The 469,922-nt window shown below is 42.4% G+C and overlaps 2 protein-coding genes and 3 pseudogenes across 16 annotated transcripts; 3 read left to right on the forward strand and 2 right to left on the reverse strand.

The window, feature by feature from the left end:
• Nucleotides 1-6,558: 6,558 nt before the first annotated feature.
• Nucleotides 6,559-311,544, reverse strand: TMCC3 (transmembrane and coiled-coil domain family 3). Of its 13 annotated transcripts, XM_055238348.2 has the most exons (6): nucleotides 311,329-311,544; nucleotides 234,912-234,997; nucleotides 130,927-130,967; nucleotides 21,013-21,925; nucleotides 17,859-17,994; nucleotides 6,559-11,154 (listed from the first exon to the last, which is right to left on the reverse strand). In XM_055238348.2, the coding sequence occupies exons 1-6, from the start codon at nucleotides 311,335-311,337 to the stop codon at nucleotides 10,852-10,854; spliced, it is 1,488 nt and encodes a 495-aa protein (XP_055094323.2). In that variant the 5' UTR covers nucleotides 311,338-311,544; the 3' UTR covers nucleotides 6,559-10,851. The 13 variants fall into 13 exon arrangements, with proteins under 13 accessions (XP_055094323.2, XP_063470347.1, XP_055094317.1 ...); XM_063614277.1 differs by lacking the exons at nucleotides 130,927-130,967; nucleotides 234,912-234,997 and adding an exon at nucleotides 44,965-45,121 and having other exon boundaries at nucleotides 21,013-21,929; XM_055238342.2 differs by lacking the exons at nucleotides 234,912-234,997; nucleotides 311,329-311,544 and adding an exon at nucleotides 255,331-255,476.
• On the forward strand, nucleotides 30,165-30,578 carry LOC129460489 (U6 snRNA-associated Sm-like protein LSm3; annotated as a pseudogene).
• On the forward strand, nucleotides 257,099-272,258 carry LOC129459321 (keratin, type I cytoskeletal 19-like; annotated as a pseudogene). The gene is made up of 3 exons (XR_008649962.1): nucleotides 257,099-257,146; nucleotides 259,127-259,153; nucleotides 271,244-272,258. The product of XR_008649962.1 is annotated as a keratin, type I cytoskeletal 19-like (transcript).
• A 97,923-nt stretch (nucleotides 311,545-409,467) lies between the features above and the next one.
• NDUFA12 (NADH:ubiquinone oxidoreductase subunit A12) lies at nucleotides 409,468-451,599 on the reverse strand. Of its 2 annotated transcripts, XM_055238409.2 has the most exons (4): nucleotides 451,435-451,598; nucleotides 450,580-450,662; nucleotides 441,685-441,772; nucleotides 409,468-409,750 (listed from the first exon to the last, which is right to left on the reverse strand). In XM_055238409.2, exons 1-4 carry the CDS (start codon nucleotides 451,518-451,520, stop codon nucleotides 409,570-409,572), a joined length of 438 nt encoding a protein of 145 aa, XP_055094384.1. In that variant the 5' UTR covers nucleotides 451,521-451,598; the 3' UTR covers nucleotides 409,468-409,569. The 2 variants fall into 2 exon arrangements, with proteins under 2 accessions (XP_055094384.1, XP_055094383.1); XM_055238408.2 differs by lacking the exon at nucleotides 441,685-441,772 and having other exon boundaries at nucleotides 451,435-451,599.
• LOC129460504 (MOB-like protein phocein) lies at nucleotides 429,731-430,737 on the forward strand (annotated as a pseudogene).
• Nucleotides 451,600-469,922: the final 18,323 nt, after the last annotated feature.

Below are 469,922 nucleotides of genomic sequence, written 5' to 3' on the forward strand. Positions count from 1 at the left end.
GAAGAGAAGGAATAGTGAGTTGAGGAGATGCAGGATCATAAAAGTGGGTTTAGGACAGCAGCAGCTGGACATTTGTGTATGCTGAAATGAACCCACTGGAAAACAGGTGCTGATGAAGATGCCGGCTCTCAGAAGAGGCAGGGAGCCCAGGTGGGAGAGTCTGTCCTGGACAGAGGCCTGGAGTGGTATGAAGAAGGAGGGGTGAGCCGAGGGGAGAGCTGAGGCCTGATGAAGTGGGGACCTCAGCCCTCTGCAGAAGGGAAGCTATTCAGCAAGGGGGTGCCAGGGAAGGCAGCGGCTTCCTCAGCACTTGCTGCGGGAAGAAACACTTAAGTCCCAGCCTTCCAGGTAATGCTGTTTTCATCAGCAGAGCCCCACTGGCCTGAGCTGGAATTCCGACTGGGCAGGTGTCATGGGCAAGGGCCGGGGGTCAGGCGCAGAGGCTGCTGTGGAAGCGTCTCACGGGTGCAGGAGCCAGCAGGGGCGGCCCTGTGTATGCCTCGGGGCTGGGCGTCCCGCAGAGGGGGTTACTCACTGCTGACTCAGCCCCAGGTGCTCATTTGCATGTTATTTATTTCAAGCCAAAAACACTGGAGCAGGAGTACAGGAGCTTCTCATCCCCTTTCCAAACAACCACTCCAGGTCTTCCCAGCGCTCCTGCTGTTTTGCTGAGTCTCTCTGACCCAGAAATACTTCTACTTTGGAAGAGTCTACTAAGCTGTGCTGTACAACTATCTGTGAAATTGAGCTGAAAAATTCAAAGAAACACTCAGAAAGTTCATTTTCTCTGTGAGGATATCAAGGTAAGTTTAACATGCCAAGAGCCTGGGCCTTCCCCCTTCCAAATATTATCTTATTTTCGTCTGACTTCTCCCCCACCAGAATGTAACCTCCAAGAGGATAGGAACATTGTTTTGTACTCTGTGCCTAGAACAGTACATGGCATGTAGTAGGTGCTCAATAAATGTATTAAATTCTGTAATCCCAGCACTTTGGGAGCCGAGACGGACAGATCACTTGAGGCCAGGAGTTTGAGACCAGCCTGGCCAACGTGGTGAAACCTCGTCTTTATTAAAAATACAAAAAATTAGCTGGGCATGGTGGTACATGCCTGTGGTCCCAGCTACTCAGGAGGCTGAGGCAGGAGAATAGCTTGAACCTGGGAGGCGGAGATTGCATGAGCAGAGATTGTGCCACTGCACTCCAGCCTGGGCAACAGAGCGAGACTCTGTCTCACATAAATTAATTAATTAATTAATGCATTAAATTATTGAAGGCCCTTGGGCACCCCATGCCTTCAATAATTTAATGCATTTATTGAGAATCTACTATCTCATCTAATCCCTATAATCCTAGGCAGTTAACAGTTTAGGAAGGGGAGATTCTCAGAGGTGAAACACCGCCTCTCCCATCCCCTCATCCTCATTTAATCAAACTGCCAGTAAGGGGAAAGCCCCCGAGTTTCGAGCTGGGCTTCCCACACGTCATGGAGTTCAGAAATGCCTTTATCAGTTTATTAGGTGCCCACTTCTGTGAAACTGATTCATGCTAACAGATTCACTCTGACAAGAATATCCCTGAGAAGAGAATGCAAATGTAGTGATTTACATTCAAGCATATACAGCTGCCAAGGAGCTGAAACGTTCTGCCCTGTTGGACAGCTCAGTCTGTCCCAGTAGAAAGAGTTCACTGAGGCTGCCAAGCAGCCCCCAGCTTGGCTTGGAGCCTGCGCAGAATCGATAGCCTCAGGGAGGCCATGAACAAGCTCTGTGAACCAGAAACCCAGAAGACCGAGTGCAGCTGGCCAGGCAGGATCCCCGCCTGCTCTAGGGACACAGCTGCCACTCTCCAGCTCACCCAGAGAGCCAGCCACTGGCCTTCTGCATCACTTTACCTTCTCCTTTGAGAATGATTGCTTATTGACTGAATGGGTCTCCTTCATTCCCTTTCATTCATGGTTTCCATGGACTTTCCTTTTTCTTCTTTTTTTTTTTTTTGAGACGGAGTCTCACTCTGTTGCCCAGGCTGGAGTGTAGTAGCATGATTTTGGCTCACTGCAACCTCTTCCTCCTAGGTTCAAGCGATTCTCCTGCCTCAGCCTCCGGAGTAGCTGGGAATACCCGTGTGTGCCACCATGCCCAGCAATTTTTTGTTGTTGTTGTATTTTTAGTAGAGATGGAGTTTCCTCATGTTGGCCAGGCTGGTCTCGAACTCCTGACCTCAAGTGATCCACCCGACCCAGCCTCCCAAAGTGTTGGGATTACAGGTGTGAGCCACTGTGCCCGGCCTCCATGGATTTTCTTAGTCAATTGTTTGTTGTTGACAAGGCATAGCAGGAAGTCACCTTGCAACAATTCTGACCACGTTTGGGGACAGCCACCTTTCTGAATCCAAGCATCTTTGGGTCTCTGCTGGTTTAAGCCACTGTGTGTGGGGATGTATAAACTTCTACCTGTGGCCTAAGTTTTGGGGTCTTACAGTTCACTGTTCCCTGGAGCTACAAGACCTGGGCATCAAAACACAGAAGAAATACGATGAAGGAAGAGAATTCAAAACCACTTTGGGAGGAAAGCCCTGGTAGAAGGCTAAGCTAGCACTGTTGCTTGTGACGTTGACAGTCCGAGAATCAGAGAAGGATCCAGGCCTCCAAGAGCTTCTTTGGCAAATGGAGTCCCTCACTGCTAGTACAGACCAGAAAGTACATGACTTTATTTTCTTTCTACTGCTCAGTGACTTATTTTAAAGCAGAACAGGAAAAAAAAGAAAAAAAAAAAAAAAGAAATCCAATTCTCAGTGCCTAAGCCAGAGTGGAGTAACCACCACCAAAACAGCTGCTAACATGGCTGACACATGTTCCTGTTAACTGCTTTAGTCAAGTTAAAGGCCTGGCAAGGGAGAGATTCTGGCTGGCTTAGCAAGGAGAGAGATTTCTGAGGTAGCCACCACAGATGGTAGCAGATGTCACGCAGCCTCGGAGCAGAAGCCACCAGGGACTTCACCGTCTTGGAGCTGAGCAAAAAAGCTGAGAAACACTCAGCCACGTCAACTGCCAATTACACACCTCAAGAATCTCAGGAAGCCAGGGAATGTGTAAAAGTTTCTGTAATTAATCGCTTTCCATTCTCTTTACCCACAAATCTGTCAGCTCATGGCTCGTCAAAAATCAAAGATGCTGGCTTCAGGTATCTCTGCCCTCACCTTGTATGGCCAGCAGCATGAAGATGGAAATGCACAATTTGTAACCACATTATTGACTGCTATAGTCCTAGGATTAAAAGTGATCCCTGACTGACAAGAAGCCAGTTGTTCAATTCCTTCTATTACAGTGTAGGGTAGCGGTCACCCGTATAGGCTAGAGTCACACAAGCTTGGGGATCCCCCAGTACCTGCTGCCTGATGCTGCTCATTATTTTACCTCTCTGAACCTCAGTTTCTTCATCTATGAAGCCAAAATAATAGTGCCTGTCTTGTTGGGTGTTGGAATGATTACATTTGATAGTGCAAGTAAAGCACCTGGCACAGTACACTGTATACAGTAAATGTCAAAGAATGCCAGGTATCATCCCAAATCTATGAATGCCCAGAAAGGTGCTGTTTGGTATTGCCTTGTTCCTTATATGACCCACAAATTTCTACATCTCATAATCATACCTATTTAGAAAATAACTCTGTATGTGGGGCTGCAGATATTCACAAATTTAATTGCAAATTTTAAAAGGCTATTACTGCTATTAAGACTTTAAGTTACTTTGTCAAATGGTGACTATGGACCTCCTCAGATGTACAAGATAACTTCTTTTTTTTTTAATTCTTTTTTTTTTTTTTTTGAGATTGGGGGAGCGGTCTCACTATGTTGCCCAGGCTGGTCTTGAACTCCTGGGCTCAAGAAATCCTCCCACTTCAGCCTCCCAAAGTGCTGGGATTACAGGCATAAGCCACAGCACCCTGCCCAAAATAATTTCTTATATTAGAAATCCCGGTAGGGCATGGTGGCTCATGGCTGTAATCCCAAAACTTTGGGAGGCCAAGGTGGGAGAATCACTTGAGCCCAGGAGTTCAAGACCAGCCTGGGCAACAAAGTGAGATCCTGCCTATACAAAAAATAAAATAATTCGCTGGGCATGGTAGCACTCACTTGTAGTCCCAGCTATTTGGGAGGCTGAGGCAGGAGGATCACTTGAGCCTGGGAGATGAAGGCTGCAATGAGCTATAATGGCACCACTGCACTCCAACCTGGGTGACAAAATGAGACCCTGTCTCAAAAAAGAAAAAATCCATACATTACTCAAAACTGGTAAATATTGCTTTATTCTATAGCACTATGCTTAAGGAAGCTTGAAATCAACTAACATAACTTTTCTCCATTTCTTTTTTTTTTTTTTCCAGGGAAACACAGAATTGGTAAGGTGTTTTCCCTAATGCAACATTTAGGAATATACTGGGCTGGACACATATTTCATTCAATCACTTCCATTGTCTGTATTCATCCTCAGACATCAAATGACAAAAACACGCAAAATAACAGTTGTTCCCCATAAGATTTCCAAATATTCAGCTATGCTCCATTTCCCAGGGCACAGAATGGGCTACTGTAGTTAAGAATTTTTCTGTCATCTGAGAGTTCTAGTTTGTCTGTACAGGGCGAGTGACCAAAGTAGAAAACTTGTCAGGACATGAAGTGACTGGAAGCAGAGGGCTAAAAAGGCAGGATGAGGAAAACAGAGTCGTGAATTCTTCACCAGCCAAGACGTCACGGAAGGCTCGTGTGTCTGAGCTTCCATTCCACCCGCTGATACAGCAGTCCCCTCTCAGCCGCGGTGCTGCTTCTGTGGTTTCAGTTACCCGCAGCCCGCCAAGATCCAAATATAGCAAATGAAAAATTCCAGAAATAGGCGGGGCGCGGTGGCTCATGCCTGTAATCCCAGCACTTTGGGAGGCCAAGCGGGGTGGGTCACCTGAGGTCAGGAGTTCAAGAGGAGCCTGGACAACATGGTGAAACCCTGTCTGTACTAAAAATACAAAAACTAGCCAGATGGGGAGGTGCATGCCAGTAATCCCAGCTACTTGGGAGGCTGAGGCAGGGGAATTGCTTGAACCCGGGAGGCAGAGGTTGTAGTAAGCTGAAATCGCACCACTGCACTCCAGCCTGGGTGACAGAGCTGTCTCAAAAAAAAAAAAAAAAAAAAGAAAAAGAAAAATTCCAGAAATAAACAATTGGTAAGTTTTCAACTGTGCGCCATTCTGATCTGGCAGTGTCCTGTACTGTCCCAACTGGGACCTGAATCCTCCCTTTGTCCAGTGTGTTTATACTGTAGACCAAGCTTGTCCAACCCACAGCCCATGGGCTGCATGCAGCCCAGGACGGCTCTGAATGCAGCCCAATGCAAATTTGTAAACTTTCTTAACACATTATGAGGTTTTTTGTGATTTTGTTTTAGCTCATCAGCTGTCTTCTTGTTAGTGTATTTTATGTGTGGCCCAAGACAATTCTTCCAATATGGCCCAGGGAAGCCAAAAAATTGGACACCCCTGTGGACGCTTCCCGACTGTGAGTCACTTAGCAGCTGTCTTGGTTATAAGATCAACTGCTTCTGCTCAAGTAATCTTTATTTTACTTTACTACAGTACATGGTCATAATCACTCTATTTTATTAGTCATTAATCTCTTACTGTGCCTCATTTATAAATTAAACTTTATCATATGTATGTATAAGAAAAATGGTATATACAGGGCTCAGTGCTATCTGAGGTTTCAGGCATCCCCTGAGGATAAAGGGGGAATATTGTAGGAATAGCGTTGGTATCTGTACCACTGGACTCGTTCATGAGTTCACACACTGTGAAATCAAGTGCATTGTAGACACCAAAGCCCCAAACAAACTGGAGACAGTCCACTAAACCGACTACTGGAGTCAGGCGTCTGCTCCCTCCTGTGCTTCTGCCCTATGCCCACCCGGATTGGCACTGCCCTTGGTGTCTCATTCCAGCTCATGAAGGCTGTGCTTTGTCCTCGCCATCACTTCCCCTTTTTCAACACAAGGACATGTTTGCTAGCATCTTAGCCTGACTGTGAATAAACCACCCTTCCTTCTGCCGGGGCTCAAGCAACGGGCCACACATCACCAACTTCCTACGATATAGAAGACATGAGATTCATTTAAAAATTGACTACAGGGGGAGAGGGGGATAAATAAATGCAGCACAGGGGATTTTTAGGGAAGGGAAACTATTCTGTGTGATACTGTAATGGGGGATATATGTAGTCATACATTTGTCCAAACCCACAGAATGACAACACCATGAACCCTAAACTATGAACTCTGGATAATGATGTGTGTCAATGCAGGTTTATCAACTGTAACAAGTGCACCACTCTGGTGGGAAATATCGCTAATGTGGAGGGGAAGCTATGCCTGTCTGGGGGCAGGGGTTATAAGGGAAATCTCTGTACCTTCTGCTCAATTTTGCTGTGAACCTGAAAGTGCTCTAAAAAATAAAATCTATTAAAAAAATTGGTCACACACACACATTTGCTACTGAAATGGGGTCCAACAAATGTGAAAATTTAAGAAATCTACCTCTTTATTTAACACCAAAGCTAACATCAAGAGTTTATTTAAAAAAATAATCGCACCTGCTTTGGATTCATTGATGACATCACAATGGGGTGAAGATCTACAGGGAATTTACAATTTTAGGCTGACATGAAACTAAGTAGTAACTCACAAAATGGAAATTCTGCAACAAGCCTCACAATAAACATTTCCAGTTTCTACTTTCAGAGTTGCTAACTACTGCCTAAACATATCTTAAACACGGAGCACGTTTTGTTGAAATATTTCTCTTAGGACAAACACAGTAGACATGCTTTAAATAAATTAAAATTGCAACACATAAATCATTCCTAAAACAATCAAGGTGCATTACTTTCTAGCTTCTTATAAATAGAACTGTACTGATTTCAGGAAACTATAGGTTAGTTCTGTTTCGTATCTTTTTTTTAAGCATCTTATCTAGTTTTGATGTGAATAAGCCAATTTCATTCTTTGCAGTGATTTATCTTTTTAAACCAACTCGTTCCTTTGTGCATGTGCTAACCTTAAAATACCTCTTCATATAAACCCTGAATTTTAAGTGATGCCATTTCTTCCTACCCCCAGTCCACTCCTCAGAATTACAGAAACATGTAAAATAGGTTGTTTAATCACACATGTTCATATGAATAAATATATTTAAATGTTTTTCCAAACCAATACAACTATATCTGGATTCACTGCAAAAACGTTCCCATTCAATGCAAAATAATTTGGTACAATCCGACCAAAAAAGACAAAAGCAATTAGTTGCCTGAGGGAAGCTGGTTCCTCATTATTACTGAGCCCATAATTAAACCTGATATGCTAGAGAAATGGCAAGGCAATAAACACAGAGTGGAGCAATATTTAAATGAAAACAAGAATGACAGAGCTGGAAAGAGCAAAAACCACACGAATGCTAATTGACAGAGAAGGATAACAGCCCCACCGGCTGAAATGAAAGACGGAGGAGTTTCGGAAGATTTCCTTCTGTGAATAGCTGACAGGGATCACGCAGGCAAAAAGGCTACCGTTCCAAGCTAGAAACTTGGGACTAATCCCACGTTCATTGTCCAAACCCAGCAACGGAGTGTTTTTTTGCTGTTTCACTATGGATTTCCATTTTTTTTTTTTTTTTTGGCAGTTGGGGGTGGGGTGTTCTGGTTTAACCATATTCAAAGTTTGAGCTTGAAATAACCAACTTAGACCCACAGGAGAGTATGTCACCAGATAAACCCAGTGCTAGAATCCAATGTCCAGCATCTTCAACCACTCAGGAATGTTTGCTGAGCGACCAGGTGGTGCTTACCACCCAACAAGCACTTTCCATCTTTGGGTTTGCCCAAGATGTTTACCATAAATGAAAGGTGTGGAGAAAGGATTATAGTTGACGCAAACATAAATTAAATATCCAATTCCAGCATATGTTATAGCCACATCACTATTTTTAATTGTAATATTTCTAAAATGTCATTTAATCTCCTTACGCATTGAAGAGAACAAACAGTGGGAGTGTTTATTCCTTAAGAGAGAATAAACTGCAGAGATTAAAAGTTTCCTTCGAGTGTATCATCTTATTAAAAAGTACAAAGTTTCATGAACTTTCAACGAGACTGCGAGATAAATACGCCAGGTAGGTTGAACCTAACCAAGTGAAAACAAGGTTATTTGACATTTACTGACAGTCAATGAAAATATGAATTATTTAAAAGGAATTCATGATCCAGGTAGGAGGATTTAGCCCCTACGGTATGTTAGAATAAAGCTAGTTTCTAGCAGGTTCTGTTAACAGCTCCAGACTAGAGGGGACAGAGTGTGCTGCTTTCCATTCTCTTCTCTACTTCTGTCACTGGGGAGAAGATACACGGATCACAGTTCTGAGAAGTGTGCATTAAAGCACATTTGCTAGGCTGAGCACTGGAATGGTGTGGGCTGGTGTGAAAATGAGGCCTACTTCTTCTTGGACCCTCCCAGAGCCCTTCACCTCAAGGGTTAGAAATCTCTCCTTCTCTAAACTAACAGCAGCACTCAATCCCTGGTGTGTCCAAAGTGGTGCTTGGAAAGATTCACAGATACCAAGAGGGGCCCACCCAGGCCCCAGCTTGATTTAGGAGTGTAAGTTACACTCAGCTGTCAGCCCACGCTGAGTCTGATGCCGACAGGTAAAGGGTAACGCTGGCCATTGAAATACAAAAGCTAGAGGAAGCACAACATTCTCTCTGCCTCCCTGCCTTGCACCTGGCCTTCTTATCTGTCCCCTAGACTTGAAAGGTCAGTGTATACACATCAACGTGGTACACCAGGGGCAGTCTGACAATGAAAGGAGAGACAGCCATGAGATCAGGGTGGGACTGGTAACTCCCTCTTCCCTGAATCCAAAATACTTTATCACCAAAGATTTCATGAAATGACATTTATTGTTTAAAAAAGCGTGAGTCTGGAATTAAGATAGTGGTGATGGTTGAACAAGTTTGTGAATTTACTAAAACCACTGAATTGTACACTTAAAAAAAAAAAGCAAGCTTGAGCTGCGTAAGTCCCACTCATACACACTGGACTTGTACTAAATGCTCAACTCTTCCATTCTCTCAGACTATGGCACATTCTGTCACATTTTTTTTCCTTCAGGAGATTTCCCTAAGAGCTGTTTGCAAAATATTGCACTTAATTTGAATCCAGGAGACCTGATGTCTTCTGGAAGAAAATGTACACTCACATGCCTTCCTGCCAGCAGCAGATGGCGGGAGTGGTGGGACATTGTTTACATCTTCCTCTTTGTTATACACACAGAGACACAGATTTAAAGGAAACTATCATCTGGGCTGAAGGTGGTGAATGGTATCCCCCAAACAGGGATGTGAACTTTTGAATGTTTTCAGCTCAGAGGCAGTGTGGCCATCCCAATACCTCAGGACTTATGTTGAGTGGGATGTTGAGACAGGTGGCAACCTTGGCTCAAACACGGACTTAATTTATTTTATTCTTGCTAGCCTTTCACATCTCGAAGAGGACGCTCTCAATCTCCATCCAGGTGAATTGCTCCCACTAATCTAGCCGCCATTCAGTCACACCCTATGTCCTCGTTTCCTCATGCTTCCAGCGTTCCGACACCTCAGTGCACTTTAACTTTAGAGGCTATGATTCTGTTGTCCTTCAAGGAAAAAAACTGCAACATGACCATCATTTGTTTTCATTTCCTGAGTAAGCTTTGCAGTCCCTCACAGACCTGTGAATAAAATGAATCACATAAAGTGAATCATATCCTCCAGGGGGGCTTACCACAATCAAGATTTGCCAAAAAACAGCCAAGCATGGTGGCTTGTGCCTGCAGTCCTGGCTGCTTGGGAGGCTGAGGTGGGAGGATCCCTTGAAACAAGGAGTTTGCAACCAGCCTGAGCAATATTTAGCAGAGCCCTGTCTCAAAAAAAAAAAAAAAAAAAAAAAAAAGGTTTGCCAAAACACAAACCTTCAGAGTAGTGCTCACAGGATTCCAAATTAATGTTAAAGTCACAGTCTGATGAGGGATTCGAAAACATTCCTGCACACTCTGAAGGCTGGGCATTTGCTAGCCAGTTCAGACAAAATCAGGTGTTGGCTGCCTGGGTATAAGAAGGTGAAAGCCCCATTCATAAATCCCTGTGCCTTCTCATTTAAAGTGTAACACAACCCCTCAGGTAGACTTGTTGGATAACAGGTGTGTGATAAGATTTCCATGTTACAGGGTCATACACGACTGACCGCTGTGGACACTGAGTACATGACGGGACCTATGGTCGCCTGGAGACAAGCAGGGTGGATCACACTGGGACCATAGGCCACAGTGTTTAACACTGCCCAAGCCTGTGATTCTTCATTCCCTGAATCATGCATATCCTTGCTTTTTATAGGACTCACAGAAAATAACCATTAGCAATCATGAAGCTCAATTCTGACAGAGACTTAGGAGAGAGACCTCTTTCTTCTGGATCACCAATTATGCCAACGTCTCAATATACAGAGGTTTACCACGCTGGGCTAGTCAGGTGGGCAGGAAATCGGTCTGATTAAGGCAGTGAGCAAGGTAGGAGAGCTCTGAAACAGATTCGTGTTAACGAAGTACAAGGACTGAGTTGGCAACTGCTACCGAGTTAAGAGAATTGTAGTTATTTACACCACACAGCCCTAGTTTTTCTCACACACGAGTCCGCACAATCATTCGTTGTAAAATTTGGTAGTATGCATGGAGTTTTCTTTAAAACAAAAACTTGGAAGAACTTGAAGGCAGGAACCAGTGGCTTCATCTTGGTATTATTATCCTTTCTATGGCACACAGGATATGGTCCCAGTTTTTACAAAATATAGCAAGAAGAGTCACAGCAAAGAAGGTGCCAAGAATGTGGCAGCGACTCTTCATCATGGGTGAGACGAACTTCGCAATGGTGGACACACACACTAAGATGACAGTCATGAAGGCCAGGATCACGTTGATGCACTTCCCCAGGAGAACTTTAGCATTCACGGTGTCTGTCTGCAGAGCTTGCTGCTCTTGTTGGTGGAGCTCCAGCTTAGAAATGCGAGTCTGGCAGGATTCCAAGGCTTCCTGTGGGCAAGAGGGAGAGCAAGGGTCAAACAGTGTTGGGATGGTGAGCAACATGTGAGTGCTCACTCAGCTGTACACAAAAGCCCCAGCTCAGAAAGCTCAATGCCCAGGCGGCTGCGAATCCCCAAACTGATGATGATGGTGATAGACAAAGATGTGGAACAAGAATCCCAGGCTCATTTTCTCCTGTTGTTCACGAGTAGAAGAGCATGTGGATACAACCACAAAATACCATAAATGAGGAAGTATGGCTAAGTTTTTTGACTTTGCCTTTTTTTTTTGAGACGTAGTCTTGCTCTGTCGCCAGGCTGGAGTGCAGTGCGTGATCTCAGCTCACTGCAACCTTCGCCTCCTGGGTTCAAGCGACTCTCCTGCCTCAGCCCCCCAAGTAGCTGGGACTACAGGCACTCACCACCATGTCTGGCTAATTTTTGTATTTTTAGTAGAGACAGGGTTTCACCATATGGGCAAGGATGGTCTTGATCTCCTGACCTCGTGATCGGCCCGCCTCGGCCTCCCAGAATGCTGGGATTATAGGTGTGAGCCACCATGCCCAGCTGACTTTATCTTTTTTTTTTTTTTTTGAGACAGAGTTTCACTCTGTCACCCAGGCTGGAGTGCAATGGCGTGATCTCGGCTCACTGCAACCTCTGCCTTCCAGGTTTAAGCGATTCTCCTGCCTCAGCCTCCTGAGTAGCTGGGATTACAGGTGCACGCCACCACACCTGGCTAATTTTTGTATTTTTAGTAGAGACAGGGCTTTACCATGTTGGCCAGGCTGGTCTCAAACTCCTGACCTCAAGTGATCTGCTTGCCACGGCCTCCCACAGTGCTGGAATTACAGGCATGAGCCACCGTGCCCAGCCTGACTTTACCTATTTTTGAAATAAAGTGATATAAAATATTGGTGCCTGTTGGTGCCATCAGGGACAAAGCAGAGAAGGAGGGAGGTTCCACTTTGTGACTACTCCACCTTCAGCCAAGGAGTGTGTGGGACCTCCAATGGCTAGTCCTTATTTCCACTGCTCAAAGATTTCTGTCCATCAGTTAGAGATTGGCAGAGGAAGGCGAGAGAAGGGAGGGGAAGGGACTGAGGCTGACTGTGGGGCAACTGTGCTTTCACCTGCTCTCTGAACGCGGTGTTACTCAGGACACCATCCGAGGCTATCTCCCTGGATCTCATCCATGCCAAGTCTTCAGTTACTAAGACACAGATGGCTACAAGTGTATCTCTAGGCCAATTCTCTCTTCTGAGATTGACTCACAGGTCTCCATGCCTCTTTGACATCTCCATCAGAGCTTCTTGAAAGCACCTCAAATGCAACACGTGCAAATGTGGCTTCATGTATTGCAGCTACCCAACACCTGCAGTCAACCCTGTTCCCTTCCAGTGTCCTTCTTCTCAGAGTACAGCACCATGATCCACCCAGTTCCTCATATGAGAAGCCTAACGGGCATACCCTGATACCCTTCTCATCCAACCCGTCACCCAGCCACGGAGGCAACATCCGGTTTCTAGCTCAATTGGTCCGGTTCTCTCTCCGCCCGGTCAGCACCCCAATCTAAGTCACCAGGATCTCTTGCCTGCAATAACCTTACACAAATTTCCCTATACACCCTTTTGTTCCCCACCCTCATGAATCCATTTCCACACAGCCACTCAAGTGGTCTTTTAAGGATGCATATTTGATATCACTCCTTTTCATAAAACCTTTACAATCTTTAACATGGCCTTCTAAGGCCTTGCAAGGCAAGGTTCAGCTCCCTCTCCTCCCTCACTTAATGACTTCTTGCCAGCCCCTTGCCCTGTTACAGTGCTCTGGCCTTTTCTAAGTTCTTTTTTTTCTTTTAAGAGACAGGGTCTCACTCTGTTGCCCAGGCTAGGATGCAATGGCACAGTCAGAGCTCACTTCAACCTCAACCTCTGGTCTCCTGCCTCAGCCTCCTGAATGACTGGAATTACAAGTGCGAGCCACCACACCCAGCTTTATTCTAAGTTCTGAAAGGGAGCATAGACTCACCTCAGGGCTTCTGCATATTCAGTACACTCTGCCTGAGACATGTGCCTCCCCCACTCCATCCCTTCTTCACCCGTGGATCTCCCACGCATTTTTTAGGTCTCGCCTTGATTGCCACATCCCTGGGGAAGCCTTTCCTGATCCATGAGATGAGGTCAAGTCTCCCTTCAGCTCTCCTCCCCAACCACAAGACATACGCTGCCTGAGGACAGGAACTGGGCCATCTTGCATTTGCTGTCCTCTCCAGCGCAGAGCCAGCGCCAGGCATGCAGCACATGCCACACACTGGCTGAATATGAAAGAGACAGCTAGGTGCCAGTAAGAGATGTGAGGCTTGACGGGTACAGTGGCACATGCCTGTAATCCCAGCATTTTGGGAGGCCGAAGTGGGTGGATCACTTGAGATCAGGAGTTCAAGACCAGCCTTGCCAATACGGTGAAACCCCATCTTTACTAAAAACAAAATACAAAAATTAGCTGGGTATGGTGGCATGCACCTGTAATACCAGCTACTCAGGAGGTTGAGGCAGGAGAATCACTTGAACCCAGGAGGCAGAGGTTGCAGTGAGCCGAGATCACGCCACTACACTCCAGCCTGGGCAACAGAGCAAGACGGTCTCAAAAAAAAAAAAAAAAAAAAAAAAAAAAACGAGAAAACAGAATGTGAGGCTTGAGAGAGAAACCTCCAGGCCTGCTGGGTGAAAAGGATCTAACTAGAGGTAGTACAATGTGCCCCTCTCTGTTCTAACTCATTTGCCAATCTGTGTTTGCTCAATTAAAATATAATCATCTTTTCAGGTTTTAAACAAGAATAATGGCTCCAAGATTGATTTGCTTTTCTTCTGCTGAATAACGCTATGGGCCAAAGAACAGGTTCTCTGTTACTATAGTAACTTCTATGATACTAGGCTACCAACGAAAAGGATAAAACTTCTTCAGATCTTACATTCTAGAAAGTGCTGGCTTTCAACAATAACAAGTATGTACCAGAAATCATGTGTTCTTTTCAACTACTTGGGCCCAAGGTTTCCTCTATTTTAGGCATAACACAGAAAAGGTGATGGAACAAGACAAAAGACCAACCTTTTAGGAAAATCCATGAATCTTTGATTATAAGATGAATTATGTGTACAAATAGACCGATCTTAGGACTGTCTTACAACTGCTGTCAATTTTTTTTTAACCAAAAGAAAAATCCAAGAAAATTAAGGGTGAATTCCAAGGAATTTGAGTCACAGCAGCCAGAGTATTCAGCCCCACAATTTTTGGTACTTCCTTGGGTCCAGTAATTAACTTATTGGGGATGATGACCATAAAAAGGGGTTATCTTGAAACATTTTTAACTGGGAATTCAGGGTTTAAAAAACCACTCAGTTGTTTAAAACAACAAAACCCTGACATCCCTGCAGACAACAGCCTCCCTGTCTCTGGCAGCCCATTTGTGTAACGCTGCCTGTAAGAACAAAACAAATAAGAAATAAAGATGAAGTCAAAAGGCACAACTGCTAGAAGCCCTGAGGAATGTGGCTACTCCCAGATGTAATAAAAAGAACGGCCAGTATTTATTTTTTGACTGTTTACTATGTGCCAGGCAAAGATTTTCAATACTTTACATGATTATCCCATTTAATCTTCTTGACAACCTTTTGAGGTAGAGCTCATTAATATTTCCATTTTATTAAGGAGGAAACTGAGGCACAGAGCACTAACTCATCTAGGTGACACAGCCTAGGTGAGGAGCCAGGATTCTAACCATCATGACAGGGAAGACACTCCAGTCATTCACCCAGATGTCCTCTGTGCACTTCTGAGAGAGAGATGAAACCAGAAAACATCGAAATGAACCTCTCTGGATTTTTAAGTTCCCTTTTTGTGGTCCCTCCCTTTATCTGTCCTCCTTCACCACTAAAATATGTTTGTTAAAACACAGAAGAACAATATTAACTTAAACTATCCCCTAAATAAGAAAACCACGCATTCAGATACCACCCAGTGACACCCGAAACAGGCTCTAAAATAGAACGACTTCGTGAAGCAATTGTACTGTTCACTTGGTAACATTTTTATTTGTTTTTTGGAGACAAGGTCTTGCTCTGTCGCTCAGACTGGAGTGCAATGGTGTGATCATAGCTCACTGTAGCCACAAACTCCTCCCTCCTCAGCCTCTCAAGTAGCTAAGGTTATAGGCATGCCACCATGTCCAGATATAATAATTAAAAAAATTTTTTTTTCTAATTATGTTGGCCAGGATGGTCTTGAACTCCTGGCTTCAAATGATCCTTCTACCTCAGCCTCCCAAAGTGCTGGGATTGTAGGCATGAGCCACTGCGTTCGGCCCACTTGGCAACATTTAACATTTAAATGGGTTCAAGTTTCTTGAATAAGCCAGTGGTGAAGTGAACTCTCCTAATCTAGAACAGGGCCAGAAACCTCCCAAGTGTCTTTTGAGATGCAGTCTCTGGGGGCAGAATTTCCCATCAGCTCTGATGGGTTAGTTCCCAGAATTATCCAAGTAGGCATCTGGGATTAGCACAGGCTCAGCCCTCAGCAGAGTGGAATAAAAATGTGGCCAGTTGAAACTCCAGCTCACACACTGCGGGATAAAGCGCTATCTTTATGTTTAATTTTCTCCCTTGTAAAGTGGGGCTTGGACTCACAGCCTTCAGCCTCCCTAGAGCTGGAGAAAATGACTACTGTCCACAGAGAAAATCCATAAAAATGAAGCTGGACATTGCTTGAAGAGTACTTTTTTAAGAGACACAGGGCCTCACTCTGTCACCCCCCAGGCTGGAATGCATTGGCACAATCACTGTAACCTTGAACTCCTGGGCTCAAGCCATCCTCCTACCTCAGACTCCTGAGTAGCTGGGACTACAGGTACACACTGCCACACCCAGCTAATTTTAAAAAGTTGTTTTTAGAGATTGAGGGGTCTCACTATATTTCCCAGGCTGGTCTCAAACTCCTGGCCTCAAGTGATCCTCCTGCCTCAACCTACCAAAGTGCTAGGATTACAGGTGTGAGCCACCAGCCCCAGGCAATTTTTTTTAAGGCAATCAAGGAGCCTGGGGTTGTTTCACTATGTGCTAGGATCACATTAGGAAATATTGGAGCACAACTTTGTTTATACTGATCCCATTATCCTTTCCTTCCATCCACCCAGATCCTACCCATTCCTTCCAGTCCCACCTTCTCTAGGACATTCAATTACATTCCTTCCTTAAGGATGACTTGCAAAACCTTGTTTGGGCCACTTAACCTCTCTGTGCCTCGGTCTCCATATTTGAGAAGTGGGGATAATAACAGAAACTACCTTAAAGGGTTGCTGAGAAGTAAATGGGAAAAAAAGAAACCTGTGAAGTGCTTTGCTAGTATTGAGCACACAGTATGCACTGAAGTGCTTTAATTTCTTACAAATAGGAATGCTATTATTATTATTATATGTATGTATGTATGTATGTATGTATTTATTTATTTATTTATTTTTTGAGACAGACTCTCACTGTGTCGTCCAGGCTGGAGTGCAATGGGCGCAATCTCGGCTCATTGCAACCTCTGCCTCCTGGATTCAAGCGATTCTCCTGCTTCAGCCTCCCGAGTAGCTGGGACTACAGGTGTGTGCCACCACCCCTGGCTAATTTTTTGTATTTTTAGTAGAGACGGGGTTTCACCGTGTTAGCCAGGATGGTCTCAATCTCCTGACCTCGTGACCCACCCGCCTTGGCCTCCCAAAGTGCTGTGAGCCACCGCGCCTGGCCATGTGAATGCTATTATTTTACAGATGAGTGAACAGGCTCAAGTCTTACTCAGGGCCACACAACTGATACGGCAGACGTGGGACTCAACATGGAAATGTTTTGCCACTAAATGACTGACTGCTCCCATGGTCCACAGCTTGCTAGGCACCACATGGCTAAATTTCTGTGGCTCACAGAGTCTGTGTCGTGTAACTTGGCCCATGTTTGTGCTGTCTTGAGTTCTTTGGCAGTTGTGCTATCCCACACTCTCCACCTAGGCAGGGAGCTTCTTGAAGCCAGAGATTGTCTCCTATTTTTACACTTTACAGTTTTGGTGGTGATGGGCCTGGGGTGGATAATAAATACTTGTTAATTGATTTAGGCATAACATATAAAGAATATTGTCTCTTAGCCAGGCACGGTGGCTCACACCTGTAATCCCAGCACTTTGGGAGGCTGAGGTGGGCGGATCACTTGAGGTCAGGAGTTTGAGACCAGCCTGGCCAACACGGTGAAACCCCGTCTCTATAAAAAACACAAAAAAATTAGCCAGGCATGGTGGCGTGTGCCTATAGCCCCAGCTACTCAGGAGACTGAGGCAGAAGAATCGTTCGAACTCGGGAGGCAGAGGTCGCAATGAGCCGAGATCACCCACTGCACTCCAGCCTGGGCCACAGAGCGAGACTCACCTCAAAAAAAAAAGAAAAAAAAAGAAAAGAAAAATAATAAAAAAAGAATATTGTCTTTTTACTTAGTAATGTCTATGACATGAGCTAGTGGGGTTAATGTGGTGCAGATAAAATGTTTATGCAGAGAAAACATTTTGTCCCATGTGCCAGAAACCCTCTAGGACTTAAACGTTTAGACTAGGCATAAACATTTAGACTGTTAAATGAATTAAGGCCAGGGAAGAGCCCAGGCCTGTGTCTAATCACGAAGGGAAAGGTACCTGGATGTCCCGCGAGCGCTCGTAGGCCTGGTAGGCCACCTTCTCCTCAATGCTGGCCAGCTCCTGCTTCAGGTTGGCTGTCTCATGCTGATGCAGGTCCGTCAGGTCATGCAGCTGGTCCTCCAGTCGCTCATACCTTTAAAAGAGAGGAGTCGATTCTGAGTGTGACATTTCACAGCACATTGCGAAACGATGTCCTTTTTATCTTCCTGCGCCAGTACCTTTTGGCTTGCTCTCATTCCCTGATGGGCTGTTTTTCCAAAAGAGTAAGGCTAGCTGTGGGAAATGAGCTTTTGGATAACACTGAGTCCCGGCTCTGGAAAGATCCAGTCTCTGGGGTCTTGACTCTCTGTCCTTGCCACTGAAGGTGCACACGGGTCAGACTAGCACCTTAGCTAGCTGCAGTGACCTCAAGATAGAGCTCATCAGCTGATGCATTCACCAGGGCCAGGCAGGAGACAGGGCTCTGTGGGATCCTGCTAAAGGAGGGCCAGGACCTCTGGTGTCTGTGGTGCCTTCTCCCTATTCTGCCCTGACACTGCTGTTGGGGTTCATGGCCAGACAGCCCACAAGGAAAGCACCATGCTTTTAGTATCACCTTCTACTGTGGAGCCAACTCTACTATTTCCAGCACGCAAACACGCACTGATTATGGATTTCAGCTCTTGGAACCTAAGTGACAATACAAAATTAAGCTTATTACAAATTATAGATGGTTCATCATGCAGTGTTTCAAAATGTCCAAATCTAAAGTAACAGAAGTACAAAGATTCTCATTCTTGTGCCCTGCCCCTCTCACTGAAGATGATTTTTCTCATATTTGAAACCTTAGCTGGGAGCAGTGGCTCATGCCTGTAATCCTAACACTTTCGAAGGCCAAGGCAGGTGGATCACCTGGGGTCAGGAGTTCGAGACCAGTCTGGCCAACATGGTGAAACCCCGTCTCTACTAAAAATACAAAAATTAGCTGGGTGTGGTGGCACGTGCCTATAATCCCAGCTACTCGGGAGGCTGAGATGGGAGGATTGCTTGAACCCAGGAGGTGGAGGCTGCAGTCAGCTGAGATTGTGCCACTGCACTCCAGCCTAGGCGACAGAGCAAGACTCCATCTCAAAACAACAACAAACAAAACAAAACAAAAAAATCTTATACTGTATATTTTGAAACAGGATGCACTGTTTGGAGAAGATGCATTCATTAGACTGGAATGACTTTGATCAACGCCAATTTCAGTTGCTTACATAGGTCACTTGACAGAATCATTTTATAAAGAGGACCAAAGAGCTTCATCCAGATTTAATGCTTATTCTCAGGCATGATTTCTCAGATGTCAAATGCTGCTACTGCTATGAATAAGCCTTTAAAGGTCTCTTCAGTAATACAGGTGGTGACTCTAACACGCGGGTCACAAACGTAACCACAGGACAGATGCAAACAGAAACCGTCCTGAACTCATGTAAATAGGGATCTGTAACGTGGGAGAAAATGTGCATCTAGAAAGTGCTATATCCCAGACTATTTGGATAGAATTGACGTTCATACTCTGGAAAAGCTGTGACTTAAAAAATAATTCTTGTGCGACAAAGATTCCAAAGATGCATATGGAAAAAAATTTTGTTTCATAAAATTGGAGAATTCAAAAGGCCACATTTCTAAATTAATACAGACATAAAATTATACATCAATTATAAAACAATAAGTAAACTAAATTTAAACTTTTAATATTATAGTATGTAATAGGCATTTTACTATTTTATCTACATTTTTAGAAGTTAATGTATTATTAACTTTGACTAAAAAACTTTTGAAGTATCTCTTTATTGGAAAAAATGGGAAAAATGACCTTATGTATGAGCTTACACACTTTTTGTTAATAAGCTATAAGCACCTAAAAGCCAGCCTACAAAACATCCACTTTTAAAATTGCCTAATATAAGCCAAAGGTTTTGAATGTATACTTTAATCTTAAGATGACTTTGGAAAGTTCTTTATTTTACTTTAGAGTAAAAAGTTTAACAAGCAAACTACAGAACATAAAAAAATACATTACATAGGCTGAGCGCAGTGGTCCATGTCTGTAATCCCATCATTTTGGGAGGCCAAGGCGGGCAGATCACCTGAGGTCAGGTGTTTGAGACCAGCCTGGTCAACATGGTGAAACCCTGTCTCTACTAAAAATACAAAAATTAGCTGGGCGTGGTGGCGGGTGCATGTAATCCCAGATACTCGGGAGGCTGAGGCAGGAGAATCGCTTGAAACCAGAAGGCAGAGGTTGCAGTGAGCCAAGATCGCACCACTGCACTCCAGCCTGGAGAAAGAGTAAAAACTCCATCTCAAACAAACAAACAAACAAACAAAAAAAATTACATAAGGACTTCAAGATTGATGTACCAAATAAAATTAACTCTGTTGGGTAATGAGTAAGTGTGTACTTGACAGTTGTTATGGACGGAAATCGAATATGGATCTCTGAATTAGCATAATGACACTATAACGGAAGTCTGCTGAATCAGAATCTTAAGATGCACGTGAGTTGTTGCTTGTATCTGATAATTTAAGGAACCACACATAAATCCTTCTCTAATTGTCAGCTAAAAGCCACAAATTATAAACTTAGAATCATGAAGGATGGAAATTGTTGGGTCTCCCTTATCTGAAATGCTTGGGACCAGAAGTGTTTCAGATTTTGATTTGTTTCAGATTTTGGAATATTTGCATATATATACGGAGATACCTCAAAAATGGGACCCAAGTCTAAAGACAAAATTCATTTGTTTCCTATGCACCATATACACATAGCTTGAAGGTAAAAGTGTACCATATTTTAAATAATTTTGTGCCTCAAGTTTGTGTTAAGTATTTATCTGTGGAATTTTCCAGTTGTGGCATTGTGTTGACACTCCAAAAGTTTCAGATTTGGGAACATTCTGGATTTCAGATTTTTGGATAAGGGATGCATCAATATATTAGGGATGTATTGATTGCTAAACGCCTTTTAATCCATATCCATATTTATTGAAAATGTAACCATAAGGCATTCTCATTTGAAGCAATCTCTCTGCAGTAACTCATCCTTTTAAAAGAATGCCACACCTATCATGTACCCACTAAAATTAAAAATTAAAAAACATGCCAATGGAATACTTTGAAATACCTGTATCTTTCCTCTTGAAGAGTCTGAGAAATAAAACCATATTCTCTCTTAAACTGCACCTTCAGTGCCTCGATGTCCTCAGCCAGCTGAGCTTGGGTATCCTTGATCTCCCTCAGTTCCTCCAGGATCACGGCGAGCTTCCCCTGGCTGTCCAGGGTGCTGGCTCCACCAGCCCCAAACGACTGGTTTCCGTTACTGTCGGCCGAGCCTGACGTGCCACTCGAACATTCATCATCACTGCCATACTTCGGTTTGTTCACAATGGTAGCGCTGCCCCCGTAGGCCCTGGCACTCGCCTCTGGCCTAAACTCCTCTAAGGAATTTTTCAAGTGAGCAATGTTGTCAGCGCTGCCAAACTTATTCCGGATCAGGTTGGCAAACTCTCTGGACTTATTGAAAACAAACACAGGTGGAGTAAGCGAGACCCCTGGCATGCCCGATTTGCTGCTCTCCATGCAATGGGGGGCAGTTCGAGATTTCACGTGGGCATCTTTCAAAGAGCGATGTATATCCTTCAGGTGGTCTTTGGAAATGTCCTTTGAGCTCCTGGAGGCTCCATTCTGCTCGATCTCTCTGAGCTTTCGATGATACTGCTCTAACTTCTTCTGCAGCTGGGCGATGGAGTGAGCTGATTTCTGATTCTTCTTCTCAAAGACTTGCTTGATACGTCCCGCCTGCTGCTTGTCCGCGCTGTTCACTAGTTTCAGATACTCCGCAACATTCCCATCGCGCGAAGTTTGCTCAATTTTTATCTGCTCTGTTACCTTTAGAATTTTTTGCTTCAGGCTGTCTGCAGTGAGTTTGACCTTGTGGAAGTCCAGGATGCCATCCGGTACATCAAAGTTGAGGTTGGTGTCTGACCCCCCTCGGCGTATGTTCAGGGGCAGGCTTAAGGTATTCATGTCATGACGTTCTACCTGAAAGAAACAGGAAAGAAGCACATTAAAATTTGAAGTCAAACAGATAATTACTGTGATAGAATCTGTGCACATACAAGATACATACATTAAGTCCCAGTTTTTCGAACTACAAGTGTCACAGGATAAAACCCCCCTGCTGTCCCCTCCAGTTGAACATAGGGGCAGCCTGGCTGCTTCCTGCATCCATCTACACTAAGTAGCTGTGAGATTCGGATCTCCCAGGGTATCCACTTTTTTTGTGTGATGAGACGGTAACCTGGCTCCCAGGGTAGAAAACGCAAAATAGAAGGAGGTCACCAGTCAGTCCTGGTCTCCCAAAGTGCCCAGGTAACTGGAATGCCTGCTGCACCCCACTCACTGGGAACTTCACCACTATGGGGAATGCATCCAACTCAGAACTCACTCACTTAACAGAAGGAGAATCTTTTCTTTTTTTTTTTTTTTAAAAAAAAAAAAAGAAAGATGGAGAAAAATACAGAAAAAGATATGAGCAGGTACATCCATCAAACAAGAACATTATTTTCTTAATGGAATCATTAAATAGATGTGATAGAATAATATGGTACAAGATTAACTTTAATAATTGAGTAATACAACATTATTTAGATATGGAAACAACCCCAAACCACACCACAGTGATATTAAAAAAAAAACGGGGGGCGGGGGGCTGGGCGAGGTAGCTCACACCTGTAATCCCAGCACTTTGGAAGTCCCAAGCAGGTGGATCACCTGAGGTCGGGAGTTTGAGACCAGCCTGGCTAACATGGTGAAACCCCATCTCTACTAAAAATACAAAATTAGTTGGGCATGGTGGCGGGCACCTGTAATCCCAGCTACTCAGGAGGCTGAGGCAGGAGAATAACTTGAACCTGGAAGGTGAAGGTTGCAGTGAGCCGAGATCATGCCACTGTACTCTATCTAGACTGGGCAACAGAGTGAGACTCTGTCTCCAAAAAAAATAATAATAAAATAATGAGAAAACTAAGACCACATAGCTTTCTCACTCAAGGGCCATTTAGGGAAAAGAACTGCAAGGCAGCATTGAGTTTCCCGGTGAAGGGGGTGGCAAGTTTGTGCTCTAAAAGGAAAAGGCAGAAGTAGACCATATCCCAGGGTCTTATGGATGCCTCTCATGGGTTGTCTCGCTTCACCACCATGCCAGACAAAGAACATGCTAGATTCATAAACATGTAGAAACCGAGGGTTAAGGCCAGGATTTGAATCCAAGTCATCCTAACTGTAATCCTCCTTCCATGTCAGGTCACTCCATTGTTGACGTCCCTGGAGGATGAAAAACGGCTCTTTGTAGAGTTCAAACACAATCTACAAACAAGTCTTAAGATCCAAACTGAAGCATCTCATTTGTCAAGATCCCTTTGATTAGAATAATGACTTGATATACAGTCTTAATAGAAATCAAATGAGAAGCAAGACAATATTCAGCATGTTACCTTTTTTTTAAGGAATTAGTGGGCTGATAGCAAAAAAATTAATAAAAAATTAGTGAATCTCACACTGAGTGATATGGTTTGGATCTGTGTCCCTATCCACATCTCATGTTCAATTGTAATCCCCAATGTTGGAGGTGGGGCCTGGTGGGAGGTGACTGAATCATGGGGCGGATTTCTCATGAATGGTTTAGCATCATCCCTCTGCTGCTGTTCTCATGGTAGTGGGTCCTCCTGAGATTTGGTTGTTTAAAAGTGTGTAGCACCTCCCCTCTCTTGCAGGCATCCTCCTGCTTTTGCTGTGGGAAGTGCCTGCTCCCGCTCTGCCTTCCACCATGAGTAAAAGCTCCCTGCAGCCTCCCCAGAACCAGATGAAGCCATGCTTCCTGTACGGCCTGCAGAACCGTGAGCCAATTAAACTTCTTTTCTTATAAATTATCAGGATTCAGGTATTTCTTTATAGCAATGTGAGAACAGACTAGTGCACTGGGTGATCCAGACTTGAATATGGACCATATCCAACAATGGGTATTAACACTTCACCACGTAATAAATCCTGCCCAGTGCTTTATTCCAGAGGAGGGAGCACAGCAGCACAGTGGGACACCATCCTAGATGGGCAGGTCAGGCCTCCTCCACAACTTACAAACATTCGTTAGCATTAGCTCTTAGCCCCTCTCTTCCAATGCACAATTTTGTCATGAATGAGAGACACTGGTTGCTTTATCTGGCAGAGGAGCACCATATAGGAAAAGCTGGAGGGAAATAAATGCCCAATCACTACAAGACTAGAAAACAGGATATATGAAAAAAGGATAAAAAAGTTGTGACTTCACCTGGTCAAGAGGGAAGGATGGGGATAGGGAATAAAGAAGGTATACAACAATCTTTAAGTCCTAGAGGGTCTACCACAGGAAGCTCAAGGAATCTACGTACCTGTGGCTCATTAGTGGACCCAAACAGGAACAGGTTCAAATTATAGCAACAGAGAATGCATGAAACTTAGAAAATGTTTATTTTGGGCAGATGGGTAATTAATGGTAACTGTACAATCACTGAGGCTAAAAATTTGATTTTACTGGAGATATTATATCCGATCATGCTACTCTATGTCTTAGAAACGTCCTTTGGCTTCCTAATGGCTACTAAATGAAATAATGTAACCTGGCATATCATCATTTAGCAGGCATTAGGAAAGACCTTATAGGGCTATAAGGCCCTAGCCCACCTTTCAGGCGTCACCTGACCTGAAGGACACCTTAAGAATATCTTACAACCTAAATTCCCAGAATGTATATGAATTTTCTATGGATTTTCTCATATGCATGATAGTCACAATGCCTGCCACCCATTTACTTATGCTTATCAAAATCCTACACATTCTTTAAAACCCATTTCAAGGGCCAGGCACAGTGGCTCATGCCTGTAATCTCAGCACTTTGGGAGGCTGAGGCGGGTGGATCACAAGGTCAGGAGATCGAGACCATCCTGGCTAATACGGTGAAACCCTGTCTCTACTAAAAATACAAAAAAATTAGCCAGGCATGGTGGCACATGCCTGTAGTCCCAGCTACCCGGGAGGCTGAGGCAGGAGAACTGCTTGAACCTGGGAGGTGGAGGTTGCAGTGAGCCATTGCACTCCAGCCTGAGTGACAGAGCAAGACACTGTCTCAAACAAACAAACAAACCCATTTCAAATGCCCCTTCTGCCATAAAGCTTTTCCCAGTCCCAGTGGAATGTCCCCTCTCCATTCTGTGACACGCTGTTGCTCTGTGCTTGTCTTGTGGCACTTCCTGACTCCTCCTTTGATCACCACCCATGCACTTTAACCCCCTGCAGACTGCAAGCTCCTTTGGGGAGGCATGATGTCATAGCTGTACCCAACTTGAAGTTCTAGTACTTCCCTAGGAGGCTGTCAATAAATGTTTGTCTACTGAACCAAAGTGCCATCATTCTTTATTCCAAGGAGTCTGCCCTGGAATCATTTAAGACACATTTCCATTGAGCTAAAAAATAACCTCAGCAGTTCTGCTCGCATAGCCCTGACAATTCCAGGTGAAGATGGTTTCCCAATCCTGGATAATAAATCCAGCACCATTTGAAACTGATTCAACTAAACAGAGATTTTTTTCCGAGTATCAATGTGCAACAAGATACACAAATACAAATAAGGACTTTTAAACTTTAATTGAAGCACAATTTATACTCAGAAAAGAGCACATTTAATAAGTACAAAGTGAAATAAGTATTCGATGAACTTCTACAAGCTGAACACATTGTGTGACCAGCAGCCAGTTAAAGAAACAGAACAGAAGCCTCCCTTGTGCCCTCCTTCAATCACAACGACATCACCTCCACCTGCAGGGGCAACCATAATCCTCATTTCAAACCGCGTACATTAGTTTTGCCTGTTGTATACATGTATTATTCTTGTCATTTTTCACTCAGCACTGCTTGTGAGTTTCATAAGAACTTGGTTTTGCCCTCCTGGAGCTCACAGATAAGACGAGATGAAGTTATTTAAAATCTGGTTGGCATTCTCTATTGAGAAGTCCACAACAACATCTAGAGGTAGAAAGGTTTTCCTACTTTACCTTACCAAACCTAGCAGTAAATAAACACCTGTTCTTACTCCTTTAATTCTCAACTGCACCAGGGCTGGTCATCCAACTCTGAGTCTCAAGGCAAAGCCTCATGCTCTCACAGACCTCTCGTTACAGGACAGCCTTGTATGCACAGGAATGTTTATGCACAGATGGCCAAATGACTTTTGGCTTACTTTATGATTTAACAATGCTTGGCATGTTCTCAAGAGTCCAGGTTGGAGAAAGCAACAGCATTTAAAGCCCCAAATAAATCAATCTTACTGCTTGTCAGCAAATCTCAGTTAAAAATGTTTGATGAGGGTATAAAGTTGGAACTATTACTGGGCTGCTCCTTTTGCCCTTTTATAACCCTAGCACTGCATGGGATAATTGAGAGACAGCTGTACCTATCATTGTTAGATGCCTGTAAATTTCCTGAACACAAACTGAAATCACTTGTTCGTGCTAGAAGAAAGCTGTCGGAGTCCTCCACCCTTCGTTTAATCCAGACTTGGCACTGACCCTATACAATACACTATACAGTGCAGCTTGGTTTCAGGGTTAAGACGCAGGGAGGACAAAGGTTTCTGGTTATCTAGACTCAGTGTACACTGTGTGGATCAGGACACTGTGTTCCTGTTTGGGCGCTGACATTTACTGTGTATGTGTTCCTGGGTAAATTGAGTCACCTATATGGGCTTCCATTTCTGAATCTATAGAACAAGGAGACAGAACCAGACAATTCAGAATACTGCACAACTCCATCAAACATAATCCAAGCTATCATTACTGTGAGACAGTACTGCATCATAAAAAGACCAAGGGCTCTGGAAACAGACTGCTTTGGTTTCCATCTTGGCACCACTCTTAAGAGCTGTGGGACCTTGGAAAAATGACTTAGCCTCTCTGTGTCTCAGTTTCACTTCTGAAAATGGAGATAATGATTCTTCAAAGAGTTGTGAGGAATAAATGAGAAAATGTATGTAAAGTGTTCACCTCTTCAAGTGTGACCTCCTGGCACACTGAATGGTTTCAACAAATGTTTGTTACTGTTATCATTCCAATTTCATTCTAAAATGTACCTAAATTCAATTTCATTTAAAAAATGTGTGTAAAAACTGAAAGGGAAACAAATGCCAAAGTGTTAACAATGCTGACCTTTGCACCGTGGGGTTAGGGGGGGTCATTCTTTTGTATTTTCAAGTTTTTTAAAAGTAAAATATACTACCGTTTTGGTAGAAAAGATTTTGCTTTTAAGAATGACTACTAGCCTCTTTCAATTCTTCCAGAATACTTGGCTGTTATTCCTTTAGATGAAAGGCAGCTCCGCCCACTGAAACGCCATTCCTCATTGTGTTTTCTTTCCGGCAGCAGAGACATTTCCACTGTCACCCCAATGCTCTGGAACAAAGGCTGAGGAAAAGCCTGAGTCCCGGACAGACGTCAAAATCTAACCCTGCGCCACCTCTGCCATGAACCAGGTCTCCAGTACAACACACCAGGTTAGCTCACCTTACTCACTGCACACAGGCACAGCAACTCAGTCATCACCAGCGCGGCTTGGACACACTGTGCAGGATTCATGGAAGGCTGTCTCCCAGCACACTCTGTATTAACCCGCTAAAGCTCCAGAGGGAGATGAACCAAAAAGGAAGGGTACCAACACAGAGGCACACCACCCACCCCCCAGCAAACACAACCAGAATGTAGGGCTCCTGTAGAACCTGGAACAACAGGGACTGAGGCAGGAGTCCTCTGAGGTTCTGGAGGCCACAGAGTAGCTAGAATGTGTAGGGATGCAGAGCTATCAGAACAATGTGACAGATGACAACTGCCTGCTTAGTCTCAAGGCTGAATACAATGAACCTTTGCTTAAAGAAAGGCTGTTTGAGCCTCAGGCATTACAAGAAAAGGGTCAGATCCTTCAAATGGGCTGGCATTTCCAAGGCAACAGGTATTTCCAAGTACATGTGAGTGAAGATTTATGCATAGGTCCACAAGGACCTGCATGTTCAATACTTGAAGGCTTTTACAAGTCTCTGTGGCCTTGGTATGTAAGTCAGTATCACTGACGTTTTTTACTATTAATCATTTTAGTTGAACTCTATTTCAGGTCTAGAGTCTAGGTCAACCTTGTCCAATCCACGGCCCAGCATGGCTTTGAATGCAGCCCAACACAAATTCGTAAACTTTCTTAAATCAGTATGAGATTTTTTTTTGTTTGAGACAGTCTCACTCTCACTCCAGGTTGGAGTGCAGTGGCGCAATCTCGGCTCACTGCAACCTCCGCCTCCTGGGTTCAAGTGATTCTCCTGCCTCAGCTGGAACTAAGGCACATGCCACCACACCCAGCTAATTTTTGTATTTTTAGTAGAGATGGAGTCTCACAATGTTGGCCAGGCTGGTCTCAAACTCCTGACCTCAGGTGATCTGCCCGCATCGGCCTCCCAAAGTGCTGGGATTACAGGCATGAGCCACCACGCCTGGCCAGTATGAGGTGTTTTTTTTTTTTAAGCTCATCAGCTATTGTTAGTGTTAGTGTATTTTATGTGTGGCCCAAGGCAGTTCTTCTTATTCCAATGTAGCTCAGGGACGCCAAATGATTGGAAACCCCTGGTCTAGGCTGCTCCTATGATATACCACCCAGAATGTGCTAGGCTTTGTCATCGTATTAATGTCAAAATCTCAGTGGCTATAAAAGAAAGGCTTATTCCATGCAAATGCTAAAAAGTTGGCTGTGAGTCAGTGAGGGGACCCAGGTTACGGTGGGGCCTCTACCGTCTGACGTTCTCTAAAAGACAGAGAACTCATTACACTGACCCAACCTAACTTCTAGGGGACAGGGGAGTATAATCCTATTACATGCCCAGGAGGTAAAATGTCATGTTAGTGACATGTGTAATACCTTTCTTAATTGTTAACTCTCTGAGATAGGTTCTACTATTATTACTATTTTATAAACTAGTCACAGAGAAGTTAAGTAAATTGCCTGGGGGCACACAGCCAGTAACCGGCAGAGCCAGGCTGGAAATTCTGGCTGTCTGTCTCCGGTGCCTACCTGCCTAAAAATGACTGAATACTTTTATTGTGAGTCAGGCATTGTGCTAAAGATTTTTTAATGCAATCATATATTCTTCACACCAACCCTTTTATGAGAAAACCGAGACTTGTAAAGGGTATGTTTCTTGAAGCCCATGAATAATAAACAGGTTAGGTGGGGCTCAACTCAGGTTTATGAAATATGCAAGACTTAGCAAGATCTGTACCAGCTCGGCCCCAGATCCTGCAAGAACCTCTGCAATGCCCTTAACATGGTCATCCATTGCATGGATAATCTGGGCTTTGTTTAGACTACTCTGTCAGAAAATTCTCCCTCAGGCTGAATTTGAAATAATCGTGGCTGTAACTTTGTGTCCACAGCTCTGGTGAGGCTTCCTGGAGCCACATCAGTCAGGTCTGATATAGTCTATAAAATCTATTTTTTTTTTTTTTGAGACAGTCTCTCTCTGTCGCCCAGGCTGGAGTGCAGTGTTGCGATCTCCGCTCACTGCAACCTCCGATGTTCAAGCAATTCCCGTCTCAGCCTCCCGAGAAGCTGGGATTACAGGTGAGTGCCACCAGGCCCTGCTATTTTTTTTTTTTTTTTTTTTTTTTTTAGAAGAGATGGGGTTTCACCATGTTGGCCAGGCTGGTCTTGAACTCCTGGCTTCAAGTGATCCACTTTGTTCCATATTCTAAAATATAAACAGTGATTTGGGCCAAATAACTTTATGAAGATAAAAAAGCTTACTGCTTGTATTGGAACAATGCCTATGCATTTACAATCACTAAGAGAAGAGACAGAATGAGATAAAAACAGAAGATAAAAATAAAAGATAAAGGACTTCTGGAGAAAGAAGCCCTGTCCCTAAGGGCCTAGCAAGTGAGGGGTTCATATCTGCCCATGTGGGAAAAGGCAAACAGCAGATAAGCCCTGGATCTGCCTGGAGAGAAGGGAGAGTGCCCTTCTCTGTGCTGGCTGATACAGCCGGGGAGACCGACCATACTGCTCAGCATGGCCCCACAGCGGGGTACCTTTGTGCATTCTCCCAGAAGAACAGGAGCTTTTCTGTCAGAAACAAGTGGGGTTGTGTCCTCATGTTTCCGGAGACTGGAGTTGCTCGTGTGTTCTCGCAAGAGATGGCGCAGGGTTTGAAATATGGAGGACGATGTGGACCCGCAACAAACTACCAACACTGGAGAGGAGCCCCTGGATGTGATCGGGCTCAGCCTAGATGAGCGAGTTTATGTGAAAATGAGAAATGACCGAGAGCTTCAAGGCGGATCACATGCTTATGATCAACATTTAAATATGATCTTGGGAGATGAGCAAGAAACCGCGACTACGATAGAAATTGATGAAGAAACATACGAAGAGATACATAAATCAAGGAAACAGAATATTCCAATGCTCTTCCTCCTGGGAGATGGTCGTGCTGGTTGCCCCTCCATTGACAGTTGGCTGAAACAACTTGTCCTGTATGGAAAATAGGAGACTTTGTACAGTAGCCTTTCTAAATGTACAAGACATTCAAAAGAGAAACCTGCATACATTCTGATATTAAGAAATAATTCTGGGGATTCTCCCATGTCTGAAATGAACTGATTTGCAGATAATTCACAACTTCTTAAGCTAAATGGCATTTTAATTTTTCTAAAGCTCTTCCAGTAAATATGACCACCAAGATGCAGAGCTCTTTTTCAGGACTTGTTTTGCTCTGTTATTCTTACAGACTACCTTCTGATTTTTTTTCTTTAAATTAAAATTGGTGTTTCCTCGTAGAAAAAAAAAAAAAGAAATATATAAGACACAGTGGCTGGGTGCAGTGGCTCACACCTGTAATCTCAGCATTTTGGGAGGGGAGATTGCTTGAGCCCAGGAGTTCAAAAACAGCCTGGGCAACATGGTGAAACCCTGTCTCTACCAAAAAAACAAACTCAAAATTAGTCAGGCATGGTGGCATGTACTTGTAATTCTGACTACTCAGGAGGTTGAGGCAGGAGGGTCAGGAGCTTGGGAGGTGGAGGTTGCAGTGAGCACAAATCGTGCCACTGCACTCCAGCCTGGCAGCCTGGGCAACAGAGGGAGACCTTGTCTCTAAATAAATAAATATATATATATATATATATATATATATATATATATATATGAGAGATACTCCTAGCCCATCTCCCTCTTGCTATCCTGGGGTCACACTTGACATGCACTTGCAAAATGTCTAGCGAGAGTCAGTGAACAGGGAACCCAGGGAAGCTAACTGAACCACCGGATCCCAGCATCCTTGCTAACAGAGCTAACCTATACCGGAAAAATAACTCCAGAGGCTGGATAAGGCTCCTTGTCATCTGTTACTAGAAACATATTAATACCTTCATGGGACACCTACACAGAATATTCAATACCTACATTTGCTAGAAGAAAGCTGCACTTTCCCTCACTGCGTGCTGGAGAGGAAAAATCTTAAGGACCTTCATATGGTATCCAGAAGGACATTTTATTAGGACAGTGTCTTAGTACAGTGTTTGTTCTAATTTGTTTAGACAAGGAACATTTCCTTTCATAGTTCAGGTCTGACAATAGCACACTCTGAACTTTAAATAAGTGCACCGTGTACAGCACGGAAACTGAGTCAATAGTTTTGCCATAAAGGTTTTATTCCTCACATCCCCCCTTCTTCCTCTCTTGGCATCACTGACAAAAGAAATTCTGTAGCCTCAAGAATTCTATTTCTGGCAGGGCGCAGTAGCTCACACTTGTAATCTAAGTACTTTGGGAGGCTGAGGTGGGTGGATCACTTGAGGTCAGGAGTTCGAGACCAGCCTGGCCAACATGGTGAAACCCTGTCTCTACTAAAAACGCAAAAAAAAAAAAAAAAAATGAGCCGGGTGTGGTGGCAGGCACCTGTAATCCCAGCTACTCGGGAGGCTGAGGCAGGAGAATCACTTGGACCCTGGAGGCAGAGGCTGCAGTGAGCCAAGATTGCGCCACTGCATTTGAGCCTGGACAACAGGCTCCATCTCAAAAAAAAAAAAAAAAATTCTATTTCCCGAGAGCAGGTAAATTAAAATCTCATTACTCTGGAATTAGGGATCATTTGGAACAGGAGCTAGAATACACGTATCTTTGATGGCCCAATCCTTTCTCCAGACACTGCAAATTAATAGTGTAAAGGAGATTAGGCAGTGTTTAAGAGTCTCAAAAACAAATTCTCCAAGCATCCTCAAGCACTCACAAACACCTGATACTGTAATTAGAAATAATTATCTTCGGCCAGGTGTGATGGCTCATGCCTGTAATCCCAACACTTTGGGAGGCTGAGGTGGGCAGATCACCTGAGCTCAGGAGTTCAAGACTAGCCTGGCCAAAATGGCGAAACTCTGTCTCTAATAAAAATAGAAAAATTAGTCAGGCATGGTGGCAGGTGCCTGTAATCCCAGCTAATCGAAAGGCTGAGGCAGGAGAATCGCTTGAACCTGGGAGGTGGAGGTTACAGTAAGCAGAGATCGCACCACTGCACTCCAGCCTGGGTGACAGAGCAAGACTCTGTCTCAAAAGAAAAAAAAAAAAAAAAAAAGCCAGGCATGGTGGCGGGTGCCTGTAATCCCAGCTACTCAGGAGGCTGAGGCAGAAGAATCACTTGGACCCTGGAGGCAGAGGTTGCAGTGAGCCAAGACTGTGCCACTGCATTCAAGCCTGGACAACAGGCTCCATCTAAAAAGAAGAAGAAGAAGAAGAAGAATTCTATTTCCTGAGAGCAGGTAAAGTAAAATCTCGTCACTCTAGAATTAGGGATCATTTGGAACAGGGGCTAGAATACACATATCTTTCATGGCCCAATCCTTTCTCCAGACACTGCAAATTAATAGTGTAAAGGAGATTAGGCAGTGTTTAAGATTCTGAAAAACAAATTCTTCAAGCATCCTCGAGCACTCACAAACACTTGATACTGTAATTAGAAATAATTATCTTCTCATTAAGCCTCTACCAGGAAACAGTGGTAATCTACTTTGAGTTACATGCACTTAAAAAATGTTATCTTTCTTCAAAACAGCTTATAAATCACACTTCCAATAAATACAAACTAATCCTTTACAAAATTAATCTGACCCGGTAAAGATTTCTACGTACTAAATCTACGTAAGAATTAGAGGGGGAGAAAGGCCAGATTCAGCAAGAATGTCCCTTGAAAAGTAGAAAGGAAGGCTACGGTGACGAAAATAGACCAACCTCACATGAGCACCAATTGCAAGGCAAGGACAGCCACAGGCCCTGGGGAGGAAACTGTGGAGGGATGTGAGGCAACACCCAAGAAAGGCAACTTCTAAGAGGAGCAGGGAGTCTCTGGGGACCCTGTGTACCTTGAAAACAAGCAAGTTTGGGAAAGGGAAGTGTACATTTATTTAATATTTGCCCCTTACCTCTCCAGGCCTGGGAACTAAGAACCATGCCTTTTAAATTTAAACACACACACACACACACACACACACACACACACACGTCTCTCACTCTGTCACCCAGGCTGGAGTGCAGTGATGCAATCACTAGCTCACTGCAACCTTGAACTCCTGGGCTCAAGCGATCCTCTCGCCTTAACCTCCCAAAGTGTTGGGATTACAGGCATGAGCCACCGTGTCTGGCAGAACCAGGCCTAATCTTAGGACTAAACACAGAACAAATGTCCACTGAAGCTTTTAGTTCCTAACTCAGAAGGAGAGAAGGGGTGAGCAAGAGCTGCTGGGCACTAAACTTAAGGTCTTTTGGGGCCAGTTCTGGAAAATTTCCCATCCATGCTTGTTCATTCCCATAGGTTTCTGGCAGTGTCTGTCAGTAAAACCTCCCCAGGAAGAGGGGAAGCCAGCAAGGAAGGGGATGTGGGAATATCGAGTTTACTATGGGAGAACCGCCCCTAGGAAAAACGAGTCTCCGAGGCCCTTAGAGAACAGAGAAAAGAGGCCAAGCCTGGGAGCAGAGGGTCTGCCTACTGCCCTGCCCTGGCAGCCCAGTCTTCTACATTTCCCATCACATTCATTCACCACCTCACTTACCCCTAAAACACACAGGGTGGGCCTTCTTAGAAGGGACCTGTACTTAGTGTAAGTTTCTAAACGATAGTTACAAATCCAGCACCTGTCTTGCAGAGTCTTTCGGCATCTCCAGCCTGAACGAACTCATCAGGCCATGCTGTGTTCATTATAGGCACCCTGCACAAAAGGGAAAGTAACTTGTCTCCTAAAGTATAGCTTCCTAGATAAATAAGTGAATATAACAAGGGTGTGCAGTGTTATCTATCAGATAACAATAATTGTCTCCCTTTTTGCCTCGGATGCTAGGAAATTCAGAATCATCTGGTGATCAGCCTATTTGTTTTCCCCTCCTTTTTTGACTTTTGGATATTAGCACTACTCTAACTATATTTTCCATGTGTCTTATCATAATCGTAATCTTAGTGGAAAGAGGTGGGTATACTTTAACCTGCTTATTAAGAGGCTAGGTATGTCATCTTGCCCAGAGATGAACACTATATCAGCATTCCTATGTTTAATAGGGGGAATGTGGTGAAACATACCCAGCTTATGAACCTGCACTGCGACTTCCCCATCCCCATTCCTAGGGCATCCAGAGAAAGCCACATAATGGTCACAACTTGGCTCATGTCCTTTGAAAAGTTGCTATGTAAGACTGAGCCAGGAAATAGCGTTTGGTACTGGAGCCCCAAAGTGCATTCCCAAAGCATATGCAAGGCTCATAATTCAATTTTTCTCTGAGGGTGAGGGTTTCATTTATTTTTGGTAGTATAACAAATACTGGGTGGGAAAACATGTACTGGATGATTTGCAGTATAGAATTTTCTTATAAATCGATCAGAATACTACTAGCTATCAGACAAGGCTTAGAAATAAGCAGCTATTCAAGAGTAGAAGAAAAACTGATCAACAGTCATTTGTTTCCCTTTTGCGATGCTGAAGCTAATTTTGTGCAGTTTTATTTTTCTAATATAAGCCAGCAGTATTATCACCAAATAGCAATTAGAACTAAAAAGCTGCCTTTAGTTGTATCAAAATAATATAGCATTCCACTTAAAGAAAAAAAAATGTCCAGGTAAAGTACATTCAATCGATATTTTGGTACAGTATTTATTTCTGGCATGGAAAAACAGCCTTACTTTGAAGTTGTGCTCGGCCTTCAAATGAGGCCATCAACATAAAAACTGATTTCCTTGGGTTGAATAAAATCATCTTTTCAAAAGATAAATCAGATTACACCCTGTTCTTTCCCAAAGATCTTTACTGTTCCCTAAAGTGTGAAATACTTAACAAAGAATTTAAGGCTCTCTTGATCAGGGTCCTATCCTAGTCATTTTCCAGCAGGTCCATCCATCATGATGTTTTGAGCACATCTATGTATAGCCCCTAGGGTAAGGCTGGACCTTTATATACACCCTCCTTTAATCCTCATATCTCCATGTCATTAGCTTTGCCTTGCAGATTTGAAAGTGGGAGGCATCAAATAAGTTATGGTGACAGCTAAGAACACACAGAGCCAGGATTTGTACTAATGTCTAGTTTTTAACCTCCATCTTATTCCATGTGTGTGACGAGCTAGTTACACCTGAACACTGCGTGCACTTTGCTATTTCTGTGTCTGCTCCTCACCCTAGCATGGTCTCTTTCCCAATTCACCTTTCAAGGACCAAGTCAAACAATGTCTCTTCCACAGAGGTTCTCCCACCCCCACGCCCAGCTAGGAATGAATGCTTCCTTTGTGCTTCCCCCCGTTTGCACTGACTCCTCATACAGTGCTTCTTCTTCCAGGTATGACAGGTGTTTGAATAACACATTTGTTCCTCCAACATTTGGATGCCTCCTTGGAGACAGGGATCATCTATCATCTACTAGGCCACCTGTGTCTGCTCCACACTCTTTCCTCAATAGGACCTTAGTGCTTATTAAGTCAATCAGTTGTTGACTAGCAGCCAACTAGGGCAGCCAGTTATTTAGGGACAAGTGGCTGCCCTAGTTGTTTACTCCTTGCTCAGCTGTTTGCGATGAGATCAAGAAGAACCTGCAACTGAGGTGCTGGGTTGCTTTCAAAATAGACCGGACAGGCCGGGCGTAGTGGCTGACGCCTGTAATCCCAGCACTTTGGGAGGCCGAGACGGGCGGATCACGAGGTCAGGAGATCGAGACCATCCTGGCTAACACGGTGAAACCCCGTCTCTACTAAAAATACAAAAAATTAGCTGGGCGAGGTGGCGGGTGCCTGTAGTCCCAGCTACTCGGGAGGCTGAGGCAGGAGAATGGCGCGAACCCCGGGGGGCGGAGTCTGCAGTGAGCCGAAATCGCGCCACTGCACTCCAGCCTGGGCGACAGCGAGACTCCGTCTCACAAAAACAAAAACAAAAACAGACCGGACCGTGAATGGTTCATGGCTTGCGACACATGTGAGAGGTCAAATTGGAAACTGATGTGTTTCATGGCTCTTCACTGCTCCAAGCAGAATATAGGTAATCAATTACCAAATGATAAATATTGCCAGGCATGGTGGCTCATGCCTATAATCCCAGCACTTTGGGAGGCAGAGGCAGGAGGATCACTTGAGCCCAGGAGTTTGAGACCAGCCTGGGCAACACAGTAAGTCCCTGTCTCTATTAAAAAAAAAAAAAAATTAGCCAGGCCTGGTGGCGTGCCTGTAGTCGCAGCTACTCAGGAGGCAGAGGTGGGAGGACTGATTGAGCCCAGGAGTTTGAGGCTGCAGTGAACTATGATTGCTCCCTTGCACTCCAGCCTGGGTGACAAAGCCAGACTCCGTCTCTAAGAAAGAAAAAGAAAAAGAAAAAAAAAAATTAAGATCTCCCACGTACAGAATATGCAGGTATGATCCTTTCCTCCCTAAGGGCCCTTTTCCCTGTGCGGACCATCGTAATTGTGGCAGACAGCTCAGGTGTCTCCTCCTTTGGACACACCCACATGTTCTGACTCAATCCATTATTTGTGATGGCTTAAGGAAGCAGTCGTAAATAATTTCTCAGGCCAGGTGCAGTGGCTCAGGCCTGTAATCCCAGCACTTTGGGAGGCTGAGGCGGGCGGATCACATGAGGTCAGGAGTTCGAGACCAGCCTGGTCCAACATGGCGAAACCCCGTCTCTACTAAAAATACAAAAACTAGCCGGGAATGGTGGTGCATGCCTATAATCCCAGCTACTCAGGGGGGCTGAGGCAGGAGAATCGCTTGAACCTGGGGGGCGGAGGTTGCAGTGAGCCAAGATCGTGCCATTGCACTCCAGCCTGGACAACACAGAGAGACCCTGTCTCAAAAAATAAATAATAAAAATAAAATAATTTCTCTAACGCACCAGCAAGGTTCTGAAATGTAGTTTCTTGTCACTTAGGAAATCACAATTTGATAGAACATGAACACAGAGTTCTTTCACCCTCCAAAGTCCGAGAAGGCAACGACTTGTTTAAAGGACACAAGCAGGCCTCAAGAAGAACGGCTCAAGAGAGGACAGAATCTTGCCAGGATCATTCAAGTTTATCAGAAAAGAGAAGCCACCAGTTACTAAAGACTTATCAGCATCAAATAATTTCCTAAATGTTTCTGGTACCTTATTTTATTTTTCCTTTCAAGAATCTGATATTAGAATTAAAACTCCCATCTTCTCAGAAAAGTGACTTACTAGGACTCAAAGCTAATAAGTGGCAGAGCCATGTGATTCCAGCCAAGGTGCACCTGACTCCAGGAATATCCTACCTTTTCTTGAGCTCTTTCTGTGTATGCCAAACCATTTATCACATATATACCTGTTTCCTATAACACCCAAAACCCCTCAAATCTACTTAGTTTACTCAAATCATTGTGCTACCATTAAATACTGCAAATGTGAAAAATATGTATGATAGAGAAACCAGAAGAGCAAAAACAGACTCCTTTAGACTCCTTGATGCCATGAGGCAATTACTGGAGATGTTCTCAATTTGGCATTCATAAGCAGGAGAAGAAACGAGCTTAAATCCCAAGATACCTTGCGTAATAAAAAATGTGGGTTACTTGTGTTTTACCCACTACCAAAGATCCTCAAGGCCGGCTTATACATAAACTCCCTCTTTGGCTAAAGCTCCAGCAGGTTCTACAGTCATTAAATGCTCTGCTGTCGATAAGAGGAGGCTTTCTTCTCCCACGGCCACAGACGTTTAAAGGCTCCAAAGATTCGTGTTTCAGGCAGAAAACAGTCCTCCTCTAAGATCATACTGTTTTGTGATCTGGGATAAAAGAAACGACAAAGAAATAAAAGGAATGGTGGGCTGTGATTTTAAAGTTAAACACTGTATCATGACCCTTCTTAGAACCTAAGTCTATATTTGGGTTGGCTATATTTCCAAAACACAGGCAACAGACTTCCAGGACCCACTCGCAACACTCGCAGCAACCAGGCAGCTCAGACCTCATGGGAAAGCTCTGATTCCGGAGCCATGTATCCTAAATAAAGGTTTGCTTCCAGGGTGGTAGCGTAAGTTAGTGGTTAAAGGCACAGATTTCACAGCCAGACTGCCTAGGTTCAACACTGCCATGTGAATTGCCTCGTCTTGGGCAAGTTACTTTCTCTATGCCTTCATTTTCTCATCTGTAAAATGAGGACGGCAGTATCTACTAGTTCACAGTGTGACTGTGAGGATTACAGGAATTCATGATAGGGTCTTGTACAGAGTAAGTGCTATAAGTGTTGGCCATGGTTTATTAAACCTAACATACCCCAGATAGGTGGGTTCTTCAGAAGACTCCAGAGCCAAGAACAGTGATGCTGCTGTCACCATCATTAAGCTCTTTCAACAGAAGCCAATCATTGTCCCCATTGCCCCCACATGCATGGAGTGTTTGTGTGTGCACAACCTGCTGCTTATCTACGCATCTTGCAGCAGAAAGGAGGGTGAAGAGTGGAGAACAGGGTCTCAAATTCATACCAGGAGGTCCCTTAAGAATCAAGTTTCAATGAACCTGAACAAGAAAGATAATTTTTGAAAGATACCGCCCCCCAAACACACACACACACACAAGCCTAAGATACTGCTTTACAGAGTCTCACCTGGTATTTAATTTGACTTGTATAAAGGTAATTTATGTAAAATGACTAAACTTTACATTCTCAACAGCCAGCTCTTAATGCTTTTATAATTGTCATGAGTTTTCTATGTTGCTATTTTCAGTAAAACTAGGACTCTGAAGTAAGACCCTAAAGACAGATGTCTAACATTTTCCACCTCCAAATCTTTAAGCAAAACAAGAGAAAATCGTATTAGAAAGACATATCTAATGATTATAACTTGCTACTTCCTCTATAAAACCTCCTTAGCCTACTTTTTGAGAGTATTATGGCATGACCAGGCACAGTGGCATGTGCCTGTAGCCCCAGCTACGCAGGAAGCTCAGCCAGGAGGATCGTTCGAGCCCAAGAGTTGGAGGCCAGCCTGGGTAACAGAGCAAGATCCCATCTCTAAAAAAAGGAGTGGGGGTGGGGGAAGAGAGAGAGAGGGAGAGAGAGAAAATGAATGAATATGAATTACGCTTGGAAGCTTGTTTTTACAGATATTATGTTGGGGGTTTGGGGACTGGGTTATACTTAATTCCATGACCTTAGGGGTAAACGGCATAATTATTTTATTGATGTTCTCTCTCCTTCATCTCTTCTTTAAAACTGTCACCAATTTTTTTTTTTTTTTTTTTTTTTTTGGCTTGGTAGTTTCTCTCCAGATTGACCCTTCCTTGCTACCCTCAGGGCCATCTATCTTAATCCACATCCTCGTTTCCTATCTCACCTATAGCAAGGGCAACAGTTTAACTGGGTTTCCTTGTTTTCAGTGTTCTATTCCTTCCATCTAGTCTATAGGAAGTCATTACACTCATCTTCTAAACTCCCACTTCCATCACATTAAAACACTGCTTAAGATGTTCAATGATTCTTCCTTTAATAAGGAGATTGGATTCCTCCCCTTGCTGGTACTTAAGCCCTGAGTAATTTTTCCTATTCAACTTCCAACGTCTTCCTCCTTCCTTCACCATCCACCAAGTGGATCTCAGCACTGTGGTACATGCACATATTTCTGGACTTTGTTTCATGTCAATACTGACACCATTCCCTTCTGGCCACAGCATCTCAAGGCCTCTGTCATATCCAAATCCTACCGTTCCTTCACGATCTCTTCCATGAGGCCTTTCCAAAGGACTTCTTCTCCTTCCTGATCCATTTTGGCTCTTATGTATACTGTTAGGTGGGTTCCTCTTTGTTTTATCATCTTTGTTGGGTTTTTTACTAGTTACTGAAAGCATTCACTTTCTCAGGTACCATACAACACTCAGCATAGAACACACAGTATCACTGAGAAGCAAATACCTATATACGAATCCAATTTCTCTATGCCATAACCCAGTGTGTTACAAATTCGGAATGAGACATCCAAGAAATACATGTTTACCAATATATACATACATATGTATATGCACATATACATGCACACACCTAATTGAAACACAAGTTTTGTAAAATACTACTTATCTTTACTACACACAATGTAACTGTATTTACAGTTACCTAACTTTCTGGACAACTGGATATTAGAAATTATAATTACTTTTGTTAATTTTATTACGTAGAAAAAGTCCTTGTTTGCAGATACATATTAGAAACAAAGTGCCCTGGCCGGGCGCAGTGGCTCATGACTGTAATCCCAACACTTTGGGAGGCTGAGGCGGGCAGATCACTTGAGTCCAGGCGTTCAAGACCAGCCTGGCCAACATGGTGAAAGCCCATCTCTACTAAAAATACAAAAATTAGCTGGGCATGATGTTAGATGCCTGTGATCCCAGCTACTCAGGGGGATGCTGAGGCATGAGAATCACTTGAACCTGGGAGGCAGAGACTGCAGTGAGCCGAGATCATGCCATTACACTCACTACACTCCAGCCTGGGCAACAGAGCGAGGTTGTGTCTGAAAAAACAAAAAAGAAGGCTGGGCGCAGTGGCTCATTCCTGTAATCCCAACACTGTGGGGGGCCGAGGTGGGTGGATCACATGAGGTCAGGAGTTTAAGACCAGCCTGGCCAACCCTATCTCTACTAAAAAATTGGCTGAGCATGGTGGTGCACGCCTGTAATCCCAGCTAATTGGGGAGATTGAGATAGGAGAATTGCTTGAACCCGGGAGGCAGAGGTTGCAGTGAACCGAGATTGTGCCACTGCACTCCAGCCTGGGTGACAGAGTGAGACCCAGTCTCAAAAAGAAAAAAAAAAAAGAAAAGAAAAAAGAAAGTGACCTGATGTCTGTATATCACTTACTTTTAACAGGTTACAAACACACACAAAGAAAATAAGAACATTTTAAATTGTTGAATCTGGGTAAGGTAGATGAGTATTTGCTGTGATGTTCCTTCTGCTTTTCCATATAAGAATATAAAGTGATAGTTGTTACTCATCAAATTTATTTCATGACCATAATCCTGTTTGAAAAACAGTGCGTTACAATTAGAAAAAAAGACAAGCCACGTGTCCCTGTGTTTGTTAATCATACTTAAGGAAGGCTCTAACATTCTGAAGAACGTTCTGTGGTTACTTCCTGGCCAATAAAGGATTTAATGTTCCATTGCTGAGTCTACTAATCTCTTCTTCAAAATCCTTTCTACGAAACTTCTGTGAATCATTACAACCTTAGCAGAAAGGTATAAGATTAGGGATTGGTTTTTTACTTGCAGAGATCACAGACTCAGAACTTACCCTAAGACCTCCTATACTGAGGACAATCCTTGTGGTTTTCACAGGGCTTTAAAATAACTAAATCTAGGAACATCAAAAGTTCAAGACAGTGTGCTAAAACTGAAAATGCCATAGCAAACATGTGCACTGGTTACATTTTCCCCTTCCTTGTCCTTTAAGAATAGGTTTTAATAAAAGACGAAGTTCCATGAACAGTCAGTAACATCTCATTTAATTGATACTAAGGGAAGTATTCTAGATAAGTGAATGAAATTTGTAGATAACTGAAACTCCAAGTCTTGCTAATTAGAGATTTCTGGATTTTCTTCTTTCTTTTAATTTCTTTTAGAGACAAGGTCTTGCCCTTGTTGCCCAGGCTAGCTTCCAACTCTTGGGCTCCAGTGATCTTCCTCAGTATCCCAAGTAACTGAGGCTACAGGCATGCACCATCATGCCCAGGTGGATTTCTAAATTTCCAAGGTTGTTTTCCTGTTGACTATGGACATCCACATAATCAAGTTTGAATTGTGACACAGCAACAGTGACCTCAAGAAGACAACTGAACTAGATCACTCAGGGGACCTGGGATCCAATTAACCTTAGGTCCTCGTGAAGAAGCAAGGTGGCGGAACTCTGCAAACTCTAAGGGCCTTGCAGCTCTTATACTCAGTAGTTCTGTTACTAGTAGGTCTGTAAGGCTGGCACCCCGCATGCAAAATGCCAATAGTGTTGTACATAAAATTATTAGCACAGACCAACTAACACAAACTGAGTATTACTCTTTATAATGAATCTTATTTTTTATTTTTTTGAGACAGAGTCTTGCTCTGTCACCCAGGCTGGGGTGCAGTGGCGCAATCTCGGTTCACCACAACCTCTGCCTCCCAGGCTCAAACAATTCTCATGCCTTAGCTTCCCGAGTACCTGGGATTACAGACATGCACCATCACGCCTGGCTAATTTTTGTATTTTTAGTAGAGATGGGGTTTTGCCATCTTGTATTTTAGTACAGACAGGGTTTGCCATCTTGGCCAGGGTGGTCTTGAACTCCTGGCCTCATGTGATCTGCCTGCCTTGGTCTCCCAAAATGCTGGTATTATGGGCATGAGCCATCCCTTTATAATGAATCTTATTTACCTAAATAAAATTTAAGCAACAAGTCGTTAAAAACCATATGCAACAAAAGGAATGAAAAACTGTTCAACAAACAACCCAGACAAATCTCACGTGTGTAATACTTAATGAAAGAAGCCGCACACAAAAATGTGATGGTGTATGATTAGCGTGCTACAGAGGTGAGAAGAGTGGTACCCTTTGGGGGGAAGAAGGGGGTAGGGAGAATGATTCACCAGTAGGTGGCACCAGGGAGCACTGGGGTGCTAACAACATTGATCCAGGTGGCAGTTACTCAGGGCATATACATAGGTAAAAATTATCCAACTGTACATTTAAGATGTATACACTTTACTGTAAGTGAAACCTCAAAAAAGTAATAAGATGCAAAAAACTTAGATAACAAAAAAGCAGGAGCTGTCAAAACTATTATCTTTATAGTACCTGTAACATTACAAATGCACAATGAATAAATGTTAACATACAGTATATTGCTCAATTATAGCAGGAAAAAAAAAACCCTTAAATTTCATTAGCATGTCAACTGTAATGCATTTTGTCAGCTCTTTAACATTTTTAAAGTTTCCCAAACTTTCATGACACTGCCTCATAAATATTTGTTTTTAGAATACAAAAGAGCCAATGAAAAAGAGCAGAAATCCACATCATGTACTAGCAAGGCATTAATATCTGTGGTTTAACTGAATACATCAGATTTAGATACAAAAATATGCAATTTAGAATTCTGCAAAATGCAGCAAAATCCTAATACCATGTTGATCCAGATTGCTAATGCCTTGTTTTATTACATAATAGTCATTTAGAAAGCCAATGTTTCTCAATGAGGCTGAATTTAACTAAAAGCACACAAAGTACAATTAGGGCTTGCTTACTTAGACCAAATTGTTTTTATGATAGCTAATGGGACTGATTAATTTAGGTTGCAAACCAAGCCCCCTAAAATATAGAACTGCTACTTGAAAATGTTTTTCTGGGCATCTTTTGTGAACTAAGTCCTGTGCTGAAAGATCTGGAGGCAGAGAAATATGATAAGCTCTGCCCTAAGAGGTCACTCTTGGGGCAGGGAGGCGTACAGAATTAAAAAATGTAACAAGGCCAGGTACAGTGGCTCACGCCTGTAATCCTAGCACTCTGGGGGCCGGGGCAGGAGGATTACTTGAACCCAGCAGTTTGAGACCAGCTAGGGCACAATAGTGAGACCCCATGTCTACCAAAAAAAAAACCAAAAATGCTGCATGTGGTAGTGTCTGTGGTCCCAGCTACTTGAGAGTCTGAGGTGGGAGGATTTCTTGAGCCTAAGAGGTCGAGGCTGCAGTGGGCCATGATTGTGCCACTGCACTTCAGCCTAGGTGACAGAATGAGACTTCATCTCAAAAAAAAAGAAGTAATAAGTACTATAGGAACCAAGGGTAGGAAATAAGTTAAGCATGGGGCTTCAATGAGAAGCTTCTGAGCAGGTGATAATTGGCTTAGAGGCGGCTCAAAAATCTGCTGAGAGCCTAGCAAGGAGCACATTGTATCTGCAGAAGGAAAAACTAGAATATGTATTTAGGAAACAAAGTTGGAGTGTCTAAAATTGAGAATGGCTAAATGGGTCATTCTAAATCAAGGCATGATTGAGGGCTGGGGCGAGAAAGAGGTGCATGGCAAGGCTCAGAAGAACATAGACAACCCGCAACAGGCTCTGCAAACCACGCTAGGCTCGACACCTGACCATGCAGACAAGGGGAAGTCAGGGATTTTAAAGCAGGTGGCATTTTTATAGTCATGAAAATAAAATGCTGAGAAATAGAGAATTTGGAATATCAAAAAGAAAAGGAGGCTTATCTTAAATACTGTTTAGGTTCTTATTAATTTTTTAAAAATACAGCACTGTGACTATACTATACAGAGGGATTTTGGGTTTAGTTCAGGTCACATAAGAATGGCTCATTCATGAATCTGTGTAATCGGTCATGACATGCGTACATACTTGTTGCATACCAACATTAAGTAAGCGTCTGTCTGGGATGCTGGGATCATGTAATTTGGACTTTTTATTTTTTTAAGCATCATTTGAAGCTAAGGATAGCTGAGTTCTTACCTAAAAGAACACTGTCCATCACATATGGAAAATCAGGCATTTTGATTCATAAATACACAATTCATAATTTGTTCCATCTCCACTCATCTCTCTTCTACAGGCTCAATACTAATCGAACTCCAATTATTATCACAGCCTTGGTACTTTCCATCAGGGGCTAGATAAAGAAGATCAAAGTTTTCACCTATGATGAACAAAATGGCAGGACTTAAAGATGACTTTCCTGAAGAGTGCAATGCCTTCTGTCTTTTATTTATGGACTGAAAGAGAAACCCCTCAATGTACATGGCAAATCACATTCCCCTCACCCTAAGCCATACTTACGGACGACATCCCAGATTCTCCTGAATGCAGGAAAGTACCACGGTTACACCTATCTACTCCGTCAAACCAGGTACTAACTATGACTAAAATTACATATGGAAAAAAAAATCCAAATGAGATTAGTAACAGAAAAAAAAAAAAAACAAGTACGTGTGTAGGGGGGTGGATAGAAGGCAGTCTTGAAAGCGTCAATGCTAGACGCTTTTTTTCTCTTTACTGGGAATTGCAATCAACCAAACCATAGGTCTGTACCTGACCGAGAGCCTTAACAATGCAACAAGACTGTGAGAACTCTCACTCAGGGACACCTGCTCTTAGCCTATTATGGAACTACTGCCTGTGTGCAGAAGTATCATTTGGAAACATGAATTTTATGCCCAAAGGCTAAAATGCCCAAGAGGCTTTACTCATGCCAAGTTCCCTAAGAACCGTGGGGCTTCCTTTTGCCTTGGGAAAGGAGGTGAACTTTTTTCTTATTCTTTTTTTGAGACAATCTTGCTTTGTCACCCAGGCTGGAGTGCAGTGGGGTGATCTCAGCTTACTGCAACCTCTGCCTCCCAGGTTCAAGCGATTCTCCTGTCTCAGCCTCCTGAGTATGTGGGACTACAGGTGCACACCACCATGCCTGGCTAATTTTTGTATTTTTAGTAGAGATGGGTATCGGGGGAACCAGCCCCAATATTTCAATGTAGGTTCTATTTTCCTAAGTGTCGGCCGGTCTGAGAAATAAAGAGAAAGAGTACAAAGAGAGGAATTTTACAACCGGGCCTCCGGGGGTGACATTACATACTGGTAGGACCGTGATGACCCCGAGGCGCAAAACCAGCAAGTTTTTATTACGAATTTTAAAAGGGGAGGGGGTGTACGAACAGGGAGTAGGTCAGAAAGATCACATGCTCCAAAGGGCAATAAAGATCACAAGACAAAGGCAAAATTAGAATTACTGATGAGGGTCTCTGTCCAGCTGTGCACGTATTGGCTTGATAAACATCTTAACAGGAAACAGGTGAGAGCAGAGAACTGGTCTGACCAAAATTTACCAGGCTGGAATTTCCCAATCCTAGTAAGCCTGAAGGTACTGCAGGAGACCAGGGCACGCATTTCAGTCCTTATCTCAACTGCATAAGACAGACACCCCCAAAGTGGCCGTTTACAGACCTCCCCCTAGGAATGCATTCCTTCCCCAGGGTATTCCTTGCTGGGAAAAGAATTCAGCGATATCCTCTTGCTTGCACGTCTGTTTATAGGCTCTCTGCAAGAAGAAAAATATGGCTCTATTCTGCCTGACCCCACAGGCAGTCAGACCTTATGGTTATCTCCCCTTGTTCCCTGAAAATCACCGTTATTCTCTTCTTTTTCAAGGTGCACTGATTTCATATTGTTCAAATACACATGTTTTACAATCTATTGTACAATAGTGGTCCTGAGGTGACATACATTCTCAGCTTATGAAGATAATGGGATTAAGAGATTAAAGTAAAGACAGGCATAAGAAATTATAAGAGTAGTATTAGAGAAGTGATAAATGTCCATGAAACCCTCACAATTGATGTTCAGAGATTGCAGTAAAGACAGGCGTAAGAAATTATAAAAATATTAATTTTGGGAACTGATAAATGTCCATGAAATCTTCACAATTTATGTTCTTCTGCCATGGTTCCAGCTGGTCCCTCCATTCAGGGTCCCTGACTTCCTGCAACAGATGGGATTTCACCATGTTGGCCAGGCTGGTCTTGAACTGCTGACCTCAGTGATCTGCCCACCTCAGCCTCCCAAAGTGCTGGGATTACAGGCATGAGCCACCATGCCCAGCCTGAAAGAAGGTGAACTTAATTAGATGCCAAGGATTGCTAACTACATAACAGTATTTACAATGTGGTACACTTGATTAATCTGACTCAGTCCACCTACCTTAATCAGCATTTCAAAATGTTAGGGGACCATCTGTTCATGAATTGAGAACATTATGAAGTCTCTCATTCAACTCAGGATATCACCCTGAACTTGATGAACTAAAATTTATTTTATATCTATACTTTAATGACTCTGATGTCATTCATTGCTTTCAATGTTATGACTGATGTTTTAATAAGGCCATTGTAAATATACTATAAGTACCACAATCTCTGTGTCAGAGAAACACTTTGCTTGATTGCTTCTCTTCCTGGATAAACATGTAGTGAACAATCAGTGAATATATACTTCATATTATAGGATTGACTCAGAGTTCAATAATATCTAATCAGAGGCAGGGTATGTTTATTTTATTAAGGGACACATCCTTCAAAGGAATCAAACTTTATATATAAACAGAGGTAAAGTGACAAGCGTAATTAGACAAGAATTAAAAGACAAACAGATTTGGGTAACATCACTTATTTTCCACTTATATAGCATCTTTCATCAAAAATGTCAATAAATCTTTCCAACTGTTCTTGTTCCCACCTAGGATATGATGATCTGAAAGTCTTACACATCTGTTCTGAATTTCACACTCCATAACTGACAGCTATTCAGTCTTTGGGACTCATCACTCAATCTCCCCTCTCCCTTGCCTCCCACATACTCTAACATCAGACCCTTTTGCTCCCTCCAACACCTGACACCTGCCTGGTCTAGGTCTGTTACACTGCACACCTGGACCATGCAACAATTTAACTCCTCTCTCTCCAGGTTGATCCTCTCAGTGGTCACCACCATAGATTGGCTACAGGATGAGGTTTAAACTCCTGAAGCCAGAAGCCAAAGTCCTCATTATCTTGACTCAAACCTATCTCTGTCCAGATCCGTATTCTCAGCCTCTTAGCTGGACCACATAGTTGGATCCAGGTGAACTCTGTCCAGCTTGAGCGGAGCATGCCAAGGTCATTTTACCTAACTCACTTCACCCTTTATTCAGGAGTGCCGCATATATGTAGGCATTACTGTGCCTTCCACCTCCACCATCTACTCTGTGCCTCTATGTGCACATCAGCATGACAGATGTTTGACACATTTTATTTCTAGTTCTCACCTCAATTATACTAGTTATGTTTAGTGTATCAAACATATCAAGGAATTTGGGCCGGGCACTGTGGCCCATACCTGTAATCCCAGCACTCTGGCTTGAGCCCAGGAGTTCGAGACCAGCCTGGGCCACTAAGCCAGACCACCCCTGATGCCCTCCAATCTCTACAAAAAATTTAAAAACTAGCTGGGTGTGGTGGCATGCACCTATAGTCTCAGCTATACAGGAGGCTGAAGCAGGAAGATCCCTTGAACCCAGGAGTTTGAGGTTGCAGTGAGCTACGATCACACCACTGCACACCAGCCTGGGTGACAGAGTGAGACTGTTGTCTCAAAAATTAAAAAAAGAAAAAGAAAAAAGAAATCAAGGAATTTGACAAGGTCACAAACTAGGGAGTAGCAAGCCAGGGTTTGAACCCAGGTGTGATTCAACAGCCTGTGTTCTTTCTAAAACCTGGGGCATCCTCATCCCCAGCTCCCTATTTACCAAAACCTAGGGGTTCCTTCAGAGTCTGCTCAATTTCACCTCTCCCAGTCACTTCTGATCACCCCAAATCTCGTAATCAGTGGTTACTCAGAACTTCTGCTGCTCTGATCTCATATTCTTAGAAACTTGATTTTTTTGCAGCCCCAGAGCCTCATATTAATAGTCTCTTGAACAGAGCAAGCACTCAACTATCTTAACTGAGTGATTTTGCTATTTTCATATTATTTTCTATGGGTAAAATTATGTATCAGGTAAGGTAACTTCAGTAACTGAATAAAATCAGTTTCAATAATAAGGGCACATCTGTAGTCTCCTAAACTAAGAACAGAGGGCAGGGCTAATTCAACGGCTGACAGATATCAAAGACCCAATCTCTCTCCATTTTTTCACTACACTATCCTCGGGCCATTTGCTTCTCCTCACATGGAGGCAAGAGAGCTACTGTAGTTCCAGGAATCACATGTAGACAGTTTCTGGCTATAGATGACGATACTTATCTTCTTTCATATTTTATTAGGAAGGAAAACATTTTCTAGAAGCTCCTCAGGGGTCCCTTTGGCCAGGTCTGAGTCCCATGTCCATGCCCTGGTTGCAAGGGAGGCTGGGGAGGCAGCAGATAACATTTTCGGCCTCCACTCCAGGAACAGGCTCTGCCAGCCAGGGAGAAAGGGAAGGAAAAGGGTGTTTGGAAAGGCACTCCATAGGGTTTGCAAACCCCACCTCGAATGGATATTATGCAACCATCTACTCTGCATAAGGAAAACTCCCCCATCCAAATAGATTATCATTAGAAAGGCTTGCTAATCAGGTTAAAAACAAATAATCCAGTTACCATAGAGTGTATTTGCACTGGAGGTAGAAGAAAGGGAATCGGAACCTTCTTTAGCCACCAAGTGTAAATACATTCCTCTTCCCCAGTGTTTTGGTTACATACCATAATCTCCTTCACCACCATGATCACCACAAGGAAAGAAGGGCTAGGAAGAAAAAACCATCTAGCCTTTTGGGCTTCCATATAGTTCTGAAAACACCTTAAGGCAGGCAAAAAAAAATTTTTTTCAAGAGATTTAAAGAACAGAAATGGAGATGAAAATATTTACAAGTCTTCTGCCTCTTTCTCTGATTCTTCTATGCTGCTTCTAAAAAAATGACAGTCTGCCACCCCTACCACCACCACCACCACCACCACCACCACCAACCACCCCATCTGCTGCCAGTTCTGCAAACAGCATAGACATCCATCAATAGGGAAGCTCTTTTTAAAATTCTAGTGCAACGGAAAATGATGCAGCCACTAAAATGGAAACGGATCTGAATGGGCTACCATGGGAAGCTATTCAATCTAAACCGTTAAGAGAGAAAAGCAAGACGCAGGGCCATGCCTACTGTGTACACTCATCTGTGCTTATTTAAATGAGGGGTGGAGGGATTTATGATAGATATGTACAGTTGTATACTCTATGTGTATGAACATTTCTAGAAGCTGTCTTAAGAACTGTGGATGGTAGTTACCCCTGGGGAATAGGACTGGGAATCTGTGGACACAGATACTTTTTGTTTTATATTATCTTTTTGAGAGAGTAATTCATCTTATTTTCATATTTAAAAAAAAAAGTCCCCAGTGCCTGAATTTCAAAGTGAGACTAATATGCAAATACCTGCAAAATTTCATTAGCACACTTAAGATACTTCCTTGTCTCCTCCAGTGACCTATGATTTTACTAACAGTAGCAAAATAAGTAATCTATAGACAGTAAACATTTTTGTAACTCACCCTAACTGAATTTTGTTTATGTAATTACTTTTAGAAAAGTAACTCCCTACTGAAAAGAGAAGTTTTAAATCCCATTTCCCAAGGAAATAAAACCATGTCTTAAAAGGTAGTTCTAAAACAAATTTTATGGGACTAAACTGGAATTGCCAAGTCATAAATACGAGTTTTCAAGTAATAATCCCACTAAAATATTGTATACTAATGTTACATCTTTCTTACATAACTTTATAAAATACCGTCTTTTTAAGGGACCAATGCCACTGAAATATTTCTACTGAGAACTGGGTTGCCCAAGGCTCACAGCTTTGAATCTGTATTTCATGGGCAATGATGTCTTCCATAAAGACTCTTCACTGAGAATACTCATACGAGCAGACCATGGCAGTGTATGATAGGCGTATATATACAGTTGTCCCTTGGAATCCATGGGCGATTGGTTCTAGGACCTCCTGCAGATACCAAAATCTGCGAGTGCTCAAGTCCCTGATATAAAATGGTGTAGTATTTGCATATAATCTACATACATCCCCCTGTATACTTTAAATCATCTGCAGATTACTTATAATACCTAATACAATGTAAATGCTATGTAAATAGTTGTATTTTTTAGGGAATAATGACAAGAAAAAAACACTCTGTACCTGTTCAGTACAGATGCAATTTTTCTTCCTAAATATTTTTGACCCCTGGTTGGTTGAATCCATGAATGTGAAATCCATGGATGTGGAGGGCCAACTGTATATCCATTCATGGCAACTGAAGGGTCACAGAGTTCATCTAGAGACTGTTTACATATAGTTCATGTGATTCCTGAGACTAGACTGTTTTACCTGTGATTCTCAGGTTTGTTGTTTTTGTTTGTTTTTTGAGACAGTGTCTTGTTCTATCAACCAGACTGGAGTACAGTGGTGCAATCACAGCTCACTGCAGCCTTCACCTCCTGGGCTCAATTGATCCCCCTACTTCAGCCTCCCGAGTAGCTGGGACTACAGGTGCACACCATCACGCTCGGCTAATTTTTGTATTTTTTTGTAGAGACGAGGTTTCGCCATGTTGACCAGGCTGGTCTCGAACTCCTGGGTTTCAAGCAATCCGCCTGCCTTGGCCTCCCAAAGCTGGGATTACAGGCATGAGCTAGCGCGTCCAAATGGTTCTCAAGTTTTTTTTTTTTTTTTTTTTTTTTTTGAGATGGAGTCTCGCTCTGTCACCAGGCTGGAGTGCAGTGGTGCAATCTTGGCTCACTGCAATCTCTGCCTCCCGGGTCCAAGTGATTCTCCTTCCTCAGCCTCCCGAGTAGCTGAGACTACAGGTGCCCGCCACTACACTCAGCTAATTTTTTGTATTTTTGGTAGAGACGAGGTTTCACCATGTTGGCCAGGCTGGTCTCGATCTCTTGACCTTGTGATCCACACACCTCGGCCTCCCAAAGTGCTGGGATTACAGGCATGACCCACCGCGCCCGGCCTCAAGTTTTAAAGTTTGATTTTGTCCTTCAAAAATCATTTCTACAGCAACAACTACAAAAAAGGAATAATGTTATCTCCTTAAGGTTAAAGACGGTTTCTCAGAAGACAAAGCAGGATAGAATACTTGCACTTCTAAAATTTTTTCAGTGATTCTAGGATTCATTTTAAAATGAAGCAATGCTAAAGGCAGACTGCAAGGTATATTTGCAGTGTTTGAATTTAACTGATTCTTAAAACATTAAAAACTGTTTGGCATTTGAGCATGTGCATCCCCTAGAGACCCAGAAATTCCATTTGTAGGTTAGAGGAGCAAGTGCCCCTGTTAGGAGCACACTGAAAATATACAGAGCAGCATCACTTGCAAATGAAAAACAATAAAAGCAATAACAAAAGACAATCCACAAATAATCCAAAGCCTATGGGCAATAAAATGGATATATATACGCACGCATTGGAGATATATATATATATATACACGCACAGTAAAATGGATACACACACACACATTGTGTTTATTTGTACAGTGGAATAAAATAAACCAGAACTATAAGAATTAAAATGGGCCAGGCATAATGGCTCCCACGTGTAATCCCAGCACTTTGGGAGGCCGAGGCTGGTGGATCACATGAGCCCAGAGTTCGAGATCAACATGGGCAACATGATGAAATGCTGTCTCAACCAAAAAAAAAAAAAAATTAGCCAGGCATGGTGGCACACATGTCTGTAGTTGCAGCTATTTGGAAGGCTGAGGCAAGAGGATGAGCCTGGGAGGTCGAGGCTGCAGTGAGCCAAGATCGCGGCCACTGCACTCCAGCCTGGGTGACAGAGCGAGACCCCGTCTCAAAAAGAATAAAATGATTAAATCTCAAAAGAAGCAAATCAAAGAACACATACTTTATGAATTCTACTTTATAAAGGTCAAATGCAGGCAAACTCTTTTTTAGGTATGAACACACACATGATAAAAAGAGAAAAATCTTGAGAATAGTTAAACCTTATGGCAGCGATGACCTCTTGGGGGTGGGAAGGCTTGTGATGTAGGGATGCTTAATCAGGGAAGGTCACAGGGTCAAGTTCATCTCCTTACCCTGGGTATAACATACAGGGGTGTTTCATGTATTTTTTAATGGAACATCTTCTTAGTATAATATTAGTTTACAAACACTTTAAAATAAAAACTATGGAGTAGGCCAGATGCAGTGGCTCACACCTGTAATCCTAGCACTTTAAGAGGCCGAGATGGGCGGATCACGAGGTCAGGAGATGGAGACCATCCTGGCTAACATGGTGAAACCCCATCTCTACTAAAAATACAAAAAAATTAGCCAGGCATGGTGGCGGGCGCCTGTGGTCCCAGCTACTCGGGAGGCTGAGGCAAGAGAATGGCGTGAACCTGGGAGGTGGAGCTTGTAGTGAGCTGAGGTCGCGCCACTGCACTTCAGCCTGGGCAACAGAGTGAGACTCCATCTCCAAAAAAAAAAAAAAAAAAAAAAAACTATGGAGTAAATTACACAGTAAAATAAAATGTGTGTGTGTGTTTGCTTAAGCTGTAGAATGAGTGTCTTCTGTCAATCCTATTGCTTTATCTCTGGCTCTATACTTAACTCGTTGGGTAATAATCTTAAAATCTAAATTTGAGACCCTACTTAAATTGTGACCTGGTCTCAAAGGTCCTCAGGTCACCACTGCAATGATCTTCTTGGATCATTATCCTCACTGGTTACACACGGAAATGTGAAGCATGTAGTCAAGAGAAAGCCCTGCAATTTCCCCCAGGCCACAAGTAATCCCCCTGGAAGCAAAAACAACCTACTCTCCATAAACTGACTGGAAAGGAACAGGTGGGAAGGAGAGCAGAGGGGTGGCCAGCATTGTCAGGGTTTCTCCAGAATGGCCTGTCAACCAGGACAAGCCCTGTTCCCACATCTTTTTGAACAGCCTGGCACAGAAAGCAGCTCTGACTGTTTTACAAGCAGTGCTCTTGCAGTTTGGGGAGCCATTTTCCCTTTTATTCCAATTGAAACTGTGCATCAGGCTCTGTCAACTGTTGCACTCACAGTGTTACGAGGCTATTGGATGATCTGCTGTCAGAACAACTGGCCCCTCTAACTTTTTCTTTTTTTAAACAACAGATTTTTTTTTTTTTTTTGAGACAGAGTCTCACTCTGTCGCCCAGGTCGGAGTGCAGTGGTGCGATCTCAGCTCACTGCAACCTCCACCTCCTGGGTTCAAGTAATTCTACCTCAGCCTCCCGAGTAGCTGGGATTACAGACGCTGCTACCACTCCCAGCTAATTTTTGTATTTTAAACAACAGAAATGTAACCTCCAAGACCCAAATTATCAAATGACAAGCAGCAAACTTTTCCAACTTTCCCTCCTCTCACTATCAACAATGGGCAAACCTTTGCTACAGAACTGATTAGGAAAGAAACACCTGAATTAATAAATGTGTGCAAATATTTTAACGTTCAGGGAAGGAAAGAAAGGTTGCATTTTGTGTCAATATACAGAAGTCTTCTATGACAAAGAGCCACAAGTGAATACAGATTTCCTATGAGATGAAAGGCTCCCCCAGGCAGAGATCACATGAATCTGAGCCTTCACCACCCTATGGGGAATGAATCCCACACTATGCGGTGTCCAAGCATGGTCCAAGGAGGCCCAGGTCAGATGCACTCTCCACTTCCCCCACGGCTGCTTCCTCTCCAACAGCTCGAGGCAGCCACCACACCCTTCTTCCCCAACGTGGGCTGGCAGCGTCACACAAAGTCAGTTTTACAGAGTTTCAAATTTCCAGGCAAAGGCAGGACGACTCAAAGATGCCCACTTGTTGAAAGACCAGATGTTAAAGTACAAAGTTAGATTCCAACTCAGAGCCTGGTTAGACCCGGGGTTACTTTCGAACTCCCAGGGAGGTGGGAGGAGACCTGGCTCTTCTCCAGCCAGTAGCCGGCACAATCCAACCCAGATATTTGTCCATCTGTTAAATCACTCACACTGGACTGACATTTTTAAAAGGACATAACAGTAAGGAGACTGGTGGTTCATTAGGTGTTTAGACAGTCTAAATACCTAGAAACCCACTGAGAAATTAGGGAGGGATTTGGGCAAGCACAAAGGTAACTATTAAGAGCACAAAGACAAATTGTATTTCTTTCCGGCATCTCCCAGGATATTAAAGACCACAAAGCTCCACAATACATATTTACACACTCTGGCTGAAATGGAAGACTTGTGAAGAGACTTACCAAGGGCTACACAGCAAACCCAGGAGCAGAGCAGGATCGGCAGCCAGCTCACCCTCCTGCCCGAGGCATTTGAATCTGCAAGGCAGGCAGGCTAGATATTCCAAACAGCACCTACCATATGACTCAGCCTGGACTTTGGAGATACTGCTCACATTATCTCGGGGTATTCCTGTGTTTGTCTCAGAGAAACTCCACGCCCTGCACTGTACCCAATACAAATGTCAGTAATAATGCACCGTATTCAACACATTGCTGTACAAATGGGCCCTTTGTGCTGCCAGCAGAAGAGATCCACATTCTGTATCTTTGCAGGGAGGTCGACTAGAAGGGCGCCTGCTATCAATCACCCCGACTCTGGGATTGCAAGAAGACATTCGGTCTGGTACTCTGCCTTTACCAATAAGGAAATGGGCTCGGCTCAACAAACCTTGTTAGGCAGAGCAAATGCCAGCAGTGGACTGGGCACAGGAAACACCAACGTGATGAAGGCAGAGCAAAGGGGCCAGCCAGCACCAAGGGAAGGGAAGTGGCTTAAAGACAGTGAGCAGTCAGGAGACTCTCTGTTGATTCATTCATGAGACAGACACTTGCTGGGTGCCTCCTAGTGTCAGGCGCGGCGAGGCGTGCTGGGGAGGCAAAGGGGCATAGCCGCCTCCTGGCCTAGTGGCCAGGGGAAGAGACACAATGACAGCCACTGATAAGTGTCAGGAGAGTACTTGGTGCTAAGCGAGCACTTGGAAGGGGCTGCTAAGGGGGAGATAAGAGGAAAGGGGGAGGGGAAAAAGTCAATGGAAAGCAGAAAGAAAGGCTTGTCAGAAGGTGAATCAGTTAGACAGAGAAGTAAAGATTTGGAGGACTTGGTGCAGGTGAAGACTGGGACAGCAGATGGGTCACACCCGGAAGGTCCCACTTAACTCAGGCAGAGGTGTTTGGGGTTCATCCTATAGGTCCCTTGGCAGCCGCATAGAGGATTAGGATGATCATATCCCTGTTTTAAACAAGTCCTTCTGAGAAAGCAAGATGGAAAATGCGTTTCCATGGAGCCAACTGGAGCCTGCTGCAGCAATCTATAGCAAGAGCTGGTGAAGGCTGGATGTAGGGTGGTAGTGAGAGGTCTATGAAGGAGGTGGAATGAGAGGACTTGACACCACCTGGATGTGGGGGTGAGAAGGGGCGAGTCAAGGAAAACCCCACTTCTGTTTCATTCCTTCTGGTAGCTAAGATTATTCACAAGATAGGCAAGAGGAATTTTCAGCCTCCGACACGATAAACTTGAGGTTCCTATGGGACCTTCAAACACAGATGTCCTGATGAACAGAGAGAGAAAGGGACAGAGGAAACAGCACTGGAGCCCAACGGTGATAATGCCTTAGGCACCTCTCTGAGGAGACAAGCATAGACAACCAGACCTAATCAAATCACAGCTCTGCCTCTTAGCAGCTATATGACCTGGGGCAAGTAAATTAACCTTTTGGGGACTCTGGTCTCACCTAAGGAAATTCCTTTTGGGATTTAATGAAATCAGAAAAGGACATGATGTCATGGCAAACAGAAGAGATTTAATATTTTCCTCTTGCCCTTTTGTGATCATATACTGCTTTGTATTATAATTGAGTACTTAACCTTTGCAGCAGATTACAAGTTTTCTTGCTGTCACTCATCTTTAAATCCCTTTTGACCATATTTGTAGGCACAGAATCTCAAATATTTGAATTGCCACAAGCCATATGAAAAACTAAGGCCAGACTGTTCTAGGGGACCAGGGGTTTCCTGCTTTTGACATTAAATAACAAATGCAAAGATCTCAAAATTGCTATGTGGCTTAAGTGGTGTTGATTTAACTCTGTATTGAGGGGTGGGATGGAGAGAAAAGGGCAGTGGGGTTTGGAAAAGAGGGAGAATTTTGTCAGCCTAATAAAGGCTAGTCAAAGCCTACTCTGTGAAAACTCTACTGTAATATTTAAGAGGAAGAGTGTCTACCAAAGTTAATATTGCATAGCCTCTATCCTCTGGCTCTGTTCAAGTAAAGGTCTTAAGTCATGTTAAATAATAAATTCCAGCAAATGGATCTTGCCTTAAACCAAATGTTAAGTCAATAGTACACTCTGTATATGAGACGTATATACTTTCTTTGCTAGGTCATTTTGCTAATTCTAACTCTTAAAATGAATATTTTAAAACTACAATAAGATTTTTAAAACCAGACTGACCAGTAAGGCATACATAATTCAGTTCCACATAGCTAAGCTTGTTCATTTTTCTTCAGGGTTTGACTTTAAATTTGGGATCCAACTTGTCTTTACCTATTTTTATGGCTGCCTTCCTAGTCTGAAAATATCTTGGTCACTAGATATTTTGTTTCATCTCCAGCTTAGCTCCTAAAATACATTCAGGATCACTTCTTCCTTCCCCATTCTTCCCTGGTAGCTTCATATATTCCCATCCATTCACCCACAGCCCAGTTCAGTACACCTACCTCACATTCTGTGTCTCAGTCACAAATATCTTTTTTAAAAACCTGCCCAAGTTTCTAATACAGAATGATTTGGCAACTGCCTCAAAGCTCACTGTTTGGCTCATTTAATTATTTGGATTAAACATAGACAATGATCCAATTCAGAGCTAATGGTCTTTAGGACTTTTATTCCTGGCCGTCTTCAACCTGGGCACATGTGACATGCCTCAAGCATGACCAGTTTGAGAGGACACTTTGGTCCCCAAGGGCTGAGAAAGAACAAGTTCCTCCTCGCTCACATATGTAGTCTGAACCTGAGGTTCTTGCCTCTCTACGATGTTTCTGGACTCTGGGTAGCTCCCGTTAAACAGACAATACACATCCCCATCCTTCTTAGTCAACCTCTAAGATTTTGACACCCCACTGACATATAGACCCAAGATACCTTCCAGTTCTTCTCTGCCTTGAATAGACTTGAACTTCCCAGATGTGAATAGACTCAACTTTTTGGTGCGTCTACAAGATGCTCTCCTATCCCATTGCCAATAGGGGGAAAAATGAAAGCAGACAGATGGCCACATTAGATGGAATCTGCCATTGAGGTGGCAACTTCCCCATGGCACCCAGCCCCTGTTCTACTTGAATTATTTCTCCGACACTGACGAGAGGTGCACAGTCTCAGGGAGAGACTACTGAGACGTAATCCTTTCCCTTTAAACATGACTTTGACATATGCATTACACACACTTATACACATCTGACTCCACCATGACTCACATTGGAGGTGGTGTTTAAAATGAACAGCATCTCAGTGCTATTATGATGCTTCACTCAAAATTGCTCTACGGCTTCTACTACAGGAGCAGGTCACATCCAGGCAATGGTTTGTCTGAACTAGAGCAGGATGTTCTCACTATTACCTTATGCCCCAGGGCTGCCTTACTTTCTTCAAAACCCAGATCAGGATCTGCGACCTATGACCCAAAGCACTCTCCTTGTAAATTCAGGATTCCCTACTAAGCCAGTCCCTATCCTTTTCTCTCTCAGAACTTTGAATATCTTTTACATTCTTCTCTTTCTCACAGCTCATGTCATTCCTCCAGGCAGAGGCCCCTGAGGTTCCTGTGGTTAGTAGACGTGGATAGCTGCCTGCTGCATCAGACTCAGCTGAGCCCAGGAATCCTTCTGAAAATAAAAGATTTATCCTACAAATTGGTGCAATCTTTGGGAGAACAATGTGTTTGCCTCTATTCTCATTTAAAAGACACATGCCCTTTGACCTAACAGTTTTGCTTTTGGAAATTTATCTAAATATGGTTACAGAGAAAAATGTACACAAGTTTTCAATACAGTATTACAAAGCAAAAGAAACACAAAAAAACATCATCCTGGGAGGAACTTAAACTGTGTATCTGTAGGCGACTGGTTAAATAAATAATAGATATGTATATTTTGTGTCAAGACTATTTCTGTAAAGACACATAAGAAACGTAACATTGCAGCTGGGTGCGGTGGCTCACACCTACAGTCCCAACACTTTGGGAGGCCAAGGCAGGTGGATAACCTGAGGTCGGGAGTTCGAGACCAGCTTGACCAACATGGAGAAAGCCTGTCTCTACTAAAAATGCAAAATTAGCTGGGCGTGGTGGCGGGTGCCTGTAATCCCAGCTACTGGGGAGGCTGAGGCAGAAGAATCGCTTGAATCTGGGAGGCACAGGTTGCGGTGAGCCAAGATCACGCCATTGCACTCCAGCCTGGGCAACAAGAGCAAGACTGTCTCAAGAAAAAAAAAAGAAATACAACATTATTATCATTGCTATCTCTGGGGAAAAGGACAAGAAGCTGGAAAAAGAGACTTTAATTTTGCTTTAAGCCCTTTAGTACTGTCGAGTTTTTTTTTTAATAATTATTATTTTTTTTCAGACAGAGTCTTGCTCTGTCGCCCAGGCTGGAGTGTAATGGCACGATCTCGGCTCACTGCAACATTCGCCTTCCAAGTTCAAGCAGTTCTCCTGCCTCAGCCTCCCGAGTAGCTGGGATTACAGGAGCCCGCCACCATGCCCGGCTAACTTTTGTATTTTTAGTAGAGACGGGGTTTCACCATGTTGGCCAAGCTAGTCTTAAACTCCTGACCTCAGGTGATCCATCTGCCTCGGCCCCCAAAGTGCTGGGATTACAGGCATGAGCTACCGCGCCCGGCCTGTGTAATTTTTTTTTTTTCAAATGAATTCGCACTTAAGCTACTTAATAGAAAAAAATGTGAACCTTTATCATTTAGAGCTACTAAACACTTCATTAAACAATATCACTTAATCTTTGCTAAACATGAACTAGAAAAACTAGGCACAAATAGAAACTGTATAGACCAGATATACATTAGAATGGGTCTGCTTTAGCAGTTAATGGTTTAATCATTAAATATTCTCAGGTCAGGGTATTTTTCTCTAAGGTACTTTATGTGTTGCTGACTCTTCTACAATCTAAGTGGCTCAATGTAAACCATTCCCCTTGTGCTAAACATGCGTGTTTACACTTAAAGTCAATTTCACTGAGGAAATTAGGGTAGGGTCAGTTTGTAAGGTTTTGCCCTAAACCTTAAAAAAAACACAAAATCCTTCAGGTCTTAAAGAAGATTGATGCCCAGGCCCTACGTAGGACATATTGAATCTTCTGTATATTTTCTAACAAGCTCCACAGGTAATTTGGATGTGGCTGCCATTGCCTGGTGTACACCTAAAGTAACCATGCTTAGAAAACACTATCTTATCCAAAAGAAACACAGCATAGAGAATTCTATGAACAAACTACTGCAGTACTCCAAGATTTTAAAATAAGTAACTTTCTCAAACACTGATATGGGGTTTAGAGTTAACACTGCGGGTAAGCAAACCCACCAGGCTCTCTCATTGACACAGCTCTTCTGGCTCCTTCGAGGAAGTGAGGACCAGTAAGTGGAAGAGCCTTTGGGGCTGGTGTTTCTCAAGCTATGGCTTCAGGCAATCTCAGGGACAGAACCTGGAATGTGCATCTGACAGCCTCCTTTCTACCTCCCATCTCCACCCCATTCTTATGTCCAAAGAGTTTGAAACTACTGAGCTAGACCAGTATATCCCGAACACCAAATTGTTAAGAGTGGATGGGGCCCCAGTGATCTTTCCCACTCCCCAGACCAGTGAATCAGAAATCTCTACTGGAGGTTCTGCAGTACCCCAGGTTCTTTATCTAAACAGGAAAGTTAGGAAACACCAATTTAGGTCAAACTCATTTTAAGATAAGGAAATCAAGGCCCAAGAAGTTTAAGTGATTTCACCAAGGACTTATAGCTGATTAATGATAGCTGGGAGTCCTGAAACCTGGTGAGCTAATTCTTCCCTCTTAGACCAATACTGCTTGTTATATTATGTGTAATCATGAGAGCCCCAGTATCTGTGCAGTTTCTGATTCACCATGAAGAGGCCCCAAGTGATTAATAAAGCCTGAACCCAGGGGCATGTCAGAACGCACCACTGGTTTAAAGGATGACTGACACGGTTAAGTGTCCAACATCAACCTGCCCTCGGAGTTCTTTCACTTTCAATATCAGTAGGAGGAGAAATATACAATTGCACATTTCATAGAAAAGTAAACCCAGCCCCACACAGTTAACAACCAGGTGAAGTGGGAACACAGGACAATTCAAAGTTTTCGAAGTACACCATTTCTTGGTCAAATATTAGTACCTTCAGCAAAAGACCTTTAATTACCACACACTTTTGGTTACGGCAACAGCCTGCTCCTTACTGTTGGGAGAGAGGAGTACTCCACACCCATGGCCTGAAACCGGGATCTCTAAACCCATCAAAGAGAAACATGGATGGGAAACCAAACCCCCCAGCTTGGACAGCATCCAGCAAGCTTTAATTCAGAGAGAGTTCAATCGACATATAATTGCCTCTAATTGGCCCTCCCACACGGTCTCACAACATACAGCTGTAGTCAGTTCCACAAAGAATGTGTTATATTTCTTCCTTGAAAAGTCAGAATCCTCTCCTGTTAGGTACTTACCATCACTGTTTTGACTTCTGTAAATATACCTAGACATTAAAAAAGGAAGAATGAATGGGTAAAAGCAAAGAAGTAGATGGATTTTTTCTTTTTTTAAATAAGCACTGATCCCTATGACCTTAATGATAACCCAGTGAGATTCAAATCTGTAATGGAGACTGATGTCGACTCAGGAAACCTTTCTAGTCCAGGGCACATGTGATCCAAAAACACATTCATCTGGTCAGACATTTTCCATACTCTGATTTTTATCCTTCTTGGCATGCTCAACTCTCCTTTAATAAAGTCACAACCCTTTGTTGCCATGGAACCCAATCAGACACGGAGCCTGTTACTATGACTTCCCTGCAGATATAAAAAAAGACCCAGTGACCGAAAGACCAGCTCTTGCTTAAAAAAAAAAAAAATTACAAGGCAAAGAGGCTCCAAAAAAACCTCAACATTTTTGTATTTACTGAAGTTTAATCTTTCATGTAGGCTCACCTGAACTCCTCAGCCAAAGCTAGCTCATGTTTTATAAAAATTTTTCAGCTGGAACTTTCCAAAGAAAATAATTTTACAAATAAATACCTGGGCAAAGAAAGTAAAAATATTCTTGGGATATCTTACTTTTTTTCTTCTTCTAGGCAAGCTTTCTGAAATTTGAGTAGCTGTTTAGCAAACACGTGTCAATCAGCAGCTGCCAAATTGTAATATTCATTTCCATCAATACTTAACGTTGCCAAGAGCTCATTATTTCTCTGGAAAGAAAAGATATTCTAAACAATACAATCAATCCTGTGTTCTGGACCTGGACTAAATCTGCAGAAAAAAAAAAAAAAAAAATCTGAGACTAAGCAGAGTGGACTGAGCAGAGCTACTTAAGGAAAGAGAATTAACATTTGTTGAGTGCCTACCATGAGCTGGGCACTTTTACGTCATCACGTGAGGACCCTGCAACTGAGGCAATGCCACCTCTGTTTGGCAGATGAGGGACCAAGGCTCAGAGAGCTTAAGTACTTAAGCAGCTTGTTCAAACCACCAGGCTAGAATGCTTCCTGGCTCCCAAAGCCAGAGCTATTCCTTCATTCAACCAGCACTTATTTCTGGTCTCACAGGTGTTGTACATTTTGTTATGCTTCTTATGCTTCAGGAGTGAATTCACAGCCTGCAAAGCTTGGCTGTAAAGAGAGCACGGTGTCCATCTTCACTGGCACAGGGGCCAGTTCTAGCTACACCCATGTACAACTACCACCACATCTATACAACAGCAGCTACCCCTTGGCGGAATCACGAATAAATGCCCTGGCTACTTGCCTAAGGAAACACATATGGGCTAGGCACCCATTACACCCTTCCAGAGGTTGGGCCACTGCCCAGGGCCTTCCAACCCTGGACCTCATGGTGGGGAGGACCAGGAAGCTCTGGGTGGCCTTTTCATGTGCAGTATCATCGGCAAAGTAAAAGTCAAGCCATGCAAACCACAACAGTTTCTCCAACCTGGTTTTGGACAACCAGCTTCAAGAAATGACTAGTAAGAAGGAATGTGGCAAGGCACAAAAGTTATAATTTATATTATTAATTATACCAGCCTCTCAGCTAAAGAAAATTTACCTATTTCATGTACAAAGAGTATAACAACTGCTTTCATTAAAAGAAATTTTTAAAATCACCCAAAACTGCAATACGATACCACTTCATACTTACTAGGATGGCTGTAATTAAAAGACAGATAATAACAAGCGCTGGTGAGGATGTGGAGAAATCAGAACCCTCATAACACTGGTAGTGGGAATATAAACTGGTGCAACCACTTTGGAAAACACTCTGGCAGTTAATCCAAAGGTTAAACAGAATTACCATATGACCCGGCAACACTCCGTCTAGATATGTACTCAAGAGAAATAAAAACATATACCCCCACAAAAACACATACAGAAGTGTTCATAGCAACATTATTCTTCATAGCCAAAAAGTGAAAACAACCCAAATGTCCACCAAATGTCATATATCCATACAATGAAATATTATTCAGCCATGGCCGGGCATGGTGGCTCGTGCCTGTAATCCCAGCACTTTGGGAGGCCGAGGTGGGTGGATCGTCTGAGCTCAGGAGTTTGAGATCACCCTGGGCAACATGGTGAAAACCCGTCTCCACTAAAATACAAAAAAATTAGCCAGGCATGGTGGCGTATGCCTGTAGTCCCAGCTACTCCGGAGGCTGAAGCATGAGAATCACTTGAGTGTGGGAGGCAGAGGTTGCAGTGAGCCAAGATCATGCCACTGCACTCCAGCTTGGGCTACAGTGAGATTCTGTCTCAAAATTAAAAAAAAAAAAATATTGTTTGGCCATAAAAAGAAATAAAGTACTGATTCATGCTACAACATGCATGAACCTTTTAAGAGAGGGGGAAATGAAGGGTAACTGCTAATGGGTATCTTTCTAAGCTGATGAAAATGTTCGAAAATGGGCCAGGTGCGGTGGCTCACGCCTGTAATCCCAGCATTTTGGGAGGCCAAGGCAGGTGGATCACTTGAGGTCAGAAGTTCAAGACCAGACTGGTCAACATGGTGAAACCTTGTCTCTACTAAAAATACAAAAAAATTAGCCGGGTGTGGTGGCACGCCATTGTAACCCCAGCTACTGGGGAGGCTGAGGCAGGAGAATCACTTGAACCCGGGAGGCTGAGGTTGCAGTGAGCCGAGATTGCACCATTGCACTCCAGCCTGGGCAACAAGAGTGAAACTCCATCTCAAAAAAAAAAAAAAAAAAAAAACATTTTTTTTTACAGAGGTTTGTTTACCTCTGTAAAGACTGTATTTCCAAATAAGGTAACGTTGTGAGGTAGTGGGGGTTAGGACTTCAACATATCTTTTGGTGGGGGACACAGGTCAAACGATAACACTGACTTTAATAGTAAATGGGCCAGGCGCAGCGGCTCATTCCGGTAATTCCAGCACTTTGGGAGGCCGAGGTAGGCAGATAGCCTGAACCCTGAGGTCAGGAGTTCTAGACCAGCCTGGCCAACATGGTGAAACCCTATCTCTACTAAAAACACAAAAAATTAGCCAGGCATGGTGGTGCACGCCTGTAGTCCCAGCTACTCAGGAGGCTGAGGCAGAAGAACTGCTTGAACCTGGGAGATGGAGGTTGCAATGAGCAGAAATCGTGCCACTGCACTCCAGCCTGGGTGACAGAGCAAAAAAAAAAAAAAAAAAAAAAAAGTAAATGATATGGCAGTTCCAGAAGAAGGGAAATAGTCTCACCGTGAACAAAGGTGTCATCACACACAATTTTTCTAACAGAAAAGTTATGCAAGGGTTCAGACTTTTCATCACCCAGGAGGCAACAGAAGCATTCCACAGAAAACCTGCCCTGCAGCAGTCACTACTGTACTGACACGTGGGGAGCGATCTAGAGCACCAGTAACTTCAGTTAACATTCATTTAAATTATTACCTTTGTATTTTGTATGCATTTGTTTGAGATTTTCACAATAAAATGCTGAGGTAAAAATTTCCTCAGAATGTTGATAAAATCTGCTGTATTGGTCTGTTCTCACACTGCTATAATGATACTACCCAAGATTGGGTAATTTATAAAGGAAAGAGGTTTAATTGACTCACAGTTCCGCATGGCTGGGGAGGCCTCAGGAAACTTACAATCATGGCGGAAGGGGAAGCAGGCACGTCTTACAGGGAGGCAGGCAAGAGAGAACACATGTGTGAGCGCAGGAAAAACTACCATTTATAAAACCATCAGATCTTGTGAGAATTCACTCACTATCACGAGAACAGCATGGGGGAAATCGCCCCCATAATCCAATCACTTCCCTCCCTTGACATGTGGGGATTACAATTTGAGATGAGATTTAGGTGGGGACACAGAGCCAAACCATATCATCTGCTAACAAAATCTTTATTCTTAAAGAACACCTAAGTAAAAACACCAATTAGCATCTTCGAACAAACATTTTTCACAAGCCAAAAGTAGAGAGAAGATAAATTTTCACATACAGAAACAAGAGTACATGACTTATTAGACTTATTTAAATAAATAATTGTAGCCAAGGCCTTAACAAACCCTTTGATGTACTTAAACACTGAACTCCGGGGAAAAAAAAGTCCTGCTTTCTGTTGAAATAGTGAACTCAAATATTATACCAATATCAATGCATGAAATTCTTAATGCATTATTTCTTTCCTTTCATGCTTCCTTCCATTTCTCTACCCATTTATTCTGCAATCTCTGCCCACCTCTGGGTAGAGAGGGACAAGTGAGTCACAAGTTACAAGGATGCCACGGCTCATGCAGACTTGGGCACAGGTTGGGTAGAAGAGCACCTAAGCCAGGTATGAACTGAGAAAGGGACTCAGGGACGACCTTGTATTTACGTTATCTTACATAAGCCTTCCACATCCTTATAGGGAAACAATTACACTTAATTTCTTTGTTTGTTTGTTTTTGACAGGGTCTTCTTGTTCTGTCACCTAAGCTGGAGTGCAATGGCGTGATCTTGGCTGACTGCAACCTCCACCTCCTGGATTCAAGCGATTCTCCTGGCTCAGCCTCCTGCATAGCTGGGACTAAAGGTGTGCACTACCACACCAGGCTAATTTTTGTATTTTTAGTAGAGATGGGGTTTCACCATGTTGGCCAGGCTGGTCTCGAACTCCTGACCTCAAGTGATCTGCCCACCTCCCAAGGTGCTGGGATTACAGGTGTGAGCCACCACACCCAGCCACACTTATGGAAACTGAAGCTCAAATGGGTTAAGCAAATTGGCTAAGATGATTTCATACAGCTTGTAAGAGCCAGGATTTTAAAACCAGGCCCGTTGCCCCCAAAGCCCTGGCACCATGCTGCTTCCTCACTTCACCATGCACAGCTGTCAGCACACTAGGGGAGGGCTTTACCACTGCCTGCATTTAGAAGACCTGACTGCTTCTCATCACCTCCACTGTCAATGTTCTAGTCCAAGCCACTCTCATCACTCCTACAGGTCTCCCTGGGCCATCCCATGCCCACCTACAATTTCTTTTCAATCCAACAGCCCAAGAGATCCTTGCAAGAGCTCTACTGGCTCAGGAACTGGCCTCCCCACCACCTCTCAGACCCCGTGTCCCAGGACTCGACTCCCTGCTCACACTGCCCCAGCCACACAGCCTCCTTGCTGTGCCTCAAACACAACATGCACACTGCTTTATCAAGGAGTCCATGCATGCTGTTTTCCTGCCCTGGAATGTTCCTCCCTTAGATGGCTGCACAGCTTACTTCCCAGGTCTTTTCTCAATGTTTCCCCTGACAAGAGCTTTCTTTGAGTGTCCTGTTTAAAACTTCTTCCCTCTACCTCCACCTTGGGCCTCCTCAGCCCTCTTGTCTATTTCTCAGCATTGCACTTATCCACATCTAACATATTATATAGTTTATGTATAGGTCTGGCTTCTCTGCCTTGCCCTACCAGAATACACATTCCACAAGGGTAGGGATTTTTGTTTTGTTCCCTGAGATGCCTAGCACATAGTAGGTGCTCAATACACATTTACTGAATGAATGTACTGAATTAGGCTGAAAGCCCAATCATTTTAAGTACAATCCACATCAGTACTGCTCATGAATGGACTCTGGCCTGACGTGCCACATAGCCTGCTCCTGACTTGGTGGAAGGGTGGGCAATGAAGAGACAATTATCCAACCCAAAGAGGTAAAAGGAGCCCGTTCTTAAATTCAGTGCCATGAAAGGTGCCTGAGTGACTCCCTTTCCATACCACATGTTGTGGAGACATAGTTACCACTAACCTCAATGCTACTCAACCTCAAGGTGTGGTCCTGGGTGAAGGGGACTCCTTGGGCCAGGACATTAGGGGAGGCAAAGAGCAGCCTACCTTTTTGTCTTCTCTGACCAAAGTGCTCATCAACAAAACCTGCCTGGAGGCTTGGGGGCATCTCTGTTTTCCCTGGTGAAGCTCTACCTATCCACAAAAGGGCTCTTTTCTTACACTGACCTTCTCATACTCCCCATCTATGAAACCTCACCAGAGCCACCAATGAAAGGCACACGGGTTCAATTCTCCAAGCGGTCTCAGGCAGCAAAGGGTGAACTCTGAACCTGCCTACAGAATGACTGGCAGGAGTGAGCTATTCTAAGCATCTCAGTGTCTGCTGGATGGTGAGGAAACAAGCGCAACAAGGCTGCACGAGGTCGAACAGCAAAAACAGTGCAGCAGCGAGATGGACCCTTTCCAAAGGGGAGCCTGTGCTGCAGAAGGTACAATGTTTGCCAGCTCTAAACTCATCCTCATGCTAAGTCCCTTGTGGGTTAGACTGGTGGTGGAGAAATGGGGATGACAAACAATGGGAAAGCCATAAGCATGTGACTTTTGTAAAATTCTAGGGCACTTAAAGGGTGCCATTCTGTTCTGAAATTCTACGAAGGGACTAAAATCACTGCAAGATTGCTTCCAAAAAGCAAATAAAACCTCACTGAGAGATGGTACTATAATTTCTTGAGTTTGCGTCATTCTGTTTTCTGTAGTTAGAAAAAAGGTGATGGATTTGGGTTACAAAGGCAGTGTTCCACTATAAAAACCTGCTGGTTGCCATGACAATTAACATTCCTGTTCCTCCCTCTTCTGCAGCATCCTTCTTCCATCTGAGTCAAATCAAAGAACCTAGCTATGACGCCCATGATTTAGTATTTCCTCGGCACAAGGATATAAATATATACACACATATACAAAATACATATCAAAGGCTAATCACAGGTGAAACAAAGCCTTGGAAAATTGGTACCATCTGTCCTCTCCCAACAATGTCCTACAAACAACAAGAGACATCCCTGCAGGAGGGTCCAAGCAGGAAGGGAGGGTGGGCCAGGAAGGCTTAACAGCCAACACCTAGTCCTCCGGTCTAGAGTCTCTCAGGGTGGACTCTGGGGGAGTTCTTCCTTGGGGGGGGGGGCCCATGAGAAGCCAGGGCCCCATGGAGAACTGTCCCTGCCACTCTGCACCGTCATTATCTGTCTGCGGGTCTGTCCTCCCCAGCCTGAGCTCCTTGAGGGCAGTGCCCACATCTGACTGATCTCAGGGCCTTGCACAGTGCTGGGCACACCGTGAAGCACCAAGGGCGATGGAGGGCACTCTGGGGTAAAGCAGCCTCCCCTTGTGTTTTCTACTGAGACCTCAAGATCAGGCCTAGCCTGCTTCTAACTGGCCCTGTCGGAGAAGAAAGCCAGGGGAGAATTCTAGATCAAAGCTCTGAGGTGTGAGCTCGGGACACCTACAGCACAGTGCTGCCATGAGCTCCCATCCCTGGGGTCAAAAGTCTTGATCACCAACCTTTCCCCAGACCTGGAGCAAAATTAAGAATAACTTAGAAAATAATAGCATGAATGTGATTTATCTTCTTCTCAGGACAAAGGCTGATCATTCAAATTTTGAATAAGGTTCAAATGGAGACCCTGCTATTTGACTATCATTATCACTCTGTTTAAATTTATTTTAAATAAAAGTTATATATGCCCACTTAACATTTAATTGCAAAACATGCTTGTTTTACAAAAGATATGAAGATACAGGCCAGGCATGGTGGCTCATGCCTGTAATCCCAACACTTTGGGAGGCTGTGGCAGGCGGATCACTTGAGGTCAGGAGTCCGAGACCAGCCTGGCCAACGTGGCGAAACCCTGTCTCTACAAAAAATACAAAAATTAGCTGGGCATGGTGGCAGGCTCCTGCAGTCCCAGCTACTCGGGAGGCTGAGACATGAACCCAGGAGGTGGAGGTTGCAGTGAGCCAAGATTGTGTCACTGCACTCCAGCCTGGGTGACAGAGCAAGATTCTGTCTCAAAAAAAAAAAAAAAAAAAAAAAATACAAAGATACAGAAAAGGCAGAGGAGGAAAATAAAACCCCTATCATCCCATGACCTGGAGGTAGCTCGGGCCTACATTTGGGTTTTTAGAGGCCATCCTTGCAGATGTCTGGGCGGTTCTGCCTACTGGTTAGGGGCACAGGCTCTGGAATGCAGAGCTACCTGGGTTCAGGTTCTAGTGGGATGATCCTGGACAAGTCGCTTAACCCCTGTTTGAGCCTCACTTCTTCTTTCCTAACAGGAGGATAGTTGTGTCTCTTTCTTGGCACTGCGCGAGAGCTGTTTTAACCCAGGTGAAGCCTTTGTCACTCCTACCCATTTATGCTAGCTTCATTAATATTCTATTTGCATGTGGCACTTTTTAAACAAAAATGGTATTTTCTGTGTATATCTTGTAAACATTTTGTTGTTGTTCTTTTGTTTTGTTTTTGAGGCACAGTCTCGCTCTGTCACCCAGGCTGGAGTGCAGTGGCACCATACTGGCCCACTGCAATCTCCGCCTCCCGGGTTCAAGCGATTCTCGTGCCTTTCTTGGCCTTCTGAGTTGCTGGGATTACAGGCTCCCGCCACCACACCCAGCTAATTTTTGTATTTTTAGTAGAGACAGGGTTTCACCATATTTTGCCAGGCTGGTCTCAAACTCCTGACCTCAAGTGATCTGCCCACCTCCCAGAGTGCTGGGATCCCTCCCAAAGTGCTGGGATTAAATGTGTGAGTCACGGTGCCCGGCATAAATGTTTTCAATCAACATAAAAGCATAATCACTTCACATGTCAATAGATATATTTTTATAACATTGATGGTTTTACTTCTGAAACAAGAGCTCACTTTAGACCAGTTCTTCCCCATCTTTTTAAAAGGTTGTCTGCCACAACTGAGAATCATTCCAAAGAAAGCTATGGAAACTCTCCCTGGAAATATGCATGTATGCATACACACACATCGAATCCACAAAGCCTAGGGGATATGGGCTGACTTGTGTACTCTTAAAAAATTCATATTGAAATCCTAACCCCCAGTACCTCACAAGGTAACTGTATTTCAAGATAGGGACTTTAAAGAGGTAATTAGGCTGAAATGAGATCATTAGGGTGGGCCCTAATGCCATTTGACAGATGACCTTATAAGAAGAGAAAATCTGGACACAGACACGTAGAGGGGAAAATGATGTGAAGACAGGAGAAAGACAGCCACCTACAAGCCCAGGAGGGAGGCCTGGAACAGCTCTTTCCATCCTGGTTCTCAGAAGAAACCAGCTCTGCCAACACCTTGATCTCTGACTTCCAGCCTCCAGAATTGCATGAAAATAAATGTATTGTTTAAGCCATCCAGTCTGGGATACTTTGTTAGACAGCAAATTATCACATTAGGTTAAGACAACACTGGCCCTAATCTCATGTAATATATATAGTGGTGTTTAATGTATAACCTTTTCTATTCTGAAGTAACAAAACAACATTTAAAAAGCAACAGGATTACAAACTAACCTACTTTCTAACTGTGGAAACTGACACTCCAAACTTTTCATATGCTGCAGTAGTAACATGAAAAAACAGGTAAGTTCAGAAAAACAGATGAGGTGTGGGATTTCAGCCTTCTTCATCTCTGTCCACAGATGCATTACTCTTAAAAGTATATTGACACTACTCATGAATAAAAAGGAATGAACTCCTGTTATATGCAACAACATGGAATTGCAAAAGCATTATGCTAAATGAAAGAAGCCACACTCAAAAAGGCTGCGTATCATATGATTCCATTTATACTGCATTATGAAAAAGCAAAACTGTAAGGACAGAAATGAGATCAGTAACTGTCAGGTGCTAGGCAAAGAGAGGGCTGACTATAAAGAGGCAAAAGAGAACTTTCCGGGATGATAGAAATATTCTACATCTTAATTGAATGTGGGCTGTAAGACTGTATGTGTTCTTCATAATTCATAGGACTGTGCACTTAAAGCAGGAAATTTTACTGTATGTAAATTTATCTCAATAAATATTGACACATTTGCTTTATTAGGCATTAACAAGAATAGAGATGTAAAATTATTGACTAGGTACAAAAACTGCCTAATAGCAAATTCAGAATAACTTTATATTTGCTTTCAGGTAAAATTAAAATACACAAACTATATACAAGTACTATTCAACACCTACACAGACAATCTATCAGCATCATAAAAATTTTCTATTACAGATATTAAAATGTGGCCTTAAAAAATCACTACTGTAAGTACAGTAGTGATTACAGTACTTGAGAAAGCTCTTTAAGAATGGATGTCAAAGTTGAAGAAATTCTTTTTCCTTTGCCCCAGCAATGTCACTTCCTGGTATCTCCCCTTAAGAAACTCTCCCACGAGTACAGAGACTGTCCCAGAATCAACCTACCTGTTCACCATTAGAAGAATGGCTGTAAACACACTCTGGTTTTATTCATATAGCAAAATAACATACAGCAGTAAAATATGAAAATGAAGTAGGATAAATTATCAACATACCACATTAGAAAACTGTAATTACAAGGCCGGGCATGGTGGCTCACACCTGTAATTCCAACACTTTGGGAAGCTGAGGCAGGCAGATCACTTGAGGTCAGGAGTTGAAGATAAGCCTGGCCAACAGGGTGAAACGCCATCTCTACTAAAAATGCAAAATTTCGCTGGGTGTGGTGGTGCGCACCTGTGGTCCCCGCTACTTGGGAGGCTGAGGCAGGAGAATCACCTGAACCTGAAAGGTGGAAGATGCAGTGGGCCGAGATTGCACCATTGCACTGCAGCCTGGACAACAGAGTGAGACTGTCTCAAAAAAGAAAAGAAAGAAAAAAGAAAAGAAAAGAAAAATTGTAATTACAAGAGATGCCATGTATGTAGAACTGTAACCCAAGAATACGTATATTTAATTAAATACATGTAATACAATAAATTGTTTCTGGATTCATCCAGTGTGTGAAAACACACGAAGGAATGATACACAGCTTCAGGTTATGGAGGCCTCTGAGGAAGCAGGAAGACAGAAAGGCATCTAGATAGCTGTTTACGGGACCACTTATTTCTTAAAAACAAGTGACAGAAATTTGATGCAAACATGGCAAAATGTCAACATTCATTAAATCTAGGAGGTAGATATATGGGTATCATAGTTTTAAAATTTTTTTCCATGTTTGAAGCACTTAATAATTCAATTTGTCTGCTTACTATTTAATCACAGAGCCACTTGGTTAATGATTATGGTTTTCTCCAGGCACCAAACATTTGCCCCTCTTTGTGAAACAGTTGCTGTTTCTGATGGGTCATTTCATTACCTTATAATTTTGGAATCTGATGTCACTGCATTTACTTCTACATTAACTTCAACCTTAAATTAAATTAACAACCACGGCAATCATAAACTTAGGAAAATTAAAATCCACTGAGAAGTTAATAAGCTTGCTGCCCTAGAAAAATATCCAGGCTCATTTTAGGCTGTTGTGTAAATAAACTAAGAAGCAATTATTTTAAAGAACTATTTACTAACAATTCGCTGAATGAGTTACTAACAAGTAACTGTGATTTCTGAAATACCCAAAGTATCAGGAAGCATTAACATAATCTTTGTATTCAGATTTGGTATTCTTTGTTTTTCAATAGTATATATATATATAATTTTTTTTATTTTTTATTTTATTTTTATTTTTTTTGAGACAGAGTCTCACTCTCTTGCCCAGGCTGGAGTGCAATGGTGCGATCTCAGCTCACTGCAACCTCCATCTCCCGGGTTCAAACGATTCTCCCTACCTCAGCATCCCAAGTAGCTGGGATTACAGGTGCCCGCCATCATGCCCAGCTAATGTTTTGTATTTTTAGTAGAGATAAGGTTTCACTGCGTTGGCCAGGCTGGTCTCAAACTCCTGACCTCAGGCGATCCACCCGGCTGGGCCTCCCAAAGTGCTGGGATTACAGGCATGAGCCACTGTGCCCGGCCTAGTATATGTATTATTCTTATTTATCTATCTGTTACCATTCTAATTACCCCCAACATGCAACAAATTATTTAAAAAATGAGGGTTGGGAAGGATCAACATTTAATTTAAAGAAAGCCACAAGAATGCAAGACTATTTCTTCCATTTCCTATTTGGCCAAAAAAACAAAAGTTAAAAAAAAAAAAAAGTCTGTTGGAATGGTAGGCTCACTTTGCAAAACTGTCCTTAAACAGCAACAAGTCTCAAGACCTCTCATTTTAAGTCTTTCTTTAAAAATAAGAGCTTCATTTGAGCCCTGAGTACTTCAAAAACTTTCTTGGTATTAGATCATTTTAAACAGCCAGAACGCTAGGCAAATTTCTCAATAGTTGAATTTAATATGCTCCCACCTACCCAAACAATAAAGCATTTCTAGGTGGTAGAAACAGATGCTGATTTTGCATAAGTGTCCCTACTGCTCCCCAGGTAGGGCATAAATGAGCCACCTGAATGAAAGAGACTCACTTTAATTTTGGTGCCCACATGCCTAAGAGACACCAATTCTGTGAAGGCCTCTAAATTGCCCAGCACACGAGGTAAGCTTTGGCTGGCTTTATGCAACAAATAGTACTTGATAATTTGCTTAAGTCAGGAGGCTTTTACAAGCATGGTGCCTTTCCCAGATGAAAGCACGTGCAACCAGCATATTCATTCCACCCTTAATATGCTCTTGAATCAGGTTATAAAATGTTAAGTGTTAGTTTCTGGGCGCAGCCCAGTTTTAACCTCCTTCTGTGTCAGATGCAGAGATACAAGGCAGGTGGACCATTCAATAATTAACAGAAGTGCATCTAGTGATATTTAGGAAGGCACAGGAGTAACATACAAATAAGAAGCCAATAAGGAAACAGATCATTACCTACAAATCAGAAATCTTGTTATATTCGCTATCCTAACATTAGTGGCAAACCAACTTAAATTTCCCAGTACAAATCCCAGCACAAGGATGTTAAATACGTCTATTAAATAGGGGGAATGTGCAGGCTTGAAAGCGGTCTGGAGCTAACAAAGCCGAAGCAGTAGTCCTGTGCCCTGCAGAACACAAAGTTAGGCTGAGTTTCTGCTCTTCCATCTCCCGAGCTGGGATGGTGTGTCACAAATTACTTGAGGTGGCAACAGTGGTTTGGGAAGCAACAATACACATCCTTTGTACTATAACAATTTTTGCAAACTGTAGAAGGGCAGGATTTTATAACATTAAGTCAAACTTGATGAGAGGTAACACTTAGTTCAAAAGAGAATTAAACGCAAAATTTTAAAACACACACAAAACTTTGCTATCTTTTCCTTTCTGTCCTTTGGTCTTTCCTTACTGTAAATAATACTGGAGTACTGGAGTTATATGCCTGTTTTTGTGTGTGTATGTGGGTTTTTGTTTTTTTATTTTTTGAGACAGAGTCTGGCTCTGTTGCCCAGGCTGGAGTGCAGTGGCATGATCTTGGCTCACTGCAACCTCCGCCTCCCAGGTTCAAGCAATTCTCCTGTCTCAGCCTTCTGAGTAGCCGGGATTACAGGTGCCCGTCACCATGCTCAGCTAATTTTTTTGTATTTTTAGTAGGTACGGGGTTTCATCATGTCGGTCAGGATGGTCTCGAACTCCTGACTTCAAGTGATCCACCTGCCTCAGCCTCCCAAAGTGCTGGGATTACAGGTGTAAGCCACTGCACCTGGCCTCAAAATGCTCATTTCAAATCCCTGGGGGAGAGGATGGGAAGGGAGGAGGCAGAGGCTATCAATCCAGAATAAGTGTGGCAGAATTACAACCTTCTGAGTTCAACAGATTTAAAACCCATGGAAAAAGTAGACATTTATAAAAACAAAACTTGATATATATGAACAGCGGTATATTTTTAAAGACAGGTACAATGCAAAAAATTGCCCTGGGATAACTGTACAGACATCTGAAAAGTAATTGAATAATTCTAACTCATTCAAAGATTCAAATATACAAAAATAAAAATCATAAAATATATTAGGAGAACATGGGCATGTGGGCTTTTAAAAAAATCTCAAAGTACAAAGGCCATTCTAAGAATGATACAAACCTATAAACCAAAACATTTGTAGATTTCTTCATGGCAAAATACGGTTGGTATTTATTCAGCGCTTGCTATCCACCAGCTCTATGCTCAGCACGCACAAAACGTATAATTCAGGGCAACAGGCAGAATTCTAAGATGATTCCCACGATGGTACCCTCCCACAAGCAAGACTTTTGAACATGATGGAATTTCACTCCTTTGGCTACATTATGTTACATGGAAAAATAAAGGAATTTTGTAGACATAATTAAGGCCCCTAATCCGCTGATTTTAATTAATCAAAAGGGAGAGTGCCTAGGTGGGCCTAAACTAATCAGGTGAACTCTCTAAAAGAAGATCTAGAAGTAAAAGACAAAATGCAACAAAGATGCTGTCCCATTGGCCTTGAAGAAACAAACTGTCATGCTATGGAACATGCTCTGTGGCAGAAAACAGTGAACAGCCTCTGGCGGCTGAGGGTCTCAGGTCTAGGGCTGCAAGAACCCTAATCCTGTAAATATCCAGTGAGCTTGGGAAAGGATCCCAAGCTTAAGAAGAGATTGCAATCCTGGTTGACACCTTGATTTCAGGCTGATGACACTCTTGGCAGAGGATGCAGTTAAGCTGCACCTGGACTCCAGGCCTACGGAAACTCTGAGATAATTAAATGGGTATTGTTTTTTGAAGTTGCTCAGTTTATGGTACTTTGTTACACAACAGTAAAAAAAAAAAAAAAAATAGAGTCAGGAATGACAAGCTGGGAAAAATGTACTTGCAAAGCAATTAATTTAATTAGTAGAAAACCAATACAAATCTATGTAAAAGACCAACAGCCAACAGATAAATGGCAAGAACATACACATAAACAGCTCATAAACACAGACAAATGTCTTTTTAGACTATGAAAATATGATCTATTGTACTATAGTTACATAAGATGCAATCATTGGGAGAAGCTGGGTACATGGGACATCTCTGTACTATTTTGTGCAAATTTCTGTAGATCTGTAATTATTTCAAAATAAAAATTTTAAAAATATGACCAACCTCATCCATACCAGGAAAGATATACATTGAAATGGGCTAGGAGTTTTCACCTATCAGATTGGCAAGGATCAAAACAGTTGAAAACATGCTGTGTCCGAAGCGATGTGGGTAAAGGCATGTTCACACATTAATGATAGTTATACAAACTTTACCAGTGTTGTTCAGTGCTGCATCCTTAGCTCCCAGTGTTCAACACAGAGTAGGTGCAGTGTTCAGCTTGGTAATATCATAATTTAAAACGCACATGCCCTTTAGCTGAGCAATTCGATGCTTATGAATTTAGCCTGCCAACATATTCCTCACATGTGCAAAAATAAGTAACCACCAAAGACTGGAAGCAATATACTTGTCCTTTAATAAGAAAATGGTTAAATAAATGATGGTATGGCCATACATGGGGATCCTGCACAGCAATTAAAACAAGGCAAATTAATCTGAATTGATATGGATCAAGAGTAGAATATGCTTTCCAGCTTCTCAAGTCCCACAGTACAATTTCACAACATACACACATTCACTCATTCAGTCAATATTTACAAAGCTCCAACTATGTCCAATGCTCCATGCCTAGATAAAAAGAACACAATTATCTCCATGAGAGAGGATGGGGCAGGTACCCACAGGCACAGAGGGAGGCATGGGAGTCCACAAAGAAAGGAGACCTGAGTTCAAGGACCAAGAGTGGGTGAAAAGCAAAGGTCAGATGAGAGACTCTGGGTGTCTAAGAAGCTGGGCTTCTGTCCTATTGAAGAATTTGAGGCAAAACATTGACAAGACACTACGCAAAATATACACTCAATGTAAAAATAAAAGAGTGATCCAGCTGGAGAAGGTCATAATCTGGGGACCATCTCTGATGTCACTAGAGGTGTCGTAAGGTATCTCAACTTGAGCACTTAAGCTGAGCCACGTGGGACATGCTCTTTCCCCCATACCTGAATATGTGCTCATATTAAAAACATGAGGACAGCATGAGGTCCTCTTGCACCATGACATCTTACGGGGTGGATTCAAAGGAGACATTTGCCACCTCTTCCTCCTCTGGAGAAATATCTATAAGCACCCCTCCCAAGCATCTTCACATGCATCCCTCGACCATATCCTTTCACCCATTCTGCACTCAACAGGTAGGATGGAATGGAAGCAGCACACTCTTCCTTGCATTTCTTCCATCTTCCTTCCTGTCTTCCACGCTTTCTAGTGGGGCTTTCAGGCACTTTGCCTGATGCCAATACATACAGCCTGAACAGCTCTTACTGAATGGGCTTCATATTGTCAGATAAATTAAATCTATGCCAACCAGTGATTCAGCTGCAAATAGAGGCCACCTGTTCCAATTAGTGAGATTAAAATAGTACCCTGCTGACTATCTGAAGCCAAGTTCAGGCTTTCTGGATGATCACAACATCTTGACAAAGACAGAGAAAAGGGACTTTTGGCCCCCACACAGAATTGAACACACTGGAGTAAATATATTTAGGTGCTGAAGCACAGCTTTCACTAAAGGCATTCTTTATTTTTGGAAAAGTGCTTATACTGAAACTTCTGTGCAAGGCTGCAGCTCAAGGCACCATTTAATTTCCTTCCATTACAACAAGCCTACATACACATCTTAATTAGGTTCAACTTTACTTCAGAAAAACATGTAACTCAAATTTCTTCTCCACCCACTATCTGTCCTTGCCTGAAATTCCCAAAGAATTCATATTTTCTGGATGTTCCCCTCTTCGGCCTATGGTTGTCCATTACCTCAGTTTCTCCCAGGTCATAGTCATCAGAAGAGTAAAGAGGAAATAATACAGAGAGAAGCAAGCTCAGCTCATTTCCAAGCTCCTTCAAGTATTTCCACCTAGATGAGACTGCCTTCGACTTATCAGATTGGGCTTCTGTTCATCCCAGTAACAATCGTTTATATTGAACTAAATCAATTGATGAGGCTGAGTGTGGTGGCTCACTCCTATAATCCCAGCACTTTGGGAGGGTGAGGCAGGTGGATCACTTGAGGCCAGGAGTTTGAGACCAGCTTGGCCAAAATGGCGAAACCCCATCTCTACCAAAAATACAAAAAAATTAGCTGGCATGGTGGTGGGCACCTGTAGTTCCAGCTACTGGGGAGGCTGAGGCAGGAGAATTGCTTGAACCCGGGAGACGGAGGCTGCAGTGAGCCAAGACTGCACCACTACACTGCAGCCTGGGCAACAGAACGAGACTCTATCTCATAAATAAATAAGTAAATAAATAAATTGATGAGTACCTCATTTGGTACACAAGGATTTAAGATAGATTACAGGAAACACATATATGTAAACACACACACACACATTGAAACCAGGCCAGAAAAAAATATAAATTAGAAAAGGAAGCCAAAATCAAGAGGTAAGGAAAAAAAAAAAAGAAAGAAAAGAAAAAGAAACAGGCTATAAAAATCTCACTCGATTCAGCTGAAATTTGGATCTGGGTTCCTGTTGGTCAAAATAAAAAAGGAAAACACTAACTCAAATTTTCACAACCCATGAGTGGGAAAAATGTTTCTAAGCATCTTCTAGACCATGGGTCTAAAGATAAATATCTCATGAAGGAACGAAAGGAGATGATACATTAAGACCAGGGTTTTCCTAGATGATTCTGAATTATTTTAGGTGACATAAGACAAAAGCATTAAATAACACAGAATCACAGTGAGCGAGTTATTTCCTTTTCAATCCTCAATCCAATTCAGTTGATTCAGTCCAGGAAAAATCTCTGGTGCTAAAAACTTTCTAACATTGCTCCAACACTTGCTAACTAGTTTTGTTGAGACAGGGTCTCGCCATCACCCAGGTTGGAGTGCACTGGTGCAATCAAGGCTCACTGCAGCCTCACCCCTCCCACCTCACCCCTCCCAGGGCTCAGGTGATCCTCCCACCTCAGCCTCCTGAGTAGCTGAGAGCATATGTATGCATCACCATGTCCAGCTAATTTTTGTATTTTTTGTAGAGATGGGGTTTGGCCATGTTGCTCAGGCTGGTCTCAAACTCCTGGGCTTAAGCTATCCACCCACCTTGGCCTCCCATAGTGCTGGGAATACAGGCGTGAGCCACCACACCCAGTGCTAATCTGCTTCTTAATCTGGTGCTGGGAGGCCTCAAACTCAGAAAATATATAGCTAGAATAGTGACACTGATACTTTGAAAATAAATTTAAGTTTTAAGGAGATAACTGATTTAGAAATATCAAGCAAATAACAGTGCAGGTGGTATGAGGCAGTGTGTCGTAGATGTGGGAATGACTGAACTTTGGGAAACTGCGGTAGACCACAAATGACTCAAAGTCAGAACAACAAATGCTGTAATGGGTTTCCCAACACCGCTTCTAATGGCTGCTCACGAAGCCGCTAAGTGAAAGAGCTGACATTCAAGTTTCACTCCAGAGTCCATTTCCTGATGCTTCACTCTGTTGCTCAAATCCAGAGGTAAGCTTAAGAGAGTGATGTTGGGGGCAACGAGGAAAAGATAGATGGTCGATATTTAAGAAGTAAACCATTGGGGCCAGATGCAGTGGCTCATGCCTGTAATCCCAGCACTTTGGGAGGCTGAGGCAGGCAGATCACCTGAGGTCAGGAGTTCGAGACCAGCCTGGTCAACATGGTGAAACCCTGTCTCTACTAAAACTACAAAAATTAGCTGGGCGTGATGGTACGTGCCTGTAATCCCAGCTACTCAGGAGGCTGAGGCAGGAGAATTGCTTGAACCTGGGAGGTAGAGGTTGCAGTGAGCCAACATGGCGCCACTGCACTCCAGCCTGGGCAACAGACCCAGATCCTGTCTCAAAAAGAAAAGAAAAGAAAAGAAGTAAACCACTGGGTGCCTGGGTAGGGTGGGGGATTGAGGGAGCAGCTCAAGCATCTGGTTTGTTGACTGGCTGTATGGGAAAAGCATAATATTAACCAGGAATAGAAGGGCGGTCGAAAGAATGAATTTGATATACAGACTTTGAGGTGCCTGTGGAACAAGAGGTAGGTGGAAATGTCTTGCTGGATACAGTAAAAGCCACATTTTACTCCCGGGCTGGGCTCTCAAATCGGCGTGTAAGGCAGAAGTCACACGGGCTTTTTCTAGGGGGACGCTTCACTGGGGATTGCACCAGACATGCTGTCACTCCATATGCCATCGGACTCAAGTCCTATCAAGCACTAGGTGAAGTTTTAGCCTTGGGTTTAGGCGTTGCGTTATATTGTATGCAAATTTTACATACTGAAAACACTTGGTGCTAGAAGAGACTCTTAAGGCGAGACTCACAGAACGGAGAGCTTTGGAGACCAGGGCAGACTCGGGTTGAATTCTAAGTCAAACGCACATATGATGAGCTCCATGGCTCATGCATCTGGCATACTTTTTTCCCCAATATCCCACCCCAACAAGTGGAAGGTCAGGACATGGAGGAACTCTTCATTTTGCAAAACTTTATACTGAAAAAATGAAGACACTAAGAGGAACCACAAAAAAATATATATTTTTAAGTAGCAACAATCCAGTGCAGCTAAGTAGTTTGATACATGAATTGTCACCCCTCTTTTCCCCAGTGGCCCCCAAAAACCTGTAAATACATTCAGAAGAAGAATGGCCTAACATTGTGTCATTCAAACTCACTTTTTTAACCTAGAAAAGTCACAAAAACTTAAATCTGTTCATACCTACTGAAAATAATTTTAAATTCTCATTCCACCCCATAACTTAGCAATTAATTTGATATTTAAAAATTATGTAAAGCAATCCTTTTTAAAGACAGAAGATGGCATAACAGTTAGTCCCAATCAGTCTGTATTAATTACATAATTGTACTGGTTACAGTCTGGCTGGTGTCATTTTCTGCTTCTGCAAATGGAATGGTCTGGAGTTAATACTGTCTAAATTCCCTTCCAGTTCTACCATGGCAAAACCTTGAGTCTAACTTTCCAACCCTCTGCCTTCGTACCTTTAATCCAGTCAAGCCAGGGTTCCACCGGGAGTTCTGGTGTGGGCACCAGGCTATGTTTTCTAGCTGCTTTAAACTGCCCTTTGTAATGTTTTTAGTTGGCACAGTCTCCTCGAATGCTTTTAAGACCTGAGGAAGATACAGGTTTACAATCAGTCATTTAAAATGTGGCTTCCTCAGGGGACCGGCACTAAATGGGATGCATTTCAGGAAGCAAATCCTTGAAAAGATCTGGTCTCTGGAGAGAACTCAAAGTGTTGGAAATCACACCCATGGTCTCTGCTCAATTGCAGCTCCTGCAATGGCCAGACAGTTATACCACTGTTACATACTGTTATTATTATTCCTCTCCCATCTGAACATTAACTGAGCATTTAGCAGGTGCTGGCACTCAACAGTGTTTACACGTACTACACCGTTTAATTCTCACAACAGTCCTCCAAGGAAAGTATTGTGACAACCCTTGTAAAAACCTAATTTTGGTACCATGCGGCAGAGTACACTATAGAAAGTCAACCGGGCCGGACACAGTGCCTCATGCCTGTAATCGCAGCACTTTGGGAGGCCGAGGCGGGCGGATCATGAGGTCAGGAGATCGAGACCATCCTGGCCAACATAGTGAAACCCCGTCTCTACTAAAATACAAAAAAATCAACTGGGCGTGGTGGCGTGCACCTGTAGTCCCAGCTACTCGGGAAGCTCAGACAGGGGAATCACTTGAACCTGGGCAGCAGAGGTTGCAGTGAGCCGAGATTGCACCACTGCCCTCCAGCCTGGGGAAAGAGCAAGACTCTGTCTAAAAAAAAAAGAAAGTCAACCGAGGCAGATAACTCCAAGACTGGCACTCTTAACCACTCCAGTGCACTCCCCCAAAGTGTGATGTTCTGCAGGGGACACAAGAAGGCATGGTTTAATATTACAAGAGCCTTCACAGAAAGATCACCAGGTAGGTGACTGATGACATGGCTCAAAAGAAGGTGTGAACCCACAGGCTAGTCATGAGGATCTACTGAGGAGACACGTTTGCAGGCATGTCTTGAACTCAGTGGTCACAAGGAAGCACCACTTTCATCTTGCTATTCAACAGTCCATCCTCAGGAGACCAAACATCAGGCGAAAACATGGTTCTTTAATGATCTTAAATCATGAGCTTGTTTGACAGCCTTTAAGACTTCAAACTACTAGCAAAATTCTCATATCCTAGGCATTAAAGTTCATGAACTATCATTCTGTATCATTCATTCACATGTTTACTGGGAATATATGACTACGTGCAAAAGACTGGCAATGTGTATGTCATAAGAATTAGAGCACACAATTAGGGTAAGTGCCCAGCAGATGCTGTACACATCCATCCCCAGGCACCCAACTAGTTTAGAAAGACTGGGCTGCTCTCCAGTGTTCACCATGGAGGCAGACGGGGAAGTGGTGAAGAATCAAGCTCTGGAGTTGAGATATACACAGGTTCAAACCCTAGCTCTACTATAGTTTCCTAATAGACACAAGATCTTAGAGAAACTATTAATCTGTCTGGGCCTCAGCCTCCCCATCTGTAAAATGGAAAAGCGGGATATTGTGGAAGATCAAGGAGATGGTGTATTTGAAATGCTTCATGTTGCCTGGTGTACAGTAAGCACTCAGTACACATTAACTATTATTGTGACTGCATTCTTCCTTTCACCTATGTTTTTACCTCCTTACAGACGAATAATCCACAAATATACTATGGTTTCTTTCAGGCAGCACCCCTCCCAAGTCGATGGAAGCAGTTGGCCTATGCACAAATCATATATCCTGATGTTCCCTTTCGAAGGAATGAAAAGTCCTCATTCTGATTCACAGTATGGTGATTCACGGTTCTCTTCCTTTTCTCTTGTCACCCTCCTCCCCTCCACTGAAAACATGAAAACACAATTAAGAAACCGCAGGGCTGAAAGCTGCAGACTCTTGTAAGTCAAGCTGTGGGCATTTTCCAAGTAAGACGAGGTTGATTTCTGACCTTAGCAGCAGCCCTGGAAATTCAGGCAGAGGGTCTGAAGCAAAACACACCCTGCGATCCAACTTGGTAGCAGCTGTCTTGGTGCTCTCTACAGCGGATGTGACAGGCGGGTGAGCTGGTGGTGGCTGGCAATTCCTTCTCCTCTAAAGGAAGAGCCTGCAACAAAGTACAGCTCGAAAAACACACACCGTATCACTTTGCTCACCCTAAATGTAAGAAAAACCTGGCTTGAGACACTCACCATTATTCATTCTCTTTAACGAGCTCTTTCAAATAAAACAAATCACAGGTGAAAACGCTATCTGTGTACTACTCAGCTTACCACTTCACTGGGTCAGTGTCCTCCAGGACAGAGGTCAGTTTCCACTCCCCCTATTTCCTGCCCAGGGAGTAAGCATGTGATCATCAACTTACTACGTCACTGCCCAACCAGTTCCACTGCGAGAAGGGCTACAGCATCCTCTTCTTCACTGCCTTTGGTCATTACTCATCATGTAATTGTAGATGGATTTCCAAACCACAGAACACTTGAAGATAGACTACAGGTGGCACTCACGCTCGACACAAGTTTTACTTCAGATGTTAGAGGTTTCTGCATGTATTATCATCATGTCCTCCTGTATAAGACAGGGGTATTGTCTGGAGCCACAAGTATAAATGAGATACATCCACCAGATATTAAGCTTTCACAGAGACCAGAGTGTTTCATTTACCATTGTATTCCTGATGCCTAGATCAGCAGCCAGCACACAGAAGGTGCTCAGTAAGTATTTTTTGAATAATTGAAGCATCTTGCTCTCAAAGTGCCAATGTCTATAGTTTATAAATACATGTAAGCATTAAACATATAAACAGTCAATGTGATGAGAAACATGACGCAAGGAGGCACAAAATGCTAGCAATGCTAGAAAAGTCTATACTTTTCACAAAATTAGCAGCCTTTCCATTTCTAAGCTCACAAACCCCTCTTTCATATAGTACAAGTACCCTATTCAAAATGCTTGGAACCAGAAGTGTTTCAGATTTCAGATTTTGGAATTTGTTTTGTTTTGGAGATGGAGTCTCGCTCTGTTGCCCAGGCTGGAGTGCAATGGCACAATCTTGGCTCACTGCAACCTCTGCCTCCCAGGTTCAAGCGATTCTCCTGCCTCAGCCTCCCTAGTAGCTGGGATTACAGGCACCCGCCACCATGCCCAGCTAATTTTTTTGTATTTTTAGTAGAGACTGGATTTTACCATGTTGGCCAAGCTGGTCTCAAACTCCTGAACTCAAGTGATCTACCCACCTGGGCCTCCCAAAGTGTTGGAATTACAGGCATGAGCCATCATGCCCGGCCTAGGAATCTTCGTATTATACTTACTGGTTAAGCATTCCAAATAGAAATATCTGAAATCAGAAATGATCCTGTAAGCATTTCCTTTGAGCGTCATGTTGACGCTCAAAAAGTTTTGGATTTTGGAGCATTTTGGGTTTTGGGTTTTGGATTGAGATGCTCGGCCTATAGTAAAAGTGGTTACCATCTATTGATTTCTTATTGTGCACCTGGCATGGAGTTAAACATTTTATAGACATTACTGAATTTATTCCTCAAAACACCCCTATTATGTAGAAGTGGGAACTAAGGCTTAGAGTGATCACAGGATCCAAGACTGCACTGGTAGCAAACAGCACTGGTACAAGATCTGTATTCTGGGCACTATCCTAATGCAAATGGTTCAGTAGGGAAAATAATATGGTTCTTGCACGCAGGATGGAACAGAAGTTGGTGAAGGTCATAAGTGACTAAGGTGGGGGATGATTGGGAGATATGGAAGAAACCAATTCCAGAGAAATGTCAGAGAAAGGTGCAGTGGTATTGCTAATAGGTTAGAGAGATGGGGGAGGGCAGGCACTCAAGATGACTAGCAGTTCTGATTAGTAGTGGCACCAACAAAATAGAAAAAAATTATTAACCTGACATATAGACAAATACAGCTTTTTCACCCAATGAGAGAACATAAATTTAAAAAAAATTTTTTTAAATAGCTAATATTTGAGTGCACGCACTTTTTTTTTTTTTTTGAGACGAAGTCTCACTCTTGTCCCCCAGGCTAGAGTGCAATGGCACGATCTCAGCCCACTGCAATCTCCACCTCCTGGGTTCAAGCGATTCTCCTGCCTCAGCCTCGCGAGTAGCTGGGATTACAGGCGCCTGCCACCACGCCTGGTTAATTTTAGTATTTTTAGTAGAGACAGGGTTTCAAAATGTTGGCCAGGTTGGTCTTGAACTCCTGACCTCAGGTGATCCACCTGCCTTGGCCTCCCAAAGTCCTGGGATTACAGCGGTGAGCCACCGTGCCTTTTTTTTTTTTTTTTTTTATTCAAATACTTTGTTATTTAAGACATACAATCACTCCCAGAAGAGTGGAGTATTACCTCTTTTACAGATGGGAAACTGGAGGCTCAGAAAGGCTATTTAGGACCCTGTCCCAGTGGTCACCCAGTTAAGAAGCTCGAAGAGCCAGAATACAACCCACGTAGGTCCAGAGCCCCAGCTATCCACCACTATACCCAAGTGGCTGGAGAGGGCATTTTAGAACATTTAAAATGAAAACCAACTAAAAGAAAACCTAATTCACATATCATTAATAAAAGCCAGTTACTGTATAGAAAGCAGACGGCCTGTATTCTTAAAAAGATGATAGGCTTTAACTAGGGCATGAAAAAAAAGTAGGAGTCTAATTATGGATGCTCTTTCTTTTAAAGTAGAGAGATATGTGCATCAAGTTAACAAGCACCATTTCTGAGTTTTACAAAGATGAAGTTTTAAAATGTGAATGATCCTGACTTGTCAGCTTAGCAACAATCACAGAATTCATTACTTACACTAAGGGGGGAGGGGTTATCTAGGTTAGTCCACCTAGCTATAAAAATAGATTTCTGCAATGTTGAAAGAGTATACTGCCTCATTATTATTCCAGTCTCAAAGGCTGAAATAAGCCCAGCAAGAGAGACCATGTAGTTTTCCTGTTATCTCAATAGGTATTGATTTTGAATTTAAAAAATGACCATTCAGTAACTAAGAACTTCATCTCATGGAGTCTTAGCCCACTTCTAGGCAGAAACTCCATATCCCTGAAAGATTAATCAACTCTTCCCATGAACCCCCAGTTCTCATTAGCATTTTTAGGGGAGCTAATTCACCAAATGAGTTCATAAAAGGGTTCTTTTTAAATCCTATACTAGTTTCCTCCCAAGGAGATGGTGATATCAAGAAATTAGCACTTGATGTCTTCCTCTCGCATCACATACTTCCTGGGTGTCAGGAAAACATATCTTTACAGCTGCATCCAAGTGAGTTCCACAATACAGGAGCTACGATCATTTAAGGGGGTGAATACTTTCTGCACAGTAAAATTGTTGCTTTCCCTTCATTACAACAGACTTATTGTAGCCTCAAGGCAGACTTGAAATTACATCAACCCTGCTTGAGAAAAGTTCTTATGAGTTTACAAAAATTTCACTAGTTCTACCTATTCCTCGCTGTCTCAACAATAAAAAACCTAAAAGCAGATAGTTGAGAGGTTTAAACTGGGACCTCAAGAAGTCCAGCATCACTGTAGTAGAATTTGTGATTATGGTCTGCTAAAGTTCTAGCCCTTCTCTGATTTCCTCTCTTCACTAGATCTGACTGGCCCAATGTGCTAATTTAGGATAATCAGCACATATAATGTCTAACTCAGTTTTAATACACAGCTTATTTAAAAATCGGGTATCTCCATGCTAAAATACAAGGCAGCAGGTACAATAACATTGTCAATAGAATTGTTTTATTTATGTATTTATTTATTTAAAGATGGAGGCTCGCTCTGTGCCCAGGCTGATACAATCTCGGTTCACTGCAACCTCTGCCTCCCGGATTCAAGCAATTCTCTGCCTCACCCTCCCAAGTAGCTGGGATTACAGGCGCCCACCACCACGCCCGGCTAATTTTTGTATTTTTAGTAGAGACGGGGTTTCACCATCTTGGCCAGGCTGGTCTTGAACTCCTGACCTGGTGATCCACCCATCTCGGCCTCCCAAAGTGGTGGGATTACAGGCCTGAGCCACCGCCCCCGGCCCGTCAGCAGAATTTTAAAGAAAATCAAGAAATCTCCTTCACATAAGGTTTTGACCTTTTAATAGAAAAGACTGGCGTAGACAGGGAACAGTGGCAGACGTGGCAGAAACAGTCTGCAGTTACGTTACACACTTGCTTTACCACATTCCACCTAAGCAGTTGAGGCACAAACTTTATCACCACCATTTTACAGGTTACGAAGAGTGAGTTTTGTAAAGCTGCATGAGTTTTGCCAAACCACTTAAATGAGTTGACAATGAGCCATCCATCCCGCTAAGATTACTAATCTTGTTTACACAAAGAAGATCACAGTTGTGACAAGAAAAAACAAGCTTTCACATTTTTTCAAGTCTGCAACATTAACTTTACAGAATCCTCTCCATTACAAATGCATTCGAAAATGATCTTTTCTTCATAGTTCTGTTAACTAGTATTACAGCTATCCAAGAAGAAATGTCTACCTGTGGGTAAGCACATTTCTTCAATGTTTATTCCAAATGGAGTTTCTGGTTATTTTCATAGCAAACTGTTACGAAACTTTTAAAGAAAGTGCAAAAATAAGAGAATTGTAAGGTTGAGGTGAGTGCACGAGGTATTATTCCACCAAATACATCCAATCTGTAAAAACTAAAATCATTCTTCCAAAATGATTAACAGATGCTAAAGGAAAAAGGGAAAGCGGGCAAATAAACCAGAGACTCATTGCTTCACTTCTGGGGCAATCGATTACTACTTCAAATTATGAGTGAAGACCTAAATCCTGCACAAAGAGCCGCGACACAACCCCGTCACTATTGCTACTATTTCCATCCAGTTGGTCTCTCGATCTCGGAGGTGGCAGGCCAGAATCTGAGTCCGGCTCTCCCTCCGTGAACTTTACACAGAGGCTGACACCCAAATCCCCAGTTCTCGGACAAGCGAGTAAGTAGTAGGCGGAGCAAAGAACAACTCCAGGTGCCTCCTGCCATAACAGATGCCGGCGTGGAGGAGGTGCTTTGTTAAATGGCACTTCAATCAGCCGTGGGGAGAACGGGTTACAGAGCCTCACATCCAGCCTCGACGATTCAACAGCCAGGGAGGGCAAAGGAATTCACCGGGGTGGGCGAAGGCTTCCTCTCCCAGAAGAGACCCGCGCTTGGGCTGCGGCCTCCGTCTTTATTTTGAAGCCCTACAGGGCTTGTCTCTGCAGCAGGCTCAGAATGAGCTATTTTCGCCCACAGCCAAAATCAGCAACAGCAAATTACACTGCAAACAATGGCGAGGGCGCCTGCTCGGCTCGGCTCGAAACTCCGGAGAGGCAGCGCAAAGATTCTGACTTTTCACTTGGGCAGAGCCCGTCCGCCGCCTCCCCGCGCTCCGGCTGCGCACCGCGCTCGGGCTCCGGCCTCATGCCCCGAGGACCGGGAGACAGGGCGGCCGCCGGGACATTCGGCGGGGAGGGCACCGTCACACCCAGGGCGAGACCCCGGAGACCTGGAGACGCGGGGCCGCGGGTGGCGGGATTCCCTCGCGGAGCGGCGGGCGCTCCCTGGCGGGGAGGACAGCAGAGCGCGGGCCGTCGGGGAACCGGGCGTCCCGCATAGCGCGCGGGGACCTGGGCGCCGTGAGGGGCAGGCGGACCTGGGATCCCAGAACCGCAGCCCGGGCTCCGACGCCCCCCACGCCCACCCTTTCAGCTCGTAGGATCGGGGAGGCACGGACCTCCGGCGGCGGCGGAGGCCGGCGGCGAAACGCTGGGGTAGCGTGGGTTAGCACTGAGCCGCCGCCCCAGCCCGCCTCGCCCCCGGGCCCGCGCGCACCCGCCGCCCCCCAGCCCGCGGCGCTCACCCGGCTCTTGCAGCGGTGGTGCCGGCCGGGGTCCGAGTAGGTCCGGTCCACGGTGAGCGCCGTGTCGCTGCCCGGCATCTCCGCGCTCCGGCCGCGAACTTTCTCGTCTTCTGGGGCTGCCGCGCCGCGAGCCGCCGGCCGTGCTCGGGCTCACCCCGGGAGCCGCGGGCGAGGGGGCGGCGCGGCTGCTGCAGCTGTTGCCTCTGGTGCCAACACCCGCGCGGCCGCCCTGCGCCGCCGCCGCGGGGTGGGGGAGGCGGGGCAGGAGGCGAGAGTCTCCTCCCCCTTTCCTTCTCCCCGCCTCTCCCGCGCCCCGCAGCCGCCGGGACCCCCCATCCACCCACGACCCGGGAGGCAATGTCTTCGCCTCCCTCCCTGGCTGAAACTTGATTCCACACCCTCCCACACAGCCTTCTTTCTCCCCAAAAGATGAGCGACATCCACACTACACTATCTGTTGACTTATTTTGTATATACAAGGTGGCTGTTACTGCAAGAAGTTGACACTTGCCTTAAATGCTTCTTTTTATGTTATTCTCCATTCAACAGGCACTTACTGGGCAGCTGCCATGTACCAGACCCTGGACTAGAGACCAGAGATTTAACGTAAAAAAATTAAAGACTCCCCCCGACCATGATTGCCCTGAGCATAGAGCACTTAAACTAAGATCCTACTGTGTTGTGTATTTTCATTTTGCATATCTGGCTCACCTTTATGTTTTTTGTTGTTGTTGTTGTTGTTTTTGGGACGGAGTCTCGCTCTGTCACCCAGGCTGGAGTGCAGTGGTGCAATCTCGGCTCACTGCAAGCTCCGCCTCCCAGGTTCACGCCATTCTCCTGCCTCAGCCTCCCAAGTAGCTGGGACTACAGGCGCCTGCCACCACACCCAGCTAATTTTTTTTGTATTTTTAGTAGAGATGGGGTTTCACCGTGTTAGCCAGGATGGTCTCGATCTCCCGACCTCGTAATCCACCCGCCCTAGCCTCCCAAAGTGCTGGGATTACAGGCGTGAGCCACTGTGCCCAGCTTACCTTTATGTTTTAAGCTACTTGGAAGTCAGGATATCTTTTCATTTTAGTATTCCCCATTCCCAGTGATCAGTCCCTGCCCACAAAGAATTTGGAGTCTAGAAGAGGAAGGGCCATTGGTGAACAATTCAAATATCAGTAACCCCAAAATTCAGAACACCTGTTCTGTCTCTGTAGGGTGTACAGTGGGAGACTGGGCTGAAATATTTAAAGTGCAGCTGTTCCAGAGAGGACCTGGAGCCCAGTGTGACCAGCCCAGGGGGAGGGAAGGATTTCCTTCATAGGGTTCAAGGGGACGGTAGAGCAGGCTGAAGAAAACTTTGGAGCCCCTAAACTCAGAGGTACATTTGGGAAAACCTCAAGTCATCAGTTTTGGGGAGTGTCCTCAGGAACAGGAAGACATGATGGAAAAGAAGGCAGAGACCATGCAGGATCTTCGTTCAAGGGTAAGAAGCTCAGCCTTATTCTGTGGGAACTGGGCAGCTGCTGGAGATTCTTGAACAGGGAAATGATGGCATGGGAATGTAAGTTTAAGGAGAAGGTATATCTGACCAGGGTATATATACCCTGAAGGTATATCAGGGTGAAGCAGCAATTAAAGATGGGCAAAACACACTGGCTTCTTAGAAGGCCACTGTAAAGACAGAATAGCCTAATTATCCTTCAGAAGGAGACTAAGTAAATAAATGATGGTACATCATCCAACAGAATATTAGGTAACTAGAATAGAAATGAGGCAGCCCTCTATGAATAGCTTTGGAAGCAAATCTAACATACATGGTTAAGTGGAAAAAAAGCAATGTGCAGGATAATATATATGGCATTCCACCATTTATGTAAAAACAATATATGTTATGTGCTTCTACATGCATGACATATATCTGGGAGGATAAACAAGAAACTAGGGAAATAGACAAGAAATTGATGCCAAGAGAGGGGAACCAGGTAGCTAGAAGGCAGAGATAGGAGAGAGATCTGATTTTCACTGTGTATACTTTTGAAACTGGAATGATTATACTGTGGGCATATATTAACTATTCAAAAAGTAAAATTTTTTTTAAAATGTTTTTTAGAGATAGGGTATCTGTTGCCCAGGCTGGGGTGCAGTGGCACAATCATAGCTCACTGCAGCCTTGGTCTCAAGGGATCCTCCCACTTCAGTTTCCCAAGTAGCTAGAACTACAGATGTGTGCCACCATTTCTGGCTAATTTTAAAAATATATTTTTGTAGAGAAAGGGTTAAAACTAACTTAAGAAGAAATTGAAAGTCCCATGTAGTCCTTAAGCCATTCAAAAAATTACATCAACACTTTTAAAAATACCCATCTACCACTACCCCAACACACAATTATACCAGGCCCAGAGAGTTTTTCAGGTAAGTTCTTTGAAAGAAGAGAAGAGAAATACCAAACGCTGGGGTGTGTGTGTGTGTGTGTGTGTGTGTGTGTGTGTGTGTGTGTTGGAGGGAGATTTTAGCTAGGGTGGCTAGAGAAGTCCTCCATGATAAGGTGACCTTGAGCAGAGACTTGGGAAATGAGGAAGCCAGAAGTATAGACATCTGAAAATTTCCAGCAGACAGACAGAAAGTCAAGGGCCCTGAACATTTCGGGAGTGTTCAAGGAAGAGCAAGGAGGCCAGTGTTCACTGGAAAGAGATGAGGTCAGAGACATTTCAGAGGGCCAGATCATATATGGACTTTCATTCTATTTTAAGAACTTTAATTTTAGGCCGGGTGTGGTGGCTCACGCCTGTAATCCCAGCACTTCAGGAGGCTGAGGTGGGCCGATCACCTGAGGTCAGCAGTTCAAGATCAGCCTGACCAACATGGAGAAACCCTGTTTCTACCAAAAATACAAAATTAGCTGGACGTGGTGGCGCATGCCTGTAATCCCAGCTACTCAGGAGTCTGAGGCAGGAAATTGCTTGAACTCAGGAGGCAGAGGTTGTAGTGAGCCAAGATCACGCCATTGCACTCCAGCCTGGGCAACAAAAGCAAAAAAAAGAAAAGAAAAAAGAAAAAAAGAACTTTAATTTTGAGGAATGTGGGAAGATTCGGAAATTTTTGAGCAAAGGAGTGGCATGATCTACCTTTTCACTTGGCTAAAAAAAAAAAATTGATCTCTACCTCACAGCATAAACAAAAACTAATACCAGATAAAGGAAAAATAAAGAAAAAAAATCAGCTGGACATGGTGGCTTGCACCTGTAATCCCAGCTGTTCAGGAGGCTGAAGCAAGAGGTTCACTTGAGCCCAGGAATTCAGCCTGGGCAACAGAGCAAGACCTGTCTCTAAAAAAAGTAAAAAAAAAAAAAAAAAAAAAAAACAGATTAAAGACTTAAAGTGGAAAAAACACAATTTAAAATTGTCAGAAGAAAATGAAAGAATATCATTATTATCATCTCAAGTAAAAAGAAAAACAGGACACAAAAAGCACAAACCACAAAGGTTTGACATTAAAAAAATTAAACTTCTGCTTATGAAAATAAACAATAAAGTAAAAAAATAAGCCACAGACAGAACTCCAGCTAAAAAAAAAAATCAATATGGACAAATTTCACAAACAATACGAAGAAACAAAAAAAGCAAGCCATAAAAAATTACTTGCAGTAAGATTCATGTAGGCTGTGTGGTAGCTCATGTCTATAATCCCAGCACTTTAGGAGGCTGAGGTGGGAGGATCACTTGAGCCCATGAGTTCGAGACCAGCCTGGCCAATATAGTGAGACCTTGTCTCCACAAAAAAAAAAAAAAAAAAAAAAAAAAGATTCATGTAAAGTTTTTGTTTGGTTGTTTTTTTTGTTTGTTTGTTTTTGGTTTTGAGACAGAGTCTCACTCTGTCGCCCAGGCTGGAGTGCAGTGGCACGATCACAGCTCACTACAACCTCTGGCTCCCGAGTTAGAGTGATTCTCATGCCTCCGCCTCCTGAGTATCTGGATTACAGGTGTGCACCACCATGCCCAGCTAATTTTTGTGTTTTTAGTAGACACGGGGTTTCACCATGTTGGCCAGGCTGGTCTTGAACTCCTTGCCTCAAGTGATCCACCCGCCTCGGCCTCCCAAAGTGCTGGATTGCAGGCGTGAGCCACCACGCCCAGCCTTCCTGTAAAGTTTAAGAAAAGCAAGAGGATAATAAACACAAATTTCAGGACAGTATCTCTGGTGGGGAGATGAAGGCTTCAATAGAAGAGGGGTACACAATTATAAATATATAATGCTCTTTAACAAATGACTGTTGGTACACTGGATGTACATTCATTCATACATACACACAATAGTTAAGAATAATTTAAAATTTTAGGCTAGGCACGGTGGCTCATGCCTGTAATCCCAGCACTTTGGGAGGCCGAGACAGGCGGATCACGAGGTCAGGAGATTGAGACCATCCTGGCTAACACAGTGAAACCCCGTCTCTACTAAAAATACAAAAAATTAGCCAGGCGTGGTGGCAGGCGCCTGTAGTCCCAGCTACTCGGGAGGCTGAGGCAGGAGAATGGCATGAACCCAGGAGGCGGAGCTTGCAGTGAGCTGAGATTGCGCCACTGCACTCCAGCCTGGGCAACAGAGCAAGACTCTGTCTCAAAAAAAAAAAAAAAAAAAAAAAAAAAGAAAAAGAGAAAAAGAAAAATTTAAAATTTTAAAGGTAACAGACTCAAAGGAACAGATATGGTGATATCCTTAATTCTGGAATTCGAATCACCAGTTAGGGGTACCTTCTCAAATAAATAAACATAATAGCACTTTACGTGTGAATAAACTCAGAGAGGCCCGCCCTGACAAACCAGGGTTGGGCTTTGCTTGGGGGTACCAACAGGCATCTACTTTCCATTTCTATTACTGTCTTGATGTTTCTTAGAATTCCATCCTGGAATGCTGACCCTCAATGGGAAGGATAAATTAAAACTTTATTAGGCTCATTTAAATTTCAATTGACAAAGGATGTTCTTTTTTAGATCATTTAAATTTATTTCATAAGCTAGTTGCCCAAAAGCTGCTCTGCTGGGCACTCATACAAAATTATTTTTTTTAAATATACAAATTAAATAGCACAAGAGCAAGCTCCCCAGAACAGAAAGAAAACAAGCAGCGCTGATCACCATCTGGCTCTCCTTTTGGGAGGCAGAACCCAAGGGGAAAATAGACCACATCCCCTCCTTTGGACGCAATGCCAATGCCTAGGGTTTTGTCAGCCCTGGAGAGAGAGAGAGATGGAGAGCGCAGGTGCAAATTCCTCCTGTCAATGTAAGAATTCTGTGCCTTTGATACCTCCAAGAGCCTCTCTCTGCAGAAAGTAATGGAAAATGTAACACTGTTAAAATAACAAATGCAGTCAGAACAATAAGAAATACAAAGGTTCGTACCTAAGGTGTGAAATAAGAATTTACTTGCAAAGTATAAGGAAGGAGCACAAGGCAGCAGATGCTAAAAGCACCAAAGAAGAGACCAGGTCATTTGAGCTGTAATAGTTTAAAGTTTGGAGTGATGGTGAAAGGCCTATGAAAAGAGGTAGGATTATACTTGACTTCTGTAGTGCGTGTTTGTTGTTTCAGCCTGCCCAGCATCCCACCCCTTATTCTGAAGACAGTACCTAGGTTTTCTTTTGGGACCTACCCTACTCCTACTTTTAATCCAAATGGCTTAGATAAGGTGGACCATTCCCATCCTTGGATCCAGACAGTGGCATGTCATCCAGCCTTGGCTAGTCAGAGTCACTGTGGCTTGTGCAGGGATAGGCACATGAGCTAATCAGAGCTGATGAGAGTCATCCCCAGACTTTTGCCGGAACTGCTGGGAAAGCCTATGCCCTTCCACTGGGCATTGCTAAGCAGGTACAATGCAAGCCTGATGCTGTAGTGGACATCCTTCCACCATACAAAGACAGCCTCCCTGGGAAAGCAGAGCCATGAAACAGAGAAAGACTTCTTACTAAATCCTTAGAGCACTCGATTCAGCATTTTCCATCTGCTATCGCTGCATGACAAACCACCTTAAAACACTTTGGCTTGGCCAGGTGCAGTGGCTCACGCCTGTAATCCCAGCACTTTGGGAGGCCGAGGCGGGTGGATCACCTGAGATCAGGAGTTCGAGACCAGCCTGACCAACATGGTGAAACCCTGTCTCTACTAAAAATACAAAAATTAGCTGGGAGTGGTGGTGGGCATCTGTAATCCCAGCTACTCAGGAGGCTGAGGCAGGAGAATTGCTTGAACCTGGGAGGCGGAGGTTGCAGTGAGCCAAGATCACGCCACTGCACTCTAGCCTGGATGACAGAGTGAGACTCCATCTCAAAAAAAAAAAAAAAAATTGCGTTGGCTTACAACAATAACTACCTCTCATTAGCTCATGATTCTGCAATCTGGGCAGGCCTCCAAGGGAGGTGAGGTGGCTTTTCCCTGTTCCATGTGGCACTGGGTAGGGGAAGGGTGTCCAAGACGGCTTCATTCACATGTGTGACATTATTATATATATGTATATATGATATGTGTATATATATATGATATGTGTGTATATCTATATCTATATGATGTGTGTGTGTATATATATATATATAGGTTTTCATCCATGGTTCCTGGCTCATAATTACCAATGCCCCTGTAATAGTCTCTTGTCATGATTTTGGGGCACTTTAGATCCCAGAAGCCAGCCTCAGAAGCCTTATCCTCCCCTCGTTCCACCTGCTCTTTTCTCTCCCAAAGGAAGGAATCTTCCCCACCTTTCTGTCATGCAGCTGGCCATGAAGAAATTCTCTGACCTACCTTGTCTGACTGTAGGACATAAGGCTCATTTCAGAAGGGGTCCTACCCCATACCTTGGAGCAAAGAATGCTGCGCAGAGAAGCCAAGAAGAATCTGAACAGACAGGCCTTGCTGGGTCTTGCCGCTCAGTCTCTTAGTATTAGATCATATACCCTTTTGTCCAATCACATTTCTACATGGTTGTCAATCATGCCTATCCAGTGATGTCTCCATAAAAGGCCGAAGAGGACAGGGTTCAGGGGGCTTCTGGATAGCTGAACATCTATGGAGGGTGGTGTACTCAGGGAGGACACAGAAGCCCTGCGCTCCTTCCCCTACCTCGCCCCATGCATCCCTTCGTCTGTATCCTTTCTGATATCCTTTATACTAAACCGGTAAATGTAAAATACAAGGTTCCCTGAGTTCTGTGAGCTGCTCTAGCAAATTAATCAAACCCAAAGAGGGGGTCATGGGAACCCCAACATGAAGCCGGTTGGCCCGAAGTTCTGAAAGCCTGGGCTTGTGACTGGCATCTGAAGGGCAGTCTTGGGGACTCAGCCTTCAAACTGTGGGGTCTGACGCTATCTCCAGGTAGAGTTGGAGGACACCCAGCTGGTGTCCAGAACTGATTGCTTGCCTGGTGTGCGGGGAAACCCCTCTCCCATATTTGGACACAGAAGTCTCCTGTGTTGATTGGTTTGTAGTGTGGGACAAGGAAAAACATAGTTTGAGCTGATTTTTCTACAAACAGCGTGTCAGCACCTACAAGACTTAGGGTGGCTGGAATGGTGGGGGCTGGCCGGGCCTCTGTCTTTATTTTTATATGTTTATAGTTTTTTAAAAAACTTTTTTTTTTCCTTTTAGAGACAGGGTCTTACTCTGTCACCTGGGTTGGAGTGTGATGGCATGATCATAGCTCACAGCAGCCTCAAACTCCCAGATTCAAGCTATCCTGCCACCTCATTCTCCTAAGTAGCTGGGACTACAGGTGCATCAGCACGCCTGGCTAATTTATTTTTTGTAGCGACAGGGTCTTGCTGTGTGCCTAGGCTGATCTTAACTCCTGGCTTCTCCCACCTCAGCCTCCCAAAGCTGGGATTATAGGCATGAGCCACTGTAGCCGGCCTGTTTATACTTTTTTAAATACATTTTTTTATAGTCTCTCATCTCTCCATCAGGGTAGTTGGATTTTTTTACATGGTGGCTGCCTTCTAACACAGCAAAAACAAAAGCTGCCAAATCTCCTAAGGCCTAGCCTAGAACTGGCAGATTATCACTTCCATCACATTCTATTGGTCAAGGCAAGTCAAAAGTCCAGCTCAGACTCCAGGGGAGGAGAAACGGGGTCCACCTGTTGACGGAAGGAGTGATGTGCACATAGATGGGAGAAATTGCTGACTGCCATTTTGGCAGCCAATCCACCGCACCAGCCTTGCCTAGACCCCCTTTTCAGTGATATGAAGCAATGGATTCCTCTTTTTGCTCAGGCCCGTTAGAGATGGGTTTCTGACTCCTGCAACCCAAAGAATCCTGTCTAATGCAACATTCAATGCAGGGTATGGGCAGAAAGAAGATAAGGAAAAGGGCAGCATTTCAAGAGATGGCAAGAACTTTGAACAGCACAAATAAAGGGAGAATCAACAGAGGATTCTAGTGGGGGCACCGAAGACTCCAGAGTTTTCTCAGGCCACTAGCTTGAGTCTTCTGTGGTCAGTCCATACCAGATTACCTGTGAACTGCTCAACTATTTACAGTCTGGACTAATTATTTCAATACAAAGGTTACAATACATTATATTCTTTAAATATTTCATGTGATAATTTCTATGCTTCTCCCCTACACACACTAGAGTGTAGGTTACCTGAAGGAAAGGACTGTACTTTCTAGGTACATGTAGGTATTCTGGATAGTTCTTAACATAGTATTCAATAAATGTTTGCTGAGTGAATGAGATCATTATTAAATGTCTACTTATTTCCTAGGCATTAGGGTTTTAAAAAATGACTCCGACATAAGCAAAAACTAGTGTCTGTTCCTAAGGGGTAGGAATGGGTAATAGGAGAGGATGAAAATTCACTGAATGATGGATGTTACCAATTTTCAGCTACTAAGTAGTTAATGACATTTGTGAATTCTCCAGTCATTTATTGAGCACCTTTGGTGTGACAGCCTCTGCTCTTGGTGCTGAGAATATAGAAATGAGTAAGACATCCAGAAGGGACAGCCCATCTAGACAGTGAGGCAGACACCTCCAAAACGTTGCTGTAGATGCCGGGATAGTTATGTGCTTGGCATGGTAGTAGGACAAAGGAAGGAGGTGGTCTCCTCATGCAGCTCACTTCCTTAGATGTTTCAGTCCTACAGTCATCGCAGCAGGGAGGAGAGACAAGGAAAGCCAGATGTTGAAGACAAAAGTACAAGCCCCTTGTAAAGGAAAGGAAAATGTATTTCTTTTCATATTCCAGTTTGATTTAATAGTGCAAGGAGGTGTTCCCTTTGGGGGAAAGATTCGTAAGACAAAAAGTACAACAAGCTTCCCTCCGCAAGGATGTAAGAACAGAGCAAAAGGAAGAATAAATCAAGTTTTTAAAATGTGTTCTACTAGCTTGAGGTGAACACATGCTGATCAGCTCTACATATCTATATTACAGATAGATAGAAATGCTTATGTTGCAGATCAGCAGCTGTCTGGCCTGATGCAAACATGAATCTCTAAGTCTAACTACCTGGTTTATAGCCAACTAAAAATGACCACACTCTTAACATTTACATTTAATTTCTAACATAGCATGTTCTATGTGACTGCAAATAAACAATCACTGCTACTTATTTAGTATTAGCAATTATCTGGCACAGAAGCCCGAAACTTCCACTTGGCAAGATTTTGATTAAAAACAGGAAAGTAGACAGACTCAGTTGAAACTCTGCAGGCTAGGGAACTCGCCTTTGAATATTCCTTTTTTTAGCAAATGCAACAATTCCATGCTATTGATTTCTCAAGAGCAATGAGAAAATTCTCCAGGCTGCCTTCAAGTGTCCTGGGAGATGGTCTTCAACATATGCCTTGCCTGCAGACTTGAGGCTACATTAAGAAGTACAAAAATGTATTTTACTTCATCAAAAGTAAACGCTTCTGCTTCTCAAAAAACTCTGATAAGAGGATAAAAAGACAAGATACAGATGGGAAGAAAATATTTACAAAACCAAACATGTAACAAGTGATGAGTACCTAGAATGTGTAAAGAGTTCTCAAAACTCTATAGTAAAAAATAAACAATCCTTGGCCCGGCGCAGTGGCTCCTATCTGCAATCCTAGCACTTTGGGAGGCCAAGGCGGCAGATCACTTGAGATCAGGAGTTCAAAATCAGCCTGGCCAATATGGTGAAGCCCCGTCTCTACTAAAAATACAAAAAAATTAGTGGGGCGTGGTGGCAGGTGCCTGCAATCTCAGCTGCTTGGGAGGCCGAGGCAGGAGAATCACTTGAACCCAGGAGGCGGAGACTGCAGTGAGCCGAGATGGCGGCACTGCGCTCCAGCCTGGGAGACAGAGCAAGACTCCATCTCAAATAACAATAAAAATAAAAAACAATCCAATTAAAAAATGAGCAAAACATAGGAACAGACATTTCACTGAAGAGAATATACTAATGGCCAATAAACACATGAAAAGATGTTAAATGTCATTAGCTATTAGGGAAATGCAAATTAAAACCACAATGAGATGTTACTGCTCACTTATCAGAATGGCTACAATAAAAATGAGTTATAACACATATTGCTGGCAAGGATGTGGAGAAACTAGATAAATCATACATTGCTGGTAGGAATGTAAAATGGTTCAGCCTCTCTGGAAAGCAGTTTGACAGTTTTTTATAAAACTAAAACATGCAAATCCCATCTGACCCAGCAACTGCACTCTCAGGCATTTATCCCAGAAAGAAAACATGTTCAAACAGAAACCTACACACAAATATTCACAGCAGCTTTATTCATAATTGCCAAAACCTGGTAGCAGCACCATGTCCTTCAACATGTGAATGGTTAAACGACTGTGGTACATCCATACCATGGAATATGACTCAACAATAAAAAGGAACAAACTATTTGATACGCATCCCTTTTTTTTTTGAGATGAACTCTCGCTCTTTCTCCCAGGCTGGGGTGCAGTGGCACAATCTCAGCCCACTGCAATCTCCGCCTCCCAATTCTCCAGCCTCAGCTTCCCAAATAGCTGGGATTGCGGGTGCCTGCCATCACACCCAGCTAATTGTTGTATTTTTAGTAGAGACAGGGTTTCACCATGTTGGCCAGGCTGGTCTCAAACTCCTGACCTCAAGTGATCTGCCCACCTCGGCCTCCCAAAGTGCTGGGATTACAGGCATGAGCCACTGCACCCAGCCCCACTTACATAGCATTCTTGAAATGATAAAAGTATGGAAAAGAAGAGATGAGTGGGTACCAGGCTGTAGGAACGGGAGGGGGTAGTTGCAGGAGGGAGGTGGGTGTGTTTATAAAAAGGCAGCACCAGGGATCCTGTGGGGATGGAACTGTTCTGTATCTTGAGAGTGATGGTGGATAGAATTGGAGAGGACTAAATACACACATGCACACACACAAACAAGTACTGGGGAAATCTGAATGAGACTGATGGATTGCACCAATGTTAATGTGATATTTGTACTAATGTTTGATAAGATACTACCATGGGAGACACAGATACTACCACTGGGGGACAGGTAAAGTGTACAGAGTTCCTCGGGAGTATTCCTTACAAGTGCATGTGAATCTACAACAACCTCAAAATTAAAAGCTTAATTAAAAATGTGTTTTAAGGCCAGGCATGGTGGCGCACGCCTGTAATCCCACCACTTTGGGAAGCCAAGGCGGGCAGATCAGTTGAGGCCAAGAGTTTGAGACCAGCCTGGCCAACATGGCAAAACTTTGTCTCTACTAAAAATACAAAAACTAGCCAGGTGTGGTGGTGGGTGCCTGTAATCCCAGCTACTCAGGAGTCTGAGGCAGGAGACCTGCTTGAACCCAGGAGGCGGAGGCAGCAGTGAGCTGAGATCGTGCCACTGCACTCCAGTCTGGGTGACAGAGACTCTGCATCAAAAAAAAAAAAAAAAAAAAAAAAAAAAAAAAAAAAAAAAAAAAAATTAAATTTAGATGCAACTGTAGTCATTTTCACAGAAAAAACTGAGTTTTGGGAAGAGGGGAACTATACAAGCAGGAGTGAACTTTTTCTCTGAAGAAGTTGTTCACAGAACATTCTACCAGGTTATGGCCCTTTGCTGCACCAGAAGAGTTGACCAGCTGTGGAAACTGAGGGCAAAGAAAGACTGTGGGTGGTGCTCATTAATATGACCACAAATGTCAGTACCTGGCCACAGTGTATGCTGTGTCTCAACCTCACAAGTTCAGGGCCAAGGGCAGTGTCCATTATCCTGGGCCCATCAATGTGGAGCATAGCACCTGGCACAAAGCAGTGATTCTACAAGGTTTTTGTGGAATAAATAATGGATAATTAAGTCCTGATTTGGTTGGAGGAACATAATAACATTCATAGATTTGGTTCAGGTTCAAAACGACTCATTATATGAGTTGTTTAGTAAAAAGTTACATAGCAAGGTTGAGTAGAGAATTTTGCAAATTCCTTTGAGAGGCAGAGGCAGGCGGATCACTTGAGGTCAGGAGTTAGATCAGCCCAGCCAACATGGTGAAACCCTGTCTCTACAAAAAACACAAAAATTAGCCAGGCATGGTGGCACACACCTGTAGTCCCAGCACTTTGGGAGGCTGTGGCATGTGGATTACATGGGGCCAGGAGTTCGAGACCAGCCTGGCCAACATGGCAAAACCCTGTATCTACAAAAAATATAAAAATTAGCTGAGTGTAGTGATGCACGCCTGTAATCCCAGCTATTTGGGTAGCTCAGGCATGAGAATTGCTTGAACCCTGGAGGCAGAGGTTGCAGTGGGCCAAGATCATGCCACTGCACTCCAGCCTGGGCGACAGAGAAAGACTCTATCTCAAAAAAAAAAAAAAAAAAAGAAAAGAAAATTTTGCAAATTCATGTGCTTTGCTTTGCTCCATGTTTTATGATTCCTGTATTGGTTTGAGTCTTTATATCATGCACACACAGATTATAACGTAAGTGGTTTGCTATTTCTAACCTCTTGATTCTACCACTTGGAAAGAGTTTCACTCTCTGATTACCGTGTATGACTACTGGCTATTTGCTACTGCAGTTTTCCAGAACTCTACAACAGGGTTAGAAAACAAACGTAGATAAAAATGCCTTACATTGTACTAGGCATGGAATGTTCCATTCAGTTAAACCTGTAACTGGACTTGTGATGCTTGGGTTCCTACTTCACACAACCACAGAGAAAGCAGTTCTCTGGGGATCTCTAGCTGACTCCATTCTATGCACGGCCAGCCCAGGAGAACTGTCTTTCATTAAGCACACTCTGAATCTGAGGGATGAGCTAGCTACACTCCAGGAACACATCGTCCGTGAATTCACTTTGCATGCTATCAACTCACTTTGCAAGATAAGGAAAGTGGGAAATGAAACTGCCAGAAAAATCTGATGCGATGTTGTTTTTAAACAGTCCAAGTCACAGTCCTTTCAAAAGAGGATGCTGCTTGCTGAAGCCTTCCTTGTCCACTCCAGTCCACACTGTTATCTCTCTCCCTTCTCTGAATTCTGACAGTATCTGTTGCTTAAATCACTCACATAAACATTCAATTATAAATGGTCTTGTGCTGTTACAGGGAGGCGGTATGGTGTACTGGAGACAGACTGCTTGGATTCACATCTTGGCGCTGGTCCTTACGAGCTCTGAAGCCTTGGTTCTCACATTCATAAGCTAAGGATAACAATAGTACCCACCTCATACTGTTGTTGAGGATTATGATGTAATATATGTAAAGCACTTATAAAATAAGAGCTCAATAAATGTCTGCACGAACAAAACAAAACCTAAAATCTGTCTTCACCTGGTATCTCTTTCTCTTTACCAGTAAGACTTCAGGATGTATGCTGTTATCCTGGAAAGTGTCCTAGTAAGGTGGAGGATGCATCTTGATGCCGTATGTCATCATCACAAATTTTGTGAATAGAATTAGGATGAAAGTAGGAGCCTGTGGACAAGCTCTGGACCCCGGCCATCCCTCCCCCTCTGCCTCTGCCCCTGCCCGTGCTGTTCCTACCACCGCAGAGTCTGCAAACTTGCACAAGTGACAAGGGCACACTTCCTCCTTTTACACTAACCTCCAACTCCTTTCATTCCCAAGGCTGTAGCTCCCATGTAGAATACAGAGTGTCTTTTTGCTGGTACACTTTGACCAAAATATTCTACTTCTAGGAAGCTATGCTAAAGAAATAATAGGCCGGGTGCGGTGGCTCACACCTGTAATCCCAGCACTTTGGGAGGCTGAGGCAGGTGGATCACAAGGTCAGGAGTTCAAGACCAGCCTGGCCAAGATGGTGAAACCCCATCTCTACTAAAAATAGAAAAAATTAGCCAGGCATGGTGGCACGCACCTGTAATCCCAGCTACTCTGGAGGCTGAGGCAGAGAATTGCTTAAAACCTGGAGGGGCAGAGGTTGCAGTGAGCCGAGATTGCGCCACTGCACTCCAGTCTGGGGAACAGAGCGAGACTCTGTCTCAAAAAAAAAAAGAAATAATACAGAAAAAGTTTTACACACAAACATCACACATTTTATTCTGAAAAAATTAAAACAATTCAAAGGATTATTTATTTATGAAAAATCATGGACTGATTATATAAATTATGATATATTCATACAAAAAATGCAGTGCAGCTATTGACAATTATACTTAGGAAGAATATGTAATCATATGAAGAAATGTTTCTGTAATGATATTATAAAAATTATAATAGGCCAGGCATGGTGGCTCACGCCTGTAATCCCAGCACTTTGGGAGGCTGAGGCAGACGGATCATGAGCTCAGGAGATCGAGACCATCCCAGCTCACATGGTGAAACCCCATCTCTACTAAAAATACAAAAAAATTAGTCAGGCATGGTGGCAGGCACCTGTAGTTCCAGCTACTTGGGAGGCTGAGGCAGGAGAATGGCGTGAACCTGGGAGGCGGAGGGAGACTCTGTCTCAAAAAAAAAAATTATAATAAAAAATCAGTATAACTCTACCAGATTGACAAGAATTGAAAAGTATTATGATACTTAGTGCTGGTAATGATCTGGAGTAGCAGGAACCCTCACGCCCAGTCACTCCACTCCTCAGTATATATATATATATATCCCGGAGGCTACACATCAACCAGGACACACGTACAAGAACGTTCACAGTGGTAACAGTCCCTATCTAGAAACAACCCAATTGTCATTCCACAACAGAATGGATAAAGAAATTGTTATACAGTTATTTCCCAATTAAGGTCAGTCATTTGTTGCCAAAAATCAAATGTTCCGTGTGAAAATGCTAACTGGGAGCCTGTTATCTTAACTCATTTTGCAAAGTAGGGTTTTTCTGTTATGTGTATTAAACCTAATACTGAGTGCTACAGAGCCTAACAAAATGCCCCATGCAAAGTATCACAAGTGTTGGTATCTGCTGTCCCACCCCATCCCCGGAAAATATTCAGGGCAAAATGGTCAACAGAAGTCCAAAATATTTTGCTACTGAAGAGTAAGAGAAATATCTTTCTCCATTTCTTCTGTGTCTTCCTATAGCATCTCTATAGGACTTTGCACAGAGCCAGTAAATTGCAATAGTTATTTATTTTGCCTATGTCTTCTGCACCAGACACTCTCAATACATGAACTGAGTTACTGCCAAACTCTTGCCCTCCCATCTCTATGATGGAAGGTGCTATGATTTTCCCAATATCTGGAGTAGCAACCAGGACACCTGAATAGATCAAGTGATTTGACCAAAGGTACTCAGCTAATAAATGGCAAAATTATTGTCCAAATTCCAGGTCTAAGCTTATTTACTAGGTGCATATCCTTGGATGAGGTCTTTAATCTTTATAAGCCTCAGTTTCCTCAATTGTAGAATGGGATTTGCAATTGTAGAATTGCAATTGTAGAATGGAATTGCAGATGGAAGTCTAAAAATTATACCCATTAAACGATAACTATCTCTTGACTAAAAGTCAAGGCTGGCACTGCTGAGCATATGAACAGGGAAGAATCTCAGTGCATCTGCAGAGTCCACTGTTGCAGGTTCCCTCTCAAAACATTTAACTCAAATGAGCCTGACTTGTCCCCACTCCCTGTCCAGCCTTTCCCTGCTTCTCCCAAACAGTTTAACACACATCCACTATTGCTAATATTCCCATGAAGACGGTATCTACATTCTAAGCCTCTTGTTTCCTGTTTTTCCCACGAAGAAAGAAAATGAAGCTTTTGAAATTCAAAATTATATCATCATGACTTTATCCTTTATCTGAAGGCTCCTTGTAAATCTTTTCCATCATTTCTAAGCACTTCTAGATTTTCAGTTTTGCATGTCAAGTTTCACAAAATTAGAAGTCAATTCTCCTATCACTTTGGAAGTGAAGGTTCAATTTCCTGCAGGTATTTGGGAGTCCTCACTGTCCTAGCTGACAGTTTTGAAAGGTATTCTATAGTTCTATTATTTCTGACTGCTCTTCCTACATCAGCTGTGGCTGATGCACTCCCAGTTAATATTTCTGACATTCTATTGATTTTCTTCCATTAGAAGGAATGTCTTTCACAGAAGGAGAAGAATGCTATACAAGGCACAAGATTTAAAGTATGTAATGTAATACCATGGACTGTAGGGTACCCAGCGGGCAAGTACACCCACTAACATGCATGGACACACGCATACAAAGGAATCAGTAGAAGTTATCAGGGGCCAGGTACAGTGGTTCACACCTGTAATCCTAGCTCTCTGGGAGGCCAAGGCAGGCAGATCGCTTCAGCCCAGGAGTTCAAGAGCAGCCTGGGCAACATGGAGAAACCCCATCTCTACAAAAAAATACAAAAAAATTAGCCAGACATGGTGGCTTGTGCCTGTAGTCCCAGCTACTCGGAAGCCTGGGGTGGGAGAATGGCTTGAGCCCTGGAGTTCAAAGCTGCAGTGAGCTCTACACTCCAGCCTAGGTGACAGAACAAGACCCTGTCTCAAAAAAAAAAAAAAAAAAAAGTTATCAGGAAATCAAGAATACAACATATAGGTTTTTCAGAACATTAGCAGGATTTGGTCATTTGGAGTTTACAACAACAACAAGCTTCCTTTTCAATTGCTAAAAGGAACTGAGGTAATGGAAAAAACAAATAAAAGATCCAAGAAGATGCTGAGCAATTTATAGAGCTCTATTTTGAATTTCTGCTTCAATGAAAGAGACAGAAAATCCATAAATTTCATTGGTGCTTCTTGACACTCACGATTGCAAAACCATTCTCTAGATAAAGCTCTACTGAGATGGGGCTTTTCCCACTGTCCATTGTTTCTCTCTAATCCTTTTACAAATGGAATCATACTTTCCACAATCCAAAAATGCCAGAATGTTTTACATATAACCAATTAGAAGACAGATGATTAGAATATAGATTATTCATAAAACCCCAGCCCAGGACCTATTTAAACTACTATGCTTTAAACATTTTCCCTCATTTAGATATCAAGAGTAAGTGTACAATAAATGATTGTCTGAATCTGCATACTGAATACAGTAGATGCTGGTCACATGAGCACACCGAGGACTCGAAATGTACCTATTGTGACTGAGGAACTGAGTTTTAAATCTTACTTCATTTTAATTAATTTACACCTTAAAGACAGTACAAACAAAAGAATGTAAAATATCTCATAAATATTCTATACTGACTACATGTCAATATGAATCACAGAGCCCATGTTTAATTATCAAAATGTCAAAACAAAGGGACTGACAAGTATTCTTCACATCTCATTATATAAAATGAGCCAAACGTGAGCTAAACATACAAATACTAGTACTATACATGGCTCTGAGAGGATCCCAAGGGATATCTCAGGTCTAAATTAATCCTCCTTCCCTGGTAGCATCTTATGTATAGCTTTAGCATCATACTTATCAGTCTAATTTATGTGAAGTAAATTGTACGGATATCTGCCACACCTCCCTTTAGTAGACTGTAATCTTTTTAAAATAGAGGATTCACTTGCTCATTCTAAAAATCCATCAGTCCCCAGCATGGTTGTTATATTGGAAATCCTTCCATAAATGTTTGAGGATTTAAATATAGTGTGTACTAATATCTTTTAAACATTCATTTTTCTATAAAAGCAAGCCTAAAACTAATATTAAGGTCATACTCATGGAGGAAAAGATGCAGTATCAAACAAATGTCAGTTTTCCCTAAGTCAATCAATAAATGAAACACAACCCAGTAAAAAAGGATTTTTCCTAAAACTTGACAAGCTTATTTTAAAATTTGATGGAAGAGGCCAGGCACAGTGGCTCACGCCTATAATCCCAGCACTTTGGGAGGCCAAGGCAGGTGGATCACTTGAGGCCAGGAGTTGGAGACCAGCCTGGCCAACATGGTGAAACCCTGTCTCTACCAAAAATACAAAAAAATTAGCTGGGCGTGGTGGCATGCGCCTGTAGTCCCAGCTACTTTTCAGTGAGCCGAGATCATGCCACTGCACTCTAGCCTGGGCGACAGAGCAAGACCTTGCCTCATTAAAAAAAAAAAAAATTCAGTGTAAGAGGGGCCAGGCGTGGTGGCTCATGCCTGTAATCTCAGCCCTTTGGGAGGCCGAGATTAATGGATTGCTTGAGACCAGGAGTTACAGACCATCCTCGGCAACATGGCAAAACCCATCTCTACGGAAAAAAAAAAAAAAGCTGGGCATGTAGGCATGGTGGCACCGCACACCTGTAGTCCCAGCTACTTGGGGAGGCTGAGGTGGGAGGATCGCTTGAGCCCAGGAGGTGGAGGCTGCAGTGAGCCAAGATCGGGCCACTGCACTCCAGCCTGGGTGACAGACCGAGACCTTGTCTCAAAAACAATAAACAAACAAAGTGAAAAATAAAATTCAATGGATGAAAAAATACAACTTGGGGGAAAAATATGGTGAGTAGGAGCAGACAGAGTGAGTTCTCTCTACCAGGTAGCCAGACATTTTATTGCAATAGTTCAGGTGATTAGGAATTGGCATAGAGACCCAGGAAGAGAGAGCTCAGATACAGGCTCATGCATATATGAAAGCACAATCTAGGATGGAGGTGGCATCAGAAATCAATGCGAAAGGAAATGGTTGGTAGTTCATATTGAAAAGAGTGAAACTGCAGTAGATCCCTGAATACCAAACCAAAATTTAAAATGCGGGTGCAATTGTTTCATCTCAGAACATACTTGGTTTTTTTGCTGTTGCTGTTTTTGCTTGTTTTGCTTTTTTTGAGACGGACCCTCGCTCTGTTTCCCAGGCTGGAGGGCAGTAGAGCAATCTCTGCTCATTGCAACCTCCACCTCCAGGGTTCAAGCGATTCTCCTGCCTCAGCCTCCTGAGTAGCTGGGATTACAGGTGCCCACCACCATGTCCGGCTAATTTTTGTATTACAGGTGCACACTGCCACCCCCAGCTAATTTTTGTATTTTTTGTAGAGACGGGGTTTTCACCATGTTGCCCAAGCTGGTCTAAAACTCCTGATCTCAACCGATCTGCCCGCCTCAGCCTCCCAAAGTGCTGGGATTACAGGCGTGAGTCACTGTGCCCAGCCCACATTTTCTATTATTGATAATTCATTGGGAATTCTAAATGGACTGTATAATACATAAATTATACATTGATATCCATTGTTCCTACCTGATCAATAGAAATAAATAGGAATAAATTAAGAACAATAAAAGGAACAAATGATTTTTAAGAACCTATCTTGAAGAGGCCTACACCACAGGGTACAAAAATACATTTTTTTTCCTTCTTTAAAGTACTGAATCAAGCAAAAGTCCCTTATGGCTTTATAAAGGTCACACTTTTAGAATGGAGCTGGAGGCCATCAAATATACAGAGAGACTCCATGACTGTGCAAAGTACTTCTAAAGACTTCTTTGAAGCTAACTCTATAAAGCTGAAACCAAAATCCAGCTAAACAATGACTACTCTGGTGCTGTTAACAGCGCCTCTCCACTCATCTCCATCTGGGCTGTTAACTGAGCGCAGCTTCGTTTTATCTTAATTCACCTGGATCGAAGCAGGTTAATTCTCAGCGTAACCCCATGCATCAGACATTCCTAGCATTCAACATCAGCATGAACGCAGCTCTCTGAATGCCACATAGTTTCCTTACACTTCTGTATGCCTGAACCTGTGGTCCAAATTTTTCCCTGACTTCAAAGGAGGTCAAAATTCCAAAACTGGGCTTTGATGGGGAAAAAATGTTCCAAAGATGTTATACACCTAGAACGTGTTTCACACATGTGCTAGATCATCTCTCCAGAGAGTTTATTTCCTGCTTGAAAGTGGTTTCACCTGTTTTTCTAGGTCTCCTTCTTGGAGTCTCCTGTTTGATCCTGCAGTGATCTCATAACAGAAATGTGATATTGCTATAACTATTTGTATTACTTTGCTCAGGCTGCCATAACAAAATACCACAGACTCGGGGGATTAAACAACAGAATTTTATTTTCTCACAGTTCCAGAGGCTAGAAGTCTAAGACCAAGGTGCCAGCAGGGGGTTGGTTTCTCTGAGGCCTCTCTCTTTGGTTTGCAGACAGCTGCCTTCTTGCTGTGTCCTCACATGGTCATCCCTGGTGTCTTTCAGTGTGTCCAGGTTTCCACTTCTTCGTTTTTTTTTTTTTTTTTTTTTTTTTTTTTTGAGAAGGAGTCTCACTCTGTGACCCAGGCTGGAGTGCAGTGGCACAACCTTGGCTCACTGCAACCTCTGCCTCCCGGGTTCAAGCGATTCTCGTGCCTTGGCCTCCTGAGTAGCTCGGATTACAGGCTCATGCCACCACGCCCGGCTAATTTTTGTATTTTTAGTAGAGATGGGGTTTCACCATGTTGCCCAGGCTGGTCTGGAACTCCTGACCTCAGGTGATCCGCCCAGGTGGATTACAGAGACATGAGCCACCATGCCTGGCCGGTTTCCTCCTCTTATGGGGACATCAGATAGATCAGAACCCAGCCTAATGGCGTCGCTCTAACTTCATTACCTCTTTAAGGGTCCTATCTCCAAATGCAGTCACATTCTGAAGTACTAGGGTCTAGGGCTTCAACATACCAATGTTACAGGGACACAGTTCAGTCCCTGACACCACTCATGCGATGATGAACTTGGCAAATGTATGGAAGCAGCTGTGCCCAGAGATAAGGGGAAATAGCAGCTGGGGAATGAGAGAGTAGGGATCTTGAAACCTACAAAGAAACTCCACATTCCTGGGAAAATAAAGCCCTGATTTCCTTTGTTGAAATCTGCTCATTTTGATTAGGTACTTTCTTAAACCCCTACTTTAATTTTACATAGAGATAGAGTCACATAAAAATTTTCATCCAAAGAGATAACTAAAGAGGTAATGACCCATAGAATGTCTTTAACAGCTCTTCCTAGTATGCAATCTTCTTTTCTTAAGAACAGCTACAATTCTCAATATGCCATTTCTCTGCATAAAGTATATGTGCACAGCCTGTGATATATGAATAGAAAGGGAGAGTGTGGGGAGAGGAACAGAGGAGATGAGGGAACAAAGGAAGGCAGTGAATGGAGATTTTTAAAGAAAGAAGTTCAGTGTGAAAAATACAAACTCCTGAGAGGGAGGAATGTACTGCAAAGATGCTTCTCTGAATGAGAAGCCAGGGCAGGCCCAACGAAGTGAATTTCTGGTACGTAAAGAGGTACCAGGAAGGAAAAAGAAGTATAAAGTTTTTAATAAGACCAAGTGATTCAGTTTTGAAATGAGATATAATCTAATTTAAAGGACTTGGGAGACAAGTGAGAACGTGGAGTTATCAGTGGAGACAGTACCATAGCAGCTGGGGGAAGAAAGTTCTGCCTTTGTCTGCGGGTTTTGCAGGTCAAATAAACAGTATCCCCAAAGATTCAAACCTGAGGCTTGCAAAGGACTCTCCAGTTCCAGATTCTGGTGTTAAAAGTCTGTATCATGCCTAAATAAATATATTTAAAGAGCTGTGGCCAAAGATGTGGTTTTATAATTACATATTGATTTATATTGGATTTCTTGGTTGGCTGCAGAGTGTGGAATCTTTCCAGCATTACTTTCTTGCCAATTTCTAGGTAGCTTATAGCAATTTCAAAGTACCTCCAATTATACATTTTCAACAGATGGGATTATTAAATGCTTAGCGCAAACAATGATCCATAGATGTGTTACCACCCACCAGTAGACAAAGCCGAGCTTCTCTCTGCTCCACTCTCATTCCAATAAATATTTACATCCTTCCATTTACTCATTTCAAGACTGTAGGATATGGAATTTCATTGCTCTCTTAAGGGGAGTGCAAGAAATTGTTAATGGTTTCTGGATTTTCCAATTAACTTGCTCTCAGAAGAATTTATCTTTAGTATAAATAACAGAATGGTTCATGGTCTGTAGATATTTTCATTTACATATCCAGGTACGGTATCAATTTTTAAGTAGGACCTTTTTTTTTTTTTAAGCATTTATACTTTCAAAGCCTAGACTGTAGAACTTTTCAGAACAAGGTGTGTGGTCCAGCCTTCTTTTTCAGATGAGGAAACTTGAGGCACAGATATGTAAAATGGCTTGCTACTTGGTAGCAGAGCTGAAGGAATAGGCAGGAGAAGAGGGAGAAGAGACTCTGCAGTTAGTGTGGGCACCTGCTGGGTGGCCAGGTCCTCATCTTTGTGGCTTCACAAACACACACCTTGCAGCAAGCATCCTTGTCACAAACTCAGGATAGCAAGGCTGAGACGGAGACAGGTTAGGACACTGGCCCACTGTCATTCACAGTAGGTGATTTAAACCCAAGTCTGTCTGATACCCCAGACCAACCCTTTTCCATTTCCCTACACTGTTCCCTAAACAGAACCAAGTTATATTATTGAGTTTAAAACTGATATTTATAATGGCATTACATAAAGTTAGATTCAATAGCTTCTCCAAACCCTAGGTTTATTTCCTACTATTCAATCTCTGAATTGTTATTGGTTTCTGTTTTAGCAGCATAACTGACATTTACTTAAGAAAATATGAATTAATACATATTTAGGTGTAAATCAAGTGAAAGCCTAGCTGTTTGACCTTAATTAATCATTAGTGGAAAAAATTCCCTCATCCTTCGAGCCTTTCTATTTTGAATGTAATTATTTAAATGAAAATGTAGTGCAGTCCTCTTTAACATGTCTTACCCGAATAGGAAATTCACGGAGTGTATCTCATATGTCCATTCCCAGTGTTCATGGTGAGAGACATGCAAAGGTACAAGAATCAGTCAGCTAGTAAGTGATTCAAACTCAAGACCACCTGACACCTGAAACCAAGCCTTTTTATTATCTAATGTTTCCCAGGTAAAGGAAGAAATACATACAAGGATGTATAGAATGCACCTTTAAAACATTATCAAGCATATTCAGATGTAAAAGCTTCTTAGAACCTTGTGCACTGGTATTCAATTTCTGTGAAGCTATTCATTAGAAATAGTTTTACTTAGCAGAGAGAAAAAATTATAGTTATTTGATACAGTTAGGTAATTAATTACTCATCCACAGCTAAACTCACTGCCAAACACAGGTGGACCACAGGGCTATGAGGCCTAATGCTTCACACCTATTGACCCAAAACGCAGTGGACACAAAGGGCATCCTTAACCCCCATATGGTAATTCTGAACTGCACGAGCAATTAGGTAAGAGTGTGACCTATTACCACTGACATAAAAACAGCTCAAAGGCCATGTACTATTTACTATTCATAGGAGTCCCATGGCATACATTGGTTTTCAAAAGACAGCAGGTGACATTCATCAGCAGACTTTTTGTGTCCCTCTGCTCACAATTAAAGCACAATTTTAGAGTCTCAGGTTAAGGCTGTTTGTCCTTAACAATACTCAATTTTCTTCTGAATCACTGAGAAAATCTAAGTCTACCGTGGGGTCATCCTTAGTAGACTGGAAATGGGGAAGAGAATGAGCTTCTTTTGTTTTTATATCCTCATGTTCGTAATTAGGCAATATTTTTAAAAGAGAAAAACAAAAACGTTCCAAGCACAATAACCTTGGTGCCGTTCTGTAATCCAGAGTGGCATACTGGCAAACTGGGTTATTATTCTTTTTTAATTTCAGATAACCTTCTCTCAATTGCCAAGGGTATATTCAGCAAATCAAATCGACTTCCCTCAGCATTATAAATCCCATTTGTATCCTAGTAGAAACGCACATTTCCTGAGAAAAGGAGCTGTGTCTTAAAAAAGGAAGTTGAAGTCTTTAAGCTTGAGATAAGGCATTTCAAAAGGGAAGAAACTTTTGGCAGGGCTCGAGTGCATCCTACACTAATGGAAATTGGAAACCCGTCCTTCATTTCATGGACATTACTATACAAAACGTAAAACATATTGGTACCACAGCAACCAACTCTGCATAATGTACTTGCAGCTTCAAATGGCAACCCTGGGGGGGTTAAAAGTTGATTTTTTTTTTTTGCTATCATGAAATGTTGGAATTTCTTAATTCCACAGATATTAGCAAGTGTGTATTTCATGCCAGGAAATTTTCTTGGCTCCAAGGATATAGCAGTGAACACAAGTAGGTTGCTGGCTTCATGGAGTTATATTTGGAGGTGGGAAATTTTAAAAATTACTGTATAATATAGCAGATTATAATATATAGGGATGGTATAATATATATTACGGTATATTAGTATATATATTTATAATTATTATATGTGTCACATATAGAAACATAGTATATAATACTATATTATACAATATAACAAAATATGTCAGGTAGATATAGATCACATCAGATGCTAGTAAGTTTTAGAAAGCAGAGAAAAGGGGATAGATGAGTGTCGCATTTTTGAATAATATGTTTTGGGGAGTTCTCATGGATAGGCTGGGATATCCAACTAGAGAACTGAAGGAAGTGAGGGGGTGATACACGTAGAATATCTAGAAAAAGACCATTCTAGGCAAAAGGACCAGCAAGTGCAAAAGCTCCAAGGAAGGGGAGCACTTGATCCATTTGAGGAACAACAGCAAGAAAACCAGCATGGGTGGAGCAGAGTGAGCCCAGCAGGAGAGCAGGGAGGGTGGAGATGAGGTCACAGAAGCAGCCTGCGGTTAGGAGAACAGCAGGGCAGATCCTGTGGCATTTTCTGGCAGAGTAAGGACTTTTTATGGGGGGCCAGGGTAGAAACTGGGAGGCTGATCAAGAGGCTATTGAAACAGTCCAAGGTTTCTCTGCATCTGTCCCAGACCCTTCCCTTCCCATCTTGCTTTCTCTCCCAGACCACTGCTGGCTTTTTTTTGTTTGTTTGTTTGTTTAGATTGAGTCCCACTCTGTTGCCCAGGCTGGAGTGCAGTGGAGCAATCTCACCTCACTGCAACCTCTGCCTCCCAGTTTCAAGCAACTGATTCTCCTGCCTCAGCCTCCCAAGTAGCTGGGACTACAGGCACGTGCCACCATGCCTGTCTAATTTTTGTTTTTTTGTTTTTCTGTTTTTTGTTTTTTTGAGATGGAGTTTCGCTCTTGTAGCCCAGGCTGGAATGCAATGGCACAATCTCGGCTCACTGCAACCTCCGCCTCCCAGGTTCAAGCAGTTCTCCTGCCTCAGCCTCCCAAGTAGCTGGGATTACAGGCTTGCGCCACCATGCCCAGCTAATTTTTGCATTTTTAGTAGAGACAGGGTTTCACCACGTTGGCCAGGCTAGCCTCGAACTCCTGACCTCAGGCGATCCACCTGCCTCAGCCTCCCAAAGTGTAATTTTTATATTTTTAACAGAGACAAGGTTTCACTATGTTGGCCAGACTGGTCTTGAACTCCTGACCTCAGATGATCCGCCCACCTCAGCCTCCCAAAGTGCTAGAATTACAGGCGTGAGCCACCATGCCCGGCCATGGAGCCTCTTGCTCCTATGTCTCTTCCGACCTCCAGCCTTACTCACCCATCCAGCTCATCTACACATGGATGGCTCAGTATGTTCAAATGTGCCCGCCTTCCTCCATGCCCCTCTGGCTCCTCTAGGATCCCACCTTCCAGCAAATGGCACCATCACTCAGTTGCTCAAGACTTCTCTTGGGAGTGTCCCTCCTTTAACACCTCACATCCAGGGACTCACATCCAGAGTCCTGTTGCCACAGATGCAGACGCATTTCATTTCCTTTCATGATAACACAGAGGAGTAGAAGGGGCCAAAGGCATAGGAGGAAAACAAGAAAATACAGTGTCACCAGAACCAGGGGAAGTGTGCTGATAAAAGCAGTGGTTAGCATGTACTTCTCACTGTAGCAGACGCTATGCTCACCACTTCCCACAAACTATGTCACTTAGACCTCGCTACAATCTGAGGAGGAAGGTGCTATGCCCATTTTGCAAATAATTTAGAGAAGTAACTTTCCCAAGGTGACAGTGTGTACTAAATCCCCTAAGAGAGGAAATAAATTGAGTCTGAAAAACTCAAGTCCACTGAACTGAGTCAGGTGGAGACCACTGGTGACCTTAACAAAAACGTGGCCAGTGTCCAGCCGGAAGAAGAGTGAGAAACAAGAGGGAGATGAGAAAATGAGGACAGGAAGTTAGCCAACTCTCTCCAGGGTTGGCCTGCAAAGCAGACAAGGAGGAAGATAAGGCTATAGTTGAAGGGAGGGCAGAGGGGCTGGGCACGGTGGCTCACGTCTGTAATCCCAGCACTTTGGGAGGCTGAGGTGGGTGGATCACTTGAGGCCAGGAGTTCCAGACCAGCCTGGCCCCCATGGTGAAAGCTTGTCTCAAAAATAAAAAATAAAAAAGAGAGGGCTGGGGGAGTGTCTAGGGAAGGTTTTATTTTAGGTGACAACAAAGTAATTTAAATTTCTAAAACCCAACCCCTTTGCAGAGTGTGGGTTAGCATGTCTATGTGAGCAATCAGCACAGAGAAGGTATGTGTTTTCTCTGCTTCCTGCTCCAAAGAAATTCAGATTTTGCTTATGAGTTTGGTTTAAAAAATCATTGGCTATGCATAAAATTTGCGTCTCACATCCTAGAAGATGGGAAAATCTATAGAAGAGAAGGTGTATAACTGGGTCAACAAAATAGACAAAAAGAGAATCTACTCCGGTTTTCTTGGGAAGCTGAAAAATCAGTGCTTTAGAAAAACCAGTCAAGCCAGACTATTCTGTCACAATGTGGTGGAGAAATCCCAACACTGAACCCAAAAGCAGGTGACCTAGTGGGCTGCTCCTTCCAGCCAGCCACTGTCTAGCTTTGTCATCTTGTATAAGTCACTCAACTCAGGGTCAGCATCCTCTGTGGATCAAGGGGCTAATATTTATTATACCGTACTTGGTTCTGGGCAGAATCAAACAGTTGAATCAGCCAGAAGATTGAGAGGATGCATGATTTCAAACTATTGAAATCAGCCAGTAAAAACGCTTTATACAAATGCAAGGTATTCCCAATATCTATCGTAATTGAAGGTAAGCATTAAAAGATACTTATGGGCTAGGTACAATGGCTCACACCTGTAATCCCAGCACTTTGAGAGGCCGAGGCAGATCGCCTGAGCCCAGGAGTTCGATACCAGCCTGGGCAACATGGTGAAACCCCATCTCTACAAAATATACAAAAACTAGCCAGGCATGGTGGTGTTCGCCTGTAGTCCCAGCTGCTCAGGAGGCTGAGGTGGGAGGATCACCTGAGCCTGGGAGGTTGAGGCTGCAGTGAGCCGTGATGGCACCACTGCACTCCAGCCTGGGCAACAGGGGAGACCCTGTCTCAAAAAAAGAAAGAAGATACTGTACACAGTCTGGAAGCAAGCTGTTTGGATACATGTACATTCACCAGCTGATTGAAGATTTTAAAAAAATTCAGTGATAGCTTAACAATGCCAAATATATAACAACAAACACCTGCATATTTACTTTTCATTACAGCTGATGCTGTTAAAGCTGATTTCCAGCAGATCAGGTTAAGCCAGGCCTAAACTTGTGGCCATGACTGGTCTGTGAAAATGCTCAAAGTGTGACATACTTTCAGTTTGCTCTGGATCTCACAGTGTACCAATTCAGCACACAGGTCCTGCCACAGAGGTGTTTCTGGCCTGTGATTTAATAAGCAAAGAAAAACCAGTACAGCCAGTCTAATTATTAGAGCAGCCAAGCTTTCAAATTCTCTTAAATACTTCCAACATCAGGCCTCCCTCAGGCAGGGCAAGATTACACATGACTCCAGCCCGGTACAATTCCCTAACTGTCCATTTCCTGTGGAGACATGGATATGGCCTTCTCTAATTAGAGGGACAAAGACAGAAGAGAACCATTATGAGGACTTTACTTTTTATCCCCTTTTAGTTTTAAAACATTCAAGTCCTGCCCTTCACTGATCAATATTACAAATATTAAAATGGGGGTAGGGATGGTGGACTAAATGCCACAGAGACCAAATGCATCAAGCGTTTCACTTATGGAACATTCTGGGCTCTGAGAACTTCGGAGTAGGAGTGAATCAATCGTACATCCAAGCAGATAACAGCTCAAATCACCAACTCAGCACAATTCTTCTGGGCACCCTTTTCTCTATCTGTAAAAAGAGACTGGCTTTCCTTCCTCCTCTTGCCCTCCCTCCTGCCCCCGCCCCGCCCCCGCCCCGCCCCCGCCCCGCCCTAGGCCTGGAGTCTACGGCTGCCCAATGACAGGCACACCCAAATCAGCACTGTCTTCTGGGCTGCGTTGGCTTCTGTGGTTGTAGCTAGGAATGGCCAGCAGGGCGGGGGTTGGGTGGGGTGGGATGGGGGCCGTGGGGGTGGCTGCACAAGGAACCATACACCTTTGGTAATACACTTATGGTTTACAAAAAGTTGAAAGTCCACGTAACCAGGAATGCGTAATTCATGCAGCTTCCTAAAACTGCCAGGGAATTATTCTTGCCTCCAAGTCAGCCCTGGCTAGGATCGTAAGTATTATAAATGCAAAAAGAAAAAAAAAAAAAGACAGTGCAATTCTTATTTAGTGGGTATTCAGCTCTCAAACCTGAGGCATGGACTAGGAGATTAACATGATGCTCACCATCCTCTGAGACCTTCCACAAACGCCCTCTGACCAGTCTTTCCCACCTTCCCTCCTGCACTCCCGCACCCTCTGCCCCACAGCCATTCTGCCTCACTCACCGCGCCCTGCACGTGCCTTGCCTCTCCCTTTGTGCTTTTGCAGGTTATGGTTCCGCTGCTGCATAGAATAATCCCTCCTCTCTCACAGAAATTCCTCCCATCTGGGCCCAGATCAAATGCTCCTCCTCAAAGAAGACTTCTCTGACTGCTAGGAGCAGTATCTCCTTCTTCTTGCCACAAATAATATTTTGCTTACAGCAATAATAAGAGCCAATAATAAGAGCTACTTATTGAACACATACTATGGGATGGGAATCCTATGAAGCACTTGATACATTTTATTCCATTTAATCCTACTACTATTCCTTGTTATAGCTGAGAAAGCCATGATTGAGAAAGGTTAAGTACTATCTCTAAAAGGGCAGTGGCGACACTGGACTTGGTCAGGCAGTTGGACACTAGAGCTCCCACACTCTACCACACGTTGCCTTATACTGTAATGATTTGTGCAAGGGTCCCATCTGCTCTGTGAATTTCTGAGGTCATATTATCTTCGGATATCCCATTATATAAACTCATGGCTTGGCCTAAAGTGGTCACTGGAATTGGAGCAAAAGTGCACTTAGAGACAGGTTGCTCTGGCTGATTCTTCCAGGCATGCTAACTATTCTATCTTTAACCCAGCTCTGACCTTTAGGATGGCTCAAGAGCAGCAACTAAAATGGACTCACAAAGTCAAGGATCCAAGACCCAGGAAGCAGGAGAAATCTGACCCTTGGAATGCTCTGGAAGCACTGAGGGGCCCCACAGGATATGGGCACCATTGTGTCCTAATTTGGATAACAGGTACCTGAGACATACAAGCCTGCCTCTGTGCATATCAGCTAGATCTCTTAGAATGGTGAGTCCCGGAGCCAGGGGCAGGGTAGCTTTCTTTTCCAGTATATAATAAATGCACACTTGTTGCAGTCAATGTTTCTTCAGACTCTGTTTTCAATCTCCCAGAGAATAATAAATTCTTGTTGAGAGGATAAGACAGCATGGCTCAAAGGTTAAAAGCAAATGGGCTCTAATGTTAAACAGACTCAGTCTGAATGAGTCCAACTTTGCCCCAGTATTTGTGATCTAGGACACGATACTTAACGTCTGTACTCCAGTGTCCTCGTCTGATAATAGAGATAATATCACCACCTATTCATTCATAAGGTGACTAGGAGGACAGAGTGAGATAATGCATGTAAAGCGCTTACTATAGTCCACTCAAAAATGGTTAGCTCTTATTATTTAACAATTGCTCTTTTCACTAATGCTAATTATTGTTGTTGGTTAGTCAGTTTATAGCTAATAAGAGTACATTTTCCATCTGAAAAATTCTTTACTAAAATTCACTGGTTAGTGCTACCCTTTTCTGCTCTACAGAGGTAGCAGTGAATATAGAGATCAACAATTCTGAACATACAGAATGAGAAGATATGCCAGGCACGGTGGCTCATGCGTATAATCCCAGGACTTTGGGAGGCTGAGGTGGGCAGATTGCCTGAGGTCAGCTGTTCAAAACCAGCCTGACCAACATGGTGAAACCCTAAGTCTCTACTAAACCCTTAGTCTCTACTAAAAATACAAAAATTAGCTGCGCATGGTGGCAGGAGCCTGTAATCCCAGCTACTTGGGAGGCTGAGACAGGAGAATCACTTGAACCCAGGAGGCGGAGGTTGCAGTGAGCCGAGATTGTGCCTGTACTCCAGCCTGGGCAACAAGAGCAAAACTCCGTCTCCAAAAAAAAAAAAAAAAAAGAAAAGAAAGAATGAGAAGATATATAGTGATATGGTTTGGCTGTGTCCCCACCCAAATCTCATCTTAAATTCCTACGTGTTGTGGGAGGGACCTGTGGGAGGTAATTGAATCATGGGGGCAGGTCTTTCCTATGCTGTGCTTGTGATAGTAAATCTCACGAGATTTGATGATTATTACAAGGGGGAGTTTTCCTGCACAAGCTCTTTTTTCCTGCTGCCATCCACGTAAGATGTGACTTGCTCCTCCCTGCCTTCCGCCATGATTGCGAGGCCTCCCCAGCCATGTGGAACTGTAGGTCCAATTAAACCTCTTTGTTTTGTAAATTGCCCAGTCTTGGGTATGTCTTTATCAGCAGCATGAAAACAGACTAATACATATAGCCTGGGCAACATGGTGAGACTCTGTCTCTACAAAATATAAATAGCCAGGTGTGGTGGTACATGCCTGTGGTCCCAGCTACTTGAGAGGCTGAAGTGGGAGGATCACTTGAACCCCGGATGTCAAGACTGCAGTGAGCCACGTCTGCACCACTGCACTCCAACCTGGGTGACAGAGTGAGACCTTGTCTCAAAAAAAAAAAAAAAGATATAAACATTAGAGGTACCACCTAACAATTAAAGCTGTTCAAAATACGGTGGCCTCTGAGAAAAATGAGCTGCCCCCTTTCCCTACCCAGTAGAAAATGCCTCCTATGGCCATTACTTTTGGTTCAGTTTAAGACCCTGATATGGTGTGGATTTGTGTCCCCGCCCAAATCTCATGTCATCCCCGGTGTTGGAAGAGGGGCCTGGTGGGAGGTGATAGGATCATGGGGGCAGTTTATTGTGAATGGTTTAGCACTATCCCCCTGGTGCTGTTCTCGTGAGAGAGTGAGTTATTACTAGAGCTGTTTGTTTAAAAGTGGAGCACCGCCCCCTCTCTCAATCCTGCTCCTACCATGTACAATGCCTGCTCCTGCTTTGCCTTTTGCCAGGCATGAAAGCTCCCTGAGACCTCCCCAAAAGCAGATGTCGCTATGCTTCCTGTACAGCCTGCAGAACTGCGAGCCAACTAAATCTCTTTTCTTGATAAATTACCCAGTTTCAGGTATTTCTTTACAGCAGTGCAAGAATGAACTAATACAGACCCCAATGGTCTTACTTCTTCTAATATCCTATTTTGCCCCAGCCACTTACGGTGATGATTCTCAAACTTTGGTGGACAAAAGAGTCGCTTAGCGTGTTTAACAAATACAGATTCTTGTGTCTATTTGGGATTATGATTTAATTTTATTTACTTTTTAGAGACAGGGTCTTACTCTGCTGCCCAGACTGGTGTGCCATGGCCTGATCATAGCTGACTGCAACCTTGAACTCCTGGGCTCAAGCGACCCTCCGGCCTTCCCTCTTGAGTAGCTGGGATCACCGGCGTAAGCCCGACTGGGATTATGATTTAATAAAGTACATCCCAGGTGATTTCTGATACCAGTGGTCCTGTGAACCAATTCTCAAAAACAGGGTCAGTAACTGACAGCTTAGAAATATTTTTCTGTGTAGGCCGGGCGCTGTGGCTCACACCTGTAATCCCAGCACTTTGGGAGGTCAAGGCAGGAAGAATGCTTGAGGCCAGGAGTTCAAGACCAGCCTGGCCAACATGGTGAAATCTCGTCTCTACTAACAATACAAAAATTAGCTGGTCGTGGTAGCATGTGCCTGCAGTCCTAGCTACTCAGGAGGCTAAGGCTTAAGAATCACTTGAACCTGGGAGGCAGAGGTCACAGTGAGCCGAGGTAGTGACACTGCACTCCAGCCTGGGTGACAGAGTGAGACTCCATCTCACGAAAGAAAGAAAAGAAAGAAAGAAAGAAAGAAAGAAAGAAAGAAAGAAAGAAAGAAAGAAAGAAAGAAAGAAAGAAAGAGAAAAAAGAAAGAGAAAGAAAAAAGAAAGAGAAAGAAGAAAGAAAGAAAGAAAGAAAGAAAGAAAGAAAGAAAGAAAGAAAGAAAGGAAAATGTATCTGTGTGAATTTATTTCCTGTACCAGAAAAAGATGGAAAAACTTTTAATTCTCCAAATCTGGGTCTGCATTTTTTGAAAGTAATGTTCCCTGAAGCCTAATTCTTGGGTTCTATAATAATGAGTTTGTCTATTAGTTATCACTTATTCTGGTAATTTCTAAAGTCTCGTTTTACTTTTTTTTTTTTTTTTTTGAGGTGAAGTCTCGCTCTGTTACCCAGGCTGGAGTGCAGTGGTGTGATCTCAGCTCACTGCAAGCTCCGCCTCCTGGGTTCACACCATTCTCCTGCCTCAGTCTTCCGAGTGGCTGGGACTACAGGCGCCCGCCACCACCCCCGGCTAATTTTTTGTATTTTTAGTAGAAATGGGGTTTCACCGTGTTAGCCAGGATGATCTTGATCTCCTGACCTCGTGGTCTGCCCGCCTCGGCCTCCCAAAGTGCTGGGATTACAGGCGTGAGCCACCGTGCCCGGCTAGTCTCATTTTACTTCTTATCGCTGATGAAGCACCAGTTACTTTATTGTTTCTTCCCAAGGCTGTGTACTGGTAATAATTTTCTTTAAGAGAGGCCAGGATCTTGACATGGTCCTGATTCTGGGGCCAGGAAGCCTGACTCTTGCTTTATTACGAACTCTGAGGCTTCTTTTCAAATGGCTACAGTCAGGCTGACATTGGCAATGATGAATATGATGCAGAAACAGCTGCAGTCTCTGAAGCAGAAGGTGCTCACAAACCTGCTTTCTAAAATTCACTAACATCTGATATGATAAACATCCAGCCCTCAAGGGTCTAGAATACAGGATGTCAGGAGAGAATGAGGTTGTAAATATAGAATCTGCTCCAGCACTGGCCAGTCTGAACATTTCTTTCCCTTGTCTCCAGCATAGCATTAAAGACCAATAAAACCACAGACTCTAAAGGCAGAGACTTCCTGAGTTTCAAATCCCCAGCTCCAATACTTACTACTGTGTGAACCTGGGCAAGTGACTTAACTTCTGTGTGCCTCAAGTTTGAAGTTTTTCACCTATAAAGTGCTGTTGGGGGAAAAATATATTTTCTTCTATCCATCTTACATCTTAGCTGCATTGGCTAGTGCTCCTATAATAAAAGCCAAATTAATAAGAGAGAAGCACACAAATTTATTTAATGTTTTACATGACACAGCAGCCTTCATAAAGAAAGGAAACCATAGAGAAGCAATTAAACCTGATTGTTTTTCATAGTAGGTTGATGAAGAGGATGGTGGTGGAGAAATATGATAGGGCAAAGGGTGTAAGGTGAGTGCAGAGACCTGGAGGAACTTAGCAAGGCCTGTTTGGATTCTTCTCTGTGTCCCATCATCTTCAGAGATAAGGATGCTCCTTCCCTTTGAATATAGGGAAAGCAACTCTCACATGAGTGTTTCATGACCCTCCTCAAGGGAAGCTCAGAAAATCTGTCCTGGATTTTATGATGTGCTTCAGGAGAAGGGTAGAGGAAAGGTCAGAGAGACCTTCCTGTGTCTGCATTTTCTCATATTCCTTCAGATTAAAATATGCAGTATGCCAAAGTGCCATATATTGGGGTGGTGTGTTCTGAACCCCAATGGGATGTTACAAGAATAGAATTGGCACATAGTGCTATGTGAGCGTTTATTAGTATAGGATGGTCACATGGCCCAAGCTATCCATGACACTTCATTCCAGTACTTTTGCTGAATGAGATGCTTCTGCTAGAGTTGATAAATCGGTAAATATTTAAGCTGAGAACTGCCAGGGGCCACCTGTGGAGAAAGCCTTCCTGAGAGTGAAGCTACTGCAGAGGAACAAGGGCTGAGAGGTGGAGACAGTGTGGGATTTAATGCTAATGCTTAAGACCTGGGTCCAGTCATGCCTGGATATCTAGTGAGAACTTTCTTTTCTCACTTGAGTTGGATTGGGTTGGTTTCTATTGTCAGAGGCATTTGAACTACAGCGACTCCATCTTGAATAGGGGCTGGGTAAAATGAGGCTGAGACCTGCTGGGCTGCATTCCTAGGAGGTTAGGAATTCTAAGTCACAGGATGAGATAGGAGGTCGGCACAATTTACAGGTCACACAGACTCTGCTGATAAGGGGTTGTGGTAAAGAAGCCAGCCAAAATTCACCAAAACCAAGATGGCCACGAAAGTGACCTCTGGTTGTCCTCACTGTTCATCATACACTAATTATAATGCATCAGCATGCTAAAGACACTCCTACCAGTGCCATGACAGTTTACAGATGCCATGGAATGTCAGCAAGTTACTCTACATGGCCTAAAATGGGGAGGAACCCTCAGTTCCTGAAATTGCTCACCCCTTTCCTGGAAAATTCATGAATAATCCACCCCTTGTTTAGCATATAATCAAGAAATAACTATACATATACTCAATGGAGCAGCCCATGCCACTGCTCTGCCTATGGAGTAGCCATTCTTTTATCCCTTTTCTTTCTGATAAACTTGGTTTCACTCTATGGACTTACCCCAAATTCTTTCTTGCACAAGGTCCAAGAACCCTCTCTTGGGGGTCTGGATTGGGACCCCTTTCCGGTAACATTACCATCTTCCAACAAAAGAATTCTGACCTAGCTTTATTGAGATATAATTCACATACCATCCAGTTCACCTACTTAAAATGTCCAATGCAGTGCTTTTTAGCATATTCACAGAGTTGTGCAACCATCACCACAACTGTTGGATTGTTCATCTAAAAATCCTCCGAGATGGCTCAGTAGGCCTGGGATGTGGAATGTGGACAGGCATGTGTGATTCTGCTTCCAAAGTCACCAAGATTTGGTTTTGTTTTGTTTTTGAGACAGGGTCTCATTCTGTTTTCCAAGCTAGAGTGCAGTGGCTCACTGCAGCATTGACCTCCTGGGCTCAGGTGATCCTCCTACCTCAGCCTCCTGAAAAACTGGGACTACAAGCACACACCACCACGCCCTTTTTTTTTTTTTTTTGGTAGAGATGGGATTTTGGGCCGGGCGCGGTGGCTCACGCTTGTAATCCCAGCACTTTGGGAGGCTGAGGCGGGCAGATCACGAGGTCAGGAGATCGAGACCACGGTGAAACCCCGTCTCTACTAAAAATACAAAAAAAATTAGCCGGGCGTCGTGGCGGGCGCCTGTAGTCCCAGCTACTCAGAGAGGCTGAGGCAGGAGAATGGCGTGAACCCAGGAGGCGGAGCTTGCAGTGAGCCGAGATCGCGCCACTGCACTCCAGCCTGGGCGACAGAGCGAGACTCCGTCTCAAAAAAAAAAAAAAAAAAAAAAAAAAGAGATGGGATTTTGCCATGTTGCCCAGGTTGGTCTCAAACTCCTGAGCTCAGGGGATCCTCCCATCTTGGCTGCCCAAACTACTGCGATTACAGGCATGAGCCACTGTGCCTGGTCTCACAATTTTGAAACTACCTTTTTTTTTCTTTGAGACTGAGTCTCGCTCTGTCACCCAGGCTGGAGTGCAATGGCTCGATCTCGGCTCACTGCAACCTCTGCCTCCCAGGTTCAAGTGGTTTTCCTGCCTCAGCCTCCCGAGTAGTTGGGATTACAGGCGCATACCAACACGCCCGGCTAATTTTTGTATTTTTAGTAGAAACAGGGTTTCACCATATTGGCCAGGCTGGCCTTGAACTCCTGACCTCGTGATCCACCTGCCTCGGCCTTCCAAAGTGCTGGGATTACAGCCATGAGCCACCATAACTAATTTTAAAGTTGGAATTATCAACTTTTTGATTTGGAAGTAATGAAAGTTCAGCAGAGTATAATGGAAAAGGAAACAAACTAAAAGTTAGCACTCCTGCTTTCTTTAAAGAGACATTAGAAAATCCCTACAGTCCCTTTATACTCTCAATAACTCGACCAGGCACAGTGGCTCACAGCATTAATCCCAGCACTTTGGGAGGCCAAGGCACATGGATCACAAGGTAGGGAGTTCTAGACCAGCCTGACCAACATGGTGAAACCCCATGTCTGCTAAAAATACAAAATTAGCCAGGGGTGGTGGTGCATGCCTGTAATCCCGGCTACTGGGCAGGCTGAAGCAGGAGAATCGCTTGAACCTGGGAGGCAGAGGTTGCGGTGAGCTGAGATCACGCCATTGCACTCCAGCCTGGGCAACAGGAGCAAAACTCTGTCTCAAACAAACAAACAAACAAATAAAACAAAACAAAAAACCTCTATAGTTTTCATCAAATTATCCAATATTTCAGATGACAAAACTGAGGGCCAGTGAGGGTAACTAAACCACCAATAAAACTGATGGTCAGTGAGGTTAAGTAAACTGCCGGAGCTCACAGAGGTACTCACTTTTAGACACATTCAAGAATTCAGTTCAGTTTTCTATGTTGTTAGTTTCAAGCAGTTATTACTTTTTCTGCAGGATTTCATACTCAAGAGTCAGGTCAGTCTCTTGAAATGCCTGGAGGTTAAGAGGGTCTTTGTAGGACTAATCAAACATTCATTCAATTCTGTTTTGATTCATTCAAGAAATACACTGTGATTATGATATTCCCTATATTTATGTTAAATTTATTGCATCTGTCTCTTTAGATAAAATAGTGTTCTACTTACAGCCTAGAGAAAAATCAATATACTTGCCCTAAAGCAGGATATAACAGGAAATTTCAAAAATATTCTATGGTATTTATTGGGTTAGGTAAATAATAAATTGGCAAGTTTCCACAAACATTTATGAAATAGTCTTAGTTTGTAGGACCAGGAGGTTTAATTACCATGTAGTGCTGCTGGGGATAAGGAAGGATGATGGTTAGGAGAGTAACTGCACTCTTTATCTAATAAAAACAATGAGATTTGATAACCAAACTGGAAATACAGAATAATTTGACTTCTAATAGTCCTTGAGGCTTCAGATAACTTCTCAAAAACATGAAAAACAACCCTTTAGCTATTACTAATTACAAATCTGTGTATCTGGGCACATAAGGACTCTCTATACCGGCTTTGGAAATTTTTAGAAACACATTTCCTGGAAGAACCTGAGAGGTTGGATCTGGCCAAAAAAATATAATACAGTCTGTGGCAGGATGCATTGTACTTAACCATATTCAAGGACAGAAAGGCATTTGCTTTATCTGGGATATCCTGTGAAAACACATTAAGAACACCCAGGGAAACATCGTCAGCAGGGATATTATTTGTGGTCATCGTTGTTTTTAATGTGTGTTTTTTCCTTAGTAAATCCTAGACAAAGTAATTTGAACCTTGTAAAAAAGTACTGCACGCCAACCTGGGCAACATAGTAAGATTACGTCTCTAAATACAAAATAAATAAATAAATTACAAGCAAGAGGTGGTAGAATTTTTAAACTGAGTTCATTGGTGAGGATCTTGGATGGAGTTCAAGGGAAAACAGTGAAAAGGAGATGAAACACTGTCCCTCATTCCACCGTCTTGATAGAACTACTTTGAGAACTTTGATGCCTTTTTGTGTTACTTTTCTTCTAAGTATTCCTTGTATACACTTGTAACTGGGAAGTGACAAAGTTCTAAGAGATCCTGGCAAGAACTGCCATCCCCAACTCATCACCACAACACTATCCTTCCCTTCCCCACTCCCCTCCAACACACATACATTCTCAGCCTTCAAAACCAACAAGATCAATCCCACCATGATTTGTTTTTAAAACTTTTTTTAGAGACAGAGTCTTGGTATGTTGCCCAGGCTGGTTTCAAACTCCTGGGCTCAAACGATCCTCCTCCTCTAGCCTCCCAATTGCTGGGATTACAGGCATTTTAAATTCACGACCAGAAACTAGGACTGCCAATTGGCAATCCTACCACATTCCCTGGTGGATTTACTCTGCCACGCTGCTAGATGGTTAATTCATACTCCTCTTTCCTCAAACTTCTGACACCTCTCCTCCTCCATCTTCACTCTTAGCTCATGATCTTGTTTTCTACTTCTCTCAAAAATAATTGAAGCAATCAGGAGAGAATTTCCACACATTCCCTCTACCACATCTATTCCCACCTGCTCCTGTGCCCATATATACTCTGCCTCCCTCCTGCTGCCATGGATGAACTGTCTGTGACCCTGAGGCCAACTCCTTTCCTCATCTTTCGCAGTCCGAGCACTCTTCCCTACCTAGGGGCCCTGCACCAGCAATTCTGCCCTCTTTCCTGCATTGTCATATTTTCTCTCTCCATGCATCACTTCCAATAGCATACAAACATGCTGGTATTCCCCTACCCTTAAATATCCCTCTCTTGACCCCATTAACCTCTGTCAAAACTAAGTCAAATCTGGTCATTCCTGTTTGAAACCCCCTAATGGCTCTCACCTCACTTAGAGAAAAGTCAGAATCCTACAAGACCCTACATAGTCAGAGCTCATCTACTTACTACGCCACCACCTGTGTTCCCTGTTCCTGGAACACACACCGGGCCTCCTCCTTGCTCAAGGCCTACTGTTTCCTGAAAGGCTCTCTGGGTATCTGAATGTTCATTCCCTCACTTCACATCTTCACTCAAATGCCATCTTTTCAGAGAGGCTTTCTTTGGCCTCCCTACACAAAATAACAACCACACTCCCTCATATTCCCCATCTCTCTTCCCTGCTTTATTTTTCTTCTTAGCACTTAACGCTCTCTAACCTACCATACCAACCTTGTTAGGTTTATTGACTGTTCCCCCCATTTGAATATAAGCCCCATGACAGCAAAAAAATTTTTTTGTCTGTTGTGTTTGCTGCCAAACATATTCCCTAGCTAGCACTGCAGTGCCTGGTACATAGGAGGTGCTCAATAAAAGACACAGACATAATGTAGATCATCTTAAAGTTTGCACAATCACGCTCATTTAAGATTCTTCTGCAGCCTCTGCTTAGAGTTCTCTAAATCAAACCCATGGACCTCATCTTACCATGGTTTACTGTGTACGTGTCTTTTTGTCTTTCAAATAAAATCTGACTGTAGAACGAGAAAAGCGAAGGACCTGGAGTGCCTTCAGCAATGCACTGAGTCTCTTTCCTGGCTTTCATTTTGGTTTCTACTAAGTTTGGTATGGAGAGAGGAAGCATTTGTGTCTATATTGGAGAGAGAGCAGAGAAGATCTTGCAGGGGGTTTCAGCATGAGTATTTGGCAACAGAAAGGATGATTCAGAGCTTGAACGTGAAACTCATACAGAGGCTAAGGGGAAAAATAGGAGCTAGAAAGAGAAGGGAGAATCAGTCCTATTGCCTGAGAATATGGTTCTCTGGATCAGAAAGACACCGTGGCCCAAAGCAGAGTCCAAAGATGAAAGGAGAAGTGGCATTCCACACCAGGAATAAATGTTTTAGCCTTGGTTAAAAGTAAACATAAAAGCAAATCACCACAGGATTAAGATTTCAAAACAATAAGGAGGCAGTGAGCTCTGGAGTCAGAAAAACCTCGCTCTAAGTCCAGCTTCCACCACCTCGGAGTGCTGGGACGCAGTTCTCAGGGTTGCAGAGGATTTCAATGCAAGCCTGGAACACTGTCTGGCAAACGGTGGGGCCTCGAGGGATGTTAGTTCCTTCCCCCCGCTACAGCCACTGCATCCCTACAGCCCCGCACCATGTAAGACACATAACAGACGCTCAAGAAATACTAGTTTAATGAACGGATGAGTAACACAAGAGGAATCAGTTCCCAAATCAAGCTGCCTCTGCCCTCACACCAGACTTCACAGAATTCACTTGCTTTTTTATCACTTTCCTGCATCCCCTTGCCCTCTGCCTCACCCACTCCCAAAACCATCTTCACGTTTGTTGTTTGTGTTCCCACTCCACAATGGAGCCGGCGTCAGCTACGTCAATCCTCGAGCTGCCAAACGTTCATTTCCATTTAAAAACATCGTGTTTTAGCAGAGAAACGTGGACTAGGGAGGCACGGTGCAGACACCAGCCTCCATTTATTACTCCAGGCTGACAGATTTTTTTTAGCAGAGTCTTGTTTTTCTCCTCTGAAGGAAAGCTTGTTTCCACAGAAGGATTTCCCCTCTTTGTGTTCTTGCTTCATTCACAGTTTTAGTGTTTACGTTTGCTTTTTATCTTTGCATAATCCTTGCTGTTTTAAGAATCTGAGGAGACTCTGGCCTAGAGTCCCTCACCCTCCCCTGTAAATATCTCTGGTTCATGCCAATAGTGGCTGACACATTTCCCTAGTTTTCCTTCACATCTTTGTCATGTGAAAAAATGCTGGTAAATCATGTGGACAAGCCTCAGATGACTTGGTATTTGTTCATGGGACGTTTTTCAAATCTTTCTGCCAAGATTTTGTACAATAATCAGTTTGTTTTAATGCAGTTCATGGAGAGAGGGTTCCAGTTCTGCACTGGCTGCACAACCACTGACCTGTCTATAAGCCCACCAAGGGTCTGGAGGTGGAGGGCCTCAATGCTTGGAAGGCCAGGAGGCCCACTGCTCAGGGAACAGCTGTGCTCATGGAAGTAAGTGGCTGGCCTCCAGGACTAGCTCATAAGCAATGGGGAAACTAGGGTTGGGAACTGTTTGGTGGAGCGGCAAAAAAAGTGACGCCATCGGGGCAACCCCAGCGTGAGTGAGGGCAGGGGACTCTTCTTGTCTTGTTCACAATGTCCCCAGCACCTACCTGTGTGCACAGCTCAGGACTGGTGTTCTGTAAATATCTGTGGAATGAATAAATGAACGAATGAGGTAGAAAGACAGGGTACCACGAGAATCCTCTTGAATAAAATGGAGAGTTTTGAAAGGGATTAAATTGCTATTGTCATGTTTAATTTTACTAGAAAATATTTGTAATTCTACTGAAACACCAGGTTGGTGTGGTCTAGAGAAAAAAATACTAGTCACCTTTTTTTTTTTCCATATAAGACAAACCAAAGCAAGGAACTTCACTTCTTAAAATTTATTTTTTTTTTTATTTTAAATGTTTTTTTTTCTGGGTACATGGTAGGTGTATATATTTATGGGGTACATGAGATGCTTTGATACAGGCATGCAATGTGAAATAAACACATCATGGAGAATGGAGTATCCATCCCCTCAAGCATTTATCCTTTAAGTTACAAACAATCCAATCACATTCTTTATTTTAAAAATATACAATTAAATTATTATTGACTATAGTCATCCTATTGTGCTATCAAATAGTAGGTCTTATTCCTTCTATTTTTTTTGTATCCATTAACAATCCCAACCTCCCCGCCAACCCTCACTACCCTTCCCAGCCTCTGGTAACCATCCTGTTACTGTCTATGTCTATGAGTTCAACTGATTTGATTTTTAGATCTCACAGAATAGGGGACTTTAGGCAAAAACACAATTGATGCCTAGTATGTGCCAAATACGGTGTAAGTAGGAGGTGAGAAACCAAGATAACTTGTGTATATAATGCTATACACCTGGAGTTATTATGTATGCAAACATACAGAGTTACAATAATTGAGCACTTGCCGCATGCCAGACACTATGTAATTCTTCTACTACCATTAAGATGTTGTAGCATTATTATTCCCATGTTACAGATTTAGAAACTGAAGCTCTGAGACATTAAAAAAAAACAAAAAACCCAGCTCAATACAAGGTAACCTTGAAAATAATATGACACTCGAATTTTCCAATGAAAAAATTACCCTCTTCCAGAGATTTTTGGCTAACCTGAATTAAAAAGCTTTTAGAAATGACAGCACAAAATCTCATACACATGGTTCAAAATAAGAAACCTACCAAGGTCACTGACTTAATTTTTCCTTTGGTCAAAAGAAGAAGAGACAGAAATAAGTTTCTGAATTTATTTCTCAGAGAATAGCCATGACCACTGATCAAACTTAATGTAATCTTCGGGAGTTACAGTTACCAATTTGAATAATGTTACCCCATGACAATTAATTAGCATGTAATGTTATTTCTATCAGAGACATTATTAAATTTTAGAAAGTCTAGATGTCTCCAAGTGGGCTTCTTAGAGATAACTCTGAAAGGACATTTAATGGTAATGAAACACAGGGTAGGATTTTACTGTGGGAATGTTTTCAGGCTTCCATTTTATCCAGCAGCTTTCCTTTGAATGGCTTTACTGTTTAGCACTCAGTGTCATGTGCTCGCTCGCACGCTCTCTCTTTCTCCCTCTCTCTATATACATACATATATATTTTTTTATACTGAGTCTTGCTCTGTTGCCCAGACTGGAGTGCAGCGGTGCGATCTTGGCTCACTGCAGCCTCCTCCTCCTGGGTTCAAGTGATTCTCCTGCCTCAGTCTCCCAAGTAGCTGGGACTACAGACGCACACCACCATGCCCGGCTAATTTTTGTATTTTTAGTAGAGACAGGGTTTTGTCATGTTGCCCAGGCTAGTCTTGAACTCCTGAGCTCGGGTCATCCACCCACCTCGGCCTCCCAAAGTGCTGAGATTACAGGCGTGAGCCACCGCGGTCCCTATATTTACATCAACAGCCTCTCTTAGGGGCCTGGAGTTTCTTTATGATCTGGTTTGGCTGTGTCCCCACCCAAATCTCATTTTTAATTATAGTTCCCGTAATTCCCACATGCTGTGGGAGGGACCTGGTGGGAGATCACTGAATCATAGGGGCGGTTTCCCCCATACTGTTCTCATGGTAGAGAGTAAGTCTCACGAGATCTGATGGTTTGATAAGAGGAAATCCCTTTGGCTTTGTTCTCATTCTCTCTCATCTGCTGCGATGTAAGATGTGCATTTCACCTCCCACCGTGATTGTGAGGCCTCCCCAGCCACGTGGAATTTTGAGTCCATTAAACCTCTTTTTCTTTATAAATTACCCAGTCTCGGGTATGTCTTTATCAGCAGCATGAAAACAGACGAATACAACCAGCAATGCTAAAAAGGAAAAATACACTCTCAAGACCCCAGGCAAGATTTTATTTGCTGGGTCTGAATCAGATACACAGACCCCAGACAAATCTAAGGCTAAGTGAAAGAATACGAGAAGAAACAGATTTTCAAGGAAGGAATGTGAGACCTATAGCATTTTTCTTCCAGGGATGTAAATCATGTGATAATCAGACATCTACTATCTATCAATTTCATTTAATACACATAATTCAAATGTCTTTATCATGATTACAGCCAGCCGCTTTTGAGCCAACTAACCATTTTCTGAAGTCTTTGTCCTATCTACTTTGTTTCCTCCATAGAAACACACATGAAAGCAAACACAGCCCCTTCCTCCACTACATTTCTTAAGTAGCTGCATATTATTCCAGAATTTATGACCAATTCTCTAAATTGAACATTGGGTTATTTCCAAATGCTCAATATTACAAAGGACATTGAAATGAACATCCCTATGAAGAAACTTCTACACACGATCTTAATGATTTCCATAGAATACTATTATGTCAAAAGTGTGCATGTGCCTAAGGTTTTTAATACACATTGCCAAACTCTCCAGAAAGATCACATTATAGTTCAGGTAAACTTTTCACTATGTTTCCTGCTATCATCATTGCCACATTTGCCAGGATTTGGCTGTAACACTCAATAAATTTTTTTTCAAAACCATTTTTATTATAGTATATAAGAAGCAAAGTAGGTAAAGTACACAAGCTAAAGTATACAGTGTGATGAATTTTTACATAGGTATGCCTCTGTAACATCACTTGTATCAAAATACAGAATATTTCCAAGACCCAGAATGTTTCATTATGACTCTTCCTAATCAATACTTCCCAGCCCCACCGTGGCATAAGGGGTAATCTTTTCTTTTCTTTTTTTTTTTTTTAACTGCCTTCCATAACCATTAACAAGTTTTACCTCTTCCTGAACTTCATAAAAGTACTCTTTCAGTGTCTGGCTTATTTCATCCAACATGATATCTTTCAAATTCATCCATGTTCCTGCATGTTTTTTTAGTTATATTTTAATTAGTTCATTATTTATATTGCTATGAAGTATTTCACTGTATAGGAAGCACCACATTTTATTGTATCCATTCACCTCTTGATATCCACTTGGATTATTAATTGGTTTGGGGCTGTTAGGAATAAGGCTGATATGAACACTATTATGCATGTCTTTTAGAAGACACATGTACATATTTCTCTTGGTTATATACCTAGTAGTGGAACTGCTATTCTTGGAGTGGGTATATGTTTAGCTTTAGTGGAAATTGCTGGTTTTTCAAATGGCTGAACCAACTTAAATTCCCACACAAATAATGTGTGAGAGTTTCAGTTATTTCACATAGTTACCAACATACTGCTTAAACCTTAAGGTACTTAGTAGGTACATGACAAGACAGTCTTTACGTGTTCAATTTTTACATCAGTAATTTATTCTAGAGTTTACCTGTAGTATACAGATTACGATAATGAGGGAGGAAGTTTAGTCAGTTGATTTAAGTGGTTGATCCTAGGTAGAGAGGGTCCCAATTATCCTGGTCAGCATGTCTGAGACCATCCAAAACAAGGGTCCCCCACTCCAGGGCCATGGACTGATGCCGGTGCATGGCCTGTTAGGAACTGGGCTGCATAGCAGGAGGTGAGTGGCAGGCGACCGAACAAGCGAGCGAGCAAGTGGAGCTTCATCTGTATTTATAGCTGCTCCCCATCACTCACATTACCACCTGAGCTCCACCTCCTGTCAGATCAGAGGCAGCATTAGATTCTCATAGGACCACAAAACCTATTATGAACTGTGCATGCAAGGGATCTAGGTTGGGCGTTCCTTACAAGAATGTAATGCCTGAGGATCTGTCACTGTCTCCCATCCCCCCGAGATGGGACTGTCTAGTTGCAGGAAAACAAACTCAGGGCTCCCACTGAATCTACATTATGTTGAGTTGTATAATTATTTCATTATATATTACAATGTAATAATAATAATAGAAATAAAATGCACAATAAATGTAACGCACTTTAATCATCCCCAAACTATCCCTTCCCCTCAACCCGCCCACTGTCTGAAAAATTATCTTCCATAAAACCGGTCCCTGTTGCCAAAAAGGTGGAGGACTGCTGATCTAAAGTGCAAAAATGTCAAAGAAAAATCCATATGACCTTTCAAGTCAAGTTATTCATCTCCAAGATGAACCTCTAAGATGTGACAGTCTATAATATGCCACAGAGTCAACAATCTAAAGAAAGATACAGGCATCTGTATCTCAAATCTAATTTAAGAGGGCCTATGTTACTCTGCACATTAAGACTTCTCATCTCTGTGAGAAGTCTCAAAAATTGTTATAAAGTCTATTAAAAATTAGAATAAGGCCCATAAAAGCTTTAGACTTTGCCTAGTTGAGGCCTTAAATGTCCCTGAGAAGAATGTATTACTGTGTTCATTTTATAAATAAGTGAACTGAGGTTTTTTAAGAGATGTGGCTACTGAGATAATGAATCAGTCTCAAAGGCTATGTAGAAGAACCAATTTCAATTCGTCGTCCTCCAACTAATCCATTGCCAGACTTTTTCCAAATGCACACTTACAAAAAGTAATTTGTAACCGTCTACCTGGAAGATCTAGCCATCTGTTAGACACCTGGAGCCAAGAAATGTCTGACTCTGCATGAATGCCAAGAAGTGTGCAAAACTGAACTTGCAATCTGCCCCACCATTTCCTGGGCATGCCCAGGGTGGCAGTGGTGCTGATACCTTCCACCTGCCCCTCAAGATCCACCCCATCTTCTCTGGGAGTCCAGTGTACATGGCTGCATCCATGGACAAGGCTTCCAGCTGGGCTCACCCCTGAGGAGCAGCAGCAGGGGGAAGGAGGGAGAAGAGGGAGGCTGGGGTGTTCATTTCCCCTGTTGCCTTCTCTATGGCTCACTGTGGGCTGGCTCCATCCTCTAACTGAAGGGCACAGCTTGGGTCAGGAAGCCCCCTCCACAGAGCCTCTTCGCCCCCAGATTTGGGTAAGTACTCCTTTCCCTCCACAGGTCTAGGGCTGGTGTTAGCCCTTCTGTGACTAACCTGAAGGAGCTCTGCAATGATCTGCATTTTCTCTCTACCTTTGTAAGAAGTTACTTCATTAATGCTCTTCAGGTTATCTGATTTGGGTGTATCATCTGTTTCCTGTTTGGACTCTAGGTGATACTGTAGTCTTGTCAAAGCCCGGGGCTGAAGCCTTCATAATAAATGAAAAGAAAGGCTCCATTGGAAATATCATAAGTGACACATCTAGTCTTAGGAGGCCTGGAGGAGGAAAAAGGAATGAATGAGCTTTTCCCTACTGACTCATAAACCACCCAAGAAGAGTTGGTGGTCTCCTCAACACTGTTGCTATATAGCAAGGGGAGGGTGGGAAGAGGAACAAGGAGGCAAAGGGCCACACAGTGAGCACTTATTATGTGCCAGGTGCAGTACAGGATTTTCACACACATCATGTGATCACGTGCTGTGTAATCTTGTTTTGACTGTAAACTCTCTTTGTCCCAGTTTTTCATCTGTAAAATGAGAATAATAGTAGGATCTATTTTGTAGTGTTGAGATAATTAAATGAGATAATACCTGTAAAGTGGCTAACACATCATACATGTTCAACAAGTATTAGCTATTAATAATGATGAGGATAATAGTAATGATTTTAAAAGCCTTATAATCATCTTCTAAAGTAGATATTATTTTGCCCATTTTAAAAAGGAAACTAAGGCTCCACCGGTGATGTCACAAAGAAGAGGCAGAAGGGAAATTAATCTGAATTCTGACACCAAATCTTATAAATTTCACCATCACCACATCACCCTGCCCCTCAGTTGCCTCCCGTGTGCCACAATTCACAATCTATATAGGGGATGGCATATATATGACCCATGTGCTGTCATACTCTTCTCCCAGATGAGTGATGGACAAGGGTCCTCTTTTGAGTTGACTCTCAGAATGCCTCCTAACATACTCCCTGTCTTAGTCCTTTTTCTGCTGCAATAACAGAATATCACAGACCGGGTAATTTATAAAGATCAGAAGTTTATTTGGCTCATGGTTCTGGAGGCTGGAAAGTCCAAGACTATGGCAACAGCAACTGGCCAGGGTCGTTACCTAGTGGAAGGTATCACGTGGCAAGGAAGCAGGCACACAGGAAACAGAAAAAGGAGGCCAAACGTATCCTTTTAACAGGAACACATTCCTACAATAGCAGCATTAATCCACTCATGAGGGTAGATCCCTCATGGCCTAATAAGCTCTTAAAGGCCTCACCTCTTAATACTGTTACAGTGGCAATTAAGTTCCCAACAGATAAACTTTTGGGGGACACATTCAAACCACAGCACCACCTAAGCACCCACTAATAATCACTCCAAGTTGACCTGTGAGGTAAAGCTAATTTATCCTTGAGGAAAAACATTAATGCAGATGAACAGGACAAAGTCAGATTCAACAAAGACTGTGTGCTCCATAGATCAAAATTTTGCTTTGTTCACACCAGTATCCCTAGGGCCCAGAACAATGCTTGATATGTAGAAAGCACTCAGTAAATACTTGTTGAATAAGTGAATGAATAAAAGGTATTATATAAAGACCCATGCCTTCAGGGAATTTACAGAGAATGAAAATAGACAAAAAGAAGAACATAAACAGACCTAATGCAAACTAGCCTAAGACAGGTACCACAAAAGCATAGTCAGTTGTGCGTAAAATAAGAAGAGCAGGAAGTCTGAATTAGTCTGGGTAACAGCATTTAAAAAAGAATATGGTGTTGCTTTCAAGTTATCTTAATCTAAGCTCACCCTCTTCTCAGGCAGATATTCTAATAGGCCTGCTTTAACAAGCAGATGAAAATAATTTATAATTAGTAACACTATTTACCTTAAACTGTTTACAACTTAAGTTCATAAATCTCTTTGGAGAGAACAAATGGGACTTTCAACCCAATTCTGGGTGGGTCAGTGTGAATAAATGAGATCTTGAATTATTCAAACAAGAGCCCTAAGGTGCTATCACTTGTCCTTTTCTCGCTGAAACCTAACAGGGGCCCACACAGAGACTTTCTCCTCTTCCTTTGCTCTAACATGGAAACATCTTTTTTTTTTTTTTTTTTTAATTTTAAGAGTCATAGGCTGGGTGCTATGACTCACATCTATAATCCCAAGACTTTGTGAGGCAGAGGCAGGAGGATAACTTGAGCCCAGGAGTTCAAGACCAGCTTGGGCAACATAGGGAAACATCATGCCTATTTTAAAAAAATTAAAAAAATTAGCCAGTTGTGGTGGTGCATGCCTGTAAGTCCCAGCTACTTGGGAGGCTAAGGTGGGAAGATCACTTGAACCCAGGAGTTTGAGGCTGAAGTGAGCTACAATCATGCCACTGCACTCCAGCCTGGAAAAAATAACTGTTCTAAAAAGTTCTAAAAATACAAAAATTTAGACAGTAGAGAGTGAAAAGCAAGTCACCAACTTCTCCCCAACCCAAATGACAACAGGCGTCAGCAGACTACGGCCTGTGGCCAAAGCCAGTCTGCACCTATTTTTATACAGCCTGTGAGCTTAGGATTGTTTTTATACTTTTAAATTACTGAAGACGGGAATAAAATTTTGTGACATGAGAAAATTATATGAAATTCAATGTTCAATGTCCATGAAGTTTTGGTGGCACATGACCACGTCCATCCCTTTATATATAATCTGTGGGTACTTTCAAGCCAGAGCTGCAGAGTTGAGTAGCACCCCTGATCTAAAAGAATAGATTCTTTGGCCTTGCTAAAAAACACTTCTCTTTCTAACTCACCATCTCTTTTTTTTCTTTTTGAGACAGAGTCTCGCTCTGTTGCCTACACTGGAGTGCAGTGGCGTGATCTCAGCTCACTGCAACCTCTGCCTCCCAGGTTCAAGCAATTCTCCTGCTTCAGCCTCCCAAGTACCTGGGATTACAAGTGTGCACCACCACACTCGGCTGTTTTATATTTTTAGTGGAGACAGGGTTTCATCATGTTGTCCAGGCTGGTCTCGAACTTCTGACCTCAGGTGATCCGCCCGTCTTGGCCTTGCAAAGTGCTGGGATTACAGGTGTGAGCCACTGCGCCCAGCCCTAACTTGCCATCTCTTATTCATCCATCTATACATCAAAAAAATAGTGTAATGTAACACCTCCCATTTGTCAACCTGCTTTTTTTTTTCCATTTAGCTATCTACTGTGGCTGTCATACTCCAAACAGGTTGCTATAAAAAAATGCCATGGATTCTACACAACAGAAATTTATTTCTCACAGTTCTGGAGGCTGGGAAGTTCAAGATCAAGGCATTGGCAGACTCAGTGTCTGGTAGGACCTGCTTCCTCATAGATGGAGCATTCTTGTTGCATCCTCATGTGATGGAAGGGGCAAACAAGCTCCACTCAGCCTAATCCCACTCATGAGGACTCTACCCTCTTGACCTAATCACCTCCCAAAGGTCCCACCTCCTAATACCATTGCACTGGGGATTAAGTTTCAACATATGAATGGACCAGGGGTGGAGGCACACAAACATTCAGACTAGAGCAGTGGCCATCACTCTTTAGGTTTTCATAGAACAATCAACTTTCTAATACATATGTCAATATCACCCATATCCCTATCAAGTTTCTTACAGGCATTTCACGACCAGCCACGCATTCAAAAGCATCTCTTCCCTATCTCACTTATCTTGCTGGGGAAACAGCACAGAGAGTACATACTGCAAAGGGCTCAGAAGAAATGGGAGCTATAACCCTGTGACTTCCCTTTGTAGTAAACACATGACCCTGGTAATCAGTCACTCTCCAACTTGGCTGGTCCAGTGTGGTAGAACACACCCTGGGTGACTGTGCAGTTTGGTTGGGAAAATATTTGCCAAGCAGATGTCTTCAGTAAGTGGGGAGTCCCAACCAAAAATGTGAGATGTTAGTCTTCTGCTCATTTGGCTAATGTGAAGAATTAACTTTAGACTGCACAGTTTTCATACCTAATTTCTAGCAACTCACAGATTCATAGATAAACTGATTTTACATTGGCTTACTTCCTACAATTATTTTGATGGCACTTTGTTGATATTCTACTAGCAAATGTGATTTTTCCTAGAAAGTTTCAATGTAGTCAATAAATGTGTACTACTATAGGTGGTCTTTGGCATTTGCTTTAGTGAGGATAGAGAGAAAAACATTTGTAGCATGCGGAAATAATGCCCGGAATGATTTCCAGGCATGGCTTGAATTAAGAGTTAAGTTTTGCTAGAAGAAACTTTCTATGATAGCACTAATATTAAAGAAAGCAAAACATTTTTTGATCTCACATATGATTCTAATGCATATTAGTTAAGCAAAATTGGCTGGTGTTCCAGTTATTGCTATATAATATGCCATCCCAAAAATTGGTGGCCTAATACTAGTCATTTATTTTTCTCATGAAATCTGCAATTTGGGCAGTGCTCAGCAGGAACAACTCGTCTCTGCTCTATGCGGCATTAACTGGGGTCATTCAATTGAGGCCGGAGGATCCACTTCCAAGATGGCTCTCTCACATGGTTGGCAAGTTGCTGCTGGCTGTAGGATGGGAGCTAAGCTGGGCTGTCAGCCAGTGTCCATATTTCCTTTCCATGTGGGCCTCTCTATGGGCTTCTTGCAGCTTTGCAACTGGATTCTAAGAGTCAGTGTTCAAAGAAACCAAGGCAGATGCTACAAATCTTCTTACAGTCTACCTCATAAGTCAAGCAGTGTCATCTCCACTCACTGCATTCTACCAATTAAGCAAATTGTTAAGACCAGCCCAAAGTCAAGGGGAAGATAATAAGATCCCACATCTCAGTGAAAGGAGTTGCAAATAATTCATGGCCACCTTGAATCTACCACAGCACATAAAAGAAACAATATAAATGAATCTCTGAAACTCATGGTTTGGATATCGAAGTGGCAAAGAGAAGCCAAGAGTAGAATTAGAGTCTCTCATGGTTGGACCAACTCTCTTAACAAGAAGGAAGACACAGTGGTCAAGCGCACAGGCCAAGGCCAGGAGCTATGGCTCACTCACACCTGTAATCCCGGCACTTTGGGAGGCTGAGATGGGTGCATCACCTGAGGTCAGGAGTTTGAGATCAGACTGGCCAACATGTGAAGCCCCATCTCTACTAAAAATACAAAAATTGGCCAGGCATGGTGGTACACACCTGTAATCCCAGCTACTCAGGAGGCTGAGGCAGCAGAATCACTTGTACCTGGGAGGCGGAGGTTGCAGTGAGCTGAGATCGCGTCATTGCACTCCAGCCTGGGCGACAGAGCGAGATTCCCTCTCCAAAAAAAAAAAAGCACAGGCCACCCAAGTGTGACTCCTGTGTTCTGTCATGTACCAGCTGAATGACCATAGACAAACTGTCCTTTCCATGTCCCCATATCTTCATCTACAAAAAGTGGAAAATAATGATGTCCACTGCAGGGTCTATCCAGAGAAATTAAGATTCTGCTTTTTAATTAACTTTTCAATTTTTTTAACCTGGTATATAACATGCTCACAGAAAACTGCAAAATAAGTGTTCTGTGAATTTTTACTAGCTGAACAAACTTGGCTGACTACCACCCAGACCAAGACATGGAACACAGGAAGGACTGGGAAACAACAGGGAGTGGGAACAATAGGGAGTGGGGAAGGGGAGTAGGAAACAACAGAGGGTGCTGGAGACTTCAGCAAACAGGAGACCACAGATTCTTGGCTCTTGCCAGTAATAAAGGTGGGATGTGTAGATTAAGCAAAACATGGCAGAGGCCAGAGTTAGTCCACAGACCCCTGTTTGGAACCTTGCAAATAGGTGTTAGCAGCTTGAAGAAGTGGGGAGGGTTTGGAATAGTGTTAAGGGATGGGAAGATGGAGGTGCATGAAGAACAAGAAGGGGATGTCAGCATAAGAGAGGCTGACATCATAGGTATAGCTCAGCATGGCAGGGATAATGGGCATGGGGTTAACTAGGCTCAAGGTTCCACAAGGAATCTTGGTGTGAAGTTGTCCTAATACAGGAAGAAGCCTACCAGGTGCTGAGAAAGGCTCAGAGACAAACCTCTTGCCACAAAGCCAAGTGATCACCCTTCCTAGCTGTCACCTATTTAATCACTAAAACATCATAAGGAACTCCACTCCCATATGCAACTGTGCTCAGTCTTTCTCCCCCTCTCCTTTTGCTCATTCTCACACATAGTAAGATGTTTGTTTTCTCTCCCTTGCTCACTTTGTCTTGCTTTTGTGTATACTGCCCCTCTGCGTAGAGTTCCTAAAATTTCTCTCTCTTATGAAATGTCTCACAGCGCACATACTGTTGGAAGATTTTGGTACTTCAAATCCTTTTTGGAAAGAGGCAGATACAAATGAGGAACATGAAAAGTGAAGTCCTGTTCACAGCTCTGGCTCTGAAATCCAAGGTATCTGGTAGACCTCTTGAAATAATGCCAAGCCCTCCTCTCCTTGGCTATGGCAAGGCAGTTTAAGAAGTGGCTAATGAGATACTCAAGAGTGGTGGGAGGAGGGGAAATCTGGAATCATTAGCAACTAACTGGGTGACTGGCAGATCTGGAGATGACAGCCCATGGCATGCAGCTGGCAAGGGTAACATCAGGAAGAAGACTAATTTATTTAGATCAAATTCCCATCCGAACATTAGAATATACCTGCACCTTACTACATGAGACAGCACACAATAAGCATTTCAGTTTAGTGCTTGGCAAAGAGCAGGTGCCCCTAAACCTTTTCCCCTTACTCACCCCTTTTCCTTTCTTCTCCTACTCTATCAGGTTGTATATGGTTACATGAAGCCTTATTTACTTAGGGACCCTGCTGGCTACAGTCAGCTCTTCTTCTCAAGCTCTGCCCCTGGCCTGATCTGAACTACATGGCCACACTAGTTTTCAATTGACTGTGGAAGAAAGATTTTTGAATCATTTCATTCATGTGTTAAAGGTGAAGTCTCTAGTTCACAGATCTTGAGTGTCTTTGGAAATATGTTCTGCCTTTTATCACCCCTGCCTTTTATCATACTACCTTGGAGGCAGTGTGATGGTGCAGCTGGTTAGTTCATGTGTGTGAACACTTTTTTATGTTCAGTGCATGTTCTATTGAAAAATATAGGTACTTTACATCTGTTTGGAAAGAGGCAAGATGTAAATTAATGGAATCAAAGTGAAGAAAATCCCATTTTCCACTGAAATCCCATTTTTCACCGAAATCCCATTTTTCACCCTGTATTTGTAAGTATAGTTTTTTTTTTTTTTTATGAAGCACTGTTTTGGGTATTTTAACTACTGTAGCATACTAAGGAACAATAACTGTTTGCTGGCTTCTCTATAACACAGCTCTAGATTCTTCACACTGTGAATGAAAATTCTTACTCGATAATTTAGGATGAACTATAATTTTTATTTAAGAAAGTCAGGATTATTTTGGAGAGGGAGCATATGGGTGGTGATGGGAACATGTTTTAGGCTCTACAAAAATAATAGTAATTTATGAGAGGACAGTTTATATCACTCAGAATTTAGCACGGAGAGTCTACATTTTGGTTTAGAATTAAAACATTTTTATTTTCATTTGCAGTTTAAAAGCATTTAAAATTTAGCATATGTTCTTTTAGAAGTCCACATGCACACATACATTTTGTATAAACTGGACTATACGAATGCATTTTCAAATGTTTTTTCAAAAACTTAATGCAAGTCTATTAAGATTGCTACATCTACAACACTGAAGCGAACCAGTGTCTGTCTTATTGTTGGATGTTATCCTCAGCACTTTACTGTTTTAAACAATGCTTAGATGGTCATTCTTTACATATATCTTTATATGCCCATCCCATTGTTTCCTTAGGATAATCTCTAGAAGTGGAGTGACTGAAACAAAGGATAAATACATTTTAAAGTCTGGAATATATATGTCAAGCTGCCCTCCCCCTAAATTATGTTGATCTATAATCCTGCCAGTGTACTCTTCTTCATACTCTTGCCAGCATTGGTGCCGGTATTTCTTTGCTATCTTCACAAGTTTAATTATATATCTTTTGTTATTTGCAAAGTTTGATTTTGTTCACACATATATTGCCACCTGAAGTTCTTTTTTGGTGAAGTGCCTGTTCATGACCTATGCAGGCGTGAGGTCTTGCCTGTGGTTTGATCTTACACTGATAAATTTCACACATTTCATATATTGTTAATGCACAGCAGACATTGCAGACCTCTGATTAATGGCTGTGTGTATTTTTGAGGCAGTTCTGGCTGTAAAATATAAATAGGGTAGAAAAAGGAATGACTCAAACAAAGCTCTTACTTCTTGTCTGAAGTAAACAAAACATGCGCTCCAGTATATTTGGGTCAACACAACCAGCATTTCTAGCTAAAGAAAAAGGGCTGGCTCTGGCTGCTGAGTCACTTAAATCATGTTTCACTTGGCAACATGACTCTAAGTCCTTCTGCAAATAAAGAGGGGCTGATAGCTGCTCCAAGCTCCAAGCAATGCATTAATGACAAAAAGATAAATTTACCCACATAGAAACATAGAAACAAGAGCAGGAGTCCAGCTACTTATGCAAGTTCAATCACTATGTTATTTTTAATCCAGTTCCTCTTTCTTTTTTAAATTAGAATTTAAATGCCAAATGCTGTGAGGCTAGAGGTCATTTTAAACCAAACATCTGAAATCCAAAAGCCCTTTCTGGCCATTTTTATTACTTTAACTGTTAAACGGTACATTGCATTCATGGATCTATCCCTAGCACCACAAGTTCATTATTTCCTATTACAAGCCAGACTGCCTCCTATATTCTGTCATTTCTGTCCACTCGCATAGCTAACTTCCGAGGAAATTAGGCCAAAGACTTTGACAAAAATCTTTATTTCTCCTTCTCCCTTGCCCTCCTTACCTAATCAACTGCCAAATCCTAGAGATTTTTCTTAATATTTTCTTAATATAAAGCTTTTATTGTAGAACAGTTTTAGATTTATAGCAAAGTTGCAAAATTCATCTATTCTCCTAACCTAGGTCCCTGTAATGTGAACATCTTATATGGCCACAGTAAATTTGTCACAACCAAGGAACCGACACTGATACATGACTATTAACTAAGCTCCACACTTTGTTCAGATGTCACCAGTTTTTCCCTAATGTCCTTTTTCTCTCCCAAGATCCCATGCCCAGGATACCACATGATATTTAATCACATCTCCTTAGTCTCCTCTGATCTGTGACCGTGGTTCAGACTTGCCTTGTTTTTGATCGCCTTGGCAGTTTTGAGAAATAGCGATCAGGTATATTGTAGACTGTCCCTAGGTCTACCTGGTCATTTTCTCATGCTTAAACTGGTGTCAATGGCTTTTCTGGAGGATGACCGCAGGGCTGAGGTGCCATTTTCATCAAATCCTATCAAGGATGCATGCTATCAGTGCGGCTCTCGGCTGCTTCACTCACAACACTTCTAACACCAACTGTGGGGGTTTTTCCTCACACTAATTCTCCAGTTTTCTGGACAGCAGCCAGGTATCCTGTAATTCAATTCAATTCAGTTCTGACACTAACTACCCAGAGTTAACACAGAGCCCCACAAGACTGCCCCATTTCAGATACCAATTGCAAGTCCTGGGCCCTCCATACTTCTGACTAGCTATAAATCTGGGGTCAGGGGAGTCCTAAAACTCCCTCCTCAGGGCTCACAGAACTAAGGAGAATACTTTCCTACTCTTACTTGTTTATTATAAAGGATACACGTGAACAGCTCAAGGAAGAGGCACATGGGGTGAGGTCCAGAAGTGGCAGAGTACAGAAGCTTCCATCCCTGTGGGGTTGGGATGTGCCCCATTCCTGGTACATGGATGCATTCATCAATTTGGAACCCTCAGAACCCTGTCATTTAGGTTTTTTAATGGAGCTTCCATAGCAGAGGTATGATTGATTACATCATTGGCCATTGGTGATTAACTCAATCTTGACCCCTTCACCCCTCCCTGAAGAAGGGTGGCTGCATTAGTCTGTTCTCGTGCTGCTAATAAAGACATACCTGAGACTGGGTAATTGATAAAAGAAAGAGTTGTAATTGACTCACAGTTCCATATGGCTGGGGAGGCCTCACAATCACAGCAGAAGAACAAGGGACATCTTACATGGCAGCAGGCAAGAGAGAGCTTGTGCAGGGGAACTCCCCTTTATAAAACCATCAGATCTCATGAGAGTCATTCACTATCATGAGGACAGCATGGGAAAGACCTGCCCCCATGATTCAATTACCTCCCACTGGGTCCCTCCTACAACACGTGAGAATTGTGGGAGCTACAATTCAAGATGAGATTTGGGTGGGGACACAGCCAAACCATATCAGTGGCCCTGAAAGTTCCACTCTCTAATTACGTGGTTGGTTCCTTTGGCAACCAGCTCCATCCTGGAGCTATCTAGGGGCCCACCAAAAGTCACTGCATTAGCAGAAACTCAGGTAAGGCTGAAGGGGCTTGTTATGAATGATAGAAAATGCTCCTGTCATGCCTGTCACTCAGGAAATTCCAAGGGTTATAGAAGTTCTGTGTCAGGAACCAGGGACAAAGACCAAATATTTCTTACTCTATCGCGACTTAGCACTGATGATGCTGACCATGGCCACCTGACTCAGGTAGAGTCTGCCGGGTTTCTCCACTCCAAGGTTCCTGTTTACCCTCTTTCCATACTCATTTTTCAGACGGGGAAACTGAGGTTAGAAGTTAAATGATTATGTCAAAACTAAAAAGTAGTAAAACCCAAATTGGAAGGCAAGGCTTCTCACTCCTTGTTCTGAGTTTCTTCCACTCTACCAGGAGTTGGCAAACGACAATGGTCCAGGGGCCAAATCTATCCCAGCACCTGTTTTTCATAAGGGCTGTAGTTTTAAGCTGTTGGGGAAAAAAATCAAATGAATAATATTTCATGACATGTAAAACTTACATTACATTCAAATTTCAGTGTCCATAAGTTTACTGGAACACGGCTATGCTCACTTGTCATGGCAGAGACTTATGGTACACAAAGGTTAAAATATTTCAGCTTAAAAATGTAAAATATCTGGCCCTTTACAGAAAGTGTTTGCCAACACTGCACTATACCATGATGCTAAGCTGCCTCTTTATTTATTTATTTATTTATTTTTGTCAGGGATGGAGAAAAGCAGCAGCTCTTAATCTCTTAAGATGGGTTAATTGTGCAATATACAAAGTGTAAAACAAAATCCTCTGAAACATTTCTTTAGGGGCTCAGACTTGAGGTTTGCTCAGCTTTTCCACTCTTAGTGATGAAACCACATAAGTGCAGTGGAGAGCTTGGGTGTGGAAGAGAAGAAGAGATGCAGAGACAGGGACACAGAGCAGGGAGAGGCAGAGACACATACATTACTCTGGACATTAGAATTGGAGAGAAGAAGAGGGAATCCCCCAATTAACAGATCATAGATAGAATTTGTGCAATGAGCCAAAAACACCCCAAAAACCAAAAAACAAAACATACCGGGGAGGCTGTGACAGGCCAGGGGTCTTTTAAATGCAAGCCTGAGATCTTCCTCCAACATGTACAGCAAAGACATTCTTAGAAACGTTCCCTGCATGTTTCCAAGCCTCAGCTGCTCCAACAGCATGCTCAAGAGACTGCCTCTCCACTCTCTCCCTCACTCAAACGTGACCCCCATCATTCCTATCCACAGACGACAAGGCTGGCTACTCGCCCAACTCCAAAACTGTTCTCTGTTTATTTCTAACTCTAGGAAATGACAGAGATGTCTCACGAGAACTGTATTCTGGGGTGTTACATTCTGATTTTTATTGTATGTATAATACAGAAAGCTACTTTTCGTTTTTGTCTCAGTGTCTTTTGTGAATAGTCACTTTTTTCTTTCTAAGTTCATATCAAACACCTATGAAATTTCTTAGGAGGCCCCTCCTTTAGAAAAACATTTTGCAAGGCAGATAAAAAGCTGGCACTGTTCAAGAATCAGGAAAATGGGATAATCCTTGAAGAGGAAAATGCAACTGTCACAAAAAGACAAAGGGCAAAGTGAGGGCCGTGTGAGGATAACTTCATGAAAGCAGATAATAGAAAAAAGAACTGATGTTAGAAAGTTCAAGGTTAAGGACATTGCTGAAGCTGTGTCATCATTCTGACCTCAGGAACTCTGCATTTAATACTTTATACTTTCAAAAATGTGTTTCACCATCACAGCAATCCAGTGAGGTTAGGAATTAGTTTCATTTTTCAAGTCAAGTCCAGGCATTAAATGGCTCATTTAAGTTACCTCCATGAGGTCAGGGCTCAGTATGCTGGATCATCACTGTATACTGAGAGCCAACCATTATGCCTTGGAACACAGCAGGTGCTCAATAAAGACCTGCTGGGAAAATGTCATTAGGCCTATTGACAAATCCCCAAATCTTCCATCTCCTGGTATTTACATCACTAATGGATAAAGACGACCCCCTGCTACAATAAATACCTCTCTCCTTTCTATTCTACCATCAAGGTGCAATTTGTTGATCAATGACCTCCCAGCTTAGGCATCCTCTAAGGGCAGCTCTGACACTCAGTGAGTCAGTCGCAGACACAGAGAGCAAGGAGAGGGCCTGGAAATCCCATTTCTTACAGGAGAGGATGGGTTATATTAATCTTAAAACACAAATGTGGATGCCACACTATTTTTAGAGGATCAGTATTTATGGAGGAGACGTTACCTTTTAATAATTAAGTCCTAAAGCGGCTTTTCAAACTTACAGATGGGACTGGTTTACTTAACAGTTTAGCAATAAGACAATAAAGCACAAGATGAGAATTCTGCACAACTTGCCTTCTGGTAGAAGTCATATCTGTGAAGCAGAATGAGTATAAGGATTCCAAAAAAAGCAGACGAAAATCCAGCTGTCTTTCTGTGATCTTCTCATAAGAACAGCAACTCTCAATCACAGTCTACTTTGTACAGTCGATGCATTAACACCTATTTACATAATGACACAAGGATTTGAGGCTACAATTTTCCTTGCAGGAGGCATGATATTAAAGCAAATATCTTCACAAAGCCACACAATGATCTTCAAAGCATGAAGGTATCTAGCAGACAATGCCATGGGCTTCTGGAGCCCCCTTTAAAATTGTATTTTTGCTTTTCAGTCCCAGGAATGAATAGGGACTTTCTGGAAATGCCACCTAACCTTGCATTTTAGAGACATTGTTGGGGATAACAAGGCATGAAATTGCTTTCCAAAAGACATCATTTTTCTGTTTCAATAAATGGTGCTGGGTATTGGGGAAGTCCATTCAATAGCCGATTTGAATAAGGGAGAGCAAAGAAACTCTTTAGATGCTGTTCAAGTTATTCCTGGATTGAGATACTGGTACTGAGAGATGATGAGAAAAGAATTTATTTAAAAAGAAAATGTGAAGAACAGTTGGTCATGAGAGAGAAAGAGAATGACTGTGTTATTCTCAAGAAAACAGTAGACTGTCCCCAGTTTTTGCCACCAGGCCACCCAGCTATGACAGGATAACTAGATATATAAAGCCGAGTGTCTGCCAAGGGCAAATTGGTTCCTCAGGTAAAGCACAAATAAGTCACTAGCTTGACAGTAGAATCAGCAGCAGTTTTTTGTTTGTTTTGTTTTTTCAGTAAGACAACAGAGAGCTCACAGTCCCCAAAAGAAAAAGCTACTTTCTTGCCAACATTGGTCAAAAGTATGATTCTTTTAGAAAAATTCAATGAAGGTTTCCTCTCCCAACCCCATCAAGGCAGGATATGGAATTGTATTTCTTAAATGAATGAATGTTTTCATAATATTTATGTTTTTGGCTATATGTGATCATTAAAATGTGACTTCTATTTGCCACGTGAAGTGGAGACAAATTAGAATTGATTGCACTTGGAGATTTTGTTTGTTTCGTATCCTTTTGTATATGCTATGAAATCTTAAAATTATTAGACCAGGTGGAACCTGGAGAGGCCATTGGATTCACCTTATGTGTCTCTGCTTCAAAGTGTGGCCCTTGGACTAGCAGCATCAACATCTTCCGAGACCCTGTTAGAAATGCAGCGGACCCCATCTCAGACCTAATAAATTAGAATCTGCGTTACTACAAGATCGCCAGGTGATTTGTATGCACTTCCACCTCCCATCTTCTTCAGCTGTAACTCTCCTGAGTCTCAGACAAACTCATCTAGCCTACAGATGGGTTAGTGGTCAAGGAGGTAGTGTCCAAGAATCAGAATCACTTTGGCCATTGGTAGGATGGGTGCTGACTGGCCATGCCTAGGGTCGCATGCTCAGCCCTGGATGAAGGAAGGGCCCTAGAACCATGGGGACTTAGAGTTGAGGAAGAAAATCAAGGGGTTACTATCAGAAGAACAGGGAATGGATGACAGGTAAGCAAACCAAAAGACCTTCCCAGAAGTGATCAATTACTTGGGATGAGTATCTGACCAAAGTCAGATCAACGAAGAACAATTGCATGACTTTGGCTGTATCTACAGAGAAGGGGAGGCTCTTAGATTGAGGTTATAAAGTTCATAGAATGCAAACCTAGAGCTGCCATGTGGAGAAAGCCTGCCTGCGAACAAAGCAAACCCCAAGGAAACAGGGCTGGGAAATGGAGAGACCAAGTTCCTGTAAGCTTAGTTGTGTCTCTGAATGTGAAGGGGGCAGCCTTCACACTGTTTTCTAATGCAATGTGACTGTGCCCCTAAAGCTGTGCCATCACATGCCAGCCCTCCCTAGATCCAGCTACACCTGAAGCACATTTTCTCTCTGGACTTTTGTTATATGTGCCCATCAACTTCTCCACCTTTTTTTTTTTTTTAATAATTTTGATTTAAGTCGGTTTGAGGCAGATTTTGTGTGACTTGCAACTGAAACACTGCTGACACCCATGGGGTGAGTTTTAAAAATATTCATGCTCATCCCAGACCAAAACTTTTTCTCCTGCAAAAGACAGACTCTGATATGGCCAAGGTGGAGATGGGGAGAAGGGAAAGGGGTTGGAGGATGCATTCTTATGCACTGCCAGGAAGAAGTCAATGAAGAAATCCTCTATAGGAGGGCAATATGACTGTCTATATTTAAATATTTTAAATATTTAAAAGTACATAGCATTTGGCCTGGTGGTTCTATTTCTGCAAACTGATAATATAGATAAATTAGCATATGTGCCGAAATATTTATGTTCAAGGGTAACATTTAATTACTGTTGGGACAGCAGAAGATTGTACAACCAAAATGTCCAGCAATAAAAGGCTAGTAAATGATGGACCATCTAAACAATGTTTAACAAACATTGCTGTAGTTATTAAAAAAGCAAATATGGGAGGTCTACATGTGCTAACCTGGAACAATCCCTAAGATAAGTAAAAACAAGTAAGGCGGCTGGGTGCGGTGGCTCATACCTATAATCCCTGCACTTTGGGAGGCCAAAGAGGGTGGATTACCTGAAGCCAGGAGTTCGAGACCAGCCTGGCCAACATGATGAAACCCTGTTTCTACTAAAAATACAAAAAATTAGCTGGGCACGGTGGTGGGCACATGTAATCCCAGCTACTCAGGAGGCTGAGGCAGGAGAATTGCTTGAACCTGGGAGTCGGAGGTTGCAGTGAGTCAAGATTGCACCACGGCACTCCAGCCTGGGCAACAAGAGTGAAACTCCATCTCAAAAACAAAAAAAAACAAAAAGAAACAAGTAAGGTATGGAATTATGTATATGTTACCATCTGTGTGAATGAAAAAGATAAATAGGTCTATATGTGTGTGTGTGTATATATATATATATATACATATATATACACACACACACATACATTAAATGCATGTACATGGATATATCTCTAGGAATAGACAGAAAGTTAACAGGAGTTGTTTCTGGGAAGGGGACAGGATTGGGAGAGAGACCTACTTTATGTCTTTTAAATTTTGAAAATACTATATGCATCCATAATATATTTAATGCCTTGGCAGATTTGGAATGTTTCCCTCCTTTTTCTTTCTTTTTTTGAGACGGAGTCTCACTGTGTCACCCAGGCTAGAGTGCAGTGGCACGATCTTGGCTCCCTGCAACCTCTGCCTCCTGGTTTCAAGCGATTCTCATGCCTCAGCCTTCTGAGTAGCTGGGATTACAGGCGTGTGCCACCACACCTGGCTAATTTTTGTATTTTTAGTACAGACAGTGTTTCACCATGTTGGTCAGGCTGGTCTCGAACTCCCGACCTCATGATCTGCCCCCCTCAGCCTCCCAAAGTACTGGGATTACAGGCATGAGCCACCGCGCCTGGCCCCCTCCTCTTTCATTAATACAACTACTGGTCTAAAGAAACTGAGAATGCATGTCCCAAGCAAGAAGTCTGGAGACTGAGCAATCAGCGGCCCCCTCTTGTCTAATTAGGCCAAGAGCTGAGCATATCATACTCACAAATGAAAAATCACTGAAAGAACTTCATTAATTGGCTAGGGCAGAGCTGCGGTGGGAGTGGAAATTATTTTCCCCAGGAGCAGCAGGGCAGAAAGATTCAGCCTTGAAAACATCTGTCCTGCTGTTAGGTGCTGCAGGGCATGTTGCAGAAATTCCCAGGACCCATCAATCAAAGCAATCCTACTGGTAAATACTTTCTCTCCTATGATGTGAATCCTCAGTGGCCTCTGGCCTGCCCTACTGGCCATTTAGAATTACCAAGCGCTCCTTTGGAACAACACTGTTTTCTGAAGCTCTTCCCTTATTCTTTCATCCCTTCTAATACATGCGCAGCTGGAAACATTTAAAGCTTCAAGCATAGTTTAAATGAAAAGTGTAAGTAAGGCTGTGTATTGATTCTTAAGCTCCAACTCTCCTGATTATGAAGGTTAGACAGTCTCTGCCAAGAGTCTGTGTGATCTGCAGTGGCCACGGTGTACTCACTGACACTGAAACAGCAAACACTGGAACACATCAGGGTGACCTGAGACACTCAGAGCCAAGTCCACCACACAGTGACAGCTGCTGTTTGGGAAGCTCATGATTGGCATTCGAGTTGGCTATCATTTTACGGGTTTAAAATGTGCAACCCAAACATGATGACGTTATTGTTTCCATCAAGCTGTAACCTACGAATTAACCACCGTCACATTGATTCAATTCAAGGCTATCTTAGAAACAGTTTGATCTCAACTTTTGGGATTAGAAGCTCGTTCTCCGCTTCTTTTTTCCCAACAAAGCTCCTCCTCCTCTCCAAATTATATATTTTACCAGTTAGAAGAGTTATTACTTGGTAGCCTTCTGAAATGATACATGCGGGATGGATGGGGCAGTGGGAAGTGTGTGGAGAAGGTGGCCCATGTTTGTTACCAGAGGACCACAATTGATTTTGATGCTATCCCTAATGAACACTCAAAGTTTGCAATATTTATCTTCCCAGGCCTCAGCCTTCTCATCTGCCACCTTTCTTGGGGAATGAGATAGATGATCTCAGAGGTTCTGTACTGCACCATCAGCACTTGGAACAAAAGCACCCAAAAAGGCGAGGTGGCATCTAAAAAATCCCAAAGTTTGGTTGTTTTGAATATTACTGTGGATTTGAGTGTGTGTGTTTTGATCTTTCACAGTGCTTTTCTTAGGAAAATGCTTAGTAAATACCTGTGGAGCTGAGCAACCTTTGTCTCTATTCCAGCTGCCTATAAGACTGTGTGTGTTCAGTTTAAACATTAAAGGACAGTTCAAGTATGAAAATTTGCAGACCATCCCATTTAAATATATTCAACATGGACTAGTGTCTATTATTCTTTATAGCAAGCTGAGAGGAATGTGTAGTTCTTTTTCAGTTGGGGAGATTTTTAAAATTACACAAAAAGTCCTAGTTTAAACTAGAACTAGTTTAACCTTGAGCCTCTCAAGTTTGGGCAGATTGTGAAGCCAGCCAAAGAGGGCTATGAATCATGCCGTGGTGTCTGGGGAAATAGCTTTGCCTTGCTTCACTGCAAGCCTTCCAGTTCCCTCCTTTATTCCACAGAACACGATGTGGTCACAACAGGTGCCAGATGCCCCATCTGTCCAGAGATTGCTTTAAGCACATCAGTCTGGGCAGCTGCGAACAGTCTGACCTCATTCACTTTATATGTAGTCAGTTAGCATGTGGTCGGGTTAGACTACATCATGGACAAGAGCCCTAACAAAATACATCCTGAGCAGTCTGTGACCAGGTCTGAGTCACTGTTTTACTTCCAGCAATGATGTCAATACTTAGGATATAGTAGGTACCCGCTCAATCAAGGTTAGCTGAATGAATGAAGTATGACGGCTTTCATCAGTGTTATGACAACATGGCTGGGAGAAAAGATGATCTAAGACTATGAGTTTGAATTGAGGGTTACACAGCCTGGCTTGTAGCACCAGCACCATGTAGTTTTTAGTTTCAGACGTCATTCCCAATTGAAAGAGTTTACACTAAGTACAGTCATACACAGCAAGAAGCTAGCAATATATTGAGATTTTCATAGCTTTAAGTAGAGCATATGTACATAAATATGCACATATGCACATTGGGAAACATATACTTTCACTCACTACAGCAAACTTCATGATAAATAACTAGAAGACATAAAATTGATTTAACAAAAATAGCCCAGGGGATTTCTTTTCATCACAACTGAACACTGCAAGTAACAGAACAAGATTCATTCCTAAATGACTCTAGACTCACCAGACTCACTACAAGTGAAATTTCATCCCCCGAAATATCAACACACAGCAAAAATTTGATCAGTTTTAAGTCTAGAAAGAAATTAGCTTGGACCCCATGTTGCAATATGACACCGTATCTGTTGAAAGCCCTTCAACATGTTTCACAGCTTGAAACATCAACCGATTCCAGGGATATTGATGGTTAACAATAATTAAACATCTTTTTTTTTTAACTGGAAGCTACTAATAAAATATATCAATAAGGCTGGGCACAGTGGCTCACACCTATAATCCCAGCACTTTGGGAGGCTGAGGCAGGCAGATCACTTGAGGTCAGGATTTTGAGACCAGCCTGGTCAATACGGTGAAACCCCATTTCTACTAAAAATACAAAAATTAGCAGGGCATGGTGGCATGCACCGTAACCCCAGCTACTCAGGAGGCTGAGGCAGGAGAATTGCTTGAAGCTGGGAAGTGGAGGTTGCAGTGAGCCAAGATCATGCCATTGCACTCCAGCCTGGGCGACAGAGTGAGACTCCGTCTCAAAAAACAAAAACAAATCAATGAGCCAATAGATTCCTTAGTAATTCCATAATGAGCACACATTGTGGAGTTGGACTGAGTTTAAATCCAGATTATACTGTGCTCTCTTCGGCAGCACATACACTAAACAAAACAAAAAGCAGATTACATCACTTTTTAGCTGTGTGATTTTGAATGATCTATTTAACTTCTCTGTGCTTCCCATCTATAAAAGGGGGACAATAAAAGCATGTACTTCATAAGGTCATGGTAAGTATCAAATGAGATAATTGACATAAAAACTTTTAGGAAAGAAGTTAGCACGACAATTAATCAGTAAATGGTTTTTTATCATTATTACGTCTATCTGCAAAACATGCCCATTTTACAAATGCTCACCATTCTAATCCTAACCCCATCCTTCCTAAATGCTCAACCTCAGCGTTTCCACCAGCACAATAACAACGGGAAAACCAATTTGTCTTGCATCCCTGTTCCCAAGTGCCTGATATTGTGCCTGGCCCAGAGTTCAGTAAGTCCTCACTTAATATCAGCCATAGGTTCTTTTTTTTTTTTTTTTTTTTAAGACGGAGTCTTGCTCTGTCATCCAGTCTGGAGAGCAGCAGCGCAATCTTGGCTCACTGCAAGCTCTGCCTCCCAGGTTCACGCCATTCTCCTGCCTCAGCCTCCCGAGTAGCTGGGAGTACAGGCGTCCACCACCACACCCGGCTAATTTTTTTTTGTATTTTTAGTAGAGACGGGGTTTCACCATGTTAGCCAGGATAGTCTCAATCTCCTGACCTCGTGATCCACCCGCCTCGGCCTCCCAAAGTGCTGGGATTACAGGCTTGAGCCACCACGCCTGGCCTATCAGCCATAGGTTCTTGGAAACTTTGACTTTCAGTGAAACAGCTGAATTGGTATGATGAAACCAATTTTCAGAGTTAAATTCCTACATATTTCTGGTCAGAAAAACATCACCAAATTTCGAAGTAAAGACCCAAAACACTTCTATATTAAACACTGAAATCAATGTGAGCTAAATATACACTTAAGAAAGATTAATGAAAACAAGTAAGATAATTAGTTACCCAGTTACTCCAGTTCAGGGTTTTATGTGGCTGGAACCTGTCCCGGCAGCTCAGCTCAGGGTGCGAGGCAAGAACACACCCTGGATAGGACACATCCCATAGCAGGGAGCACTCACATCCACACCCACACTCACACTCACTCAGACTGGGCCAATGTAGACACACCAATTCACCCAATGTGCACATCTTTGGGATGTGGGAGGAAACCAGATTATCCAGAGAAAACCCAAGCAGACATGGGGAGGACGTACAGCCTCCACACAGACAGTGGCCCTGGCCGGGAATTGATTTGTTTCCTCATCAATTTAATAACAAAACAATGTTGAACAAAATGACGTTATTCAAGGACCCACTATAGTTGCTCCAGAAATATTGGGTAAGATAGTGAAATGATGATAGCAACATTTTAAAGCACTTTAAAAATACATCACAAAAAGTATGATATTCACTGTGTTCCTCAAGGGTTAAGGGAGAAAGAGAAGGAATTCTAAGCTTAGATTGCTTTTCTTTTCCCACAGGGACGGAAGGGAAATGAACAACAGCAGATACTGAAAGGTGCACTGGAATTAAATTGTGTCAATTTCCCAGCATAATAAAAACAGAAAGCCCATTCTGGAGCCAAGGCTGATCACCTATTCATCCACTCTATTTTTTTTTTTTTTTTTAAAAACAAACCACTCTCTCACACAAATTTTCTCTCTTACCAATATACGTGACTCACTAAGAATTCACATTATATGAAATCACAAAAAAGCAACAGGAATTCAACAAGGCATTTTCTAACTCTCACAAAAGTTTGGCCCCCAGACAGTCGGCAACAGAGAGTGCTGAATTTCCAACGGATTTACCACTGCTGTTTGACAGCAAGATCCTGTGAACGAGGTTGGGGCTGACGCTTTGATGCTTTGTATGGGGAGGGGATCCTGTGCTGGGAAAGGGTCTTAATCAGACCAGTGGGAGCTGCCCACGGCTTGCAATTAAGGCTCTTCCTGGCCAAAGCCCACAGAGATGCCAGGCTTCAAGTACAGGTATTCAGCACAAAAAGCCAAAATTATCCCCCGGAGTGCAGAGGTTACACTGTTACAGAAGCCGAGGATTTTTTTTTTTGTCCTCTTTAGAGAAATACAATCATGAACTGCTCCAATATAAAATTAGACGGCAAAATGTCCATGATATAGCAAGCTCCCTTTCCCAAAAGAAAGTTGTAGATGATATGTATTAGTGAGTCCATTTAATTAAGCAAAGCCAAAAACCAAACCCTCTCCACTATCCCCTTTCTCTCTGTAATGTATACATTGAAAGCTTCCTGAAAATAGATATCAAAGTGTTAAAACTGATTACCACTGGAAAGTGAGAGGGAGTCTTTAAATTTTATATAATCTTTCATCACAGGAAAAGTAAACAGATTAGTTTAATGAACCCTGATGTACCCATTACTCAGTTTCAGCAATGATCAATTCGTGACTAGTTCTGTTTCATCTATACCCTCCACTCACTTCCTTTCTTCTGTATTGTTTTGGAGCAAATCCCAAATACTATTCACCCTTAAATATTTCAGTATGTATTGTTAAAAACAAGGAAACTTAAAAAAAAAATACCATCATTATACCTAAAATATATCAATGATAACAATTTAATATCCAGTGTTTAAATTTCCAATTGTCTCAAAAATGTTTTTTATGTAAAAAGACAAACTTGATACAAATTAACGAAGTTTAATTGAGCAAAGAACAATTCACGAATCTGGTGGCACTCCGAACCAGAGGAGGTTCAGAAAGCTCTGCTCCATAACTGGGCAGGGAGTATTTATAGAAAGAAAACAGTAGTGAGGCACAGAAACAGCTGGATAGGTGGCAGCTCAACATTTGCCTTATTTGGACATGGTCTGATCAGTTAACAGCCTGTAACTGGCTAACACCTAACACCCAGCTCCTTGTTACAAAATATACTCCTAAATTAGGCTTTCAAGTTTATTTACATTCTAAGTTAGGTTAGCTTGTTAAGCAGGGACTCATGGTATGGAGGCAGTCTCAGGCCAAATTTAGTTTAACATTTATTTTACAGTTGTTTGAATCAAGATTCAAATAAGGACCATATATAGTGATAGGTTAATAAGTCCTTTAAGTCTTTCAATCTATAGGTTCTCCTTCTATCTTACTGGGTTTTTAAAAAAATAATTTATTACATTTAGAATTTTATGTATCTATTAATTTGAAATTGATCACAAATAGGTTTTCTGTTTGTTTTTGAGATGGAGTCTCGCTCTGTGGCACGATCTCAGCTCACTGCAACCTCTGCCTCCCGGGTTCAAGAGATTCTCCTGCCTCAGCCTCCCAATTAGCTGGGACTACAGGCGCACACCACCACACCCAGCTAATTTTTGTATTTTTAGTAGAGATGGGGTTTCACCATGTTGGCCAGGATGGTCTCGATCTCTTGACCTTGTGATTGGCCCGCCTCAGCCTCCCAAAGTGCTGGGATTACAGGTGTGAGCCACTGTACCTGGCTCTGTTTTTTTTTTTTTTTTTAATGAGGAAGGAAAGAAAAATTAAATAGCTGAGAGCACAGCACTGAGTTCCTTCACTGATGAAAAAATAAAAAAGCAACCCATGGTAAGAGATACAGCAGTCATTACAGGATATTCCTCTGTCTCCCAAAAAGCAACTGGACAAGAGTCCATCAATATATAAAACTTGCTTAAGAGGTAACTTTATGAAGCTAGTGAACTATCAGTAGCACAGTAAGACAAATGGCAGTGTAAAATGTCATCAGAGATGTCATCACAAATCCATCTGAGGCAACAGACAAATTAGTTGAACCGTCAGTGTGTCTTGGTTCTGCCCTAGTTAAGAATGGAAATGGGGGCTATTAGGAAGACAGAAGGGAGAAATCATATTGGGGAAGCAACGGATGAAGGTTCACTGTCATCACTGTTTATATTTGTTGTGCTGTGATGCTCTTGTTAAATATGGGAGGTGGTTTCAGTGCTGAAATTAATTTCCAATTGGTAGAAGTTGGAGAGAGAAGGTTTCCAATTGTCAAAGTACAGGATGATGCCTCACACTTGGTACGTACTACACACATTTGTTGAAAGGAACATAAAATAGCTTAAATTTTTAAGGCAGATAGCCAATGATGCTTCCCAAACTACAAGACCAAGAAAAGTAAATTTACAGACTCTCCGTGTCACTCCACCTGCATTAAAAAAAAGTCTGTATTTACATACATGCTTGAATCTCTTAGTTGGTTATGCAAACAAGCAGCATTCATTGATCAAATATTTGTCATTGTGTCTTTCCTTGTAATAGAAATCAAAGAATCATACCATTAAAAAAGTCAAATTCATAGAAGTAGAAAGTAGAATGGTGGTTACCAGATGCTGGGGGTGGGGACAGGGAGTGGGATGGGGAAAGGAAAGATGTTGAACAAAAGGTACAAAGTTTCCGACCATGCACAACGGCTCACACCTGAAATCCCAGCACTTTGGGAGGCTAAGATGAGAGGATTACTTGAGGCCCAGAGTTCGGACCAGCCTGGGCAACATAGCAAGATCCAGTCTCTATAAAAAAACATTAAAAAAAATTTAGCCAGGCATAGTGGCATGCACCTGTAGTCTTAGTTACTCAGGAAGGGGAAGTGAGAAGATGGCTGGAGCCCAGGAGTTCAAGGCTGCAGTGAGCCATGACTGTACCACTGCATTCCAGCCTAGGCAACAGAGTGAGATGTTTACATTTTTTTTTTTTTTTAGTTAGACTACAGAGATAAGCTTTAGTGATCTATTGCATAGAATTTTGACTATAATTGATAATAACATAATATGTATTTCAAACTTGCTAAAATAGTAGATTTTAGGGCTGGGTGCAGTGGCTCACACTCGCAAACCTGGGACCTTGAGCAGCCAAGGTGGGAGGGTAACTTGAGGCCTGGAGTTGGAGACCAGCCTGGGCAAGACGGTGAGCCCTCCATCTCTATGAAATAATACAAAAGTAAGCTGGGCATGGTGGTGTGCGCCTGTAGTCCCAGCTACTTAGGAGGCTTTAGTGTGAGGATCTCTTGAGCCCAGAAGTTCAAGGCTGCAGTGAGCTATGATCATGCCACTACATTCCAGCCTGGATGACAGAGCAAGACACTGTCTCTCTTTTATTTATTTATTTTTAAAGTAGATTTTAAATGTTCTCACCACAAAAAGAAGATAAGTATGTCAGGTGATGGCTACGTTAATTAGCTTGATCTAATTGTTCCACAACTTAAACATATATCAAAACATTTCATCATACCCTTTACATATATACAATTATCATCAATTAAAAAGCTTTTAAAATAATTTTAATAATTCTAGTTTCTTACTTTTTTTTGGCATATCCCTTTAAAAAATAAAATCCAGCTGGGTGTGGTAGCTCACGCCTGTAATCCCAGCACTTTGGGAGGCCAAGGTGGGTAGATCAGGAGGTCAGGGGATCTAGACCATCCTGGCTAACACGGTGAAACCCCATCTCTAGTAAAAATACAAAAAATCAGCCGGGCGTGGTGGCGGGCACCTGTAGTCCCAGCTGCTCAGGAGGCTGAGACAGGAGAATGTCGTGAACCTGGGAGGCAGAGCTTGCAGTGAGCCAAGATGGCGCCACTGCACTCCAGCCTGGGCGACAGAGCAAGACTCAATCTCAAAAATAAATAAATAAATAAATAAATAAATAAATAAATAAATAAAATCCTACAACATATTACACATTTAAATCAAATAAGAGTTGAGTTGGGCCTGTTAGAATAAGACTGGAGGACTTGAAACCCTCCCACTAATCTAGTCCTACTTATCACATAATACTAGTAACTCTTACAATACCAGCTTGACTATCTGTAGTGACAGGGAGTTTACTACCTCACAGGACATAATCTTATTCTAGTTTCAGTTCCTGATACTGAAGCAATTTCCTACTATTGACCAAAAGTCTGATTTCCTGTAATGTCTACTCAGTGGACCAAAACCCTCTTCTACAAGTGAATATTTCAAGTATCTTAAGACAGCTGTCATCCCGCTCAGCTCTCCAGTCTGCAGCTCACCCCCCCCAGTTCTTCAACTGTTACTCGCCAGACATGGTCACTGCTCCTTATCATCCTGCTCCCCTTTCACTGGGTATGTTTTGGGAGTTTTAAATATGCCCTTGACCCAGGGGAGTATGCTAACCACTCAGTGTCTGTTGAATTTACTTTTCAACTGGCTTTTATCAACCCACACATTTTCTATCTTTGTCAGTCAACCCTGTTTCTACTTTACAGCCCTAAGCCTGAGAGAATACCCATGAAAACTCATCTCTTGACTTCTTGCTGTACTTCCTGAACTTGGATTATCTTCTCCTCTCCATGTACTGTAGGCTCCCTAGACTCATCATTCATGGAAAATGCCCTGCGCTCCAGCAGACAGTGTGATGCCTTTCTTGGGGCTGCTACTTTTCCCAGCTCAATCCAAAGGCCCAGAAAAAAGTTCTCCTCTTATCTGTATTCTTCCTAGAACAGAACAGAACACAACACCCCAGATGTGCCTCAGTCACCTCAGAGTTCAGTGGGACTGTTCTTTCCTCTCTCCATAGAGTGCTTCTCTTCAAGTAGATAGGTCATATTAGCGAATGTGTCTGTGGGGTTTTTAGCAGCTGCCCCTTCCTGTTAGCTCATCTCAAGCTCACAGCTGGCTGTCAGTCTCCACTGGCCACAGCTACTCCTAGCTGTCTCCAATGAGGTGGCCCCCTGCAGATTTAGTCGGACCCTGAACCAATGACAACCAGGATTGATGATAGAGTAAGACGATGGCTGTCAATGCTAGCTGCACAGTAAAATCATCTGGAAAGCTTTAAAAACTATGAATGGATGAGTCCAACCACAGAGATTCAGGGTCAATTGATCTGAGTATCCTTTAAAAAAATCAGAATTTTAAAAAATACTCCCAAAGTGATTCTAATAGACAGGATTCAGAGTCACTTCTGCAACAGGAAATGCCTCCTAACAGGTAAATATGTTCTAGAATTCATCTGTGTCTGTAAAATAGAGCCCAAAGTGCCTGGTAGAACTTCTATTCCGCAATTCAAGGAGCTGTCCTAACCATCTAATAAACCATATTTAATTTTCCCAACAATTCTCCATCGACTCAAGGCAAAAACCCAGCCTCAGAAATGTCCAGTAACCAGTGCAAGGCACACTGGAAGGAAGGGGTGAATACAAAGTACTCTGGCAGGCTCCAAAGGTAGTGTCCTTAACCCTGATACACATTCCCCAATGTAGCCCATTCCTTGGCCTTGCTGGAGTGCTCACCCTTTCTTCCCAGAGTCCTGAGACTTGGGCTCTCCTCAGTTTCCAGGGGGGATTAGAGTTCAACTTTGAACCTCTACCTAGTTCCTACCAGCCCTTCTCTGTTGCTCCTGATATGTTCATCATTTTGAAGGAACTCTGTCGACATAGCCTGGATGCTTCAAAATCCAGTCACTAGGTCAGTCAGTCCCTTGGGTGCAATTCCTTCTAGCCACTGACCCAGCACTCTGTGAGGCCAAGGTGGATCTCTTTATTCCTTTCCCTCCTCCCCCAATCATGCCCTCCCCACTCAATCTATCCTTTTCTCCCAGATTCTGCCCGTAGTTAGTCCTGGTTTACTCCCAGTTGTTTGCATGCTATGTGGGAAGGCCTAGCCAATTACAGCACCAATTAAATCCCTCTGATTTCTTCTTTCCATATGAAGTGCCATAAAACTGCTTCTATTTCATCATGTACATTTATGATCACTCTTTGAAACCTAAATGTAGGACTTCACAATTTTTGCTTTTTTATTTAGCTTTATTAGCTTATGCCCATTACGTCAGCACTTCCACAGAATCTGAAATTGTCATTTATCATAATGAGATATCTTTCTGAGATGTTTATATCAGCTGCATTTTCTGTTTTTTTCTTTTGAGACAGGGTCTCACTCTGTCGCCCAGGCTGGAGTGCAGTGGCACAGTCAGAGCTCACTGCAGCAACTCGTTTGACCTCCTGGGCTCAGGTGATCCTCCCACTTTAGCCTCCTGGGTAGCTAGGACTACAGGCACATGCCACAATGCTAGGTTAATATTTCTGTATTTTTAGTAGAGACAGCGTTTCACCATGTTGCCCAGGCTGGTCTTGAATTCCTGGGCTCAAGTGATCCACCAACCTTAGTCTCCCAAAGTGCTGGGATTACAGATGTGAACCATCACGCCCAGCCCAGCTGCAAATTTTTTGATAAAGTCTTCTTTGTATTTATCCAAGTTACTAATAACATGGCTCTTTATTATAGGCATTACTTTAGTTTGGTCTAAAACCAACAGAATCAACATTTTCTGGCAAAAATCATCCACTCGGCTGTCTCCGAATAAGTATACACTCTTATTTTCAATATTTTAATGAGGAGTTTTGTGACTGCTTCGCTGAAATTGCGATTCACTACCTAGATATTGTTCCCTGAGCCTGGTTACCATAATGAGTGTTGTTAGCGAACCCTTCTGGGTTCCTGGTGATCTCTTTATTCTTCTCCAATTGCTGACATCTATTTGAGATCTATTATAAACTTGTCAGGGTTTAAATGAAATGTCAAAGACCATTTGTGAAAAAGTAGAACAACACTCTGCATTTTCCTATTTTTTGGGATTGCTCCTATTCTCTATAACCTTTCCAAATTTACTGATAGGGCCAGGCATGGTGGCTCATGCCTGTAATCCCAGCACTCTGTAAGGCAGAGGTGGGAGGATGGCTTGAGGCCAGGAGTTTGAGACCAGCCTGAGCAACATGGCGAGGCCTCATCTTTAAAATAAAAAATAAAAAATAAAAAATAAAGAAAGTACTAATAGTTGCTTTAAGGTCAGTTCCTTTACACGTGGGATATAATCAGCTGGGTTTTCTTCACATCTTTCCACCTATCCAGTGTTTCAGTGTCCTTTTAATTCATTTGTCTTTTTAACTGAAAACTTTGCTGAGATAATTAAAGATTTGCATGCAGTTGTAAAACATAATACAGTGATCCTTTGTACATTGTACCGTTTCCCTCAATTGTTTTTGCAAAACTATAGTATAATATTGCAACCACAAAATTGACATTTGATATAATTCCCCTCATCTTACTCAGATTTCCTGTTTTACCTGGATTTGTGTATGTGAACCTCTATACAATTTTATCATTCATGTATAATTGTGAATCCAGTTAAGATATTCAACAGTTCTAACTCTGCAAAGATTCCCTGTGTTGCCTATTCATGACTCTTTTAAACACTGCTTGCTTTACTCTCTTTGGTTTTTAGATCGATTTCCATAAAGGAAAAAAGAGATGCAAAATAAGAGTTGAGAGGCTGTGCCTTCACTGGGCTACTTGTTAACATTATCACTTTCTTTTCCTTTTCAGCATGGTTTCTTAATCTGCATAAGAATTTCTTTTTAAATATTATTGCTATTTTTTCCTAGAATTTTAAAAATGCTTTCATGTCCTTAGGTTTTCTTTATCTGATGTTCATTTGTATAATTTCTTTGAAATGTAGCTTGTTAAGTGTGTAGAGTGGTCTGCCTTTTTTTCTACTTTGTAGTAGAATGAAATAAATAACAACACCCATTTGGGACACAAATTAATCGACATTGTTTCCTACACAGTTTCCAATTATAAACATGTATGAAATACCTTTTATTTGGGTATTAAACTATAATGAGCATTTGTAGCTATTTAATGCACTAAAATATCGTTTGTGTGCTAGGCATGGTGGCTCACACCTGTAATCCCAGCACTTCGGGAGTCCAAGGCAAGAGGATCACCTGAGGCCAGGAGTTCAAGGTCATAGTGAGGCTACTATTGCACCACTGCACTCCAGCCTGGGCAACAGGGCGAGGCCCCGTCTCTACTATATATAAAATTTCCCTCAGTAATCTCTTTGAGGAATAAGATCATATTTTATACCTCTTTTGTATCTACAGTGGCCGGCTGTGCTTGCCCTTTCAACATATACGTCCCAAATGATTAGTTTAAGCCAAAGATTGGCCCTTGCTTTATATAGTGGCAGACAGTACATATTTTAGGCTTTGTGGGCCAAACAGTCTCTGTCACATTACTCAACTCTGCCACTGCAATGCAAAAGATAATATGTAAATGAGCGGGCGTGGGATATGCCAATAAAACTTTATTTATAAAAACAGGCAGCTAACTGTAATTTGCCTACCCCTGATCTAAGCCAACGGTGGCAACTTCCTCAGCCAGTGACTGGTTTACAAATGCACATATGATCCAATCTGGTGAAAGGGATGTGAGAAAAGTCTGATGGGGGCTTCTGGGAGAGATGATTTCACATGTAAGACACACAAGGAAGAGACAACCCTTTTTTCCCCTTTGGATGTTACCAAATCTGAATGTGACAGCTAGGATTGCTACAGCCATCTTGTTCCTGATCTAAAGATGAAGCCATCGAACATAAGGGGGTCAGGCCATGAGAACCATAGAGGGGAGCAGCAGCTTGGCATACTGGGCCTGGAGACGGCCCCACTTCTTAGGGAAGACAATAAATTTCCTTATTGCTTAAGCCAATGCGTTGGCCCAAAAGCATCCTAATTACTGTAGCACCCCCTCTGGCGTTTAGCAAAGTACTTCACAGAGAATAGATGTTCAGCAAACAACAGTTTGCTGGTCTGGCTAACAATCTGAACCATGAATTTATGCAGATCACAATTCCTTCCACTGTAAATAAACTAGTTCCTCTTATAATCCTTTTTTTCTTAAAAAAAGAGAGATTAAAAAATAGAAAAACACCAATGAGAGGAATAATATAGTAAACCTATATTATTTAAGATGAATAGAAAAGTGATAAGTTTTCATGTTTTCTGAAAATAAATGTGTTTTAGCTTATTTATCCATTCCCTGCAGTTTTCCTCCTCTTACTTTAAGCCCCTCTCTGTGGCTGGCCCTTGGAAGGCCTGCCATATGCAAATGTGTGTACACTCATCAGTCTTATTAGGTGTAGTTCCAACTGGCCACCCCACATGAACACAATTAAAAGTTAAACATCAATTAAAATTCACAGAATCCATTTAGCTTTCCCAAAAAGCACTAAATGACGGTACACATTTGGGACACAAATTAATCTACATTGTTTCCTTCATCACTCTTTAGTTATCAAACAGCCTAGGCCTCATTTTAGACTCTGTTAATTGCTCATTCAGCCCACATTGAATAAGCAATGAAAAACGAGCCCAAGACAAAAGATAAGAACAAAAGAATGAGATGCCGCAGTGGATCAAGTTTAGTCAGCCAGGTGGTTTGTCAATGATGGTGGCACTGGAGAAATCCTGTGTGAGGACAAACACTGTCCAAGTGAGGGGTATGTGGGTGATCTCTCTTATGTGACCTCCACTGATACATGCATCTGCTTATTCATGGACGTCAATATCTAATAGGCATGTCAAGTTTCAACATGGCCCAAACGGAATGCATAATTTTCCCCCTAACTCTATTCCTCTTCCATCTTCCTCCATTTCAGTAAATGGCACTCAGTTGCATAAGCCCAAATTCAGCATCACCCTTGATTTCCCATTTTCTGTATCCCCACGACCAAGCCATCAGCAATTCCTGTTGGCTCTGTATCCAAAATCTGTTCATCCCTCTTCATTCCGCTGCCAACTCCTTAATCCAGGCCTCCGTCATGTGTCCCTTGTGGTGACTGCCTCCACTTCCTGACTGGCCTCTCTCTGCCCCTCCTGCCTCTCAACAACCTACTCTGCTAAAAACTAAATACCATCCCATTGCTCCCCTCCAAATGTGTCTCCACTGCATTTTAGAATTAGAAACCTGTTTACTTTCCTATTGCTATAACAAATGATCTCAATTCAGCAGCTTAGACCAACGTACATTCATTCTCTGACAGTTCTGCAGCTCAGAAGTCGAAAATCAGAGTGTTGGCAGGGCTGTTTTCCTTCTGGAGGCTTCAGAGGATAATCTAAATTCTCACCTGCTACAGGCTGCCTGCGCTCCTTGGCTCATGGCCTCTTCCTCACTTTCTCTGACTCTGATCCTCCTGCCCCGCTCTTGTAAGAACCTTTGTCATCACATTGGGTCCACCCAGATGATCTCCCCACATCAAGATCCTCCACTTACTCACAGCCGTAGCGTCCCTTTTGCTATGTAAGCTAACATAGTCACACAGCACAGGCTCTGGAATGGGACACAGACATTTAGCGGGGCCTCATTCAGCCTACCACAAAACTAAAACACAACACACACACAAAACCAGTTCCTTCCTGTGACCGCCCAGACCTATGTGTCCAGCCTTGCACGTCTCTCTCAGCTTGTCCTCTACTGCTGTCTCCTCACTGCTACACCAGCCTTCTTCTGTCTGTTCCTTTGATGTTTAAGCTCGCCCTTACCTTAGGGTCTTTATCCTTGTTGTTCTCTCCATCTGAAGTGTTCTCCCTCCAGAAGTCCACAGAGTGGTTCATTCATGAGAGCTCAAATGTCCTTTCCTTACTTCCTGTCCTTCGAGACCATCTTGTCTATTCTCCCAGACCATAAGCAAACTCCAAGGGAAAAGTCCCCATCTGTCTTGCTCATGCTCCACCCAGCACAGTGACTGACACACTTACCAACTTAACAGTTGTTGAAAGAATGAACTATCTAATTTCAAAATGTTAGTGATCTCTGGCTGGGTGCTGTGGCTCATGCCTGTGATCTCAGCACTTTGGGAGGCCAAGAAGGGCAGATCACCTGAGGTCAGGAGTTCGAGACCAGCCTGGCCAACGTGGTGAAACTCCATCTCTACTAAAAATACAAAAATTAGCTGGGCATGGTGGCGGGCACCTGTAATCCCAGCTACTCAGGAGGCTGAGGCAGGAGAATTGCTGGAACCCGGGAGGCAGAGGTTGTAGTGAGCCAAGATGGCGCCACTGCACTCCAGTCTGGGCCACAGAGAGAGACTCCGTCTTAAAAAATAAATAAATAAATAAAATTATAACCCATTTTGGTTTTATAATCCATATATTTATGTAAGTACTTTTTAAACACATCAACATTTTGACCCTAGATCAGCTCACAGGATAAGACTAAACAAGATGAAATGTAATCAAACTGACTTTGGAGTATTACTTGAGACCAGGAGTTTGAGACCAGCCTGGGCAACATGGTGAGACCTTATCCCTACAAAAAAAAAAAATAATAATAACAGCCAAGTGTGATGGTTTGTGTCTGTAGTCCTAGCTATATGGGAGGCTGAGGTGGGAGGATTGCTTGAGCCCAGGAATTCAAGGTCGCAATGAGCTATGATCATGCCACTGCACTCCAGCCTGGGCAACAGAGTGAGACGTCTTTAAAAAAAAAAAGACTATAAAGCCTACAAAATATTGGAGAGGTGGAAATGGAGTGAGGCGATGGTGCTGAGAAAAATATGAATAACAATTACTATATAAAGAAGACTTAGAAGGATTAATTATAGTTAACTCAAAACTCCGTGTGACTTTTCAGCCTGATGTGGCTACCAAAAACATGACCTTCTGTGCACTGGAGATTCCTAAGCCAAAAGAGGAAAACTGATTCTTGGACACACTAAGATGTTTTAAAATTAAAGCTAAGTTTCAACTAATCCTTAATTGTTACGGTCCTGTGTCATTTTTGTATGAGGGCCATCATCACTAAGATCTGTCATTATTGAAACAGGAGTAGTGATGCTGTAAAAAGGAACAAGACAAAACTGGATGCTGCGGAAATGGTAGGGAGCATGCCAACATCTCCCCTGTGAAGGGCAAGCAGAGATACTCAGATCCCCAGATTAACATGGCTTCAAATGCTCAATTCAAGCCAAGATAGACTCTGAGGTCCAAAGGCAAATGAGGTATCCAAGAAAGGAAGCAGAGGTCCCACGGGGTGAGGGGTGGGAACGGGAAGCACCACTATATTGTGCTGTGTCAGGTCTGCCATAGTGGAGGCGTGGAGGGCCCCACCTTGTGAACAATTTGTGTTTTATCCTAGAATGCAAAGTAGGTTCCCTCTTGACTGACAAAGTACAATGCTCTTCGTCTCCTGGTACCACTGATAGCATTCATAATATGCTTTTACGAATAATGCAATCTGGAGACATCTGAAGGATATGGCTTTTGGTCAATAAATCCAACTCTAAAAGCCCATTTTTTAAAGCTTTGCCCAACCGCCTCTGCCTTCTTTAATGGAATTACTTCTGTTTTTCACAGAACGATTTCTCCTCTGATTAAGAACCACTATCTGTGTATCTTCAGGACTTTTGTGATGCTAAATGGCAAACACATGTGGGTCAGAGTTGAATTTCTTAGGACAAGAGTGAAAAGCTGAGTGCCACCTCCTCCTCTCCATGTCATCCCTCTTCAGGATATGCTGAAAGACTATTTTAAAATATCATTTCAAAGGTATCAAGTTATGAGCTAGCTGAGCTAGATGTTCATGTGTCTCAGTTTTGTTTTTGTTTTTTTTTGTGAGGATCTCAAGAAAGCTATGGATCTTTCTGCAGAAAAATACGCATGTGTACACATCCCTACAAATTAATGGTGCTCTTGGACTCCTAGTGCATGGCCAGGGATTCCAAGTTAAGAAATTACGTCTTATTACATTTTGTGTTGTGTATTAGTCTGTTCTCACGCTGCTCATAAAGGCATACCTGAGATGGGGTAATTTACAAAAGAAAAAATGTTTAATGGACTCACAGTTCCACATGGCTGGGGAGGCCTCACGATCACAGCAGAAAGTGAAAAAGGAGGAGCAAAGTCACATTTTACACGGCAGCAGGCAAGAGGGTGTGTGCAGGGGAAATGCTCTTTATTTTTATTTATTTATTATTATTATTATTATTATTATTATTATTATTATTATTTGAGATGGAGTCTAGCTCTGTCGCCCAGGCTGGAGTGCAGTGGCACAATCTTGGCTCACTGCAACCTCCACCTCCCGGGTTCAAGCAATTATCCTGCCTCAGCCTCCTGAGTAGCTAGGATTATAGGCACCCACCACCACGCCCAGCTAATTTTTGTATTTTTAGTAGAGACGGGGTTTCACTGTGTTGGCCAGGCTGGTCTCGAACTCGTGACCTCATGATCCACCCACCTCGGCCTCCCAAAGTGCTGAGATTACAAGCGTGAGCCACCACGCCTGGCCAGAAATGCCCTTTATAAAACCATCAGATCTCACGGAGACTTACTCACTAGCATGAGAATAGCATGGGAAAAACCTCCCCCCATGATTCACTTACCTCCAACCAGGTCCCTCCCATGGCATGTGGGGATTACGGGAGCTACAATTCAAGATGAGATTTGGGTGGGGACACAGCCAAACCATATCATGCTGCTACAAAGGAACACACCACGCTGGGTAATTTATAAGGAAAAGAAGTTTATTTGCCTCATGATTCTGCAGGCTGTAAGAGAAACATGGCACCAGCACCTGCTTCTGGTGAGGGTTTCATGCTGCTTCTACCCATGATGGAAGGTAAAGGGAGGCTGGGGTGTGCAAAGATCACGTGATGAAACAGGATGCAAGAGAAAGCAGGGAAGGCCCAGACTCTTTTTAACAACCAGCTTTCAGGAGAACCAATAAAGTAAGCACTCCCACCCACCCCCAGGGAGAGCATTAATCTGTTCACAAAGGATCCACCGCTATGACCCAAACGGCTCCCATTAGGTCCCTCCAACGCTGGGTATCAAATTTCAACATGAGATTTGCAGGAGACAAACACGCACACTTATAGCATCTTACTACAGTGGGTAAGTATACCTAGACAGACTATTTTAAAGACACTCTAAAATGGTTTATGAACACCCAAGAGGCTTATTTTTCCAGCTTCTAGGTTTGTCATTGTTCAGACCTACCACAGACACATCTGACTACCTGCAGAGCCCGCCCTAGATGGAGCATGCACTGGCCTGCAGATGATTGGGTTTTTGTCAGTATAAAATTTATAAACAGATTTTCTTCTTGTTTTTGTTTTGTTTTTTGAGACAAGGTCTCACTCTGTCACTCAGGCTGGAATGCAGTGGCATGGTTTCGGCTCAGTGCAGCCTTGACCTCCCAAGCTCAAGTCATCCTCCCACCTCAGCCTCCTAAGTAGCTGGAACTACAGATGCGCACCACCATGTTGGCTAATTTTTGTATTTTTTTGTATAGATGGGGTTTTGCCTGTTGCCCAGGCTGGTCTCAAATTCCTGGGCTCAAGGGAGCCTCCCTCCTCAGCCTCCCAAAGTGCTGGGATTACAGGCGTGAGCCACCACCACTTCCAGCTATTAACAGGTTTTTAAATTATAACTTGGCTTGTCTTTGGAGAAAGAATGCAAGTATTTGAGTACAAATTAATAAACTGGCATTGTAATGTTGTGTGCATGTGTATGTTTGTGCATGGGTGAGTGCCTGTGACCGCTGTGTATGTTGTATGTATGAGTTTATGTGAGTCTTCCCGTAAGAGATGAATCATCCATCCTCCCTGGGTCTGCCATTTCCTGGTTTACCAGACAGATGATTCACTCAGGTAAGAGCCAACCTGTGGGTCCCCAAGCAGCCTATCCCCTAGGAGCACAGCTAACTTCCTCCCATCCACAACTACCCCATCTTCAGGGACACCATCATGTTGGAGACACCTGCCCACGCTGAAGCCTTTGGAGCAGCTTTGAAAAGTTCCAATCCCTTCTTATGGCAAAGGACTAATCTGCTTCTTATCGCTAAGCTTCCTTAACTACATCCCACTGTGCGGCCTAAAGGGGATTACCAGCTGTCAAGTCGCTTTTATCTTTCCACCTACCCAACAGCAGACAGGAGAGCTCAAAATGGGACAGAAATAAGAACTAAGAGTAAAGGAATTCCCAAAGGGGCGAATCTGTGTCTCTGAGGCAATGAAAGCATCCTACACAAAATGTAAAACATGAGTCTTGGGTTTTCCTAAATTCTCCTGTCTTTTCTTGGCTGAAAGCATGAGACCGATAAATAAGAGTCTGCCAACTGCTCGCTCTGACCAGCAAAGAAAATCAACTGGGAAAAGAAAGTCAAATCAGGAAAGGGAGTTGAGCATGGGCTTGCATATGGGCAAGCATGCACACACGCACATACACACACGCGCAAATGTATGCACGCTCACGCACGCAGGGAGAAAGGAAAGGAAAAGCCACCACCCTTGCTGAATTTCCTGAGACAGACCTATAACTGTTCCAGGCAACACAGGAACTCCTGGAAGGTCAGCTAAGGAAAGAGAATGTTTCCACTTCACAGGATCATCAGACACTGGCTCTGTTTCTAGGTATATGTGTACACAGAGGTTCACAGATAATTCTGCTGTCCTGTGGCAGCAAATGTCACTCTGCTGACCAGCACTTGAGTTTATTTTCCCAGTTCTGATATCTTTTCCAGTCATCCTGGAGACCAAAAGCATGATGGTCCGAGTAAAACAAAAGATCTTTTTATTGCGCAAGGTCAAGTGGCCCAAATCAAGCCAAATAACTTAATAATGTGCATTTGTTTGAAATTTTCAATGGCTTCCCACTTCCCTAAGGATAAATTCTCAGTTCTCTAACTGTAAGAAGGGTGGGCCACATACTTTGACGGTCCAAATCGGGACATTTTTGAGAGTGAAAGAGAGTGCTATTAATAATAGTGCTGGGGCTGGGCTCGGTGGCTCACACCCGTAATTCCAGAACTTTGGGAGGCTGAGGCGGGCACATTGCTTGAGCCCAGGACTTTGGGACCAGACTGGCCAACATGGCAAAACCCGTCTCTACTAAAAATACAAAAATTAGCCAAGTATGGTGGCACACGCCTGTAATCCAAGCTACTCAGGAGGCTGACATGGGAAGATGACTTGAGCCTGAGGCTGACGCTGCAGTGAGCTGTGATGATGCCACTATACTCCAGCCTGAGCAACAGAGTCTCAGAAAATAATAATAGTGCTAGACAACTGCCATACGCAAGAGCTGTCTTCACTGAGAGACCAAACAATAGGCGCCCTACCCTGAGGTATCTGGCTCTGGCTCGTGATCAACCCACTTTTCTCGCTGTCCTCTGCTCACTCTCTCCTCTAGCCACACTGGCTTCTCTCCGCTTTTTGAAAGGGGCTAGCTTTCTCCAGCCTCCGGGACCTTGGCATGCCCTTTCCTTTCCCTGCTCCATGGGTTTGCAGCTTCCTCACCTGTCTCACTCCTGCTCACCCCTTCTTCAGGTCTCAGCCTAGATATCACTTGGGCCGGGAGGTGTCCTCTGCCCCCCATGACAAGGCTAGCTCCCTCTTATGGGCTCCCACAGCATCCAGAATACCCCTCATCACATCTGCGATGATATAATGCTTGCTCCTGCCCCCACAGATGCTCGGTGTTCCACCACAATGAATAAGCCACCGAGCCAGCTTTCCTCACTGCCGAATCCCTGGTCCCCAGTGCAGTGCTGACCCAAGGAGGTGCTGGGTTCAAGTCCCACCTCAGGCATCCCCACTCCAATGCTTGAACGCCACTGCCCTTCCCCACACTGCTGTGATTGTGGGCTGCCCTGAGTGTTCCTTGGACTGAGGCTGCCTTTGACCTAGTCTGTCACACTGGACTGACATCAATCCACTCAGTGCTGTGCGTTCCTCCAAGGCAGAGACTGTAATCCACTCACCGAGGCACGTGCTGATGAAGATACTGGTGAAGGAAACACAACATCACGACCCCTCATCCGAAACCTAGGGCTTAGATGTGTTTTAGAATTTAGAATTTTTCACTTGAAAATGATAATAATATGTAATATTGCCCATGGGGCTGGGGCAGCACCCTGTAATCTGCCACACTGATATTTCTGCAGCAAAATGGGTGAATCTTCACACCAAACAGCGAAATAAAGCCTCAAAATCATCTCATATCCTTTCAGGTCAGGCTCTGCAAGTCATTTAGTTCAGATCAGGTGAGAAGTTCTGCCCAAGTATGAAGAAACTTTGGTTTTCAATAGCTTTTAAATTTTAGAATTATGGGCAGGGCGTGGCAGCTCACATCTGTAATCCCAGCACTTTGGGAGGCCGAGGTGGTCAGGTCATTTGAGGTCGGGAGTTCGAGACCAGCCTGGCCAACATGGTGGAACCCTGTCTCTACAAAAAAATACAAAAATCAGCCAGGTGTGGTGGCACATAGAGCTGTGTCCCAGCTACTCAGGAGGCTGAAGCAGGAGGATCATTTGAGCCTGGGAGGTTGAGGCTGCAATGAGCCAAGATCATGCTACTGCATTCCAGCCTGGGCAACAGACAGAGACTCTGACTCAAAAAAAAAAAAAAAAAAAAATTTTTTTTCTAGAATTGTGGAAAAGGACTGTGGACTTGTAACAGCTGACATTTCATTAACACTTATATGCTAGGCACTGCTTGAGGTTTACATATGTATTTTATCTCATTTAATCCTCAAAACAGTCCTACAGAGTAAGTAGTATGCCTTTGTTTATTTTTCAGATAAAGAAACCAAGGCATAGATACTATAATGAACACTCATAGAGTAAGCAGCAGAGCACAACACTGGACGATCCACAGCAGGTGCTCAGTGATTTCTGAATAAATGACAGGATGCTGCGAGTGTGCATGTGTTACGCATAGTGAGGGAGGCTCGAAGCAGTTACGCAGGTAGACTGCTGAGATGGCCTTGCCAGTTCCTATGGAACTGTCTGCCTCAATTGCGTCTTCCAGGCATAGCTTCAAGCCCAGCTTGATGTTTACAAACACGACATGACCATACGGCCTACCCTCCTGGACGCAGATGACTGCAGCAGGGGCAGGCTCCTGACCCATGTTTGGGCAATCATAGTGATTCCCTAAGACTTAGGAACTGGAACCACAAAGTCATTTTCTTTCTTGGTCCCTGGACTTTAAAACATAAACAAGTTTCAGAGAAAAACAAAGAACAAACACATAGCATCTATATGTTTGTACCTATATTTCGGTTAAAACCTAAATACCCAAATAAAGCCTGACATATTCTAACAAGTAGCTTACGTTGTCTAATTTTTCCCCTTAAATAAAACATTGGCTAGCACACAGGAACTACTAGACCAGTTGGGACTGTTCTGCTGCTGAAATGTAACTGATCGTTAAGAGTCATTTGGTAATTACATTATTCAACCCATGTTTACTGTGTGCCTACTATGAGCCAGGAACTCTGCGAAGTAGATGATAAACAAGACAGATGTGGTTCACGTCCTCTCAGATCATACAGTTGTAGTGGAAAGTAACACTACAGTGTGAGTGTTATGATCCATGGGAAATAAGAGGAACAGAGATAATTCAGAGCAGTAGGTTTAAACCAATTAGTCATTGAAACTGAAGTGGAACAAAAATTACACTGTTTATGAGTTGTTCGAGCCCAACAAATTCTTATAAAATTGAATGATTATGAAGAATTATTGACATAAAATAAATACTAAATGTATAAATAAAGTCTTATATAAATAATACTAAAACTATAAAGTCTTCATATGCATAATGAGTCATTCTAACAATCATATATCAAGCATGGACCATCCAGTCTCACCATGATTAAACAGAATATTAATAAGATTTGCATATTCATTATGAATGTCTGATTAAACCACTTGATAGTGAAAAACTAAGTGGTTTTCAGAAAACACTCAATCCAACCAATACCTTTTGCTGGTTTAACGCCAGGGCTAGCCTAATTAAAACTACATTCTGCAGGAAGCACTTTGCTAAAATATTAGAATATATTTGAAGTTCGCAAGCTAAAAGGGCAACACTAAAAGGATTTCAGCAATAGTAAACAGGATGAGTAGCTACGGTGATAGAAACACATTTGATGTAATATATGACAGGCGCTATTAACTGTGAGTGCATTAACCTTCCTTCCCTCCTTTCTTCCTCATTAGCATAACCCCAATTTTGTTCAGGTTACTAAGATGCCCTGCTAAATATACTCTTTCCTGGCTTCTCTTGAAATCACAGATGGCCTGTATCATAGTTCTGGTGAATAAAACCTAAATAAAAATTTGTTTTGAGTTTCTTTTTTTTTTTTTGTGACAGAGTCTCGCTGTGTCACCAGGCTGGAGTGCAGTAGCACCATCTTGGCTCACTGCAACCTCTGCCTCCCGGGTTCTCCTGCCTCAGCCTCCCAAATAGCTGTGACTACAGGCACGTGCCACCACGCCCAGCTAGTGTTTGTATTTTTAGTAGAGATGGGGTTTCACCATGTTGGCCAGGATGGTCTCGATCTCTTGACCTCGTGATCTGCCTGCCTTGGCCTCCCAAAGTGCTGGGATTACAGGCGTGAGCCACTGCACCCAGCCAAGTTTCTTAATAAAAGGAGGCAGAGTTGGTGAGAGAAATCCTTTCCCTACCCTTATTCTCTTCCATGCAGACATGAGCTGCAGCCACCATGCTGTCACCGTAAGGACAAAAGCCAACACACCATGTAGCTCTGACGAAGCCCTGAACTCCGCCTACCTCTAGATTTTGGGTCATATGAGGAAAAAAGAATGCCCCTGTTTGTCTAAACCACTATTCTTTGATTGTTCTGTTATTTGCAACCAAGCATCCTAATAAGGTAGTGCAAGACAGAAGGCTGTACTTAAAATGTTTGAACCTTGGGCAACCGTAGCTATAGACTGAGAATTCTGTGCAATGAGAGGCTAGGCACACAGATACCAGGAAGTAGCCCATCTGTGGCGAAACAGTGTAAAATACTGATCATTGTGGGACACCAAATCAGGGCTGTGGTAGAAGCTGGTGATTGTTTACTCAATGTACACTCTCCATATTCTTCCTCATCAACAGAATCCTGTATTTGTTCCCATGGTGGGCACTCACATGTCCTAGCCCCAGGGCAAGTCCCATTTCAGGCATCTAGGCAAAGCCTAGTAGAAGACAGGAAGGGCAGTGCTCTGCCAACTGTGTAGAAGTGACGCTCCCTCCAGCTCCCACCTTACGTTCAGGAGATTTCGATATGGAATACAGATCTAACGTGTGACTAACTCTAGGGTATGTTTAATGACATTGTCGGCCCCTTCAGGACTTTTTTGGTTTGGGGTAGAAGTAGGTGTACAGGTACCTGGTATATCTGATACAGGGTTATTACTATTCTTGAACTCAAGTACAGTTTTTTTTTTAATGTTTTGAGTTAAGTGTTCTCATTTTGTTTTGCAGCATAATATTCCTTTTCTTAGCTTTCCTATGACTTTACTTAGCATACTTTGCTAAAAGAAGTACAATATATGATAGACTACTTTGAAGACACATACATTGGACACCTAAAATCAACAAGAGCAGAGAGGTATGGCATAATCTTTTTCATTTGTTATGTGTTGTTCCTCGAGTCAAACTAATCATCTTAATGGCAGAAGCTAAAGCAAAATGATCCTCCAGTTAACTTTCAGGAAATTATATTGTAATACTACAGATATCTGATATCTTCATATTTTAAGTACATTTTAAACAATAATAATAATTATTATTAACAATAATAGTGCAGTGGTGCAATCTCAGCTCACTGCAACCTCTGCCTCCCAGGCTCAAAAGATCCTTCCTCCTCAGCCTTCCGAGTAGCTGGAACTATAGGTGCATGCTACAATGCCCAGCTAATTTTTGTAGTTTTTATAGAGATGAGGTCTTGCTATGTTGCCCAGGCTGGTCTTGAAATCCTGGGCTCAGTCAATCCACCCGCCTTGGCCTCCCAAAGCGCTGGGATTACAGGCGTGATCTACCACACGCAGCCTGTTTAAGTACTTTTGCTAACTGGATAATTCTTAAAAATCATTATTTAAAATTTTGGCAACCTCAAATGTTCATGCTCTGGTACAAACTACACTTTTTGCTCACTTTCGTCTTTGACTACCTTATGAAAGTTTGCTGCTAAACAGAGCAAAGCACTGGTGATTGGTCCATAGAAGAGTATCTCACCAGGCAGCCAGCATGGATGAAAAATTATGGTGAGTAACTTACACTGAAGTAATAATGATTACCTGCTGCATTAGGTACAAGGTTTACAGGACAAAGTAATATTTTAATTTAATAGCAGTGGTCACTTATATGATATCTTGAGTAAATTTAATAAACAGCAATCTATTATATCCAAATTACCATTTCAACATGTAAGTATAAGAAAAATTACTAATGAGATAGTTTCCATTTCTTTGAAGGCTTACAAAGCCTTCAGAATTCAGTGTGTGTTTTATACTTATAAAACATCTTATTTCAAGAGCTAAATTTTTACTAGACATACCTGAGATACGTTAGATTTCACAAAACTTACATTTATAAGAGTAGTTTCACATACCTAAATTGTTTGAAACATATTTAAAAGTTTCCGCAGCTGAACTATCAATAAATCATTTTTCTCTTATATTTGCATCTACTTTGACAATTCTTTATCTTAGCAAAAGCATATCAACTTGAAAACTATATCTGTCCAAGTGTATTTAAATAGCAGATTTTAATGTAAAATTATTAACATCAAATTCAAATTTTAGTTGAAAAGCAACTCCCTAAATTTATCAATATAAATAAGTTTCTTTTTTTTTTTGAGATGGAGTCTCACTCTGTCACCCAGGCTGGAGTGCAGTGGTGCAATCTTGGCTCACTGCAACCGCCGCCTCCTGGGTTCACGCTATTCTCCTGCCTCAGCCTCCCTAGTAGCTGGGATTACAGGCGCACACCAACGTGCCCCGCTACTTTTTGTATTTTTAGTAGAGACGGGGTTTCACCGTGTTAGTCAGGTGCAGAGATGGCTGGAAAGAAGACCTTAGTTTTTAATTAGTTTATCTATGGCCATGACTAAATGTTTGGCTAATCAGGGAGACGGCTCAGGGAGGTCAAAGTCATTGCCAGCATGAATTATTAATCTGCACACTTGTTTGGAGTCCACTGGAATAGGCAGCATAGTCGAGTCACAGCGGAAGGTGCTAAATGATTAATCCTCTTCCTGCCTGAGGCCCCCAGCTCTTGAGTGGGCATTCTTCATACTGAACATCAGGGGAAAGATCTTGTTTTCCACACTCAGGTCAAAAGGTTTTGCTCACTTTTTTTTTTCCTGCATAATAATGGTTGACACTAATGACCTATTTGCAAACTGCCAAGAGACTATAGGGTTTCTTCACGTTTGTTTGTTTTCTGCAATCAGAAATGGCTCAAACAGTGCATTACCTTCTAAATCAATGTACTGCAGAAAGCTCTTAGTGAACCTGAAGAAAATGAGTGATATGCACTTTGTTCTCATCAATACTTACTAAAATAATTTATTAGGTGTTTAGATTGTTGGATGAGCCAAAGTTATCAGACTGGAATAAAACTGAGTTTTCCTCTGCTATCCTGCTTAGGAGAAAAGACGGGCTCAAGTGAGGATTGAGCTAGCTATAGAAATATAAGCTATACTTTCTTTGCACGTAGGTGTAATGTGAATACATTTTCTGCCCTGTTACAGGATTAATAATTACCGAGTGGCTACTACATGCTGGGTCCTTTCATACATATCCTCATTTCATCATCACAACAACCCCATGTAGGAAACACTATTATTTTCCTGTTTATAGATTAGGAAACTTAGGCATAGACAGGTTAAGGTTGAGCAGCATTCCCAAGGTTCCACAGGTAGCAAGTGTCTGAATCCTTACAGGAACTTACAGACTAAAAGAGCACAGAACCCATAAAAAGGAGACACTTACAATACAGTGTACTAAGTGCAAGGACAGAAATGAGTGCAGGGAGTTGGGGACATAAAGAGAGGCTAAATTTAGCCTGGGAAAGCTTTCTGGAGAAGATTATGTACGTGACTTATTTTTTGAAAGGTTATTATTAATATACAACAAAATGCACAGATGTTAAGTATTCAGTTTCATAAGTTTCAACAACTGCATATGTTTGTGTAGCCACCATCAAAAACAAGTTTAAACTTCCATCACCCCCAGGAAGTTCCAGCATATCCCTTTCCTGTCTATCCCTCCCCCTTCTCCGATTTCTGAATTCTTTCATGACAGATTAGTTTTGTGTGTTCTTGGACTTCATAAAAACAGAATCTTCTGATGTACACTTTTGTCCTGGCTTCTTTCGCTGAGTTGAGTCTTAAACAACGAACAACCCTTTAGTTGAGCAAAGGGCCAGTGTAAAGCAGATGCAGGGAGGTGAGAGGCGGCCTGGAGCCGGGGTATTGGGCAGGACGTAATGGGGGTGGGAAGGAAGACAAAGGGAGGGACTGAGGACCCCGAGTTTTAATCTAAGAGGGCTTGGATTTTATTCCATGGGCAAAGGGGAGCTAATGAAGGCTTAAAGCAGCTACAGATGCACCATTTTGCACTTATAATATCTCAAACTCAGTAGTCTTAGGACAAGGTTATTAGTGATCCCCATTTTTTTGGAGTCATTTTATTTTTATTATTATTAAACAACAACATTGTCATGTTTTCTTGAATATGGACAATTTGAAATTTAACTTGTTCATGAAAATAAATCTGGAAAAACCTCAAAGAGGCTAATTTCCAGCCACAATTTAAAAAACAAACAAACAGAGCCCCAGTTGAACTTCAGATTTAAATTCATTTTAACTTTATCCCCAAGACTCCCAATTTTGTCCTCCTAGATGCACCAAGGCTACGCAACATCCTTTACTAATGGTGGAAAATAAACAGCTTCACAGGAAACAAGACTTCATCAGACAAAAATTTATAGACTTGTTAATGATCCCCGTTTTTAAGTAAAATTTCCTAGCTGGTAAGTCAGGATTCAAACCCAGACTGACTCCAAATATCCTGCTTTTTCCACCCAGAGAAAGCTTTGAAAATAAGGAGAGAAAAGCCAACATAAGCTATGAATTGCTGCCTGAGAAAGGCAATGAGGAGGCTGCAGAGGATGAAAAGTTACTCAGTGCATATGGCAATGGAATTGAACGGGGCTGACCCGCAGGGAAGGCAGAAGGCAGGAATCCTGGCAAATCCAGGGTAAGCAGGAGCCAGGCAGTTCCTGGCACTCCTGCTTCTCTTCTTTAAGGCGCTGCTAATGACTCCACTGAACATGAGCGTGATGGCGCTGGCTCACTCAGGGGGAACAAACTTAAAGAGATAAGTTATTTTCCTGGATTCTCTTAGCAAGCAACTTCAAACCTGTTTGTATGCCGCCCTTGTATTGCATTAAACCAACTCTCCACTGACCAAGTATACTCTACAACCTTGCAGATAGGTTTAAAAGAACCTCCAGGATTACTAAAAACTATATCAAATTCATATTTACTAAAGATTTTTAAGCCGATTTACCTTTTTATCCTTCCCACTTCATTTCTTCACAGCATTCCTTCTACAATGAACCAAAGGTAACAGAGAGTCAGTTTCTAGAAAACGTCCTCAGAATTATGCCTTCTCTTACTCCAAACTTAAAATCTGCTCCAAAATGTGATAAAAATAGTGAGGAAAAGGAGGGCTAATAATATGTTTCAAATAAAAACTTGAAAAACAATTGAATTTGTCTAGGTCACACGATTTATTGACATTCTGGAGATGAACTGAACATCATGAGGGCCAAGAGCTCAAGAGAAAGGCAGTCTGGTAATATAATATGCAGAAAAAAGAGCTGAAGAAAGTCTGGGACATGCAAAAACCTGTTAAGCTTTCCTAAACTCATTTAACCACAATGCCTATTTTCCAGGAAAAAATATTGGCACCCTACACCTTCAAACATGCTTTACGAAAGGTTGCAATTGCTTTCTTGTGCCTAGAAAGCTTCCCTGCCTTGTCTTTCTGCACTCCTCTTCCAAGTTAGCACCTTTTTCTTTTTCCTATCATTGCTTGGAATGACTTCTTTATGGAGACCTTCCTAGAAACATACTCCTCCCACGACCCCACCCCAAAGGCCAGATTCGTACCCCTTCTATGTTCCTAAGCCTACTACTCGTCACAGCAGGAACCCCTCTGTGTTATAACTGCTTGTTTACTCCTCAGCCTCCTGAGCCTATGTGAACTTTTTCAAGTCAAGGACAACGTCTTGTCCACCATTATATTCCTAGTACCTAAAACAGTGTCTGACAATAAATGTTCAATAATCAATTGACAAGTGACTGACTGAGCATACAATGAACTGTCAACCTAAATAACAGACAAAGAGGGAGACTCTTTCAAAGAAAATAATGCTTATTTGGGAGTTGCATTGCAATGGGAATATGCATGGATATATTCAGGGAGGTCAAAGGAAGACAAGGGCTTTTAAAGGAAAAATGAGGAAGATTCCATAATTTTTTTTAGACAATTATCCTTGGCTACAAAGATCATTAACAAAGGTGACATCAGTTCAAGGTTAGACAGGGGGTTGCTGGGCAGATGTCCTCACAGAAGTATTTTTTGTATGCGTCAAGTTGCAAGGGCCTTTGTGCAAGATTGTGTTTTTGCAGAGTGTTTTGTGACAGTTCTCGTGTGTGAGAACCCTTCATTCATGGCCTTCTCTGGCTCCATTTTTCAGAGTTTTGACATAAATGACTCCATTTTGATTCTGACAGCTTTCACAGCCAATATACCTTAGATGTCAATAGCTTGAATGGGAGAAGACATTTATCATCTGTCAGGGAACGCCAAGCACAACACAGAAGGAAGAGGAGGAAGTTAGGACATGGCTGGTTAGGAGGATTTAAAAGGCCATGCTCAATTTGGAATGGGTCCCAAAGTAAAGAAATGGTATTAAAAAAAAAAAAAAGTATAGCAGGAATCCCTTTACTGGGAACCGAGACATCTGGGGCCTGGCCAAACTCTGCCTCTCACTGGATATGGGACTTGGGACAAGTTCCTTGTCACTTGATTCTCAATTATGTGTGAAATATAGAGGTAAGCAAAATAAAAATTTTAAATGTCTTTTTGTATGTCTTGAGGTAACATTTAATAAAACCATCTTTCATTGTTTTTTAAAATAAAAGTGACATGTGCTCATGCTATGGGTTGAATGTATCCCTCAAAAGTTCCTTTTGCCATTTATTGGCAACTTAATCCCTCTGCCCTGGTGAATGGATTAATGGCAGCTCTGACTTCAAGAATGAATTAATGTTGCTATCGAGAGAGTAGGTTTGTTACTGTGAGTGAATGTGTTATCAATGTGGGCTCTCTCTGGCTCTCTTGCTCTTGCCCTCTGCCATGTCATGACACAGCAGGAAGGCCCTCACCAGATGCCAGTGCCATGCTCTTGGACTTCCCAGACTGCAAAACGTGAGCTAAATATACTTCATTATTTCTTTATAAATTACCCAGTCTGTGGTATTCTCTTATAGCAACAAAAAACAAAGCTCACTCTATAGAACTTTTTTTAAATAAAGGATAAATAATCCTATAATCTCACTCAGAATCTCATCACCCAGAGCTTCAGGGCTTTTAAGGATTGATAGGGAGTTAGAGAGTCATTTTAACTCTGCATTATATAAAACATTGAAAATATAAAACAAGAAAATGAATAACCAGGAATAAAATTTTGGAGTATTTCCTTCTAGTTTTATTTATTTATTTATTTATTTATTTATTATTTTTATTTATTTTGAGACAGAGTCTTGCTCTGTCCCCCAGGCTGGAGTGCAGTGGCACAATCTCGGCTCACTGCAAGCTCTGCCTCCCGGGTTCATGCCATTCTGCTGCCTCAGCCTCCCAAGTAGGTGGGACTACAGGTGCCCACCACCACACCCCGCTAATTTTCTTTGTATTTTTATTACAGACGGGGTTTCACTGTCTTAGCCAGGATGGTCTCAATCTCCTGACCTTGTGATCCGCCCGCCTCAGCCTCGCAAAGTGCTGGGATTACAGGCGTGAGCCACCGTGCCCAGCCATTTCCTTCTAGTTTTTAAAAATTTACGTGATTACCCATTTTACTTAATACACTTCAACGGGATCACAAACTACATTCTTCACTTCACATTGGAGGGCAGACCCTGTGGGTCAGCCGACCCAACGCTCATTTCCAACCCTCATCTCCCTTGCCTGCCTACACTCTACTGTTGTGAAAAGCTATATACTCACTTTATGAACATGCTTTGCCACCAGCTGTGGCCATGTGAAATGGTTTTAGCTGATAACATACAAAGATGTGTCAGCTAGGGAGCTCTCAAAACAGTTTTGCTTTTCTGAGTAAAGGTAGAGAAGCCGTAGTTGCCACCCCCACTCCCTCTCTACTTTGGCAGTGAACTGGACGCCTGTAGCTGCAGCAGGCCTCTCGTGACCACGGGGTGTCAAGCATTAGAAAGTTCATGGGAATAGCAGAGATGTTGGTGCTGATGTTGCTGAACCAACTGAGCCAACTCCAGAAGCTGCCTACGTTGGTCTTCCTGTTATGTGAGAAAAATAAATCCCTATTTATATCAGCCCAATGGAAATAATTTTTTTTACTAGCTGTAGCCAAATGTATTCCCGACATAAAATGTAACGTAAACAGCTTTCCAGGCCATTACGTTTACAATATCATTTTAAATGGCTACAGAGTACTCTATTAAAGCGATGTACCACAATTCATTTAACCAGTTTTCTATTGTTCAACTTTTAGATCACTTTCCATTTAACTATCATATACACTGGTCGAAGATTTTTGTAGACAAATCTTTGCAATTTTCATGACTGTTTTCTTAGAATAAACTCTTAGAGATGGAATTTCTTGATCAAGGGGCATGTATATTTTTTAAGGCCAACACCAACTTGTACTCTTCTTGTTCTCTCCCTCGTACAAGGAATGCCATTTAAAAAAATTAACTATCAGATGAGCCAAAACCAATACCTCATTACTACATAATTTCTAAGTTTCCTTTTATAACTAAACATCTCTGATCCAACTTGTGAAACATAGTAGAAGATTTGGATGTGGGTTTTAACGGGCTTTCGGCTGACTTCAGATTCATTTCCAAAGCAAAGAAAGCATTGCTTGGCAGTGTGTTACAACTCTAATTCATACAAATCTTCCCATTATTGTGAGCCTGGTCTCATTTCAGCCGTATAGGGCTCCTCAACCAAAATTCAATATAGAACATCTGTGGGGGCTGGGAGGGGAGCTACAAATGACTGGAAAATGGAACCCAGAGAGATGGGAGATTTCTGGGAAGAAACAAATTTTAAAATGATGGAGAGAAGGGAGTAAAGAGAAGGAAGAAAGCCACCAGAATCAGGGTCCACACACTCATCTTTCAGGCACTCGCGTTCTGGTTTTCCGCCTTGCCAAGGTTGCTTCCTGGCTCTGCGATTCTGTTTGGAAAGTTGTCCCCTTAGGCACAGCAGCTACGTCTTTCTCATCCTTTGTGAATCACCCCAAATAGTGCCTCTTCAGAGGGGTTTCCTCCAATCACCTGACCTAAAGTGGCTCTCACATCTTCCCTGACCTTCCTATCATCCTATGTGATTTTCTTCATGGTACTGAAATGGTCTTGCTCACTGACAAGCATCCATGTTGATTGTCAGGCTCCCCCAGCAGAATGTACCCTCAACCTGAGCAGAAACCTCACTGCTGTATCCCCAGCATCTAGAACAGTGCTTGGTCCGTACTGAATGCACAGACTGAAAATTTCCTGACCTCTGACCAAACACACACTCAGAGACGATCACGGAAAGCAAAGGATGAACTAACTGCTCCGGGGGCTTGGGAAGTCTGCGGCTCCTGAAATCACACTTCAGAGAGCAGTAGAGAGTCCAGTGTCCCCAGGCAGCTGCCACCTCAGGGCTTCCCTGGCTCATCAACTCCTACTCCACTGAAGTGGAGGGTCCAGGGGAGGGAGGTCCCAGCATCTGGGGCTGGCCATCTCCAAAGGGACGAGAGGGGTTACTGTCACGCGAGGCTCTTCACACTTATCTGGTATTTTGCTCTTATCAGTCTTTTAAATATTTTAATTCTTTTCTTATGAAGATTTTCAAACAAACAAGGTAAAGGGAATGGTACAATGAACTAATGCATCCATCACCCTTCTTATTTCATCTCTTCTCTTACACTGTGTATGTATACTGGAGCATTTTAAAGCAAAAATCAGACACGTTAACAAAATGTTTAACTGTTCCTGTGTGCTGAGACTGCCTTCAGAGCCCTGGAATTGCATAGTACACATGCTAAGAGCACCAAGGTGTCAAGGTTTCTTGCTGATGCTCAATCTAATGGCAGCTTGCCGCTTTCTTCTCACTGACCTGCACAAAAAGGAAGATTTCCGACTAACTGCCTAAGAAAACATTCGGAGCAAACAAAGCCTTTGATCCCTGCGGAAAGCTTAGAAGACACCAGGCAATTCTGCAAAAGCACTAGACGCTGAGTAATAAACCAGGTCAAACGGACATGTCTGCCCGACACCCAGTTGTTTTGGTTGTCACTTCTCTGGTTACTTAATTTCCCTGCTTACTGCCTTCTAGATCCTGGAAGGTGCCACGTTCACCAACTGGTACTGCCTTTTCCTTCTTCTCACATGAACCAAAGGAAAGTATTAATTAGAGGTGTCTCTGAGAACAAGTGAGGGAGCAAGTGTTTTTATGTAGCCATGGAGGGATGGGTCTCGGGAGAGTCAGAGCGGCTGGGCTCTCTGAAAGATGACCCAGTCAGCGATGGATACGCAGACACAACGGATCCTTGCTGGCTCAAGCACAGTGCCTGGAACAGGGCAAGCCTGAAATGAACTAAGGAATTAACGAATCAAATGTGCGAATCGGAATTGAAGAGGCTGGGGGCTCAGCAGAACTCTGGATCCTGATCTCCCAGGCAACGCACTGTAAACAACAAGCAACTAAAACAAAACTTACAAAATAAGACATTAAAATACATTTTAAAATCTATTACCTTAACGGAAGAGTTACTTTCCTTCTTCCGTGTAAGTCTCTGTCATTTGAGGATTAGTTTTTACGCAGCTGCAATCTTGATACACGGTCAGTTTTATAAACGCTCTTCCTCACTTAACACAGCAAACACGACCCGTGTTGTTAGTCTTCCTCAGAATTATTTTAAATGGCTTCATGTTTGCAGGTGTGCCAACACAGCCTAGCTGAAGTTACTTGTCTGCTCTATTTCTTTCCTTTCCTTTTTTTTTTTTTTTTTTTTAAGACAGTCTTGCTCTGTCGCCCAGGCTGGAGTGCAGTGGTACGATCTTGGCTCACCACAACCTCTACCTCCCAGGTTCAAGCGATTCTCCTGCCTCAGCCTCCCTAGTAGCTGGGATTACAGGCATGAGCCACCGCACCCGGCCTTCCTTTCCTTTTTCTTTGCACATTCATCTCCTTTTTTTTTTAGGAGTTAAAAGAAACTTCCCCTTGGCCTCATTTCCCACTCACTCTTGCTGCGAGTCCCCCGAACCATGAGCGCTCCCTCCCTCGAGGCATCAGCACATGCTGTTCCTTCTACATGCAACACTCTCTCAAAGTCCATTCGTTTGCCTAACCTATTCCTACCTACATTTCAGGGATCAGATTGTCACCCCAGGAAGCCTGCCCTGACCTTCGTAGATGCTTTAACATCCTGTACTTCAAGGGTGATGGCACTCATCGTGGTCTGTAATTGCTTGTCTTAGGATCTGTTTGTCCCCCCAGATTGTGAGCAGGACCTATTTTTTTGGAGACTTATTAGCTAGGTGATCATGGTGAGCCTCAGTTTCCTCACCTGTAAAAGAGGATAGTCATGCACTCTTTCCCACCCACCAACAAGGATGCACAGTACCAGGCAGTACTGTGAAGATTTTCTGTGCAGTATAAAGATAATTATTACAAATTCTATATCTGCCACCTAATCCTAAGGAACGAAAGGCAGTCACATCATCTTAACCCTTTGAGGCTCACAAACAAATGATAGCTAACATTTATGAATATTTATGGACACTGTACTGGACAATTTATATGCACTTCTCATTTTATCCTCATTACAAATGAATGGGATAGTATCTAGTATTATCCTCACTTTCCAGAGGCTCAGAAGACTAAATAGATTTCCCAAGTCTACACTGTTTCAGAATATGCTGCTGAGCACCCAGTGCAAGCCTCTTCCCATAAAAAAATGCCCATACATACATCCACACAAAATAGTGCATACGGTTTCCAAGTTCATGAGGCCCCTGAAGCCAAACTTCTTTTGATCCCTATTCTAGGCCTTGCATGCAGTAAAATGAATTCTCCAGAGAAGCTCAAAGATTTATACACCCTACAAGGGCTGGGAGGTTATGGGAATAAACTGTGTCAGCAAAAATTCTGGAGAAAACCTTGTAGCCTAGGAATGAGTTGTAAATCTTGAGGTCTCACTAGACACAGTTTCCTTGGCAACTTAAGTCACTGGGCTGACTGAAGACTCTTGGCCCAAGTAAGAGCCACATGGCATGAATCCTGCACTCTGATAAGCCAGGTGCTGGGAGAAGCTGGTAGTACTGCCAAACTACAGCCACCACCACCAACAGCCAGACACTTACAGGTATAGACAGTTGCTGAAGATACTCACTGCTTGATGTACTTCATATACTGGAGAAACAACAGCTAAATGGAACATAAGAGGCCTAAAGGAGCCAAACTGGGAGCAGGAATTGGAGTTGGTCAAACCATCTGGCCTGAGACTGTCCCAATCTCAGAATGGCTTTGGATGCAGTGAGGCATCACTGTGGGTGTGAAAGGTGTGTCTCACACTGAGCAGAGTGAGAGCCAACACTCCGGTCAGAGGGAATGGCGCAACACCACCCTCTGCAGAGGATTCCGTGGGATTGTGCCATGAGCCAAATAAGTGAAGAAAATGTGAAAAGCAAACCGGTGAGTGAGCCAGGCTGCATTTTTCATTGTGGCACTGTGTGGGTAAAGCCTTGGAGATGACCTGGGAATGGGATAAGATGAGCCAAAATGGTCTCCATGGCGAATGCTCCCAAAATCGAGAAACAAAGGCTTGGGGAGTGTGTGGTGTCCAGAAAAGCTGCCTGCCGAGCAGTGCGAGCTGTGACGGTCCTCACACAGAAGATATGGAAGCCAGCAACTATCCAGATCCCTTAGAAGAGGAGAAACAGGATGCAGCTGAAGGGACTGGCTGGGGTGAGGGTAAGGGAGAGCAGAGAGAACTCTCCACCCCTGAGAACTGTCAAGCTTGGAACTAAGCTACCAAGGGGACAAACACAGGAATGGTGCCACAGCAGCCCCTAAATGTCAGGGAGGCAGGCATTTTGGTGGAAACCAAGTTTATTTTGTTTTTTAAACAAAAGAGGTGATAAGGGTCCTCTCTCAAACATATTTTTTTGATGGTCCACAAGTTAAACTACTGCCAGTGCAAAACAGGAGAAAATTATGGGTCCACAATCCTTTATCTGCAATTCTGAAATCCAAAACGTTCTGAAAACAGAAATTTTTTTCCTAAGTGTGTGCAAATCATTTGGAAGCAAAAATCTGACCTGAAATGACATGAAGTTATTATAATCTTTACTTATCCCCATCTAATATGAATATGTCTTACTGAAGACACATTAACATGTCTCATTGCAAAGTGCTAACCCCAAGTCCCACTGGAGGGATTATATAATATAAGGTGTAATAAGCAAAGAATGTCCTCCCAAACTTGGGGTAGGCAAAATTGCGGACACACATCTCCTTTTCTATAGGTCAGTAAAAACAAAAGAAATGTTTGACCACCTGGAACAGAATGAATGTAATAAAAAAAGGAACCTACCAGATCTCTTTAGCCTCCAGGTCGAAGGATGGCTTTGCGGCAATCTATGATATAGGTGTCCTCATGGGGTCCATGAACCAGACTACCCTTCTGTTTCTAATTCTAAATTATAATTTACCTACTGTGTTTAGTTCTATTAGACTCTAGCTTTGCACCCATATAAATCCAAAGCAACTCCAGATTTTTCATTCATGCAGTGAAATCTGGAAGCCTTTCTACTGTGATGAAAATGAAAATATTTAATAGGTAATACTGTCATTGGCTCTCCTGCTCCCCCTCCAGGAGAATGTGAACTGGTAAACTTGATCTCTTTCATTTCTAGAGATCTATGATTTTGGAGGGGGAGAATAAAACAAAGTTAAATGAAGATGATATGTTTTCTTGGAGATTTGAATAGTGTTTTCTCGATGAACAAGAGAAAGGACTCTAGATTTCCCATCAAATGATCCACTTTTCCCATTCCATAATAGAAGGCCCATTCAGCAGGTTAAAGGATAAGAAAGGAAGATTTAAAAAGGGGTACACAATGGAATACTACTCAGCCATAAAAAGGAATGAATGAATGGCATTTCCAGCAATCTGGATGGGATTGGAAACTATGATTCTAAGTGAAATAACTCAGGAATGGAAAACCAAATATTGGATGTTCTCACTCATAAGTGGGAGCTAAGCTATGAGGATGCAAAGGCATAATAAAGACAAAATGGACTTTGTGGACTCAGGAGGAAAGGGTGGGAAGGGGGTGAGGGATAAAAGACTACAAATTGGGTGCAGTATATACTGCTTGGGTGATGGGTGCACCAGCATCTCATTAATCACCACTAAAGAACTTACGTAACCAAAAACCACCTGTTCCCCAATAACCTATGGAAATACAAAATTTTAAAAATAAAATAAAAGGGAGTACAGATGGTTTTTAGCCAAAAAGACCTGGATTCAAAGCCAGACACTACCACTTAATAGCTGTGTAACCTTGGAAAGTTTACTTCACTGTGGCTGAATATCATCTGAAACCTAGAGAAAAACAATATTTTCTTCATAGGGTTTTTATGAGGATTAAATGACATGTAAAACATCTAATACATGGTAGGCACTCAATATATGGTAGCTATTATTATGGCTGTTGCTAGATTCGGGAGTTGAACAGTGCCTGGCTTCACTTCTTATTTCACCAGATTGCCTGGCTCAGCAAATGCAGGGGATATTGACTTCATGAGCACAGAAACAGTGGATAATAAACATACATAGCAACAAATCACATCGGTAAACCAATCTACCTCAGCTAATAACTGCTTTCCAGGCTCCTGCATTTGAGTTGTTAGAGGAACTAAATAGTTACTAATGGCTATGGAACCAAATCATTTAGAAGAGGGTGAATTTCATCAGCTTTAGAGTTTCTGTTAGGGCAGTGTAGGAGGCTGTGCAAAGCCACCTCTTTTTAAAGAAAGCTAAGCAAAAATAATCCATAAATCATGTGAGTACTTATTACAGGTGCTTATGTAACTTACCACGTTTTCTAAAGAGAGGCTTATTTCCCATTCATTGAGGTGACATTTACTGAGCATGTCCAATGTACCAGCTACCATATTAAGTGCTAGGACCCAAAAATAGAGACATAGGCCAAGCACAGTGGCTCACACCTGTAATCCCACTTTGGGAGGCCAAGGTGAAAGGATGGCTTGAGCCCAGGAATTTGAGACCAGCCTGGGCAACAGAGCAAGACCCCATCTCTACAAAAAAAATTTTTTTTTAATTTAGCTTAATTTTTAAATGCATAGTGGTGCATACCTGTAGTCCCGGCTGCACAGGAGGCTGAGACAGGAGGATCACTGGAGCCCCAAAGTTGGAGGCTGCAGTGAACCGTGATTGCACCACTGCACTCCAGCCTGGGTTACAGTGAGACCTTATCTCTTAAAAAATAAAATAAAAATAGAAAATCAAAAAGACATGAGCCCTTCCCTCCAGGAACTCAGGCCTGTGGGTGAGAGAGATGTATGTATGTGTTCTTTATGGTCCATGCTGGAAGTGCTAATGAGAGAGGAGTGCAAAGGGTGACACAGGGTGACTATCCAAAACCGACACTTCCCTAATGTAAGGTAGTTCCATGACGCTGGAATTATACACAGTGAACATGTGTTACTTTTAAAACCAGGAACAAAAAAATGTAAAAGGAGAAACAAAGAACTCAAAGTCCAGTGGTGGAAACAGATTATATAACAAATATTCAAATAGTGGGATGAGTACCAAAATTCAAGGACATCAGAGTGTTTTAGGGGGAGTATTCTTCCTTTAGAAGAAAGGAAGGGCATTCCATACTGCCTGGGGGTAAAGGTGACAAGGCAGGTTTCCTTGAGAAGGTGACACTCAAGCTGAGACCTTGAGACTGAATGGTTTGCCAGTAGGAGTGTATAAGTACAGTTTCTCTAGAGGGCAATCTGGCAATATTTATCAGTATTTAAAATGTGCATACTCCTTGAACCAGATGTTCCTCTTCTGGTATTTCAGCTGACAGGAATGCCAGAAAACATACCAAAAGATCTCTGTAAAAAGATGTTTATCGTGTCAATGTAATAATAAAACACTGGAAATAACGTAAATGTGCATCAATAGGACATTGTTTAAATAAGCTATGATGTAGCCATATGCTAGAACAATAGAGTCATGAAAAAAATAAAATTTATGTATAGCGTATTAAGTTTTAAAAGGTAAGTTATAAAATAGTGTATGCTTGTTTTTGTAGAAATAATTTTACATATTTTTTACACATAAAAAATGTTTGCATATAAATAGAAAAAGCCTGAGAAGATAAACAACAAACCATTAACACTTAAGGCATATTAGACCTGGTGGGGTGGGGTGGGGAGAAGCAATTTCATTTTCTTATTTACTCTATATTCACATTTTTTACAATGAGAATATATTCCTTTTATATTTAAAAAATAATAATTTTTGGCTGGGCATGGTGGCTCATGCCTGTAATCCCAGCACTTTAGGAGACTGAGGTGGGCGGATCACGAGGTCAGGAGTTCAAGACCAGCCTGGCCAATAAAGTGAAACCCCATCTCTACTAAAAATACAAAAATTAGCTGGGCGTGGTGGTGGGCGCCTGTAATCCCAGCTACTTGGAAGGCTGAGGAAGGAGAATCATTTGTGAACGCAGGAGGCGGAGGTTGCAGTGAGCTGAGATCAAGCCATTGCACTCCAGCCTGGGCGACAGGGCAAGACTCCATCTCAAATAATAACAATAATAACCTTTTTTAAAAAAAAAAAAGTTTACTAATTGGAAAGTTATGGGTATAAAACGACTGAGGTTTTAGAGAAGGCATCTGTTCAAAACAGCTTAGCACTGTGGGAATACAGGAGCCACATGAATTCAGGAGACAGGATTGAAGGAAGACTTTGAAGAAGAAACAAATGTGGGGTGTTTCAACTAGGAGTGAAGGTGTTTCAACTTGAGGTGAAGGGAGTAAGAGCTGTGGGGCAGTGCGAGCAAACAGTAAAAGTACAAGAATTGAAGGATGGTGTTCAAAGATACGGGACACTGCAGAGAAAGGGGCTCCAGGAATTCTCAAGAGTGGGAAGCAGCTGTCTCATTCCGCAGGACTCAACTGAGGAGAAGTGCATTCTTTTAAAGGAAAGCATCTGCGAAAAACCAAGTTTTCACTAAATATCTGCTCTACCTTTCTTAGTTTGGCCAGAGAGAAAGTCAGAGCAAGAGAGAACTTTTTTTTTTTTTTCCTGAGCAGAACACCAGGGAACACAATGAATATTTTATTGAAAAATAAGCTAGATTAAATCATTAAAGTATCCATTTACTCAGAAATTATTCCATTACAAATTGGCACAATGGAAAAGGGCCCTTTTTTTTTTCCTTTTTTTTTAAACTTTTTATTTCCATGGGTTTTTGGGGAACAGGTGGTATTTGGTTACATGAGTAAGTTCTTTAGTGGTGATTTGTGAGATTTTGGTGCACCCATCATCTGAGCAGTATACACTGAACCCAATTTGTAGTCCTTTATCACTCACTCCCTTCCTACCCTTTCCCCTGAGTCCCCAAAGTCCACTGTGTCATTCTTATGCCTTTATCTTCATAGCTTAGTTTCCACTTATGAGTGAGAACATATGCTGTTTGGTTTTCCATTCCTGAGTTACTTCACTTAGAATAATGGTCTCCAATCCCACCCAGGTTGCTGTGAATGCCATTAATTCATCCCTTTTATGGCTGAGTAGTATTTCATATATACATATATATATATATATATATATATATATATATATATTTTTTTTTTTTTTTTTTTTTTTTTTTTTACAGTTTCTTTATCCACTCATTGATTGGTGGGCATTTGGGTTGGTTCCACATTTTTGGAATTGCGAATTGTGCTGCTACAAACATGTGTTTGCAAGTATCTTTTTCGTATAATGACTTCGGAAAAGGTCCCTTTCATCCAAGGCGAGTTTTAGACCAAACTGTGTTGTCCTCTACACCCCAGTTCCTCCTTTCTGGGTTTTCTTTCCTCTTGGTGGATCTCACCTCATCCCCTTTCTGGAGCCCAATCCTCCTCTCAGAAAGATCTAATGTAAAACATGTACACTTCTGTGTGAGTTTATAATCATTCTTCCCTTCCTTCCTTCCTTTCTTTTTTCTTTTCTTTTTTTTTTTTTTTTTTTGAGACAGTCTTGCTCTGTCACCCAGGCTGGAGTGCAGTGGCACGATCTTGGCTCACTGCAGCCTCCACCTCCCGGGTTCAAGCAATTCTCCTGCCTCAGCCTCCCAAGTAGCTGGGACTACAGGCAAGTGACGCCATGCCCAGCTAATTTTTGTATTTTTAGTAGAGACAGGGTTTCACCATGTTGGCCATGATGGTCTTGATCTCCTGACCACATGATCTGCCCACCTCGGCCTCCCAAAGTGTTGGGATTACAGGCATGAGCCACCATGCCCAGCTCCTTCCCTTTCAATATATTTTAATTCTAGGCCCTATCTCTAAATAAAAAGATCCTTCATTTAGAGAGCCCATCTTTTTAAAAGGAGGTTTGAGCATCAGGCAACAGGTGGAAAAAGAAGGAGAGAGAAGATTCTTGGAGGCCACGCAGCAGAAGGTCACCTACATTTGGAAGCTGGTCCTCTTTTCACATGACTAAACCAGCAGTCCTCAACCTTTTTAGCATCAGGGACATGGATGGGGGGAAGGGAATGGTTTCAGGATGAAATTGTTCTCTATCATTATTAGATATCATATCATTATTAGATTACTAGGCATTAACTAGATTCTCATAAGGAGTGTGTAGCCTAGATCCCTCGCATGCACAGTTCACAATAGGGTCCTCACTCCTATGAGATTCCAATGCCGCTGCTGATGTGACAGGAGGCACAACTCAGGCGGTAACACTTGCTCGCCCACTGTTCACCTCCTGCTGTGTGGCCTAGTTCCTAACAGGCCACGGATCGGTACCGGTTCACAGCTTGGGGGTTTGGAGACCCCTGGTCTAAACAATGTAGGAAAGCCCCTCTCAGAACTATCTTGATCCAGGATCTGTAGGATGAATTCTAAAACGTGGAAGGAGTAGGAGGAGGAGAAACTATTATTCCCTTGTACCACTTCATTAAAATACATCAGCAAATGAACTGAAAATACGGCAATTTTATCATTAATCTATTCTAGACAAGAAACTAGATAATTCTGCTGAAAAAAATATCCCTCTGGTGGTTAAATTAGCACTTTGGCTGTCTACATCCACCAAATTAACTCAAGAACTGTAACCTCTATTTCATATTGTGTTGTGTTAATATTACTGTGGCAGGTTTGAATGCAGTGGACCTGAGCACCTCACCATTCATCCCTTCTGAAAGGAGGGTCTAAAACCAATGCCCTTCTGATCATTGAGGCGAGAGACCAGAAATGGCACAGTTCAAACACTGCCCCACTTTGAGCTGCAGCTTCGATTAGGAAATGTTATGATTTCAACTGCTTTAAGTTGACTTTACATTTCCCAATCTAAAAAATAAATAATTTTAAGGCATCTGGCAACGGATAGAGAGACGTATAGAGGGTTAATTTTCCTACACTACAAATATTTGAAATAACAATACAAAGATAAATAGACTGCAAACTTTTTTTTAAAGTCTAACCTCACTAGTGAGAGTAACATGAGTTATCATTTTTTTACCTATCAAATGGGAAAAAAGTTTGGAATTCTTTCCAGTGTGGGAGTGTATCTAAGAAAGCAGATGCTGCTAGGAGTATACATTGCAACATTCTTTCAAAGTAATTTGAAATCTTGTTTAAAACATTTGTCTAATGTGCAGACCCTATGATTCAGCAATTCTGCTTCTAGGAATGTGTCCTAATACAATGAACATGGACACAAAGAAACATGAACAAGATAATCTTTCTAGTAATGCCTATAATAATAAAAGCTACTAAAACCACAAATGTCCATTTATAATGAGCTGTGAGTAAATTATGTTATAAAATGGAATAGTATGCAGTCATTAAAACTGATAACAGTTATTTTGATTTAGAAATATATTTATGTTTTTAAAGAAAAGGGTAGGTTATGAAACTATATACCATATAGCATGTGATGTCAATTTTGTTAATACATACATATACAATGAACATAAATTAAAATGTGTTAAGCAATTTATATACACCTACACACACATATAAATTGAAAAAGTGTCTCTAATTCTCTTTAAAATACTCCAGCACAAACAGTAAGGTACATAGGTGTATGAGTCTTAATTTACACTCTAGGGGCAGTTGCTTAGCATTTGAAAGACTTTAACAAAAAAATTGGTATTTCCAAAAAAAATTGGCTATTATAAGGCTTCGGCTGCCTTTATCTTTAATAAACATCAGAGGGTTTGTTAATAAGCATAGTGGATATTAGAAATGATTTTGGATGAAAATAGGCATTCAAAATACAGTTATGCACTGCTTAACTACGTTTCAATCAATGGACTGCATAGAAACAACGGTGGCCCCGTAAGATTATAATGGAGCTGACAAATTCCCATCCCCTAGTGACGTCACAGCTGTCCTAATGTTGCAGCATAATACACTACTCATGTGTCTGCTGGTGGAAACAAACCTACTACTCTTCCATTTGTGTAAAAGTGTAGCACATACAGCTATGCACGGTGAATGATACCTAATAAAACAACTGTGTTACCAGTGTATGTATTTACTATGCTATACTTTTTATTGTTATTTTAGAGTGTACTCCTTCTACTTATGAAAAAAAGAGGTTAACTGTGAAACAGCTTCAGGCAGGTCCTTCGGGAGATATTCCAGAAGAAGGCATTGCTATCACAGGAAATGACAGCTTCAAATGTGTTATTGCCCCTGAAGACCTCCCAGTGGGACAAGATGTGGAGGTGGAAGACAGTGAAATTGATGATCCTGACCCCGTGTAGGCCAAGGCTAATGTGTGTGTTCGTGTCTTATTTCATAACAAAAAATTGAAAAAGTAAAAATATAAATAATAGAAAAAAGCTTATAGAATAAGGATATAGAGAAACTATTTTCTGTGTAGCTATCCAATATATTTGTGTCCTAAATGTTATTATGAAAGTGTCAAAAGTTTCTTAAAATTTATTTTTAAAGTTACAGTAAGTTAAGGTTTATTATTAAAGAAAATATTTTAAATGAATATAGTGTAGCCTTAGCATACAATATTTAAAGTTTACACTTGTGTGAGTGGTCACATTCACTTACCACTCACTGATTCACCCAGGGCAGCTTCCAGTCCTATAAACTCCCTTCATGGTAAATGCCCTATACAGGTATGCCATTTTTAATCTTTTATAACCCATTGTGTTTTTACTGTACCTTTTCTGTTTAGATATGTGTAAATACACAAATACCACCATGTTACAACTGCCTATTCAGTATGGTAACACTTTGTATCAGTTTTTAGCCTAGGAGCAACAGGCTACAGCATATAGTGTAGGTGTGTAGTAGGCTATGCCATCTAGGTTTGTATAAGTACACTATGATGTTTACACAATGACAAAATTGACTAACGATACATTTCTCAGACCATATCCCTGTTGTTAAGCAATGCACGACAGTACAGTAAGGGCTCACTTCATGTCATCAACAGGAAACTGTGACTTTCAGTGAAACAACTTTCAGTGAAACAACATATAGTGAAACTGATTTTGCCACAGGCTAATTGAGATCAACAAGAGCTAAGTTCTTATGGCATATTTCTGATCACAAAAAAAAATCACAAAACTTCTAAATAAAAACCAAAACATTTATAATATTAAACATTGAAATACATGTGAGCTATATATACATTTAAGTAAGGTTAATAAACACAAGGAAGATAATTATTTGCCCAGTTATTCCTGTTTCAGGGTCAAGGGTAGCTGGAGCCTGTCCCGGCAGCTGAGGCTGCAATGTTGGGACCCATTCTGGACAGGATACATCCCCTAGCAGGGTGCACTCAGACACACACACACACACACACACACACACACACACACACACACACTCTCTCTCTCTCTCTCTCTCTCTCTCTCTCTCTCACTCAGGCTGGGAGCACATGCCAGTTAACCAAACATGTACATCTCTGCAATGTGGGAGGAAACTGGGGGACCTGGAGAAAACCCATGCAGACGTGGGAGGACGTGCAAACTCCACACAGACAGGGGCCCCATCCAGGAACAGACTTTCTCATCAAGGTGATCATGAAATGACACAGAGTGAAATGACATCATTTGAGGACTTGCTGTATACGGATCAGCTGGAAATGCTGTACAGGCCACTCTGCCTTCTTATGACCAGGGTGTGAGAATTCAGCAATGCCAGCAGCCTCCATTCCCTCTAGTCTTACGTTACGGAGGATTCTGTGGCCTGCGCGACTCTACGTAAAGTTAGCTCAATGCTATGGCTACAACACTGCTGCTGCACAGGCCACAGTACAGCCTTTCATGCAAGGTGTTTGTCTAAGCGGCTGAAAGCTGGGAGCTTGGGCCTCTTCAGCAGTTTACAGCACAGGCTGTGTGCCTGCTTGTTCATGCATGTTTGTCCCTGTAGCAGGATTGGTTTGAGAACTGCTCTTGCTTTCTCCTTTCACCCTTAGAGAGGTTGTAGAGTAGAGATTGGTCATCACTAGAGGCTCCTGGTATCAACCATAAATAACCTATTAGCTGCGAACCACTAAACTGGCTTAGGTCAGTTTACCACAAAGGCTGTAGTATGCCTGAACTTCAGCAGTGATTATCTACAGATGGTGGGATTATACTATTCCAACCCCCACCCCCCGACTCCCTTTGTGCTTATCTGTTTTCTAATTCCTCCTATTATACATATGTATTTGTACAAGGTGGGCGGGTCACTTGAGGTCAGGAGTTCAAGACCAGCCTGGCCAACATGGTGAAACCCTGTGTCTACTAAAAATAGAAAAAAATTAGCGGAGTGTGGTGGCAGGTGCCTGTAATCCCAGCTACTTGGGAGCCTGAGGCAGGACAATCGCTTGAACCCAGGAGGTGGAGGTTGCAGTGAGATGAGATCCCACCACTGCACTCCAGCCTGGGCAACAGAGGAAGACTCTGTTGAGAGAGACAGAGAGAGAGAGAGAGAGAGAGAGAGAGAGAGAGAGAGAGGTATTATTTAAATAATAAATAAATAACAAGCGACTTAAGTAAAGTGCACAGGCAGCACTGTCACCATCTGCTGGCAAAAGCAAAGAAGACCATTGTAGGTGAACGCTGACTGCTTAACAGCAGAGAAGGCGGCTTGCAATTAGACTTTTCAGTTTCCAATTGTTTTTAACTTCTAAGTATAATATCTGGATTTTAGGGAGAGGAGAAGATCACTCCTCTTGAAGCATGTTACCTTGAAAGAGTTCTGATTTTCAAAAGCAAAATATAGTTCTGCTGACCATGGTTTAAGTCTGAGAGAAAATCATAGTTCCTGTTGCATGTAATATTAGTCATTTGGTCATTTGTCAAATAATTTGTATGTTTTTAAACATTTCTCGCAAATACCAAGATATAAAGAAAAGTATGCATCTGCTGTAATCTTTTTTACAAAGACATCTATTAAGTGATAAACATCGATTAGATCTGAACTCTTCTCTTAGCTGTCCATCTGCAATGCCTCCTGGCTTTCTCCCACTGCCCTGTGGCATTCACAAACGTCCATCAGTATCATCTTCGGCCACTATTGTGCAGCATTCCCTGCACAGAAAGTGTAAAGGCATTCCTTACCAATGCTATTATCCAGGGACTGTGTGATCATCTAGGGATCTGCTTCATAGGGCACCATGCCCCAAACAAAATATTTTCCCATCTCTTTGCTCATCCTTTTATTACTTCAAGCTGATATATCCTTACCCTCTCCCTCACAATGCATACCATCTCTTGGAGCCCAAATCAAAGGCCTCTTCAACAAGGCTTTCCTTAATTTCTCCACCTAGAATTAAATGTTTCTTACTCTGCAGTCCTCAAGTATTTTATTGATCTTTGTCATTTTTTTTTGAGATGAAGTCTCACCCTGTCACCCAGGCTGGAGTGCAGTGGCATAATCTCGGCTTACTGCAACCTCCACCTCCCAGGTTCAAGCTACTCTCCTGCCTCAGCCTCCCCATTAGCTGGCATTCCAGGTGTGTGCCACCACGCCTGGCTATTGATCTTTTTTTTTTTTTTGAGACGGAGTCTCGCTCTGTCGCCCAGGCTGGAGTGCAGTGGCGCGATCTCGGCTCACTACAAGCTCCTTCTCCTGGGTTCACGCCATTCTCCTGCCTCAGCCTCCCGAGTACCTGGGACTACAGGCACCTGCCACCACACCCGGCTAATTTTTTTTTTGTATTTTTAGTAGAGATGGGGTTTCACCACATTTGGCAGAATGGTCTCGAACTCCTGACCTTGTGATCCGCCCACCTCAGCCTCCCAAAGTGCTGGGATTACAGGCGCGAGCCACCGCTCCTGGCCCTGCTATTGATCTCTTTCTTATCGCACTTCTTTCACTTTAATTTACAAGCTACTGTGATAATTGTGAGTTGTATGCATGAGTAGACATGGAGCCAAATCATCCATATGGCAGCCTCCCATCATGCTGACAAATGACAGTTGCTCCATAAACATCCACTGAGTATTTGATGAGTCAAAGATATTGACCTTTGATTATATGGCCCAGATTCTTTTTTTTGAGACAGAGTCTCGCTCTTTCACCCAGGCTGGAGTGCAGTGGCACAATCTCGGCTCCCTGCAGGCTCCGCCCCCCGGGGTTCACGCCATTCTCCTGCCTCAGCCTCCCGCGTAGTTGGGACTACAGGTGCCCGCCACTATGCCCGGCTGATTTTTTGTATTTTTAGTAGACGGGGTTTCACCGTGTTAGCCAGGATAGTCTCGATCTCCTGACCTCGTGATCCGCAGGAGCCAATGACTGAGATACTCATGAGCACACATACACACACGCATAAACACACATGTACACTATGGACAACCAGCTTGCTTGGATGGTGATAAATGATACTAATAGCAAAAACAGAGAAAGACCATTGTAGGTGAATGCTGACTGCTTAACAGCAAAGAAGACGACTTGCAGTTAGGCTTTTCAGTTTCCAATTGTTTTAACTTCAGTATAACATCTGGATTTTAGGGAGGGGAGAAGGGCACTCCTCTTGAAGCATGTTACCTTGAAAGAGTTCTGATTTTCAAAGCAAAATATAGTTCTGCTGACCATGGTTTAAGTCTGAGAGAAAATCATGGTCCTCGCTATGTATCAGTTAGATACAGTAAGTATCTAACTATGATGTCACCACAGGCAGCAGCTTCAAATGAGAAGCCAAAGGCTGATCGTGGGTTATAACACGTATAAGTCGTTTTAAAGGTCTGGTTCTTTTGATGTTTCTAATTAGGCAGTTGCCGAAACTGATACAATCAGTAAGGCCATAATCTCTCTGGTCTTATGATTTCTGCTAAATTTCTAATGGGGACCTAAGAGTCCTAGCCATAGGTTTGGGTTCTATAAGCAAAGCAAACTTGGCACAGACACAAACAGCGAGAAAGGCAGCAGTTACGACAATGTTGGAACAGGCTAACTTCTTTCCAGGCTGATGCCTGGGGCACAGGAGCCTCCCTGTGTCCAGCAGCACTTGAAGTGTGGATCCCTCCGCAGATGACCCGCCTATCTCTCCTCTGCCAACCCCTGTTCTCCTCCTTGCCCAACCTCTGACACCACCTATCTCAGAAAATGGGGAGGCTGCTGCCTTCCAAATGCTCATCCTGCCCTCTAGGAGCCACTGCCCTCAGATCCCTCCCATCCCTATCTTGTCTCCAATGGAAGAAGCTACTACAGAAACACCCTCCCCCTAGTACCCTCTACTCCCCCAACCATCTCGTTCTCCTATGACACCCCTTATACAGTGCTCACCATATCTAGAAATTATTTTCACAATCTCTTTTTTTTTATAAATATGATACTTGTAATCCCTATTTGAAATAAAGGGAAAACAACACACAAATGCTTTTTACTTTAGGGTAGTATGCATGACACATCTGAATTTGCACTGGGGACCAACACACACACACACACACACACACACACACGCAAGAGTGGGACCAACTGCTCTCATATTATTCACACAGGAGGCAGACAAGATTTTACTGGCAACTTTTTTTTTTTTTTTTGAGATGGAGTCTCATTCTATTGCCAGGCTGGAGTGCAGTGGAGCAATCTTGGTTCACTGCAACCTCCGCCTCCCAGGTTCAAGAGATTCTCGTGCCTCAACCTCCCAAGTAGCTGGGATTACAGGCACACACCACCACGCCTGGCTAATTTTTGTATTTTTAGTAGAGACGGGGTTTCACCATGTTGGCCAGGCTGGTCTCGAACTCCTGACCTCCAGTGATCCACCCACCTCAACCTCCCAAAGTGCTGGGATTATAGGCGTGAGCCACCATGCCCAGCCAGATTTGGCGGGAATTTTTAAAAATCATCATCTATTTGGGGAAAAGATACTTTAATCTCAAAAAAGAACATGCTATCAGAACGACAATGAATCAGCTTAGCTTTGGGAGAAACTCACTTCATTGCATTTACTTTGTCATGGTCCTGCACTAGTTTGAGGATGGACTCAGGAGTGCATCTTGGACTCTAGTGACCTTCTAGGTAGTTCCAAAACTTCAAACACTTCAAAAACCAAAATTTCAGTAATTCAAGAACCACCAATATATCATAACTGTACTATTTCCTTAATATTTCTCTTAAATATACTCACATTTTTACTTATATAGTTTTGTTTTAAAAGGAGACTTTGTGTCACTTCCATAAAAGAAAAATCAATATCATGTGTCACAAATAAAAGGTAACCTATGAATAATGCAATAGGAACAAAACATGTTATTAAAGTCCAGTTAGACAGCGTTGCTGGCTGAGGCCTGATCTCACTGTGTAGACCAGGGAGGCTGGCAAGTGGTCAGCAACGATTAAAGACCGTCATCAAACCATGCTTTTCTCTTTAATAACATCAGAGGGATTGAAAGTAAATTGAAAATAAAAGTACTTTCACTCAGGGTGATACAATATTATCTAGTGCTAGACTCAGGTCACATCTAACGTCATCTCTAGTGGTTCACATCCCACTCTTAGAGTAACACGAATCATGATACTTTGGTGCACGAATATTGCTAATTCATCCAGCCATTTGACACATTTATTGAGCATCTACTACATTCCGAGCACTGTATACAACAGAAGAAGGAATGAATAAAACAGGCATGGTATTTCCTGCAAACCTTCCAGTGGTGAAACATACATTAAACAAATGGTTACACAAATTATATTTGTGTATATTTGTGTTGTTTTACATATATGTAAGCATACTGTGTGCATATATCTGATATACATATTATATATGTGTGTGTGTGTCTATACACATCAATTTGGTAAGTGGTTTTGTTTGTTTTGAGATGGAGTCTTGCTCTGTTGCCCAGGCTGCAGTGTAGTGATGCAATCTTGGCTCACTGCAACCTCCGCTTCCCAGGTCCAAGTGATTCTCCTGCCTCAGCCTCCTGAGTAGCTGGTACTACTCTCATGTGCCACCACACCTGGCTAATTCTTTGTATTTCTAGTAGAGACGAGGTTTCACCAGGTTGGCCAGGTTGGTCTGGAACACCTGACCTCCAGCAATCTGCCTGCATCAGCCTCCCAAAATGCTGGGATTATAGGTGTGAGCCACCATGCCCAGCCCAATTTGGTAAGTGTTGTAAAGGAAAAATACGAGATGTTATGACATGGTTTCACAGTAAGACCGTCTTTAGGTAAGGGGCCAGTAAAGACATATAGATAAGAGGATGTAACAATTAAACTGAAGCCTAAAGGAAAACAAACTTTAGCATGTTGAAAGGGTGGGTGGGGGTAACCTCCACACAGAAGTAATGATGTAGAAAAGGTTTGGTTCCTTTGGGGAACTGGAAGAAAGATATGTGGTAAGAGGGCAGCAAGCAAGAGGAGGGTGGAGTCAGTGGGCAGGAGGTGGGACAGGGGCGGCGGGGGGAAGCAGTCTCCTAACTTTTGCCTAAAGGGACTAGAAACTTTCTAGTTCTCTCTGGAAAGATCTTCCATCTTTGTGTATCACCCTATAAATGTTTCCTAAAGAAAAATCTGTCTGTTGTTTTCACACACTAATAAATCAGTTCAACACTTTTACATCATGTGCAGAGAAAGTTTAATTCCTCCTCCATGTGACAGCCTCCAAGTATCTGAAGATGACCAAGTGTTATTCCAGAATTTTCCCTTCCAGGATGAACACCACCAAAGTTCCCATGCTCCCTGTTGTCTGTGTCCCTCTTAAAAGGAACGGTGGCTGGGAGCGGTGGCTCCCACCTGCAAACCTAGCACTTTGGGAGGCCGAGACAGGTGGATCACCTGAGGTCAGGAGTTCATGACTAGCCTGGCCATCATGGTAAAACCCCATCTCTACTAAAAATATAAAATTAGCTGGGCGTAGTGGTGGGTGCCTGTAATCCCAGCCACTTGGGAGGCTGGGGCAGGAGAATTGCTTGAACCCGGGAGACTGAGGTTGCAGCCAGCTGAGATCACGCTATTGCACTCCAGCCTGGGCAACAAGAGCGAAACTCCATCTCAAACAAACAAACAAACAAAAAAACAGGAGGAAGGCAGATTTTCCAATGTCCATTTGTGTTTTGGGACTTGAATTTCCTTCTCCACATATTCTTTGTTTCTAACTGCCTTTCTGGAAGACACCCAGTAAGTTATGGTCAGGCCTGAATTCTTTGAGAACTAGGAAATTCTCAAATGCATGCCATCAAAAATATTTATTTCTTCTTTCATGTCTCTTTCCTGCACCTTGGAAGGCAAATTCCATTTGTAGAGGGGCGGGAAGGGGCACTAAGGAACTTTTTCAAATAATGGAATGATGGCAAACATTCATTTATGCTAAACTCAAAGACATGCCCAAAGTTTGGGATAGAAAAATTAAATACAACATTTACTATTTGAACTGATCTTCCATTTGCTTGGAGTGGGTACGGGAATGCTACATTCAGGGAAGGTGAGAATAATGCAAAATCCCCGCTCTTGACTGCTGTGGCTACAGACCCAGATTCCTTTGAAGTGAGGGTAGGGTACTGGGGTGGTGCTGTGTAAGCAGGGCACTCTGCCAGGCTCGGATCACACACCTCCTCTTTGAAACTGGCGTGGAAAAAGACACATAAGAGCTTCATGAGTAATATGGCAGCCCTGACATGCTGAATGCACATTTCAGCCAAATATATGCACATTTCAGCCAAATAAGTTGGTCTCTCCACATCCCCACCCTTCCCTCTCTCCTACCTCCTCTCAGTGCTCTTTCACCACTTTTGCCAGATTTCTAGGTTTTCTTGCTGCCTCCTGTTGCAAAGTGAATTGTCCCAGGGAAGGAGAGCTAGCTTCCGGATTCCCCCCATGGCACCTAAAGCATTCTCCTCCTCTGCTGGCCTTCCAGCTCCGTGACTGCAGCATTGCCCATTAGGCCTTCACGAGAGGAGGCTGTGTGTGGCCCAAGGGCAGCAGGTGAAATTCAAAGCAGACAAGTTGCTTCTCCACATCAGTGCTGATGTGTTAGAGGCAGGCAGCCAATGAAAATGAATATAATAAAGAAAGTCTGGTTTAAGAGCATCTGTTGCTTTTCTTGAAAAATTCTACCCTTTACTCATTAGCCTGCCCATAAGAGCTCTACCTCTGCACGTAATCGGAAGAAATAATATTCAAAAAAAGTTTTCAAATACGACTGTAATAACAATGCAAACAGCATTAAAACTCAGCAGAGTGTAGTGCCGGACGCGAGGTTCTCTCTCATGGGGAGTGCCCCTTATGCAAAGCAGCAGGAAACGGTGCTGGCCATAAAATTACCAGCTCCTGAGGGAAGAGACCACATCTGCTCCTATTTACGTTCCTTCAATGGTTGATGCAACCTACCGATTAGTTGTTCAACAAAATATGTTGCGTGAATTTGATTCTTAAGAAGAATAACATATACAGGCACTGAAAATGCTTATCTTCTGTGTGGTAGAGCGAAGGTGATTTTTGTTTCTGTCTTTGCCTTTTCCACATGTTGCTGATTTTCTCAAGTGAACACGAATACATTTAGTGAGAAAGTTATCAGTAAAAAGGAGATTTTTAGAATTGGAAAGGACCAGAGAAATTAGTCCAATTCTCTTATTCCTTACATGTGGAAACTGAAGCTCAGAAAAGCTAAATGACATGTCCAAAGCCATATAGCTTGTTAACGAGAAGGCTGAAAGAAAACAGGCCATTCATGTTTCTCGGCCTACTGCCTTTCTTCCCCTATACATACCCTTTGCCTTTCCTGAAAGACAGTTTAGGTGAGACTCTAATCTAATGTTTTGGAAAGCCTTGGACCCAATTTAAAAGCAAACTGTGCTATCCAGTGAGCTTATTCCCCACAGAAGACATTATCTTAGAAAATGCAAAGCATAATTTAAAAGTCATTAAGTAAAACATCCTCTGCTGCTGTGACAGCAAAACGCCCGGCCACTCCTTCATGACAGATGGCCCCATGCATTGACACACACACCTCAAAATAGCCTCTGCAAGGAAGCTTAACATCCGAGGAAGGCAGAATAGTGAATGTCACAGAAAAGGGAGTTTGCGTGTCGGTTTGCATCTCCAGAAGTAAGAAGACTTAAGAGATATTTACTGTGGGCTCATCTTCCACCAAACTTTTATTGATGTGTGAACTTCAAACTTCTTATCATAAAAATTTCTAACATACAAAAGAGAGAATATTAAAATGGATTCCATGTAACCAGAGTACAGCTTTATTAATCATTAACTTAAGGTCATCCCCCCAGCCACTGCCTCCCTCCCCATGGGTAATTTTGAAGTCAATCCCGAACATTATGACATTTTATCCATGAGTACTTTAACATGTATCTCTTAAAGATAAGGACCTTCGTTTAACATAAACATTCAAACGTCATAATACCTAAAAAATTGATAATAAATCCTTGATACAGCCAAATAACCCGTTTGTGCTCCACTTTTCCTGATTACCACACAAAAATGTTTAAGGCTGGTTTAATTTGTCAGGCACTGTGTATTATCTCAGTTAATCCTGACAATAACACTATATGGGGGCTGTAGGTAGCCTGGGGGAGCAAGACTCATGATCAGGTTAGAGATGCAGGAGGGAGCCTCACTCCCTCAGGCTCTAGACACACTTGACTTACTTTCTTTCTCCTTCAAAAGCCAAGCTTGTTCCTACTTTAGGGCATTTTCATATGTTTTTTTCTTCCTGGTCTTTCCATAGCTGTGAACTCCTCAGAGATCACTCCTGACCGCCCAGTCACTCTCTATTAAAATACCCTGGCTATGTTCCTCAAAACATTTGGTCCTATCTACGATTCTCTTGTTTGTTTATCTGCTTGTCTTTCTTTCCAACAGAATAGACGCTCCATGACAATCAGCTCCTCATCTGTGGAGCTGAGGCTTCTGTACCTACAGCCCTCAGCACAGACTCTGGCAATGGTAAGTGCTCCATGGTTGTGTGATGCGTGGATTAACATATGCCTGCAAACACAACAGGTATTTGTTGAATGAAATAATGCACACATGCACACATGAGAAAAAGAACGGTCTCGTTTCCGCTGAGCTCCACTCTTGGGCTCTCAGGCACTTGGCCGAGGCCTTTAGCCAAACTGCACTTTTATTATGTTCTATTGTCAATGGCTTTTTATAACTACAAAGGCAATATGTGTTCACTGTAGAAAATTTGGGAGTCCACAACAGACACAAATTTGAAGATTCAAAGAGCCTAGAAATAGCCACTGTTGACATTGTTTTTATGCACATATTATACAAAATTGGAGTCATGCGATTCTTACTGATTTGTGATCTACTCTTTTCATTTAACAATGCGGCATTAATATTTCATAGGTCACTTAACTCTCTTCTAAAATGCATTGTTTCAAGGCTGCATTGCATTCCATTGTACAGCTAGACAAGGTTGTCAATATCATCACATTACGGGACATTTCACTTGTTTCCTTTTCTTCTTGGCTACCATAAAAAATAACAATAAACATTCTCGTGTGTTTATGCACATTTCCATTATTAGTTTCTCCAGATAGATTCCCATAAGTGGACTTGCTTGACAAATTGAAATACAAATTAGAGCATTTGTAAGTATTGCTAAATTGATCTCTAGAACAACTGCATCAATTAATACTCCCAGCATCAGCGTTTAAAGATGTTCATCTCCTTTTCCCTTTACCAACAATGGATGCTAATATTTTTTTAAAATCTATAATACTATAATCTATCTTTTTAATTAGATCACAGATTTCTTGCGAGCACTTTCTTTTACTTCTGTATTACTCCCGATATATAGCAGGCACTCATTGTGTATGGATAGATGAACTGCATGAATTTTGTCAAGGATTACCAGGAAAAACATTGAGCAACATGAACAAGTTGTCTTTTTCCTGTTTCAAGAGCTCTCCCGCCCAGTTTACGTGCGCACCTGAGCACGGTCTTTCTTCCCTGCTAAACCTTGCTGAATGTCCTTTTGCCTTTGGTTTGGGAATGTTGGGCGCACATCCCACCAGATCTGGCTCTCCCTCCCATTTAGCTTCAGCAGAAGAGGTAGCAGAATTACTAATTTTAGCTGACATGATGTTTACTGCTGCAAGTATCACTAATTAATGATGTAACCACAGAAATAACAAGTCCCAGATTTCCCTTAGCAAAGCAAAACTGAGAGTAAACCCCACACTGGACTACTCCACAGCATCCGAGCCTACCAACTGGAAAGAGACAATCACCAGGGGCTCAATCTGACCCAGAATTTGTGCTAGGAGAAATTTAACCCCATAATGCCATGTTAAAGAGCTGCCTGCTACCCACTCAACCCATGTGCTGATCCCAGCTTGTCAGCCCTCAGGGAGCCCTCAGGGAATAGGACCAGGTCTTGTTTGTTGGTACAGCCCTGTGCCCAGCATTGCTTGACATATGGTAAATACCTATTAAACATCTGGTGAATACACAGACACCAAAGAGAGGGAACAGAGGATGAAAAGATTCATGGGAAGCCTGGGCAGGGAGAGGGCAGGGTGAGGAGTATTCTCTGATGTTCCTCATTGTCATCCACATGGAGTGGAGCAAATGGACACTCAAGGAAGAAACACCTGGGGCCACAGCTGGGCAGCTATATAGCTTGTAAATTCTGGAATCTGGATTTGCTCTTAAGTCAGAAACAACTCCATTCCCTTTGCCTGTTCTATGCTGCCTTCCAACACTAGAGAAAAATGTCTAATACCCTCCATCTGAGAATTTGTGTTTAATAAATAATGTTTATTATAATTTTAAAATTAAAATTTCTTGAATAAACAACTTATATTCAGCTATTGCAAAGAGGTTCTCACAGCAACATTTTCCCTGAAATGACCCTTATATGCTAAAGTGGGCCCTACATGGTAGAAAAAAAAAATATGGAAGTGAGAACTATTGTCTGCTTACACAAATTGACAGTAAAATCATAGATTTTCCAGGCTGGAAAGACAGAGAACAAAATGAACAATAGACTCTCCAACGCATTTTTGTTTTTTAATGCACATCTTCTTTGGCTGGAGATAAGAGTTAACCATTTTAATAACACTAAATGCCAAAAACAGCTCATGTGCAAATACAGCAGAAGGAGCGATATAATTCATTTATTCATTTATTTGGTATTAGACACTATGGAAACAAAAACAGTATGTTCCTCCCCATTCTCATGAGCTTACTGTCAACCAGGGAGATCCACAAGCACTCTATCACAACAGCTAACAGAGGCCTGTGCCCAGTGGGTCACAGAAGTGCTTTACCAGGCTTCTCAAGGAGGTGAGAAAAGAAGGAATTCAGAAAAAGTGAGATGAAACAAGACTTATGCTAGTTGAAAATATATTAATAATACTAACAGTTATCCATTTATTGAGTGGCCTACTATGAACCCAGTACTAATAACAACTCATTGATTACAGCATTTTGGGAGGTCAAGGCAGGCAGATCACCTGAGGTCAGGAGTTTGAGACCAGCCTGGCCAACATGGTGAAACCACATCTCTACTAAAAATACAAAAATTAGACAGGCACAGTGGTACACGCCGGTAGTCCCAGCTACTCAGGAGGCTGAGGTGGGAGGATCACTTGAACCCAGGAGGCAGGACATGCAGTGAGCTGAGATTGTGTCACTGCACTCCAGCCTGGGTGACAGAGCAAGACCCTGTGTCAACAACAACAACAACAACAACAACTCACTGAGGGGGAATCTATTATCTCCATTTTACAGAGGAAGAAACTGAGGCTTTGAGAGTTTAGTTTACCCACCTCATAAGGTCCTAAACAAGAGAAGAACAATCTGGATTAGAGTTGAAAACTAGCATATAACAGTCATTGTCCCAAATGTCACTTGAAAAATAGGTGCATATCTTCTATTGAGTATCTGTTGCTACATAACAAATTATCCCCAAAAATTAGTGGTCTAAAACAACAAATATCCTTTATCTCAAAGTTTCTGTGGGTCAAGAATTCAGAGACAGCTTAGGTAGGTTGTTCTGGCTCAGGATCACTCAGATTTGCAGTTCAGATGCCAACATGGGCTGTGTTCATCTGAAGGCTTGACTGGGGCTGCACAATCTACTTCCAAGATACCCCACTCACATAGCTGTTGGCAGAAAGCCTCAGTTCCCTTGCCATGTGGGCCTCTCCATAGGGTTGAGTGTGAAGCCGTATGGCAGGTGGCTTCCCCAAGAGCTAGTAATCTAAGAGAGGGCAAAATAGAAGCCACAATGCCTTTTACAATCTAGTCTCCAAAGTCTAGCAATATCACTCCTTTAACTTTCTATTAATTAGAAATGAGTCTTCAAGTACAGCCCATGTCAAGGGGAAGAGAATTAGGCTCCATCTTTCAAATGGTGGAGAATTTGTGGTCATGTGTTAAAACCATCGCTCTAGCTCAGACTGGAAACTAGAACTGAGTGGGGGGATCCTATCTGGAGAAAAAGGTTTGTGTTTCAAAAAGTAGTGGGTAGTAAATAAACTAGCTCTTGACTGTTGAAAAAATAAGATGGTATCTACAAAACAGGCAAAGGAGGTTGCTTATCTACCAAGTGCATAAGTGGAATTTTTTTTTTTTTTTTAGACAGTGTCTCACTCAGTTATCCAGGCTGGAGTGCAGTGATGCATTCCCAGCTCACTGTGGCTTTGGGCTCCTGAGCTACAGTGATCTTCCTGCCTCAGCCTTCTAAGTAGCTAGGACTACAAGTGCGTGCCACCACACGAGCTAAGTTTTTTTTTTTTTTTTAAGATGGGGTCTCACTATGTTGCCCCAGCTGGTGTCAAACTTCTGGCCTCAAGTGCTCCTCCTGCCTCAGCCTCCCAAAGTTCAAAGTGCTGGCATTACAGGTGTGAGCTACCACACCTAGCCATGGGTAATACTTTTAGGAGAAGAGGTTGGCGGCTCAGTAAAATTCATAGTTTTAGGAACAGAAACATGAAGTTTAAAAATACTTTTTGGTTATTAACTCTTTTTATTGTTTTCCCTGCCTTTGAGCAAAAATTCCTTTGAAAATGTCAATTTACTTATTAGATATGCCTTAAGAAAGGGGTTTGGGCTACAAAGATAGGTGGGAATTAGAATCTCTGGTGGACCAGAGGAAGTGGGGGTGGTTGCAGGGATCAAAGGGAGGGAGCACAGAGGGGAGAAAAGGAAGAGCAGGGTCTCCTAAGTAAGCTGCTTCCACCAGAAATTCTCCTTCAGGGCTCTCCTTGGCATGTCCCAGACTTCTGAACATTCTGTGCTCTGCTCAGAAAAGGAAGGCTCTTCCTTTTCAGAGCCTAGAGAAATTAGATAAAATGAACTTCCTAGCATACAATGCTGAATGTCAAAAAAATCAATTTACATGACTTTACCAATGCAAAATACAAACCATGAAATGGTCTTAACATATTGAAGGCAGCATTTGCACCGTGGAGAAAAAGATGGCAAAGCCCAGTGCCAGCCCAGCATCGCCACTGAATGGAAAGCGCTGTGGTGGGGCCTGGGCTGAAACCCAAGCGCCATCTATAACTAGCTGTGACACCTTGGGAAAATTCATCTTTCTCAGGTGTGGTTTCCTTTTTGTAAAAATAGGGGTACTAGTAATTTCTTACAAGGCTGTGAGGGTTTAATGAGAAACGTAAGAGCTCAACAAATGTCAACTATCATTAATGCATGATAGGGACTAAGACACGAAGTTAGCCGTTAGGAGTAAAATTAAAGAACATGTGTTCATTGTCTGCATCTCAATGTATGGTTTTATCTTGAACACTGTGCAGAAAGCAAATGGTAAATCACTGCACCTCCTCTCCCTCCTTTGACTTCCCTAACTTCCCATCCCTTCGCTCTCCAGGGAAAGGGGAGGGACCTCATCACTCAGATCGGGCATAGAAAAATACAGACAGCTGCTGTTCCCCGAATACCAGCAGCATTTCAGAGGCGGTAAGTCCCGGGAAGGAGCCATGGCAGCAGCTTCCCATGGCTCCTGAATTCCGTCTTTCTGAAACCACGTTTGTGTGTGTGTGTGTGTGTGTGTGTGTGTGTCTGTGCATAGCAATAGTCCTATTCAACAGCAACTTTTCCAAATCCCAGAAATTAGGCACAGGGGAGCCACTGGGGGACTCCTAGGAATTCTAGGGAAAGGGACCCCAGGAGAGGTGTAAAGGTTGGTAAGGACCCTCTCTGGAGAAAAGGGTGGGAAAATCATCCCCACGTGGCTTTTATCTCCTAATCAACCCTCATGTCTCAAACCACAGAGCAACGTAAGCTCATGACCAGCAAGGCTGTGGTTGTTTCCAGCAGCATAGTTCTCAGGCCTTTCAGAACAGGAAAACCAATATGCATTAGAAGGTACATAAGAAGGTACCTGAAAGACATTGATGAAAGAATAATCGTCAATTCCCATATGACAGGCCAAATGCCAGTAGATTAGATGACTGCTGTGGTCCCTCATACCCATTTTCCAGCAGGGAGCTATTGCCCAAGCTTGGTCAGAACCCTGCAGTCAGAAACAGGCTAAAATTCCCTTTCCAGATCTGGTCCTGTAGCATCCCATCAGGGAAATACTCCCTGATGCTCCTGAATACCTTGCCAGCCAAACAGGTACCTTTAGGCCCACACAGCCTTACCCATTTAATAACTGAAGCACTTTTCTAAAAGCTGCCAAGCCCAGTTTTATTAAGGGTCCAAATATAAAACCTTCATCAACTATTCATGCCTCTCAGGGGCTTAACTGGGACCTTTCAGAGAACGGTGTGAGAGACTCAGTACTTAGTTACAAACCCTGCCTAGGAAATCAATTTATTCTGGATTCTTGGAGGAAGAATAGAGCATGTTGCTATTTACTTTTAATAACAAAACCCCTTGGCGTCTCAAGCCCATCTCTTAGTCAAAGAGAATTGTTATCCATCATTACAGGGTAAGGTCTGACCTTAAAGCCTGCCTCCACTGAACACATTCCTAGATATATACATGTCAGGGAACCTCAGAAGGACCCTCTGTGGAGTCAGGGAGACACCATCATGCACCCATCAGGCTTCTGTGACTGATTCAAGGCCATCAACTTCTGGCCCTTGTCAAGCATCTGGAATTGTTTTTAAGTTCTCGCTGTGCAATACTTTCCTCAGCCTCAATAACCAACACCGCCACTCAGTGAACCTTATTATATGCCAGGCACTGCTCTAAGTCCTTCGGGGTATCATCCTCTTTTGTTTTTCACCACTACCCTGAGGGGCAGGTTCTATAACACCCCCATGTTTTACAAATGCAGAAACTGAGATACAGGGGGATGGATAAGGAAGCTGCCCAAGGTCCTACAGCTAAAAAGTAGGAGAGCTGGGATCCAAACCCATAGTCTGGCCCCAGAGGCTGTATACTTGCTGCTGTGTTATTCAAAGCTGTTTGCTCTATGGGTTTCAGGGTTTCTTCATGCCATTTAAGGATGAAGCCCCTCTCTCCTTTGGCATCTTAGCAAAACACTGGTTTGGCATTAGATGGTAGCCATCTAATACTTGCTCAGTGGCCATGCCTTAGCTGTTTCTACACTGGAAAGAACTGCCGCTTCCCGATTTTTTTTTTTTTTTTTTACTTAATGTTGACTCTTTCAGCTTTCTTACCCTAAATGGTATTCTAGTGATGATCAAAGCTTCATTTTCCTTAAGAAGCAGGATAAAATAGTAGAACATGGATTTTGAAGACAAAGAGAAGCCCTTCTACTACTTCAAGATGAGTTACCTTGGGCAAGAGAATTAACATCTCTGAGTCTTAGCCTCCTTGCTCATAGTATGTAGGTGGCCATATTTACCTTTTAATATTATTATGAGAAAGAAAAGATATAAAATATATAAAGTATATAAACAACCTGTTAAATGCAATAAAGAGTAACTCCCTGAGGTACTTTCCTGTTCTAAAAGTCTGTAACTAGCTTTACTGCTTGGGTGATTACATATCCCCAAGGAAGAAAAGGTTCGGGTTTACTGGCTTGTTTCCATCGAAAGCATGTCTCTCGGGTGTAGAAAATCAACAGTTGCTGATATCTACCAGTTCTGTGTCTCATGCTAAATCCAAGAGACATACATTCCAGGGAGCACTCAGATGCACGTGCAGGGGGAAGATAACAAATGATTCCACAAGCAAATGACCAAGCAGGAAACCAGCACTGGGCAGGAAACTAAAAACTAACAGAAGGATCCTTCCCCCTGGGCCCTGTGTGAGGTCAGATAAGAGAAATTTTCAGAAAAGAGCAGATTGGGGCAGTCAGAGAAGATGAGGGGGAAAGAATCCAGGAACGGCAGAGTAGAAAGGAGGGAAGAAGGAAGAGAGAGAGAGGATAGAAAGAGAGCAAAAGAAAGAGAGCAGCACACACAAGCACTAAGATCTGGAATGTAAAGATGGAAGATCACAAGATGTACCCAGTCAACAGTAAGACAGCTGGCCGGGCAGGAAGTCAGGATTAAATAATCAATTGATGGTGTACACGTTGTTGCATTTTGCTTTACCACTTACCAAGTGCTTTACATGTGTAATCCTACTTAATCCTTACAAAGGCCATGTTAAGCCTATACTATCCCCATTTTTCAGTTGAGGAAACACTCAGAGAGACTCAGATTCACATGATTTCCACAACTGATTCTCAAAATAATTCTGAGAGATGAGTAGGGCAATCATTATTTCCATTTCAAAAAAAAAAGGTCAATTAAGGCTCAGAGAACCCAATGATCCATCTCAGTGCTTCTCAATGCTAAAGATGCAACATCCTTTTTTATTTTTATTTTTATTTTTTAATTTTTTTTGAGATACTGTCTTGCTGTGTCGCCCAGGCTGGAGTGCAGGGGCATGATCTCAGCTCACTGCAACCTCCACCTCCTGGGCAAGCAATTCTCCTGTCTCAGCCTCCTGCGTAGCTGGGATTACAGGCACTCGTCACCACACCCAGCTAATTTTTGTATTTTTAGTAGAGACGGGGTTTCACCATGTTGGCCAGGCTAGTCTCAAACTCCTGACCTCAAGTGATCCACGCTGGAATTATAGGCGTGAGCTGCCATGCTGACCCAGCACCCTCTTTTTATATTAATATTTACAATGCCATCATTATTATCTCGAAATAAAACAAAACTCAAAAATAATATAACCATAATTGTGACAACCAAAATTGCCCCCCACAAATATCCAAGCACCCCCAGGGGATAGCATGCTTCAGGCTAAAAACTATTCAAAGACAAAGGCAGGACCAGTCCTCAACCTTGGGTCTCCTGACTTTCAAGGAAGGGCTTTTTTTTTTTTTTTTTTTTATACTTTAGGTTTTAGGGTACATGTGCACAATGTGCAGGTTTGTTACATATGTATCCATGTGCCATGCTGGTGTGCTGCACCCATTAACTCGTCATTTAGCATTAGGTATATCTCCTAATGCTGCCCCTCGCCCCTCCCCCTACCCCACAACAGTCCCTGGAGTGTGATGTTCCCCTTCCTGTGTCCTGTGTTCTCATTGTTCAATTCCAACCTATAAGTGAGAACATGCAGTGTTTGGTTTTTTGTCCTTGCGATAGTTTACTGAGAACGATGGTTTCCAATTTCATCCATGTCCCTACAAAGGACATGAACTCATCATTTTTTATGGCTGCATAGTATTCCATGGTGTATATGTGCCACATTTTCTTAATCCAGTCTATCGTTGTTGGACATTTGGGTTGGTTCCAAGTCTTTGCTATTGTGAATAGTGCTGCAATAAACATATGTGTGCATGTGTCTTTATAGCAGCATGATTTATAGTCCTTTGGGTATATACCCAGTAATGGGATGGCTGGGTCAAATGGTATTTCTAGTTCTAGATCCCTGAGGAATTGCCACACTGACTTCCACAATGGTTGAACTAGTTTACAGTCCCACCAACAGTGGGACCAAAAGTGTTCCTATTTCTCCATATCCTCCCCAGCACCTGTTGTTTCCTGACTTTTTAATGATCAAAAGAAGGGCTCTTGAAAAGGTGGGGTGTGGCCGGAGAGTGGAGGACACAGACCAGCACAGCCATGACAGAGAAGGCTGGACATCAGCAAGGTCAGGACTTCAGCCTCTTTCCCTCTAACGCTGTCCATCGCTATTGAGAAAATGATGGCATTTGCATCACAACCACTCACAGCCTCAGCTCTTCAGTCTCTGAAACTCATCTTGCCAAAATGGAAATTAAGCACTGTCTTCTAAACCCTGTCACAGTACACATTCCATATGCCAGTTCTGATGCAAAAAAAAACACAGGGACTTGAGAAGAATCACTTATGCTCTTCACAGCCAACTCAGATTAACTCATAGTACAAAACATCAGGAAACAAGACTTTTGTTTTAAAAGTCTGTGCAAGGCCCTGGATTCAATTTATCTTCCTCTTGGTCTAACCACTTGACAGGACTGATGGCTTTGATCAACCTGCCAACAAAAATCAAAAAGACATCCAGAGCTCACATCCCAGGGGCGCCTTTGGGAGATACAGGGCTGACAAACTGTATGCACAGATTCTCAGGAAGAAAAGCCAAACATCTTCATTCTTGAGGTTTAATTTATGTGACTTAATGCCATGTTAGCACGCTTGTAAACCTACATCATGATCAATCAAGCAAGAGGCAGGACGTCCTTCTCTTAGTTGGCTGTGCCACATTCTTTTAGCAGACATTAGATAATAAAACAAAGCTACTGGCTGGGTGCGGTGGCTCACGCCTGTAATCCTGACACTTTGGGAGGCCAAGGCTGCTGGATCATGAGGTCAGGAGTTCGAGACCAGCCTGACCAAGATGGTGAAACCCCGTCTCTACTAAAAATACAAAAATTAGCTGGGCGTGGTAGCGCACACCTGTAATCCCAGCTACTCAGGAGGCTGAGGCAGGAGAATCATCACTTCAACCCGGGAGGCAGAGGTTGTGGTGAGCCAAGATCACGCCACTGCACTCAAGCCTGAACGACAGAGCAAGACTCCATCTCAAAAAAAAAAAAAAGCTATCATGAAGAAACTACTGGCTCACATCCCAAAGTTCCACCTAAGTGGAATTATACATTCAGTGAATGACTACAAAGCACCTACATAGTGCCAGGCACTATGAGAAGTTTAACAACGTCCCTGGTCCTCCCTCCCAGGACCCCACAACCTGGTGAAGAAAATGTGCCAGGTACACAGGCACAAGGCCCTGAGTGGGCGGCCCAAAAGGCAGTGAGAGAAAAAAGTCAAAAATAAATCCAATCAGCCTGGGCACGGTGGCTCACACCTGTAATCAAAGCATTTTGGGAAGCTGACACAGGCAGATCACTTGCAGTCAGGAGTTCGAGACCGGCCTGGCCAACATGGTGAAGCCCTGTCTCTATTTATTTTATTTCTTATAAACTTGGGAAACGTTTTTCCCTAAGTTTTTTCCCTGTATTTTCAATGACAAACTCCCTAATTTCTTCTCCAAAAAGACTATGGCATCCTATTTCATGGAGGGTAAAAAGGCTATTTTGATGATATGACATCCACAAGGTGAGCTCGTGGAATGTGCGATAATGCCACTAAAGCTTTTCCTTTTTAAACAGATTTATTAAGATGTAATTTACATACCATCAAGGGCATCCATTTAAGTATACAATTCAATGGCTTATATACATTTAGTATATTGCAAGCATTACTATAATTTTGGAATATTTTCATCATCCTCTAACAAAACTTTATATTTATTAGCAGTCACTCCCATTTTCTCCTACCACCTGTCCCCTTCTCCTACCCTAAGGAAATACTAATCTACTTTCTGTCTTTATAGATCTGCCTCTGCTCAACATTTTATATAAACAGAGCTATACAATATGTAGTCCTTTGTGACTGGCTTCTTCCACTTAGCATGTTTTTGAGGGTCATCCATGTTATTGAACGTACCAGTACTTCATTCTATTTGTTGCTGAATAATATTTCATTACAGGGATATACCATATTTTGCTTATCCATTTATCAGTTGAAAAAAATTGGGATTGTTTCCACTATTTTGGCTAATATGAATAGCGTTGCTACAAACATTTGTATACAAGTTTTGTGTCGATATGTTTTCATTTGTTTTGAGTATAATATACCCAGGAGTGGAATTGCTGAGTCAGTCATACAGTAAATTTATGTTCAGTTGATTGTTTTTTGAGACAGGATCTTGCTACGTTGCCCAGGCTGGCATTGAACTCCTGGGTTCAAGAGTTCCTTCCGTCTCAGCTTCCCAAGTAGCTGGGATGACAGGTGCACACCACAGTGTCCAGCTATGTTTAGCATTTTGAGGAAGTGCTAAACTGTTTTCCAAAGTGGCTACATGATTTTACCTCCCCACTAACAGTGTATGAGGGTTTCAATTTATCCACATCCTCACCAACACTTGTTATTGTCCATTTTTTTATTACAGCCATCCTCATGGGTATCAAGTGGTATCCTGGTGTCATTTTGATTTGAATGTCCATAAGGACTAATGATATTGAGCATCTTTTCATGAGCTTACCAGCCTTTGTATATCTTCTTTGGAGAAATGTCTGTTCAGATCCTTTGCCCATTTTTAAATTGAGCTGTCTTTATTGTTGAATTGTAAGAGCTCTTTATATATTCTAGATACAAGTCACTTATCAGATATATGATTTGCAAATATTTCCTCCCAATGTATGAGTTGTCTTTTCACTTTCTTGATGATGTCTTTTGAAACACAAGTTTTTTATTTTGAAAATGTGAAAGGTTTTGAAAGTACTTCTTAGTACATATCTTACAGGGGAGGTGAAATTAAGATAGGAGCATATTTGTACACTCATGTTCATAGCAGCATTATTCACAATTGCCAAAAGAGGAAGCAACCCAAGTGTTCATCAACAGATGAATGGGTGAACAAATGTGATACGTATATATAATAGAATATTATTCAGCCTTAAAAAGAAGGAGATTCTGACACATCCTACAATGTGGATGAACCTTGAGGACACTATGCTAAGTGAAATAAGCCAATGATGAAAAGACAAATATACAATTCCACTTACATGAGATCCTTAGGGTAGTCAAATTCATATAGACAGAAAGTAGAATGATGGTTGTGAGAAAATTAGAAGGGGTAAATGGAAAGTTATTGTTTAATGGGTACAGACTTTCTGTTTGGGAAGAAAAAAAGAGATGAAAAGATGAAAGCAGATTGACAGCAGTGATGGTTGCACAACAATGTGATTGTAATAAATGCCACTGAACTGTACACTGGAACAGTTCAAATAATTAATAAGTAATAAACAGATGAGGGGCCGGGCGTGGTGGCTCATGCCTGTAATCCCAACACTTTGGGAGGCTGAGGCAGGAGGATCACCTAAGGTCAGGAGTTCAAGACCAGCCTGGCCAACATGGTGAAACCCCATCTCTACTAAAAATACAAAAAATTAGCCGGCTGTGGTGGCAGGTGCCTGTAATCCCAGTTACTCAGGAGGCTGAGATAGGAGAATCACTTGAACCCAGGAGGTGGAGGTTGCAGTGAGCCGAGATCGCGCCACTGCACTCCAGCCTGGGTGACAGCAAGACTCCATCTGAAAAAAAAGTAAATAAATAAAAATAAACAGATGAGGGCAGTAGCTAGTTCCCAGTCCTCGGGTTTTAGCTTATCATTTGCTCTTCCCCGCTAACTTCTATGCTAATAAGTAAAATAAGCCAAAAGCACGAAAAGTAAAAGGTTCAACTAATCCAAAAACAAGCAGCATACAAAGTTCAATGAAACAGCAAAATGTGAAAATAAATTCCTTCTGCTGACTCCCATATTTGTAGAAGGTCCATGCTATGTGAAGAACAATGCTGAGGGTGGAGATTCAGAAACGCCTGAGATAAGGACTCTGTGCCCTAAAGGAATTTCCAGACCAGGAATATATTTTCAGTCCCGTGAATGGCACTCAACCTAATTCGACCTGCATGCTTTTTGAATGGGAATCTTGTAAAGACTGGATTGAACAACACTGCAATCAGAGTTAGACTACATCTAGGGAAGCTCTTGTTTCTTCTTCTTCCCTCCTCTGACGTAGCAGTATATCTTTCAACTCTATGAAAATTTAAAGCTCTTACTCATCTGTTAAATATAAAAGGAGGATGATTATGCAATTTGGAATCCAGATAGTCATTTTTCTGAATGAGTTCATGCATATGCTTATTTACAACTATTTCATTTTTTCCTGAATGCATGTAAAAGATCACTGCAGCTTAACAGTATGCAAATCTATTCATACCGTGAAATCATAACAGCAGCACCAGCCTGCTGAGAACTAAGAAGAAATGCCACATATGACCAAAGACTAAATTACCTACCAAATCAAGCCTTTGAAAAGCACAGACACATTTACTATGGAACAAGAATATACCACAATAAGAAAAAGTTCTAGCAGAGGGATTAGTTAGAATAATACATGCCAAAAAGTGCTTTAAGAAGCAGAAACATCTTTTGGACAGACAGAAGTTCATTCAATAACTCAAACAATATTTATTAAGCACCTATTATGTGTCAGGTACCATGATAGGATCTAGGGGGTTAAAAATAAAAAACAAGACTTAGTTCTTCCCAACCCTCTCCCAGAACCTCAGTGTCTACCATGGGGGAAAAATAAGCAACAAATTCAATAAGATGTGATAAATGCTGTGATAGACAATGTACAAGATGCTATGAAAGCAATAGCATTATAGGATAGCATGGAGGGATCAAGGAAAGTTTGCTGAAGGAGAGGAGACTTAGGGTGTGTAGAAGTAGATGGGCGGGCCGGGCACAGTGACTCACACCTATAATCGCAGCACTTTGGGAGGCCGAGATGAGAGAAGCATTTGAGGCCAGGAGTTCAAGACCAGCCCGAGCAACATAGCGAGATCTCATCTCCACCAAAAAATAATAAAATCAGTCAGGTGTGGTGGCACTTGCCTGTACTCCTAGCTACTTGGGGTGGCGGGGTGAGGCAGGAGTATCGTTTGTGCCCAGGAGTTCGAGGTTACAGTGTGCTATAATTGAACGACTGCACTCCAGCCTGGACAACAGGGCAAGACTTTATCTCTAAAAAAGTAAAATGAAATAAAAAATGAAGTAGCTGGGCAAAAAGGTAGACAGGACCAGTGTTCTGTGGAGAAAGACTAGTATATGCAAGAAGATGGCTCCCCTACAAAAGTAAGACTTTGGGTTCTGGAGTCAGGAAGATCCAGGATAGAGTCCCACTCTACCACGTGTTAAGTAACCCTCACAAGTTAATTTTTTTCCAGCTCAATGTTCTAATCTGTAAAATGGAGATGGCAATTTCACCTCCTCATCGTGGATCAAATGAAATAAATACATAAGTAGAGTTCCATACACACAGCAGTTATCATGAAGATAATATTTTTTTAAATAGGAGGAGTATAGCAAGAAAATAATTGAGAGAGTTACAAAAAGAATTGCATTTGATCCTTGCATTTTCCTTTGACTTTGGTCTCAAGTTTCAGCCTAACCATGAAATATTCATGTCCAATAAATGAAAATGTCTTAACCACTTCAACTGTTGATATAGTCTCTTTTATATGAGCACATCTATATCAGTTAGGATTAGATTCAGTTGTGAGTAACAGAGACTCAAACTAATGATTTAAACAAAATAAAAATGCATTTTTCTTATATGTGAAAGTCCAGAGGTAGGCAACACAGTGACAGGTAAGCAAGCTCTGGTCATTGAAATCTTCACAGAACCAAAAGCCTTCCAGCTCACCATTCCAACATCTTTAGAGTGTCGCCCTTCTTGTCATGATCCAATATGGTGGCTATAGCTCTAGTCATCACAACCATGTTCCAGGCAGCAGAGTGGAAGAAAGTATAAATAAGAGAGGGCAAAAGGCACACACTACTTTTTTAAAAAAGGATTCCAAAAGCTACCAAACAATTCTTCTACTTGTAATAGTAGAATGTATTCTATTGGCCAGAACTAGTCACCTGGCCTCCTCTGGTTGCAAAGGAAGCTGGGAAATATAGTCCTTTTTTTCAAAGTGTACAATTTTCTAAGCACATGTGGAATCATCACATAACTAAAACAATGAACATATCCATCACTTCCAAAAGAGGAAATATAATCTTTATTCTGAATGGCCGTGTGCCCAACTAAAACTTGTGAGTTCTAATAAAAAGAGAATAGATATTGGGATAATAGTCACTGCCACAACAATTGATGTGCTAGAAACTCAAAGTACAGAAAGTAGGTTTGTTTTCTTTTTGAGACAGAGTCTCACTCTGTTGCCCAGGCTGGAGTGCAGTGGCATCATCTTGGCTCACTGCAAGCTCCACCTCCTGGGTTCACACCATTCTCCTGCCTCAGCCTCCTGAGTAGCTGGGACTACAGGCACCCACCACCACGCCTGGCTAAGTTTTTGTATTTTTAGTAGAGATGGGGTTTCACCGTGTTAGCCAGGATGGTCTCGATCTCCTGACCTCATGATCTGCCCGCCTCGGCCTCCCAAAGTGCTGGGATTACAGGCGTGAGCCACCGCGCCCGGCCCAGAAAGTAAGCATTTTTAAAGGAAGGCATTACTAAGTGCTCACTATGAGAAATCTGAAGAACTCTAGATGCAAAGATTGACACAAATATCAGGAAACCTGGTACACAGAGGTGAGCCACAAAGGAGATAAAAAGAGCTGTTGATAAAATGCATGAAGATAACAAAGAAGGGGCTATAGGAAGAGGATGTGAAAGAAAGTTAATTGCTGCTTTTAGAAAGTAATACAGTGACCAAGCAGGCATATTCTTTGATTCCACAAACCCATTTCTTGCATTTTCTTCAACACGAAAACAAACTTATGCACAAATATGTTTGCTGATGACCATTCAATGAGAAGAGAAAATATTTAACTGGACAACAGGATAGACTTACTATACAAAACACTGTAGTATATTATACAGTCATTAAAAATGAAAACCATGTACAAGCAAAATCTTTGCCCTATGGAGTGAACAGAAAGTTTTTACTGATTATTATTAAATATACATTAAATGTATACAAATGAGGACATGAAGTTAAGTCATACGCACTCATCAGACCTCAATGCACACATCACTCTCTCAGAGCAACCTTCTAAGGCCTTGGAATAGCTCGGGTGTTGTAAGTGCCGATAGCACCGTTACTTTTCTTGGGGCCACGCAAGACCATCTGTAACTGCAGTTTTTATCCGAACTTCTCCCTTTGGACTTTAAGCTCCTCGAGGGCAGGGACCTGTAATGGGTACATATGTTTTTTCCCTGACCAGCATCCTCCTTTTTCAGTAACAGAACCTTGATACCTTGGATCCAATGACGGACCATACCCCAAGCCTGACCAATCAGCCCATTCCATGCTCTGGTTGCTCTACGCCACAAGCCTCCTGAGTGCTGGGTCCTTGTTCATCTTTGTCTTTCCAGGGCCTAGCACAGGACAAGTTTTACATGAATGTCTGATGTCCATGAATAGATGAATCAATGGATGCTCTTCTATCAACCCAGGTATGGAACAGAATTTGACTAAATAGATGTGTGGGTTGATGCTTTTAAGGAAAAATGTAGGGTTTAATGGGAAAATATATTCAAAAGCAACAATTTATTTTGCTCAAGGGTCATTTAGACCCAGGCTCCAGACCTAGCCCCACTCTTTGCTAGACTGTGTCTCTGCGTAAGTCACACAAGTTCTCTAGGCCTGTTTATTCATTGGCAATGAAAATTACAATATCTACATGATTGTGTGCAGGTTACCTACACGTGGAAACAAATGTGGTATGTACATCCAGTGGAAGGGTTTAGCACAGAACCCAATACATGATACCTGCTCAATGTCAGCAGTGCCGTTATTATTATACCTGGGAATAGCTACAGGCAAATATAGAGAGACAGTGGGTGGGGATCTTCTCTTTGACGTTTGTGTGTTTAGTATTTCCCTTGACCAAATGAAGTTATATTTAACTTCTCCTTTCTCACTTTCCTTGGAAATTTCACTGGGCCGTGGCTCTCTGTGTCTTAGAGGACAATTATTTATCTTCCAAAGTGATGCCTGGCTTATTTTATTTACCTGTGGTAGACTGGACAATTTAGGATCCATCTAGTGACCACCCCCAGTCCCTGCAACAATCACTGCTCAAGAAGCTTGTCACCAGCAGGGCGGTGACCACACTAGGGTGGCTGACTATGCTAGGACAGTGCAGAGGAGGGATTTATTTTTTCCCTTTGCAGATAGATGGACAGCAATTCCAAAGCCAGGCTGGTTACCAGAAAAACCAAGGGAGCTTAAAGCCAAAACAACAAATAAAAACCACATCCCTGGGCCTTACCACCTGAGAATCTAATCCAGTCAGTGTAGGATGGGGCTTGGTGGTCTGTACTTTTAAAAAGCTCCCTGGGTGATTCTAAACCTCCCCCAGGCTTGGGAACTAGAGAAACAAAATCAGTTTTTCTCCAATGTATGGGTTAATATATGGTCACATGGTCACTCCCAGACCAAGCATAGAGCTTTCACTTTTTAACACTGACCTGCTACACAGGGGCTCCAATCCTCAGCCCAGTCCAAAGCTAGATGAGCTTTATATGAAGTCACAAGGATTTTTTTTAAATATAAATAATTCTTCTGCTGTCTTGGAGAATATTTATTCAATCAACAGATAGCACAACGTTAGTTAAAATGACATATCATGTATGACTTTAACCAGAACTGTAATCGGCTACCAAGCTGACTGTTTTGCATTTAACTGCTTTCCCTTCTCTGTATCACCTGATGCACTGGTAAGCAGTGCAGAGATGATGAAGAAAAGGAGTAACTTTAACAGGTAAAGAAACAAGGGAAAGAAGTAAGCAAACTGAATGATCAAAATTGAATCACCAGCTCCAGAATAACAAAGACTTAAAACTGCAATCTTTCAGAAAAGCTTTGCCTCTTTTGAGAAATTAGCATGCTCTTTTCCAAAATATGAGTTATGTACCTTATCATGTTTTCCTTTTTGCCACAGCTACCAGGAAGTTCCAGGTAAAATCAGTCAAAAGCTCTAATTTAACACTTTTGGATAGTAGTTTGGCATTCTCTCTTCTTTTCCATGGTCCTTTTTTCTCGTTTTGTTTGTTTGTTTGTTTGTTTTTTTGAGAAAGTCTCACTCTGTTGCCCAGGCTGGAGTGCAGTGGCATGATCTCGGCTCGCTGCAACCTCTGTCTCCCAGGTTCAAGCAATTCTCCTGCCTCCACCTGAGTAGCTGGGATTACAGGCATGAGCCAGCCACCATGCCCAGCTAATTTTTGTATTTTTAGTAGAGGTGGGGTTTCACCATGTTGGGTTTCACCATGCTGGCCATGTTGGAGTTTCACCATGTTGTTCTCCACCTCCTGACCTCAAGTGATTCACCCACCTTAGCCTCCCCAAGTGCTGAGATTACAGGTATGAGCCACTGCATCTGGCCCTGATTTTCAATTTCTAGGTCCACCTTACTAATATTATTATTCATTGGTTGAGAAGTCACTCCAAATTTGTTTTAGGAAGGAGTAGGGTAAGTCAAATAAAGCAACTCCCTGGAATCTTTTTGATATTCCATCAACATAGCATACCACCTAGCTCCTCCCAAGCAAGCTCATCAGGACTATCCACTGCTTAAAGCTCTTAGGACATGTACTTTTTTCCTAGGTTTAATCTGGTATTCAAAGGCCACAGCAAAAATTATATTCATTACAAAACAGACACTGCTTGGTGGCCATGCCAGCTGACACACCACCACCATCTCCTCCGGGAGACATTTCACCTTAAAGTACAAACACTGTGTTTCATCCTGATATAGAGCCTGTGGCTAGAAAGTGATTGTTATCATTTTCTATTCATGTGTTCTCAATAGAAAAAAAAAAGGACATTCCCTTATAATTCTCTATCACAGACAACTTCAAACCATCTTACGTCCCTTTAAATCACTGAACTAGCTGCTTTCATAAAGACTATTGATTTTCATCCTGCATAAATTATTTTACAAGATAGATAACAAAGGGAAAAGTACCAGGAAATTCAATACTTCTCTCTGGCTTTATTTAAGAGAAGAAATATTCTCTTCCCTCTACAAAAACACATTGCTTTTCCTTTCTTCCCCATGCCTTTCATGTTGTGAAAATCAGATAAGATGCAAACATCCCAAACCCTGCAAAATACTAGAAGGTTCTCATGAAAATCAATTATTATTTTAGCACATAGGGAGGATTTCTGACACATTGTTTGGTGGCACATTCATTTATTAATTTCTTTCAGTAAATATTTATCAAGCACCTACTATGTGCCAGGAACTATGCAAGGCATGGACCCTGCCCACCTCTTTCCTATACAATGTCATTTTGGGGAGCACAAAGGGTTTTTGTTCAGAGCTGCTTTCCTGCTAGCATGCTGCAGTATGGCTGTGCCAGTTCCTCAATTGTTTAAATATTCTTGTACCTCAAGTCCGACTGATCTCTTTTCCAGCACGCCAGACCTTCTGCTTGGATTTACGTCTGATCCAGCTGGGACCCCAGGGCATGCTCCAGCACTGTGGCCTTCAGCCCTTCCATGGGATAGTGCTGCTGGGTACCAGCTGATAGGTATCTTTAACAGATCTTCCTCATTTCAGGACTGGCCTACGGACCTAACACTGCACTCCCATTCACCTACCTCGCCCATTTCCTCCCATGTTCTCACACCAACTCCTCCCCTGGCCTAGACACAACAAGCTCTGCAGGAGACCAAAGACTTTCTCTCTTTACCTCTCAAGAGGATCAGGGTCTCTGTTTCTCCATTTTACTATCATTGAACAAGACCAGTTGGAGCTTTTGCCTTCCTCCCACCCAAGGTGATGTTCACAATGTCCGCTTTGTCAGCAGTAGCAAGCAAGTGAAGAGTGTCTTTCCTCTTACTATTTTGGCAAATGTAGAATCATCACAGGGACTCTGTTTAAAACGAAAATGCGCAATGAAGAAAAAGCAACTGTGGGTGACTAGGCAATCCACACCAGAGTTTGAAAATGATTAAAACCAGTAACTAGAACTTTGCATGGGCAGAATTCCAAACAGGGGAGCTCCAGGGTGAGAGTGACAGATGCCAACTCTGAGCAATAGTTCCTGCAATGATTATGCAAAGCACTGGCCTTTCGTGCTTTGATGGTAATGCACTCATTTCTCCAACTTCCAGCACACTAAATGCAAGTGTGGCTTAATGACAGCAACTGGATTGAAAGGTAATTGGGAGCTGAAAATAGAGACTTTGCCTCATTATCATAATTCTCTACCAGAAATGTTTGTTATGTCAAAAAGGACTTTTCCCTGGGCACCAGTTTAAAGGAATATCCATTAAAGATTTTAAGGGTGTAAGCATTAACAGTGTTTTTAAGCCATGAATGCTAAGCTTATAAAAAATAGATATGAGGGAACTTGGATAACTGAATGTATTTCAGGCAAATAAGATGTGAGAGCAATAAGTTCAAGCCATGAGTCTATTCTGCTCACCTGATTTCCCTCTAATATTGTTTTTTTCTACTCCCCTCATTTCCTTTCCATCTCCAGTGCCCCTTCCCTATCTCAGGTACCCCAACCATACCTTGTATAACCTCTCGTAAGAGGCAAGGTATGTTGAAGAAGAGAAAGAAACAAAAGCCTTCAACATTTCTTCTCTTCTGCCACCTTCACACCTCTGACCAGTCCATGGTGATACCTTTGGGATGATAGTGATGATGGTGGTAATCATGACAGCAACTACTATCATGAATCCACTTTGTTCCAGACATGTTAAAAATATATTCCCCCTGTTGAACAATGAGAACACATGGACACAGGTAGGGGAACATCACACACTGGGGTATGTCAGGGGATGGGGGGCAAGGGGAGGGAGAGCATTAGGACAAATACCTAATATATGCAAGGCTTAAAACCTAGATAACGGGTTGATAGGTGCAGCAAACCACCATGGCACATGTATACCTATGTAACAAATCTGCACGTTCTGCACACGTATCCTGGAACTTAAAGTAAAATTTTAAAAAAAAAGTTATAAATATGTATATGTACACGTGTGTGTATCTCACCACCTATATATATACATATGTACACGTGTATGTATATATATATACACACATATGTACACGTGTATATATATATATATATCTACACACACACACACACATTCTCCCTTATTTTCACAAGAAGTCAATAAGGAATACTTTTAAAACCATTTTTGTTGTTGTTGTAAATAACATAAAATACGGCTAACAGCAGCTTCTATAAATAGGGGTCCATTTCCTTGCATAAGAAGAAATCTGAATGTAGACAGTTCCAGGGATGCTTTGGGGAGACTCAATGATGGTAGGACACAGGGTTGGCACCTCTGTGATTCTCTTAGTCTTCCCCCTCATAGTCATGAAATGGCTGCGGCAGTACCAAGCATCGCATCTTAGCACGGCTACATGCAAAGCAGAGTGCAGGAAGCAGCACAGACAGAGGTTCTCCTCCTCTACTTCCCTCTGATGTAGGAAACGAATTTTCTCCCAGAAGCCCCCCAACACCACCAACTTCCCCTTACATCTCTTGAACCAGAAGACACTCACCTGTCTGCCCCTAGAACCAGGGGCAAGGCCCACCTTTCCCTAGTTTAAGTGACCTCTGCCTGGTTTTGCTAACAAAGAAAGAAAGAGTCATGGCTTTGTGGCAAATGACAGCTGCCACAGTAGTATTCTCTGTAATCTACAGTAAAGTGACGCAACAAGCCAAGGCTTTATTCCACTGAGGGGCCTCCCTGCCTGCTGCAGCCCTCGGCTGAGATCCAGTTCCCTCCATCTAGAAGGCTTCCTCCTTTTTTCTTTCGTTAACGCCTATTTTTTCTTAAGCTAACCATACTAAGTCTGTCGACTGAACTGAAGAAGTATTCAAATTTCACCCAGGACTGTTCAGTTCTGCCCCCTCCCACTCATTTATAAGAACTAAGTCCAAATCAGTCTGGTCAAGAGCACCCCGAGGTACAGACAGAAACATTTTGTGCAGAAAACAGCCATTCCCTAACCAACTTGTAACAGGGCTGGAAACTGCTCTCACCAGGGTCACCAGGGGAGCTGCCATCCTGTTAACGGAGCTCCAGGAACTCACTGGCAACTGAGACATGGGGCAGGTAGAGCCTGACAAAAATGCCATCCTCAAAAACAGGAAGGGGCGAAACCCTTTTGTAGAACTCTGAAAATGTCAAGCACCTGCTTGCACCTCGGTCAGGGTTAGATTGGATTTTACATTTCACTGTGGTCGGCCCCTGGAGGCACTGCGGTGGCGGGAGCAGGCGGTGAAGGTTGGAATCCCAAGGCAGACACTGCCAGTGCAGAATTCCTATTCCCTCTGTGCTTCACCGTCCTTCACTGTAAAACGGACATAACAATGGAAACTATCTCACTGCATATCTCTTGAGAATTAAAAGACATAATATATGTTAAGGGATTAGAAAAATCTTTGCTCAATGAACATCAGTGTGTTAGCAGTACTGGTAGCAACGACACCAGCAACAGAAACAAAACCAAATGGTCCCCCTGTAACTGCCAGGATTTACTTTAATGACTTAAAGGTACTAGCAAATCAGTCTCACTGTCACCTCAGCCCAGAGCTTGAAAGTCTAGCTATAGCTACCCTCTCCCTAAACTCACTCAACAATGAACAATCACCCCAAAACAACAAACAAGCATAAAAAGTAGAACATCTGATACCATGCAGTATCTTGTTTTAGTTTCATTTTATTCTCAGTATATCTTGTGTGAAATATCCCAAGAAATCAAGAGAATGTACATAACATGTGTCCACATTTTAAATAAATTAACAAAATACCTACATACCCATCCCACAGTTTAAGAAATAGAATAATGACGTTGTGTATCCTTCCATTATTCCAGGCACCCCAACCTTAATATGCAGATAACCAACAATCTGAATCTTCAATTAATCATTCCTTTTCTTTTTTTTTTTTTTTTTTTTTTTTGAGACAGGGTCTGGCTCTATCGCATAGGCTAGAGTGCAGTGGCACGATCTCGCACACTGGGGTATGTCTGCAACCTCCGCCTCCTGGGTTCAAGCGATTCTCCCGCCCCAGCCCACCAAGTAGCTAGGACTACAGGCATGCGCCACCACACCTGGCTAATTTTTGTATTTTTTATAGAGACAGGGTTTCATCATGTTGCCTAAGCTGGTCACGACCTCAAGTGATCCACCCACCTCGGCCTCTCAAAGTGCTAGGATTATAGGTATGAGCCACTGTGCCCGGCCTCCTTTTGTTTTCTTTATACTCTCCTTGTCACATATATATGTATCTCTAAGCAATAAACCATCTAATTTTGCTATATTAAATTTTATGTCAATAAAAATATAGAGCAGGTATTCTTCTGTAACTTGCTTTTTCATTCAGCATTTGTTTAGTTTTATTCATGTTTACACACGTAATTATACTTCATTCATTTTCATTGTTATGTAATAGTATTCGATTTAGGAATATATCACTATCTATTTACCCATTCTCCTGTTAATGGATATTTGCCTTGTTTCTAGTCTAAGACTTCTCACCCGAGGATGGGCTTACACAGATCCTATTTAGGGTAACCATATAACTTACTGTCCTAATTGAGACACTTGTGAGAAGGAAAGAGAATGTTACTAATAATGATACGACGACAACAGGCATAAACAACTACACTGAACACGTCTCAGGGCTTCTTAATTACTCCCCTAAAGTGCGGACTGAGACATTTAAGCCCAGCTCTTCATAACTGATGGTGAGTTCACATCTTAAATGCTGCTAGCTTCTCCATTCAGATGAGAACCCTGAAGGAAAAGCCCAAATAATTAATTACTCCTTCTATCCCAGGAAGAAAAAAACAAATTCTTTAAGACGTAAGATGGAAAAAAATGCATGACTTCCCTGCCTCAGCCGTCTCTGACTTTCACAGTTTATCATCACTGTGAAGAAAATTCTAGTTCCAGTGATAACTGCAGCAAAGAAAAAGTGTAAAAGGCCTTAAAATCTGAGTCCTTCTCCTGAGTTAAGACGGGGCTAAGGGCCTCGCACCCACTGCCTCCTTTCACCTTTACCACAACCCTGTGCGGCAGGTGTGGGAAATGAAGCTCAGAGCTGCAGCAATGTGTTCCAGGTCACAGTGCATGTAAGTGACAGAGCCTCAGTCACTTTGTCTAAGTAGAGAGCCGAATACTTTGTGATACAAAGGAGTAAAAGGGGGTGATTTAACAAGCGTCAGGAAAACAGGGTAAACTACTCTGCCCCAGGCACACCCGGACATGGGACACCCTAGTTCTGTCTAACTTTACCATATGCACTTATTTTCCAAGTGCAGATATAAATGATTTGGGGGACTGATGAGATGTGGGACCCAAATCTCTAATGTTGACACTCGTCTTGTGTGGTGATACACTGTCCTCGCAGAGGTCACAGAGTGTGCAAAGTCCCTCCCCTCTTCCTCCTCAGCAGACTTGCAATGCCTGGTGACTTCCCAGTGGCATCCTTCCAACCACCACAGCAGGCTGGAGAGGATCATGACTCGCTTCCCTGAAATTCATAATTAAACTGGAGAGGCACTCTTCCTCCCAAAGCAGCTCCTGCTGGTGGCTGCCAACAGCAGTGTTATGTCGCACTCACTGGAGCAATCTTCTTTCACGAGGCTGCGCTCACATTCTCCAACGTGGGGGATTTGTAACCCTGTCCTTCGGCAGGGCCCCTGAAATCCCCCGCCTCACGCCTTTCTGCATGTGCGTGTGGTCTCTCACACACACGCAAACACACACAATAGTTTTTTAAAAGAAATATTTCAGCCAGCCACAGTGGCTCATGTTTGTAATTCCAGCACTTTAGGAGGCCAAAGCAGAAGGACTGCTTGAGCCCAGGAGTTTGAGACCAGCCAAGGCAACATAGTGAGACCCTCTCTTTACAAAAAAAAAAACGTATTTTTTTTAATTAGCCAGGCGTGATGGCATGCGCCTGTAATCCCAGCTACTTGGGGGCCTGAGGTGGGAGGAAAAGAAATATTTCAGATACGGAAAAATAGAGAATTATATAACAGCATCCCCTGGGCCTGAGCACATATATATCTTTTGCTATACAAAAATGTTCTGGCCAGGTGCGGTAGCTCACACCTATAATCCCAGCACTTTGGGAGACTGAGATGGGAGGATCACTTCAACCCAGGAGGTTGAGACTGCAGTGAGCTGTGATTGTGCCACTACACTCCAACCTGGGTGACAGAGCAAGACCTAGTCTCAAAAAAAAAAAAAAAAAAAAGAAAAAGAAAAAAAAGTTCTGTTCCCAACCACACCATTCACAGTGGCCCCAAAGGAGAAATAACACAAATGTCCATCAACAAACAGCAAAATGGTACACTGTGGTACAATCACACACATAAAGTATCATACAATAGGAATGCTGTCCAGTAAGAAAAATGCACAAATTGCTGCTACACACAATAAGGTAATCTCACAACCAATATATTAAGGGCAAGAAGCAAAAACAATAAAGAATATGTGTACTATAATTTCATATATATAAGGTTCAAAAACAGGCAAAAATGACCTATAATGTTAGAAATGAAGACTGTTACTTTTGTGGATGAGGTAAAGGATACTGATTAGGAGAAGCCTATAGAGTTTGCTTTTAGGATGTTGATAATATTCCAATTTTTAATCTGGATGGTAGGTACAGAGGTGGCAGCTGTGGTAATTCCTCAAGTAATATGCTTAAAGATGTGGACACCTTTCTGTATGTTTGTTACACTTAAAGAAAAAAAGTTTACTTTAAAATAAATCCAGAATGAAAGCCTCTTTTAGTCAACTATTATGTTATTTATACCCAAATAATTATCTTCACTGTCAAGCTATCTGTCTGATCTTTGGCAAATCACTTAATGATCTGTGTCTATTTCTTTTTTTTTGGGGGGGGGGGATGGAGTCTCCCCCTGTCACCCAAGCTGGAGTGCAGTGGCATGATCTCAACTTACTGCAACCTCTGCCTCCCGGGTTCAAGTGATTCTCCTGCCTCAGCCTCCCAAGTAGCTGGGATTACAGGCACACACCACCATGCTCGGCTAATTTTTGTATTTTTATTAGAGACGAGGTTTCGCCATGTTGGCCCCAGGCTGGTCTCGAACTCCTGAATTCCAGCAATCCACCCACATTGGCCTCCCAAAGTGTTGGGATTACAGGCGTGAGCCACCACGCCTGGCCTTTTCTTTATCTGTAATGACATATGATGTATAGTGGTGATGTGAGAAGTACTTGATATAAATATGAAACATGCTTAGCAAGCACTTGGTACACAAATAAGCACCCAAAAATGTTAGCTATTTGAATTAGTGGTATTCTATTCACACCTCCCCTCCTTGTATTTGGGACATATCTCCACTTATATCCTTCTGGACTGGGCAAAGGCATATTGAAACGAACAAGTTTGCCTATCTGTGTTTTGGGGTAGGAAGTAGAATGGGTAAATCCCTTCTGGAGGACAATCTGGCCATATGTACCAAGAGCCCAGAAAATGTTTGTACCCAGTAATTCCATTTAGGAATCTACCCTAAGGAGATAAGACAAGTAAAAAAGATTTATGTGCTGCAATGCTGTTACTTATGTTATTTATGTACCATTGCATGTTATTTATAAAAGTGAAAAACTAGAAACATGTACTGCGTCAGGAAATAGTCAATAAAATAATGTTGATGAGCACTTTTAATGACATGAAAAGTTGAATATAAAAGAGATCCATCTATACCAATTTTTAAAACAATAAACATATAAAGAAGATTAGAGGAAACTAAACCAAAATGTCAGCTAATTACCTCTGGGTGGTAGTATTACAGGAATTTAAGTTTTCTTCCTTATACTCTTCTGTATTTTTCAGTATTCTTCTCTGAGTATGTATTACCTTTAATAATGAGAGACATAAATGTTAAAGAATTTCTATCCTCTTCCCCTAAGGCCTTTGTCTCTGTTGTCAAGGTGACAGCCGGCTGCAATCCATCACATTTAGGAAGGACACTATACAATGAAATGTGTCTGAAGCAAAGTGGCTGACAGGTTGGCAAAGTGCTTCAAAGATAAACCCCATGAGGAATGGTTGAAGGAACAGGGATGTGTACTTTGAGGAAGACTTGTTAACAGGACAGCTGTCTTGGAACACCTGTCATGTGCAAGAGGGATTACACTTGCTCTACCAGGCTCCAGAGGTCGGAACCCTGACAATAAATCAAAGTTACAAGGAGAAAACAAGGGTAGGGTGAAGAGTATAGCTCAAGAGGCATCCAAGCTGCATGATCACAATATAAACTCCAGGTTTCCTTCCTGTCCAACAGTAAGCAGCAACCCTGGAGGTGTCCAGTGAATTTTCTTGTTAGCATTTGGGCAACCACATGGCTCTATCCTGAGGCTGTGCTCTACCAGTCTCCCAGATCACAGTCTTCTCTGTGGACAAACCCATGAGTTAGGATCTCTGTATTCATAAGCAAACACCAGCCTGGGGATAAGCAGGTTAATCCTTAACCCTTGTCCTTCAGCAGGTTCTTCAAAATTTACATAAATTGGTCTACTTTTCTCCATTTTTTCCACTTGACCTTCTTAGTCTAAGTCGTAATCACCTCTCTTCCCTGTACAACTACAGTGTCTTCCTAATTGGTTTTTCTCTTCTATTCTTGCTACCCCCACTCCCAATCTATTCACTACCTAGAAGCTAAAGTAATAGTTTTCCTAGGGTAAAGAAAAAAAATCACTGACAGACTATAAGACTCAAAGCAGAGACTACATCTCCAGCCTTCACTGGATGCCACACCCCTTGCTTGGTGTACTCCAGTGAAGGTGGCCACCTTTTTAGGTTCCACATTCATGCTCACCTCAGGACATTTGCACATGCTGAAACACTCTCCACCACCTTCTGAACCCCAAATCTCAGATGTCATTCCCTAGTTTTAATCCTATAATGGGATCCCAATGTGGGAAGGAGACTTTATGTGGCTTATCAGACTTTGTGTGACCTAGCCACAGCCGACCAGTCTGCACCTACTATCTCTAGTCTCTTAACTAGGCTCAGTATGAATGCACCTCAGCCTCCTTGAGGAATGAGGGAGATGTTGGTGCATTTGAGGAACTCAGAGGCATGTACCTACATCCCCCTCATTCCTCAATCTTTATGCATCCTGCTTCCTATGCCTGGAAAAATCTTGTGGCTAATTCTTGATCACCTTCAGGGCTCAGCATGAAATGTCACTTCCTCAGGAGGCCTTACCTACCTCCAGATACTGGGTGGATGTCTCTGGTGTGTGCTTATAGCAACTCTAATTATTCCATCAGAGCTTTTTTTTTCACTATTCAATTGTAACTGTATTTCCTGCTATTTGGTAAACTATATGAAGGCAGGAATCACATTTATATTGCTCAGAACTGTTGAGCAAATGACTTTATTCTTTAAATATGACTTTCCTCCCATGAATGAGCATATTAAAGTCAAAAAGAACCCAGGAAAACAATAGATCTCAACAGGAAGCATTTCAATAAATGGTATTTCTTCTTGGAATAATGAAGCAAATCTAGACTTCCAACTCAATTTCCCATGTCCTAAGGGAAGGTTCATGTGTTGTCATTTTTATTTTCACTAGCTGGCATAGTAATTATCCTTTACCAGCATTTGAATGCCCAGGGGCAATCTTCAGTAGGCACACAAAAGGATCAATAAGTACTAAAGAGACTAAAAAGATATATAATATTGAATTCATAAAATGGCAGGATAAAAGAAAAGTAAATTAGGAAAACACTGGAGGATATAAGACTAATAAGCAAAAAATAAATCACCCACAGTCTGCTTCCCCCAAAGGCATAAGCAGCTCCTGTTAATTTGATAAAACTGCTTCATGTGAAAGACCTTCAGAATCCTAAAACCAGAGCCCTGGTCTGGACCTTGGTGTGGATTCAGGGTAGAAATACAACAAACAGAAGCCAGGAGACAGCGCCCTGTGTCCCCTTCCCTGCTCTACCTTTTGTCAGTTGGGAGACTTTGGACAAGTTACAAGTCTTCTCTGAATTTCAGTTTCTTTACCTAAAAGGTCTACATAAATTAATGTGGTAGAAAACTGCTAGTTCTCTACGCATTCTCATTCACTTCTCCTTTCTTGGTAACAGAACCCGATTTTTAGCTGGGCACACTAATGTCCCATTAAAACATAACATTTCTCAGCCAACCTCTACAACTAGGAAGCCAATGAGATGTAAGTAGACCTGTTGGGTGGGTCTACTGGAAAGTTCTGAAAGAAGAGATTGGCCATTCGTCTTCCCACTTCCTGGCACAGAAATGTGACTGATGGCGGAGAACTTTTAAACTGTAAAAACCAGGGCAGCACCCGAAAGGCCAAGAAGAAGAAAGCTGGAAGAAACTGGGACCCAAATGACCTAATGAAAATACCACAACAAACTCTGGAATATCTATTTCCAAATTCCTTTATGTCAGAGAGAAATACACTGCTTATCTCATTTCATATTGGATGGCTTCATAGAAAGATTTTCCTTTATATTTGGCCCTAGTTGGCCTTTTTGGGTACACTGGTCCTGCCTGTCTCCTCGGGAGCAAGACGTTCCATTCTGTCCTCCTTAGCGTGCCAGCCCCATGGATATTTAGAAACACTGGGATGTGGTCTGAGGAAACCTGAGCTTCCATGGGATCTCAGGCAAGTCGCTTAAGTGCTCTAAGCCTTGTTGTTCGTCCACAAAATGAAAGTTACTTCCTTTCCTTTATTTTCCCAGAAATATTGTTTAGAGGAAAGAGCATAGGTTTCTGAGTTACATATGAATTCAAATTACTTAATGGCTGTATGATCTTGAGCAAGCTACTTAACCTCTCTGAATTTCAGTTTTCTCATCTTTAAAATATCTTACTTCACAGATTATTCCAAGGATTGGATGAGATATCAAATACGAAACACTTAGCCTAAAGACTTTCATTTGCAAGCCCAATACCTTACTATAAAATAGTAGTTACTGTCATCTGTTTTCATTTTGCAGTGTTGTATGTAATGGTAACAACAGCTAACAATCACTGAGCACTCATTGTGTGTCAGGCACTGTTCAAGCACTTTCCATGTATTAAGTCATTTAGTTCTCACAACAATGAGTTAAGTACTCTTATTATCCCCGTTCTACAGATGAGGAAACAGAGACGCAATATGTTAACTGCCTTGCCAAGTCACACAGCTAAAGAGGGGAGCCAGAGAGTCTGACTCCAGAGCCCCTGCTCCTATATTTCCAGTGTACACCATATTGCTTGCTGTCTGGGGGTAGTGTCATGTCTCTCCCAGACAACATGCTAGCTTCTTCAGGGCAGAATCTGCATCATATATGCCTCGGTGTCCTCCCTGGTGGCTAACAGGAATCTTACCCACCACAGGCCTCCAAGCACCAGAGAGAACTGAATGACAGGTAAGGAATAACCGAGCCACTTCCTAAAACACCTGAATCACAGATGACCTTGAAGAAGACCATTTGTCCAATGAACCAAGGCGTGCCTGAAGTGAAACACAGAGAATCCCTTTCACAGGGGGTGGAATATCCCTCCACCGGAAGTGCACCTCTTGGGTCCTCAGAATCAGATTCTCTAAAGGCTTAAAAGACTCTGGGAACAATTCTGACCAATGTTTACATGCTTCCAGAGTCTGAACTGAGTTTAAGGCCTCTGTCATTCATTCAAATTAAAAATGCCTGCCAGACAGAATGAAATGTGTCAGAGTTTGCCAGCCTACAGAGAGTCACCATTTCCTGCTAGGTGCTGATGGACAACAGCTTTCTAAAACAGATCTATTTATGTTGTCATGATCAAGAACACTGATTGAGTATGTCACTATGCAAACTGAGTGTGTCACTATGCTCGGGATGCAGCTGATAGGACACAAACCTCATTAGCACAGACTTCATTAATTTGGAATATGTGATCATTCCTAGTAATGAATTTTATTTTTCATTATCCATAAAGAAAACAATATGCAAAATAAATGAAGAAACAAGACCAATTCATCTCTTCTACCAATATTCATTGTAAATCTAGCACCAGGGTGGTAGTCATAGATGTTATTTTGTGTAATTCTCATTAAAAGAGAACCCCGTAGTGCAGAAGGTAATGTACCCATTTTAAAACAAGTTAGAAGTCTGGAAAATTAAATTATGGTACATCCATACAATGAAATGCTATGCAACTATAATAAAACCAATGGAGTACATCAGCTGGTGCTAACATATTAACAAGAACAAATGCTGAATGAAAAAAAGCAAGAGGTGGAACCCTCTTTAAAGTATCTCATTTGTATTAAAAAACAATGAGAATAGATTATGATGATGTATACATACATAAATGGATATACAGTGAAATTCTCAGGAAGGGCAGTCAAGAAAAATGGATGGTCTAAGATGGAAAAGAAACTCATTTTTCACTGTACTTGTGTAACATGGAGTTCTTTACCACTTTCATGTTACTGTTTACATTATATTAAACCTAACAAAAAGAGGTTAGCATTAATTATTATTTATTGGCCCATGCCTAATGCAATGTCTGGCGTATAACTGGAATTCCAGTGTTAGTTGCATGAATGTAAAGAAATGATGCCACTAATTAGATCTAAACAAATTTATCTTTTCTATTCATACATCAGGTCCCGCCCTAATATTAAATGCAAAAACACTTCGGAGTAAATTCAAGTTCCTGTATGTGATTAAAGAAATACACTTGCAACAATTTTGAAAGATATCCTATAATTCATCCTTCCCCTTTATGTTCCCCACTCTCTCCTTTCTCAAGCTCTGCTCTCCACACAGGCGCGCACACACACACACACATGCACACAGGCATGCAGAGTCAGGTAAACAGTTCACTGACCGAAAAAAAAGGACTGGAATTAAGAAATGTTTTACCACTATTGCTAGAGGTTTGGTATGATCAATAATTTTTTTAACCACATGCTGATTTGAGAAAGGAAAGTCTATAACCACACATTACCACTTCATTGGCACTACCAATTAATTATCCAAGTATATTTTGAAAGGACTTGGTGCAGATTCATTGGAAACAATTTGCATTATTCTTAATAGTAACCACAAACATATTCTAAATAGTCAGAGCAACCCTTAAGCATCTTGGAGGTCTATGAACACTTACCTGCCAGATATCAAATTTTTAGGTATACCTGACACTTGCAGCTGCTCCCTCCCGCTGCTATCTCCCTACGCGAGTGACGGCAAGCCAGGAAATTGGAAACCCACAGTTTTGTTTTCTCAGTGCTGACAAAGGGGAACAAATTACATATTTTCCCTGAGTGTGCAGTGTGTTGTTTTAAATTTTGTCAGAGTTTTTCCCCTAGTAGCAGCAACTAGGAGAAAAAGAAAAAGACATCTGGTAACTTCTTTAGGGTATATCTTAACAGATTTGTGGGTGTGACTCTACTCAATCTGTTTCAAAAATAAAACCCAGGCAATGGCATCAATTAAAAGTCTTTTTAAAGACGGTTTTAACAAGAGCAATATCCTGGAAACTACAGTCCCAATATCCTAATAATCACAAGAGCCACCATATATGGAACACACTTGTGTACTGGCACTGTGGGGAGCACTTTATAAGCAAGCGGTAGCTTAATTCTCACAATTCTATGGGGTGCCATCATTATCCCGATTTTGCAGATGAAGAAACTGAGGCTCATTGAGATGAATTGGCCAGCACAAAGTCATACAGCTAGTGAGTGAAAGCGCTGGGATTCAAATCAGGTTTTGAAGAACTCCAAGCATTCTGGAGCTCTGTGTTCCATCTATGCTCAATGAGTTTATCTGACAAAAAAACAGTAAGAATTAGAGGAACAAGGAAGGAGCCATTCTCTCTCTGCTCCAGAATTGATAGTCTATGACTTTTGGCACACAGGCCAGGTGTGGCAGACAAAACAATAAGTCTGGCATTAGGAATCCCAGAATTGCTGTCCTGACTCTACCATGAACAAACCTGCTTGTCTCACTTAACCTGTGCAAGCCTTGTTCTCCACAGCTCTGAGATGAGGCAGCTGGATTACAATCTCCCTCAGCTTAAAAACTGCATCTACAAAGTCAGGCACAGCGGCTCATGCCTATACTTCCTGCACTTTGGGAGGCCGAGAAGAGTGGATCATTTGAGGTTAGGGGTTCAAGACCAGCCTGGCCAGCATGGTGAAACCCCATCTCTACTAAAAATATAAAAATTAGCCAGGTGTGGTGGTGTGTGCCTGTAATCCCAGCTATTTGGGAGGCTGAGGCAGGAGAATCACTTGAATCCGGGAGGTGGAGGTTGTGGAGGTTGCGGTGAGCCGAGATCGTCCCATTGCACTCCAGCCTGGGCGACAGGGTGGAACTCCATCTTAAAAAAAAAAAAAAAAAAAAAAAAAAGGCCGGGCGCCGTAGCTCATGCCTTAATCCCAGCACTCTGGGAGGCCGAGGTGGGCAGATCACGAGGTCAGGAGATTGAGACCATTGTGGCTAACATGGTGAAACCCCGTCTCTATTAAAAAAATACAAAAAATTAGCCGGACGTGGTGGCAGGTGCCTGTAGTCCCAGCTACTCGGGAGGCTGGGGCAGGAGAATGGCGTGAACCCAGGAGGTGGAGCTTGCAGTGAGCTGAGATCACGCCACTGCACTCCAGCCTGGGCAACAGAGCAAGACTCCGTCTCAAAACAAAACAAAACAAAACAAAAAACCAAAAAACCCGCATCTACAAGGATAGGTGTATAGAAACATTTTGCTGGGATAGTAAAGCAGGACAAAATAGAATGTAAGCCACATGGTGTACAATTGAGCATATAATGTCCACTTTGCAGAGAAAAACCCTGACAGATGGCATTAATCAGCAGTCAGCTTCCAACGAAATTGCACCAATGACCTCCAGTGCCCACTGCTAAATCCAGTGGTCAATTTGTGGTCATCTCAATGGGCTGATCAACAGAAATCCACAGAATTAACATTCCTCTTGAAATCTCTCTAATTGACTTCCAAGACACTAATCTCTACTATATTTTCCTCTTCCTTCCTGGACGCGCCTTCCAAGTCTCCTTCGCAACTTTGTCCTCATCTTCCCAACTCTTGGAGTGCTCCAGAATTGAGTCCCAGTCTTCCTTGTCCACAGTAACTCTCTTGGTGCTCTCATCCCATTTCACAGATTTAAATGCAATCCACACACTGACGGCTCCCAAATGTGTAATCTCTACCCCAGAACCAGACTTTTACATCCAGTTACCAACTCAACACCTCTGCTCAGATGGCTAATGGGCATATCATGCCCCCAAATGAGCTCCTGTATCTCCCCAACTCTGCCCTCAGAGTCGTTTCAATAAACGGGCCCTCAGCCCTTCATGGTGCTCTTCGCAGTTCCAGCTTGTCTGCAGCTACCCCAGCCAGCTCCAGCTTATGCACTTACTATTCCCATGACTTGGTGACTTCACCAGGTATCCATGAGGCTCCCTCTCTCACCTTTCTCCAGTAATTATTCAAACATCACCTTTTCAGTGAGGCCTTTCCCTGATCATTCCATTTTAAATTGTAACCCATCCTTCAAAGCACCTTCTTTCCCTTCCCCTTGCTTTATTTTTCTCCAAAAAAATTTCATCACCTGATATACTTTATATTAGATTCATGTACTCCTTTATTGCCTATATTCCCCAACTAGAATGCACGCTCTAGGAAGAGGAAAGAGTTTGTCTGTCTTATTCACTGATATATCTCTAACACTTAGAACAGTGCCTGGAACATAGCAGGAATTCTTTGGGGGGAAATGATGTAATCTACAAACACCCATCCATAGCCCGAGTACACCAGAGCATGCACAGTAGCCATTTCTCTCTGAATAGGAAAATGATGAAATATCTGTCTCAGACACTAGTTTCTTTTCCTCTTGTCTAAAAACTGGGGTCATTTTTGGATATAAGAAGTATATATTGTAGTGCCCCATTTAGAAATCACAGTCCCAAAGAACTAAGATAAAATATAATAATATCATTAAAATAACTTTAAAAAAAAATTAGAATCAGTGTGTTGTTTTCATGTGTACATTAATTTTTAACATATATAATATATGATATGTAGAGAGAGAGACATAAAAATTTTTTCCATAAAATTGGGGAACTAGCCATGCCAGGATTTCTGTGGTAATCTTGAAACTGTCTTTGTGTATCAACAGCCAATAATGTTATTTGTCTATCTACAGCTAGTTGTGTGTCTCATTTTTCTTTTTCCTTTTTTTTCATATTTGAAATCTTGTATTTCACCTACCATTACCCTGTAATGGCAAAGGATGATCACTGAGTTAGTGGTCAAAGCTCAGACACTAGCATCAAAGAGACTGGGCCTAATTCACAGATCCCATCTATGAGAACTCTGCCAACTTTCTTGACCCCTGATTTCCTCATAGATTCACCACCCAGCAACATTTCTGTGAGGATCAATGAGATAATCCACATAAAAAAAACTCTTAGCACAGTGCTTGGCACACAGGAAGTATTCAGTATACATTAACTATTATTAATCCTCAGATCTTATCTGACATCTTTGGCTCTCAAAATTCAAAGGTCTTATCGATCTCAAATGCAACTCCTGCCAGCTGCAATGAAATACAGTCATGTGTTGCTTAACAATGGGGCTTAATGGCAGGACTACATGCTGAGAAATTTGTCATTAGGCGATTTCATCACTGTGTGAACATCCTAAAGTGTACTTACACAAACCTAGATGGTATAGCCTACTACATACCTAGGCTACATGGTATAGCCTATTGCTCCTAGGCTACAAACCTGTGCAGCATGTTTCCGTACTGAATGCTGTAGCCAGCTGTAACACAATGGTAAGTAGGTGTGCATCGAAATATGTCTAAACATAGAAAAGGTAATGCATTGCACTGCAACATTATGATGGCTATGACGTCAGTAGGCGATAGGAATTTTCAGTTCCACTACCTTATGGGATGACTATCCATTACTGACCAAATTGTCACTAGGTGGTGAATGACTGTATTCCCTTCTTCAGTTTATACCTAATGAAAATGCACCCATTTTCAGTAAACACAAACAAATCAAATCACCTTAAATGTCCTAACAATACATGTGAATGTAGGTTTTAAAGACAAAATTATTGAGGGTTAAGAACTGGCTGATAAGTAAATGAACCAAGTGTTCGCATCTGAAATGACATAGAAGGAAGTAAAGACCATGAAGAAAAGAGGAAAGAAAAATACTATCTAGAAAAGGGGTGAAACGAAAAATGACTCAGAAGATATAGGGTCCATGCTTACCAATGCATTCTTTTAAAACAGTGACAAAAATAATAAATAATACAAACGTAGGTAGCATAGATAAGAGTGCCCAGCATCATTCCAAGGGCATTATGTGTATTATTAGCACATTTTGTCTTCACAATGTCCTTTCAGTGGGTACATTATTATCCCTGTTATGGGGCACAGAGATAACATGTCCAGCAGCTGCTGAGTGGCAGAGTCAGGATTGGAACCAGGCAGGGCAGGTCCAGAGCCCAAGCTCATAACCACCACAGGACATACATCCTCATGTACATGCCCTGATTTCAGACAGAGGTGTGTGTTGTTATTCTTTGGGAAATTGTCCCTTTCCCTGACCCTATGTGACTCTAGAAGGCTTGAATCTTCCCCTTACTCTATGTAAGCCACAAGTCGGGGTGGGGGGGCATAGGTGACCCAATAGGACCAGACAGGGCCCATTCTCTGAAATTTTTTTCTACTGAAGCTGGGAAGAAACTGTCCTTATCTTCCCTTGGACGGAGAGCTGTAAGGCTATGATCCCAAAGCAGCCAGGACCCTTTTGCCCCACTGCATGGAGGTATAAGAAAGTGCTTAAAGCATGGGCCCTACCATGAACAGGGACCAAAATGAGAGATGGACAGACAGAAAGAGGGAAGGGGTAAGCTGTTTAAGTCTCTGGATCCAGGTATCCCTGAGCTCTGCTGTACCTCCTCCTTTCTAAGTTCCATTTACCTGAGTCAACTGCTTTCTACCTTGTTATTTAAGATATCAGTTTCTGTTGCTTACAGCAGAAGAATCCCAAGGAACACATTTAATTAGACATTTAATACCTCCAGGATGAGCTGGAGAAAACAAGCTGCCTCCTAGACAATGAAGTAGGTTTATAGCTAAAGGAACATATGTTCCTAGACTGAGCATGCATCTTCTGAGCACCCATCCTCTGTCCAGGACCATGCTAGACACAGGGGAATCATAAGAAATAAGACACTGTCCTCATTCTTGAGGAGCTCACAGTCTAATGTAAGAGGACACATATGAAAACAAAGAATCACAAGACAGTGAGCTAGGTGGTTAATAGAGTTCCTGCCTTAGGGTTTTTGTATTTTCTGTTTCCTTGCTGGAAACACTATACTCTCAGACCCATAACTGTCCAAGGCTGGTGTATCAGTTTGCTAGGGCTGTCATAACAAAGTACTACAAACCGAGTGCCTTAAGCATCAGAAATTTATTGTTTCACAGTTATTAAGGCTAGAAATCCAAGATCAAGGTGTTGGCAAGGTTGACTCTTTCTGAGGGCTGTAAGAAAGAATATGTCCCACCTTTCTCTCCTAGCTTCTGGTGGATATCTTGGCCTGTAGATCTCTGCCTTCATCTTCGCATGCCATTCTCCCCATGCGTTATCTGTATCCAAATTTCTCCTTTTTCTGAGGACATCAGTCATACTGGATTAGAGACCCACTCTATTCCAGTATGACCTCATCATAACTAATTATATATGCAAGGACCCTAATCCTAAATCAAGTCATATTCTGAGGTACTGCGGACTAGAGCTTTAACATATTAATTTTTACGGGACACAATTCAATCCATAACAGCTAGCTTTGTCTCACCATTCAAGTCTCAGTCCAAGTATTACCTCCACAGAAAGGCCTTCCCTGACCACCCAATTGAAAGAAGCTCTTCCCCAGCCACCAGTCACTCTACCTCATTGCCCTACTTGACTTTCTCCATGCACTTACCACTACCAGAAATCATCTCGCTTGTTTGCCTTTGGTCTGCCTCTCTACACAAGAACATAAACCTCATGAAAGCAAGGACTTTGTCTTGTCCACTTGTCTCCAGAGCTGAGAGCAGTGCCTGTGCTCAATCATGGTGGTGCTCAATCAATGTCAGCTGAATAAATACATACGTAAGTTAAATGAAAATCACTTGGCCATTCATAAACATAATGCCAGGGAGTGCTACAGCTATGAATAAAAGTCAAGCAGGGTAAGAGGGTAGAGAAAGGTGTGCTGTTCTGAGTATGGCGGCCGGGGTAGGCTTCTGAGGAGCTGACACAGAAGCAGCAAGAGCGGTTTCGGTGAGAGTGAGGCTGATGGTCTGACTGGAGTAGGACCGAGGCATGAACAGGAGGCAAGGAAATGGAGACAGCAAGGAGACATGCCATAAAGGGAAGCTGAGAGTGGGGGCATCTGCATTTACTACCCAGCACCTAGACCTTGACAGTTGGCAAAGACTTTGCCATGCCTGAGGAAATAGTTTTCACTTATTCCCGAAGTTTTTACAACAGCCCTGAAGCCCTCCCCTGTCCCCTGAACATTTTGTTCTTGCTTTGGCATTGTACTTCTAGAATTTCTGTGGAACTGCAAGCTTTCCATTTTACACGGCTCTTTCCTCCTCCAAGGAACTCCTTGAGGGCAGGGACCCCAAGAGGTTCCCAACAGATATGGAAGGAAGGGAACTTCTGGCTGTTGCTTCTCCCTGTGGGTGCCCCTTTCTACTAAAAAAAAAAAAAAAAAAAAAAAAAAAAAAACAAGTTTTATCCCTTTACAAACAAGACTTTGAGATCTGTGTGGTGAAAATTATGAAACACTGATGAAAAAAATTGAAGATGATACAAACAGAAAAGTATTCTGTGTTCATGGATCAGAAGAATCAATATTGTCAAAATGTCCATACTCCCAAAGTGATATATAGATTCAATGCAATCCCTATTAAAATTACAGTGGCATTTTTCACAGAAATAGAAAACACAATCCCAAAATTTGTTTGGAGCCATAAAAGACCCCAAATAGCTAACACGATCTTGAGCAGGAAGAATAAAGGTGGTGGCATCACGCTCACTGATTAAAAATTATACTACAAAGCTATAGTAATAAGACAGTATAGTACTGGCATAAAAACAGACACATAGGCCAATGGAGCAGAATAGAGAGCCCAGAAATAAACCCACACATGTACAGTCAAATAATGACCATATGGACAAAGGTGCCAAGAACACACAATAGGGAAAGAATAGTCTCTCCAATAAGTGGTGCTAAAAAAAATTGTATATCCATGTGCCAAAAAAGTGAAATTGAAACTTTATCTTATGCCATACACAAAAATCAATTCAAAATGGATGAAAGACTTAAACTTAAGACTTAAAACTGTAAAACTTCTAGAAGAAAACACAGGGGGACAGCTCCATTACGTTCGTCTTCGCAATGATTTTCTTTTTTTTCTTTGATACGATACCAAAAGCACAGGAAACAAAAGTAAAAACAAACAAGGGAGACTGTACCAAACTGAAAAGATTCTGCACAGCAAAAACACAGCAAATCGAAAAGGCAACCAAAGGAATGGTATAAAATATTTGAAAACCATATATATATGAGGTATTAATATCTGAAATATATAAGGAACTCATAAACCTCAACAGCAAAAAATAATAACAATAATAATATCCCAACTGAAAAATAGGCAAAGGGGCTAGGCGCAGTGGCTCATGCCTGTAATCCTAGCACTTTGAGAGGCTGAAACAGTAGGATCCCTTGAGATCAGGAGTTTGTGACCAGCCTGGACAACACAGTAAGACCTTGTCTCTAGAAAAAACATTTTTAAAATTAGCCAGGAATGATGATGTGCACCTGTAGTCCGAGCTGCTCGGGTGGCAAGATTGCTTGAGCCTCAGAAGTCAAGACTGCAGTGAGTTATGATCATGTCACTGCCCTCCAGCCTGGGCGACAGAGCAAGACCTTGTCTCTAAGAAAAAAAAATGGGCAAAAGACTGATATTTTTCCAAAGATGACATACAAATGACCAAAAAGTATACAAAAAGGTGCTCAACATCGCTAATCATCAGGAAATGCAAATCGAAACAATAAGATATCATCTCATACCTGTTAGGATGACTATGATCAAAAAGTCAAAAGTTAACAAGTGTATGGCAAGGAGGAAATTAACAACCCTTATGCATTGGTGATGGGAATATAAATTGGTACAACCATTATGGAAAATAGTATGGAGGTTCCTGAAAAAAATAAAAATAGAATTACCATGTCATCCAGAAATCCTCCTTCTGGGTATATATCCAAAGAAAATAAAATCATGTTCTCAAAAAAGTATCTGGATTTCACATTCAGTGCAGCATCATTGACAATAGTTAAGATATGGAAACAATCTAAGTGTCTAGCAACAGATTTATGGAGAGAGAAAATATGCTATATATACACTGTGGAATATTATTCGATTTAAAAAAAGAAGATGAAATCCTGCCATATGTGACAACATGGATGAACCTGGAGGACATTGTGCTAAGTGAAATAAGCCAGACACAGACAAATACTGCATGATCTCACATACATGTAGAATCTAAGAAAGCTGAACTCAGAAACAGAAAATAGAATGGTGGTTGCCAGGGGCTGGACACTGGTCAAGGACATAAACTTTCAGTTATAAGATGAGTAAGTCCTGGGGACCTAATAACAACATAGTGATGGTAGTTTATAACAATTTATACTTGAAATTTGCTAGGAGAGTAGATAGATCTTAAGCGTTCTCACCACACACATATGAAAAAATGGAACTGTGTGAGGTGATGAATATGTTAATTAGCTAGATTATGGTAACTGTTTTACAATGTGTGTGTATGTGCATACCTCAAAACATCATGCTGTATACCTTTAATATACACAATTTTTATTTGTCAATTACACTTCAGTAAAGCTAGAGACAAAATAAAATAAACAAAAAATAAAAATCAGGCCTTCAGGAGCAATGTCATGCAAACTAACAGAGAAAGAAGCTCCAGGAGCTATCCCTCTACTGAAACAACCATTGACCTGGAAGGAGTGACTAGAATCAACCATTTAGGAACTGTGGAACCTAACTAGACACTTACAACAACCAGGGGAGGGCTTGATGAAGGCAGGGACTGCTGATCTTTCCTAAGACAGCAACATCAGTGAACCAGCTACCATTCCCATCATAGCTTTGAGGAGAGCAGCCCATGTTCTAGGAGTGGCTGGCTGGTACCAGAGTAGGTAGTGGGGACTTTCTCTTCTAAAAATTGATGTTGCACATTTTTGTTGGTCTAGCAGTGCCTGAGGGGTTGACACAGACACCCACTTTGGCTTTGGCCCTCTTGGTGGCAGCAACTTCCCCTGGCAGCATCCATACGAAAATTTTAAGAAACAACTCCTACCCACTTTTCCCTTTTTGGAACCAGTAATTTAAAGAAATATTTTTCAGGTCACTGACTGACCACAGAGATAACAGAACAGAAACTTCAGTGACCACACAAAACAAGAAACACATATTTGCAAAAAGAGTTTGGAATAGTCACAAAGTAACAGCACTAGCCCTTAATGGAAAAAAGTCAGCAATCCCTGAGAAGTGGGAAAATGGCATTTCTAGAGTTATAATATTATAGTACTCAGAATTTCCAATTTTCAATAAAAATTTGTAAAGCATACAAAGAAATGGGAAAATATAGTCATTCACAGGAAAAAAAGAAATTTGTCAGAAATATTAACCAGCAAACCCAGACAATAGAATTACTATCAAGAGTGTTAAATCGATTATATTAAATATGGTCAATGAGCTAAAGGAAACTATAGACAAAGAACTAAAAGGAAGTAAGGAAAACAATGTGTGAACAAAATGAGAATATCAGTAAGGAGATAGAAATAATTTTAAAACCCTAGAAATTCTATAACTTAAAAGTACAATAACTACCATGAAACTTACTAGAAAGGTTCAAGAGCAGACGTGAAAAAGCAGAAAACAGGATCAGCAAACTTGAAGATAGGACAACTGAAATTATCCAATTTGAGTAACAGAAAGAAAAAAATATGAAGAGTCTAAGGAACCTGTGAGACACCATCAAGCAGACCAACATATGCATTGTGGTGACCCAGGAGGAGAAGAAGGAGAGAAAGACGCAGAAAGAACTTTGAGGAAATAAATGCCAAAAACATCTCCAAATCTGATGAAAGAGATGAATATACAGATGCAAAAAGCTTGATGAACTCCAAGCAGGATAAACTCAAAGAGATCCACATAGAAAGACATATAATTAAAGTGTGAAAACCCAAAGCAAATGAGAAAAATTTGAAAGCAGCAAGAGACAAGCGACTCTTCGTGTACAGGGAAAACTTAATAAAGATTAACAGCTGATTTCTTATGAGAAACTATGGAGGCCAGAAGACAGTGGGATGACATTCAAAGTCCTCAAAGAAAAAAACTTCAAACCAAGAATTTTATATCTGGCAATTCTATATCCAGTAATTCTATATCCAGCAAGTCTATATCCCACAAAACTATCATTCAAGAATAAAGGAGAAATTATGACATTTCTATATAATTAGAAGGTAAAGGAGATCATTACCAGTAGACCTGCCATACATGAAATGATAAAGGTAGTCCTTTGGGCTAAAATGAAAGAACACTAGACAATAACTCAAAGCCATAAGAAGGAATAAATAAATTGGCAAAGTTAACTAAATAGGTAAATATAAAAGCCAATATTATTGTACTTTTGCTTTGTAACTATGCTTTTTTCCCCAAAATGATTTAAAAGGAAAATGCATAAAACAATAAATCTATGTTAATGAGCACAAACTATATAAGAATATATAATCTGTGGCAATAACAATATAAAGGAGGAAGGATGGAGATCTATAGGAGCACAGTGTATACTATTGAAACTGAGGTGACATTAATCAAACTAGGTTGTTCTAAGTTTTCTTTCAATTTGAAATGCTAATTTTAAAATAAAGTGTACAAGAAATATAGTGTCATGAAAAACAAGGCAAAAAACTGGAATCACCTTAAATCATACCAGCTTTATCTTGGTTGAGCTGAAAATTTTTAGTGACTAGATCTTTTTCAGAAGCACTGGAATACAGAGAGTAGCATGTCAGACACTGGGAACAGTATGGGAAAAGAAGAATGGCAGAAAAGATTTTTCTTTCTTTTCCCTGAAAGAGATAGGCTCTTTTTGTGTGTAAGATTTCTCCAAGGCCGGGCGCGGTGGCTCACACTTGTAATCCCAGCACTTTGGGAGGCCAAGGCGGGCGGATCACGAGGTCAGGAGATCGAGACCACGGTGAAACCCCGTCTCTACTAAAAATACAAAAAATTAGCCGGGCGTGGTGGCAGGCACCTGTAGTCCTAGCTACTCGGCGAGGCTGAGGCAGGAGAATGGCGTGAACCTGGGAGGCGGAGCTTGCAGTGAGCCAAGATTGCACCACTGCACTCCAGCCTGGGCGACAGAGCGAGACTCCGTCTCAAAAAAAGAAAAAAAAAAAAAAAAAAGATTTCTCCAAGTACTTTGTATATCAAAGGCATTAGAGTATAATACTTAAGAAACAGACTCTTGGCTAGCCTAACCAGGTTTGAATTTGGTTCTATCACTTACTAGGTATGTGATGTTAGCCCATTACTTATTTTATTGGTAAAATGGAAATAATAATAGTACCTACTTCATGGGTTATTAAAATGTTAATGCCTGTAAAAACATTGAAAATCGCTCCTGGTATATGGGTAAAGCCTAATAAATACTGACTTTTACTATAATCATACAATCATCTAAAGATACCCTGAGTGGCACCAATGAGGATCTACCAAAATCTATGGCTGTAGCAATAAAAAAATTAAAAACTACTTACTCAATTTCAGAATCTAATCAATTAACCCATCTCTTATCAGATGTAGACAATTTCCACTTAACATCTACCTAGGCCAAGTATAAAGTGTGAAATATTGTGGTGCTTTAAAAAGGAAGTCTTCCATCAGAGTAATAATGCAGTTAGTTCTGAAAACTTTTTTCTAACCCAGAATTGGAACATCTGTGTCTTTCTGTCCTTGCTGTTGACACAGGATCTACCACAGGACCAACTCCCATGATGTTACCTGGAAAGCCAAAATGTCTAGCCATATGAGATTTATTCATTTATGTATTCATTTGTTCAACAAATATTGAGTGTCTTTTATGTGCCAAGCACTGGGATATGGGAATATACAAAACAGATAAAAATCCAGGGGATAGTAGTGCAGACTTCACAGGGCTGTGGTGAAATTTAACTGAGTTACGGAGATGAAAAGTACTTAGAATAACATCTGGCACATATGAAACATTCAATAACCATTTTTCAAAAACAAAACCTCCCAACATTGCTTTCGGCCAATTATTTCATCTAGAGAGTATCGCTAAACTGTGAAATCACACAATCCGTTAGACAAACGAATATTTAATCATTACGGCACACCAAATAGCAACTTGGATTTCGGGGGCGTGGCACTTCCAGATTACAGCAAGGGCCAAGGTTGGCTGCTAGAGTCGGCTTCTCTAAGAAAGGGCTCAGAACCCTGCCTACTGACTTAAAATGAGTCTTGGTGCAGAATTTCCCAGAGACATTGGCTCCTGTCCCCTCCCTCCCCCTGTTTACCTTTAAAGTTGATTCAAGCAAGGAAGCATGGTCTTCATGGCCAGGGCCTAATATGAGTAAGCACAGGCCTCCAAGACCCTGGCCCCTGCTTACCATGATCAAGAATAACCTAGTCCTGGCCAGGTGAGGTGACTCATGCCTATAATTACAGCACTTTGAGAGGCTGAGGCAGGCAGATCACTTGAGGTCAGGAGTTTGAGACCAACCTGGCCAACATGGTGAAACGCTGTCTCTACTAAAAATACAAAAATTATCCAGGTGAGGTGGCGCACACCTGTAATCTCAGCTACTCGGGAGGCAGAGACATGAGAATCACTTGAACCTAGGAGGTGAAAGTTGCAGTGAGCCGAGATCGCGTCACTGCACTCCAGCTTGGGCAACAGAGAGAGACTCGTCTCAAAAAGAAAACAAACAAACAAACAAACAAGAATAACCCAGTCCTCAGTGTCAAATGAGTTCCATCACAGCCAAGCACACTGCCAGCCTTTTTCTTTCCCTCACAAGAGAACTCTCCTGCGCTCGGCTTTCCTCTCTTCATTTGCATTACAAAAAGCACACCTGACCCTGTCGAAAAGGGCATTTAAGGAGACCATCAAAGGGGCCCATGGTGCTCCTTTCACAGCACATGATCTCTCTCCCTGATAAGCCCTCTCCCCAGCCTTAAGAAACCCACATTCAGGAGCAACATTATGCTACCAGCTGCAGCTGAGGGCTCTGGGTGAAATCGAGCCAGGGCTGGGGAACAACTCAAAAGTCATCTGAGAGGTGTGACACCTCCCTGGCGTCCAGACCCACGGCAGGCAGCCTACAGACTTTTTATCTTTGACTTTTTAAAATAAGATTCATGAAACCACTTTTCCTATCATGGCATAAGAAATGACAACTGCTTGAAGGATTATACCTCTTTGCCATTTGATGACATCTCTGTAAGGACAGGGAACTATGGGCTCAGTCATCTTTGCGTCCCTAAAATCAAATTCAGAAACTGGCCCCCAAAAAGGCTGTTGAATAAATACATAAGTAAATTCCATTTTTATACTATCTACTGATATCTAAAAATTCCAAATTAGAAGTTAAAAATCCTATGATAGATATCTAAAGGAGAACAAAGTAATCCAAAATCAATTATATATTACATGCTACCTAGGATTTTATGAAACTGAGCTCATTCTCAAAATTAAAGAACTGTACTGCAGGCTGGACACAGTGGCTCACGCCTGTAACCCCAGCACTTTGGGAGGCCAAGGCGGGCAGATCACTTGAGGCCAGGAGTTCAAGACCAGCCTGGCCAACATAGCGAAACCCCATCTCTGCAAAAAAAACAAAGATTAGCTCGGTGTGGTGGCCGGGGCCTGGAACCCCAGCTACTTAGGAGGCTGAGGAACAAGAATTGCTTGAACCTGGGAGGTGGGCCATGAGCCGAGATCGCACCACTGCACTCCAGCCTGGATGACAGAGCGAGACTATCTCAAAAAAATAATTAAAGAAAGAACTTATTGTAAAATCTGTTTGCTTTGTTACTCATTCTTATGAATATAGAGCCAATCACTGGTTCTAGCCTCACTATTATGCTATATTAAGGGAGGAGACCACCCCTCATATTGTCTTACGCCTCCAAAGAAAGAAGAAGTAAAAACTAAAAGGCAGAAATGAAATTCACAGGCAGACAGCCCAGCGCTGAGCCCTGGGCCTGGTAGTTAAAGATCGACCCCTGACCTAACCAGTTATGTTATCTACAGATTCCAGACATCGTATGGAAAAGCACTGTGAAAATCCCTGTCCTGTTCTGTTCCATTCTGATTACCGGTGCACGCAGCCCCCAGTCACGCACCCCCACGCTTGCTCAATTGATCACGATCCTCTCACGCGGACCGCCTTAGAGTTGTAAGCCCTGAAAAGGGACAGGAATTGCTCACTCGGGGAGCTTTGTTGTTAGAGACGTGAGGCTTGCCGACGCTCCCAGCTGAATAAAGCCCTTCCTTAACTCGGTGTCTGAGGGGTTTTGTCTGCAGCTCGTCCTGCTACAATATTACTGTATATGTGTAATATATGCTATATTACTATATTATCTCATTTATAAAGTGGGAGTAAAAATAACAGCTACCTCATTGCATTTTTGTGAGGATTAAATTAGTTAACACATGTATAATAGTTATGGCACATAGTGACCACTTAAGAAATGTTAGCTAGTATTATTGTTGTTGTTACCAGGCACTGTTCTGGCTAACATTCTATTAGACCAAGTTAAATAATAGTTCATTTAGTTAATCTGCCCAGAAAAGTATTAATAGAAGCAAGTTGCACATATAACCTGTCCCCTTGACAACAAAATTTGCCTTCTAAAAGCCATTAATGGATTCTCAATGTACAAGAATTGCCTATGAATTGTTAACTTTTTAGAATATGATTTCCCCTTGAGGCAGAACATATATTTAACAGGTCCTAAATGTATATCAGAAAGAACTGAATCGCCAGCTTCACTAACAGGTTTCTTTAAAAAGAAAACCAGACAGCAATTTTACCTTCCGTTCAGGCCAGATGATGTTCCTAATCCTGCAAGGTCTGGGGCACTTTCATCTGATAAGAAGCCCATGAGCTTCTGAGAGCTTCAAATGACACTACTTAGCTTAAAAATAAGCACTGAGAAACAAAAACTGAGAAACAAAAGCAGAAGTATTTCTAAAATTGCTCTCTTCGCACTGTCTCACTGCGGGTACTTTCCTGTCTCTCAGATCACTGACCTTCAGTCCAGCAATTTCCAGTGTCCTGCAGGCTGCTGATCCCAAGATGCTCAGCCACACAAAGGTGTTGTGGCCAAGTAAGGTTGGGGAACCCATACTATACTCCCCTCTTGCCACAATACCATTAGCATATTAAAAGCCTCGGCCCCTTCCAGGAACAAAACCTGTTTAGTTGTGCTTAACCCACTGTTTGAAAACTTACTTAAGCACAGACTCCTTTTGTGATAGTAAGTAGCTAGTTAGGCCTGAGCAGGGCAGAAGAGGGCTCCCCTGCCCCACTACAGGAGTGTCAGGCAACCAACGGGATCAGGCAGTTGTTAACTGTCTCTCTAAAATAATAATTGGGCCGGGCATGGTGGCTCACACCTGTAATCCCAGCACTTTGGGAGGCCGAGGCAGGCGGATCACTTGAGGTCTGGAGTTTGAGACCAGCTTGGCCAACACAGTGAAATCCCATCTCCACTAAAAGTACAAAAATTGGCAGGGTGTGGTTGCGGGCACCTGTAATCCCAGCTACCCAGGAGCCTGAGGCAGGAGAATCGCTTGAACCTGGGAGGCGGAGGTTGCAGTGAGCCGAGATCGCACCACTGCACTCCAGCCTAGGCAACAGAGCGAGAATCTAAATAAAAGAATAAAATAACATAAAATAAAATAAAATAAAATAATAAAATAAAATAAAATAAAATAAAAATTGGTCACAGCCAGCACCAGGGAAAGGCAGCCTCCCAATAGATAGAAACACCTGAAGCTGGGACTCAGCAGTTTCCTGATAAGATCTCAGGAGTTGGGCCAGGGGGCTCAAGCAAAAAAGAGGCAAATTGGCAAAGTTTAACTGGTATACGACCTTCTAGGAACATTCAACTGGTAAGGGAAGAATGCCTCAAGTGAGCATGCATACAACTCCAGTAAACATACCGTGCATGCATCACTCCTAAGTGCTGGCAGCCACTGCGGATGCGGAGAGCCCACCCAAGGGAAGAATCAGGAGACAAGGGACACAAGCTCCTGGAAATATGACAACATATAAAATCCCAAGTCAAAGGTCAATCCATGCACTTGATCTCTCCAGTCACCCTCTTGGCCCTCTTCCAAGTTTACTTCCTTTTGTTCCTGCTCTAAAGCTTTTGAATAAACTTTCACTCCTTCTCTAAAACTTGCCTTGGTCTCTCTGTCAAATATTTTCTTCTGAAGAGGGAAGAATTGAGGTTGCTGCAGACCTGTATGGACTCACCACTGCTAACACCTTTTTCAAGGAATATCTACCAGAATCTAGGTTTTGGAAATGCTGAAATAGTCTAAACTAACCAATTATGTCCACCTTAAAATGACTGTAGGCTCATTCACCTGGCCTGGCAAAGTCAGCACTTACTTAAAAGCAGATGGGAAAGAATGTTGACCCTATACATATCCACAGTCCCTGGTCAACATACATTTTCATGAAGAGGTATATCTTGGATCAAGTCAAAAAGAAACTATCCCCAGATCCATCTGAGGTGTGTCCCATACTCAGGGAACACACCAAAAAAATCAGGAATGGCTACAGGGAAGCATGATTTCAGAAGATCAGGAGCATAAGAAAAAGGAAGATGATGATACTGTAAGAGCAATCCTATCAACAAAAGGAATTTAATTCTCCTCCTTTTTTTTTTTTTAAGTCAAGGAGAAGAATGCTGGTGCATTACAATCTAACTGGAACATGTCCAAAGTGATGGGAGAAATCCACTGACACCAGATTAAAGGAGTCCTGAGCAGAGAGGAAGCTGGAGGGTGGTGGGGTCCTCGAAAAACTATTTCCAAAGACTCCAATCTCTGGAGCATTATCTTAGTTCCATGACTGGAAATTTTTTCCAGAATCCTCAATATCTATCTGTAATGTAAGGCTCCTTTTTGCTAGCACCAGAAGCTTACATAAAATTAGGCACTTGGGGAAGCATCTTGCCCCCCTCATCAGGCCACTGTGATAGTCACCCAACCATAACTGCCCCAATGGCCAACACGTGGGGATTATGGGAACTATAATTCAAGATGAGTTTTGGGTGGGGACACAGTCGAACCATATCAGTGGAGGAATACATGGATATACATGCAAAATCTGGGGGGCTTTAATTCCTTCCATGAGGTCTTACAATCCTACCATCACTATAAACTAGCCAAAATTAAAATACATCTGGGCAGACAGGAGACCCAGATGGGTAGAAACTAAATATACAAACATTTCTCTCAGTAGAGAGAAAAACCAAGAAAAGGGAAGAAATAAGATTCAAAATGATCCCAAGAGGCACATCCTGGGGAAAACCCAACAAGATAAATATAGTAAGTCCTCAAAAGATGCTGGTTACTAGTGTTATCATTAATATTAAATAATAATATTAACTGTAAATCCCTGCATTTACACTGAAAATTGCAATTACATAAGAAGAGATAATAGAGAACTGGCTTAGCCAAAATCCACAGGAGAAAATAAAATTTGGGTTTTGGCTAGTCACAAGCCCAACAAGTGTCAGCACTGCAATGTAGCTGCTAAGTAACTAACACCAATGGGCAGGCCTCACCCAGAGCAAAGGAGCTGACAGGCTCACAAAACTCTCCCAGCCAGGCCATATCTGATGTGTAGGTTTGATTAAGGCACAAAAGGTATAGACAATCGGAATTGTATCTAGCAAGAAGTGACTATCACGGCTGTAAGTCTGGAATCCAAATTAAACACAAAATAGTTGATAGAACAGGTGGTAACTATAGAAGTGAAGGTTTAAGGTACTCTTCGATATTTGAAGAGCTGCCAATAAAGAATGGCACTAGTTGTTTTGTGTCGCCAACAGGTGAAATTTACAGGGGAGGCTAAGTTAGGCTCCATACACAAAATGATTTTCCAATACTTAAAATTATCCAAGAACTGATTTCACGGGCTCAAAAAGTTTTAAGCTTTCTTTTTGAAAGTGCCTAGGAGCCAGAGGATTATCAACCAACAAGAGCAATCTAAAGATTCCTCTGGTGGGTGGAGGGATGCACTCTGAAGTTTCAAGGCCCCTTTCAACATCAAGAACCTGCAATTCTATGGTTCTGACTATGGCTGAGCTTCATCAGATTAGTAGGCAGAGCCCAGTGCTACCCTCTCCTCCAACTCATTTTTGCATGGTGAATGGCAAACACTTAAAAATATTCTTGGGGCGAGGTGCAGTGGCTCACGCCTGTAATCCCAGCACTTTGGGAGGCCGAGGCAGGCGAATCACAAGGTCAGGAGATCGAGACCATCCTGGCCAACATGGTGAAACCTTGTCTCTAAAAAAAAATACAAAAATTAGCTGGGTGTGGTGGTGTTTGCCTGTAATCCCAGCTACTTGGGAGGCTGAGGCAGGAGAATTGCTTGAACCAGGGAGTCGGAGGTTGCAGTGAGCTGAGATTGCACCACTGCACTCCAGCCTGGCGACAGAGCAAGACTCCATTTCAAAATAAATAAATAAATAAATTCTTGGTAGACTCTGGAAAAAAATGATCAAATAATACTTGTGTCTCCAAAATTAACTAATTTGTGTTAAATACCCTTTTATTCTACTTAAACTCTTGTATTTCTTATCAGCAAAAGGACCTAAATGAGAAGATAAAGGTAAATTAACTCTGAAAACCTTTAAAGCAATGTAAGGGATATTTATAATTATTGATGTTTGTCAATAAGTAGAGAAGCACTCAACTAATTTTTTAAAAAAGAAAAATTTCCATATAAAGCAGTCATTTTTCTTATCTGACTTCAATTGTAAATTGCTGAGGAAGGTCTAATTTCACCTTCTATCTCAAGATTTGGTAGCCAAAGTTACCAAAGGCCTGCATAGTTACCAGAAGCCTGAACACACAATTCCAGGAAGGTGCCCAACACAGAGTATTAGCAAGAGAACTTGGAGGCTGGGCTTTGCCTTCTGTCCTCAAACAGGAATAAATGTAGATCCAGGGAGAATGAAAGAGTAAAAACTGGGACACCAAAACTAAGAATAAACCAAAGAGACAGGAATATTTGGGTGCTAAAAGGCAAAGGCCAAACACAAACTATAAAAGAAAAAATTGACGAACTGGACTTCAAAATTAAAAGCTCTCTTCAAAAGTCACCATTAAGAAAATTAATCACTCTACATATTTGCCAGTGAAAGAAGAGGAAAATAAAATGCAAGCCACAGATGGGTGAAAATATTTATAAATCATATCTGATAAGGCACTTATATCCAGAATATATAAAGAACTCTTACAACTCAATAATAAGACAAAGAACTCAATTTAAAAATAGGCCAGGCAAGGTTTAAAAATAGGCCAGATCACGCCTGTAATCCCTGAACTTTGAGAGGCCAAGGCAGGCAGATCACCTGAGGTCAGGAGTTCGAGACCAGCCTGATCAACATAGTGAAACTCCATTTCTACTAAAAATACATAAATCAGCCAAGCATAGTAGAGCATGCCTGTAATCCCAGCTACTTGGGAGGCTGGGGCAGGAGAATCGCTTGAACCCAGGAGGCAGAGGTTGCAGTGAGCCAAGACTGTGCCACTGCACTCCCGCCTGGGTGACAGAGCAAGACTTCATCTTAAAAATAAATAAATAAATACACAAATAAATAAATAAATAAATAAATAAATAAAAATAAAAATAGGCCAAAAATTGAATGGACATTTCACCAAAGAAAATATATAAACAGCTGAATGGGTTCCAAGATGGTCGAATAGGAACAGCTCCAGTCTACAGCTCTCAGCGTGAGCGACGCAGAAGACGGATGATTTCTGCACTTCCATCTGAGGTACCGGGTTCATTTCACTGGGGCTTGTCGGACAGTGGGTGCAGCCCACAGAGTGTGAGGTGAAGCAGGGTGGGGCATCGCCTCACCTGGGAAACACAAATGGTCAGGGAATTCCCCTTCCTAGCCAAGGGAAGCCATGACAGATAGTACCTGGAAAATCGGGACACTGCCACCCTAATACTGCGCTTTTCCAACGGTCTTAGCAAACGGCACACCAGGAGATTTTATCCCACGCCTGGCTCGGAGGGTCCCACGCCCACAGAGCCTTGCTCACTGCTAGCACAGCAGTCGAGATCAAACTGCAAGGCGGCAGTGAGGCTGGGGGAGGGGCATCTGCCATTGCTCAGGTCTGAGTAGGTAAACAAAGCGGCCCAGAAGCTTGAACTGGGTGGAGCCCACCGCAGCTCAAGGAGGCCTGCCTGCCACTGTAGACTCTACCTCTGGGGGCACGGCATAGCTGAACAAAAGGCAGCAGAAACTTCTGCAGACTTACACATCCCTGTCTGACAGCATTGAAGAGAGTAGTGGTTCTCCCAGCATGGAGTTTGAGATGTGAGAACAGACAGACTGCTCCTCAAGGAGGCCCTGACTTCCGAGTAGCCTAACTGGGAGACACCTTCCAGTAGGGGCCAACTGACACCTCATACAGCCAGGTGCCCCTCTGAGATGAAGCTTCCAGAGGAAGGATCAGGCAGGAACATTTGCTGTTCTGTAATATTTGCTGTTCTGCAGCCTCCGCTGGTGATACCCAGGCAAACAGGGTTGGAGTGGACCTTCAGCAAACTCCAACAGACCTGCAGCTGAGGGTCCTCACTGTTAGAAAGAAAACTAACAAACAGAAAGGACATCCACACCAAAACCCCATCTGTACATCACCATCATCAAAGACCAAAGGTAGATAAAACCACAAAGATAGGGAGAAACCAGAGCAGAAAAGCTGAAAATTCTAAAAATCAGAGCGCCTCCTCTCCTCCAAAGGAATGCAGCTCCTCGCCAGCAACGGAACAAAGATGGACAGAGAATGACTTTGACAAGCTGACAGAAGTAGGCTTCAGATGATTGGTAATAACAAACTTCTCTGAGCTAAAGGAGGATGTTCGAACCCATCACAAAGAAACTAAAAACTTTGAAAAAAGATTAGACGAATGTCTAACTAGAATAAACGCGTAGATAAGAGCTTAAATGACCTGATGGAGCTGAAAACCATGGCACAAGAACGATGTGATGCATGCACAAGCTTCAGTTGCCGATTCAATCAACTGGAAGAAAGGGTATCAGTGATTGAAGATCAAATGAATGAAATGAAGCGAGAAGAGAAGTTTAGAGAAAAAAGAGTAAAAAGAAACGAACAAAGCCTCCAAGAAATATGGGACTATGTGAAAAGACCAAACCTACGTCTGATTGGTGTACCTGAAAGTGACGGGGAGAATGGAACCAAGTTGGCTGATATTCAACATTCTTAAAGAAAAGAATTTTCAAACCAGAATTTCATATCCAGCCAAACTAAGCTTCATAAGTGAAGGAGAAATAAAATCCTTTACAGACAAGCAAATGTTGAGAGATTTTGTCACCACCAGGCCTGCCTTACAAGAGCTCCTGAAGAAAGCACTAAACATGGAAAGGAACAACCAGTACCAGACACTGCAAAAACATGCCAAATTGTAAAGACTATCGAGGCTAGGAAGAAACTGCATCAAGTAACGAGCAAAATAACCAACTAACATCATAATGACGGGATCAAATTCACACATAACAATATTAACCTTAAATGTAAATGGGCTAAATGCTCCAATTAAAAGACACAGACTGGCAAATTGGATAAAGAGTCAAGACCCATCAGTGTGCTGTATTCAAGAAACCCATCTCATGTGCAGAGACACACATAGGCTCAAAATAAAGGGATGGAGGAAGATCTACCAAGTAAATGGAAAACAAAAAAAAAGCAGGGGTTGCAATCCTAGTTTCTGATGAAACAGACTTTAAACCAGCAAAGATCAAAAGAGACAAAGAAGGCCATTACATAATGGTAAAGGGATCAATTCAACAAGAAGAGCTAACTATCCTAAATATATATGCACCCAATACAGGAGCACCCAGATTCATAAAGCAAGTCCTTAGAGACTTACAAAGAGATTTACACTCCCACACAATAATAATGGGAGACTTTAACACTCCACTGTCAACGTTAGACAGATCCACGAGACAGACAGTTAACAAGGATATCCAGGACTTGAACTCAGCTCTGCACCAAGCGGACCTAATAGACATCTACAGAACTCTCCAACCAAAATCAACAGAATATACATTCTTCTTAGCACCACATCGCACTTATTCCAAAATTGACCACATAGTTGGAAGTAAAGCTCTCCTCAGCAAATGTAAAAGAACAGAAATTATAACAAACTGTCTCTCAGACCACAGTGCAATCAAACTAGAACTCAGGATTAAGAAACTCACTCAAAACTGCTCAACTACATGGAAACTGGACAACCTGCTCCTGAATGACAACTGGGTACATAATGAAATGAAGGCAGAAATAAAGATGTTCTCTGAAACCAATGAGAACAAAGACACAACATACCAGAATCTCTGGGACACATTTAAAGCAGTGTGTAGAGGGAAATTTATAGCACTAAATGCCTACAAGAGAAAGCAGGAAAGATCTAAAATGGATACCCTAACATCACAATTAAAAGGACTACAGAAGCAAGAGCAAACACATTCAAAAGCTAGCAGAAGGCAAGAAATAACTAAGATCATAGCAGAACTGAAGGAGATAGAGACACAAAAAACCCTTCAAAAAAAAATCAATGAATCCAGGAGCTGGTTTTTTGAAAAGATCAACAAAATTGATAGACCACTAGCAAGACTAAAAAGAAGAAAAGAGAGAAGAATCAAATAGATGCAATAAAAAATGATAAAGGGGATCTCACCACTGATCCCACAGAAATACAAACTACCATCAGAGAATACTATAAACACCTCTACACAAATAAACTAGAAAATCTAGAAGAAATGGATAAATTCCTGCACCCACACACCCTCCCAAGACTAAACCAGGAAGAAGCTGAATCCCTGAATAGACCAATAACAGGCTCTGAAATTGAGGCAATAATTAATAGCCTACCAACCAAAAAATGTCCAGGACCGGACGGATTCACAGCCAAATTCTACCACAGGTACAAAGAGGAGCTGGTACCATTCCTTCTGAAACTATTCTAATAGATAGAAAAAGAGGGAATCCTCCCTAACTCATTTTATGAGGCCAGCATCATCCTAACGCCAAAGCCTGGCAGAGACACAACAAAAAAAGAGAATTTTAGACCAATATCCTTGATGAACATTGATGCAAAAATCCTCAATAAAATACTGGCAAACTGAATCCAGCAGCACATCAAAAAGCTTATCCACCACGATCAAGTTGGCTTCATCCCTGGGATGCAAGGCGGGTTCAACATACGCAAATCAATAAATGTAATCCATCACATGAACAGAATCAAAGACAAAAACCACATGATTATCTCAATAGATGCAGAAAAGGCCTTTGACAACATTCAACAGCCCTTCATGCTAAAAACTCTCAATAAACTAGGTATTGATGGGACGTATCTCAAAATAACAAGAGCTATTTATGACAAACCCACAGCCAATATCATACTGAATGGGCAAAAACTAGAAGCATTCCCTTTGAAAACTGCCACAAGACAGGGATGCCCTTTCTCACCACTCCTATTCAACATAGTGTTGGAAGTTCTGGCCAGGGCAATCAGGCAGGAGAAAGAAATAAAGGGTATTCAATTAGGAAAAGAGGAAGTCAAATTGTCCCTGTTTGCAGATGATATGATTGTATATTTAGAAAACTCCATCGTCTCAGCCCAAAATCTTCTTAAGCTGATAAGCAACTTCAGCAAAGTCTCAGGACACAAAATCAATGTGCAAAAATAAGCATTCCTATACACCAATAACAGACAGAGAGCCAAATCATGAGTGAATTCCCATTCACAACTGCTTCAAAGAGAATAAAATACCTAGGAATCCAACTGACAGGGGATGTGAAGGACTTCTTCAAGGAGAACTACAAACCACTGCTCAACAAAATAAAAGAGGACACAAACAAATGGAAGAACATTCCATGCTCATGGATAGGAGGAATCAATATCGTGAAAATGGCCATACTGCCCAAGGTAATTTATAGATTCAATGCCATCCCCATCAAGCTACCAATGACTTTCTTCACAGAATTGGAAAAAAAACTACTTTAAAGTTCTTATGGAACCAAAAAAGAGCCCACATTGCCAAGACACTCCTAAGCCAAAAGAACAAAGCTGGATGCATCACGCTACTATACTACTTCAAACTATACTGCAAGGCTACAGTAACCAAAGGCTACAGTAACCAAAACAGCATGGTACTGGTACCAAAACAGAGATGTAGACCAATGGAACAGAACAGAGCCCTCAGAAATAATACCACACATCTACAACCATCTGGTCTTTGACAAACCTGACAAAAACAAGAAATGGGGAAAGGATTCCCGTTTAATAAATGGTGCTGGGAAAACTGGCTAGCCATATGTAGAAAGCTGAAACTGGATCCCTTCCTTACATCTTATACAAAAATTAATGCAAGATGGATTAAAGACTTAAATGTTAGACCTAAAACCATAAAACCCCTCGAAGAAAACCTAGGCCATACCATTCAGGACATAGGCATGGGCAAGGACTTCATGACTAAAACACCAAAAGCAATGGCAACAAAAGACAAAATTGACAAATGGGATCTAATTAAACTAAACAGCTTCTGCACAGCAAAAGAAACCACCATCAGAGTGAACAGGCAACCTACACAATGGGAGAAAATTTTTACAATCTACACATCTGACAAAGGGCTAATATCCAGAATCTACAAATAACTTAAACAAATTTACAAGAAAAAAATCAAACAACCCCATCAAAAAGTGGGCAAAGGACATGAACAGACACTTCTCAAAAGAAGACATTTATGCAGCCAACAGACACATGAAAAAATGCTCATCATCACTGGCTATCAGAGAAATGCAAATCAAAACCACAATGAGATACTATCTCACACCAGTTAGAATGGCGAAGTCATTCTAACTGTTCATATTGACCAAAAAAGTCAGGAAACAACAGGTGCTGGAGAGGATGTGGAGAAATGGGAACACTTTTACACTGTTAGTGGGACTGTAAACTAGTTCAACCACTGTGGAAGACAGTGTGGCGATTACTCAAGGATCTAGAACTAGAAATACCATTTGACCCAGCCATCGCATTACTGGGTATATACACAAAGGATTATAAATCATGCTGCTATAAAGACACACGCACACATATGTTTATTGTGGCACTATTCACAATAGCAAAGACCTGGAACCAACCCAAATGTCCATCAATGATAGACTGGATTAAGAAAATGTGGCACATATAGACCATGGAATACTATGCAGCCATAAAAAGGATGAGTTCATGTCCTTTGTAGGGACACGGATGAAGCTTGAAACCATCATTCTGAGCAAACTATCGTGAGGACAGAAAACCAAACACCGCATGTTCTCACTCACAGGTGGGAACTGAACAATGAGGACACTTGGACACAGGGTGGGGAACATCACACACCAGGGCCTGTCATGGGGTGGGGGGAGGAGGGAGGGATAGCATTAAGAGATATACCTAATGTAAATGACAAGTTAATGGGTGCAGCACACCAACATGGCATATGTATACATATGTAACAAACCTGCACATTGTGCACATGTACCCTAGAACTTAAAGTATAATAAAACATATATATATAAACAGCTAATAAGCACATGCAAAAATGCTCAATATCATTAGTCATTACAGAAATGCAAATTAAAACCACAATGAGATACCACTACACACCCACCAGAATGGCTATAGTCAAAAAGACAGACAATATCAAGTGTAGAATGGGATGTGGAGCAACTTGAACCCCCTCATACCCCAGAGATGGGAAGGTTAAATGGTACAGTCACTGTGGAAGGCACTGTAACAGCTTTTCAAAAGGTTAAACATACATCTACCATATGTCCCAGGAATTGCAATTCTAGGTGTCTACACAAGAGAAATAGAAACATTTGTCTACACAAAAACTTGCATACAAATGATTATAGCAGCATTATTCATAATAGCCAAAATGTAGAAACAACTCAAATGAACATCAACTGGTGAATGAGTTAACGAGATGTGGTATATCCATATAATGAGATACTCAGCAACAAAAAGGAACTACCAGTGTACATTACAACAGTGAAAAGTGTCAAAAACATGCTAAGGGAGAAAAAGCCAGTCACAAAACCCTATATTAAATCATTTACTTATATGAAATTTCCAATGTATGAAGATAGAAAGTGGATTAGTGGTTGCCCAGGGCTGGGGGTGGGAGAAGAGACTAACTGCAAGTGGGCACAAGGCCACTTTGTGCTGTAATGGGCATGTTCTAAACATGGATTATGGAGATGGTTGCACAACTCTACAAATTCACTAAAAATCAATGTATTTACAATAGATGGACTTTAGATATGTAAATTATACCTCAGTAAAGTTGTGGGCTCAGTTCAGAGGGCAGATCTTCCAGTCATATTCACTATGAGTCACAGGCAATCCAAAGATAGAAACATAATGGAGAGAAAGAATACATTTCCTTCTTCTTCAATTTTATTTATCAAAAGCACTTTCTTCAGGTATCTCAAAATTTAAAGCTATAAGCCAGGCACAATGGTGCACACCTGTAGTCCCAGCTACTCTGGAGGCCAAGGCAGGAAAAACGCTTGAGCCCAGGAGTTTGAGATCAGCCTGGGAAACACAGCAAGACTCTATCTCTCTTTATTGTTTCTTTAATTAAAGCTAAAATACCCAGATCTGTTTTTTAAATTACTATTAATTTCTGAGACAGAGTGTTGCTGTGTCATCCAGGCTGGAATGCAGTGGCACAATCTCAGCTCACTGCAACCTCCGACTCCTGGGTTCAAGCAATTCTCCTGCCTCAGCCTCCAAAGTAGCTGGGATTACAGGCGCCTGCCACCATGCCCAGCTAATTTTTGTATTTTTAGTAAAGACAGGGTTTCATCATGTTGGCCAGGCTGGTCTCAAACTCCTGACCTGAAATGATCCACTCACCTTGGCCCAAAGTCCTGCAATTACAGGCATGAGCCACCATGCCCGGCCCCACATCTCTTAAAATATGATTTTGGAGGCAGTTTGCCTGGAGGTTAAGGGTTGGAAGTGTGGACTCAATCTGGGTCTAAAACCCAGCACTCCTACTTACTAGCTGACTTTAGCATGTTACTTAGACTGAGTTTCAGTTTCTTGTTCCTATACAAAAATTTAATACATACTACAGAGTTGTTTTAAACTAGCACACTATCTATTAACAGCACATGGTAAATACTCAACAAATGCCGATGTTATTATTTTTGTTATCAACACATTGTCATTACCATCACTATGACTGTAGTTTCCTTGGGAGACTTGAAAACTCGACTGATAGGTGTACGTTCCTAATGTACATTTAGTGCATCATCACTGCTATATTCAATTTAATTGACTGCCCAAACATAACCACGTTCCCTTATAACCCTCATTCATTATCTTAGGGACCTTATACTTTGAAATAAAATCCCTGGATCATTTCACTAACAGAACAAAAGCTGTACTATTCCCCGGCTAAAGCAAGATATTTTCCAAATCAACCATAAGAAAAAAACATTTTTAAAAGGTGCAGTTTTTGTTTGTTTCTAGGATAGGAGAACTGGACAAAGAAAAAATGTCAGCATCTCCTCAGAGAAGCCTGGCAAACAGGGGAAATAACACTAAACAAAGAGTCATGTGCAGAGGACCTGGCACAGAAACACAATTGCCAGGCCTTGCACCCGAGAATCACCAGCACCTGCAAAGTGCCACGTACAGTGCTGACTGCTTTCTGGGTGACAGCTGAAACCCAGCCAAGTTCAAAAACCCCTCATTGTGGGTGTGTGTTTTTGCTTTGTAACATCTATATGAAAAGGGAAGGGAAACTGCATGGGGTAAACTTTCTATTTTGTAAGACAAGCGTCTTCTTGTTCTCTTTTTCTTTTTCTGGTCAGTGAGTGGAGGGACAGAACCCTGGAAAAATATCTGTGCCACCAAGCAAGACAACCCCATCACTGACATCAGGAAAAGTAGAGCAGTCACCTCTGGCTTGCCCAGCCCACCTCACTCGCCCACCAGCACACATTGCAACTAAAGAACCCCACTTTAGCTGGCTGGAGCATTCTTCCAGCCACACACCTCAAAGATCATCTGGTAAGAGATACCACAACATGGCAGGGGGCTGGGTGCCTGTGCCAGGGAGGGACACATGCTCTTCACTCCCCACACTTGCTGGTGAGACACAGAAGCCCTGTGACCTCAGCACGCTCAAGGGAAATATGTCATGGGGCTTACCCTTCATGAGGACCGCCCTAACTTAGCATCCAAGAAAACCTCACAGCCCCTGTGGGGACTTCTCCTGGGCACCACCTAGCTCCTGCCTTAGTAAAGTGTGGAGAAAACCAACTTCCTCACAGAAATGTCTTTTAGAGCCAAATGTAAGTGTCCCTCAAATCAAGTAGACAATGATGTTTCTATCATTCTGGGCCTGTCCTTGAATGTTGTCTCTGTTCTGTTTTCTTTCCACTACAAAGTCACAGACCCTGAGACCCAAAAAGGCCCACAGGGATCTAGAGAGGTGAAATAACTTACTAAAGGCCACAGAGGATGGAAGTGGCCAGGCCAAGACTAACACCCAGCTTTATCCACAAAATCTGGAAAATGCAATCAGGCTATCTTCAACCCAGAAAAGAAGAGTTCACAAGAAGAATATCAACGGAGGCTAGTCCAGACCCTGAAGCTAGTGCCAAAGTTCAAATCCAGTTCTGTCCCTTACTAGGGCATGTAACCTGGGCAATCTCCTTAACTTCTGTTTTCTCATCCATTAATAACAGGATAATAACAGCATCAACCTTACAGAGCACTCCAAGCATGAATGTATCAATACCGAGAGTTTCTATATGACTGATCATCCTCCTCCTCATCATCATCATCCTAAAACAGACAGGGGAATGAGAGTGAAGAAGGGATGATAGGAAAAAAAAAGGTAGAAAGTGAGTGTATGGTCAATAAATAAAGAGCATAATTTAACTTCAAAAAATTCAAAGACATGGCTAGGGTCATATTAACAGGGGTTAGTGAGAACATAAAAGCAAAATGTATTATAAACCATTAGGTACAGTATGGCTCCAACTATGTTAAATATTCATACCCACATGTATATACATACTTCCAGAAGAAAGTGAAATAAAATGCATGAAACATTAATTCTCTGGGCACTGTCAATCAATAAAGGTTGATCTTTATTGTTTTCTTCATTACTTTTATTTCCCAAATTTTCCACAGCAGACATATATTGCTTTAGAAATCAAAATAAATGTGTGTTTTAAAGGCTGCTTTTATTTTTTTATTTTTTTTTTATTTTTTGAGACAGGGTTTCACTCCGTTACTCAGGCTGGAATGCAGTTGTGCGATCACAGCTCACTGCAATCTCCACCTCCCAGGCTCAGAAGCAATCCCCCTGCTCCAGAGTCCCCACCACCCATAGCTGGAACCACAAGTGCATGCCACCACACCCAGCTAATTTTTGTATTTTTGAAGAGATGAGGTTTCACCATGTTGCCCAGGCGGGCCTTAAACCCCTGGACTCAGAGCCATCTGCCTGCCTCCGTCTCCCGAAGTGCTCACAGGCAGAGCCGCAGCACCCAGCCCAAGGCTGTTTTTTTAAAAGAAGAAACTTGATACCAGGCCAGGCCTCAAATGGCAAAAGGGCTATTAGGTAGAATCCCAAGAGGCAGGGCCTGTGTTTACTCAGACAGCCAAGGGGGAAGTGCCTGTGTCTGGGAAGAGAACAAGACTGAGCGGGAAGGGGGAAGCTTAACCACGAAGCTATGCCTGAGAGCATCAGGCCAGGGAAGAACTCTGTAAAATAGGAATAACTTCCAAAAGAAAATAAAACAGAAGTGACGACATCAGCAGTCCCTAGTTAAGAAGAAGAAGAAGAAAGAGAATCCTGGAGCAAGCCTCTGTGCAGAAAATTTTTTTTCCCTGGCTGGAACAGAAGATCAGTCACCAAAACTAAAAAGCAAAAGATCCAAGCAGCTGAAAAAAGGAATTATAGGCTCCTACTGGGGACAAGACTTGCCTGGAGGCCCATCTGAGGGCTTGCTGCCCTATCCTTCACATCTGAGATTATCCCCTGATCCCAGCCAGGACCAGGGATTTCCTGCTTTTTGGCATCCAGATGCAAGAAATAGATCTGCTGACTCTGAGATCACCGACTGACAGACACTAGCCAGGGCCCAGAGAGAACGCGCCGTGGGGTCTAAGATCGAGTTCACCTGGCATCTTTCTCGGCACGTATCTTCCTGGCTTGTCCTCGGTCTCCACTACTCCCAGTTTGAGTTCCCACCTTACCTCTTTTGCAGAGATTCCTTGTAGCTCATATGAAGGAGTAGACAGAAGACACAGAACAGATAGCAGAGAGAAGTACTGGGGCCTCCCAGCTCTTGTTCAGGGCCCCACTCTCCTCTGACAAGCATGTTAAGGTTTCTCCAGATCACCCCTCCAGTTCCCCCATTTCACAGATGAGGGAAATGAGACAGAAAAAGGGGGACTGTACATCTGTGCCCATCAAAGTCAGATGAGATGATACACTGTCTTAAGACCATCTGATTCAGGACCTTGCCTGAGGTCACAAATCTTTGTAGTGACAGAGCCAGGACAAGCACATAACTATCCTAATGGCTGCTCCTTCCTTCAGCACTGTGGCTGCCTACGGGCCGGACTGCAGTCTCTACTGCTCACTAGAAAAGTGCCAGACCCCCAGCAGGCACAGGGGCTCCAGCAGCCGCGGCGTGTCCTTGTCCTCCTTCGGGGGGCTACAGCGGCATCCTGGCTGGGTCCAACGGGCTGCTTGCGGGCAACGAGAAGCTCACCATGCATAACCTCAACAACTGCCTGGCCTCCTACCTGGACAAGGTGCACGCCCTGGAGGCAGCCAACAGCAAGCTGGAGGTGAAGCTCCGTGACTAGTACCAGAAGCAGGGGCACAGGCCCTCCCACAACTACAGCCACTACTACAGGACCATCGAGGACCTGTGGGACAAGATTCTTGGTGCCACCATTGAGAACTCCAGGATTGTCCTGCAGATCAACAACGCTTATCTGGCTGCAGATGACTTCTGAACCAAGTTTGGTTTGAGTGTTTGGGTGCTGGACGAGGTGACCCTGGCCAGGACTGATCTGGAGGCGCAGATCAAACGCCTGAAGGAAGAGCAGGCCTACCTGAAGAAGAAGCATGAGGAGGAAATCAATGCCCTGAGGGGCCAAGTGGGAGACCAGGTCCACGTGAGGGTGGATTCGGCTCGGACCTGCCAAGATCCCGAGTGAGAGGCAAAGCCAATATGAGATCATGGCCAAGCGGAACTGGAAGGATGCTGAAGCCTGGTTCACCAGCTGAACTGAGGAACTGAACCGGGAGGTCACTGGCCACATAGAGCAGCTCCAGATAAGCAGGTCCGAGGCCACTGACCTGCGGTGCACCCTCCAGGGTCTTGAGATTGAGCTGCAGTCGCAGCTCAGCATGAAAGCTCCCTTAGAAGGCACACTGGCAGAAACAGAGGCATGCTTTGGAGCCCAGCTGGTGCAGATCCAGGCACTGATTAGCAGTATTGAAGCCCAGCTGGGCGATGTGCGAGCTGATAGTGAGTGGCAGAATCAGGAGTACCAGCGGCTCCTGGAGCAGGAGATCGCCACCTATCGCAGCCTGCTTCAGGGCCAGGAAGATCACTACAACAACCTGTCCATCTCCAAGGTCCTCTGAGGCTGCAGGCTCCGGGGCCTCTGCTCTCCTCAAAGCACGCCTCCTGGGTAGAAGGATGGGAAGGAAGGGACCCTTACCCCTGGTTCTTCCCCTGACCTGCCAGTAAAATTTTATGGCTCAAGGGAGGAAAAAAAAAAAAAAAAAAGAGCAAAGAAAAGTTCCAGTCCAATCCCCAGGCTCCTCTTGGGCAAATGTCAACATATAAAATGATCCAGAAGGCCAAGTCGAATTAAGGTGTAATGGACAGGGGTGCCTCTTCACATTGCCTAAGGGACAACTATAACAGAAAACATCTCAGTCAAAAAGGTGACCCTGCAATGTGGACTGCCAGGACCCACAATGAGCCAGAGGGGTTGGCACCTTTTAAACATGGGCCTGCATTCCTGCAGGTCCAGATCCCAGAGTGTACTGTATCCAACATGCCTTGGCTAGCGTGTGTCTACAGACTCTGGTACCACACTCTTTGGCTTCCAACCCTGGCTCCAGCACTTACTCTGTGACTTTTGGCCAGTGTATTAACCTTTCTGTGTCTCCGTTTCTCCTCCTGGAAGGTAAGCATTAAGTATCTCCTATCTTTAAAAGTTCCTAAGAAGTCTACATCCTAGGCCACCCTATATTTATGTGCACACCCAGCAGCCCTTTCTGTCCCCTTTGAGCCCAATCTGAGGGAGGACAGGTCCCTCTCTCAGCCTCAGAAAGTGAATCATGATGGGATTCAACCTTTTCTTTGGTTTTCTCCTTCTCTTTGGCCAGTGACAAGTCAAAGGCAAGAATAACTCAGGTCTCACTAAACAGGGAGGTCAGCAGGGAAACCTTCCTTTCCCAATAAAAAGACATAGGTTTGGCCAGGTGCAGTGGTTCACGCCTGTAATCCCAGCACTTTGGGAGGCTGAGGCAGGTGGATCACCTGAGGTCAGGAGTTCAAGACCAGACTGGCCAACGTGGTGAAACCCTGTCTCTACTAAAAATACAAAAATTAGCCGGGCATGGTGGCACATGCTTGTAATCCAGCTACTCGGGAGGCTGAGGCAGAAGAATTGCTTGAACCTGGGAGGCAGAGGTTTCAGTGAGCTGAGATCACGCTACTGCACTCTAGCCTGGGCGAAAAGAGCAAAACTCCATCTCAAAAAAAAAAAAAGACATAGGTTTATGCAAAGTGTATTAGGCCATTCTTGCACTGCTATAAAGGAATACCTGACACTGGGTAATTTATAAAGAGAAGAGTTTTAACTGGCTCACTGTTCTGCAGGCTGTACATGCATGGCACCGGCATCCTGAGCACAGCTTCCAGGGAGGCCTCAGGGAGCTTTTACTCATGGCAGAAGGCAAAATGGGAACAGGCATGTCACACGGCGAATGAAGGAGCAAGAGTGAGTTGGGGCAGAGGTGCCACAAACTTAAACAACCAGATCTCCTGAGAACTCACTCACTATCACAAGGACAGCACCAAGACATGAGGGATCTGCTCCATGACCCAAACACCTCCCTCCAGGCCCCACCTCCAACACTGGGAATTAGATTTCAACATGAGATTTTGGCGGGGACAAATATCCAAACCGTATCACACAAAAGAAGCCTTTTGACCCTTCCACTGCCTTTAGTGCTGCTATAGCAGCCATCTGCCGCCATGGGGAAAGAGACAGGAAGGCCAAGGGGATCTCAGCCCTGAGCACTAACACTGTCCTGGTCTCTGTGCCCAGGCCAGCCTCCACTTATTCCAAGGATGACTGTGAGGAATGTGGACCCCTGCTTGTTTACAGTACTGTTGGATAACTCTTCTTTTGCTTGTGGCCAAATGCCATCCTAAAAGGTCAACTGTATAAGTTTATTCTCATTAAAAAAAAAAAAAAAAAATTTAAAATCATGTTCTCCAAAAAGTTACTGAGTAAAAGTGATGTCGCAATATCAGTATGACTCATGGCATTGATTTTTGTTTGTTTGTTTTTTGTATTTTTCTGAGACAGAGTCTCACTCTGTCTCCCAGGCTGGAGTCAGTGGCGCAATCCCGGCTCACTGCAACCTCCTCCTCCCGGGTTCAAGCAATTCTCCTACCTCAACCTCCTGAGTAGCTAGGACTACAGGTGTGCGCCACCATGTCTGGCTAATTTTTTTGTATTTTTAGTAGAAACGGGGTTTCACCATGTTGGCCAGGCTGGTCTCCAACTCCTGACCTCATGATCTGCCCGCCTCGGCCTCCCAAAGTGCTGGGATTACAGGCATGAGCCACCATGCCCGGCCGGCATTGTTTTATATACACACACAGATACAGAAATATAGGGATGTGTGTGTATATACGTAATATATATATATACTATATATGAGTGTACATGTCACATATATTTCCTAGCTTTGTCCACTCAGGTGGCCTTGAAGCTGTGATGTCCCTATAGCAACAAGCACACCTAGTATCTGGATCTTGGTTTCTAAATACCATCCTCCAGATGACCTCCAAGAGACCAGTATTCCTTGAAGAAATGGCTGGCTCAAGAACTGCAGCAAGGAAAATAGAAGATGAACCTGGACATCTTACAATGCCAGAAAGCAAGGGAGGTGCTTTTTTAAAAAGGCAAGGGTGAGAAAAGGAAAAAAGAAGAAAGATGGGGCATGTCAAATGGACGTATGAGCCAAACTGAAGGAGTTCCCAATAGCCAAAGCTGGAACAAATTAGTAAAAAAGGGGGATAGTAGTATAAGATCATAGAATAAAACAAATATCTGTGAGCCTATACTGAAATAAATAAGTGACTAAGTAAATATAGCAAAAGGGACAGATCTTCCTTACAAAAGAATTCCAATTAATAATTGTAGAAAGAATTAGGAAAATAGAAAATCACCTGTATTTCACTGGAGCAGAAATGTTTGCCCTAAAAAAAATTATGGCCTTCAATCTCCCTGGGAATGATCAGCTGTTGCACTTTCGGTGACAGCAGGATTATGGACATTAATACAGAACTTGACAGTTTACAAATTTTTTTTAAGAAAGAAAAGAAGAAATCACGATTAGAACACCATAGTAATAACTGCTTTAACAAGATCCACTGATGAAGATAAAATTAATGTGTGAAACTTTATGGAGAAACATCTGCACAAACTTAAAATATCTCCTAGCTGAATACTAATACAAATATTAATTACTGTGGTGGTTTTAAAGTATGTCCACAGACTCTTTGATACTCCTCCATGAGGTGGAACTTAATCCCCCCATGCCCTGAGTATGGGCTGGACTTGGTGATTCCTCTCTACTTAATAAATGATGGAAAGGGAAAGACAGTAACCTTACAGTAGTGAAACCTAGCAGACATGAGACATCACCAGTACCAAGCCATCTTGACATCATGTACTCCTTCACAGGATGCAGTGAGAACAGCATATCACCTGAATCGTATTTGTCCCCAAAGTCCATAACCTCAGTCTAATCCTGAGAAGACACTAGACAAACCCAAATGGAAGAACATTCTATAAAATGCCTGAACACGACTCTTCAAAAGTGTCAAGGTCATATGTCTCAATCTATTTAGTGTTGTTATAAAGCAACATCTGTATGTTTGGCTCACAGTTCTGCAGGCTATTCAAGAAGCATGGTGCCAGCATCTGCTTCTGGTGAGGGCCTCAGGCTGCTTCTACTCATGGCAGAAGGTGAAAGGGAACTGATGTGTGCAGAGATCACATGGTGAGAGGATAAGCAAGAGAGAGGAGAGGGGCCGGGCACAGTGGCTCATGCTTGTAATCCCAACAATTTGGGAGGCCAAAAGGGGAGAATCTCTTGAGCCCAGGTGTTTGAGACCAGCCTGGGCAACACGGTGAAACCCCATCTCTACAAAAAATAGAAAAATTAGCTGGGGAAGGTGACGCGTGCCTTAGTCACAGCTACTCGGGGAGTTGAGGTGGGAGGATCTCTTGAGCCCAGGAGGTTGAGGCTGCAGTGAGCCGTGATCACACCAGTCCACTTCAACCGGGGCCAAAGAACAAGACCTTATCTCAAAAAAAGAGAGAAAGAGAGTACAGGTGCTAAGCTCTTTTTAGCAACCAGCTCTCATGGGAACTAACAGAGTGAAAACTCACTCATTATCACAAGGACAGCACCAAGCTATTCACTGGGGATCCACCCCCATGACCCAAACACCTCCCATTAGGCACCCACTTCCTACACTGGAAATCAGATTTCAACATGAGATTAGCAAGGGTCAAACATCCAAACTATAGCAGCCATATAAGACAAGGGAAGATGAAAGTATCATACATTGGAGGAGACTAAGGAGACATGACAACTAAATAAAATGTGGATTAGATCCTGGAACAGAAAATAACATTCGAGGAAAAACTGGGAAAATGTGAATAAAGTATGTAGTTAACAACTAAAGTTAACAGTGTTGTACCAAGGTAAATGTTTTCATTTTGATAAACATACCATGTTGTTTAAGATACTCATATTAGGCTGGGCATGGTGGCTCATGCCTGTAATCCCAGCACTTTGGGAGGCCGAGGCAGGTGGATCCCCTGGGGTCAGGAGTTCGAGACCAGCCTGGCCAACATGATAAAACCCCATCTCTACTAAAAATACAAAAATAAGGTGGGTGTGGTGGCACGCACCTGTAATCCCAGGTACTCAGGAGGCTGAGGTAGGAGAATCACTTGAACCCGGGAGGTGGAGGTTGCAGTGAGCCGAGATCACACCACTGCACTCTAGCATGGGCGATAAGGTGAGACTCCGTCTCAAAAAAAAAAAAAAAAAAAAAAAAAAAACCAAAAAAGTGTGAAAACTAAACCAAACAAAGCAATGCTCCAAGAAGATGCAGCACGCATATCCTAAGGCTTCAGGTTCTCATAAAATCCCTGAGGTTGCCCAGACACCCCCAGTTTGGGATGCATGAGAGCCTCTCTCACTAATGAATACCATAGCCATGATGACCATGCATCCAGGAGGAACAGCATGTATCCTCTATTTTCACTGGAGGCTGTACCCCAAGGGTCTTTCCTAATTCCCACTGCTGCGAGGACCTGGATGAAAAGTGATAAGCCCCCAAGCATGGCAAAGCTCCAGCCTGTTGCTTCTGGCTATGGTCCCATCACTCAGCACTTTGAAGACCCACATAGAATGAGTTATTAACACACCCAAAGAACAAATTCTGAAAGTGCATCAATATTAATTCATTTACAGAGAGGTTTTGCTTTCTCCTCTTTCTTGATTAAATGCTTAGTGCTTCCTCAAGAGATAAGCTGTCACGAAACTCTCAACCAGTCATGAATGAGAAGAAAAGATAAAATCTTCCCCATCACCTTAAAGGAAAGCATTTATCCAAAAGTTCTCATCAACCAGACGCAGTGGTTCATGCTTATAACCCTAGTGCTTTGGGAGGCCAGGAGTTCTAGACCAGCCTAGGCAACATAGCAAGAGCTCGTCTTTAAAAATAAATAAATAAAAAATTAGCTAGGTATGGTGGCATATGCCTGTGCTCCCAGCTACTCAGGAGGCTGAGGCAGGAGGGGAGGTTGGGGTGGGAGAATCCACTTGAGCCCAGGAGTTTTGGGCTGCAATGAATTATATGATTTTGAGACAAAGTGACATTCTGTCTCAAAAAATAAAGTTATCATCACCTAAACGTATGCCTTTTAGTTCATATTTTATTTGTTTAATCTTTGGGTAAGACTGTTGTTGCTGTTTTCTTTCTTTTTAAGATGAAGTGATACATTGCTTGCAAAAATGGCCCCAAATCCTCCATCCCAATCCCTTGTATCCACACCCTTTACTCAGTATGATTATGTGGCTTCTTTCGTCAAGGGAGAGAGTTTGTTTACCAAACCTTAAAGCTGGGCTGGCCATGTGGATTGCTTTAGCCAACACAATGTGGCAGACAGAGTTGGTAATGTGCTGGCTCTGAACCCAGGCCCACGAGGCTCTGCTCTCTTATGCTCCCTCTCAGAACCCTGCTTCACAGCCATGAGAACAAGTCAAGGCTAGCTGCTGGAGAACGAGAACACATGTGGTATAAAGGTGAGCCAGCCCAGCCAAGAAGACAACTGCCCGTATGGGCCCAGCCTACATTGCTTGCCTGCAGAACCATGGGCTAAATAGTTATGTCACCGCATTTTAGGATAGTTTGTTATCCAGCAAAATCTAACTGATACAATTGAAGTGTGTGATTTTAGTGCTGTTAATTATTCTGATATTAAAAGTATTACTAATTGGAGAAAGTCAGAAAATACAGAAAAGGAGAAAATCGCCCATAATTTATTACGAGAATAAAACCAACATTCTGGTGGTGTTTTTCCCCAATCTTCAGTATATTAGTGTGACTGAATGAAAATGAAATCCACTTAGTTTTAATTCCATCTCTTTCTCCTCCCACTGAAAACATTCAACAGAGCTTTTCTTATGCCATTAGTGTCTGAAAACATAATTTTTAATGGTTTAAATATTCTATTTATCATGGATGTACAATAAGTTAAACCTGTGCATATATTTCTGTAGTTTCTATAATTAATTAATAATGAAGTAACTTATTCATTATTGTAAGTATTATTGTTCATTTGAGTACAGAAAGCTATGTTCAACTCTGTGCTTATTTCTTTAAAATAAGCTTCTAGAACTGAAATTCTTGATTCAACAAGTATAGACTGCTAGTCAAAGCCAGTCCCCCTACACACACACACACACACACACACACACACACACACACACATACACATACACATACATCTTCTTTGCTGGCAGAGACACATTTTGTTCCATTGTTTACCCTACATTCTACCATGTGCTCAGAGTGAGGAGCCTCTCCCCAGCAAGGAAGAGAAAGGAGAATCCTGATAGTCTAAGCTACTAGCTAAATCTAGCCCACCACCTGTTTTAGTATAGGCCATTTAATGCAATTCTGGCCAGTGAGACATGAGAAGAGGTCTTTTGGGAGCTTTTGGAAAAGCTTTTCTTTACAAATACCCATGCAAGAAGGAATGGTTCCTTTTCTCAACTCTAGAGATGAGTGTATAAAGGTGCAATGCCTGGAACTGATGCAGCCATCTTGACTATGAGGACTTAAGTCTATGGGAACAAACTGATACACTCAGGATGGCGGAGAAGGAAAAAGAAAGACTCATGTCCTTTGTGATGTTTTTGAGCTGCTGAATTTTCTGGAAACACTCCACCTCTGGACAGTGAGATGATAAACCTAAACTTCTTTCTGTATAAAACATTTTTACCAGGTTTTCTGTTCCTTACAGCCTAAAAGACAGACACTCTTTCGAGGCTTTCTTCACACATTACCAAACTGAGCTCGTAGAGAGATTGTAGCAATGAACTTTTTCTGCAGAACTACATGGGCGCAACATAAAATTTACAAAATAACTTGGAGAAAAATAATACATGTAAAATATTCAATGTTCTAATATCCACAAACCTGATACCTCCTTTGTTCAAAATTTTAAAAAATATCTCCTAGTAAATTCCATTATTTACTTAGTCCAGCAATGTGCTGGGAGTTTTTCTAAAGGTTTTATGCTTTTTTGCTGTTATTATAACTAGAAACATTTTCTCTATTATATCTAACAGATTGTTGCTGGTATATAATAAAGCTATTATTCTTCATGTATAAATCCACAACTTTACTGAGTTGTCAATAAGTTTAGGAGTGTTACCATACATTTGTTTCTTTTTTGTTGTTATGTAATTATGTTGCTTTTTTAAAAAAACTTTTTACTTCCTACTATCAGCTATATTTCTTATGTTTCATGCTTTATTGCATTGACAAGAAATTCCAGAACAATAAATATCATCTTAAGTTTTTTTATTTTAAAGGGAATCTCTAATGTTTCACTATTAAGTATGACATTAAATACTGGTTTAAGAGATATATATGTGTGGGTGCACAGCCATACAAAATTTATTTTTTGGTTTATAATATACATAAATCATGTAAAAAATCTTATTTTTAAAAGAATTATATTTTTTAAATTAACAACAGGTACTGAATTGTCAAAAGTAATTTAGGAATCTATTTTGATCATCATATAGTTTATCTTAACTGAAACTGATCAAAGAGTATAGTTACAGACTTCCTTAAAAAAATTCATATTTCTAGGATAAAATGTTACATATACATCCTGAATTACTCTTTTATGAGCATTTCTTTTTGAACTTTTTCATGTGCTTTATCTGGTGTTTTATTCATATGATTTGGATAGTTCTTCTACTAGAGTGTGATAGCAGTCATAGAACAGGGGAATTATCTCATGTCTGGAACTTGAATAAGCTCATTAGTAAAACTGGAATAGCAACCCATGACCCCATGGTAAAAGGACAAAATTCCCAATAGATGAAGTTAAATGATTTATGGAGGAAGGGAAGGCAGTCCTTTGAAATGCTAGTATTACCATGGGCATTTCTTTTTTTCTTTTTCTTTTTCTTTTTGAGACAGTCTCACTCTGTCACTCAGGCTGGTGCAGTGGCACGATTTCAGCTCACTGCAACCACCACCTCCCGGATTCAAGTGATTCTCCTGCCTCAGCCTCCCAAGTAGCTGGGGTTACAGATGCCCACCACCATGCCTGGCTAATTTTTGTATTTTTAGTAGAGACAGGGTTTCATCATGTTGGCCAGGCTGGTTTCGAACTCCTGACCTCAAGTGAGCCGCCCACCTTGGCCTCCCAAAGTGCTGGGATTACATGCGTGAGCCACCGTGCCCAGCCACTACTGACATTTCTGACGGCTTTGCTAGATACAGTCCTTGCCTGAAGGTTCACTTTCCCTTTGTAGCACTTCACCAACTATGCAGTACTTTCCTGATGCTGAGAGTTGGCCATGGCTGGTTTGTTTTATTTTATTTTCCTACTGTACCAGAAATACTGCTCCATGTTTTCAGACAGTGTTATATAGGAGGAGAGGAAGAGAAAGTTTCTCCATTTCTGAACACAAAGCCAACCACCTGTCCATTTCCCACCATCCCCATGTGTATCAGTTGTCTATTTCACAATAACGCTGTGCAAAAGCAATCGGAGAACCTCATTAGCATACAGCAGTAAGGGCTTATAGCTCAAGTGTCTGGAGTATCAGTCAGGTGGCTCTGCTGATCCTGGCTGAGATTACTTGCCCTGGAGTAATTACCAACCTGTGATCAGCTGGTTCTTTGCTGATTTAGGAAGTCTTTGGCTGGGAAGATTAGGGTAATTCAGCTCTGCTCTGAGAACATCCGCAACACAAGAGAGCAAGCAGAATCATGCAGTCTCTCAAGGCCTGGGCTTGGAGCTGGCATACCCTCCATCACTACTACTGCATCCTGTTGGCCAAAGCCAATGTCAAGAGGCCAGCCCAAGCCAGGCGCAGTGGCTCATGCCTGTAATCCCAGGACTTTGGGAGGCCGAGACGGGCAGATCACCTGAGGTCAGGAGTGTGAGACCAGCCTGGCCAACGTGGCAAAACCCCGTCTCTACTCTAAATACAAAAATTAGCTGGCATGGTGGCATGTGCCTGTAATTCCAGCTACTCAGGAGGCTGGGATAGAAGAATCGTTTGAAACTGGGAGGTGGAGGTTGCATCAGTGAGCCTAGATCACGCCACTGCACTCCAGCCTGGGCAACAGAGCAAGACTCTGTCTTAAATAAATAAATAAATAAATAAATAAATAAATAAATAAATAAATAAATAAAGAGGCCAGCCCAGACTCGAGGGGTGTCTCTTTAGTGAAAAGAACTGCAAAGGCATGGATCCCGGGAGAGGTGGGGAACTGGCCGCCCTTGCAATCTACCACACTGTATCCCTTCTCTGTCTTCAGCTACATCTACACATCAGTGATCCTGCATCTTTTCCTCTCACATCTTCTCTCCACCGTACTGTTTGGCCACAAGTTACCCCTCCCCTCCCCCGCAGAAAAGACAGTGGCTTTTGTTAGCCCAACACTTCAGCTGTCTCAGAGACCCAAAGGAGTAGCTGGGCCTTCTGGTCAGGGTAAGGAACAAGAACTGCTAAGTGAGCTGTTCAAGGCTCCTCAGGTGGGAAGGGCATGGGGGAAAGAACACAGTCTCCACGGCTGGGTATGACTCAGGGAAGAATGGCCGTTGGGGAGCCATGTTCCACATCTCCACCTTATAGTGAATCAGGAATACAGAAAATCAAGGTTGAGACTATACAGAGTAACACTCACTAGCGGCACAGCTTTGTCCACATTAGCAAGTCTAAGTTCAGGCTCTGCTGTTGCTAACTGCCTGACCTTGGGCAAGCCTTCTATCTCTTAGGATATTGAAAAAACCAATGGGTTGGACGAGTCTCAGTGAGCCTTCCAGCACCAACCTTCCACACCTATAGATTTTATTTCGTTACCAAACTAAACTCTCTACACACATATTCATTCTTCATGTCAACTTGTAGTACGACTATCTGCTCACAATTTTAAAGACCAGAAGAAACACTAACAACAGCATAACCTTCAACCCAACATCTCCAGATGAGTATCACACCACCTCAGGTGAGCAAAGGCGGGCTAAGATTATTATCCTATCAAAGCAGCTTCATGTAAAGAAAGAGAATGGAATGTGGACATTTTTCAGGGCAGTGCACGTTCATCTGTGATTGAAGAATGATTCAGATCTGTTTCAAGCAATAATTTAATTTTTCACAGTGAAAATTATCATTTCCCCAATTTTCAGTTTTTTTAATTCAACTTATTTTTTGAATAGGTGATACATGTACATGGCTTTAAATTCACAAGCTACAAAATAATATAAAGTTTAAAAGTAAGTTTTCCTGTCACTCCTGCCCCTAAGCTATTCAGTTGCTCTCCTCAGTGACAACCAGTTACCACATGCTCGGTACATACAATAAGTATAAGTGCATGTGTGTGCAGGTGAGCAAGCATGTGTGCACACACACACTATTCTTTTTTTTTTTTTTGATAGAGTCTCATTCTGTTGCCCAGGCTGGAGTGCAGTGGCATGATCTCGGCTGCACACTCCGCCTTCCAGGTTCAAACAATTCTCCTGCCTCAGCCTCCTGAGTATCTGGGACTGTAGGCACGCACCACCATGCCTGGCTAATTTTTGTATTTTTTAGTAGAGATGGGGTTTCACCATGTTGGCCAGGCTGGTCTTGAACGCCTGACCTCAAGCGATCCACCCACCTCAGCCTTTCAAAGTGCTGGGATTAAAGGCGTGAGCCACTGTGCCTGGCCTATTCTTTTTAGACTATAAATGGTATTATCCTAAAAACATTATTTTCCATCTTGCTTTTTTCCCTCCTAATATTATATCGCAGACATTACTTCATAAAGAATAGCCTCAGACTTTTCGAAAACTGTATCATATTCTGTTGTATAGCTATTCTATTTAACCAGTCCTAAAAACTAATGAATATTTACAATGCTTTCGGTATTTTGCTCTTTTAAACAATGTTACCATGAGTACCTTTGTACACAGGGCATTTTACACAGGTGCAAGAATATCTGTAGGATAAATTCCTACATAGTCACTCTCTGCACAACCATGTATTCATAACTTAGATACAGCCAAACCACCTTCCAGACACTCTAGACTGGGGTTGCAAACTATATCCCACAGGTCAAATCTAGTCCACGAGCTAAGGATATTTTTATGTTTTTAAAGAGTTGTTTTTAAAAAAAAGAAAAGAAAAGAAGAAAAAGGAGAGGGAGAAGGAAGAACATGTGACAGAGACCTTATGAGGCCTTCCAATATTCACTATCTGGCCTTTTACAGAAAATCTTTGCTGAGCCCTACACCAATTTACAGTCCCATCAGCAATGTATAACAGTGAATGTTTTTCCACTATTTCCATTCTAATCTTTGGTCAAATTAAGATTTAAGGTAATGCTTCCAGTTTTGTTTCAGTTGAAGAAAATAAGGCACTCATAAAACACTTACATCATGGTGCTATGATCTCTCCAGGCAAAAATATGGCTTGTTCTAGGACACAAACATAAAGTGACACTTGAACTTCTCGCCTCACATTCACAGGTGGTGAGAAAAGGTTAGAACCTCCAACTGTTAGAACTGGAAGGAACTTTAAAGGTTATCTGATGTAAGAGTTACAGATTTTGTGTACCATTAAAATTTCAAAACAAATTTAAAGGACTAAAACAATGTTGTCAACTTTTTATGTTGCCAATAAAGTCATTAAAAAATGAAAACAGACTGGGCACGGTGGCTCAAGCCTGTAATCCCAGCACTTTGGGAGGCCAAGGAGGGCAGATTGCCTGAGCTCGGGAGTTCATGACCAGCCTGGGCAGCACGGTGAAACCCCATCTCTACTAAAACACAAAAAATTAGCCGGGCATGGCGGCATGCACCTGTAGCCCCAGCTACTTGGGAGGCTGAGGCAGGAGAATTGCTTGAACCTGGGAGGTGGAGGTTGCAGTGAGCCAAGATCACGCCACTATACTCACTCCAGCCTGGGTGACAGAGTAAGACTCTGTCTCAAAAAAAAAAAAAAAAAAAAAAAAAAATCCAACCACCATCTACTTCTTTCACCATCACTTCATAAAGGAATTTAACATTAAAAGTAGGGCATACCCAATATTAGAATAAAGGAGAGTCCATTAAATTAAGTATACTTACCTTCACAAAAAGCCAAACACATCACCATTTTCCTTCTGCCTTTGCTTCACATTGAGGAAAACTCCATGTCAAACCCACGTGGAAACCAACTTCACTGTTTCCTAAACAATCAAAAGACCCTATACCCAAATGAATGCTCAAGATTCAATTCTGGGCTGGGCACAGTGGCTCATACCTGTAATCCCAGCACTCTGAGAGGCTGAGGCATGTGGATCGCACGAGGCCAGGAGTTCAAGACCAGCCTTGCCAACATGATGAAACTTCGTCTGTACTAAAAATACAAAAATTAGCTGGGCATGGTGGTGCATGCCTGTAATCCCAGCCACTCAGGAGGCTGAGGCAGGAGATTCACTTGAACCTGGGAGGCGGAGGTTGCAGTGAACCGAGATCACGCCACTGCACTCCAGCTTGGGCAACAGAGTAAGACCAAGCCTCAAAATAAAAAAATTAAAAAAAAAAAGAAAAAGATTCAGTTCTGATGACAATGAATTTATGGCAGACCTAGAACTAGAACCCAGGACCTATGCCTGCCAATCCCCCTAAATTTTCCCCTAAACCACATTCTCCACATGTCCCAAAATCACAAAACAAATGACCAGCATAACTGGTCTCACAGCACCCCAGCCAGTCTCTTCCTTCCCACATCACTGCTCTTCCTTCTCAAGTGTGATCGCTTATCTCTCAGCCAAAATGTGTTTTCAGTCCTCTTTACTGGGAGGCAGGGGAGCAAAACAACAACAAAACTGGGCATTTTCTCTCTTCTGAGTAGCTGGAGAATCCTAAATTCATGCAGACTCAAACGACAATCACCCATTCATTCTAAATGTGTTTTTCCCCCATCAATCCTTATAAATAGCCTCCACCTCACTCTCCTTTGCTGTGTAAGGTGGAGAGGGACTGGGGTCCCTGGAAACACATGCATGAACTTCTGCAGGCACTTAAGCATCAACCCAAGGGACTTCCAGATGGTTGACAAGAGGCATCTCCTACAGCTTCTTCCACAAGAAGAACCAAAATAGCGAGTAGATAGTCACACTTCAAATAGATCATCTAAGACAGAACACTGGAATTCAACAGAGAAATGACAGGAAACATCTAAAGCAGGGAAGGAGAGAGAAGCAAGGCAGCCTACTCTGCCAGGGTGGGCCAGGATCCAAGACAGGCTCCCCAATGGAGAGAAAGGGTAAGTGCCACGTTCCCACCATGGACTCCTGCAATCTTAGCCACGAGAGAGCCCCTCTACTCTGGGGGGCCCGGAGACTAACCTAAGGCGCTGCCTGGAGGCTGTGTAACCAGAGACATTGCTCCAGAAGGAGATCTCATGCTGGGTCCCATAAACCCCGAGTCTTAAGCACCTACAGCACAGTGCCACTTTGAAAGCCCAGCCCCCACCAGACTGCAACCAGTCCCAGGTCCAACAGCCCCTGCATCTCCACATCCCTGGAGTCCCACTGACATTTCTCCCCCTCAGCCACCATTGCAGGGGCCAAGAAGGCAGCCACTGGAAACAACTCGACCCAGTCTTCACCCCCTGCAGAGGGGCAGCTGTGCATTTTCACATGCCCCAGGACAATTCCACTGACCACAGCTAGTCATGCAGGTAGTTATGGGCCAAAGCTAGTGAAATACACATCCCTCAGACCCTTGCCTATGGCTGCTCCCACAGAAAGCAACCCTGCCCTCCCCAGTAGCAGGGCCACAGCATATAGGCTGCTGCCTGCACCTGGCCATTTCCCCAGTGGCCTGTAGGGATCACCCTACCCCTGCCTACCACAGCCAGTGCCTACACACGCCTCCAGGGGTGGGGCAGAGGACAGCTTGACTGGGATTTATCCCAGGGATGCAAGAATGGTTAAACATATGCAACTCATCACATAGACAGAATAAAGGACAAAAAACACATGATCATTTCAACACACACGGAAAAAGCATTTGATAAAATTCAATATCCCTCCATGATAAAAAAAAAAATTCTCAACAAACTTGGCCTAGAAGGAACATACTTCTACATAACAAAGGCCATATATGACAAACCCACAGGTAACATCATACTGAATGGGGTAAAGCTGAACGCCTTTCTTCTAAGAACTGGAATAAGACAAGGATGCCTACTTTTACCACTCCTATTCAAAAAAGTATTGGAAGTCCTGGCCAGAGCAATCAGGCAAGAGAAAGAAATAAAAGGCATCCACATCAGAAAAGAAAATGTCAAAGTGTCTCTCTTTGCTGATAATATGATCTTATAACTAGAAAAACCTAAAGACTCCACCAAAAAACTCTTAGATCTGATAAATAAATTCAGTAAAGCTTCAGGTACAAAATCAACATACAAAAATCAGTAGCATTTCTATACACCAATAATGAACTTGCTGAGAAAGAAATCAAGAAGGCAATCCCATTTACAATAGCTATAAAAATAGAATATCTAAGAATAAATTTAACCAAGGAGGTTGTCTTAGTCCATTTGTGTAGCTACATCTGAGGCTGGGTAATCTATAAAGAAAAGAGGTTTATTTGGCTAATGGTTCTACAGGCTGTACAAGAAGCACAGCACCAATATGTGCTACTGGAGAGGGCTTCCCGGCTGCTTCCACTCATGGCAGAAGGAGAACGGGAGCTGTTGTATGCAGAGATCATAAGGTGAGAGAGAGGAGGCAAGAGGGAGAGGAAGAAAGCACCAGGCTCTTTTTAACAAGCAGCTCTTGTGGGAACTAATAAAGTGAGAACTATCCACCCAGGAAGGACATTAATCTATTCATGAGGGATCTGCTCCAATGACCTAAACACCTCCCATGAGGCCCCATCTCCAACATGGGAAATAAATTTCAACATGAGGTTTTGCGAGTCAAATATCCAAACTATAGCAGAGGTAAAGGATCTCTACAAGGAAAATTACAAAACACTGATGAAAGAAATTAAAAAGAACACAAACAAATGGAAAGACATCCCATGCTCAAGGATCAGAAGAATTCATATTGTTAAAATAACCGTACTGCCCAAAATACCAACATCATTTTTCACAGAAATAGACAATCGTAAAACTCACACAGAACCATAAAAGAGCCCAAATAGCAATACTGAACAAAGCTGGAGGCATCATACTACCTGACTTCAAAATATATTACAAGGCTATAGTAACCAAAACGGATGGTATTGGTATAAAAACAGACACAGAGACCAATGGAATAGAATAGAGAACCCACAAATAAATCCACATATTTGTAACCAACTGATTTTCAACCAAGCCTCCAAAAACACACGTTGGGAAAATGACACCCCATTCAATAAATGGTGTTCAGAAAATTGGATTGCCATATGCAGAAGAATGAAACTGGACCACTATCTTTCAGCATATCTAAAAATCAATTCAAGAGGGATTAAAGACTTAAACATAAGACCCAAAACTATAAAACTGCTAGAAGAAAACATAGGAAAAACACTTCAGGACATTGGTCTAGGCAGGGGCTAAAACCTCAAAAACACAGGAATAAAAAAAAAAAATAGAAAAATGGCCTATATTAAACTAAAAGGCTTCTGCACAGCAAAGGAAACAATCAGCAGAGGGAAGAGTCAACCTGTTGAATGGGAGAAAATATTTGCCAACTCTTCATCAAACAAAGGACAAATATCCAGAATATACAAGAAACTCAAACAACTCAACAGTGAACAAACAAATAAATAATTCCATTGAAAAGTGAGCAAAGGACATGAATAGACATTTTTTAAAAGAGGACGTACAAATGGCCAAGAAGCATATGGAAAAAAAAAATGCTCAACATCACTAGTCATCAGAGAAACGCAAATCAAAACCACGAGATCTCTTACCCCAGTTAGAATGGCTATTACTAAAAAGACAAAAAAATGCCGGCAATGATGTGGAAAAAGGGAACTCTTACACACTATTGGTGGGAATACAAATTAGTATATCCATTGTGGAACAAAGTTTGGAGATTAAAAAAAAAAAAACTAAAAATAGAACTATAGTATGATCCAGCCATCCCACTACTAAGTATTTATCTGAAGGAAAATAAATCAGTATGTCAAAGGGTAGGTACACGTGCATGTTTATTGCAGCACTATTCACAATAGCAAAGACATGGAATCAACCTAAGTGTACATCAATGGATGAATGAGTAAAGAAAATACAGTATATATACCTAATAGAATACTATTTGGCCATAAGAAATGAAATCCTGTCATTTGCATCAACACGGATGGAACTAGAGATCACTATGTTAAGTGAAATAAGCCAGGCACAGAAAGACAAATACCACTCATATGTAGGAGCTAAAAAAATAGTTGATGTCATGGAAGTAGAAAGTAGAATGATAGATACTAGAGGCTGGGAAGGGAGAGGGGGATGAAAAGAGGTTAATGGGTACAAACCTAGACTTAGATAGAAGGCTTAAGTTCCAATATTCAAGAGCAGAATAGGGCCAGGCACAGTGGCTCATGCCTGTAATCCCAGCACTTTGAGAGGCCGAGGCGGGAGGCTCATGAGATCAAGAGATCGAGACCATCCTGGCCAATGTGGTGAAACCCCATCTCTACTAAAAATACAAAAATTAGCTGGGCGTGGTGGCATGTGCCTATAGTCCCAGCCACTCGAGAAGCCGAGGCAGGAGAATCCCTTGAACTTGGGAGGCGGAGGTTGCAGTGAGCTGAGATCGCAACACTGCACTCCAGCCTGGTGACAGAGCAAGACTCCATCTAAAGAAGAAGAAAAAAAAACTAGAGTAGGGTGACTATAGTTACAAACCATGTATCACAGTATTTCAAAATAACTAGAAGCAAAAACCTGAAATGCATCCAACACAGAGAAATGATAAATACTAAAGGTGATGGGTACCCTGACTCGATCATTACATATTCTATGCATGTAACAAAATATGACATGTACCCCACAAGTATGTAAAATATCATATATCCATTTTTTAAACCCACAATCCAAAAAATAAACAAAAAAGAATTAGCTTCCCCTGAAATTAAGAGCCAAGGATACTTCAACAGGCTTAGATACAGAGCTACAGAAACACAGCATCTTTATGAGATCCAAGCCCTGGCCTTCCTCTGCCCTCCCTGGTGCTCTTTCATCCAACATTTGGCTTTCTTCTGTGTGCACGGCACCATTCATTTGCTCCTGTGGCTGCTCATGTATATGTCCTGACATAGGAGTCAGCCTCATTTTGTGCCATCTACCATGAGGGTGCAACCCTCCTTCTAGCACAGCTATGTCAGCCCCTGCCACTCAGACACCCAGCCCCTGCTCTGTGCTGCTAGGCACTGTGGTTTCCAGCTAGCCCTGCAGCTAAAGCTAAATGATGCTCTGGACTGCAAAGCTTCCCGTAGTCCTTTCAGCATCATAAGAAAAATCCATTTGAGAGCAGTGGGCATTGATAATAGCTTTAATAAATACAGTGTTGGCTCAATCTGCTCTGTTTTCAATTAAGATTTTAGCTCTCACACAGCAGGGTTTTAATAGGAGTCCTAAGCCTGGGAGTAGGTCATTGAGAATTTATAACACCTTTTTTAATGAACCAAATCGCAAGACTTTTGCCGCCATCCCAGGTTGCTTTTGTATTTGTTTTTAAGTCTTCTTCTGTCTCCCATTGCTCCAAAACATAGTTGAGGACATTTTCCTCTCATGAAACTATGTTACTCCTTTCCCACTAGTAATTACTACCTCAGTTTCTTATTCCCTTACAAAGCTTTTTAATAGGACTAGTAATCCAAGGGAGAAACTAATTAGTAGATGGAATTTTTCCTTGTAATATGCTGTGGTCAAAAACATGCAAATTCTCACCAGGATCCCAAGAAATGAAACACATGTCCCAAGAAGACTCAACACAGGAAAGGGGAGATGTGATCTCTCTGCCAATACTTCATGTTTCCCTCAAGATGACTTCTGCAGGTTTTGGCAGCAGGCTCCAGATAACATCACATCCCTATAAATCAGCTCCGTCATGCAGATGTGATTTAGTTAGTTATTCCCAGGAACAATAGGAGGTTGATTTGGACTTCATATTGGAGGTAAATGAAAGGGCCAGCCTTAGAGACTCTGACCTCTTTGTTGTGGGACAGAGGGACTATCTTGCTTACTACACCAAGGTATTAGCTTCCTGGCTTGAAGTTTGTATTCCAAGATGTGTCCCACTAAAGAGATGGGCAGGAGATGACAGGACTCAAATAGGCCTTCAGAGTCATGAAATGGTGGACACAGAAGAGGCCACAGGGGTTATCAAGAAAAACAGCGAGTTAAACGGACACATGAATAGAAGAATGGTGAATGAAATAGGACAGATATGTATGCATAAATACAGTAAATTCCCAAAGTCAAGGTTTGTGATATGCCATGTGCTTGTGCCTTTTGCCTTTTTTCAACCTTTCCACTTATTCGACAAATAGTTATTGTGTGCCTAATGGGTACCAGGTTCCCAACAGCACTAAGCACTAGGGAAACGGTGGTGAGCTAGACTCTTCTTTTTTTTTTTTTTTTTTTTTTTTTTTTGAGACAGGGTCTTTCTCTGTCGCCCAGGTTAGAGTGCAGTGATGCAATCATGGCTCACGGCAGTCTCGACTTCCCAGGCTCAAGCGATCCTCCCACCTCAACCTCCCGAGTAGCTGGAACTACAGGTGTGCATCACCATGTCTGGCTAATTTTTAAATTTTTCTTGTAGAGAAAGAGTCTCTCTATGTTGCCCTGGCTGGTCTCAAACTCCTGGACTCAAGCGCTTCTTCTGCCTTGGTCTCCCAACACGCTGGGATTATAGGCATGAGCCACCATGTTTATCCAACATTTCTCTGTTTTTTTGAGACAGGGTCTCGGTCTGTTGCCCAGGTTGGAGTGCAGCGGCATGATCGTGGCTCACTGCAGCCTTGACTTCTAGCCTCTAGCGTTCTTCCCACATCAGCCCCGCAAGTAGCTGGGACTACAGGCACATGCCACCACGCCCGGCTAATTTTTGTATTTTTTGTAGAGACAGGGTTTTGCCATGTTGCCTAGGCTAGTTTCAAACTCCTGGACTCAAGTGATCCTCCTGCCTTGACCTCACAGAGTGAGGGGATTACAAGCATGAGCCACGGCACCCGACCAACATTTCTTCACATTACTTACAGTCTAGAGTTTACAGTTTAGTTAATAAACAAAATTACAACTGCTGCCCATTAAAAAAAACAAAACAACAACAACAACAACAAAACACATGTCAAATGGTTAGAGAAGGGAGAGTTTAATACTTTTATTGATATTCTGAACAACTGAGAATTATAGATACAATAAAAGGGTTCTCAAGTCATCAATAAGTAGACTTACCTTAACTACTTTACACATTATATATATATATATATATATATATACATATATATATGCAAACCAAAATAACAATTCTATTCATTCAGAAAGTATTTATTAAGGACCAGCTATATGCTAGTCACAAAGTGACAAAAGTCCTGTACCGGGCAGGGCACAGTGGCTCACGCCTGTAATCCCAGCACTTTGGAAGGCCGAGGTAGGTGGATCACTTGAGGTCAGGAGTTCGAGACCAGCCTGGCCAATATGGTGAAACCCCATCTCCACTAAAAATACAAAAATTACCCAGGCATGGTGGCACATGCCTGTAATCCCAGCTACTTAGGAGGCTGGGGCAGGAGAATGGCACGAACCCGGGAGGCAGAGGTTGCAGTGAGCTGAGATCGCACCATGGCACACCAGCCCAAGCAAGAGTGAGAATCTGTCTCAAAAAAAAAAAAAAAAAAAAAAAAATCCTGTCCTTAATGAGCTCATAATCTAAATAAAAAGATGAAAAAAACTAACAAAGAGCTTCAATATGGGTGACAAAGTCTTTAACGAAAGATGGAAAAATTCTGAGAGAATGGGGTGGGGCAGGTTATTACCTTATTAGGGGTGGGAGGAGGGCAGTACTTGGGACTTGAAGCTGAGCCTTGAAGGGTGAGTGAGGTGATACCAGGCAGGAAGGAGTTGAGGAGTCCCTTTCAGATGGAGGGAACAGCATGTACATTCCTAACTGAAAATAGTGCCTGCTGGGGGGGCAGGGAGTGCATCTGGACAGTGGCCAAAGAGAAGCCTAGAAAGGGAGACAGAAGCCACACCCTGAAGGACTCTGTCCGCTCTGACAGTGTGGCTGGACTTGATCTTGTGGGCAATGGAAAGGCCATCGCTGTGTCTTGACTGACAACATGATTAGATCTGCATGTTGGAAACGTGGTTCTGGCTGACGTAACATGCACTTCCTCCATCACTGAAGTTGTGGCTGCAGATGGAAAAGCCAGAGGAAGGGAAATGGCCCAGGTGAGCAATGTTGGTGCGGTGGCAGAAGGAGAAGCATCTTCATTTTTTTCTTTCAACTTTGATTCCAATGAAAGAAACATATCTAAAAACAGTTTATCCATCGTGACTCAGTCTGATCTCTTCATAAACACCAAATCTACAATCATATTACAAGAGGAATAAAACTGCTTGACCTAGTAATTTCTTGTTTTGAGACAGGGTCTTGCTCTGTTGCCCAGGCTGGAGTGCAGTGGCTCACTGCAGCCTCAACCTCCTGGGTTCAAGCAATTCTCCCACCTCAGCCTCCTGTGTAGCTGGGACTACAGGCACACAAGCCACCATACCTAGCTAACTTTTAAATTTTTTTGTAGAGACAAGGTCTCACTATTTTGCCAAGGCTGGTTTTGAACTCCTGTGCTCAAGTAATCTGCCCACCTTGGCCTCCCGAAGTGCAGGATTACAAGTGTGAGCCACAGGTCCTGGCTGATCTAGTGATTTCATTAAGGAATTCCCAAGAAAATAATCTAGATGAGAGAAAATAATTTTTCTCAAAGATGTTTTTAACTATGCTACTTAAAATAGCCAACAAATGAAAATAATCCAAACATCTAAAAATAAAGGATGGTTAAGCCAAATGTCATCAATCAACATGACTAAATACTACATAAACATTAAATTAACTACAGCCACGCATGGGAATGTGTATGGGAGCAAAAGCAGACTCCAAAACATGATATGCACAACAGCTATAAGCTTAAGTACCTACTATGTGCCAGGTCCAATGCTAGGTTCTGGGGACACAGAAATACACCAGACAAGGTCCCTGTCTTCTGAACTCACAGTTCACTAGGAAAGCTGGACTCACACAATTGTAACAAGAACAAAGCATGGCACAAAGAGAGCCCAGAGGAGGAGTTGCCCAACTTAGAGCCAACACACAAACAACACAAATGTGAATGTTCATGTCTGCAGCAGAATCACTCATCAGTTATAAATTTTGATGACCCCAGACACATACCTGTTAATTTTGTTGGTCAGGTGTGGTGACTCACACTGTAATCCCAGCACTTTTGGAGGCTGAGGCAGGCAGATCACCTGAGGTCAAGAGTTCAAGGCCAGCCTGGCCAACATGGTGAAACCACGTCTCTACTAAAAATACAAAAAAATCAGCCAGTCATGGTGGCACATGCCCAGCTACTTAGGAGGCTGAGGCACAAGAATCGCTTGAACCTGGGAGGCGGAGGTTGCAGTGATCTGAGATCGCACCACTGCACTCCAGCCTGGGCAACAGAGCGAGATTCCGTCTCAAAAAAGAAAATTGTTGGATTATCCTGGACATGTAAAACTTAAGATGAGGAACACTCAAATCCCCAAGAATATTGCATGGAGCCTTTTAAGAGTTCTTGGAGGCCGGGCGCTGTGGCTCACGCCTGTAATCCCAGCACTTTGGGAGGCCGAGGCGGGTGAATCACGAGGTCAGGAGATCGAGACCATCCTGGCTAACATGGTGAAACCCCGTCTCTACTAAAAATACAAAAAATTAGCCGGGTGAGGTGGCGGGCGCCTGTAGTCCCAGCTACTCGGGAGGCTGAGGCAGGAGAATGGCGTGAATCCGGGAGGTGGAGCTTGCAGTGAGCCGAGATCGTGCCACTGCACTCCAGCCTGGGTGACAGAGCCAGACTCCGTCTCAAAAAAATAAAAAATAAAAAAATAAAAAAGAGTTCTTGGATGCCAGTTTGAGAAACAAAGATCTAACAGCAGGAAGGTGCCTGTATTAGTCTATTTTCACACTGCTATAAAGATACTACCTGAGACTGGGTAATTTATCAACAAAAGAGGTTTAATTGACTCAGTTCTGCATGGCTGGGGAGGCCTCAGGAAACTCAAAATCATGGTGGAAGGCAAAGAGGAAACAAGGCACATCTTACATGGCAGCAGGAGAGAGCTGGGGAACTGCCAAACACTTTTAAACCATCCATTCTTGTGAGAACTCACTATCACAAGAACATCATAGTGAAAACCACTGGGGATTACAATTCGAGATGAGATTTGTGTGGGAACACAGCACCAAACCAAATTAGCTCCAGTGGACAGGAAGGAAGACAAAGGCCCAATAGCATCTGGCTCCCGATTAGGGTCAAGAGGGAGGAAGAGTCAGAGATGATGTCAAATTTTGAAGCCTCTGCATCTGGAAAAATGGCAACAGGGCTCCCTGATATAAGAAACCTAAAAGAAAAGATCAGTTTTGAGAGTAAGAATAAGTTCCATTTTTCATATATTGAGTTTAAGAAACATTAAAGAGTAGGAAAGTGATGGTATTCAGGAATTTGCTGAAAATTATCTCTGGAGACTTGGAGACACAGGGTAGAGACCCAGCATCCAAAGTCATCTTCCAGGCTGGGCGTGGTAGCTCACGCCTGCAATCCCAGCACTTTGGGAGGACGAGGTGGGAGGATCACTTGAGGTCAGGAGTTCAAGACCAGCCTGGCCAACATGGTGAAACCCCGTCTCTATTAAAAATACAAAAAAAATTAGCCAGGTGTGGTGGTGTGTGCCTGTAGTCCCAGCTATTTGGGAGGCTAAGGCTGGAGAACTGCTTGAACCCGGGAAGTGGAGGCTGCAGCGAGCCGAGACTGTGCCACTGCACTCCAGTCTGGGTGACAAAGCAAGACTCCATTTCAAAAAAAAAAAACCAAAGTCATCTTCCAGAGATAGCTGAAGCTTGAAATGGATGCTGCACAACAGGTATGAACACATCCAACTGCATTACTACATGTACAAGATACTCCCCTGTTAGTTCCTCACATATTTGTTAGGCATCTACTTACTTTCAAAGGATTATCTCCTTAAAATTAATAAAAACAGGGACATAGTATAAAGGATCAGAGTGAATACACTGATCTCATATTTTTTTCCAGGGGAAAAATTCTCTACTTTTATAATGAATACAGTTTGAAAGATGATTTGATTTTTAAAAGGATTAATATTAAATCTCATTTTTTCTACAGTGATTTATTTCATGATCATCTTCCTTCTAGCCTGTGAACTTCCAAGATAAGGACTGTGGAACTATGCCTTATTTAAATTGCTAACAAGGTACCTGGAAAATAGTAAATAATATTTGTGGTAGGAGTTTTGCAAACAGAATACTTTGTTGTGGCTCTCAAACATCAGGAAGTTGCAGAGTACTATATGACAGCATTTGTGTGTAGGTACATACTACTGAATTCTACTGTGGTAAACACTCTGGGCTTCCAGTGTGGAGGTGGATGCTTTCATTCATTTGAAATCTACAATTACTCACATGTAAATTAGCAGCAATGCAGAAAATGTGAGAAATTCAGAATTAGTTTATCTTTTTAGAACCACTGAGATTCTTTTTGTGTTTGTGATCTATATGTGCCAACACTACAATTGTGTTATTTTCAGAAATAACTCAAAAAGACATTTTCAATGATGAGTTTTGAGTAGCAAAACTGGAAAGGATATTGTCAATCTGTTGTACATTTATGATGTGCACAATCTAGGCTTTCTTTCACAAATATGCTTCAATGCACAGAGGACGGTGAAAACACCATAAATCTTGGGGCTGCAGAGGGAGAGCTGAAGGGGTAAAAAATGCAATTTGAGTTCATCCACCAGGTTGGACAATGAAACACCAGCTCTCACTCTACTTCTACTTGCTGAAACAGACGTCCCCAAGAAGATGAAGGGAAGATACTTTGTACCCTTCCTGACCCTCTTTCTTCCTATACCTTTATTGTTCATGAAGACAAATGGTATGAAATTTTAGTGAAAAAGTCCAAGCTTGGGTTGAGGGAAGTATTTGGTTTACCTAAATCCATTGCTGAGGTTTATGGAACATATCAGAGCTTCCCAAAGTCCTATGATAGACTTCTAGGTCCTATCATAGAAATTCTGATTCTGTAAGTCTGGGGTGAGCCTGGGAATTTGTATTTTCTGAAAACCCCACTCACTCCCACAACTGATTCTAATAACCATCCCAGTTTGTGAATCATGATTGACAGACTACACTCAGACCTGGCAAACATAAACTGTCTCACTCGATCCTGACAAGTCAAGTGCATGTCAATCATCTCTATTTCACAGATGTGAAAATTAAGTCACAAGCCTGTATGTGTCAGTTTAGAGGTCATAGTGCAATGCTGCCTCCATTACACCATTATTGGAGCACCAAATTTCTGAGCATAGGTGAACTCTAACCTGATCTTGGGTCTCATCTCACAGACTATTCATGCAACCAACCAACTAATAACTGTGGTGTGCCACAGTTCTTGCACCTGTCCATAGTTCAGAGAGACCTCTGCATCCCAAATAACCACTATTCACTATATAAGCACTAAAAAAATCCATTCAAATAGAACTTCAATAAATTTGTATTAGAGCACACAGCTTGTAATACTCAACTAATTTTATTTTATCACCAGTAATGAGAAATTATCTGAAAATGAATAAAGAAAACAAATAGATCTTTCCAAATCCACTTCTGTAAAGGAAACAATATCCTTGCCCTCACTACTTCTGTAACATTCTGCTGAATGCTAATTGCTTTATTTTAATTTTAATGCATAATTCTACATTTCTGATTAATGTAACTTACCAGGATCCCAAAGAATAGAAATGAGATCCCATGTCATCAAGAAAGGGTGCCATGAGCATCAAGTAGAGGTGTGTGAGGGAGAGAGAGAGGAGGCAGCAAGTGATGAAGGCGGAAGACTGAAATGTCCTGGTTTCAGTTGGGTTTCTGGTTTTCTATCCATGTCACTCTGCATTACCTCCTGAAGATGTAGATGGGCTTTGGCAGAAAAGGATGGCTCACATACTGGAAAACAATTGCAGGCATACCTGGAATACATTAGAGGAATCTCTAATGCTTTAGGGCAGAGGGTGGCAAATTACAATCCACTGGCCAAATCCAGCCCATGACCTGTTTTCGTATCATCCACAAGCTAAGGATGGTTTTTACATGTTTAAATGATTGGAAAAAAATCAGAATAACAGTATTTTATGACATGTGAAAATGATATGAAATCCAGATTTCAGCGTCTATAAGTAAAGTTTTATTGGAACACAATCACATTCATTCATTCCATGTGTTGTCTATGGTTGCTTTCACATTTTAAGGCAGAGTTAAGTCATTGCAATAAGAGACCCTATGGCCCACAAAACCTATGATATTTCCTATCTGCCTCTTCACAGAAAAAGTTTGTGAACTCCCATTTTAGGGCAAAGGAGGGGTGTTAGGTTGCTTCCTGAAAACTGACTCTGACCTAGCCTTAGTTTGCTGAATATGAAATAAAATACTGAACTTAGAATTATCTGAAATACATTTCCTTTCATATTGACCTGTAAAGTATATCACAATCTAGTTATCCCTGCCTGAGTGTCCCAATATCGAATTGAGACTATTCCTGTGGCTTCTTAGCCCAAAAACAGGGGCGGGGAAGGCCTTCTGCACATTCAACTCCGTTATTGGAATGATGAATGCATAAAGAGAGGAGCCCAGCATTCTAACCCAGCAAAGCCCTCTGCACAGGCTGCATTTGAGCCTTTCTTTTAGCAAAGGGAATAGGTAGCTTTACCCTGTCAGCAACTATCTTGAGCACTGTTGCTATTTTCCCAGTATCCATATTCAAAAATCAGAACTGCGGGCCGGGCGCGGTGGCTCACACCTGTAATCCCAGCACTTTGGGAGGCTGAGGCAGGTGGATCACGAGGTCAGGAGTTCAAGACCAGCCTGACCAACATGGTAAAACCCCGTCTCTGCTAAAAATATAAAAATTAGCTAGGCTTGGTGGTGCGCACCTATAATCCCAGCTACTCAGGAGGCTGAGGCAGGAGAATCACTTGAACCTGGGAGACAGAGATGGCAGTGAGCCGAGATCATGCCACTGCACTCCAGCCTGGGTGACAAAGCGAGACTCTGTCTCAAAAAAAAAAAAAAAAAAAAATCAGAACTGTGGCATGTAAAGCATAATTCAGAGTTGAATAGCAGGAGCCACTGTCCTCCCTTCCGCTGAAGGCAGGAGGGAAGCCTATCAGAGTCCAGACAGTTTTGGTCTATTAGCAGCAGCCTAATTTTTGCCATCTCTGAAGGCAACACAAATTATAAAGCATTTGCTACTGTTGTACCAGTCAGCTAATTCAATTGTCAGAACATTTCAAACCCCGTAATTTGGATGGGAAAGAGAGGGGGAGCCTTGCTCTTAGGAATTGCCTGTTGGACTATTCCATGTCACAGCTTGCTTGGGGGTGAGAATAAGAAAATATTCTCTATCAGGAAATTAACACTTGTAAGTACCCTGGAAAGCTAAATAATAAGCATCATGGTTTAGAATCAAAGTAACAAAAGTGGTTCATTATTAACATTGCGAGTAACTATCTTAATTTGTGGCTTTACTACACACATTGATTGTTGAGTCAACTGTTACAGTATTTTACTCATCTTTCAAACCACACATAATTCAGTCCTCTTTGCCAGTGTTTTCACCTAAACCCTCTGTGAATGACACTTTCTAGTTTCATGATATAACAAGTCCTTAGATATCAAGGTAATAAAGGCGCCCTTCTACTCAAAAACTTCATGGGCTTATTTCCCTCTTGCAAACTTAAATATGCTTTAATGAGCCATTACACTCATTTGAATTCCAGCTCTGCGAGGGACTAGCTGGATGTGTGTGGATCCAAAACCTCATTTCCCTGAGCCCCAGTCTCCACCTGAGAAAATGGGATTAATGCCACTACTTCAAGTGGTGGTTTTTGACTCAGTAAATTCACTCTAAAAACCAATGAATTATACATTTAAAACAGGTCAGTTTTACAATATATAAATCATTCCTCAAGAAAGTTATTAAAATTTTAATTTGAAAAACTGCTTGAGACCAGCCTGAGTAACATAGCAAGACCCCATCTCTAAAGAAAAACATCTTTTTAATTGTACTTAAAAGAAGGCCGGGTGTGGTGGCTCACACCTGTAATCTCAGCCCCTTAAGAAGCCGGGGCAGGAAGATCACTAGAGGCCAGGAGTTCCAGACCAGCCTGGGCAACAAAAGAAGAACCCCAACTCTACAAAAAATAAAAATTAATAATGTGATTAAAAGTAAAAATAAAGAGAGGCAGCCATGAACAATAAACTATCGGTGAATAAAGCAAGACAGGACTGTCTGCGGAATAAAGAGTGCAATTATAAGATAAAGGAAAACGTGCTGTTTGAGCAGAAGAGATCAGGAGAAGGTCAGTGTAGCGAGATCATGCTTGAGGAAAAAAGATGGGACTTCAAAGGGGGATGTGTTCAGATGCCATGTCCTATTTAAAATTAAATTCCCCGGACACCACAACACCTCTCTCCCGTCTGGAAAAATTAATTACCTTTTTTTCTAGGCTGTATTTTAGATATGCTTTTGCTAATGCAGTCATCACACCGCATGGTAACTATTTGTTTAAAAGTCTGATCCTTGGTAAACTAAGTTCTTAGGGCTCAGGGGCCATGTATTTTGGCAGCCCTAGTCCGTAACTCAGCCCAAGAATGTTAGATAAATGAACGAATAAATGTTGCTTACTGCAAAAAGGAAAAAGATGGTTTTGAAGAGTCAGTGAAATATACACATGTATATGCAAAACGTGTGTATGTATTAGCACAATGCCTTGCACGTAGCAATCATTAAGTGATTTTTTTATTATTACTAATAAAACGTGCCAAGAACTGCACTACAGTTCAAGCCAATTTTGAAGCAAGTCTAGTCTAACAACAACAACAAAATGTTCGAACGCATGGAAAATAAGTAGACCTAAATTTAGATGATCCCCTGCCCTATTACTAAGGTTTAAAGGCCTAGATATGGGCCAGACTTCAAAAAGCCTCACAGAACCATCTACAATTTGAGATCAGAATCCTCCACATTCACTGTTAGCAGCAATTCTACTCTCACTAAACCTGTGCTTGCAGGCTTGTTGCCATTTGAGTAGCAGTTGATGGGCTTTCTGAGGATTCGTTCTTCAAGATTTTGGTCTGAATAACAGAGGAAATGGATAAATTCCTGAACATACAACCTACCAAGACTGAACCAAAAAGAAATAGAAAACCTGAACAGACCAATAATGATTAATGAAACTGAATCAGTAATAAAAAATCTGCCAAAAAAAGAGAAACCCAGGACCAGATGACTGTCTTGTGGAATTCTACAAGACTTATAAAGAAGAACAACACGAATTCTTCTAAAAGTATTCCAAAAAATTAAAGAGGAGAAAATTCTTCCTAATTCATTCTATGAGACCAGCATTATCCTGATACCACAACCAGACAAGGACCCAGCAAAAAAAAAAATAGAACTACAGGTCAGACGTGGTGGCTCATGCCTGTAATCCCAGCACTTTGGGAGGCCAAGACAGGTGGATCACCTGATGTCAGGAGTTCGAGACCAGCCTGGCCAACATGATAAAACCCCATCTCCACTAAAAATACAAAAAATTAGCCAGGCGTGGTGGCGGGTGCCTGTAATCCTAGCTACTCAGGAGGCTGGGGCAGGAGAATTGCTTGAACCCGGGAGGCAGAGGTTGGAGTGGGCAGAGATTGCGCCATTGCGTTCCAGCCTGGGCAACAAGAGAGAAACTCTGTCTCAAAAAATAAATAAATAAATAAAAACAAACTACAGGCCAGTATCTCTGATGAATATAAATACAAAAATTTCTCAATAAAATACTAGCAAGCCAAATCCAACAACACGTCAAAGGGATTTATCTCAGGGATGCAAGGATGGTTCAACACACACAAATCAATAAATACATCAATAGAATAAAGGACAAAAACACGATTATCTCAACAGATACAGAAAAAGCATTTCATAAAATTCAACCTCTCTTTATGACAAAAACTCTCAACAAATTAGGCACAGAAGGCACATACCTTCAATATAATAAAAGCCATAGATGACAAGCCCTCAGCTACAATCATACTGGAAGGCTTTTATGAAGGCTTTTATGAATCCCTCAGACTAGGTTAGGAACACCCACTCAGTCCCCCAGTAATTGATCCTTCCTTTGCAACCGTATATGCCACAATTCATGGTACTGCTTAACTGTCTTCTCAGAGCCTGCAAAGTCTGCAAGATCAGAGCCATGCAGAGCTTGCTTACCCACAGCGGATTCCTAGCACATAGGAGGAAGTCAATGTTAAAATATGTGTTTGATGAGTGTTACCACATTACATTTAGTCTACATGCCAACATCTATGAAACAGCTTCAGTTCTTTCCTTCAGCTTGAAGATATGCCCAATTCTAAACTCAGAAAATTACATATTATCTGCAGTATTCATATTTTATTCTCCTGATGCTTTGGTGAATGCTGTCTCTACCACCAGAGCAGTTGATCAAAAGAAGCAAGAGGTGGCAAGACTCGAAACTAACCAGCTTGATTTTCGAATCTTTTTTTTTAAGCCCCATGTATTTTTCCACAGTGTCTCACCTCAGTTATAAGGGAGGCATGATGCCCGAAATCTTGTCAGAATTAAAATTATTAAAGTAGAAAGGCTTTTGGCAAAATAATTCAAAGTTCCTATTTTGTGTGTATGCTGGGATTTTCAGCCGAAATCACAGCTGGGTGTACTCAGCCACTGCCAGGGATAGAGGCTGTGTGTGAGTTTACCAGTGGTTTATCTAGAGCAGAAGCTCTCAATTTTTAACTCCCAACCTTCCACCCCATCTTTTTTTTTTTTTTTTTTTTTTTGCATAAATATAAGAGCACAGACTCTGGCGCCAGAATGCCTCATTTAAAATCCCGGCTACGTCATTTATTGGCCATGATATGTTGGGAAAATTACTTAGCATTCAGCATCTGGCTTCCTCACTTGAAAATGGGAATAAAACAGCACCTATTTCATAGGCTTGTTGTGAGGATTAGATGAGTTAATTACATGAAAGGCGCTTAGAGTAAGGGCTGAGTAAATATTAGCTATCCTTATTATTAAACATAGCTAGGGGCATAGGAATACATGTAGAAGAGAAGGGATGTGAAACAGAACAGAGAAGACAGCAAAAGTAATCTGCTGTGTAATGATGAGAATGGAGCACTTTTCACAGATTATCACAGACCTCAGGAAAACCTTTCAGTGCAGGTTAACCCGTCCAAGCCACATAGGCATAAATAGCTGTGCTGGACTTGAACCCAAACAGTTTGTCTCCAGAGATCCCATCCTGAACCACCAAGAAACACTGTCTCCGATCATCACACTTTCCCCTTTAGGGAAAGGAATTCCTGGGTTGCGAAGTGAAGCAAAAGGATATGAGGAATGAAAAGAAAGAATGGATAAACAAGAGAAGGCCGGACTCATCTGCTTTTTCCATTTATAAGAGGTAAAATGACAGGTTTCCCTTTATCATCCCTTCACAGTCATAAAAGAGCCTGCTGTCTCTGCAGACACTTGGCTTTGATTTCAGTAGGCCAAGTTGAAATCAAAATCACTGTTAAAGAATTCAAAAGACTGACAGATCCTTTTCAACCCAGCAAGATCCAAATGTGAAATAAAAATGATGGACATGAAGTTCAAAGGGTAGGCAGGAGAACAGTGGATGGGGTCATTAGGGACACCGGAATCTTACCTATGTCTAGAGTGGCAAGACTAACAGAGGTGCTCTAGAGTCAGAAAGACAAAGGATTCAAAACCTAGTTTGGCTCTGTACTACCAGAAAAATGACTTAACCTCCCCAAGGATCATTTTTTTCATCTGTAAAGTGGGGATAAGAACATCTGCCTCTCCACGGATAAACCACTTTGATACAGTTTCCAAGAAGAAACTGGGAGACAGGCACTCACACTGGTAGACGTGTAAACTGGTTCAGTCTCTATGGATGCAGTCTGGTAATACTGCTCTTTTTTCAAACTTAACAAACTTAATATAGCAGTTAAAATGTGCCAGGCACTTTACAAATAGTATTTGATTCTTGAGGCACATTGTAAAAATGGTGGCAATGATTCCCTTCACTGTATCCCTGCATCCCTGACCTTGGAGAGTCCCCTCCCACACAGATTCTGAGTTTGACTCTTGCTTTGGTCAACGGAACAGCAGCAAATGTGACACAAGCAGAGACTTGAAAAGTGCTTGAGCTCTGCCCTCCTGGGCTACTCTATGGAACCCTGAGACTACCATGTGAAGTAGCTAGGCTACTGGAACATGAGAGATTGCATGCTGTCCCAAATGAGTCCCTGATGACCAACACATCTGTCAAGCACCAGACATGCGAGTGAGGCCATCCTAGACTGTCCAGCCTCCAGCGGACCCACAAGCTGACCACAGAAGCAGAACCAGAAGAGCCACTCAACCAACCCACAGATTTGTGAGCCAAGTAAAATGATTATTTTTTTAAGCCATGATGATTTGGGGTGATTTGTTGTACAACATAAACTGATAGAATCCTCATAACAATCCTATTAGGTAGCTACCATTATTATCCCTATTTTGCAAATAAAGCAACTGAGGCAAAGAGGGATTAAGTGACTTTCACGACATGTAAATGGAAGAGCCAAGACTCAACTCCAAGCAATGTGTCTACAGGTCTGTGCTCCTAACTCCTACACCATGTTGCTTTACCTACGAAAAATACAAGTATTCATATCACTTGACCCAGAAATTCCACTGCTATTTATCAGACAAATATGCTTGCACACATGCAAAATCATGAATATGTAATATTATTCACTGCATCATTGTTGATAATAGCAAAATACCAGAAAAAAAATTCTAGTGCAGGCATACCTCGTTTTAGTGTACTTCCCTTTATTGAACTTCACAGATATTGTCTCTTTTACTAATTGAAGGCTTGTGGCAACCCTGTGCCCAGCAAGTCTATCTGCACCATTTTCCAACAGTATACGCTCATTTCATGTCTTTGGGACAATTTTGGTAATTCTCCCAATATTTCAAACTTTTTTATTATTACTATATCTGTTATGGTGATTTGTGACCACTGGTTTTTAATGATACTATTGTAATTGTTTTGGGGCACCATGAACCATACTCACATGAAATGGTAAACTTACTATATAAATGTTGTGCATATCCTGACAGCTCTACCCACCAACTCTTCTTCTCTCTCTCTTTCCTTGGGCCTCTCTATTCTGAGACACAACAATATTGAAATTAGGCCAGTTAATAACCTTACGATGGCCTCTAAGTATGAAAGTAAATGGAAGAGTTGTCCACCTCTCACTTTAAATCAAAAGCTAGCAATGATTAAACTTAGTGAGGAAGGCATATTGAAAGCTGAGATAGGCCAAAAGCCAGGGCTGTTGCAGTGAATGGTCAGCCAAGTAGTAAACGCAAAGGAAAAGTTGTTGAAGGAAATTAAAAGTGCTACTCCAGTGAACACATGAATAACAAGAAAGCAAAACAGCCTTATTGCTGAAGGGGAGAAAGTTTTAGCAGTCTAGATACAAGAGCAAACCAGCCATAATTCCCTTAAGCCAAAACCTAATCCAGGGCAAGGTGCTAACTCTCTTTAATTCTATGAAGGCTGAAAGAAGAGAGGAAGCTGCAGAAGAAAAGTTTGAAGCTGGCATAGGCTGGTTCATGAGATTGAAGGAACGAAGCCATCTCTGTAATATAGAAGTGCAGGGTGAAGCAACAAGTGCTGATAGAGAAGCTGTAGCAAGTTATCCAGAAGATGTAGCTAAGATCAATCATGAAGGTGACTACACTGAATAACAGATTTTCAGTGCAGACCAAACAGCCTTATATTGGAAGAAGATGTCAACCAGGACTTACAGAGCTAGAGATGAGAAGTCAGTGCCTGGCTTCCTGGCATCAAAAGACAGGCTGACTCTCCTGTTAGGGACTAATGTAGCTGGTGACATTAAGTTGAAGCCATTGCTCATTTACCATTCTGAAAATCCTTGGGCTCTTAAAAATTATGCCGAATTGACTTTGCCTGTGTTCTATAAACGGAGCCACAAAGCCTGGATGATAGCACGTCTGTTTACATCATGGCTTACTGAATATTTTAAGCCCACGTTGAGATCTACTGCTCAGAAAAAAAATAAAAAGATTCCTTTCAAAATATTAATGCACATTGACAATGCACTTAGTCACCCAATATCTCTGACTGCAATATCCAAGGACATTGATGTTGTTTTTGTGCCTGCTAATACAACATCCATTCTTCAGGCCACAGGTCAAGAAGCAATTTCAACTTTCAAGTCTTATTACTTAAGAATACATTTTGTAATGTTATAGCTGCCATAGTGAGCCCCCTGATGGCAAAATAAATTGAAAACTTTCTGGAATGGATTCACCATTTTTACATGCCATTAACAACATTCTTAATATGAACATTTACAATATCAACATTAACAGGAGTCTGGAAGATGAGTCCAACTCTTATGAATGACTTTGAGAGGTTCAAGACTTCAGTGGAGGAAGGAACTGCACTGGAAACAGCAAGAGAACCAGAATTAGAAGTGGAGCCTGAAGGTGCGACTGAATTGCTGCAATCTCATAAAATTTGAATGGATGAGGCTTCTTATGAATGAGCAAAGAAGTGGTTTCTTGAGATGAAACTACTCCTGGTGAAGATGCTGTGACGTTGTTGAAATAACAACAAAGAATTAGAATTTTACATAACTTTAGTTGATAACACAGGCAGGATTTGAGAGGATTGACTCCAATTTTGAAAGAAGTTCTACTATAGGGCAAATGCTATCAAACAACATCACATGCTACAGAGAAATCCTTCATGAAAGGAAGAGTCAATCAATGCAGCAAACTTCATTGTTGTTTTAAGAAAATTGCCACAGCCACCCCAACCTTCAGCAACCACCCCGCGCTAGTCAGTCAGTAGCCTTCAACGCTGAGACAAGACCCTCCAGCAGCAAAAATATTATGACTCACTGAAAGCTCAGACAATTGTTGGCATTTTTTAGCAATAAAGTATTTTTATTTAAAATACATACAGTGTGCCACAGGGCACGGTGGCTCACACCTGTAATCCCAGAACTTTGGGAGGCCGAGGTAGGGGGATCACCTGAGATTAGGAGTTCAAGACCAGCCTGACCAACGTGGAGAAATCCCATCTCTACTAAAAATACAAAATTAGCCAGGTGTGGTGGTGCATGCCTGTAATCCTAGCTACTCAGGAGGCTGAGGCAGGAGAATTGCTTGAACCCAGGAGGCAGAGATTGCAGTGAGCCGAGATCACGCCATTGCACTCCAGCCTGGGCAATAAGAGCAAAAATCCATCTCAAAATAAAATAAAATAAAATATATACAGTGTGCTTTTTTAAACAATGCAATTGCACACTTAATAGACTACAGTGCAGTGTGAACATAACTTTTATATGCACTATGAAACTAAAAAATTGTTTGATTCACTTTATTTAGACATTCACTTTATTGGGATGGTCTGGAATCAAACCTGCAACATCTTCGAGTTATGCCTGTATATTCACATTTACAGCTATAAAGAGAACTTGGGGCTGGGCGCAGTGGCACCACACCTGTAATCCTAGCACTTGGAGAGGCCGATATGGGAGGATTCCTTGAGCTAAGGAGAGTTCAAGACCAATCTGGGCAACAGAGTGAGACTTCTATCTCTACAAATAAAAAAAATTAGCCGGGTGTGATGGCACGTGCCTGTAGTACCAGCTACTCCACAGGCAGAGGTGGGAGGATCACTTGAGCACAGAAGGTTGGGGCTGCAGTGAGGTAGGATTGCGCCACTGCACTTCAGCCTGGGAAACAGAGCAAGACTCTGTCTCAAAAAAAAAAAAAAAAAAATATATATATATATATATATATATAAAGAGAACTTCATAAATCTATAAATACCAATCTTGTATGAGAGAAAAAAGCGTGGTGAAGAAGAGTATACTTATATGCTACCATTTGTGCTTTTAAAAACGAAAAGCATGAATATATAACTGTTTATATACATAGATTATTTCTAGAGGTACAGAAGAGATGAATTAACAGCAATTGCTTCTAGGAAAGGGAACTAGCTGTCTGGGCAACAGAATAGGAAGGCTTATTTTCATTGTAAGCTTTTGATAGCTTTTAAATTTTATACTATGTAAATGTATCACCTATTAATTTTTAACTTAAAAGGTTGTTATGAAAATGAAGGAAGCCAGTAGATGCCTGGCACAAAGAAAATAATAAATAGTAGCTACCAGCCTGGACAACATAGTGAGATCTCGTCTCTACAGAAAATTTAAAAATGAGGCAGGAGGATCGCTTGAGCCCAGGAAGTAGAGGCTGCAGTGAGCCGTGATGGTGCCACCGTACTGCCACCCGGGTGACAGAGTGAAACCCTGCCTCAAAAAAAAAAAAAAAAAAAAGTAGCTACCATTATAATTATTCTCCCACAACTGCTTTCTAACTTTTTCTAACACAAATAATTTTTTAAAGCAACCAATCCTCTGTAACTCCTGGCTTGCATGGAAAGAGCTCATTTTGGATTCAAAAATAAGAAGGAAATATGAAGGAGCTATGTGAAGAGGTGAAAAAAGACCCATCCATGGGGTTCTCTGGTGTTCAAAGCCCTGGGCAGCACGGTATGCACAACATCAGCCTTTTGTCAGGTCCATCTGGGCTGCTACAATCAAATCCCATAGACTGGGTGACTTATAAACAACAAAAATGCATTTCTCACAGTTCAGGAGGCTGGAAAGTCCAAGACCACGGCCCCAGCAGATTCAGTGTCTGGTGAGGGCCCAAGTTCTGGTTCAGAGATGGTGTCTTCTCACATCATGGAAGGGACAAGGAAGCTCTCTGAGGCCTCCTTTATAAGGTTCTGCCCTTGTAACCTGATCAGCTTCCAAAGACCCACCTCTTAATACCATCACCTTGAGGGTTAGGATTTCAACACATGAACTGCGGGGACCACAAACATTCAGACCACAGCTTCTCTCTTCAGAGCAACCCAAACACTGGGCATCTTCTGTGCTCCTACTCTGTACATTCCCTACACACTTTCTCTTTCATTCAAGGACACCAAATGAAAGTAATTACTTTTGATTTTAATAGTGTGTCTGCACACTCTCTCTCTGCAGTTACTGATGTGCCACAGTTGAAGGGCTGCCACATGCATCTGCCAAACTGCCAAATTATATGCTTCTCCAGACCCAGACAGGGTCTGGGGCAGAAACAAAAAGTTTGTAGGCAACAGAGTGTAATGTCAAGAGCCAGGGCTTTGGAGTCCAGCAAACCTGGGCACAAATCCTGCTCTGTTTTCTTCATAGCACTCATCACTATCTGAAACTACATTATTTGTACATTTGTTTACTACTTTATTATCTGATTTCTCGTTTGAATGCGGCCTCCAGGAGAACAAGGCTTTTGTATATCATGTTCCTCACAGTATTCCTAGAGCTCAGAACAGCGCCTGCACATAGTAGGTGCTTAATACACATCTTATGGAGGTGGGGGCTGGGGATTTAAAATGCAGATTGCCAAGCTCCAGTTTCAGAGATTCTGACTCATTAGGTTTAAACAGAGCCTAGGAATCTGCATTTGCAGCAAGCATCCATCTTTTTCATCCTAAGGCAGGTAGTAGGCAGATCACATGTTAAGATACTCTGGTCAATGCCCTCCATCTCCAAATTGTGATTCTCCCTCTAACACGCATTTCTACGGATCCATCCAGGCTCTTTAATTACCCTGAGGCACTGAGGGTAAAAGGAGGTTGCTGACCCCTGAATTTGGAGTTCAAACAAGTAACCTCACCACGGCCAGTTTCCATTTCTGCTGCATGCCAAACTAGCTGGCCAGCCTGGCTGGAATCCTGTTCTCCCCAGAAACACCTGAGCAGGTCTGGACTAGCTCCAAAAGTATAAGCCAGGTAAATTTCCGTGTCAGCTCGTTGGGAGACTTTCCAGAGGCAGCTGGGGCCAATTCACACTTGCTCTATACTCTCTCCAAAGACACCCCCCTCAACACACACACACAGAACACTTAATTCTGGTACCACCAGCAAAAAGAGGCCCGAGTTCCCTTGGAAGCAGCCCAGCCGCTGAGAGGCAGAAATCTCTTTGAAAGGACCACTCAGATGACCAAAGCAATAGGCGCCTACGTACCTTCCAACAAGCCAACCTCAAGTTCCAACCTAGAGAAATGCATGGACTCTGGTGGGAGAGTCTTATTCCGTTTTTGTTTTCTTGTTTTTTGTTTGTTTGTTTGTTTGTTTGTTTGTTTTGGTTTGGTTTTCTTCCATTTCTTCTCAGCCTTGCCTCTTCAGAAAATACCCCTCCACCCACCCCTTCCTTGGCGCATAAACTGTCCTCAGGGTGGCCTTAGGAGTTCTGGGACAATGTGGAGGGTACCTAATAGGATTTCCTGAAGTTTCCTCTACTGCTTTTCCACACATATGAATGCCGAGATCCTGTATTTGATTAAAGCACCTTCCATCTCCAAAGTTAAAATACAAACGGCACACCGGGTCTGGTAACTTACAAAGTCGCCAGCATCTTCGTGTCAATTAACTTCCCCAGACAAGTAAGAACGAGCTGCACTAGGGCCTGCGCTCTCTCCAGGGCTAACAGCAAGCAGCACCAGTCCCCCAAGCTGTCCCTGGAGGTAGAAGAACCCCTGCAGTTGAGCCTGTTTATTTTTCGTTTTTCCACAGGCAGCCTTGGCTGGAGGGTGGGGGTGAGCGCGGGCCCCCCGGCACCTGCCGGTAAAGCAGCAGCCGCAGCCACCGAGGGCGCCCCAGGCCAGGAGCTGCGCGCCGTCGGCGGGCCGTGCCTGGGGGAGACTCGCGCCTTCCAAATGCCGGAGTGCAGGCATCCTTCCTCTCCCCAACCCCAGCCCCGGCCTCGACCCGTCGCCCACCTGGCCCGGACCTGGGGCTGGTTCCTTCTCTGGGGTGTGCGCCAAGGGAGCCCCACCGACGCCCAGCAGAGCTGCCCGGGGTCCCAAGGAAGGACCGGGGCGCTGAGCAGAATTCTGGCAGCCGGGCAGGCGTGAGGGGCGCCGGAGAAGGGGCTCGCCAGCAGGCGTGGGGCGGAGCGCCGGGCGCAGCCCACCTCGCAAGCGCGGGCCCAGGGCTCCGACGTGCCGGCGCAGCCCCGAAGAGTGCGGGCCCGGGGTCCCCGCGGCGCCCCTTCCCCTCCTCAGTCCCCCGGGGGCGCCCCCGCTCCCCGCCGACGTCCGTCCCCGCCGCACCCTCACCATTCCCGCTGGGAGGGCCCCGGCGCACGCCCCGCACCCCGGGGCGACGGCGCACTCACCCTCCGCATGGTGTCTGGGCCGTCCGAGCGGCGCCCGGCGACTTGGGCGCGAGAAGGGCTGGGCGGGCGGCGACGCTCGGCCGGCCGGGAGCTCCGCGCTGCCCCCTCCTGCACACGCCTGCGCCGCGGCCGCCGAGCCTGCGGGGGCAGGGCGGGGGAGCGCTGGCCGCGGGGTCCCCCGGGCTCTCCCGGGCTGCGGCGGCGGCGCGGAGCCGGCCAGGGGCGCGCTGAGCTCGCGGAGCTCCCGGGGCCCTTCTGCCGACGTCGCAGCGTCCCCGCCTCCTCGGGCCGCTTCGCCCCTCTCCTCTTCCTCGAGTTCCGGCCCCACCAGGAGCGGAGCGAGTCTCCGATGCCTGCCCCGCGGCCCCCAGAACTGAGCTGGAGAAGCTTAGGGGTGAACGCTGGGCCCACCCTGCAGGGACCCCAAGTTTGCGGAGCAACAGGGGATTGGCGGAGAGCGCAGATGGCAATTCTCACCCGCCTTAAAAGTACCACCTTAAAATTCTCCCCATGGGATGGGAAGGTGGCCCGCTAATGTCCGTTCCTACTCTTCGTTTTGTTTTTAATTTTTCAGACAGGGTCTCGCTCTGTCCCCCAGACTGAGCGCAGGGGCGCGATCTCGGCTCACTGCAGACTTGAACTCCCAGGCTCAAGCGATCCTCCCGCCTCAGCCTCCCCAGTAGCTGGGACCACAGGCGAGTGCTCAACTATGCCTGGCTAATTTTTGTATTTTTATTCTTTTGTAGAGACTGATGTCTCGCCATTTTGCCCAGGCAGGTCTCGAACTCCTGGCCGCAAGCGATCCTCCAGCCTCAGGCTCCCAACGTGCTGGGATGAGAGGTGTGAGCCACTGCACCGGCCCTTTTCCATTCCTTAGGTTCTGCGATTGTTTTTTGAAAGTCCTGAGCATTCAAAAAGCTTTCCAGGGAGGGGTAGGAAGAGAGTTAAGAGTGGTAAACAGCAGGTCCACCCGGGGCTGGAGGAAACACCGTGGAACAGAGACCGTCTGGTCTCATTCAGGTGAAGGAGCTGGGCAGGGGAAGCGGTCAGCATCCCCATTCCAGCGAAACCCACGGGTTTTCCTAGCAGTCCCCTGTTGCACAGCTTCCTCTTCACAATCGACCTCCACCCCAACTTTTCCAAACAACACGGGAGCCCATCCCCAAATGCTAATGCTTCTGGGGGGAAAAAATGAGAAGGGGGAAAAATGTATTCCCCAGATCATGAAAACGCTGCACACTCTTGAGCCCAGAATGCAGGATCTAAATCCGCAAGAACAGGATGGAATAATGTGGGAAGGTCTTCCAGGAAGAAATCTGATTTTATTCTGCTTCGACTGCTGAACAAAGTAAATCAAATAGCACGGAACTCAAGGCAGCCTGAATTTTGTGTAGAAAAATTATCTCTTGTTTGTCAAAGGATCCTTTGAAAAGCATCCAAGGACGCTTGTGTTTCCAAAGCGGCTGTGACAGGTATGCAGGCAGACAGCAGTCGGAATGCAAAGGCTTGTGCCGGATAAACACTTCTCATGAGTGTTTCAGCTTTGGCATTGCCTTTATGCCAGTTATTCTGGCAGATCACCACTGTCAAAGAAATACTTTTATAATTTTCTAACAATGATTGAGTGTCAACAGCACTATAGAGACCATAATATTACACGAAGTACCTTAATGATCTAATGAATAAAAACATTTTGTCTGGATTTCTCTTTGGTGCCTATCAGCACAGATAGGGGGAGGAGTGACTGATGTGTGAGGGGGAAATGTAAGAAACAACAATTAATGACACTTGCTATGTCCCTTTTTTACTTTATCTTATGATCTGTATACAGTGGGTTTTTTTCCTCCCTGGATATGAATCACTTCTGATTGAGCTTTGATGTTTTTGCCTTTCTTTAGGAAAATAGCAATGTTAGTAAGTGTACTTCTGAGCCATACCTGTCTTATCATTTCAATCCACACAACTCTATGAAGTACATACTGTGATACGGTTTTTTAGAGGGAGATACTCCAGCTCAGAGAGGGCAGGTAATTTGCCCAAGATCATACAGCTTGTTAGTGGCACATCCTGGATTTCAACTCAGGCAGTCTGACACGAGGACCCTCTCACTTAACGCCCATGCAATACTGCCCTCCTCTGCTTCATAGAAAAGGTGCAACTGTGTAAAGGTGTTCCTGGAAGTAAAAACGTGAGCTTTTGTCATAGATTAGTCACTTGACATCTCAGAGCCTTAGCTTCCTCATCTGTAAAATGACAACTTGGACTAAATAGATGCATTAAAGGCCTAGCCAGAAGTAAAGTTCAAGATTTAGAGTATTACTATGTGAGTATTAGAGTATCAGTATTCTTGTTCAGCATTGTAAGAAATCTTAACCTGGAGGTACATACAGTGTTAGCCACTTCATTGGTTTGTGTGATCTCACCACAGCGCCTTGTTTTATTTAACACTGCTTGTGCTGCTTTCTACAACATCACCTCTTCCTGCTCATTCTAATTAATACTCTTTGCTTTGCAAATGTGATATCTAATCGAATTAATGTTCTTTTTTTTTTTTTTTCTTTGAGACGGAGTCTTGCTCTGTCGTGCCCAGTCTGGAGTGTGTGGCGCGATCTCGGCTCACTGCAACTTCTGCCTCCCGGGTTCAAGCAATTCTCCCACTTCAGTCTCCCAAGTAGCTAGGATTACAGGCACCAGCCACCACACCCAGCTAATTTTTTGTATTTTTAGTAGAGGCGGGATTTTACCATATTGGCCAGGCTGGTCTTGAACTCCCAACCTCAGGTGATCCACCCACCTCGGCCTCCCAAAGTGTTGGGATTACAGATGTGAGCCACCCAGCCCGCCCTAATGTTCATTTCTTACTAAACTTGAACAAGACGCCTGGTGTAGGGGAGGGCGGTCAGTTTCAGTTAAGTAGTTGTTAGGATGATCTTGAAGCATTAGTTAGCCTGAATCATTCTTAAATTCCCTTCAGAAACCAAGAATGTTATTCAGCTGTACCAAATAAATAACAACACATCAGTTGCTAATGGAACACAGTCACACTGGCCATCTATGGAAATCCTCATGTTTCCAATGCTCTCATTAACTACCCTGAAGAATCAATTTAACAGTAAAACTAGATTGAATCAGATTTCCCCCTTTTTTATTCCAGGGGGAGGGGGAAAGATCTTTGTTTCTTTCATATGTTTAAAGAATCTTCAAAATATTTTAATGATAGAGTTGTCTATCTGTTTCATATTATCATATCTCCATTAGCCTTCTAAACTCAGCCATATTATTTGATTCCTTGAAAACCATCTAATGTTTGAGAACACTATATTTTCCCCTTTTTTCTTGATTGTTCAACTTCTCCACCAGTCACAAACAACACTGTTATTCAGCTTTCTTTTTTTTTTTTTTTTTTTTTTTTTGAGACAGTATTTCACTCTTGTCACCCAGGCTGGAGTGCATAGGCACCATCTCGGCTCACTGCAACTTCTGCGTCCCAGGTTCAAGTGATTCTCCTGCCTCAACCTCCCGAGTAGCTGGGATTACAGGAACCCCCCACCACTCCCAGCTGATTTTTGAATTTTTAGTAGAGACAGTGTTTCACCATGTTGTCTAGGCTGGTCTCTAACTCCTGACCTCAGGTGATCCACCTGCCTCAGCCTCCCAAAGTGCTGGGATTACAAGCTCGAGCCACTGCACCTGGCCTATTCAGCCCTCTTGATCTGCAGGCTGGATTCATAGGTCTTCATCTGAATACAGTAGGAAGTATACTGGCATCAGGAGGTCAAGCTTACTTCTTTCATTACCTATTAAGGTAGTGAAGGCATTTGATATAGAATTGAACAAAAAGGAACTAGTTTACAATTTTACATAAATAGTAAAAGAGAAATAATAATTTCTTCTTTTTGTAGATAAGAAATGTTATCAACTGGCATAATTTCTTACCAGTCTGTCATCCTCCATTTAGAAAAGCATTAGTAATTAAATGTTTTCCTTTACCATGTTTCTAAATATGAATCCTTCATAAGGCATCTATTAAATACCTACTATGGGGCGTATACATTATTGATTAAATCAATCCATATTTCCCTGAGAAAGACCAAGAAAAACTTCAAGGAAACATGTAACACAGCTACATGCATTGAGTACTTTATATGTTCCAGGCACTGTGAAAAGCCATGTATCAATCTGTTTCATCCTCACAAAACTCTGCAAGATTGTTGTTAGTATCTTCTCCATATGATAGACTATGAAACTAAGATTTATTGAGATGAAACAACTTGCCAAAGGCTGCTCGTTTAATTAGTGACACACGTCTAGCCCAAATCTGACTCCAGAACCAAAGAGATTGACCAGTGATAGGTGGATGTTAATATATCACACAGACTTCTCTCTCTGGAATTTCTTCAAAGTGGTGAAAATGTGAGCCAAGAATTTTATATCCGCTAAAACTGACTTTCAAGTATTTATACTAGAATAAAATGACATTAGTTAAGAAAGAATTCTTAAAGGAGATGAGTTCTTAGCTTGAAAAAAATATAAGATTTGAATGGGAAGAGTGAAGAATATTCTTTTTTCAGCCTCTCAAGTAGCTGGGACTACAGATGCATGCTGCCACACCCATCTCTACCATTTTTTTTGTTTGTTTTGTAGAGATGGGGTCTTGCTATGTTGCACAGGTTGGTCTCAAACTCCTAGCCTCAAGTGATCCCCCAACCTAGCCCTCCCAAAGTGCTGAGATTATGGCATGAGCCACCATGCCCAGCAAGAACATTCTTCAAAGGGTACAGTGGAATGAGCCACAAAGTAGAGGTGGTGAGTCAATAAACCATTCTTAGGGAACCCTGGGATGTGTGACTTTTTAATTTTTATTTTTTATTCCAATATCACAGTCACTTAAGGATATTCTGGGTCCTTTATTTTGCTGTAGGAGGTCTGCGTGGTTGCTATGCTATTTCTTTTCTTGTCCTTGACAAGGCCTGTTCAACTTCCCTGAACCACAATTTAGGGGCTTGACATTCTATTGATCTTTTTTTTCTTCTTCTTCTTTTTGTGGCCTGAAGATGCAGGGTAGAGTGGGAAAGAACTTACCTAGAGCTGTGTGTCGCCTTTATCATAGGAATTTAGTTTCTTCTTTTTTCTGAAGCTCTGTGCCAGAGTTCACCCCTTAGTGGATATTTAAAAAGACAAAATTCACCCAGACTTGCACCCCTAGTGCTACTTATATATTTAATTCCATGCTTCTTTTTAGTCTTCGTCCAAATGCATGTCCATCTGCAATCTATTTACATAGCTATCTCTCCTGCTAGACTCTGAACTCCTTTAAAGAATGGACTGTCTTAATTCTTACATCTCCATGGCCTACCCCAAAATAGGTGTGCTTGGTATGTGTTTAATAAATGAGTGATGTTTAAACCATATTATAGTCTGCTGTTTTCCCTTGGTTAATGTTTCCTATATTTTACATAGCCTTAATAATTACCTTTATTGGCTGCTCAATATGCACATCTCAGTGATATATTGTTTAATCATAACTCATGTTGCCATTTGCATTGTTTCTACTCCTTTGATGGAGCCCAAGAGTTCAAGACCAGCCTGGGAAACATAGTGAACTCCATCTCTATAAAAAATACAAAAATAAGCCAGGCATGGTGACACACACCTGTAGTCCCAGCTACTCAGGAGGCTGAAACAGGAGGATCACCCGAGCTCGGGGAGGTTGAGACTGCAGTGAGCCGAGATCATGCCACTGCACCCAAGCCTGAGTGATAGAGCGAGTCCCCATCGCAAAAATAAAATAAAATACTCCTTTGAAATTCCCTTGAGTTAGTAAGTAGGGATATGACTTCATATTAAGAAGGATTTGGAGGATGAGAATGCGATCATGGTAGATTAAATTGTCTAGAGGTAGGAAGACAAGTTAGTAGGCTAACCTCAGTCACACAAAATGGAACTGGTGAAGGAACCAGGGTCAAGATTAGGATGGTGGTTGTGGAAATGGAAAGAGAAAAACAATTTCTACGTCCACTGCCAAAGCTGGGAAGATATAACTAGGGATTTACCCTATATAGGACTAAAAATATGACAAACAGTGGGGACATTGTCCTACGATGGGGAGCGCTATTTTAGCACCACGGACAGCTCCCAGGTTATCAGGTATTTGTTCTGGGTGTTATGGAACCATTATTGCTGTCCATTATGGTGCCTTTTAATAAAAAACATTAAGTAACATTTTTGAACATACAATTAGTGAAAGCTTTACATACATTAATTCTCATAAGGAAACAGGCACATAAAGATTACATAATGTCACCCCAAAATCATACAGATAGCAAGTGGCAGAGCTAAATCCCGAGTCCAGGTAGTCTGGGTTTAAAACCCACTACGCCGCCAGGCACTGTGGCTCACGCCTATAATACCAGCAATTTGGGAGGCTGAGGCGGGTGGATCACCCGAGGTCAGGAGTTTGAGGCCAGCCTGACCAACTTGGTTAAAATCCGTCTCTACTAAAAATACATACATTAGCTGGGTGTGGTGGTGGGTGCCTGTAATCCCAGCTACTCAGGAGGCTGAGGCATGAGTGTTGCTTGAACCCAGGAGGTGGAGGTTGCACTGAGCCAAGATCATGCCACTGCACTCCAGTCTGGGCGACAGAATGAGACTTTGTCCAAAAAAAAAAAAAAAAAATTACACCATACTGGAAAAGACACTGATGACAAAGTATGATTATATAGTTATAAAGGCTATATCTTTCCAGCTTTGGCAGTAGATATAGACACTGTTTCTCCCTTTCCATTTCCACAATCGCCATCCTAGTCTTGACTTTGGGTCTCTCATCAGTTCCATTTTGGTTACATTGGAACTAAGTTTTGAATGACAAATGGAATTTAGCTACAGTCCAGAAGGCCAATAGGCTACCTGAAGCCTTGTGTTGAGAAGCGTTCTGAGTTCTAATCTAGGCCCAGCAAAAAGCCTCCTGTGAGCAGTTAGCAAATGTGGTAGAGAGTGATAGGAGACCTCCCGCTAGGAAGGTAGGTAAGGCAAATAATAAAGGATCTTGGATGTAAGGAAGGAAGTTTAGACATTTTTCCTAAAAGTTTTAAAAACCCACTGAAGAGTTTTAAGCAAACTATGGCATTAGGATGAGATTCGCATTTTTTAAAAATAATCCTAATAATTTCAGTATAAAGATCACAGAGTAAATCATGATCACAGATTCTCCTTTTCCTAATACCTGATATAACGAAGAAAAACTGTAGCTCAGAAAGAGGACAACAAACTCATCTGAGATAAGGTGAGATGGGGGCCAAGGAGACTTCATCCACACTATATAACAGTTACAAAAAGATCTAGTTGGAGCTGCCCCTATGAAACAAGATTAAGATGAAAAGATGACCATGTACATGTGGTACGGTCAAAAAAGGGTGGAGTGGAGAGGAAGGAAGATAATGTATGTGCTGTGAAGAAACCAGTATGGAAGAAAACATAAACCCATGAAACATATCCCCCAGGTAGTGCTTTGAACTATAAATGCCTTCAGAATATGAACCTGGGGAAATAAGACCTCAAAATTGAGATGAAAAAATGACCGAGAGAGCAAAAAGGTGTCAGAGCTAAAGAAATGAATCAAAAACTGAAACAACACCATTATAGACCTAATATATAAATTAGAAATGCCAAATAACAGGAAAGACATGATTGAAAATTGAATTAATGGATAGTAAAAGGTTTGCGATAATCACGGCAAATGCATAATTTGCCACAGAGGGAGTAAAGTAATTAGGGAGAGGATAATAAGAGAACCAAGAGAAAATCAAACATAAGATACTTGGTGTTCCTAATTGATATAGATAATCCAATAAGTGTAACAAAATATGCATTTAGACACACAATACAGGAAGAGTTTTTCTAAAATGAAGAAAGAACTGAATCTGCAGAGGAAGATTTATACTGTATGCCAGACAAAAAGTACTTTAAACAGACATCAAAACATAGTCTGGTTAAGTTAATAATTTTCAAGGGAAATTAGTTATTTAGGTATCTAGGCAGAAAAGGCAAATCATTCATGAACGTGGGAGTGGGTGGGGGTAGAATCAAAACAGATACGAACATGCCCAAAAAACCTCAAGCCAGAAGACAATGAAACAATGTCATCAGCCTGGACAACACAGCTAGACTCTGGTCTCTACAAAAATATATTTTTTAAGATCAGCTAGGCATGGTGGCACACGCCTGTAGTTCTTGCTACTTGGGAGGCTGAGGTGGGAGGATTGCTTGAACCCAGGAGGTTAAGGCTGCAGTGGGTCATGATCACGCCAGGGCACTCCAGCCTGGGTGACAGACTGAGGCCCTGTCTCTAAAAACAAAACAAAACAACACACACACACACACACACACACACACACACACACGCCCCATCTACCTAGCTTGGAGAGAGAAAAAGTATGACCTAAAATGGTTACACATAGCCATCTGCAGATATTCTCAAGCATGAAAGAACTCAGGGAGTAAAACATACAAGCCCTTCTTGGGGAAAAAAAATCCAGCCAATCAGGAGCAGGAGATGAATGAAAAAAAAAAAAAAAATCAGGAACAGAAGACACCAAGGTAAAAGGTAAAAGGGCTGATGGGCTGATGGTCGACAGTTCAGTATTTAAATAGAGAACTAAAATTAAACAACTGATGGAATTCTAGCAGTGCAATAAATTGAAAATGTTACAAATTCTGACAAAGTAAAAATAATAGAAAGATTTTTAAAATCAGGAGGTGAAGGAGAGTGAAAGGAAGTATGAGTGCTAATTACTTCATCTTCTATCTGCAGAGAACCAATTGAGATCATCCAAAATTGAAACATAAAAGAAACGCTTAAACTTCTTAATGATTTCAGCAGTTTTTTCTTAACCTCAGGCATATCTTAGTAACTTCTCCCATGATGGGGGAATAAAAAGGTTATCTGAAACTGAATTACTTCAGTTTAATTATAGATATTTTATTGTGTTAAAGTAAAACAAACTTAAATTCAGTAATTAAAATAACCTTGGTAGTCATAAAACTCTCTCTCTCTCTCTCTCATCTTCTACCTTTACATATAAATAGAGAGGCTTTTTGAATTATGTTAACACTCACTTCTGGGTGGTGAGATTTTGAGACATGTGCTGCTTTTCTTTTTTGTACTTTTCCATATTGCTTAAAAATTTTTTTAAGGAACAGATATCATTTTCATTTAAAAATAATTATTTTTTAATGATAAATGAATATGGCTGCTAAGTATAATTCAACATGGAAAGATATCCATGATATATTGCTGAGTAAAAAGGTTGGTTTAAAATTTCATCTGTAGTATAAACTCATTTAGGTAAAACCTACATATCATACATGCTTATGTATTCATTAAAAAGTCTAGAAAGATGAACACCACAATGTTAACAGTATTAATTTCTAAAGTTGGTGTAGAGAATTGGGCTTATAATTTCTCAGTATCATTTTCTAAACCTTTTTATTTAAAAATAAAACAGGCTGGGTGTGGTGGCTCACTCCTGTAATCCTAGCACTTTGGAAGGCCGAGGCAGATGGATTGCCTGAGCTCAGGAGTTCGAGACCAGCCTAGGCAACATGGCAAAACCCTGTCTCCACTAAAATACAAAATATATATATACATATATTAGCCGGATGTGGCAGCACATGCTTGTAGTCCCAGCTACTTGGGAGGCTGAGGCAGGAGAATTGCTTGAACCTGGGAGGCAGAGGTTGCAGTGAGCCCACATCATGCCACTGCACTCCAGCCTGGGCAACAGAGCCGAGATAGTGCCACTGCGCTCCAGCCTAGGTGACAGAGTGAGACTCTATCTCCAAAAAAAAAAAAAAAGCAGATGGCCAGGAACAGTGGCTCATGTGTGTAATGTCAACACTTTGGAGGACTGAGGTGAGAGGATCACTTGAGGCCAGGAGTTTGAGACAAGGCTGGGCAACAGAGTGAGATTTTGTCTCTACAAAAAAATTGTTTTAATTAACCAGGTGTAGTGGTGTGTGCCTGTGGTCCCAGCTACAAGCAAATGCTGAGAGATATTGTCACCACCAGGCCTGCCTTACAAGAGCTCCTAAAGGGAGCACTAAACATGGAAAGGAAAAACTGGTACCAGCCACTGCAAAACCATACCAAATTGTAAAGACCATCGACACTATGAAGAAACTGCATCAACTAACAGGCAAAGTAACCAGCAAGCATCATAATGACAGGATCCAATTCACACATGACAATATTAACCTTAAATGTAAACAGGCTAAATGCCCCAATTAAAAGACACAGACTGGCAAATTGAAAAAAGAGTCAAGACCCATTGGTGTGCTGTATTCAGGAGACCCATCTCATGTGCAAAGACACACAGAGGCTCAAAATAAAGGTGTGGAGGAATATTTACCAAGTAAATGGAAAGCAAAAAAAAAGCAGGAGTTGCAATCCTAGTCTCTGATAAAATGGACTTTAAACCAACAAAAATCAAAAATACAAAGAAGGCCATTACATAATGGTAAAGGGATCAATGCAACAAGAAGAGCTAACTCTCCTAAATATATATGCACCCAATACAGGAGCACCCAGATTCATAAAGCAAGCTCTTAGAGACCTACTAAGAGACTTAGACTCCCACACAATAATATTGGGAGACTTTAACACCCCAATGTCAATATTAGACAGATCAATGAGACAGAAAATAACAAGGATATTCAGGACTTGAACTCAGTTCCGGACCAAGCGGACCTAATAAACATCTACAGAACTCTCCATCCCAAATCAATAGAATATACATTATTCTCAGCACCACATCGCACTTACTCTCAAATTGACCACATACTTGGAAGTAAAACACTCCTCAGCAAATGCAAAAGAACGGAAATCATTAACAGTCTCTCAGACCACAGCGCAATCAAATGAGAACTCAGGATTAAGAAACTCACTCAAAACTGCACAACTACATGGAAACTGAACAACATGCTCCTGAATGACTACTGGGTAAATAAAAAAATTAAGGCAGAAATAAATAAGTTCTTTGAAACCAATGAGAACAAAGACACAATGTACCAGAATCTCTGGGACACAGCTAAAGCAGTGCGTAGAGGGAAATTTATAGCACTAAATGCCCACGGGCCCACAGGAGAAACCAGGAAAGATCTAAAATCGACACCCTAACATCATAATTAAAAGAACTAGAGAAGCAAGAGCAAACAAATTAAAAAGCTAGCAGAAGATAAGAAATAACTAAGATCAGAGCAGAACTGAGGGAGATAGAGATACAAAAATCTCTTCAAAAAATCAATGAATACAGGAGCTGGTTTTCTGAAAAGATTAACAAAATAGAGCGCTAGCCAGATTAATAAAGAAGAAAAGAGAGAAGAATCAAATAGACACAATAAAAAATGATAAAGGGGGCATAACCACTGATCCCACAGAAATACAAACTACCATCAGAAAATACTATAAATACCTCTGTGCAAATCCATTCACTTTTTAAGGATTGCAAAATAAAGATTTCTAATTCTGCATTTCTTTTTCATTCATTAATTGAAATGCTTTTAAAAAGAAGTAATTTCCCCCCATTGGTTAACTAGTATTACAGTTTATACAGAAAAGGCAAAATAAAACCTTGATTCTATGCATTTCTCTCCCAGTTTTCAAGATAATGAATTGGTTCCCTATCATCTTCTGAAGGTGAACAATCTTTTAAAATATTCGTATGAATTCACAAATTTAAACACTTTTGATAATTTTAATCAATTACAATTATTAACTTCCATGAAAACTCAAATTGTCCTGTTTTTGGCCAATAAGAGCCCCTTCAATTTGGCTTCTCAGGTTTTTTTCCCCATGTACCTAGATGTGTTTGATATTTTTCTTGCTACTGAGTATAACAGAATGCTCTAGGCTCATCTCGTACATTTTCTGTCCCAGATAGAAATCAACCATTTCTCTGAAAATTATCAATTTTTCCAGTAAGTCTTCCTTTCTTTTAGTGGTAAATAGTGTTTCAAGACCAGGATCTTGGTACTAGGAACGCTCCTGGCTGCTGACTTTGTCAGAAATTTTAGGTCTCTTCAGGGGACAGAGCTAAACTACAAGACTATCTATATAGATAAAATCTATAAACTATATACTCTCTCTAGCTAGTATTATGTGATATATATTATATTAATAACTCCAATTCCAAGTCATTCTTGTTTTTATTTGGCCTCTTATGTATTATATCTTCTTCCAAGTGAGACTCCTGGTAGTTCGAGACCAGCCTGGCCAACATGGTGAAACCCCGCCTCTACTAAAAATAACAAAAAATTAGCCAGGCGTGGTGGCAGGCGCCTGTAACCCCAGCTACTCGGAAGGCTGAGGCAGGAGAATCGCTTGAACCTGGGAGGCAGAAGTTGCAGTGAGCCAAGATCACACCTGTGCACTCCAGCCTGGGGGACAAGAGCAAGACTTCATCACAAACAAACAAACGAGACTCCTGGTTCTTAAGAACACAAGTAATGATAGAAGTAGAATATCCTATAATTACTTACTTATTTATCACACAACTCTTTCAGAATGGCAATACTGATACACTAAATATTACTACTGAGAACATTTAAGAACATCTTTGTATTTACTCTCCCTATTCTGCTGCCTCGTTTTTTAATGTTTTTTTTTTGTTTTTTTTTTGTTTTTTTTTTTTTTTTTTAGCAACAGACCTCTCTCTGTCACCCAAGCTGGAGCACAGTGGCATGATCATAGCTCACTGCAGTCTCAAGCACCTGGCCTCAAGTGATCCTCCCACCTCAGCTCCCAAAGTGCTGGGATTACTGGCATGAGCCACTGTACCTGGCACTATATTACATTATCTGATCATTTACCCATTACATGATATCCTGTTTTAACACTCACATAGTCTTAATTTAAAAACAACTGTATTTCTAATTCTCACCACCAGTTTCTCTTGTGTGAATCTTATTCTCAAGTAGAATCCTCGGGAACTGTTAATAGGAACAATATTTATTAAGTTCTTACTGTTGATAGCAGTTTGCCTATTGATAACAGTCATCAAGTGCTTAAAAGTTTACAGAATAGAATGAAACAATTACCTTTTATTTAAAAGCCACTAAAATATATTAAGTGAATGACAGAAGAGATGAAAAAAATTTACTGAATATAAAGTTCTTGGCTCACATGTTCTTTTTTCTTAAGTATCTTAAACATGTTAAGACATATTTATTGAGTATCTTAAATATATTAAATATGTTATTTAATTTTCTCATGGGGTAAATCATTGCTCTCAAAAATTCTGGTGGCGATATGATTTTCTTTCCCTTGCTGTTTTTGCTTAGATGCTCAAAGGAAATTTTTCTTCTTTAAAGTACAGTAATTTTATTGGAATGTGTCTAAGTGCTGTCAGTTTCAGTATGATATTCTCCAGTGTGCAGCATGTTCATTCACATGTAGCTTCAAATCTTTTTTTTTTTAACTTCAGGGAAAAATAATTTTTTAATTTATAATTTTAGAATACATTGTTTTCTTCTGTTGCTTTTTGTCTTCAGGGATTCCTGTTATCTGTATCTTGGATCATCTTCTCCTATCTTCAATATCTGTCACTTTCTCTTGATATTAACAAAATTCCTGTCTTAATTTCTTTTTGACTTAAAAAATCTGCCTTTTCACATTCTGTTTTTCTTTTTTCACTCTGTTGCCCAGGCTGGAGGGCAGTGGCATGATCTGGGCTCACTGCAACCTCCGCCTCCCAGGTTCAAGCAATTCTCCTGCCTCAACCACCTGAGTAGCTGTAGCTGGGACTACAGGAGTGCACCACCACACCCAGCTAATTTTTGTATTTTTAGTAGAGATGGGGTGTCACCATGTTGGCCAAGCTGGTCTTGAACTCCTGAGCTCAAGTGATCCACCCACCTCAGCCTCTCAAAGTGCTGGGATTACAGGCGTGAGCCACCACACGTGGCCCACATTCTGTTTTTCTGCTGGATTTGTCTTTAGTTTTCTGTTTAGTCTTCATTCACAAAGTTTAGTCTCCACTTCTTTTATTCCTAATTCTTTCTTGAAGTTTATCACCTCATTTAAAATTATTTTTTGTAATTTGATTTATGTTATTTTTCATATCTTCTGTTATTCTCTTAATATCTTTTAGTGGCTTTTAAAGAAAAGGTAATTGCTTTGATCTACTCTGTAGACATACCTTGCTGTGTGGTTTTGTCTGAATGGATGCTGTTGTGTTCCACATATATTTTATTTATTTTTCAGAGACAAGGTCTTGCTCTGTCACCCAGGCTGGAATCCAGTGGTGCAATTATAATTCATGTCCCACCTCAGCATCCCTAGTACTACAGGCATGTACCAACTAATTTTTTTTTAAATTTTTTGTACAGATGGGGCCTCATTATATTGCCCAGGCTGGTCTTGAACTTCTGGCCTCAAGTGGTCCTTCCGCCTTGGCCTCCCAAAGTGCTGAGATTACAGGCATCAGCCACCACACCCAGCCTCTTTTATTCTTAAAATAACTTTGTGTGGGATTTGGTCTTGAGACTTTTTATTGCTTATTTTTTTATGTAAAACTCATTTTCCTGAAACTCGAGAAAGAAGTATGACCCAAGGTAATATTTCTAACTTCATGCAACTCTCTTTTCTGATATTTTTATAACAAGCTAAAAAACATATTGCAGCTTGTTTTCTGAGATTTCCTGGTCCTCTTTCTTTTTACAACTTATATCTGTTCCCTCCCCGTGCCCCCCAACATCCCCACCTCCCCCACTCCACCTACCTCCACCCCTTCTCTACTGCCTACTTCCACAGTTTCTCTTCAGGGTAGAGAAAGGCATCCCAATCCTGAAAGGCATCCCTGGCTGGTCACTTTTGAGAGTTCTAGAAGCCAGACTGCTCCAGCTCCTTCAATGTTTTTACAGCAAACCCCTTCCACTCACCTGCTATTGGAGTTGGCAAACCTCTTCCCAGTTACAAATGCTATCCTCAACTTGGCCTGCCATGCTTTCCAGTGAACGACTGTTGACTATTTGGGGATTCTCTTGTTCTCAGATCCATCAGAAGTCTCCCAGAGAAAGCCCCTGTGCTTTCTCCTGCACAGGTGCTAGTACCATGCAGGTCTTTGTGGATTTGGGAGTTTGCAGGGATATCTTCTCGCCAAGTTTTGTTGTAAATGTATTCATGGGTTTTTGATTTGGCTATCTAGTTGTTCTGTTTTTATTTGGGAATTCAAAGAAATTTCAAAAACTATGCTGCAGCTACTATCTTCCCAGCTCACTTTATTTTTAAAATATTTTTACAGCAATCTTGTTTCTCTGGGGGCAAAAGCAATAATATTTCCATTTTTGGAAAAAAAGATGCACCTGGCCACATTCTATTGGACGGCTTTGAGGGATTTAAACAGATACAATCAGCTGATATGAAGTAGCACAGCTGTACCATTGTCAAAATATTTAAATACTTTCATTCCAACTAGAAAGTAGCCAGTGCTCCAACCCCCAATGCCTGTTTCTCAACTGTCCTTTTCCTAGGTCCCCCTGACTGAAGTAGAAGCTAAAGAGTCAATGTCTATCACAAGAGGGGTCCTGTGGGTTCCTGCTCCAGCTCAATGGCTGATTGGTCAAAGCCCATGCTGTAATGTTGGAATATCACCACTGAGTAGACTCCATGAGATTTGGAGACAGTATGGGGGAAGTGAAAGTGAGAGTTTACAGGCCTTCTGAATGGGCCTTAGCAGAATATTTCAACCAACATTTATTAAGCACCTCCTGTATGCCAGGCACTATTCCGGGCAAAGAAGGTACAAAGACAATAAGACAAAGTTCTTGGCCTTGGGGCACCCACACTCTAGTGCTCCGTCTTTGGGGCTACTTATCTGCTGGAAGGATGCCAATTTCACTGAATTGCATTACACAGCTCAGCCTCTGAGCAGAAATGAAAGAAGAAGAAAAGTGCGGACCTAATGGCAAAGCTCTTACTGAAGCCATGACCTAAACAAGCTCGAATCTCTCTACCTTTGGAACAGTGACTGCTGTAAGAGGCCTGGCAGCTAATTAAAACATGTGGTAAATAAGCCAAGCAAGGAACTCTCTGTCCTTGTACACAATGATTCGAGCGGTCTCCTTAGACACAAAAGCCTGTATCCTTATCTATGGAGCAAATCAACTATTAAACGATTCATGTTCTGTGTCCTCAGTGGACTGCAATGCTTTGTTTGAATGAGGAAAAAGAGACCTTGAAGGAAATCTGGTTGGAAACACAGTGTTTGGCTAAATAATAACTGCAGTTTTTCTTATAAAAGATTTTTACCCTCAGGAGTGCAATGCATTTGAGGAGATGCTCTGATTTCTGTTTGCCCAGATACTGGAAGCACAAGTCACTCTGTAGAGGGTGGAGTGGAGGGGCTGGGATCAAATGGGATTAGCTGTTTACTGTCAGAGCCCAATGCCATAAGGGAAAAAAGTTACTTCAACACCCTTATTCCCCCAAAGTCAATAAATTCCAATTGACCACATTTATTAAGCAAATACATATTAAGCACTTACTGTGTGTCAACTGTAGTCCCTGCTATAACCAAATTCCACCTTAACCGTCAGGAAAATTAACATACAGAAACCAGCTGGGTGCGATGGCTTGTGCCTACAATTCCAGCACTTTGGGAGGCCAAGGCAGGAGGATTGCTTGAGTCCAGGAACTTGAGACTAGCCTGGGCAACAATTTGAGACTCCATTTCTGCAAAAAATAAAAAATTAGCCAGCTGTGGTGGCACGCACCTGTAGTCCTAGCTACTCGGAAGGCTGAGATGGGAGGATGGCTTGAGCCTGGGAGGTTGCGGCTGCAGTGACCTGTGATCATGCCACTGCACTCAGCCTCAGCAACAGCTCAGCCTTGCCTCTGTAAAGAGGTATAGAAACCCAGTGGTTCCCAAAGCAGAAGTAATGCTTAAACAGGAATCAGACGTACATTATGAGTAGGACATTATTGTTTATACCTTCAGTTGTGACTTCTGAGAGACTGATCACAGTCAAGACAACTTGATTAGTCTCTAGGAGTTTATGGGGCATTTGGGAACCCCTACCTCAGAGCAAGAAAAACAGGCCCTATAAATTATCATCTGACAAAATGAGAATGTTATATTGGCAACTGCTATCATTAACTTCCAGTAATGTAGCAATTTTCAACGCAGGAAGGGAATGTGTCAAAAACCTTGGTGGGAAGGAAAGAGAAAAATAAAAGGTGCCTTTTCAAATTACGCATCTCCTCTTAATAGATTTTTGTATGGTAGTGGTTAAGAGCACAATTTTCGGAGTCAGACTGCCTAAATGCAAATCCTGGCTCTAATCCTTACTAGCTATGTGACTCTGGTTAAATTAGATAGCTACTGCATGCCTCAGTTTTTGCATCTGTAAAATGGGAATGATGACATTCATGGCATCATACAACTGTTTTGAAGATGAAATGAGTTAACACATGTAAAGTAGTACTTAGAAAAGTGCCTCCCAGCTGGGCTTGATAACTCACACCTGTAAACCCAGCACTTTGGGAGGCCGAGGTGGGTGGATTCCTGGAGTCCAAAAGTTCAAGGCCAGCCTGGACAACAAGGCGAAATCCCATCTCTACAAAAAATATGAACAATTAGCTGAGTGTGATGGCATGCTCCCAGCTACCTGGGAGGCTGAGGAGGAAAGACAGATTGAATCCCGGCAGTGGAGGTTGTGGTGAGCCATGATCACACCACTGCACTCCAGCATGGGCAACAGAGCAAAACCCTGCCTCAAAAAGGAAAAAAAAAAAGTGCCTCCCTCCCAGGTCTTGTCCCACTGCTGCCTCTTCCTGACCTACATCAACCATCTTAGCGAGTGTCCCAAATCTCAGACCCTGATAGAATCAAGAAGGGAAAGGAATCTTGGAGGCCAGCTGCTCTTATCCGTTATAGGAATCCTCTCTCTGAAATCTCGGCCACATCATCTTGAACACACCCTAAAGAGAAGGTTTCCTTCCCGCTAAAACACCCGTTACATCTCTGGACACTTGAAAGGTCTTCTTTGCCTTAAGCTAGAGTCTGTTTCCCTGTTTTCTCTGCCTATTGGAATCAGAGATAACAAGGAGATTCGCATCCTTTTCAATGATGGAGGCCACAAAGGTTATGCATGAGGGCTCCAGGGACAGCTTGCATGGCTTGAACCTCAGCTTCACCATTTATTGGCTGTGTGATCCCGGGCAATGTAATCTCTCTATGCTTCAGATTCCTCATTTGCAAAATGGGCATCCCAATACTACCGATCTCCCAGGGTTGTTATGAGGATCGAATGAGGTAACATATTTAGAGCTTGGTACCTAAGACTCAGTCCATTTTATCATGACGCTCATGCTGTGGATAGCCCCTCAGCATTTGCTTCTTCAGGCTACACATCCCTGTTTCCTTCACGTGTTCCTCAATCAGTAATTCCCAACACACCTCACCCCTCTCCTTTGAGTAGCTCCAGTTGCCAGTGTTCTTCTTTCTTTCTTTTTTTTTTCATTTTCTTTTTCTTTTTTTGATACAGGGTCTTGCTCTGCTGCCCAGGCTGGAGTGCAATGGCACAATCACAACTCACTGTAGCCTCAACCTTCCTGGGCTCAAGCCATGCTCCCACCTCAGCCTCCCGAGTAGCTGGGAGTGCAGGTGCACACCACCATGCCTGGCTAATTTTTGTATTTTTTGTAGAGATTGGGTTTCGCCGTGTTACCCAGGCTGGTCTCAAAATCCTGGGCTCAAGTAATCTGAGTAATCTGCTCGACTCCGCCTCAAAAAGTGCTGGGATTACACGTACTCTGTACAGTAACATGCTGTACAAGTATGTAACTTAGAGCAATAGGCTATACCGTATAGCCTAGGTGGGTAGTAGGTGATACCATCTAGGTAGGTTTAGGTAAGTGCCCTCTATGATGTTGGCACAATGATGAAATACCTAATGACACATTTCTCAGAACATGTCCCACTTGTTAAGCAACACATGACCGTTTATCCCTAGAACTGAGCCGAGGACTTGGGTGGGCTGTGGTCCACAAATACCAAGAGGTGCCATCCTCTCCCCTGCTTGGTTGTTTATTCATTCATGTATTCATTCACAAAGGATTTTAAGAGTCTGTATTTTTATTAAGCGACCCTAAGAGAGAATTGGCTTTTTTTTAGTGCACTTATCATACTCTTGACTCAAAGTGAACTTGCAGTGGGCTAAAAGAAGGGTGAGTAAACTCTTCTGTAAAGGGGCAGATAGTAAATGTTTTAGGCTTTGCTGTTCATACGGTCTCTACTGCAACCACTAACTCTGCTGTTGTCACACAAAGGCAGCCACAGACAAAATGTAAAACTTTATTTACAAAAATAGGCAACTGCCTGAATTTGGCTATGAGCCATATTTTGTCGACTTCTGAACTAAAACATAACATAAATGTGTTATTTTTCCACCTCTCACCTACTGCCTCGTGTTTGCAGTTGGTGGTTATTGTTTTAACACAGTGCAAGTCCTTTCATTTACCTCTATTCAGCTTTATTTCGTTGGTTTGCCCATTCCTCTACCCTGCTGACATTTTCCTGAGCCCCGATTGTGCCACTGTCCAAAGTAACCCCTGTCTCTCTTAACCTTGTGCCATCATCTGCCAATGATAAATGTGCCTTTTTATATATTTATCCAGGTAATTGATTAAAATTTTAAGCTGGAAAGATCTGAGCACAGAGCCTTAATTTTTGCGACAAGCAATGTCCCTCCTTGTAAATTCTGTATATTGTTCGGGACTCAGCCCAGTGCCACTTCTTCCAGGAAGCTATTCTTACAACTGCTCTCCCTTCCCAAGCCACCCTGTCCAGTCTGAGAGGGTGCCCTTTGAATGTAAGTCCATCCTACCTTCCACATACCTCTACCTTAGCACTACCACTGCCCTGGAATTATGCCTTCTCCGTTAGACTTTGTACTCTGTTCCAAATCATGGCACAGAGTAGGTGCTCAACAAATGTTGCTAGAATTAATGAATAAAGGAATGAATGAATGAATGAATGTGTGGTTTCATGTATGGGTCCTCCTTAGCTTCTTCCCTTCATCAAAAATTACTTTTGGAGGGCTAGATGCAGTGATTCATACCTGTTATCCCAACACTTTTGGAGGCTGAGGAGGGAGAATCATTTGATGCCAGGAGTTTGAGACCAACCTAGGCAACACAGCAAGACCCCACCTCTACAAAAAAGTTTTAAAAATAGCTGGGCGTGGTGGCAAGCACCTGTAGTCTTAGCTCCTTGGGAGGCTAAGACAGGAGGATCTCTTGACCCCAGGAGTTTGAGGTTACTGTGAGCTATCATTGCACCACCGTACTTCTGCCTGGACAACAGTGTGAGACCCTATGTCAAAAAAAAATTACTTCTTTCTTGTTGCCTTGCTTTGATCAGCAGCTTGGTTACTGGAATTTAATAAACTAATTGGAGAATGGTGTAAGTGCAAGATAACAGCTCAATGTACCATCTCTATGTCTTCCCGGATTGCCTGGGAGGTTATGTTTTAGAAGAGTGTCCAATGTCCTTATCTCAAAAGTCTAAATAACATGGCAATTTTAGGTGCTATAGGAAAGAGATTTTAGAAAGGAAGGTGAATACTTTATCATCCCCATCTAATCATACAGCACTGTGTTCTTATTAGGCTTTTGCATAAGAAAAACCTGAACACAGCTTCTCTGAAGAATATGTATAAATGTTTGTGGATTATGAATAATATTAATCAACACCATCTGCACCCCTTAGAGTGTTCCAGGCTTGTCCCCAGAGAGTCTCTAACAAAACAACTCTTAGTCTCACCTTTAAAACCAATATCATGCTGTTCAATTACCAGGAAATGCCTGTCTCAAAATCCAGCCTCATCTTGAGAATAAACAACAATACATAAAGATAGAGTTGGTGTTATATTGTTGTCATTGTTAATAAATTATTGAAAATTATTGAGGGTCTCATTCACACTGGTATTGGGGTAGATGAATCCTGTACCCCGAAGTACTTGGAGTGACCTAACTCCTCTTTGGTTAGAAATTCAATAGGGAGTTTCCTTTGTCACTAGCAGTTGAAAACTGAGGGTTAAGACCTGGGATTTATCTCCCAAACACAGCTCACTCAGCTCCTTGACATATATTCTACTTTTTTTTTTTTTAGAGACAATGCCTCACTATATTGCCCAAGCTGGTCTCAACCTCCTGGGCTCAAGTGATCCTCCCACCTTGGCCTCCCAAAGTGCTGGGATTACAGGCATGAGCCACCACACCTGGCCCAAAATATATTCTACTTTAAATCAGAGTAAGGGGTGCAAACTGGTGGCTCCAGGGCCAAGTCGAGGTAGGAGCTATGTACAGTGTTGTCTTCTTTCCTCCCTTGCTCCCTCTCTCCCTTCCATCCTTTTTTATGCATAATATTTGAGCTAGATTTTCTTTTTTCTTTTTTTTTCTTGAGACGGAGTTTCACTCTTGTTGCCCAGGCTGGAGTGCAATGGCGCGATCTCGGCTCACTGCAAACTCCGCCTCCCGAGTTCAAGTGATTCTCCCACCTCAGCCTCCCGAGTGGCTGGGATTACAGGCACCTGCCACCATGCCCAGCTGACTTTTTGTATTTTTAGTAGAGACGGGGTTTTGCCGGCCGGGCGCGGTGGCTCACGCTTGTAATCCCAGCACTTTGGGAGGCCGAGGCGGGCGGATCACGAGGTCAGGAGATCAAGACCACGGTGAAACCCCGTCTCTACTAAAAATACAAAAAAACTAGCCGGGCGTGGTGGCGGGCGCCTGTAGTCCCAGCTACTCGGAGAGGCTAAGGCAAGAAAATGGAGTGAACCCGGGAGGCGGAGCTTGCAGTGAGCCGAGATTGCGCTACTGCACTCCAGCCTGGGCGACAGAGCGAGACTCCGTCTCAAAAAAAAAAAAAAAAAAACAAAAAAGAAAGAGACGGGGTTTTGCCATGTTGGCCAGGCTGGTCTGGAACTCCTGACCTCAGGTGATCCACCTGCCTCAGCCTCCCAAAGTGCTGGGATTATAGGCGTGAGCCACCGCGCCCAGCCTAGGTTTTCTTTTAGCAGAGCATGCACCCTCCTATTCATCATAGTTTCTTCCATTCCCTGTTGCCTGTCCTACACCAGGTAGCTTTACACATTAGAATTATTTTCCTGGCCCCTGAAGACATTTGAGTTCTATATTCAGAACACTGAGCAATTTGCAAAAGGGAGGGATATTTATAGCAGTTATTATTTCAGAGCATTTACTATGGACAGGCCATGCACGAGAGGTACTTTCCACATATTATTTCACATGTCCTACATCTTTAGGAGGCTAAGAAAGATGAACTAGTCCAGAGCCATAGAGCTGATAGATAGCGGAGGCGGGACTGATAAACAGCCTCCCCAGAGCAAGCCACATTACAACACATGACAGTGTGTGCTGTTCTGAAACTATCACACCTGGTCCTCTTCTTAAAAATTTAAAGAAATAATTACAGAGGCTTCAACTCAGCAGCAAACTACAACTGGATCTGAAATTTAAAACTTAGAAAAGAGAAAAAGCAGATAAGCCCCAGAGCAAAACTGTTAAAAAAAATTACCCGCGATGAAAGAAATCCTAAATAACATGAGAACAAGAGGTTTTTATAGGCTGCTTTTAAACTAACTGTTCTTGTGTGCATGTGTATGTATACTATATTTTGTTTTAAATGTTTTTATTTTACTAGATCCTGAGTGGAAAAATTTATTTCTCTCAGGACAGTGCAAACAGAGCATCAGAGCCGAAAGCTGGCAGCTGTGTCCTCAGAAGCAGAACCAGAATAGGGAAGGGGCAGCAGGAAACTGGGAAAATTCTGTAAACCTCTGGAAAATTTCAGGCTAGTCAATTTTCAGCGGTGACAGGAGCCCTCTTACCCTCCCTCTGGGTTCCTAACAGGGGCCAAGTGAAGGCGATACAGTAACAGTCCTACCAACTACTAATCTTCTATCTTCAGGAAGGGCTGTCTTTACTGAATTCACGTTTATCAGGGCCTGCTGCTGTGCTCTGTGCTGAAATACTGAGGCACAGTCCCTGCCCTCCTGGAGCTTAGAATCTGAAGATAAAGTCTTTCCCTTTAAATTCCACTTACTCAGAATTTTAAATATTTCTGGCAACCATTTTCAAGCACGAAATGTTTTCTAGAACCCTGAGATTTTTGTCAGACGCGGACTGTATCCTCCAGTATCTAGACCCCAGGACGCTAGGGACTGAGTTGTCTTCCTTCTCCCTAAATTCATATGTTGAAGCCCTAATCCCACATGTGACTATACCAGAGACAGGGGCTTTAAGGAGGACTAAGGTTAAATGAGGTCATAAGGGCAAAGCCCTAATCCGACAGAACTGGTGCCCGTGCAAAAAGAAGAGATACTGGACCTCTCTCTCTGCATGCGAGTCCTGAGGAAAGGTCATGCCAGCACACGGTGGGAAGGCAGCTGTCTGCAAGTCAGGAAGAGAGGCCTCACCAGAACTCAACCAATGCTGCACCCGGATCCAGCCCCCAGAACTCTGAGAAAGTAAATTTATGTTGCTAAAGCCTCTAAGTATTTTGCACTTTGGTAACCCAAGCTGATGAATATACAGGAAAACTTCCAGACCATGTCATATTGATGAATACCAAGCTTGCTTGTGCAGTGGGGAGCTGGAGAAAGAATCGCCCTCAGTGTGAGGCTGTTGGCTTCTCATCTTCACTCTTGTCTTCTGAACTTGCCTAGTGCATCTGAATTTGAACAGTAAGGCCATTCCATGGGAAGCAAAACCTAGAAGAAAAAGACCAGCTAGTACACCTTTTCAATATGCATCAAAACTTGGATCCTAATCACAGCTAAGAAGAAGAAACCCTCTACGAGGAACTCTAAGGTGGTTAGTGATCAATGAACTAACCAGGTGGTCTTCCCTAATTACAGAATCTATGAAGAGGAAAACAGGAAAGCGTATGTGTAACCATTCTGCATGTGAAGTTCTATGTGGTTGTCTCTTGGTATCTTAGAGGGATTGGTTCCAGAACCTCTTACATATACTGAAATGCCCAAGTTCTCATATAAAATGATTTAGTATTTTCATATGACCTATGCATATCCTCCCATATACTTTAAATCATCTCTAGATTATTTATAATTACCTAATACAATATAATATATTATATTATATATTATATGTATATATGTATTATATATAATACCTGATATAATGTAATACCTAATACCTTCCTGCTAAAGGGAACACAGTGTTCCTTAAAAATCTCTCTCACCATCATCTCTCATCATCTTTCTATTATCAGTCAGATCATTGGCCAGGCGTGGTGGCTCATACCTGTAATCCCAACACTTTGGGAGGCAAAGGCGAGTGGATCAACTGAGGTCAGGAGTTCAAAACCAGCCTGACCAACATGGTAAAACCCCATCTCTACTAAAACTACAAAATTAGCTGAGTGTGGTGGCACATGCCTGTGATCCCAGATATTTGGGAGGCTGAAGCAGGAGAATCACTTGAACCTGGGAGGTGGAGGTTGCAGTGAGCCAAGATCAGATCAAGCCATTGAACTTCAGACTGGGCAACAAGAGTGAAACTCTGTCTCGAAAATAAAAAATAAGATCATCAATGGGCTGCATAGACACCCACGCACCCTGTGGATAGTAAGTTCTCAATAAATATTTATTGATAATGATATAATAATTTTACTCTCACAGTTGCCCTTGACCAATGCGAGCAACAGTATCATTCAGTTTGGAATTTAGAAATCAAATCTTCATGGGATCAACACTGGATGTCTCCAACAACAGATTTCCTGGAAGTTCTGGGATCTTGCTGATATGACCTCTCGTTGGTGCCAAATTCTATCAACCTTGAACACATCTCCAGGATTTTGTGATTATTCTAAAGAAGACTTTTGTGCTGAGCATTATTAAAAAGAAACTTCCTGTGACGTCTCTAGTCCAATTGGAAACAAAGCAATCATACTCCTGCTAAGCAGATATGCTGCTCCAGGCTCTGAGCATGCAGCTGGAAGGGTTTGCTGCTCCCTACAGGCAATCCCCGTCCATGACTGCACTTGCAGCTGGTGCCTGAGACAACTGCTCCATCCTGGGAAGCAGCCTTTCTATACCTTTCTGAGAACCCTGCATAACACACAATAACATGTTGGATTATTTAACATTACATGTAAAGGTCAAGGGAAAAAAATGGTAATGCAATGCTAAGTCTAAATGACAATTGGGAATGAGTAAATCTGGTTGTCTTGGTAGTTGGAGACCTGCTTTCTGCTCCTAATAGTATTAGGTGGCTTAGCCACCTAAGCTGTCATCCCCTATTCCATTGGATTCTCCTATAGCCTTATGCTCTATCTCTAATCTTTTTAAGAATATGCTACCAGCTTCTGAAGGACAAATATCAGAACTATGAAGGAGACAAAGGAACTCCAGTTATAATAAGATAAATGCAGATGAAAACCACACTAAGACACCATTTCTCAATCATCAGATAAGCAGAAATATAATATTGGATAACATAGTCTCTCTGTTGGCCATTCCAAGGGCTAATAGGCATTCTTATATATTATTGGCAGGAATGCAAAATGGTATAACTTCTATAAAGGGTAATTTGGCAATATCAGGCAAAATTATACATGCATTTACCCTTTGATGCAGCAAACCCACATGAAGACTCTATCCCAAAAGAAAAGAATATGAAAAGATTGGAATATCACCACTAGACAAAACCTAATGAAATGAAGGATCTAGACAATGATTACCAGCAGCTGTTAGGAACACATAAAGAGAGACATCATGTGCTTCCTGGTGAAGTTCACAATAAACCCTGTAATGTATTATTGCAAAAAAATCAAACTGAGTCAGATCAAGCCTCTAGATTTAACTACCAAATTATAGAAACTATAAGGGACAGAGCAACATATTAAACAACACCACAGGCGATGCAATCAACAAAATCCAGACTGTAGGAAACAGTATAGGATAAACAGTCTGGCTGAGAATCTTCCAGAGTTTGTGAAATATATGAATCCTTAGATTTAGAAATCACAGTGAATCCTAAGCAAAACATATAGAAAAAAAATCTATATTTGCACACATTATATTGAAAATGGTAAAAACAAGATCTTGAAAGCAGCCAGAGGGAAAAATATTATCCAGAAAGCATAGCTCATGAAAAATAGGAGAAACTAACAGATTGAAACCAAAATCTATTGTTTTTAAATGACATACAAAGACCTAAGGTCCCCTTCCCTGAGACAGGCTACCTACCGACAACAAGGAGAAATAACATAGGTACATAAACTCTCTGCTTAAAATCACTATTTGTTTTAAAATCACTCTTGGATGGGCACGGTGGCTCATGCCTGTAATCCCAGCACTTTGGGAGGCCAAGGCGGGTGGATCACTTGAGGTCAGCAGTTTGAGACCAACCTGGCCAACATGGTGAAACCCCATTTCTACTAAAAATACAAAAATTAGTCGGGTGTGGTGGTGCCTGCCTGTAATCCCAGGTATTCAGGAGGCTGAGGCAGAAGAATCGCTTGAACCCAGGAGGCAGAAGTTGCAGTGAGCCAAGATCACGCCATTGCACTCCAGCCTGGGCAACAAGAGCGAGACTCCATCCCCTGCAAAAATAGAATAAAATGGAAATCACTTTTGCCTATTTTTCTTATTTCTATTAAGGAATGGGAAGAAACTGTGTCCAGGTAGGAGAGTTGAAATTAGATGTCACTATTAGTCCTTGATGTCTGCTGGCAGTTAGCCAGCCTTCTTTGCTTGGCATGGTCACTTTGTTGTGCTTGCAAAGATTTGGTCGGGTTCTGAGCAACCACTCTGGTGTCTGCCATCAACACCAAGTGGGAGATACCACCCTAGGGGTGAGGATGGTTTGCACAACTAAAGAAGCCACTATCTGGGCTGAAGACAGGAGCAGCAGGAATATTACTTGGATGGTGCATCTGATAAGATAGGAGATCAGGGAAGTGCAAAACTCTTCTGGCTGGTCTCTGCCTCCTGGGATCCTACAATTTCTATTATGTGAAATCAAAAAGAATCACAGTACAAACTGCCTCAGAGAAGAGAAGCAGTCTTCATTTTGGCAGACCCCAGAACCACTTCTATGATCATTCAGTCCTCGCTGAACAATCAACCAGAGCAGGGCAATACCTGCTCTGGCTTGGAAAACCACTGAACCATGGCACTTGGTGGGCCAGCCTCAGCCAAGGCCACAGGGACCTTAACTGGCACAGACAGAGAACTGAGCAATACAGCCCCTCAGACAAAGCCTTCTACCATCCCTGACAGCAAATCACCCCATCTCAGCTTGGGCTGAGACTTCCACTTCCTTCCCTTGTGGCACATGAGCCATGGAAAACCAGCACGGTATGCACCCGACTCAGTGCATGCAATTATCTCATTTAGTTCCCACCCTGTGAAGTGGTACCTATCCCCATTATATATGGGAAGAAACTGATGCTTGGAGATACTAAATAACCAGTTGGTAAGTGGAGGGACTTGCAAAACTGGGTGACTGCAACACCCACATTCTTCACCACTGCCATAAAAGGTTTCCAAACATTCAGGCCAGACTGGTGGCTCAAGCCTGTAATCTCGGCACTTTGGGAGGCTGAGGTGGGCGGATCACTTGAACTTAGGAGTTTGGGACCAGCCTGGGCAACATGGCAAAACCCCATCTCAACAAAAAATAGCTGAGTGTGGTGGCATGCACCTATAGTCCCAGCTAGTCAGGAGACTGAGATAGGAGGATCACTTGGGCTGAAAAGGTCAAGGCCACAGTGAGCCAAGATCATACCACTGCACTCCAGACTGGGAGGCAGAGTGAGACCCTGTCTCAAAAACAAGATAACAAAACAAAACAAAAAAGGTTTCTACATATTTAAGACTCCTGTTCCTAACGCCTTCAATGAAGGAAATTCAGGCTTGCACACCCCAACTGATTTCAAAAGCTTCACCTAATAATCTTTATCCCTTTTACTCTTAAAGAGAAAACTGTCCTACCACCACCCTTCAAAATATTTACTCTCTCAAGAGAGAAGAGGTTGTCCTCCAACACTTTCTCAATCTTAAGAGTGCCTGGCACGGCCAGGAGCAGTGGCTCATGCCTGTAATCCCAGCACTTTGGGAGGCCGAGGCTGGTGGATTGCCTGAGGTCAGGAGTTCAAGACCAGCCTGGCTAACATGGTGAAACCCTGTCTCTACTAAAAATACAAAAATTAGCCGGGCATGGTGGTGCACACTTGTAGTCTCAGCTACTCAGGAGGCTAAGGCAAGAGAATCGCTTCACCTGGGGTGGTAGAGGTTGCAGTGAGCCGAGATTGTGCCGCTGCACTCCAGCCTGTGTGACAGAGTGAGACTCCATCTTAAAAAAAAAAAAAAAAAAAAGAATGCCTGGCACATCATTCCTCCAAAAAATACAATTTTTTTTTCTATTTTTTTAGAGATGGGTATCACCATGTTGCCCAGGCTGGCCTCAATCTCCTGGGCTCAAGTGATCCTCCTGCCTCAGCCTCCCCAAGGTTTAGAATTACAGGCGTGAGCCACCACGCTCAGTCATAGAAGCAGGTCTCCAGCTCTAGAGCTGGACCATTTACTTTAGTGTCTCTGGCCAGGCCCACTGAGGATGATGAAGGCTGCTGATGCCACGGCACTGACTGCACCCTGAGGACAGCAAAGCGTTGCCAGAGAAGCCCAAGCTATTCGGTGGATGAACAGATCCCAGGTACCTGGGAGGCTGAGATGGGAGGATCACCTGAGCCCAGGGAGGTCAAGACTGCAATGAGCCGTGATTGTGCCACTGCACACCAGCCTGGGTGACAGAGTGAGATCCTATCTCAAAAAAAAAAAAAGCCCGGCACAGTGGCTCACCCCTGTAATCTCAGCACTTTGGGAGGCTGAGGTGGGCAGATCACTTGAGGTCAGGAGTTTGAGACCAGCCCTGCCAACATAGTGAAACTCTGACTCTACTAAAAATACAAAAAAAATTAGCCGGGCATGGTGGCGCCCGCTTTTAATCCCAGCTACTTGGGGGTACTGAGACAGGAGAATCACTTGAACCTGGGAGACGGAGGTTGCAGTGAGCCGAGATTGCGCCACTGCACTCCAACCTGGGCGACAGAGCAAGATTCCATCTCAAAAAAAAAAAAAAAAGGTAGTAGGACATGCCCCAAGCTGCCTGTTACTCTGTACAAATGATACCCAAAGGCACATTTCATCAAGGGGCTATTGAGAAACACCTCGTTTATAAGGTTTTGAAAAGTTTTCAAATAACCATCACTTGAGCTTCATTCAGCAGTTGGAGAATCAACCCAAAGATAGAAAAGGTGATATTTGATGTCCCGTGACCACTGCATTTATTTCAATAATGTCAATATTGGCAGCAGGATGGGCATAAATTGGGTGGGGAGGGTGTTTGCTTCTTAATTAAAGGCCCTTCCTCACCTCGTATCTATTCTCATTAGTCAGTAACTGGAGACAGCCATCTATGAAAGATTTTATTTTTCAACGGTGTTTTATTTTATTTTCCTAAAACGTCAGTTGGATGGCCAAGGAAATTTTTCCCCCAAGAGTCCTTGGAGATTATTTTGAGCCGAAATAGCCACCATCACGGTTGGCTGGGCACTAAATGAAAAATAGTGTTAGATGTCAAATTAATATTTTAGGACCGAAAATGTGCAAACCCTCCCTGCCATGTCGGCTAGCGTGATAGCAAGCGTTAGCTACAAAACTGCAGGGTGACAGCTGGAAGGCCGGAGCCACAGGTGGCCATCAGTTCAAGAGCTGAAATCCAAGAGCAGGAGAGAGAATTACAGGGAGTAGGTCTCTATTCATCAAATTTGGCAGACTAGAGGGGCAAGAAAAGACAAGAGTGATGACGTTTTTAAACGGATTCATTTTGTGAGATGACTGCTGGGTGAAAAGCAGTGGATTAGGGCTTTGTCAAAACCACAGCTGAAGCCTTAAGAGAAAAATATGATATTGTAGAAAATGACAATGGAAAATATAGCAATGTGACAAAAGCAGGCTACAAACCAAATGTACAACATTGTCCAATTTTTAAAAAATAATACGAGAGGGGGAGCACACACGAGTGAGCGCAAGAAGCCTGGTTTTGCCATAGAATGTTCTAGAATGTTTTCTTAAAAAATACAGATCCCTTGGCCCCACCCCTAGAGGTTCTAATTTATTAGATCTGGTTTGGGTCTCAGGTATATGGGATTTTTTTTTTTATATTAAGTTCTAGGGTACATGTGCACAACATGCAGGTTTGTTACACATGTATACCTGTGCCATGTTGGTGTGCTGCACCCATTAACTCGTCATTTAGATTAGGTATATCCCCCCACCCCATGACAGGCCCCAGTGTGTGATGTTCCCCACCCTGTGTCCAAGTGTTCTCATGGTTCAATCCCCACCTGTGAGTGAGAACATGTGGTGTTTGGTTTTCTGTCCTTGCGATAGTTAGCTCAGAATGATGGTTTCCAGCTTCATCCATGTCCCTACAAAGGACATGAACTCATTCTTTTTATGGCTGCATAGTATTCCATGGTGTATGTGTGCCACGTTTTCTTTATCCAGTCTATCACTGATGGACATTTGGGTTGGTTCCAAGTCTTTGCTATTGTGAATACTGCCACAATAAACATACGTGTACATGTGTCTTTATAGCAGCATGATTTATAATCCTTTGCGTAAGGTATATGGGTTTTTTAAAGCTATTTAGGTGGTTCTCTCTGATATAGAGAGAGAAAGAGAGGGGTGAGGGGAGGGGAAAAAAGATCAGGATAGCTTTATGGGGCATTTCTTTTTTTTTTTCTTTTTTCTTTTTCTTTTTTTTTTGAGATGGAGTCTTGCTCTGTCGCCCAGGCTGGGAGGTCGGTGGCACAATCTTGGCTCACCACAACCTCCACCTCCCAAGCAAGCAATTCTCCTGCCTCAGCCTCCCAGGTAGCTGGGATCACAAGCATGTGCCACTGTGTCCAGCTAATTTTTTTTTTTTTTTTTTGAGACGGAGTCTTGCTGTGTCACCCAGGCTGGAGTGCAGTGGCGCGATCTCGGCTCACTGCAAGCTCCGCCTCCCGGGTTCAGGCCATTCTCCTGCCTCAGCCTCCCGAGGAGCTGGGACTACAGGCGCCCGCCAACACGCCCGGCTAATTTTTTGTATTTTTTAGTAGAGACAGGGTTTCACCGTGTTAGCCAGGATGGTCTCGATCTCCTGACCTCGTGATCTGCCCGCCTCGGCCTCCCAAAGTGCTGGGATTACAGGCTTGAGCCACCGCACCCGGCCGTGTCCAGCTAATTTTTAAAAAATTTTTAATATTATTATTTTTTTAGTAGTGACAGGGTTTCACCAGGTTGACCAGGCTGGTCTTGAACTCCTGACCTCAGGTGATCCACCCACCTTGGCCTCCCACAGGGTTGGGATTAGAGGCATGGGCCACTGTGCCTGGCCTCATGGGGCGTTTCTGATTTAAATGTTTTGCCAGTGGATTTTTTATATTTACATATTGCTCTGTGAATATGCATTGTGTCTACTCTCAGAAAAGGCTATTAGTACAAATTCCAACTGAACTTCTTAGGAGAAATAGCCTCCAGCAACAATAATAATAATGATTAATGCTTACAAAGTGCTTCCTGAATGCCAGACACGATTTTATTAATGCTGCCATTTAGTCTTGAAAATAACTCTGATGTAGGCACCAGTATTGCAGCCATTTTATAGATGAGAAAATCAGAGGCCAGAGATTCTAGCTCAGACAACTAGAAAGAGACACAGTATGAGCATAGGGACTGTTACTGGGAGCCTGAGGCTTCACTCCCACATTCTATCTCATCCTAGTGAACAGGATGCTTCGGACAGGGAGAAGTCTGTGGTCCAGACACCCACCTGAGGCACCAAGGGCTCCCCTCGGATCACATCATCCCATGTGCCCTGGCTCCTGGGCCTCAAGGTGCCTGCTTTGAGCTTCCCTGGGAAGTCATGGGAAGTTTCTCCCTGCCTTCCCATCAGTGTCCTGTTCCTTCCAGAGACTTCCCAGAGTTTGCTACTTGCCTGACAGGAAGAATTCTATCACCAGGCAAGCTAAACAGAGGGAGAAAGAATGAAGAAATTGAATACCCCAGGACACTAGCTGGCTATTAAGGCATGCCATCAGCAATCCTTTGAAAAAATTCTTAATTGGTTTTTTAATTGAAGTAGAGAATGAACTTCTGTGAAGTACTCCATGCCATTGTACATGAGGATACGGATATGAAATCTGCAGGGGTTTTGACTGGAGAGAGGACAGAGCATTCATTGGGATTATTTCCCCATTTAACAGATGGTGGTGCCAAGTCATTAAGGAATGTCCTAAAAGAGAAAAGAATGAGTTGATGCCCCTCCCAGAACCAAAGGTCTTCACTAGTACAAAAGTGTTGGGAGCAAGCCCCCCAAAATCTGGCCATAAACTGGCCTCAAGACTTGCCATAAACAAAATCTCCGCAGCACTGTAACATGTTCATAATGGCCCTAACGCACAAGCTGGATGGTTGTGGGTTTAAGGGAATGAGGGCAAGGAACACCTGGCCCGCCCAGGGCGGAAAACCGCTTAAAGGTATTCTTAAGCCACAGACAATAGCATGAGCGATCTGTGTCTTAAGGGCGTGTTCCTGCTGCAGTTAACTAGCCCAACCTATTCCTTTAATTCGGCCCATCCCTTCATTTCCCATAAGGGATACTTTTAGTTAATTTAATATCTATAGAAACAATGCTAATGACTGGTTTGCTGTTAATAAATATGTGGGTAAATCTCTGTTCAGGGCTGTCAGCTCTGAAGGCTGTGAGGCCCCTGATTTCCCACTTCACACCTCTATATTTCTGTGTGTGTGTCTTTAATTCCTCTAGTGCCACTGGGTTAGGGTCTCCCTGACCAAGCTGGTCTTGGCACAAAAGTATTCTGTGGATTTTAAAGATTTTACAAAACCAGTAGGTATTTTAATTCATTCTCTTTCATGGTAAGGTTGCCATATAAAACACAGCATGCCCTGTTAAATTTGAATTTTGAATAACAAATAATTTTTTGTAAAGTATGTCCCAAATATTACATAAAATATATATATATATATGTATGTTTTTTTTGTTTTGTTTGTTTTGTTTTTTTTTTTTTTGAGATGGAGTCTCACTCTGTCGCCCAGGCTGGAGTGCAGTGGCACGATCTCGGCTCACTGCAAGCTCTGCCTCCTGGGATCATGCCATTCTCCTGCCTCAGCTTCCCGAGTAGCTGAGACTACAGGTGCCCACCACCACACCCAGCTAATATTTTGTATTTTTAGTAGAGACGGGGTTTCACTGCGTTAGCCAAGATGGTCTTGATCTCCTGACCTTGTGATCCACCTGCCTCCGCCTCCCAAAGTGCTGGGATTACAAGCGTGAGCCACTGCACCCAGCCAAAACATATTTATATTTTAAAATTATTTGTCATTTATCTGAAATTCAAATTTATCTCGGAGTCCTGTATTTTTATTTGCTTAATATGGCAGCCCTATTTCATGGGAAACATGATTTATTTTCTCCTTGGAGATTGCTTTTTTTCCTCAGTGTCACTAGTTCAATGATTTGAAGAAGCATAAACCAGAAAATTAATCCCAGCCCATCCTTTTGTGCCAGACACCCACAGGGTCAGCTCTTTTGGTAGTCAGTGAGTATTACATATTGCAAAAGCACACATGCGTGCACACTCACCCACACACCTTCAAGCACACATGCACACACTTTCACATCAATGTTCTTACACTCATACATACAGATACAAATGGATGCTGTTTCTCCTAATATCCTAAAATAAAAATCCTTCACTCCGTTCAGATTTTCATGGCTTTCCAAACACATCATTTTCCTTTTTGTTCAGTGTCTGTCTGTTCAAGGAGAAAGTGATATCCCCAGCTTGCTTTGTGTGCTCAGCTACACTGACTCGGCTTCCCACAGAGAAGGCTGGCACTGAGACTTTATCTCTTGTATTTCAGAAAATTTGAATTTCTCTTTTCTTGCCATTGCATAAAACTGCCTGTTTTAGTATAAAGGGATGAAAGTTGTCTTAGGGTCAGATAATGAATGCAACTTGCTAACAAGAAAAAGTACAGAACTGAGAATTAAAAACTCAAGCCATATAATGAAAACATTTGAAAATGAGAGAGAAGAAAAAAATTTTACGTATTTAACCACAGTATAGCACAGTGGTTAAATCATCACTCCCATAGCCAGGCTCTTGGAATTACTAGATGGCCAAATTATTTACCCTAATCCGTAAAGTGGAAATAATAACACCTGCCTCCTAAGGTTGTTGTGGTAATTAAGTAAATATATAGAAGATGTATGAAATTGTATCTGACACAGTGTTTGCTTTTATAATGATCTTTGATTTGCCAGGCACAGCAGTAGCTTCTTCATGTGTATCCTCCCATATAATTGTCGAAATAAGCCTTGAGATGTATGGACATGAGGAAACTGAGGCTCCAAGAGGTTGACTTGCCCAAGGCTACACAGGTGGCATGCAGCAAAGCCAAGATTCGAGTATCAATCTCAGGACACAGCCACCCTTCTCTCAATTGCCCAGTATTAAGAAGACAAAAGGTGGAAGGTTGATGGTTCTTTAGAGAGGTGACAGCATTCTGTCTATGATTGTTGTTTTTGTGGGATGGTGGTGCATCAGGAGATGTTTGCAGTGGTGCTTTTGGGGGAGGACAGGACCCTTTGTTTTGGTTACAGACCTCACCCAAGCGTCTGCCAACCAGATGAGGACCTTACTTTCTTGTGACTTCTCCAAGCAAATCCCCAGGAAACGGGAAGCCCTGATCCCAGACTCTGCCTGGCTTTCCATCATTAAGGCAGTATAGGGCAGGGTCCATCAGCATGCGGTGGGGGGACAGTGGTGCCAGCAGGAGCCCCAGGACTCTATCCTCAACTCTTCTCTATTTGCACGCTTACCATAGATCATTTCATTCCGTCCCTTTGTACCATTTATAGGCAAATGATTCCCAAATTCATGTCTCTGGCCTAGACCTCTCCCCTGAAGTCAGACTCACAACTGCCTACTCAGCATCTCCACTTGGATATATAATAAACATCTCAGAGTTTACAAATTCAAAACTAGATTTTATTTTAAAAAGCAAAAACCTGCTTCACTTCCAGTGTCCCTGGGTCAATCTATGGCGATTTCATTCTTCCAATAGTGCAGCCCTAAAGACTTGAGGTCACTCCTCACTTCACTCTTCTTATGGCTTGGCTATCCAATCTGTCAGCTCATCCCGTTGGTTCCACCATCAAAATGCCTCCTGAGCCAGACTACTTTCCATCATCTCCACATCTACCATTTTGTCTCACCTGGACCATTGCAATAGACTCCTGGTCTCCCTGCTTCCAACCTTGCCTCCTGCCATGGTCTATTCTTCATACTGCAAAGTATTCCTGTTAAGACATAACTCAGGTTACATCACTCTTTTGCTCAAACTTCTCCAAAGCCTCCCATTTCAGAGGAAAGTCAAGGTCTTCCATGACCTGAAAAGGCCTCCATGGTCTTAGCCTGCCCCAGCTCTCTCCAACCTCACTTCCCATCACTATCACCAGCTCCACCTGCACCAGCTGCTAGGCCTCCATGCCAGTCCTTGCATAAACCAAGAGCGCTCCTGCATTGGGCCTTTGCACTTGCTCTTCTTCCCACGGGACATACTCCATCCACCCCAAAGTCCTCATGACTCACAACCCAATGTCCTTCAACCCCTGCTCAAATCTCACCCTAACAGAGAGGATTACCGCATCCACCTGCATAAAACAGCCACATGCCGTCTTCATCTGAGCATTCCCTCTCCCCTAAACTGTCTTATATTTTTTTTCACAGCATTCATCCTTTATCAGCACCTGATGGGATCCATTCATTTATTCGCTTATTGCCTCCATCCTCTGGAAGGGACGATCTATGTGGATAGAGGTTTTGTCTGTTTTATTGACTGCTATATCCTCAGTGACTGGAAGGATGTGTACACACAGTAGGTGTTCAGTAAGTACTGGGTGAATGGAAAGAGCCTTCTAGATAGTCTCGTGCCAGCTGAATGGACTGCTTCAGCTTCCCTAGCACACAATCAGGCTTTCAGAAGACTCCATCCTGTGCTCCTTTCCATCTAAGGAGTCACAGCTCTAGGATGATACTACATACAGTTTCTTTCTCCCTTTCTCCCTTTCTCTCTCTCTCTCTCTCTCTGTGTCTTGCTCTGTTGCCCAAGCTGGAGTGCATGATCATAGCTCACTATGACTTTGAACTTTTGGCTTCAAGTGATCCTCCCGCCTCAGCCTCCCAAAGCACTGGGATTACAGACATGAGCCATCATGCCCAGTCACACAGATCTTTTCTGATGGCTTGCTTTTTTGTTTTGTATCTCTGCTCTGTTTGATTTGGCAGAAAAGGCTCCTGCACAAAGCCACGTGAAAGTCTCCCTGTATGTCTTGGCTGCTCCTGTGCTCCTGATGGAAATATGTCTGGGGACATTATTCTAAAGGCTCCGAATCAAGCCGCAAATGATGAAAACCTCATTGCTCAAGTAGAGAAGAAAACAAATCCATCCATCCTGACTCCCACTGCCATGGAAACCCCAAATGAGTTCAAAAGGCCAGTACAGACAATGCTTGCAGCTTTTCTTATCCTCTCTTGTCATTTCAGGGGATTGTGTTTGCAGGCACATGCTGAGAAGAGGAGCCCTTTTGGATGGAATGCACCAAGGAGGAAGCTTTCCAAAACCCAGGCTAATCATCTGCAGCAGCATCAACATAATTATTATTATGTGAGGAGTTTGTAGCCAAACACTTTGGTACATCTATTAGGGACCCTCAAACCACACCAAGTGCTCAGCCTCTCGGCAGAAATTCACTCATCCTTTAATCAAGCAAGGCTATTAGAGGAAAGCTTTGCTGATTCAGCTGGGAGGCATCAGCCAATCCTCTGGCTTCTGCAGCATCTCCTAACAAAGAGTTGCTTCTGGAACCCTAGAATGAACATTGAACATTCATTGCAAGTGTCAAATACTAGGACCTGTGATATCTCTGTACCCATTCCTAAAAGGACCCAGGTACATCCAATCAAAAGATCCAGGTAGGCTGGGTGCCGTGGCTCACGCCTATAATCCCAACACTTTGGAAGGCTGAAGTGGGCAGATCACCTGAGGTCAGGAGTTCGAGACCAGCCTGACCAACATAGTGAAATCCTGTCTGTACTAAAAAAAAAAAAAAAAGATATAAAAATTAGCCAGGCATGGTGGTGAGCACCTGTAATCCCAGCTACTTGGGAGGCTAAGGCAGGAGAATCGCTTGAACCCAGGAGGCAGAGGTTGCAGTGAGCTGAGATTGTGCCACTGCACTCCAGCCTGGGTGATAAGAGTGAAACTCCATCTTAAAAAAAAAGAAAAGAAAAGAAAAAAAGATCCAGGCATAGCAAAGGATAAATGAATATTATTCTCCAGAATTATTATTAGCAAAACTGTCACTAGGCCAGAGTGCCTATTAATGGGTCCCAGGTTCAAGAATGCATGTTCCATCCACATAAAGACAGTGCCCCAGTGGAGGTGCTTAACTCTGTGGTTTTTGGTACTCAGATCAGCAATGGCACCTGAGTATTCCTGAACAGTCAGCCAGCAGAAATTTCTAGCTCATCTTTTAAGTATATATAATATGTTGGCCAGGCACGGTGGCTCACGCCTGTAATCCCAGCACTTTGGGAGGCTGAGGCGGGCAAATCACATGGTCAGGAGATCGAGACCATCCTGGCTAACACAGTGAAACCCCGTCTCTACTAAAAATATAAAAAATTAGCCAGGCATGGTGGTGGGCGCCTGTAGTCCCAGCTACTTGGGAGGCTGAGGCAGGAGAATGGCGTGAATCTAGAAGTCGGAGGTTGCAATGAGCTGAGATTGTGCCACTGCACTCTAGCTTGGGCAACAGAGCGAGACTTCATCTCAAAAAAAAAAAAAAACATATATATGTATATAATATGTCCGTGTACATCATATTCGATTTTATCTGTCATCCATTTTTAAGACAGACCATTATTTTGTGTAAAATTAAGAAAGAAAATGATTTTGTCAATTAAATTAGAATGAGTCATTGATTGTAAGATGTGTCCTGATCAGAGACTTAAACTGTAAAAAAACTGTGCGTCTTAGAATTGTGTGTGTGTGTATGTGTGTGTGTGTGGTGTCGGGAGAAAGAAAGATGGAATTTTTAAAAAGTAATGTAGGTGGTTTGGAGCAATTTTAATATTTAATATTCTTACCATTTCTAAAATTAAGGAAAGTAACGATTATATTGTTTTTAAAAACCTACCTAGAGGAGTTTAACAGAATTTTTAAAATCATCAACTGCATGAGGCTGTTTCTATTTCAGACTCTAGTGAACACGCACAGACTTCTGTAATGTGGAAATGAATTATCTAATTGCTCTTCCTGCTTGCTGTTCTTGAAAGGGCTAAGCCAGGTTCAGTGCTGATGCCTCAGCAAAGCGCACATGATTCAGTAACGTGGCAAAATGGCTTTCTGTTTTTTTGTAGAGGCAAGGTCTCTCTATGATGCCCAGACTGGTCTCAATCTCCCAGGCTCCAGCGATCCTCCTGCTTCAACCTCCCAAAGTGCTGGGATTACAGGCACATGCCACCATGCCTGACCTTGGTTGAATTCTAAGGACCCTTTCTGCTTTAATATTCACCTTTTATACGAATTCCTTCTGCTTTAATATTCGCTTTTATACTAATTCCCTCTTTGACTTTACAAGTGTTGGCTGCAGCAGGCAAATATTTAATGAGAATATTACAAAAACAGAGTGAACCTTTTTAGAGCATTTACTATGTGCAAGGCACTAAGGTAATTGCTCTGTATACAGTATTTCATTTAATCCTTGAAGTGGCTCTGTGAGGTAGATGTTGCTATGCCCATTTATAGATGCAGAAGTTGCCAATGAATGCCAAGAAAGGTTTTTTTCGGTGTGACAGATTTATTGAGATATACTTCACATACTTCATAGCTCATCCTTCTAAGAGTACGATTCAGTGGTTTTTGGTGTATTCAAAGAGTGGTGCAACCAGCACCTCAATCAATTTTAGAACCTTTTCATCCTCCCAAAAGGAAACCCCATCTCCTTTAGCAGTCACATCCCATTCCCTATTTTCCCAGCTCCTGGAAACCACTAGTCTACTTTCTGTCTACATAGAGTTGCCTATTCTGGAAATGTCCTACAAATGGAATCAAAACCATATGTGGTCTTTCCAAGTAGAGTCTTGAACCCAGGACTTTTTGACAGCAGTTATGTTCACTATATGCTCCATTGCTAGGTGCTTTGAAAGACAGACATAAAGTAGGAAACTTGTATTTTTTTTAAGAAATCATTTTATATATTTTCTAGTAAAATTTCAGTTTATAAATTTATGAATAGATCTGGTCAGGGAAAAAATTACTCTTAAAACATAAAGCAGTTGTTAAAGGTCAACATTCAGCAGGACAAAATGAAATCACGTTCATGATATCTGTGTTTTTTATTCGCTTACCCCCATCTTTCATCTCATGCTGGTAGTTGACAGAACTAGAGAGAACATCAAATGTTACCAAACAGAACCTGGCACATCAAACTCAGGGAGAAGAGCATTAAGAGTTTTCCAAATTTATGCATTGATAACAAGCATTTTAAGGCTCCAAAATGCAGTCGATTGAAATATAAGAGGCTTAGACCATTTACAGGATGGAATTAGAATGGCATAATTCAGCAGAGGGGATAGACCTCTTAGCAGGAGAGACAAGAGAAAGTATAAACCTACAAAAAGACACCTTCTGGGGAAGCACTCACATGTTTGAGCATGCTGTCTGGTTAGAGTAGGCCCAAACTCAAAACTTTTATTTCTAATCTGTGACCCCGGACATCTACACACCCAATCTGAGTCAAACAGAAGTTTCAGAAACTTCATGGGGGCCAGGCATGGTGGCTTACACCTGTAATTCCAGCACTTTGGGAGGCCAAGGAAGGTGGATCACTTGAGGTCAGGGGTTCGAGACCAGCCCGTCCAACAAGGTGAAACCCCGTCTCTACTAAAAAAAAAAAAAAAAATACAAAAATTAGCTGAGTGTGGTGGTGTGCACCTATAATCCCAGCTTCTCGGGAGGCTGAGGCAGGAGAATCACTTGAACCTGGGAGGCAAAGGTTGCAGTGAGCCAAAATCATGCCACTGCAATCCAGCCTGGGTGACAGAAAACAACAAAAAACAACAAAAATTTCATGTCTGAAAAAACAACAACAACAACAAAAAACTTCATGGTGGGAAAAAAGCTTTAGGCACCTAGCATCCATTCTGCTAGCAAAAGCTAATAATATTAATGCACTGGAAACTTGTATTAATGAGGGTTCTCCAGAGAAAAGAACCAGTAGGATATATATACAGATATATTGAAAGAGACGTATTTTGAGGGATTGGCTCATGCAACTGTGGAGGCTGAGAAGCCCCACAATCTGCCATCTACAATCTGGAGAGCCAGGAAAGCTGATGGTATAGTTCCAGTTCAAACCCAAAGCCCTGAGAACTGGGGAGGCCGATGGTGTAAGTCCCAGTCTGCATCTGAAAGCCCTGAGAACTGGGGAGCCGATGTCTAAGGGCAGGAGAAGATGGATGGCCTAACTCAAGCAGAGAGCAAATTCACCCTTCCTCCATCGTTTTGTTGTATTCAGCCCCTGAATGGATTGGATGATGCCCACCTGTATTGGTGAGGGCAACCTTCTCTACTCAGTCTACCCATTCAAATGCTGGTCTCTTCTGGAAACACCCTGATAGGCACACTCAGAAATGTTTTCCCAGCTCACTGGGCATGCTTTAGCCCAGTCAAGTTGATATATAAAATTAACCATCATGAGACTAAGCCCTGCTTGTTTGAATGAGAAAGCAATTGCTTGAAGCAACAGCAGACAATACAAAATTCACATTTTATACTGAATCAGGAAGAGGAAGCAAAAGTATAAAATGATGAATCTCCCCTGTTCCCCAGTTCTGCTCGGGCTTTGCCCACTCTTTCCTGCCTGCATGTGGATATTTAGAAGGTGCACAGAGGCACTGGCGTTCCAAACAGTCACCCACCCACTCGGCTTCTTGCACTCTGTTTGTAACTCATTCAGAAACTGCAAAATAGAGTGAAGAAGAAAAAAACAGGTGATTTTCCCTGCCTTCTTCTACCAAACAGGGGGCATGCTGTGGCCTTGTTTCTGCATCATCTTGAGCTGATAGAGTGTTCCTCAGTCATCCCCCACAGCTGGGATGCTCTTCCCTCCTGTACCCCTGCTGAAAGTTTCGGTCTCTCCATTTTCCTTAAGCTACTGCAAACCTTGTCACCATAAGGGCCAGACACTTTGCCCTGGCATGTGGAAAGACACGGGGCTTGATGGCACTTGCAAAGGGGACTGTACTAGTCTCCATTTGTCCCCCATGCCTGCCACCATCCTTTGCCCTCCTCTACCTGCCTGGGGGCCCCCAAACGACTGATCTCTAGGGCTGAATCACCCAAGCTCCTCTGCCCTCAGGTTAGACCTGGGGGAGGGAGGGACAGGAAGTGGTTGGAAAGCTGGTGGAAGCACGGAATTAGTAGGGCATTACATAGATCAAGGTTCTTAGTTGCAGACAATAGAATTCACCATGGCTAGTTTAAGCAGAAAGAAATACATGAAAAACTTCATTTACTCAGATGTGATTATTATACATTATATGCCTGTATCAAAATATCTTATGTACCCCATGAGTATATACACCTACTATGTACCCATAAAAACTAAAAATTTAAAAAAGAGAAATACATGGAAAGAACTAAAGAGCTTATAGAATCTTTCAGAGGACCAGAGAACCAGGCTTGAACGCTACTCAGCCAGAAACAATGCAGCCAGAAAAAAACGTCCTCTGATGGCATGCAACTGTTTCCACGCACACCCCAGCAGAAGCAAGCGCTTCCACCACTAAGCTTAGCAGAGAATGTGTTCTCTCTCTGGGCTCAGCCACCACCTTGCTGCTGTGCCTCACACATTGGCAGAAACTATGTCGTGAATATCAATCTAGCTGCAAGGGAGTCTAAGAATGTAGTTTTTTGCTTTCCGGATCGAAAGTGATTTGAATACGTATTGAGTCAACTTACAGTATCTACCACAATAATTTTAGGGCTCCTTTCCTGTGGCTTTATTAATATGATTTGTGCCAGAAAGACTGTGAGGTACAGCGAAAAGAATATGGGCCATGAAATCAGATAGAGGTGGTTCTTTCTTTTCCTTGAACACACCAAATTTGTTCCTATCTTAGGGTCACTGCATTTGTTCACCTTTTGCCTGAAACACTGCACCAGTATCTTCTCATGGGTCTTCAAGTTCCAGCGCAAATGTTAGCTCAGAGAGGCTGCCTTCCCTGGCCAGCCCATCTACAGCATCCCACCTCACCCTCACCTCCCATCATCTCACCTTTTTAATTTTCTTTTTAGGACTTCGCTGCCATTTTCTTGCTTTTTGTCATTTATGATCCAAGTTCCCCTCATCCCAAATAGAATATAAATTCCGTAAGAGCAGTGACTTGCTCTGTCTTGTTCACAGCTGTATCCCTGGAGCCCACAAAAGTGTCTGATACACAACAGTAATAGCATTGATTATATAATTACCATCTGCCACATATTGTTTAATCCTCATGCTACTCTTTATGAAATAATTACTGTCATCTTTGCCATTTGCAGAAGAGAAAATAGAAGCCGAGACATGGTAATAATTATTTGTCTCAGGCCAGACAGCAAGTAAATCATGTATTCAAACCTAGGTAGTCTGGCTCCAGAGTCTAAACTCTTAACTGCTATAGCATGCTGAATATAGTAGATGTTCAATAAATATTTTGTGAGGCTGGGTGTGGTGGCTCACACCTGTAATCCCAGCACTTTGCGGGGCTGAGGTGGGAAGATCGCTTAAGGCTAGGAGTTCAAGAGCAGCCTGGGGAACATAGTGAGACCTCACCTCTAAAAAATAAATAAAAATGTTGTGGCTAAGTGAATGGACACCTTGTAGTCATCTCACTGACACTGTGTTGCATTTAACACTGCTGGATTATCAATTTCTCCATGTCTGTCATGGGCTTCTCTTCCTGAAACCCCTTTCCCCCTTCCTTAACACCAGCGTTCCCCAAACCTCCATCCTGTGTCAGCTGCTCTTCTTACTACATGCTCTCTTGGGTGATATTATGCAGCGTCATGATTGAACCATATTATATACTGATAAGTCCCAGCTCAACCATAAATCTCTAGCATCAACTCTCCCAGAGTGAGAGAATTGAATGTTCATGGCTTCCTGATACCACTCTTTTTTGTTTTTTTGTTTTTTGTTTTTTGTTTTTTGTTTTTTTTTGAGATAGAGCCTCACTCTGTCGTCCAGGCTGGAGAGCAGTGGTGTGATCTCAGCTCACTGCAGCCCCCATCTCCCAGGTTTAAGCAACTCTCCTGCCTCAGCCAACTGAGTAGCTGGGATTACAGGCATACGCCACCATGCCCAGCTAATTTTTGTATTTTTAATAGAGACGGAGTTTCACCATGTTGGCCAGGCTGGTCTCAAACTCCTGGCCTCAAATGATCCACCCACCTTGGCCTCCCAAAGTGCTGGGATTACAGGCGTGAGCCACCGTGCCTGGCCTGATATCACCTTTTGAGGATCCTTTGGGCATCCTAAACTCAACAAACACAAGTTAACTTAATTTGCTGTATATACAGTCAGGTTAATCCCAGCCAGGCTGTGAAAAGCATGCCATTTCATCTTCCCCCAAACAAAATCTGCTCCTTCTCCCCTATCCCCCACCTCAGCCAATATCACCACCATTTATCCAGCCTCCAAGGCCAAGAGCCTGGCAGGCATTTTGGAGTTTTCCTCCCTCTCCCCATTGCCCACCTGTGACTAAGTCCTGTGGATTCTACATCTTAAGTAGCTCTCCAATCCATCTCTTCCTCTCTATTCCTGCTCCCAGTGGGACTATTGAATATGTTTCCAAGATCATATATTACAGTTGTGTTACAGGAAAGGGGTCCCGATCCAGACCTCAAGAGAGAGTTCTTGGATCTCATGCAAGAAAGAATTTAGGGAGAGTCTGCAGTGCACAGCAAAAGCCAGTTTATTAAGAAAGTCAAATGGTGAAAAGACAGCTACTCCATAGACAGAGTAGGATGTTCCCGAAAGTAAGAGGAGGAACACATTCATCCTAGGTACAATGCTTGTATATATAGGGAGATGTGCTCTGCTACAAGGGTTTGTGATAAAGAATTAATTTTCTTCATTACTATATTTTGCAAGAATTGATATTATTATCTTTAAAGCAAAATTAGGAATGCCTTTGTGTTCCAGATATTGGGATATCTGCACACTCCCAAGTCCGGCTCTGTTTAGTAAACATTATTAATTTGCTGCCCTAACTGTAAACCTCTAGAGGCCAGGAATGCCTAACTTCTGAGAATGCAGCCTAGCCAGTCTCAGCCTCATTTTCTTAGCCCTCACTCAAAATGGAGTTGCTCTGGTCTGAACGCCTCTTACAGTAGCATCCTAACTTCTCTACCTGTCTCTGGTCTTGCTCCCTTATGTGTGTTTCCCGAATACCCCAGCATGACCTAACTGCAGTAGGAATCTGCTTGCTCTACTCTAGCCTCCCCAGCGGCTCTGCCGTTCATTGCCTTCAGGACAAAGTTCCAGCCTGTTAAAAATCAACCTTGATGCAGTCCCTGCCTACGTCTCCAAATTTGGCATAAAGCCTCCCTCTCCCAACCTTTACCATCACCCTATGCTTCAGAAATAGCCAGTTTACAGCATTTCTCCAGCAAAACTCATACAGAGTCATGTTTTTCTCCTTATGAAACAGTGATCAGGGAAAGCCAGTCAACTTGAGAGGAGAGAGATGGACATCATTAGAGCTTTTCAGCCCCCTATTTTAGTTTCTCCCTGAGGCCCAGCTGCAGTCCTGCCATTTTATTTCACCAGACACTCCAAGAGCTTTATAATTCAGACTCTTCATTTGCTGCTGCGAGCTCTCATTGAAGTCTGTTATTTGCAACCAAAAGAGTTCCAACAAATGCACTGATGAAGCGAAAGAAAAGGCGTCTATTTACATGAAGTGATTTGCATGAGAGGAAAGAAGGAGGCACTTCCCAGGAAGAGGGAGATGGGACTGGGGAGGATGGTCGCGCCAGCCCCAGGGATTCACATCTGAGCACTGTGGCAAGAGAAGCTGCAAACGGAAGACAAAGCCTGTTTTACAAAGGCTCCCTCTTGAAGCACACAGTTTGTGTGCCCAAGGGACAAAGTGCCTCACAGAGCAGGGCCTTCTTGATGCAGTGCAGCTTTGGCACATTTAGGGTTCCCAGTAACATGAAACTGCTCTGGCATCTCCAGGGCTGGCTGTCCAGGGATCACTGGAAGTTGGCATTCTTGGGACAGTCTTAGGGTTATCCCAGGGGGCACCAGCAGTTTGGGTGGTGGAAATGCACATTCTCAAATGGCTAGCCAGGCAAAGGATATCTGTGGGTCAGAGCACAGGAAGAAGGCATCACATTACCCAGTAACTGTAGAGGATACACTTGTTTGCAATATACCCTCTGAGAACTTCCAGAAATAACTGAGTGAGACTTGAGTGGGGTACTTAAGGCACCCAAACCTGAAGATGTTAGATAAATTCAGCAAAATATGAGTTATCACCATTAATGTGCCCCCCTTTCAACCCACAGGCCAGGGGAACTTGAGGAAATCAGGTTCATGGCATTAGGCTCGCTTTAAAAAATGAAAAAGAGAAAGAATAAAATAACCTACTAAACTATAAGTGGAATTACATGTGGGGATTTTATTCTTCCTTCAAAGTCTTCTCTATAGCTCTCAAGATATTTATGAAATGTCACCTGCTAAAAGAAGTAGTTTATAATTTAGCTTGTTAAGATTTTTCTTTTAATTCAGCAACGTAGAATGGGATGAACTTATATTCCAGGGCCACAGGTCTGAAAGTCATAAAATTATGAAATTATAAAGTCAGCCAGGTGCAGTGGCTCATGCCTGTAATCCCAACACATTGAGACACTGAGGCAGGAGGATCACTTGAGGCTAGGAGTTCTAGGCCAGCTTAGGCAACATAGTGGGATCTCATCTCTATAGAAAATTTTAAAAAACCAGCCACACGTGGTGGCACGGGCCTGTACTCCTAAGTCCCAGCCACTCAGGAGGCTGAGGTAGGAGGATCACTTGAGCCCAGGAGTTCAAGGTTACAGTGAGCAATGATCACATCACTGCACTCCAGACTAGTCAACAGAGCAAGAACCTAACTCTAAAAAAAATAAATAAATAAAATCACGGGGTCTCTGGTTAATCAAAGAGCTCTTGCACATTTCCCTTTACCTCATTTTGGAAAGAAGTAGACAGGCATTTTTGTAAGCTTACTTTTAGTCCCACATTTTACATTATATTACTTGACCCAATTGTGAAATGATACATTTTGCACAGGCTGGTTAGGATTAACCCAACTGAACATACAGTAAATCAATTCACCCATGGAATGGATGTCAACAGAGCCTTAAAGAGAAACTTTATCTCTACAGAAAACTTTGAACTCAATTCAACTTGACATCTACATATCCTTCATGCTCTTCAAGTGCTTTTTTATTCTTATTAGTAATGAGATAGAGTTTTTAATTTGAGCTGATTCATTATAAAAATCTTCTTTTAGGCCGGGTGCAGTGGCTCATGCCTGTAATCCCAGCACTTTGGGAGGCCGAGGCAGGTGGATCACAAGATCAGGAGATCAAGACCACGGTGGAACCCCATCTCTACTAAAAATACAAAAATTAGCCAGGCGTGGTGGCGGGCACCTGTAGTCCCAGCTACTTGGGAGGCTGAGGCAGGAGAATGGTGTGAACTCGGGAGGCAGAGCTTGCAGTGAGCCGAGATTGCGCCACTGCACTCCAGCCTGGGTGAGAGAGTGAGACTCCGTCTCAAAAAAAAAAAAAAAATCTTCTTTTAAAACGTCTTAACTATGTTTATTCTTTGAGATGGAGTTTCACTCTTGTTGCCTAGGCTGGAGTGCAATGGCACAATCTTGGCTAACTGCAACCTCCGCCTCCTGGGTTCAAGTGATTCTCCGCCTCAGCCTCCCAAGTAGCTGGGATTACAGGCATGTGCCACCACGCCTGGCTAATTTTGTATTTTTAGTAAAGATGGAGTTTCTCCATGTTTGTCAGGCTGGTCTTGAACTCCTGACCTCAGATGATCCGCCCGCCTCAGCCTCTCAAAGTGCTGGGATTACAGGTGTGAGCCATGGCGACCGGCCAACCATGTTTATTCTTGTAACAGCCTGGAGACATGAAATGCAGGATCATTAGTTCACTGGAAGATTAAAAACTTGGGGGAAATCCAGGAATCAAACTTGCTATATGATAGGAATTGTCCACAGCAATTCACTAAATCTTATGAGAAAGAAACTGTTGTTATCCCTAGGTCATAGACAAAGAAACAGAAGCTTGGAGAGCTTATGTAACTGACTTGCCAAAGACCCCACAGCTTGTGAGTGTTAGGGCAGGGTTTTAAGGCAACCTGACTACAGAGCCCACATGTACTGATCAGGATACTCTGCAACCTCCCAGCTTCTCCTACCTCCTTTCTTGAGCTAGCGTGTGTGACTTTGGGCTGTTTTGTTACCAACTCTGACTCCATCTATATGTGATCTTATCTTACCTAGCCCCTAAGAAAGTCTAACTGGCAGCCAGGTGCGGTGGCTCATGCCTGAAATGCCAGCATTTTGGGAGGCCAAGGCAGGAGGATTGCTTGAGCCTAGGCATTCAAAACGAGCCTGGGTAACATAGCAAGATCTCGTCTCTATTTTTTTAAAAAGAAAGTCTAACTGGTTTAGCTTGGATTATGGTCCACATTTAAATGGTGAGGACATGGGCTGGAGAGTCCCTTAAATGCACCCACTACATCTTGTTGAATTTTCTGCACTCAAGACTGGAACAACCACCACAGGCAATAATATAGCAGGAGGAGAGTGGCAGGAAAACCAACCCGTGTTGATTACCTAGTAGATACTAAACACTACGTGAAGTGTTTTAAATGCATTACCTCATTTATCTTTATAACAACACAAGGGCTAAAGGAGACCGAAGACTATCAAAAGGTCAATCAAAACCATTTCTAGGGTTAAAGAACAAAGATAATGCAAGACATTAGAAGGCCCAACAGCATAAAAGGAATGAGGATAAGAAAAATGGCACTAAGGAAGAGCCTTGAAAAAGGAGACTTAATTTTTTTTTCCTAATTTATATTTTGAATACATATTACAGCAATGGGGCTGGGCACATTGGCTCACGCCTGTAATCCCAGCACTTTGGGAGGCCGAGGTGTGTGGATCACGAGGTCAGGAGATCGAGACCATCCTGGCTAACACGGGGAAACCCCATCTCTACTAAAAACACAAAAAATTAGCCGGGCACGGTGGCATGCACCTGTAATCCCAGCTGAGGCAGGAGAATGGCGTGAACCCAGGAGGCGGAGCTTGCAGTGAGCCGAGATTACGCTACTGCACTCCAGCCTGGGGGACAGAGCAAGATTCTGTCTCAAAAAACAAAACAAACAAACAAATAAATATATATATATATTTTACAACAACAGTACAAAATTCAAAAGATATATGAGAGTTTTTTTGTTATTTGCTTGTTTTATATAGTCAAAATAGTTTATTGATTGGGACCATAAAAGTTTATTGATTGGGACCATTCCCAATTCCCAAGGTATTGGGAATCTGGAATTGACTAGGTGACTTGGTTGGATTTGAAAGTAGTAAGGATAGGATACAGGAAAAACATGACATCTGGTGGCCAGGACGTCACTAAAACTATTGTTAGAGAAGTTAGCATGACACTATTTCTGCCTCCGTTTGTTTTTTATTTTTATTTTTATTTTTTTAAGACTGAGTCTTGCTCTGTCACCCAGGCTGAAGTGCAGTGGTGTGATCTAGGCTCACTGCAACCCCCGCCTCCTAGGTTCAAGCAATTCTCATGCCTCAGCCTCCCGAGTAGCTGGGATTACAGAAGTGTGCCACCACACCCAGCTAATTTTTGTATTTTCAGTAGAGATGGGTTTCACCATGTTGGACAGGGTGGTCTCAAACTCCTGACCTCAGGTGATCTGCCCGCCTCAGCCTCCCAAAGTGCTGGGATTACAGGTAAGAGCCACTGTGACTGGCTGCTGCCTCAGATTAGATTGAGGCATCAACAGATTAAATCTCAGGATGCCAAAATTAGATTGAGACCAACCACCGCACCCCTCCCCCGCCACCTACCTCACCCCCGCCATGCAGGATTTAGAACAGGAGTGAAGGAGACCCTTTTCCACATCTCCTAGGACTCTCGATGAAATCAAAGATACAAAAGGGGTCAGTGGGAAGATTTAGTAGAAGATGGTTGAGGAGATTGTTTTGAAGAGGCTTTTGCTCTGCTGTCAGCCCTCTCCCCTTAGGATGAGAGGCAGAGGCTCTGTCTCCCAACCCTAAGCGTAGTGAGAAGGTTTTTATTTGTCCACTGGGAGAGCTCTGAAACGTGTGCCTTGCAGTTGGAAGACACAGAAGACTGGGGCGGCCTGACTAAAGAGCAAGAAACTAGAGTGTGCTGCGAACCGAAGTCCAACTCCACCAAGAAAATTCAGAACGTTTTCCTCCATTACAAAGCTGGTTACGTGCTTTGGAGATAGAAGAACAAGCAGGGCTTCTGTGTTGGGATCAGTGGACACTCCTGGAGTTTACTGAGGCAAAGGATGAAGGAGACTTCCTAAGACCATATGGGGGTAACACAAGACAAAGTCTTGGGTCCTGTCTACCAGGTCCTCTGAGAAGGACCTCCGCAGAAAGTAGCTGAGCACGTTCAGCTGGATACCCAGAAGCTGAGGAAGGAGTTGAAAGAGACAAGCTGGAATAGAGATACATCCACTTGAGTCAAAGGAAATTGCAGGACAGGGGGCCTGCAGGGAGCCTCTCCAACATTCCTATTCAAGGGCCAGAAGAGAAAGAATCAGCTTGAGCCATCATCCAGGCCCCCTGGGGGTTACCAGCTTTAATCATCTGCATCCCCAGAGAGCACGAAGCTACCAGATCAAGTAGTGAGTCACTTACCCCTTTTTCCTCTCATCTCTACCCTACCTTCAATCCTGGAAGAGAAAGAAAATGACAGCTAGTGGGTAGAGGTGAGGGTGAGCAGGGAAGAGAAACCATAGAAGCCGTCAGAAGTTTCCTCCAGGGCTAGAGGAAGGCCATGTTCCTTTCTCTAACCCCTGAATAAAGTTTAAAGAGTTGGTGAGAAACAAATACAAAATCGCATTTTGATTATATCATGAGTTGTGTTCATAGATGTCCACGTCACCCAGTGGCAGAACACCAAAATTATCACCTGTAGTGACACAGAATGAAGTGCCTATTGAAAGCAAGGCCCTGGGGGCTGTGGAGTGGGGATTATAAAGGCCACGAGGTGAGCGGTTCCATCTAACTGCACGATGCAGTTTAAAGAAAAGAAATGACATTTTCAGGGATTTAAATTCTCACTTCGAAGCATGCTCAGTGAATGAGAAAGTTTCTGTGACTTCCTTCAAGTACTCTTTTATGTCATGCAGGTTCAAGGCTAATGAAGCTGAAAATTAGAGGCAGAGGCAGAGCCTGAAGATTGATGAATCTCAAAATCGACTGAATTCACAGTCCCGCTATGACTTTCAGGGCATTGATTGGGAAAAGGTGGTTCTTCCCCTGAGTACTGGAGTGGAAATATTTTGGAGGTGTTAGATAACGCCGAGAATCTGAAACCCCAGGACTCACAGAGCCTCGTAGGCCAATAAAATGAGAGCAGCCCTTCCTCCCATTCTGATGAGGCTGGTCCTGTTTTATGCAGAGACCCTGTACCGAGCTCACTGAATGGTCACCTTGCAACAGGATGTCCTCATGGCCCACCCCTTACTCTGCTCATGGTCTCCAGATCCACAACTAGAGTCAGATTCTAGAATGTCCTGAAATCAAAACCAAACCTGGGAAGAGAAGACTTACCTACCAAAAGAATAGCAAGATTAGGCCGGGCGCAGTGGCTCACGCCTGTAATCCCAGCACTTTGGGAGGCCGAGGCGGGCGGATCACGAGGTCAGGAGATGGAGACCATCCTGGCTAACACGGTGAAACTCCGTCTCTACTAAAAATACAAAAAATTAGCCGGGTGTGGCGGCGGGCGCCTGTAATCTCAGCTACTCGAGAGGCTGAGGCAGGAGAATGGCGTGAACCCGGAAGGCGGCGCTTGCAGTGAGCCTAGATAGTGCCACTGCAGTCCGGCCTGGGCGAAAGAGCGAGACTCTGTCTCAAAAAAAAAAAAAAAAAAAAGAATAGCAAGATTATGAAGAGGTTTACGCTTCTTGCTTGGCTGTCTAAAAGTGAGTCTCAATGGTGGCCTGTGCAGGAGAAGTCAGATGCCACACAATCCTTGATGTGCTGTGGAAAAAGGAACCCAAAGCCTTAGAGAGATACAAATGTTGGTGTATTAGTCCATTTTCACGCTACTATAAAGATACTACCGGAAACTGGGTAATTTATAAACAAAAGAGATTTAATTGACTCACAGTTCCACAAGGCTGAAGAGGCCTCAGGAAACGTATAATCATGGTGGAAAGCAAAGGGGAAACAGGCACTTTCTTCACAAGGTAGCAAGAGAGACAGAGCTCAGGAAAAACTGCCACTTTGTTTTTTTTTCTTTTTTGTGGGGGACAGAGTCTCGCTTTGTCGCAGGCTGGAGTGCAGTGGCGCGATCTCGGCTCACTGCAACCTCTGCCTCCTGGGTTCAAGCGATTCTCCTGCCTCAGCCTCCCAAGTAGCTGGGATTACAGGCACCGGCCACCACGCCCAGCTAATTGTTTGTATTTTAGTACAGACGGGGTTTCACCGTGTTGGCCAGGATAGTCTCGATCTCCTGACCTCGTGATCCACCCGCCTCGGCCTCCCAAAGTACTGGGATTACAGGTGTGAGCCACTGCGCCCGGCAAAACTGCCACTTTTAAACCATCAGATCTCCTGAGAACTCACTCACTATGATGAGAACAGCATGAGGGAAACTGCCCGCATGATCCAATCACCTCCCACCAGGTCCCTTCTTCCACGTGTGGGGATTACAATTGAGATGAGATTTGAATGGGGACACAGAGCCAAACCTTCAGTTGGAGTGGATTTATAATCACTGATCTACTTACCCACCTCCAGAAAAAACACACATTGGTGAGAGAGGAGTTGGCATTCTTGAAAAGCGGATGCCCTCTGTAGGCCAGGGATGATGGTGAGAGATGCTTTGATGGAAAGAGGTTTCCTTGGGGGGCAAACATCAGCTTTAACTTTCAGGGGCAAGCATGTCCTGGTTCCTGAAAAAAAGCAGAAGACTTAGATGTGATTATCAAAACGATTTGACTCTAAGGGATATTTGAGGGTGCTTAATAGCTCCTAGGGCCTTTGGGGCTGAAATACATGGACGCTAAAGTCTGACCTAATTTGTATAACAACAAAATCTAAGTCTGGGGAACAGAGGACTGACTAGTCATGATGATGGCGAGTCCAGTCCTTCACCCAATGCCAGGCCTGAGTCACTTTCCAAACCCAGAGCCCTTTGAATAGTAGGGAGACAAGATGCTCTTGAGGAACAACCCAGCAAGGCCAGCACAGTGTGTACTGAAGTCTTCCTCCTATCCTTTCAGGAAGGCACTTGGGACTTACCAGGGCAATGGGACCCTGGGAAAAGGAACTCATAGACCTTTCAGGATGACTATCTTCTAACTAATGCTAATCCTGCAGGCCCCAAATGCCATCTGTGATTCTCTGGTAGGTGTATGGAATTTTATGGTAATAGCTGTTAGTGGGGCTTACTCACAGGGGGCCTGTTCCCAGTGACCCCAGTGGGTCCTTGAACTCATAGTTATTTCCTCAGTTCTTGAGTACTTAGTTGCAATCAAAGTACCGGCAGAAGAGTCACACTGGCTCCCTGACCTGTGATGTGAATGTTATTACAGTTGGAAGTGTTAAGAGGAAGGCTCTGGAATGGTCCCTCCCTGCTGAAATAATAAACCAAATGCTTTGGGTCTATTGACTCATTGAATTTTCACAACAACCCTATGATGTAGGAAATACGACTGTACCCATTTACAGATGAGGAAACTGAGGCACAGAGAAGTTAAGCAATTTGTCCATTACATGGCTAGTAAGAGTGAATTCAAATCCAGTCAAATTTTAGAGTCCACACACCAAGCAAAAATCCTCAGTCAGTCTGGGCACAGTGGCTCATGCCTATAATCCCAGCACTTTGGGAGGCTAAGGTAGGAGGACTGTTTGAGCCCAGGAGTTCAAGACCACTAGGGACAACACAGTGAGACCCTCTCTGAAAAAAAAAAAAAAAATTAGCTGGGCATGATGGTACATGCCTGTAGTCTCAGCTACTCAGGAGGCTGAGGCAGGAGGATCACCTGAACCCTGGAGGTCGAGGCTGCAGTGAGTTATAATTGTGCAACTGCATTCCAGCCTGGGTGACAGAGGGAGACATTGTCTCAGAAAAAAAGTCCTGTCAGCTGAGATGCTTGCTACAGGCAAAAGGGACATCAAAGGAGTGGTGGAGAAAAGATGTTATAAACACCAATTGTTCCCTTGTGAATATTTCAGAAACAAGGAATGAAGTAGCTATTCATGTTGAGTATAGTTAAGAGGCCCAGGAATAGAATTTGAAGTCATACTGAATGGGTTGAGATCCCAGATTTACTGCTGAAGATGTTGAAAAATTTTCTTAACTTCTATTTGGCTCAATTTCCCCATAAGTTAAAAAAAGTGGGGAGACGGGAACACTGATAGTTGTTATTTAGTAGGCTTATTATAAGGATTAAATTAATTAACATTTATGTAAAGTGCCTGGAAGGCAGTGTTTGCTATTATTATCTTCCTTACTGTATCAAGTACATTTGGATGCAGTTAACTGATTTTCTATTTTATTTCTTTTTTTTTTTTTTTGAGACAGAGTCTCGCTTTGTCGCCCAGGTTGCAGTGCAGTGGCACCATCTTGGCTCCCTGCAACCTCTGCCTCCCGGGTTCAAGCAATTCCCCTGCCTCGGCCTCCCAAGTAGCTGGGACTATAGGCACCTGCCATCATGCCAGGCTAATTTTTGTATTTTTGTAGAGATGGGGCTTCACCGTGTTGGCCAGCCTGATCTCTAACTCCCGACCTTAGGTGATCCGCCCACCTTGGCCTCCCAAAGTGCTGGGATTACAGGCGTGAGCCGCTGCACCTGGCCTATTTTATTTCTTATAGCTTTTCTCCTACTATTTTGTATAGTCTGTGTTAACGATGGCCAAGTTTACAACTTAGTTCAGGGGTTATAGAATAACAAGATGGGCTTATTATTATTATTACTATTATTATTATTATTTTTTTTTTTTTTTTTGAGACGGAGTCTCGCTCTGTCACCCAGGCTGGAGTGCAGTGGCGTGATCTCAGCTCACTGCAAGCTCCGCCTCCCGGGTTCACGCCATTCTCCTGCCTCAGCCTCTCCGAGTAGCTGGGACTACAGGCGCCCGCCACCACGCCCGGCTAATTTTTTGTATTTGTAGTAGAGACGGGGTTTCACCATGGTCTCGATCTCCTGACCTCGTGATCCGCCCGCCTCGGCCTCCCAAAGTGCTGGGATTACAAGCGTGAGCCACCGCGCCCGGCCTACTATTATTATTGAGACAGAGTCTTGCTCTGTTGCCCAGGCTGGAGTGCAGTGGGATCACAGCTCACTGCAGTCTCAAACTCCGGGGCTGAAGCAATCCTCCTGCCTCAGCCTCCCGAGAGGCTGGGACTACAGGTACCCATCACCGTGAAGAGGGCTTATTATTAAACTTGAGGAGGAACAACCATCACTCAGAAGTCCTGGACTTGGAGACAGATTCAGGAGCTGCTATGACTTCAGGTCTCTCCTTTAGGGAAGAGAGTGAACATGTTCTCATTTTTACAAGGGATAGTAACATCTCAAATTATAGAAAGTTATATGGCTTAAAGGTAGATTTTCTTTTTCTTTCTTTCTTTCTTTCTTTTTTTTTTTTTTTTTGAGATGAAGTCTCACTTTGTTACCTAGGCTGGAGTGCAGTGGCGCAATCTTGGCTCACTGCGACCTCTGCCTCCCGGGTTCAAGTGATTCTCCTGCCTCAGCCTCCTGAGTTGCTGGGTCTACAGACCTGCACCACTGTGTCTGGCTAATATTTTTGTGTATATTTTTAGTAGAGACGGGGTTTCGCCATGTTGGCCAGGCTGATCTCGAACTCCTGACCTCAAATATTCCACCTGCCTCGGCCTCCTAAAGTGCTGGGATTACTGGCATGACCCACCATACCCAGCCTTAAAGGTAGATTTGCTGTGGATGCTTTGCTTTTAAAAATTATGACTATGGTCAATGTTCACTAATATTCACCTATAGTTTATCCAGTTAGTTATGATACTGGTTACTGATGCTAATGCTGATAATAGCATCAGACTTTAGAGTTCATAGAATAATTATTTAATGTCATCTATCTCATTAAACTGTAAGCTCCATGAAGGTCAGCGTCTTTTCTCTCGTTTTCCATCATATACCCAGAGCTACTGTAGTGTGCTGCACACGGGATCTCTTAATAAATATTAGAATAAATGACCCATTTATTTTGAGTATGATGATTGTATCAGTTACCTAGTGATGATAACAGATGACTACAAATTTAGCAGCTTAAAACAGCACACATTTAATATCTCACCATTACTGTGGGTTTGGGTCAGGAGTCCAGACATCCGTTTGTTGGGTCCTCTATTCCCGAGTCTCTTCTGAGAGCTGCAATCGCATTTCTGACCAAGACTGAAGTCTCATCCCACATAGTTGTTGGCAGAATTCAGTTCCTTGTGGGATGTTGGACTGAGGACCTCCGTTTTTTGCTGGCTGGCAGTTGAAGATTATCTTCAGTTCCTGCCACAGAGGCCACTCCATAGAGCAGCTCAGAGCAGGGCACCTTGATTCATCAAAACCAGGAAGGAAGAATGTGTTAGCAAGAAGGATATTACAACCTTCTGTAACATACTAATGTACATGTAATCACATACATCTCATTATCTATCTATTAAAGGCAAGTGACAAGTCCCATCGACACCCAAGGGGAGAGAATTACACGAGAGTGTGAGGACCAGGTGGCAGGGATCACTGGGGGCCGTCCTAGGGTCTGCCTCAAAATTCACCAAATACTGTCATCAGATCAGCTAACCCGGGGTTGTTCCCTAAGGAAGGCAGGATAGTTAATGTCTGTGAAATGGCAGTGAGTCCTCATTAGCTCCGCTCTCATTATCAAAGTCTTTGCGTTGCCAGGTTGCATAGGGAAGCAAAGGTCATCTTAAGATGAAAATATCACTAATATTATCAAATTAGTCCCCACTCTAGCAGACATTTCTCCTCTTAATGCTAGTTATGTCCTTGTACATCCCATTTTTCCAGAGCAGCCGCATGCTAATTATATGTGTCTACAATGTAAATTCAATCAAACCAATTGCTTAGGTTCTTCAAAAGGAAATTATTTGAATATCAGAGGCTTTGGAGAGGCTTTTGAGGAAACTGATGAAATGCTCAAATAATTTTGCGCAAATGATTTTTGTTTGAATCATGTTGGGAAATTTGAGTGTGGAAGATTATGTATCCTGCTATCATATCATGTTTGGGAGAATACTATGAAAAAATTCCAGCAAAATATATATTTTTTTCATTCTAAGAAAATTACCTAGATGCAAAACAACCTAAAAAATTGAACCTTAAAAGTAATTTGGCCTGGCCGGGCACAGTGGTTCTCGCCTGTAATCCCAGCACTTTGGGAGGCCAAGGCGGGCGGATAACAAGGTCAGGAGATCAAGACCATCCTGGCTAACACGGTGAAACCCCGTCTCTATTAAAAATACAAAAAAAAAAAAAAAAAAAAAAAAAAATTAGCCGGGTGTGGTGGTGGACACCTGAAGTCCCAGCTACTCAGGAGGCTGAGGCAGGAGAATGGTGTGAACCCGGAAGGCAGAGCTGCAGTGAGCGGAGATTGCACCACTGCACTCCATCCTGGGTGACAGAGTGAGACTCTGTCTCAAAAAAATAAATACATAAATAAATAAAATAAATAAAAAGTAATTTTAAAAATAACATAGTCTCATAATTTTACTGTTTACTATAGTTTACTGTAAATTTTGGTCTCTTGTGAGTGGTGCTTTGATTCAAATCCTAGCTATGTCAGTTACTAGCTGTGTGATCTTGGACAAGTTCTTTAACTTTCCTGTGCCTCATTTAACACATATATAACACAGGATACCAATAATAATAGTATTTATAGCGCTAACTACACTATTTGACTCTAGCAACAACCCTGTGAGGTCAGTGTTATGGCAGGTGCCTTAGAGTGACTTGTGGTTGGGATAAGATGACCAAATGTCCCATTTTAATCTCTAAAATATTAAGCCTTAGCATCATAAACCAGGATGCCCAAGTAATTAGGGAAACTCAGAGGGTATCTGCAAGTTTTGGATAATTTCCTCATCCAAGTCTAACTGGTTTTGGAAAAGTTCTGCTTAATGTGAATTCACCTAAAACAGAAACCAAATGATATTCTCTCCCTCTCTTTCCTCTTCTTCAACTAAATCTTTCATTCCTTAGCTCTCCTCTGCTCCCAAACCCATCTCTTAAGTTCCTCCAGGGCGCTGTTTAAGGTCTTTGAACAGTACCCTTAAGTTCTCGGAAAAGAGAAACAATCTAAATCAAAAAAGCAAATATACAAATATTGAACCACCTTCCAACTGTTTTGTTTGAACAGAGAGAGAAAAACCCAAAGCAAGACTCAAGAGTGTTAAAGTTCATTTTCAAAACACAGAGCAAACAGTGTTCATTCTTAATAAGTCAACGGAGCATAACAGAATTCAGAGGGGCCAAGGAAAGGGTTACTGCACGACAGATCAGTGACACAAACATAAGCAGTGGGGTCCCCAGAGGGGTAAACACAGGAGACTGAGCTGCTGCTTGGGGCAAGAAAGGCTCTTTGGAACTTGGGGTTCTGAGCATGAAACCTCACATTCCCCATTCAAGCAAGTCACAACATCTCTGCTTCTTCAGATGCAGAGAATAACAAAATCCTTAGAGGCCAAGCTTGGGGAAAAGAAAAGAAATGGTGGTATCCAAGTAGTATTGAAGTAGTATTGCCTTTGGAAAGTAATAACTAGGCCGGGCGCGGTGGCTCACGCTTGTAATCCCAGCACTTTGGGAGGCCGAGGCGGGCGGATCACGAGGTCAGGAGATTGAGACCACGGTGAAACCCCGTCACTACTAAAAATACAAAAAATTAGCTGGGCGTGGTGGCGGGCGCCTGTAGTCCCAGCTACTTGGAGAGGCTGAGGCAGGAGAATGGCGTGAACCCGGGAGGCGGAGCTTGCAGTGACCCGAGATCGCGCCACTGCACTCCAGCCTGGGTGACAGAGCGAGACTCCGTCTCAAAAAAAAAAAAAAAAAAAAAAGGAAAGTAATAACTAAGGGAGAAAAGAAGCATGATTCCATAGTTGGTGCTGGATACAATCTGAAGCATATAATAAATTTATGTCACTGTAGAAATTTCAATTCTACTTTGATGGAAATGAAAAGAAACTATAGGTAACACAACACATGGTATTTAATCGTGAGGCTTGAAAGAGGATAATCTCCTTAACAAAAGCACATGTTGAATTCAAAATCATGGGGTGGTATTTCTCTTCTCAATAAGATGAGAAAAGGGGATTGGAGAATAATTACACTTCCAGGAACCCCAGAAAAACAAGGAGCAATAAATATTTTCTAGATGGGTCATAGATCTTAAGTTCAAAAAGTTTTTATTATCACTCATAACTCTGATCACTACCATTTCAATATTTAAGGGTAAAAAAAACTCTCCAATATAACAGTTTATTACATATGTGTTTAAACTCTCTAATTATAACCTTTAACCTTGAGTCTATGATATCTACAAAGCTTGTAAACCATGTCCCTGTTATAAGTATTAGAGTGTTATTTGTAGGAAATTAGATTTCCTCACTGTCTTGGATCACATTGCCTAGAAGCAGAGCCTGAGACAGGGACTGGAGTGTGCATGATTTGAAGGAATGCAATTGGGAGAAAGGGAGTGAGGGAAGGAAAAGGCGGGAGAAGGGGCTCAGCAAGGCTGGGGTCGCAAGCCTGGAGAGGAGCTTCAGCCTGATCCTGCGGCCAGCTCTGGAACGTAGATTACAACTCAGAATAGGTCCCACGTTGAGGCCGGGCGTGGCTGACGCCTGTAATCCCAACACTTTGGGAGGCCAAGGCAGGAGGATCATTTGAGCTCAGGAGTTTGAGACCGGCCTGGGCAACATAGTGAAACCCTGTCTCTACTAAAATTAGCTGGGCATGGTGGTGCACGCCTGTAGTACTAACTACTTGGGAGGCTGAGGTGGGAAGATCGCTTGAGCCCTGAAGGTCGAGGCGGCAGTGAGCCATGATTGCACCACTGCATTCAAGGCTGGGTGACAGAGACCCTGTCTCAAAAAAAGAAAAAGGAATTGAAGAACTGACCCACAGAGGCAAGGGGGCCAGCCTCAGAACCTCGGTCACTGGCTACTGCTTATGACTGGAGAGGTAGTATAATTTCTTTATTTGGGGTGATGCAATTCTCAAAAGAAGGGGAAAGCTGTGAGTGGTCAGCAGCCAAAACTTCAGCACCTGAGGGTGGGTGCACCAGCCAGGTAGAAGGCACCTGGGGGCTGGGCGTGGTGGCTCACACCTGTAATCCCAGCAGTTTAGGAGGCCGAGGCAGGTGAACCACTTGAAGTCAGGAATTCGAGACCAGCCTGGCCAACATGGTGAAACCCCATCTCTACTAAAAATACAAAAGTTAGCCAGGCGTGGTGGTGTGCACCTGTAATCCCAGCTACTTCAGGGGCTGAAGCATGAGAATTGCTTGAACCCGGGAGGCAGAGGTTGCAGTGAGCAGAGACTGCGCCATTGTACTCCAGCCTGGGTGACAAGAGTGAAACTCTGTCTCAAAAAAAATAAAATAAAGGCACTGGGTCAGCACACCAACAGCACCCAGTGCACTCACTACAGCTGCAACAGGAGCTCAGCCGCCTGTGACAACTAAGCCACTATCTACAACCTCACCAGCCTGGGTCAAGGAATCTCACTGATATAAATATGGAAGAGAGGTTCTTGGTGGTCTGTCACTAGTGTTCGCTTTCCCCATTGAAGCCTGTTTGAAATAAATACTTTCTCTGGCAGATTCAAATATAAATACAATGGGAATTGTTATTTTTCCACAGCCACAGGCAAAACCAATTAAAGATGGATAAAAGTAAATAATGTTTAAAAAACAAACATTAGAAGACTGGAAGGAAGTTGAATTGAATATTTATTGTCATTCTCAAAGGTAGATGATTTTTCACACCTAGAAGTAAGGAGGAAAAAATCTTGAAGGTTTTATCGTATAAAAATGTAAAACTTCTGGCTGGGCGCAGTGGCCCATGCCAGTAATCCCAGCAATCTGGGAGGCCGAGGCAGGCGGATTACTTGAGGACAGGAATTCGAGACTAGCCCGGTCAACATAGTGAAATCCTGTCTCTACTAAAAATACAAAAATTAGCTGGGCATGGTGGTGGACGCCTATAATTCCAGCTACTCAGGAGGCTGAGGCAGGAGAATCTTTTGAACCAGGAGAATCTTTTGAACCAGGGAGGAGGAGGTTGCAGTGAGCCAAGATTGCACCACTGCACTCCAGCCTGGGTGACAGAGAGAGACTCTGTCTCAAAAAAAGAAAAAAGTAAAACTTCTATCCACCAGGGAAAAAGAAAAAAAACAACAGTGCATTGACAAAATTAAAAGGTAAACAACAGTTAGCAAAGAATATTTCTGCAAATTCAAAAACAAAAATTCCTTGTCAAATCAAAGTTGCTGGTGTGTTCCAGATAGTGTTTTCGTAGCATGCTCCTTGGCCATATTCCGGAGTAAAACCCCCACCCAACAAAAGAAATATTCCTTTTTGAGTGCTATCAATGACTAGCTGTGACCTTGAGGAAGTTACTTAATTGCTCTATACCTCAGTTTCTTTATAATGTGGGGACAATAATAGTACCTGCCTCTTTTTTATCATGAGGGCTGCAAGAGCCACGAGTCCTACTAGGAATTAATTGTCCTTATTTATTTATTTTAGAAACAGGGTCTCGCTCTGTCACCTAGACTGGAGTGCAGTGGCATGATCATGGCTCACTGCAGCTTTGAACTCCTAGGCTCAAGTGCTCCTCCCACTTCAGCCTCGTGAGTAGCTGGGACTATAGGCACACGCCATCAGGCTTGCCTAATTTTTTTTTCCTTTTTTTTTTTTTTAGTAGAGACAGGGTCTCACTATATTGCCTAAGCTGGTCTAGAACTCCTGGGTTCAGGTGAGCCTCCCAGCTTGGCCTCCCAAAGTGCTGAGATTACAGGCATGAGCCACCATGCTCAGCCTAATTATAGAAAGAGGAAATCAAGAGTTAGAAAGAGAAAGGGGAGCTATGGTGAGTGACACAGGACAACTACTAGGGAGGAATACACAGAGATAGGGTTGACAGAGTTCAAGGAAGCATAGCCAGCCAGGTTCTACCATGCTCTGGCATGAAGCTATCCTTGGCAGAGTTAAAGACTTAGAACTTGGGTCAGGGAATTGTCAGGGGACCCTTAACACTCCCCCTTATCTACTATGACAGAAACAAAATTAGTTTCTTCTTTGTCTTCCTGGGCTTCTTGTAGTGGATGTGGTCATAAGACCAAGTTCTAGTCTATGGAATATGAGTGGAAGTGGTGGGTGCCATTGCTGGGCTGACATGCATTGTGTTCCTTCCTTTCCAACAGCTGGAAATTGGATCTAATGACTCAACCTGGACCTTGCAGAAGGCAAGAGGCCCGAAGACAGGGCAGAGCCACTAGATGGAAAGAGCTTGGGTCCCAGAATTACTCTGTGGAGCAGAGCTGCCAACCAACCTGGAACACCCACACTGGCAGTTTTGTGAGCAAGAAATAAACTTCATTATTCCTTACAGCACTAAATTGACAGGTCCTGTTACAACAATTTAGTCTGCCCTAATACAGCAATGTTGAGCTAAGCCCGTTGATAAATGGCACTAAGATCCTTTCCTACAGAAACATCCAAAGCATTCCAGAAGTTACCCTACCAACAAACAGCAGGAGACAACACATTCATGCTGAAAGCTACACATACAATTTAAAGGCTACTGCTAGGCTGGGCGCGGTGGCTTACACCTCTAATTCCAGCACTTTGAGAGGCCAATGCAGGCAGATCACAAGGTCAGGAATTCGAGACCAGGCTGACCAACATGGTGAAACCCCGTCTCTACTAAAAAACATAAAAATTAGCTGGGCATGATGGCGCGTGCCTGTAATCCCAGCTACTCAGGAGGCTGAGGCAGGAGAATCGCTTGAACCTGGGAGGCAGAGGTTGCAGTGAGCTGAGATCATGACATTGCACTCCAGCCTGGGTGACAGAGCAAGACTCCATCTCAAGAAATAATAATAATAAATAAAGGCTACTGTCAAAAGCACTTCCCTTTCCCCTCTTGGCCTAAAGTAGGGGTTGGCAAACTTTTTCTAGATATTGTATGTGGCTTTGTAGGCCATTTAGTTTTACAACTACTCAACTCTGCCAGGGCGCGGTGGCTTATGCCTGTAATCCCAGTACTTTGGGTGGCTGAGGCAGGTGCATCACTTGAGTCCAGGAGTTCAAGACCAGCCTGGCCAACATAGGAAACCCCTGTTCTCCAAAATTAAAAAAATTAAAAAATTAAAAATAAATAAAAATAAAACTGCTCAACTCTGCCACTTTGTTAGCACAAAAGCCACCATAGATAATACTGAAATGAGTGGGTGTGGCTCTGTTCCAACAAGTCATGATTTATAAGAACAGAGTGTAGGCTATCTTTGGCCTGCAGGCCACAGTTTGCTGACCCCTGGCCTACAAGGACCCCTGGAATTTCCACTGTTAGACAATCACTTGTTTGGCCTATATGTAGGAGGGTCTTATTAAAATATAAACATAGGCAGTAAGCCTATGTTTATTGTAAAAGTCTGCATGTTTTGTGTTCTAATGACAGCCTTATGTTGCATCTGATTTTCTTAAGAACGCTACATTATAATAGGTTGACACTCCTGACCGAGGGTCTAAGGTTAAACTTTTATAAAAATTATAGCCATCATATTTAATCAATTAACTTTATACCTGCCCGATGTAATGCTTGCTAAAATAGATAAGCATACTTTAACAGAAAAATATTGTGAACACTCACATCAATTTTTTTTTGAGACAAGGTCTCACTCTGTATCCCAGGCTGGCATGCAGTGGCATGATCTCAGCTCACTGCAGCCTCCACCTCCTGGGTTCAAGCGATTCTCCTGCCTCAGCCTCCCAAGTAGCTGGGACTACAGGAGCACGCCACCACGCCCAGCTAATTTTTGTATTTTTAGTAGAGATGGGGTTTCATCATGTTGGCCAGGCTGGTCTCAAACTCCTGACTTCAAGTGATCCACCCACCTTGGCCTCCCGAAGTGCTGGGACTACAGGTGTGAGCCACCACACCCGGCCTCATATCAATTTTATTTAAGACATTTCTAGAGAAAGTTACGATTGATTGATCTGCTACCATGGTCCAGATGCTGAGTTAGAAGCTTTAAATACATCATGACAAAAACTCCTAAGGTGCCTCACAGAGGGAGAAATTGAAGCTTAGAGGGGTTAAGTAATTTGTCCAAGATAACCCAATCAACTGATAAATAACCCCGCCAGACATGTTTAGTTTCAAAGCCTCTATTCTCATACCACAGCATCCTGCCCAGGAAAAAGAAGGGCATGGGTTGAAATTTTGATGGGAAACTAGAGTCTGGCTAGAAGAAGAGGCCACATGAGTTCTGCATTTCAAGCCACAGGTTTCTTTTTTTTTTTTTTTTTTTTTTGAGACGGAGTCTTGCTCTGTCACCCAGGCTGGAGTGCAGTGGCGCAGTCTCAGCTCACTTCAAGCTCCGCCTCCCAGGTTCACGCCATTCTCCTGCCTCAGCCTCTCTGAGTAGCTGGGACTACAGGCGCCCCCCACCACGCCCGGCTAATTTTTTGTATTTTTAGTAGAGACGGGGTTTCACTGTGGTCTCGATCTCCTGACCTCGTGATCCGCCCGCCTCGGCCTCCCAAAGTGCTGGGATTACAAGCGTGAGCCACCGCGCCCGGCCCAAGCCATAGGTTTCTATGGTCAAAAGTATCAGGAGCAGAAGCTTGGCCACTGTGCATTTGTCAATGGCCATTCCATGAATAACTGGTGTGTATTCCAAGTGGGAATTATTGTTAAGTACATGTGAGTAGCCTACAAAGAGGAGATATGAAATGAATAAATTTACTGAGTACTTACCATGTGTCAGGCAGTGTTCTATATACGTTACATGGATTCTATCATATAATCTTCACAATAAGGTAAGTACTATTATCATCTCCATTTTATAGTTAGGGAGACAGAAGCACAGGGGGAGTAAAGTAATTTGTCCAAGGTCAAACAGAAAATGGAAAAGCTGGCCAGGCCAGCAGCTAGTGCTTATAATCCCAACACTTTGGAAGGCCAAGGCAGGTGGATCACCTGAGGTCAGGAGTTTGAGACCAGCCTGGCCAACATGGTGAAACCCTGTCTCTACTAAAAATACAAAAAAATTAGCCAGGTGAGGTGGCAGGTGCCTGTAATCCCAGCTACTCAGGAGGCTGAGGCAGGAGAATCTTTTGAACCTGGGAGGCGGAGGTTGCAGTGAGCCGAGATTGCATCATCAATCAATCTCCGCAACAACAGCAAAACTCTGTCTCAACAACAACAAAAGAAAGACAGAAAGAAAAGAAAAAGAAAAAGAAAATGGAAAAGCTAGGCTTGATCCTATCAGACCTCAAAGACCACATCTTCATGTCCTGTGCTATATTGCTTCCTGAAACAGCAAATGGTAAAATTCTGCCTTGTTATAATTATTCTTATCACACCTGTAATCTCAGCACTTTGGGAGGCAGAGATGGGTGGATCACTTGAGCCCAGGAGTTCGAGACCAGCCCAGGCAACATGGCGAAACCCTGTCTCCACAAAAAAATACAAAAATTAGCCAGTTGTGCACACCTGTAATCCCGACTACTCAGGAAGCTGAAGTGGGAGGATCACTTGAGGCCAGGAAGCAGAGGTTGTAGTGAGCCAAGGTCACACCACTGTACTCCAGCCTGGGTGACAGAGTCACACTCTGTTTAAAAAAAAAAAAAAAAAAAAAAAAAGTTAAAATGATAAATATTGTTATGTATATTCTACCAAAGATTTTTTTGAAATAGGAAATATAAAACTGTTTCCACCAGCACATCACTCAGGTCAGAGAGAGCCACCAAGCAGCAGGCCTCCTAGGGGTGCATGGGTCTGAGAGAACAGCTGTCCTCAGGATAAGGGTACTGGTGTCTGCAGAGCCCAAGGGGGCTGAATGATGGCAGTGAGTCTCTGGCAAGACCGATGATACTGATTCTTCATAGAGTTAAACTCTGAGCCACAGTAGGCAGATCCCAGGTCATGCTGGTCATTATGATAAAGTCCTGGGCGCGAGGAAGTGGGCGCTCCACTGCAGAACGAGTGGTGAAACTCAGACACCATGGAAAACAGAAGATTCACAAGACAGAATCCTGGTGCGAACATTTCCACAGGATGGGGACAGAGACATGCCTTTCAACTACCCGTGGTATCCACTAATCCTCTGGTAAGAAAGGACTGAAGGCTCATGCCAGGGCCTACTGCATGAGACAGAATGTTGTCCAAACAAGTGCCTGGGACTACTGAACACTGCCCATAGCTCCAAGAAGAGTGATACACATCTTTATCATTAATACTTTGGCATGAATTAGCTTGCTAAGGAGATAAGCAAGTTAATGACTTTCCAAGGCCCGAAGAAAGAAGATCCAGGTGAATAAGTTTTTGTTTTTTTGTTTTTGAGACGGAGTCTCGCTCTGTCACCCAGGCTGGAGTGCAGTGGCATGATCTCTGCTCACTGCAACCTCCACCTCCCGAGTTCAAGCAATTCTCCTGCCCCAGCCTCTTGAGTAGCTGGGATTACAGGCACCCACCAGCACGCCCAGCTAATTTTTGTATTTTTTAGTAGAGACAAGGTTTCACCGTGTTGGCCAAGCTGGTCTCAAACTCCCAGCCTCAGGTGATTTGCCCGCCTCATCCTCCCAAAGTGCTGGGATTACAGGCGTGAGCCTCTGTGCCTAGCCCCAGGTGAATAAGTTTTGTAGGAGACAGAGATACTATTTAGGAAGAAGCAAGGGATAGAGCCTAAGTGGATAGCCAGAGTGAAGCCCAAGAGGGCTGGAGGCCGCAGGAGGGGAGGCTCTGAAATATCCAAAGGAAGCTCAGAGGGCACAAAAGAGAAGATCTGGCTTCTTTCCAAACACTAGTGTCCGTGAAATGGAGCCATCTAACCTCCAGAGAGTAGTGAGAGCCTCTCATCAAGTGCCCTTCCCTAGCTAAAGCAGGGGCCCTGGAGCCACAGTTACACTCAGGCAAGCTCGTTCTCATTTTTAGGCCTTATTGATGTGTATAGGTAGCATGACATGACAGTGAGGAGAAAGACATTGGGACTTTGAAGCCAGTCTTCGGGATGAATCCTGCTTCTTCCACTTACTGGCTTAGGACTTAAGGTAACACCATATACCATGGTAATTCCTACTAGGTAAGTAGGTGCTGTGGATTGGATATTTGTGACCCCCACCCTACCCCACCCAGAATTCATATGTTGAAATTTAAACCCCAATGTGATGGTATTAGGAGGTAGGGGCCTTTGGGAGGTGATTAGGTCATAAGAGCAGAGCCCTCATGAATGGTGTTGGTGCCTTATAAAAGAGGCCCCAGAAAGCTCTAGCCCCCATTCTGCCATGTAAGGATACAAGAAGTTGGCAGTCTGCAACTCATAAGAGAGGCTGCCATCAGGCAAGGGATGGTGGCTCACGCCTGTAATCCCAAAACTTTGGGAGACCAAGGCAGGTGGATCAGTTGAGGTCAGGAGTTCGAGACCGGCCTGGCCAACATGCTGAAACACGTCTCTACTAAAAATACAAAATTAGCTGGTGGCTCATGCCTGTAGTCCCAGCGACGTGGGAGTCTGAGGCAGGAGAATCGCTTGAACCTGGGAGGCAGAGGTTGCAGCGAGCCGAGATCGCAGCACTGTACGCCAGCCTGTGCGACAGAGTGAGACTCCATCTCAAAAAACACACAAAAAAGAAGAAGGAAGCCTGCATCAGAAGCCAACCATGCTGGCACCCTGATCTTGGACTTCCAGTCTCCAGAATTTTGAGAAATAAATTTCTGCTGTTTATAAGCCACCCAGCCTATGATACCCTGTTAGGGCAGCCCACTGCCTGCAACAGCAGGTAATACTTAATGCCATGTCCAGCACACAGTTCCATGTTCGCTTAGATGTTCATGTCCTTCTTCCATCCCTAGTTCCAGTCCTGTGCTCTGCCTACCCTGGAGTGAGCATGGTGCTGTTTCATTCATTCTGCTCCCTGAATTTGAGTTGTCAGAGGTCAGTGCCTTCTTTTTAGCCAGCACTGTAAGAATCTGTAGCCTTTATTTTCACATTGCCCCTCCTCTGAGGCTCTCTAAGGGCTTAGCAGCCTCCAAGGGGGAAATATAAACAATTTCTATTTTACCAAGAGGGAAGCTGGAACACGATGCAAGATCAGCTGTTTTTCAAAAAAAAAAAAAATAGAAATTTCAAATTTTCTTCCATTCCCATGGTTCATTCCACTGTGTAAATGGCTGTCCTGGAAACCAGCCAAGAGCAGTCAGCAATCAGGGACCATTGCGGGCTCATGGGGACTGCTGAGCAGTGGCTGGCTAGAGGAAGATTTTCAGTCATCGCATCTTCTGCGACCCTCTCAAACTGCCCCTCCCAAATGATGACACGTTCAGCTCAAGAGTCATTTCATTCTGAAACAATTGCCAAGCACCAGGCATGCCCAGCCTGTGGATAGGAATGAATGACGTGCTTCCTCTGATCTATGTCTGTCCCTTTGAGAAAACACTCATTGCTAAATGATGTTAACCTCTTGTAACACCTCCTATTTTTAGCCTCTTGAGTGAGTGATAAATCAGGTTATAATCTGACAGGAAGTTTAAAGACATATTAGAATCAAATTAAATGACAGGGCCTCAGACATCATACACACTTTTAAAGAACAGAGCCAGAACACATTATCCCTGCCCAGTTTCAGTGCATACCCACTGAAACCTAATTTTTGTAAAAGGACTTGGCTTATGTCATAAGGTTGACTCTAAGATTAACTATGTCTCCTCCAACTTTAATCAAGCCCCACGTACCCAGCCAGCTCATTCCAAAAGCTGGAGATAGAAATGATTTCTCTGGAATGTTATCATTATGCTGTGAGCTCAAACACTGCTGGTAGAAACCATACTCTCATCCATATTCGTAGGGAGCACCTACTTCATGACAGCCACTACCTGGGGCACTGGGGGGACAGCGGTGAACAAAGAAGACATCATTCGTACCCTCGTGGAGCTAGCTTGGTGAGGAGATAGATATTAAGCAAATAACCCAACAAATAAATGGCCGGGTTGCTGGGTTCCACTGTTGAAATGATGCTATTTGGCCCCTGTTTCAGTCTCTCTCTTCATCCATCCCTTATAGCTTCACTGTCTTCTATTTGGCTTCATTTTCCATAAGATTCTACATGACTAAGGTGGCCACTTGCGGCTCCTGACTACTGTGGTGCTAATGAATGATGACCCCAGAGCAATGACTGTCCCCAGAGTCCCACCAAAGTTTCAAGGAGGATGCTGACTGGACTGATTCAGATCACTTGCCCGTTCCTGGACCCATCAGGAAGAACTGCGGAAGAAATAATCCGGCCAGCCCAGGTCGCATGCACACTCTCAAGGTGGGAAGAGGGAGGGGTGGTGTTGGTGCCCCTGGCACCTTATGGCAGAACAGGATTCCGATGGCACAGGAGAGAGTGGTTTCCCAAATGAAAGGATGGTAGGCTAGTGAATGTTTGTCCACGAGTGTTAGAGAGTTGATGTTTAAAGTTGGTCAAGTCAAAGAAGAAAAGAGGCAGCGCTGTAAATTGTGTTTTTTTCGGTGTTTCTTCCACCTCATCTTGAGGTGTGCAACATGGTAGAAAGAGAGAGGCCTTCAGGACCAGGCAGATGTGGGCCCACATCCTGCCCCCATCACTTCTCAGTGGCTACGTGGCCTTGCGCAAGTCATCTAACCCTCTCTGAGACAGTTCCTTGCTGGTATCATGGCGATAGAAGCTCCATATGGGAAGATGAAGTGATAGGATTTTTTTTTTTTTTTTTTGAGTTTTGCTCTGTCACCCAGGCTGGAGTGAAGAGGTGCAATCTCAGCTCACTGCAACCTCCACCCCCCAGGTTCAAGCAATTCTCCTGCCTCAGCCTCCCAAGTAGCTGGGATTATAGGCACCTGCCACTAAGGCCAGCTAATTTTTGTATTTTTAGTAGAGACGGGATTTCCCCATGTTGGCCAGGCTGGTCAAGTGATAGAATTTAAAGAAGTAGGCTAGGCGCGGTGGCTCATGCCTGTAATCCCAGCACTTTGGGAGGCCAAGGCAGGCAGATCATGAGGTCAAGAGATGGAGACCATCCTGGCCAATATGGTGAAACCTCGGCTCTACTAAAAATACAAAAATTAGTTGGGTGTGGTGGTGCACACCTGTAGTCCCAGCTACTTAGGAGGCTAAGGCAGTAGAATTGCTTGAACCTGGGAGGCAAAGGTTGCAGTGAGCTGAGATTGTGCCACTGCACTCCAGCCTGGCAACAGAGCGAGACACCATCTCAAAAAAAAAAAAAACAAAAAAAACAGAAGAAGAAGAATTTAAAGAAGTACCTCATTACTGGGAGCACTGGAGGTACCTACTGGATGGTGGGTATTTAGAAATCTCCCTGCAGTATCATGTCCTGTAACAAGCATTGTAAATAGTCTCCAGAACTGTGCAGTGGGACAAGTGAGTGATGCTTACAGACAAGAGAAAGAAACAAAATATAAACAAATAAATAAATAAGCACTTCCATATTCTGATAAGTGCTCTGATGTAAATAAACAATGTGACAAGATGATACAGAGTAATAAGGGTGGAGGGCTCCTTAGACAGGCGAGACCAGAAAAGCATCCATGAGAAGATGACCTGTGAACTGAATCCTGAAAGATGAGAAAGGGATTGCTATGCAAAGAATACAGGCAGAGGATTCTAGACAGAGGTAACAGCAAGTGCAAAGGCCACGAGGCAGGAAAGGGGTGGGTGTGTTGAAGAAACAGAAGGAAGGCCAGTGGTTTGAATGGTGAGATTAAAGAGGTGGGTAGGAAACAGATCATAGAAGGCCTTCTAAGACACAGCAAGAAGTTTGGGGCCAGGTACCAGGGCTCATACCTGTAATTCCAGCACTTTGGGAGGCTGAGGCGAGAGGATTCTTGAGCCCAGAGGTCAAGGCTGCAGTGAGCCGTGATTGCACCACTGCACTCCAGCCTGGGTGAGAGAGTGAGACCCTATTTCAAAAAAAATTAAAGGAAAAAAAAAGTAGTAGTTTGGGTTTTACATTGAATTATATATCTGGTTAAAATTCTAGTAAGATAATTCAGGTTGTTGGGTACAAAAATAGGTAGATAAGGGCATACGTGGAGACCAGTTAGGAGACCATTGCAATTGTCTAGAGAATAGACAATTGGGGCCCAGCCTAAGGTGATGGTACTGGAGATGGGGAGAAATGAATGGATTAAAGATGTTTTTGGTGGTCCGGGTGCGGTGGCTCACGCGTGTAATCCCAGCACCCCAGGCGGGCTGATCACTTGAGGTCAGGAGTTCAAGGCCAGCCTGGCTAACATGGTGAAACCCCATTTCTACTAAAAATACAAAAATCAGCAGGGTGTGGTGGTGTGCACCTATAATCCCAGCTACTCAGGAGGCTGAGGCAGGAGAATCTCTTGAAACCAGGAGATGGAGGTTGCAGTGAGCCAAGATTGCAGCACTGCACTCCAGCTTGGGCAACAGAGTGAGACTCAGTCTCCAAAAAAAAAAAAAAAAAAAAAAAAAAAGATGTATTTTGGTTGTAGGACCAGGAAGACTCAGAGATGGATTTGTACATGGGAAGGAAGTAAAAGGGAGGAATTAAAGATAAATCTTGACACTGGGGTATAAAAACTACCTGGGAGCGTATGGGGCCATTTATTGAGATGGGGAAGATTTGGGATGAAAGAGATTTAAGATGTTGAGTCTGAGATGCCTATAGGGTCTTAGGTAGTAGCAGGGATTAAGACATCAGATGGGCAAGTTTGGGTCTCAAGGGAGAGGCCAGGGCTGGGGTACAAATTTGAAGGCATGGGCATGGATGAGATCTCAAGAGACTAGATGAGAAGGGAAGAGGTGCCAGCCTTTAGGCTCTGCTATCTGAGCCCTGAGACCCATAGAAAAGCCAGCAAAAGAAAAGAAGATCTAGGAGGGAAATCAGGAGAGCTGGAGTGATAGAGACCAAGAGAGGAAAATATTTCAAAAAAAGGAAGCATTCAACTCTGGTATAAGATGTTGAAAGATTAGTGAAATGAGGACAAGGAAATGAACTTTAAATTTAGAAGAAGAAAAAAAATCAACCCTTTACAGTGGTGCCCCCAAACTGACCCTTCTAAAACAAATCTGATCATGTTCCTCCCTTGATTAAAAGATTCAAGCCTGGCACAGTGGCTCGAGCCTGAGGCAGGAGGATTGCTGGAGCCCAGGAGTTCAAGACCAGCCTAAGCAACACAGTGAGACCCTATCTCTTAAAAATTTTTAAAAATTCAGTGGCTCATCACAACTTCTTATTTTATTTTAATTTATTTTTGAGACGGAGTCTCACACTGTCATGCAGGCTGGAGTGCAGTGGCGCGATCTTGGCTCACTGCAAGCTCTGCCTCCCAGGTTCACGCCATTCTCCTGCCTCAGCCTCCCGAGTAGCTGGGACTACAGGCACCCACCACCACGCCCAGCTAATTTTTTGTATTTTTAATAGACATGGGTTTTCACCGTGTTAGCCAGGATGGGCATCACAGCTTCTTAACAGCTTAATTAACAATTTGGCCTCCATCTGCTCTCATTCCACACCCTACTCTGCCAGCTCTTCCTAAGAGCAGTGACCACCAGATTCCTCCTGCCTCAGTCGGCACCCTCTCTGTGTCTGTGCTCACGCTGGATATCTGTCTGCTTGGCCCTTCTCTTGCCCTGGTGGATGTGTACCCCTGACTCAGCTGAGCTGCAACTCCTTAGGTGAAAACTTCCCTGATTCTACCTCCAGACAGTGTTGTTTGAGGCATTCTCTAGGGACTCACAAACCTCCTCCGTGGATCTCTGACATAGTAGAGTACTTCTCAGGTTCCTTTTTTTGTTTTTTTTTTTTTTGAGACAGAGTCTAGCTCTGTTGCCCAGGCTGGAGTACAGTAGTGCGATCTCAGCTCATTGCAACCTCTGCCTCCCGGGTTCAAGCGATTCTCCTGCCTCAGCCTCCCGAGTAGCTGGGATTACAGGTGCCCACCACCACGCCCAGCTAATTTTTGTATTTTTAATAGAGATGGGGTTTCACTGTGTTGGCCAAGCTGTTCGTGAACTCCCGACCTCATGATCTGCCCGCCTTGCTCTCCCAAAGTGCTGGAATTACAAGTGTGAGCCACTGTCCCTGGCCTCAGGTTGCATTTTAATCGTTTTCATATTCACGTCACCCATCAGACTATGAGCACCTTCACAGTGGGGACTGTGTTTTGTTCATCTTTAGTGCCCAGTACAATACCTAACCCAAAGTAGATGCTAAATAGGTATTTGTTAAATAAATTCCCAAAAGACCACTCTTTGAAATAGACATTCTAACCATTATAAAGGAAAAGTAAAGTTAAAATGTATCTTTTGAACTTGAGTATACACACAAGTTCTCATCACCCAAAAAATCATCTTAATGGTTAGAAACATATTAATACCCCTATTATGGGTTGAACTGTATCTCTCCCACCCCCCACCAAAATATTGAAGTCCTAACCCCAGTACCTCAAAATGTGATCTTATTTGGAAATAGGGTCTTTACAGATGTAATCAAGTTAAAATGACTCAGTAGAGTGGGCTCTACTTCAATGTTGCTCGTGTTCTTATAAAAAGGGAAAATTTAGACATGGAGACAGACATGGTCAGAGGAAAATGATGTGAAGACCTGGAGTTGTGAAGACAAGGATTGAAGCAATGAATCTACAAGCTAAAGAGTGCCTGAAGCTACCAGAAGCGAGGACAGAGGCATGGAACAGTTCCTTCCCTAGCCCCTTTAGAGGGAACACAGCCCTGTCTGCACCTTAATTTTGGAACTGCGGCCTCCAGAACTGAGACAATAAATTTCTGTTCGTTTAAGGCGTTCAGGTTTTGTTTTGGCAGCCCTAGGAAGCTAATAGACCTCACAACATGACAGAAGCCAAAATATATTTTCTTTGCTTTATCCCTTTGGAACTCCGAAAATTTAATTATTTTCTTTTTTGCTGAAAAATTATTTTTATGCTGAAAAAAATCCAAGAAAACCCAAATAGCACTCTGTGCAATTTTGCCTAACAGAGAATTAAGAAGAATCCCAAAAGATCTCACTTTAATTGGGTTTAAATTAATCTACATTTTACATTTATAATGACATTAAATTAACCAAATGCATTTTTATAATAATAATGCATTCTGAAGGGTGGAAATTGGATTATGTTAATTAGAGTGCTCTATTTTTATTTAGTAAAAGAAAGTTATGCATCTTCTGCTCATTTCATAACTCTGGATGAGCCTCATTATAAAATAAAATAGTCTATTAATTAAAATGTACTCTGTGAAAACTGTAGAATTCTGGACGGAAAGCAACAGGATGGAGGTAAGTGGTGAAAATTTCCAGAATACCCAGGGAGGTGACAGAGAAAGTGTCACTAAATGGTTTTGGCAGTGAAAAAAGAAAAGAAGCTGATATGTTGGGGAGGCATTGGTCAGTCTAACTAGAAAACAAAAGCCACTTTAAGTGTCTTAACAGAGGGAATTTAATTCAGGGAAAATACACATAATGGAAAAGCTACACATCCAAAGGGATAATGAGGCAAACCTGAGATTACAGCAGAAGGAACCACTGCTGGCTTCAGGCTAGAGCACTTTCTCAACCTGGGCACTCTTGACATTTCTGGTGGGATAACTGTTTGTTGTGGGCAGTTGTCCTGTGTTTCATCACATGTTTAGCCTTCATCTCTGACCATTTTCCACTAAATGCTGGTAGCATGCCCCTCCCCAAGTTGTAGCAACCAAAAATGGCTCCAGACATTGCTAAACGTCCCTTGGGTGTATTTGTGTGCAGTGGCTGGGGGTAGGTAGTAGACAGACATGCTCCCAGCTGACAGCCACTGAGCTAGAAGGACAAAAGGAGAAGTAGTGACCAGAACCCAGGGCCAGGGTCACCCAAGCAAGAACAGCTGAAACCACAAAGCAGAGAGGTCTGTCCAGTAGAGAAGGGGAGGCCTCAGGCAGAGAGGGGAAGGGACAAACGCCCTGGCTTCTCCCTTGTCCCCACATTCTCCTTCAGGTGGCTGTTGGCTTCCCGCCACACAGAGCAGAGCAAGGGAAAAGAGAGGAGTGGTTCTGAGAACACAGGCCAGGGGCAGCACTTTGCTTCTGAATAAGGACAACAATTTAGATTTGAGGTCCGACTCAGACTGGTGTTCCTTCAATTTGCCAGATCCCCAGACAACGGCTGCTTCACACAGGGGCCCCCGACTGACAGCCGCTTCGCCCGGGGCAGACCTACTGCGAAACTAAAGGCGCCTAAACGTCAAGCCCCTTACTTGGGCAGACTCAAGGTCCTTGGAGGGCTCTGGTAATATTTTCCTCACGGCCTCACATTTAGTAAAATTGGCATCACACTTCCCCTCCTGTTGAGTGGAACTGGAGTGGGTGTGGGCATCTGTTTAAAGGAAGGTTGAGTTGGGGATCACACTGCCCTTGGACCTGGGCAGCAGCGGCTCCTGCCCTGAACCCCACACTTAGGAGGGCCTCACCCTGGTTCTCCTCCTGCTGTACCCCTCCCTTCAGGATGAAAAGTCCACAGAGTCCAGGAGATATGCCACCCAAAATGTACACGCCCCTCATCCCCAGTTCTTGCCCATACTTTCAGTACCTAAGACCCCAGGATTCTCTGCTCAAAGGCCCTGAGTCTGCCTCCAGGATGTACAGGGTCCTCTCACCTGAGTCCAGCCTTCCAAGAGTGGACCATGCTGTCAGAGTGCATACCCTTAGACCCAGGAAGTGGCCAAGGCACCGCTCTTTGCTGGAGGTTGTGGATAAAGCTTGGACATTGTAGACTAGGGTATCCACATACATGTGTGAGAGGCTGCTCATGGTATGGAATGGAGTAGGGAGTAGGAAGAGAATTGGGGGTTCAGAAATAAGCAATAAAATCAATAGAAATTATTCTGGGTCAAGCACTATGGCTCACACCTGTAATCCTAGCAATTTGAAAAGCCAAGGTGGGAAGATCACTTGAGCCCAGTAGTTCAAGACCAGCCTAGGCAACATAGGGAGATACCATCTCTAAAAAAATGTAAAAATTAGCCAAATGTGGTGAAGCGTACCTGTAGTCCAAGCTACTCTGGAGGTTGAGGTGGGAGGAACACCTGAGCCCAGGAGGTGAAGGCTACAGAGAGCCATGATTGTGCCACTGCACTCCAGCCTGGGCAACAGAGCAAGACCCTGTCTCAGAAAAAGGAGAAAAGAAGGAAGGAAGGAAGGAAGGAAGGAAGGAAGGAAGGAAGGAAAGAAAGAAAGAAAGAAAATTATTCTGACAATGAGAAGCAAACTGTAAGCCAAAATATTTTTTTTTCAAATTATACCCAAAGTATAGTAACTAACTCATTTACAGAAAGAAAGGACTTTCAAACAAAGAATAGGCTTTTATATTGTTTGATTATCTGTTTTTTATCTAACATGAAATACTGGTACCATAATCCACCAGTTCAATGGGGTTACCAATGACAAACTGGCTAATGAGGGTTATCAATTCAGAATACTTAAGATCAGTCCCTCTGGGAGAAAACTTGAAATGTACATGAAGTCTTACAGTTCATATATGAAAGAAATTTGCTGTGGAGTTTCCCAAATTTGGCAACAATTTTAAAAATTTACATGACTTACCAATAGCCAGTTCTGAGGCTGAAAATTTTTTCTAATATATAAATACTTTAAAGGAAGAGTATTCAACCATGCTATGGGGAAGGCTGAATTCTCTATCTCTAGAAAATGGTATTATGAAATCATTGCATGTGAAGAAGCACATGGAGGTATGCAATTACAAAAACACTAAAGTATAAAGAGAGTGTCGAATAGTCCAATAATAAAGATATTATATTTCTGGAGTTTTGTACTATTTGTCAGCTTTTAAAACTTTGTAACATGCTTAGACCTAAAAACATAAAAACTCTAGAAGAAAACCTAGGCAATACCATTCAGGACATAGGCATGGGCAAGGACTTCATGTCTAAAACACCAAAAGTAATGGCAACAAAAGCCAAAATTGACAAATGGGATCTAATTAAACTAAAGAGCTTCTGCACAGCAAAAGAAACTACCATTAGAGTGAACAGGAAACCTACAGAATGGGAGAAAATTTTTGCAACCTACTCATCTGACAAAGGGCTAATATCTAGAATCTACAATGAACTCAAACAAATTTACAAGAAAAAAACAAACAACCCCATCAAAAAGTGGGCAAAGGATATGAACAGACACTTCTCAAAAGAAGACATTTATGCAGCCAAAAAACACATGAAAAAATGCTCATCATCACTGGCCATCAGAGAAATGCAAATCAAAACCACAATGAGATACCATCTCACACCAGTTAGAATGGCAATCATTAAAAAGTCAGGAAACAACAGGTGCTGGAGAGGATGTGGAGAAATAGGAACATTTTTACGCTGTTGGTGGGATTGTAAACTAGTTCAACCATTGTGGAAGTCGGTGTGGCGATTCCTCAGCGATCTAGAACTAGAAATACCATTTGACCCAGCCATCCCATTACTGGGTGTATACCCAAAGGATTATAAATCATGCTGCTATAAAGACACATGCACATGTATGTTTATTGCGGCACTATTCACAACAGCAAAGACTTGGAACCAACCCAAATGTCCAACAGTGATAGACTGGATTAAGAAAATGTGGCACATATACACCATGGAATACTATGCAGCCATAAAAAATGATGAGTTCATGTCCTTTATAGGGACATGGATGAAGCTGGAAACTATCATTCTCAGGAAACTATCATTCTCAGCAAACTATCTCAAGGACAAAAAACCAAACGCCGCATGTTCTCACTCATAGGTGGGAATTGAACAATGAGATCTCATGGACACAGGAAGGGGAACATCACACACCAGGGACTGTTGTGGGGTGGGGGTGGGGGGGCAGGGATAGCATTAGGAGATATACCTAATGCTAAATGACGAGTTAATGGGTGCAGCACACCAACATGGCACATGTATACATATGTAACAAACCTGCACATTGTGCACATGTACCCTAAAACTTAAAGTATAATAATAATAATATTAAAAAAAAAACTTTGTAACATGCTATAATTTCTTTTCTCATTTTAAATAAAATACTCAATTTCATACTTAATTTTATATTTATAATTTTGCATTCTTTTTCATAGGGAAGGAGCTCATCTCCCCACAAATTGTATAAGCCTTAGTTTCCACAAAACCTGGCTCTTCCCTGGCATCATCATTTATTATGTGAGTTGTTTGGGTGTGGAGAGGTGAAGTGAGAGGTGCTTGGGGGCTATGTCTGGGGAAATTTAGAGAAAATTATCTGAAAGGGCAGCTTGTGCTGACCCATAAGATGTCGAGATGTATTATTTTGAGATAAACATGGCAGCAACTGGCACTTCTCGGATGCCTTTTCAGATGACTGAATTCTCTCCTCATTTCTCTTTGTTTTTGTTGTGTAGTCACGGTGGTGGCTGATAAGAGGTGAGATAATGGGGCCAGGGACAGATGACTTTAGCTGTCACCTCACAGTCTCCCACACCATAGAGAGCAAAGAAAGACAATGGTTAAAAAAAAAAAAAAAAAAAAAAAAAACCCACCCGGGAGCCCCCCCATCCCGGAGCACACCACAGATCCTGACAAAGAGCTGGTTTCCAACTGGGACAGATCCCAGAAGCAGACCAAGCTGGGGTGTGGGCCCCAGGGCAGGTAGGAGCCAAATCAACTTGTTTCCTCTGTGAGGCTACAGGCTGCAGAGCCAGGGCTATTCTCATGGAACAAAGCACAGGGATTAATTTGCAGGATGAAATTTATTATGTCTTTTACAGTAAAGACATTTCGCCCTGAAGCTTATTAGGTTTCTGAGTGCTCACATTTTCTCGAAAGTAGCCACTGAAATTTGCGGATTTAATTTCAACCTTAGTTGGTGTGGTTCAGGGATGTGTCCAAGATAGGCTACCTGGGGCAAATCCATTTCCCAGCAAAGCTTCTTTGATTTCTGGAAGATTTTACCATTAAATAAAGTGAGTGGAACGCAGGCTTTATCTCTTCTCTCTTCTGAAATCTCAATAACATGACTGTAAAATAACAAAATAGGTATGAAGCAGGTATAATCCACACAGAAAAAAAGAATGAGAGGAAGATAACAGCAGACTAGAGATTCAACAGAATTTTGGAAGTTGGAATCCTGAGAAGTGGGACTTGCAGGTCAGAGAAAACTGGATCAGAAATACTCACCCTGCCCCTGCCACATTAGGCCAGAACAGAACAGCTTTCACAAAGTAATTTTCAATGTATATGTTATGAGATTATTTTCTAAGATGGATCACTTATGATTATAAAACAAAGAGCTTTCCTTTACTAAATAGGAGGAGCTAATCAGGAGCAAGTTCATTGTTATTCTATGTCTGCTCTCCAATCCCTGGCCAAGAAATTCTCTTTCTGGAGAGGGTGAGCCGCAAATCGCTGACTCAGGAGGACTTGGGTGAGATGTCACACTGCAAACAGAGGTAAAGGTGGAGTCGGCTCTATCTGAAAACAGACTGAAGAAGAGAAGAGCGGTTTCCCCAGAGAAAAAGAAGAAAAGTGGGGTAACAATAATAATAATGTGGACAGGAAGCAAGGAAATACCGGGTAGAAGAGGATGGTTCCCTGGCAAGGGCCCCACTCTCAAGCCTGGAGACCCACGGGAACAGGCATTCTTGTTTTTGTGCCCAAATGTTGCCTTTTGGCCTGCCACGCCCCCTATCTTGTACCCATATAAACCCCAAACCCCAGGTTCTACAAGCAGATGAGACAAACAGAAGAGCAGCAGAGTGGGGCGGCAGAGAAGGAGAGAAGAGAAGGAGCGTCTGAACATCAAGAGGAGTTCAGCTGGGGACAGTTGGTTGGGAGATCAGCTACAGGACAGCCAAACTCCAGGGGAAGATCATCTTCCCACTCCATCCCCTTTCCAGCTCCTCATCCATTCTGCTGAGAGCCACCTCCAGCACTCAATAAAACCCCCCGCATTCACCAGCCTTCAAGTCTGTGTGTGATCTGATTCTTCCTGGATGCCAGACAAGGACCTGGGTACCAGAAGGGCAGGGTGTAAAAAGGCTGTCACCCTGACACTCTACTGAGTTGGTTTAGCAATTAGCTGTCCATGGATGGCAGCTACTAAAAGGGCATTAATTGTAACACACCCTTAGATGCCACCATGGGGCCAGAGCCCAAAAGTGCTCACCCCAGCACCTGCATCTGCCCATCTGTGTGCTCCCCCTCCCGTAAGGGGTTTGAGTGCACGGTGGTCAAACATTTGAGCCATCCTCCTATTGCACGTCCTGCAAGGGGGGTCAGGGAAATCTCCCATTTCAATAACAGTTTATATATAAACCTGTACCAAACAGTGTTTAAAACACTTTATATATACTAATTCAGTTAATTCTTACACAGCTGTGTGCTAGAGGTGCAAATATCACTTAATTTTACATTTCATGAAACTGAGACACAGAGAAAGTAAATTCCCCAAGGTCACACTGCTGGTAAGTAGCAGAGCCAGGAGATGAACCCAGACAGTCTGGGGAAAATGGTTCCTGGGTGACAAAAACACAAAAGGTCTGCCATGGTTAAATTTGCGGATAGTACAATTTTACCCAGTTTCCCATAATTATAAAATGGGAAAAGGAAATGCCATAAGGTTAAGCTCGTTCCTTTGAGCAGATTCTTTTCTGCAGCAGCAGGTCCCCCTATAAATATGGGTCTGTGATAATCTGAGTAATAGCCCCCAAAAGATGTCTGTGTCTCAGTCCCTGGAACCTGTTACTTTACATGGTCAAAGAGACTCTGCGGATGTGATTAAATGAAAGATCTTGAGATGGGGAGATGAGCCTGGATGGGTTCTCCAATACTCACAGGAGACCCCACACCCCTTTCTACTTCCAGACCACGAGGGGAGGGGCTCACAGACTAGAAAGCCCTCTGCAAATGCTACCCTGAGCCCATATCACTATTGCAATCACTGGTAAGAATCTGAGGACAAAGGTGAGTGTGATCTCAGACGGATATCTCTCCAAGTTGGGATATAACTGAAATCGGCACTGATTACACTTGACTTTGGATACCCACATAACCAACGGTTTATGATCACAGAACAGCAAACTTGTCCATCAAAATCAGGGTAAATATACCAAGATGTTTGTAGAATTCAAACACCAGTCTAACTTGATTTCATTCAGGAAACAGAATGTCTAGAGTGTTAAAGACTTTGCTGTGGTTTCAAGGAAAGAATCATGAATAAAGTCTGGCTCAGCCATGTCTATAAAAAGGATTAAACTTCATGAGTCATGGATGAGAGCTGGCGTGTGATCAACAGCCCACCTGTTCTCTTGGTGGAAATAATGTCTTTTCATTTTTAAGCTACTTTTATATTGTAAATCTATAATTCTAAAATGACCTTTGTAGCTGGAGGATTAGAGAGGAACCCTATTGTTCCGGAATGAGCCACCAGAGACTTGAGCAGATGGGAGAGGCAAATAATTAAGCCAGGAAGGGCACCAAGATAGTCATTTGTCTTAGGGCATGTCAATCATTTCAGGTCTGCAACAGGACTCTGTGTTCCCTAGATAAGGTGCAGAAGTTTATTGGTTACACCCATATGAGTCATGAACCAGGAAAAGACACATTCAGCCAGGAGCTGCAGGCAGACATTGGGAGGCCGTATGACTATCACAGGTACTAGGCTCAGACCTTGACTTAGAAGAGTGACATCAAAAACATGAGGCACACTCCCCATCCCATGCCCATGGCAGACATTACTAAGTGATCACTGCATACTTTCTTGCTGAGACCAGAGACAGCCCCAGAATCTCTCTTAGCACAGATCCCCATTACCTATCTCTTACTATCTATTTTGTTGTTGTTGCTGTTATTGTTGTTGTGAGACAGGGTCTCACTCTGTCTCCCAGGATAGAGTGCAGTGGCATGATCATGGCTCACTGCAGCCTTAACCTCCTGGGCTCAAGTGATCCTCCTGCCTCAGCCTCCCAAATCTACTACCTATTGATCAGAGTTGACCCACAAAATAAAACCTATTTGTTATTCCTGGTTCAGAACAAAAAGAAAAGGAGGCAAACTTCAGTTAGAATAAAATCTGCATTAATACCTGTCTTGAGAACGCACTGGAGGCACATGGCGTTGAACAGAGAGCTCTGGACAAGAAAAGACGGGAGGACATCCAAGGGCTGAAGCCAAGGAGGCATCCAGAGAGTTGTAGAAGATGACACTGAAATCTCGATGAGCTTTAATACTTTCTCATGTGCCTTCGGCCTTAATGGAATCATGTGCCCATCCTGAAGCAATCACTGTAGTCAGATGCAAGGGCTTTGTTGATTGGCTTAAGTTAATTAGAGCCCACCCGTGGAAAAGAAGGAAGGCATGTAAAGGAGTGATGAGAAGCAGCTGTGTGAGCTCAATGGGCAGAAAACCCGTGCATTTTGGCGCAAGAAGAATTTGTAAGTAAGTAAGAAGGGAGCCATTGAAAGAAAGCAAGCTGGAAATCCGCTACAGTGTCTTTACAAGTGGCATCAGGTGGGCTGATGTGGAACTAAAGTCATTCCCACCTAAACCACGTGACTCACAGTGGGGGTAAGGTGGCACCTCAAAGGAAACTGGGGTACTATTACCATGAAGAAGAGGAGAGGAGACTTAATGCCAAGGAGTAAATAATAGGCGGCATTCACAGTAGGGTAAGATTTCCAAGGACTGGAGTGAGAGAGCTCTCCTCGAAGTACAGGTATCTACAAAGCAGGTGCAGAGTGGCCTGAAGCCCAGAGAAATAATTTCTGGAGACCAAATGGGAAGCACTTTCGTTCTCTAAGGAGACCTAGGGTACCAAACCTGCCATAAAAATGAGGAAGCAAATTTAGGTTGTAACTCAGAATGCTCCCAGGGCTAGCAAATGTGCCGGCGTGAATTTTCCTGGAGTAAGTGGTTAAGGCCAACCTTCCAATGTAATATGAGAAAGACACCCTAGAGCCACTCAGGTCTTTCTTACTGCACCTAGATTCATAATAGACCACAAAGACCCTAAGAGCAAATGATTTCTGCAACCTGTGCAAACACCCCACTTTTGTAATTTTTCCCTGGATATTTCCTTACAGTGGTTAGCAACAAATTGCTGAAGTCAGAAAGCTCCAAAGGGCTTGCCTTCTAGGAAAGAAAGTAAGGAAACTGGCAGGGGGTTGTGCCCCATTTCTTTGTCATTCCTGGAAACAGGAAAGTTTCCAGGGATGAAGAGGGGGATGGCAACGTTGAAAAGAAAGGGATGCAGGGCTGGGCGCGGTGGTCCATGCCTGTAATCCCAGCACTTTGGGAGACAGTAGATCACTTGAGGTCAGGAGTTTGAGACCAGCCTGGCCAACATGCTGAAACCCCGTCTCTACTAAAAAATACAAAAATTAGCCAGGTGTGGTGGCGGGCACCTGTAATCCCAGCTACTCGGGACCTGAGGCAGGAGAATTGCTTGAACCTGGGAGGCGGAAGCTGCAGTGAGCCAAGATAGCACCACTGAACTCCAGCCTTGGACCTATGGAAAAGAAGGAAGGTACATAGAGGAGCGATGTGTTTCTTTACAACTAGCGTCAATTGGGTCGTGTATCTTTTAGCTTTAAGCATTAAAAACCCTTCCCCAAACTGGCTTAGACAGAAGAACTTATTGACTTATGAAAGAGAAAAATGGAGAATGAATTTTAGGCAGGGTTTGATCCAGCAACTCAAGGGCATCCACGTCTTCCCATCTCTACTCTCTTCATCCTAAGGTTGGCTCTCATTATTGCAAGATGCTGACCAGTAGCCCCTGGGGAGAAGGGGGAATGTGTCCTCATTAATATCAAAGAGAAGAGAAAGGAGTCTGTGTCTCAGAATTCTTGTCAAAGGACCTTGGATCGGACTAGCTTAAGTCTTGTGCCTGCCTTTGAGCCAGTCACTGTGTCTGTGGGGAGGAAAATCAGGTTCTAACCAGGAGATGGCTATGGAGCCAGCCACATAAAACCTGCAGAGCTGAGAATGGTGGGAATGAATGCTGGTTTCCCCAAGAAAATGGATATGGTTATGACGAATGAAGAGAAGTAGAGGCTGGACAGCCAACAACAGGTCTCCTAGCATCAGATGTACAGGGGAAGGTGGAATGTGTGTACTACACATTCTAAATCAAAGGTAAAGTTAAGAGCTGAAGTTTCTCCCTGGAAGTAACTTTTGCTTTAAAAAAAAAAAAAAAAGCAACAGGAAGAGAAGGCGCCCATGATGTGATTGTGACCATGCTCAGCTGGGTAGCAGCTGCTCTGCCAGATGAGACACAGGGATAGCCAGTGCACATGAATAATCTCTGAAGATGGATCTGATACATGCACTTTACCTAACAGTCTCGGAAGGACTCATAGGATACACCCCAAGGAGTGAGTTAATGTTGTGTGCTTTATTTATTCACAAGGATGGTTTCCTCCTGAAACCCAGCACTGTGTTAACATTCTGCATGCCACTTTGGTTCAAGCAAGTCCCAGGAAGATGGATCACTATTCATTCACTGAAGAATTTCCCAAGTTAAAGAAGAGATACAATTAATAATGTTAGAGTAGCCCAGCTAGAAACTCTAACAAGTTATATAACATAGAAGACAGAGAATAATGAGAACAATTATTCCTTTGTGCTTCAAAGAGAGTAGTAAAATAGCCTCGATAGCATGAAAATTCTTCAATAGTTTTTTTTTTCCCCCACTCTTGGCCTAATGGGCCTTGATTCACGCCAGGGGTCTATGGGGCTGAAAGAGCCAACATATCTATCTGAAATAGAGTTCTCTAACCATTATGTCAGATATAACAGTAGCTTTCAAAGTCTTGCCTGATAATGAGGCGATTGTTTAAATGAGTTATGATATACGCCTACAATGAAATTGTACTCATTCATTTAAAATGATGCTGTAGGCTGGGCATGGTGGCTCATGCCTGTAATCCCAGCACTTTGGGAGGCCGAGGTGGGTGTATCACTTGAGGTCAGGAGTTCGAGACCAGCCTGACCAACATAGTGAAACCCCATCTCTACTAAAAATACAAAAAAAATAGCCGGTGTGGTGGCAGGTGCCTGTAATACCAGTTACTCGGGAGGCTAAGGCAGGAGAATCACTTGAACCTGGGAGTCAGAGGTTGCCGTGAGCTGAGATCATGCCACTGCACTCCAGCCTGGGCAACAGAGCAAGACTCCATCTCAAATAATAATAATAATAATAATAATGCTATAGATAAAAATGCATTAACTTTGCCTAATGTTTACAATTTATTACTTTTTTCTTTTTCTTTTTTTTGAAATGGAGTCTCGCTCTGTCGCCCAGGCTGGAGTGCAACGTCACGATCTCGGCTTACTGCAACCTCCACCTGGGTTCAAGCAATTCTCCTGCCTCAACCTCCTGAGTAGCTGGGATTACAGGCACATCCACCACACCTGGCTAATTTTGTATTTTTAGTAGAGACAGAGTTTCACCATGTTGGTCAGGCTGGTCTCGAACTCCTGACCTTGTCATCCACAGACCTTGGCCTCCCAAAGTGCTGGGATTACAGGCATGAGCCACTGCACCCGGCCACAATTTATTTATTATTGAGTGAGAAAAGCAGATTAGGAAACAACATGGAGAGGTTATAATCATACTTAACTAAAATATTAAAATATTTACATTTTACACAGAAAAATGAAAAGATATACTTTGAGGTGTTAACAGTGGTTTTTTTTTGGATGCTCTAATCATGAATATTCTTCCTGAATCTTTTCTTGTTTATATTTTCTAAATTTTCTATGATGTACATGTATTGCTTTTGTAATAAGAAAAACACATCAGAGAGACTTTATTTTAAAACTATGCTTGCTGCATCTGTAAGTCTTTAATTGTGCTTATACTTTCCTCTTCAAAACTTTTGGGCAGCAGCTCATGCCTGTAATCCCAGCACTTTGAGAGGCTGAGGTGTGAGGATCACTTGAGGCCAGGAGCTGAAGACCAGCCTGGGTAACATAGTGAGACCTCCATCTCTACTGAAAACTTTAAAAATTAGCTGGGTATGGTGGTGTGCACCTGTAGTCCCAGCTACTCAGGAGGCTTAGGTGGGAGGATCACTTGAGCCCAGGACACAGTGGGCCGTGATCGTGCAACTGCACTCCAGCCTAGGTAACAGAATAAGACCATCTCTTAAAAAAAAAAAAATGGCATTCTTTCTGTCAGCAGCCACAGTCGTCTGTGGATTGATGTAGGGGAGTAAATAGGTAAGTGCATGGAAAAATGAGTGAATGAATAAACACAGCACCAATTAGAGCAGTGAAGGAAACTCGGGAATCCAGAGGCCAACCCCCGGTTCCCTTCATTCCATCTAGTTAACATCTAAATGAGATCCTGTTCCAGGCTATCCTCTTTCCAGCTACTAGAAGGAACAGTCCACAGGAGGCATTTTAGTGCTTCCAGATCTGGAGATGGTGTTTTCTTGCTGTCAGGAGGGGCATCTTAAGAGTCTAGACTCTCAGACCCTTGTAAGGGGTCAGCCACCTCCCGCCTCTACCCCTTGAGGAATTTATCTTTTCGTTGATCTCTAGATCCCTCCAGCCTCCCCAGGTGGGGCCACAGCTTGTCTCGGAAGGAATGCCATCCCTGCTGACCTCAGGGGCTCCTTGACCTTCACCCTGTCTCAGCCACCTTCTCCAGCGCTGCCACCCCCACACAACCCTCATTAGTGGCCACCATCACTGCTGCCACCGTGCTGCAGCCCTGTTAGAGACCACTCCCCTCCTCTTCAGTCCTGAGCAAAGAGACAAGGAAACACCTTCTCAACAGCTTCATGAGTCTAGAAACGCAGAGGTCCCATTCACGGGGCTTTCCCCAGGTAGGGAGGAAGGCGTGGACACATCAACCTTCCATCTCGGCAGTACCCCTTCCTCTTCTTGTTCACCAACCTGCTAGCTTGAGGGACAGAAAGTGACAAAAAAGGAGGTGAAACAAACTCAAAGCCTGCAATTAGCTTAAATGAGCTATCCATTAGATGCTGAGCTGTAGTGGATTGTTGTGAAGGGCCCCATGTTGACAGGTTTGGTTGTTTTTTTTTTTTTAATTTTTCAAGAACAAGCAGAAATCTAGATTCTTATGTATAAGTCTCCCAGATTTTAAACATTGGCGACTCATTTTTTTTTTTTTTTTTGAGACGGAGTCTTGCTCTGTTGCCCAGGCTAGAGTGCAGAGGTGCGATCTCTGCTCACTGCATTCTCTGCCTCCAGGGTTCAAGCAATTCTTCTGCCTCAGCCTCCTGAGTAGCTGGGATTACAGGCACTCACCACCACGCCCGGCTAATTTTTGTATTTTTAGTAGAGATGGGGTTTTGCCATGCTGGCCAGGCTGGTCTCAAACTCCTGACCTCAAGTTATCCGCCCACCTTAGCCTCCCAAAGTGTTGGGATTACAGGCGCGAGCCACTGCGCCTGGCCCAGCTGCTTCTATTTCAGAGAAATAATATGGCTTAAGAGAGAGACTTCTTTCTCTCCCACCTGAAAGAAGTCCAGAGGTGGGCAGTCCAGGGCTGCATGTGGCTCATGAGAGCCCCATGTCTGAATTACGTGGCTTGGGTTTCTTTCTAGCAGTTGCTAGAATGCACTGTAGCTTCAATTCCAGATCAACCAGCTAAATGTCCCTGGGAACAGCCATTTATCTTTCTATGCTTCTGTTTGCTCATTTGTAAAATGAACAATAACAGCACCTTCCTCACAGGTTGGCTGTTGAGAATTAAATGAGATAATACACAAATAGTTGTTAGCACAGAGCCTGGAACACAGCCCCAAAAGTGTAAGATTAAGTGACCTCCCCACTCTTTGATTACCTGGGTCATTATAAACTGTAACAACAAAGCAAAATCACTTGAGGTCAGGAGTTTGAGACCAGCCTGGCCAATATGGTGAAACCCCCTTCTCTACTAAAAATACAAAAATTAGCCGGGCCTGGTGGCATGCGCCTATAATCCCAGCTACTTGGGAGGCTGAGGCAGGAGAATTGCTTGAATATGGGAGGCGGAGGTTGCAGTGAATCAAGATCGTGCCACTGCACTCCAGCCTGGGGGACAAAGTGAGACTCTATCTCAAAAAAAGAAAAAAAAAAGAAATGGGAATCAGGAGCCAAAAGTTAATCTGTAAGAACATAAGCTCTACCCCTCCCTGAAGCTTTGGATAGATTGTTGGATTTTCTTCAACTGTGAAGGGGAGAGGGGCTTTCTGAGTCAATTTTATCTAGCGCTAAGGAGCAGGAAGACCCCAAGTGACACTTGATTTGTGTAGTTAATGCCTACCCTCCTTCTGTCCCCAACCACTTCTAGAGACTCTTGGCAAAATTGAATGGGAATTTTCTGACACTGTCTCTGCTTGTACAATACTGAGAAGTCAGGAAGAGCTTGAGTTGGCTGTAATTCTAAAGGGTGAATGGATGCTGATGGTGTATCCTAGCAACAGCTGAAAAGAAATCAATGTCAAGTGATACAAGTTCCATGAGTAGAAGAAGCAAAACATCCACTGAAACATGGTGAGAAGTCACATGACCTAGGTACTGACTGTCAGGCCCAAACTGGCCATTGTAAGCTAATCTTGCTGTTAGGATGCTGTAAAGATGAGGCAAGAGCAAAAGGGTGAGCTGGGTTGAAGGAAGCCTCATAAAAATGACCAAATCAAAATGTTCAATCAAAGCCCAGCTTTGGAGCGATGGCCTTAGCCAGAGAAAACCACTTAATTTGTAGATAACCAAAGGCCATAGAAGGTTGTCAAACAAATCCCTTTAATCTAATTATGAGTGACATTTACCTCAATAAAGCCACATGGTATTAAATAAGACATTAATAATCATATCTCACAAGAGTGGAAATGACTCTCATCCATTACCCACCTCATAAATTTAGAAAGCATTGATTTTTAGCCAAGTACCAACTGAAGAATACTAATATCCTACTGCATTAGTCAGGGTTGTTTTTGCTGCCAACGAGAGAAATTCAGCTGGAATTGAGCAAATTCAAGGGGAGAGAGTAAGTCATAGAATCAAAGGAAGTCTCTCTCTCTCCTTCCCAGGGAGGCTGGGCACGGTGGCTCACACCTGTAATCTCAGCACTTGGGGAGGTTTAGGCAGGCGGATCACCTGAGGTCAGGAGTTCAAAACCAGTCTGGGCAACACAGTGAAACCCCATCTCTACTAAAGGCTGGAGAAACCAGCCTGGGCAACATGGCGAAACTCCATCTCTACTAAAAATACAAAAATTAGCCGGGCGTGGTGGCACACATCTGTAATCCCAGCTACTCGGGAGGCTGAGACAGGAGAATCACTTGAATCCGGGAGGCGGAGGTTGCAGTGAGCTGAGATCGCACCACTGCACTTCAGCCTGGGTGACAGAGGGAGACTCCGTCAAAAAAAAAAAAAAAAGAAAAGAAAGAAAGAGAGAGAAAGAGAGAAAGCAAGCCAGCCAGCCTAGGGAATAATTTGATGAGCCTGGTGTGGACCGCACATATGTCTATTGCAGAGCCACTTATCAGGGCCAGGAGGATGGTGTCAGAAGGCAGGAGGCAGTGTGCTGTAGTTAGCAGGGCTAGAATGGGAAGGAGAAGTTTTCCAAAGAAGGGGGATGCTATTTTCAAAAGGGAAGAAACTGATGTTGAGCAGACAAATACCAAATGCCCAGCACATTTATTGAATTTGTGATAAGAGTGAATTTTATAACCTGCCACTATCATTAGCTTGTCTAAGTTGTCTTGGCAAAGGTAAAACATTACAGAATCCAGAGCTGTCTGGAATGTACTGTGGATTTGATCTTTCTAAATCATTTGTAATTATCTATCATAGGAGGTGGAACGTTAGCTGTACATCTCTGAAAATATCAAATTTCATTTTCCTGTAAATAAAAGAAGGCTACTATAAAGATAAAAGCTAATATTATAGCCATATATTTAATTTTGTCTTCAAGTATAACCATTAAGTGTTTTAAGTAAATAATTTAAAATTGAGTTTCTAGTAAAAATCAAAGGAATATTACATAAAATAACTTTAAAAAAAGTCTGTAAGTCATTCTTGTATAGTGATCTATATTAACATATAATGTAAAATTTAGTTGAATGAGTTAGCATTTATATGATTCTATTTACTTAAAATAAAGAATAATAAAAGGCCTAAATTAATCATGCTTTCAGGAACTGTTAATCAGTAAACTTAATTATCATTATTTAATATTGTTGTTAACGCTGGGTGCGGTGGCTCACTCCTATAATCCCAGCACTTTGGGAGGCTGAGGCAGGCAGATCGCTTGAGCTTAGGAGTTCAAGATCAGCCCGGGCAAGATAGTGAAACCCCATCTCTACTAAAAATACAAAAATTAGCCAGGCATGGTGGCGCATGCCTGTGGTCCCAGCTACTCAGAAGGCTGAGGTGGGAGGATCACTTAAGCCAGGGAAGCGGAGGTTGCAGTGAGCCGAGATCACACCACTGGACTCCAGCCTGGGTGACGGAGTGAGACCCCATCTCAGAAAAATAAATAAATAAAATTGTTAAAATTTTGGATCTTTGCTTACGATTCCACCAAGATCGTTAAGATATGATGATAATAATACTAATGTCTACCATATGTCAGATGCTTTACCTAACAAGTCTAAGGCAGATTTAATCATCCCCGTGTTACAGATGAGGAAACTGAGTTTCTCTTAGGAGGTGACAGTTGCTACGTGGCTAAGCTCTGGGATGGTCCTAGGTCAGTCCAGCTCTAGAGCCGAATCTCTTTCCAATCTGTCATACTGCTTCCCTGACTCAACAGTGCTAGAGAGAAGAACACATCTGTTCAGGATGTTTGTTAATCAAATAGAACTCTAACAACTGAGGGTTCCAAAATAATTATTGAATCCACAGCCATACCACCCTGAATGTACCCAATCTTGTCTAAAATAATTATTGAATCATAAATTATATAGATGTGCCATACAGTTGGACAAACAAGTTAACTTATTAGATTTTTAAATGTACTCCAAAAATAGAGTAGACACACTTGCAGTGTGTACGATGAGATAAGTGCCAATTCTAGGATCCTAAAAGAAATCTCAACATCAAACTCAACGAGCAAATACAGACAAAAAAGAAATGAGGGCAAGGCAGCCATTACTCAGTCAAACGTAGGGGAGAAACTTTGCTTTAAGTGACCACAAGAGAAAATGTGAGAGTGAAATCTTAGTTCTTCACCAGTGGAAAATTAGTTAGGGGTTTTAATTTAGGGTTGTAGGGGCTGGGTGTGTGGAGACCGTAAGGGAGCTGGGACAAGCACAGCTGTGTGACAAATATTAATGGCTATCGCAACTCTCAAACTGAGAAATTCAGGTCAGCCTGTAGGGCAAGCTGCCTCTAAAGGCAACAACCTTTTTATATGGCTGACTACTTCTTCCATGAGTAATTTTTTTATTTTTTCACTTAGCTCAAGTTGGAATTAATGGTTCTAGTGATTTGCGTTGCCTTAGATGAAATTCTTAACATTGCAAATTTATTAATCCTACCTGCAAAGAGATAGCACTCGCGTCTGTAATCCCAGCACTTTGGGAGGGTGATTTCTCATTTCTCAAAAATGAGAAAGTAGTTTTCCACGTAAGTTAATATTTAAATTTCAAATTAGGGCCCGGGCGCGGTGGCTCACGCCTGTAATCCCAGCACTTTGGGAGGCGGAGGTGGGCGGATCACGAGGCGGGAGAATCACGAGACCATCCTGGCTAATACAGTGAAACCCCGTCTCTACTAAAAATACAGAAAATTAGCCGGGCGTGGTGGCGGGCGCCTGTAGTCCCAGCTACTCGGGAGGCTGAGGCAGGAGAATGGCATGAACCTGGGAGGCAGAGCTTGCAGTGAGTCGAGATTGCGCCACTGCACTCCAGCCTGGGCGACAGAGCGAGACTCAGTCTCAAAATAAATAAATAAATAAATAAATTTCAAATTAGGATCCAGATTTTCTTGCATGTAATTTTTCCATCCCCTTCGTACTGCTTTGAAAACAGTATCATACATCACCTAAAATTGTGAGGCTGATGCTTACCCTTATTTAGTGACATAAAAATGACAGCCAATTTTTTTTTTTTTTTAGCAATTTTATTGTGGCTCAAACTTCCAAGTCCAGGCTACATGCAGGCAAATCTGTAAATCTGACTTCTCTGTAACTGGAATCAGGTAAAGCCATCACTTACAGAAAATTTAAAGGCCTGGATATATCCTCAAACGCACATGCAGAGGTTTTGTGGAATACATGCATCCATTTCAACACAAACTTTAAGTTTTTAAATAAAGCTATTTATTAGCTTATAGTAATAAATTCTGGCAAACACTACTGGTTCATAATATGCCCAGAGTTATGAATCAGAAGATTCATAATCAGGGCTACACCTAATCAGCAAGGTGGCTGGCAAGGCATGGTGGCTCACGCCTGTAATCCTAGCACTTTGGGAGGCCAAGGCAGGTGGATCACCTGAAGTCGGGAGTTCGAGACTAACCTGGCCAACATGGCAAAACCCCATCTCTACTAAAAATACAAAATTAGCTGGGCATGGTGGTGAGTACCTGTAATCCCAGCTACTCAGGAGGCTGAGGCAGGAGAACCACTTGAACCCAGGAGGCAGAGGTTGCAATGAGCTGGGATCAAGCCACTCCACTCCAGCCTGGGTAACAGAGTGAGACTCTGTCAAAAAAAAAAAAAAAAAAAAAAGAAGGAGAGGGAAGGGAAGGGAAAGGAAGGGAAAGAGAGGGGAGGGGAGGGGAGGGGAGGGGAGGGGAGGGGAAAGGAGAGGAGAGGCGCAAGCAAACTTGGGCAACATAGGAAGACCTTGTCTCTACAAAAAATTAAAAAACTAGCTGGGCATGGTGGTGTATGCCTATAGTTCAAGCTACCTAGGAGGCTGAAGTGGGAGGACTCCTTGAGCCCAGGAGGTCGAGGCTGCAGAGAGTCATGATTGCACCACTGCACTCCAGCCCAGGCAACAGAGTGAGAACTTGTCTCTGGGAGAAAAAAAAAAAAAAGAAAGGAAAGGAGAGGAGAGGGGAGGGGAGGGAAGGGAAGGGAAGGGAAGGGAAGGGAAGGGAAGGGAAGGGAAGGGAAGGGAAGGGGGGAAAAAAGGAAAGAAAGGAAAAGGGAAAGGGCAAAAGGCAAAGGAAAGGAAAACGAACAAAGAAAGGAAGATAGTACACAGCAGTAACAAATTCTATTACTAGAGGAGAAGTAATAAAGCCATAAGGATGCTGTATCAGTGAGGACATTCAGCTGCAAGTGAAGGAAGCATAAGTCAATACAGATTCTCAGTCAAGCTATAAGAAAATAGTTGGGGAAATTTACTGGTTCGTATCATTGAAGAGTGTAAATGAATGTACTTCGGGCACATGTAGAACCAGGTTCTCAGACAGCAGACATCAGCCTGGCTGGGCGCGGTGGCTCATGCTTGTAATCCCAGCACTTTGAGAGTGCTGTGATCACTTGAGGTGGGTGATCACTTGAGGTCAGGAGTCAGAGACCAGCCTGGCCAACATGGTGAAATCCCATCCTTACTAAAAAAACAAAAATTATCAGGCATGGTGGCATGCATCTGTAATCCCAGCAACTCAGGAGGCTGAGGCAGGATAATCGCTTGAACCCAGGAGATGGAGGTTGCAGTGAGCTGAGATTAAGCCACTGCACTCCAGCCTGGGCAACAGAGTGAGACTCGGCCTAAAAAACAAAAAACATACACAGACATTACCTTTCTGGTGCCAGAGCTGATAAATATAGCTCCATTACTATGCTCTTATGATGTGACTGCATTTCATACTATGGCCACTTGGCACCAGTGGATGAATTAACTTGTATTTGAGAAGAATGTTAGGAACAGGACTTCTCCATTCATAGAAGGATGACTTAAAGCAGAGATGTAGACCGAGGGGTTTTTGCAAGCTGATCACACAAGTGATTGCAAACCCTTGAAATGATCACCAATTTTTTGGAAACACAGCATAACATCACGGTAATTAGTGTACTTTTTTTCCTGTAAAAGTTGCTCAATGAAACTTTAGAAATTTCCTATGTATAACTATTTGCATGTTTAGATGTTATTTCCCACAAGAATTCTTACGTTCTGAAACTTCAGAATTTACTGTTCTTGGCTGCTGCTGTTTAATTTCAGTCACTATCTCACCTCCAACAAAAATTATTAAATTTTTTTTTTTTTTTTTTTTTTTTTTGAGACAGAGTGTCACTCTGTGGCCCAGGCTAGAGTGTAGCGGTGTGATCTCAGCTCACTGCAGCCTCCGCCTCTCAGATTCAGGCAATTCTCCTACCTTAGCCTTCTGAGTAGCTGGCACTACAGGCATGTGCTGCCATGCATAGCTAATTTTTGTATTTTTAGTAGAGACAGGTTTTCACCATGTTGGCCAGGCCGGTCTTGAACTCCTGACCTCAGGTGATCTGCCTGCCTCGGCCTCCCAGAGTGCTCAGATTATAGGCGTGAGCCACCGCGCCTGGCCCTAAATCTAATCAATACAGTTTTGCTTCATTATGTCTACATGTAGAGTGCCTTTGTAGGCGGACAGTGGGTTTTCAGTAAATGCTCAATACACAGATTGTTTACTGGAATAATTTTGTTCAGGCCTTTTCCCAAAAAGTAACAATAAGTACTATGAATAAAATAAAACAAGGAAATTCACATAAATAAACAATAATAGGAAGTTCCTGAGGAAGCTACTTTAGATTAGATGGACACAGAACATTCTGTTGAGGAGGTGATACTTGTAAAGTAAGATATGAATGATACCAAAAAAAGGAGCAACACAAAGATGTTAATATTCTCGGCAGAAGGAAGAGCAAGTGCAAAGACCCAAGACAAGAATGAATCCAGTCTTTGAAGATTAGACAGAGGCTTGTGTGGCTGACATGTAGTAGGTGATGGAGGGAGAAATGAGAGATGATATCTGAGAGATAGGTCAGTAAGGCACATCATAAACACAAGCAGGGACTCCCACAGGCAGTTCCATTGTCTTTTTTTTTTTTTTTTTGAGAAGGCAGTTTCACTCTTGTTGCCCAGGCTGGAGTACAATGGCACAATCTCGGCTCACTGCAACCTCCACCTCCCGGATTCAAGTGATTCTCCTGTCGCAGCCTCCCAAGTAGCTGGGATTACAGGCGCAGGACACCACACCTGACTAATTTTTGTATTTTTAGTAGAGCCGGGGTTTCATCGTATTGGTCAGGCTGGTCTTGAATTCCTGACCTCAAGTGATCCGCTTGCCTTGGCCCCCCAAAGTGCTGGGGTTACAGGTGTGAGCCACTGCACCCGGCCTCTTTTCTTTTCTGTGAAGTGAGTTTCTCCGCCATGGACACTGTCCTACATATGACAAGGCAGAAAGCATTCTAATCCCATGAATGTTGATGTTGGCCAAGGCATGATAGGCAAGGAAAACAGACCCAAATTCAGAGTAAGTGTCTATTCCCACAAAAACAAATCATCTCTCCCTCCAATATGGAAGAAGTCCCGTGAAATGAACTTGCTGCATTGCTGTTACTGGGCTTAGATATGTGTTTTCTTTTGGGATCTTCGAGAAGCAGGCACTGAGACAAAGATTTGTTCTCAGAAGGTGATCTCAGTAATCATCTGGCTACTTTGTTCCCAATCTTTTTGGATTACAGATCCAAGCCTCAAGGTTCATTTGCCAAGCTCTTCCCAAAACTTTTACACTCATCTTCCATGTTGCTTTTTTCCATCTCTGACTATCTAGCCAGTGACTGGTTGCGGTTACAGATCCTCACCTCAGATCATATTTCCCTCAAGTCAAAGTACATGATAAAAGGCAGTGTTTGGAATCCTGCCTACAAATTGAGATTTGCCCTCTACTGTCCTTCAAGACCACCCCAAATATACACAGTACATTTCTAGCTGATAGTGCCTATTGTTCATGGTATCTGTAAGCCAGGTTTGGCTTTTTTCATTTTCAGTTAACTGGACAATAATGCTCCACATGGGTAAAGAGACAGATCGGTAGGGGCAAGCTGTGGGAATAGAGTAGTTAAAGGCACAGGGTCGGGAGAAATCTGTTCAAAGGAAATGTGTCTTCATGGCCCGTCTGGTCCCACCTGCTAGGTTGATGGAGTGCTGCTGGAAATGGTCAACTTTATGAGTAGATGGATTAAATAGCACCTGGTGTCCCATAGTCTCCAACATCCCCAGTAGCAAATTAGAACCGTTTCTCAAAAGGAGAACAGTAATCTTCCAGAAGGGGGTATGACCTTGCTGCAAAGTCCTATGGGCTTTCATTGTGATTCTCCTGGAGAAATTTGTCTCTGACTTCAATAAGTCTCCCAGTCAGCCAGACACTTTGAGAGGGCTGAGCAGCAGAGCTGCTTGGACTGCAGACTGGGCCACCTACAGGGAATATTTTTGCTCTGCCAGCTTTTCAGGTCACCAGGTGAATAAATAAGCGCACAACACCTGTATGTTATATGCTGTCTCAGAAGTCCAGGGCTCAAAAAGCCAAAACAGCCACTGAATAGTCTCTTGAAGGCACTGAATTCAACCTGATCCAGCAAAGTAAGGGATACTCAGGGCATAGGGCTGTAGTAGACTAGTTTCTTATGACTGAGGAAGAGTTTCAAAATAACTGGTTTTTGCATGTTGGTTCTTTAGCACAGTTGTTCAAAACATTGGCTGCAAATGTAACCACAAGGTGGGTGCAGGGAGAGGTTTTAAAAATTACTGATGCCTGGAACCTACCTTCAGAGATGCTGGTCTGATTGCCTGGGCTTCTAGATTATAAAAAAGCTAATATGCAGCCAAGGGCGAAGACCATTGTTCTAGTTCCTTCTAGATGTCCCTATACCAATAGGCAGGGTCCCACTCTACCCCTTCATTTTCATATAGGAAACCGAGGAGGTAAGTTAACTCATATAATTACCCTGCGTTTCACTTATAACCCAAAAGGTATCTGAGACAGGTCTCAATCAATTCAGAAAGTTTATTTTGCTGAGGTTAAGGCTGTGCCTCTGACACAGCCTCAGGAGGTCCTGACGACATGTGCCCAAGTGGTCGGGGTACAGCTTGCTTTTAGACATTTTAGGGAGACGTGAGACACCAATCGGTATGTGTAACATGTACACTGGTTCCGTCAGGTAAGACCGGACAACCTGAGGCGGGGGCTTCCAGGTCATAAGTAGATAAGAGACAAAAGGTTGCATTCTTTTGAGTTCTTGAGCAGCTTTCCACTGAATACACAGTTTAGTCTGGCTCAGTGAATCTGGATTTTTACATAAACAATAAGGCAGAGGAAGCAACCGGATATGCATTTATCTCTGATGAGCCTCAGAGATGACTTTGAGTTCTGTCTGTCCTTTGTCCACGAGGAATTTCAAGGAGGGAGATGTGTAGCTTTTTATCTTTGTAGCTATTAATATCTTATTTAGGGATAAAATGGGAGTCAGGTTTGCCTGACATAGTTCCTAGCTTGACTTTTCCCTTGGCTTAGTGATTTTGGGGTCCCAAGATTTCTTTTCCTTCCACACACTTGATGCTTGAGTTGAGATTTGAGAATCAAGGTTTATTCTCTCTTAAGTCATTCAATGCCCTTGGAAACAACCACCTGACTCCATAATCCTAGCATTTCTTTCCATTGCTATTAAATTGTTCCATGGTGGCTGCTAACCAGTCTCCAGGGTCCTTATCCTAAGGGGGCTCATGGATCCTGGTGACTAAAGGCAACAGCCTGATAAGCTCCTTGATCACTGGAGTTGCGAGCTTTCCATCTGGAATACATAGAGATGTGGGCCTTTCACCCTACCCAGACACAACAACCAATTCCAAAGATCCCGCATCATTTCCTTGAAGGTCTTTTGCCTACCTCTGGTACCAATCTGGATATTAAAGACTTTTTTATTTGTAAGCAACAAAAAAAATCTGTGACCCTAGTTAGCTTAAAGAACTAAGAACATATTGGAATAGAGTCTAGGATAGTTTACAGTTTAAAATGAACCATTAAAGAACCAGACTCAGGAAATAGGATTTCTCTGATAACCTCCTTAGAGAGCTTCAGTAAAAGCCACCCAGTTCTGATGACTTTCAGCCTTCGTGTCTCTCCATTCAAGTTCCAAATTCCCATGAGAAAATCTGGCTTGGCTTAGGTCTTCCCACATAATGAGCTATGGTAGTAAGGTAGGGTCCCAAAGCACAAACAGGGCCACAGAGGCTGTTTCCAGAAAAGGGAACTGTAAACCAGGCAGCTACCCCAATACAAGTCTACTTCAATCACCATGTTTGGAAGCATCTATTTTGCAGTTGGAGAACAACAAAGTGAAGGGCAAAAAGGCATGAAAGACATTGTTTAGTTACACAATTTTAATCTAGTGAATGGTAAACAGTAAATGAGTAATTACACGAAAAGCTCCATATTTTGCATGTTTCAATTGTTCTTCATTGTCTTTACTTGTAAGGTGTTGAAGGTGGGATCCACTCCTGAATCTTCTTTCTAGTGGTAGAATAAGGTACATATTGTTCTGGGGTGCCAGTCACGTTGAATTTATGGTTTGTCCAGATGAATTTACGAGCAGTAGGTGGTTTTGTTGTCGGAGGATCATCAGTCATACTGTGAAGCCAACGATGCCTTAAAGAGGGGAAAAAACCCAAACAGTTATGAAGAGACAGTACAGCATAGTGGAAGGAGGGTTAAAAAGGTAGCCCTGGAACTGTTTTGTTACTTGGGTTCAAGCCTCAACTCCATCACTTACTAGCTGAATTCTTCTATGCCTTAGATTTTTTCCATCTGAACATCCCTACTCCTCAGGGATGGTATAAACATAAAAGGAGATAATATACATAAAGCACATAGAAAAATTCTTGTGTGTGGCAGATACTCAACAAATGTTAGCTACTGTTCTCATTACCGTATTTTTTTTCTTCATTTTCTTTCTTTCTTTCCTTTGGAGATAGGGTCTCACTCTGTCACCCAGGCTGGAATGCAGTAGCACTATCATGGCTCATTGCAGCCTCAAACTCCTGGGAACATGTGATCCTCCTACCTCAGCCTCCTATGTAGCTGACACTACAAGAGCATGCCACCAAGCCTGGCTGACTTTCAGAACATTTTTGTAGAGATAGGATCTCACTATGCTGCCCAGGCTGATCTCGAACTTCTGAGCTCAAGGGATCTTCCTGCTTCAGCCTCCCAAAGTGCTGGGATTATAGGCATGAGTCACCATGCCCGGCCCATTACTGTATTTTATCAAATCTGACACTATCCATTTTCAGACATGCCATCATTTTATCTACCTCTAAGAAAGAAAAGATGCTACCAAATAAATTATGGCACACTACTGATTATAATATGTATCCTAATTTTAGATGTTAAAATGTATTTTAGAATTGATAAAAATACAGTATCACTATTAGGTGCTAGAGGCCGATTCCGGATTTTCAGTATGCTCAGGTTACTCTGGCTCATGAAGGTCTAGTTTAAAACCCATGAGGCTCCTGCTGAGAAGAGTCTCTGATGCATTGTAAATTCAAGCATGTGAGTGTAAACACTAGAGAATATGCAAGTTGTTATATTAAAAAATTAAATCAGGGCCAGGCACAGTGGCTCATGTCTATAATCCCAGCACTTTGGGAGGATGAGATGGGAGGATCATTGGAGGCCAGAAGTTCAGGACCAGCCTGGGCAACACAGTGAGACCCTGTCTTTAAAAAAAAAGTTAAATCGACCCCCAGTTCACAAATATTTCAGTCATAAGTGCTTAACAATTTAATTTAAGAGGATATGTTCCAGAAATCAGACCTAAAAGCTGGATACCTGGAGTTGAAAGGGAAGAGACCAGCGATGCTGCTGCTAATGACAGGGAAAGGAGGAATCAAAGTTTGTGGGACAGAGTGTGATCAAGCAGGAAGCTAAGCTGAGGGGTTTACATGGGAAAGAAGGCAAGAGAGAATTTGTTCCAGCCTCTAAGACCCGGAGTCACAAGACAGAGATGACCCTATTGAGGAAAAAAAAAAAAAAAAAATGAGAGGATAGCCACAGAACTGCAGCCCAGGGGTGGGGGAAAAAGGTGATTATCTAGCTGCAGAGAAAAGGACAAGAGGAGGATGTTTCAGTGGAATAACTAAAACTAAAGCTAATGAGAAAAATTTTTGTTGCTATGTAAACCTAAGAATATTTGCTAGCAGTAATTGGTAGATATAGCTAGGTAACTGACTAAAAACCAGTCTGAATAGAGATAACATATGATTACAGTTGCTATATTTGTGTCTAAAGATAATTGTATCATGATCAGCTTATACAATGAAGAATGCAGAAGGCTGTACAAGCTAGGTCAGTGTCTGTCTTACATCCTCTAAAGGAAGCTGGGGATTAGTGAAAGTGACCTGGACCAATAAACTGTAACCATTCATATGAGCACACGAGTGCTGAAGCCCTTGTGAGACGATAGTGGTGAGCCAGGCTCCACTAACCACTCAGAGGAGATTAGCTGTTAAAGTCACAGCTGTCACTTATCAAGGGGCTTTATGCGAGCTTACGGCACAGCTGAAATATTTAACTTTTACCTCGTTGAGTCAGCTTAACTAAAGAAACATTTTATTCAAAAAACTGCTGTCAAGACTCCTGAAGGTTAAAATGATATTTAAGGAACCATGGTCCCAAGCTTATGCCTATTCAGTTACTTAAGTGAGGAACTGAAGAGCTCATAGAGAAATGGAAAATGCTCCAAAAAAGTAAAAGATAATTTTTGTCACAATACACAAAATCTGAAAATATTTATCCTAGCAAGGCTACATGCAAGAATCAGAGAATTAATAAGTAATAAACTATACCCATTATGGCAGTTTATAAAGAATTATAAGAAACAAGGAAATGATTATAGTCTGCTAGACAAATATAACCCTTGTTATTTTATTATTAAATAAGGGGTAAATAAATCATATCTTTCAGATTGCCACACCAGAGAGTTTTACTTGCAAAACAGACTCTTAGCTGAGTCTTTTTTTTTTTTTTTTTTTTTGAGACAAAGTCTTGCTCTGTGGCGCACGTTGGAGTGCACTGGCGATATCTTGGCTCACTGCAACCTCCGCCTCTTGGGCTCAAGCGATTCTCCTGCCTCAGCCTCCCGAGTAGCTGGGATTACAGGCATGCGCCACCATGCCGGGCAACTTTTTTTATTTTTAGTAGAGATAGGGTTTCAACATGTTGTCCAGGCTGGTCTCGAACTCCTGGCCTCCAATGATTCACCCGCCTCGGCCTCCCAAAGTGCTGAGATTAAGGCGTGAGCCACTGTGCCTGGCCAGAGATACTGACTTTTAAGTTATTTTAAAAAATTTGGCTGGTGTCTCAAAATAAATAAATAAGCAAGCCAACATACTAACTGCATTGTTTAGAAAACTGTGTTGTAGTTGGCATTAGACTCCAATTTTACATCCCAGTTATTAAAGGACAAAATATAAAATTATATATACTTATTAAAGTCAGTGAGATTGCAAAAACGGAGACTAGGAGAAAGGAAAAAGATTACAAATACAAAAGAGAAGACAATTTACAGTGAAAAAATATTACATTGGGGGAAAACTCAGTACTCAAATATATTGAAGTTATATCAAAATAACTGAAAAACAAAGATATTAAATCATAATTACTGAAATCTCCTCTACCAAAAAAAAATTATTTTAACTTTTGGGAATGAAGCTTAAACTTGCAACACAACTCCAACAGAAGTAAATCCCATAAATGGTTGATCCTATTTTCAGTTGTATAAGAAGAAAAAGTGTGTCTGAGAACAGGAGAGGGAGATTTCCCCTTCTTTAAAAACATGCTGCTTCACTTATATAGCCCCTCAGTTTGAGGATGTGAGCCACTCAAAGTGGAAAACAAAGGGATTTATTTGTGAGAAAAACTAAAATAGCCTAAAAGGAAATTTAAGAAATAAAAACATACATACAATATAAAATACATTTTCAAAAAACCATTGCAAATGAAAACACTCCTAAAGAGTGTTTTGTATTAATAACAAAGATAAGAAAGTTTAAGGTTCTCTTTTAGAAAATTGTCAGAAATAAAACATCACCAATTAACAGCTAACAACAACAATGCAGACAGGTTTTTTTTTCTTTAATTGATACATAACATTTTACATATGTGTGGGGGTACATTTGATATTTTGTTACATGCACAGAATGTGTGCTGATCAAGTCAGGTCTCCGAGGTATCTCCATCACTTTGAGTATTTGTTATTTCTGTGTTGGAAGCAATTCAAGTCCTCTCTTCTAGCTACTTTGAAATATACAATACTACTTTGACTCTTTCTTCCTGGATAACATACATGATCAAGTTAGGGAATCAAAGATTGCAGTGGTGTCATCACAGCTCACTGCAGCCTCAAACACCTGGGCTCAAGTGATCCTCCTGCCTCAGCCTCCCAAGTAGCTAGGACTACAGGTACACACCACCACACTTGGCTAATTTTAAAATTTTTTGTAGGCCAGGGGTGGTGGCTCACACCTGTAATCCTAGCACTTTGGGAGGCCGAGGCGGGCAGATCACGAGGTCAGGAGATCGAGACCATCCTCGCTAACACGGTGAAACCCCGTCTCTAGTAAAAACTCACAAAAAATTAGCCAGGCGTGGTGGCGGGTGCCTGTAGTCCCAGCTACTTGAGAGGCGGAGCTTGCAGTGAGCCGAGATTGCACCACTGCACTCCAGCCTGGGTGACAGAGTGAAACTCAGTCTCAAAAAAAAAAAAAGAAAAGAAAATTTTTTCTGTAGAGATGGGGTCTTTATGTTGCCCAGGCAGGCTGGTCTCAAACTCCTGGTCTCAAGCAATCCTCCTCTCTCAACTTCCCAAGGTGCTGAGATTACAGGCTGGCTTCTGACCATATTGTTCATGTTTCAGGTATTTTCACTTAGTATCACTGAGACTAGAAATGCCAAAGATTTTGTAGTTTTGTTTATTTATTTTTTTTAAGACAGAGTCTTGCTCTGTAGCCCAGGCTGGAGTACAATGGTACAATCTTGGCTCACTGCAACCTCTGCCTCCTGGGTTGAAGCAATTCAGCCTCCCAAAGAGCTGGGATTACAGGCACACGCCACCACACCTGAATTTTTGTATTTTTAGTAGAGACGAGGTTTCACCATGTTGTCCAAGATGGTCTCAAGCTCCTGGGCTTGAGGGATCTACCTGCATCAGCCTTCCAAAATGCTGGGATTACAGGTGAGCCACTGCACCCGGCCTAGAAATGCCAAAGATTTTTCAATTTTTCAAAAAATAAATATGAAAGACTAAGGAAAAACTCCAGAATGTTTTTTGAAGTAAAAATATTCATGATACTAAAACTGTTACTCCATCTCACTTAGTTTATGAGATATTCTCACACATACTGCTCTTTCACTTATTTAACACTCATCAAAGTATTCTAAAGTCTAGGAAACAGGATTACAATGACTTTCCCAAGGTCCCACATGATGTATGTTATAGACCTGAGGCTTGAACACAGCCTCCTAATGGCTGAATCAAGAAACTTTTGATTAGAAATTTAACTTTCAATCAATAGATGAAACTGGGTTGGGATTATTTATGGTATCCACAAAACCCCTGAGATCCATCTAACCCCAGGATGGGATTGATACATTTAACAAACTTAAAAACCAAACATGGTTCATTATAACATGGCAATTCAAACCTTGTTAGCACACTAACTATTATTTAATTAAGTGCAATCTGAATGAAAATCCCAGTGGGGTTCTTCTTAGAGTTTGACGATATGATTGTAAGCTTCAGTTAAAAGTTTATCCAAGAAAACTTTGAAAACTCAAAACGATCAGGCTGGCACTGGCATTATCAGACATTAAATGAATGTCTCAAACATTAGAATGCTATAACAACTGAAACAAAAGTACAATAAGAAAGTAGGAAAAAATTCCCCAAACAGACTAAAATGTATATAAGGTGAAACTGCCATTTCAAATCATTAAGTAAAAATTTCTCAACAAATTATGCTAGGATGATTCTGTTGGGGGGAAAAAAAAAACACCATAAGGTATAAGTTGAGAGGAGTGTAAAAAAAAGATAAATAAACAAACAAAACAAAAGAAAAAAAAGTTAGATTTCCCAAGTCATCAATGATTCCAGATAGATTAATAATGCTCAGGGCCAGGCAGTGACTCACGCCTGCTATCCCATGGGACGCCAAAGCAGGAGGATCACTTGAGGTCAAGAGTTTGAGGCCAGCCTGGGCAGCACAGTGAGACCCCTATCTTGACAAAATAATTTTTGAAAATTTAGCCAGGCATGGTGGCACCTGTAGTCCCAGCTACTCAGGAAGCCGAGGTGGGAGGATTGCTTGAACCCAGGAAATAGAGGCTGCAGTGAGCCATGTCCTGCCACTGCACTCCAGGCCTGGACGACAGACCAAGACTCTGTTTCTAAATAAATAAATAAATAAAAATAAATAAATAATAATAATGCTCAGAGACAAAATGAATATTTATAATCATAGAATATATTGATATTCATAGAATATGAAGGACCACTTGTAAAATTATTGTCAAAGGTAAAAAGCCATAAAAAGAAGAAAAGCTGATAGATCTTACTATGTAAAAATTGAAAAAATTATACAACATTGATGAAAGAAATTGAAGAGGACACCAAAAAATTGAAATATATTCCAAGTTCATGGATTGGAAGAATCCATATTGTTAAAATGTCCATACTACCCAAAGCAATCTACAGATTCAATACAATCCCTATCAAAATACCAATCACTTCCTTCACAAAAATAGAAAAAAAAACCCAATCCTAAAATATATACGGAACCACAAAAGACCCAAAATAGCCAAAGCTGTCCTAAACAAAAAGAACAAAACTGGAGAAGTCACATTACACTGACTTCAAATTATACTACAGAGAAGCCAGGTGTGGTAGCTCATGCCTGTAATCCCAGCACTTTGGAAGGCTGAGGTGGGGGATCACTTGAGGTCAGGGGTTTGAGACCAGCCTCGCCAACATAGTGAAACCCCATCTCTACTGAAAAATACAAAAATCAGCAAGTGTGGTGGTGCATGCCTGTAATACCAGCTACTTGGGAGGCTGAGGCAGGAGAATCACTTGAACCCAGGAGGAGGACACTACAATGAGCTGAGATCACACCACTGCACTCCAGCCTGGAACAGTAGAGTGAGACTCCGTCTCAAAAAAAAAGTCTTAAAATTATACTTCAGAGCTATGGTAACCAAAACAGCATTTTCTCCAAAGGTGCCAAAAACATACACTGGGGAAAAGGCAGTCTCTTCTGGGAAAACTGGATATCCACATCTACATGCAGAAGAACGAAATTAGAGTCCTATTTTTCACTGTATTTTACAAAAATCAAATCAAAATGGATTAAAGACTTAAATCTAAGACCTTAAACTATGAAACTACTACAAGAAAACACTGGGAAAACTCTCCAGGAAATTGGTCTGGGTAAAAATTTCTTGAGTAATAACCTATAAGCACAGACAACTGAAGAAAAAATGGGCCAATGAGATCACATCAAGTAAAAAGCTTCTGCACAGCAAAGCAAACAATCATCGAAGTGAAGAGACAACCCACAGAATGAGAGAAGATAATTGCAAATTACCCATCTAACAAGGGACTAATAACCAGATTATGTAAGGAGCTCAGACAACTCTACAGGAAAAAAAATCTAATAATCTGATTAAAAAATGGGAAAAAGATTTGAATAGACATTTCTCAAACGAAGACAAACGAATGGCAAATAGACATATGAAAGTGTTCAACATAATTGATCATCAGATAAATGCAAATCAAACTTACAATGAGGCTACTATGGGCACACTGCCTATGGGGTAGCTCTGGTCTACAAGGAGCAGTAAAAAAAACCTACAATGAGATATTATCTCATCCCAGTTAAAATGGCTTTTATACAAAAGACAGGCAATAATAAACGCTGGGAGGATATGGAGAAAAGGGAACCCTCAAACACTGTTGGTGGGAATGTAAGTTAGTACAACCATTATACAGAACAGTTAGGAAGTTCCTCAAAAAACTAAAAATTGAGCTACCATATGATCCAGCAATCCTGCTGCTGGGTATAACCTAAATGAAAGGAAATCAATATATCGAAGAGAGTTTTGCACTCCCATGTTTGTTGCAGCATTGTTCACAACAGCCAAAATTTGGAAGCAACCTAAGTGTCTGTCAACAGATGAATGAGTAAGGAAAATGTGATACTTAAATACAATGGGGTACTATTCAGCCATAAAAAAGAACAACACCCTGTCATTAGTAACAACATGGATGGAACTGGAGATCATTATGTTAAGTGAAATAAGCCAGGTACAGAAAGACAAACATTGCATGTTCTCATTTATTTGTGGTACCTAAAAATCAAGCAACTGAACTCATGGAGATAGAGAGTAGAAGAATGATTACCAGAGGCTGGGAAGGGTAGTGGGGTTGGTTTGGGGATTAGGGGGAGGTGGGGATGGTTAATGGGTATAAAAAAAATAGTTAGAAAGAATGAATAAGACCTAGTATTTGACAGCACAACACAGTGACTATAGTCTATAATAACTTAATTGTACATTTTAAAACAACTAAAAGAGTATAATTGGATTGTTTGTAACACAAAGGACAAATGCTTGAAGGGATGGGTACCCCATTTTCCATGATGTGATGATCACATACTGCATGCTTGTATCAAAATATCTCACCCCATAAATATATACACCTACTATGTACCCAAAAAATTAAAATTGTTGTTAAAATTGAAAAGTGTTATGTCCTAAAACACTATAAACAGGATTAAAGACTAAAAGAAACAGGGGAAAATATTTGTAATATACAGAAAAAAGGTTCATCTATCATTACAAATCAGAGAAAGTCAAATATCCAATAGAAAACTGGATAAAAAATATTAAGAGATGTCAACAAAGAAAAAAATTATAGTGGCAAACAATGAAGTTTAATCAAGGCAATGCACATTAAGGTATAATTTTTTACTTGCTAAATTGGCAAAGATTTTAAAAAATAAAACCCAGAATCAGTGAACTTAAAGAGAAATCAATACTCATATACTACTGAATATATTTATCCTGAGAATATAAATTGGTATAGCCCTTCTAGAGGGCAAGTTGGCAGCAGGTATCAAAAACTTATAAAACATGTATACTCCTGGTGGATCCATTTCCATTTAAGGAAATGAGAATATGAATACTCATGTACAAGGATATTTATCAGAGCTTTATTTATAACAGTGAAAGAACGGAAAGAACGGAAAGAATGGAAAGAACAAAACCAAAAATGAAGGGAATAGCTCATGGCATATCCATATGATGGAAGACTAAGGCATTATTAACATTTATGCTATAGAGAATATTTTGGCTAGGTATGGTGCCTCACATCTGTAATCCTAGCACTTCTGGAGGCCAAGGCGGGAGGATCACTTGAGGCCATGAGTTTGAGACCAGCCTGGGCAACATGAGACCCCATGTCTACAAAAAATGCAAAAATTAGCCAGGCATGGTGGCAGGCACCTGTAGTCCTAGCTACTTGGGAAGCTGAGGCAGGGATCACATGAGCCTAGGAGTTCAAGGCTGCAGAAAGCCAAGATCATGCCTGGACAGCGGGGGACCCCATTTCTAAAAAAAGAAAAGACAGAGAGAGACAGAGAATATTTTATGACTTGAGAAAATGTTCACCATATATAAGTTTTAAAAGCAGGTTATTTGCCTAATTTATTTAATACTTATATATAGCATTTATAAGTCATGGGCACTAATCTATACACTTTACAAATATTAACCTATTTGATCCTTATAACAACTCTAGTGATAAATATTATTATCCAAATATAGTAAGTGACAAAACCAGGGTGCCAAAAGTTAAAACAACTTGCAAACCCAGGCTACTTCTTCAAAAAACTCAATTACATTAATAACAAAAACAAAAGAAATCGAGGAGAAAAGAATAATATATAGTTGTCCCTAGCATCTATGGGGGATTGATTCCAGGACACCCTGTGGATGCCAAAATCCACAAATGATCATTTGTGGATATGCAAATGTAGCATTTGCATATAATTTATGCACAACCTCCTGTATACTTTTAATCATCTCCAGGTTACTTATAATGCCTAATACGATGTCTGCATATCACTTCATTCATGTGGATTCAACATAATACTTGGCACTCAGCAAATCCAAGTTTTGCTTTTTGGAACTTTGTGAACTTTTTTTCTGATATAATTTCCATCTGATGTTGGTTTAATCCATGGATGCAGAACCCACAGATACTGAAGGTCGAATGTATATCAAAATGTTAATAGCAGTGGTTTCTACAAGTGGTGGGATAACAGGCTATTCTTATTTCTTTTGTTATTTTTTGAATTTTCTATAATGAACATGCTGAGCAGTTCCTCATTCACCAAGAGTAATACACAGCTTATTTCCACATCCCACATATGGAATTTTCCAACAAGGCATCTTTGTAAAATGTTAGAATCAATATTAAATGAAGCAATGAATACTCAGTGGAATGTGTTAAATAAAAGCTGAGTTTTAAAAATCGAAACAATCTTGTCTTCTGCTTATAATGAGCACATTTTAACAGAGAAAGGGTATAAAGAAAAGTAACATTCTGTAACATAACAGAAACTACCTAATTAATGCAGTTTGTAGTTTCTTTGAACACAGTCTCCTAATATTCTGATTTTCTGGAGCAGAAAATAAACATTAGGAAGGACTTACTTTGAAGAAAGTATTATCTGCCATTGACAGCTAGCAATTTATTTAGAGAAATAATATTTTAAAAGACTATAACAGGCTAGGCACAGTGGCTGTCACATATAATCCCAGTGCTTTGGGAGGCCAAGGTTGGAGGATCACTTGAGGCCAGGAGTTTGACACCTTCTCTCTCAAAAACAAAAACATTAGCTGGGTGTGGTGGCATGCACCTATACTCCCAGCTACTCAGGAGGCTGAGGCAGAAGGATGGCTTAAGCCAAGGATTTTGAGGTTGCAGTAAGTTATGATCACGGCACTACACCTGGCCTGGGTGACAGAGCAAGACCTTCTCTCAAAAAAAAAAAAACACCTCTCTGCCCCCACCCCAAAAAACCCACAACTGTAACAAATGATTCAGTGGGTCAAAGTACTAAAAAGGACAGGTTGAAATTGCAATGTAATTCAGAGGTAAATTTAGTTTCAAATTTATTAAAAAGCTATAAAGGAGTAGCAGAAGATGCCATTTTTGGATCAGCTAAAGTGAAGAAAACTGACTATCATACCCAAAAAATAATGTTTGTTTCAAGTAAAATAGTATATGTACATCCATTCATTCAATAAATATTTATTGCAGAAATACCATGTGGTAGGCACTGTTCCAACATGGTATTTGGGGAAACATACAATAAATAATATGAAAAACATGTTAAGCCGGGCGCGGTGGCTCACGCTTGTAATCCCAGCACTTTGGGAGGCCGAGGCAGGCGGATCACAAGGTCAGGAGATCGAGACCAAGGTGAAACCCCGTCTCTACTAAAAATACAAAAAAATTAGCCGGGCATGGTGGCGGGCGCCTGTAGTCCCAGCTACTCGGAGAGGCTGAGGCAGGAGAATGGCGTGAACCCGGGAGGAGGAGCTTGCAGTGAGCTGAGATCGCGCCACTGCACTCCAGCCTGGGTGACAGAGCGAAACTCCGCCTCAAAAAAAAAAAAAAAAAGAAAAAAGAAAAACATGTTAAGCAGAGGTAGGTAAGTGCCACCAAGGAAAAAACCAGAGCAGGGCAAGAGTATGGAGTATGAGAGGGAACAGGGCTCTTATAGACTAGATCACCTGAAGAGCCACCGGATGGGCACTTGAATAAAGTGAAGGTGTGTGAGCTGTGTCAAATATGGGGAAACAGCTAGTGCAGAGACTGAGTTGGGAGTATGCTCACTGTTCAAGGAAAAGCAAGAAGGCCAATGTGGCCAAGTCAGAGTCAACAGGGCTGTGACTAGGACAGTGCATGCAGACTGTGATCACATAACGCCTTGCAGACCATGGAAGGAGTCGGGGTTTTTACTCTCACTGTGATGGGAAGCCACTGGGTCATTCTGAGCAGAGACTTGATGTGATCTGATTTACATTTTAAAATAGGCACTCTCATCACTTAGCATGTTGGGAACACTAGTGTGCTCCAAGAATGTTATCAAACCAGTTGGGAGGTGACTGTAGATGTCCAGGCAAGAGACAATTGTACCTTGGACTAGGGTAACAGTCATAGAGGCAGGGATGATATGTGGGATATATGGAGAAACGAAAGCAGGATGAACTTGCTAACAGACTGGACATTAGAGAAATTAGACTGGGGGATGACACTGAAGTTTTGGGCTTGAGTAAACAAGAGTCATTTAAGTGCTTAGGAACATTTTGCTTGATAGGTTAATCTGCCTATGCACTGGGGATTTGAAGAATTGAAAAAAATCAAATATCAAATATGTTCAATTTATAAATGTGACCTAAAATGCTTAAAGAGATGTATTGAATAAATTTGCAAATGGGTATTACTGTTTAGGACAATGTAATCCTTTCCATTAGAGTTTATCAAACATTCATCAAAGAACAAGAGAAAATGATTGTTCCTTATTTTTATGCAAAAAATAATTCAATTTACTAATCTTTTTATCCTATTTATAAATTGAACCTCAAGAATGAAAAACAATTAGGTTTTTAAATTTGCAACTATAATAAATAGTATATTAATTTAAAATCCAAATTGCCCAACAATCCTTTCTAAATACAAAAGCCCCACAGAAACTAAAACACTCGAATTGACACAGTATTTAGTGAGACAGGAAAAGTGTCTGTGACATATTAAGTGAGGGGAGGGAGAAGCAAGTCAGAAAATGTGGTATACATTATGTGAGAAATGTGTAGGTATATTGTTATTTGTAATAATAAGCTTTCTTCTAAAGAAGGTGTGACCAATAAACTACAATCAGTTTTTCACACTGTAGTCTTTAAAAAATATTCCTCTGTGGAGTCCCAGCTACATGGGAGGCTGAGGCAGGGGGGGATGCTTGAGCCCAGGAGTTCAAGGCTGTAGTGTGCTATGATTGCACCTGTGAATAGCTCCTGCACTCCATCCTCGGCAACATAGCAAGACCCCACCTGTAAAACAAACACCCCCAAAACATTCTTTCTCTACCCAAAGGCAGACCCTCAAATAGTTGTTGAATCAGTGAATAAAATGTTAACAGTATTGCTTCTGGGCCAAAGAATCAGAGCTTATTTTTGTTTCTATCTCATATTAATATTTCTCTGGATTTCCAAATTTTCTATAGCAATTGTATATTCTTATAATCAGAAAAAATCTTTTAATGGTGATTATAAGGATTGTTTTAATAACATGAAAAATTGCTTATAATATTGATGGAAAAAAGCAAGTAAAATGGAGTATGGTTATGAACACAACTACACAGAAAGGATTAAAAAAGGGCCGGGTGAGGTGGCTTACACCTGTGATCCCAGCACTTTGGAAGGCTGAGGCAGGCGGATCACATGAGGCCAGGAGTTTGAGACCAGCCTGGCTAACATGAAGAAACCCCACCCCTATAAAAAAAAAAAATACAAAAATTAGCCGGGTGTGGTCGTGGGCACCTGTAATTCCAGCTACCCAGGTGGCAGAGGCACAAGAATTGCTTGAACCTGGGAGGTGGAGGATGCAGTGAGCTGAGATCATGCCACTGCACTCCAGCCTGAGTGACAGAGTGAGACCCTGTCTCAAAAAAAAGAAAAAAAAAAAAAAAAGGATTAGTGGAACTATGTCCAATATTGACAGTGCATGTCTACTAGGGGCTATGTGGATCACTCTCTTTTGCTAGAATGTTTAAACTTTTCTGATCTCTCCTCATTTCTTTCAAGAACAGATTCTATGTAGATTCAATGAATTTCATATTGCCAAATCACAAGGACATTTTTCTGTCATCATCTTCCTCAACCTCTTGGCAACAATCAATACAACGAGGCTTCCCTGGGAGAAATACTCCTCTTTCTTCCCTTTCCTCCTACCTTGTTAGCTACTTACCTTGTTCTTTGCTGGCTGGCAGGTTTGACCATTGTCCTAAGCTCGATTTGTATATCCAGCTGTTTACTTGATATATATCTAATTATGTAGATTTCACAACAGGTATCACACACTTACTGTGTCCAAAAAGAGGCTTCTGATTCTAATTCTCCACCCCTACCAACCCGCCCTTCTACAAGTCTTCTCATCTCAGTGAATGGTCCCAGCATTATGGTACCAACCACTCAGGCCCCAAACCTATGAATCATCCTTGATTCTTCTCTATCACCTCCATGTAATGGCCCTCACCTGCCAACCTGTTTCTCTACAAAGGCTTCTAGAACACATCACGCCAAATGAAAAACAGCTGACCACCACGATGTTAAGCATCTTAAACAATTAACCTAACAAATGGCAAAACCATTTATTAATTTTTCCCTGGCCACAGAAAAATTTTCAGGGACAAAACTGTATTCTGTTAAAAAAAAAAAAAAAAAAAAAGAAACCCTTTACCATACACTATTATTTTTTAAATGATGTATTTATGTATTACTTCAGTAAATTAATTTTAATAAGAAAAATCAACGTATGAGGACAGACTAGTGTAACTACATTGAGAGAGAAAGACATGTTACTAAGAAATGAACAGAAAGTGCCACCAAGTGGGAAAATGGTATACATGCAATAGAGAAAAATCTAACCAAGCCATGTCTTGCTTTGTTTTTTTTTTAACTTGGTTCAAAGGACTTCAAGGTTCCAATGCTTCCAACCACAAAAAGCACATCTTTATTTCTTCTGATACAAGTGAAAACAATAATTTTATACGGCCGTGCATGAAATAGCCCAAACTTTCTACTTTTCTACACTAATTCTATATAAACACTAACCACCATAACAATGAAAATGAAGACTTCTGTGTGTTACTGTATAGACGGTGGCAATTAGATAACTTCAGAATAAAACTGAAGGCAATAAAATTCGCATTGAACAAAACACAGACAAGAACAAGAAGAAAAAAAAAGAAAAAAAAAGTAGTATAGAATAGTACTTCAGCTGGGCACGGTGGTTCACACCTGTAATGTCAACACTTTGGGAGGCCAAGACAGGTGGATAGCTTGAGTCCAGGAGTTTGAGACCAGCCTGGGCAACATGGCAAAACCCTGTCTCTACTAAATAAATATACATACATACATACATACATACATACATACATACATACATACATACATACAAAAAGTAGCTGGGCATGGTGGCCCGTGCCTGTAGTCCCAGCTACTCCGGGGGCTGAGGCAAGAGGATGGCTTGAGCCCAGGAGGTCGAGGCTGCAGTAAGCCAAGATCGTACCACTGAACTCCAGCCTGGGTGACAGAATAAGACCCTGCCTCAAAATAAAATAAAATGTTATTTGTTATCTACTTAAATACTTTCAGAGTATTCTACTCAATCAAATTAAATTTAAATTCCTGAAGAAGAAATTAATATCTTGTTGCTGATCCCATAAGAGAATAAAACATATAGGAAAATGAAGGTACTGTAAAAAAAAGACACTAAATTAGAACACAGTATTAGTACTAGTATTCATTAAGTGCCTATAAACTACAAGAGAACAAAGACCATACATATTTCACTCACCACTGTGAATATATAAACCCATCAAGGCCTGACATATAGGGGGGTGCTCAATATATATTTGCTGAATGAATCAAGTTTGTAAGCAGACTGTGTTAGGTTCTAGGCAATCCCCGTTTCTTTTTTTCAAGGCACGTGTAGCTCAACGGCCCGTCCGAGAAGTTTGCACCACCATCTTTTGTTTTAGTACTGGTAGACTTAGCAGCCTTTACTGGTGGCTGGTAGATTTAAAGAAGTGAAGGCCTTTAGACCAGAGAGATAAAATGAGCTCATTTTTCCGCAAGATTTCTAATGTTTCCCATAAGATTAGAGAACATTAAATGAAACAGAGAAGCTGACTAAAATTCTATCCAAAACACTAATGTCGCTAAGGGAAATCTTTCCCTAGGTGAGATTACGCAGCTACTGAACAGACTCATAAGACTATCATAGGCCACACTTGGCATCTGAAAACTCAGGACAGAGGACAGGAATCACAGCTTGCCGGCTGGGCAGCATCAGATGTTCTTCTCCCTGGGAGTCTGTGCAGTTGTTCATGCAAGTGACAGCTCACCCAGCCGTCCAGAAGCTATTTTCTTTTTTTTTTTTTTTTTTTGAGACGGAGTCTGTCTGTTGCCCAGGCTGGAGTGCAGTGGTGTAATCTCGGCTCACTGCAAGCTCCGCTTCCCAGGTTCACGCCAGTCACCTGCCTCAGCCTCCCGAGTAGCTGGGACCACAGGCGCCCGCCACTAGGCCCGGCTAATTTTTTTTGTAGTTTTAGTGGAGACGGGGTTTCACTGTGTTAGCCAAGATGGTCTCGATCTTCTGACCTCGTGATCTGCCCGCTTTGGCCTCCCAAAGTGCTGTGTGTGAGCCACCGCGCCCGGCCCAGAAGCTATTTTCTTTAACTCCCTAGATGACACAGCTTAGGCTCAAGGGAGATGAGAGCATCATGAGGCAGGTGCAGGAGCTGCCCTAACTTTAAAGCTTTATGCTCCACCAGAGCCAACGTCTCTAATAACTCCAAAGGCATAGCTTCAGGATTCCCTTTCCCACAGGGTCATGCCAGTTCTAAGAGCAGCAGCACTCACCAGGCATTTCTAATTCCTCTCAATCCAGAGGCAATTTCCCAATCAGAGGTCGATTTTATATTGCAATACTGTTAATACAATTTTATCTGGTTTCCAGGATAACAGAGCTAGGCATTTAACTGAAGGTCATATTCTCCTAACCCTTAATTTATAAAGTTAAGTTGAATACTACACTAGATAAAATCAAACCAAAATCCTATCTCCAGCACCAATCTCTATCCTAACCAACAGGCTAGTTTTCAACTGTCTACTCACCTTCTCACGTGGTCGTCTATCAAGCTTCTCATACTTAACGTAGACTACCTCTTCTAAACCTGCTCCCCCTACTCCACTCTTCCCTATCTCAGTAACTGTACCTCTAGTAGTTCAGGCCAAAAATCTTGAAGTCATCCTTGACTGGTTTTTCTCTCAAAAGCCAATCAGCAAATCCTGCTGACCCCATCTTACTTGGCACCCTCTAAGAGGGCCTCCAATGATCACTGCCTCCTGGATACCCTCATCTTAAGTGTGGCTGGACTGATTGACTTGCTTCTAGTAAATAGACAGCTGAAGTATGGGATATCACTTCCTAGATGAGGTTTAAAAAGACTGTGCCTTCCACCTTGGTCTGGGGAAGCCAGAGGCCATGTCAAGAGGTGTCGTGTGCAGAGGTCTACTGAGTGAGCTGGGAAGCAAATCTTCTGAGGTCTGTCTACAGCCACATGAGTAAGTGTGGCAGTGGGTCCTTCTCAAGTCAAACCTTGAGAGCACAGCAGCCTCAGAGAAGATCTCAATTGTAACCTTGTGAGACTCTGAGCCTGAGGCACCCAGCTAAGCTACACTCAAATTGCTGTGAGATAATATTTACTGTCTTAAGCTAAGTTTGGGATAACTTGTTCCACAGTATAGACAACTAATACGATCCCAAATCTCACAACCTGCATCACTAGCACCCTAGTCCAACCCCATCAACAGCCTAGGCCATGACTTACAACAGCTTCTTAAGTGATTAGCCTGCTTCCACACTTGCCTTGCCCCTTTCCTTTATTCTTCACAGCAACCACAGAGATGCTTTAAAAATGTAAATCAGAGTGCAAAAGTCATTAAGTGGGCCCAAGGAATGCAGACATCTGCACTTGGTATGTGAGGGAAAATGCTGCGGTAGCCCAGCAAGATGTGTCAGAGCCTTTGTGGGGAGAAGAGCCTGTCCACACAAGGAGAGCGGAGGGTGGCAAGCTGGTTTGGGGTGCTAGAGACAAACTTGGGTAAGGAGGAAGTCCAGTGGGGGAGGGGGGATGAGAGGGCAGCAATGGGAACTTAGTTACACACAGTGGAATTGATCAAATAACTATATTAAGAAAAAAAACCAACTATAAATGTGGAAAGGGAGAAAACTGGAGTGTAACCTGTAGTGCTGGACTGCTGTCAGTGGTACTGGTGAGGACACACAATCATCATACATGTTTCCTAGCTTGTCCACTGAGAAGGCCTGGGAGCACTGACATTCCAATAATGATGAGCACATCTGACATTCATATCTTAGTTTCTAATACCACTCTCCACTAAAAAACAAGCAAATGGCCAGCTGTGGTGGCTCATGCCTGTAATCCCAGCACTTTGGGAGGCCGAGATGGGTGCATCACCTGAGGTCGGGAGCTCAAGACCAGCCTGACCAACATGGCGAAACCCTGTCTCTACTAAAAATACAAAATTAGCCAGGCATGGTGGTGCATGCCTGTAATCCCAGGTACTTGAGAGGCTGACGCAGGACAATCTCTTGAACCCAGAGGTGGAGGTTGCAGTTGAGCTGAGATTGCGCCATTGCACTCCAGCCTGGGCAGTAAGACTGAAACTCCGACTCCAAAAAAAAAAAGCAAACAAACACAGGGCTCCTCAGAGAAATGGCTGTCTCCAAGGCTGGAACAGACAAACTCTAAGATGAACCTGGAAAACCTCATGTCAGAAAGTAAGAAGGTGCTCCAAGAATGATGAAGACATTTCAAAAGGACGCCCTCTAATGCTAACAGCCAAAAAAACAAAAAACCCATATATATATATGGGTGTGTGTGTATATATATACACACACACATACATACATATATATGGAATTCAAAAAACTCACCATCCTGGCCAACATGGTGAAACCCCATCTCTATTAAAAATACAAAAATTAGCTGGGTGTGGTAGCGCGCGCCTGTAATCCCAGCTACTCGGGCGGCTGAGGCAGGAGAATCGCTCGAACCCGGGAAGCGGAGGTTGCAGTGAGTCAAGATCGCACCATTGCACTCCAGCCTGGCAACAGAGCAAGACTCCACCGATAAGATAAGATAAGATAGCATAACATAACATAACACAAAATAAAGGCGAAGTGGCTGGGCATGGTGGCTCATGCCTGTAATCCCAGCATTTTGACAGGCCAAGGTGGGAGGATTATTTGAGGCCAGAAGTTACAGACCTGCCTGGGTAACATAGGGAGACCGTGTTTTTAGAAAAAATAATTTTAAAATTAGTCGGGCATGGTGGCACGTGGCTGCAGTTCCAGCTACTTAGGAGGCTGAGGTGGAAGGATTGCTTGAGCCCAGGAGGTCAGGGCTGCAGTGAGCCATGGTCACACCACTGCACTTTAGCCTGGGCAACATAGCGAGACCCTATCTTTAAAAAAAGTGGTTGATAGGCCAGGCGCAGTGGCTCACGCCTGTAATCCCAGCACTTTGGGAGGCCGAGGCGGGTGGATCACAAGGTCAGGAGATCAAGACCATCCTGGCTAACACAGTGAAACACCGTCTCTACTAAAAAAGTACAAAAAATTTAGCCGGGCATGGTGTTCGGCGCCTGTAGTCCCAGCTGCTTGGGAGGCTGAGGCAGGAGAATGACGTGAACCCGGGAGGTGGAGCTTGCAGTGAGCCGAGATTGTGCCACTGCACTCCAGCCTGGGTGACAGAGCAAGACTCCGTCTCAAAAAAAAAAAAAAAAAAAAAAGCGGTTGGCAGGGACAAAGTACCTAGGCATTTCTCAGAAGACATGCAAATGGTCAACAGCTATATGAAAAAAATGCTCATTGTCACTAATCATCAGGGAAACGCAAATTACCACCACAGTAAGATATCACCTCATATCTGCTAAAATGACTTATCAAAAAGACAGAAGATAACAAGCTTTGGCAAAGGTATGAAGAAAAGGGAACCTGCGGCCAGGTGCGGTGGCTCACGCACCTGGGATTACCAAAGTAATCCCAGCACTTTGGGAGGCTGAGGTGGGTGGATCATCTGAGGTCGGGAATTTTGAGACCAACCTGGCCAACATGGCGAAACGCTGTCTCTACTAAAAATACAAAAATTAGCCAGGCGTAGTGGCTCACGCCAGTAATCCCAGCCACTCAGGAGGCTGAGGCAGGAGAATTGCTTGAAGCTGGGAGGTGGAGGTTGCAGTGAGCTGAGATCGTGCCATTACACTCCAGCCTGAGCAACAGAGCGAGACTCTGTCTCAAAAAAAAAAAAAAAAAAAAAAAGACAAGAAAAGGGAAAAAGGGAACCTGTACATTGTTGGTGGGAATGTAAATTAATATAGCACTATGGAAAACAGCATGGAGGTTCCTCAGAAAACTAAAAATAGAATTACCATATGATTCAGCAATCCCACTTCTGGGTATATATCCAAAGGAATTACACCCAGAAGATTCCTGAATTATGCTGAAGAGATACCTGCACTCCCATGTTCACTGCAGCATTATTCACAAAGCTAAGATAAAGAAGCAATCTAGGTGTCTATCATCGGATGAATGGATAAACAAAATGTGGCATATGTACACAAGAGAATACTATTCAGCCTTAAAAAAAAAAGAGAAATTCTGTCATTTGGACATTGTGGATGAACCTGGAAGACATTATGCTAAGTAAAATAAGCCAGGCACAGCAAGATAAATACTGCATGATCCCACTTATATGTGGAATCTTAAAAAAATTGAACTTATAGAAGTAGAGACATCCAGGTACCAACTCCAGCTGCCCAGACATGGGCACCATGGTCATGATAGAGGGGACAGCAGTGCTGAGGCAGAACAGACTGGGCACCAAGGCACAAGATTTCTGTAACTGGCCTGATGAATCCTTTGAGAAAATGGGACAGTACACTTCAGCAGTACATTCAACAGAAAATAAGAGCAGATTGCTCCAATACTGACAAAATTCTTGAACCACCTGAAGGCCAAGATGAAACTGTATGGAAGTATGAACATTTAAAGCAATTCTGCCTTGAACTAAGTGGACTTGATGTCAAACTTCTGAGTGAATACCATCCAGATACTTGTACTCAAATGACAGCAAGTGAACAATGGATTTGTCTTTGTGCAACTCATAAAACAAGAGTGCCCTGCTATAGACTACACTAGACACACATTTGATGGTGCTGTGTCTTCTGAGTAGCCACATTTTCCTGGCAAGGTTAGTATAAAGGAATCATTGGTAGCAAAACTAGGATCAGCATGCCACAGGATTTACATAATATTTTCACATGCTTATTTTCATCACTGGCAAATTTTTGATGAATATGAAAATGAAACATTTTTGTGTCATCGGTTTACTGTGAAGTATAATTTGATGTCCAAGGATAACCTGAGTGTACCAATTTTAGAAGAGGGAGCTCAGAATTCAGTTTCTAGGGAAAGTGAAGCATGAAGGGAATTATACAGAAAAATGTACTGATCACATAATTAACATTAATTATATGTTGTATATATCATTTTAGACACATCAATCATGTGTCCATATTACAGTTTCTTTGTTTAGTGTAGGTTTTGGCATGCTGTGTTTGTCTTTTATTAATAAAATGGGAATGACTTTTTAAGTTATTCATAAGCTGTATATTCCCCAGTTTGGCACTCATGGGTTTTCAATAAGATTAGGGCCAGGTGCGGTGGCTGTCTGTAATCCCAGCACTTAGGGAGGCCAAGGTGGGTGGATCATTTGAGCTCAGGAGTTCGAGTCCAGCCTGAGAAACACGGCGAAACCCTGCCTCTATGAACAATACAAAAAATTAGCCAAGCATGGTTGCACAGGCCTATAGTCCCAGCTACTTAGGAAGCTGAGGCAGGAGAATCACTTGAGCCTAGGAGGCAGAGGTTGCAGTAAGCTGAGATCACACCACTGCACTCCATTCTGGGCAACAGAGAGATACTCTGTCTCACAAAAACAAATAAAAATAAAAAAAAATAAGATTAGTATTATCTGTTTATAATGCCTGTTAATAAAAGAATTTACAGTTTGTAAAATTGCTGCTAAATAATCACTGGATCACAATCCTTATCAAACAAATCCACCTATAAAAAATGAGTGAGCTTGAGGTTTTGTATAAGCCATATACTAAACAGGTGGTGATGTTTTCCTTTGGTTTTACCTCTGAGTTTAGATATTCTAGAAACTTCTGTAGTATACAGTTCCATCTTACCTGTTAACTTTCCCAAAATGAGATTAAAGTGTTATAAAATTCTGTTTAGTTTTTAATATGCATGTGATTATGTATATTTAGATTATATTATATCTAAATATAAATGCAAATGAAGCATTAATATTTAAATAATCTTACTATGCTACATAAAGTACATTCTAGGCTAGCATACTCAGAAAGGATTTATCTTCCTGCAACAGTGGACTGTTACATACAAGATGATGATAATGGTAAGGCACATAAATGATGTTCCCACTGGAAACCTGCCCTGCCTGCCACTTCTCCTTTCCCTTAACCCTCTTCTCAAACTACTTTAGCTGAGAAGCTTTTCACCAGACTGTGATTTAGTTATGGATTATACCTATTTATATTCGTATTAACTGCTTACCAATTATATCCCATATTAGCAATTACATTACACTACAGAACAATATATTGGCATAGGCTCTTGCTTATGTTTGTTTTGCAAAAATTGTTCTAACTACCTAGAAAATAGTCTTTAAAATAGTTTCTCTTCCTGTCAGTAGTATTAGTCTTTTCATGTAACCATCTAGGCAGCATTAAATACTGTTGAAGAAATATTTTAGTATTTATTTTATATACCCCGTCCACAAAGTTTCTGTTTGAATTATATGCACATGTGAGATTATCTGCAATAATTCACAGGTTCTGAGGGTGTTGATAAGTGGCTACACATTTTTTGGACTTTGGTATAATTAAGGGTCTTAAGAAGGATTCCAGCACAGGTTTAACCATCTTATAATCTATTGAATGCCATTTCTGATAAAGCACTGGAGGTCTTATTGCCAGACTGACTGTAATGAGGCACTAAAGGGGAAAAAACTGTACACATTGTGACGAAAATATTTAAATCCATCTTTCGAACAAATTTAACACAAGGAAATGCTTTTTCATTTAAAAGGGTTATTTTGAAATGAAGATGAAAATGTATTCATCTCCACTGTTTTTTCTAATTTAAGGGAATAATTTATACCATATTAGACAAGAACGTACAGCAAAAATGTGGGACATAGCAGTATACTCAGAGTGTATATATATGTTTTATACCTTTCCAAGCTGCCAGTCTTTTAGGCTTTGAATATAGCCAGCAGCTCCTATCATTGCTGTACCCCAACCCACAACTATCTTATAAAAAGTTTTATGTTCACAGTGAAAGGAATGCTGACTTTCAAATTACATATTTATATTAATGTCACTATAAACCAATGGGAATAGTAATTTTTAAACAAGCTTGCTAAATATTGGGACTAAACTGTTAAGTTAATAAATTATATGTAGCCCTGTAGCTGTTCTCTCTAGACGGTGTCTCTCAATAGGTTTTTACCACTTGACTAATTTCTTAGTGATTTTTTTTTTTTTTTGAGATGGAGTCTCGCACTGTCACCCGGGATGGAGTGCAATGGCATGATCTCGGCTCACTGCAACCTCTGCCTCCTGGGTTCAAGTGATTCTCCTGCCTCAGCCTCCCACGTAGCTCGATTACAGGCACCCACCACCACACCCGGCTAATTTTTTGTATTTTTAGTAGAGACAGAGTTTTGCTATGTTGGCCAGGCTGGTCTCAAACTCCTGATCTCAGGTGATCTGTCCACCTCGGCCTTCCAAAGTGCTGTGATGACATGCGTGAGCCACCATGCCCAGGCTCTTAGTGAGTATTTAAACAAAGGTAGTGACTGGGATTGGAGATCTGGCTAGGTATTTTGAAACACATTTTGAAAAATATGGCTTAGTGTTAATAGGGAAATAGAATATGAGTTTTTTTCTTATTCATTCCATCTTCCTTGTACTGTGTATTTAAAATTGATCAGTTAAATCTCCAAAAGAAAACATCAGGCTGGCTGCAGTGGCTCACACCTGTAATCCCAACATTTTGGGAGGCCAAGGCAGGAGGATTGCTTGGGATCAGGAATTTGAGACCAGACTGTGCAACATAGCGAGACCTCACCTCTACTAAAAATAAAAATAGGCCAGGCATGGTGGCTCACACCTGTAATCCCAGCACTCTGGGAGGCCAAGTCGGGCAGATTACCTGAGGTCAGGAATTCGAGACCAGCCTGGCCAACATGGCGAAACCCCGTCTCTACTAAAAATACAAAAGTTAGCTGGGTGTGGTGGTGTGCACGTGTAATCCTAGCTACTCAGGAGGCTGAGGCAGGAGAATCACTTAAACCCGGGAGGCAGAGGTTGCAGTGAGCTGGGATCACGTCACTGCACCCCAGTCTGGGCGACAAGAGCGTAACTCTGTCTCTAAATAAATAAATAAATAAATTAGCTAGTCCCAGCTACTTAGGAGGCTAAGGTGGGAAGATCACTTGAGCACAGCATGTTGAAGCTGTAGTGGGCTATTAATGTGCCACTGAACTCCAGTGTGGGAGACAGAACAAGACCCTGTCTTCAAAAGAAAAAAAAAAAAAACAAGCAGAGTAGAATGGTGGTTACCAGGGGCAGGAGTGGAGAGTATAAGAAAGAGGAGATGTTGATAAAAGAGAACAAAATTTCAGTTAGGAGGAATAAGCTTTAGTGCTCTACTGCACAGAATGGTGACTGTAATAAATAATAATTCACTGTATATTTGGAAATTGCTAAAATAATTTTAAATGTTTTTACCACAAAAAAAGATAAGTATGGGAGGTAATTGATTTATTAATTGGCTTGATTTAATCATTCCACAATGTAAACATGTATCAAAACATCATATTGTACCCCACAAATATATACAATTATTATTTGTCAATTAAAAATAAAATTTTAGCCTGGGCAACATAGTGAGACCCCATCTCCTAAAAAAAAAAAAATAGCAGGTTGTGGTGATGCACGCCTGTAGTCCCAGCTACTTGGGAGGCTGAGGCAGGAGGATGGCTTAAGCCCAGGAGGTTGAGGCCGCAGTGAGCTGTGAAAGCACCACTGCACTCAGCCTGGGCAACAGAGTGAGACCCTGTCTCAAATAAAATATTTTTAAAAACTGAGAACCCCTCCCCTCTAAAAACCTCCAAAGAACTCCAAATGCAGCTTGCATGGGTTCCAACTAGTCAAATTGAGCCCAATTTGAACAATAAAAGAACCATTTATAGCAATGGATTATAACCCATTGATTAAAATAGGAGTTGATACAGATACAAATAATGAATTAAAGCTTTGATGAGTAACGGGATACTTATATAACCTCAAAGTGTCTCCCCACAAAATGCTAATTAATTTCAAAGGGAAAATTAGTAACTTTAGAATGGAGAAAACCAGCAGACCCCTTAATCATGTAATAGAGGTTTTCATTAATAATAGGACAAAAACAAATCAGCTGCTACTTAATAGAGTGCAACAAGAAAAACATGGCTTCAGTGACAGGAATGTCACAGAAGCATAGCCTGAACCTAGTCATGAGGAAACATTCAACAAACTCACTGAGGGACCTTCAACAATATAACTGTCAAGTAATTTTCAAAAGCGTCAAGGTCATGAAAATCACGGAAAAGCTGAGGAACCAATCAAGTGTGAAGGAGACTAAAGAACTTGAGATCCATATGAAATGTGTGATTGGATCTCTCTATAAACGGCATTGTTGGGACAACTGACAAAACCTGAGTGGCTGAAGTTCAGAACACGCTGCTCCAAAATATGCAGCTCTGGCATATTGACTATGCTGAGTTAAAGGTACTTGAAAAACAGCAGGCACGGCTGGGCGTGGTGGCTCATGCCTGTAATCTCAGCACTTTGGGAGGCCGAGGTAGGCATATCACTTGAGGCCAGGAGTTCAAGACCAGCCTGGCCAACACGGTGAAACCCCATCTCTACTAAAAATACAAAAATTAGCCAGATGTAGTGGCACATGCCTGTAATCCCACCTACTTGGGAGGCTGAGATAGGAGGATCACTTGAGCCCAGGAGGTCGAGGTTGCAGGAAGACGAGGTTGTACCACTGCACTCCAGCCTGGGTGACAGAGCAGGACCTTGTCTCAAAAAAAAAAAAAAAGGCAAGGAAAAACAGCAGGCAAAAGAATAATATGGCCTTTTTCTTTCTGAAAGCAGGAGAAAAAACTCCCATATCAAGGATGTCCTCCTTATACCAGAAGGAAACTATCATTCTACATCAAAGACAGGAAATTGAGGTCAAGGGAAATCTGCACAAACTTTGTTAAATTAACTCTTATCTTCTTAGTTACTTCTCCACCCAATTAACCTATTCGAGCCCAAGTCCCTTTGTCTTCTCACATTTTCACAGTGTTCTACTCCTTGTCCAATTCAGTATCTAAGTGTTCAACATGAACTGCATCTTTGGGTCTTCATCCCTTATGAGGGCTCCATGTCATGGAACTCTTATATTAAATAAATTTGTATGCTTTTCTCCTGTTAACATGTCTTTAATTCTCAGGCCCAGACAAAAAGCCCTAAGAGGATAAGGGTAAAATTTTGCATCCCTTTTATAGCGTATCTTTGTTACTTTCCTGACATTTATGGTTATATTGTGGTTATGTAGGACAATGTTCTTGTTTGCAGGAAGTATACACTAAAGTATTCAGGAGTGATGGGGCATCAATTTGGCAACTTACTTTTATTAAAATATTTGTAATGATTCTGAAAGTTCGGGATTATTTCAAATGTTAAAAAAATGTAAATCAGACCACACCCTATCTTACCTTCCAGTGACTTCCAAATAAATTCAGACAAAAAGCTGAAGTATGTACCATGGCTTACTGAAAGATTCTCCCCAAGGCCTGAAAGCTTGAAGGGACTCCTCCCTTCTCAGGCCCAGTCCCAAGGCTCAAGGCTACATGGGCCAGCAGCTTGCATCAGCAAGACAGGAGAAGCAGGAAGAGAGCTGGCCGAAAGACACATACCCCCTTGAAGATCGAGAGGCAGGCCGTCTGGTACTATGTAGCAGTTACATCAGACTGAGACACTTCCTGTGTACAGGAGACTATAAAACCCCTGCCCCATCCTCATTTGGTGCTAACGCCATTTTAGGCATCAGCCCGCCTGCACCCAGGCGCTCATTAAAACAGCGTGTTGCTCCACACTGCCTCATGCTGTCTGTTGGCACACTCTTGGGGTTCGAGCTGATACAAGAACCTTTCATCTTACAAGATCTACACAATTTGGGCCCTAGCTATTTCTCCTACCCCGTTTCTTAACGTCTTCCCCTCACTCACTCCATTCCAGCCAAACTGGCCATACTGCTGTTCTTTGAACAGACCAAGCAATACATCTCAAACATACAGGCTTTGCACCTGTGGCTCCCTCTGCCCGGAACGCTTTCTCCCCCCTTCTACGTCTTTCCTCAAATGTCACTTTCTCAAAGAAGCTTTCTCTAACTCCTGTATAAAACAGCCACCTGACCCTTCCATTGCTCTTGATTCCCCTGTGAGGCCCAGCTTCATATTATCTTCCTTACATTTATCATTACCACAAATATATAAAGGATGTTTTTCTGCCTTCCCCCATGAAAACAAGGACCTTGTTTTATTCACTGCTTTACCGCAGGTTCTTGGCACCTGGTAGGTACTAAATAGTTACTTGAATAGGGATGATAAATTGTATCTGTACAATTACTCTCTACGCGTGATAATACCTAGCTCTCTAATTAGAGATATATCAACCCAACATCAAGTTTATTCATGAATCAAAGGTAAGAATCCACAGATTTAGAATTCCACAGTGTGTCACGGTCAACAAAGAGGAGTCTGAGAAACAAACAGCTAAGCTTGTTCAACACCACTTCTCCCTAAAAAGATTCATCACAAGCCGTGAAGCTTCCCATACAAACAAGGGTCATCAAAGGTACTCAGCCCTTAGGAGGCTCCTCTCCACAAAGAAATGCAGCTTTGAAACCTCACTTGTCCTCAGGCACCTGCTGGAGTGATCTTCTACAGCTCTTAGCTTCATTTTCATGTGATCTCAGATCAAATAAAAGGACTTGCTCCACTGAATAGAACTTTTATCTTTTCAGGTTTTTACTATTTTATAATTTTAAACATAATTAATCGCACATAATTGAAATCATACCCTTACTCCTCATCTCCCAAAATGTGGCCCCTGAGCACCAATGTTAGATGAACATTCTGAAGTAGATAGATGTCAATCTGAATAAGACAGCTCACATGCCTTCCATAGCCTCCCAGGACCAACTCCCCCCAAGAAACAATCTCTCAGGGAAACAAAAACCAGGACACCTCAGCTCCTAAAGCCTGAATTCCACTTTGACACCTTGGTGTCAAATAGTCCTCCTAACATACAGAATGCCCCTTTGGAGAAGGTTGATGGTTCTAAACCTAAAACAAAAGCTCAATGCATGCTGGGCTTAATACCTAGGTGACAGGATGATCTGTGCAGCAAACCACCAAGGCACACGTTTACCTATGTCAACTTGCATATCCTGCACATGTACCCTGGAGCTTAGAATAAAAGTTGAAGGAAAAAAATAAAGAGACGTAGACTGTGGAAAAAAAAAAAAAAAACAACCTCACAGCTCCTCAGACCTTAACGGAACCACAGGTTATTATTTCCCACTAAAAAGAGTGCAACAGCAATCCGCAAATGATGTAGCATGAGAAAGCTCCTAATCAGGGCTGCTTTCTCAAGTTAAGAACCAATGAGCTTTTTTATTCAGAGACAGGGTTTCACTCTGTCGCCCACGCTGGAGTATAGTGGTGCAATCATACCTCCTTGCAACCTCAAACCCCTGGACTCAAGGGATCCTCCCACCTCAGCCTCCCAAGTAGCTGGAACTACAGGCACGTACAACCATGCCTGGCTAATTCTCTAAAACTTTTTTTATTTATAGAGATGAGGCCTTGTTATGTTGCCCAGGCTGGTCTCAAACTTCTGGCCTCAACCGTGATCCTCATGCCTCAGCCTTCCAAAGTGCTGGAACTACAGGTATGAGCCACCACACCAAGCCCCAGTGAGCTTTTAAAGACATTATCCATTATCATATTCTTCAAATTACATCACTGACACAGTCAGTGCTCACAATTAGTCCAAGTAATAGAACAGGGGTTGAAATCTGGTTATAGCTTAGCAAAAAATGTACAGTACAAATATGTTTTGCTTAGCTCACAGTATATGAAAAACAAACAAACTGTTCTGTCCAATCGAGTAGCCTATTTATCTTAAATAAAAATTTTAAAACGTCCTCAGTTGCATTATCCACATTTTAAAGTGCTCTAGAAAGGCCAGGCATGGTGGCTCATGCCTGTAATCCCAGCATTTTGGGAGGCAGAGGTCGGCGAATCATTTGAGTCCAGGAGTTCGAGACCAGCCTGGGCAACATGGCAAAACCTCATCTGTACAAAAAATACAAAAAAATTAGCTGGTTATGGTGCCACATGCCTGTAGTTCCAGCTATTCAGAGGGCTGAGACAGGAGGATCACTTGAGCCCAGGAGGTCGAGACTGATTGTGCCACTGCACTCTAGCCTGGGCAATAGAGTGTCACCCTGTCTCAAAATAATAATAATAATAATATTAATAATAATAAAGTGTTCTGGGCCACATGTGGCAAGTGGTTACCCTACTGGACAGGGCAGATAAAGAACACTTCCATCATCGTGAAAAGTTCTGCTAGATAATGCTGTATTTAAAATGTCAAATATTTTTAAAAATTAATTGGAAAAAAAAAAAAAAAAAAGAACTGGCCCAGTGCAGTGGCTCATGCCTGTAATCCCAACACTTTCAGAGGCCAAAGTGGGTGGATCACTTGGGGCCAGGAGTTTGAGAGCAGCCTGGCCAACATGGTGAAACCTGTCTGTAGTAAAAGTACAAAAATTAGCCAGACATGGTGGCAGGCACCTGTAGTCTCAGCTACTTGAGAGGCTGAGGCGGGAGAATCACTTGAACCTGGGAGGCAGAGGTTGCAGTGAGCCAAGATCGTGCCACTGCACTCCAGCCTGGGCAACAGAGTGAGACTCTGTCTCAAAAAAAAAAAAAAAAAAAGGAAGAAAAACAAGAAGTCTCACAAATAAATACAGATGTCCACCTTTGAAAAATCATCCAGAAACCCTTTGCAGAATTCTCACCTGATGGAACTGTGGATTGCTGAATAAGCCTGCTGCTCTCTTTGACAAGTCTGCAGTTTTCAGTTCACTGCAGTCTCCACTACGTCCTATTGTTTCATTGCTGCACTTCACTCACTCATGTCACATATCTGGGTTTCCAAGTGACTCTTTAGAACAGAGGCAAATACGCTGAGATTATCCCACTTTCTACTGAAGACAGCCCAAAACTAGCTCTGATGATCAAAGCCAATTAAAATAAAATGTCACAGCCCAACAGATATACTTATTTCTAGTTTTTGGGTGAAATTTTCTAGACCACTGGAAAGGATCTCTAGAGTTTAATTGTATATCAACTGTATGGTATTATTTCAACAATCTATGAAACAGATATAAGTACTGTGCTTTGAAATACTTCATGCAAAATTTGATAATTCAAGTGAGCATTTAGAATTTCATTTCAAAATGTGCGTATTATAAAGTCATACAAGTTTTAGAGACCTAAAGAATTTTAGGGCTCTCATTTTATAGACAATGAAACTAAGCCCCAGAGAGGTTAAGGAACTTGCTTAAAGTCAAACTGCCAGATAAGATTACAGCCAAAGTTCTTTTCACCTTTCGCTTCACCCAGACGGGTGATACTGTGGCATATTGTTTTTCCAAGACAGCCACACCATTATACATATCCCAATATATGCTGTGATGTTGACATGCCTCCATCAAGAGATAGGTTCATGTTTTCTCATGTAGAACTTGGGTGGAGCTTTCTAATTGCCTCAATCAATGGAGTATGGAAGTGACACTGGACAATTTGCAAGACTAAGTTAGATAAGGCAATATGGTTCCTGCCTAGCTCACTCTCTCAGAGCACTTGCCTGTGTCAGCCCAGGCAACATGAAGGTGTACCAACCCACAGGCCCAGCTATACCCCCAGCTGACAGCCAGCAATAAATGCCAGATACTAAGTGAACAAGTTTTCAGATGATTCCAGTGTCCAGACTTGCAGTCTTCCAGCTGAGGCTCCAGACATCTAGGAGCACAGACTAGCCACCCTCGTTTTATCTTGTCTGAACTCCTGACCCCAAAAAAAACTATGGGGAGAGAAATAGTTGTTGTTTTAAGCCCCTAAGTTTAAGGGTAACTTATTATGCACTCAATGTAAGTAAAATAGATACTTTCAGAAGAACACCACTGACTGCCTTATAGAGAGATAGTCAATAAATATTTTTGTAATGAAATAAATATTGCCAAGTTAAATAAAATAAAATGAACCAGGCATGGTGGCGCGTGCTTATAATCTCAGCTATTTGGAAGGCTGAGGTGAGAGGATTGCTTGAGCCCAGGAGTTCCAGCCTGGGCAACATAGCAAGATACCATTTCAACTAAAAAAAAATAAATAAAAGCTGGGCATGGTGGCACACGCCTGTAATCCCAGCACTTTGGGAGGCCGAGGTGGGTGGATCACTTGCGCCTAGGAGTTTGAGGCCAGCCTGGGCAACATGGCGAAATCGCATCTCTATAAAAAATACAAAAATTAGGCCGGGTGCAGTGGCTCATGCCTGTAATCCCAGCAATTTGAGAGGCTGAGGCGGGTGGATCACCTGAGGTCAGGAGTTCGAGACCAGCCTGGCCAAAATGGCGAAACCCCATCTCTACTAAAAATACAAAAATTAGCCAGGCGTGGTGGCATGAGCCTGTAGTCCCAGCTACTCGGGAGGCTGAGGCAGGAGAATTGCTTGAACCTGGGAGTCAGAGGTTGCAGTAAGCCAAGATCATGCCACTGCACTCCAGCCTGGGCAACAGAGTGAGACTCTGTCTCAAAACAAAAAACAAAACAAAAAACCAAAAAACAGGCCAGGCACGGTGGCTCACACCTGTAATCCCAGCACTTTGGGAGGCTGAGGTGGATGGATCACCTGAGGTCAGGAGTTCGAGACCAGCCTGGCCAACATAGTGAAACCCTGTCTCTACTAAAAATACAAAATTAGCCAGCCATGGTGGCTCACACCTGTAGTCCCAGCTACTCGGGAGGCTAAGACAGGAGAATCGCTTGAACCCAGGAGGCGGAGGCTGCAGTGAGCCAAGATCATGGCATTGCACTCTAGCCTGGGTGACAGAATGAGCCTCTGTCTGAAAAAAGAAACAAACAAACAAATTTAAAAACAAAACAAAAATTATCCGGGTGAGACGGCATGGGCCTGTAGTCTCAGCTACTAGGGAGGCTGATGTGGGACGATCACTTGAGCCTGGGAGGTCAAAGCTGAAGTGAGTCATGATCGTGTCACTGCACTCCAGCCTGGGTGACAGAGTGAGACCCTGTCTCAAAAAAGAAAAAAAAAAAAAAAAAAAAGAAAGACAAATAAAATAAAATGTTGTCTTAGCTTACCATTCAGGAGGCACCATGCTTCCATCCACATCCCAGAATGTGTTTTTGCCATTCATTTCAGTAGTATATACAACCCATCGGTGACGGCCTGGGTGGGAAGATGAACATTTAAAAAGAAAAAAAAAATTTTTTTAAAGCATAGATGCATAATGTCAAAGAAGACAACCTTTTTATTAAGAAAAGACTTTCTGTGATCTTATATAAGAGAGCTATTGGAGGAACAACACCCTGGGTGAATTCGTGAAGGCAAGCTCCAGGACGGTGTGGCAAGCTTTAATCAGCAACCTGCAGCAAGGACTGAGATGATTCACTGCTGTGGGTGGGGCTCAGGCCTTTCCCACAGCGGAGAATCCTTGCTTCCCTGCCAGCTCCCCACAGAGGGAGGGGCAGGCAGGATAGGAAAGTGTGTTCCCAGATGTACAGGGTATTCAGAAAAGAAGGTGCTCCTCTTGAGACGGAGGCAAAAACACATTTGTAGCAATCATACTTGAATTCTATGTCTCCACATAAGTATTTTTTTAAAACCACCCTAGATCCTTTTCGAAATTTGTGAATTATACACAATAAGCAAACATTAGAAATGATGGTTAGGTACACAGGACAACTCATGTCATCAAAATCATATGGCTGCACTCCTCATTTAGGAAATTTCTGTGCACTAGTTGAGGGGTCTAACTACTATTTATTTACACTATTGGGTCCTTAAACTGAGCAATGACTTGGGCTTTGTCACTTATTATCAGTGGTTATTAGGCAAATTTTATGAGCCTCAGTTTCTTTATCTATTAAAAGTGGATGACTATACCTACATCTTAGAGTTGCTGTGAAAATTAAATATCACATACATTCACCTAGTTCAGCATCAGCCATATAAGCGCATAATAAATATTAATTCCTTCTACCCCTTCCTTACTGCTCTTACCTGCCAATAGGGAACACTGAATTCATTCATTCCTATGATGGACTTTAAACCAATAAGTAAAAGGTAATCTGCATTTCATTTATAGGGTTTTCCTAGGTAAACATATAATCAACAAATATTGACTACTGGTACTTAAACATGACCTCATCTCTTTTTAAAAATACAGATTTCAATCAACATTTACTGCTTCATTTAGAGAAATCAATCTTAAGAATAGCTAACGAAACGTAAACTATAATCCAATAGAGGCAGGGGAATGTGCAGGCAGATGGAGGAGGAGACCTTGGGAAAAGTTTCGTAAGTCAAGCGCTGACAATACAGTTAGGCTATAATGATGGAGGTGGGCCTTAACAATCTCTCTCTCGCTCTCTCTCTCTCTCTCTCTGTCTCTCTGTATTTCTTGAAATGTTAAATGCCTATTCTCAGACTCAGAAATTCAACTTTATTTATTTATTTATTTATTTATTTATTTATTGGAGACGGAGTCTCGCTCTGTCGCCTAGGCTGGAGTGCAATGGTGCGGCCTCGGCTCACTGCCTGCAACCTCCCCTTCCTGGGTTCAAGTGATTCTCCTGCCTCAGCCTCCCAAGGAGCTGGGACCATAGGCATGGTGCCACCATGCCTGGCTAATTTTTGTATTTTTAGTAGAGATCAGGCCAGAAATTTATTTAAACACATGAATGTAGTTACAAGCAGGTTTACAGTAGCATCATTCCTAATAGCAAAAAGTCAAAAGCAATCTATGTGTCTATCGATAGTAACAGGTTTGAAGAAATAATGGTTCTTCCATACACTTGAATGTTGTGTTGCTATTTTTAAAAATGCTGTGCATCTTTTTTTAAAATAAACACAACTGGCAGGGCATGGTGGCTCACTTCTTAATCCCAGGACTCTGGGAGGCTGAGGCAGGGGGATCACTTGAGCTCAGGAGTTCGAGACCATCCTGGGCAACACAGTGAAACCTTGTCCCTACAAAAAATACAAAAATTAGCTGGGCATGGTGGCACACGCCTGTAGTTCCAGCTACTCTCGAGGCTGAGGTGAGAGGATCACTTGAGCATGGGAGGCAGAGGTTGCAGTGACCCGAGATCACACCACTGCATTCCAGGTGGGGCAACAGAGAGACCCTGTCTTGAAATAAAAGAATCTTAAATATACATACAGACTAAACTATTAAAAGAGCTGCAAAATTATAAGGGGAGGGAGCTTTCATACACCAAATATATATACATACATACATATATAGGTATACACACATATATAGCTATACACACACACACACACACACACACACACACACACGAAATGGGGGTCTCTATGTTGCTCAGGCTGGTCTTGAACTTCTGGCCTCAACTGATCCTCCCACCTTGGCCTCCCAAAGCATTGGGATTACAGGCATGAGCCACCATGCCAGGCCCTAATTTTTTTTTTTTTTTTTTGAGACGGAGTCTTGCTGTGTCGCCCAGGCTGGAGTGCAGTGGTGCAATCTCGGCTCACTGCAAGCTCCGCCTCCTGGGTTCACGCCATTCTCCTGCCTCAGCCTCTCCGAGTAGCTGGGACTACAGGCGCCCGCCACCACGCCCGGCTAATTTTTTGTATTTTTAGTAGAGAGGGGGTTTCACCGTGGTCTCGATCTCCTGACCTCATGATCCACCCGCCTTGGCCTCCCAAAGTGCTGGGATTACAAGCGTGAGCCACCGCGCCCGGCATTTTTTTTAATTAGCAAAAATAAGAATATTTCCAATGCAAGGGAGAACAGAAGAAAGGAGGCCGGCTGCAGTGGCTCACACCTGTAATCCCAGCACTTTGGGAGGCTGAGGCGGGTGGATCACGAGGTCAGGAGTTCAAGACCAGCCTGACCAACATGGAGAAACCTCATCTCTACTAAAAATACAAAAAATTAGATGGGCATGATGGCGCATGCCTGTAATCCCAGCTACTCAGGAGGCTGAGGCAGGAGAATCACTCGAACCTGGGAGGTGGAGGTTGCAGTGAGCCAAGATCGTGCCATGGCACTCCGGCCTGGGCAACAACAGAAAAACTCTGTCTCAAAAAAAAAAAAAAAATTAAAGAAAAGAAGAAAGAAAGGAAAGAATGTAATGTTATAGTTTGTAACAATACAGTGAGAAGTAGAAAGAATAATTACCCCAGCTTCTGCCATTAATTACTTGATTAAGTCTCTTTGGTTAAGACACTTCTTGGACCTCAGTTTCTTCATCTATAAAGCAATAGTTTTTAGACAATCTCTTAAAATCTATTCTAGGTCTAAAATTCTGTGATTTATGTGAGTATTAAAAATATCGTAACTAGGTGTGACAGTATGTGCCTGTAATTCCAGCTCTTCAGGAGGCTAAGGCGGGAGGATTGCTTGAGCTCAGGAGTTCAAGACCAGCCCAGGTAAAATAGTGAGACCTCATCTCACACACACACACACACACACACACGCACACACACACATAAATACAGAGTACATAAGATGTTTACTTCTTATAGACCAAGATGCATCCAAAGCAACCACATTCCTGAGAAATATTCCTAACTACTCAATGACTTACCTTCTTCATCTGTAAAATGGGGGCAGAGGAGCACAGAAGTGCCTATCTCAAGGAGATGTTGAAGATTAAAGTAGATAATGTATGTTTTTGTTTAGCACAGCACCTAGCACATGGTGATCACTCAATAAATGCTAGGCAATTATTTTTTCACATTATACATTGTTGCCCTGGATGAAGACTAATTGCTTTTTCCTCTTTGATACTTTTCATCTCAATCAAGAGAGTATTTTTTTATTATTATAAAAGTAACAAATGCACATGGGAGAAAATTCAACAATTCAAGAAGGTACAGGTTGGGTATCTCCAATTCCAAAAGCTCCAAAATCGGAAATTTTTTTGTGTGCTGGTATGACACTCAAAAGAAATGCTCATTAGAGCATTTCAGATTTCAGATTAGGGATGCTAAACTGGGATGTATAATGCAAATATTCCAAAATCCAAAAAAACCTAAAATCTGAAATACTTGTGGTTCCAAGCATTTTGGGTAAGGGATACTCAAACTGTAAAAATAATAATAGCAGTCACAGTGCTAATATTTATTGAGCACTTATTATGTGCCAAGCATTAGGCCAATGGTTCTTAACAGATGGAAATTTTGCCCCCAAGGGGACACTTGGCAATGTCTGGAGACATTTTTGGTTGTCTGTCAGTGCTGCTGCTGCTGGTCATTCTATGATGCACAGGACAGCCCCTCACAACAAAGAATTAGCTGTCTCAAAAAAAGAAAACTACGAACCAATATCCCTGATGAACACAGATGCAAAAATCCTCAACAAAATATTAGCTAACCGAATCCAACAGCATATCAAAAAGATAATAGTATATCATGATCAAGTGGGTTGAATACTAGGGATGCACGGATGGTTTAACATACCCAAGTCAATGTGATATATCACATAAATAGAATTAAAAATAAAAATCATATGATCATCTCACCAGATGCAGAAAAAGCATTCAATAAAATCCAGCATTCCTGTATGATAAAAACCCTCAACAAAATTGGCACAGAAGGAACATACCTCAAAGTAATAAAAGCCATATATGACAAACCCACAGCAAACATCATACCGAATGGGGAAAGGCTGAAAGCATTCTCCCTGAGACTGGAACGAGACAAGGATGCCCACATTCGCCACTTCTATTCAACATAGTACTGGAAGTCGTAGCCAGAGCAATTGGATAAGGGAAAGAAATAAAGTGCAACCAAATTTAAAAAGAGGAAGTCAAACTGTCGTTGTTTGTTGATGATAGGATCATATACCTAGAAAAACTTAAAGACTCATCCAAAAAGCTCCTAGACCTGATAAATAAATCCAGCAAAGTTTCAGGATACTAAATCAATGTATACAAATCAGTAGCACAGCTATACACCAACAACGACCATGCTGAGAAACAAATCAAGAACTCCATCCCTTTTACAACAGCTGCAAAAAATAAAATAAAATACTTAGGAATATACTTAACCATGGAAGTGAAAGATCTCTACAAGGAAAACTAAAAAACTCTGCTGAAAGAAATCATAGATGACACAAACAAATGGAAACATATCCCATGCTCATGGATGGGCATAATCAATATTGTGAAAACGACCATATGGCCCAAAGCAATCTACAGATTCAATATAATTCCCATCAAAATACCATCATCATTCTTCACAGAACTAGAAAAAACAATTCTAAAATTCATATGGGACCAAAAATGAGCCCACAGAGCCAAAGCAATAGTAAGCAAAAAGAACAAATCTGGAGACATCACATTACCCAACTTCAAATTATACTACGAGGCTACAGTTACCAAAACACTATGCTACTGGTATAAAAATAGGTAGGTAGACCAATGGAACAGAATAGAGAACCCAGAAATAAAGCCAAATACTCACAGCCAACTGATCTTCAACAAAGCAAACAAAAACATACAGTGGGGAAAGGACACCCTATTCAACAAATGGTGTTGGAAAAACTAGCAAGCCACATGAAGAAGAATGGAAGTGGATCTTCATCCCTCGCCTTATACAAAAATCAACTCAAGATGGATCAAAGAGTTAAATCTAAGACCTGAAAACATAAAAATTCTAGAACATCACATCAGAAAGTCTCTTCCAGACATTGGCTTAGGCAAGAAGTCATAACTAAGAACCCAAATGTAACAAAAACAAAAATAAATAAATGGTACCTAATTAAACTAAAAAGCTTCTGTTCAGCAAAAGAAATAATCAGCAGAGTAAACAGACAACCCACAAAGCGGGAGAAAATATTTGCAAACTATGCATTAGACAAAGGACTAATATCCAGAATCTACAAGGAACTCACACAAAGCAGTAAGAAAAAAACAATCCCATCAAAACGTTGGCAAAGGACATGAATAGACAATTCTCAAAAGAAGATATACGAACAGTCAACAAACCTATGAAAAAAATGCTCAACATCACTAATTATCAGGAAAATGCAAATTAAAACCACAATGAGATAGCACCTTACTCCTGCAAGAATGGCCATATTCAAAAAATAATAGATGGTAGTGTGGATGTGGTGAAAAGGGAACACTTTTACACTGCTGTGGGAATGTGAACTAGTACAACCACTATGGAAAACAGTAAGGAGATTCCTTAAAGAACTGAAGGCAGAACTACCATTCGATCCAGCAATCCCACTACTGGGTATCTACCCAAAGAAAAAGAAGTCATTACATGAAAAAGACACATGCATACACATGTTTATAGCAGCACAATTTGCAATTGGAAAAATAAGGAACCAACCTAAATGCCCATCAATGAATGAGTGGATAAAGAAAATGTGGTATATATACACCATGGAATACTACTCAGCCATAAAATAGAAAGCAATAATGGCCTTTGCAGCAACTTGGATGGAGCTGGAGGCCATTATTCTAAGTGAAGTAACTCAGGAATGGAAAACCAAATATCATATGTTCTCACTTATAAGTGGGAACTAAGCTATGAGGATGCCAAGGTATAAGAATGATATAAAGGACTTTGGGGACTCAAGGGGATAAAAGACTACATACTGGATACAGTGTAACACTGCTCGGGTGACAGATATACCAAAATCTCAGAACTCACTACTAAAAAACTCATCCATGTAACCAAAAACCACCTGTACTCCAAAAACTACTGAAATAAAAAACCAAAAAATGAATAGAATTATCTGCCCCATAGTGTTAACACTGCTGAGGCTGAGAAACCCTACATCATGATAAGTTCCTCCCATTCACTTTTCATCTTTTAATACAGCTTTATGAGGCACATATTATTATTATTCTACTTTACAGATGAGAAAACTGAGGGGTAGGGAAGTTAATTAAGTTAACCAGGTCACAAAGTTATAAAGTGGAGGGGCAGAATTTTGAATCTCTATCATCTGATTCTATGAATTTATTGAGTTTCCTTCCAGAATTTAACATGCACACAAAAAGCCTGTATTTTTTCCTTTTAAGGATACCAAACATTGTTCTGCAACTGGAATTTTTTTATATTACACACATCTTTGACATCTCTCTATATTAAATTTATAGGTTTATATCATTCTTAACAACAACGTATTCCAAAACATGTATACATATGTAACAAACCTGCACGTTGTGCACATGTACCCTGTAACTTAAAATAAAAAGAAAAAAACAAAGTATTCTAAAAAATGTTTAATTCATCAGTATCCAACTTACGCACACTAATGTTGCTTTTAAAATTTACTAGCACGGTGGCTCATGCCCGTGATCCCAGCACTTTGGGAGGCTGAGAAAGGAGGATGGCTTAAGCCCAGGAGTTCAAGACCAGCCTGGGGAACAAAGTGAGACCCCATCTCTTTAAAAAAAAATTAAAAAATTAACCAGGTGTGGTGGTGCATGACTGTGGTCCCAGCTACATAGGAGGCTGAGGCAGGAGGAAGGCTAGAACCCAGGAGGTCATGGCTGCAGGGAGTCAAGATCACACCACTGCCTCCAGCCTAGGCGACAGTTAGTCCTTGTCTCAAAATAACAACAACAAAAACAAACAAAAATGCTGTGGCCAGGCACAGTGACTCACACCTGTAATTCCAGCACTTTGGGAGGCTGAGGTGGGAGGATCACCTGAGCCGAGGAATTCAAGACCAGCCTAAGAAACATAGCAAGACCTCGTTTCTCCAAAAAATAATTTTTTTAAACAATTAGCCAGGCATAGTGACACATGCCTGTAATCCCAGGTACTTGGGTGGCTGAGGTAGGAGGACAGCTTGAGCCCAGAAAGTTGAGGCTGTAGTGAGCCATGATCGAGTCACTGCACTCTATCCTGGATGACAGAGCGAGACCCTGTCTCAATATTAAATAAATAAATAAATTTTTAAAACATAATAAAACAATGCTGTGATGCGTGTTTGGTTTGCAAGAATATTTGTAGAATTAATTCTTTTTTGAGATAGAGTCTCGCTCTGTCGCCAGACTGGAGTAGAGTGGCGGGATCTGGGCTCACTGCAACTTTCGACTCCCTGGTTCAAGTGATTCTCCTGCTTCAGCCTCTCAAGTAGCTGGGATTACAGGCACACGCCACCACATCCAGCTAATTTTTGTATTTTTAGTAGCGACTGGGTTTCATCATGTTGGGCAGGATGCTCTCGATCTCCTGACCTCGTGATCTGCCCGCATCGGCCTCCCAAAGTGCTGGGATTACAGGCGTGAGCCACTGCGCCCAGCCTAATTAATTGTTAAAAGTGGAAGTGCTGAGACAAAGGATATGTGCAATGTAAATTTTTACAAATGTTACCAAATTATCCCTCCAAAAAGACTGCATTAACCTATATATTTCTATGGTTTTGCCCACATTGGGATTTATCAGCTTGAAAAATACTCAAGGCTGGACGCAGTGGCTCAGGCCTGTTATCCCAGCACTTTGGGGGGCCAAGGCGGGTGGATCACGACGTCAGGAGTTCAAGACCAGCCTGGCCAATATGGTGAAACCCCATCTCTACTAAAAAATACAAAAATTAGCCGGCCATGGTGGTGCCCGCCTGTGGTCCCAGCTACTCAGGGAGGCTGAGGCAGGAGAATCGCTGGAACCCAGGAGGCGGGGGTTGCAGTGAGCCGAGATAGCGCTACTGCACTCCAGCCTGGCCAACAGAGCGAGACTCCATCTCAAAAAAGAAAAAAAAGAAAGAAGAAGAAAAACACTTCAAAATTTGATAGGTGAAAAATATGTAACACTGTTTTTAAAGTTGCATTTCTGTTGTTACAAGTGAGAATGAGCATTTTTCCATACCTTCATTGGCTACTTTTCTTTTATCTGTAAATTATCTTTTTTCATTTTCTATTGAGTTTTTCATCCTTCTCCAGGTGTTTTGTAAAAGCTCCTTGCATAACATGGAAAACAGACTCAAATCAAATCCCAATCCCAATCCAAGTATTCATACTAAAAAATACTGCACTCACCAAAAAATTGCTTGTTGTCTTCATAGTATTTGTTTCCATATTTGTCTTCCCCCACTAATGTACCAACCCTCGCATCATTTGTCCTGTGAATACCCGAAAGAAAACAGACATTTTAGAATGATTCTTAGTTCAAAACATAAATGGAAATAAAGCCAGAGTAACAACTTTCAGACACAAGGGCTGCTGCATCAACTAGCAAAATGAAGTGCTAGGGATGGGAAAAGATGAATTGACAACTGATGTGCCCAAATTTTACACTAAAAATATACATGTAGTCTCTTCAGATTACAGGACTACTTGTATCTACTATCCATCAGCCAGGAGGCACTGAAATTAGCAAAACCTTCAGTAAATCAAAAAGTCAAAGTATTTCATCTTCTTACAATGATACGAAGGTCTCCAGGCTCTTTCATTCCACTCTGGGTCTCCATTTAGGTTTCCGCGAAACTATGCTGCTCGTGGGATCAGTGAATGTCAGGAAGAGAAGGGACCATTATTATTACCTTCAATGCCTTACAGAAAGGGAACTGTACGGCAGTGCAGGGAAAAAAACTTTACCAAGGTCACTGAGTTAATGTCTTGTAATGCTCATTACTCTCCAGGGCGTGGGAAAGGAGGGGAGCCCAGATGCCCCTGCCTCCGTGTCACAGCTCTGACTCTACAGATAGCTTCGGTCTTGTCTTGGGGATATATGGGACAGAGACCAGCCTGGGGGTGGCAAGGCAGAGATTGGGGCGCTTGTCCTTGACAAGAGCTGTGGATTCTCCAAGGTGACCCGAGCCTGGGCCCCCTTCCAAGAAATCAGCCAGCGAAAGTCCAGCCCCAGAGGCCAAGAGCGTGGCTCTGGCCGCCTACCTGAAAAAAACCCGTAGATAGCCTCGGAGACCGCCGTGGCCGGTGATCTGCTGCAGCCCGCGTTTCAGGACCTGCACTAACTCCATCTTGCCCCGCAGGCCCCGCCTCCCGGGTGCGCCAAGCAAAACCCACCGGGTGGAAGCTGCCACTCAGCCGCAGGAAGCCCACGCCCATAAGGTTCCCAAGCGAACGCCAGACGTGGTAGCTCTGCGCGGTCATGTTCTGGCTTCCCAAGTAGGCAGAATTGGTTTCCCCCGGAAGCAAAGGTACCTTAAAATTTAGAGTTTTCAGAGGTTAAATCTAGAAGGCGGGCATATGCTGGAAAGTTCACCTAGACGAGGCTTTCTCACACTGGGCTTCCTCCTTTGGGAATTTCAGTTTCCTCATCTAAAAATAATTGGCTCTGGTGGGCGCGGTGGCTCACTCCTGTAATCCCAGCACTTTGGGAGGCCGGGTTGGGAGAATCGCTTGAGCCCAGGAGTTCGAGACCAGCCTCGCCAACGCAGTGAGAACTCTGTCTCTCCAAAAAAAAAAAAAAAAAAAAAAAATTAAAAATTAGCTGGATGTGGTGGCACGTGCCCGTAGTCCCAGCTACTCGGTAGGCTGAGGCTTAGATGGGAGCATCACTTGAGCCTAAATAGTTTCAATATTACTTTATTTGTTAACCACAATTCTTCTACAAAGAGAAATCTCCCTTCAACTATTTGGCTCCTGAGATACAAATTAATATAGGAAAGCCAGTATAGGTGCTTGATTCTCTTACCTTTTTTTTTTTTAAATTTTAGAGACAGGCTCTTACTCTGTCACCCAGGCTGAAATACAGTGGTGTGATCATAGCTCACTGCAGCCTCAAACTCCTGTGCTCAAGCAGTCCTCCCATTTAAGTATGTGCCACCACCCCTGGCTAATGTTTTTTTTTTTTTTTTTTTTGGAGATGGGCATCTTGCTATGTTGCCCAGGTTGGTCTTGAACTCTGGCCTCAAGTGATCCTCCTGCCTCAGCCTCTCAAAGTGCTGGGATTACAGGTGTAAGCCACCACACCCAGTCAATTCTTTCCCTTATGTATGTTTTCAAAATAACAATTTAGTTCCCTAGCTTTTTGTTTTTTTTTTTTTGGTAGTGGTGGTTAAAAACACAAAATATAAAATTTACCATTTTAACCATTTTTAAGTGTACAGTAGTGTTAACCACATGAACATTGTTGCGCAACAGATCTCTAGAACTTATTCTTCTTGCAAAACAGAAACTTTATATCCGTGGGACAACTTTTTCCTCTTTCTCCATCTCCTGCCAACCACCATTCTACTTCTAAGAGTTTAACTACTTTAGATACTTCATATAAGTAGAATCATGAGGTGTTTGTCTTTTAGGACCTGGCTTATTTCACTTAGCATGATATCCACAAGGCTCATCCATATTGTAGTATATGACAGGCTTTTTTTCTTTTTATAAATGTTGAATAATATTCCACTGTATGTATATGCCACCCAGTTATCTGTCCATAAACATTTCTGCTGATTCCGCCTCTTGGCTATTGTGAATAATACTGCAGTGAACACGGGTGTGCAGATATCTCTAAGATCCTGTTTTCAGTTCTTTTGGATATATACCCAGAAGTGGATTGCTAGATCATATGGAAGTTTTATTTTTTATTTTTATAGGAATCCCCATACTGTTTTCCATGGTGGCAGCACCATTTTACATTACTAACAGCAATGCACAAAGGTTCCAATTTCTCCACCTACTCACCAACACTACATATTTTCTGTGTCTGTTTGTATGTTTGTTTGTTTGTTCTGAGACGGAGTCTAACTCTGTTGCCCAGGCTGGAGTGCAGCGGTGTGATCTCGGCTCACTGCAACCTCCCCTTCCCAAGTTCAAGTGATTCTCCTGCCTCAGCCTCCCGAGTAGCTGGGATTACAGGCACCCACCACCACCCCCGGCTAATTTTTGTATTTTTAGTAGAGACGAGGTTTCACCATGTTGGCCAAGCTGGTCTCGAACTCCTGACCTCAGGTGATCCACCTGCCTTGGCCTCCCAAAGTGCTGGGATTACAGGCGTGAACCACCACGCCCAGCCTGTGTTAATTTGTTTTTTACAGTGGCCATCCTAATGGATGATGAGGTGATACCTCATTGTGGTTTTGATTTGCATTTACCTGATTACTGATGTTAACCATGTTTTCATATGCTTGTTGGCCATCTGTATATCTTCTTTGGAGAAATGTTTATTCAAGTCCTTTGCCCATTTTTGAATTGGGTTTTTTTGTTGTTGTTGTTGAGTTGTAGGCATTCTTTATGTATCATGGATATTTTCTCCCATTCCCTAGGTCATCTTTTCATTCTGTTGATTGTGTCCTTTGCTATGCAGAAGTTCATAGGTTTGATGTAGCCCCAATTGTCTATTTTTACTTTGTCTGTGCTTTTGGTATCATATCTGAGAAATCACTGCTAAATCCAATGTCATGAAGCTTCCCTGCTGTTTTCTTCTAGGAGTTTTATAGTTTCAGGTCTTACATTTAGGTCTTTAGTCCATTTTGAGTTAATTTTGGTATATGGTGTAGGGTAAAGGTTGAACGTCATTCTTTTGCTTGCGGATATCCGGTTTTCCCAACACTATTCTCTCCCCACTATGTAGCTTTGGTACCCTTGTCAAAGATCACTTGACCAGATACTTGAGAGTTTAAATCTAGGTTCTCTATTCTGTTTCATTGGTCTATATGTCTGTTCTTATGCCAATACCACTCTGTTTTGATTACTGCATCTTTGCACAATGTTTTGAAGTCAGGAAGTGGGTTCTCTATTCTACTCCGTCGGTCTATATGTCTGTTCTTATGCCAATACCACTCTGTTTTGATTACTGCATCTTTGTACAATGTTTGAAGTCTGGAAGTGGAAGGCCTCTAGCTTTATTTTTCTTAAGATTGTTTTGTCTATTCAGGGTCTTTTGAGATTCTGTATGAATTTTAGGACTTTTAAAAATCTGCAAAGGGCCAGGCACGGTAGCTCATGCTTGTAATCCCAGCACTTTGGGAGGCCAAGGTGGGCGGATCATGAGGTCAGGAGATCGAGACCACGGTGAAACCCTGTCTCTACTAAAAATACAAAAAAATTAGCCAGGCGTGGTGGTGGGCGCCTGTAGTCCCAGCTACTCAGAGAGGCTGAGGCAGGAGAATGGCGTGAACCCGGGAGACGGAGCTTGCAGTGAGCCGAGATTGCGCCACTGCACTCCAGCCTGGGCGACACAGCAAGACTCCGTCTCAAAAAAAAAAAAAATCTGCAAAGAAAAATGGCACTGGGATTTTGACAGGTATTGCAATGAATCTGTAAACTTACTTTGGGTAGTATGGGATTTTGATTTTAACAATATTAAGTCTTCCAATCCACAAACACGAATGTCTTTCCATTTATTTGCATCTAATTTCTTTCAGCACTGTTTTGTAGTTTTCAGTATATGTCTTTTGCCTATTTGATTAAGTTATTCCTAAATATTTTATTCTTTTTGATGCTATTTTAAATGTGATTGTTTTCTTAATTTCCTTTTTGAGTTGTTCATTGTTAGTGTTTAGAAGGCAACTGATTTTTGTGTGTTGATTTTGTACCTTGCAACTTTGTTGAATTTATTTATTAGTTCTAACCATTTTTTGATGGAATCCTTAGGGTTTTCCACATATAAGACCATATCATTTGTTAATGGAGATAATTTTACTTCTTTTCCTTTTTTTTTTTAGGGCAAGGTTTCCCCCTTGTCACTCAAGCTGGGGCTCAAGTGATCCCCCTGCCTTAGCCTCATACACAGCTGGGACTACAAGCATGCAATATCATGCCTGGCTAATTTTTAAAAAGTTTTTTGTAGAGATAGGGTCTTGCTGTGTTGCCCAGACTAATCTTGAAATTCTGGCTTCAAGCAAGCAATCTTCCTTTCTCAGCCTCCCAAAGTGATGAGATTACAGAATGAGCCACTGTGCCTGGCCCTTCTTTTCCAATTTTCAGCTTTTATTTATTTATTTTTTGCCTAAGTGCTCTGGCAAGGGATTTTAGTAATATCTTGAATAGAAGTAGCAAGAATGTACATACTTGCCTTGTTCCTGATCTTAGAAGAAAAGCTTTCAGTTTTTCACTATTGAATATGATGTTAGCTGTGGGCCTTTCAAACATGGCCTTTATTAGGCTGAGATAATTTCCTTTCATTCGTAGTTTGTTGAGTGTTTTCGCCAAGTGCTTTTTCTGTATCAATTGAGATGATAATATGGTTTCTGTTCTTCATTCTGTTAATGTGCCTCTCAACTTAAAATGGCATTACATTCTGACATAACCATTGTAAATAAAAAATGCACCGAGGCCAGGTGTGGGGTGGCTCACACTTGTAATCCCAGCACTTTGGGAGGCTGAGTCAGGCAGATTGCTTTGAGCTTAGAAGTTCAAGACCAGCCTGGGCAACATAGTGAAACCCCATCTCTACAAAAAATTAAAAAAAAAATGGCTGGGCATGGTAGCATGCACCTGTGAGGCTGAGGCTGGAGAATTGCTTGAACCTGGGAAGCAAAGGTTGTAGTGAGCCAACATCATGCCACTGCATTCCAGCCTGGGTGACAGAGTAAGACCCTGTCTCAAAAGCAAAACAAAACAAAAAACCAAAAAAAAAATGCATTGTAAACACCAATAAACCCATCATAAAACAAAAAAATTGTAAGTCAAGTCATGATCAGTTGCAAACCATTTGTAGTACATTACACTGATTGATAGTTGTATGTTGAACCATCCTTGCATTCCAGGAATAAGTCAAGTCCCACTTGGCCATGGTGTATAATCCTTTTTTTTTTTTTTTTTGTGAGACAGAGTCTCACTCTGTTGCCCAGGCTGGAGTGTAGTGGTGCGATCTCAGCTTATTGCAACCTCTGCCTCCTGGATTCAAGCGATTCTCCTGCCTCAGCCTCCCAGGTAGCTGGGATTACAGGCGCTTGCCGCTATGCTTGGCTAATTTTTGTATTTTTAGTAGAGACAGGGTTTTGCCTTGTTGGCCAGGCTGGTCTTGAACTCCTGACCTCAGGTGATCTGCCTGCCTGAGCCTCCCAAAGTGCTGGGATTACAGGAGTGAGCTACCATGCCCAGCCATATAATCCTTTTAATGTGCTGTTGAATTCAGTTTGTGAGTATTTTTGTTGAGGATTTTTACATGAATATCCATCAGGGATATCTATAGTTTTCTTGTAGTATCTGTTGTGGTTTTGGTATCAGGGTAATGCTGGCCTCATAAAATAAGTTTAGGCTGGGCGTGGTGGCTCACACCTCTAATTCTAACACTTCAGGAAGCTGAGGCGGGCGGATCACTTGAGTCCAGGAGTTTAAAACCAGCCTGGCCAATGTGACGAAACAGTATCTGTACTAAAAATACAAAAATTAGCTGGGCCTGGTGGTGCGTGCCTATAATCCCAGCTACTCAGGAGGTTGAGACATGAGAACTGCTTGAGCCTGGGAGGCAGAGGTTGCAGTGAGCTGAGATTCCACCATCACACTCTGGCCTGGGTGACAGAGGCAAAACTCTGTCTCAAAAAAACAAGAGTTTAAAAGAGTTACCTTGGCCAGGTGCAGTGGCTTATGCTGTAATCCCAGCATTTCGGGAGGCCGAGGCAGGTAGATCACCTGAGGTCAAGAGTTCAAGACCAGCCTGGCCAACATGGTGAAACCCTGTCTCTACTAAAAATACAAAAATTTAGCCAGGTGTGGTGGCGGGTGCCTGTAACCTCAGCTACTCGGGAGGCTGAGGCAGGAGAATCGCTTGTACCTGGGAGGTGGTGGTTGGAGTGGAGGTTGCAGTGAGCTGATTGCACCATTGCACTCCAGTCTGGGCAACAAGAGTGAAACTCCATGTCAAAAAAAAAACAAAAGTGTTACCTTCTCTCTTTCTTCTTTTTTTTTTCTTTTCTAATGAGATGGGGTCTCACTATGTTGTCCAGGCTGGTCTCAAACTCCTGGGCTTAAGTGATCTTCCCACCTCGGCCTCCCAAAGTGCTGGGATTACAGATGTGAGCCACTGTGCCCAGCCAAGTGTTACCTTCTCTTTAATGTTTTGGAAAATTTGAGAAGGATTGGTTTTAACTTTTCAATTAATTCAAATGTTTGCTAGAATTCTCCTGTGAAGTATCTATTCCTTGGCTTTTCTTTGTTGGGAGGTTTCTGATTACTGATTTAATCTCCTTACTAGTTATGAATCTGTTCAGATGGTTTTTTTTCTTTATTTAAATTTTTGTTTGTTTGTTTTGAGACAGTCTCACTCTGTTGCCAGGCTGGAGTGCAGTGGTGCGATCTCGGCTCACTACAACCTCTGCCTCCTGGGTTCAAGTGATTCTCCTGCCTCAGCCTCCCGAGTAGCTGGACTATAGTCATGCGCCACCATGCCCAGCTAATTTTTATATTTTTAGTAGAGACAGGTTTTTACCATGTTGGCCAGGATGGTCTCGATTTCTTGACCTTGTGATCCACCCGCCTCGGCTTCCCAAAGTGCTGGGATTACAAGTGTGAGCCACTGTGCCTGGCCTCTTTTTCTTTATTTTTATAGATGGGATCTCACTGTTGCCCAGGCTGGAGTGCAGTCATTCAGTCATAGCTCACTGAAGCCTCAAACTCCTGGCCTCAAGCAGTCCTCCCACCTTGGCCTCCCAAAGTGCTTGGATTACTGGTGTGAGCCACCATGCCTGCCCTGTGTTTTCTATTTGTCAAAGTATTTTCCTTTTAATTTCTTCTTTGTGGCATTGGTTACTCAAGACTGTTTTGTTTATCACTGCTGCTTGGTTGGTTGGTATTAAAAAAATGTGTTGTTTCATTTCCACATATTTGTGGATTTTCCAGTTTTCGTTTTGCTTTTTACTTCTTTTTCTTTTCTTTTTTTTTTTGAGACGGTGTCTCGCTCTGTCGCCCAGGCTGGAGTGCAGTGGCGTGATCTTGGCTCACTGCAACCTCCGCCTCCCTGGTTCAAGCGATTCTCCTGCCTCGGCCTCCCGAGTAGCTGGAACTACAGGCACACACCACCACACTTGGCTAATTTTTGTATTTTAGTAGAGACGGGGTTTTACTATGTTGGCCAGGCTGGTCTCGAACTGCTGACCTTGTGATCAGCCCACCTCGGCCTCCCAAAGTGCTGGGATTACAGGCATGAGCCACTGTAATCCCAGCCCTTTGCTTTTGATTTCTCACTTTATTCCACTGTAGTCAGAAAAGATACTTGGTATGATATCAATCTTTTTAAAATTTGTTAAACCTTGTTTTGTGACCTAATATGTGATCTATCACAGACAATGTTGCATGTATGCTTGACAAGAATGTGTATTGTCTCATTGTTAGGTGGAATGTTCTCTGTATGTCTGTTAGGTCCAATTGCTCTAGAGCATTGTTCAAGTCCTCTGTTTCCTTTTTGATATTCTGTCTGGTTGTTATATCCATTATTGAAGGTGGGGTTTTGAAAACTACTTTTATTGTGTTACTATTTCTTTTATTTCTCCTTAATTCTGTCAGTGTTTGCTTCCTATATTTGAGTGTTCTGATGTTAGGTGCATATTTAATTGTTATATCTTCCTAGTGGATTAACCCTTTTATCATTTTGTAATCCCTTTGTCTCTTGTGACAGTTTTTGACCTAAAAGTCTATTTTGTTTGATATAAGTGTGGCCACTCCTCTTTTTTTGTTACCATTTGCATTAAAAATCCTTTCTCTGTCTTTCCACTTTCAACCTATGTGTGTCCTTACATTTACCCTACGTAAATCTCTTATATAGAGCATATAGTTGGATTCTGGTGGGTTTTTTTTTTTTTTTTTTTTTGGTCCATTTAGCTACCCTGTCTTTTGATTGGGGAGTTTAATTCTTGTACATTTAAAGTAATTACTGATAGGGAAGGATTTACTACCGGCATTTTGTTAATTGTTTTCTGTATTTTTTGCTGTCGTTTTGTGTCTCTCTTTCCTCTCTTGCCACCTTCCCTTGTGTTTCATTGGGTTTTTGGTAGCAATTTGCCATTCCTTTTTCATTTTCTTTTGTGTATCTTTTTTTTTTTTTTGAGACGGAGTCTCGCTCTGTCGCCCAGTCTGGAGTGCAGTGGCGCAATCTCGGCTCACTGCAAGCTCTGCCTCCCGGGTTCACGCCATTCTCCTGCCTCAGCCTCTCTGAGTAGCTGGGACTACAGGCGCCCGCCACCACGCCTGGCTAATTTTTTTGTATTTTTAGTAGAGACGGGGTTTCACCGTGGTCTCGATCTCCTGACCTCGTGATCCGCCCGCCTCGGCCTCCCAAAGTGCTGGGATTACAAGCGTGAGCCACCGCGCCCGGCCTTCTGTATCTTTTATAGGTATTTTCTTAATGGTTATGTTGTCCCTAGCTTTTTTTTTTTTTTTTTTTTTTTTTTCAAACTGAGGCGGGGTTTTAATATGTTGCCCAGGCTGGTCACATGCTCCTGGGCTCATGTGATCCTCCCATCTTAGCCTCCCAAGTAGCTGGGGTTATAGGCACATGCCACTGCACCTGGTGTCTCTAGCATTTTAAAAGTATAATATGTACTTATAGATTTAAATGTTCGATATGTTTCATCCCATTGCAGTTATTATTCTAATCAGTTACCAAATTGTTTTATCTTTGGTTAGTAGAGACCTCTTCAGGTTGGTTCCTGAGTTTCTGAGACACAATCTAGTCATCTTTGATAGTTTTATTATCATTATTTTATTTTTGGTGTGACAAGATGTTCCCAGCTCATCTTATACATTTCCTACCCTGGACCTGCAATCAGTCTTTCTTCTGGGGAGCCCTACTCCAGGGTTTATGGTTGCTTAAATCTCAACTCTCTCGCTGTATTAGTACCCTCTCACGCTGCTAATAAAGGCATAACTGATACTGGGTAATTTATAAAGGAAAGAGGTTTAATTGACTCACAGTTCAGCATGGCTGGGGAGGCCTCAGGAAACTTACAATCAGGGTAGAAGGGGAAGCAAAATCATCCTTCTTCTCATGGTGGCAGAAACGAGAAGTGCAGAGGGAAAGGGAGAAAAGCCCCTTATAAAACCATCAGATCTCATGATAACTCACCCACTATTATGAGAACAGCATGAGGGTAACTGCTCCCATAATTAAAGCATCCTTTCCACAACATGTGGGGATTACAGGATTACAATTCAAGATGAGATTTGGGTGGGGACACAGCCAAACCCTATCAATCACTAATTAGCTATATTGAGCAAGTTGCTTACGCCTTAGTTTACTCATTTGTAAAATGGGGTTAATAATATTACCCACCTCATGAGATCACTGTAGGCATTAAATAAGGCACATAAAAAACTTAACACAGTGCCTGGTGTATCATAAGTACTCAATAAAGGTTAGTTTGATAAATTACTTCTAAATAACAATAGAGACATATGTCTTCTTGAGCAAATTTTTCACAGAACATTCTGACTTCCTGTTCTAATTTTCATCAGTTGTCTTTAGGCCTCATGCATGAATGGATGATCATTCTGGGATTTCTTTTCATTGTGTTTCTAAATAAATGAGTCTTATTTTATCTTGGATCCTGCATATTTTTCTTTCTTAGAATTCTCTCATTTAGGGTTGCTTGTTTTTTTTTGTTTTGGTAAAGCACATTTTTGAGACTTTTTTCCAAAATGCATGTAGGAGATAACATTTCCCTTGATTGATCCTTTACCTGGTCATAAAACCCTAGGTTCAAAATAGTTTCCTCACAGAACTCTGAAAGCATTCCTCCATTGTCCTCTAATATCTAACATTTAGATGGGTGTGGTGGTGCATGCCCATAGTCCCGGCCACTTGGGAGGCTGAGGCAGGAGGATTGCTACAGCCCAGGAGTTTGAGGCTGCAGTGAGCTATGGTCGTGGCCACTGCACTCCATCCTGGGTGTCAGAGTGAGACCCTGTCTCAAACAAAACCCCAAAACCTCTAACATAGTTGATGAGAATCCTGCTGCCAATCTGATACAAATTTATTTGTTAAAAACCTGTTTTTCAATCTGTTGAAGTTTTTCAGATTTTTTATTTGTCTTTAAAGTTCCGAAATTCCATGAAAATTTATCTAGGGCTATTGTAGTTGATGTTTGTTGGAATTCAGCATCATCTTTGAATTTGGAGATGTGCCATTTTTAGCAGTAGAAATTGTTTTAGATAATTTTTCCCCTACATTTTCTGTTACTTCTTTCCGAAATCTGGGTATTAGGTGAACATTGGCCCTTCTGGATTGATCCCCTATATCTTTTTAATGTTACCTGTATATTTTGTTTTTTTCTGCGTATTTTCCATTTTGATCTTTGTGCTTTACATTCTGAACCATTTCTTGGCATTTATGTACCAGTTCACTAATTTGTTCCTTGTCTGGGTCCAGTCCATCAGTCTTGATATAGATTTTTTCAACATGATTTTCAGTTTAAAGAATGCTTAGAAAGAAAGAAAGAAAGAGAAAGAAAGAAAGAACTCTTTAATCTCTCTTCCTTTTTTTTTTTTTTTTTTTGAGACAGAGTCTCGCTCTGTTGCCCAGGCTGGAGTGCAGTGGCACGATCTTGGCTTGCTGCAACTCTGCCTCCCAGGTTCAAGTGATTCTCCTGCCTCAGCCTCCCAAGTAGCTAAGACTACAGGCATGCGCCACCACACCCAGCTAATTTTTGTATTTTTAGTAGAGACAGGGTTTCACCATGTTGGTCAGGCTGGTCTTGAACTCCTGACCTTGTGATCCGCCTGCCTCAGCCTCCCAAAGTGTTAGGATTACAGGTGTCAGCCACTGTGCCCGGCCGGTCTCTCTTCTTTTTCATAGTATCCTGCTCTGATTTTTTTTGTCATTAACTTGATATCAACATTGTTATTATAGAACAAACTAAAGTTAAAGAGATATACAGAATTCAGTTGGATAATACTGACATGTTCATGTGAACAAACATTGCCAGAAACCTTAATTCTTTCTTCAATGATCTTAGCTTCAATTTAGCTCATCCATTTTGATCATTTTCCCTCTTAAATTTAGTACATTGAACATATGTACCTCACTGAAGAAATCATATAGTTCCATTTTCTGAACTGATTTCCCACTCCTAGCAACAACTACTTCCAACCCTTTTAGCTTATTTTGTTATTCCCTACCATACTTCTAAATTACATGCTTATAATATTTCTAGATATTTTCCAACTTTTGGCATTATTTGTTGACTTCTCAACATAGGTGAGGACTTTTAGGGCTTTCACACACTCCCCTCCTCACACCTAGCCCCCCCCACTTCCTGCTCCATTTTTCATATATAGTTTACTAAATTTTCTGTTACATATCCATGTAAGGACAATTTAGTGTTTACAACTTCTCAAGGGCTTACTCCCCTCCCTTGGATACAGGGAGTTGTGGAGGAGATCTGGAGATCTAACAGCACCTCATTTTTTCCACATAAGGATTTATTTTTCTATCAAATATTGCAAAATATACAAAAGTGCCTATTTGATCTTAAGAATCTACAGTCAGCTTAATAAGTAGAATAGTATCAGAGATTGAAGTTTTCAAAAAATGGCTGAAAAAACAGCTTTGATTCCCTAAACTCTTCCAGAATCTTGCCACTTTCCTGTCAAAGGGCATAGTTTATCTTCCCTTGAATGCGGGTGGGATTTATTTATTGCATCAATAAATAAAATGACATGGAAAGCAGTGTTGCTTGGTTTCTGACGGTAGGTTAGAAAAGACCATCTGGCTTTTCCCTGGCACTTCCTCTCTCAACACTTCCTGCAGCAGCCACATGGAAATTACCCTTCATTGCCCACAAAATGGAGTCCAGTCTGTAGCTGAGTAGTTTTCTTAGCCATCTCCTGCCCATACAAGTTTGAAGGTCAAAGATGATACCCTCCTGCTTTTTTTTTTTTTTTTTTCAAATTTTAGAGAGGGTCTCACTCTGTCACCTAGGCTGGACTGCAGTGGCACCATCATAGCTCACTGCATCCACCAACTCCTGGGCTCAAGCCATCTTCCCATCTCAGCCTCCAGACTAGCTAGGGCAGCCGTGCACCACCATGCCCAGCTTAAGATGTTACAATCCTTTAAACTTCTTATGATTTCTTATGTATCACTTTGTAAACAATTCCATAAGATGAAAACCACCCCCAACCTCCCAGGCCCCAATCTTGTCCAGGTAAGCCTTCTCTACCTGGGTTTCCAAGTGAGGCTGCTGAGATGCAATATTTTTTCCCCCCAAATGAGGGAAACATTTCTAGTATTTCTGGTTCCATATGCTCTTCCAGAAGCTTGCCACTTCATCATCAGGAGGTGGAGTCTATTTCCCCTCCTTTTCCATCAGCACAGACCTTTGTGACTTCTTCAATGAGTAGAATGCAGCAGAAGACACTGAATTAGTGTTTTTTTTCATTTTTTTTTGAGACATAGTCTCGCTCTGTCACCCAAGCTGGCGTGCAGTGGTGCAATCTTGGCTTACTGCAACCTCCACTTCCCAGGCTCAAGCGATTCTACCACCTCAGCCTCCTGAGTAGCTGGGACTGCAGGCACGTGCCACCAGGCCTGGCTTTTTTTTTTTTTTTTTTTTTTTTTTTGTAGAGACAGGGTTTTGCCATGTTGTCCAGTCTGATCTTGAACTCTTGAGCTCAGGCAATCTGCCCGCCTTGGCCGAAGTGCTGGAATTACAGGTGTGAGCCTGCATCCCCTGCCTGACACTGGATGAATTCTACTGCCAGGCAAGAAATGGTAACAGAGCTCCCACGTGGCCTTCTCAACCCTTGTTCTTGGAACCTAGCCTCCAGGTTGTGAGGAAAGGAAACAGGACTAGGTATGTGTTCTGGCTTCAGCTCCACCTGAAGTCCCAGCAAACAGTCACTATCAACTTCTAGACATGTGAGTGAATGATTACATAGATTCCAACCTCACTATTTGAGCTGACCTAGCTGTGGCTGAAAGGAGCAGAGACAAGCTGTCTCTCCCAAGTTCTGTCCATGTTGCATATTCATGAACACAATATATGTTGTTTTAAACCATTACGTTTTAGGGTGGCTTGTTTAAAAGCAAATAGAACTGTCAATACTTTTCAAGCCCCTTGTATTCGCTGTTTTTATCCTCTTCCTACCCCTTCAGAAGTAACTAGTATTCTAATTTAGTATTAATATTTCCTTTGCTTTCACGAAATTAGCTTTCCCACATAAATACCTCTCAACAATGTATTTGCCTGTTTTCAGTAAACCAGTTAAATTATGGTTTTGTATACTTTTGGGCTTTTTTCATACAACATTGTATCTTGGGGATTAGCCTATGTTTACAGTTTATTCCTTTTTTAGTGTTGTATAGAATTCTATTGGGTGATTATACCACAATTAACTTATCCATTCTCCTGTCAATGGATATTTGAACAGTTTTCCTTTTTTGCTCTTACAATGCTGACATGAATATTTTTGTATGCCCCCTGGTACATGTGTTTCTCTAGGATAATTTCATGCATGTTCAACTTTCTATTTAATGCAAAATCTTTCCTGAATTTATTGTATCGACACTCCCTCCATCAACACACAGTTTTACTCCACATACTCTACATTTGGTTTCGCCAGACTAAAATTTTATCATTCTGGTGGGTGTGTATTTACTTCCAAAATACTTTCAGCAAATCCTTCTTCTTCCCCTCCAGAGATGTCACAGTACAAGAGCATTTTGGAGGATCTGTGGTACAAATCAGATTGCTTTGCAGCTGTCCACAACTGCAGGATAAAAAGTCCTTCTCAGGTTTGCTAGGAGCATCACTACTAATCTATTTTTAGCTTTCAAAAAGTTGTGGTTATCATTTATTTCTGTCCCATTTTTTTGTCTTTGTAAGATGCATTAAAAAACAAAAACCATAAAGCAAACCAGGTGTGGCAGTTCACACCTGTAGCCCAGCTAATCAGGAGGCTGGGAGACTAATCAGGAGGCTGAGGTGGGAACATAGCTTGAGGCTGGCAGTTCCACCCTGGCCAACACATTGAGACTTGGTGTCTAAAACAAATAAAAACAACCCATAAACCTTTAGCTGTTTTAATGCAGTTTTAGAAGGAACTTACGGTTAAATGTATGCATTCAAGGCATCTTTCACCAGGCATTAATTTTTTAATTTTAGTACATTTTTTCTAAATGTTTTTTGGCTTTTCAAATCTACTTGGTTATTTTTGCTGCTCCTGTTTCTTGTTTACTTTTAGATTCAATTTTTTTCTCCTTAAAACATATCATATAGTTACATTCTGCATGTGACAAATTTAATACCTAATATTGTCTTTGAGGGTCTTTATGTATTGCTTATTTCCTTGTGAGTTTGATATTTTGTGTACTCATATTTGGTTGAGCCTAATCTGTGAGAATATCAAGATTTTAAATTAAGGGTTGGTAAACTATACTCCAAGAGCCAAATCCAGTCCATTGCCTGTTTTTGTATATGTTTTATTGGACCACAGGTATGCCACTCATTTATGTTGTGTATAGTTACTTTAGCACTTTTTGAGTCATTTTAACAGCCATTGCATGGCCTATGAAGCCAAAAATATTTCCTTTCTCAACTTCTGATCTCAATTATGAATATTTTCTCCAGAGAAGATTTACACTTGCTTCTGCCACGACACAGGGGGTACTACTGACCTGAAACAACCTTAGCCTTCTTTAGGAAGTTATCTCAATTTGGTGAACTCAGCTAATAGATCAAAGGCCTTCAGAGTATCTGTTCCTCTATACTGCTAAAAGTAGCAGTCGTCTTCTTTGACTATATTGTGATTTCAAGATGCTCTATCTTTTACAATTTATAATGGTGGATCATTTCCACCCACAGACAGGCGTCCTTTTGTGGAACTTTTCTTACATTATTTAATAATTTCCTTTTCTGAAGTCTTTTCTATTTTCCCTTTCTTAAACTCTTAGTGTTGAAAGTGTTAGACCTTGCCCGGGCACGGTGGCTCACACCTATAATCCCAGCACTTTGGGAGGCCGAGGTGGGCAGATCATTTGAGGTCAGGAGTTTGAGACCAGCCTGGCCAACATGGTGAAGTCCTGTCTCTACGAAAAACAAAAAGAAATTAGCCGGGTGTGGTGGCATGTGCCTGTAATCCTAGCTACTGGGGAGGCTGAGGCAGAATTGCTTGAAGCTGGGAGGTGGAGTCTGCAGTGAGCCAAGATCGCACCACTGCACTCCAGCCTAGGCAACAGAGTGAGACAACCCCCCCGCCCCCTGCCAAAAAAAAAGTTAGACCTTGTTTGATTCTCTAATTTTATAATTTCTATCCTATTTTCTATTCCTTTGTCTTTTGGGTTTATTTTCAGGGTGAATTCCTCAATTTTATCTCCCAATCCTTCTAATGAATTGCCTTGACTATCGTTTTTAATTTCTAGGGGCAATTCCTTGCTCCAAATATTTTTTTGGGAAAATTCTGTTCTCCTTTTATGGATACATCTGGTTTCTCTCAAGATATTAATTATATTTGGGGAATATTTTTCTGATCTTTGCGTTTTTTATCTGCTCCCCACCCCTCCTGTCTGGTCTCTCATGTAGAGATTTTCCTCAAGTATCTGGCTATCCTGGGCTGTAAGTTCACATTTAATAATAGGGCACTAAAGAGCTGAATGGAAACCCAATACATACACACATGACTTGGTAATTGGAGTGCTTCATTGAAGAGTGATAAGGTGGCAAACAGGCTTTATTTATTTATTTTTATCATTAAGGGATAACCAAAATGGAGATCTTTTCTCTGGGGCCATTTAGCTTCTCCAAAGAAAAAAAACCTGCCAGAGAAAACTGTACTTGATTGCCAGTATCCTGGGAAAAGGGTAGGGAACCTACATATCAACCAAATGCAGACTTTTTTTTTTTTTTTGAAACAGAGTCTCGCTCTGTTGTTGCCCAGGCTGGAGTGCAGTGGCGCAATCTTGGCTCACTGCAACCTCTGCTTCCTGGGTTCAAGCAATTCTCCTGCCTCAGCCTCCTGAGTAGCTGGGATTACAGGCGTGTGCCACCATGCCCGGCTAGTTTTTGTATTTTTAGGAGAGATGGGGTTTCACCATGTTGGTCAGGCTGGTCTTGAACTCGTGATCCACCCACCTTGGCCTCCCAAAGTGCTGGGATTACAGGCGTGAGCCAACGCTCCCAGCCTCCAAATGCGGATTTTCACTTCCTCCACATTTTCAACCCTGTATCTTATTCACACCTTCTGTCATCCCTGGTATCCTGTAAGTCCTATGCTCTTCCAGTTCAGTTTCTCAGAAGAATTATCTCTGGCCTCCTCCTGCTTGAAAAGGGAGGAGAGAAAGTGGCCACCTTTTTTTTTTTTTTTTTTTGTAGAGATGAGGTTTCACTACATTACACAGGGTAGTCTCGAACTCCTGGATCTGCCTCACTCGGCCTCCCAAAGTGCTGGGACTACAGGCATGAGCCACCATGCCTGGCCTCCACCCAACTTAAGTAGGGCTGGGGAAAGACAGTCTAATTATTCTGTATCCAGACTTGCAACCAATCTATTTTTTTTTATGTCTCAAGCATCATCTCTGCATCTGAGCACTGGCTCCTTCAAGGTACTGAGCATCTTGTCTGGTATCCTGGCTTCTTTCTCATTGCATTGCCATTTGCAGTCACTCAGTTAAAGCTTCTTTAGTTCTGGTTCTACTAAATCAGTCATTCTTTCTCTATTTGCATTTTGTTTTCCAAAAATTTACTTTAATCTATCCTTTGATTTCTTCTCTCCTGTTCCATTTGTCATCGTGTTCCATTTGTCATTATATTTTATGGACATTTTACTGAGATTTCAGGAAAGAAAACAAAAGCTAATCTGCAGTATTCAGCTGGGAGTCTTCAAATTGAATTGTAAATAATCCTAAAATATAGGACATAGAAATGTTTCCATGTTTTTCTCTTCCTGGAAGTACTTTAATTAAAATCACCCCACCTAAGAGTCATCTATTATATCAGTGGCGATTCTTATTAGAGCTTTCTTAATATAGCAGATCTATACTTGCTATAGATGAAACCACAATGGAACAAACGAAGGATAAGCAATCACTGAAAAGGAAAACGAATAATATATTTACAAATATATTGGTAAGACACAGAAATTTGTAATGCAAGTCACATTTTAATATAGTTTTAAAAAGTCTTCCAAATATAGTAACAAATTTAATCAGAAAAAACACCTGAAACATCTTAACTATTAGTACATTATTTTAAAGGATTATTTCCCTGATTCCTTGGCTTACTAAATTGTATTTATAAAGGTATAAACTACTGATTTTTCCATTTGAGTATTATACTAAATGTAATTTCTTTAGCTGATAATTATAAATAAAATTGTTGACTAAGATCATGTTTTAAATAGGGAAAAAAATTTTCCCTTAGTAAACTGGTAAAGACTGTAAGTTGATATTTTCAAACTTTTGATTACTATAAAGTAGTAAGCAATAAAATCCACATCCCCACAATAACTTCAGCTTTTCTTCTATTGCAAAAATCTTTACAAAAAATGTACTCTGAGTGCATTATCCGTGTTTACTTTAAAAATCAACAAACATACCAAAATAATTCATCAAGAAATCAAAGCAAAGAAACAGTTATCAGTATCAGGTTTGCTAAAAGAATAAATTACTGTGGAAGACATCCGAGGAGTCTAAAATGAATTTGTTGTAGAGATGAGGTTTCAGGCTGTTGTAGAGAGAAGGCTTCAGGCTGATTCTTACACTGTTGTTAAAGCAGCCCTCCCATGCTTTACAGTGAAAAAAATCAGTGAATATTTCTTTATTTTAAAAAATTATCAATAGCTTCAAAATAATGTTTAAACTTGCCTTGAGAACATGTACTGGCTATGATAAATCAATTATTTGACAAATTGGGTGAGTTTTTTTAGTGATCTGAAAGAAATTGGCTAAAACCCATACATGACAGGTTTGGGAAGCTCTAACTCAGCTCAGAAAAGTGGGAGAGAGATCAGATCCTTTTTATGGAATGAAAGAGCAACAATTTAAATATCTTTTTTGAAACAGTGAAACATTTTGGGCTCAATTAGTCTTTATTACTTACTTTCTTTTTACAGAGAGGAGGTCTTGCTATATTGCCCAGGCTGGTCTCGAATTCCTGAGCTCAAGCAATCTGCCTGCCTCAACCTCCCAAAGTGCTGGGATTATAGGCATGAGCCACCACACCTGGCTAGTCTCTATTACTTTCAAAGACAGCAGTAGGCCAGGCACGGTGGCACGCGCCTGTAATCCCAGTACTTTGGGAGGCTGAGGCAGGATCACTTGAGCCTAGGAGTTTGAGACCAGCCTGGGCAACACAGTGAAACCCACTTCTATAAATGAAAACAAGAACAAAAACACAAGCAGTAAGCTAAAAATATTAAAATATCAACACTAGCTTATTCTCAAAAACAATTTTCTGCTATATAAAGTGCTTGTAACTAATAATATACATTAAAAATGTCAACTCTTAAAGATCATGAATGGCCTATCTCACTGCCAGCAATGAGAGTGG

The sequence above is a fragment of the Symphalangus syndactylus genome, chromosome 13, assembly GCF_028878055.3.
Source record: "Symphalangus syndactylus isolate Jambi chromosome 13, NHGRI_mSymSyn1-v2.1_pri, whole genome shotgun sequence".
NCBI lineage: Eukaryota > Metazoa > Chordata > Mammalia > Primates > Hylobatidae > Symphalangus > Symphalangus syndactylus.

What these genes read in the sequence shown, in the direction of transcription:
- TMCC3 (XM_055238348.2), bottom strand. An exon ending in TGTAATACTACCACCCAGAG is followed by an intron (nt 130,968 to 234,911) that starts GTAATTAGCTGA and finishes TTCATTCCACAG; the next exon opens with ATATTTACAGAACACCAGTC. An exon ending in AGCGCTCGCGGGACATCCAG is followed by an intron (nt 11,155 to 17,858) that starts GTACCTTTCCCT and finishes TCTTGCCCACAG; the next exon opens with GAAGCCTTGGAATCCTGCCA.
- NDUFA12 (XM_055238409.2), bottom strand. Translation starts at nt 451,520, where the DNA reads ATGGAGTTAGTGCAGGTCCTGAAACGCGGGCTGCAGCAGATCACCGGC. An exon ending in TATCTACGGGTTTTTTTCAG is followed by an intron (nt 450,663 to 451,434) that starts GTAGGCGGCCAG and finishes GGGTATTCACAG; the next exon opens with GACAAATGATGCGAGGGTTG. An exon ending in AGCATGGTGCCTCCTGAATG is followed by an intron (nt 409,751 to 441,684) that starts GTAAGCTAAGAC and finishes CCCCTCTTTAAG; the next exon opens with GCATCGTTGGCTTCACAGTA.